We start from the raw sequence: 576,716 nt of genomic DNA on the forward strand, positions 1-576,716 counted from the left end.
TTAATTAAGTAATACTTGCAGGATCATGGTATCAGTCTGTCCCCTTTAGCCATTCCTTTCAGACCTGTGCAAAGTAGTAACTTGGAAATCTGGTTTTAGTTTCTTCTCCATTGTCAGTGCTAAATTTCTATTGTAGTCTTTTATTCTTTTCCTAGTGCTTTCAGAACTACTTATTCACCCCGGATAGTTCATGTACAGTAATTCTCCTAAGCTAAATAAGTAGTTCCTAAAGTGGTGGAATTAATGAATTCAGATTTTCTATGGATTTGCACCTAGTAGTTGCATTTTCTTGTGTCTAACATGCAATGATTTTTATTTTAAATTTCCTCTTTGAAAGTGTTATGAAAGTGTGCTTGCTTTCTCTGCTCATCTGGGCTCAGATAACTTTAGTTTGGAACTCTCTGTTAAATATAATTAAAATAATGTGCAGCTTTATCCCTGCCAATATTATTCAAAACTGTCAAACATCCAGATTGCAAGATGAGTCCTTTATTCCTGGAACTGAAGTAATTGCCCAGTACACCCACTTCATGGGTCCAAGAAAAAAACCTCTGAAAAGCAAAGGTGTGATTGCATTGAGGTTGTGAAGGAGAATGAGACTTCTGTCCACTAAAACCTCTTGTGAGTAGTCTGCCTATAAAATGTACATTGCAAAGTTGTGGAGATTTTGTTTGTTTTTTTTGGGTTTGGGGGCAGAGTATGTGTGTGCTTGTTTTTGAAAGCTCATTGAAGTGTAAGTAGTGAGCTTCTTTCAAAAGCTTATACATTAAAACTAAAATTCTGGGTTTTGGTACCTTCTACCTTAGCCATTTTTGCCTTTGGCCCCATTAAGATTCATGGGGAAATCCCTTAACTCTGGAAGGGCAGTTTTTGTAGCAGATCTCAGGACTGATCTCTCCTGCATATTGTAGAGAACTTTGTAGTGCAGGCCCATAGAATATTGCTTCCTATATCATGAAGCCTTGATGTGTTCTTAGTTTGTGTCAGATTTCTCAAACCCCAAGCCTATAAAATATTTAAGAACTTGACTGTATAATCCTTTGTACTGAATGACTCATATCTGAAAAGATGAATTAAAAAATTTGACACATAAACTCTCTGATGCCCTGAACATTTTGGTTCTAGGATATTTTGCACTGCTTGTTAGTCAGGGTCCTCAGGAGAGAGCAGCAAGGCAGTTTGGCTCATGTCAGAAAATGCCTTGATACCTCCTCGGGACTGTATGTGCTTTTATAAAGAGACTCTGTGAGGATCCTCTGTAGTTGCAGAACAAAAAGAGCTCAGCTTAAAACCAAAGCAGTGAAGCAAAGAATACTGCTCTGGCTAAATCATTGTAGCCAAAATGAATGTTTTTGTGTTGTAATTCTAAATTGGTTGTCAGGCTCTGTGATGAGGTACTGCCCTTTGGATAGAGATTTCATTTGGAGACAAGATCACATGAGAAGGCAGTATTGGACTGGCTCTGACAGGAACAGGTTGCCCAGGGAAGCTGCAGATGCCCTATCCCAGGAAGTGTTCAAGGCCAGCCTGGATGAGGTTCTCAGCAACCTGGTCTGGTGGGGAGGTGTCCCTGCCCATAGCCTGGGGGGTTGGAATGAGACAATTTTTAAGGTTCTGTGAGAGACAACTGCTCACTTTGAAAATATAAAGAGGTTTATTAAACCTTAACAAAAATACAACAAAAGGACTACATAAGGAAAAAGCTGCAGCGCTGAGAGCTGCCCTTGTGGATGCCACATGGCTGGTTCATCTTCAAGATGGATGCTCAGTCTTTTATACCCCTGGGGGTTGCATCAGCCAGCCCTGGCCCCTCCCAAAGTCTGTCAGTCAGCTCTTCTTTGCCATTTATCGGTGGAGACTGCTTTCTTGTTACTTGATTGGTGATTGTGCTGCACCCCCTAAGTTCCAAGCTTTTCCATTCCCAACTGCCCCAGGTAAGGGGCACCTGTGCACGCCTCCTTTGTACCTGTCCTAGACAGCCCAGGCTGTCTGATGGTCACAATACAGGGGTGGGGGGGAAAGGGAACTGTGGGGAGAACAGAGGGCATCTAAACTATAATAACATAACTATACAGCACTAAAGCTTTTCTTAATATTCACACAATAGTCATCCCTTAATTGAGAGAGCCAATCATCTCATTATCCATCTATAACAGTTCCTTCCAACCCGAACCATTTTGTGATTCTATGACTTACAGCCTCTACATTTTTCCAGTCAAGTCTGGAAAAGTCTTCTATGTTTCAAGTACAATTTTCATATATGGATGGATTCCCGAGTTATAAATAACCACCTTGGATAACCAGTATTTGCAGACCATGATGACTTGTATGTTTCAGCTTTTTTCAGGAAAAGAATTCCTTGTTCTTTAGGCAGCATGCTGCTGCAAGGTGGGGCTCACCAGCAGCTGCTCTTGCACAGGAGCGAGTGGGAGAGCACTCTCAGCCTCAGCCTGATGCAGGCAATCCTTGCCATCTGATCCAGGTAACCTCACCCTAACCCACACAGAGGTGATGACCTCTGTTAGGAGGAACTTGCCTGCAATTAATTCACTTTGTATTCACCTAGCTGTCACTATCAAAACACACTTGTGGCTCCTTTGTCAAGCACAGCATAATTAGATGTCTGTCTTCTCTTTGAAAGTAGCTCGGTTTTGAGGTGTACCACGGCTCATTGGAAGCCAGGGAGATGAGCACTGTCTTGCAACACAGAGACATTTCTCACACTTTCTTACTTCCTTAGTGAAATTGGTATGTGGTAACTTGTGAATTTCAGCACAATACATGGGATCAGGAGGATTCCCTGGTCATTCCTTCTTGATTTCCTAAAGAAAAGAGTGATGTTCCCCTTATTTTGATCTAAAGCAGCTGAAGGCTTTAGGTGAGAGCTCTGGTCTTTGTGATTGTGGCTTGTGCACTGGTTCCATGATTACAGCTCTTCAGCTCCCAAATTCCTGCTTCCCTGTAACAATTGCTCCAGACCACAGGAGATGGTTCCTGTAGGCATCTTCCTTTACTTGCACCGTGGGCACCTCAGTTTGTTTGCAGTACCAAGATCATCTGCACAATGTGAGAGTGGCAGCAGCTCTCATCTGGGTGCAAAATGTGCAGAGATACTTCTCCTTAAATATTTTCCAGACCATAAACAGTGAGTGAGATACTTTGTTCTGGGGACATGAGCTCTATCTCTGCCCCTCCTCTAAGGTTTAAAAAGAATTGATGTTGTACTTATGATGACTTGGGAGGGAACAACAGTAGACGAAGAATAAATATGAGAGGTGGATCTTCAGGTGATTAGATCAGGAAGTTTCTTTTTTTTTTTTTTTTTTTGTTCTTATGAAGTTTTCTTAAGCACATCTGGTCAGGATTTCTCAGAATGACCCTACACTGATGCTGTCCTAAAACTGCTTGTTTCTGAATAGCCAGTGCAATTGCCACTGATATTTTGAAAGTTACAAATGAAAGCAAAACCAATGTAGGTATGAGGGAATATCACTTGAGTAATTACCCTTTCCCTTTCTCCAATGCTATTACAAAAAAAAAAAAAAACCCTAAACATTTTCTTTCTAGTTCTCTTGCGTGTTCTTATATAAGAGTCTTACTAAAACTTTATTGCTTTAAGTCAGCAGGAGGAAAAATACTAATGTATTTGAGTTTAGATAATACAAACGAAAGAGGCAGAATAAAAATACCTAAAAGCAGTGAAGTTTTCTTTCTATGTATTATTTGCAAGCACCTTAAAAAAAAAAAGTTGCCCCATGTAACAAGTTTGAGCTTATTTGCCTTAGTTTTCTTTTCTTAGCTTTTGCAGAAGCTCTGGGAACAGTTTGGTTGGCCTGGGAAGCTCTCAGCTGGTTTGCATCAGGAATATCTTCCTCAGCACAAGGTGGCGGTGCCCACTGAGCTGGTCAGCCAGCACAGCCATGCTGCAGAGCTGGTCACGGCCCCGGCTGTGTCCAGTGCCTCACCTGACCTCACTCCTCCCCCTCTGCTCACTCCAGGGTTTTTGTAAACATCTGGGAACTGCATCTCTTTGAGGGGTTGCAGTTAAATCAGTCAGTGGGCCCAGCTGTTGTGAGGGAGTGCATTAAGGGTCACAGTAACGGGGAAATCCTGATTTCTTCTCAAACCAAACTGGTAGGTTTTTTTCCTCCTGTCAGGAAAAATAGCCTTTTTCATTTTCCTGTATGATAGTCTTACCAGGTTGCTTTGATAGGCCACAGTAGTTAATACACACAGGTAACAATCACAAAGGTCAGCTTTGAGTTATGTTTCCTGCAGTCATTTTATTAGGTAAATACAAAATTAGAATAGATCCATTCCAAGGGGGAATAAAGAAAGGGCAGTAAATTTTGTCTTTTGATCTCAAGGGCACCTTGCTTGTCATTAAAAGTTTGGACTAAGTCCCTGATTAAAGCTAGCCTTGTTCTAAAACATGCATGGAAGACTGGAGAAGTGAGCTCCAGCAGTTGCTTGGATGAAGAAGACACTGTGTCAGGAAAAAGCATTTGAGTAGCTCTTGTCTATGCCTTGGAATTGACCTTAGCTTTACATTAAGAGGTGTACATGACATTACATTACATTACTAACTACACGAGGTATACAAAACCAGTAAGAACTGTGAGACTGAAGCAGTGCCACAGCATGAGCTTGCTGAAGGAGATTCAGAGGAAGAAAGGTTTGGACTGCTGGTAGGTTTGCAGAATATGTGAAGTTGCATATAAAAATGATTCTTTCTGCCTGATGCAGAAGAATGGAATGGCTATACTAATTTGAGGGAGATTGTTTTGTACAGCCAAAGATAACAGATTGGAATAATTATTTTCTTTTTAAAAATTAATATTAAGTTTGGAAACAATTCCTAAATAAGGAGTGAAAAAATAATGCCAAAAAAAAATCTAATAACTTTTTCTTGTATTTGCTGAGTGCATGTTTTGAAGAAGAGATTTCATAAAATTTGCTAAATACTACCTGGAAAGATGGGTGGTATACAAGAAGATGTTTAAATAAATTGGTTTTCAAGTTTTATACTCTATGTTTCAGAACTGTAGAAGAAATTAAAATATGTTAAATTTAAATCTTCAGAACACAAAGCATCCTTTAATTTCTGAGGATGACATTGCATTTAAATTAAAATCAATATTTTAGGTTGATGTTGTGAAAGCTGTTAGCTACATAAAGCTTAAGAGAAGCTTGGTACTAAATAAATAAAAACGACAAGTTACTGCTTCTTCATCTGTTTTAAGAATTTGGATTTTGCTACATTTTCTCTGCAGATGACATTCAGCTGAGTTAAGTGAGCATATTGAGCATATTTCATGAGTGAACTTAAAATACATTTGTCTCTGAGCTTTTGAGGCAAGTACGTGTCTTCTGCTTTAGAGAATCCATGAAGGGATCCTGATGAAGAAGCAATACTTGATGTGGAATAAGTAAAGGAAAACCCACTGTCAAAGCTCTGGTCATACAACAGCTGAGGGGGAGAAATTGAGACCATGTAAACATTCATCAGCCCTCAGAAATCTCCACCTAGGCACTATTTTTAATTTCTTTTTAATTCACAAAGCCCATATTTTCAGCAGCCCTTAAGAAAACCTCCTCCCTGGTATTGCCAGCTTCAGCTGTTCTGTGGAATATCAAACAAAATGCAAAGGTTTCTGTTCTTACAGAATAAGAATGGGGAAAACCAGCTTCAGTTCACTGTATTTCTCATGGTACAATTTATCAGTAGAAAGCCCAGAGTTTGATACAAGCGTTTTTTAACAAATTTAAGCACCTCTTTTCAGTGGAGCTCACAATAAACTAATTGGTTCATTAGATAATGTGTACAGCCTTGCTTTTTGCTGTCACGACCACGAAAGTGGGAGCATTGGTTGAGTGGTGAACTGAAAAACTTCACCTGAAGTAAATCCACAGTAAAGTGAAATTAGGGTAACAGTCATGGCATTCCTGTGCCATGTCTTCTATATGAAATGGGCTGCAGATCCCAGTGGAAATGAAACATATAAAGTACAGACTTTAAGTTTACATTTGTGAGGCTTATACACTCAGTGTGGCAGCAAATGGCTTGAAATATGCAGGGAATAGCATCATTTGGAAGAAGTTTACTGATACCATTTTAAAAAAGGGCAGAGGAGAAAGAAAGAAGTGGGGTCCTTGACATATAATAAAGATTTTCTGTTCTTTTTCAGGATCAAAAAATGGTTAGGAACTATATTAATAAATAACAGCACAAATTTTCACTAAGGCCTTGTCTATCTATCTACCAGAATGCTACATACAATGAATTGCTGAATCATTTTGGCATCTGCTCAGCATGAAGAAATAAGGCAATTGGAATATTGTGTGTATCATGACTTTAGGAGATAGGGGTGGCTGCTGTTAAGAAAAATAACTTTGCTGAGTAGACACAGAAGAAGCCATAATATAGGAGTAAGGAGATCTCATGTCAGGAGGGAGAAAGGGGTGCTGTGACTTAGGGCAGGGGGAGGGTGGGGTTGTGAGCCTGTTCTGGACTGTGCAGCTGGAGTCAGAGCAACCATGTCTGTTCTGGGAAAAGGTGTTTGTGGCTGGGTGCTCCTTTACTCCCTTACCTTCACACAGTTGTGCTTCATCTGTAGCCCTGCGTGGTAGCTGGCCATCTCCATCCACTTTGATGCTTTCTGTGTTGAATACACTGCAATGCAGAAATAGTCCTTTGGTTCTCAAGCTGTATACATTTGCGCATTTAAAAAAAAATACCGTTGCTTGGTGAATACATTAGTCTTTCAGAAATGCTAAGTCACCAAAACTAAGGCCTCTTTTATCTGTTTGCTCTGATTTCCAGTATATTTGCAATGGTTTCATAATGCCCAACAACAGACACATCAGCTCTGTCTTTATAGGTGGTGCAGAAATCAAGAAACAGGGTATGTGACTGCCACGTGATACAATCCAGCATCAGCCTTTTCCTGAGCATGTTTGAGAGCTTTGCTTTACTAGAGCTGTGTCCATGTGCTCACATCCTCACTAAACAGAAACAGTACTGGACACAGTAAATTAAATTACCCCTTTGCCCCTTGAGTAATTATTTCACCTGCTGCACAAGGTGCTGCCTCAGTGATGGATACATGAGTGTAGTGTCACCAGGCAGCTGCTCTGCTTCTCCTGTCTCTGCTGGTAGCCTTAATGGATACAGGTTCTGCTGGGCTGCTTTGGCACACTGGAGCTGCTGAAAGGAGGTGGGCTGGCCCCAGTCACTCCCTGTATGCCTGAACATCTCTCTGGTTGCCAACAGCATCCAAGATGGCTGGGCTCTAACCGGGTTTTGGTTTTTTATTATAATCAAAATCACTCACCTGCTAAGGTCTCCCAGTTAACCCTTTCCTCATCAGTGAATGCAGGTAGAATCAGTAAGTACTACTGACCATCACCAGCTGTACCCAGGAGGGATAAGTTAGAAATGCCTTGGTGGGAAACTGGCTTTCCTGGCTTTCAGAGTTGTGAGTGTTTACTGACTTGGACAACCTGGCATAACATCTGGATTACTCTTACTACATATAAACTCAAATAAATTTGTACGTAAAGTAAGCTAATTGGATTTAAAGGAGAAGAAATCTTGTTTTTGAGATGAGGTAACACAATTTATAAGAGTGTGCTGAAGTTGCACCACTGCTTTCTCCCACAATAAAAGACTGTTAACTCTGTCAGGTGTTTTCATAATTTATGCAGGGGGTGGTCAGGTGAGCACGGAGAAAGCAAAGTCCATGGAGGGATAGAAATAGAAAGTGATGTATTCCCATTGCTGGGCTGGAGAGGTCTGTGGTGGCTGTGTTTAGGTCAGCTGTGTGTAACACCCAGTGAGGCAATGGAATGCTGTAACTCATCTCAGAGAGGATTGTGTCCAGTTTTGTGATGGTGTGAACACTGTCGTGTAGGTGGAGTTGAATTATGTTCCTGAAATCTTCAGGCACTTTGAGTTCCCTGAGTTGGATCTATTAATAGGTTGTTTCCTGTTTGCTTTATTTTATGGTTTGCCAACATCTCCCAAGTCTTCCCTGGAACAGAGAAAGAAAGTACTTCAAGATTAGAGTGGTAACCAGCATCAGCCCTAATGTTTATCCTCCTCTAATCTTTACTGAATGCACAACATTCAATTAACTTCTAGAGTGTAAAGGCTGAAAAGCAATATCTGAATTCAGTTCTGGTACAATATAGGTGATTTCTGTTAGTTTGACACACACAGGTGTGTGCACAGAACACTTTGTGAAGTGTATGCTTCAGTGCTTTGGGAGTTCCATAGGTGTCTGGCTTTCTGGTTTGCAAGGATATTATTTTGGGGATTTGTTTTTGATGTCAGTGCCAGTAGTGGTAGGCTCAGTTTACATTAAGAATTGCTTGGTGCTTAAAGTTATATTAAAAACCACCTCCACTTCCTTGCAGTTCAAACAGACAAAAAATACCCTAAAGACATGAAGGCTGTTAAAAGAAGCCAGTGAGCTTTTCAGGAGGAGCCAGAGAAAGGGGAAGCCACAAGGAGTTTGAGGGCCCATGGGAAGAGTTGCAATAACAGGTTGGTTGGTGAGAGAGTGAAAGGAGCTGTGAAAGTGAATACAGAGCTCAGACACATCAAAAACAAGATCTATTTTTTCCTGTTGTCATCTACAGTATACTTGCGTTACTTGCTCTCTAAAATTCATTTCTCTGGTAGATATGTGTTCAACCATCATTAACTTAATCTCATCTTTTGTGTATTTTTTTAAATGTTTTTGTTTGTCTAAATACAGGCTACCAGTAATCTGTTCAAGATGAGGACAAGTTAGATGCAATTCATTAGGCTGTTATACATAACTTTAATTAATAACTTTAATTTTAGCTGAATTTTACATATCTGAGAGCTTAGGGGTGTCATTTTTGGTTGTTTTAAGGTGTACAGTAATTTAATAGCAAGTAAGTTTTGTAATCTGCTACATTAAGAGCACTCTAAATTTGTAGTTAATGAAATGTCTTCGTTGTAGTTTGTTTTTTGCTTAGCATTCATACCTTGTTTTGAACTGGGAATTGAATGCATATTCAGTGAGGAAGGGCTGATAAGAGAGAGTTCAGCTATTCCTCCTCCCATTTGAAAAGCAGTCATATTCTTTACTATCCTTGTTTGCTGAAAGTGATTGGGATTATAATAGTTTTTATATTTAAAGTAATTGAGGAAATGGAAACCAGTTCATCACAGACAGCTTTTGCAAAACATCTCAGTAGGTAAAGTGCTTAATTTTTAATGTCTCAAAATCAGCTGCTGTGAGTCAAGGGCATGGACTTGTGCCTACACTGTGACAGGGCCCCATCCTTGTGGTCCTTGCAAAGCCATGTAAATGTCATGGGCTAAGGATTCAGAAAAGTGCAGGAGTTGTTAATTCCTTCCATGATGTTTCCTCAGGCTCTCTTCTCCGAAACCATGCCAGAGATGACAGAGAATGAGACACCTACTAAGAAGCAGCATCGGTGAGTTCCTGTGGGAAAGGGACTATTTCCTAGGTCTGTAGTCGGCAGTCATGTTGCAGTTACCAAGTTTCTAGCTAAAAGTTTGGTAATAAGGGTATGGACAGGAAGTTCTGTGTGTTCTTCAGGTTGATCCAAAAGTTTCTTTCTTGCCCTGTCTATCCCAAACTATTTGTTAAAGATATATCTACCTGGGTCACTTAGGCAAAAGAGATTCTTTAATTATTTCACTGACTATTCTGATGTGTGTAAAACTGTGTTGCTGCCTCCGTTAGAGCACCGTCTGTATTTTTGTGGAGGCTCCTTGTAGATATCGGGGAGTAACTATACTATTTTGACAGGGTCATTTAGATCTCTTCCTCAACTCCCAGTGGAATCTGGAGCTTACATCTTAAATCTCTGCAGGAGCACAAACTATGCCTTGAGGTTGTACAGCAACACTATGACCAAAATTTGTAACAGTCACTCAGCACTCATTAGAACTTTTCCAGGGTTTTGTTCCTTTGTATTAACATGGGTCATCTAATACCTGATTGGTAAGGGGGTTCTTCACTCCTTAGTTAAATGCAGCATTCATCTTACACTAGTTAACCATGTAGGATATGATTTATGATCAGGAAAAGCTCAGAGAGAACACTGATTTATCCTACAGAAGGTCTTTCAGTCTTTGCAGATTTCGCGACTCTTTCTGACCTGACTAACAGAGTATTTTGTGTTCTGTAATGGTAATGTCAACCAAAGGACAGCTGGGTCTGTCCAGTCCTTATCTTCTTGTGCATATTTAGTATTAATGATCATCTTTAAGCATTATTTCTTAGCAGATGTCTCTGGGTCTGACCTGTAGCAGTAACATTACAGTCTCATAGTCCTTGTCTAAGTTACTGTAGGTGCACGCTGTCTTTAGTGAGTTACCAGAAACCAGAATCAACTCAAAACACAAAGGATAGATATACTGTGCCTCATGGTAATCACACATAACTTCCACAGGTATCATGCAGTCTTACCTCAGATTCCTTGTCACATCTGGACTGTTCTGTAACAGTCAAAAAGGACAGCAGAAGATGCTACTCTGCTTTTTGCCTATCCTAGGAGACACCTAGACTGAAAGTGTGCTGCAGGACAGAAGCTTTTTGAAATTGTTTTTTTCTGGAATTTTCCTTTTTCAAGAAAGCTTTGCTTTACTGTACTTCCTGGAAGTATTTGTCTTAGTGCTATGTGTGTAGTACATCTTATTTATATATGTAGACTTTGAAGATTTGAAATATATATATTTGAATTTTATTGACTGCCAGTAAAGTAATTTGGGGCATTGCTCAATGATTGTTGCCATCAGTCCAGTAATCCCAGGTGAAGGTATGAAACCAAAAACAACCCTCATATGCTGAAATCACACTTATTCAGAATTTTGAGACATTAAAGAATAGCAGCTGCAGAGGAACAGTATTTTTGGTTTCTCTCACAAAGGAAGCCTCTTTGACACCAGAAGTTATGATGTTTGAAGGCAATGTGGCTGGAAAATCAACTTGCATGATAAAATTTTCTCCTATTTCAGTGATCCAGTAAATGTAAAAGCAACATTTCAGACAAATACTTAACTGTCTTATTCCTCAGAAACAAAACTATTTTTTAAAAATCTTTGGTCTTTTTGAACACTGCATAGTGTAACAGGAACATAAAAACCCAGCTCTCCACTATAAATATGTACTAATAATCAAGTGGAATATTGCACTGTGACTTGTTGTACTGCAATTGATTTAAGACTGAACATGAACAAATTTTTGTTAGAAACCGTCTAATACCAATGTCTAAGAACATTTGATTGTGACTTCTGCTGTTCTAATTTACGGAGTGGACTATAATCTTTAGTATTTTTAGCTGTAATAGAAATAATAAAATAAATATTTGTTTGTATGCAGATCTTTAACCTTGAGTTTCACATGAGTCTTTTCCCTTTATGTTTCACAGAAAGAAAAACCGGGAGACACATAATGCAGGTGGGAACATCATGCTTTGCTGTTTGGTCTGGAAATAAGCACAGGCACTTTGGATTAGTAAAACATACTTTACATGGAGAAGGTTCCCCCAGAGGAGTTTAGTACACTGAAAAAGCCTCACCCTACCAAACACCTTTCTGTGTTCTTGCATAAAATAACTTTGCAGATTGTTTCTGGTTTGCTGGTTTCCACAGTACAAAGTTAAAGTATGAAGGAGCACCTGCCTTTCCAAGGCTGGTAAATTAAGAAGTAAACAATTTCAGCTGTGTTCAATTCCAAAGGAAAACAACTGCACAGGCATTCACATGCAACCAATATCCACCTCTGTCAAAACAGAGACAGGTGTCCTACCTGAGAGCTTTAGAGGCTCCCTGGCTTAGAAGTATTCCTCTGACCTATTCCTAAGGCACCCACTTGGATGTTGACACCCCAGAAATTCTGTGCACATGTTGGCTGTACGTTGCAGGAGTCACATCCCTTGGGCAGCACCCAGTCAGTTCTAGTGCCAATGGCCTCTTCTAAAAGTAGGAGCAGAAAGATGGACTGGGGAGGAGTCTGGCAGGCTTTGGGCTGGGTATCCAAAGAAATTGATTGCAGTTTTTCTTTACCTGAACAGCAGTATCATGTGATCTTCACAAACTCAGCTGGAAAAAGCACTGAGCAGTTTCCATGTGAACCTGTGCAGTGCTGTGCTTGTTGAGTGTGCTCAGGGTGTGGCCAGTTTCTTAAGAATTAAGAAGAATCAGGGAACAGTCTTATCAAGTTTACTTCTAAGATGGTTGGCCTCATTGTTCCTGTTTCACTTGTTGATAGCTTTCCAAAATCTTTATCACCTGGGCTGAACTCTGCAGTATGTGAACTCTGCAGCTCCTTCCAAACCTATACTTTCTTAGTCATTAATATATGGAAAAGCTGAGGAGAGTGTTGCAAATATTACAAAAACAAAAGAGTAGCACCTCACAAACACTTTGATATCTGTATGTATTAGTAAGATAGATAAAGATTAAATCCCAAGTGTCCTGAGTTTTAATTTTTACAGAGGTGCTCTGATTTATATGGTAAATTTCTTGCATAAGAAACTTTGTCTTGCTGTGTTTCGTGTATTTAGGCCTGTCTCTGTCAATGCCAGCAATCTCTCCTGAAATACAAAAAAAAAAAATTGTTTGAGAAAGATAAATTGAAGTGACAGGCTACTGAAATAAGACTATTTAAATTAAATTAATTAGTCTTTTGTAACTGAGCAAAATGAAATACACTCAGCTGAAGGTCATAGTTTGTTTCTGTGTGCCACCAAAAGCAGAGCAACTGCACAAACCAAAAGGTTCATTCAGCATCATGAACAACACAGTGGTTTGAGTCCTGACAAAGCCATGAGAGAACTTTTTCCTTTTTTTTTTTAAAGACATCTAATAGTTTTAAGTTTGCATAGAACATGAAAATATTTCAGTAGAAAAAAATAGCTACATGACTGTTAACTATATTTGAAAGAGGCTGACTGTGATGAATGGAAAACAGAGATACTGTCTGTAAAAACCACTCCTAGACTTAGAGTGTAGACTCTTTCTGCCAATATTCTGACCCATTGAAGAGGTAAATGGTATCACTAGAAGATTATAAATGAAGCATTTTCTGACCAACCTTCTCCAAAACAGGTAATTCATTGGAACTACTCTCCATTCAGTATTTTCTTTACTCCCAGCCAATTAGACCTTACAGAACAGTTAAACTTTTGGACATAGAAAAGAGTATCCGATAGTCCATATACCTGGAACTTCAGCTGTGTTCAGTGTTGGCTGGCTACTCTGTTAATATAAATCTAAAATTTAGCCTGAAGACTGGTAAAATCTACATTATTTCTCTTTTGGTGCTAAATTTGACACTAGAATTTAAGAGGCATGGGTTTGCTTCCCAAATCTGAAACTGATTCTTTCCATAATCTTTGTTCATTTGCTTTCTGAATGCGTAAATTTAATAAATTTCAAATTTAATCTGCCTTATGAAGAGAGTGTCATAAAAGTGTGTTAGAAAGCAGTTTCAAAACCTGAATTTTGAGTTGTAGGAACTTTACTTTTTCATGAAGGGGTCCAAAATATCCCCACCTTTTAAAGGCTATTTAAGTTATGGCTCTTTGATTCTAGTGAGTATTAATTTGATAACTTTGAGGTTTAATTTAGAAGAACATTTTTCCTCACTCAAGGAAAAATGTTGCACAGGTTCCAATGTATAATGAAGTAATGTATTTCTGAGCCCTTACATTATCCTAGTTGTGCTGCCTTGCCCAACCAGATGACACAGTACATATTGTTTTTGCTTAGTGGAGAGACATCGAAAGAAGAAGATCAATGCTGGGATAAACAGAATTGGGGAACTCATTCCCTGCTCTCCAGCACTTAAGCAGGTGAGTGTCCATCCAGAGGTGCATACAAGTTTCCTGTCAAATGTCCAAATGTTTCTTTGTCTGTAGAGGTCTAAATACCTATTTTAGTATTTGTATTAGCAAGAAGGCAAACTGTCTGAATTAATATACTCAAAAATATTACTAGTTATTAGTATTTTAAAAACTACTTGTAATAGAAGTCCTACTTGGAAGTGCAGGGTCACATGAATGTAGTTACACAGATTTTGAGCATTTTTTCTGAAAGTGTTGCATATGACTACTTATTTTTGTCATCCTTCATATAATGGCTTGAAAGCGATTCAGAAACTGAAATTATAATAATAGTCATTTAAGACACTCTCCTTGCAAAAGATGAAGCAAGACAAATGCTTTGAGGTTGATGCACAGAAGCAGCTTTTTCAAGATAGAGGAATCCCTAGCAGAGACTGTTCCTGCTGAACAGTAGAAGAAATTAAGAAGTGAACAAAGGTTTTGCAGACAGAATAAGCATAGCTTCATAAAAAGATGATTGTGGATGGGTCATTATCTCTTCCCATATTCCCTAGTATACTACTTTCAAAATTATGCATATATCTCCCTGGATAGTTGTTCCATGTTTCTTGCCTTTCTAATAAAATATTTACAAGGCAGTATCCTAGAAATCTCATGTGATGTGTGTATTTATTAGTGAACTTGAATTTTAGGCTGATCAGTGAGAAAGGATGCTGGCTGTTCAGGATCTGTGGCCTTAGTATCTACCTCTGGGCATCAGAAGGTGTCAGCTCCAGCATTGAAAATGTTATTCTGTGAAATCTCAAGGCATTTTAGGGTCAGCATCACTCACAAAAGCCTGTAGTTTCATCTTACAAAAGCAACCAAACCAAAAAACAACCTCCATAAAAGCCCAACCCAAACCAGAAGGAAACAAACTCTACCCAGTGATATTCAGAGCATATTTTTAAAGTAAAAACCTCTTGGAGTAAGTGCAGCCTCATCACTAATGGATTTACAAGTTCTAGACCTTTCTCCTAATTTTATATGTGTGTTTTCTTTTACAGAGCAAGAACATGATCCTGGATCAGGCCTTTAAGTACATAACAGAAATGAAAAGACAGAATGATGAACTTCTGTTAAATGGAGGGAACAATGAGCAGGGTAAGTACAGGTGCTGCTGGGGGCTCTAGAATTTCTGTCCCTCACTTCTGCTGTGTCTGTACTGACTAACAGCAAAGCCTGGAACCACACATGGGAATCCCAAGAAATTATGCACATACAGGAAAAATACAGCTGCTTAGAATATCCTGAAACAAAAAGCTGACAGAATGCCCAAGTGAGTGTTCTGGCTCACAGCTATCAGATAATGAAGCAATTGCATTGTGAGTAAAGTAATTACAGAGCTTATAGGTGATGTGCCATCATCTGGTAAATTCTGCCCCAGATTATTCTACTGGAGTGACCAGAATGATTTCTGACAAACTTCAGTTAGATTTTTTTTTATTGAAAAGATGAAGTTTTCTTCATTCATGAAGCTTTTTTTTTAAATTTGAAAACCTGTAAAAGTTATAAGAGCTCATTTTATAAAAATATAATGCATCATATAAAATTTTCTTGACTAGATGTGTAAAAGTACAGTGATGGAGGTGTGACAGAAATAATCTCAGGGCTGATGTTGTGGTTTGTGATTTTTATTTCTGCTTTATTGTGATTTTCCCAGTTTGGTGAGCTATCTCCCAAGTGCATTGCCAGCTTTTGTGGCTTTACATGAGTGCTCTGTATTTCATTTTGTCTGTAATTTTTAGATGCAATGAAACTTAATTCTTCTGGAAAGCTGTAAGCTTATCAATTAAAGCAGTTTTGGTGTTTGCAAAAGAGCAGGGAAAAGAAAAATATTAATGTGCTTGTCTTTCCTTCAGGAATTAAACAATTTTGATTAGCATTTAGTTTCATCTGGGTTAGTCCTAATGTTTTTTCCTAAGTAATTGGATATATCCTGCTATTGGTAATGGAATAGTCTGTGAAATTCATTCACTTTCCCATTCAGTAGAGAGACTTAGCAGGATAAGAGCACATAGGTTGTGCTAACCATTTGAAAAGAACATACATTATTAACAATTTATTCAATTTATTTCTACAAATTACTTCAATACCACACAGTGTTTACTCTCTAAATCATGTGGTAACATTATTTCATTATTTGCTCTGGTGCTGATGTAATGGAGTGCTCTCACTGTTTTGTAGCTGAAGAGATAAAAAAACTCCGGAAACAGTTGGACGAACTGCAAAAGGAAAACGGGAGATACATCGAGCTACTGAAAGCAAATGATATTTGCTTATACGATGACCCTACAATCCACTGGAAAGGAAACCTCAAAAATGCCAAGGTCTCAGTTGTTATTCCCAGTGATCAGGTTCAAAAGAACATCATTGTTTATTCAAATGGGACTCAGCCCAATGGAAATAACCAGGGAGCATCTGTGCAGGGAATAACGTTTAACGTCGGTCATAATTTACAAAAGCAAACAGCCAACGTTGTGCCAGTTCAGAGAACTTGCAACCTAGTGACTCCTGTGACAATTGCTGGTATTTATCCCACAGAAAATAAACCATGGTCACAACCTACAGTTTCTCCACTGGCATCTGCTCAGACAGCTCCAGCAGGGAATGTTCTTGAGCTCTCCACCCAGGAGAACGAGCGAGGTGTGCCCAGTGCTGCTCCTGCCAGCTCACAGGGCACACCTCGGCCTGCAGCAGAGCAGGAGCTACAGTGTTCTTCAAATAATGCACCACAGAATGAGCAAAATCCCCCCAGAAGTAAAAGTGATGAGGAGGCCACTAAATCAACAAAGAAAACGCTCCCGCAGGGAACCAGCCTTCCTTCAAGTGCCTCCCTGGAAGCCTCCCAAGGTCAGCAGGTGAATGCAAATACACAAAATTCCAGGAGTGACCTCCAGGAGAGCTGCACCGCTTCAACCACAGACACAGCTTGTGTGCCACCTGTGAGACCTGCAGAGAGGTGCTCTTCTGCAAATGTCCCCAAAAGTACGGACGCGGTCAGCAGTGCTGGCACGCCGGCGACGTCTGCAGCAGAAGGAGTTAAGGCTGTGACAGCAATAAGCACTCTGGCTGCCAGTCCCCTGGAGAACTGCTGGTCTTTCTCAGGCTCTTCAGGTGTTGGCACTTCAGACTTGAAAAACATGAGTAGCCTTACCCGGATGCCTTCAGCTGGGAACACACAGACCACGTGGACGACCCTGCAGCTGGCAGGAAACACGGTTCAGCCGCTGAGCCAGACGCCATCCGGGATCATGACTGCGCTCCTCAACGAGCCAGTCAATGCTGCCAGCACTGTGTCTTCTGCCCACAGCAGGCCTTTGACTACAAGCATCAGTTTGCATGCTTCTCTGCCTGGGGATGGCCAGGCAGCTGAACAGATTGTAGTTACCTTGCCCTCATGCCCACCCGTACCTATACAGCCTTTAATCAGCCAGCCACAGGTTAAAGCTCAGGCTGCAGGAAATATCCTTCCATTAAACTCAGCTATGCAGGTGATTCAGATGGCTCAGCCAGTTGCCTCAGCTGTGACAGGAGCAGCAGCTAACCAGAATGTCATCATTCTCCAGCCTCCAAACCCTGCTCCGTGCCCGCCCATTGTGAGAGCAGAAGTTCCCAGCCAAAATGTTAGTCAGCAAATTGTAATTATACAAGCTGCAAATCAGAATCCTCTTCCCCTCCTCTCTGCTCAGCCTTCTGCTTCTGTTAGAGTTCCTGTGAATGGGCCGACTGCAGTTGCCAACTCCAGTGGCACCATGCAAAATGCCTCTCTTCCACAGACTTTTGGAGGGAAACACCTTGTCCATATACTACCAAGGCCATCTTCTTTGCCGTCTTCTAGCTCTACACAGACATTTTCAGTGACAATGTCCAACCAACAGCACCCTCAGACTATCTCATTAAATGGGCAGCTTTTTGCATTGCAGCCTGTGATGTCTTCATCTGGAGCTTCAAACCAAGCCCCTATGCAAATTATTCAGCCCACTACCAGCGAAGATCCAAATACCAATGTTGCCCTCAACACATTCGGTGCTTTAGCTAACCTCAATCAAAGCATATCGCAAATGGCTGGACAGAGCTGCTTGCACTTGTCTCTCAGCCACCCCACCAATCCTGCAACTGTCAGTAACCAGATTGCCACAGTCAACTGTGTGTCATTGCCAACTTCTGTGGCATCTTCAGTGCCTGCAGAGGTTTCAGTATTAACCAATGTATCTAATTCCATAAACGCTTCCCCGCAAAAAGCGGCTGCTGGCTTGCCATCCAGTGCAAAAACAAAAAGGACAAACAAAAAGCCAAGCACAAAGAAACACCTAACAGTCAATAATAAAGTGTCTTGCCCAGCAGTTCCTTGCAAAGATGCAGGGAGGGTGGACTGTACTCCTGTGGAAACGGTGGCAAAGCCCTCAAGTTGCAAAGGGCCGGCAGAAAGCGCCCCAGCAGCGTCACAGGCTGTAACCACAGCACAGGCGGGCGGCGCAGCTGCAGCAAGCAGCATCAGCATCTCTGACTCTCCTTCCAAAGAGGCTGCAAGCTCTGAACAGGCAGTGAAAACCCCCTCTGCCCCAGAGCCAAGCTCAGCAGAGAGGCCTGCTTCCTCACCACTGGAGTCTGTAGTGTCAGAGCAGCTGCTGCTCGCTCCCCCGCCAGGCCAAAGATGCTGCTCCTCGCCAGCAGGCCCAGGGATCTCAGAGCCACCCACCACCTGCCTCTGTCCCGTCAGAGTCCCCCAAACCCTGCGAACCCCCCAACACCTTAACACCCTCTGGTAAAGAAGCACAGGTTACACACTTGCAGGTTGCAAATGGGACTTCAGCAGCACAGAGCAACACAGCAGGTCATACTTCCAAGGCAGGAATGATTTCGGAGTCCTGCAACGTTGCGCAGGATTCCTCAGTGGTAATGCAAGATGCGGACTTGTTAGAAGGACAGGGTCTAACCAAAATGCTGTCTGATCTCACAAAAGAAAGAACAGGTGTGGAAAAAACCTCTTCATTTACTGTTCAGGGGGAGCATTCTGATTTTCCTATGGAAAACTCCAAATCAGCAGAATCAAACGTTGATTTGCCTGAGAAGCAGGAACTCTTGCTGATGAACACGGAAAGTGATGCTCTCTCACAGCCTCACTCCTGCATCTCTGATCAGGAAGTAGTCAGTGCTTCCCTTATTACTAGCAGGCAGGCAGATTCCCCCATGTCAACCAGCTCTGGCAGCAGTCGGGGCTTCTCAGTTGCATCTATGTTGCCAGATACCACCAGAGAAGATGTCACCAGCAGCACCTCTACCAGTACCTGTAACAGCTGCACGTTTTCAGAACAGACCGACATTGTAGCTCTTGCAGCGAGAGCTATTTTTGACCAGGAAAGCCTTGAGAAAGGTGGAGGGGGAATACAGGTTAACACGAGGGATGTCATCTCTAAGTCTGAGGTTGCACCTTTGGAGAGAGAGCAACAGCCTTTTAAACCTCAGTCAGTGAAAGAAAACAACACAGGCCCACTGGAAGCGGCACCGAACAAATTCAGTGCTCATGAAACAGGACAGACAAATGTTGACAGGCAGGTTGAGAAGCCAAGCTGCTCTGTAGGAGGTGTGGAAACATCAAACACTCCTTTGCAGATTTCCACTTCCCAGACACCCAGCATAACCAGTCTAAGTGTGAATAATCTGATACACCAGAGCCGCATTGTCCATCCCCTGGTGAGTTGCTCAGGTTTATCCCAGTCTTCAGAGCCTGCAAGCGTCCCTGCAACTGTGAGCCTCTCCCTTCCATCTAGCACATACATCAATCCATCTCCAGGACCTGCTCTGATTAGTGAATATGCTCAGGAACAACTGAATGCTATCAGGGCAAGCAGCATGCAGGCTCCCCAGCTGCAGGAATCCCACTTAAAGCAGCAAAACCATGAAGGTCGCAAAGACTCTGCCAAGAGGGCTGTTCAGGATGACCTGCTGCTCTCTACAGCCAAGAGGCAAAAGCAGTGCCAGACAGCACCCATAAGGCTGGAGGGGATGGCGCTGATGAACCGGACTCCAGAGGTATTGCTGATCAAACACAGATGCTGGTTAGTCAGATTCCTCCTAATTCATCCAACTCAGTGGCTCCAGTGAGCAATCAAGGGCACACTGATGGCCTCAGTAGGTTATTCCCACCCAACAGCAATTTCGTAACACCGGCTTTGAGACAAACTGAAGTTCAGTGCGGTTCTCAGCCACCGCTCTCAGAGCAGCCAGGCCAGGCAGGGCAGCACTTGCAGCCCATCCAACATGTCCCTGCCCAAGGCATCTCTCACCTTCACAGCAATCACCCCTACTTGAAGCAGCAGCAGGCTGGGCAGTTAAGAGAGAGGCACCACTTGTACCAGCTGCAGCACCACGTCACTCACGGGGAAAACTCAGTCCACTCTCAGCCCCACGGCGTCCACCAGCAGCGGACGATACAGCAGGAGGTGCAGATGCAAAAGAAACGGAACCTCATCCAGGGAACACAAGCCACACAGCTTTCTCTACAGCAGAAACACCACGGAAGCGATCAAACACGGCAGAAGGGTGGTCAGCCCCATCCTCACCACCAACAAATGCAGCAGCAGATGCAGCAGCACTTTGGAGCGTCTCAGCCTGAAAAGAACTGTGAAAATCCTGCAACAAGCAGAAACCACCATAACCACCCTCAGAGCCATATCAATCAGGATATTTTGCATCAACAGCAACAGGATGTTGGCAGCAGACAGCAAGGTTCCGCTTCAGAACACGTGTCAGGGCACAATCAGATGCAAAGACTTATGACCTCGAGGGGCTTAGAGCAGCAAATGGTGTCCCAGGCCAGTATCGTTTCCAGACCATCAGATATGACATGCACCCCTCACAGGCAGGAAAGAAACAGAGTTTCCAGCTACTCTGCTGAGGCTCTCATTGGGAAGACGCCTTCTAATTCCGAGCAGAGAATAGGAATATCTCTTCAAGGCCCTAGGGTTTCTGACCAGCTTGAAATGAGAAGCTATCTTGATGTTTCTAGAAGCAAAGGGTTGGCGATTCACAATATGCAGGGCCGCTTGTCGGTCGATCACACAGTTGGCTCGGATGTGCAGCGTCTTTCTGACTGCCAGACCTTTAAGCCCTCTGCACCCAATCAACAACCAACGGGCAATTTCGACGTACAGGCTTCAAGAAACAGTGAAATTGGCAATTCTGTGTCCTCCCTCCGGGGCATGCAGTCACAAGCGTTCCGAATCGGTCAGAATGCTGCGCCATCCATAGAGAGGCAGAAGAGACTGCCCTACCAGCCAGTGCAGGGTATTCCAACGGGGAATACCCTGCCATCGAGGGAAAATGAAAACACGTGCCACCAAAGTTTCATGCAGAGTTTGCTCGCCCCTCACCTTGGAGATCAAGTCAGTGGAAGCCAAAGATCAGTCCCAGAACATCAAAGGAACACGCAGTGCGGTGCCTCCTCCACAATCGAGTACAACTGTCCCCCAGCACGGGAGAGCGTCCACATCCGAAGGGATGGTGATGGCCAGAGCAGGGAAAGCTGTGACATGTCCATTGGGGCAATTAACACAAGGAACAGTTCATTGACTATTCCCTTTTCAAGTTCTTCTTCCTCAGGGGACATTCAGGGCCGCAATACAAGCCCGAACATCTCTGTGCAGAAGTCCAACCCCATGAGGATGACAGACAGTCATGGAACTAAGAACCACATGAATACACCCGTGTCCAGCAATATGCATGGCGTTGTGAGGCCAGCTCACCCTCACCCTGCAGTTTCTCATGGAAACGGCGAGCAAGGGCAGCCTTCTGTTCGTCAGCCAAATTCTTCGGTCACTCAGCGCTCCAGGCATCCTCTGCAAGACAACGGGGGTTCCAAAATACGTCAGCCCGAAAGGAATCGATCCGGAATCAGAGACATGGAAATGTCTTTGACCCGAGTCTTCCCCATCTTCCTCTCTCCACCAGTGGCAGCATGATCCTCGGGCGCCAACAGTCCACGATAGAAAAAAGGGGAAGCATTGTCCGATTTATGTCTGATGGCCCTCAAGTGTCCAACGATAACGCGGCCCCTGACCAACATACGCTCTCCCAGAATTTTGGATTCCCTTTTATTCCAGAGGGTGGCATGAATCCACCAATAAATGCTAACGCTTCTTTCATCCCACCAGTCACCCAGCCTAGTGCCACTCGGACACCAGCTCTAATCCCAGTTGATCCTCAGAACACACTGCCGTCCTTCTATCCACCCTACTCTCCTGCCCACCCCACCCTCTCCAATGACATTTCCATCCCTTACTTTCCCAATCAAATGTTTCCAAACCCAAGCACGGAGAAGCCGAGCAGTGGAGGTTTAAACAATCGATTTGGATCCATTTTGTCTCCTCCCAGGCCTGTTGGTTTTGCTCAGCCAAGTTTTCCTTTGCTTCCAGATATGCCACCAATGCACATGACCAACACATCGCACTTATCCAATTTTAACTTGACTTCTTTGTTTCCAGAAATAGCCACAGCTCTTCCTCCGGATGGCTCAGCGATGTCACCTTTGCTTTCCATTGCAAACACATCTGTTTCAGATTCTTCCAAGCAGCCCTCAAACCGCCCTGCCCACAATATAAGCCATATTTTAGGTCATGACTGCAGCTCAGCTGTATGAAAACTGGCAGACTGACTTCTGGTCTGATTTGTTGTTTATATATTTAAGAAGAAGGAAGCGGATCTTAGTGTCACCCCTGGAGAGACCATTCATAGCATCACTGTTTATTTGCCTCAATGTATGTGTGTGGTACTTTCCATATTCCGTTGTGTTTCCACCCACCTTACTGACTCTAAAGCACCAGTGCCTATAGCAATGCTTACTTACTAGGAAACGGTAAGGATGCAGCATTGAGAGCTGTGCAAATGCTGGTTGTTGATTTTCCAACAATCAGGTTTGATGTCTGGTTGTCCCAAGGTAAGGGCCACCCTCAGTAATACATGGAGTGAGAGCATCCATATGGGAGATAGGAAACAAGTGCTACAGGTGTCAGTTTGTTACTGATGTGTTTACCTGAAACTGCAGAGGAGCTTGGAATGGTTTGGGTTTCTCTTTTTCCTTTGTAAAATATCTTCAGGAGCTTCAACACAAGTCAAGTCTGTGTTAACCCAGTGCTAATTGGAAAAGGCATTTATTGTGCAGCTTTTGTCTGTCTCAAGCTTGTCGCATACACTTACTAAGGCTGACTTTACCTGGTGAAAATTACTGTGTGCTCCTATGGTCAGCAATTAAAAATACTGTTTTAGAAAATTTAGATTTCTTTAACCCATGACTTTCTGTTTCTAAGAATCTTGTTTAGATCTGTTTCAGCAGTGGCTTCAGTTGCTGCTGAACTCAGTCAGTGTTTCAGTGTAGCTCACACTCCTGGTGCAGTCAGCAGAGACAGCAGCGTGTTTGTTGCCATTCATTGTTGCTGCAAGTTACCTCAGGGTGGGTTTTGTACCTTGTTTAGCACCTTCTTAATGTCTTTTTCTTTTCCCTCTCTACTTTTCTTTGGTCCATGCTCCAACACCAGCTTTCTGCTTTCTGTGAGTGACAGCCCTTTGTTGTAGCAGGCAGAACATGGGAGGAGGACTGAGCCTGTCACATCCCACAAAATGAGTGGAGATTCCTGGGGGCACAGTTTTTACTTGATATTGCTGATAGGATTGAGCCTGAGTTAATATCAGTACTCTGCACTTGAATGCACCTTTTATCTAACGCTGTGTGATTGTGGCTGAAGGAGGAACATGGATGTGTTGAGAGTAAAACACACAGGAAGACATTGGGATTTGAGGAAGGGTGATGTGTTTGTAGATGCATGAGAGATGGAGTCAGTGTGTGTGCTGGCTGAGTCTCCAGTACTTTCACAAATTTTGGTCCCAATTCTTTTAAAGCAAAGGGAAGAATTAGGTAAATTTTATTTATTTAATGTCTCTGCAGTGTGCTTTTTCTTCTAACAGGGCAGAAATACTTGTCTTTTATGTGTTTGGAAGTACCATTCTGGGTTTGATTCTTCAAAGAACATAGTAACTTCAGGTTCCCTGGCATGTGGTCATCCTCTGCTTGTGTATTGCTCACCAGTGCATCATCTTGTTGCTCCTGGGACCTGACAAAACTCCTGGTGAGGGCATGGGCAGGAGCAGACTCCCTGGGATTTTTTGTTTTGTTTTGTTTTGTTTCTTTTTCTTTGAAAGGTGGAAAGGAAGATATTCCTCCATGTCAAAGAACAGGACACACAAAGAGGGACCTAGAACAGTTCTCCACAGCTTGACTGCCCAGACTTTGGTTTTGCTAAGCCCTTTTACACTGATCCAGGAAAGTAAGGAGGCTTTAACATGAAAAATAATTGGGCTGTGTCTGTAGCCTGTCCTGACAACATCTCAGCTCTTGTAACCTGCAATCTGCTGTTTTCCTGCAAGGTGAAGTAAAAGAGTTCTGATCCTGGTTGGGAATCACAGAATCACAGAATGAACTAGGTTGGAAAAAAACTTTGAGATCATCAAGCCCAACCTATGACCTAACCTAACACCTCCTCATCAACTATACCATGGCACCAAGTGCCACGTCCAGTCTTTTTAAACATGTCCAGGGATGGTGACTCCACCACCTCCAGGGCAGACAATTCCATTGCCCCATCAATTTTTCAGTGAATAATTTTTTCTGATGTCTAACCTGAACTTCCTCTGGCACAGCTTAAGAGTGTGTCCTCTCATTCTGTCAGTTGCTGCCTGGAGAAAGAGACCAGCCCTCACCTGGCTGCACCCACCTTTCAGGAAGCTGTAGAGAGTGATAAGGTCACCCCTGAGTCTCCTTTTCTCCAGGCTGAACACCCACAGCTCCCTCAGTCATTCCTTACAGGGCTTGTGTTCTAAGCCCCTCACCAGCCTTGTTGCCCTCCTCTGGACACACTCAAGTGTCTCAATGTCCTTCCCAAACCGAGGGGCCAGAACTGGACACAGCACTCGAGGTGTGGCCTCACCAGTGCTGAGTACAGGGGTAGAATGACCTCCCTGCTCCTGCTGGCCACATTATCCCTGACACAGGCCAGGATGCCACTGGCCTTCTTGGCCACCTGGGCACACTGCTGGCTCATGTTCAGACAGTTCTTGACCAGTACCCCCAGGTCCCTTTCTGCCTGGAATCATGATTTGATTCAGTTGGAACTTATTTTAAGACACTAAATCTAAGTGGTGCATCAGTTCTTTGTTTCTTATAAGTAATTGAGTATTTCAGTTCATAGCAAGGCAGTTTCTCTCTGCCACAGTGCAGTCCCCAGGTGGCAGCCACTGGCCTGTGCAGGGGTTAGGAATGAGTCAGTTCTCAGCCTCAAACCAGCCCAGCCAGCTGCAGGTCTGGGTGTGCCCTCGTGAGACTCTTGACCCAAGGGGTGTCTGTGGTGCAGGAAGTCTCAAAGGGTCTGCCTCAGAGGTGAGGTGAGCTCTAACAGTGGCTGTTCCATGGGTTCTGGAGGGTAGGGATGGGGATTGGAGCAGCAGCCACTCTGTGGTCACACACACTTGTCTGGTCTTTGAAGAGGGAAGCAAACGTGCCCATTCTGGCTCTCTTTAAATGGAATTGTGTGTGCAGCAATGGGTTTGGCTTTCAAGACAAACTAGAGAAAAATTAAGCCCTGGCTTCTAGGACTTTTATATAAAGATTCTAATCCTGCTCATCATTCCAGACATTCACAGAAAACCATATTTGTTTCCTCTGCTGGGAAAACTACCCTACTTTATCATGTCTATTAAAACTGAGAGAGCTTATAAACTTAAACCTGTTGTAATGCTTGAATGTCCACAGATCCACTTGGCCAGACAGGATTCATCCCAGAGTACTAAAGGAGAAAGCAGGACATACAGCAGGACCCCACTTGATCATCTACAGAAGATCTGGGAGTCTGGACAGGTCCCTGCTGATAGGAAGGTAGCCAGTGTTATTCCAATCTACAGAAAGGGCATGAGGGAAGAACACAGGCAACTACAGACTGTATGAGTCTGGGCTCCTGGAAAAATTGTGAATATTATCCTGGGTACTGTTGAAAGGAGTTTTAAGGAATAATGCAGCCATCAGGCACAGGCAACCTGAGTTCACAAAGTTAAAGTCCTGTCTAGCAAATTTGACACTTTTCTGTGATAAGGTCACCCACCTAGTGAGTGAAAGGAAGGCAGTGGATGTAATTTTTCTGCATTTTAGTAATGCTATGGATACTGTCCCTCACAGCATGCATCTGGACAAGCTGTTCAGCTGTGGGATTGACAGGTTCATGGTGTGCTGGGTGAAGAGCTGGCTGAAGGGTAGAGCTCAAAGGTCTTAGAGTGAACGGGGCTATGTCTGGCCGGCACCTAGTCACCAGCAGTGTTGCCTGGGGCTCAGTTCCAGGGCCAGTTCTATCCAATGTATTTATCACTGATCTGGATACAGGAGCTGAACACACCATTGGCAAGTTTGCTGATGATACCAAACTTGGAGATGCTGTTGGCAGATGCTTTGGATAGGGATCTGGATAAACAGTGAACCTCCTTGCTCTCTGCAGCTCCCTGACAGGGGAAGTGCAGAGGGAGGTGCTGATCTCTTCTCCCTGGGATCAACTGATAAGACACATGGAAATGGCTCAAAGGGGCACTAAGGGAAGTTCAGACTGGACATTGGGAAGCATTTCTTTACCAGGAGGGTGGTCAGACACTGGAACAGGCTTGCTGGAAAGATGGTTGAGGCCTCAAGCATGTTTAAGAGGCATTTGGACAACATGCTCAGTCCTGAAGTGGATGGAGGCCCTCCAGGCAGTTGGAGTGGATGATCACTATAGGTTCCTTTCAACTAAAATATCTATTTTCTTATTCCTCATACTTACTGCTGTTGTCTCAAGGTTAATGCAGTCCTGAGTATTCATGATAGAATATGTCAGCTGTGATTTTAGGTTTTTTTTCATGCTGCACATTATTTTCTGAAGAGGAACTGTCAGTAAACTTTGTAAACTTTCTGTTTACAAAGACAACTTAAACCAGCTCCTCCTTGCTCACAGGATGCCTGCAGTGCAGGGAATCACAGCACAGTCATTTCAGCCATACAAAGACTGTTGGGGTTTTGCAGGAACTGCACAATTTTGCAGTGAGTGGCTAAGAAGTACTTACTGTGTGACCCTTGGTCTTCTCTGGAGGATTGTATCTTGTGACAGGGCACTTTGTCGTCCTCCTCAGGCCTTTTTCCGAAACCTGACGAGACCAGGATGGAGAAATTCATTTCATTCCCTCCCTGAACAGAGGAATTTCTGTTGAAGTTCTGTGTGAGTCTCTTTTCATTCTGTAAGTGACACTAAAAGGTCTGTGGCATCAGTGTGGGATCAGGAGACTGCTGTGACAAGAAAGGCAGGCAGACCTCTCTGTGAGGGCCTCATATCAACACATTCATCCAAATTCTGATATTTACACTGCTGACTGGCCTCTAGATAACTTTAATTAAAGAAAAATTTGATCTATTTTGTAGCCTTTTGGTGTAATTGACTGACCAAGATGGGCTTTGAATGTTGAATCTGGCCTGGTCCTCTGGGTTGAGAGCAGCTCGTGGGTTTCAACTTCTCTCATGTTCATGCTCTTTTGTCTTTAGGAGGGACAGTGGGGGGACTGGATATTTCACATCAAAATAGAGGGAATTAGATATTAAATTTCTGTTAGTTTTTAATTATTAAATTGTTTGGTGTTTTCCTTGTCACTGTAAAGGAATCCCACCTGCCACTCCACATCCACCAGGCTTCTTGCACTCAGTTCTGTAGGTCAGTTTGTGGCACTGACAGGTTGGTGTCTCAGTCCTTGCCCAGGGCCTCAGGCTCTGCTCTCAGGAAGAGGAGCAAATGCAACATTTTATGAGTCCTTCTTTTCTTCAGTTTTCCTTTCCCCTCCCACTGAACTTGTTGTGCTTAGCTGCCAGGTTGATAAGGCTCACCTTACCCTGATCTGTGCTTGGAGAGGGCGGTTTGAAAAAGGAGCTTCTGCAGATGGAATGATTCTGGTTTACTTGTTATGAAAACCATTTGACAAGCAAACACATTTTCTTCAGCAAGCATCAATGACATAAATTTTCTTTTTCTCCTGAGGACTACCCAGCAGTTAATGGTTCCTTTGTTTTTCAAGATATACTTGGAAGAGATTTTGTGAGTTTAACTGCGATTTGTTAGCCTGAGAATGGCATTTTCTCTTCCATAGTACTTTTTTCAAGGTTACTTACACAGGATTTGTTTTGGCTTTGAAGGAAGGAAAAATACCCAGTACTGCTTAATTTAGAAAAATCAGCAGTGGAAGGGAAAGGCTGGGCAGCCACTCAGGGGTGAGAGTGCCACAGCTGCCAGGCATTGTGTGGCTGTGCGTTTCAGCTTGGCCTATATGACTTCAACAAACAATGGTAAATAATATTGGGCTGGATTGCATGTATGTCCATATTAATCCCTTAAACAGCCTAGGAGAGTAAGAGCAGAGATAGACTAATTTGAAAGCAGGCAATAAAATTGTAATGTGTTAATATTTATATACCTTTTTCTTGAGAGAAAAGACCTCATTTAGGAACAGTTAAAGAAAGAGAGAACTGAAGTGATTTGAACTGGGGGCTGGAATGGGTTTTCCAGCTCAGACTTCCAGCTTGTCACTGTGCTGCTGCCCAGGTGGAAGAGCACCTCTCTGATAAAAAGTAAAAGCAGGTGCTAGTCCTGAGCCTCCAGAACTTTGCACAGATTTCCTACTGCACTTTAAAGCTGTGCTGCTGCTGTGGTTGGTGTCTGTAGTGCTGCTGCAGGAAACAAGTCATGTGGCAGGGCAACTTGCAGAGGCCATGGCTGGAGAAGAGCGGCAATTTCATTATTTCTGGTCTCCTGTTGTCTTTTCACCTTTTCTGAGGTACTTGTGCAGTCCTGGCTCAAGGGCTTAGTCAGACTCCCACTGTTCCTGGATGCTGAGTGTGCCAAGAGCTGTCATCTCTTGCTGTTCCCCCAGTAAGTTTCATGCTCATCACTTTATAATGATCCAACTTCCCCTGGCAAGACAGAGTAGCATTGGCTCTGTTTGTGCCACATCAGTCATGTTTGTTTTGTTTTCTGATACAGTGCTATAAGGAGATCCATTCTTTGCTGTCACCTGACCTGTTTCCACCTCCTGCTGTTCCCTTCTCCCACTGCCATCACCCAGCATGGGTAGCAGACACAGGTTTGTGTGAGGGTGTTTGCAATTTCCTACTGCCTCTGCAATCCATAAATTGGAAACCTCAGAGCACAAGGCTTTATTCCCACTGAGAGAAGATTCCTCTTTGAACTGGTGAAAGATCTAGCAGAAGTTTTTGAACCTGACAGTACAAATTCAAGTCCGGCTCAGTTACACCGACAACGTTCATTATTTGCTAGTTCATTATTTACTAGTTTTTCTGAGATAACTTTTTTTTAAAAAAGTGCTTTTGTTTCTGCCTCACCAGAAGTATCTTTATGAGAAGGTTTCCAAGTTTGCAATATGTGCTGCTGTTCTGGCAATCACAAGTGTGAAACAATAGAGCTCGTGGGGGGTTGGACCCTGTTCCTGCCCACTCACTGTGAGAAGGGAATTAAGTATGGATTTTGCCACAGGAGATTAATCAAAGATGCTGTTGCCCTCCACAATGTAAATTATTTATATTCAGTCCAGAGTATTCTGCTGTGCTTCTGTTTTATACAGCTGTAAATGACTTGGATACAGTCCCAGTGGAAAGTCCTTACTATTTTGTAATGGAAAATAGGAACTCTGCAGTAGAAATCTATAATGAATGAACAGGAACATCATCTTCCAATTGTAAATAAGATCTTGCTCTGTTTATTTTGACATCTTTTTACAAATGTGTTGCATTCAGGTGTAAATATCCCAAACCATGATCTTGTTCAGAGTTCTGAGATTTCTATTGTTAAATGTAATACTTTGTTTAATAGTTGTAATAATTATTTGTATAGATATGAACATGATAGTATTTTATTAAAAAAAGAGAAAATCACTCTGAATATTGTGTTCTTTCTTTCCCCATATAAAGCTATGCCATTCACTCTAAAGTAGAGGTAAAAATAAAAGCTTGGCTTTGAGACTGGGAATTTACAGTCAAGAGTTTTCCACTGATGTACATTCTCTGCATACACCAGAGTAATGCACCCTATTAGCTGGAGATATAAAACTACCTAATTCAGAATAAATAAATACTGATTATGTAGTATCTAAAAAATACATGGCAGGTGCTGTCCCTGCCCCAGTGACATTGATCACTGTTGAGACACTTCATTTTCTAAAATGCTTCTCATCACAGGCCCCTTGCATTGCTTTGAAAGTGGTCTAAGACAGTTGTTCTGTCACAGTTTAAAGCTAAACGATGCAGTTTGGATGAGAGCAGTACAGAGACCCTGCAAGGTAAGTAAAGGCTTTTATGGGAGATTGCACAATCCTGAAGTTGACAGAATTCCTAGGAAACAATTCTTTTCAGGGGCTCCAGAAAACCTGGCTTGTAAACCTCAAAATTCTTGCAGGTGTGGAAGTTGCCTTTAGGGAAGGTCTTAGTTTTAAAAAGGTTGAAGTTTAATATTAAGACAGAGGGGCTTTTGTTCCTTCAGTGACAACCAGGTTCAGTCATAGAGGGGAAGGGAAACAGGACACGAGGGAGCTGCCTTCCTTTTTCATGCTCAGTGCATTCCCCCTGCCTTGGCTGCTCTTGTGCCACTCCAGAGGCTCGAGGGGGAGCTGTAACAGCTCACACAACCCTGGTGCTTTTCCTAACCTGTGAGGGGATGTCAGTATTGTACAGCAGCTGTTTCCTTCTCCTTTCACTTGTACTGGGCTGAACAATTGTACCTACATTTCCTGAGAAAACAGGGAGTATATGGAATGTAAGCAAGAAGTTTTTTACAAGGAGAGTGGTAAAATACGAGAACAGATTGTCCAGAGGTGGTGGATGCACCATCTTTAGAAAGGCCTGGTTGGATGGGTGTTTGAGCAACTTGTTCTAAGTGGGAGGTGTCCCTGCCCATGGCAGCGTTATTTCCCTTTCAGGACTTGTGACAGAAGCTTATCCCAAGCATGGGCACAGCAGAGGGACTCCACTACCAGCCCATGGGCAGCAAAAAGGCCTCTTCACCTCCCAACACCCAATTCCACGGTGCTGCTCTGCTTTTACCCCTACACGTCTGTCTCCCTCTGTGAGCAGAGCAAGGTGAGGAAACAACAGCATCACCCCTGCAAATGAGGGAATGAGCCACCAAGCTGCTCCTCCTGCAGGGCAGGGCCCAAGGACAGCAGCAGCCAAGAAAAGCTGCATTTCTGGGGCAGGGGCTGCAGAGCCAAGCGTGCCTAGGACAGCAGGGAGCACAGAGTGCCCAAGTGCCCAGCCAGGCCCCCCAGCAGCCACAGACATGGAGGGCTCAGGAGCCACCAGGTGGGAGAGCTGAAGCACCAAGAGAGCCCAGCAGGCAGGGCAAAGCTAAGAGGAAATGTTAAAAATTGACACAGCAAGCTGGAAGCACAGAAGCAGCAGGGAGATGATTCCAACCCTTCCTCCCATCTCTCAGGTTTGAGGTGCCTTTCCTTGTATTTAATTGAATCCTGTCATGGTTTTCTGTTTGTTCTGTGCTGTTCCCCTGCCTCCCTCTCTCTCCCTGCTACCACCTTACCATTCCATGCTGTGCTCATCTCTGCTCAGCACAGCGAGCCCATATGTTGTTCTACCTCCTACACTGAGCCTTCCAACTGCTGCTCAACATTATTTTTTCCTCACATTTCAACTTAGAGAAGATAACCAGCTTCCTGTCTAGAAACAAATACAAGCCTGAAACATGGTCTGAGACTACAGATTATGAAAACACAGGGAGAAAGTATATTTTATAAGAATGTGTCCCCAGAACTGGACAAATTTGGAGCACAGAGGTCCTCTTTCAGTCTGGCACAGCTACCCCAAACCCTCAGAGCAGCACAGCTCTGCTTGGGAAGATAAAGGCTGACAGCCTCTTGTGTCATTCCTCCTCCAGCCCTCTCCTCACCCTGCCCAAGGGACTACAGTGACAAACAAGAGTGTCTGTTCTTTATGTAGCCTTACAAAGGCAATTTGGTTAAGAGAACAAGCAGGTCATTCACACCTATGGCTCCAGAAACATCTGTGACAGTCCCAAGGGTGACACCACTGGGCACCCCTCTGCCCTGACTGCTGTCTCTGCTGCTGCTGAGAGCAGGAGCAAGAAGAATTCAGATCAACCTGCAGAGCAGGGAACCAGGAACATCCATTTTATTGACCATCTCAACAAACTCCAACGTAGGAAAAAATAAAAACCAGCTGGTGCAAAACTCTTCAAGGAGATACAGACTCTTGGAGTAAAACATCACCAGAGTCACCTGCTTTAGTAAGCAGAAGTGGAATGAAACCTTTGCATCACTGGCTACATGCACATACACCAAAGTAAAAATGCTCAGGGAGACAAGAATAAGGACAGCAGGCCTCAAAGAACACTTTTTAATTGCAAATTAGCCAAACAGGTCCCATTTTAGATGCAAGGCCTGAAATAATTAACACCTTCTTGTTTTTTAAATAACTAAGAAACTGGAAAGAATGCAGAAGCCATTAAAAAACTCATTTCCGATTTGGACAAGTTGGAGAAGAAAATTTGGTCCACATCTTTAGCTAAAGAGCTCAACACCAATTGCCCCAAAATCTCCTTCATCCTCCCAGCCCGTAAGAGAACCGACTTTGCCAAGGCTGTCCAAGGCAAGCTCATGAGAGGAGAGAGTCTGAGCTGCTGGCAAGCCTCCCTGTCCCACCCTGTCCCTTTGGCCAGGCACCAGCAGGGGCCAAGGGCTGCCACACGAGGCTGTGGCTTTGCCGTGCGCTCTCCGGCAGGCTCGCTCGCGGAGAGCACTTGTGGTGCCAGGGTGACAGGGAGCACAGCACTGCCAAGTGCCAGCAGGAGCTGCCAGAGGAGTGGCTGCTCAACAGGAGTGACAGAGAGGCTGCAAGAGAGCAAGGCAGGAGGCTCTGAGCCTGGCAGAGCCCTCACGGGCAGCTCTAGTTCACCACCTCCGACCGACGCTGCAGCCCCAGTACGGTGGCTCCCCACCAGCTACAGAAGGAGTCTCTCCAACAAAAAGAGGAAAAAAGAAAACACAGTCCCCCCACTGCCACCTCAGTTTGGAGTCCTTTTCTCCCTTGGCTGCTGCAGTACAGGAATCAAATGCTCTCCCTGTGCTGCTGAAGGGACCTCTGAGGGCAGCAGACTGCAGGGTGCAGACATGAGCTCCCTGCGCAGGAAGGCTGGCATGGCACTTCTCGAGCCTGCTCACCAGAGAGGAAGTGGAGCACATCAGCAGGGAGGAAGGGAAGCAAAGGTCTCTGACATGCCTCCCTCCTGTTTCCTCCCCCCTCACTGGCCCCAGCATCCACTGCACCCACAGACCAGAGGGCTGTGCACGGGCCTTGGCCTCTGGATCAAGCCTGCCCCACAGGATGTGGCGGGAAAGGAGTAACATCATCTTCCCTCCTGGTCCCACCTCACTGCCACAGCACCCCTCCATGCCTGCTGGGGATCCAGTTCCCTGCTCCCACTGGGCTGTTGGCCATGGAAACAGGCTCATTCTGCACAGACACAGTGGCCCAGAGCCTTTGGCAGACTGGTTTGGGACACCTCTGTGCCCCTGTCCTGGGGACTCAGAACACTGGGATCTTGTCCCTGCGCACTGTATCCAGGTCATCATCCAGGGTCAGCAGGACCTGAGGAAGAAAGTGAAAGCCAATCAGGTCTTGCTGCCCAGGGAGGTCTTCCTTTCAGATCTTCATGCCTTGTCTTTATGGAAGGTATTCACAAATCCATGAGTCACTGGCCACAGCAGCAGCCCCTCAGCTTCCACCCAACAGCTGTGTGACCCACAGCCCCAGAGGGAATTTGAGGCCAAAAGGCACTGGGAGAGAAATAAGATAAAGGAGAAAGCCTGATCCCACAGACAAGGAGCATCCCACTGTGAAGGATGTCAGGAGGTAGAGCCAAGCAGAGGAGTTGAGGCACTTCTGTGGAGCTCTGGAGCAGGCACAGCTCCATGTGGAGAAAGGGGAGCAAGGTGAAAGGAGAGGGAGAGGCCATCCAGCAGAGTGGGAGGCTCAGCAGGACTCACCAGAAAGGAGAAGAACAAGGCAGCTGCGGAGAGGAAGTGCCAGACATCGTGGTCATCAAAGAATCCCAGCAGGATGCACGGCCGGTTCTTTTCCCGGGACTCTGCTGGAGTCTCCTAGGAGGGCAGGCAGGGGGTCAGGACCTGATATCCACCCCTACTGGGCCCTTGCTGGCCACATCAGACCCTGCAGGAATCACCCTGTCTTAACCCTGCAAGCAGGATCCAGGAAAAGTTGCTGTGCTGGCCAGAAATGTGGCACAGGCAGGCCAGAAACAACAGAATGTTATAACTGGACCTCAAAATGGGTCTGGGACCACAACCCACATGCAAGGGGAACCCTCTGGTCTCCACTTCTGAGGTCCTGCATAGCACAAGTTGCACAGCCTCCACCAGACCACCCTGTAACAAGCCCCTCATTTCCATGAAGATGGATATGACATCCTGTTAGAAGGCACCCAGTCAGGATTTAATGCCTCCCAGGCCACCAAGAGCCTAACAACCCCAGCAGGTTGACCTGGTTGACTCCAGGTGGCCATCTGCTCCAGGGATGTCTTCCATCCCTGGAGGATGGAAGGATTAGGATTTTCCCAGTTAGGATTTTCCTAGTTTTCCTTCCAGATCCCCAGCTCCTCCTTTGTCCCTAGGAAGGACCAGTCACCTCCAGATCACCTGGTTATAAACAGCCTCTACACAGCTACAGTCATGTTTGGCTCAGCACAGCCTCCCATGCTCCCTTCACAAGTCTGCTACATGAGTTGAACCCTTTCAGCTCCCCATGAGCAGCCCAAAACTCTTCTCCAGAGTCATTTTTGTGCAAAACAAGCACCAGGAAGGAAAGATGATGAGAAAAAGATGGACAGAAGAACAGTAAAAGGGAAATTTACCTCCCAGCTGCTGAGGGTCTGGAAGAAGAAGTAGAGGGCAGCTGCCCACACCACTGCTGTGGCCACGATGCAGAACATGGGGATGGGCAGGAGCCTCTCAGAGCTGCGGAGCTGCAGACAGGGACACACCCTGAGTTCTGTCCAGGGCACAGAGCCATGCACAGGGCTCACACACCAGCCTGTACTACCTGCATCTGGGAAGGGCTGTCCACCCCTCAAAGACACAGCCCAGCCACCCCTGAAATGGCTCCACAGCATCCCTCCCCAACACCCTGTCCCAGCCAGAGCCCCACAAAGGTCCCTCCACATCCCTCTGCAGCACCACAGGAACCCAAATTGCAGCCAGAAAAAAGGCCCATCCCTTCCCCTTTGGAGCCAGGAGCCCCAGGGACAGCTACAGCTGCTTCCCATTACCTTCATGATGATGTAGAAGGCCAGATAGAGCAGCAGGTTACAGATGAAGATTCCCAGTATGTAGGAGGCAAAGTCTCTGGGCCGATACACCAGCCCAAAGATAGCACTGAGGGAGAGGACAGAAGGGACATCAGGCAGCTTCCTTCACTGGGGGCAGGGTAGATCCCCAAAGTGACAGCCACACACTGCTCTACCCCCCCCCCCCCCCCATCAGGACTGCAGGACACAGCACCAGTGCCACAGCTTCCAAATTCCCTGGGGGAAATGCACTGTTTGCCTCTGCTCCCAGCCAAGGAAATTTAGCCACGGTCAGCTGCTGAAGCAACTGGAGACCCCAGAGGTCAGGCAAGGGCCCTGGATTGCTTCTAACCCATGGCCAAACACATCTCCCTCAGTAGGATCTGGCCCCAAACCTGTACATTTGGAAGAAAGCATGTCCCTGAGAAGCAGCTTCAGTGAAAAGCAAGAGCCTGGGGCAACGATTTTAGGTCTCATCTGAGAGATGATCCCTCCCATGCAGTTACTGCTCAGCCAGGCTCTGTGACTGTGTCTGCCAGGGTCTCCTGCACCTTGGCTGTGCCAGAGATCTCCCAGCTCTGTGGGAAGCACAACACAGCAGCACAGTCCCTGCACAAGCTCCCTGAAACACGAGCCATGAGACACCCCCAGCTGAAATGCTCAGGGGATGCTCCATGTAGCTCTAGTGCTGCACTGCATCCCATGGATCTGCCAACCACCCTCAGAGCAGCCTGCCTGCCCAAACATGTCAGGATTATTGCACAGACACTGCTGCATCTCCCCATCACTCCAGGCCACCATGTCCCAGTACCAAATCCTGCTGCCCACATGCACAAATACAAAGCACCAACACACCAGTACTTACAAGGACCAGTTCACCAGGTTCCCAACAATAAGCAGCACCATCCTGTCCTGGAGAAAAGACACCTGATGATCATATAAAGTGAAAAGAATATGCAAAAAGGCCTTTGCCTCAGAAATTCAGGAGAGCATTATGTGAGGATTTGGAGTTCAGTTCCTGCAAACACACATGCACCTGACTCTGTGGGAGCTTTTATCAGATGGAAACTGCTCTGACCCTCAAAAATTTTAAGAAAGTGTTGTAAGGAGACTAAACATCTAAAAAAGGACGAGCTCAGCACTTAAGGGATCAGCCTCAGGAGGTTCTGTGAATCCTTTGACTGCTTCTACTGTTTTTCTAGCTAGATTCCTTCCCTCCCACTGTTTTACAAAAGAATTACTGCAGAGAGCAAGGACATGCTTTAAAGAGGTGGCAGGGGAAGCTTTGGACAGCATCCTGCACATATTCAGGGAGCCTTTTTTTCCTTGCCATCTCACCATTAGCTGGGGAAGCACTGTAACAACAGCAGGCAGAAGGGTTATATCTGTGGGGCATGAGCACTTATGCTTGTAGCTGTTTCAGGCTGGCCAGGCTTACTTCATGCCTGAGTGGACCAGGTTTGCTTATTCAGAGATGGGAGAATAAATAAAAAATTAAGAAGGCTTATGGATAACAACTCCATGTGGCTTCAAGCCCTAATTAGCACTCTTTGCTAAGGGAGAAAGCAATCAGTGGGACACAAGGTAACAGCCACCTTTTCTTAACTTTTTGCTATCTGCCCTGAGGTGCTGCAGAAATGACAATTGCTTTTGCTTAAGCCACAGACCCAAAATAGCTGCAGCCTTCCCCAGAGAGGCTGCACTGCACAGAGCCTCCTACCCGTTCCTCTGAATGGATGATTCCTCTGGATGCTCCCAGAGAGCAAGTGCAAAGGCACATCCTGCCACACTTGTATCACCTTTGCTCTGATGTTTTATTCTCCAAGGCTGAGATCAGGGGAGGCCTGGAGGCTGGGGGTAAACCACTCCAGCAGAGACCAGAGACCTACACTTAACCAGGCATTTTGGGGGAAGGAGAACAAGGGGAGCAAGGACCATCACTTTTTCAAACAGCCCCCCCTCTTTCCTCTGCACATGGCCTAAAGAAGTGAGGAACTGCAGAGAGGTGCTGGGATGAGAAGTCACCTACCATGTACATTGGTCGGCTGCACTGCTGGATACAGTCCGTGTACAGCACCATCACTGCTCGCCGAAATATGCCCATGTCTGTCAAAGGAAAGGGTAGAAAGCCAGGACAGCAGACACACTGAGCTCTAAAATGCCTGTGAGGAAGAAGCTGACACCCACCAGCTGACAACAGAGAGCCCAAGGTGTCAGGAGATTCATGTCTTGCCCTTTGGAAGCAGTCTGTGCTGAGCAGGAGGGCATCCACCACAGGATGTATATGGGCAGTTGGCCAGAACAGCAGGTTACAACAAAAATAAATTTAAAATCCCCCTCTACACTAGCACTGCCCAGAAGTCACACAGGCCCTGCCTGTGCGTGTAAAGAGTCTGGCTTTGCAACCCCATCTCTGGAAGAGGTGTGTGTATGTCACACAGGGGGAAAAGGTCCTTCCATGGAATAAGCTGCCAAAGCAGGGAAACAGTAGAAACAAGTCCCACAGGCTTTAGAGGGTCCTAGAGGGGCAGAGCACACTCGAGACACTCCTACTCTCAAAATCATTGCAGAAGCTTCACTGCAGAGCCATCAGTGGCAGCGGGGATGGACAAACATGCATGAATACACACGCTCCTCTTTAGCCACAACACAGAGCTTGAAAAGGCTCCTGCACCAAGATCTGAGCTCTCCTGTGCTGGATCCCTGCCCTCCTGCCAAGGAACAGGACTGGCAGTGCAGCTGGCAAATTGCTTTCACTTCCCAAGAGCTGACCCCAGGTGGCACACGATCCTGCCTCCCCACACTCATCCATGCAGCTCAGCACAATCAAGGAAAGCTGTGGTTACCTGAGTCAGGGTCATCTGAGGCAGACAGGGGCAGAAGAAGAAGAAATAGGTTTAAGCAGAGCACAAGAGCCAGGCTCCCCAGCAGACCCTCTTCCCCCCATCCCAACACAGGGTGTACCACAGCACTAGGGAGAACTGCAGCTTCCTCAAAGCAAACAGCTCCTGCTCACTCCCACTGGGAATCAGGAGCACAAGGACTTCAGAGGCCAGGAAAGCATCAGCTGGATGAGAGGACAGGGTAGCCCAGAAGAGGGGCCACAGGACTGTGCTGCAGAGGCAGGTGAGGACAGGAGGCACCCGGGAGGAGATGGTTCAGTCACAGCACTCACCGATCTTGAAGCGACCCATGTAGTAGATCTGGGTGCTGAGAGCCAGTGAGCCCAAAATGTGGATCAGTGAGAAAATAAGCCAGAACCACATGTCATTTTTTCCAAACACCTGAAAGCAAAAACATTTTAAAAGTAAACTGAGCCCTCTCTCAGCAGGACAATCCTTTCCTGAGCTGTATCACCATGGGACATTAAACAACCTCACTGAACACAAAAAAACCCCCCTAATTCTTTCAACCAGAAAACAGATCTATAAATTCAAAATGAACTCCAGAGAAGCAAGATTAGCTCAGCATCCTAGAGAGGAGACCATTCTTTCTGAATGCCCCTTTAGACAAGACTGGATGGACAGCACTGGCCCAGGGAACAGAAATACAAGGCCAAGCAAGCTGTCTCTGCTGAGCTGGGCAGCAGCTCTCTGGCCAGGAGGTGGATTTTTACAAAAGCAGACAGGGAACCAACCCTTACTTTAACAACTGTACTAAAGTAGACAAAAAAGGACAGAACTGCTCTGCAGGCAATTGCTCCTACGGTGCATTTTCATTTTATTTAAGGACTGGAAGTAACCTGCAAGCACAGGTTAATGCTACATTAAAATCCTAATTTTTCATTCATACAATAAGGAGACCAGAAACTCTGATCTGCCATCAAGCTGTGACCACTTCCCTACCCTGGGGCAAAGCATTCTCCTGAAATTTTCACTCTGTGTGGGCAGAGATAAAAACCCACACACCAAAAAGCAAGCAGAAAAGCCACCTGTCCATGAATGGAACAAGGGAGACATGCTGATTTCAAGCTCCACTGAACAGCTTCAAAGCATCCCACAAAAGATAGAGCAATCCATAATAAAGTCTCAGTGTTTTGAACCTTGTCAAGATCTACCACACCTATCAAGAGATTCCTGGGAAGTCCCAAGGTCACCAGCTCCTCCTGCATGCCTTATCCCACAGACAGTCATGTAAACAGAGACCTCTGCATTATTTGGTAGTGAGGAGCTAACAGCCCACTGGGATCTAGCTGCTAGTTCAGAGCAAGAATTCCATGGATTTTGCCTGGTTACTGATAAATGAAAATGAGTCCGTCAAAAGAAGAGAAGCAGAGACTTCCAAGGAAAAGCACAGCTTGAGGATCCTGGTGAGCCCAGCTCAGTACTTGCAATGCTACAGGCAAAGCAGCAAAGAGGAAAAGTCTTGTAGCTTCTGCTCCAGTGCCCTTCCATAGGCAGGTACTCCAGGAATTTGCCTGAGAGCCTCCATATATCATCCTAACCCTTCTCCTCTCCAGAGATAGGAAAATCAACTGCAGGAGCTGTGACAAACAACATGGAGTATTCCAAAGAGAGAAATAGGCACAAGCAATTAGGTATAAGATACCTGTCTTGAAGCCCAGCCAGCCTCACCCCTCTTTCCTCAAATGTGAATCATGCCCCAGGAAGACCATCTATGCACTTGGACATGAATATCTGAATTTCTCCTCTTGAGAAGGATGGCATGTGGTGGGCAAAGTCCAAAACAAGAGCCCACCTAGAGGAAACTGTTCTGCTCTTCCTGCCTGAAATCTCAGGGGAAGGAAGGAGGAAAGCCCAGCAGAACTGAGAATTCAAACGCTGACAGCTCCTTAACACACTCTCATTCTACTCTGCTGCTTTCCCCAGTCATTTTCACACCTCAGCTATGTTCCCAGCCATGCCACCTCCTTCCAGAGAAGCAGTGGAGTAAGAGGGAGCCCTACCACTCCAAGGACAGCCAGGGAGATCACCACAGCAAACGAGGCGTAGGCGGAGTAGGCGCTGGCATTGATGTCTGGGTGCCGGGTCTGGTAGAGCTTGAGCATGCACAGCCCTGCAATCATGTACATGAAGGAGGTGTCTGTGGAGGGACACAACAGAAACAGTGTGAACACCTACTGCCAGTGGCCCCAGAAAGCTGCTCCTCCAAGGGTACACAAAGCATCAGGGATCTGTGCCTGCCAGCCTTGGGTTTGGCCCTGCTGCTGCACTACACTGTACAGCACTTTGTGCTCTGCCACCTTGCAGCAGCACACCTTCCGTGCTCTGGGGCAACAAGAACTAAAGGGGATCAGAAAATAAGTGCCCACAGGGCATCACAACCTCCTGACTGAGCTTTGAAACAGGCAGGCTCCAGGGAGACTTGCAAGGGTAGAGAGAGATGGGAAATGTCAGCAACTCAGCAAGAGACAGAACATGGCAAATCCTAGCTCCAGCTCAAAAGGAGAAAGGAAACTCAGCTTACCAAACTGGAAATTGGAGTAATTAGGGCAGACGTGGTAACAGGCACTGAGCACCCCTTCCATCATCAGAGCAATGCCCATAGCATAGAAGAGACCAAAATGCTTTGGGATCCCATAGTCCTGGAAGAGAGCAGAGCTGTATAGTGAGTCCCCTCAGTGTCCTGATCACAGGCAAGCTTCCATTCCCCATCACTTCATCCCTCCTAACTCCTACACAAGTCCTCCAGTCACCAGTGCAGCACAGAGTCCTGGGTGCAACCACAGGCTCTGGATTTAGATACATGGCATAGCCAGGTGAATCCACAGGCAGCAAACCTAAGCTAATCACCCTGGAAGTTCTGATCTGAAGACCTTGGTGTCTTGGTACTGACATCATGAAAATCTCTGTCCTGTACCTCATGCCATGCTACATCCTGTCCAAAACAGAGAAGACTGACCAGAATTGCTCTTGTGGTCAGTAGGGTCTTAGAAGCTCTTGAGCAGTGCCCATCAGCCAATGTGAGAAGGCATTTCCATCACAATTTGGCCACGATTTCACCTGAAAACCACAAGCAGCAGACCCTTAGAACTCCTATTGCCTTTACTTGATACCAAGCCCACGAGAACAGAGCTGTTTGTCTCCAGAAACCATTAGCACCTCTGCCCACAGGGCTGCAGATATCTCCATTCTCTCCCATGAGAGATTACAGAAGCTCTGGCTACAAGAATCTCTGCTTCAGAGACTGAGGCAGCCAAATTCCTCTGAGTTATCACAAGCAGCTCTTATGTAAGACAAATCAAACTTCACTGTAAAGAGAAGCATCTTGGGACACTCCTGCCGTCCCAGTTCCTCCACAGCAAGTGCTGCAGGAAAATCCAGAGCCATGGGAATTCTTCCTCTTCACAGGCCCAGGCTGGGTCACCACCACAACAGTATGGACATACTGTAAGCAGTAAAGCACTGGGGTGTGCAGGAACACAAGAATCCCACCTAGACACTTCTGCACAGGAGGGAAAAAGGAGGAGGATTCAACACTCCAGTGAGGAAGACAAGTGGAAACCCATTGTGTATCACTCTGGTTTTTGAGTTCACTCCATGTTCCCTGCCTCCACTCAGCCCCAGGCAGTCATGCCTCCTACCAGGGTGTAGATATCCTTCATCTCCATGGCCCGGCGGTGGAGGATGTCCCTGCGCAACACAATGAGGAGGAAGAGAAAGCCCAGCATCATGTGGCCCACGTTGCTGAGGATGTTGTTGAAGGCACTGCAGGAAAGAAGAAGGTTTAAGACAAAGGCAGCACAGCAGCAGGAAGCTGAACCCTGGGTTGTGATAAGCTGAATCCATTTTGCTCCCCGCTCCACCACCTTCCACCTCAGCAGCTGCCAAACTGCAATCTTAACACTCTAGATGAGAATTCTAATTTGAATAGTTCACCTGGCCCAGTTCATTTAACACTTCTGAGAGATTCCCAACTCTGGGCTTTCTTTGCACGCACACATTAATTTAGAGAAACGCTACACTGGAAGGACTGATCTGAACTTCTTTGCAGAGCTGCTGCTCCTTGAATAAAAGTGTCCAACAGAGCACAGGAGCACCTCATTGCTGTGCCAAGGATTTGTAAGGGGCACCCAGGTGCCACAAGTTCTAGGGTGAGTGTGTCTCACTGCAACAGAGCAGCACTGCTGAGCAAAACACAAAGATCAGAGTCCTAAACTCCCAGTGGTCTTATCAACATTGCTACTGTGAGCCTGGCAAGCATAAAATCCTGACCTGGGCACAGCACAAACACTCAGGAGGCATGAGACAAGTATGCAGTGAGGAAAGGCTCACTCACCTCAGCACCCCAAGGGGATGAGCACACAGGAAGTTGTAATAGCAGATGTCCTGATTGCCAGTCACATTCACCACCTGGACAGAGAGCAGGTGGGAGGCCTGCCATTAGCAAATCCTCCCTGCTCTGGGGGGTTCGCCCCATGCAAACAGGGCACAAACACAAGGTGTACCAGGACACAGCCTAGCTCTAGAGCCAGCACAGGGAGTACTGACATGTGCAAGCAAAGCTTTTAGGGTGGGACAAGATGTTGTCAAGGGCTACAAATCTGTTAACAGTCTTCAGAGGAAACATTGTGTGCTCTCAACCCCCCACTAACAGACCTGCTTGCAGATATCTGCATAACAGCAGGATAGCAAAGGTTGGGAGAAGGCAGGAGAAATCACAGCAAACACTACTTGCTTTCAGCTGTCCCTTAGAGATAACATCAAATTCCTCCTGTCTCTAAAATGAAACAGGACCCAAATGAGACATCAGTTGATCAGGAAAACAGCAGCACTCCCACTTCCCAAGCAGAAATAGCAGAATGCAAGCCCAATGAGCCAAGCTCACTGTAACAACACAGTGCAGCAGGAGCAGCTAAGGTAAACTGCTCCTCACACAGAGCAGAACTCCTGGGTGATCCCAGTTCCACTGTGACTCGTCCCCCTTGCCCAACACAACCACAGGGCAAGTTTAAAGCAAGAGGGGGCAGCCATGGGGCCAAACGCACCGTCTGGTAGGTGATGACCAGCTGGATGACCGGCAGGGCGTAGAACACCGCGATGGTGATGATGTTCCTGCAGAGGGGAGACAGCAGCAGCACTTACACACACACCAAAACCAGGGGGGCACACCCAGAAGAAAGCCCCAGAGTGCTCATGGAGGAATGTGCACACCTCACTGCTCTGGGGTTATGATCTCATTGTGAGCCCCTGAAGCAGAGGAGCACACAAGAGGAAAACCAGAGGCAAATGCTAAGGGCACAGGAAAAACCAGGATGCTGGCCACAAGCTCATGTGTCTGAGTGCCAGTTTCTCCCCATTCCCATTAGGTTTCAGTGCACTGGTTGTTACCATGCTTAAAAGTAAATGATGCAAAACAGAATCCACTTCCAGGATCATGTGTGCACTGGTCCACAAATGTCCTTACTTGAGGTATGTGGGATCTGCAGTTACTGATTGGAACAGGGTCAGAATGGGCAACAGGGTAGTTCAGAAGTGGTTCAGAAGAAAGGCATGCGGACAGACTCCACAACCAGAGACTCTGGGTCCAGAGTTTGGGTCTTACCAGTTTGCCTTCTCCTTACCAGAAATAGATTTTGTATTTTTTGCTGACAATTCTTCGGTCTTTCCTGGACAAATCTGAGAGATAGAGGAACACCTAAAACATTATCAGGTGGGGAAAGAGGGAAGAAAACACAAAAGAACCAATGTAGATTACAGATGACAGTAGGAGATCTTGACATATTTGCAGCTTGGTGATATTTGAACTGGTTTTACACAGTGAACTCACTGTGTCCCTTGATTCTATGGGGGTGAGTTCTGCAAAATCCTCTGACCTCCAGGGATGGCTGAAACCACACAGAGCAGTGCAGGATGACAAAGGGAGGAGTTTGAGAGCTGCTGTCTTAAAGCCCCTCCGTACATCCACTGTCGTCACCTTGTACTAAATAGCCACCTACTGTTGCAGATTATTTTCTCCCTATCTTCCTATCTCCTTGAACTTCTCTGGGTATTTTCCTCCTTTCTCGATAGTCCCCAATACATTTTGATTTTCCATATTAAAGCACTCACTTAACCAGCGCTCTTATCACAGTGAGAAAACTTCCAGTGACTGAAAAAAGACTAAGAAGCACACTCAGCTGTATTGGATGAAATCCACTGTGAAAGAGAAGAGGACTTTTGAGATTTCACTGACGTGACCAGTCCTGGTCATGGCCCAGAGGTGCCCACGGGTGAGCACCAGCCGTACCTTAGTGCGGATGATGTTCTTGTCACTCTCAATCTCTGGCATGGTGTCGAAGTCGCTCTCCTCCTCCACGGAGCTGTCAGTGTCCGAGCCGGCCGGGGCCCTGCGCTCCAGGGAGGACAGCTGCCGGGCACCACTGGAGCTGGACTCATCTGGGCCACAGCAGGGAGAAGGAGACACACAGGGTAAGGGCTAAATCCCTCTGTGCACAGCAAGAATCCAGCTGTCCCAGGTGCTTGGATGCTTTGACAAGTTGATAGGGTCAGTTCAGGGAAAAAATTTTTCCATGATTGTCACAGACATATTTTATGAAAAATCCTTTCCTTAGGATTTTTTCTCCTGAGAAGCTGAGAGGCCTCAGGAACAAAATGTAAACAATGGTTATCTGCTGCTGTGGAATGCAACAGGTGCATCTGTGATTGGTCTCATGTGGTTGTTTTTAATTAATGGCCAATCACAGTCCAGCTGTCTCAGACTGTCAGAGAGTCACAAGATTTTATTATCATTCCATTCCTTTCCTTTCCTTGCAAGCCTTCTGATGAAATCCTTTCTTCTATTCTTTTTATATAGTTTTAATATATCGTTTTCTTTTATTATAATATGTATCATAAAATACTAAATCAGCCTTCTGAAACATGGAGTCAGATTCTTGTCTCTTCCCTCGTCCTGGGACCCCTGTGAACCCCACTACATTTGGTGACCCCAAGTGAAGAAAAATTCCACATTGGGTGAACCCCGAGTGAGGAACATTGCCACACATGATCCCAAACCTTCCAGAAGTTTTAGGTGCTCAGCTAAGAGCAGTTTGAAGGACCATTATCTTCCCCTCTCTGCAGCATTTTAGTTTTTACTCGACTTTTATTCTATTACTTTTCATCTCTTAACATTTTCTACTCTCTACTAGCCCAGGCTCTGAAATCTGGAATTCTGAGACAAGATAAATACCTCTAGAAAAAGAAGCAGACTGTTAGGGGTCAAAACCACACTCAGTTAACCTTCAGATTTTATGTAAGCTTTATATACATCTAAGCTTTTCTAAAAACACTGTAGAACAAAAGACAAAGAAGAAAGTCGATTTTTCAAAGCAAGCGGAGTACCAGCTTTATTCCCATTGCATCCCTGGTACTGGGTGACATACAGGTTAGCAGGACCTGCCTGCACTTCCCACAGGCTGGGCAACTCCCAGCTCCTTGCCCACATGGACATGGGCAGAACACAGGATTTTGCCTCACTTCCCAAATGCTTTTAGAAGATTTCTTTGGAAAAAGAGGAAGGAGGGGTAAAGTCATTAAGCCCTCAGGAAGGTTTTTTCTCCTCTGCCTCCAGGGCATGATTCACCTATTGGTAGTATGACATTATTTCTTCCCTAGTGAAACCCCTGGGGGCAAGAAACTCTGCTTGTGTCCTGCTTTATGGCACACAACCCTTCAGCCTCCCAGGGACAAGCATGCTTTGGTTTAAACGCAGGCTGTGAGCTAGTAACAGGCTCCTAGAAGCTTGCTTGAGAGGGACCATTTCCAGTCACTAGTAAATGTCCTGTCTGAAGCAGCATTGTCACCCACAGCTCGCAGGTGACTGTAGCTTTGTCTAAGACACATTTCCAATGACAGTCTCTTAGGGCACCTCTTTCAGATTTCCCACTTTTATTATGTAGATGCTTTTCCCTAAAGTGCAACCTGAACCTCACTCACTGCAATTTGGTTGTTTGGGTTTTGTTTTGCTTTGTTTTTTAATAGTTGCAAGACGCTCCTAAAGTAGCTTGCAGCTTTATTCTCCTCTGGTGTTAAATCACCCTAAAAGTGCCTTCCTCCACCCCAGGGAGAAGCCTCCCTGTGCCCCAATTCTGGAATATACTGTACCAATAGCACCGTAGCTGCTTCCCTCAGGAGTGCTGGCTGAGATGGGGTGTGAAGAAGTCATCATCCCAGATCCTGCAATGAAACAGACCCAGGAGGGACAGTTAGTTTCATGTCAGTGCTTCTAAACATCTCTGAGGTGAACACAAACAGCCTGAAGAGCTGGAGGGGCTTGGGAAAAGGAACATTTCTCTAAACAGATGGCAGTCTCCATCTAGAGCATACTGTGCAAAAGGGAAACCCTCGTTCTGCAGTGTGAAGGAAACCCATTTCCTTCAGCCTCCCCACACAGGGTGCCAGTGAGACTGGCAGCAGGAGCCCCCTCCAGCGCCCTGTACAGATCACACACTGTGGGGCTGCAAGACTTGGTAAATTTTAGAGCAAGTCTCATGATGTTCTTAACAGCCTTCTGAATTTCTAATTCTTCTCTTTCCCCATCTCATGCAACTCTTCAAATCTCTTCAAATCCTGCTGCCTTCAGCTATCTCTGGAAGGGTCACAGACTTTTGCAGGACAGCTGCTACATAATTTTAACCTATCAAGGAGAAACAAAAAAATGCTTTATGCAAAAAGTGGTAATGATTTTGTGCTGATGACAAGAAAGGAAAGCCTTTGAGGGCTAGGAACATCCTGCCTCCTGCCCACATATATGAAGCAAGGAGGAGTGCTCTCCTGCCTCCACATTCCCTCTTTTTGCTCCCAATGGTGGAGCTCAGCAGCTAACCTACATGGCAGGAAACAAAGCCAGCTGAATCCCTTCACTGAGAGGTTAGTCACAAAAGGGAGGGAAGCAAGGGCAGCAGGAACAGGACCATGTTTTCCAGTAGTGACAAACGGTGAGACAGGTTAAGAAGTTGCTTTAAAGCTTCATGCCTGCAACAATCTCATGTGGGCAGTCAGTGGCAAAGCAATGCAGAACATGGCACAGTATTTAAAGCCTTACTGCAGCCTGGCAATGGCCTGGCTTCCCAAGCTGCAGCTCTGGCTTCCCAGTACCTGACTGGTCTCAAAGTGACAGGCACAGAGTGCTCTTTCCAACTGGAAATTCTGGGCATTTCTGTAACACCTTGCATAGCTTTTTATACCATTTTCATCAGCCACAAACGTAGAGAGATCTAAAATTTGTCCCTGACTGACCCCAAGTCAGAGAAGCACCCATCCAGCAATGATATTTGACATTTCAATTTACAATTACTGCTTTTGTTTTTGCATGTCTGCTGTGCTTGTTGGGCTGGGGGCTAAGACTTGGTCTCAAATTTTGGCTCCTTTAGGCTCCTGCCCCACCCCTCTATCAGAGAAAACAAACAGCTCAGAGGAGTGTCAGAACGGAACATGGCATGGACTGAGCACCAGAGGGAGGGCTCTGGCACACTGCAGCCCCAGGTGACAGCCCTTGAGCCCTGAGCTGAGATTGGCAGGATGTTGTTGTAGGTTGAGGCATGAGCAAGATGCAGCTTCTACTCAACACCTCCAATCCAATCTCCCTCTCTCATGGAAGCTTTTCCTGTTGCTTTAAAAGTCATTTGGAAATCCAGATCACTGGGAAGAGGGCAAAAGCATTTCCTTATGTTCACATCAGCAAGGTACAAGCACAATTCCTAGGCCTGTCTGTCCTGTTCCACGAGGATACTCCCTCCTAATTTTAGACCAGGCTTTATTCTCTCAAGTGACCTTTATTCTCCCAAGTACCAAAGATTTCAATCTGGACAAAGCAGGCAAGCCAAGGAGAAAAAGCACTCTGCCCTGACTCTAACAGCTACTTTGGACCCAGCTCACCCACTAATTTCCATCCCACTTGCCACTGTGAGAGTGAGTCAGCAAAGTAAATCTACCACACCAGGCGTGGCTCCTCCAGCTATTGCCTCCACCAAACAGTGAGGATGCGGAAGGGAAGGTGTGCCATGGGATTAAAAAAAAAAAAAAGTGAACCACACAGGCCAGATTTAAGATGGATAACAAGAGCAAGGAGGCACATGGAGTGGCAGGACATTCCAAGACCAATGGCAAAGACACATTGCTGAGCACTTCCATCCAGCTCCTTGGTAATGAAGAAGGCAAGATCCAGGAGTACTTGGGAAGGAAAGAAATTCCAAAGGGTGGGAAGGGGAGGAAAAAAACCAAACAGAGAAAGCCAGTGTGTTCACTGATCTGGAAGACAGGGAAGCTGCTAATTACCATTTTATAAGCATCAGTCAGACACACCCTGAAGAGACAATAGATGAAGAAACAGCGTGTGGGTAGGACATGATTCCTCCCCAGAGGAAAGGACATGGCTGCACATTCAGTGCCAGGTATGTGAAAGTGGCAATGCATTACAAGGGAGAGGACAGGTCACAGAAGCAGCAGGTGCCTCTGGGAGGAAAGCTGTAAACTATGAAGGAACTGTGCTCCTCTCTCCCTCCACAGAGCTGCTGTTCAGCAGTCCTCCCTGCTCAGCAACCCAGTTCTCTACTCTCCAGGTCCATACCAAGTCCAGCATCTGCGCCCTGCAGCTTTTTGGGAACTTTCCAAACACCAGAATTTAACCTCCACCTCTCAGCAGGGCAGTTTAGAAGGCAGTTTCTAAGTTGGCTTCAGCACATTAAGCCCCAGCTGCAGCATCAGCAGCACTCCCTGGGACTTCCAGTCTCACCTGGCTGAGACTGTGCCTCCTTGTCTTAGACAGTGATTCCTTGTCAGCACCCTGGAGCTCTCCCACAGCCTTGGACAGGTCTCTTCAGCTTACTCCAGCTTCCCAATACACAGGCCTTTCCCATTGCTCCAGTGCCCTAAGACCTGCTCTTGTTCTACAGCAGGATCCATCCCAAATGATATAAAATGAGATTATATTTACGGACACTTTTACAGCTCCCTGTACATGCTGTGAAAAAAACCCCTTTCACATGTATTCCAAATACAGGGGTACACGTGGATCTTTTAGTGGCTGACAAAACAAGTCTAAGAATTCCAATGTCCCCAGGCCCTCAGCAGAAATATTAAGCCAATTAATGCCAGTCAGAGTGAAATTCCACTGCTGATCCTTTAAACACAGCTCAGTTATGCTGCCATGCTTATCTGATGGGATGCAGCAGACCAGAGAGACTGAAAATGCTCACATCAAAAAAGGAATAACATCAAGGACCTCTCAATGCTGCCAAGACTATGTCCTCCCTTCCTCCAGGAGAGAGGTACAAATGACCTCAGCACCAATGCTTTGAACTACTTTGCAGGCACTAAATATTTAATCAAAATGAAAAGACTCCCATGCCTCACCAGAAAGCAAGAACTCCCAGTGCCCCCCATCCACATGACAAAAACCTCCATCTTTCACTGGCAGCTTCTTAGATGCAGCCCTGTTTTTATAAGGCAGAAGGCTGCAGCTTGTGGAAATGTGGGTGCAGCACAAAGTAAACTGAATCCAATGCCAGCACAAATATCATAAACACCACTACCTAACTCTGTTAGTCATTCATTCAGCTGGCTGTCTGCAACGTCCAGTGAAAAACTGGAATTTAACATTTGTGAATTTAACATTTAAATTCAATTAAAAGACCCCATGCTTAAACCCGGCAGAGGAATTCTTAAAGCATAAGAGCCAACATACTCAAAAGTGCCTTGTTTAAAAATCAGCAGACCTGGCATAAGGAACATCAGCCTGTAGCCAGGTCCAGGCAAGGCTTAGCCTTCCTCCACCCCTTTAAAGGCAGCTCCTAGGGGCAGGAGTCAGGACCAGGTTCAGGGCAGCTGGTTTCAAAGGACTCTCTTGTGAGGGCAGAGAGGAAGCTCTAACATCTTTCCTCAGCACCAGAGACTGTGTGAGCTACCAGGGAAGACAGCTCCAGGACAGAAGGTACTGGACTGACAGCCTGTCCTCTGCCTGTGGTGCTCACTCAAGCTGTCACACGGCAGGGAAGAGACCTTACCATGCTCAGGGCTCAATCTCCCAGCTGAAGCCTTCCTCTGAACCCTGCAAAGCAACAGACAGCACTCATGAGACAGCCAACAAATCTCAGCACCTGACACCCATGGCAGGATTATCTAGGACACCAACAGGTAAATATGGCACAAGTTCTAAAAAAACAAATAAAACCAACAAAAATAAGCACAAAAGAAACAAACACACTCAACAACAAAAAAGAAAAATACTGCTTGGACTAGACACAACTCAGCCATGACTGCTTGCTGTTTGTCTCTCTAACTTCCAAAGCAACAGAGGGCTTTTAATCCCCTCAGCTATCCACCTGAGGCAGGACAACCATTTCCATTACTTATCCCATCCTACACTGCTCAATATGTTGGGAGAGACCCTCACACCATCTTTCCAAACCCATCTTTCCTGCTCAGGGGAACAAACATGTATGAATCTCCTGAAGTGGCAGCAGGATTTAGAGGCACTCACTAGCACAATGCTTAAGAAGCCCATATCACCCCTGTCAATGCAGATGTCAAGCAGAAAGAAGATAGTAAAAAACCAACCAACCAAACAAAAAAAACAACAAAAAAAACCCTACCAACATATTACCACAAGACAGAAAAATATCAGCAGGTAAGAGCACATACTTAAGGAATTTAATTGAATTGTTCCAATGAAATGTATTTTCATTGATGTGTCTTGAAGTTAAGCCATGCCCATGCACACATTCTTCTCAACACAAGCCCAGACACCAAAGTTTGGGGCAGGGGAGGCAAGTAAGGAAGGAAACCAGCATTCTTGGGACTCCAAGGCCCAATTTGTGTCACTGCCACTGATTGCAGTTCTCAGTCCAGCATGCTCTCACACTCCATATCCCAGACTGGTCCCTTCACAATTCCCACCTGCTGCCCAGTGTCCTTACATAAGAAAACACAGGGCTGGGGCACTACAAGACTGGGAGGGCAGACCCTTAGATTTTCATCCTTCCCATGGTCCCCATAGCAGAGGAAGAAGTATTTTCTGGCTGATGATCAGCAGGAGCCCACTGAGCAGTCATGGACTTCTTCAGCTGCTCTGCTTAGATGCTTGTCACCCCACTCATCCCAAATTTTCCGTAGGGTGTGGTGTCCCTGATGAAAAGAAACAGAAAGGCTGTTCTTTTATAACCCCTTGACTCACCTAATGTAGTGCACAAAAGCAACAACCACTGAGCCCAGGTAAAAGGAGAGGAAACTCAGGAAACTGAAGAACATGGCCTGGACATAAACAGACTCTGAGGAAAGAGAAGGGATCAGTCAGCTCACAGAGCAGGAACAGCAACTCTCAGGGTCAGCACTCTTCCCAATACCACCTTGTTAAAATGCCCAGCCCCAAACAGCCCTTCCAAACCCATTTGCTTTCTTCAAAAGGAATTGACAGAACCTGTTCAGCACGATCTCCCCCCCTTTCTTCACCCCCAGTGCTAGCTGGTGTGGCACACAGCCCTTCCTCAAAGGGAGCAGGCTCCAGGTGGCTCTGACTCCTTTGCTGGGGCTGTCTGCACCATTCCTTCAGAGGCTGCTGGCCCAGTCACACCCCTGTATTCAGAAGTGCCAAGTTGCCCTGCCCAAAGACACTGACTTTTAATGGAGGGCAGAATTGTCACTTGAAGGTTCTTTGTCCGCTGCAGGTTCCAGGTACGGTTGACATTCCCTGTGAGATGCACAGTGTACAGAAAATATAAAAACAATCAACATTAATGATTTCTGGCATTGATCTTGGTTCTCTGAACTTGCAAAAACAACAGGGTCTGGCTTTTCACTAAAATGTGTGGGTGGTTTTGCTTTAAAATGTTCTCTGATCTATCAATATACAGCCTTTCCCAAATGTTTCCCCCTTCCTCCCTGTTCACAAACTTTTTTTCAGACTAGAAATCCCTGCTTGAGCCTTCCATATATTGCTTAATTCTGCATCCTGAATCCCAAAGGCATCTCATCTCCTATTCATTTAATCCCCAAAGGAGAGGTTCTCTCATTACAGGTAGTGGGAGTCCATTTTTGCCTTTGGCTAAGTCCCTGTGAGTAAAACATTTTTGTGCAGGATGCCTCTCCAGAAACTCACTCTGTTTTTGTAGGGCTTAGCACACCGGGCCAGTACAGCCCTGCCGACAGCATTAGGATGTGAGAATGACACTCCAAAGGGCACAGGGTTTTTTTGTGGAAAATTGGGGCAGAAAGGTGGCAGGGGAGTAGTAAAAAGCTGTTGAGGGAGATCAATATATCTGTTGGTTGCAGTCTTGCTTCTTCTACAGGGAGGAAGCTTTGAGGCTTTGAGAACAGGAATTTTCCCACTCCAGTTACATCCACTGCATGAGTGGTGGAGACTTTGCTTTTACCACTGCCCAGCAAGTGAACACACTGTCTTCTGGCTGGAAAAGACACTAGAACAAGTCTTTCGTAAAATTATTCTCTCAGAATTACCGATTTTTCCTGTTCCCCCAAGTTCAGAGCTGTCACAGATTCCAAGACAGCAGTTGGAGAAGATGCTCTCTGCAGGAACTGAGACTCCATGCAGCCAGGAGGATAATACAGCAGCAGGGAGCAGAGGTGAGAACCAAACCAAAGGCTGAAAGCAGTGTTGCCTGGATGACTCCAGTGTCTCCCAAGGCCCCAGTGGTGCTGCTGAAAAGCACCTAACCCCAGCATGCCAGGCACTGTACTAGCCAGCCACCTCCTGCCACATCGAGGCTTTCAACCTGCCCAACAACATCAAATTGATACTTCACTCTTCCTCACAACTACCTGGGTAAGACAGACCTACATAATCACCCAGTGGCATCCTACAGGAAGGTCCCAAAAGACACCCACTGCTCAATCACTCAGATGCAGCAATCAAATCCACCTCCCAGAACAACTCACCATGAATTGAAGAAGGCACAGAACCCCCACAGGCATAATCCTCTGGCTTGATGACAAACACAACGAAGAACTGCTCACCTGGGAAATCTTTTCTCTGCACAGAAGGATGGAAGAAGACAGAAAATCCATAAGACACAAAGCCTCTCCACTCCAACAGGCCAGAGATCAGGTTTTAATTGCTACACAGGCAGCAAAAAACACTGGGATACAAATCAACATCTCACCTGCACAGTTATGGCTGCCTGCTTTGTCATAGACTGATAAACTCCATTGAATTCCACATTATGGTCCAGGTCGTACACTGGGCACTAAAACAGACAACTAAGGGTTAAACCAGGGACAACATCCAAACTACTTTCAAAGGAAGCCAGCTGGAAAACACAGCAGAGAACAGCAAAAAAAGGCCCCAGTTGGGGTATCCAAGGGAATAGAACCTCTTGCATCTCTCTCTGCTCCCATACTGCAGCTCCCTGCACTATTCAGGGAGGTGGGAAAAGAGAATAAGTATGGGGCTATTTCCCAGCTACAAGCAACAGCCAACCTCCATGACAGGGAACACCCCAGGAAAGGGGATGAAATATACAGAAAGGAGCAAAACTCAAGGAAGAAAGATATCGTGTGTCTGAAAATCAGAAGTTGCCCAAGCTGCCTTGAGCCAGGGGAGAGTCAAGGGAACAGCACTGTTCCCTCCCTGAGCCACCAACATTCCACCCAACACCCTCCATGGAGAGACAGACCCATATCTCAGGGAACCTCACAAGGGAGACATAAAGTCCCTCTCTGGAATGTGTTCCCTATGGATAGGCTAGAAAGGAACAGCTTGTTCACCGTTTTACAACAAAAGTCTCTGTATGAGCTACTTGAACTCAGCATCCCTGTCTTGGCCTCCTTCCCACAGAATTTTCATTCCTCTTTCAGGGGCTCTCTTCACCACCACCACCAGGGCAAAGCCCTGCCTTGGGCTTTTCCCTCTGCAGGGCCCAGACCCCTCAGAGCTGGACACAGCTCCAGCAGGCAGCTCCTTACCCTTCTCTGCTCAGACTTACCACAATATCCTGCACAGAGACAACTGAGCATGGGTAGGCTGCATCAGACACCACATTAATAATGACTGAATCGACATCCGGAGGAAATTTGTACAGAAAGTACTGTAGAGAAAGCAGAGTACAAGAGACATGATCCAGAAATCACCCTTGGCAGTATCTTCAACACCTTCCTTAGCTACCTCAACAGCCCTAGATGGCTTTGGGGTTGGATGTGGATGGCTTTCATAAAAAATCAGATTTCAAATATTAGGACCTTATGCTACAGAAGGGCAGATTAAATATACACAGGCAACTGTCCCCCTTGCACAGTTTGCTATTAGACACAAACATCTTCAATGTGCAAAATACAGCATTGATCCCTTCACCTTTTCCCACCTGATGAAGCTACAGTGACTTCGTTTTACACCCCATTCCATTTTACCTTGATATGAGCAATTTCCAGATGTTTCCATACTGCTGGCTGTACTTTTATACATGGAAAACATCGTGGAGCTTTCTCAAATGGGCTGCCTCAAAGACAGACCATGAACAGTATTAGGTCAAATGGCTGAAACTCTGTCAAGAGTTTCATAAATAAAATATTGATATTAGTTGAGGGATTTGGGGTTGTTTGTTTGCTTTGATGGCAAAGCATAATGAGGGTTTCTCTTTGCACTTTAGCTTTGAAAATAATGCAGCTGTAACTCTAAAAAAATTCTTGAGACACTAATATCTGGCAATTTTCCTACTTTTCCGGGGAGAGGGGGTGGGAAAGGAATGGCATCTCCTTCATTGAGCAGGCCCACAGGACAGTTTGTGGGGTTAGGAAAAAGCTGTTTTTCCAGATCTGGGCAAAAGATGTCCAAGGCAATATCATTATTTGTATATTTGTTCAGTAAAAGGTTTGATGCACTGCAGGAGAAGTGTGGCTCCTGCGCCTGCCCCAGCAGGATGTTTCTTGCAAGGGCTCCCATCATCCCACCTGGAGGCCAGACCCTGAGAGCTCAGGCTCCAAGCCACAGCCACCCTGAGGGGCTGATGGGCACTCACACCCCCTCAGAGGGACACAGGCTGAGGAGTGCCACCAGCCACCTTCCTCCCTTCCATATGGTCACCAGGCAGCCACTGCTGCCACACTGGGAGCTACCACCACCCCTGCTCCAAGACCATCACCTGAGACTTTCCCAACTGTAGAGCTCCCTTTCTGGCACATAAACTTCAGTGCTGAGCAAGGGCCAGCTGTTTCCTGTTTCTCTTCCCCCATGCCAACCCCCAGGAATTACAGCCCCGAAGCGGGAGGGCAGGGACAAGCAGGAAATTACCCAAGCCTTTTCCAAGTTGCCCATTTCTACTAAAGCATTTACTCCCAGCACCCCTCCCCAAGCAGGGTCCCTTCCCTGCTGAAGGAGTGATGGCTTCAACCACAAGTCCCTACAAAGTGCAAACTCACCAAGCCAGTTTCCTTAGCAGAGCAAGTTTTGTCTGCACCAAGCAAGGACACAAGCAGACTGAGCTCCTTGGTTTCCCAGGGGCACTTTTCCCCTTGGAAAGTTCTAGGGGCATGAGGATCACCTTTTAGTCCATGAGGACTCTTCTGTAATTTCCTCTAAGCCATGCTTGCACCAAGGTACAGAATTAACACAAGGGCATTGAGGCCAGCAGTTCTCTGCTGCACACACTGCAAGTGTTAAAAACACGTCCAGCCAACACTTCTCACCTATACAAGCACATCCAATTTCTGCTTCTGCCCTCAGGCACAAACTGGGCTCCAGACAACATCTCCTTCAGTTGTTACCTCTTTTTACAATACCCATCTAGGTTTTAAATCATCTTTTTTTTCTTCCCCTTATAGACTGCTTAATACTTTGATTTACAAAAACCTCAGCATTATACCAATTAAGAAGCAGTCTTCTACTCCATACACCTGGTTATTAATTAAAAGTCATAAATCTCATATTATTAATTGTGACAAAAAAATCAGACCACAGTCACAAAGTTAATTTCATATCCTAAATATTCTAAAATCCTAAGTAATGAGTGCTTACAAAGAGTCACCATCATTCCCTATGCTTCTGTAGTATAAAACACTGCATGAATCTGCAAACCAGATTAAGACATTTGTCAGGAAAAAGGATTAGCTAGGATGCCTGGTAATACTAAACCTAGAATTAAATGGTGTTATTAACAGTGAAAGCAACAACAAAAACAGAGTCCCAGAAGCCTGGGTAAATCACACACCCTCCTAGCTCTACAAGTTCCTATAGCTCTACAGTTACTGCCAACAGCATTTTCATCCAAGAGGGGATTTGTATCTGCAGGGCTCTAAGCAAAGCTGTTCAGCTGGAGGGGCTGCTCATACATGCCTCCTTCTGAACTAACAGACATACTGACATAACAGCCTTAAGTTTTAGCTTTCATACTTTCTAGATTCTGTACTGTATTAGCATATAACTCTGAACTTCATAAAGAAAGATCAAAGATCACATCAACCACTTGGATGTGGTAAGACATACAAGCAATCTACACAGGATTCCTCCTTACCTGGGGCTGGGAAGGGCTGGCAGTGAAGTTAAAAGCTTTGTTGGTCCTAGAAAACAAATGCCGGAATGTTGAAGTCTAAAACTTTTAGAGCTGGAACACACCCAAAGTACCCTGAGATTAAACAAAAGAATATTTTTTTCCCCTAGGAAGGAAAAATAAGGGAAGAGTAGGCAGATGGACCAAGTCCCTTAAGTGATGTTCAAGTGGTACATGAAGAAATTGCATTTGTATTCTCACATCCCAGCTTACTCAAGTTGGAAGTTCTCCAGCCTGGTGACTAGCAGCTCATATGCAATATTGAACGGTGCCATGGAAGCCACATCCACAAATATGATCTGCTCAGAGGGTCTTGTTTCAGGTGTTGGCTCAGAGGGACACAGGGTCCGACTCACTTCTTGGTAATTGTAGGTCCTCTGATAGCTACAACAGCCAGGGAAAGGAGGGAAGAGAAGGTTGGATAGGAAAGAGAGAGAGAGAGAGAGCAGTTAAGAAGTTTTTCAGCACTATTAAGAATGGCATCATTTTGCCTCTGTTTGCATAACTGAAATTCTCATCTAAAAGCCCAGGGGCATTCACTCTTTTATTCAGCATTCAAGCTCCACCTCTGCTGCCTCTGGCAATCTGCCCAAGGGACTGCAAGGGACTGGTCATCCTCAACATTTCACTTCCCTCGGGGATGGCTACAACAGCTGTGGATTTCTAACATCTGCCATTTAGTGGAGGCAAAGAGAGCACTGACAGCCACTGCTGTACCCATCACCTGCATCAGGCAAAACACTGCAGGGTATCTGCTGCTGGCACCAGGATTCAGTCACAGGATGAAGCTTCACCTCTGAAATGGACTAAGGTGCCTGAAAATTCTCTATTTGCAGCCCACCGAGCCCTGGGGTTAATGAAGATACAAAGCAGCTTTGCTTTCATAAAGCAGCAGCCCCAAAACAACTACTCCCTAGAATAAACTTAACTTAAATGTTCCTGAGGTGAGAAACAGAAGCTCTTTTTCCAGAAATGCACTGTTACACAGAAGCTACAGTGCTCTTTCAAGAGCCTGTTCAAACCCTGTCCCAAAACAGAGCCCAGGAACCACCTGCACACATAGCAGCAACTGTGGAATGACAGCAACAATGTGTGGTAGATTCAGTGACTGGTGCCACAGGCAGATCCCCTGCAGACAAGCCTCCTGGTGCTCTGTGCACATATCTGAGAAGCTAAGAGCCAAGAGCAGGCTGCCAGGTGAGAGGTGACCTATGAAATCCTGCTCTCCCTACACCCAGCTGGCAGCGAGCAAGGACTAACCAAGCCTGCAGTGCGCACAGGTTACAAGATGCTGCATTGAGGGAGGCTGCTGATGAATAGAGCTGGTAGAGGAGTGTGCAGAGAGAGGAGTGTGTCACAAAGAAGAGCCTCCAGTACTTACAGGCCTCGGAAGATCAGTGGCACCTGCCAGGAGAGCACTCCCTTCTGCTGACGGACTACAAACAGGACGGGGTACTGGAGGTTCTCGGAGCTGCTGTTCACGTACACCCTCACTGCATCCACCTGTGGGGAAAGAGAGCATAAACTGAAGGGGGAGAACAAGGCAGCTCCAAATCTAGGTGGGAAAAGCCTTTCCCCCTTCCTCAGTCTGACTTAGGTGCTGACAATATGCACAGGGAGATCAGCACTGCTTATCACCAGACTAACTATTCAGAAGTCATTTATAGAAGTGCCTCTCTGCTGATGCTGCAGTCCAGAATCACAGCCCTGTGCCCAAGTCAGAGGTGACTGTCAGACAAGACACAGTGGACAAATGCAGAATACATAAGAGAGTTCAGTACCTTCTGTTGGGAGCAACCTACATAACTTATCTTACAAAAATTAAGCAAGCACATGTGGACACACAAGACAAAGACTCAAAGCTACAGCTAACAATTTTCTTGCCGGGACTCTTATGTGCCAAACTCAATCAACATTACTGGGAAAGTCACAAAGATGACATCAAGAGCCAAGGATGAAAAAGCAGATTAGCAGTGGGCTCTCATGTAAACAATTCCAATATGACCATAATCCCACCTAACAAAACAGGAATATACTGCTGACTGCCCTCAAGTGGACAAGAAAGGCTGCTTGTGAGAAATGTTGTAATGCAGCCCACTGCACCAGCAATTGAAATTTCTTCTTACATTATCATTGGCCACCACGTGGTTGCAGAAGTAGGACAGCTGTGGTGTAACACACCCTCAGTTCACTATTTGAGAAGCAAGAAGTTTGTCTGTACCACATGGAAATATCACCATTTCCATTTGAAAACAGCATCCCTTCAGCTCCCTCTCCAGAACTGTAGACACTGATGAAGAATACAAAATATATGAGTGCATAACTCATCATATGATAAGAAACAGTCCATCTCAATTAAAGGCCTTGAAATAATGAGAACATATTAAGTAGATAATACATACACATTTTAAACCTGCCACATCCTGAAAGATTATAATGGACTCTCACTAGATCAGTAAAATACTTCTCACAGATATTCTGATTTTATTCCCTCCAAGAAGAGTAAAGGGTCAAGGAGGTAGCACATTCCGAAAAGAGCATACAGAATTAGGAAGCTAGAAAAAGGAGAGTTATCTGAGACAGCAACTTATCCTTACCCTGGGGACACCAGTTTCAGAGAAATTACTTACCTCTGCAATTCCAAGTAAAAGAAAATTTCCTATTTATTCTTGTTTGGTGATTCTTGACTCACATGAGAGTTGAATCTAGTAGAACAAAACACCTTCCTGAAAGCCATAACCATCAGTTTTCCTGACATTATTACCGTAATACAGAGGCAACAGCCACCAATTCCTAAAAAATTATATCTTCAACAAAAAAAAAAAACCAAAAAAACCAAACACATAATTTAATTAAAACCCCCTTGAAACAGAAGAGTGTCTTTTCTCATTGCCTTCTGGCTTTGAAACCTTTGCAAAGCTCTTTTGGCCTGCTTTCCAGTTTTTCCTTCCAGTCACAAGAACTATATATGCAATTTTGTTTCCAAGGATATTTCACCATAAAGTGCTAAAACAAAGCTAAGAAAAACAGCAGCACAAAGCAAAACACACAAGGAAAACCTGAAGGGTGTCACCACAGCAGCACTGGAAGATAACTCAGTGGCTTCCTTAGTCCTTGCAGCTGCCCCAAGGGAGCCGAGCCAGCACACATTGGTGTGACTTGGAAACACAGGGACTAGGCTGAACAAGCTCCTGCTTGTTTCTTGGTGTTTGCTGTGACAGGGAGTGAGGACATGAAAGAAGCAACTGGAACTGAACAAGAAAACAAATCTAAGGAACATGAAGACAAAATGGTCAAGCCAGTCTCCTGCAAGGACATGGAACAATTCTCCACCCATGGGGAAAACAACTATCACTGCAGAAAAGACACATTTCAGCTACCTGTACAGCAGCTTTTTGCCCATGAAAAAGGTTCAAGCAAGCCCACCTCTACAGGTGAAGTGATTCTTGCTTGCCTCAGGCTGGACATGGCTCTGTGAACTCTCCAGGGCCCAGCACATCAGCTCAATGCAATGGGGAGCTCACATCAAACTCACAGCAAATATCACTACTGGCTCATGCATCCTCAACTATCCATAAATACAAGCCAGAGATTGGGAAATTCTCTTCTCCACTGACTGCACAAATACAGACCATAACCCAGGACATGAGTTAGGCATATATTGCAGATAGTCAGGTTTTCTTAATTGTACATGAGTATGTGTATATTAAATGAGTACAGTTCCCTCCCAGCCCTCTCCTAATGGGAGAGGTATTCCAATGCCTTTATCAGCTTTGTGGCTCTGCACTGGACTCACTCCAGCAAGTCCATATCTTCCTTATACCAGAACTGGGACCAGGGCACCAGAACTGGCACAAGCAGGATCACCTAGAGCCAGCTGAACATGGATGGAGACTCCATAACCTCTCTGGGAGACCTGTTATGGTGACTGATCATCCTCAGTAAGAAAAGAAAGTTTCCCATCTATTCTAGAGAAGCACAAGGGAAGGGAAATAAAAGCATTGGTGATTAATGCTCTGACAGAGAAAAGCCTGAAAAGTGGGAGTCCCTTCCCTCTGCTGTGATCCAGCAGCCAGACCCCTCATTTGGTTCCCCTCTCTCCACAAAGCTAAGCTGATTATACACCACCTACAACATTTATTCAGCTTTGCTGCTGATTCCATTATCTTATAAGAAGTGTAGGGAATAGGAATATCAGGACAGGGAGGTAAGAGTCTCAAGACTCAATACTCTTTTAAATCTAAGCAATTACACACAAGAAAACTGGTATATGCCATAGTACTACCATAGTGACTTATCTGCATCCTTACTGTGCTCAGCACTCTGTATTTGCTCTCCGTTACAGCTGGTTATAGCTTCTTTGCCCTGCTCCCCTAAAAGTCCATATTCATGTGCCGTGACCTCTTTTTGGTCTGATATCTTGGGCAACACCAAGCTGCATCAAAGCAAGACCAACTATGGCCTAAGTATGGACTCACAGATGGGATCCCACTACACTTTTTCCCCCTCTAACCTTTCTCTCTGCACTCTACACAGGCAAAGCTCCTTTCCAGGCCATGTTCAACAGGGTGCCTCAAACAGAGAGGAACATCAGAAAATCAGAAGCAAAACTTACAGAGCAGCTCGTTAAGAAGATCTCAATGTAATTTAAATTTCACCTCAATACACCAGAAATTCACTTGCAATGAATAACTCTGCTCCTACTACATTTGCACATACCCAGATCAATCTGGAGCATCACACTGAGTGTAACCCCATCAATATCTTTATTATAAAAGTCCAGGAAACAAACAGGGTGATTAAGAAGCTGGACAGATGGCAATTGAGGTTCCAGCCCATCTAGTTATGTACCCTGCTGCCATCCCCACAGCAACACAGGGCCTCTTCTGGGCAGATCCCCATCCCAAGGTGCAGCTCTGCTCTCCCCTCAGAGGATCTCAGGGATACAGGAGCAGCTCCCAACAGCTTTGGTTGATGGGCATCTTTCTTATATGACAGCTATTTCTGCCAAACACTGCAACAAAACAGGTGGGATTTGCCTTCTGGCCAAACCTGCACAAGAACTTCCCAATTAATGGTTGATGACTTGGAAATAAGCTTGGGCATAAGTCCAGAAAAAGGTAGGTGCAATTATGAGGAAGCTTGGGAAAGTGCAGAAAGAATTACCATTTAACTGCAACCAGGGCTTCTCTTCATCTGTTGTCACTCACTCTCCAATTTAGTGCTACAGATTAGAAGGAACCCTAATTAGTGTCCTGGAGAAAGAATTTTCCCTGGCAGGATGAACTGTCCAGCAGGAGCATCACAAGGGACAGGGATAAAAACGTAACACTTATGAATGGATGTTTATGATTTTTAGGTCTTCTTCTACTTGACCTATCTTAAACTTGTAATCCATGCTTTGCTCCTAGATTCTCTTGCCTTGATATCAACAACAGATACAATCTCATGCTACAGATTTAATGAATTCACTATTGAGTCAATGCTACTAATCCCATCTTTCCCTTTGAAACACATTTGGCATTTGCCTTCAGCAAAATATTTTTACAAGAGTGAAAAAAAGCAGGCGGTGAAGAAAAAAAAGTGATTTATTTATTTCAAATATGCTCCCCCTCCACACCTTCCCAAAGGTTATTTCATTTTTAAAACAAGCAGTTCTAACCCAAGAACCCTTCCCTGCTACAGAACCAGTGCTCCCATCACACATACCTCCCCCTTCCAACACAAAACTTGATGTGGAGACAAGAGGAACTCCAGTGAAAAAACAGTGTTTTAAATTAAAAATTATAATCATCACAAAGACTATGAGCCTTCTCTGCATCCATCCCCACTCACTTAGCACTGGTGAGATGAGGAGGAAGTTTTGCCTGGGCAGAAATGAGGTCAACTAGGCTGCTGTCACTCCTGCATTGCCAGCACTGCTGAGGAACTTTATTTTGGAGTAGATCATTGCCAGCCCCACAGAAAACTAGTTGCACCTTCCCCTTCCTTGTACACTCTCAGCAGGAGGCTGGCAGTACAACATAGTGCTAGACTTCATCTGCAGCCTCCAAGCTGAAACCCTCATCTTGGGAAACAAACTTGTGTAGCAAATGCTCCCTTGGACAAGGCAGGCCCTGCACAAATATTTGTCAGCAATAACCACACTGCTGCCTTTTGTGCTGTGGGGCTGAGGCAGGGTCAGGAGTGCTTCAGAGACTTCTGTTCCTCACATTCCTTCCCAGTGCCAAGGCTCTACCGTGTGCAGGGGGGCGATTCACCAGCAGGCTCATGATAGTTTTGTTTCTCAGATGACTGACCTTGAAGTTTCTCCTGTGTTTCAAGGTAGACAGAGCAATAAGACAGCTGAATAAAGAGAGAGCTCTCAGCTCTGCATAAAAACGTGTTAGACCAGGAAAGACAAATATTTGTACTTCAGTTCCACCACCACCATGGAGATAGGGGGAGGGGAAAAAAAAAATTAAAATAAGTACAACTGAATTCCATTCTCTAGATGGGAACAGGCAGAAGGAGCCAGCCCCAAATTTGCACCGCTGAACAGAACCAACATGGCCGCAAACATTAAGCAAAATAAACCAGGCTCTTGTTGACATGAAAGAATCTTTGGACTGATAATTAAATCTGCATTTTCCACAGAGATTACACATCATCTTAAGACTGTGGGGATGTGAATTTAAGGGCAAGGCAGGAGGTTGCAACAACACCTTGTGCTGTAAGCAAAGGTTTTCAAGGGCTTTACCATGGACTCCTTTCCAAAAGCTCTTGCTAAGCAAAGCCTTTGAGTCACACCAGGGCTGCACCCACACGCCAGGCACTCCTTGGCAGCCTGTTGGGATTACCAGCCCGTGTTGCGACAGCGCTTGGCCGTGGGCCTGCCAGGCACCGGGCCAGGCCCGTGGGCAGGGAACACATCCGGCAGGCACTCACCGCTGCTCCAAGGAAAGGTCTCAGCACAGGATACATGTGCAAAAGTCACTGAACTGCTAATGCTGGCTGTTGCATGAGAAAGAGGTGCTTCATTTTTATACAGACCCCGAAATTAAGTGAGGTAGGATTGAGCCAGATGGACTGGAGCAATCGAGGCAGTGAGTGAATACCCCATCAGCACCCAGCTCTGCTGATCTTCCCACTGATGAGGCAATGGGGGAAGCTGAGACCTGGAAGGAAAACAGTGACTGGTTTTAGAGAACCGCTTTTCTGCTGTCCCAGGAGATGTGAGCACCACTCCTGGCTGACAACAGAACAAGTGGAGCTCAGAGGATCATTCCCTTTCAGCCTTTCTCTGTCTCTGCGCTCCAATGTCAATAAGACTTAATTGCCAAAAGCAATCTGTCAAATAACCTTGGCCCAGAGTTTTCTTCCAACATTTCTGCCAGGAGTATTAAATACCTGAAGCAGCATAAATGAAGAGACAGACTCTGGGTATGTCAAGCACAGCTTTGGACACATTAACATAACTGCTCCAGGATTAGTATTTTTCATTTAAATGTTTCACTCTGTGCAAATGTGCTGTGTGGATTTACAGTCTGCCATGGACTTTCCCAAGAGTTCACTTGTTTGCAACAGTATCTGTGAAGCATAAATGGAAGTAAGACAAATATAAAACATGATAATATTTATCTTTTTCCATTATTGAAGTTTTGTCCTCTAACCAATGTCGCCAGGGAGTCTCCAGGACAGCCAGAAGGATAAATTGGGAGTTGCTATGCTGGATGAAGTAGGTACCTGTTTTCTGAACACCCTCAGACTTCAGAGAGATGTTAAAAATAAAAAATACTATTTTGAACAGTCAGTTAAGGAACAAACTACTCTGCAATAATTGCATCTTCCTAAACCACAGCAGCTGGAACTCTGGGCCAGGCCAACCCTTGAAACAAAACGGTATATAACCTTTCCAAATCATAACTGTGTAACTCCAAGCTCCTGGCACTAACTCCAGGGTTTGCTGTCAGAACTTAGATCCCTGGTTCTTTCTTGGCTCCCAAGTTCTTCACTTCAGTATGTGAAGAAGTTCAGCACTTTGGATGTGGATTGAATTATGTCTTGTAATGCGTGATGTCTTTTTTTTAAACCATTTTCCATTTATTTTAAACTACTCTGAAGTAGCTATTTCTATGCTCAAAGAAAAACGTCAGTGTAAAAAGTAAGGAAGGTTGTTTCTGAAATCCTCTGTGGTTCTCCAAGTGTACACAGCACAAAATTATGTTTGCCTATGCAAATGTACTAAACTATATTTTCAAACTGAGCAGATGGCACACCCTTGCAATATACCTTTTACAGTCTGTACTTCGATTCCTTAAATATCCCCTGAAATAGCAGATGAGGTCCATACAGAAAAAGCTTACCTTCGTACCAACAACTTCTGCACAAGTTATTTGAGGACATTTCACAGCCTCTACTTACAATGCAAATGTATAATAAATTGCTGCACTGTTCTTGGAAAGAGTTCAAACTGAGGAGAGGCATTTTGATGAAGTTCCTCAATTCAGAATTTGTTTTCTTTTTTAATCTAAACATCTTGGGGCTGGGAAGGGAACAACAAAACCTGATCAGCTTTGATTTTAAACATGACAGCCCAACAAGAAGAGAATGACTAAGATTTAGAACAACATTCAAATTCAAAAGAGATTCTTTAGTTCAAGGACAAGTTATAGAGCTTGACAGCATTAGCTTACACATTAGAAATAAAAATAAAATTCCAGCCAGCACCGCGGTCACCATCTGAAGGTCTGTTGGCTACTCTGTAAGAAACCAGAGCAGCTTTCAGTTTTTTCCCCTAAAGCCTGCAAACTGATAGCCTCTGTCAAGATATACTACTCTCTTTCTGCCTCCTAGGTAGGAAAACCCACAAAGTGCAAAATCTTAGAAAGATAAAGAATAATTTAAGTTTGAGGAGATCTCAGTTGCTTCCACCCCCAGCCCAAAGCAAAGCCACATCCCACACTGTTCTTTCAGCTAAGATATCCCACTTTTGTCAGAGTTTTCAAGACTGTATTTTCTGATGCAAAAAATAACAGTCAAGTTTGAGTTTTTAGTAGATCCTCATGCAATTTCTCTCATAGTTTACTTTTGTTTTCCCGTGTAAGCAAAAGCTTTTTGTGTGACCCTAGGCAGGGTGAGGAGTGTTCAAGAGAACCCACTGAGAAGCAGCAAGCACATTCCAAGTGCTGTGCGCTCTACACTGCCTACGCTGTCACCTCCTAGGGTTGCCTGTTCTCTTTAAGAAATATAAATTATATACACAAAAGTTACTCCAAAGGGATTCTGTTGAACCTTGCTTGGCTTCAGATACCATATACTATAATTTGCTTTGATTTTTTTTTTGGATTTGATTTTGTGCCTACATTCCTGTCACATAAGACATTTACTATTAGGTTCCAGAAATGGTGTGCTGAAGCTCTTCCAGGATCCTGTGGTGAACAGACTAGAGCCAGCAACTAAAGAGCAACAGTGTTCAGGCCCTGGAGATCCTGTAATAACAGCAGCTCTACCAACGTAAGGAAATCCTCTTATGCAACTATTTGTAATCTTCCCAATTTCTTTGATTTTTACCTGCATCTTTGTGGCTAAACTGGTGGGCTTCCACTCAGCATTAAGGAAAGACAGAACTCAGCCTGTTGTCCTCACTATAGCTCAGGCTCAGCCTACTCCAAACAGCAGACTAAAGTTTTATTGCATTCATAGTGTAGCTGTGGACTGAAAGCTGGGCTGGAGCCAAGACTAACATTATGGAGAACGTGTGCAGGACACCATGGGAATACTTCAAGGTAGTTTGGCCTGAAGGTTCCTACATGTGAAACCCAAAGCCAGCTCAGAAGCAAGAGGTGAAAAAATTGCTCTTAGAGTTGTTATAATAGACATGGGTGCTGCTGGAATGAGACCTACACTAGTATGTCAAACAGCAGAGAACAGCAAACACTTGATTTGATCACTGCCACTTATTAAACCAGGTTGCCCTGTGTAGCAGATCAAGGAGTTTTCCCGCAGCAAGGACATATGGCTTTAGTCTGAGCAATTGTGTGAGTCATCACACAATTCCAGAGGAACATACAGGTTCTGGCTTCTTGCCTAAAGGAAAGCAAGTGCAACTACCATCTACACCTCGGAAACGAGATCCATTCACTAGAAGTCAGAGGAACACAAATGAATTGTGCTCCTTGGCTGGAAAGGGCACTTGGTCACAAAACTTAAGGCATGTAATTGGAGGACTTCTGATCTTCTTGCTAGTGTTGAAACTGCTCTTCCTTTAGGGATGTCAACTTTTTCCTATCTGCAACTCTGAAAAAACAAAGGGTAATGATAGTAGCAACCCTCCCTGGCAGCACACAGCCTCTCACAGACTGAAGGTAATTTTTTACCCATCACTCCTCAGACAGACTTCACAGACAAGACACTCAACACACTCCAGGGCTACACATCCTCACACTGCACAACTGCTCAGCAGAGAAGCCACAACTTAATCAACTGTCAATCACAGTTTATGGGAAGTTGGGCCATATGGGAACTGGGACTGGGGCTCTGTTCCTAGTCCTGGCAAGGGAGGAGGAGGGAAATAGCACCCACTCTTTCTCTTAAAATAGGCACAGCCCACTGCTCAGCTTCCAAGCTCATCGCAACCAACGTGTACTGCATGAATGTCCAAGAATTGTGTCTGGATTGCAGCAGCTTTGCCCACAAATGGAAAGTTGGAAACTTGTTCTCTTCAGAGATACTTGGTTTTCTAAATATAGTGCAAGTATTTCCCAAATCATACATTCAGCTGACCTGAGCTCCAATGAGGAAAAAGAACTTTGGTTGTCTTCTTTCTCATGATATTCTCCTGGACTGCTTACAATTTGCTACAGGACATACAAACCTGCACAATGTTAGTACAATTTGTGTTTTCAGCAAATTAACCATTAGCTACTGCCATATCCTACAGTGGTGGAAAGTCTCATTCACTTTGAATTCCATCATTACTCACACACACACTATTCTTCCTGAAAACCCTGGTATTACTGCAAACATAGAACTAAGCAGGTTCTCTTACTTGTCACATAAAGCCTTCTCCAGTCAGTGGTAAATCCAGCAGAAATATTCTACAGCACTTTTTCAGTCTTCTGAGCAGAACACACTGCACATGCAGTTCCAGCAAATCAGCAAAGGTCTCCTTCCTTTCTCCCTCCCAAACAGGAACATGTTGAACATGTGGAATGAGTGTGCTTGTTTTTTACCCCCATCCTGGATGTCTCCAGTGTAAATAATTCTAAAATAAAATAACCCTGTTTGCTCAACTAATTGCTCACCAGACTTCTAACAGTGCACATCTGCCTTTGCTATTAGAGCATGAGGGCATAGCAACAAGTGACACAGTTGGGTTTATGACTATGTTTTTTTACACTTGGAGTTAAAAACTAAACAAACAGCTGTACAGGGAGGGAAATTTCAAAGAGCAGCTAGAAGGAAAAAAAGGGAATTCAAAAAGCAGTAAGACCACCCCCTTAGTCTTAGCAGTAAGACTAAGCAGAGGTGGCTGTGCTTCTCCTCAGCGCAGCTTTACCTTCACGTTTCCACCTCAGATATTAAGGCCTAAATCCTAGTACATAAAAGACTGTCAGCTCTCCTGCCTCAAGACAAGTGTTTCTGCACAGCACATAGGAAGGCTTTTCCCCCTCCACAGACAGCGATGTTTTACACACAGAAATTTCAGCTAGGTGGTTTGGTTCACATATATGGATCATCATTTTCATTTTACCCATAAGTTGTAGAGAAAGGAAGCCACGTGTCTCAAAGCAGCTCTGCTGCAGAACCCTGAGCTGTGGTTTCTTCGCCTTGTATCTGTCTGCTTGCGAATACTCTCATGGCACTCATTTTTGCTCTCCCGTCTTGCATGCATTTCCATATCCCAAAGAGTAAGGATGATGATGTGGATGAAGAACATCCTCTGAGATCAGGCAAGCACAACACTTTTCAGAAAGCAGAAAGTTCTAATGCACCAAACTGGAGGAAAGGTCTTGTTCCCTCCTTTCTCTCATCCAACATCCAAGCACTGCTCTATTCAGCTGTGTTTTCAGACATGCCTGTGCAGCCATAGCACCTCAGTAACCAGAAAATTTACAGAGGGTTGATGGATCACAAGCCAACCCTCACATTTTGTCCTTGTTCCCAAGTTTTCCCTTGCTTTGTAGGCCTGGCCTCATGAGAGAGAGCAGCAGAGGGGAAAACAGCAGAATTTACAGCATCATGAAAACAAATTCCTGTTTTCAGAACCAGATCACTCCAGATCTGACTTTGTTTCAGAGGGGAAAGCAATTAAACCCATGCACTGCAGCCCTTCCATATGGAGAATGCTCTTTTTATTCAATTAACTTTTCTGTAACTAAGGTTAATTGCCCATGTGGTATCTGCCTAGAATTATCAGAGGCTTCTGGCTAAACTGCCATCAGCACAGAGACAGAAAGAGACCAAAAAGACCAGGAAGAGCAGAGAGCTCACAAGTGGCAGGCAACTGGCAAACTCCTGTCAAATACTGGCTAGTATTCCCTCCCTAGGAGTTCAAGGCTTAAGACTGTACCAAAAGGCAATGACTAATACACTGAATTTTTGCAGGACTTGCATTGCTTCACGAGACTCAACACCAAGAAGACAGCATGTCCCTAAACATCTTCCCAACTTTTGCATAAGAAAACCCTGCCCACAAGAACTTGGTCATTAAAGTCAAGGTTTCCACTACCAAGCTTCTAAATCTTGAGGAATTCTCAACAACAGGGAGACACAGGAACACCAAGACAGCTCAGCCTTTGACCATGCCAGTAAGAGGAGATCCAGCCAAGTTTGCCTCTCATGGGTTCAGGGCTGCAGCTGGGAAAGGGGCTGCACACAGCCACAGCCATCCCCCAACTAGGTCAGCCACCTTCTTCCCAGCTCCCACTGGTTCATCTCAGAAATGGCACCTGTGGAACTCGGTGAGGAATCACAGAATTGGAAGATCATCTTCAGAGATCATCTAGTGCAAACATCCTGCCATGGGCAGGGAGATATCTTCACTAGATCAAGTTGCTCAAAGCCCCATCCAACCTGACTATGAACACTCCCAATTATGTGTATCCACAACTTCTCTGGACAACCTGTTCCAGTGCCTCACCATAAAATAAATTCTTCCTTATGTCCTACCCAAATTGACACTCTTTTAGTTCAAAACTGTTGCTCCTTGTCCTGTCATTACGCTGTAGAAAGCTTCTCTTGATCATTTTATAAGCTTTTTTTATACTGAAAGGCCATAAGAAAGTCTCTCTGGAGCCTCCTCTACCATCAGAACCTGTTCTAGGCCTCCCTCATCAGAAAACTTTCTATGAAATTCCATCTTTATTTAAAGAGTTTTTATCTTTCGAACACTTTTCCTAGGAGGAGCTTGTTGCATGGCCCTCTAAGCATATTCATGGCAGTGCTTGGTGAGTTCTGCATTGAAAAAAATATTAAATCTCAAACCTGAATTTCCCCTTCTTAGATATGCTCTTGACCCTATCTCTGCAGAGACTTCATGTTCCAGCAAACAGGACCATGGAGATTAGTCCATTAGAGCTCCTGCTTAAATAAGGCAGCAGTCTGTACTGAGCAGTCTGTACTTCACAGCTACAGGAACAGCTTAGCGTCTAGAAGTTGCATATAGGTACCTGCAAACACCCCTGAGGAGCCATGTGCTTCCTCCCATTGTAGCTCTCCAGGAGGGAAAGCTTTTTTTCCAGAGGTGTCCAGCAAAAAAACACACAGCTTCAAAGAGCATATTAAATTGAAGGAACCAGATTAATTTTAACTGAAGTCAGTATTCGTGCTGTCTCTGCTAACAAGCCACAGACAACATGTGGACTGCCAACAGGCTCTCATGGTAATACCCAATACTTGTAACACCCAAAGAAACCTAACTTAGACCTCGTCCAGCTTCCAAAAGGAGGCTCAAGCCCAAAGTGTGCTTTTGGGTGAGACCTCCTGAGATCATTGGTGACGCCCAACAGTTAAGTAAGGCTGGGCTCAGTTGCATCATAGCCCAGACACCCAACTGCTGGCCCATAAATACCAGGTGCATTTTATTGCACAGTATACAGTGTGGGGAAAAAGCCACAGCTTCCATTTTCTATTGTTCTGTGCAATTGAGGACAGGAGGGAAGAGTCATCTACCTAGTTCACCATCTTTTGGTACATCAGATCATCTTACTCATCAATTAACACCCAATCCAAAAAACGGAGGGGGGGGGGGGGAGCGGAGGAGGGCAGGCAGAGTTTCCAAGGTACCACTTAGCTACTTGAGATAAACAAGACACAAAAAGTGGGGTGGGGGGAACCCACAATAACTGGGTATATACATAGAGGACAGGTTTCTTTTCACCATCAAACAGCCATGGATGGCCCTGGCCACCCTGCCCTGCATCCTCCTCACGACACACCTCACATGCACAGCCTTGCCTCACCTCCCGGGCTACCAGGGGAGAGCACCCTCATCCTAAGAAAATGCACAGTGGGGAAAACGGCATTAAGAAGGCTTATTAAGTGCACATGCACATACACTCTTTTTTTTTTTACTTTTTCTTTTTTTTTTTTTTTTTTTTGATGGTTTGGTTTTTTTGTGGGTTTGTGTTGTTTTTCAAAAATTATTTTTAATTAGTACTATTACCCTCACAACTCTCTTCTAGTCTTCAAACGCATTCTGCTGTTAGAAGTACTGGATACCAAACCCCCCTTTGGCGGTGGGGGGCACCAATCCACCTGCCCACCCCGCAGCCCCTGGGACACCGGCACCCTCCCAGCCGGCAGCCCCAGGAAGGAAGGTGGAAAGGAGCCCGCAGGTGCACTGCGGCTCCCGACCAGCGCGGCGGCGGGAGGATGCGGGCAGGACAGAGGGAGAGCCCGGCCCGCTCCCGCACAGCGGCGGAGCCGGTCGCTCCCCGGCACACACCCCACACCCGAGAGGGAGAGGGGGACGCGGTGCTCGCCCCGCCGGCGGTCGCTCCTACCTGCCCGGGCTCGCTGCGGTAAGCGAAGGCGTAGACCCGCTCCGAGCTGATGTTCACGGCGCCCCGGTAGACGTGGCCGAAGGCGCCGGGAGCGGGGTTGTCCCCGGGGCCGCCCCCCGTCGCTGCCGCTGTCGCGCAGAGCAGGGCGCAGAGCAGAGCCCCGGGGGCCGGGACTGCCCTCCCGGCCATGGGCTCCTTCCTGCCCACCCCGCCGGGCGCCCGGACTGCGTGTCCCCGGCAGGGCGGGCGGCGAGGCGCTTTATCTGTGATTTAAATAAACAGCTCGGCGACACGGGCGAGAGGCGGCGGGGGCAGCGCCGCACACCCCCGCCCCTCGCCCGGGGGACGCCGAGCAACTTTCCCCGGGGAAGGACCCTCCGCCGGCCGGCGGGGCGGGGAGGGGAGGGGAGGGGAAGGGAGGCCGGCCAGCGGGCTGGCCAGCCCAGGGGAGGAGGGTCTCTCTCCTCTCGGTGACCGGCCCCAAATTCTGAGCCCGGCTTAGCAGCCGTTTGTCAGAGAGCTTTCCCCTTGGGGAGCCGTGCCGTGAGCGCAGGGACACGCTGGCATCGTCAGGCACGCAGGGATCAGCATCTGCCGGGCTTCAACACTCCCTGCCCACCGCGTTAGGGGGGTCCCCGCTCCATATTCTGCCGGCTTGCAGGAGCTGCAGGTCGCACCTGAAATCCTGTATGGGGCGCTCCCTAACCTTTAGTTTTGGCTTCTCATCCTAAAGCCTAAAGGTGTGGAAAGCAGCAGCAAATGTAATTTCATTAATCTGAAAATGGCTTGGTGAATCTTTTCTTTGCGTATCCATGGACCTAGCTACAAACCACACTGCAATGCTCTTAACCTTTTCAGCAAGATGAGAGCAATACTGTTGGGCTGGGAAAAGGCAAGGGATGTCTCTCTCACGGCTTAATGCTCCTATGGTCTTCTGTTGAAAACACATCTAGGAAATGTGTCAGATCCCATGGTATAGGGATGCACTTTAAAGTCAGAGAAAATGGAGTGTTGCTTATAAAGCAATTGGAAGGGTTTTTCAGGCTGAGGATAAACTTTCAGGAGCCACAGTTTTATAAAGTCAGCCTGTAGTCTCCAACTGCAGCAACTCTAGCCCCAGAAGCTTTACACAAGTTGCAGATTTTGTTTTCAAGGCTGAGAGATTTCCGGGGGTCACTTGTCTTTGGAGGAAAAGTTGCAAAGCTCAGCAAAATGAGCCGGCATGCCTTGTGCTGCCATTTTGATCTCTGGGCCCTTGTGTGATTTCTGCCAAGAGGAAAAAGGAAACAATTGTGTCAGTTCTGTTAGTATTGAAGCAGGGTTCAAGTCACCCTGCCTTTTGTCAGAGTCCCAAGAAGTATAATTTAGAGTAAAATAAACCACTTGAGGCCTGGAGGAAGATGGAGAACCCAACCGAAAGATTTTGTCTTTCAGCCTGGAACATCATGCTCTGCAGACAACGAGAGTTTATGACTCTATCTTGCCTCTTAACAGGACATGACGTGACCTGTCCTGGGAGACTTAGACTGTGGTGGCACGGGGAGACTTATGGCCTCCCCTCCCCACCCTGCAGAGTCCAAGGCTCCTGAGCCCTACAGCTCTTTCCTCACCACTGCTCTCTGCAGATGCACAGGTCCCTCTGCCAGGGCCAGCAGCCCTCTAGCATGTACATGGAGGGAAGACACCAGGAAACTCATCTTCTCCCAGAGAGGAGACTTCAGGCAACAGGAGGAAGTAAGGCAGGTAAGGGCCATGCCTGGTTCCTCAGAGCAATGTGACTGATGGCACAAAGATGGTGTTCTGCAAGCCAAGACAGCTGTGGCAGCTGCAAATAATTTTTGTGTCATTTTGTGTCATGCATATTCCAGACTGGGATATCAATTAATTGTCCCTCTCTAGTTGTGTTGGTTTCATGGCAAAAAAGTGGCTCTTCATATAGTCCACATTTTCCAATGCAGAGTTATGTTATTTTTGAAGTGCTTTCCCTGATTAGATGTACATTATGGTATCTTACCAAAGACTACACATTTTCCCTCATTTTTAATTGGAGAATTCAAGTTTTCTAAGTGTCATACATTGTTCTTATCTTAACTTCATCTCACTATTTTGAGGCTCTTTCTGTGATTTAGCAATGGTAAACCTTTGTTCAAATCTTTGCCTCCAAGGTATGATACAGCTTGACTTGGTGTTATTTGCAGAAGTTTGAAGTCAAAGGTCAACTCCATCATTCAAGTTGCTAATGAAAGTAAACAACCAGCAGACACATCAGATCTCTTTGTATGATATACCTTCCCACTGACAGGAAAATATCCACTGCACCAGTTTGGGAATTGCTTTTTAATCACACACTCTTCTCATGTTAATACCATCTGAGGCAAATTTGCCTTTATGAGAGTGGTGTTCAAGACAATGTCAAAAGCCCTACGGAGTCAAAACATATTTCACTATTCCTTTCAGCACTTAATAATCAGCTATCTTGGCAAAGAAATAAATTAGGTTAGTTTGACATGATTTGTTCTGGACAAATGCAGAGTGCCTGCTGCTCATCCCTTTACTGTTATTTAGTTGCTTGCACACTGATTGCTGAACAGCTCGTTTCATTACTTTTCCAGATAACAAATGGAGGCTGGCTGACATACAACAACACTTCACTCAGACCCTTTGATAAAGATGAGTAGCCCATTTTCCCTTTTCATTACACCTGGATGTTGCTCTTGAAGGGCAGCATGTACTTTGGAAGAAAGAACCAATCCCTCTAAGAGGCAGTATTCTCATCCAGATACACCATGGGTCTGAGGCAGTGGAAGTGATCTTTTCTTGTGTATGCCAAAGTTCTCAGGCAGCAGGAGCCAGCAAGGGCCAGATGCTCCCTAAGGGACAGGGATCTGAGCGCCACAACACAGCGAGGGGAGAGAGGGGCACAGCAGGGACCTCACCAGCCAGGGCTCCATCCCGCAGGATCTGAGCAAGACAAGCAGGACGGGCCTGGATATGGAATCAACAGAGTCCAGATTGGTGGACAAGTCAATAGCAATGGGACAGGTCTGAGGTCAATGCAGTTTGTGACTCAGGTCTGGGGATGGCAGTCAGGGACTGACACAGTCCCATCAGCAGCAGGCACGTCCCCAACAGTGAGGCAGACCTGAGGACTGGCCAGGAAGCTGGACAGCAGCGCCAAAGGGATACAGAGAGGGCTGTCACAGGGCTGTAGCTCCAGCTAAAGCAGAGCCAAGGACCAGAGCCTCACCTGAAATGCAGCTGCCTTGTGAGAGAGAAGAGAGCCCTCGCTGGGGCCTCCCCACAGCTCTGATGCCAAAGTCACTGGAGGGAAGAGGGGCAGCCCTCAGCTGGGCTGTTTCTAGGCTGCCTATGAGCCCAGGGGGACAAACCTCCAAAAAAGGGGATGATGATCTTGGGGGCCTTGTCTCTGGCTGTGAGGAGGGCATGTATTTTGTAAAAGGACCCATTTTTCCAGTATAAATAAAGCCTAGGTTGTGAGTGTCTCAAGGGAAGAAGGAACTGTGCTAGATGAGAGGCTACCAACAGTGTGGTTTTGAGTTTTTTGGTTTTTTTTTTTTTTTTTTTTTTCTCTATAGCACAAAAGCAGAAAATCTCATTGCTGTTGGGAACAAAATAACGAAAAAACCCACCCCCAAACCAGTAAAGAAACTACATTTCCCCTGGTAACCATGGCTGCAAAAATATCCAGGATAGAGGATATTACAAAGGAATTCCCTAAATCATACTAACTAAGAAAGGGAAATAGCAAAAATGTATAACAAACCAAATTGTTTGGAAACCTGATAATTTAAAATTACTGCTTGCATATGTAGTCTCTGTCTTATGTAAGCTCCTCTGCAAGTTAATAGATGCTATAGATGCTCAGCTGGCTTCTGCAGAGATAATGCCACATTTTCAGACTCTGCTGAAAATGCAGCGTGAAGAGTAATGAGAAGTGAAATGTAGACAGGCTTTAAAGATATCTGATAGAACATGCTCCAACCTTTCTTATACTTGGGCAAAGTGTCTGAGAATACGCTGCTTGAATGAGAGCTGTCTCTGGCTTGTATCGTATTTACTTGTATTAGGTATTTAACATTTGTATTTGTAATTAATAATAGCAGAGAGGTTAAAGAGGTTTCAAAATAGATGATGTGATGATGCAATTACGCCTTTATTGCTTTTTTTCTTTAGTAGGCCTTGTTCTTCAAGACAATTTAAAGCCATGTGAAGAGAGAAATCCAGATATGCCCTTGATTTATGCTTTTGGCTTCCATATTTTCAGACCAACACAGATTAATGAATTGCCTCGCATGGATTTCTCTTCGCACAGGCTGAACTCTGATGATCACTTTCAGGTGCATGTGGTACCCATGTTCAGTGTCTAGATGGAAACTGAAGGTTTCGAGGTGCAACCTCCACATTTGCAGCACTTCATTACAGGCAATTTCTGAAAGTATTTCTCAAATGCTTTTTACTCCCCTTGTGATTTCCATCTTCTCCTTGTATCACATGCAATACAATTCCTTCCCTCAATAGACTAACCACTACTATCTGCACCCTCACATGAATCTTTTTACAGCGATGCTGGTAAAGCCAGAATTGCATTGATGGGGACCCTAAGCACCAGGAAATCTTGGTGAAATGGAAAAAGTTTCGAATGAAAAGCTGATAAACCTTATGCCCTTCACTTTACATCTCCCACAAACAAAATATTATGTTCACAGTGTAATACAAAATGTTAACTGTAGCCTTTTAGTAATTACATCACGTCTTCACCTGTGTGGAGGGAAGTGGAGGATCTGTAGCATATTCTGGGGTAAATCTGTAGGCAATATGTTGCACCCATCTGTAAGCTCAATGACTCATCTCAGAAACACCAGCTGCTTTACAGAAACCACAAATTCCTTGCGCTTACCGAGGTACACCCTTCCTCAGTGGCACACTAACGAAATCTGTTTGTTAAATTTAAACAAGGGCCACTCTTTAATTTCCTATCACCTTAATTTCGTGGCTGGTAGGGCATTCTGCTCTGAACCACCTGTTAACAGCATCTGAAATACATTCACACGGGGAAAATTCCAAGGCTTCCTCAGAGGGACACACTGAGAAATATCTTTGGAGAGTATTTCCAGCGAGAACGGGATAACAGCGAAGTGAACGAGTAGAAAAATTAAGGCACGGGGAGATGGAAGACGAGTGACAACGCGAGGAACAGCTCCCGTGGAGAGGCCTGGAGCGGCCAAGGCTCCACTTAAGGGAGGCGGCGGGGGCGGGGGGTGTCCCCTGCAGCCCTGAGGGAGGGCGGGGGCAGAGGCTGCTCCCTCACAGAAAGCCCGAGGGGCGCAGGAGTCGCGTTGCCATTCCTACGGCGAGACCGGGATCGGGAAAGGAGGGAGAAGGAAGAGGAGGAGAGGAGGAAGAGGCGGGCCGAGGAGGCCGCTCCCCCTCCCCTCAGGGCGGGCCGAGCAAAGCCGGTGCCGTCGGCGGCGTCGCTCCCGCCCCTTCCCGCGGCCGCGATGTCGCTGCTTCGCGGGCCGCGGCCCCGCACCGCTGGCAGGAAGGGCCCCAGAAAGGCGGCAGCAGCCAGGCGGGACTGGGATGTAAGTGCTCCCCGCTGCCGGGCGGCTTCCGCTGGGAAAAAGGCCCCGGAGCCTCCGTGCCCAGGCTGGGGGAGCCGCCGCCCTCAGCAGGCGCTGCGCCGTGGAAACGCCCGGGTTGCGTGTGGGTTGGGGCGGGCAGACACGGCGTGTGCCCGGGGACACGGCCCCTCGGGCTTCCTTGGCCCTGGCGGAGACCAGGCCTCCTGCGTCTCCTGGGGGAACGACCCGCTCAGGTCTGGTGCAGGTCTCGCTTGTGGCGGCTGCCTCGCCGAGGGTGGAGCGCTCTGCAGCGCCATGAAAGTGCACAGCAGTATAGTGTTAGGCTAATTATACTGTAGTTTAAAAGTTGTGTTATATTTAAATAAAACTTAAAAAGAAAAGTTTGCCCTCAGTTATGACTTTTGACGTGTTTCCTGGTTCCTGTTCGTAGAGTACCGTCCGTGATTTGACAGTGCACCGTGCAACTCCTGAGGATATTGTAAGTTTAATAGAATTCACTGCTCTGTCCCTGCGGTAAGGACATTTAGCTGGTTGGCTGACATAAGAAGTGTTTACCATGCTTATGGGGATGTTTTCTGCCAATGTTTAATATCTTTTTCAAGCTTCTGAGCATGTTGTCTCTTTAGTGCTAGTTTTTTGTTTATGATACTGAGCATCCCTAGGTCCAGGAGTTAGTGTTCTTCAGTTTCCTGCTCCCACTGGGCAGCACTAGCTGCAGTTTTTATTTAAATAAATCGTGTGCCATCATAAAAGCATAAAAACATAAATGCATGAAAGGTCAGTGGATTAGTTGAAGGTCTTATCTCTGCTAGGAAGGACTGAAAGATGTGCTTTGTCTGAGGAGCCTTCTAATTCTGAAAATACTCAATTTTAATTTAAACAATTTAACACAATTTCTTTATACTGAGTGACCTGTTGATTACAAAGTATGTGATTCTTTGCAATAAACAGATCATGTGTATTTACATTTATTTAATTACATTGCATTTACATGTGTTTAGATGTGTATTTGCATTTTCTTGATAGCAGTAATTACCAGGATGGAAGAGGCAGTATGAGCTATTATTGTAAGTTTTTAAAGGTTTGTCAGGACAGATGATCACAGTAGCAGAGAAAGACTTGATTCCACAAATGTTTGCCTTGATAGCTTCTAGAGACTTTAGCAAGCACTCACACATTTAATTTCTTTAATTTATATTTAAACTGTATTTTTTATATATAATCTAATTGTTAGAAGAAGGGAGACACTATGTCTGGTGACTGACAATGTTAGATCAGGAAAATGCATTTTGCCTTTTTATGCACGTTACAGGTGCTAGTGTTTGGGTTTTGCCTCTCTTTGCAGCTGAGGAAACTCTTGCCAGTCAGTGGTGTAGGGCAGACAGAAATTGAGACTTTCCCTATTCACCTTTGGAACTGCTTTAAATTTGGATGGGATATGGATGGCAGTACTGATGGCATTTTACACCTGTGGATGTTTATGAGGTTGTCATTGGCACTACTGTGAAGTTAAATAACGTTCAGTGCATGAATGATAAAATCAAGAAGAGCTCACTAACAAATTTTGCTTAAGATTGATTTTTGACATGATTTCTTTTATGTTTCTGTAGCTCCGTCGCCGTGAAATACACAAATCAAAAAACAAAGCATTGGCACATCTGGAACTCCAAGAGAAAGCACTGAACAGAAAATGGAAGAAGCAAAGGCAACTGGATGCGGATTCCTTGGAGAAAAGGAAATTGGCTCTGATGCGTGAGGTGAGAGCTAAATTCGCACTTGCAGCCTGCTGCAGGTGATCTGCAGCACTCCTGGAAATCTGCTCGTGCACATGGAAGCCACAATTGCTCCTCTTGTTGGGTAACTTGATTTCATACCTGCACATGCTGTGTGTGCTGCATGCATGCAGTGGTTGGAGTAGACTGTCTGACAATCCAGCTGTTACATGGAATTGCACATTTGACCCAGGTTGCCTGGCTGTGCCCTCTGTAATTCTGCAGGCCTCATCTGAACAGGAACTGCTTGCAGAGTTCAACTGTTGTAAAAAGTATGTGTATTCTTTGGGTTCTTATTGCCAGCTTGCCTTTTCTTCCTCATGTCTGGCATTTTTCTTTGATGCAAACATGAAGATTTCTCTATCAGGGAGGGACATTGTTTATTTAAACAGAGAAAGTGCAGTGCCAAGGGGGCTGAAAAGGTGAGGCAAGAAGTTGTTAAGGGAGGAAAATTGACACGACAATGATTGATGAGCTATGGCTGACAAGCTTGTCGTCTGAGGATTGAAAAGCTTGTTCTCAGCATTCTAAAGCACTGTGACTGTAAATACATTATTGAATTTGCTTTTGGATATTGAACTGTAGGAGTAAACCTAAGCCTAGTTAACAGAGAGTAGCTGTCACTGTGAAGTGGTGGTAGATCTCCTTTTTCACATGGCAGGTCACTCTTTGCCGTGTGTTGCAAAAACTAATCTGAAAATTGGCTTTCAGACCTCTGTAGTCACTGAGAATTGTTCATGCTGGTAAAGAATGATGATGAGCAGTGTTCACTTAGCAGTCAAAATAAGCATGATCTGCTAGTTCTGTAAATGTGCAGTGGACTAACCATCACAATCTTCATTGTTGTGTCTTCTGTAATTTTTCAGAAGTCTCTTTCTGACCTCTGAGAGCATTCAAGCATAGACAAGCAAATGGAAGTACTTAGAATTGAAGATCACCACCTAGTTTTCTATTTGACCCCTGTTTCTCTGTAATCACAGTAGAATTTTTTTGTATTATGGATATTTTGCTAATTAAGCCTCAGACTTGGACTTTTGTTACTTTGGTACTTTTCTGCCAAGCATATTTCAGCAGAGTATTCAAAAAACACTGTGAACTTCTACATGACTTTCCCTAATGCAGCCTAGTTTCAACAATACTTCCATGCAGAAATAAGTTATGTGTCAGAAAAGGTAAATTAGACCATATTTTATAATATTTGGCTGGGCTACCTATTATGTGAGTTCATTCTTTTGCAGATGTGAAACTCGTGTTTAGGAAATAGTCTTCTATATTTGTTGCTGTTTCTAATGAAAATGTACTACAAATCTCACATCCTCCTGAGTGGTTTTCCCCTTTATAGTTAAGAGATTACTTTATTCAGTTTATTCTGTGTTTACTTCTGAATCAGTGAAAAGGAAGACAAAAGGAAATTATTCCAAGGAAGATGAAACAGATAGAAACACAGAGACAAAAACAAAGCAGAATAACAAAATAGATAGTTACCATTTTCACTTCTCCCTAACTTAAATCTTGTTAATTGCCAGGTCCTGTTGTTCAGAGTAACTGTGGAGACTCTGTGTTTTCCAGCAGAGCACCACTGAGAATTGCTTCCTTGTCTCTGTTACCTTGGTGATCTTTTTCTTTTAGTGCTGTGAGTGTAACTTTCTAAGCCTCTTGAATCCTGCTCAACTGCAAAAGACTCAGAGACAAAAGCTAAGAAGGTGCTGCTATTAGTGTTGTTTCTCATGTAGTTGAGTGTTGAATAGACAGATACTGCTAAAGAGTTACAAAATAGATAAGCAAAATTTTAATATTTTGGAGGTTTATCTGCATGAAAATCTGAATGAAAAGATAATGAGTTTACTCTGAAACTTAGGACTGTGAATTTGCAGGTACCATACAGATTAGTCCTGTAGCAACTTATTTTTGAAAAAATGTTAGTGCATTGCACCAAGGAGTAGAGGTAAATGGTTTGCTGTAGTGGAGAGATTTCAGGATGAGTCCTGTTTATTTGCTTTGATAGCAATCTGAAACAGGAGGGAAGGTGATTTTTAATGAAATTTGTAGGTGATACTAAACTGGGACAAAGCACTCTGCTCAGTGAATTTGTCCAGGGCATGTAAATGGGCCTAAAGAGGTTACAAGATGATACCACTTTTTCTTCTCATCACAAGCAAATGTGAGCTAATCTGCCTTGGGAGCAATGCTCTAAAAATGTTCATAACATTCAGCAGGAGGGTAGAGCTTAGGAACCTGCTGATGCCAAAAAAGATCTAGTGAGGAGGGTGAAAACAAGCTAATCAGGATAACTTTTGTCTGATTATACACATCACTCTAATTTTAATTACCTTCAGGAAATGAGCCCTATAAACTTTTTTGCTTTCTATATTCTTTTTCTTCTGCTGGTATGGTATATTAACTTTATCTAAAAACCTGCATTGTTTTGATGTGAAATGGCTTAATGGAAGTACTAGGTTTAGTTTGTATCAGATGTGAAAATTGAATAGTGCTCTGAAAAAGGAGATACATTAAGTGCTTGAAAGGTGAATATTCACTGACTTGCTAAATTATTATGAGAAGTCTAATTTACTGCAGTGCAATGCAAGCTCAAAAGACTAGAAAACATGGAAACTCAGATATGTAGGGATGCTTTGTGACATAACAAAGCACTTCGTAAAATAGGGGGTAGAGGAGAAACAAGTGAAATGCCATTGCCTAGAATTTTTTAATGAGGCTAAATGTAAGCCAGCAAAATTACCAATGGACATTGAAAAGAACTCTGTGGAGATAACAGCATAGAGTACTGTGAAACCATTTCAAAACAGTTTCTTATGATTCCTGGAGCAGCAAAAATTGTCGGTCAGTTTTCAAATTTTGAGTAGGAGGGCATACATGAGCCTTTTCTCTGATGTCTTCTGAAGTACTCACAGTCTCTGGATCAGTTTGATGAACCATGGTGAAGGAGGTTGCTGACATATCTCCTCTCAGGTATTTAAGAGTATCTACCTTCTCTCCAGCTTGTGGGATATAATTTTACTAGTTTTCAATTTCCAGCTTTTTAATGAAGCCAGGCATCAGTGAGGAGCTTTAAATTGTGTTCTGCTCACAAATCCCCATCCCCAGGCAGCTCCATTTGGCTCATGGTAACTGGATGCCTCTTGCTTTGCACTCCCAAGACATCCTTCCTTAGGAGTCACCTGTTGTGATGGACTTCAAATACTAGGGAGAGACTTTGGGAGAGACAATTTGGATACAGAAGCTGTATCTTCTGGAGATTCCCAAAAAGTCTTCTGATGCCAGATGTATCCAACTGTGTTTACCTCTGTTGGAACTTTTGGTGGTATGTGGCTTAAGTTTTAGGTAGGATTTTCAGGAGGCAAGACTCAGTGAAACAACTCTGCTTCAATTGGTTTGAATATCATCAAATAATACATGTTTTTTTGGGTGTCAGATGTAGGTAAGTGATGAATTCTAGTTACTCTGAATGAAGTATGGTTTTCTGATCTATCTTATTTAGGATCTAATTGCACAATACCAACTTTACAAATGTTCTCTTGTTTGCTGTTGGCTTGGTAACTGTTTAGAGGAACAATACCAGAAAAAAAAAAAAAAAAAAAAAACAAAGGAAAGGATCAGTCTGCTCAGTGTTAAGTTTCCTTATGCACTGTCCTTTCAGATTCTGTCTGATCAGTACCATTTGCAAGATGTATTGGAACGATCTGGTCAGGCTGTGGCTGTGGCAAAAGACTTGCTTGAGGATGCTCCTCGCACACGAACAGGTAGCACACCTCATCGTTTGTGGTAGCCCATTTAAGATGATCTCCTTGCTTTCTGTGAATAGTCTTGCTTTGCAAAGCATTCCTTTTGACTGGTTTCATCTCATTGTCTAACACAATATAATTGATCCTGTTCGTGTTGGATGAAACACAGGTGAGGCTATCACCTCCCATGGCAGGGGAGAGTGACTGATGGCTGGTTATTCCACTGTGGAATTTCACAGTATGTGCTCTGAAACACCTCTGTGCTCACCATTGCACAGCCAAGCTACTGGTCTGTGCAGAGCAGCAGTTTGAGCTGCTGCAGCAGTTCTGATTCTCACTGCTGCATGAGCTGACTCTTTGCTCTTGGATATGGTTGGAGATTTACCAGCAATATCAGCTTTTCCTTTTCTTGATTTGGCTTGTGGATCCTTGTGCTGCTGGAAGGCAGGATTGGCTGTCTGTATATGAAATCTTAAACCTAGGGATTTTTCTCTGTAGGCTGCCATTCTCTTTTGTTCCTGGTCACTTTGATCCTGCAAGCTGCTTCTGCACAAGTGAATTTATGCAGGTGGGAAGGACAAAAGCTGGGTATGTGGCCCAGTGTATTAAATTAACCCTATTGTCAGTCCTTGGTTGTTGTTTAAAGTGACATCCCTGTGACCCCTTTTTTGTGAAGTACAGGAGCTTGATTTTCAGTACAAAATCCTGCAACCTAAGTAGAGACCAAGCCCTCTGTGTTCTTCCCTGTGTTGTTTAATTCCTCTAGGTTTTCCTAATGTAACAATGGCTCCTAACTGTGACCTAGAATCATCTCAAGGACCCATTGTACAAAAAAGTCATCCTCCCAGTCAGCTTTCCATCCTTAATCAATCTGTCATGGATTCCCAGGTAATGTATATTTTGTTCCATGCATACACATCCTGTGGCTTTTTTGTTTGCACAAAATAAGACTATTCAAAGATAAGAATTTCCAAGCAGAACTAAATTGATTTTTGTAGATAACATTCATAGAAGACCAGATTAAACAGAGGTGAGTTTCTTTTGTGAGACTCTGGGAATTGTGATTTTTTTTTTCTTGATTTAACTCTCAGATATGAGAAACAAATATCATTATGTCTCGTAGGAGGTCTCTCACATAAGCATGCCCTCCCTTTTAAATTCTGGAATTCTCAGAAAGAGTACAATGTGATTACAGTCTAAGAGAAGAACTTCTGTGTCATTTAACTAATTGCCATATTTCAGAGTATGTCTCTGATTTACCAATTATGTCTGCATATATGGGGACACAGCCATTTGCATCCCAGTTCACTCCACAGCCTTGATGACTCCTAGAACTTTAACTTTTAATATTTTGCATTATTTTACATTTATTCAGATTTGTTGTAAACAATTTTTAAATTGTTTCAAATTTAATTTAGTTTGACTTTGTGCTCTGTTTTCTTTTAATAACATATTGTAGTAGGAATGCTCACTGGGGTTTGATAACAGGCATGTGGTGCTCCCAGAAAACTTCCCTCTGATGAAGACCAAACAGGCTGTTGGGAGCAAAAGTGATGGTGTCATATTCCCACGGTTCTCTACTTCCATTTCCTCCTATCTTGCAAAAATATCTGTAATTTGAGTTGTGGTACTTCTATGTTAGGTATTTTGGTGTGGCATTTGTTTTTCCATTTTTTAATATGAGGAGTGAATTGCAGCACCTTTGTAAGCTGTGTCACTGGATGCATGCTGCAGAATAAGCTGAAATTTTTAAAAGGAACATGTACTGATTGTGTGCCAAGCTTCTGTGAGTTCTTATTTGTCTATGAAAATCACATTTAAAGGCTATCTGGTGAAACCTACCCAGCAGCTCAGAAACCTGGTAGTTTGAGGAACCCTAATTCCACATTTGGTTATTTGCACTTGGCTATAAATGTAGTACATAGGATTGTATTTTGTTCTGTTGTATTTTACAACCAGACTATAAATGTAATTTTGCAGGTCTCATTATGAAGTTGTTTAGCTTGTAATGTCAAATAATTGAAATGTTACAAATTGTATGGATTCAAGTTGCTTTTCCATATTTTGCCTGCTGTATTTCTGTTTTGGTACAGCCTTAACAGCTTTTATTTTATCCTCTAGTTTGCATGGGTTTTCATTTTTAAGATAAATCGTACAAAGAAAATATTGGTTATTGAATTAGTCACTTGCTGTGTTATTTTCAGAGACAATTGTCAGTATCAGTGTTTCTTAGGGACTAAAGTCCCCCAGAACTTCCTACAAAGGGGTGTGGATTTTTTTTTCTTTTTTTTTTCTTCTTTTTTTTTTTTTTTTTTTTTTTTTTTTTTTTTGTGGTATTTTTATTTTAAGCAAGTTTTTTTTTTTTGGGGGGGGAAGACTAAAACAAATGTTGTTGGTTTTTTTTATTGAAACATTTCCATAAAATTGGTCTAACTTTCTTCTGAATTCTGTTTTGTTTTCTTTGTTGTCTCTTGAGAAGCCTCTTGATGAAGAGGAGGAGGAAGCATTATCAGAAGATGGACACCATGATGTTTTGGCTTTCAAATCCAGGATCAATTCTGACAGGTCAGTACAAATACAGGTTTCCACCTGCTTGACACTGGAAACAGGTGGAGTCAAAAGGGTGTTGAATGGGCATAGTTAAGTTAGTTCTTCTCTTACCCTTTGCCTTCCTTTCCTGATCTCAGAATTCCAGGGAAAGGCCTTGTTGTAGCACTGAGACTGGGAATGAAGGTGAGCAGGGAACTCACCAGAGCAATTGCAGATAATTTTAGGAGCTCTGTAAAGACAGATAATGTGGAATCATGCCATTGTCCTGTTACAAGTCACTGTTACTCTTGTTTTGAATGTAGGCTGCTTCGGTTGTTGAGAAAAGAAAATTCCTTGGTGAATTCTCCGTTGTGGGCTGAAAAGGGTGTGAGAAAAACCACCTTATCACAGGAATCAAATGTGCCTCGTACTCCAACAACTGTTTCCCCTTCATTGGACCAGTCAGGTTGGGTTTGCCAAATCACAGCAAGGTTGTTGAGCTGTTCATAGGATCCTCTCTGGAGTTCCTTTCCTGGGTGGGGGTCTGAGACAGAAACGTATGCTAATTTGACTCAGGTTATTTTCAGACTAAAAAGCCATCTCTTATCATAAAATTACTCTAGACCATAGTACTATTAAGGACATGCCTGAAATATTTCACATGTACTTTTTTTCCTTTGTTTTGTGTTTAAATCAGCCCTCAATGCTACCAGTGTAATCAAGAGAACCCATTCAAGACTTCGGAATGAAGATGAAGAAGAGTTTGTAGACTCCATTGACACTGTGAGACAAGTGCTGAACCCAAACTCAGGGAAACAAAAGCAAATTGCAGCAAAGAGTTAAGTACTTCTAAAAATAAAATACCCTTTGTCCAAGGTCCTTAATGTTGTAAGAAAATGTGGGTTGGAAGGGATTTTTGGGAGTCATTGCAGGGCTAACACCAAAGTTTGATGAGGGGGTCCTTGAGTCTTGAGCATATCTGAGGCTGGGTGTTCCACAGCTCCTTGTCTGGTGTACTTCCCTGTGTTCTGCTGAGTCCATGGTTATTTGGGAACCATAAAAACGGCCCTTGGAGGCTGCCCATTACTTTGCTGCCCATGGAGTCCTCTCCTGTGCAGGACTTGTCTAGCTCTGATCCAGATTTGTGTTCTGTGCTGCACAGATTAAGGATGCATTTCAGTCCCCCTATTCTGTGTGTTTGTATGAGGGGACTGGCATCAGTTGCAAGCTGTAACATGAAAGGGGAGTTGTTTACTGAGTATGAGAAAGCAGCTGATGTTTTTCATTAGCAAACTATTTTCCATGCATTTAACTGGAAAGGAGAAAAGTACAAACAGGTGTATCCAAGATAAAAGCATCAGTCAGTTGTCCTTGAGAGGTACTACTGTGGCAGCAAAAAACGTGGTTTTTAGCATCTGAAAATAGCTGGAATAACTGGAGGACATTCTTTGATGATCTGTTTCATCTTATGGCAAGAGAGGGCATTTCCTTTGATTTACTTCAATAAACAATGCAATTTCATTGGTACTGTGAAGATCTCTATACAAGTTGAAATTCCAGTGACCCCTTTTTCTTCCCCTTCAGTGAAAAGAAACCAAGCTGAACAGAACTCTGCAAGACAGAAGAGAGGTGATTCTCCAGCTAATTTAATCCAGACTGACACTCAGAGGGACAACAAATCTGGCCTAGATGTTCTCAGCCACATGATCCAGGAAGTAGAGCATGAACTGGAGGAATATGAGCGATGTACAGGCCGTGAGGTCCCAAAAAAACAGGGAGGTGAAGGCCTGTCTGGGTTTACTCTGTCACTGGTGAACGCTCTCTGTCGCTTGATGCGCTACCTCAAAGAGGTGAGAGACTCAGAACTGCTCCTGGAGACTGAATGAAGAAGGGTGTGAAGTTATTTCACAGATGGGAACTTTGGTCTTTTCTGGCTTCCAAGCATTTTACATTGAACTCTGATTATCATTGCGTATTACTAGGTTTGCATGCAATTAGCAGTTAAGGCTTTTGGTTTGTTGGGAACTGGTTTGTTAGGAATTGGTATCCCTAGTGAAAATGGAGGAGTTGACTGCAGTGAAAGTCTCTCAGTGTCTAAGGGCAGAAAATACCAATTAAAGTAATTTTAAATTTGTTATTTACATATACTCAGAGTTGTAGCAGGGTTATAACTACAGCACTGTTTGCAAATTTATTTTCTTCCTTCGCCTCCCCAAGGTGATGCTGTTGTCACCAGAGCAGTGGACCCAAATCCCCTATTTTCTTTGAGGGATTCTGTAGTCCTCTTTTACTATCCAGGACAGAAGCTTTACCTTAAGCAAGAAAGACCTGAAGTGCTCACTGTAACAATGCAAAGCTGGGAATTAATGGAATTTCATAAAGAAGATCACCTGCGTGCCATGTAGAAGCTTTTTTTAAAAAAAGGGGGGGGGAAAAAGTGTGTTCCAATTCATCTGTATCCCAGAGCTATCAAGAGGCAGCAATGCCTCACAGATCATTTGATCTATGTGACATTTTAAACCAGACTATGACACTTCCTGCACTCTTAATAGGTACAGCAGAATATATTATCTAAATGCTAATTCTCTATTTCATAGCAAAGGTAATAGATTTCTAATGAGTGTGGAACTCTCTTATTTTGGTTCCTTTTCAGAGTGTATAATAATTGAAACAGGGAAACCCATTGTATTTAAATTTTTTTTTTCTCTTGCCAGATGTATAATAACTTAATCCTTGTATTACTCTGTATTTAATCTGTATGGAAGAATTTACTTTGATTGAGTCCTGGAAGTAAATAGTAAATAATCAATCCAAGAGAGAAAAGCAGTTGCCATCAGAAGACAGACTTCAGCTGAGAAAGTCTTCTGTTTTAAAAAAAAGTTAATAATGCTTGGTTTTTCTTAAAATTGTAATACCAAAGCATGGAATTAAATTTGGTTCTTTTGCAGTTATAAGGAAGGATCTTAGAATTTCAGTAGATTGTTTTCTGTTCATTAGGAATACATCAATTTAATAGCATCCAGTTTGTGTTATAAATGTAATTGCAGTTATAATCCTATTTAGATTGTCTTTAATTTTTCTACAGAAATGAGTTATTCCTGAGCCTCAGACATCTTCCAAAGCTACTCTCATAATTTTTCTTGTTACCATTCCATCCTTCCAGAAGTTGATTGTTTGCATAATTGTCTGCCACACACACAAATTTACCACCTAAATTCTTTAGTAAGCAATATTACAAAGTCACTCAAGCTGCATAATGTGGTTAATTGTATTCAGGCTTGCTTGAGATAGATACTGCATTCAGATTCTAAAGTAACTTTTCTCCTTTTCAGGGAGGTTTAATTAGTTATAATTTGAGAATTTGCGGGGAAGAAGACCAGCTTGTCTTGAGTGTTTCATAAAACCTGGTCCCTGTGATGCCAGACATAGATCAAGCACTTGAGTGCACCATCTGTCTTGCCTAGCCAACAGAGTTAGCAGAATTCCAATGCCTGAATTGTAACTGGCAGTGCTTTTGAAGAACATGACTTTACAGGGGACATTTAGAAAGCCCCTGATTTTAGTTAGGCAGTCAGTCCTCATGAGATTTCAAAACTTTTAGAGATTCCCTTCCTGTCCTTCCAGTTTTGCTGCAGAAAATCAGAAGGATTGCAAAAAAGGATGTTGCCTAATTTATTCTCAAAATTGTATCTAAAAAGTAGGAAGAGAAACTTGAATTCAGGAATCTTCCATGAAAGTGTTTTTATTACCTGATTAACAAACCAACACCTATAAGAAGGAAATAGTGACTATGGAAGAGGCTAGAGAAAAAGAAACTTCTGAAATCTTTGCAAAACCATATGAAATTCTTAAAGGGAAATGGATAAATCTGACTTGGTATCTAAACTAATTTTTAGATCACCTTCCAAGTGTTAAAATTAATCATTCCCTACTCACCCTCATTCTGCTGAGAAAGCTGTTTCTTTGCCAGACCCACAAAGAGGATGGGCATATTCCCTGAATCTGTGCTGCTCTGTTCTCCCTGTCTGCTGCATGTTCTGGTGCAGTGTTAAAGCTCATGTGATCAGAGCCACACTGGCACTGGGCTGGGATGAAAATATTTCTTCCAGGGTATACCAGACCTAAATCCTACCTGAGGATAGGAATAGATGTTACCCTGATGGTTTCTGTTTGCATAAATATAACACAGAACTGCTTGCAAGCTTTTCCTCCAAGACTAGGTTAGTGCTGTGTAGGATTAGTAGATACAGTAGCTCATCCAGATGATCTAAGGCATCAGAAGCTTCTACCTGGGTAGAAGTGCTTCTTTTGTGCTGTCTGATTTCTGAAAAGAGAGAACCAGGTGCAGGATTTTTTATCCATTTTCTGAGACAGCATGCTTCACTTGGTTCAATACAAAAAACCCTGTTCTCTCTTCCCTTCTGGAAGGGAAACAGAAAATTGATGGTTTGCCTTTCATATACTTAAGGGAGGTGTATCTGCCTGTCTTTGTCTAGTGGCAGAATCTGTGAGTCATTCTCAAAAATATTCATTTATTCATTCACATCATGTGTATGCAGAGCTGTTTGGTTATCATACTTTTGAAACCCTCTAGAACTTTTTCTCTCTGATGGAAAACATTAGAAAGCAAGTTCTCCTTTACTTAGTCAAATTTGTCTTCATTAATGAATTAGGGAAACTAAAGATTAGGCATAAGTAGCATGGGAAACTGACAAGCATCAGCACACCTGGAATTATTTGATTCCTGCATGAAGAGTCAGTGACTTAAGAAGCTGTATCTGTGCAGAGAGAAAATGCTTTTAGTTACATCCTGTAAAAGCTGTAAAGGCAGAAGAGGAAGGATATCTAGGATTCCCTACAGTGTCCTGGAGGATCAAAGACAAACAGTAAGCTCTCTGGCAGTTCTCAAGGCCAGACAATTTGATTTTATCCTGAAAGTAATGAAGTTTAGCAATAGTGGGAAGAGCTGTTACATTATGATGTCATCATGACTCATTCCTGTTTTCAAACGAGTCTGTATTGGTTTATAGTAAGTTTTCAATTTTTTTCTCCATCTTTAGGCTGAAATGCAGCTGCATGAGAAAGAGATGATTAGGCAGCAGCAGAAGGAGATGTTGAATGAGCACAGAGAACTGATTGATGCTCTGACTGCTGAGGTTCTTCAAGTAAGGGAAGAAAACATTACTATGCAGGTACTGAGCCCCCCTTGCTTCTTACCCATCAGGATTGTGTTAGAATTCTGAGCTCTGTTCTGGAAATTTTCACCATAAACAGAAAGAAAGTGATAAAATTGAGTGAGGAGCCTGAGAATTACAGTAGCAGGTACGGGTATGAAATATTTGGAAAGTCATTTATTTATGTTTATTTAACTTCAAAGCCTGAGAAAGTGCTGGTTCTGTGAAACTGACCTTTACTTTATCTATCTAAAAGTTTAGGCATCTTCCTTCACGGTTCTATACTGTTAACACTATTGGAGCAATGAGTAGATGTAATACTACATTTTCCTTTTTTGGGGTTCCAGTGGAGGTAGATTTGATCAGTGGCTACATTTGGGAATGATGCAATTAAGAAACCTTAGAGAGGAAGTAATGTCATGAGTAAGAAAGGCAAAACAAATGATTTATAAATGAGAAACATGGAGACAATAATATTTAATTCTCACTGGAATCCTGCAAAATCATGCAGTAGTATTAAGAGGCCAAATTTCTTCTCAAGACTTCTTGTAGTATAGAGTTTTCTAATTTACGTTGGTAGAACACAAATTCCTGTAATCCTGTATATGTTTTTTTTTTTCCTCCTTCAGAAGAAACTTCAGCAATACATGACAGTAACAGATGAAAAGCTGATGTGTCTCACACAAGCATTTAAGGGCCTCCCTTTGGTAGAACCTGAAAGAGAACAAAGTTCAAAACATTTGGGAATTGCAAGCAGAGGCCCAGCAAACAGCCAAGGTATGTACAATGAAGGATGAAAGAGGAGTGGTTAGTTTATCCCTGTAGTGGAAAATCTGGTATTTGACAGATGCCTGCTTGCACAAATTCCTCTTGCAGAAGCGTGAATGTCACTTCTGTAAATTCACAGGCCCTAGGTACTGCTCTCAGCACAAGCAAAGCAGGAGAGTAGCATTCCCCCATTAATGTGGCTTCTAAAGTCAGTTTCTTTCTGAGGCTCCTAAAAGAACCCCAGAAACCCAAAGAAGTCAAGCCCCACAGAATCAGGATCTCAGCTTTCTGTTGCTGAGCAGCCTGGCAGTCTGAGATTGGTTCTTCCATGAGACACTGGAGGTCGCTGCTGGCCAGAGCAGCAGCAGCTGAGGCCGGGAACCAGCCAGTCAGAGAGGTGTCACTTGGTGTTTGTGGGTGGGTGAGGGCAGTGACCAGCTGAGTGATGTGAGACATGGAGACAGGCTGAGCTGAGCCAGTAGATGGGTGGCCAAACTAGCCAAACAGGATTCACCTTGGACTGTTAACCACCTTTCACACTGAGTTCCCTCCCAGCTGTCTTTCCTGGTCAGTTGTTTAAATGTATTGCTTTTGCACCCAAGGTCAGTAACTTCTTGTGAATCCCAAGATTTCTCAGAGTTACTTGTATTCCATAGTTAAATGTTGGTTTTGTGAATCTTTCTGTAGCTAAAAGTTTTCTTCCTGGAAAGATTTTCTTCTTCAGAAGAAGCCAAATACCAGATCCTTTTTTATGTGATTGACCCAGGCCTTGTAAAAGCAAACCAAAGGAAACCACCCCCAAGATATAAAACCCAGTCAGAAAAGCACCCCTCAATAAACCCCCAACCTAACACCCAAGCCTTCACATTCATCAGTTCTGCAGCACTGGGATTTTCAAATCTTTTCCTTATTTTCCTTAGTTAAAGGAAGAATAATTTCTTTCTTTTTTTTTAACTGAAGAGACCTCTCATTTGAATTAAATGATAGTAAGATCAGCAGAGCTCAAAAAAGCTTTGAATTGTCTTCTAACAGCATTGTTGCCATCAAATTTATAATATGGGGGATTAGGACAAGTGCATAAGTCTGATTTTTTTCAAGAGAATGTTGCCAAATGCAGCTCAGATAATTCAAGTCATGTATCTGTAAGTCTTGTGCATGAGCTACAAACAGATTTCATGCCACTGTCCTGAAATTGAGACTATGTGTAAGAGTTCTTGCTCTTATGGCCAGTAAAAAATTTCTAATTTGCTTGAGTGAAAGACTTCTGTACCTGGACATCAGAAGAAAGTTGTAGAACATACTCTACTCTTGTCTGTCTTTTCAGGTGTCTGAACATAGGAGTTGTTACTGATATTTTTCCTATACTGCTATTTCACTATAAGTAGTTTTTGTTCCTTTACTATAAGTAGTTTTTGTTCCTTTTTTTGTTTGGTTGGTTTGTTTTGTTCATTTGTTTAACTTTTATCCCTGCTTTGTCTTTTTCTTTAGAAAAACCTGATATGACCTACCCTGAGCCCAGGACTGAAGTAGGCAATAGGGAAAATATGCTGAAATTTCCACAGGAAGAACTTCCTTTCACATATCACCCAGGGCCGGGTGCCTCAAGTGATATGAGACCTGGTAGAAGCTTCCCAGCTCACATCTTCCAGCCAGCTGTGCTGTTGTCCCCACCACAGCAGAAAAGCAGCCAGGAATTGTCTTCCCTCCAGAATGGTGAGATCTCTCTGACTGCAGAAGACTTAGGAGTTTGTGTTGTCTGTTACTGTTTCAATCTCACACTACCTCTGAAGATGCATTTTACATGGAAAATTTTTTATCTGTATGCCTAGACAAATTGGCCCAATAGCTGGAATATCCTACTGCTGCACCCAGATATGCATTTCCTCTGTTGCTGTGCCTGTTGCTAGACAGCCTTTACACTTCCTGTTTTCCATCTGCTGACAGCAGTCCTGCCAGTGGCAATCCAGACTGACATTTTATTCTGTACTCATTTTGATTATCATATCTGTGATTGCTGAAGCTCTTTGTCAGTGACCTACAGCACATCATTTCAGATTTCCATCTGCTGATGGTGTAATCCAGCCTCCATCACCTTCAATGGTGAGACCACAGAAGCCTGGAACGTCTGGTTCTGCAATGTTGCAGACACAATAGGATATCTGTAGGCTGTGTGCTCCTGCTTTGAGCCAATCCTCCCAGCAAAGGGGTTTTTGGAACCTGTGGGAGCCAGGTTCCCATTGGGTTTCATTCCATACGCAGGAAATGGTTGAGGAAATTTTGGGTGAAATTCTGTTGCCAGATAACCAGGTAGCTCAGTCTTGTCTCAGTATCCATAGCTCAGTTCTGGTTCATGGGAGGAAGAAAGTTCATCAGGGTGATTAGGGAAGGTGTTTCTCATTTATCCTCACTGAAGTGAGCAGGAGGAAGCACTCTGTGATTCTAAAACTGAGCTGTTTCCTGCTGCAATTGTCACTGAAAGCACATGTATCCCACTGGACATGCCAGGGCTCTGAATAACACCCTTGTTGAGAGGCAGTACATCCATGGCCAGATTGATGGTGGCTGGCAAGAAGGAGGGTGCTGGAATGGGTTTTGGTGTTTTTCTCCTTTTTCCTCCCTTTCAACTGTTGTTTTGTAAGCCTTTTCCAAGTCATAAAAATAACCAAAAGTTTTGATTTTTAAGGACTTGGCTGGGCAATTGGAAGTTTATATCTAGTTCTGCCACTTGGTGGGCTGCTGTACTGTGAGGAGGTACATAAACAATCTGGAGGAAATCAACTAAAGGTCTTGATCTACAAAAAGCAATGTCTGGTTTCAGTCCTATTGAGAACTGTCAGATGTCTTCTGTCATTTGAAACAGCAATGCAGAACTGTATTCCAAGATTTCTCTAAAATATATTGTTCCTCTCTTAAGACTGATGCTAAGTGGCCCAACAAATGTTAAACTTAATGTTTCTTTATGCTCATAGCTTCATAAAACACACCTGAGTGTAATTTTTTAAGTGTTCATCTCTGCTCAAGAGGCAAAAACTAAAGCTTGTGAAGGAATGGCTATTTGGTGTATGAAGCATAGGAAATCTGGTTTTGGTCACCGAAGTCAAGTTGGGCTTAGCATGTAGCAGCAGACAGTGCTGTAACTGTAGTCATGTTTCTGTGGTGTGTTATCTCTTTACTGATGATGACCACAAAAAAATACCTTACTACTTTTGTTGGCCACACTGCTTCCTCTTTAGGGGCTAAGTAGTTAGTTTATTATCATACCAAATTCTTGTATTTTTTTGTTTCAGTATCCTAAAGTATCCTAAGTTTTGTTAATAACCCAATATCAGAACTGAACAAATAAATATCAGAACTGAAACAAAAACTTAGTTTATCGGGTAAGGTAACTGAATTTTGGAAAATGGAGGACTAACTAAGAAACAGTATTTAATCTGTCAGCTAAGAAATTTGAAACAATGTATCTTCTTAGTGACTACTCTGTCAATCTCAAATAATTTAAATGTAAGACTGTTTGCAATAGGAAATACTCACCTAGTGAGTTCTTACAGCAAGATATTGCATAGAGTGGTTTTGATCACTACCATAACACCATTCAGGCCAGATGCTACAATTCAAATTCCTGCTTGATTATTGGTAACCTGATGCAGTAAAGTCACTGTTGGCCTCCTCAGTGAGGATCTTGTGTCACTGTCCTCACTGTTCCTTTATTTTGTGTTTGTAGTGTTGGCAGCCATTTCCCAGTCTACTGAAAGAGAGCCATGCAAGGAAAGGAGCTCGCCTTCCTCGCTGAGGACACAGAGCACAGCTGAGAACTGCCCCATCTCTCAAAGACGACCAGTTCCACCTGCAGATAAAGACTTGGAGAGTTCCCATGAGAAAACCAATCTGTCCTGCCCAGGTGACACTGGAAAAAGCAGCACAGCTGAAGAGTTCCTTCGAAATGGTGATCTGCTGGGACAGATAGCTGAGCTCACACGGCAGAATGCTCTAATTAAAGCTCAACTGAGCAAATTCAGAGGTGTCCCTGGAGACAAAAGTGATTGTCTGCATCAGCCAGGCCTGACACAAAATGCAGATCCTAGTCCAGGCTCTTCACAAGGACAGGTCAGAATTTAGCAGGAAAGGAAGGCTGGATCTCCTTTCTGCTGATCTGCTTTCCCATAGTTTACTGGTGCTTTTTTGTCTTTCATGTTGTCACTTACTATTTGCTTGCTTAGAGACTTGTTATTTTTATTATTATTCCATGAGCAAATCAGCAGCAGTTTCTCATATTGGGCCTATGTTGTACTTGGGTTCTGAAGAAGGTTATAAGGTTATGCTGCAAAAAGAGGTGGTGTTGCAATGTGATCCAAGCTCTTGCAGTTTGGATACTGTTAGCAGTGAAAGCACTGCACCAGCCCACAGCTTCTTGTCAAGCTTGTAACATGCATACTTAAAGCCATGTCATACACCTCTGCTACTCTGACCCAAAAGCAGGTGAGATTTGAAGTTAGTGCAAATACATCTTTTGCAAATGTTTGATCATAGTGTATGTGCTTGTTGGGTCTGTCTTGTCAGTCCTCTTCTATGGAAATCCCAAAGATTTTGGGAAAGGGAGACCTGGAAGGCTTCAGTTTAAGTGGAAAAAATTAACCTGCAACTAAGCAGTTACTCAGTAGGATCCCAGCGAGTGAAGTTCACATCACAAAAACATCCCTGCCCTTGCTATTGTCTTTAGTTCTATCACAGTGGCTGGTTGACTGCTAAATAAAGGATCCTGAAGATTTTTAATTTCTTCATTTAAATGTAGGCTGAGAGTGTTGTCACTTTCAGTTTGGGTTATGCTGTGTAGTATTTAGTCATTTGGTAGTACATGGTGATGCAAACTCTTAGTAAGTGTTGTTTTTGTGGAAGCAATTAGTGACAGGGACGGGAAGAGGTCAAAAAAATCAAAATCTGGCTTAAAGATGAGTTCCAGGACACTTCTGTTAGAAACCTGCTTTTGCTTCTCCACACCCTCCTGAATGTGTCTCTGATTAAGTACATTCTTAATTGTAGTTAATTGCTGGGTGTTTATTGATTTTGGTTTGGTTTGGTGGTTTGTTTGGGTTTGGTGGGGTTTTCTTTGCGGGGGGGCAGTTGCTGTTTTTTGGGGGATTTTTTGTGGTTTAGGGGAGGTTTTTTTGGGTGGGGGCTTGGTTTTTTTTTTTTTTCTTTCTCAAATTATATGGACAACAGCTATATTTTTCCTACTTGAGGGAAGATCAGTATAAAATATTGTAATGTTTAATCAGTTGAGGACTTAGATACAGGACAGTAAAAGGGCCAAAATCAGATTTTTCACAGAACTGCTACATAATTATATTCACTTTCAGTTTGAAAACAAAATGCATAGAAGTACTTTAAATATATTGTATGCCCTCCTTTAGGGTAAAAATTGTAAATATTTCATTGGAAGTAATTATCCCATTATCCAAGTAGAGTCATCTCATGGTATCAAGGAGCTTGGAGGAAAGGATAGCGGAGCTGAATCGCCAGAGTACAGAAGCACGGGATAAACTGTTGCAGTTGATAGACCAGCAGAAATCAGCTGCTGCTGACATGGTCCCTCCAATGCTGTCTCCTGTTCAACCCCCATCCCTGAATTACACTGGTAAGTACCCAGCTTCAGGAGAAACAAAACTAGTCAGACAGTGTTTTTCTCCTTTGGCGAGTCCTTATCTTCCTGGATCAGTGGTTGTGGTCAGAATTACACTTGCTGTTAATGCTTTTGTGGTACAAACACCTCTTACTTCAGAGAGCTAAAAACATATCAGCTAAACCTCTGCTGAAGTTAGCTTAGTAATTAGTCTGCTACAAGTACTGTGCTTCAAGTTAAACCTGATCTTTGCTGTGTCTGAAGAACAGGTGCTACATTTGGACATTAGTAGGAACTTCTTCACAGAAAGGGTTGTCAGGCATTGGAATGGGCTGCACAGGGAGATGGTAGAGTCACCATCCCTGGAAGTGCTTAGGGAAAGACTGGATGTGACACACAGACAGTGCCTTGGTCTGTTTGACAAGGTGGTGTTCAAAGGTTGGAGTTGATCTCTGATGTATTTTTCAACTTAATTAATTCTGTGATAATCTCTGGTGGTCAGCACTGGGTTTTTTAATCAGTCCTCTGTTGTGCAGAATCTTGGGTGAAAAAGACTAAAGTATTGACATCAGGCTTCTAAAACTTATGGCAGAGTGGTCATCCTATTATCAACCTCATTTTCATTTTTGTCTTTTGGGTAGTCTTTCCATCAGACTGTCTTGCTGAGTTGCTGCCTGTGCTAATAGAAAGGAATAGAAAGGAGCTTCCAGTCATGTAACGAGGTAGTTTAGCTTAGAGAATATACTTGCTGGTTCAAGATTCATAGATTAGCTGCCATATGTAACTGTAAAAAAAGATTACTTTGCAGGAGGTCAGGGCTGCTTTATCTTTTCATGGAATTGTTGTCATTACAAGCAGAACTGCATGTGACCATGTACACATGCTCTGTGTGAGACACCTGTCCTTTCCCCTTAGAAACCAGAGAGGATGTACAAAGGGGGAAGGACTTAGAGAGAGGAAGAATGGGGAGGAGGGAGCAGTGTGTGGGCATTTGCATGCAGGTGCCTTTGCAGTGACTCCTGGGTCGGTTGTTTGGCTGTTTTAATGTAAATTCAGCACAATAAGTAAAATCTTAAAGCAACAAAGGTGAGAGATAAGAAGTCTCTAAGCCTGTAATTGCCAAAAAACACAGAAAATTTAACTGTGGAAGAGTCATTCTATATATGTGAGCATTGTCTGTTAGTTGATCTGAGTCTCTGTCATTGTCAGTCATTTTCAGAAAGTGTGTGTGAGGTTGATGTTTGACCTGACGTTTTGTTTCTGGTCTGTGTATCTGTGCAATTGGGAAGAGGTTGTAATGCCTCTGGAAAAAAACGGTAAAACAAAATGAATGTTGTGCAATGTTGCTGTGTTCTCATCAGAATCAAACAATTATTTATCACGTAGAAAATGCAAGGAGGACAGTTGAAGTGTCTGTTCCCATGGCAGTGGCTATGGACAGCTCCAAGGATGACAGTGTTCCCCATGCCAGTATGACCAGTATAAGAAGGTAAAAGTTCACCCTTTACTATTTCATATTTTTAGTATCCTAATTACCCACACGCAGAAATTGAACACAATGGAGAAATTGCCATATGGTTTTTTGGCTTTGTGGATTTTCCCTTACTTTCTCACATTAAATTCTGCAAGTGGGACAAAGGTCTAATAGCTTTTTCACAACTTCCTATGTTTGTATTTAAAATATGCTCAATCTGGCACAAGACAGATGACATGTGTTGTTGAAGACTGCTGATGAGGGGTCCTAACTCAGGATCAGAGATAATATTCTAGTAGTCACTTCCATTTTTCACTTTTTAAATCTTATTTTGAATATTTCCAGGACTGTAGGAGACTCCAGCAAACCTTTAAGTGCAACATCAGAAAGTGCCAAATTAACTTCTGTCAGCCAAAGACCAAAGGTGAGACTGAAAAATCTTAACCTGAAAATTTTATGTTGTCATAAAAGGGAAAAGATAATCATAAGATGGGTGAAGGGATGCGAGCTCTGTCCTGTTTTAAATATCCCAAGGCTATTATCAGTCAGTTAGTGGCAGATTGGATTACAGACCATTATTGGTAAGAAGAGACTTGAGAACTAGTGACATTCATTATTTTCTGCCACAGAGTTGTTTGTAAGTAACCCTTTTCTGCTGTGGCATCTTTGTGTGTTAGAACTGGAAACCTTTCAAAGTCTTTCCCTGGTGGCTCCAGAGAATCTCAAGCCATGATTATGACGTAGTGGTAGAGCCACAGTCAAGAGGCAAGCAAGCTCTTCCCTAGCTGTTGCACAAGTCAGTTGCTGAAGGATGAGTAAATCCAAATGTAAAGAGAGCCACAATCTATATTTCTGACTCCTGATGTGCAAAGAAAAGGATAGCCTGTGGTGAAATGCTTTTACAGGGAGATCTGCAGTGGTACAGACTGATAAACCAGTCATAAGAACTGTTTATAGGCTTGAAAGCAACCATGAGGACGTACCAATAACCTGTTTCCTGGTGTCCAAAATAAACTAAATTAGGCCTGATAGAGAGAACAGAGTTAGGGTCCAGGACTTGCTATCCTGACAGCAAACTATACATCCCTAGAAGGGAAATTTGAAATTATTAAGGTGTATGTGGCTTGAAGTAGGTGGTGTGATTCCCTCCATGGTGCCAATGGCAGACAACAGTCCTAACACAGGTCTATGGGAAGTTTACTGTATATGAATCTCTACTGGTTTCTTCTTTTACAGGTAGAAAAGCAAAAAGAAGAAGGATGGTTTGCATTGTCAATGCACGTTATGTAAAGGAAGCTGAGCTCAAGTCCTGTATTTTTTAAATATTTTTTATTAACTACAAATAAATCACAATCTCTCTACAGATGTGCAGTTTAACTCTGAAGTGTTTTCATGTCAGTGCCATTAGTATGGAAAGGTCCATGTGCTTACTGTATTTGTGCCATACAAAGCACTCTAGGAAGCCCTGGGAATGAGTTTCTGAGCTGGACACACTGCTGTGACCTTACACCTTTTCACCAAAATATCTTTCATGAGGTTGTAAACTCAGGCTGCTGGAGCTTTACAAGTGAGCACCTTGATACCTCTGTTAGGTACGCTGAAGGCAGGAGGTTTTAGAAATTGGCTGTGAAACTTTCTGGAGCACTTATTTGCACAAGATGTGGGAATAAAATGTCAGGAAGAACTGAGATGAGGGAACGTACCTGCATTGAAAAGTAACCTTGAGATTAGGAAACCAGTCTGTTTCTGGTGGATAAGTATTTGCATCAGAAAGAATTTATTCCTTCTGTGGTTTACAGTTGCTCCCAAAAATTGTGTTTTCTGTGCAGTTAGCATGTTAGAGATTGCATCTGGACTGGAGGATTGCTTTTTAAAAATCTCATTTAATATTTTTATAGTAAATATAAAGTAACTATTTGAAGTTAGAATCTCTATTTGCTGTGTACTAAAGTATGTGGTCTTTAATATAACAGAAAACTGATACATATAATTGAATAAGCTGGTTTGCTGTGTATTTATGTAATATTCTAATGGCCATGGTTCTTATATTGGTTTTATTTGACTTTTTAAAATAGTCATTATTTTATTAGCAATGATTACCTATAAAATTTAAGACTTTGAGGAAATGCTTTGTTAGCTATTCCTTACCTTGTAGTAAACCTTGCCAAAAACATTTATGATGGAGATCTATAAAATGAAAATAATTTGCAAGTCTGGGAAATAAAATAGCTGCAAGTAGCAAAAACAGACTTTTTTTTTAACGGTGAAATTTCCTCCGAAAGGTAGTGATAGGGTGGAGCCAGCCTCTGTCCTGTCAGTCAGTTCAATTATAGGAGAATGAAGAAAACATGCTGCTGCTTTTTTTTTCTGTTTTGTTTTGTTTTTTGTAGAGGAAGGGTTCTTCTAAACAGATCTAGAAAATTAAAATTTAAAAAAGTGGGATTCAGAAGAGGATCTGTTCAAATATTCATTGATGCTTCCATGATTTATTTTTCCAGTGGGAAGTGAAGAAAGTTTATGTATATTGTGAAATAACAGTTAAAATTGCTTGGAAGAAATCCCTCAACTCATGAAGAGACAGCAGTGCCACAGTTGGGATGGGACTACATAACCATAGTGCCACAGGTTAATGCTGTTGCCTCTGCTAATGTTTGCTACAAATGCTCTGGAATTAATGAAAATACCTTTTAGAATACAGGATTGGAATTAATCCTTTGAGTCATCTATTTTCTTTAACTTGGAAGCCTCTAGATGGGAGGGACACTTCCTCTCCAGATGTCTCCAGTCACCTCCCACCATCTCTTCCACAGCCTGTGACTTGCTGTGGTTCAGGCTGGGGTCACACAGTGTTCTTTTGGTTAGAAATGAGCTGCCCCTGGGATTTCATGGAAGTGTGTTTGCTGGAATGCTGAAGGCTAGTGAAGCTTGAGGCTGTGTCTGAGAAACTGCTAGTGCAGAGAGTTTTATGGGGGGGGGGGGGTGGTTTTTGTCTGTTCTAGACTAAGAAACAAACTGCAGCTGTTGCTAGAAATCAACTCGCCAACTCAAGCTTTGCTGCTTGATAAGCAGGCTGGCCTGTACCTGTCTGAAACAAAATGCTCACTCTCGTGAGACTGACATCTGCTCCTGCAGGGAACTAGTCTTCCTGCACACCTGTTGGAGGCAATCAGATTTTATATTTCTTTGTGTGTACATGTATGCATGAAATCATGCTTGGTCAGGCCTCATACTGACCTCAAGTCTCATCTAAGTGAATTCCCTGCTCTCGCTGCCCTGCAGCAAGACCCAGGTTTTTGTTCTTAGCTCCATCTCAGTGAAATACCCTATTGTAATATCCTTCTGTCTCATGGTCCCAGCAGTGAAGGAAAAGAAAAAAAACCAACTCCATTTGTCTTCTCAGCATCGGTATTAAGTGGGCACAGCACCAAGCCTGACAGAGTTCAAAAAGTGATGGGACAATATTCTTGGGTACATGGCGTGGTTCTTGGGGCTGTCCTGTGCAGGGCCAGGAGTTGGAATTCAATGATCCTTGTGGGTCCTTTCCAATTCTGAGTATTCAATGATTCTATGATCTTTTGCATGTAGAAACTTACAGCCTTTCAGATCACTTCCCTCTCTCAAACATGGCTGAAGGGAAGCTAAAAAAGATTGTTGGGCTGACATCACAAGGAACTTGCTTCCTTAGAAAAGCCTCCTTGGAAGAAATCCAGTTTCATCTTCTCTTCAGAAAATGTAGGCAGGATTCAGGAGAGATTAAAAAGAATATATATAGGAGCAGAAAGCTGAAAGTGGCAGCAGGTGGTGGAAAGCTGCAGGCAGGAGGGGAAAACAGGAATGTCTGGTCAGAAGCCACAGCAAGGGCAAGTCTGCACAAATCCTGTGTTGCTGGGTGGTTTGGCTGCAGCTGCTTTGGTCTTCAAAGAGCTGCTGCTGCCAACTGAAAGGGATAATGCTTGACCACTTCAGACTGTGTTTCCTGTCACAAATCTGGAGGACAAGAGAGATCACACATCTTTTGCTGCTTTCTTTCTATGTTTCAAGTGTTAGCCCATCTCCATGCCCTATCCACTTCCTGTTTGCTGTTTCAGGGTTAAGCCAAGTCCATTATTCAGTGAGTGGCAGAGGTTTAGGCTGCCAGGTGTGCTGTTTGGCTGCCTTCCTCCTTCACCTCTCCCAGGCCACACTGCCGTGGCTGAAGTCCTGCTAGAGCACAGGTTTGATGTGTGACAGCAGCAGCTCACAGAAATGTACTTTGGAGTCCAGCATGAAAATCAAGATACATGGGCTTATGTTAAATGAGGTAACTTGAGATTCAGTTTAGTTTTGTCTCCAAAGCTCAACACAAGCCTGAATACTAAAAGCTACTGGCAAATTTAAGTGTATATGTGTGAAGGGAGACGTTTGGTAGTGAAGGTGTTTCTCTGAAGAGTGAGTTCCCCTACGAATGCTTTGTAGAAAATCTGTGAGATATCCCAGGACAGAAGTCCTCTCTTTCTGTCTGTCCCAAGTGGTGTTCCCAAGCAGGAGATCAGTGTTGTCCTTCTGCTGCAGCTGTCACATTCCCCCATATGCCATCAGCTTGCAGAAGTTTTGTCATGTGAGACTTGGGCTTGGGGCAATTTACTTGTGTGTGTTTGAGGCCCGGCACAAGTGAAGGTCAAAGGGTTCCTCTTTTTAAAACATCCATGGCTTCAAACTAAAAAAAGGAGAGGTTAGATGTTAGGAAGAAATTTTTTACCCATAGTGTGATGAGACCATGGGCATCAGGCTGGATGCAGAAAGTGAGGGCTGGGGATGACACCAGCCTCTGTGCCTCGCAGAAATGCTCCTCTCACCATTCAATTGCCACATAATTTCAAATGTATCTTTAGCTGACTGAGGGAGAGGTTCTGCCTAAATTGGGAGATGTTTGTAAATCCTTAAATTGGGAGATGTTGTAAATCCTTTGTTGGATTTTCTGGTTGAGGTTGATATATAGGGGAAGAGCTGTCAGCTGGGTTGTGGTGCATCAAGTACTCCCAGACCAAGCCTGGCAGCTCTGCCACATTCAGAGAAGTCTCTGAAACACAGTACTTCCCAGGGCTGACAAATTCACAGCTAAACTGCTCTTGTTGGTCAGCAGGAAAAAAGCCATCAGTATTTTCTACTTGTCTTTTCTTTGTAAATTCCCCAAATAAGTCATTTTCCACACTCCTCTGGCTGCCATTAAGCTAAGCTCTGCCACTTTGACAAGTTCTCAGGTTTCTGTCAACAAGTCATCTGGGACTTTTCTTCAGTCCTGTTCACTAATGACTTCCATTTCACCACTTTTTCAGTTTATTTGTTTCTTATGGCAGGATATCTGGAAACAACTCCCTAAAATTACCAGAGTAAATAGGTTCAGGAAAGCATGAGGCATCCAATTCAAAATTTAATAAATGGACCATACCTACACCACTTACAGAATCTAGGAGGGAAATTATGCTTTAAAGATTTTTTTGAACATGCTATAAAAAATTTTACCAATATTCCTTCATAAAAATATTAATGGGAAAGCAGCATAAAGCTTTCCCCAGAAGAGGCTAATTAGGAGATACAATGGAAATATTAGTCAGAAGTCCTTGACAAGAAGGGAGAAGGAAACAAATATTCCATATCTCAGTGTAATGATCTAGAGCTTAATCATAGGAAATGAGAAGCAGATAAACAGGAAAAAGAGGTAGAAGCTGGCAGTGAAAGTAAAGTGGGGGAAGACCAGATCACTCAGAGCAACTATTCTGGGAGGCTTTGATAGGCATTATTAACAATAGGGGCAGGAAAACAAGTTTAAAGAGGACTTAATTTCAAGTAGATCTTGGGTCAAATGAGAATAATTAGCTATCCATCAACTCTTATGGAAAAAGGAAAACACTGGCTTAATTTTAATGACATTTTCATTGCTCTATTTATGTAACTATGCTCCTTTATTGCCCTCCAGTGTATAGAAATTAACACATTGGATTCTTCATCTGTAAATTTTGATCAGTTACAAAGCAAACTGAATAATCCAAGATGGGAGAGAGTCTCTCAGTCTAGTTCTTGCAGTGCTTTGCAGACCAACGTGCTTAATTGGAGATATTCACAGAGCTCCAGTTTTCATGTCCATTGAGTTGCCTTCCACAATTTAGGATGTAGTGGCACAGGGGCTTCCCTTGCTGGCTGACCATGTCCATTGAGTTGCCTTCCACAATTTAGGATGTAGTGGCACAGGGGCTTCCCTTGCTGGCTGACAGTACCCAAGAAAGCAATATTATGGGGAAAGTAACCAAAGGGAATAATGAGTTTGTACTAATGCAGCTCCTGTTTTGAGGGTTCAGTTTTTGGTTTGTTTTTTTCTGGATTTCTGCTTTTCCTTTCTTTCCCCAAGTCTCACAGGGCTCCCTTGATTATCTCCAGCCCATTTCACTACAATTTCTTCTAATCACCCTGAGAGTGCTCCTGCTTTGTGTTGTTACTCATAAATGCATTACTCAGCAGCAATCTGTGCTCCAACCTGATTAGTGGAAAGGCAGGTGATCAGATCAGCTGGGCTGGATCCTCAGATTTCCTCTGCCACTGCCAGTCATGGCTTATTCCACCATCTCTCTGCAGCGATGGAAGATGCTGCTGTTCTCTAGATAGCTGATCTTTTCTGCACAAAGGTGACATTATGACTCTTCCCCTGTTTTCTTCCTGCACCCACGTTTACAGGGCCATTTACTATTCTTTCCTCCAGCATGATTAGAAGAACCGGTCTTTCTTTGTGACAATATTGAATACTGTTATCAAGTAATCTTCTCTCACAATTACTGCAGCTTTTATCCTCTCTAACCTCCACAGCCACTGCACTTGCTAATAGTTAATGTGAAGAAGGCTATTGGAACATCTTTCTTCTTTTGATTGGCTTTGAGGTTGAAAACACTTCATCATGACCTAAAACTTTGATCTTGTATTACAACATAAAAGACACAGAAATGTTTTGAGTGTATCAGAAGAAGAAGACGATTTCTGTGTTAAGCCATTGGGCATCAGAGTGGCATTAACATCTGTTACAGAGGAAATATTTACTTGTGTTATATACAGATATTAAGTATTTATCTACTGCTCTGTAAAGGGACAGAGAGGTCCATTTGGTTCTAAAAACAAAAACCTAGCTGGGAATCTTCCTGGCTGTTGATTTTTGACTTAAGGAACTGAAACTCTAGAAGTCTCAAATGCTCTTCACATTACATTATATTCAAAACGGCCAGCAGGATGGGACAGGTAAGATACTGAATGTCCTGGGCAAGCTAATGGAGAGGCTGGTAAAAAGTTCAATTATTAAGGGCTGAATGCAGTACTCTAGAGGACACTTTATAGAAAAGAGCGTTTTTCAAAACAAGAAGAATTGGTTTCAGTCTTTGAAGAGCTTACACATCAGACTGATAAAGACAACCGTGTAGATGCCATCAAAGTCCACGGGGCATCATCATGCAGGGCTTCACAGACGCTGGGCTTTCCAAGCCTGCCTTTTGCAGTATTCCCAATTCCCGGTGCAGTGACTGAGGACAGCCACCAGCCCAGCCCGTCCCGGTGGGCAGCCGCAGGGAAGCCCGGCCGCCTTGCACCGTCTCAGGTAAAGTTTCACCGCTCTCGCTCAGCTCTCCAGTGATCCGAAGGAAAAACTCCCAAGGTTTGAAGGCATCCAGCAGACCGACAAAGAGGCTGCAGTGGCCAGTCAGGCGGTAAACCTGGAAGTTTGGAACTAGAAGCGGAAACATGATCTGCCGGCGGTGGGTGGGAAGGGGCCGTTTCCCACACAACCGGCGGAGACAGCCCCGCAGGTGCCAGAGGAGGGGAGCAGCGGGTCCGTCCCTACGCGCCTCGGTGAGGGGGACGAGGACAAAGGGCGCTGCCAGCTCCCTCCGGCCGCCTTCCCCGGAGGAGGAGCGGCGGGGCAGGCAGCAGCAGCAGGGTCCCCAGGCAGCCCCCGCCCCTCACAGCGCGGCCCCCGCGCTCTTCACGGGGCGGGCGGCGCCGGGGCGGGGAAGGAGCCCGCGGTGTGAGGCGGCGCGAGGCGTTCCCGACGGGAATGCTCGGCGGAGCGGCCGTGAGGGGCCGCGCGGGCTGCCGGCATGTCGGGGCCGCGCTGCCCGCAGTGCGCCCAGCCCTGCGTGTCGCCGCGGCTGCTGCCCTGCCTGCACTCGCTGTGCGAGCCCTGCCTGCGCCGGCTCGGGCCGCCGGAGGGGCCGCCGGGCGCCGCCCGCCCCGTCCTGTGCCCGGTGTGCGACGCCGAGCTGTCGCTGCCGGCCGGCGGCGTGGGGCAGCTCCCCCCCGACTGCCTGGCCGGGAGCCGCGGCCGGGCCGCTGCTGGGTGCGACCTCTGCGCCGACGGGGCGGCGGCCGGGCGGTGCCTGACCTGCGGCCTCCGCCTCTGCCGCTTCTGCTGCCGGGCGCACAGGTGAGCGGCGGCGGGACGGGGACACCGGGACACCGCGGCCGGGGGAGGGCGCAGCGGGCAGGGACCCGCTCAGGGCGAGCCGGAGCAAGAATTGGCGCGTCTCCCGGTTTTTACCCACCGCTCACCACCCCTGGCCAGAGGATGTCCGCAGGGATGCTCTGTACTCGGGTGGGGACAAGCAAGCTGCTAGCATAGAATCATAGAATGTCTGGAATTGGAAGGGACCTACAAGGATCATCGAGTCCAAGTCCTGGCCCAAGACAGCCCCAGGAATTTCATGAGCCTGTGAGTGTTGTCCACAAACACTTCTTGAACTTCCTGGGAATAGGTCCATGTTATTGGCCATTGCGTCCAAAATCAGGCCACCCTTTGCCTGTAGTGGTGTCCACATGCTGGGTAGCACCTCAGTTTAGTGTCACTGGGCAACAGGCAGGGGTATGGGCAGGTATCAGCAGGACAAGAGCCTCACATGCTGTACTGTCCCGCTTTGGAAAAGACACATCTCCCCCAAAGGAAAAGGGGAGCGTTGAGTTGCTGCTCTGCCTCTCTCCACCTGCAGGACCATTTACTGTGTGTAAAGGCACCCTTAGGCAAACTCAAAGTCCTGTGGAAGTCCTGCCTAGTGTGGTTGCTACCTGTTGATGATCAACCCGTGGGCTTGCCTGCTACACGTTGTAGAATTATTGCAGAAACAAGAGGTAACTGCAGCAGAATTAGGAGCTCAAGAGGAGAGGAGTGCAGTGGCCTGTAAGCCAGGCAGAGGACAGACAGCACTAAAGAAAAGTGATGTAAAGCCTGAATGGCCTTCTGAAGGAAGGAGGTGACAGGCAGGATCAGAAAAACACCCAACAGCACAAGCCAGGGAAGCCTCAGCCTGGGTTAAGCAACTCAGCCTATTCCCTCCATGTTTGCTGCTCCTTTCTGCTTGATTAGCAAATTCTTTCCCCAGAAGGAACTGAGACATATTCCTCCCTGCCCTGCCCCCCTGCACATAGTAGTGCCTGTGGGGAAAATAGTTTAGGCTCTTAGTTACCTTTCCACTCCGGGTGTAATTTTCAGCATACCATTCTGATTAGGTAATGCCTCGTACCCCGTGGAGCTGCTGAAGAGTGATAAGAGACCTTGAATAGCAGCCTGCTGCTCTGCCAGGGATAACTGCAGAAGGGAGAAAGCAGCAGAAAATTTGTCCATGTGACCCTCTTTCTATAGTATTTACTGCTATCATTTTTTCACCCTACTGGCATCTACAGACTGTCACTTGATTTAGTTGATGTCAGAGCAGAACAAGGGCTGAGGAAAACCATTTTGAAAGGATTTCCTGGTGTGGAGGGAAGGTTTCTATGGTTCTGAGTGCTATGGTTGTGCTCCTTGGAACAAGTGAGAAAGATCTTAGGCTGAGGTCACGCAACATTGGAAGGCTTTGAAAATGTGGTGGATCTAAGGGAGGTTAGTGGGATGCAAAAGGGGAAGCATAAGAGCCTGTGGTGAGGTTGCTTTGTGTTACCAGAGCAACTCTGCAGAGCTTGGTCCTTGGAGTGTCTTTGGTTATGGCTTGGAGCTCCCATTGCACTGCCACAGGTCATTAGTGCAGGAGACAAATTAGGAGAGGGGGGTTTTACATCCTTCTCAAAAACGAACTCCCAGTGTCCAAAATAGCAGAGAATGGAAATATTCTAGTGCTGCCCTGTGACATGGTAGATGTCTGGGTTATAACAGGTTCTTTGTGTCCCATCTTTGGTCTCTTCTGAGCAGGACCTAACCTGGCAAGCAGAAGGAATCTGAATTTGACTTTTGGAATATTAAATGTTTTGCTGTTTGACTGTCTTCTGGCAGTGGCCTGAACTAGATTTTCCCCTAAGGGATATTAGAGCTCACTTGCCTTGTGTCTGAAATCCAGGCTGACCATGCAGTCAGGGGGACTCCGGGAGCCTGGGAGCAGCCCCTAACAAGATCCTCCTTTGTGTGCAGCCTAGTTCTTGGGAGAGCACAAGTCCTTTCAGGAAATGTCACTGGAGACAGGAGGGAGCAGTGCACACTATGACTTGCAGCCCGTTGCAAATAGGCATTTGCAAAGGGTCTCAGTTTTTGTGTTTTGTATCCAACATGCATAAAGTGATTGGTGTTTGCTCCTGCCTAGGAGACAGAAGAAAACGGCCTCCCATGCTGTGACAGAGCTGGAGAACACCAAGGATTGCAGCCAGGCCGGGAAGCCTCTCCTGTGCCCCTCCCATCCCACAGAGGAGCTGCAGCTGTTCTGCGAGCAGTGTGACCAGCCCGTGTGCCGGGACTGCGTCCTGGGCAGACACCGTCAGCACCCCTGTGACTTCGCCGCCAATGTCATCCACAGGCACGGGGACGCCCTGCGGGAGCTGCTGCAGAGCAGCCAGCAGCGCTTGGACACCCTGGAGGATGTGCTGAGCCAGGTCGAGGAGATGGGCGGCGCTGTCCGCAGTCGCGCAGAGGCTGTGGCCGCGGAGATCTGCCTCTTTGCCAGGGGCTACGTGAAAGCCATTGAAGAGCACCGGGACCGGCTGCTGAAGCAGCTGGAGGACTTGAAGGTGCAGAAGGAAAACCTGCTGCACTTGCAGAAGGCCCAGCTGCAGCAGCTGCTGCTGGACATGAGGACAGGCGTGGAGTTCACGGAGCACTTGCTGATGAGCGGCTCAGATGTGGAGATCCTCGTCTCCAAAGGGGTGGTGTCCAGCCGTCTGACACAGCTCAACAGCGTTGCTTACAGCACCCACCCCAGTGTGGATGACAGGATCCACTTCTCCCCCCACGAGAGGGCAGGGCAGTGTTGTGGCTATGAAGTTTTTGGGGCCATTCTTAATAAAGTGGTTGATCCAGCCAGATGTACCCTGCATGGGGAAGGTAATGGGGTGCTGTACAGCAGCTGAGTGGGAGTGCACTGCTCCCTGAAGTCACCCCTCTACTCTCTGTACCCACATGCTGTGCAGCTTCTGGCACTGTTGGCTCCCTGCTGTCCAGACATTGACCAGGGCAGAGGTAGAGCCCCAGCAGAGGTTGCACTGCCTGCCTATGGGAGCTGTGCTGGGCAGGGAACCAGGCAGCTTTTCTCATCCAGATGTGCAGAGCATATGGCACTGCCCTCCACAACATCAGCAGCCTCAGCATGAGCCTCAGCCAAAGCCTATAACACACTGGGATTTTCTGGCTCACTTTGGGTTGGAGGGCTCTCTCAGGGGATGGGAATGGCACCTGCAATAGCAGGTTGTGATGCTTTGCTGGTGCTCCAGGCTGTTCTGCAGCATGAGCCCAGGCAGATCCCCTTTGTGGCTGATTAAGTTTTTCCCATTACAGCTTCTGCTGAGATTGCTCTAGGAATACCTGGCAGTACCTTGATGGTTTTATGGATATTTGCTCCCTAAGGACTTGGAGCTGGGCCAGCAAACAGATAATGTTCAGACCATCCCACAGAGCACAGCCAGCTCTGGTCAGTAATGGTCTGTGCAGGGCAGATGAGACAGACCCAGAACTTGTTCAGTCCCTTCCATGCCAAACTGTAGGTGTTGAGTTCCCTGGGGCACAGTGGGGCTGTTCTTTCTCCTCTGGGTTGCATGGAGCATCTTGAGGCCTTCTTGGGAAGGTGCCAGCTGGGCTTAGAGTGACAGACAAAAAGACCCCCATGGTCTGTGCAGATCTCTGGGCTAAACCTGCCAGACATCTCTCAGAACTCATGGCTCCCACTCTGTCCTGATACCCAGAGTTATGTTGACTTTTCCCTGTGAGTGGAAGGAGCTGTAAAACCTGGAAGCAAAGTCCTGGCTGTGCTCTGATGGGGCTGCAACTCTGCAAAATAATGGGAGGTGGCAGTCATGGCTTGACTTGAATCCTTTGTAGTTCTGTTTCTTTCTGGTTTGGTGTTTGTTTTTTCCCCAGATCTCCACAGTGCCCGTCAGAACCAGCTGAGTGGCTTTACCCTGCTGTGCAGGGACACTGCGGGGGAGCGCCTGGGGCGGGGAGGAGAGGCTGTGCGGGTCACCATCACCCACAAGGACAAGAGGGACTGGTGGGTATCTCACCCAAGAAATCCCTGGCTTAGCCTTTCTGCCTCCCTTATCCTGGCTCCCTGCTTGCTTAGGCGGGTGGGGGATGTTCTTCAGCATGAGGGTCAGAATCTGCAGAGGAAAAGGCACTACTCTTTCCCATACTGCTTCCTAGTGGTTGTGTTTGGCTGGACAGTGATTGCTGAGATTTGCTGACAGAGATTTGTATTAAGTCTTTGAGTGATTTGAGGTTCTTAAAGGATTCAACTCCTTGTGTGTGTTGCTAGGCAGAGGGAGCTGTTGTTCCTTCTCACTGCTCCCAGCAGACACCTGGGGCTCCTGCTTTTATTAATGCCTAAACAGTGTAAGTCATTGCAACCCCTGGATGACAGTCACGAGTCAGACTGTTCATCAGCACCGTGAGCCTCTGACAGCTGATGGGAGTGCCTTCTTCATGGTCTGGAGAAAGAATCTTAGTTGTGCTTTTGTTCTTTTTCCTGTGGTTGAAAGCATTGAGTACTGTAAGAGGTTTGAAGGTTTTCTAGCAAAACCAGGAAAGGCTGCACTTGAGCTCCTCAGTGTTTCCACAAGGAAAATGAACAACCAGAAAAAATTAAAACTGTTTCCAAACCACACTTTCCCTAAAGAGTAGCCAGGCACAAAAGCAGACCCAGTTGGGGGTTAGTTCTTAAGAAAAACATCTATTGTTTTATAGTAGCTGGAACCAGATGCCAGCATTAATTTGTGCCAGAAACACTCATGATGGGATGACCTGGTGAAAAAAAGGGACCGGATGCTAAAACCCTTTGCTGTGTTGACAAAGCAGACAGAAGCAGCGCTGGCTGCACAGATGCCTGTCAATAGAGCATCATTGTCCAAGAGTATTGTTCCAATGCACCTTCTTTCCATAAGTGCACCCATAATGTAGGAAGGTGCATGCCCCAGGGATTTCTGGATTTCTCTTGGTGGGGTAGAGGTCGCTGTAGCCACATTAACTCTGTTCCTTGCTCTTGGCTGTATGCAATTGCTGCATGCGTTGCTGAAAGCTGTCTGGCTTTGCTTTGAGGCACAACAACTGCAGAAGAGCATGAAGTATCACCACACAGTTCATGGCAGGAAATTATGTAGGCAGCTGTATTGATGTGAAGTGTTGGGGGTGGGGAATACAGATTATAAACGGTCATGTAATGGGGCCCAGGAGACTAATTAGTAGGGATTAGCAAGAACACCTTCCTCTATGCAGAGCTGCCTGATAATTGTCTGTGAAAAGCTTTCCATCTTCCTGTGGAGCAGGCAATTTATCCCGAGTAACCAGCTGAGGCTTTCTCTCTAGCACTCTGTTCACCAGAAATCCCTGTGAAACACAAGGAGCTTGACTAGGAAAAGGGAGAGTTTGCCAGCAGGGACCTAGAACTCCTCAGCATTGAAGGGAAGAGTTGGGGTCAGTGCAGTTGGGAGAGTGGTTAAAGTGATTCAAACCTACCCTATTATATCCTGTCTTCTTAATAGGTTTTTCTGTAGGTAGCTGCTTGCTGAAGCTGTGGATTTACCCCATTACTGTGGGCTCTTATCTGATGGGACTATCTGAGTTCTAAGTGTGCTATGTGTCATCTTATGCCTTTCGGTGTGCAGGTTGCTACAAATCCTTGCAGTGCAACTGGCTTTCTGTGACTTCCTTTGTATGGTAATTGCAGCTTTCAGTAGCAGGGGTGTGTGAAAGCCACTCTAGGCCAATCTAGGCCAAACTCTGGTTTACATCTAAAGCAATTTTCTGCCAGTCACTGACCTCTTGGGTTTCTCTCCACTGTTCACAGTGCAGTCAAGCCAACAGTGTGTGATAATGGTGATGGGACCTACTGTATTTCCTACAGCCCTGAGGAGCCAGGCTTGTATGCTGTCTGCGTCTGTGTGAAAGGGCAACATGTGCAGGTAGCATTTCTTGTTTCTCTTGCACTGCTTCTTCTTTACCTACTTTTCTTTTCTTAGGCATTTGTTTCAAATCTGTCTAAGGATTATTTCTACCACGTAGCAGTTCAAGGCTGGGCTTAGTGATCTGTGACTGACAGGGTCACCCAGATGGTGTCTGAGAATGCAGGCACATCTGACAGCGCCTGCTGCAGCAGCCTCTCTGTTTGCTTGTCCCCTGCAGGGCTCTCCCTTCACTCTGATGGTGAAGCCCAAGTTCCGTGAGCACCAGGGGGTGTTTCACTGCTGCACGTTCTGCTCCAGCGGAGGCCAGAAAGCCGCTCGCTGTGCCTGTGGTGGGACCATGCCAGGTGGGTGCTCAGCTCTCCCCATGCTGCTGGCATCAGGAGGATTTGTTGCACTAGGTCCTCCCTAGTGGATGGAGGTGTGAGGAGATACTCTCACCCAGCTCCCACCTTGGACATGCAGCAGGAATGTGGTAGACTGTGCGTGCACCTGTTCTGGTGGGGTGACTGCAGCAGGGAGAAATGCAGCAGGACACACAGAGGGTCTTTATGGCACATCCTCTAGGCCAATCTAGGCCAAACTCTGGTTTACATCTAAAGCAATTTTCTGCCAGTCACTGACCTCTTGGGTTTCTCTCCACTGTTCACAGTGCAGTCAAACCAACAGTGTGTGATAATGGTGATGGGACCTACTGTATTTCCTACAGCCCACCCCATAGACAGGGACCTGAGCCAGCTGTGCAGGAGGTGGGGCAGGGCACCTCAGCCTTTCAGCCCTTCTGAGTGAGGCTGAGCAGCATTGCACCTACAGTGTTCCTGTTCCAGTGCTGGCATGTTGGGAGCTTGTGGGCTATGTGACACAGTGACCAACTCTGGAGAAGCCTCACTCCATGTTTAGGACAAGAGTTCAACTCCCTTACTTGTTTAATCCCAACCATCTTCCCTGTGCTTCACCCTTATGTGCCATGATGTGTTTGTGTGTTTTTAGGATAGAACTGACCTCTTCCTTTTTCTGTGCTTGATCTGTATCTTTGGCCATAGCCACAAGCAGCTGGCATGGGGTTCTGGATGCCCAGGTGTTGCTTTATTCAACAGGCAGGGGGACGGAAATCATCACCTTTCCCTAACTATTGAGTTGAGTTGTTCTTTTATTTATGGAGTCCTGGCAATTTTGGCTTTGAATATGCTGTGTTCTCATCAGCACAATTTAGAGAAGTCCTGGGGCCAATGCCTATAACACACTGGGATTTTCTGGCTCACTTTGGGTTGAGCTGCTGGTGCCTCTTCTCTTGCAGGTGGGTACCAAGGCTGTGGCCACGGACACAAAGGTCACCCTGGCTGCCACCACTGGTCATGCTGTGGACAAGTGAAGGAGAGCTCAGAGTGTTTGTGTGGGCCACCCAGTGACACCTCACAGAGGAGTTTGCTCAGGACAGTGGCACTCTGAGCAGCCAGGTGAGCTCCTGGGAGTCCAGGGCACTGCTGCTGGTTGCTCCAGGAGCACAAATGATCCATGAGGATCCATATGATTGATCCCTGCACAGCCTTGCTGCCAACCAACAGTGTGATGGGTGTGAGTTGAGAGAGGGGGGATGAGGGAAAATAAAAACCGTGCCTTATGTTCCACCAAGGGGTGTGTATGCAAAGTTCTTTTGTGCCCAAAAAGGAGAAAATTCTGGGAATTGTACTGCTGCCTACGCTTCTGAGGACTTGTGGTCTGTGAGGACATGATGTAAGGGGAAGCTCACTCTGAGCAGTAACCTCACAGGAGGGTCAAGATGTGTCCTATTCTGCAGGGTCAACAGCCTCTGCTGTCCTTCTTGATGAGGTTAAAGCTGCTTATTGGGGCCCATTCCAAAGGGTTTGTCATCATGCCTTGGAAGGGCTTGGCAACCTGAATATGGCTTCTGCCTCCCCGTTGGATATCCGTCTGGATTCCAGCCTTGGATGTGTGCACATAGCACAGTCATGCTTCTGGGAGCTGCTCTTTGTTTGCAACTCCTACCCTTCCTCTGGGTATACTGTAGTCTCATTATACCCTGCCTGCAAAGTACAGGCCAGGTGAGTTAGTAATGTATCTGCAGGAGGGCCCAGAAAACCTCCTGGCACTGATAGGAGCAGGAATCAGAGTATCATTCACCTGGTCTGTTTGTTCTCCATGGAGATGATGTGGGACACAGTGCTGCTGCTGGGGGTGGTGGGGGAGCCAGGGGAGTGCCCAGCTCACCAAGGGAAGATCTGGGGGCAGTCTGAGCATCAGTAGGACTCACAGACACAAGTTGCAATTGTCTGTCCAGAACTGGAGCACAGGAGATGGAACACAGCAAAACTCCTGGATTTGGCTTGTGCAACCTTGGCAAGGCATTTACCAACCCACAGTTGGGGAAATGGCATCTGTGATGAGGAAGAGGCACTTCCCTGGAAGGGCAATTGCCACCCTGCCTGGGTGAAGCAGACACCCTGAATACCTTCCTTTAGAAAGCACATTTCTGTCACTGAGGCTGGGATCACCACTGCCCTGAGGGTTACCTTGCCAGTAGGTGTGTGTGGCTAGGGGCTCCTAATTCTGCCTGAGGAGCTGGGCACAAAGGTCCCACTGCTGGTCACTCAGGGAGGGAGAGGAATGCTGCTCCACTGTCAACAGCAAGGACCAAATCTTGCTTTCTGCAGTATGACAGCTGGCTTGTAAAGAGTAGAAACCTGCACTGTCTGTTTGCTTGCTCAGCCTTAGAAGTCTCTCATTTGTTGTTTGTTCCTCTTACAAAGCCAGTTTTGGAGCTTCTTCCCAGCAAAGGAGATAGATATCCTTGCTATAAATGCAAATGCTATTTATAGCTTTCCATAAATCATCCAGAAAGCTTCCCTGTCAAACAGTCAGGGAAGGCTAGACAGTTTAAATCTTCAAGTTAGGCAGTTTAAGGTTGCTGACTGAAATTTCAAAGCAAAAGTTTAGTTTGAGTTAGCCATTAATGGAACAAATAGTAACTCCTTCTCATCCTTTCTATGTACAGAGTCAATGCAGAATGTGATATAAACCCAAATGCCTAATTTTTTTGTGTCTTTCTAATTCTTTCCATCCACCTCTTAGGTGTGTTGTTTTTTCTCAGAGCCTCCATGCTGTCTTGCAGAGGGACACATAAGGACAGCACTACCTTCTAGGCACATAATTTCTGACTAAAAACATCTTAGTCCTCTCAGACAGAGGAATGTGTTTTCTCTTTGTGTTAGGTATCCCTTACACACCCTGTCGCTGATGTTTTCCAAGAAGCTGTTTGTCAGAATTACACCAATGAAATTTAAACCCTTCATGGAACTGCAGCTGACGTGGGCAGAGCAGCTTTTGGACAGCTTGGGTCATCCCCTGGTATTGATTTTTTCTTCTTGTTAGACTTGAAGGTCCAGTTGGTCCCAGGGATTAGGAAGTATTGGCTAGCTACCACTGTGAGCTTGGTGTTGGCTGTGCATGAGGATATCTTGAACCATCTGGATAAAAGACATTTAATGACCTTTGTCACTTTGTGGGGGGGGCTAGGTCAGAGTGCCCTCCCATTATTTGACAGCAGCCTCAGTCTTCATAGTTCAGAGTACTTTGCAAGTGAATACATCCTTCTGATCTGCTGGAGTCTGACATTGGACCCCAACATTCATTCCCAAGATAGGCTTCCAGTGCTGTGTTGGTAAACACCTGGGTCAGGGGATGCATTAGGAAGTGTAGTTAGTCAGCTGGGCTATATGATGTTATTTCTGTCTAGCTGGTCCTTGAGATAATAAAGGTATTTTCAAGACAAACATGAATGCAGTGCTGACAGGACTGCACTGGTAGATACTGATATTTTTCTTTTCCCAGGACAAAAGCTCTTGATAAAATTGCCTGTCTCCAAAATTTGGGAAAAAAAATGAACACCAGGAGGGGCTTTTGGAGTCAAGAGAAGAGAATTTACTCCCTCAATAGGGAAAACAGTGTAGCTGGAAGAGAAACCATGAAGAACAAGAGACTATGGTAAACCTGGAAGGATGCCTGGAACCTGAAAGCCTCCATGTAGGGTGCTCGCAGAGTCGGGGTCAGGCTAAGGTATCTGTCCTTTGAGAGGCAAAGCGCGCTGGTGACATGACTGCACTTGTGCCACCAGTGTCCATTTTGTCCCAGAAGATGTCAGGAGCAGAGCAGATTCTGGCTCAGATGGGCTTGTTCTTTTTCCCACAGCAGAAGGTGCTTCACAGGGGTGCACCACCTGATGGGAATGCCATGTCAGGACAGATCCACATGCAGTGTGGAGGACTTTGTGTGTTTGCAGCCCAGGGTGGCTCAGCACCCCCTCTTATGAGAAGTGAGGGCTTGTTCTGAGTGCTGCTGCTCCCAGCTTCCCTTCACAGGCAGGTGAGGCTGAGGACTGATATTGCCAATAAGGCTGTGTCAAGTTCTCCTCCTTCCAGATCACTAGTGTTCTCATTTGTGGTACTTCTCAAGCACCTCTTGACATCATTGTTACGGATGTGGGATCATAAGGCTGGAAAGATATCCTACATTTTGGGTCAAACCCCAAGAAAAGCTTTCATCCGTTTCAGCTTACTGGTTGCCTACACACACCTCTGTGGAATGCTCTGTCAAACTTGGCTGCTGGTCAGTTTGCCACAACTCCATCTTCTCCTTCACCAATAGTTCCTGCAGCATTCCAGTGATGCTGAAATAAGGTGTGAATTTCCTATAAGCAGGGGAACTCTTCTGTAGGGTACCAGCAGCTGCTGGGCCCAGCAAAGCTGGTAGCACTTTGTCCCTGCTGTTGCCTTCTCCTCAGTGAAGGCAGCTGATGTGTCCCAGGTGCTCACCAGCTCTCACAGACCATGTGGGACCAGATCCTGCTGTCACATTTGGTTGCATTTGCTAATAAATTCAAGATTGGTAAGAGCTGGGCAGATCATGTAGTCACAAACCCTTGGTTTCTTTGAGAAGTGTCCTGACCACCTCTTGGGCTTTTTTTTGCAGTATGAGCATACAGACAGGAGTAGGCTCCAGCATGAGCTGCTCAGAAATGAATGTGGTGTTGCCCTGGGGAATGGGACTGGCCCTGGTCCTGCTGGAGCTGCCTGTGCCCAAGAAGCAGACATGTTTTTCCAATGTGGAAGTAACCTGATTGTTGACTGTGCAATGGGATGTGCTGTGGCTGACCTGGAGTTAACTGGAGTAGAAAGGAGACACCTTGTCTGCCCACTGCACACGCAGCTGTAAATCAGGTGTCACCACAGCCATTAATCAAGTGTCACAGAGGGCAACAGGATATTTCTCAATGTGCATTTCCCACCGGGCCACTGTGGCCTAGAGCTATTCTTAGCTTCTTGTACTGTACTGCTCAATTAGGAGAGGCTTAATAATCAGCAGGATGCTGACAAATAATGATGATATTTTTTTCTGATTATCACCACTGACCAGTATTAATTGGTCTTGATTATAACCTCTGGTTATTACAGAGAAAGTAGTTTGTTTTTTTAGGTGCTGGACTGTTCCCAGTTCCTCTGGGCATCCTCAGCTCTGCATGGGAGAGCTGTTCACTCCCACTAACCATCCAAATTTGCTGGAGATAGCTACAGACTGTAAAAAATCCCCTTTTTTCCCATCCTCCCCGGAACACATTCCAGACAGAGATGTCAGGATACGCAGGTTCTCTTTCGGGAAACTGAACATGGTGGTGCAAGCTGCCTTCCCTTCTCTTTCACAACCTCTCTGCCCTTCTCAACCCAAGAGATGCTCATCCTGCCCCCAGCCTCATCTGGGACCAAGCCCAGAAGTAAAGACCTGGAGGGCCTTGCAGGTGCCAGTTTCTTTCCTTTACATGCCCCAAAGTGTACCACCTTGGCAGACCTAAGAGCAGCAGGAGCTTGCCTTGGGGGAGGATGAGAGGTGGTTTGGCCAGAGGGAGTTCAGTGGGATTAAACAGCAGTCAGAAAAGGGGCTGCTCCCAAACCTCTGTGGCCTCTGAGAGCACTGCTGAGCTTGAGGGAGCCTCTTAGCACAGCACAGAGAGGCAGGGGAGACTCACAGTGTGAATGGGGCAGGAGGGAACCCACAGGTGGGACCTCTCTGCCCAGTGCCAAGAAAGTGGTTGGAGATTTTTGTAGGGAGACCTGAGCTAGTCCTGGTTATGACACAGCCCCAAGCTGCAGATCTCCTGGGACACTTGTGCAGTGTAACCCCAGGATTCCCTGGCTACCAACCACAAGCTGTAATATTTTTTGTCCTAAATAAGACATGTTTCTTAAATGGGTGTGTAGGAGGTCTCTCCTGTTGCCCCAGTGTCTAACCAGGCCTCCCTGCTTATGACTGCCCTGGGGGTGGAGGGAGTTGAGATGCTCAGAGTTTCCTCATTCCTGAGAGTCCGATGCCTGGGCTCACCACTCCTCAGCTGCATGCAGTTATTTAAGCAGGACAGCTTGGGAGGATATATCACGGAACAGGCAGGGGCTGTGCTGAACACTGTGGGATCTTCAGGCTCCTGGTGTTTGACTTGTCTCCATAGACGCTGTCACCATGGCATCCCAAGGCCAGGCCATTTTCTGGAGGTATGGTTCTATCTGCACTTGCTTTGGTAGAGGGAAAGGAGGGAATTGCACTTTTCAGACTCTTGGGATGTATCACTCTGCTGCCAGGAGCTCTCAAGAGAGCAGTTCTTTGCAGCTTGACTGTACTGCACTCACTCAAGCTACTTAAATACCAGTACAGCTTGTTTTATACAATTTGTAAGGCCATGTATGTATCAGACACCCATTTGCAGTCATCAGCTGTAGTCAAGATGGAGATGCATGTCCTAGAACTCTGCACTTGCTAGAATTTGCTATCCCAGGGTTGAATCCTGTGGTAGATTGGGATGGCAATGCTTGAGGAAGGGTGTATTCCTTCTGTTGTATTTTGGGGGTTCAGTGGCTTGAGGAAGGCACCCTTCTTCTGCTGGTCCTCAGACAGCTGGTTGTGTTTCCATCACATCAGCTTGCTGTGGGGAGAAAGAAACTGTCCTCCAGAAGTTTCCTTTCAGGAGTAAGAGCTGGGAAGACATTCTCAAAGTGTTTTGTGCCTCTCATTTCAATTACCCCATTTCCTTTGACTGAGTGCTGGTGAACTAAAGTTGGAAAAAGAAGTCTTGAAAATATCTACCTCGTATCCTTATTTCCTGATTAGTTGAAAATAACCCCCACCAGATGGATGAAAGGGCAAATTTTTCATCCTCTAGTGAACGTGGACTGAGCTTTCATCTGAACCTCACTGCTTGAACAGAGACAGCAACAAGCTCCCAGGTGTGAACTTCCCAGGCTGGATGGAGACAGAGGTTCCAGTGTGAGACAGTCCTGCTGGCATTTATTCTGTGAAAAAGCCTTCAGCTGTAACCAGTATCTGTCCCACTGGAGTGGAACAGCAGTGGGGAGAAGGACAGTCCATGTGTTAACAGAAGATTCCTCACACATGAGCCTTGCCACTTGGAGCATCAAGGAAGCACTAAATAGCAATATTATCTGCACCCTTTCACTGGCAGAAGTGGGGTTGCCTGTAGACACAGTGTCAGAGTGTAAATATTCCCTGGGCACTGTATTCCTCATGTGTCTGGAATGCATGCAATAACCAGCTCTGTTATTCTCAAGAGGCAGCCCACCCAGCCAGCCTTTGTCAGGGAAATGAAGTAACTGATGGGTGTGAAAAAATGCTCATCTATACGTTGCTGCTGTGAAAACCTTCCTCCTGCTCTGCCAGTGCCTCTGCCTGCCCTGCCAAGCAGCCACAGTTTAGTGGGAGAAGCAGGCTTCCTTCAGGGGCATTTGCTCTTCAGGCTAATCCTGAAATGCAGAAACAGACCAGAGAGGGGGGTGAATTTTCCAGGAAGTTTCAGAAAAGCAGTGGGAGATTTCTGCTGATTTCAGGAAAAAAACAAAAGCAACAAAGGAAACAAAACCAAAACAAAAAAATCCCCAACAAAAACAACAACAATAAAACTCCCTGAAGGGCTGAAGAAAGTTGGGTTCTGCAATCACCATCTGCATATTGGAATAGAAACCCTTTTGGTTTGGGTTACCACTGCCATTTCTTTTCCACAGTAAACTTTGCTATAAAGAGGAAGGCAAGGGACCTTCAATATCCTAATCTGTCAGTTCTTTTGACCCTCTAAGCCCATTCCGAGGGAAAGCTTAGTCCAAGTGGAGCTAGAGATCTGGAGAATTAGGACTGTTGCCTATCACAGCCGGGCTGTGAGCCTCTCCCTGTCCCTGGGCTGTGATCAGCAGCATTTAGGCAGGGAATGAATGGATTCATTTAATGCCAAATTTGATTCCAAGTTTGATTGGTGAGGAACAAGACTATGGTAAATAGGGTAGGAGGCACAGAGCAGCATCCCACAGGCTGCCAAATGGGCACTGGGAACTGAGGGTGGTGTCAGGGCTCCGACTGGTGCACCTCAGCCACCCACATCAGTCTGTTTCTATGCCTTTAAAACATTGGAGGTACCAGGGGTGCTGATGCACAGAAAATTGCTTCTTGCTTGGAGTGCTTGAACTGGACTGCTGCAAGACACAGCTACCACCAGCATGTGGCTAGGATGCCAGGTTCCTCTCATTCACTCTGCATGCCAGATCTACTCATTACACATGGTGGGCACACAGCAAATGTTTGTAAGGATCTTGTGATTCCTGCATCTTGCAGTTTCTGCAGAGGAAACTCCAGAGGGACTAATTTCTCCTTGTCCCTCACAAGGGATGTTGAAGTAGGCAGTGGCCTCTGTATACCCAAAATTGCCATTCCCCCTGTGCAGCTTTTCCAATCAGCCCTGCTGGTGCTCTGGAGCAGGGTGGGTAGCCACTCTCTGGGTGCAAAGCAGCAATGCTTTGCAGCCATGGGGGCAGGTGGCACCTGCACAGGACAAAGGCATTGGTGTGGCCTGTTTGTGCTTGTTTGTGTTTGTCTGTGAGTAAGCTGAGGATGGTTTTGGACAGATGAGTGTGAGGGCAGAGGTGGTGTTCAGATCAGAGGGTCCTTTCAAGGACTAGAGGCAAGTGTGGTGGCACTTGAAGCATTCAGGGACTGCACAGGAGGACATCCTGGCTACTTGTCCCTCTGCCATACCTCCTAGCATTTACTGTAACCCTCTGGCAGCATCCCTCAATTCTGAGCACTTTCTTCTCTGCCTGTCCTTGGGAAGAAGGATTGTAAGATAAGGGGATAAAGATGAATCACAACTGTTGTGAGTCAGCACAGTGTGGCTGCTGCTTGCTTGTGATTCCCAGGTGTGAGAGCTGAGGCTTGCCATGACAACCTTGGCTGAGTTTATAGCAGCTATCTCACTCTGGGATCAACTCCCAGAGTGGAAATTGGTAGAGCTCCTCAAGGAGATGGGTGTTATTCAGTGTACATGAAACACTTGGCATCTTCCCCAGAACAGGAAAGCACAGGCTGTCCCACTGTAAGCCTGGCTGGGACCTTGAGTGACTCAGGACCGAGTCCTGTGGGACATGGTGAGGCTTTGCTGAAAGCTGTCACACGTCAGGATCCATAGGAGCCATCAAAGTCCCCATCCTGCAGGCCCCTGGGGGAGGCAGTGCCTGGGTCCCCAGCTGCCTGGTGCCCATGGCTGGATGATATCCATGACTTTTCTCCCAGCAGGGTCGGCTGTGATCCACCTTGAGGGATTAGGTGGGGAACTACTGTTCATCCCAGCCATGACTGAAAGCTGCTGACAATGGGAAGAAGCCAAACGTGACATCTCCCAGCTCTGAGGGCATCTAGGCAGAGCTTGGTATGGATGTGAATGTGTAAATGGATTTGTGTGAGCCCTTATCTGGAGGTACCACATATTTGGTACCCTTGTGAGCATGTGCAAACTGGGCTTCCTCAGACAACTTCCCACTGGCTTTAAGGATGAGAATGCAAGGGAGACAGTGGGAGGTCAAACAAGTCTGCAACATCTCCCTTTTTCTCTATTCCCTCTTCCCTTTCTCCCCTCCCTGCTGCTCCCTGTGGGAGAGGCTTGTTCACATGGTATGATTCTCTGGAGTTCCATATCAGCCCTGTGATCGTGGCATCTGTGGAAACTGAGCAAGTCACAGATGCAGGCATACATCAGTGGTGGGAGGAGTCCATGGTTGTAGGGACATGTCCTGTCCTAGATGGACTGTCCTGCAGGAGGCTGCCCATCAGCTTTGTGTTGGCAAAATTGTGCTGCAAACCAGTAAATGCTGCTGAAGCAGAGCAGCTGGTTTTGTGTGGGCAGAAGGGCTGTGACCTCTCACAGCCTGCAGCTCTCTGGGCTTCTTCTCTGTGAGGAGTCTCTGTGAGACTGCTGGGCACAAACTCCAAATCCAACCAGCTCCAAAAAATGGCCCTGTTTCCAGATCCTTCCTGCACATTCCCTGCCTTGTACCTGGTGTCTCCTGGGCTCAGGGGCTTTGCTCACCCCCTGGTCACTCACAAGCACCAGCAGGGACTGTCTGACTTGGTTATGTGCCAGGGAATGCAGAGAGAAGCATCCTGCACTGGGGCCAGCTCCTGCTCTCAAAGGCCAAGCCTGGGTCTCCTGCCACATGGTCCCCACTGTTGACAAGGGCTGCTCACCTGAATGTTCAATGTTCATCCCTATTGTGGTGATGTGCTTTACCCATCCGCCTCATTCTGGGTCTGTGGCTCACCTGCCTCCCCCTCCTTCCTGCAGCCAGCTCTGCAGATGGACGGTACAGCATGGGCTGTGAAGGAGGTGGGCTCTGTGCTAATGCTGTCCTTTCCCTTTTCCCCAACAGCATGACTACAGCCATTGTCATCCTGGCTGCAGTGATCGCCCTGATCATTGGTTTCGGTGTTTCAGGTGTGTGACTGCTCAGATTTCTTGCAGTGGGACTGGTGGGATGATGAACTTCTGCCCTGCCTCTACCTCTGTGTGTCCATCCCGTGCACAGGCTGAGGTGTAATCATGTGTGGAAGTGCCGCCCACCACCCTTTAACAAAGGCTAGGCAGGGGTAGTGCAGCCTGTGCTGCTGGAGGTGTAGTGGTATGGCAGCTGAAAGCCCCTTGGGCTTGGAGCCCCAAACCTACACATAAAGTCCTGCACATTCTCTGCTCCTTCTCCTGGATAGGATGAGATGATGGGATGGTATTTATTGTGAAATCAGAGATCATCTGCCAGGATGGGGCGCCTTTCCCAGGACCCTCAGAGACAACAAAAATGTGTTGTTTTGGTGTTGGCCAAAATGCAGCTTCCTTGGAATGTGCTGAGTGAGGATGGGTAGGGAAGGGCTGCATGGGGAAGAGAGCCTGGCTCTGGGAATTCTCAGGCTTGCAGCTTAGGATTTCAGATGCTCCCTTTTCTTAAATGAAAGAAAAATATTTGGATTTCAGTAAAGGGGAAAGAGCTGCTATTTCTCTGCCAGCATTATGCCTTCCAATCACATTAAGGGAGGTCCTGACTAAGAAAAGACATTAAAATCATGCTTTTCTGGTAGTTGCAAAGAGAAAAATCCCTGATATATATAAGTAAACAAGAAAATACCATGTGAATTCTTCTCAAACAAGTAAGAAGAGCTACTTTTTGAAGCACTCATTTGCTACAGAAATACTCCTGTGCTTTATCATGGCATACAGTCCGTGGGAGCTGGCCTCTACCAGCAGCACTGGTAGCAGCCACTGGAGGCCTTGCTGTGTGCCAGTGACTGTTCAGCCTCGGGCTTGGTCCATGACAGCCACAGGGCAGTCTGGCCTTTCTCCAGGCTTGCTGCCTCACCTTTCTCCAGCCTCCTTGCTCTCTCATTGCAGGAAAACACTCCATCAGTGTGACGGCGCTGACCTCTCCAGGGAACATTGGCCAGCACAGCATCCTGGGCTGCTCTTTCGAGCCCGACATCCGGATGGACAGCATTGCAATCCAGTGGGCCAAGGAGGGGGTAGCTGGGCTGGTTCACGAGTTTAAGGGTGGGAAGGACCACCTGCAAGAGCAGGATCCATCATTTCAGGGCCGCACGGCCATGTTTGCAGACCAGGTGATCGGCGGGAATGCTTCCCTGGAGCTGAGGGATGTGCAGCTCTCCGATGCTGGCATCTACCAGTGCTCTGTCACCACAGCCAGAGGGAGTGGGGCAGCGGTGCTGCGGTACAGGACAGGAGGTGAGGGCTACAAGGAGCAAAATCCTGCTGCAAAACACATGCTAGTGTCACTTGGTTGCTCCTACCTGTGCTTGTGATGCTGCTACACCCCTGAGTAGGGTGTATTTCTGGCTTTTACAGGATATTTATGGCCTTAACCCCTCTTTTGACACCCTTGTTCCAGTAAAGGTTATACTCTTGATAACATGGTAGCTTTTTCTCTCTTGAATTCGGATGTATCTCCAGCCAGAAGTGCTGCATAGTAAAAACTGTAGCATATTTAATATATTTTTCTCAGTTTTTCTGAAGTATTCGGTTTTTTAAAATTACTACCAAAGCAACAAACCTCTGATATCATACTTACCTGAAATGTTACATATTTACAAGAGTCAGTCCTCCAGGGGAGATCTGAAAACCACCGGGTCTTTGGCCTCTTCCAGTGAGATGAATTTAGCTGTAATAACAAGTCACCTCCCAAGCGGTCACCTCATGTTGAGACTGAGGGATGAACCCCTTGCAGGTCTCCTCCAGACTGCACCCTTCCCTCTCATCCCTGTGGCCAGAATTCCTGTCCTACAGCTCACATTGGGTGAGGAAAAGCCCTCAGACCTCTCCAAGTGAAAGAGGGCTTTGTAAGCCTGAGGGTTGCAAATGTTCCACTGAGACTTGGTCCCCTATCCCTCCTTCAAACCTTGTGGCTCTGCCTACTTTTGTGTTGCTTGATTAGATGTTTCAAGTAATCTACACAGAAAAGGCATTAGAAAGAACATGTGAAATGTTGTAATGGGTTTTATTTCCAGCACAGCTGTAATACCTGTTCTGTGTGGAAAGAGAGACATGTTCCTTTCAGCTGATTTTCTTTAGCTCATCCTTACACCAGTTCACTTCCAGGTCCTACCAGCCAAAACAAAAGTGGACGAATACTGAAGGCAGCTGTCCTGTGCTTTGGCTGTGTAAGCCCTCCTTATTACAGGTCTGCAGGGGATTACTCCAGAGAGGAAATGGCCTCAAGTTGCCCCAAGGGAAGTTTAGATTTAATATTAAGAAAAATTTGCTCATGGAAAGGGTTATCAAGCCCTGGAACAGGCTGCCTAGGGATGTAGTGGAGTCACCTACTATCCCTAGAGATTTAAAATACATGCATTTATGGTTATGGTATAGTTGTGGACTTAATTCTGGGCTAACAGTTGAACTTGATCTTAAAGGTCTCTTCCAACCTTAATGATTCTGCAACTCTGTGAAGCCATAGGTGTTGGTCAGGCCCCCTTCTCAGTGAGTGGAGAGGGTGAATCATCTTTCCCCCATTATTAAGAATAACTAAAAGACGCTAAAGGTGTGTCACGACCTCAGCAGATCCTGTCAAGCTGGACTGCTATGTCCTAGGAGTCCTTGGATCCCTTGTACTCATCCTCCCACAGCCCAATCTGTACAGAGCTCTGTCTGAGCCTGGTTTTGGCTTGGCTCCAGGCAGTGCTGTGCTGCCAAGCAGCAAGCAGCCTAGAAATACCTGGGACTGGTAGATGCAGTTGGGTATTTCAAGCCCGGTTCCTATCACTTGCCTTGTTTTGAGTGTCTCCCTGTTTTGCCTCCTTCCCAAAGCCTTCAGCACGCCTGTGGTGCAAGTGGAGCACAGCAGCCACGGGGGCACGCTGCAGTGCGGAGCCCCGCGCTGGTTCCCTCGCCCTGCTGTGCGCTGGATGGCCTGCGGTGACACTGGGGAGCACCTGCCCCGCGCTGCCAACACCAGCTACCAGCTGAACCCCGAAAACATCACTGTGAAGGTGGTTTCCCTCCTGCACAACATCACTGCTAATGCCACCTACACCTGCGTGATGGAAAACAGCATTGCCAAGGCTGTGGTCAACATCAGAGTGACAGGTAGGGCTTGACAGCACCCTGAGACCACAGGCACGGGGGAGAGTATCAGCAGTGTTCCTGGTGCACCAGGGGGTTCCTGCAGCAGCTGATATCAGGCAAGGAAGGGACTGAAAGCATGGCTAATCCAACCACTTCTCTGTCCCTGGGATGAATGAAAGGGTCTGTGTTTGCTCCTGCTATCTCATATGCTTCTCGTGGTATTGATTGTCACCTTGGCTAGGGGACAGAACTGCCAGGGGACCAGAAAGAGGGACACTTTTCAAAGGAGTGTATTGCTTGGAATGTTAACCAAAACCAAACCAACCAACCAAGCCTCACATCTTTTGACACTTTCTTTAGCCAGTTCATCTTAGATCACATTCGTGTACCAAACCAACAGGCCCCTGTAGCAGTTATTGGTGACAATACCTCTGACTCCAGCCCAATCTCTTTATTTTAAAAGCCATTTTACTCACAAAAAAACCAAGCTTTACAAAGGTTCTGAGAATCTTCTCCTGTTCTACATGAGGACCAGAATGCTTCTACAGCCAGGACTTCATTGCAATTGGCCTCCAGTACAAGAGGCAGTGTCTATCTTCATCCATATTCAGAAAATTGGGAAGGAATAAATACACACTTTTTTTGCCTTCCCTGCTGTGTTCCTGTTCTGTAGCCTCTCACAATTCTTCTGCTACAGATTTCAGCACTACAAAGGTGACCAACTTGCAGCTGGTGAACCTGAATGCAGAATCAGTGTCATCCTCCTTTCCAGCCTGTCACTGGATGCTTCTGCTTCCTTTATACCTGCTGTCAATATAAAGCCTCTGTAAAGCAATTGGGAACTCTGCTGGACCTGCAGGTAAGCTTGGGAAGAGAATCTCATATACATACAATATACAGAGGCCCTCTTAGGGCGTTTGGCTACAGCAGCAGACCTATCTCAAGACTGCCAGAATGGGAGTGCATGTCTTTCCCCTCTGCCTGTCCTTTCTCCATCCCCACCTTTCGGTGGGACACATAGCTTGTCCCTCCCACAGGCTTCTCCCATCACTTTTGGCAACCACAGAGATCCTTCTCTGGCACCAGCAACTGTCAGCTCTTACTTGTCCTCTCATTTTCTTTCCTGGGCACCCTCTGGACCTGGGCTGCAGTTCATGGCTGCAAGGCAGCACGGGCTTGTTCCTCTCCCCCCCTGCTCACAAGACCTGCTACAGGTACAAGCCTCTCCAGTAAATACTACAGATACCTTGAACATGGCTAGAGGGAGCTGCCAGCCTGAGCAATTCCCTGCAGACCTGGAATAAGGAGGGCTTACACAGCCAAAGCACAGGACAGCTGCCTTCAGTATTTATTGGCTTTGGTTGGTAGGACTTGGAGGGAAACTGGTGAAAGGGTGAGCTAAAGAAAATCAGCTGAAAGGAACACGTCTGTCTTTCCACACAGGTATTACAGCTACGTTGATGGCAGGACTCACTTCAGGCTTTCCTCCCTATGGGGCTGAGGGCTTTAGGAGTTCCTGCTGCTTCCAGAGTACACTGTAGTACAAACATGAAATTAGCTGATTTTTCCTGTGTTATCATTTCTTATCCACACCAACAACAGGATACTTTGTTTGGCTTCACAAAGAGAGCAAGGAATGTGATAAGGAGAATTGCATAAAGGAAAAGTTCTGATTGTAGGACAAGATATGTTCCCTTGTCTGATCTAACAGTGACCAGAACTCTCTGATCATGGGCAGAAGTTCAGACACAAACAGGAAAAGGGTTTCCCGCAATAGAGCTGAGAATGGCTCCTTCAGAGTACTAAAAGCAAGCAAATCTTAACTCCCCCCAAATAGATTTGATTCACCCATCTCTTGTCTTGTGATTCTCTGACTGTACCAATAAAACTGTAAATAAGAGAGGCACTTAACCTCCTTCATCTTCTTGGAGTGCTAAAATCAAACTCCCCTGCTGAAAAAGATGTGAATGGCAGAACAGCGATGGGTTAGAAAACTGCCAGCAGGTTTGGAATATCCTGGCAAAGACAAACCACATCTAAAGTCCTGTATGAGGAGTGATGATTGCAGTTGTAATGTGAAATGAAAGAGGAACAGATAAGCAGACAGCAGACAGAAAACTAACATACAGAATGAGGAGGAAAAGGAGACTAGTAAGATAGCTACTGGAAGCTTCAAGTTATTAAAGTTATTAGACCCAGTATAACAATAGAGCTGAATTTTTCTTTTTTGTTTCTTAAATAAGTGTTATCAGGTACTTCTTATCTATTTCTGTCTGCTACTGTGTTATTCATATTACTAGACTACTTTCAGTTGCACTTTTTAACCAGATTTTAATCTTTGTCTTATCACTTACAGTCAACATGTTCCTCAGACTAAGGTAGTTTATTTTGGGGTTTTTTTGGTTTTGTTTTGCTTTCTTTCTGGAGGGTGGAGAGAAGCTTTAGTAAAATCTTTTCTGTTCTGCAGAAAGTACCCACAGAAAGTAAGGCTGTCACAGCAACATTTGCAAAGACTTCAGCTTTAAGCTATTCTGGCAACCTTTTAGGATGGAGTCTCACAACGTTACTGAATGGTGGCATCTATCAAGTCTTGTGCCACTCACACTTTGGTCTCAGAAGTGGACAGCAGGCCTTGAGAGGGAAGACATTTCACTCCTGCTCAGTAAAACCACTGCCTGTATCACAGCTCAGTGCCTGCCTCTTCTTACCAGCACCACCTCATGTTCAGGCTGCTGCTGATAAACTGCAAAACAATGCCCAAATAATCTTGTCATTTAGCACTGTGATTTAGTCTCCAAACAGCAGCTGACTCACTTCCCTTCTTTTCTTGAAGGAGATGCTTTAAAAGTGTAATTTTAATTATTTCAATTAGGTTAAGAAGACCATACCCTGTGGGAACTGTATAGTTTTGTTAATGGTCACCATACAGCAAGGAAAACTGAATACTAAAATAGAGACTAAAACAGATACTGTATTCTTTAAGTAATATTTTCATAGCTTTATTTAGTAGATACTACAACATCAAATGCACACACTGCGTGCCCTGGGCCCAAGGCAAGAGCTGTCACATCGGAAGCACTGAACATCTCTCTTCCAAAATGTAGCCCAGAGTGACTGGTTGACAATGGCCCAGAGTGACCATTCAGGAATTCCACAAGTCACAGCAGCTGCTTGACTGCACCCTTCACCCTTTGCTCACCCTTCAGGCTTGTGCTCCCACTGAAAGGAGAATTAAAAAGCTCCTGATTGCAGTAGGTATCTCCATAATTCCTCTCCCACTGGGAGAGATATTAAGCTGTGGCTTCCACTCAGCAGGAATTGGATGTCCTGCTCATCCTCTGGCTGTTCAGGTAGCCTAAGGCATCTTGTGCCACTTCCTCCACCTTCAGGCACAGCAGGCTCGGACGAGGCCCCACTCGTGACACAAACTCCACATCACCACAGCGAAAATTCCGCAGCTGCAGGGGAGCTGCAGGGGAAGGATACAACGGGAACAACTCAGGACAGGGCTCTGGCTCTGCTCTAGCCCACAGCTGCACAAGCTGCTGGGGGAGGGAAGGCCTTGTAGCAGCTGCTTGGCATCTGCCAAACCTCAAAGGACAGCACGGTGAATGACTCCAGGATGTAGGCAGAGGAATGCATTTTGCCAGCATCCCTCCAACCTCCAGGAAACAGACATTCTACACTGTGAAATGAATGCTGTGAACTGTGTGCTTACAGAGCTGATGCTCTGAGCTTTGTATCCTCTATCAGTATCAGCAACCTGCCTTTACAGTGTACATGACAGCCAGAAAGTCTCCACTGCAGAGCATCCTCTGGTGAGCTCAGCAAATCAACCCCTGCAGCACCTGCACTCAAACTTAAGCTCTAGGTATGTGTGCAAACAGTGTGAGGAATTGGTGTGAAGAATGCCCCCTTCACACAGCAACTGCACAGTTGTGGCAGCATGAGCTCAGACCTCGGCACTCATGAATTCAAAACACTTCAGTGCTGATTTCCAGGTGAGGATTTCCAGGCCTGCTATTGACCCTACATGCCATCCTATCTACAGTCAAAACCCACTTGATTTGAGAAGCCTGCACAGTAACTCTGGCTGATCAGATTCCTGTCCCAGACAAGGACTGGGAATCTTTCTCAAGAACAGTTTTATGTGTGAAGTAGAAAAAATTATCCTATATTGTTTTAGGAATTTCCATAATATTATTTCTCTATTTTATAGCCATGGATCTACTAAGACACAACTTAGTTCTACACTACAGATTACAAAATTCCAGGAAAATCCTTCAAAGATCTTGCTATGATGGGCAGCGAAGGTACCTCTCCTTCCCCAGCCTGGTGAGATGCCTCCTCCCTTCCTTCCCACCCTAAATATTAGAAAAGCCAGCAGTACTTGCTTACCAGGCCGGAGGATCTTGGAGGGCTTCCTGTCTAGGCTGAAATCCAACAGGATAGGGCGACATATGAGAGGACTTCTGCACAGACTCCTTAGGTAACGAGCAACAAGATCTTCAGGTTCCTCTAGACACTGAGGAAGGAAAGAGTGTGTTGCCAGGGAGTGTTCAGTGGGAGGCAGGGAGGCTCTGCAACACCCAGAGCAAAGGGAAATCCTGTCCAGCCGAGACTTGAGCCCAGCAGGCTGCAATTGCTGCTGGAATAGCCCACTCACCCCTGTTCCAGGAGCTTCCCTGTGCTGAATGCACACGCTGCCCCTGCTCTGCACACAGTTCTGCACAGCTTCCCACTCGAGAAGGCTCAGGCCCAGCACTGCTGCCACATGTTCATTCCTGCACAGCACCACAGCTTCACCTGTTCCATCCTCCACCAGCACCCTGTGCAGACAGCAGGCAGGCTGGGATCAGGAGGGCAGGACAATACCTGCTCCCTCACAAGGGCCACACTCCAGAAAACACATCTCAGTAGAGAGTTTGTTCACATCTCAGAAGATGTGATAACTCCATCTTTGCTGTTGTGTCCACATCCCATCCCTGATATGATTTTCCCCCTCCTGTTTGTGGTGTAATTTGTTCCCTCCTCCCCCCTCTCCCCACAGCCAATCCCTACAGCAGTTACCGTGCACTGGCTTGCCTCACTCCTGTTTGTGATGGACATGGAGGATTGTGTCGGGTGCACCTCCCCTGAAGGAAGAACAAAGCTACAGCTATGTATGGGTGTAAGTGAGAAGGGGAAGGGCCACTGCTTATTTAAATCCTTCTCTAATTAAGTAGGAAAAAGTCTAAAGAATTTCACTGCATTTCCAGTGAGTTCTGGGAAAAGTTTATATGGGGAGAAAAATCACCTTGCTGCAAGGTGCTGATCCCAAATAGCAGTGAACATGGGAAGAGCAGAGCATTAACAGAGTAGGATTGTCCTCTTCAGTGCCCTCACTTCACTCCCAGTCCTAGCTGCCAGCCTGCCTGACATCAGATATAACATCAGATATATACTTCTAATCACTTAGGTCCTTTCTAATATGCAAGTCCTTCTCAGACACTGGAAAAAGGGTTTGCAATCAAGACAGGAACTCTCATTTCTCCTACGTGGTAGCAAAGGATGTGTGAGAGTAAAAAATCTGCAAGACCTCTCACAAATTATGTTTGTGGAAGCTTGACTACCTCTTTGAAGATGCAGCTGCAAAGTGAGCAAATCCATTGCAGGGACACAGTCAGTACACAGGACAAGTGGCATAAAATCCGGGCCTGGGCCACATTTTGCAGCTGAGGTCTCAAGCTGGATAGAAACACTAGTGAGGGGGATGAGGCTTCTCCTGCAGGACTAGAAGAAATAGCAATTTGAGAAGCTTGGAACATAGAAGCCTTTCTTTGGACACTCTACCATGAGAACAGACCCAACACTTACCTAGAAGGAAAAGGCAGGTGAGAAGCTGGCAGAGATAGGATGCTCACACAGCTGGAGGCAATGTAGGTGCAATAAACATTATGGAATCTGCAATATGAAAGAGCAGATGTCAGAAAGAGCTCACAGAAACCAAACACTCAGGTTTTCTTGGATGGCTGGGCTGATCTTCATTTGTAACACAGTAGGAAAATAATTTATGGTAAGGGATTAGGAGAGATGAAGGATTGAACAAGAGATGAGGTAAATCCATGTGGGAGGTCAGATTAAGAGATGGTTTCAAAGACAGTAAGAGAGGTCAGGGCTCTAAAGACAGGAGCACCTTGAGATCTTGCGTTCCAAGTTCTGGAAGAGGATCTTGGCTCCAGGTAGCAAGCCCCTGAGGTGCTGCAGGTAGGTGGCAGTAATGTAAACGTCCATCCCAAGAGGGGAGCCTGGAGCAGCTGAGACACTGAGCTTCACACTGTGATCCCTGGACAGCAGAGTCCCTGAGGAGGCACAGAACCACACAGACCATGAGCTCACTCACACAGGCAGCATGGCCTGTCACTGAGCTGGGCCTGCTAGAGGGGTTCTTCCTCCCATCCTCCATGAAGGCTGTCACTGTTCCACCTCCCAGGTTTTCTGGATACTGCATTCCCATTCCCATCTCCACATCCACAGTGCGCAGTTTCCAAGCCCTTTGACATGCAACAGGATGCAACATCCTGGCATACTTCCACTATTCCCAGGCACAGCAGCACACTGAACAGAAAGAAGAACCAATCTGTTGCTTTCCAACAGGCTGCCACAATCTTACCTGTCTGCTTTGGATGGCCAGGTGGCTTCTCATTCTTGGGAGAGGCACACAAGGTCCTCTCCATGATCTCACCACAGAAAGAAACAAGGGAACCTGTGAAACTGAGAGCAGACCAGGATTTTTGTCCCGCCTGAAGACAAAGGGAGTGGAAGAAGGCCTGACTTCAAGATTGCAACAAAGTGGAGCAGTGTTGGTTAAGCCCAGTTTCTGGGAAACCTGTCCTTGAGCACCTGAGCTTCTGGATCGAGGGCAGCTTGCTGCAGCCTACCCCTCCCAGGGACAAGAGGCCCCTTTACCTTGCTTTCTGCTGCTTCAGGTTCAGCAGTGAAGATGAAGAGTAAGGCACTACAGCCTTCCTCTCTGCTAAACTCCGAATTGTTTTTCTGAATTAGATGAAGAAGCCAAGCAGAAAACCCACAGTTTTTCATAAAGCACTGGTGAAAAATCCAGTGTGCATACATATCACCCCAGATTAAATATGCTTTGAGCGGAAAAGTTATAAGTTTATTATGTGTTTGAGCAATGTACGCTAAAAAAAAATCTAAAACAAAAAAAACCTCCAAAAATATACAGTCAGTCTGATTTTCCCTGCTGTGCTTGTTTCCACTTCTGACAGGAATTTGGCAGACACCTTTGGGACTTAGTCCACACCAGCAGTAGCCAAACCATTTTCTGGACACCATTTTGCAGTTTCATCACCTACAATCCCTTTACCTTAAATAACCAGGATGGGAGAAGTCTGAACTACTTGCACACAGATTTTCCAAACCATATTCCTAGGGTGGATATTTCATTGCAGTTTAATATAGCACTTCCCAATAAAAATTACCACAGAGCCATTCCCTAAGACATAGTCACTTGTAATTTGGGGCAGACCAACATACCTGCTGCTAAGCACTTCTGGGATGGAGGCAGTTCTCTGGTCCATGCCTCTCAGCACTGACAGGGCTGTCAGCTACAAGTGAGGGAGACACAGCCTCAGACAGGTTGCAGTTTACAGGCATCCCCAGCCAGAGCAGAAAAGACGAGCTCTGTGTGCTCAGAGCTAGATCAAGCAACTCATGCTTCCTCTCCAGATGAATTCTGAAGCAGGAAAATGTGAAGCCCAGCAGCAGGCTCTGATGGAACTCAGAGCAGAACAATCTCACCAACAAGATACTGTATATTGATAATTTCTAGCTACTTCTGGAGAGATCTACAAGTAGCCTGTAAAAGCCCTGTGCAATAAGGCACTGCATACCTGGTGCTCAGGCAGACAGGAGATCCAGGTCTCATGCTCTAAGTGCCAGCTATCTTGGACAAGCAGGCATGGGGGGCACGATGGCCTGCTCAGGAATGTGGATGGCACAGGTGGAGAACAGGGCTTGTAAAACACTTCCAGGTCCTGAGATAAGAGTGATAAGGTAAGGCAGAAGTCTATCAGAAAAAGGAGATTAAAGTTCAATAGGGAAAAAGTGAAGAACAATGGTTCACAAAAGAAAAAAAAATCCACTGAACTCAGAGCTCTGAGAATTTTAATCAAACACAGAATGAAAGCAGTTTCTTGGAACAACAGAAGGAAATTCCAAACCTTGAAAACAGCTTAGTCACCCTCTGACTCCTCAACTCCCACATGCAGCTCAGCAAAAGTCTCCAAGAGAGACCAGCACAACAACTTGTCTCTTACCGAGCAGCAGGGCACAGTGAAGCAATACAGTCCGTCCACGTGCAGGAATGGAAACCATCGCAGAGACCTCCCCATAAACAGCAGTAGTGCCTGCTGGGGGAAGGGACGAGAGAGGGAGAAGGTGATGAGAACTGTTAGGTATGGAATGAAAAATACAGTCAAAAGAGAGCAAGCCCAGCCCAGAGGATGTCTTGACTGACAAGAGAAGGCAGATGCGTTTACAGGAAGGTGACAGAGAGAAGATGGAACTTGCTTGCGGTGCAAGAAGGAATTTGCTGGCACAAACACACAAAGGCACCCAACACAACAATCACTTTCCCACTGATACTAAATTACCCCACAGGCTCCCTTGAGAGGAACCAGCTCCCAGACTTATCAAACCACACCCCAAAGCTGCCTCACCTCTTGCTGCGTCACACCCTCTTTTCCATTACAGCCAGTGTCCTCCAGCTCTGATGGGTTCCCAGTTTCTCTGGGGTGGCTCCAGAGCTGTGGTCTGCCCAGCCACAGCACTGTGGCCTGGAAACAGTGCTGCAGCTCATGTGCTTCTTTATGTCCTTCTGCGGGCATCTGGTAATTGCGTGACATGAGACCCTCTTTCTGGGTGACCAAAAACAGCTGAGATACACAGCTCGTTGTTCTGGGGCTGCTCGGGCCCCCCTGACAGTTCTCATCTCTGCCAGTATCTGCCTCAGGATCCTCCAATTTCAGCATTTTTGCCTCTGGGGGTTCCAGCTCAGATGCTGTGCTGCCATCTTTCTTATTCCTCAAAGAGGAGCTGTTTCCACTCCTAAGGCCTTTCTGGATTTGTCCTTCAGCAGCATGGAGAACCTGAACATCCTCCAAGTAGAACTGCACATAGACACTGAAATGACAAATGGTCACAGTGAAACTCCCCACTCCTGACATGTGGCTGTTCTAAACAAACACTTATCTGGAAAAAACATATCTGGTGAGTGCCCCACAGGTACTCAGCAGGAGCAGAGGGAAAGAGTGAAGTGGAGGGCCGCTCCCAGGTTGCAGGTACTCTGAACAAAAGGAAGATGGTGGCTTTGATGCTGAGAAAGAGCTCATTTTATGCAAATAGCAAAGAATGGGTGCTTTGGCACTGAAATGCTATGTTGGTAAGAAGGCTTACCATAGTCCAAAATACTCAAGGAGCTGCAAAGTGATGATTTTACTTGCACACTGAATAAAGGGACTCACCTAGTTTTTTTCTCTCTCACATGCTCCAGATTTTCCAGGTGTTCCCAGGAGGGAAAATCAGTCTTAAGGAATCTCTCCACTACAAGCTGGTAGTTTTCCACCCGCACGAGTGATCCTGCAAACACATCAGAGAAAAGAGCTGAGCTAAATAAAAAGAGAACATAAAACCAGTAAGGTCAATATCCTCATTTTAAAGTCACGAGGTCAGGCAGTGACAGTTCAGCATCTCCACACAATGTCTCTTCTTCCTTGTTTTGGAGCTGGAAGGCAGAAGAGCAAAAGCTCAGCACTCAAATACAGTTTAGTGGGACATACCTATGAGAGCAGTCTGGGCAAAGGGGCTGCCATCCTTACGGGAGATCACACAGCGAAGTGCGCCGCTCTTGTCCTGCAGCTGGAGGGAACTGCTCCTGGAGGAGACCCTCAGCACACCCAGGAGTATCTACAACAGAAAGGAAGCTGCAAAGAGCATCAAACAATTCCTATCCTTGAAAGCCAGAAATCAAAGTGTGTGCAGCAGCAGCTCAAATTCAGTCTGTTTTCCACATGCCACAGTGAGAAAAGCAGAGTCATTTCCTAACAGGAGGAAGAGGCATGCGCTGGACAGGGTGCTGGAAGGCATGGTGAGAAGCAGGAGCTCTCAAGGCACAGACAGGAAAGAGAAGGAGGCACATACGAGTTGGGGCTGGAAACTCTCTGCTGAGAGTGTGCAGTAGGACCAGGCCAGTCTGCGATTCAGCTCCTGGGTGCCCATATGCTGTGCCTCCAAGGGGGAAAGCAACTGGGATGGACTGAAGCCTTCCCAGCTCTTCTGTTCTGCCACTCGGCAAACTGAAGACAGAGATGGGGCCTGGCAGGGAGGGTTCAGAGTCAAATACTGTGAACAAAAGAGAGAAAAAAACAAATCACCTGAGTTTCTTCCCATCAGACAAGCAGGAAACAGCTCAAAGAACATTTACTCACTTTCCGCAGGGGACACTGGTGTATTTCTGATAGAATTTCATTATAAATATCTCTTGCTTCTTCTCTGTCTGGCACCATAGCTTGCAGAAGGGGGACAAGGAACTTTTCAGCAGCTCCTGGGTTTTGGTGCATAGAGCTAAGCAATCGACGGCGCCCAAAGAAACAAGAAAACCTGAAAAAAAGTTATGACCATTAAAAGCACAGGCAGTCCTTGCATTTTAGTGAGTCTTGCATCTAAGTCAGGGACTCCTTCTGCTTGTTTTTAGTGAATATACTGTATAGGACAAGAACTAAAGAGATCACAAAAACCATGAAATGATTAAAAAATAGAGCATTTAAGGCAAATGCAAATTATGTTGGGCAGACAAGAAACAGGAAGATCCACAGAATTAAGAGACTGGCAAAATCTCAAAACTCAAATGGCCAGAGAAACAAATGACATAAAGATAATCTCCCTCTAAGCCACACAAATAAATCTCCATGCCTTTTGGCTGGGCATGATATGATTACTCATGCTAGGTACACTTGGCTTTCTTTCACAGAATGCAAAAACCACAAGTCAGAAACAACCACAGACTATTCTTATTCCATTTCCCTCATGAAAAATTAATTTCATAAGTTTAGCTTACTGCTTTTGAACGGCTGGAAGTGATCACACTGCCAGCCAAAATATGACAGAAAGTGAACTCAAATGAAAAGAAATAGCACTCACTGGAACAATTTTTAAGCAGTACCAGGACTGAGCAATCACATTTAAAGAAAGTAGAAAATATAATAAAAACTGAAACTTATAGTTAGCATAATTCCCAAGGCAAAACTGAAGCTGTTTTATTGGCAGCATACCAAAATTCCACAGTGCCAGTAAAGCACAGGAACACTGAGCATTCTATAAACTGCTACGTGACTGACAGTAAAATGTATATAATTTAAAGTCCAAGGCAGTAGTCACAGTGATCAACCATAAGCGCTTCAGAACAAACACAAATATTTTCACTAACAGAAGCCAGAAGTAGACCCAGAAACCGGCCCATAGCTGTCCTGCAGTGTCAGGGAGAGCAGGAAGCCATCTGGAAGACTTGGAGGTAAGCATGAGTGGGAAAATCTGCCAAGACAGAGACTCTAAATCAAATTATAACACTCCTGGGAACACTCAGAATATCTCAAAGTGATATGCTGAACAGCTGCTGCTGCTTCTGTGCAGTCAGAACACAAGAGCCTTTATATCAGTTATGATCTAGTTGTAGCACCAATTTCCAGCTTCAGCCTCAGTGCCCACCTTGATCTGCCAAACAAACCACATAGGCAAGCAAACACCCTATGGTGCTTCTGTATTTCAGGACAAAGCATTCCAGGCAGAATTATGTGAGTAAAATGCTCAGAAGCACTGCAGCTTCCCAAGACCTTTACCTCACCTGCACTTGAAAAATGCACCGGCTTTTCTCATAGGAGCAACTGCAAGGTAACAAGGAACTGGACAGGATGTGAAGTCTGTATAAATGGCTTAGTTAGGCCAAGAAACCAGAAGCAATTGCTGCTTATATATCCAAGCACAGTAATTTTGTGATCCTTTGGTCTAGAAGACACCCAGATAACCTACAAGCACATTGAGGCATAGCCTGACTTCAGAAGAATTGTCCTCACCTCTGCTCAAATGTCTCCAGGAGGCTCACCAGCCACAGGTACAGCGGCATTCCCAGATTGAAGCGGAAGAGCAGCTGTAAGCAGAGATTTCCTGAAGAGGCCAGGGGCTTGTAGCGGGTGCTGAGCCTTGAGAAACTCTTCAGCACAACCATGCTGTTCAGGCAAGCACCGAGTACAGTGAAGGGGAAGGAGGCCAGAGGCTTCTGCAGGAGGTGGACGTCGATGAGCTGGCATACACAGACACAGAGTGTAAGAGAAGAGATAGCCAGTCTGCCACCACTCCCCAAAACTGTAACCCTACCTTAAATCCTTTCTCACTCTACTGAATTGTCTATAATCAGGCCTGAGGCACTGAGCACGGTTTAGGGAGGAATCAGATAATAATTATATCAACTCTCATGACTGAGTCCAGGCAGCAAGATCTCCAGTTTTGCTCCAGATACTTGCTGAAATAATTCCCATGTTCCCGCAGCCTTCTTTGACCCACACACTCACAAGCCATCCCCAGGGCCTGAGTCTTTTCCTTGCAAATCTCAGCTTACCTCCACACAGGCTCCCGGTCGGAGGCCCCGTGCAGAGTTCAGCAGGGGCTGGTAAGCAAGGCACAAGCAGACTTGGTTATCCAGTAAAAAGAGACCAGCTTGGACATTGAGTACTTTGGTGACAAATCCCTAAACAGAAAGTGAACAGAAAGCAAAAGGACTGTAGAGAGTCACAAAATATAAGAGACTCACAGGCCTGAGCAGTAAGAAACTAAACTCATTATGAAAATAATGGTCCTTGCAGGCCAGGAGCTGAAAGCCCAGTGCACAAGTGGGTGAAGGCTAAGCCTATGAACCCTTACCACATAGGAGATGATCTTGGACTCTTTGGTTGGTCTTGGCCTCTCCTCTTCAGCCTCCAGCTGCAAGGAGCAACTGAGCTGCTCAGCAGTCTCAAGGGAAGGAGACTGAGTGGATTCTCCTTGTGAAGCACTGTCCAGTGGCTGCTCCCTCACCTGCTCTGCACAGTAGGGCAGAAGGCAGGAAGAAGCACTGGTGATGAATATTGTTTGTCCAGATTTCTTCAGGCTGGACATACTTAGGCCTGTGATTGTGTACCTGTGACCCAGCTGAAAGGCACGATGCCACAGCAACTGGCTGGGTTTCTAGGGCAGAGAAACAAAAGCAACATCAGCATCAACTCCAGTGAAAAAAATTCCTCCTGACCTAAATAATCTCACTCAAAAACCTCTTTTCCACCCAGAGGATTGCCTCACACTCTTAGCAAAAGGACTGTATCTGCAAGACATTTACGGACACTGCAACTGCATGAGGGAGAAGGACTGTACTTTGGCAGGGTACAGAACTAGACTTCTTACATACCAAAACTATTGTACACTGGGTGCAATTAAAAAGATATCACTTGTAAAAGAAAGAATAAATCAAACTGGGAAATCAATGGCAAGCTTCAAAGAATTAGTCAGCTAGCACATACACAGATCCAAATAGTGAATTTGTGAGCAAAATTCCAAGGACTTACTTGCACCAGCACAGGGACACAAACAGCAGATGCAAAGCACTTCAGAAACAGAAAGAAGAATGTCTTGTGGTGAACACAAAGGAGAGGCCCGAGTCTGGTCAATTCCCCTGCTACAGTAAGCTTTGATCTTTTCTTATGCAGAATCCTAAAGGGCAATTGAAGAGGCAACTGAAATCAGGGATGAAAGAACACTTAAAAGTATCCCAAAAGCAAAATAAACAAATTTGCAGCATGTACATTCTGGGAATAACAGATCCAGCGAAGCAATACGGTCAATCTCTCAGAGAGGTTTTCAAAACAATATTTGACTACAAAATTTGTACTTTAACTTTCCTATACTAAATCCTTTTGATATTTTAGTATTTGAAGACAGAAGGACAGAAGAACAAATTCACACACTCCATGACAACAGCCAGGTTATAAAAGGCATTACCACAAACAAGCAACTAATTGTTGGTCTAAAGGAGAAGAAAAAAGTCACAAGCAGTTCTTGTGCAGAAAACAGAACTCAGATTCGTATGTCCATGGAACATAACACTGTGGAAGCTGCAAGCCTGTGAACAAGAGGCCTGAGAGCAACAATGGAGTCTTTCTAACAAACTTGACACAGAGGGAAAGAGCAGCAAAACTGAAAGCAGATGAGAGGTGAGAGAGATGATATTTATTAAATCAATTCTGTTTGCTGTTTCCAACCTACGTTTCAAAAGATTAAAAAAAATTAATTTCAAAAAAATTTATGTTTGTAATTTTCATCTCAGCTCCTACTGGACTTGAATATAACCATCCCACTTACTCTGAACAAAACCATTCTTGATTCCAAAACATCTAAACAATTATCTAACCTTATGACTTTAAAAAACCCCTGACCAGTAGTAGACACACAGCAGTACCAGCACCTCACTGTAACATTTTAGTTGTAACATGGAAAATTGGTCAGATATCAGTCAATAACAAAGGAGCTTTATGTTAAAAGTCTGAGAACATATACTGAAATATGGAAAAAGTCTTCTTGTTCAGAAACGTCCATTGAGCTAAATCAAACACTTAAAATTACTTTCTTTGAAGCAGATAAACCCAATAAAAACAAAAGATAACTATAAAGAAATGAAAGCAGCACGATTAGTGACATTTTATTGTAATTAAATTACACCAAGAATTCTCTACTCAAGAAGATAAAACATGATCTAGCACAATTCGAAATTATCAACTCCATAAGATTTGCAATTCCATTGGCTCATTTTCACATACTGTAAATAAAAGCCCAGTTACTTCTACCAGTTGACAATTCACTGGCACTTTTATCTCAGTAATCTGATAAGAATTTGACCAGTGGCACATATTAACATCATAATAAAATACAGGATTACTTTCAAGTATACTTTTGGTTCACTGGAGGATCAAAAAAAAAAAAGTTATGCTAATCAAAAGAGTGAATTTTAGCCTCAAAGACAGGTGAATCAACACTGTTCTAATATTCTTTCTATAATTTGAAATTACATCTAGAAATACTTAAAATTACAGAACAAAAACTTCCAAGAAACTCCTGGGAAACAGATGTTTAAAGAAAAGTGGCTTTGTTGTATAACTTTTACTTCCACCACTTGCTGCTATGCCTCCATGTGTGGCAGAAATAGAATTTGTCTCTTTCTAAGCCAAGTGCTCTTCATGTTACCTGCCAAGCCAGAGCAACAGTGCCATGAGGAGCTGGGCAGGGTAGGTGTTTACCTGGAGGTAAGCAGTGGCTCAGCTGGCACTGGGGAGGTGACAGGAATGCTGTGAAGTACTTCCTTGGGGGAATTTACTGGCACTGGATCCACCAGGATTTCCAAGTACCCTGCTGCACTCTGGTCTTTCTGTGGGATATATGACCAGCTTGGGAAGACAAACAGTGAGTCCAGCCAGTCCAGTTCAAAGTGCAAGAGCTAAACCAAAAGATAATGAGATTGAAGCTTGAGATGAGTTTCAGTTTGTTTTCTCAGCACTACTTAGAGTGTTCATTACCAAGACACTCTTGCATGTGCATCACAAACTCTTCTCCTACTGCCAGGCTTCATGACTAAATGAGAGCAGGGTTTTCTGCCCACTCTCTTACCTTGCACAGAGAACTTCTGTCCTTCCAGATGTAAATCTGCCACAGACTTGCTGAACTCTACAGCTAGCACTTCCTGTTTATAGCCACAACCTCACAGAAAGGTGATAATTAATTCAAGGCAAGGCTTAGTTATTTTCAGACTATTTTTCTAAAATTCTTGCCTGCTTTCTTTTGCCCCTGTGTTTTCAGTTAGAAGTTCTTACCAATACAACTTTTTCCTAGACTTTGTCTCATTGGAAAGCACAACTTCACTGCTTTATCACCACCACTGTAGGGGTTATTTGTTACCTCAACTCCACTTGCAATTACCTTCAGGAGGTTTTTAAGTCAACTGTCATGCAAGCTATTATTTCCTGAAAGTATGTCATCAATGCATCACTGAACATGTAGTACAACTCTCCAGAAAGTTATTTCTGCTCCACTAGTTGGAATTCAGCAAAGAGTGGAAAGGTGTCCTGTCACAGTCATATTTTCTGGAAAAATCCCTTTGCCCAGGATTCTTCTCCTGGGAAGCTGAGAAACCTCAGAGAAAAAGGAAAACAATAATTATCTGACTTGCTTCTCCTGTGTTTTGCTGCTTTGGAACGTGTTTGGCCATTGTTTACCAACAGGTGGTTGTTTCATTGGTTTTCTATGAATTGTTGTGACTCAATGGCCAATCAGGGTCAAGCTGTGTCAGGGCTCTGGAAAGAGTCACGAGTTTTCATTATTATCTTTTTAGCCTTCTGTAAGTATCCTTTCTGTATTCTTTAGTATAGTTTAGTTTAGTATTCTTTAATACAATATAGTATCACAAAATAATAAATTAGCCTCTGAGAACATGGAGTTAGATTCATCATTCCTTCCTGCCACAAATACAAGTCTCCCAGGCCACCTTGTACTGTGGTGAATAGAAAAGAACTATACTGGTTGTCTCTCTTTTCCATGCCAGTACATTCAGCATTTCTTCTCCTAGCAAAGGCACATTTCACATGCTCTATCCTCTGCCCAGGATGTGAGCTTGCTGTTTTCCTGCCTGTTACAGAGACTAGACTCTGGCAGAATACCTGAAGCCCCTGATGGTTTGTGACACTGGCCTAGAAGTGGGAATAAACACAGAACCCCTCAGAAAGAGGACATACCTCACATGGAATTATCCCAGTATTGTCCTTCACGTACAGGCAACCATCTACCAGCTTTTCTTTGTTTTCTTGCCTTCCATCTGCTAAATAGCCAACCAGGATCAGGTAAGTCCTTGGCAAAGTGTGCTGCATGGGTAAAGCACCTTGTCCTTGATGAGACCATTCCTTAAATTCCTTAGTGCTCCAGCTCAGGTGGCTGCAGCACGGTATGTGCTGCTGACGCTGCAGGTCAGAGATAGAGATGAAACTGGAAAAAAATAAAGAAATAAAAAAGCAAGAATGTAGCAGGATGTGTGAAGAACTCAGTTTACAAAGTACCCCTAATATCAACACTGAAAGAGCCACCACAAACTGTTCTCCAGCCTGTGATTTTGGTACTGGTTTCCAGTGAGCTTCACTGACAATTTTACATTGTGAAACTGGAGCTCTAGTCACAATACCCACTTGCTCAGTAGCAGGACATAATCAAATTCAAAGGGTGTGAATTTGAAGATTTTCACTGGATTAGTCGGGGATCATAAGTTCAAAGCAAGAAACTAGTCTGGTTGAGCGATGGGTCTGAATCAGCAATAAATAGTAATTAGATATAGAAAAATTAATAAGAAGACATCACTTTATGCAGGTATTTATGCTGTGCATTTTGCAGGAAAATGAACAGGAGATTAGTTGAAAATTTCATTAGTTGAAACCACTCCATCTTCAGAGACAGAGCACCACCAGGAATAATACTGGTACCTATGATCCACAAAAGCACAGTGCTGCTTGTGTTTTTGTCAAATGTTCTGAGTGCTTTTCGGGAGAAACCAGGACTACAGCAGGACACTGGCTCATGGTTATCACATACAGAAGCAAACAGACTCTCTCCTCGTGCTTCAGAGCTGGGTGGTTAGCTTGGATGTAGCACAGTGCTCAAAAACAGACCACTGGCCTCACAGAAGATAAATACCAAGTACCTTCAACTCTTCTTTATAGATTCTCCTGAATATGAACCAAAGTCTGGTTTAAATGCCATAAAATACACAGGAAAAAATATGGCTTATATGGTAAGTTTAGATGGTGTGAAAGATTAACTACCTGCATTTATTAACTATTAATTAAAGGTCACAAATCCCTAATCAATTCCAATTGACCTTTCCTCCCAAAACTGATCGTGCCAGAGAATTTAATTCTCCCACAAGTTGCAGCAAGAAACAGATCCAGACAAGCAAACTTTCCAATATGGATATCTCTCAACAAGCTGCATGTTTTTCATGACGGTGAGCACCCAAAAGCCTTTTAGTAACTACAATATGGACCACGTTGTCCTAGATCCCCCTTTTTTAAGAACACTTGAACACTGAGCTCAGCTGGCCAACAGGTTGGGAGACCAGGAGCATCCTCCCGTATGGGCCCACAGGATCCAGCTGGGAAGCTGCCATGTGTGAAAAATGCATGTATTTTATGATTGGCTTTTTGCAAATATTAAAATGAATATTATATATGTTGTGTTAGAAAGTAATGCTGTATTAATTCTCTTAAGTAGTGTGTTAAATATAGTTTTAGGTTATAAAGAATGTTAAAATAGAAACTATGCTATGTAGGATACTTTTTTTTAAAGAAAGGACTTGCAGCAAGATAGCTGCAGAACACCTAAATCTTTCAGAGAAAAAGAATTTGTTGCCCTCTTATCAGAAGAAATGAACTTCTTCCCGCCTCAAAGGCACTGTTAGGATTCAGAGGAAGAAGATGACCATGACCAGGCAGAACCCTGTCCTTGAATGGAATTTATACATCATGTATGAGGTGTATGAATATGCAACAGGCTATTGTTTTTAAGGGTTAATCCTCTGTTGACGGGTGTCCTTTTTCGGGCTTGTGCTGCCCAGAAAAAGGTACCCGGACGTCCGTAACTCTTTGTCTCTATTGTCTCATATCGTCCTAATTCAATTTGTCCAAATTTTTATTACTCTAACTGTATTACTGTTTTTATAACCATTTTATTACTATTAAAGTTTTAAAAACAAGTGATTGGCGTTTTTCACACTGTGCAAAGTCTGTACGGTGCGGCAGAGCGGCCCGCTTCGGTCACAGGCCCTACCTACCGCAGACAGGCGGAGATGGCGCTCAATCAATCACACCGCAAGAGCGGCGGGGCCCGCCGAGGCCGAAAGAACGCCTGCGGTTACCGCGTTCGGCAGCATCCCTCCCACAGCGGCATCCGGGGCGGGCATGGCGCCGGAACGAGCCGTGCCGAGCTCACCGGAGGGCCGCGTGTGGGCACCGGAGCGCCCTCGCCGCCCCCGCCCCGCTGTCACCTGTAGCCGAGCGGCAGCGCCCCGCCGCCCGCGCTCCGCAGGCACCGCAGCACCGCCTCCAGCGCCGCTGCCTCCTGCCCGTCCGGCCCCGCCAGCGCCCGGCGAACGAAGTCCCGAGCGGCCCCTAGCCAGTGCTGCTCCTGTGGGGGAAAAGGAGGGAAACGGGGTCTCAGCGCCGGGCGGGCGGCGGGGACGGCGCGGAGCCGCCCGGGCCCCTTACTCACCGCCGCGCCGGGCGCCGCCATGACGGTCCGGCGGGCCGCACCGTTGCCGTGGCGACGCGGCGGCGGGAAGAGCCGCGCGCGCTCCGGGCTCCGCCCCCTCCCCGCCCTCCGTCCAATCACCGCCGCCGCTCCCCGGCTGTTCCCGCCCCTTCCGCGCGGGAAGGCGAGAAACGGGAGCGTGTGGAGTGGGACGCGCCTGGGCTCGGCTCGGCTCGGCTCGGCTCGGCTCGGCTCGGCTCGGCTCGGCTCGGCTCGGCTCGGCTCGGCTCGGCTCGGCTCGGCCACCGGCGCTGCAAGTGGGTAGGGGAGGGAGAATAAAACGAAAGGTTCACAGGTTGAGACAGGGACCGGGGGAAGTCACAAATTGATTGCCGTCACCCGCAGAGCAGGCTGAACTTGGGGATAATAACTGAATTTACTACGAAGAAAATAAGAGCAGGATAATGAGAAATAAAATAAATCTTAAAAACACCTTGTCCCTCCCGCCCCTCCCGCCTCGCAGCGGCGCAGGGAGAGAGGGAATGGACGTTACGGTCAGTTCGTCACGCCTTGTTCCTGCCGCTGCTCAGGGAGACAGAGGGATCCTTCCCCTGCTCCTCAGCAGGTCCCTCCCACGGACTTCGCCAAAGTGAACCTTTATCATGGGCAACAGAGCTTCTCCGACATGACCCACGCTTCCACGAGGTGCACTCCTTCAGGAGCAGCCTGCTCCAGCGTGAGTCCCCCACAGGATCACAAGTCCCACCAGGGAACCTGCTCCAGTGTGGGCTCCTCTTTCCAGGGGGCTGCAGGTCCCTGGCAGGAGCCTGCTCCAGCACAGGCTTCCCATGGAGTCAAAGCCTTCTTTCAGGCATCCGCTATTCCAGCATGGGGGTCCTCCATGGGTTACGAGTGGATCTCTGCATCCTCATGGACCTCCATGGGCTGCAGGAGGATAACCTGCCACACCATAGTCCTCATCATAACTGCAGGGGAGTCTCATCTCTGGTGCCTGGAGCACCTTCCCCCCCTCCGTCTCCACTGACCTTGGTGTCTGTGAGGTTGTTCCTCTCACATGTTCTCACTCTGCTCTTCTCCAGCCAGAATTACATCTGCACAATAACTTTTTCTTCCTTCTTAAATAGGTTATCACAGAGGCATTGCCACCGTTTCTCATGGGCTTGGCCTTGACTGGCGGTGCATCCACCTCGGAGCCAGCTGGCAGTGGCTCTGCCAGACACAGGAGAAGTTCCTGGCAGCTCCTCACAGAAGCCACGCCTGTCGTCCCCCCGCTACCGAAACCTGGTTGTGCAAGCCCAACACAGCTCTGCAGGCTGGGCGTGAGGCAGCTGGGCTGTCAGACGAGCTGCAAGCCACTGGTTGTGTGACAGGACGGTGGGCTCAGTCCCTCTGGGCCTTAGCCCCTAGCCACAGGACCTCAGGAAGCGCTGGAGACCTAGGAGGCTGCAGGGAGGGGGCAGGGATGGAGGGAGGCCTGGACCTGGAGTTCTGGTGAAAGCTGGGAAGTGGATGTGCAGTGATGCATTTGACATTGGTGTAAATGTCAAATGTGCAGTGAGACGTCCCTCCCTGAACTTGGGAGGAGTCAAATGTGAAGGTTCACAGGGATTTTTCTGACATTTATGTAGTTCTAGAGAAGTGAGGCTGGTTTTTGCCTTTTTTATTTTTTGAAGGCTGAAGCTCCAGGAAGATTGAAGGATGTGCCTCATCCACTCACATGCCAGCAAGTGCTAAACCTGAAACAGCCCATTAAAAACATTATTTCCTCCTTCACAGAATGCGTGCCAGAATTTTCCCTTTAGGGACTAATTTTGTATTGTCCTCATTTGAGGCTAGGAAAAGAACAGGAAAAAAATCTATTCCACCTCTATCCCTGGAGATGGCTGCAATCTGATAACAGGTTATTCTGCTATTTCCTTCCCTCCTGAGACTTGCAGCTGGGAAGTCACAGCTGTTCCAAGCCAAAGTGTGGCAAAGTGCCCTCCTTGTTTTCTCCTGTGCACGTGCTGTCCTTGGCTTCCACACGGCAGATAAGCAACTCCATTGTAGGATCAGTCTGTGGAGGTGTTTGGATTTCTCCGCAGTAATTCAGGCAGTCCATGGAGTGAATTGTACCCATTTGGTACTGAAATGGGCAAATTCTTCCAAAACAATGTTTAGTAACTTGATCTAATGTCTTTTACTGGAGTATAGAGACAATTCCAGAAAGCAAAGGGAAGTCTTAATGGACAACGAATGAAGGGGAGTTCTTTATCATTTAGCCACATATTCCTAGCTGTATTTTGTTTTTCAAACATGCTAAGAGTATATATTAAATGAAGCAGGGCTTACACAGAATGTCATGTTGGTTTTGCTTATATTTGCACTATCTGTACAGCCGGTTCATTGGAGCATGCAAGAGAACGTGTGTTTTAAATTAAAAACTACAGGATGGTCATATAACTCTAAAAATGCTGATCGTGGCTGCACAATGCCTTTCTTTAAAATTAAGGCAGTTAAGATGCAAAAAGTCTTTTACTTATAAGTACATGGTTAATTTTCACGTGGAAAGTACAGCTGAAGAGTGAAACACTCCTGCGTCAAGAACTTTGAGATTTCAGCAGACCTCCTCTGACTCCTTTCCCTTGTGTTTTCTAGCAGCTTTAGCCACTCGATGCCCCATCCGTTGCTTTTCTTCAGCTCGTCCATCGGGGTTTTTAAGGAATACTGCCGACGCCGGTCCTGGCCCGGCGGAGGGCGGGCGGGGCTCGCCGGGGCTCCGGGCCGCCTCCCGCTCGCCGCTCTCTTTCCTGCTGCCGCTGCCAGGAAGTTGGAGACGGGGTAGTCACCCTCCGCGCTGCTCCGGCCGCCGCTGGGTACGGCTGGGGCGCCTTTCTCTGCACGCAGGGGACCCTGCCTCGGGGATGTAGCGGCCCGCGGAGCCATGCGCGGCCCGGCGCTGCCCCGCTCCTCGCTGGGGACGGTAAGGCACGGCGGGGACTTCGCCGCTCCCGGCGGAGCGGGGCCGTGCGCCGGCGGGACACCGCCTCGCCCGGCGACACCTCCGGTCCCGGCGATCTGCAGCCCGCCGCGGGTCCGCTGAGCGGTGTCCGCCGTCGAGCTTTCGGGCCCGGGCTCTCTTCCACCCTCCCGGCCGCCGTCGGGCTCCCGATCGCTGCTGCTCTGCGCCCAGCCCGCTTTCTGCTCGCCCTCTCCGGGGCGCTGGGGCTCTCCTCTCGGCAGCCCCATGCCGGGGCGGGCGGCTGCGGGGGAGGGCTCGGCGAGTCTGCGGCAGGGCGAGGCGGGCGGTCGTCGTCGCAGGGGAGGCTGGTGCCGGCGCCGGAGCGGCAGGAGCGGCGATAGCGGGACGGGCAGCCCAGCCGCGCCATCCGCCGGCTGCCCGCGGGGCTGCCGGGCAGCGGCACCGCCGGGCTCGCCGCTCCCCTCCCTCCGCTCCCCTCCGGGCACCGAGTTCTCTGGCGCCGTTCCCGGGATTTATCCCTGACTCAGGGAGAAGGCGTCTGGGCTTACAGGAACGGCGGCGGATTCCCCGAAGCCCGCGGCGCGGCCGTTAACGCGCGGGGCGGTCCGGGCGGCGGGGCTCGCCGGGACACCGAGCGTCCGGCCGGCATCGGAGCCGCTCCGCTCCCTCCGCCGCCGTGCGGGGACCGGCGATGAGCCGTCCCCGCTTTGCTGCGCAGCCGGGCGCACACAAATGCCACTCTGCGGGCGTCTAAACAAAGATTAGAGGGTTGTAGCTACGCCCCAAACCACGGGATTTGTATAAGAGCAAGTTCAGCTCTGCCGGTAGATCTTCTTTAGCCTTCCCGGGCTTCGTGGGGCAAGACTTTTAAGCTGCCTGTTGTGATTTTGCGGGCGAAAAAGTTGTAAAAGATATCGGAGAATTTTATGAATAGCCTGATTGCCAGACGTGAATGGCTATCGAGTATCAGCAGATGTGTGCTAAAGCTGGGACAGTGGAGTGGTGTCACTCAGCATCATGACATGGCTATAAATTCTGCTGTAGAGGTTGCAGCGTCAAACTGTTTATCCTTAAATACCTGAGCATCCTAGTAATGCACACCTGCACTTGGCTGCACTGGACTTGTAATGTTGGCTTAGTTGTTAATTTGTGGTCAGAAAGTTGCAATGTGGGCAAAGTTACCTTCCAGAAGGGTTTGGATTTGGTCTTGGGGTTTTTTTTAATGCTTGAAAGGTTTGGAAACCTGGTAATAGACTTAAAGTTAGCAGTTGCAGGCCAACACACCTAAAACTGAGGAGAAGGAATACCTTGACTCTAGCTGTGCATCACTTACCATCTTGGGACCTAGGTAGGACACATACTTATGGACTTATGTTGACTTATGGACAGATTTCAAAGCAGATAGCAAACCTGAAAAGTGTATTTCTGGCTTATGAATAGAGGTGCGCACGTTTTGGTGCAAATCGGTACTATATGTGATATTATTCATTCGGCTGGCAAAAAAAGGAGAAAGATCTATTGGATTCCTCAAATTCATTATATTATCTTCAGTTAAATAAGACACTGGAGAAGTGTCCTTCAGTGGGATTTCTTTTTTACAGGTCTCATTCTCACTTTATTGCATGCCCATCCACTGTCATTTATGTTGTATATCATCCTGTTTGCCCTCATAGCCCTTCTTGGTCCCCTGATGCCTCCCTTCTACTCTTCTGATTCCTGTATGTTTCCTGTGATTCTTCAAAATTTCCTGTAGCCTGTTTCCATGCATTCACTCTTTCTGCCTGTCCTTAAATTAATTTTCAGGTGCTCTGTGTTTTCCCCATGCACTTCTAACTTTTATAGTGGACAAACTTGCATCCATCTTCACTGAGACCAGGGTATTTTCTGTCTCATTAAAAGAAAAATAATAATGGTAGTTTTATTTATTAAAGAAAATTCTGTTTTATGAAGAAAAAAGACAAAATAGCCATAAGGGTACTTCTGACACTGATTTATTTTAAAAGTAAAGGGAGAAACTGCCATTTTGAAGTTAGAAGCTACATTATATACAAATTGAAAACCAGGCCACCAAGGGTGCATTGTAAGAAAGAGCTGTTGGGCCACCAGCCTGTTTCCAGTAGTGACCAGTCACAGGTGTCTGCCAAGGGTTCTGGAGCAGGGCAAGTGTACAGCAATGAAAAATAAGAATACTTTCCTGGCTTCCAGGGGCCTGGGACTGTAGGAATTTCCAAGTTGAAATGGCGTCTTCATATTTTGCATCCCTTACTATGGCTTGTTTTTTTTTTTCCTTCTGCTATGGGTGTGGTGATCAATTTTGGAACCAGGACAGGTTTCTGGCAGAGCCAGCACTCTCTCATGGAGTCCCACACCTCTGCTACATGTTGGCTGTAAAAGTACCTCCCTGTATTTTGTTTTGAACCTCTCTGCTGCTTGTCTTATGTAATGCCTCTTAGTTCTTGTATTGGAGGAGACAGAGAACACTCATCCCAGTTCATCTTCTCTTTGGCATTCTGGCTTTGAGCCTGCTACAGTATCCTTGGCTCAGGTTTCTCTTTTATACACTGGTATATTTTATCATTCCCTTTGTGGCAGTCAGTCTGTACCAATGATGGTCCTTTTTACTTTCTTTTATATTATATCTGGGTTAATTTATATTCTTAAGATTGGGGACCAGAACTATAGTCAAGATTCAATCCTTTATATATTGTCATAACAACACTCTTGGTTTTGCTCTCACAGCCTTTCCTAATAATTCATAGCATTTGATTGCATTTCTGATTGTTTTCTCCAATAAGATTAATTGAACTTTTACTGCTTATTAATCTAATTTGAATTTCTATTTTTAAGACTAACTACTTATAGCCAAATGAAATGTTTATATTAGGGTCTGTGCTAGGTACACTTACATGGCAATTTTTGTTCTCACAGGTAACCAGTACCATCAGTCTGGATGCCTTTCCCTTTTCATTAAGTAATCAATTTTCTGCATTAGCAGTATTATTTGTGGTAAACCCAGTGTTGTCACTTTGCTCTTTCTTACCCATTTTCTTTAGTCAACGAGGCTTTGTTTGTATTTGGGGCAGATGCCTCGTGTTCTCTTCCATAATCCCTGGATAGCTGAGTGCTTCCTTTGCTAACACATATCCTTGTGTTATGTTCTTAGGAACCTGACAGTGGAAAGCACATCTCAAAGCAATGTCACTAGATTTTCCTATTAAACCAAACAGGAATCTGCCTTTTCCAATGAGTAGGACTTGGCATTTGACAATTACCTGACTTGGAAATTCACCTAGTGAGTCACTGACAAGGGGCATGAGCAGGTCTGTGGCACAGCGTGGGCAGGGGCCCAGGGCTCATGCCCAGCTGAAAATCATTTCAGGATGGAAAAGTAAGGATCCCCTGATCAGCCTTCCCCTGGCTCCTGCTCCATCAGTGCTCTGATGTGAGGCTGTACAGCAGCACAGTGGAACTCAGCCCTGAACACAGGCAGGCCAAGTGCTGGGGTGTTGAGGGTCAGTGAATGTGGCACTCTGACACAGTGTCCACCACAGAGTCCTTGGAGGGAAAGCTTCCAAAGAAATTTTCTTATGGTTGTTATCACCTACTGACTTCTCCATTATTTTCTTAATCTTTACTAATATGAAATAAAGCCCTCTAACTTTATACACTTTATGATGTTTTATGGTATGAAGTCCACAGTCTTTATAGATAATCACAGTTTTCTTTTGATTTTTAAGTTAAGATTTCTAAGGCCTTTCTTCATTGTATCAAAGCTATTACTAGTCTCCTGAATTTAGACAAGGCCTGAAATACAGCATTCTTTCATCTGATCTTCATAAAATGAGGATTATTTATAATAGTAGTTCTTGTAGCCTTCTTTTGTCCTTTCCAGTTTTTAGAGAGCAGTGACGAAAGCTTCCTGTAAATGTTGCTTTAATGCACATTTCTCAATGTGTAAAGCAGAAGTTCTGGTTTCCCTTTCATCTTTGTATAGCAAACTAAAATATGCAAAATATGCAAACCTCAAAGAGCTTTTGGAAATGGCTGAACCAGACAAAGAACATAAGAGTGAATCCTGTACTCTGATTTCTTTGGTAGCTCATTAGTCTGAGCAAGTACTGTTTTTTGCCCAAGCCTCCAAGCTGACTAATTTTTATGACTCATTAAAAAGGCTGACAGATGATTTATGATGATGATTAAAGATGATTTATGTGTAGAATACTTGTGCATGGGGTATGTATCATGCTGGATTCTTAAGCCAAGGTAACTTGCTGTTACAAAATATTTTGAGACACTCTAATGACTCATAATGCCTCTAATTTGCAGGTAATTGATAATTAATTAGTTTAAAAATGGAATTTGCAAACTAGAAGCCTTTTTTGGGAGAAGTGGTTGATTAAGTTATTACAATGGAATTTTCATGCAACTTGGTCCATGAGGATTAAGGATGACAAAATATATTTATATGAATAAAATACTGGTTTCATTGATGATGATAATGCTGAGACTAAAAGACTTAATTCATAATTATTTACAACACAGTACAGATAGTTATAACTAGTAGTATGGTGTACTGTTTTCTCAAGAAATATTGAAGCAACAGTATTAAAGATAGCAAAATGACCTGTGTGTCACTGTATACCTGCTCCCTCCAACCTTGTGCAAATTCTGGTGGTGGCAGTAATCTAAGAATATTTGAGTGTGAAAATTGTGGAAAAACTCCTAACTCCTGTCTCAGCTGTCAAAACGTTGCACAGAAGAGCTTTAGGGCTTGTGCTGTGTCTTTTTTCATTGTAGATGAAGTGCTGGGCAGTAAGTGCTGGTGTGAGGGCATGGGAAGGAACTAGGGTTGCCTTATGTGTGAGGAAACGTGCAGCTGTCATCCAGAGGGGTGGAATGTTTTCAGGAAGCAGCGTTCTGCCATATTTTGGTTATTCCTGCAGCAGTTTCATAAGTAAACCCCAGAGTTTCTGCTGACTCTGTTTTCCCTGGGTAGTCCCTGCTGACTGAAATGGCTGGGTAGGTATGAATCAGTGGTGTGCATCACACGTGGCTTGAATTACCACTTGGCTTAGGTAATACACATTATCTCTGGGAAGTTGCTTAGTGGCTACTGTTTTTTTTGATCCTGGCAAGTGGAGTGTGCTGTACATCTAACAATGGATATTCAGCTTATTTCACTTGCAGAAGACCTCTAAACTTTGCCTAGGCAAACTCCTATCAATGACTTGAGGCTTCAGAGCTAAATCTGGCTGGCAACTGATCGCCAGCAGTGTTTCTCAGGGCTCAATTCTAGTTCTGTTCAATATATTTATTCTAGATAAATTGGAGCATTGAGCAATGATTCTTGGAATGAAATTGAGCAAGTCCAAATGCTGGATCCTGAATATGGGGACAGAGTTAGTTCTGGGCACAAGTGCAACCTGTGACAGGAGTGTCTGCAGAGCGCCCTGCAGGGAGGGCCCTGGGGGTGCTGGGGGCAGCAGCAGCTCAGTGAGAGCCAGCAGGGCGTGCCCGGGCAGCCCAGAGGGCAGGAACCGTGTCCTGGGGGCATCAAACACAGAGCACAGCCGGGCAGAGGGGGGATCATCCATCACCCGCTGTGCTCAGCGCTGCTGCGGCCTCACCCGGAGTGCTGGGAGCAGTTGAGAGCCTCACAATTTAAGGATTTGAAGGTCCTTGAATGTGTCCAGAGGAGGGGAACTGCAAAAGAATTTTTTAAAATTAGGTTCTTTTCTCCATCAGACCGATTTGTTGGTACAAATCAGCTGTGTTACATGGTAGCTTAAACCAGGTGCCTCAAAAGAGGGATCCCCAACAAAGAAATTCCTGGGCAATATCATCCTTATGATCTAAACTCCCTATCTCTCAAGCAAGAATCTGGATAAAAAAGCAATACTATATGGGGTCTTCTTACTCTTCATTGGGTCACTCTTTCACTACCAAGTGGTTGCTGTGTGGTCATGTTCACATCCTCTTAGGTTGGTTTTGCTGAGGATTTTGATCAGTTCTGTAGTCCATCAGTTCTGTAATATGGTTGTTACAGTTCTTATACCACAGGTTGTGTGCCTTTCAACTGAAACAGAACTAACTGTGCTAGTTTCATGTATTACCTGAATTTGATGAAGTTGTTCATTGGTATAAATCAGTGTATTGCTGAATGGCTTGGGGAGCTGCTTATTAAGATGGTGGTGTTTTGGTGGTTTTTTTCCATCATGTGAATGATTTTGCTGGATGGCCGAGTCATTGGGGTGTGAGTCACTCCTGGCCTGTAAATTTCTGTTCCTCAAATTGTGTTCAGTAACATGTTAACTCTGCTTTGATGACACTTACAGACATGCTTTCACTTAATCTGAAAAATGAAAATCACTTCTGTTTTCTTTTGGCTTTGAAGGTGTATATGACCAATTTTCTCTGTATTTTTGGCTTAATCTTTGATGCTTTTATCTTCTTTCTATTGCTGATTTGTGTGACTTATGGAGTGACTGTTTACGTTCTTGTATCAGGGGATTAATCACTAGCTAGAGAATCAGAATGTTTTTATTGTTACTGTGTATCAGACCATCTGTGTGAAGGATCTTCTATCCATTTTCCTGCAAGCAATAAATCTTGTAATGTCAGCTGCTGAAACAATTTTTAGTTCCTCTGAGGAGTTGTTGGAGAGCTTACAATTATGCTGTGGTCAACTAATGAAGTCGGAAATGATATCTATTTAAATATGTGGTTCTCTTTTTTCCTGTTCACCATTTTAGCATCTGGTCTATTGAATGTGTCAGAGCTCTCCAAAAAACAATGTTTTAGTTTTGTCAGAGTTGCAAATCCCATCCTTCTTGAGGTTTTAAGTTGCTTTTAAGTATGTACCTTTGTCCCCCAAGGCTTTAATTCTGAAAGAGAAACAGAACAGTGTAGGGCTGTCAAAACCATTTCATTCTATGTATCTTTTGGTAAGCTTGCTACCACAAAATTGGTTTACTTCGCTTTTGCTCTAAGTGTCCTAGCTGAAAAAGCAAAAAAAAAAAAAAAAAGGCAAAAAAAAAAAAAAAAGAACTCTGAAGCTGTGCTTGTAATGCTGGGCATCTTTAAAAAAAAACTATTTCAAAAAAACAAGCTGGGAAAACATTACAATTGCAGGGAAGGTAGTATAGTAAAACTAGGTGTGAGATTATATTGGCAGGGCGATGTTCATTTACAAAAATTATTAGTTGATTTTCATCATTCACTTGATCTGATGCATAGAGTTCATTGGTACGTCTGTACCATACTCAGAAGCATCAACACATGGATGTGCAGTGTGGCCAGGATCACTTGTGTGCAAAGAGGATGACAAGGGATGCAGGTTGTCAAATTTTCATCAGACTGCTGGGCTTCTTCATGGTACTATAAAGTAGTTTTTGGACAAATCTTTCATACTCTTCAGGAGTCATTGGTTGGTATGGGATGGGTCTTTGCTGTAGAAACTTGCTGACTTCAGGTTTCATGAATCTTGGACCAAGTTTTGACCTGGTTTTGATTTGTTGGGATTTTTGAAACCTTTTTGTTGTTGTATGTTTTTTCTTTATCTGAATGTTTGAAATGCATGCTTGAGGTCTGTTTTTCTATTGGGCCAAGAAGCAGAGGCGTTGTGTTTGTGATACGCTGCAATCTCCTTACCATCCTTCTGGTACAGGATCTTTTGCTGATGAGTCATTTATGCTGTCCTCTTACCGTAGGGGAGGCCTTTTGGCCATTACATAAACAGTATATTTCTCAATTTCAGTGCTGGGAACCGTGTCCTGCAAACAGTGTCCAGGGAACAGCATCCTCATTATTGGTGCAGCTGTGCTTTTAACCCCTGGTTCATGTGTGTGTGGGTGTACAAAGTCACCCTCTCTTACAGTCATGTGGCAGTCATGCCAATCCTAATATTTCTGTTAAGATTGACATGATAACAGTAACTTTCAAGTGGAAAAACAGAAATCAAATCTTAACAGCATTAAAAAAAGAAGAAACTGCTCATTTTTGTGTCGAACTGTACGGGCTAATTGTTAACAGCTGCATTTTAAGAGGAAGAATGAACATTTGACACGGGGACAAATCAAAATCCTAACTTTCCCATGTTTCTAGGTCTGGCTTGCTCAGGAGGCATTTTGGAAGATTTCCTGTACTTAGTAGGCAGTGAAATCCTCTTTTGCTATGTTATTCCAAACTTCCCATCTTGTGTATTTATTCAGTGGAACTGCAAGTACTGGATGCATTCTTCTCTGTGGCACTGTTTCTACATGGACAGCTTTACTGCCTTCCTTAATAAAAATATTTCTTTGCTCTTGTGTAACTTTTATGCAAGCTGCAGCATTTTCAAGGCATTCCATGTATAAAATGTACATAATGAAAAATATTGGTTTTATATACAACCAGTTTATCATAGAGGCCATTGAATGGTATATTAATATCACAGATGGCAGGCATTGGTTTGTTGAGGTTTATTTTTGTAAATCATCTCCCCACAAATATTTGCCAGTGGAGTGTCCCGTTACCAGAATTAGCCAAGTAAACTGAACTCATGATATGATGTAATTCTAAGTGCTAAAATCAGAGGTGCAGTGTACAGGAGGATAGAATGTTTTCTCACCTTGTTTCTCTCCTCTCCCTCCCTCCCTCCCTCTCTATTTACAGGTTATTCTAATATTTGTCTGTGTGTTGACAAAGGAATCTGTAGAAATTACTCCAGTGCCATATAGAGTGCAAGTCCGTCGGGTAGCTTTGGATGGAAAAGACCCCTCTAACTCTTTGAGGAGAGAAAAGAAACAGATGCAATGTCAACTGGGACAATACCTACACCCCAAAAAGACCCACTGCTGCATGAGGTGTCATGCAGGTACACTAAATAAATACAGTAGTAGTGACTTTCACCTGGGAGGCATTTCCCAGTCCTGCACTCTCAAACTGTCTCTTTCCTACAGCTAATCAGCTCTCCCTTCAGTTGGTACCTATCCCTACCCAGATAAATTCTTATTTCTTTTATTTATTCTTATTCCTTTTCTCCTTTTATGGGCTGTCAGTGTCATTCACACTGGTGAGGGGAGGCATACTTGGTCCTTATGGCATCAACTCCAGGGTTTCTTTGAGGAACCAGTGACTCCTGTCCTCCCTAAGACAAAGCATTTGCCTTCCTGTCAGAGCTCTGTTAAGTGATTTTCTTGCAGGTACCTACAAGGCAAAAGACTGTGAAGGGCCTGACCAGGCAACTGTCTGTCTTCCATGTGCCAATGGCACATTCACAGCTGTTGATAACACCATGTCTAAATGCTTCCAGTGCAAACGCTGCCGTACAGGTGAGGCACTGGCAGATCTGCAGGATCTGAGGAAAATGGGGGTGGATGAGGGCTGGAGGGGATGGCAAGGTGAGCAAGGGAGCTTGGAAAAGTAAGCAGTTGAATGGGTAAGACAGTGTATGGGGATGGATTCGGGACAGCAGGAATAAGGTTTACCAAACTGGAACTGTCTGAGATATAGTTTGCAGGCCTTTCTGGCCTTTTTCTGTGAAAATTAGGGGATAACAATATCTATGATCATGACAGTGCTCTCAGTTGAAGGTGAAGGAAGAGGCTGGAGCAATAATTTCTCCTTTCTTTCCTCAGCACTCCAGCAGATAGTAGAGACCCCCTGCACCCCAAAGCAAGATACTGTATGTGGCTGTCAGAAGAATCAGTATCTGATTGATTCTGAGTCTGAATACTTCCAGTGTAGGAACTGCAGCTCATGTGCCGATGGGATTATTGCCAGCTGTGAGTATGGCATGGTTATGGCTCCAATGCAGATGTACTGTAGTAGAGTAGACTTTCTGATATGCGGCAGTGCCTTGCACTGAAAGGATTGTGGTTTTGGAACAACTCTGGGGTTTGTCTGCCCTCTTTCCCCAGAAAGACTGCTATTTTTTGCCTGCTCTGGCATCAATCACTGTTTCCTATCATAGCTGCTTTCTTTTGTCCTTGAACTGTTTCTTGGTTTTGGCTGTTGTGAGGAGCTACTTTCTACTTAATTTTGGTGCCTCTGCTTTGCCTGTCCTGAAGCAAGGTCTTTATGTTCTAGAACATAAAGTTCTTTCCCCTTGACTTCCTTGTTTGTTTTTCTCCTATGCTCACTGCATTTCCCCTACCAACTGCTGGAAGCACTTTGAGTACAATGGATGAAAATACCTCTGGCCTTGGTGCTCAGCTGAACTGCTTGTCCGAACTGAACTAATTGCTGAGCAACCACAGTCTTCTGTGCAGTGTTCTAAAGTAAAGAGCTGCTAGTAATGCTGAACTATACCCAGTGGAATTGGGCATTACCTTGGGATGATGCCAGTGTCTGGGAGAAGTACTTGTGCTAGCTGTCCCAAAGTCAGGAATCAGAGATCTTAACAAACACTGCTGTCTGTAGTCTAATTCTTTCCGTGTCACTTAAATGTCTTCTTTTGATGTGAGGACTGAGAAAGCACGAGTCACTATTGGATGCAACATGAACTGACTTTATTTCCTTGATTAGCTCTTTTATAAGGTTGCACAGGCAGATCTGACTGTGCAGCCAAACAAGACATCACACATCCGTGCCTATTCACATCCCGACTGGTCTTCCAAATCTGCACGTACATACATTCCTTAGGGGCTGTCTTCCAGCCCAAGGACACACATACCCTCTCAACATCTTATTCAGCTGCTCATGATCTGTACCAGATCTGTACCAAAGATACAATTATAATTAATTTAGTCATTGTTCTTTAATTATCCCACAGGCCCATGGTTCCAGTCCAGCCGCTCCCACGTCCTACCTTGTCTTAAAGCTATCCTGTCTTCTTTGCAAACTGTGCTGCTCATGATCCCTTTCCCATCTCTTACCCTGCCCAGTGTGAGGTTTGCTGTTTCACTGGTGAATGTGTTCCCTCTAGTGTTCAATCATCTTGTCACACTTTCCTTGCTTAAGCTTCTCCTCAAGGGTCGTGATTGCACACTGTCCTTGAGCAGCTTCCTTCCCTCTTGGCTGATGTAGAACTGTTTTATTCCCCTCCTCACTCATAACAGAATGCATGCTCCTTGTTCTAGTACATTTTCCCCTCCTCTCATGCTTTTTGATGTCCTTCCTTCACTGTTCTTGCCTGCTCCTCCCCACACCTGTTTTATTCAGGCTCTCTCCTGTGCCTCGCTTAGAAGTGATAGTTCTTTCATTTCTTACCCCTTCCACTCATGACATCAGAAGAATGCTTATGTGTCCCATGACTTGTAAGGATTTCTCCCTGCCCTGAACTGACTTCCTCACCAGTCCCAGCTGCTCAGGGACCACTTCTCCCTCATCTTGGCCTGACTAATGTGGTTTCCCCTTCCTGTCATGCTTGAACTTGGGTGACTTTTACTGCGTTTTGCGCATTATACTAATTCCAGCTGCTCTGTAATTATAGTCCCTTTCCTAGCCTCTACAGAGGTGCCCACCTTCAGGACAGTGGCACTCTTAGTTTTATTACTTTTATTGTCCTCCAACTCTGTTTTTATATGTAGATCAAATCCTTTATCTCTTCTTCAGTAGCAGTTTTCCAGGCTTTAAAAAAGGATAATCCCTCATCCATTTTGGAGTGGATTTTTTTCCCTTTGTTTTCTTCTCTGTCCATATTATGGCAACAGTTTCTCTTTTTTTTCCTCTACAGGTTCAAAGAACAAAGATGCAATTTGCAGGTGTAAGCCTCAATTCTTCCTGTCACGTAGTAATATTTGCAAGCCTTGCAACAGGTGAGCTTTTTTATTCTGTATGCCCCACCACTGAGTAGGAGGGACAGCAGGAGCACCACGGGGGGAGGAAATTCTTCTCATGACACTTTCTATCTAGGCATAACTTTACAGTATTCTAACTGCCTTTCTGAGGCAAGTAGGTCTTCACCCCCAGTCTCCTCCATGTGGGCATTAGCCCACTAAGAACCCAAAGTCACACTGCATTGCTCTGCTTTGCAGGCTCATCTTGACTTGTCTGTTAATTAGGATGGTTGGAAATGGCTAGAGTTTCATGGCACATGTGCTCACCTCTCTGATTTGCCCTTTCAGCTGCACTGGAGAAGACTGCTTGCTGTGTCCTAGCCCAGTCACTACCTCACCGATCTCATCTGGGCTGAGTGAGTGCTCAGGGGACTGAAGGGCAGTGGAATCTTTTCATTGTGGGGTGTTGTTTGCCTTTTGTAAAGGGTTATATTTTCCACTTTGTCAAACCCTTATACTTTTTCTCCCTACCATTTGCAAATCTCCACTTGCTGTTCTTCCTCTAGCACTTACCTCCTCTTTTCTTAGTCACTCATGCATTTGCTCTCTTCCTTTTGTCCAGATGGAAACCTTGTACTTGGCACCCTTGTTGCAATATTTGGAGTTATCTTTGTCCTCTGCATTGCACGTAAAGTAGGGAAGCTGGTCCAGAAACGTGAGACAGGGCCTTTCTACTCCTGTGGTGAGTACAGTGGCATGTGCAGTGATATTGACTGGGATAGACACCAATTTCTGTGTGCTTTTGTGTGTGAGGGACAAAGTGGAATCTCCTGACTCTGCTCTGCTGCAAGGCCAGAGTAGCATAAGAACTAAATAGCCAAGGCTGTTATTGCAGTTCTGCATCCAGGCCTGTAGCTATGACTGGATGTACACTTGAGCTTATTTCTGGGATGTTTATTTTGCTATAAAATATTTTTGAGGGCAGGATTGTGAGTAGCTGCTTTCCTGTTTTCTCTGGGACAAGAGGAAGTGAAAATAATTTCTACTTTCTTCTTTTTTTTCCTTTCTTTGAAGTTTTTCCACTGAGAACCAAGGAGCCAGTATCAGAGGTGAGCAAGATGATGGATATATATATTTAAATGTAGCTTACCTTCCACTTTCAATATGTTAGCCTGAGATCTGGAGTAATATTTTTCCCCATGGGCTGTTTTCAGGCCTTGTATTTGAAAGTGAGCTGAGTAATAGGGCTGTTTAACTCAGAAGTCTTTTCCTGTAGAGGGTGGAGCCAGTAACACTTTACTTCCCCTCTTCTAGAGGATACTTTTCAAACTTCTGGCTTTTTTTTTTTCTTTTTTTTTTTCTTTTTTCTTTTTTTTTTTTTTTTGTTTCCTGGGTGCATTTTGTTCAGATAGTTGATCCTTAATCCCCTTTTCTCTCTGTGTACCCCAAGCTTGGAGGATTTAATTAATTTTATTTCACTTCAGATCTTGACTCCACAAGCCTCTCAGTGCTGCTTCACAGTATTGTCTGAGGTCCAAGGTAACTCTGCAAATAAGAGTGCCCAGGCAGCAGCTGAGGTGGGGTTTCCACAGCCTTACAGAGGAGGCTGATGGGAAAGATGGCATGTGGAGCTTCTAGAATGGTGGTGATTTTGGGTACCAGCCTTACTTGATTTTGTAAATAAATACTTTTTCCTGGACTACTGTTTTATGGTGCCAAAAGAAAGTTAAACTCTTTGGGTTCTGCTGGAAAGAAATTTTTGGTGTCCTCTGCTGAAACAAGGCATGTAGGAAGGATTAAAATCTCAACACCCACTCCCCATCTATCTTGGATAAATTTTAGCATATAAAGCTAGCAGTTGCTTGCAGGAGACAGGTGTATTGTGCTGCTGTGGGTAATTCTGGGCTATGTAATGTGTCTTTCAGGTTGAGGAAAAAAATGAAATTTCCACCCTTTTTCCTGAGTCCCAGAAGGAAACAGAATTGCCAATAAATGCAACCCACCCATCTGACCCTCTGCCACAGAGTTCACATGAGTTTCCAGACTGTGTCAGACCTGCCAGGAAGACACAGCTTCCAGACAGTAAGTGAAACTCCTCCATCCTTCTCTCCTTCCCCAGTCAAATGGGCACCTAATTATGCAGATGCAGCTCGGAGTAATGTGGGAGAGACCTTACCCAGTGTATGTGACCTGGATGTGTACCCATGCGCGGCACAGTAGAAAGGCAGAAGCACGCCCAGAGCCTGTGAGTCGGTATATGCCAAATATCTGTGCAAGGCCTTTCTGTTGTCCCTTTCCCTACCAGCAAAATGGACTGCCGTATGTATTGACATGCTGTCAATATGGGCAGTGACCCAGAATAATTTTAATAATTCATTCTTTTTCAAGAATGTATGGCAGAAAGGCCCTAAGAAAAAGTGCTTGACTCTGCTCCATAGCCTTATACAAGAGCATATGGAAACATTCCCATTACATTTTGAGGGACAAGAGCAAGTCTAGAGTCTATGTGATTACTCTGGAGAACTGCAGAAGGCTTGAACAAGAGGAGGCAATGCATGATACCAAGGCAACCTCCAGCCCTGGGTTATTCCCATTCTCCTTGAGGTGACAGAATCCTGCTTCTCAGGGTTTCCCTCTGTGTCCACAGCCCCTGCTGTTCTGTACACGGTGGTGGACCATGTGCCGCCGTCGCGGTGGAAGGAGTTTGTGCGGCGCCTGGGGCTGAGCGACTGCGACCTGGAGCGGATTGAGCTGGAGCACCGGCGCCTGCGAGACGCCCAGTATGAAATGCTCCGGCTCTGGAGACTGCGCATGGGCCGTGCCGCCACCGTGGAGCACATCAGCTGCGTTCTCAACCAGATGGAGCTCAGTGGCTGCAGCGAAGCTGTTCAAGAAGCTTTGCTCAACCAGAACTCTCCTCAGCCTTGCAGCCTCCACAACCATCTTTAATCTATTTCTGCTTAGGCTGCCTTTGACCTTTAAGAGGGGATCATAGCTCTCTTTCTTTCCCCATATCTCCCCATCTTTGTAACTCTTGTCAGCTGGTTTTGTTGGAGACAGCAGCAGGTTATGCTGGAGGAGGGCTGAGGTTTGCTTCTTAACCACCACGTAGTCCAACCTTTAAGCCATGGCATACGTCTGCAACACCTCCTCTCCCAAGGAGGGGAGCACCTCATCAAGAAAGTGGTGTGTGGAGTCTGACCAAGATGCAAATAGGAGCTCTGAGTGACTTGATCATGGATCAGCTTCTATGGACAAGTTGTTGCTGAAACAGGTGCTCCACACATCGTGTGGTAGGTAGACTTGTAGGGTGCTTTGGTTAAGCTGAGTACTCACTCACTTCTTGCAGATCTATTTTTCTGCGAGATCAACCAGTTGAAGTGGCTCATATTGCAGCCTTTTGATTGCTAAATCTGACTCAAGAGGAAGTGGTAGGAGGATGTACCTATTTCTGGGAGCAGGAGAGGATTGCCCCCTCTCGGTGTCAACCAGTAGCAACTAGTTGGTATCGCTGTAGCAAAAGTCTCCTGGAGATTCAGAACTGGTCCTCTCTCTGTGAGAAACAGGAGGACATCATCCTTTCCACACCATGTCCCTCAGGTTCCAGAGGAGTAAGAATTCCAAGCCAGTGAGTCAGATAAGAGGGTTGGTGCTTTTTTTCTCAAGGTTTTTTTTTTTTTTTCTGTATCTAGAAATCATGTAAGTTAGCATTAACAAAACACCTGCCTGTGTGTTTGTCCAAGTGCAGGGTGGCAAGGAGTGTGTGCACCTGCCTGGGTGAGGTGGTACCTATGCATGAGCACCTCTGCACGTCTGTGCTTGCACACAGGCTGGTAGGCTTGTGTCTACCTGCTTATCTACATTGGATATGATTCCGTGAATCTAACTGCACATGGGACTGCGTACGTGTCTGTATAGATATTTTAGCAACTGTTGAATAACTGCACACTACTTCCTGGACTGTGATTGCTGCTTGGCTGTGAGGGCCATCCGGTACCATCTCCAGGCTCTCCCCATCACTTCTCACCAGAATTACCCTGGGAGAACCAGATGTAGAAAAAAAATCAACTACCCTGCACCAGGTGCAGGTTGTCCACATGTTTGTAACATGGGTTTTTTCAGTCTCTAATCCCTTGATCAGAGAGGAAACTTTCTATTGTAAATACACTAAATGTCTGAATTAAAGTGAATATTTATACCTCTGTTCTGGTTTTGCTCATATCAGCTCTTTTCTGTGACTGTGGCTGGGGGGAGACGAAGGGGAATAACTTCCAGAAGCATCAAGAGTAGATGGTTTGGTGGTCTTGTATATTTAAAAAAAAAACAAACCCAAGTTTTATGTACTTTGGTATGTAAAACTTAGCTGACCTCACATCACAAGAAGCTAGCTGAGGGCAGGAAGTAGGCAGGATTTAAATGAAATCCAGTTGCAGGTCTTCTCAGATATTCAAGAATTTGAATGCCAGCACATTTAGAGTGACTTTTTAAGCAATATACAATGAGTCATTTGGATTTGTATCTGGCTTTTTAAACCGGAAAAGATCATTAAATAAAAGAATAATAATAGGTTATACTTTAATCTTAATCTTACGTGTTTTTGTCTGAGGAACCAGAGCACTATGTTAAATAAGGAAGGACTATTCCTATTCTACTTGAAAGTTTCCTGCTTGAAACATGGAAGCTCCTGACCATCAGTGACAAAGCCAGGAACTGACATCAGTTTTAATTCCCAGTTTGAGGCTCTGTTTTGCTATGCCTACATCTTATTTTAATTGAGGATGATATTGTTGTTGCTTCGTTTTTTTTTTTAATCAGAGGCAGTATAAAGCTCACTGTAATACACTTTTTCTTTCATAATTTATTTTCACCAAACACAACAGTATGATAATTGTTAGAAGTACTTGTTGTATATGTATATTCAAAGTGCTTGAAGTGGGGAAATTCTCGGAAATCTTTTCCAGGTGTGATGTCTAAGCCTTGGGGTTTTTTCCCCATCTCAAACTGTTCAACACATCATTTAAAATCCATGTGTTGCAAAGCTTGTGGCACAAGATAAGCCACAAGCAGCAGGCCCCAGGCCACTGCTGGGTTGCCAGTGGCTTTGTTAGTGTTTGGGAGCACACATAATCACAGACAGATGTGATATGCAGGTGCTTTATTGAGGCACACGGGAACTAGGGGTATTAGCAACCCAAATCTAGCTCCGTGGTTTTGTTCAAAGTGCACGTATTTATACAATCTCAGCTGTAGCACTAATCACTATAACAGCCTTATTGATATTGCTTCATTAGAGCTTAGCCTGAGCTTGCATGAACATGTATGAATCTTACCTATAGGTATCTTAGAAACTTTAAATACTGATCCCCGTTACTGTAAACATTCTAGCTTGCTAAACTATCCCAATTACCAAGCATTCTTTTGGCCTAGTTATACGTGATTTTCGGAAACATTTAACCCTGTACTAACAGCTTCATGCAGGAATTTTACAGAAATCCATGGCTACGAGGTGTTTCAGAGAATGCTGAAGATTCCTTCAAGGTAACAAAGGTGACTTGGGTGGGTAATATATGTGAAAATGGGACTGGAGGCTCCTCATGCTGCTGCATGGACAGAGCAGCCCCCAGAGAAACACAACTGTTTATGTAATTTCATTGATTTGTCGCCATTACTCATTGAGCATCTAACGCTGAAGCAATGATACCTGTATATAGAACATTTACATTTTAACTGTATGCGGTCCAGCTCTGGTCCCGCAGCATGAGGAAGACATGGAACAGCTGGAGCAAGTCGAGAGGAGGCCAAGATGTTGATGAGAGAACTGGGGCACCTCCCGTACGAGGTCAGGCTGAGGAAATCGGCTCTGTTCATCCTGGAGAAGCTCCTGTGGAGACCTCCCAGCAAGCTTCCAGTATCTGAAGGGGGCTACTGGGAAGCTGGAGAGGGACTCTTCGTCACTGTTGTGATAGGGCAAGAAGTAAACTGAAAGAGGGGAAATTTAGGCTGGATATTAGGGAGGAATTCTTTACCGTGAGGGTGGTGAGGCACTGGCGGCTGTGGGGGTAACCATGGCCACGTTCAAGGCCGGGCTGGACGGGGCTTTGAGCAACCCGCTCCAGTGGGAGGTATCCCTGCCCTTGGCAGCGGGGCTGGGACTATATAATCGTTAAAGTCCCCTCTAACCCATGACATTCCGGGATCCTATGGAGCCGCGCTGGTCACTTCTCTGCCTCAGCAGCGGCACCTCGCTCGCCGCGGCGGCGGGCGCTGCTCCGAGCGCCCGGCTGCCCCCCCCGCGGCCGCCGCGCCTTGGTACGGCCCGCGGGGCCGCGGTGCGCGCCGGGAGCGGGCCCGGCCGGCGCGCGGGGGTGCGGCCGTGATCCCGCGCCGCGCTCTCGCCGCTCCCGGCACATCCCGGCCCGACATGGCCCTCAACAAGTCCATGCACGCCCGCAACCGCTACAAGGACAAACCCCCCGACTTCGCCTACCTGGCTGGCAAGTACCCCGAGTTCCAGCAGCACGTGCAGACCACCCTGGCGGGCAGGGTGAGGTACGGCCGGGCGGGATGGGGCGGGTGGGTGTCCCCGGTGTGTCCCCCTGGTGTGTCCGTCCCCGCTGTGTCCGCCCCCGGGCACTCCTGACAGCTCCGCGTGTGCCTTTCAGCCTGAACTTCAAGGATCCCGAGGCCGTGAGGGCTCTGACATGCACCCTGCTGAAGGAGGATTTCGGGCTGACCATCGATATCCCCGTGGAAAGGCTCATTCCCACCGTCCCCTTGAGGCTGAACTACATCCACTGGGTGGAGGATCTCATCGGCCACCGGGATGCTGACAAGCAAACCCTGAGACGAGGCATTGACATAGGTAAAGCTAAATGTTTAAATCCTTATTCACCGTCAGCGACAGTAGCAGGTACAATTTGTTGCACGGGAAAACTTCAGGTTTGAGGAACAAAGAGATCTGAGGTGTGCTGGCTGTGGTGGGAGCAGTCTGAGCTCCACAGGTGTTTCATGTGCCTGCTGGGTGGGCAGCCTTGCTCTGTACAAACACAGGAGCATCGTGGCAGGCACTTATGTGGCTCTTTAGGGCCTCGAACTCACTTGAGTGCAGCTTTGTGTGCTGTGCTTCTAGAAATGCAGGCAAAAATTTCATTCTAAAGGATATATAAAGTGTTTCTCCTCAGTGTTCTAACTAGTCAATTGTGTCTTGCCACTAATTTATTAAGTTTTTTTTTTGATGTCTGTACCAGAGAGTTTGTGAGTTGCATAGCAATATTTTTTAGTGCTCCACTTAGTGACATGTGAAAAGTGCATATTATATGGCTCTACAAAGATATTTACTGTATGTATTTTGATGTATTGATTAGTAGTGCTGCATTAACATTTTAATAATATGATAAATGTAATCTTGTAGTTAAAAGGTAACTTTTGTAGTTAAAATAAGAACTGTGTAAGTGGGATATTTTTTTAAGAAAAGAATGAGGCACTCGCAGCAGATAGCAGCCTTAGGACACCTAAATCTTTCAGAGAAAAAGAATTTGTTGCCCTCTTATCAGAAGAAACGAACTTCTTCCCGCCTCAAAGGCACTGTTAGGATTCAGAGGAAGAAGTTGACCATGACCAGACAGAACCCTGTGTTTGAATGGAATTTATACATCATGTATGAGGTGTATGAATATGCAACAGGCTATTGTTTTTAAGGTTAATCCTCTGTTAACGGGTGTCCTTTTTGTGCTGCCCAGAAAAAGGTACCCGGACATCCACAACTCTTTGTCTCTATTGTCTCATATTGTCCTAATTCAATTTGTCGAAATTATTATTACTCTAACTGTATTACTGTTTTTATAACCATTTTATTACTAGTAAGTTAAAATTTTAAAAACAAGGGATTGGTGTTTTTCACATGACATTTTTTCCTGTTGTTATAGGTGTATTTGATAAGTGATTGATATGTCCTTTTAAAATTTTTATTTTAATTTATTTCAATGCAGTTATATATGTGAGCTGAATTGTAAAAGAGGCCAAATTAGAAACTAGGGCAAATGCCAGCTAAGCTGTGTTTTGGTTGTAGATGGTCAAAGATTTCTTGTTTATTGTTGAGAACAAAATGTCTTTTAAGTTGGACCAAGCATCAGCAGATGGATGATACTGTCTACTTTCCGTCTGGATTATTGAGTTATATCAGGATGGTATCTAGATTAGGCAGAAGATAAATGTAAACAGTAGAGGTGTGAATTTATGAGATGTACACTGATGGCCATAATTTGGTTTTCATTGGAAATAAAAGAAAGGTGCGCTCCATGAGAACTTCCACACACAAATAATAAAATTGGCATTTGGATTCCCAATCTTTGGTTATTCTGTATGAATTATTTAAAAGGCACTAGTGATAGTATATTTGAATTTAGTTCACATCTTTTATTTTGTCAATAGAATCTTCCTTTACAGTTCCAGAGGCTTGATTCCAAAGACTGTTTTGTGCTGAAGAAAACTTAGAATGAAATTGAGAGAAGTTGGAATTTCCTTTGTAACCTGTTTTAATGCTTGACATTAAAACTTTAAAGTACTGAATTCCTCAAAACTGAGGTTCAGTAATCTCTGTTACTGTATCAGATTTTATGTTTCTTGGCATCAGCTAACATGACTTTTTGTAATGGGATTTTTTGTTCTCCTGAAATTTACTGACTTGTATTTTTAGCTGGAGTTGTGCTGGATACTAGGTTTGCATCATCACATGTGTGTCCACAGCAGCTTTCTTCTAGTAAATTTGGAATATCTTAGACAGTTTCTGTGCATTTGATATTAGTTTTCATTTTTGAAAATGATTTCTATGAACTTCATCACGGTAGGTGGCTGGGTAGAAGAGACAGATCCTCTAAGTCCTCCACATACTGCAAAATCTTCAGTTTGAGTTTGCATGAGCTTTGATGTTTCAGCTTTGGAAAAGCAGGAAGTCATCCAAGAGGGACTTGACAGAAATGCTAGAAATAACCCCTTGCTGTTGTGTACTGACAGATGAAGTTATTGATGTTTCAATAAGTCAGTATAACAGATTCTAATATGTCTGAACTCTAGTTTTGTGGTGGTGGGATATCTTTCCCTTTTCTTGTATCCATTCCCTTTAATCCTAAATTTGGTTGTCATTGATAACTTGATCACCTTGGTATGCCATGATTATTTTTTGCTAGTATCTCTGTTTACCAAGTTTTTATCTGTCTGTCTTTCTTTTTGAGTATCTTAATTGATACTTAATTGACACTTTCTTTGATAGTTTTGAACATTAGAGAAAGGCAGTCTGGTGGAACAGATTTTTTTTTTTCGTGGCTATTGTATGCATCAAAGTAAATTGTTTGTGATAGATGATAGAAAAGTGCAGAAGAGAAATTTATTTGGTAGGGTTTTTGTTTTAGTAAAGCCAGAATGTATTTGGCTTTCTTTCTATAAATTAACCATTGTCATATAGAAGAAAAATGGCTTAAACCAAAGCTGATAGTTTACTAGAAATTAATTACAGATTATTAATTTTTTTCTTTTATTAAAAGTGCAAATTGGACAATGGTATTTTTCAAGTTACAAAAATTAAGTTCATTAAAGAATTGAGTAGCAGATGATCAATAATCAGATTAATAGACAGCAGATGATTAATAATAAATTTTCTTGAAGTTAGTTCTTTTTGGTGTAATAAGTACATAGTTAACAGCCACACTGTGTATAACACCAGTACTTATTTTGCCTTTTTCATGGATTTTCACTTCTGCAGGGACAGGGGCATCCTGTATATACCCATTGCTTGGAGCAACTTTGAATGGCTGGTATTTCCTTGCAACAGAAGTGGATGACATGTGCTTCAATTATGCCAAGAAGAATGTGGAACAGAATAACTTGTCTGATCTTATAAAAGGTACAATGTAATAAGGTATTTAGTAGCACATGAATGTTCTGGCATATTTTTGCCATGTTCAGTGGCATATCAGAATGTGTATTCCTTCCAAGTACATTTTTTACTCAATTATTTGCTCAATTATTTTTACTGGAGCAGAATATTTACTTAAGTCAGTGTTATTTACTTAAGTCAATATTTACTTAAGCCAAAAAGCTGCCTTGTCTAGCATGGGATGTGTGGATAGAGAAATACTCTTCCTTATCAAAATCTCTCAGATAAACTTCACCCTGGGGTGTTTTTATCTCTGTATTCCTTGTCTGTTACTGAAGTATTTCTTAGTGTTTGGGCTATTTCTGCTGGTAGGAGACCTGGAATGCTCCCCTTGGATAATTGCATGATGCTGCCACAAAATGTATCTTGTACAGAGAGTTCCTCATCCTCACTTCTTGAATGAAGTCCTGACACTGCCTGTGGTAGCAGAGGCAGTATGCCAGACTTGGTCTGGGAATGAGCTTGGAAAGTTTTCTGAAGGAGCTCAGTGTAATAAAAATCAGGTCCATTTATGAGCTCTGAATAAAAACTTCTGGAAGCATCCATTTGAACAACATGTCTTAATCTGTTGTTCATGTCAGTCTTGAAGATCCAGAACTTGATGTGGAGAACAATGAGAGTTTTCTGTCACTGCTGCCACTGATTTTTAGTGGTGTGGTGGTGTTTCAATACACTGGAAAAGCAGCTGGCAAAGGAACAGGCCTCATGTGAAGCTTTAGTGCCTGTAGCTGTAAGGGCTTAAAGCACATTTGTGGTTGTGTTGGAGAACTTGGCATAACTCAGGTAGTCCTTGTTGTTTTAAACAGATTCATGTGGTTCTGCTGCTGTGTATAAGCATACAGGCTGTTTGTATGCTAGTCCTTGACCTGAAGTCTTTATTTGCATGGTGATATTTGTTACATCTCTTTTGTAGAAAGCATTGTTTAGAAAGTACTGGTTTTATACAATGTATAATGTATATAGCTTGTTAAATAAAATATGAAGTTCTTTACTGACCAAATTCACTTTTTCTAATAGTGGTTAAGGTACCACAGAAAACTCTTCTAATGGATGCACTGAAAGAGGAATCTGAGATCATTTATGATTTCTGCATGTGCAACCCCCCCTTTTTTGCCAACCAGTTGGAAGCTAAGGTAAGGTAACAACCTGTATATTATAGGTACTTCAGTAGTCAGTGAAAAGGTAGCATCAATTTAACCTCTTGGTTAAATTGATGCAAGGTTGAGTGGAAAACCCCAAATCATCATGAATAGTTTTTAAGTCTTCTCCCTCCTCATCACCTAGCCCCTAAAGGAAACTTAAAGAAAACTTCTGAAAACTTAACTGTTACCCCTCCTAAAGTGGAGAATGAGCTGTAGCATTCTTTCACAAGTTCTCACTGTCTTAGAAAATTAGTTTGGAAAGTAGACAGCTGGTAAATCTAAAATCAGATGCCTACTGCATAACAGGCACCTCTGTAGTGCAGGAGAATTAGTTCCTGGAATTTTGCTTAACTGTATTTTTCATTTCCTTAGTCATGTAGATGGTGTCATACAGGTCATGCAATACCCACTAAATATAGTCAGAAATTTATAAAGCAGGGCAGTAGCAAGGAAGGTTTAAGATTTAATTAAGCACTACAGATTGTAATTGCATAGATGCACTTAGCATGTCTTACATGTATTGGAACCACATATTTCATATTAGCAGAATCCTGATGTGACAAGTACCTTAACTAAGTTTGAGATTGTGGGGAATTCACTCAGCTATGTTTATTTTGAGTGGATCTTTGTTATCCATGGTTCTGATGGGAGGAGGATGAGTAGAGGTCATGGTGCTTGCTTCCCCTAAAGATTAAGATAGGAAGCAGTGTAAAAAGCAGCATAACATTTAATGAAATGTTCATGTCAAATGTTTTTGTTTTTTAATCCAGGGAGTTAATTCTCGAAATCCACGGCGTCCCCCTCCCAGCTCTGTAAATACAGGAGGGATCACAGAAATCATGGCTGAGGGAGGAGAACTAGAATTTGTCAAAAGAATTATTCATGATAGTCTCCAACTTAAAAAGAGGTTACGGTAAGTGTTTTGTTCCAGTCAAAAAACTCCAAACTAACTCCTTTTATCTTCATCTTTGGCAGAAGTCATGCAACCATGTTATTTCTAGTACCTATGATCCAGTGATACCTGCTCATTTTGCTTGATGATACTTCCACATCCAATTGTTCTTGAGCAGCAATTAGAAGTTATTGCTGGAGGTATTTAAAGGCAGAAGACAAAGCCTGTGCAAGTGACATTTGTAGCTTGCAGCAAAATTAGCACGTGTACCTGATAAGAGACAGATCAGGGTTCATTCTTGAGGATTTTTGGGATGGAAGAGGCTTTATGATACTGCTTAGTTATCTGTTAATTACCTAAAAATTTCTATCTTTTCCTGCCTGAATTTTGGTAACTTACAGCTTTGCCTGCTAAAGGACACTGTTGTACTGAATGCTGTCTGGGGTGAGCATAAGCTGCAATAAAACCCATAGGGAGACCTTGTTTTGACCTTATTTTGAAACAGATGGCATGTCTTCAGTTTTCTGACTATATCATCAGGCTTTCACTCCCCCAGTGTTGGACAAAACTGTCCCTTGGTAACTGGGAAATCTTAAGTTTTGTACTTCAATATGTTATATTTATGAATAAACTTTTTTGGATCCAGTCACCAAAAACTGTGGAAGATGGGGTTGTAAAGCTTGAATAATAATTTAGATGAAGAGCAGAGCTTCATCTAAAGTAATGTTTGGGAGATTCTGAAGATGTGGAGCTGGGTGGAAGGATAAGCTTCACTAGAAGTGGGAAATAACTTTTTTCCTTTCTTTTTCCTGATTTTTTTCCTCATGAAATATGGGTTATGTGATGGAAACCTGGATAAGTGAGCACAAATGATAGTCAGTATGTCTGCTTTTGAGCATGATTACTTGCCAATAGTTGGCTATTCCTTTTTGTTCTGATTCATTCTCCAAAGAAAGTGGAGAAGTTGAAACAAATTCTTGTAAGGTATAGCATCTTCCCCATAACTGAAGTCACTCTTTGAAACAAGATTGCTTTTAGTTCAAATGTTGTTTCTTAAATACTCCTATTGTATTTCTTAAAAGCTCAAAAAGATTGCCCTGTCCAGTCTGTCTTTGGACCTTCTGTTCTGAATTTTGTTGTACTATGTCCTAGTCACTCTGATTAAGTGTGATTTTTTTGTTGTCGTTGTTTTGGTTTTTAATTTTGTAATGTGTGCTTTGCAGATGGTACAGTTGCATGTTGGGTAAGAAATGCAGTTTGGCACCACTGAAAGAAGAACTTCGAATCCAGGGGGTGAGTTTGCATAGAGTCCCTATATATCCTTCCTATGTTCTATTCAGAATATAGTATGCTTCAATGTATGTGGGTAATTATTGTTGAATTAATTCAATTATTTCCTTACAGAAAGGAACTGCAATTCCTTGTTAGGGAAACAACTGAGGTTTAACTGTTGTAGATTCAAAACTGACAGATATTTAGCAAATATTATCTCCAAAGTTTTGTCTTTAGCACATGTTGGAGTATGTCTTCAGTCTAGAAGATTCAGGGTTTCTGCTTTAAAATAGCCTTAAGGCTGTAGTAAAAAAAAAAGAACAAAAAAATTTTCTAGCTTTCTAGCAATTTGGTTGATAAAAGAAATAGTAACATGATTTAAGTGGCAGTGTTGTTTTGTTTGTATTCAATTCTGGCACCAAGTAAATTCTCATTAAAGAGGGCTGTGCAAAGGACTTTTGGATGGCTTTCTGGAGGAAGCATACTCTTCACTAATTCCCATACAAAGAGAATAATTATGAGATCTGTCCTTGTATACAGTTGAAGGGAAGAGAATGCATGGTGAAATAAATTCCCAGAAAGATGAATTCCCAAAAGCAGATGCTGAGCTAGATACAAAATATCTGATTTTCCTTCTGTGTCCTTGAACTGTTGCATCTCAGTCTTAGTAAAAGGAGCGAAATGAGAGAGGGCCCTGACACCTCTGAGCCATGTCAGAAAGAATCTCCATTTGTATAATGAGAAAATATGCCTTGTTTTGGAATGTGTGCAGTAAAACAGTGTTGTTTATTAATCTGAAATAATGTATTGCTTCTTTGCATAGGTCCCTAAAGTCACTCACACGGAATTCTGCCAGGGACGCACCATGAGATGGGCACTGGCCTGGAGTTTCTATGATGATGTGCAAGTGCCTGTAAGTAGCTTAATTCTGGTTTGCCTGTGATTTTCTCTGCCTCTTACTTGAGGAAGGGGCTAATGAGCTATAACTACTGTGATACAAACTGTTCTTCTTCAGACTGGAATATTGGATGTGTTGGGCTGTACGGACTGGACAGTGGAATTTCTTAGATGGCTGCCAGTCTGTTAGCAGTTGTGACGTGATTCGTGAGTGACCCCTGTTGAGGGTGGAAAAAGGAAGCCGTTGTAGGAACTTCCTGTGGCTTTCAGTGAAAATAAGGATCATTTGTAACATACTTCAAATAGTTTAGTAGTAATAAAAATAATATGCTAAGTTTGGGGCTGGATTTGAATTTAAACTTCCTTCCGAGAACTCAGTTTTAATTTAACATGTGGATTCTGTTACCAAATAGGTATGACCACGTCTAACTCAGACTTGCCTACATGAATGTAAGTGGAGCTTGTTCACCTTAAATGTGAGCCAGTTGATTTTTTGGATCTGGATATTTGTATATTTGAATATAGGTATAGACAATAATAAATCTTAAGGAAGATGCAAGTAAACCTTCAGTGCAGTTGGATCAAAACGTGGATATTGGCAGTTGGCCTCTGTTCCCAAGAGCAGCCACACTTTCTCAGCTTATGGAGAGCTCATAGTTTAAAGGAAACAATGAAGCTTTTTGCCTAATACCTGAAGATAAACTCCCTCTGTCCATCAGACTAGCATAAAGTGCATGATCCTGTTAGCTGGTTTGAGTCTGAAACTCCTGGGGGTGAAGTGGAGCACGTGCCAAATGAATGACTGCTTAGTGCCTTATGTTACACTCTTAATCCTTGTGTCTAATGGAATCACAGTCTTCTGAGTACAAAAGTCACCCCATTAATACTGCATAGCCTTGTAATTCTTTTCTTTCTTTCTTTCTTCTAGTCACCTCCCTCTAAAAGAAGAAAATTAGAAAAACCACGAAAACCAATTACATTCATGGTTTTGGCTTCTACAGTCAAAGAGTTGTCTGTCAAAGCTGCAGCTGTGGGCTGGGATGTTGTAGAAGCTATTGCTGTGGTTAGAGCCTGGGTAGAGAAGATTCTCACTGATCTGAAGGTACAGTATGAAGTATGAGATGTTAAAACAATGTCCTAATTGAAATCATAACTGTGAGAGGATTGTATGAAATTCTGTTTTCTGCAATAGGTTCAGCATAAACGTGTTCCGTGTGGAAAAGATGAAATCAGCCTCTTTGTCACTGCCATTGAAAACTCCTGGATTCATTTGAGGAGAAAGAAACGAGAGAGAGTAAGGCAATTACGAGAACTTCCTCGAGCTTCTGAAGATATTCTGCAAGCAATGGAGGAGGAAAAGAACAGCCAGAAGAGCGTGAGCAACAACTCAGACTGTGAAAACCCCAAGGCTGAAGACTCTGAAATGGCACCTGATGAGGATGTCCAGATGACAGCAGGTGATGAGCAACCAGAGGAATCTGCTGCCAAAGAAGAGCACAGTGATCCTGTGAAGGAAGAGGAGATGGAAGCAAAGCAGGGAGAAACATCACATGGGAGAGGTTCCAGTGATGTGAAGGAGGAACCTTGCCCTTCAGAGGAAGCTGGCAATCTGACAGTGGGAAAAGAGCCTGGCCCTAAAGAAACTAGTGGGGGTTTTCTCTTCAAGTGTTTAATGAACGTGAAGAAAGAAGGAAATGATGTAGTAGTAGAAATGCACTGGGTTGAAGGACAGAACAGAGACTTGATGAACCAGCTGTGCACGTACTTGCGGAACCAAATTCTTCGATTGGTTGCTAGTTAGCTCTTTTTCCTACTTTGGTAAAGTAGGTCTGTCCTCAGATTTTGTAAACTATTTTTAATGAATTAAAAATTTCAGATAGCAAAACCTGTCTTTTCCCCCTTAAAAAAAAAAAAAAGAAGAGTAGAATGAAGATAGATGTCTCCTTTAGTATTTTAAGTAGCTTTTTCAAAACTGTAAGGAGGTCATGAAGTGATGAGGAAGTAATAGATTTCATACTGCAGTTGTTAAACTACATGTTGAAGTGAAACCTGTTTATGCTGTGAACATTTTAAATATCAGCAATGCTTATTCTGGTCTTTTTCTGGCAGAATAGAAATATATATTGTTACTAAGTGGAAATCTTTACTGAGTTATTTTCTTCAATATTTTTTCAGTACTAATACAGGAAACGGTTAGTCTGTGGTGGGAATTGTTTCCTGCAGTGAGAGCCTTTAGCAGAGGATTTATGTATGCCTCTCCTCCCTTTAATGTATCTAACTTTTGGTCAACAGAGTAGCAGCATAGATACATTCTCCTAGTGTCAATTCATTAAAAGAATTGCTTTAGGGAAAAGTGTTTGTTGTATTTATTTGATGCTTGGGCTCTGCAACACAGAACTTGAACAATGAAAGAAACTTTTTGAGCTGCTTGATTTAAAGACAATGAAAATACGTTGACCCTTCCATTAGACCATCCTTTACACTTACTCAGATATAATTGTCTGAAATGACAGCAGTATTCTTAAAGAATTTTGCTTCCATTTAATTTTAAGATTTAATGATGGGAATGAGAGCACATGCTCTTCTTCAAGGGCCAGAAATTTCTGCGAGCATGTGTTTGAGATGATGACCACCGGTCCTGCTTCCTGTGAAGTCAGCCTCCTAAGCTGTGATCCATTTCTCTGAAGAGAGATACAGAACATGAAGAGCTTTTCTGAGTGGAGTGTGGGTGTGTGTGTTACCCAAAACAAAGCAGTGGTGTCCAGAAGGAAATTACTGTGGGTGTTCATACTCACACTCCTGCTTTCAACGTTCACCCTTTGCTGTCCTTATTTTTGGAAAGATCAGTATGTTTTCTTCAGTTGAAGTGAAAAGCAACTTGGAAAAACCTTATTTTTTGATATAATATGCTTCTTAAACACTTCTGTGGGTGATGGACAAAGACATGCATTTTTCGGGTGCTGCAGAATTTTCGTAGAACTGCTCCTCATGTTCACCTTGCTGAGGAGAGGTAAAACCAGTCCTAGTCTTTTAGAATCTGAAACAGCTATTTTGGCGTCAGAGACATTAGAAACAGCAAACGAGGCTGTTTGTCCTCTGGGCTCTCTCCTGCAAGGTAAGCCTTGTTTTGTTGAAGCAGACCCTTCCTTCATTGAATTATCTCAGCCTTTCACCGGTACAGCGCGCGTTACCGCACGCTCGGAGCGCTGCCTCAGCAAACGCCGGTGTTTTTACACAGACAGCCCTTACTCTGCGGGGGCCGCACGCCTCGGGCCTGCCGGGCTGCTCGGTTCCCTGCTCCCGCCCGTTCCCGGTTCCCGAGGCCGCCCTCCCGCCGGCCGGGGCGGGGCCGGGTTTGAATGGCGCGGCGGGAAGATGGCGGCCGCACCGTTATCCTTCCGCCGAGCGGTGCCGTCGCAGCCTCGGCCGCGGGGCTCGGCGGCCGCAGCTCCCGCACACCGGGGCGGGCCGTGCCGCCCGGCCCCGCCGCTCCCCGCCGCGCTGTGCTGAGCCCCCCGCCTGGCCTCGACCTCTCCCTGCGCCGCAGCGGCTCGGCAGGTACCGGCGCGGGGAGCGCTGCCCTTCTCTCCCGTTCCCCTTCTTTCCCTCGCCGCCTCCCCTCGGTCGTGCAGCGCGGCAGGTCAGGTTGGGCCGTGCTGGGCAAGGGGAGCGGGGCTGCCCGGGGCAGCGGGGCGCTGCTGGAAGCGGCCCGGGACCCTCCGAGCCTCTGCGGGCGCGGGGCTCCGGCCCTGAGGGCGGCGCTGCTCGGGCCGCGCTTCGGCCCTTCCTTTCCCCATGGAGGGTAGCGGCTCAGCCGAGAGACGGGCTTGTGTTAGCGGGGTGGTGATGGAAGCATTTCCTGCATCCCTCGCTGTGTAATCGAGGAAGAAAATAAGGAAATGTGTGTCCTGTGCACAGGTGTGAGATGGGGGCATGCTGTGTGCCGTGTAACAGTGGGCCTTATTTTTGGATTGGCCTCTAGGTGCTGCCATAACACAGCAATCGGTATCGTCCGTTCTCTTTGGTATATCAGGCTAGGTTTGTTTACCTGCGTTGAGAAATCGATCAAAGAACACATATAGAATACAGAAGAATTATATTTCTGTATGCAATATACAAGATTTTGTATAAACATCTTGTGGCAAGGTGTCATATCAAGTGCTCCTGCTGCCAGACAGAGCCACTTTAAGTGATGCTTCTAGATGCCATACATAAATTTTACCAGCTTATTGTGCTCTTGAATCAAGAGAGAAATCAAGATGTATACAGCATCGAGATTGTATACAACATCTTAAATCAAGATATTTACAAAGCATATTGCAGTTTCATCTTTTGTGATTCTTCTCTTTTGTGATTTTTCTGTAACTTTTTAAAGCGTTTACATCTCTCGGTCTCTTCTCCAGTCATGTCACATCTTCTCTGATGTGATTATGCTCTGCAAGATACAATTTCGTCAATTTCTGCAAATGGAACAGAGCAAGGAAATGTACACATTTCCACAGTCAGCTCCCCAAAGACAATTCAGTAAGCAGCACTCTTGTGTTTGACTGGCCCCACACTCTGGAACGGTTTTCCTTCTGAGAACTCTAATACCTAATGCTTTTAACCAGCAATTTGTATCTTCCTAATTTTGACTGTTTCTTAGCATTGTTTTAGTAAATAAAAAAAAGTTAGTTTCACAGGTTTACTTCTATATATAGATGTCTAAGCCACAAGTTTCCAAACACATCTTCAGTTCTAATCTAAAGATATTCTCCAAACAGCTGAATCACCTGATCCTTTACTCATTCCATCTTTTACATAAAATTTGTTGGTTTGGATACTAGGGAAAAAGCTTGAGGTCCCGTCACATAGGGTTTTTTATGTTTCTGAATCTTAACTCTTGCCATATTAGTCACTGTATTTGATTTGCATAGCAAGTGGGGGGACTGTAAAGCTTCTGGTGGCTTCTCACAGAAGCCACCAGAAGTTTCCCCTATGTTGAACTGAGCCAATGCTGCCACTGGCCAAGGCCATCAGCAATGGCAATAGCCCTCTGGGATAATGTATTTAAGAAGGGGGAAAAAAAGCCTGTGCAATGGCACCTGCAGCTGGAGGAGTGAGAGTATGGGGTGGAAGCAGCCTGCAGGCCCCAAGGTCAGTGAAGATGGAGTGGGAGGAGGTCCTTCAGGTGCCGGAGAAGCGATTTGCCTGCAGCCTCTGGTGAAGACCATGGTGAGGCAGGCTGTCACCCACCTGCAGCCCATGGAGGTCCATGGTGGAGCACAGATCCCCCTGCAGCTCGGGGAGAACCCTGTGCTGGAATGAGTGGTTGCCTGGAGGAGGCTGCGGCCCTTTAGGAAGCCCACATTGAAGCAGGCTCCTGGCAGGACCTGTGGAGAGAGGACTCCGTGCTGGAGCAGGTTTGCTGGCAGGACTTTTCACCCTGTGGGGGACATGAACTGGAGAAGTTCATGGAGACTGTCTCCTGTAAGAAGGACCCCACACTGGAGCAGGGGAGGAGTGTGAGGAGCTCCTCTTTGAGGAGGAAGGAGCAGCAGAGCCAATGCGTGATGAACTGACTGCAAATCCCATTCCCTGTCCCCTTGTGCTGCTGGGGGGAAGGAAGTAAAGAAAATGGGGAGTACAGTTGATCCTGAAAAGAAGGGAAGAGTAGGGGGTAGGTAGTTTTAAGATTTTGCTTTATTTCTCATTATCCTACTCTGATTTGATTAGTAATAAATTAATTCTCCCCAAGTCAAGTGTTTTGCCTGTGATGGTACTTGATGGGTGGTCTTTCCCTGTTCTTTTCTTCACTCATGAACCTTTCACTGTATTTTGTCTCTCCTGTCCTGTTGAGGAGGGGAATGACTTTGGGTAGCTTTGGGTAGCATCTGGTGTCCAGCCAGGGTCAACCCACCACAGTCACAGTTTAGGATGGACAATTCAGGTCTCCTCTGAATTCCCCTTGGGAAGTCTGTACTGCTTTGTAGCATATTTCTGTTCTCTCACAATGGTGCATAAATTTTTGTTTAGTATTTTATGGTACTTTGATTACACAAAGTGAAGCAAAGCTGTGTAGAGGAGACTGATCATGTAGCAGTGACAGCCTAGATTGGGGTTAACCTCAAGGCAGCAGTTGAAGTTTTTAGTGTGATGAGAGAAGAAATGCTGGCTGTTCATGCAGGCTGATATTATTAATCTAGCCTGCCCTTATGCTGTCAACAATGGTGGGAATTTTCTTTTAGAATTTTTTGAATGTACCAGTAGAAGAACGGATGCAGTAGAGGCAGCACACACAATTACTTGGGTTTCATCTCAATTTGACAAGATCTTTCACAAAATGGTTTTACTGGAACTATATATATTTATGGGTGATAGGGGAGGCATTCCTCTGCATCAGAAACCTGGATGGGACAAAAAGCTTGAGTTTTCTTAATGGCTTGGAAAAACAGAGAAGGAGAGGGAGGAGGCAGTGTCTGTAGTCAGCACGACGTTGTTTAGGGTTACTAAGACAAGAAATAATCAGCAAGGAACTTAATTAAGCTAGAGGAACTGGCAGTATTGTGAAGATGCTATCAGTGTTAATAAACTGAAATATGACACACTGTACAGAGTATCTTGGGCTGCTTGTTTGCTTTAGGTTGTGGTTTTCATTCATCTGTAGAACAAAAAAACCGTGGGCAGTTCTGTAATCAGTGAGAATTAATGAAATTTCAGTAGCAGTAACTTCTTAAAAGGGGAAGACAAGATGGCAAATACATTGCAATGCTATTACATCAATCAGTGCTGAAACTCTCTCTGACTATGTATTTGGTAATGGCTGCTCTGTCTCAAAAGCAAATACCAGGGCAAAAGTTTGGTGAAGAAATTAATTGAATGTGGAAAATCTTACAGGAGGAAAAATTGAAAAAAAGATGTCAGAAGATAAGAAAAATGGTGAACCATCCACACAAAATATTGAAAAATAGAAAAATAAACAGTTTATTGCCTTTTCTTGTAATACAGGAGTTTGTAGAGAAGTTTGACATTTGGGTGTATAACCTAAATGACCTCAGATGCAAAGATGATACTTGACTTTTTAAATTTTATTTTTATTTTCTCCTTCCAAAGGGCAATATCAGCAGGTAAATGTTCCTGAAGACCAAGCAGACAAGTTGCTCCTTGCAAGCTGGGATCTTCCCAAAGCAGTTCTGGAGAAATACCACAGTCTGGGAGTAGTGCAGATGTTTGAATGGCAAGCAGAATGCCTGATGCTTGGACAAGTTCTGGAGGGAAAGAACCTCGTTTACTCAGGTATGCAAACATCTGACAAAACCAGTCCCCCCCCTACCTTTTCCACTGCCATTTACAAGGACTTACTGGTGCTGAGACATTTGGATCTGACAGGTAGAAAAGTCAAGATGTTCTTCTGGAGACATCTTAAGATCTGTCCCATTTCTGTACCTCAAACTTGACTTAATGATCTCCTTTCCAGATGTGGAGAGAGACTCTTTTCTCTGTTAAAGTTCCTTTAGAAGTTGATAATTAAGAGTCAGCTAATGGTGACTCTTTTTTATTACAGACTGTCAGCTAGGAACTGAATGATATCAACAATTGAAGAGATACATACTTCTGAGAATATTATTTGCTATTAGTTTTTTTTCAGTCCATTTGTCATTTTTCATCACATATTGTGTGTGGGGTGTGTGTGCAGGAGGGGAAGTAATGCAAAAGGACAAGGAGGACGGGTGGACTAGAAATCTGTAGGAAATGACAGTTGGTTGTCTACCCTTCATGGGAAAAAGGTTCTAGAGCAGCACTGAGAGGATGAAGAACTTGGAAGAGAGGTGGGTGATTTTAGTCTTCTTGACTCTTTATAGGAGTGACTGCAAGTGTGGTTGTGGGTGAGAGACATCAACTGAAGAGTCCCACCCCAAGTTCTCCAGTAACTGCTTTCTATGCTAGATTTGTGATGCCTTTGGATTTATTTTTTAAACTTTAAAAATTACTTAATTCCCCCCTCCCCTTTTCTTTTCAAGCTCCTACCAGTGCTGGAAAGACTCTGGTCGCAGAATTGCTTATTTTGAAGCGAGTCCTGGAGACTCGTAAGAAAGCTCTTCTCATCCTTCCCTTTGTCTCTGTGGCCAAGGAGAAGAAATGTTACCTGCAGGTAAGTAGCATTCAAGGAAGGTGAATTTATGGGTAGTAGTTTTTGAGTCACGTTTTTTAAACAGAAATGCAAAAGCATGGATTTTGGGGGGAAAAAAATTGCTGAGTTTTTTCAAAAAGAAATTGTAGCTAATTTAAAATTTACTCCAAGCTGGACATAAAAAAATGAAACTTTTAGCCAAAAAGATAAACTTAGAAAAATTTTACAGGGTCGATTAAAACATTTTATTTCAGCTTTGACTCTTAAAACATTGTTATTTGCATTTATTCACCAATTTGATAACAAACAAAATTTAAATGAAGTCTCTGATGAAAGATCATGTTAGGAAAAGTACAAAGGGAAGGTGTAAATGCTGTCTTAAGGATAAAAGTATATTTTAGCTTTCCTTGGGGTATTCCACCACAATTTTGTGCATTTGATTTCACTTTAACTTTATTATTTTTTTTTTCTGCCAGAATATGGCTATGTCTTGATTTCCTTGCCCCAGCTATTTAAAAAATAAAATTACAGTGGGAACACTCTACAAGACATAAATATTTTTTCTTGAAAGACTTCCATATCAAAAATTGTTGCCATTAGCTAATGACAATGACTAAAACCAAATCAAAACCCAGCAGACATTTTTGCATGCTTGTTATAGTTTCTAGCAGTTAAGACAGTTTGGTTGTTCATCAGCTGAGATGGTATCTTAACTTTACAAATTGCTAGGAAATTTTACAAACAAAGTGCAAAAGCTACTTTGAAGTGCTTGATAATGGAGACACGTTTTTGCTTTAATCTTGTAAAACTGGAGGACTATCAGTGCTCTATTCTGCTACTCCTGGCAAGAGGTTTGGCCACAGCTTCACATGCTTGAACTCAAAAGGTGACCTACCTGTGAGGTGCAAATATTTGTATCTTTTGTTAATGCCCTGTGGGATATGTCAAAACTTTGGCACTGCAGTGAGGAGATCTGGAAGAGAAGAAGTTACTGTTTCTTGGCTTTCAGTGTGAGATGTGTCATCACTGTGTTTGGAATTCCATTTTGGCTTTTTCCCAGGATTTCTCAAGAGTAAGGTGTCTTTTTACATAAGCCACTGATATTATAAACTGTTACACTGTGTGTTCCTTAACATTTTTAATATTAGATCTTCTTATACATAGCAGGGGTCCTCATCTTTTACTCAGTTATGTACAGTCTTGCAATGTGTCCTCTGTGGCTTCTGCTTTGGAAATAAAAAATGACAGTGGGGAGATGTGTCACTAACTGGCTGGGATATGGCTTTAATCTGATTAGTTGGCATTAAAAATACTAGAAACTGTAGATGTAGAGTGCAGGCCTTTATGTGATTCCAGCAGGAAATGGTCAGAAGTTCAGAGTTGTAACCTTGGCATGATGTTCTTTATCCTTGGAAAACAGGCCCTCTTCCAGGAGGTGGATGTGAGAGTTGAAGGCTACATGGGAAGCATGGCTCCTGCTGGACGTTTCTCTGCTCTGGATGTTGCTGTCTGCACCATTGAGAAAGCCAATGGACTAATCAATAGGCTCATAGAAGAAAACAAAATGGACTCACTGGGTAAAATACTACAGCTTGGCCATTGTGGGGTTTACATATTCTGAGTGCATGTGAAATCATAGGATGCTTCAAATTTTCTGAGTTCTGTTGGTGACAGACATACCATATAGGAATATGCAGCAATTTTCTTCTTCCAGAGAACCTCTTATTTGGATTTAGAAGGACAGGCAGCACTGTTCCATGTAGCTCAGCAGCTGGGATGAGTAGGTAGAATCTGCAGGCTTTAGTTTGTCTCAAATGGATGGCAAGCTGCATTTAACAATGATTCCCATTGCTGGGAACTGTTCTCTAATTAATAAAACTGAATCAAAGTTCTGAGACATGTTTGAGTTCAGGAATATGTTATGTTAGTTTGTTTTAGACAGAGATTGTGGAATCTAAGATCTGTCTTCATTTAGCTTGAGGAAGAGAAGGAATTATATTCTGTGCTCATCTGGATCCAGATAAGCAGAATGAATACATAGTGCTCCTCTGGGTAGGCATTTTGACTGGGAGGGCTGTGCCATTCATTTCTGTCTTGTTTGCTCAAAACCCCTCTGTCCTTGTAATGTTGGCTCCTGGATCACTGTGGCCCTGATGGCCACTAGATAATGAAAGTACTCATTAAGTATTGGGGATAGGATAAAAGCTGAAGAAGCCTAATGTTTCCATGTACTCTCGAGAGAGATGTGCTTTCCTGTTCTAATCAGAAGTTTGTTATTCTCGTTTTTTCTCTGCTCCAGAAAGCTATACCCAGTTATGTTTTACACAGTAATCCTTCCCATCTTCACTCTGTCCTGTAACATAAGCTGGGTGCTATTTTAAGAATATAAAAATAGATGAGGATTGAACTGCTCTGAGACCTCCACCTTTGAAACTGCTGTTCTGTGTGCATCTGGTATCATCATAATCTGCTGCATTGTGTACCAGAAGAGCTTTTAAGAGAGAAAATGGGAAATAAAACCTTGTAGGTTTTTTTCAGAGTGTGAGATCATGGGATAACACATTCACACCTGGTTCTATAGGGGCTGAATCACCATGAATGCTTTAGAGACTGTCAGTGGGCTGGAAGATGAGTGGTGACTGTTATGCAGCATTTTAAACTCATTCAAATGAAGGCTCCTGCAGTCCAGCTTGATTCTTGAATGTATATCTTCATCCCTTCACTTGGAAGAAAACCTGTTATTTATGTCAATATATGGCTATTTGCTTTAAGAGTTTTTGCTTGTTTAAGCTAGGGTTAGTGTGATCCTATGTCACCACACTGTGCAAGCTGTACTGCCACCACAAAGACAGTGGGGTCAGGATAAGCAACTTTCTGTTGGCTTGTGTGCCTTGGAAGAATACTCCGAATATTAAAATGTATTGTTTAATGATATCATCTTTCAGAAGGTAGAGATACACCAAATCCCTCTGGTTGGAACCTCCATTTCATCCCTACATGTTGTTGCACTTTCAAAGATTAATGTACTTGAAAAGAGTAATTTAAATATAAGCAGCCAAGTGACTACAAGATTTGAGTTTGAAGATGTGTTCTCAATACCAATTCCTCCTTAAAGCACCACTGTTTTCTTTCACCATTTGAAAATATCTCTGCTGCAAACCTCCATTTCCCTTATGCCCCATTATGGCCATGTAATAGAAATAAGGGTAAAATGCTTATTTTTTTCTTTATATGCTTCTCTGACATTAATTTAAAAATTAAATTTGATTTAAAAGTTATTGTTATGTAGGAAATGGACAAGTTTTCTGTTTGGAGGTAAATTTTCATAGAAGCTGTAAAATATGGGTATGAACTGAAAATGCCAGTTTAGCTGTCACCCAAAGGAAGCTTGTCTGAAACTGCAAGATTGTACCTTGTCTTCTAATTAATTCTAAATTTAGACCAGTTTGTAACAAGGGTGTTTTATCTTTTGAGATGAGTTATTGGGAGATGACTGCAATCCTGGCTGGATTCCATCTCAAGCTTGAGCTGTTCCTTTTACTGATGTCAACCCCATGCTGATAGCTCACGTTGCCTTTGGAAATTGTTGAGAGAAACTCAAATCCTCTGCCTGCCAGAGCTCTCTGTGCTTTAAAAGCAATGTTGTGTTGCTAATTATTATATAAGGTGTCAGTTTAGAACATCCAGGTACATGGGAGATGATATTCCTCTTGTTCAGCCTCTTGACACTCATGCTAAAGAAATTGTTAGGAAAATTATTAGAGAATAATCTGCTGCTTTCTCAGCAGTGTGTCAGCTGGGAATGGATTTGTAATGTGCTGTTGTGATATTTGTTTCTTAATTTAAACTTGAAATTAAAATGTTACTAGTTGAATTATATTTTAAAAAAATCAAGTTCTTTCTGCTTTTCATTCAAAACTTTTTAGTTCTATACAGGATGGGGAATTAAAACAACCTAGTTATTCTGCAGTAAACATGTCTGGTAGCTCTCAGGTACTTTTTAGTAGGTTTTTTTTTCTGCTGTCTTCTAGGGATACACCTAATTTGCAGACAGAAATAGCAGACTGAGTGTAGCCTCATTTTCAGTACCTCTGTGGTATGATGAAGGTTTGAAGTGACTTGCATGGATTTTGCTTTGGTAGGTATCTGATTAAACTGTCCCTGTCTCAGCTCTGGGAGAATTCAGGCAGATTGTTGTATGGGGAAGCAGGAAGAAGCCTTTTCTGGTAGCTGAACAAATATGTATTTGGTGACCAATGAATTGCCATTATTTACAAGCAAGCACAGAACAGAGGAAGTAGAGGAAGACAGAGGAGCTGGATGGGTGGGAGTTTGTAAAAGAGGCTGATGAAGCAGTGCAGCACTCTTTTCTAACTTAAGTGGCTTGAAAGAGAAGGAGGGAGAAAACAGACGGAGAGAGAAGGAACATATGTAGGAAGGAGAGAAAAAAAAGAGAAGGAAAAATAGCATTGAGACAGATAATGTAAGGTCACATTTGCCCTTAAGCTCCTGCTATTTTAGCCGCACCAGAAAGAAATTACATAGCTGCACCAGGGAGGAAAAAAAATTCCACAGCAGCAGAGCTAATGAAGTGTGGTGTCCTCTGTGCCCTGCTTTTTTTTTTGTGTAACCTTCCTTTATCCTACTCCATCTCCCTGGGACCCTGTCAGCTGGCCAGAAAGGGTACATGCTGCTGCTGGGATGTGTGCAGGAGGTGCACTGGGTGCCTGAGTGGTAGTGGCTCTGTGTTTTCTCCTCAGGGAACACTCTAGTCTGGTCTGGTATCTCCAGCTGCTGACATTCAGAAGCCTTTTTAGACATTAGTCTTTTAGATATTTCTACACACCTTAAAAGTTCGATGGAGGTGGTTAATAGATTAAAATGTCATTTGCAGGAGGTAGGAGGGCAACAAAGCTGTCACATAGGATTTTTTTTTCATTAGAAAGCCAAAGCTAAGTAGTAGAACTCATTCAGGTTTGGTTAATGAAGAGCAATTTAATAGGAAGAAACTCTGCCAGTGTAATTACATCTACTCTTGTTTTTTTTTCTGACACAACTGCAGTAGTAAAAAATGATGTTTTTAACTAAGACAGTGATGTCAACAAAATTTTTTGCTAGCTCATTTGAGTGCTGGAATTTTCCTTTCCAGATACTCTGAGGCCTGAGGGTCTTTACTTGCAAGGCAGTTACAGTATAGATGCTGTAATACTGTTTTGTGTGCTGTCTAGACTAACAACTCAACCGATTTATTTTTATTTTTTAAAAACTGATTGTGTCTATGTGTGGTTGTGGGTATAAAACCTCATGACATCAGTCATGATTTGTCTCTCTCAGTGACAGAAGGAAGCCAATCGTGGTGTTGGTAAGCATAGATGGATTTGTGAATTTAAATTTCTGTTCATCATGTGGAATGGGAAAGGATTGAGGCTATTTGCTCTTAGTTTGGAGGTTTGTCAGAAATGACCTGAGTGCTCTTCTTTATCAGGAGTGGTTGTTGTGGATGAGTTGCACATGCTGGGAGACTCTCATCGAGGATATCTGCTGGAACTCCTCCTGACCAAAGTGAGATATGTTACAGAGAAGGTAGCAAAAAGGTGAGCAGACTGAGATATTTGTCTTTTACTGCTAAATAATTGATGACTCTAAATATTTATTCTCTGTGTGAATGGAAACTTGGGTTAGCGCCAACGTTTTTATGAGAGCGATGACCTAGACTATTTTGTTTATTAAGATCTCATCACAGCCCTTTTCAGGGACCTGCCATTGTAGTTAAACCCTCTTTTCCACATGGTTTTCAATTTGTGTGCTACCATGGGATTTATCCTCTCAGGAAAAGAAGTAAGGCTGAAGCTTTCATTTACTTCCTTAGCCTTTTTTTTTTAAACTTTGGATTTTTTAAAAACAGTTTTGCTAGCAGATTTGCCCTGCCTAATTTTTCAGTGCTTCATGGAGTGGTGTAATTATCCTACTGGAATGCTCTGGTGTGATGGAAGAGTGGGCAGGCTGTTAACTTGTGCATGGTGAAATGATCAGAAGGCTTAGAGGATATGTCAGCAGTCTGCTTGGTTAGCCCTGCTCAGGGTGAGCTCTGCTTTTGCTTATAACATGTGATAGCCTAGTGGTTGCATGTTTTCTTGCCTTTAGCAGAATTGATTTGACTCTTTAGGGGACTAGATAAGATGTTTGAGAAGACCTCTAGAAACTTTTAAGAATTAAGTACCTAGATCCTCAGCACCAAGCTGTCCAGCTGCTCCATAGTGCCCAAACACAGAAAAAAGGAAATGGAGGAGGTGGTGTAACCTTCTTAATCTTTATTGGTCGTGCTGAGAGAAGAGTCAAAATCAACTGTTTCTTTAGCACAAAAAGTCAAATTTTGTCAGTTTTCTCTGCTGCTTCTTGTCTTGTGTGTTGTACCAGTGCTGGCTAAGCAGAGACCATCTATTTAGTTCTGGGGAGCTGCCATTTCTACACTGTCTCTCCACTGGACATTTCACCCAGTATTGCCCATCATGATTTCCAGGAGCCAGCAGTGTTCTTGGTCTAATCACATCTGACTTCTCACATTCTCCCCATAAATCCTGGAAGTTATTACACTTTGGAGCAGTGTGAGTGACTTTGCCACTCCTTTTCTCTTGGTTTATCAGGTAGCTGCAGCACAGGTGCAGGCTCACCCTCTGCTTTACTCCCTTGCATTGAGGAAGCAGGAAGGAGAAAACACTTGCCAGGAGGAAAAAAGTACAGGTGCATCAAGGAATGTTCCTGGGACGACACTGTTTCATCCTTGATGCAGGCATGCTGGAACCCAGGTTCTCTATCTCTCTGTCAGGATCAAGGTGACAGTGGTACCCTGTACCACTTCCTGACATGAAGGAAGTGGCAGCTAATTTTAGTTTGGAATCCACTGGATTCCTGGAGCTGAAGACCACATTTTCTCTCAAATGTCCTTCTAAGTCTGTGTTTTGGGTTTTTTTTTCCCACTCTGTTATTTAATGACCTTATATAAAGTCTTTAAATACTGTCCAGTCTGGCCAGTTATCAGAATGATCAGTGCCTATCCCATTGAAGTACAAGCTGTGTCTTCACAGCAAGAAAATGTTCTCAGATGGCCACTGCCTGTGTGGGTGTCCATGCTTCTCCACAAGGCTTTTCCAGACTCAGCCAAAATTCTGCAGCAGATTTTTCTCCTCCTTAGTCACATAATATGATGTAGAGCTAGAACTTTTTTAATCCTTGGAGGTCAATAATTGCCTTAGGGAGGAAAAGGTCCAGAGTTCCTGTAGGGACAAAAATCTGTAACCTTGATGGTGAAGCTGTACCAGCAAATGCTTAAAGAGCTTGGATAACGGAAGAGTCTGCCTCTCTTCAACTTCCTTGTTTCTGTCTCGTCAGTGACTGGCCTTTTATACTCAGTTTCTGGATAATCTTGTTTTCTCTGTCTTGTCTTTGCCAGGATTACCAGGGTCCTCTAAGAAGATTCAGGTTATTTCTGAGCTCACAGTGATTTGTTAGATCTTTTTATTTTTTAGAGTCTTGATTTGTGGCTCAGTGCAATGCAAATGAGTACTTTTCAAACACAAGCTTAGAAGCACAAAAAACCCTATTGTGTGGATGTAAAAGCCTGAATTAGAATCTAAATTTGGGTATCTAAATTAACAGTTTGTGTTGTCAGGTTTGTTAGGAGTCCATGACTTCTCACTGTCTTTAGTGAAAGCTGCTGTTCAGTATTTTAGGAACAGAAGCTACTTGCTTCTTTGCTGTTCTTGGGGCTTTGGTTCCCATATCTAGGAAGACATTAGTCTAATATTATTTGTCCTGAAATGGAAGCAAATAGAAGTGTTTTAATTAAGGTATTTAAGCTTAGAAAGATTGCAGTGGAGATTGAGCCATTCCTTTATTTCCATATTTTTGTTAGTGGCAAGGAACTAGATCTTTGTATTTGTTTTCAGTCTCTCCAAATATGCAGTCAATTCATAGCTGTTGGCTACCTAAAGAAAGTAGAGGTTTAGGTTCAAATTGATTAAAAGCTGAATTAGCTTATTATCAGTGCATAACCTGACCTGTTTTCTAATATGGCTTCTTTCTTTGTCAAGAAGTTGAAAAATTAGCTTTGGACTTGAGAGGCTGGAAGGAATTAGATTGAACTGTTTTTTCTGAATTCCATTCTCCAGAACAGTAACCTGTGTTGTCACTAACTTTCACTTTCTTTTAACCATTTCCAGACACACAAAGAGCACCAGTCCTGGTTTTGGTGGGATACAGATAGTAGGCATGAGTGCTACCCTCCCTAACCTGGGGCTCCTGGCCTCATGGTTAGATGCAGAGCTCTACTGTACAGATTTCCGCCCTGTGCCCCTCAAGGAGTGGGTGAAAATTGGCAGCAACATATATGACTCCTCCATGAATTTAGTGCGAGAATTCCAGCCCAAGCTGCAACTGAAGGTAACAAAACCTTGGGATAGTGCCTTTGGTAGTGCTAAAGTTAAAAAGACAGCTCCTGGCATGTTTTTTATTTATTTTAAAATAGATGACATTCACAACTTTGTTGTTTACTTCATGCTCAAACTGAGAATAAAATTGGTATTTTTGTCTTCTCCTGCCTTAAACAAAAAAACCGCAAAATACAGACTCATGAAGGTATTGAAGATTTTTGAATCTGACTTGAAGACAAAATTGACTTTGCAGTTATGTTGTTTCTGAGTACTTGACAGGTATAAAGAGTTTGATTCTCCCTTTACCCACCACTCTATCTTGTGTCTGGAAATATACTTCCCTTTCATAAATGTAGGTAAGTATTTCCTGCTTTGGCCAAGGAATTTGCATTCATAATTGGGAGAAAATATTGGTATAAAATCTGGTATTGAACCTGCTTTTGTTAAACTGCTAAATGATCTAATTTTGACACTGATTAGAAGGCAGATGTCCGTTCCAATTCTTCTGAATCTGTTTTCAGTAGTTAGTCCTTTTGCACACTTGAAAAGGATATGGAAAGTTAGGGGTAACATACTATGATGATTTCAAGGAACCAAATGGGTACAAGTGGGAAATTTGAGCTGTCTACTTGTAGGTCCTTTCCTGTGGAGTCTTTGAAGGGTAAATTATCTCTCCAGTTGATTTAACTGCTCTGTATAATATTAGTGTAGTAGTTGGGCAGTATGGGCTGAATGGCAGCAATATTTTGGAAAGTTTTGCACTCCATTCTTGCACAGACATTCTCTTGTCAGTAGTGTGGTGGCACAGCCAAGAAAAAGTATCCTGGAAACAAAAGGAAGTGTTTTTCACTAGAGCATTTGGAAGTTAGTTTTTATGTGATCATATTGAAAAGGTGATGTTGCATTTGGATATTTTTGAGACAGTTGCTTTGGATAGTTACTAAATTAAGCAAGAGAAAGAACTAAACTAGGCTTATGACTCAATGGTTTAAAGGAGTTGCCTTATTTTATAGGATTGGGGGATCTTGGGCTTGAAATCTATCACTGGACCTTCAGACTTCTGTGCTTCAGCCTGGACCAATAAAAGGGAACTTGATAACTTCACCACTTCAGCTGAATTCGGCTGATTCCTTGTGGAAAAGTTCCTGCCATTGCTCCCCTGTTTTCATTTGCATCTTAGTGCTTTTTAATTCTTGCTGTACTCCTACATTTTTCACTTCTTCCTTTGGCCTGCTTGCTACAAGAGAATCTGGCATAGGCAAGCATAACAGATCAATTGCAGGGACTCTCTTAAGATCTTAAAACCAAAAAAGCAAGCTGTAAACAGCAGGTTTTTGCATGAACATCTATATAAGTATCCCTAAAAGCCTTCCACTGTGCTCAGAACACCTGCAGTCTTTGGTCAGCAGTGCTTGCTGAGTGCCTCTTACTGGGGATGCTTAGACTGCTACATGCCAGGCTTTTAGTTCAGACATCCAAGTTAAAAAATGTTCCCTAGTTTAAGTAGAGGGGTTTTCCTTTGGGGCTCTTCCCCACTGCTGTTAGCCATGATGTGGAGGTTGCAGTGATTTATTTGTGCACTGTGTGGCCTTCATTCAGAAAAAGATTTCTGAAAGCAAGATGTAAAGCATTACATGTATTCACGGGTAGATCTAGAACTGCCCTCAACAATGTAGTCATACTAGTGCTTGTACTTCATAAAGCAAGACAGAAACTGAGCTAACAGTCCTCCACGTTCTGATTGCTTCTCTTTCTGACTGGAAGTAGAAGGTTCCTTCTGGGATACAGAAGAAGGACAGCATTTACAGACATCATTCAATCTGAGAGTGCACTGAAAATATTTTATCTTAATTCAGGGAGATGAAGACCATATTGTGAGCCTGTGTTATGAGACTGTTTGTGGTGGCCATTCAGTCCTGCTCTTCTGTCCATCCAAGAACTGGTGTGAGAAGCTGGCAGACATCATTGCCAAGGAGTTCTACGGTTTGCAACAAACTGAGAGTAAGAGAAAAGTACTTCATAGAGGACTACAGTGCCTTTAAAGAAAATTAATTTTAGTAGGAACTATAAAAATACTTTCTTTCTCAAGGTTCTGCAAAAAACTCAGCCCTTGCCCCAGTTGTTGTGAACAGAGAAGGGATTGATGAGGTCCTGGATCAGTTAAAGCGTTCGATTTCAGGCCTGGATTCTGTGCTCCAGCGTACTTTGCCATGGGGAGTTGCATTTCATCATGCAGGTATTCCTGAATATCTTGGTCTTGAATTAGTAGTGGTTAAGTCATATGGGTTCTTTTTCTTGCAGGTATCAGCAATTTACCAGCTTGCTTTTTAAAGCATTCTGTAGATTATGATTAAATAAGCTTTAAGAATCCCACAGTAACAGGCAAATTTGAAATTCGTTTTTGGGGCTGAAGACTTTAGTTCACAAATTGTTTTGCTGCATCTTCTCTATGTTGTGTTGGTGTCCTAGGGTGACTTTATGATACTTGTATCCCCAGTCAGCTGTTCTGTTTGTGCTGGATGTTATGTTCTGTGCCTTCAAGACTAGCTCTGAAAAGCGAAGTTTTGTTTTGTTTTCAGCCTGCTCACTCCCCCACAGTTGGCAGGATGCAGACAGGGCAGTCCATAGTGCAGCTTTCACTTTTTGCTCTTGCTTTTGCTTTTGCTCCTGCTATGCTGTTGCTTTTGCTTTGCTTTTGCTTGTTAGTTAGTTTAGCTAGGCAGTCCAAATTTTTCCCTGGACTGTCTTTCTTTCCCTTTTCTTGGAACTACTTGAGCCTGCTCCGGATTGGGACCTGAGAAACATTGAGAATTTTCACTTTGTGGCCTGCAGCAGCCATTCCCAGCACTGGAGGGACTGATAACAGGAGAGACTTTCTGAATTTGTCATCTTTTTCAGAGTGGTGAAAGAGTGGTGTCCTCTGGTATGGTTCATTTTGTGTGCTGTGGGGTGTTTTGCCTGTTAAATAAACAGGTTCTTTCCACTTCTCTCTGAGGAATCCTTCCCAAACCAGTTAGGGGGAGGGGCTGTGTGGGTTTGCTTTCTGGAGGGCCCCCCTTTTGGAGGTTTTCTCCCAAATTTGCCCTAAACCAGGACAGTTGGATAACAGCAACTTCTGGAATACAACTTGCCTGGTCCTTTCTTTGTGAAATGGCAGAAAACTTAACTGATTTGCAGCTCCAGGATTTTCAAGTTTTTCCTAAAGCTGCCAGAGTATTTCAGAGCAATTTTCGTCAGCTTAATATTGAAATAAATGAGTGAATAGAGGCAGTATAACAATAAAAATAAAAATGAAAGGAGCATGTGTTGTGAACACTTCTGCTTGGATTTTTTATTTCTTACTTAGGTAGGTAATAGAGCATGTCACCTGTTGATTCACTGAGAGAAAAGACTGACTGGGAGAGAAAACAGTAGCTATGGCATTGATTATGTAGGAGGAATAACTCCAAATGCTTACAGAATCTGTATTACTTATAAAATTGACCTGAAGCCTGAAGGTAATGTAGAAAGATACATACTAGATGTGTAATGGAAATAATGAAGATGGAATCCAGGGTCAGGATGGCAGATAAGTAAATCCTATTTCCCTGTTTTCTCATTTTTTTATTTTATTTCTTTATATATTTACTTGCAGTGCTTGTAAATATAGTAAGTAGTAAGTAAGTACTACTAAGGAGTAAGTAGTTCATCTTGTCATATTAGAAAAGCTAATATATCACTTTCAGTTGAATAATAAAAACTTAATGGTGAAATTTCTCTTCACTTACCGGTCAGAAGTTAGCTAAAGTAGTGCTGCAAGTCTGGTTCCTAACGCTGCCTGGTGAATGTTCATTAAGTCTGCTCTTCCCTTGCTGGACAGCAGTATTTTCAGCTCTAACATTCAGTCTCACCATCACAAGGGTCACTAAAAGCCACGTCTCCCCAGGCCTGACATTTGACGAGCGGGACATCATTGAGGGAGCCTTCCGGCAGGGCCTGATCCGCGTGCTGGCCGCCACCTCCACGCTGTCGTCGGGAGTGAACCTGCCCGCGCGCCGCGTCATCATCCGCACGCCTACCTTCGGAGGCAGGCTGCTGGACATCCTCACCTACAAGCAGATGGCTGGAAGGGCTGGCAGGAAAGGGGTGGACACAGAGGGTGAGCAGAGCCTTTATTGGCATTCTGTCGGAGCAGTGTTAACCTGATTAAATCCTGGGCGGTACTTCGCAATTAGCAACTAATCATGATGGATTCCTTCGGTGTGCTGTATGATTAGGTTAATCAAGATGAGTTTGTTTGGTATTAATTTGTTTGGTATTAATGGAGTAAAAGTTGTAATTCCCAGGGGATTGTTTTCACTGCCTGAGATTGACTTTGGTATTTATATGTCAGTTACTTCAGGAACAGGCTATTTTTGCCTTTGAATTCTTGTTAGCTTCTAAGGCTGTGTTGTTCATTTGTCTTAATTCTGTGATCCATGGTCAGTTGACTAAAGCGTTTAGAGTTTTAGTGAGAAAATTTGCAGTAAGCTCTCATTGGATGGGCCTAAAATGTAAGAAATGCATGTCTACAAAGTCAAGTCTACAACCCTAATTTGACAAACTTCTGTTGTCTGAAATTATGATTTAGATTTATTAAACTTAACCATCAATTTTATGGATCTTGAAAGTAGTAATGAGACAGACAAGGAAATATGATCAGTAGTTCACAGGTAATATGGCACCTTCTTGCATACAGTGGCACTGACTGATGTTCAACAAAAAAATCCTGCCTATTATTTTAATTTGCCATGAAAATTTATCTTTGTGGATGATTGCAAAAAGCCACATTATGCAGGTATAAACACAGTAGAAAAGAAGAAGTTCAACAGATGCGGGAAGTGGGATTTGCCCTCCTGATTGTTTGATTGGTGGTTGCTGGAGCCCTATGTAAGCAGACTGTTCTTACATTTAGCTTTCTATTTTTGCCTGAGTAGCATAGCAACAGAGCATTTTGCGACCTATATCTCTGTGAGCTCTCCCTGTGCGTTCAAGGAAAGGGCAGCTGCAGGCTGGATTTTGAAATTTTCCAGACTTTCTCATTTGACTGTAGCAGGCAGGTGTAAAATTACATTATTCCTTGAAGTTTCTTCTTTTTCTCCTTCAAGTTACAATAATTAGTACCCTTTTTGACAGTTCTGATGTGACAGTTCTGATGTGCAAGCAGTTGATTTTATGCTGATGAGCTTCATGAATGTACCATTTTTTTCCACTCCACAGAGTCTTTTGGATGAGAACATAAAGCTATGTTGCCAGCTGCTACTCTGTCACGGAGTAGGGAGACTGGAGGACATCAACTTCAGCTGGATAAAGTTCCTTATGTGGATATGAAATTTAGCTGACAGACAAAAGATAAATGCTGTTGGTTTGAATTCCTCCTCCTCTCCCAACATTATAGTTTTGGATTGTCTTCCATTTTGTTTTTTTAATTTATTTTTCTTGATTTGATAGAAACTTAAAAATATAATTTTGGAGAGTGAAATGTGTTTCTTTTAGTATTCATCAAAACTACGGTTTTCCCAAGAGAAATAGGTGAAGCTGAACAAAATCTAGAATTTAGTAGGGCCTTTGTAGGTTTTAATGGAGTTTTATGCCTAGATATCCAGAGGTTGTCTAGTCTGATGCTAACCTGGACTTCCCCTAGTACCTGAAATGTTCAATAATGGATATTGGAACAGCTCAGTTCCTTTTTTAAAAATTTATTGTTTACTAGATTGCAATTATTAGCTTTGAATTATCAGTGGCATCTTGGGAAAGAATATCCCCCAAGTCTTGTAAAACTGTCAGATAATGTAGAGCTAAGTGGATACCCATCTTCTGTTAGATTTTCTTTTAGGTACATCACTCTGAAAGAGTCAAAGGGAAGTTTTCAGAGTAAATTTCAGGTCACATCAGAACTCAAATACAAAATGAATAGATGTTCTTTATGGCTAAAATAAAAATAAGCTTTTCTTTCACCAACCTGCTTTACAGGCAGCTTATCTTACCTACTCTCCAGTTCTGTCAAAAGTACATGATCAACTGATATCAACATTTTCACCTGGCAGGATTAAAAAAATCAAAGACACATCCTCTGAACATCATTTCATTCTGTAGTTAATTTATGTAATTATGTTTAAGCTGTATTTTGTTACTTGCCTACACTGCATTTATTTATTCTGTTCATTAAATTTAAGCGCAGCTGTGTTTTCATTACCTCTGGATTTGCAAATTACTGTAGCATTTCCACAGCTACAGTTTTATCCTAAGTTAACATTCCTAGGATCATACTCAGATACCCACTACCAAAATTACCTTGTGTCCAGATGACATGCATTTAAATCTTAACAAGTTATCATAAATCTGTCATGATATTTAATGTACAGCTAATCCAAAACTAGTACTCTTCTCTTAGTCAAAGGCAAACTAGTACTCTTCTCTATGTCCTACCCATAATTCATTTGTCCTGTACCAGTTGACAAAGCTTGCAACTAGCCAAGGTCTTCAGTGATCCAGTTTCTCCCTAATAGCTTTGTGGAAAAAATATCCTTTATGTGACCACTGTGTTTTCCATGGTTAAGCTGATACATGGAAAAACTCCACAAGACGCACGTGCTTTCTGAAGAACTTCACCCTCTCTTTATTGCCTGAGAGGTTACATGTGCATCAGGTTTTGCAGTTCACCATGCATATTCATTTCCTAGCGCTGCCCAGCCCTGCTTGGCATTATGATTAATAATAAGTGCAGTGCTCTGGTGGTCATCTGGTGGTTGCATGGGTGGAAGCAGACAAGCTTTCCAATGTCTTCCTCAGGTTGGACCTCTCTCCTTGTCTCCTTGTGCGTGCTCCCTGCTCTCTTGGTGGCAGTTCAAACCACAAGGCTGGTCTAGGCTTTTCTGGGGGTCTGAGGAGCCTTGCTTATCTCAACAGCCTTGCAAGTCTGGTACTCTTTCCCTCCTGCTTTGGGACGCAGTTCCTTATCAAAATATCCTTGCATTTTCTCATTTTGTCTTCGCAAGCACAGCAAAAGTTAAACAATACACATGATTAAACAGCTGTCCTTAATCAATCACCTTTTAGTTTCTAACCCCCTTGCCTCAGTATTTTGATCTCATTAAAGGAATTTACCCATTATTTTTATTTTTCTTTTGTGGCTCTGGGATGGTTTTTGTCTCTCACAGAGTTTCAGTAGTTGGAGATTAACTGAACAATGTCTGATAGAGAATTTTAAGGTAGGATATATTGAGACGTACTTTCAGTGGAAACCATGCAGGATACTTATGTGTATGTGTATATAAATGCATATATGAAAGTTTAGAGGATGCATAGTTACTTAGATTGGTAATTTTGGATTTCTGAATTAGTTATTTCTGGAAATGAAAGCTGGTTGACTTAGTACAAACTGTCAAAATACTGTGCAGCTTTTATGTTTTCTTATTACTTCTGAAAATTTTTTCAGTTTATTAATGTAATGAAAAAGTCAAATTAATGCCACTGTATATTATAGTTCCAGTCAACTCCAGAACAAGAAGCAAGAGTGATTCAGCAGCAAAGCAGATGAACAGAGAGGCTGTGGATAACTTGGCAAGACCTAGACTAGCCTAATGTAACTTTGAAGCTGGCTCTGCCTTAGTTCTGATGTACTAGCAGTTCTTACATAGCAATTCATATGCACTGTTTAAGGTTGCACATTTTTTCTCTTCTTTTGTTACTGAACTTTTTTGAAAATACTTACAGTTTTCCATTCCAATAACATGTCCTTGGTGAGCTGTGTGCAGCTGTTTTAGTGCTAAGATGCAGTACTAAAGTAATTGGTTTTGTATTTGTTTTGTTTTTCTTCTCCAATAGGTGAGAGCATTTTAGTCTGCAAGCCCTCAGAGAGATCAAAAGGTGCTGCTCTACTTCAGGGATCTCTCAAACCTGTTTGCAGCTGTTTGCTTAGAAGAGAAGGGGAAGGTGTTGCTTCTAGCATGAAAAGAGCAATACTTGAGGTATGGGACACTCAGGGATTAGAATTGTGCTTGGACCCTTGCAGGGTGGTTTCTTCTGTGACACCACCAAATGTTTTCTGTGCGCTTCTTTTTCATGTGTTTCCTCCTTTGTCAAGCCAGTCATTTATTTGGCTCTGCCAGCTTGCTTCAGTATTCAGCATTTTGTCTAGGATGTTTCTCTGCTTGCTGCAGAGTGGGACCCGCAAAGAAGCTTTGCTATTGTGTCTAGATGTACTCGAGCAGCAGGCAGAACGAAGTGTGATTCTTAAACTTCAGGTGTGACCCGACACTGTTAACTGGAGGATGTTTGTAAATTACTGATCCTAGAGGCTTTGTAGACTGAATTGGGCCATAATGACATTTGTGGAACCTTATAGGGTCTCTTATTTACCCCCTCAACTTACCTACCTCTTCTGCACAGGAATGATTGAAATTTTGGGAATACATTTTGGATGAGCAAACAGGGGTGGCATCCAATTTGCTCCCTCCTCTGTAGGGTTCCTATAGGACTAAAAGGATTTCATTTCACGTCGGTGAGCTTACGTCCTTTTCCAAAGCTGCTTTTGGGCTTGAACTTGGATTAGATACAAGATTCTTTAACTAGAATCTGTTTGCTGTACTTTTACTGTCTTTTGAAAGCTTTTGTGATGCTTAGAACCGAGTTGTACTTCCATAGATTTTGAATTTTAGCAGACCAATGGAATGTCTAAATGTTTTTTTCTGCATAAGAGCTATCTAAAAGAAGGGGCTTCCTTTAAGGCAAAACCAAAATCCAAGGTGAACAAAATCGCTCTCAATCAGGAAAACAATGGTGGGGTATAGCATTCATATTTATTAAGAGAAATCTTCAGTATGCTGAATAGCCTTACAAGAACTTCACTTTCATGGTTGGCTTTTTGTATTCACAAAATTGCAGTTTGTGTTCTAACATACTTTAATATTTCACAGTGTTGGCTAAGAAAAATGCCTCAGGCTAGTCTCAAATCTAACTTGCTGCTATGTGTATGTTCACTTTCAAAATAAGATTTTGTTAATCATTCTTTTCCATAGCTTAGTCCTCTTACTTCTGCCCAAGATGACTGACTTCTTGCCAAAAACATCTTTAAAAGTTACCTGTTGCTTTGCCTCATATTCCCCTCTCTGGGAAAATGGTTCTTTAAAACTGAGATGATGGATCACTCTCTTTGATTTTCTGATCTGGTGTTCTTGTCCTGCTGCATCTCTGGCAATATGAGCAGGTATTTTTCTTCAACAGATCATAGTGGGGGGAGTAGCCAACACTCCAGAGGATGTGCAGACCTATGCCTCTTGCACTCTGCTTGCATCCAGCTTGAAGGAAAGAGAGTGGGAAAATGGGAAAGAACAAGACAAAGCACAGGCTGGACCTATCGAGGCTTGTGTGGCATGGCTGCTGGAAAATGAATTCATTCAGGTTGTGGACTCTGGCAATGATGTGAAAGGTAAAGCTGGTGTTCCTCCCAGTGATTGCAGTTTTGATTTGCTAACTGAGTAGATGTTCAATGTAAATTAACAGTAAGGACTTCTCTGCATTTTTATTGTATTTTAAAGAATTGTGTTTCAAGAATTTTCTATCTTTCTGGAAGGTATCTTTACACCTCTTTTATCATATTTTGCATGCACATGTTCTTGGAAGGCACATCACATCACCTGCATATCACTTGCATATCACCTCTAAGACTGATGCATCTTAGTCTAAAAATTCCCAAAATATTTAAACAAAGCAAACTTTTACCACAGGATTGGTGCATATTAACTGCAGACTGTGATTTTTGTCTTTCTAAAGAGAAAAAGGCTAGTTTAGACATAGGCAAGGCTAAACCTGTTATTGTTTCCATTTTTCTGTCTTTAGAATGGAGACATACACTATTTCTTATTGAAAAAGCAGCTGTGAAAAGTTAGAAATCTCTCAAATGCAGCACAACCTGAAAATTATTATAAACTTGCACCTAAATGTTTCTCTATGTAATATATATATTTTTTTAACAGCAAAGGTTTATCACCCAACACATCTTGGCTCAGCTACTCTTTCCTCTTCTCTTTCACCAACTGAAGCCATGGAAATCTTTGCTGACCTGCAGCGAGCTATGAAAAGCTTTGTTCTGGAGAATGATCTGCATATTGTCTATTTGGTAGGTTCCTATTCCGTGTCTTGTATTTTCCACTACCAAAACTAAGGGGAGACAGCACAATGCAAAGTTCTTGGCAGCTCCATGAACACAGGTTTGGGTTTTTCTGTGCTTTGCTTAGCTTATCCTTCATGAAGAAAAGTTTCTGAATGGAAGGTTCTTCAGAATGAGTGTGTTACCATAGTGTCTATTGTGCAGACAGGTGCTGTGTGCCATTTAACCCCTTCTTGTCACCCTTGACTTACTAAGATTTCAGAACTTAATAACTTTTGAGCATAAAATAATTGTAGATTTTCTGAGGCACTTGAAATTGATAAAACAAATTGTTTTTTTTTAATGTGTGTTTGGGATCAGCAGGCTTAATATCATATTACTTTTGGAGGCACAGAAAAATGTTCGGCTTTTAGTATCTATTTTGCTTCCAAAAAGCCTCAGAGACCCAGACCACTTCCTTTCTATGGATGAGCCTTTCTTTGATTCAGTTACAGTGAAATTCATCCCTGATTTAATTTACTTGCCTGGTGATGCTGCCAGAGCTAAAGGAAGGAGTGTGATAAATCTTATAAGGGAAAAGTGTCCCCGAGCGTGTCAAGATTTATGAGCACATAGACCTGAAAAGCTAAGCACTGCTATTTAAGACCCTGGGAGAGGAAGCCATGAACTTGTGAAGATTATTGAAGAAACCAGATGGATTTGCAGTGAGCTACTTGGGATTCATGGCTGCCAGAGGCCTGTCATGCAAGCTTCAGCTGAAATCTGTCAGTCAGCTTTAGCCTTCTTTAGGAGTGAGGTGTATTCTCTTTACCTGGATGATATATCAAAGGCAGAGCTTGGTAGTCTTGTCTGATAAGAAAGTTCACTTCAAGAGGAATGTGCTTGCAGTTACAAAGCTTGTTGAGCTGGGAGGCAGGGGCAGGCAGGAATCTGAGCGTACCTGTCTCTGCTTGGTGAATTCAATAACCCACTTATGGGCTAAAACAGCTAGATTTTTTTTGCATCTACTGCTGTCCCATATGTACTCATATCTCTGTTTTAGAGGACCACATTATATTTTGTTCTATTTCTGCCAGATAAAATGAACTCCTTTGTGTTATGCACCGGTGAATTCTTTCCCTGTTTGCATGTCCAAAGCAGAAAAAAAAGGGTGAAATTTGTTCCTGTTCTGGGGTAGAGGCAGCAATGGCATAATATTTTTATGCTGTACTTTTTAATTGCAGCATCTTGTCTAAGGTTATTTTAAATCATACACTGTTGAACAGAATGTTCTTGAGATTCTCTTCTGTTAAGCTACTCTAAAACACTTTCTTGCAAGTCTGTTCATTTTCAAGGCCAAAGGTTTATTTCATTTTGTTGCTTTTTTTAGTTTTTTTAAGTATTGTTCTTTATGTGTTCCTTATGAGCTACAGGGAGTTTATCTGCTAAAATACTTTTAAATTCTTTTACGCTTGCATCTTTTACATGTACAAATATGAGACTGAATTCAAAGCCCTTGTATTTTAGGAAAGTTGATTAAAACAAATAAGGATTTGCTAGACAGGAAAATAATTTTCTTTAAAGACAAAAAACAAATCACAACAAAAGCCCAATAAACAACAAAAGATAAACCCCCATCTTAGTAACTTGTGTTCTTCTCGGCAGATGAAGAAGCATGGATGATTTACAACCACATAGGCATCTAGTATTCTGTGCCACTTAACATTTGTGCCAAGCAACTCTTAGTTCTTTCAAAATAATTAATCTTGCTTTATATCGATAAAGTATGAAGACATTTTGTCTTCTCATAGAGGAACTGACTCTGTGCTGACTAAACATTAACAGAATTGATTTTATGTCTAAAAAACATTAAAAAAAAGTTCTGGAGGGCTTTTTGTTAGTGTTAATAAAAGTGGAGATTTTTTTGTAGTCCAGGTGAATGAAAGCTTCAGCAAGTTCTGGCAAGTTCTGTGTCCTTCCTGCTTTATCAGAGGCTGTGGGAGTGGTTAGTGTGATTACTCGTGGTTTTAAAAAGTTGATAGATGTCTGTAAATTATGTTAAAAAAGAATAAAATGTTGTTTTCTTAAAGGACATTGAAGAGACAGCTTAAAAATAGTTTAGTGGCTTGGATTTAAAGAATAATCTGACAAAGATTTTAAATTGTTTAATCATTGGAGTACCATATGAGTCAGATCTCATCAGTACAAGTATTACAGAAACTGGATTAGAAGAGCTTTTACTTTCTTCATGGTCCACGCCTGTGACTCAGTGCCTTTACGTCGTGCGTAGGATGCTCTAACCACATTCCCTAGGCTGTAGTTTTGTTTATTAAAAACTCTATTTAGTTCTGTTTATTTCTCTAAACCAGTTTTTTGCTTTGTGTTATTTTCTTTAGGTCACCCCAGTGTATGAGGAGTGGACCACCATTGACTGGTACCAGTTCTTCTGCCTATGGGAGAAGCTGCCTGCCTCAATGAAACGTGTGGCTGAGCTGGTGGGGATTGAAGAAGGCTTTCTAGCTCGCTCTGTAAAGGGCAAAATCACTGCTAAAACAGAGAAACAGCACAGACAAATGGCCATCCACAAAAGGTAGCCACAGAATGTGGGTGTGAAAGTGCAGAGATCAGAGGCTGTAACATTTGTAATGCACAGGCTCTGTGTCTGTTTTCAGGAACTTGCTCTTTTTCTGAGTGAGCTGATAGGTCAGAGAACCTGCACCTGGTCTGCTGTGGTCTGAGAACACTGGTGGCACAAGATGTTTGTGCTGATGTTTTTGGAAGCCATCCTCTCTGTTTCTTTTGTGTGCTATAGTGTAGAACTGTTCTGTCCTATGTATCACAGCACATTTTGGCATGTACAGTAATGTGCCCCAGATGACAATTTTATTTCTTCTTGTACTTTGTCAACAGGTTTTTCACCAGCCTTGCCCTTCTGGATTTAATCAGCGAGGTTCCTTTACAAGATATGACCAAGAAATATGGCTGTAGTCGTGGCCAGCTTCAGTCATTACAGCAATCTGCTGCCACTTATGCAGGCAAGTTGTCTGAGCAAAATACCCCAGGAGTCTTAGGCTAGTCTGTTTTTTTTATTTGGTTTATTTTTTTGTCCTTCCAGATTTGGGGCAAAGATAGCCACAGTGTGGTACTGACAGCAAACAGCTTGTGTAACCACTTATGGATTTATAGCTTAACCTGTGTTTGCCCCTGCTGTGGAACCACAGAGTGTGCGGTGGGAAGGGGGCCAGCTGAGGGGAATCAAGCAGTGTGCAGCATGCTGAGCTCTGTGGAAATCAGCTGTGTGCTGTGCAGGAATGTAGCTGGTTCAATACTAAGTATGGAATTAATGCAAGTCCCTTCTAAAGCTTTGCCCTATGAAGAAAGAATACCTTTCAGCATTGAGTAAAGTTTGGAGCCTCTAAGATGGGACACGGTTTTCTTCTGAATCCAAAATTAATTGGCCAGGAGTTATAAGGTTACAGTTGTCAGAACAGAGTGAGTGGCTTCTGGGTCATTCATCAGCAGCTCACAGGAGGTCAAGCAGCTGCTACCTTTAACTTCCCTAAGAAGGCTGTGTGGGAGTAGAAGTAACAGCCCACCAGTGACCAAGATATTTTTTTTCTGTTGCCTAAATCCTTCATTACTCCATAAGTGGGTTTTCAGTTTTTAAGACAGTTTTAGCTCGACTTGCGAAACCCTCTGTGTGGGCTGCAGCATGAGTCAAAGCCCCAAAATGAAAAGGTCACGCCAACTGATGCAGAGAAGTTTAATTTAATTCTGGTAGTATAAATAACTTTTAAAAAAAACTTTTTAGTATAAATAACTTTGTAGCAGTTTCATAATTCTGTATTTCCAGTGTTAATAGTTTTCACAGGAGTAATCTGGGAAGTAAAATGAACTAGTGATATGACATAGAGTTAAGAGATATGATAAAAGTTGTATTCTATAATCACTGTAAAATTAGTGAGGAATGCCATGTCTTTCAGTGGTTTTCATTGTCTGTAGATGCAATCTGTGAATAAGAAACTGTCTTTTCTGTGCTCTTTTCCTTCTCCCATGCACTGGGGACTGCAGTTGTAACCTGTCTCATAGGATTTGCTACCTCCTATGATGCTCTCAGAACTGAAATCCTGCAGGCCAAGGTCTACTTTTATGGATGTCAGTGCTGAGTTTCGTCAAAGATCTATGGCTTCCCTTAATGACTCTCATCGCTACTTTTTCCTTTGCCTTTTTTTTCCCTGTATGATTCTTACATAGGACTCCTGTTTCAGGACATGCATGTGCTTCAAATATTAGCATCTTTGAAAAAAAACAGTGTCATTCAGAATTTCTGCCTCACTGATTAACTACTTAATTGCAGATTGAGTTCCGCAAGACTAGCTCCTACTCATAGTTGTGATAAACACGAGTTAGTTTTTGTAAGTAATGGAAGGTGAGAAATGTAAAGTGAGTGCTGAATCAGATTGGGAGGTGGAGTGTGAATCCAGCTTAGTAGAACTGGAGCTGGAGTTCAGACATTAATGTAACTTTTGTGTTCCAGGAATGATAACAGTTTTCTGTAATCGACTGGGCTGGCACAACATGGAGATGTTGCTGTCTCAGTTCCAGAGCAGGCTCACTTTTGGGGTGCAGAGGGAGCTGTGTGACCTGGTGCGGGTGTCTCTGCTCAATGCCCAGCGTGCCAGGACACTTTACAGCGCTGGCTTTGTCACCGTGGCTGACCTCGCTAAAGCCAGTCCTGATGAGGTGGCAGCTGCTCTGAAGAGCTCAGTACCATTTAAAAGGTGAGAAATCACTAAGTCTGAAGTCAAGTAAAGGACTTTGTAAGATGAAGGGTTACAAGATGAAACCTGCAATAAAATGTGGCAACCCTTTGGAACTTTGTGTCAAATATTAAGTTAGAAATAACTTGTAGATGTCTCTGACTAATCAGAGTCATTCCATGATTTTTCTGAAATTAATAGAAGAACCTTGTATTTACAGAATAAGTTTTTGACACTGAAATTTTCTACTTATTCTTCTTTTCAATGCACTGTTTAGTCCTGGGTAAATTGTCAGTGCTTTCCGGGGAGTTTTTGCTGCCTCTAAAAGGCAGCTTCACTATATGTTCAACGATTTTTTACTGATTATCTTTTGGGATTCTCTTGTGATTTATATGTTAGTGCAGTAACAAGTTTCCTTGATCAAGTACTTGTTGGACTGTGGCATGATACTTGTCTGGTTCATGCTTTTGAAGTTTTCTTAATTTGGAAAACAGTACATAGAGGGTGATTCATTGAGACCTGCCCTGGCAGGGAATTGGGACTTGTCTGGGGTATGTTAGAACACAGAAATCTGGAAATGCTTTTGGGGTACGCAGCCAGCAATATCTTTCATCAACATCTATTCATATTTAGAAATAGTTATTTCCAATTAAGTTATTTCCCATCAAGTGCATTATATTTTAGGTAGAGTGCTTCTGTAAAGGAAGCTGTGAAGAGAGTTGACATGGGAGCAGAAGAGAAGAGTTCCAGCTCCTTGTGTTTGTTGCATGCTGCATGGATGTTTACATGTGCCTGTTACCTTCCCCACAGTGTTCGTAGGGCTGTGGATGAGGATGAAGAGGCAGCAGAGGAGCGCCGGGCCGTGCGCAGCATCTGGATGGCTGGAATGAAGGGCTTCACTGAAAGAGAAGCAGCCTCTGTCATTGTGGAGGAAGCCAGGAGACTTCTGCAGCAGGATTTGGCACTGCTGGGGGTGCAATGGAACCCAGAGTCTTTTCTCGAGACTGATACATCCTCTGTGATCAGCAGTGAGTCAGAACTGGAAGACAGACTGCATAGATCAGATGGAGAGGAGTCTGCTGAGTCTTCAAGGGTGTTAAACAAAAAAGGCTGCAGAGTTCAACACTGTAATGGCCTTGGCTCTCAGACTGGAAACTTATCAAATATTAAAAAGGGATGTAAAAGGCGACTGAGCAGTAGCACAGAAAGCTCTGTATTTGAGAGTGAAGTCCTGGGCAGGAAACAGGCTCGAGCAGGGGAAGGCAAGGGTGATCTTGTGTACAGTGCTAGAAAACGGCCAAATGTGTGCAGAGGAAATGAAAACATAGAAGATATTTCTCTGGTCAAAACCAAGATGAATTCCAGAACAGCAGTCCCAGAGCACCTTACTGAACACGGAAAAACACCAACATTGAGACCAGATTCTTCAGCTTCTAGATTGATTAAAAGCACAGATACACATTTAAATTGGACTAGGAACAAAAATACCTCTTCAAAACTGCAGAGGTCACTTCTTGAAGATTCAAATAAGCTTAGCATAGATATACAAAAGCTGCCTGTTTCCCACACCACCATCTCTACAGATAATTCTGTTTCAAACCAAAATAATAAGGAATTTATGGAAACAGATTCTGTAACTCATAAAGTCTCAAGTTCTGTACAGATGGGGAGCATTAAGATTGGGAAGAAAGATAAAATGGAAGGATTATTTACAGAGCCTAGCACCACTAATGAAGGTATGCCTAAGGGGAGAGCAGGTTTTCAGGCACCTGTTATGCTGAAGGGTACTCCACACACCAGTGTGGAGACACACAGTATTGTAGGAAGTAGAGGGATACCTGGTAGTGCTAGGACACAAAGAACTGACAAAACTGATGTTAAGCAGAATAAAAGGAATAAAACTCAAACAGATGTGAGCTGTGCTGAGGCAAGGATTGATAAGAATTTTTGTCCTGGTGAAGAGAAAACCTGCAATATTCAGATTCAGAATGATGGCAAAAATGGGAATGAAAAGCCCAATGGAATATTGTTGCAAGCTGGAACCATGCAGAATGGCAACAGTCATCCTAAAGATTTTCTGAAAGGGTCTTTGGTAAAATCCAGAGGTGTTTGCAATGCAGACGGTGTTCAGAATGATCCATCCTCTCATCTGTTTTCTGACTCTAGAGACTTTGAAGACAGCATCCAGTTGGATACTCAAACTGAGATGATAATAAAACAGGAGGGAGCAGCTGGAATCACAGGACAGCAGGGGATACAAGGTTCAGAGCTGGCAGCAATACCACAGCAGGAAATACCAGAAAAACGAAGCAGTTTATGGACTGAGAATGATACTGATAAAAGGCTGGCTGCAACAGTTAGGAAACTGAGCTTCCCAAGTCTTATCACAACAAATGACATTACAAAAAACACAACTCAGCACTGTAGTAATAAAGTTTTGGAATCTGGAGGCCTTAATTTACACCCTGTAGTGAGGAAAATAGAACCTGCACCTTGCCTTAAAGAGAGCGATTTCTCAATGACTGACTCACAGCTACACAGTTTTCTACAAGATTACCAGACCCAAAATTCAGTGGAAGGGGAGAGTGTATCTAAAGACCTGAATAAAGCAAGCTCTCATTTTGGTAGGGAACACATTGTACAAGTAGAATGCCATCCTGTCCCTGAAACAAGCCTAAATATCAGCGATAACTTGCTGTTTGATGAGAGCTTCAGTAATGTCAGTGACCTTTCAGCTGTTCACATCATGGAAGCTGATGGAAAGGACCCTGTGGCTTTGCTTCCTCCAGATGGTGTTTTGCAGAATCCAGGGCCTGTTGAGAATAAATTTGATGTCGGTGACAATCAGAAAGAACATGAGAATCCTGCACAGTGTAACAATGTGTCTCTAGCTTCCTCAGATGTAATAGCAGAAGTTTTAGACCATGGAAATTCCCCGTCTTTTCTGAAAGACATTCCTTCTACATTTCAAGGTCAGTCAGGATTAAGAAGCTCGGCCATTTGTAACAGTGACCCCAGACCAAAGGATTTAATAGGAGATCAAGGTGAAAAGCTCCAGAGAGGCCACCAAGCTTTTGAGAAGACCCCCCATCCAGTGGTGTCGACTGAATGCTCATTTGAACTAAGCCCAGGGTTGCAGGATGTGTTGGACAAATGGCCTAGCCTCTCAGGCATTGAAACAGCTTCAGCAAGTTCCAGTTTGAAAGGAGAGTTAGTTGTTCCTATTGTTAGTCAAGAGCCAGATCCAGTTTTTGAATCTGACTGTTGTGAGCAAAAGCCTTTACCCACTTGCCAGGATTTAAAAAGCTCTTTCAAGGTTAAAGAAAACAAAATGGAAAACTTGGATCTTCAGGAAACACATGGCATAACACTTCAGCTTGAGGGAAGCAACAGAACATCCTGTCCTGCAGCAGATAGTAATAATGGGTTTATTCCTCCAACACCTCCCAAAGAGCTTTTTCCAAAATGTTCTGTTTCTCTCCCATCTGCAAAAAAGGGACAAGTCACCTGCAAGAAGGAAAGGCGGACAGTTCAGCTACAGCGGGATAGTGAGGGCAATGCAGAGCAGCAGGTAAAAACATTCCAGGACAATCATGAGTGTCTAGATCCAGCTGAGGCAGATGAGATAAAAGATAATTCCATTGTAGACCAAGGCTTTTCACTGCAGCTATCTCAGGATGTTTTTCCATTTGTTCCCTTAAGTGCTGAAAGTTTCACTATTATTGATGTAGCAAGCGACAGAGCACTTTTCCAGACTTTTGTTGCAGAATGGAAGGAGAAAAGCAGATTCTCCATCTCAGTGGCATGTGAAAGAACAAAGTGCCTTTTGTCTCCCAAATCAACGATTGGTGGCAAATTCAAAAAAGGTCAGTTTCCTGTTCCAGTGCATTATTTTGTGAACAGCATGTGGTATCTTCAGCTTAAAGCAGCCTAGAGAAGGAAAGGATAGGCAAAAAAGGAGGAAAATCACTGATATAACAGAATCATGGAGTGTTTGGGGTTGGAAGGGTCCTCTGGAGATTATCCAGTCCAACCCCCCTGCTATAGCTCGGTCACATAGAGCAGGGTGCACAGGATCACATTCAGGCAGCTTTTGAATAGCCCTAGGGAAGGAGATTCCACAACCTCTGGGCAATCTGCTCCAGTGTTCTCTCACCCTCAAAGTAAATAAGGTTTTCCTCCTGTTCAGATTAAACCACCCATAAAGCATTCCTTCCAAATTTTGGCCTTTTCTAGCAACCTCTTCAAGAGTTGAGATAGAAGTGTGTTCCTTCCTTTCAGTCTAAAAAGCATTTCATATTTGCCTGTCAAAAATCTATTTTGATAGTTAAGAAATATTGCTGTTGTTGTTATGGTGATGTGACAGCAAGAATCTAACTGCTTAATCTTGTCATTTTAAAGGAAGAATATGTTTAAAAAGCAGCAGCAAACTGCAGCATATGAGTACTTCTGTGGGGGAAAAAAAGAAGCAATATTGAAACAACCCAGAGACTGATCTGAATTTCGCATGTGCTTATATTGAACCAAGTTTACATTTTGAAAATATTTGAAAATATGTAACCTTGGTTCAGAGGCAGTCACAGAAGAATATTCAGATGCTCTCACATACCAACTAGCTGCTAACACTTCATTACTATCACCAGAGGCTTATCAAGGAAATTCTTGACACTAACTCTCCATCCTCTACTCACACGCAGCTCCTTTGCTTTACTAAGACATGATAATATTCAATCTTAGGCTCAACTCTACATATTTGCATTTTCAGGATCCCAAATCTTCTTTATTTATGGATGCTATTTTATAATAGTAACTTCAAATTATTTCTTTAGTGAGTTCTCCTCAGCGGACACAAGTTAAAGATGAAGGATTTCCTGTCCAAGGATGCGAAGACATCTTGGTAGTTGGACTGGCAGTGTGTTGGGGTGGAAAAGATGCCTACTATATCTCTTTGCAGCAGGTCCAAGACCAGAGTGGTAAGTGAGCAGACAGGCTCTGCTGGGTTATTTGACACTGCATCTAAAGAAAGTTCCTTCAGCAGATAAGGTTCTTGGAAGTGCTGATTGTCCTGACCCCAGCTCAGTTGTGTGGTGGAGTAATTGAGCAGTGTTGGGTGTTTAACACCGTTGGACAGGTTGCTGTGGATACATCTATAGCACTGTGTAATAAGGGCAGCTAATTGGCTCAGACCCTGGACTGTGAGCATGCATATGGCTAAAACATTTGCTCACTCCCAAGTTCTCTTTGTCTAACTTGCTTTTTCCTTTCAATCTCTTCCTTTTTTTGCTCTCCAGAACACATCTAGCACTCAAATGCTGATCATAGCCCAATCTGTGCTAAGTGACCTTGTGACTAGGGTTTGATTCCTGGCTATCCTTTGTTTTTTAGTACAGACACAGCATACTGCTTTTGGGAGCCTAGTCTGGTTTGATAAAACATGTAATAGTGCTACAGATGTATTGTTTATTCAGTTCAACTGAAGCTTTTGTGCTTTAGGTGGTTGTATTCAAAATTTTTCTCTTGTTGTTTTTACTATGTAATGGGTTAAAAGATGATTTTTCCTTGTATTTCCTGCCTTAGAAATCAGTCTGAGTTTGGCACCCCCACCTTTGGACCAAAGCCTACCTGTGACAGAGAGACTGAACCATCTGCAGCTGTACCTGCAGAAGAAGACCAAGAAGGAGCGCTCACTTATCATGTATGACTTCATCCAGCACTACAAAACTCTGCTGATGGCTTGTGGCATCTCCTTGGAAGGAAGTTTTGAGGACCCAAAGGTTTGCAGGATTAAGAAATTTCTCTTGGGTGAAGCTACTAGTTTAAACACAAGAGTGGAAAGACAGGAGTGCCTTTTGGTACTTCTGTTATTTCAGTATGAATCTGTCAGGAAGTTTAGTGAAATTTTCTTTCAGTGGGCAATCTAGAAAAGTATTTTGAGGAGACATTTGCTTTGTTCTTGGTGCCTGCAAGAGAAACAAAGAGTTTCAGAGGTTAGCACATTATTATTTCATATCTTACTTGGCAGGGGAAATGAAGATAAATCTTTCCCCAGTCCCAGTGGACATGACTTAACTTTTGTTTTGTTGCAGTAAGAACCCTGGCACTGGAGTGTCACAAGTGCTTCTGGTCAGGTTATTCCTTCTGAGAGCAGAAGACTCTATAAGCAAAAGATTTACCCACTATGCATACAGACCACTTTGCTACCCCTGTTTTTTTCAAAACAAAACAAAGTTTACATGGAATTTCAAAAGGTTTGGGTACCAGTTGTAATTCACTTGAAACATTGGCTTGAGGTAAAAGCATCTTGTTGGTCATGTTACAAAAAGCTCTGGGTGCACAGAAAATGCTGTTGATTTTTAAAGCTGGCTTTGCATATGGGCTGAACAGCTTCATTGCAATACTCAGCTCTGCAGGAAAGCAGCTAAGGTGTTCAACACAAGGACAAACATAGATTTTTTTATACCAAGACATAGTTTTAGGATGAAATTGAAGAGCAGTAAAAACATCTTTCCCTTCATGGTCCCATGTAATAGTCATACTCATGTTGGTTCATTTTAGTGACACAATGAATATATACATACCTCCCCAACCCCATATCTATACATATGAGTTTTTACTTCTGCTTGCATGGCAGAGGCAATGTAGAAATCTGTGCTTCATCCTGTTTTGACACAAGAAATCGAAATGTACATATAAATTAATTTGCTTTGAAGACAGGGGTTTAAGCTCTATCAGGAGTAAAATATCCCATGCAGAATTCTTGGCATTAGTCCTGTTCTGCAGAAGATAGGAGAGTTCAGCTTGGCTAATATTCTAGATCAATAGCAAGTTCTGATCTCCAGAAAGTAATTTTTCAGATTAAACATGTTTTGATCCTGATTTTCGTATTTATTCCCTTTGAGTCAAATTTTAATAAGTGAAAAGACATTTCAAGATGTGTTTATTTGACAGAGGATAAAGTTTTCAAAAGTACAGAAATAGCTTTTCTTTTAGAAAGAAATAACTTTTCATTCTCACTCAAGAATTAAGCTCTTCAGTGACTTAGGCCCTCCTGAAGGATTTTACTGAAATGACCCAACAAATTATTGCAGTTTACCTGCCAAATGAAGAAAAATAATATCCACTATAACCTTGAATTAAGCCCTGGCTAAATATTTGCATTTTATTATGACTAAAAGGTAAAAAAAAATTCTCATGGAGGTCTCCCTTTTTAAGGTTGCATGCTGGCTGCTGGATTCTGGCTCCAAGGAACATACCCTTCACAGCATGGTGACCAATTTTCTCCCCAGTGAGCTGCCCCTCCTGGAAGGAGTGGGCACGGGCCAAGGGGTGCAGAGCCTGGGGCTGAGTGCCAGCACTGACCAGTCTGGGCGGTACAGAGCAGCCATAGAGTCTGTGCTTGTCTTCAATGTCATGGATCAGCTCCACAAGGAGCTACAGAAGGAAGATCTGACAGGTAAAGAGACCTCCTCCACTTGGGGGCAAAGATGGAAGGCAAATGCAGCTGTGCTGCCACAGGCTGAATGATCCGTGCAGAAGAGAGGTGGTTTGGAAGTTCTTACCTAAATGTTTTCTGTCAAAATGTTCATTTTTTAAAAGAAAAGAGGGAAATTTCCTTGGAAGCATATATATTCTGAAAGAAAAATTAAAATATAATTCTTATATCCTCAATCTCCACCAGTTCCAGTGGTTAAGGCTGTAGCAGAGTCTATTCTAAGTCTCTAAATCAAGCAGATTTATACCTCCCAGGTTTGTGCCTTGGCCATTCTGAGGGACTTGTGGGTCTGTCTATGATTTCTCATGAGCATTTTCAAAAGTTTTTGGGTTTTTTTTGTCAGAAGTAATTCCTAAAATCCTCAAATGTTTTCTGAAGGAGATTTCTTGCTCTTTGGCCTGCCCATATAGCATGATTTGTCATGTATGCATTGTGTCCATGAAACTCTTGTGGTTCCTTAGTGAATGATCCTCTATGTTTGCTGAGTGCTTGTGCTGTTTTAAAACAAGCCATCAAAAAAACCCCAAAAAATATACTATAGGTGGTCATGATAATAGTCTCCCCTAAATTATATCCAGAGCTGAGGATTGTGGTCCAATCCTGCTGAAGCATTTTATTGCAAGTTTACCACATCATTTATGATTGTTACAGTTGAACCTTAGAACATTTTAAAAAGATGTGGGTGGTGGAATTAATGTGCATCAAGTTAGAAAGCCTTACATTAAGTAAGGCTTAAATGTCTGCAGTTTATAAAATGTTGATATATGGAGAGATGTATTTTTTAGAAAAAAAAATTGACAGAAGCTGCTTTCTTTAATACCTTTGTGATAGGATGTTCTGGAACACTTCACATTATGAAATATTTCTTATTCCAGAAACAAAAGTATTTAAATGAAATCTACAGTAGAAGATTTTAGTGTGTCAGAACATTTCAGTATTTTCAAAACTGAGGATTCTTCTCTTTTATTTTTTAAATGAATGTGTTTATCTGCAGTTGATCTGTTTTATAAAAGATTTTCTTTGGTTTGTACTTACTACAGATGTATTTTCTAAAGTGGAGATGCTCACCCACTATTGCTTGGCTCTGCTGGAGCTGAATGGCATTGGTTTCAGCACAACAGCCTACGAAACCCAGAAACAGGTCATGCAGGCTAAACTGAGCCAGATTGAGACCAAGGCATATCAGCTGGCAGGGCACAGCTTCTCCTTGACCAGCCCTGATGACATTGCAGAGGTACATGAGGGTTGGGGTGGGAGGGGGAGAACTTCCCCAGAAGTTATCATCAAGAGCCTTTGGCTAAAATAAGAAAAAAGAATTCTTCATGGGAAGACGGCGTGAAGAAAATCCAAAATGCAAACCCAGCTCTGCTGAGAGTTCATTTATCCTTACACTCATTGTGAGCTTGCTGCCTGCAAAAGGCTGGGTCTCTCCTGCTTGTTACTGATCATTCTGGTTTCTGTCAACTTTAGCAGAGATAAAGAAGGTAGAAGTGGAAATGTGTATTTTGGAAGTAAAAACCAAGTGAAAATAAGGATGTGGTTTGTATAAGACCGTGGCCTCTCAGGGTGCATGAGAAGATCTGCCAGTTAAATGGCTTTTGGAGTATTTTGGATTAATTGTACAGCACTGGAGAAGCTTTTTTGCAATGCCAGTGTCCCACACATGAGATGTGATTTGGTGTCATGTAGTCTTGAGTCTAAGAAGAATTGTACTGAAAAAGTTGCATTGTTACCCTTGCCCCTGTACAGGCATGAATGAGGAGGAAAACCTGCTTTAAAAGTTTTGAATCAACTGCTGTCTGCTTTTAAGAACTTTTTAAGAACTGTTACTTTTTAAAGTCTAAGAAACAGATTTCTATGTAAAATAGCAAAGCTTTCTTTCCTGAAGAATTTAACTTTTTTTTTTTTTAATGCACATTACTTGGAATAATTGAAATCTATTAAAATTGCTGTGCATGGTTTTCTCCCCCTGCTCTTTTTTTTTTCTCCATATACTATTTTCTCACTGAGGGGCTGTACTTTATATGAAAGTAGTCAAAATCTGCAAGCAGCTATCAGTAAAAGAAATTCCCCAGAAATATTCCTTCTTTGTTGCAAATGTAGAAGTCTTGCTCAGTAACAGTAGTCTAAGTTAGGACTCCTGAAATAATGCTTGACTTCAGTTTCACTCTGCTTCATGGAAAAGGGGAAGTAAAGTTTTGTCTGAAATGCTGTTTTCTGAACTACAGAAGCTTGTATCTCATGTGGAAATTTATTACCAGTCATGCAAAGTACCTTGTATAAGTTAATGAAACTTTACCCTTCTAGTTTTGTGTTAGTAAAACTTCTGTGCCGTAAATGGGCAGGAGAAAAGCTTTCTGTTCCCTTCTGCCAGCTGTGAAATCAAAGACAATAGCTGCTAAGTAGTGTATCATGCTGCATAGAAACATAAAGTGAAAAATTAGGAGCTGTGTTCTGTCTGTCACCAAATGAGCATATATTTAATTTTCTGCTTTTTGGCAATTTGTTTGAAAAACTAATATTCTGGCTATTCTCTAGAAGTATTTGTGACCACCTCTTTCTGTGCCATTCATATTGTTCTGAAGCCTGCTCCCTGCTACCACTTCTTTTTTTTTCACCAATGTTCTTCCCACTTTCAGTCATCTGAACATTACATTTTATTACAGCTGACTGTCAGTAATAACCTCACTTATTGAATGGAGTTAATTACCTTTTCTAAAAACATACCTCTGAACTTAAACTTAGAGTGTTCAGAAAATGAGATTTTAAATTGCATTTCGTAGTTAATTAAAATGAGGAGGAATGACTTTGATAGCTGGGATCTTTAATCAGCTTTTTAATTACCTGAAGCATTTGTACTATCCTTTGGCTGGAACAAGCTGTTTAAGTGCTCAGTTGCTTTTGTTTTCTCCTGGGAGCAGCATGCAGAAACTGATTTGAAATGCTGGCCTCTTTCAGGTGTTATTCCTGGAGCTGAAGTTGCCACAAAATGGAGATGTGAAAGTCCAAGGGAACAAGAAAACCCTGGGTTACACCAGAAGAGCAACTGCTAAAGGAAACAGGGTCAGGCTAAGCAAGCAGTTCAGTACAACCAAGGTACAGTAAAATCTGTTTCTAGTCTGAAAGTAAATTTTAATTGCCTTTTGCTCCTCCAGTTACCACTGCAAATTCAAACTGGGTTCTACCTTCTCTGTTAGCAGAATTAGTGACTCCTACTCTCCTAAAGCTTGAGTGCAGTGAGGACATGCCTGTAAATAGCAGGCTTCAGTAAGAGTAAATCAGGCAGAATCTGATTTCCCAAATCACGTGTAAGACCAAAATAGCACAATAATTTTGTAAAGCCAATAGCAGAAGAATTTTTCCACATCAGCTTGAAAGATACTTAAATACCATGTCGACTAAATACAATATTTTCTCTTCCTGCTACGATCAAATCTGTATTTTTTGCTTCAGAGAATTTGTCTTCAGAATGGCTAATCTGATGGCTTATCAAATTTAGTACATCAGAAGCTTGTATAATGTGAAGGCTATTGACATTCTTGCCAGTTGATAAATATTGTGGACCTGCATTAATACCAGCTGCTGCAGGCTAATGGGTGCTCTTGCCAGACAAGTGGAATTAGCAGATATATATGTTCCTGTTTTCAGGACTCATTAATCTGTGTTGTTTTCTTAGTTTCCCCTTGTTCAGTGTAGTCTGTACTCGGAAGACAAGTATTGATTTCTGGAACTCAAGTGGCAGTGAAGACTGGGTGCAGTGGTGATGGCAGAGCAGGGAGCAAGAAGCAAAGGGAGGATTTCCTCCTTTTGTGATGTGGAGGGATGAGGCTGCAGCTGCCTGCGGCACACACCAAAAAAAGTTATTTTGAGAAATGTTTGCATGCCACTGTCTTTTGAAATTCTTGTTAGTCTCTTCACATTTCTGATTAAACTGAAAGGATTTGATTGCTAGTGATCAGCTTTGTCTACCAGGAGCATGGTCAAGGGCTTCACTTGGTGTTCCTAGTGTACAGATAGGAGAGAGCAGAGAGAAAAATATGCAAGAAGATGGAGGAGAAGCATTAACACTGGACAAGAGGAGACAACTTAGGGGACCTATGGCAAGTGATGCTTTATTTCATCATTTCAGGTGGTTTATTGGTTGGTGCAGATAGAGAGTGATGATGAGGGTGCAGAAGTCCAGAGAGAAGTGATTGTCTTCTCGTGGGTAATAAAACTGCAGCTGGGTCAGGTGGTGCTTTGAATACCCAGGTGTAGGTGGTGTAAATGGAGAGGATATGGATTTAATTTTAAGGCAGTGACACTGGAAGCTCGCTGTGGGTGAAGGAGTCACTTTTTCCTGCAGAGCAGCAAAAACTTTATAAATAAAGTTTTAAAGGCCGTTGATTAGTTGTGCCCTTTTCTTCCCACAAGGATGTTTTGGAGAAATTAAAGACACTTCACCCATTGCCAGGGCTGATATTGGAATGGAGGAGGATCAACAATGCCATTACTAAAGTGGTGTTTCCACTACAGAGGGAGAAGCGATTGAATTCTGCACTGGGAATGGAAAGGATATATCCAATTTCACAGACTCACACAGCTACAGGTGAACAAATGTGTGCAAGTACCTCAGTTCTTACTGGCTTTTTGTCTTTTTGTATGGGTGTGCAGCTTTTCTAAGAGGAAAAGATAGGAAATCAAGCCTGTGCTCTGCTTCAACCAAGCAAAGATACTGGTACATCTGTTTGACATATGTCTGCCTTAAAAACCCAGATGTATTTAAAATAGCTTTTGTGTTCACTGAGCTGTATTATTCATTTCTTGCACATATTATCATGTAAATCTCTGACTCCAGAGCAGGTTATTAGTGATACAGAAATGGGGAACCATCACAAGCCCATTAAACACAAATTACTTCTCCTTTTTAAAATTTTTTTTCAGTGGTTGTGTCCTCTCACTCTCCTGGCCATTGTATTTTGGAGATGCAGTGTGTGCAGCTCTATTGAGTTAGAGACTCCTGTTGGACCCTTCCTTAGTTGTGCCCTATCTTCCTTTCAGGTCGAGTAAGCTTCGCAGAGCCAAATATACAGAATGTGCCAAGAGATTTTGAGATTGAAATGCCAACTGTGGTTGAAGAAAGCCCCCCCTCCCAAGCCCATGGAAATGTTAATTCTCGTGCTGCACTGGGGGGCAGGTAGGAGGATCTTGACAAATCTTCTGTCTAAATGTAGTCGGGTTGTCAAATTTCTTTTTTCTGCCTTCACCTGTGGCTGCTGTCGTGTCAGTGTGACTTGTTCTTCAGTGTGACTTGTTCTTCAGTGTGACTTGTTCTTCAGTGTTTCTCTTACAGGAGAATAAATACCTAAAAATCAGTGATACATGAAAGACATAATGATACTAATAGCATGTGGTTTCATGTAGCTATTTGCTTTCTTTTTGATGTGCTTTATGAAACCCTTAAGTGGGATTAGCATTATGTTCCCAGCTGTTGGATGGAAAGCCTGAGTCTGAAAATAACCAAACTGAAGTTAGGATCTGGTTTGACTTGCTAAGAACTACTCTGAAAGAGCATTGAATATTGTGGAAGAAGCAGAAGAAAATTCATTTGTTTTATGCTGTTCCTTTTTAAAGGAACAGGGGTGAACATATTTTTCATTCTTTGTTAATAATTTCATTTGTGATAGTGACCTGCAGTAACTACCAGATAGCAGAGGAAGATTTCTAAATTTGATTTCTCTTAACCAAATACTCTGTTTTCTATGATTCTACAGTTCTACTTTGACAGCATTACATGCCAATGCCTTAACAGTTGTGTGGAGGTCTAGTGAAACACCAATCTTTTAGCATCTACCTTGTGAGCTTTGAGGCTTCCTACTTGGTGATGCTTTTCTGCCCTTTCAGTTTCTCTTTCCATTCAGTTTCTTGTCCCAGTTGTGTCACCTGAGTGACTTTTCTGAGCTTTTTTTCCCACAGCAAGATGTGAGAAATTTGAGAAGGTTTTTGCTTCTTCTATCTGGTGCCTCCTACCACCATGCATTTAACCGCCTTGGGAAAGTAATGACAGAAGAACCCAGGAGTAGAAGGGTCTTGTTCATATCCATCTCAGAAGAACCAGGCATAGCCATGGAGGCAGGAATGTCATTCTAAGATGAAGCTGTGGCAGTGCTCAGGCTTGCAGCAGCTTTTCAGGATGGCTGGGGAGCTGTGCTGGTTTCTTGAGAGTCTTCGCTGTAAAGAAGAGCCCATCAAAGAACTGAAGTGCCTGCCAGACTCTGATAGGTCTCTCAGACTGTCTTTTACTACATTTTCCTACATGCCTTAGTTAAGCAGCCACAGTGTTAGGAAGATGGGCAATCCTACAGGCACAGAAATGACTCCTGGCACAAAAGAAATTGCAATCCAGCCAAGTCTGATCAGCCTTCCAGACTTTGGTCCAAACTGTCTATTATCTTACTAACCACTATTGCTACTCTTTCCTCCTGTTGTAAGAAGCTTCTGATCAAATGAGTGTAGCTAAATTAGGTCATGGTATAAAGCCCTTACACATTTAACTAAACTGAGAACCTATGCTGAACAGTGTGATTGTCAGCAGTAGCCAGACATGCAATTGTTCCTCACCTTTATTTCTTTTGAAAATTTATTTCTGTGATTTTTGTGCATTCATCTCTTTGATCCCTACCATGCCTGAAAAGCCAATATTTAAGAAGAAAAGGAAGTGCACAAGGGAGAGAGAGCATGGTGTTTTTTTCTGTGCTCTGCTGAAACTAGTCTTGATCTCAGAGATAGCTTTTCATTTTGATGAAGTATTTCCTCAGATCCCTGATCCAGACATGAAGGATTTAAAAAGGCTTTTTGCCTTCCAGTGAAGAGCCCATTGGACTGTCTGCTAGACTGGTGCTGATGGGAGACTGTGATGTGAATGGTGTCAGAGCTGTGCACTGTTCAGTGGATGTGCTCATGGATACAATTCCATCTGCAGCTACAAATGGCTTAGTGGACAAGAGACCTAAGCAAGCCCTGAGAGGATGCAGAGCATTTGGATGACACTGTAAACTTTTAGCCTCAGAAAAGAAAATTGAGCAGCTTTGGGGCACTATTTTCCTCAGTCTTTAGGGAGGAAACGTGCAGTGTGTTATGAGCACCTCTTCTGCAACTTCTGCTCTGATTTTACAGGCTTACTTATGAATGTGTGTGTGTGTGCAGTGATGAAGGTGATGTTGGGGGGGGATTTTTCTGCCTCTGGGCTGGTGTATGCATTCTGTAGAGGAGAATGATGTTGAGAGACTGGGCACTCACGGTGAAGTGTTGAATTTTTAGGATTTCTGTGACTCCATTGCCTTTCTGGAATAAGCTCATCACAGATCTGGGGCCATTCATCTCACCTGTTTTAGAGCAGAATTATCCAATTTCTGAACTGAATCCTGAATGTACTAGGAAGATTTATCCCTAAATCTTTTTTGGGATCAATAAATCCCTTTCAGATGTTTATGTGGTCTCTGTCCAGTTCCTCCATGGTCAAATTTGGGTATGGATTGTCCAGAAAAATTGAATAGAGGCTGGTGTCTCACTTGTTTTCACTGATCTGTTGTGGTAAAAATGATTATGCATCTCTTAGTATCTTAGAAATTGGTGAAGGGCAGTAATTTTTTTCTCCACAGATGCAGAAAGCGTTCCATTTTGCCTAATGGACTAAAGGTTCAAGCTGCAAACAGATCTGAAGAAAGAGGAATACCATTTTCTGTTAGCATGAGGCATGCTTTTGTTCCTTTCCCAGGTAATGCCCAAGTCCTGCTCTGCAATTGTTAAGTATATGGTTAGCAAAAAATCCTGGATATAATGAAGGCTTAAGGATATATGTGTGTCTGAGCAGCCTACTTGGAAAACTAGTGCAGTAGTTAGCATGCCTTCAAAATTATTCACATGACTATAAAAGAGAGAGTTTCAGTTGGGCAAAGTATTCAAATTATACCATTCACATGTTCACACTTTCATTTCTTCTTAAAGAATACCTGTTTTTTTAAAGAGGTAGCTAAGGCAGCTCTTAATACACAAAGTGCACTCTACCTAGTGTTCTTTCTATCCAAATGTCAGTTCTCACATTGCCTGCTCTGTCTTAGACACCTGGACAGATACTTGTTTATATAGTTTTGATGAATTCTAAATGTGACTAGATGTAAAGCATGCAGGCCCGAGCATTGGGGAAACAGGCAAGAATTTGTCTTGGTAGAAATTGCTGTGAAAAACTCCCAGAGCAGAAGATAAAGGACAGGTTCAGTCCTTCTTGCTGGCAAGTTGGATGGAATATTGGAGTAATTTATGAAATAATGCTTTCTGATAACTTCTTGACTTCAGGTGGCTTAATCTTGGCTGCTGATTACTCTCAGCTGGAGCTGAGGATCCTGGCTCACTTGTCTTGTGACTGCCGCCTCATTCAAGCCTTGAATGGCGGTACCGACGTCTTCAAGAGCATCGCAGCAGAATGGAAAATGATCGATCCCGAAGCTGTGGGAGACAGGACCAGGCAACAAGCTAAGCAGGTAACTTTAGGAAAAAAATTCAATAGCAGCTTTCTGGGCAGGAAGGTTCAGTGTTCAACACATTGCAGATGTTTTTCTGTTTGAGTTTGGCCATGATTGTTCAGTAGTTGCTTTGTCTGTCCTCCCACTCTCAGTACATTGCAAGTGGAGATGTCGGGGTTTTTTGGGGGATGAGGGTGGAGAAAAGCAGCATGAATGGCTTGGACTCAGAGGGGGTCTCTCTTCTTGAATACTTGCCATAGGTTTCCATACACTTGCCTTCCAGTGGATCACATTTTGTTTTGGCTCTGCTTTCTCTGCGTGGCTGACCAAACGGTTGCGATTCTTCACCCTTTCCTCTGGCAGATCTGCTATGGAATCATCTATGGAATAGGAGCAAAATCTTTAGGAGAGCAGATGGGGATTGATGAAAATGAAGCTGCCAATTACATTGAATCCTTCAAATCAAGATACACAGGTTTGGATATGGCTGTTTAGGAGCTGGGTGGTGGTGGTTGTTGTTTTTAATCCCTTCTCTCCATGTCTCTTCAAATCCTAAATTTGTCTCAACATACTACTCATATCTCTTGAAAATGCTTTTCATTTTGAAAATGTCCAGTCATGAATGTAGCAGTTTGATACTCTGTAATGTTTTACTCTCTCTGGTTTTATTTACCTTTAGGACTTTGTTCTTTACTTATTACAATAATTTTTTTTTGTAATTTTAATTAATTAATAAGCCCTGAGGAATAATTTTAAAGCTCTTCAGTTTCTGAGTGGGAAACATGCTTTTCCTTATTAAAACACACAGCTTCAAATGATATGCTGTGACAACTTTAGAACCATGCTTCTTATAATTTTTAAATATAACCATTTATTTCTTCTGCTTTTGTCTTCTGCTTTCATGGAGTTTAAACTGTTTTGCATATTACCTTTTAATTTTTGTCCAGCTGCTCAGTGTAGCTCTCCCCTGTTTTGTAAAAAGACATGGTTATGCTTCAAAGAAGCATGTTAATTTTTAGGAAAGATGTAGAGACAATAGAGCTGCAATCAGAAAAAGAATGGAGGGTAAATGGGACAAGAGGCAGCTAGCTCTAATCACAGGACTTGAAAATGAGCTGGAAAATGATGTTCTGAAGATTTAGGGTTTGTTTCTTTAGAGACAGATGCAGAAAAACATTTTTCTGTTAAGATTCTGTTTAGACTCCATTAGTTTCTGAATTGTCTGTCCTTCATGACCATTAGGAAAGACTTCCTGCTTCCCCTCTCTTGGTGCATATGTGTGCATACAGACTGCAGCGTACCTTATTTTGTAACTTCACTTCTCGTGGGTTTTCACTTGCTAGGTGTTGCCAGGCTGACTGCTAAATGACATACCTAGTGAATTCACTTAGGCTGTCAGTCCTGATTTTGAATATCTCCTTTATGTTTTATATTATATGTAAACATGGAAAGAAACTGTCTGAAGTTAACTTTTCCCACTTCAGTACAGTTGTTACCTGAACTTGCAGTGCAAGTTCACTCTTCCCTGTCTCACCTTTCTTTGACCTAAGTTTCTTTTTAACACTCTTGGTGGATTTGCTCCTTCCCTTGCAAAGTGCAGGTGGGTGATTTTCTTTCATCCTGGAATCTGAAGGGACACAGCCTGAAGTCAGGCAGCCTGAGGCATCAAGGGCTCTGGCTTCTGCTTTCAATTTACTCCCTCCCTACTACTTGTGTTTCCAGTGCTGGTCCAGGTTCTGACCTCTCCATTATCAATAATAATGTGTGACCCTCTGTGCCTGGGCACTGGGCAGGATGGACTTCCTACCTCCTTGTGCACAGCCAGATATCCTGACACTGTGTGCTCTCTTCCACCTCAAAAGTCTGAACAGGTTTTGCAGCAGAGCTGAATGAGCGATGGTGTGCTTTTGTCCACTGATGGGGTCTGGGAAACTGAAAGGATTTCCTCTGTGCTGCTTGGCTGCCCCAGACTGCTTTCAGTGAGAGGTCAGAACAGAGCATCAGCTGTATGGCAGAAAACTTCCTCTCTCCTTTCACAGGGGTTCAGAAGTTCCTGAGGGAGACAGTGCGGAACTGCAGGAGAGATGGGTTTGTGCAGACCATCCTGGGGAGACGCCGCTACCTGCCAGCTATCAAAGACCCAAACCCCTACAGCAAAGCTCATGTATGTTGAGTGCTGTGCCTTTTTTAAACTCTCTTTTAGTTTTATTTTTAAAATGCCAGATTTCTTTGTGTAGCCATGTCTGCAGTTTAACAAGGTTTGTGAGCCATCTTAGTCATGACCTTCCACTTCTTGCTTAGTTCATTGTTCCCTCAGTCACTCTGTGAATAACAGAGCTTTTGTCATGGCCTGTTTGACGTCAGCCTTGTGTGGCTGGGTGTGCAGCTGTCATCACTGTGCTCACCTCACTTCAGAACTCCCACGCCGGAGCTGCAGTGAGTAATTTATTGAAATCGATGGACATGATTTTAAAAAGCCTCCACACAGGGCTACACTTTAACTCCTCAGGCTGAGTTGCTCCTACTCAGCAGTCTTTGCATGTTACATGCTGTCACCACTTGAACAAGAAAGGGCATTTAAGACCTGTATTTTTTGGTTTTTGTTCCTTTTTTTATTTTCCCTGAAAGGAAAATTGCTCTAACTTCTTAGATAAATATTTACTTAGTATACACCTTTGCACTAGCATAATTTTTTTTCCAGGTAATTTTGGACACTTCTGCCATAGATTTACTTCAGGAAGAGTAAATTGACTCCCTAGGAAGGTGTTTCTCTGGGGAGAAAGCATTATACTTCTCAGTAGGAAGCTGTGAAATTAAAGACTAGAGTAGAAGAGGGAGGAAGTGGGGGAGTTTGTATTCCAAAGAGACAGGGAAACAAGGAGGTTTTCAAAAAACTTTTGAAAATAAGGGACAATGTGATCTGAAAAATATTTCAGCAGGAAGCTTTCTAGATGCATCTTCTGTCCAAATTTGATTTAGTCATTAAAATAATATTAAAGACCAGTTAATGAATTATCTTCACTTTCATTTCAGCATCCTCGTTATTCTTTGCACATGTTTCAGCTCTAAACAGAGAAAGAAGAAACTTTGAATACAGTTTTCTTGTCTGAGGAGGGGATTAGTAGAGAAGTTGCTTGTGTTGAAAAAAAAATGGTGGTCTGCTGTGTTTTTGCACAGCTGTAATGCTCTGGCAGTCAGGATTTAGGGTGGCAGACCAGATTGTTAGGCCATGAAGTCCAGTTTCTTGCCTTTGGTTGTCCATCCCCTATGGCTTTGCAGATAGGCAGAAGTGTCTTGTGGTGCTTGCATTAACTGAGATTTTTCCTCTCCCCTTGAAACTGTTACCATGGGTATAGGCTTCACCTTCTTGTGGGTTGTGACTCTTACAGGTGTGACTCTTGATATTCATTCATTTTAAATTTGTGGAATTTTTTCAGGTGCCTGTAGAAATTTTGTGTCTGACGCTAATCTCTAATGTTTCTTTCTCTCAGGCAGATAGAACAAACTCTTTATTTGGAATTTTTACTCTGCGTATATTTGGCCATGTATTTATTATTTTTAATTAACTAGATGTGACATGTTGGATTTGATTTTTTGGGGGTGAGTTTTGAGAACAACTATCTGTGTTCAGGCAGAGCGCCAGGCTGTGAATACAGCTGTCCAGGGATCTGCTGCAGATATTGTCAAAACAGCCACTGTGAATATTCAGAGACGTCTGGAAGCCTTCTCCTCTGTGTTCAAGTCCCATGGACATCTGGAGAGCTCCTTCCAGAGGGATAAAACTGGTATGGTTGCCTCTACTTTGCACACTGGAGCAAGATTTTCAGTGTCACTAATGTTAATTAAAAAAAACAAAAACCAAAGTAAAAAAAAAAAGAGTGCTTTTGGACCTAGAGGTGGGAGAAGTTTTATTTCCTGACAGTGGTAAGGCTTTGTTCAATGGGCAAAAAAGTCATCAGGAAAGAGGAAGAATGTCTGCTCAACAAACTGAAGCAAATGTGACCAGAACAGAGACTCCAGTTACCTCAGAACAGGTCTTGCGAAGGCTGGCAGTGAGAGTTCATGTGTGATGTGGTCTGTGATGCCACCACAGAATTGTTCAGAAGGAGGAAGGAGGAGCTGAGCAGACACTTTGGCTTCAGAAGCAGTGAAAAAAAATGAGTGGGCTCACTTCTGGTTCCAAAAATACATTTTTTGGTTAGAAATAAGTTTGGAATTTGTTGGCTGGAATTTGATGTACAGAGACTTCACAATAGTATTATGTGAAGCACTTATCATCATAAGTTTTTTCAGCATCAGTTTTTTTCTACAGATAGCAAACATGTGCTGGGGTGCTCATTCCCATAGGAATGCCACAGAGACTTTTTTTAGCTTATTGTAGATGATGTTTTGTTCATCAGGTGTATTTTATAAAGGCTTCTTAAGAGATGGAAAGCTGTATTTCTTTGATAGTTCTTATGCTTCAGTTGAAACATGAAGCTGTCTTAATATGAAGAGTCTGATTTGGAAACTAAATAATTAATGGCCAAACATCTAAAAATGTGTCAGGGAGTTTATTTTGGAGAGACCAGGTTCAGAGGTCAGCTAGGAGTAGAAGGCACGAGCTTGGCAGAGCTTCCCACCCCTCCTAGGAGCAGCAGAAGCTCCTGACCTTTGGCCAGTGTAATTGTAGGGAGGTGAGTGGATGCATTTGTGACAATTTTCCCCTGCTCTGATACTGAGTGTTTCAAGAAATGGAAGGAATTATTTTTCAGCAAATTAGAGATGCCTGTGCCATCAGAGGAGCATCCTGCATCATGTGGCTGCTTCGACATTGCTGCTTCAGTGTGAGGCTTGTGTGAGCAGCTGATGATGGCTTGAAATCCTCTTGTGAACTGAAGTCCTCCTAATAGCTAACCTGAGAAATAAATAACTTTTGAGTCTCTGTGTGTGAGGTGGTGTTTGTTTATTTTAAAACACCAACAGCTTTTACCATGGAAGGGTTTGTTTCTTTTTTTTTTTTTGTCAGGGAAGGCCCACCAAGGTCTTGGTTTTGTCAGCTGCTTACTTGTTTATTCAGTAACTGCTCTTTTCTTCCTTCCTCAGTTCTACTCAGGAGCTACAGTTTCAGAAACTGCATTTTGCAGGAGGCTGACTGCTTTCTTAAACTAGCCATTAAAATGGTTGTGGAAGAAAAGCAGAATCCCAATTCATTGCCAGAGAGAATGTTGTAAACCAGCTTCTGATTAAACTTTGCACGATTTTGTTTAAAATTTACTTTCAGAACAGATGGTTCAGGAGACACAACTGTCTCTTGCTTCTGTTCTGATTCATGTCTTTATAATGTAATGCTGAAATGTATATATCTAAAATACTTTTCATTAACATATTTTCCCTCAATAGCTGTACAAATATTGATAGAGTAGCCATGATTTGTGGTTCTGTCTGTAGGCATGGCTTTTCATTTCAAGGTCCTCACGTTCTTTTTCTCAGCATTAGGAATGTGCAAAGGTTTTTGATACAAGAAACACAGTTTTGCGTGATGGTGCCTAACAAACTCTGCTCTTCACCTGTGTAGGAAGGCTGCTGAGGAGGAGGAACACAGGGATGTTACATCCCATCAGAGGAGGCTTCTTTATCCTCCAGCTGCACGATGAGCTCCTCTATGAAGTTGCAGAGGACGATGTCATCCAGGTACAGCCCTGCAGCTCCTCTTTCAGCTCTGCTGTGTTGCTGTATTTCAAACAAGCCTTCCTTCTAGGAGCCCACATGGTCTTCCTTGGATCCCCCCTCCATGGGTGCTGAAAGGGCTGTGAAAACAAAGTTCAGCTGGATGAAAAAAGCATGTTTGCATGCTTGATCCCTTGATTTTTGGATTCAAGCCATCCCCATGGCTGAAGTTCATTTTCAGTTTGTGCTTTGTTGCTTGTAACAGCAGCTCATGCAACTTCTCTGTGAGGCTTGATGAGTGAAGTGGCTTAGTATTGTTGACAGGTATAGGGGGAAGTGTTTCCTCATCTGGAGGTATTTTTGCCTTCCTGTTAATGCTCTGGTGCCTAACTCAGAACATGCATTATAACAGCTGTGGTTTGTGCAGGGAAAGGAGGATTCTATCCTTTTAGTGCTCATTTCCTCATTCCCTACCTGCTTCTCTTCCTGGTAGGAGCACTGTGGTGCTGCTTGGCAGTGGGGTAGGTACAAGGGATGTGCTCTGTGGTTTTTAAGTGCCCTTAAAATGTCTGTGTATGCTCCTCCCTGAGGGCACTCCAGGGCCTGGGCACAGGGGAGCCTCTCAGGGGCAGGTGTTGGAGCTGGATGTTGGCAGCTCAGTGTTTCCCAAGTCCTGAGCATGAACACAGGAGGCTCCCAGGCTGTGCTTCCATACCTTGGGGTTCCTTTCTTCCCCTTCTGTGCAGGCACATTGCTGATGACAAAAGGTCATCTCCTGATGGCAAGCAGTAACTCCTTGTCTGACAGAGCTTTCAGCAGTGCTGACTGGCCTGAGCATGCATGTATATATTAATAAATATGTGCTAATAAATATGTGAAGAAATTAAGCGAGTATATTTAATAATAATACCAATACGTCCATGTAAATAAAAACAAAAGGTTTGCTATTTTTGTCTTGAATCTCAGCTTGAGCTTTTTCTCATTTTGCTAGCTTTGTTCAGACATCTGCTGCTTCAGTCTAGGCAGGCTGTTTTTGGGACTGAAAGGCTCCTAATATTCTTCCTGTAGAAGACTGAAATCCCCTGAGTATAGGCTTTAACATCTTTAGATACTGACTCCAGTTTATCATGGTGTTCCCAGGAGAACTGGAGACAAGTGAATGATTTGCTTATTATTTATTGTATTTTATTTATTGCATTAACTACCTCAACCTCAAGAGCAATTATTACCAGCTTTTCTAACTCCCTTCAGATGTATTTCTCCATAGATTTTTCTGGGCAGTTGCTTAAACCAGCAGGTTTTCCTCCCTGCCCTGCAGCACAGCTGCTGTCCCTGGTTCTGGGTGCAGCAGCCCAAATAAGATATTCTTTGCTGGTGCCATGTGCTGGACTTGTGACCATTCTCAGAGAATCTCCTTCTGTATGGTTCATGTTTCTTTTGATCTGCTGGTCCCCAAACTTGATCAAAGCTGGAGTGGTTTGAATAGAGTGAAAAATTGATTTGTGTGTCATGCAAGCAACATTTTCTATGTTCCAGAATTTCATTTCCTTGTTTTCTCACGGCAGTGTGCCTTGCTTAGGCCCTGTTCAGTTTTTAATCTCTGATAACCCCATTTTTTTTCCTGCCCAGGCAGTTATTTTTCATCCTATTTTTGAGCAGTAGATTATTTCTGTCCTAATTCTCTACCCTGCTTCTTTCCACTCTGTACTTGTCTGTGCTGAATTACAGCTTATTTCAAAGCACTTTTCTAGGTTATCAAGATTATTTTGAAATGCAGTATGTAGGGGCATAAGGGTTTGGAAGACAGATCTTCCCCTAGTTCTTCATGCTGTTGTAAAGTCTTGTGCTCTGATCTCCTCAAATCCCCTCCTCCATTCCCAGCAAAAACTGTGGAGGAATTTCTATGGTGGCTACCTGTCAGCAAATTATGAAAACACATGGAAGGGTCAGGCAGCTTGAATAGTTCCTCTGCTGCCAAGGGTGGCTTTTAGCTGAGCTGAGGAATCACCATAACTTCAAAGCCTCTTTTCACTCTGCTGTGGAAAGGTTCATGGGATGGCTGTGGATTGAGAGATTCATTCAAATAAGCAATCCAGGACAGGCTGGATTCGCCATAGGGGCAGGAAAGGGGGTACCTTTGTCCAGGGTAGGTTTTTACAGTCAGGAGAAAAAAAAATCCAGTCTCTTGTAATCCAAAGTGCTGCAGAAAGAAATAATTTCTGGTCTCCTAACTGTGTGTTGAAATGAGTGTTTTCTTAGGAATACTTTTGGAGAGCAGAGAACAGTTACCTAATCTGTTTTCTAGAGGGCAGGAGTTGCCTAAACTAAATAGTGAGGGGGAACCTGGGCAGTATTTGTAGCACCCACATGGAATGTGACCTGCTTTCCCAGAGGTTTATAATTTGTGTTTCACAGAGTGCTTTCCCAGCTGGCACAACACGGAGGAGCCACCGTTCTTTTGCTTCTGGCAAATTTGTTTTGTGTCTTGCTTTCAGTAGCTAGAAGTTTTCAGAACAGACTCCATGAAACACTTTAGAGTTGTGCAGCTGAGTGAAAGATGAGACTCTTCAGGACTCTCAGGTGTTTAACAGAAAGTTAATCTTGGCCCCTTTTTTGAGTAATCCCAAACACTGCAGAAGCAGTCACAGCTCTGTGCTGCATAAAATCTCACTGGCTTTATACAGTTTCTCCATTCATAAGCACTAATCAGGATTTGGTTGCGTTCCCACTGGTGGTAAGTCAGTGCAAATAAGTGCAGGATAGGATTCCATGTGCTTGTCTGCCCCAGCAATTGACAGAAACCCAGAGCACTGAGGCTGTGTCTGTGTCTGATGCTGATGTTTTCTTCTAGGTTGCTCACATCGTGAAACATGAGATGGAAAACGCCATCAAACTCTCAGTGAAACTGAATGTTAAAGTGAAAATTGGCCCCAGCTGGGGAGACCTGCAGGACCTGGAGCTGTGACAGTGCTGTGTGACTTTGCCATGCAGCCAGGGGAGGCTGCAGGCACCTTGGGCTGGGCAGGGTGCAGGCCTGGGATCACCTGCAGGCGGTGTGATCCCCTGGGCTGTGTTCCTGCTGGCAGGGCACTGAGCTGCCTTCTGAAATGTGGGGTGGAAGCTGGCATGAGATCACCATGCCAAACCATCCAGAGCTCAGTCAGAGCACTGAAGCATGTTTAAATTGTGAAATTATTAATTGTTAAAAGGATATTTAAATAAATTCTGTCAAGGGTGCTTGATTTTGTATAAACCCCCAAAGCCTAATGAATTTATTACATATTAAATGAGCTGGATTACCTTATTAAAACAAGGTGCAAACATAATTTGGCAGTGCCTGTGTATAATTGTCTAGGGCAAAAAGAGTCATTGTGATTGCACTTGATGTAGAATTTTGCAGGCCTTTGCCAGGATTATCTTGTACTGGATTCTGCTGATGACACCCATGTGCTGAAGTGGCTTTACATTTGGCTGGATTCCTCACTGAGCAGCTGTGCAGCCTTCACAGTGAGTGGAACCTGTGCTTGGTTGGCCTCTGACTTTTAAGAAAGCATTTTGGTGACTGAGTGCTGTAATTCATCCTACTGCTACCTTGCAAACTGGCCTCAAGAGGAGGAATATTGTTTGGCATCTCTTAGACTTAATACAAAATCACCAGCAGAAACATTTTAAAGAATGAAGCTCAATGAATTGGTTAAAAACTTGAGCTTCATTCTTTAAAATGGCAATGCATATTTTTCTGAAGAAAACTATCTCAGTCTGGCCAGCTGACATGGCAGCCTTGCTGGTGTTTGAGGTCTGGTGTGTTTGAGGGGAGTTGTTACACTGTGGTGGTGACTGTGGCTCTTCCTTCAGAGAGCATTCTCCTAAGGAAGCCTCACACCTGCCTGTTGGAGCCCCACTTAAACCTGCTCAGATCTCCCCCACTCTTTGCCTCAGTGTCTTTGGCCCTGATCCTATGATGAGGCAGAAAGTTTTCCTGGGAGTTTGGGCTTCTCAGGCTGAGCCAGGATCAGATCCCTCAAAAGAAGGGGCAAGGAAGGAGCTTGCAGGGAATTAATCTGCCACTATTTGGCATCACTCTCCCCACTAACGCCTTCTGGTCTGGCTAAATCTCACATCACAAGTTTTCATTTCCCTTCCAGACAGCTGTGATGGTTACACAAGTTCAGCTGCTTTTGTTAACTTCACACAATGCCTGACCTTGAATTCTGTAATTTTCATCGTCTTGCCCTTGTATCTCACAAGAAAGGGAGGACAAGTGCCTCCCCTCATCTTCCTTATGCCTCTAATTATTGTATCCTGTCTTTTTCTGCAGTTCCTCCCTAATGTAATCAATCTCCATCTTTCCATTCTTGCCTCCTGTGAGAAGTTTTCAAGCCCCTAATTATCCTTTCATTTCTGAACTTCTGCTGGCTCCTTTTTGAGCAGTGTACTTTTGAAGTTGCTGTTTCAGCCTGATCTGAGAGGATGCACACTTGGCTTTCAGCAGCCTGAGAGGGGCTCGGCATCGTTAACTTCAAACGCGGCGCTTTGGCAGGGCCCTTAGCCTGACATCACCGAGGGCTGCAGAACACAGGGAGTGCTCAGAGATGTTAATGGAGCCTCCTCACAAAAGGCTGCATCCCGGACTCTGATCCACCTTCTGCCTCTTGTGCAGCAAAGGAGACACTGAGCCAGAGCCCCAGGTGAGGCTGCCTTGACTGCCCCTCTCAGCACCCTCTTCTCCTTCTTTGCTGTTCTCTATTCCACCTTACATTGAGGTTTTTTTGTTTTCTTCCTGCCTGCTCTATGCCATGGCTTTCTACACCTGTCACCTGATGGCTGAGCTCTTTATCCACAGCATTGTCTTTTTTCTTACTTTATTAAAGCTTTTGTTACTAGCAGATCCCAGCCTCGGCCCCCTGGTGCCTGACCATTTGTGTGCTCTGCCTGTGAAGATGCTGCCTTGGGCTCATTATCAATGCACATGGCCTAATGATTTCCTGTCCTGGGTGTCCTGCAGTGACACACCTGTGCTGCATTCCAGGCCTCTCTGGGGCTGCTGTCATTTGGGCTGCTTGTTCCTTGGCACATTACAGTATTTCCCTCCCACATGCTGCCTTCAGAGTTTCCCAAGGATGGATCTCACACGGATTTCTCAGCAAGCTCTCTCGAAGGGGGCGATGCTAATCAGTAAGGGGATTAACATGTACCCAAACTTATTTTGACTAACAAACTCAATGGGCTCATTTTAATTAAGCAGTAATTTGGAGCAAATGAGAAGATAAGAGGTAGCCACTGTGGCATTTGAGTCGTGTTACAGGGACTGGCTCTGAGCTGTTTTCTGATTGCTGCTATTTACATTTCTCAATTCTCAATTCTGATTAGACTTTAACTGTTAGCAAGACTGAGCAGTGGAACAGAAGAGGGCAAAGTCAGGTAAACAGAGGCACTGTCCAGAACTGCAGAAAAGGGTTTATGTTGTTTTATGAAGGTGTTAAGAAGGAGCCTGGCTGCTCACATTACTTACCTGGTTTTATCTGTGGGCTCCTTTCCTCCCACCTCTGATTGGCTGAGGGCATTTTATTAATTCAGGACCTGATAACCAGGGTGCAGGTGAGTCTCAGTCTGTGTGTAGTCAGGATGGGATGCATCTGGTAGTGTTTGTTCCTCAGCTTGTTTGTTTCTCCCTTCACAGCCCATGCCAGCCTCCTGTCAGCTGGCACAGCCTGGCACAAGGACAGATGAATGCTGCAGAAGGGGTAAGAGTTCTGTTTGTTACAACTTGTTCACAGCCTTGTCCCTTGGTGCACACAGAATTCCTACTGCAGCCCAGCCCTGCACTGCCCTTGCCTGGCTGCTGCACCAGCAGGGATGTACCTGCCTGCCAAAGGAAGCCCAGCTGGGATGCAGTCCTGGCAAACAGCTCTTGTTACTGGGAGTGCCTTGTGTTCATGTGATGGGAACCTGCAGGACTCAGCTCCTCAGAGGGACAGCCTGTGCCCTGGGGCTGCTGAGCAGCCTGGTCTGGTTGGTTCCCATCTCCTTTGTGCTCAGAATGACTCAAATGTGCCTTCAGCTGGCTACTGGTCCGGGGCAGGACTTGCCCAGCCTTGGCAGCAGGAACTCACACCTTTGATGTTTGCTGCAGCCTCTCGGTCCTTTTCCTCACATGCAGACCACACGCTTGTTTTGCTTTGGCTTTCTGCTGCAGCTTTCCTTTTCTAAAACCCTGGCTACTGGAAGGGGTGACAGGCAGGTGACACATAATGGCACTGGTAATCTGATCTGATTGGGTCCTTTTGCCTTTCTCCCGTGCTGCTTGCATTTCATGGAGAGAGCTGTACATGGCTGACAAGAGGGAGAGGGGAGCTCAGCACCTGTGGCTGACACTTGGAGCTTCTCCTGGCACAGGAATTCAGAGGTGCTGCTGGGAGGAGCCCTTACACTGAGCTCACCCTGCCCTTCCCAGAGCTCACCCTGAAGAGGGAGGGACAGGAAGGGCCCTGGTCCAAGGCTGGTGACATTCCCTGCATGGCAGTCAGGAGCTCCAAGTGAGCTCTCTGCCATGGAGCATGGGAACATCAGCTGGGCGTGGGTTCTGTCCTGGCAGGAGCTGCTGGAGGAAGGGAGGTGGCCATCCCCACCCCAGCAACAACCACGACTGCAATTTTTGTATACCTGAATGAGAAGTGAAAACTCCAACCAAAGGCTTTACACAAACCTTGCACCTTTGAAATACTATAAAGAATGTAGAAGTTGGAAAAAAAAGAGATTACACCAACTAGTATCAATTCTTTCCTTTATTTTCTTTCCCTCTGTTTTTTTTTTTTAAATTTATTTTTTGGTTGTTAATGAGGGCTTGAGACAGCCTCGCTGTAAGATGCCTTAGCTTTGTGGTACTGATTTAGGATACCTGTGGAAACAGGACATGGTTAGCACAGGAGTGTGTGGCTCACCCCAGATCAGCCTTCGTTCTGAGACAGGTAATGACTCGTCAACAAACCACACACATACTCAGCCCACATTTCCTTGACACTGAATCTGAATATTTGCTGCTATTTAAAAAAGTACAATGTTTGATTTGTTGATTTAATCACAAAACAAAACACATGAATGGAAACACTCATTTACGTGACTATTGCCTATACACCTAAGAGGAAGAGTTGACTACGAATGTCCACAGCAGTTCCTGCATGAGAGAGAGTGTGTGCTCCTACCAGAGCCTGCCAAGGCAGAGAAACATCCAAGACTGAAATATGCTGTGCTTGGATTCACCTTTGGGCCATGGGAAAAGGTGCATAGGGCTCTTTGAGGGGCATAATTAACCAAAAACTGGGGCTGCAGCACACACAGTTTGTATATGAAGGAGGGCTGAGGCTGGATGCAGCTCTGAAGTGGTTTCTATTGAAAAAAAAAAGCAGCTTTCTATGCCCACCTGCATTATGCACACACTGTGGTGTGAAAGGGATTCTGGAAAAGCAGTAGAGACTGTTTTAGAGAAGTATTTATGTAATAATTTTATACAATACATGTAGTAAATAGAGTATTTTTGTTACACATTTTTGTAACAATCCTGGTGCTGTGGGGAATGACTAATTGATGTAGAGAGTTGAACTGTAGAACTGTAAAAAAAAACTTAAACCCCCTCCCCCGAGGTAATTACAGAAAACAAAACCTGATTCTCAAAATTTCAATTGTCATGTCTTTTAATTCAAGGTTTGCAACTGAAGTTAAAGCTCTAGGAATAGATTTAATTTTTTTATTAATAAATAAAGTAGCTTGTACTTCATTGAAGACTTGCCAACTCTGCAGACTTATAAATAATCTATTTTAATGCATTTTTTCTGTCTATCTACAGCACTAGACATAAGATTACAAACATCTGGTCAAACCCAAAGGTGTGTGTGCTGTTGGAAGTTCTGTGTAACTGGTTTTGGATCTGATTGTGACAGAGCTCCTGGAGAGAAGAACATGAGAGAACAAAGTATCTAAATGAACAAACAGCATTTTAAACTGAACTAACACTTCCAGCCAATCTGGCCCGGTGTAGCTGAGGATTGCGAGGCTGAAGAGACATCTAAGCTTGGGATTTTGCTTGAGGTGCTGCTGTCTGAGTGGGAAAGGTGAAAGCACAGAAAGATTTCAACATCCAGTGACAGCCAATGTCCTTGATTTTCCTCCAGCCAGTCCCAGTCCTGCAGTCAGATGCTGTGCTCCTCGCTGGGAATGCTGCAGCTCCTTTGTGCCTGTCACTGACAGCCTTGAGCAGCGTGCAGGGCGAGCCTGGCAGAAATCCCACACTCCCCCTCTTTTCACAATAAATCACCCAGGCAAGAGTTTTTCCTCCCTCATTGAACTTTTTAAGTGATGGTTTTTTTCCACATACATGGTAAATCTTGATAGAAAGCATTTAACAGTGTGCACTAACAAACTTATACAACATATACATTACATATATATATTATATATATAGAATGTTCTATATACAAACATATACAACTTTTTAGATCTCTACAGACTACAAGAAAATTGATAATTATAGTCACAAGTGGTGAACTTAACAGAAATTGTAATTGGTAACTGTCTGGAAATATGTAAAGTATGTAAGAGTGGAAAGCTGTGACCTGATGGAGAGTACTAAAGAAAAGTTGCTTAAAAGTTTAGCATTAAAAATTCTAAGTTTGAGGGCTGCTAAATTCTCATTTCTCTGTTGCATAAAAATGCAAATGGAAATCTACTGGCAGGTTTTTTTTCACCCTGGTGTTAAAGACTGTTGGCAGCCAGAGACAGTTGGACCTTGTGTAAAGACTTGTTGAGGACACTTTTCTCTCTGGGTGAGCTGCAGTGATCAGCAGTCAGAAGTTGCTCTTAAATTTTCTTCAAGGATCCCATGATTCCAATCAGCCTCTGGAGCTGCTTCTGACTGCCACACAGCAGGGCAGAATGGAAAACAAGCTGGCTGCTGGACATTTTGAATGCTGCCCCAAATGATTTTGTTGCCCAGAGACAGTGGGTTTGGATTCCAGGCCAGAGCATGGGCCCAGTGAATGCAGGTTTGGACTGAAGATCAAATTGCCACAATGTTCTCCTTTATTTCTCATTCTCAATGCCTGCTTGGAGCAGTGCTTCCTCACAGGCACAAGTGGTTACTTCTGTGACCCAGCCCCTGGAAGGAATTCCCCAACCCAGTTCCTACTGGCATCAGATTGGCAAGTTTGGCTCATCCTTACACACAGAGAAATCCTCTTGGGTCATGGACAACTCCAATTCCTGAGCTCTCACCAGAAGCCCAGGCATTGCTCAGGTTTTGTCCTATTTCCCTGCAAGTTTCTACAGTTCTGACAACATGGAGCAGTTTCTCCTGTGCCAGGGAAACTTGCGGAGTCACATTCCCAGGTGAGTTAGACTTGTCAGGGCCATCATTTTGGTTTCAGCTACAGCAAAATGTAAAAATCCTGTAAATCATGAAATTCTGTTCTGCTACAATGGGAATTTAAAACTTAACACCTCAAATCTCTTCCAACCCTTTAACTTGTGCAGTGGGCCAGTTGTGAGGCCAGACTTGTGGATGGTCCAGCTTCCTGGGCTGTATTTTATTGTAGGTAAAGGAAGAAGAAGGAAAAGATGTCTTTGAGAGGGATCATCTGAACACTGTGATGATACAAACACCAGTGAAATTAAGGTCTAAGTGGGAGTGGGATGGTGCCTGTCTCCATCACTGTCCATCAGGATTCCTTGAAGAAACAGAAGATGTTACATTTCTTCAAAAAAAAAAAAATAAAAGGCTGTTTTTCCAGCTTTTCCTCACTTTCTTTTTTCTAATTTGAAATTATGTCCAGACAGACACATGAAAACAAGCCTTCACTGCCTTGTTTCCAAGCCAGTCTTGGAAAAATTTCTAACCTAAGAGTTGACCTGTGTGGCAGTGGGTCTTGTAGGATAGGGTGGAGCACTCCAGCAGGATAGGCAATAAATCCAGCTTACTGTTCTCCTCCATGGCTGCAGGTTGCAGAGTTTCCTGCAGCATTCACTGCAAAGACCAAACAAGCCACTCTGAAGCAGAAGCAAATTACTTTTAGCAGTGTGAGCAGAGTATAAATTGCCACTCACCCATGGTGTCACTTTATATCTGTGTTCCATATATATGTTGGCAATGGTTTTCCATGCTCCTCCCTGGCCCACTCTGTAGTGTTCCTGCTCTAATCTCTCTTTCTGTCACAGGTTTTTGGGGGGGTTTCTGTGCAGGCCTCCTCTCATAATTTCAGCTGAGCACTGAAGCTGCTCCGCAAGCTGCTAAGCAGCCTCTGAGCAGTGCTTGATGGGACTGTGGGTTCCCATCTTGCCTTTCCTAACTTGAAGAAATGCTTTCCAAAGCTGGTTTTCTATTCCTGTTTCTGGGAAATAAGGCAACCAAGTGATACAGACTCCATGGGGATGAAAAGTGGCACGGCCCCCCTTCAAGGACAACAGATGAATCTAGAGCACATTTTAAAAAGTATAGATTAGGATGATGTTTCATGTGCTCTGAATTGCAAATAAACCATCTATGCACATTTCTTAATGATCTTGTTAGCTAGTGCCTGTCCAGCTACCTGCAAAATCGTTAGATTTTGGGGATAGGATTTTAAATTTATTTATTTTTCTGGTAGGAGTTAAAGAGCACTGCCTTGAGCAAGGCTTTTCAAGGGAAATAAATAGCAGATAAGAAAATAATGCAGCTCAACTAATTTTTATGTGGAGAACAGTAGCAAACATGCTTGAAATGTCCTGGCTTTTCATAATGTAACTTTTAAAAAATAAAGATTTTTGTCATTTAAGGTGTTTTTCCTCTTTTTTTCTTTTTTTTTTTTTCTCAGAATAGAAATAAATCCCATTTTTCTTCGGTCACAACATGCTTCCTTTTTGTCTTTTTTTTTTTTAAGTTGGCAATTAGTCATGCAAAGTTTTATAAGTGCATTAACATTCGAGTTTGTACAGAATATTTTGAACCAGACGCACTCCCCACAGTTCATACCTACAGCTTCTGAAAAACTACATGCCACAGTGATGGTTGAGTTCCTTTTGGGAAAAAAATTGGCCCCCCCATAAGTCAGCTGTTGGAAAGACCCTCATGATTCCAGCTTCCATCCCACGGTCTGTAAAATTTCTCCTTGACGTCCACTGTGATGAATCCAATAACAGTAACAGGAAAACATCTTCTAGGAGAAAAAACTGTCTCTGGCCAGTGACTGGGAATAAAGGCTGCTTCCCTGAACAGTGTTCTTAATAAAGCCACAAGCAGCTTCTTTGAAAGTCTAAAACTGGTACCACTTTTTGTCCTTGTATTTGAGCATCACCTACAGAGATGGGAAAAAAACCAAACAAATGGCAATCAAACACCACCCTGCATATGAGAGACCACACTTGACCCAGGCCCATCAACTGTCAAACTTCAGAATTAATAAATGCAGAACAATGCAATACTTCACTAACAATGTCAGCAGGTCTTGGGTCCACTGAGATCTCATCATTAATTTCATAGTTATTACATTTAAGAAGTGTTACCTGCTATTGCTGGTTTTAGAAGATTTTCCCTGAGGAACTTTAACTACTTTTCTTCTTCAAAAATTAAAGGAACTTGCTTTCTATAGGAATAAAAAGATACTTCTCTATGGAGCATAGTAGATATGCCCTGACTATATAAACTTGTTGCAATTCAGGGCACATTCTTTCTGCCTCACACTAACAAAAGCCAATAAAAATGTAAAGGTCTTGTCCGGAGATGTGACGCACATGAAATGAAAAACGTGCATTTTGGGAAGTATGCTTTGATGTTGTTTTATCTTCAAGAAAAATCATTTTAGTTTTCCCAGTCTTAACAGCGTGGGATGGAAAAGCTTTCCATTTCCAGCTCCAAGCACAGAAGCTATTCCTATTCCTGGCAAGGCCTATTCTACATAACAGTACCACAGGGCTGTACTAGTAATGTTCTCCTTTTCCCAGTAAGATCTGTAAAGGTTCCTCTGCACTCATCCACCTACCTCTTTTCTGCCCTAGTGCATGGATGTGCTGCATTAAGTGGCTTAAAAAAACAAACCATAACGAATTAGTGAGAAAGGCAAGATGAGAAGTGCCATGTTCTAAATTCAGAGGCTAACAATGGATGCTCATTTCTGGAAACGTGAAAGGAAGGGCTGTGTTTATTTTTGGCATTCTGATAATTTGGGAGCAGGAACAATGCCATGCTGACATGAGCACACCTCCAACACCACGACTGGGTGAAGGGAGAGAAGGGCACTTGGCTTTCCCAAAGGGAAGCACACCGGGTTGGCAGTTCCCATTGCAGGGTGGGGGTGCCAGGGCTCCTACCTCGTGTGCATGTTTGGAAAAGGCCTCTGCGCTGGCCATCATGCTGGCAGTCCTTTCATCCAGCTCGCCCAGCTTCTGTCCCCTCTCGTCCAGGGCAATGCGCGCTCGGGTCAGGTCCCCAATGACCCCGCCCGCCGCTCCTCGCACGCCTTCGATCCCGCCCGACCCAGGGATGTGCTGGGCCAGGCTGCGGGAGGCTTTTCCTGCTGTGGCCTCGCCAACTGCACAGGAGAAAAGGACAGACAGAGAGACGGGGATGAGCTCCTGGCCTGGCTCTGTCAGTGCTGCCCAGTCTCAAGCTGCCTCCCTGCAGCAGTGGCACCATTCCAGGGGCAGGTGGCACATCTGGAAGGTTTTGCTCTGCCACCACCACTGCAGGGCAGTCGTGTGCCCCCCACTCAGCTGATCAAAAGAAGCTGCCAAGGTGAAGGAGTTATGGAATGGCAGACATGGACCCTCCCCTTCCTCCACCAGGTCAACTTTCTCTTTTCATCAGTCATCTAAATCTTGTGTATTGCTCCATTCCTAGATGACAAGGGCAGGAGATCTCAAGAATGAATTGCTGCCCAAAAAACCCCAAGCAATAAATTACTCACAAAGCTCCTCTCTGTCAAAAGCTTGTCCGCTTCCTCCAAAAAGTCCTTGAGGAAGCCTCTGTTTTGGGCTTCTGGTGTTTCCACAGGAGTAAACAAATCCCCAAGCATGTCCTAGTAAAGCCAGAAAAAGTCCATGTAAAAGGTTAGTGAGGTGAAAGTGATTCTAGGTGTTTTCTTGCTTTTCATTAACAAGCCACATGCACTGGACCTAATCAACTAATTTTACAAGAGTCTGTTGTGTGACCAGGATGGTGCCGGTAATATTTGTGTACTCTGACAAATGCTTGGGCTAACTAGACTCACTCATGCTTTCAAAGGGACTTGGTTTGTCAGTGCTCAGCCCCATGTTTGTTACCAGAGAAAAAAACCTGCAGCTAATACAGAATGAAAATACCAGTGGTAAGGTCACATTTTGCTTAGAAACAGCAGAAGTGACACTATAATTGAATAAACAATTTGTTGTGTATTACGTATTTTGCTTTTGTGATTGGGGCAGTCACTCTGCTTTCCTTTTATAGCACACCTGAGTTCAACGCTTGCCAGCAATTCAGAGTTTGGTGGTTTGTAGTTTAGTTGATTTTTTCCTTTTTAAACAAAATTCATTACCTTCCTACAACTCTCCCCCACCCCATTAGTGTGCCATCAGCCTTGTTAAATAAGCACATCTGCTGAAGGCACTGCTCTGGTGCCACATCTTGGAACAGTCACTCCCAACAATTGTCAGGCTCAGATTGATTTGCAGTAGTATTAGGAAAAGCAGGCTCTCTGGAAAACTGATGGGAAAAGTGTGCAGTGCCATTAGTGTTTGAAACCAGGGGGCTGTGTGTACTGAGAACAGTTCCTGCCCTGTTGCTCAGCTCTGTGTTTGCTCAGCCAAGCCTCAGCAGGCAGATCCAGCTGCTGTGTTGCACACAGCAGGCAGATCCTGGGGGCGAGGACAGCGCTGTGACTCACAGCCACTGCTCCTCTGCACAGTCACCTGCTCTGGGGAGAAAAATTACTGCAGCCCTTGGAGCCTAAGTGGAGCTCTCATGCAGCCCAGCTTTGTTTTCCCAAGTAGCAGGTGACACTGGGTCATCTGCTTTCTGTACACACATAATGACCATGCAAAGCTTTTTTTGCCTAAAAGCCAAGATAAAAGCAGCCATAGTCCAGGAGTACAGAGAAGCAAGGGCCGTGTTTCCCTTTGCTTGGTAGTTGCATGGTGCTGTTAAGGCTGGTAAAAAAACCAATTTAGCTTGTAACAGCCTCTTGCTGTAGGTCCACGGTCTAAGATGCATCGGTCAAACCTTTAGATTATTTTAAAATTGGCTCCTTGCAAAATAATCTCCTCTCTGGTGCACAAAAGCTGGTGTGCAATGCTCGCTCCTCAAAGTGCCTTTTCAGACTTGAGACAGACAGTGCTGTGATGTGAGTTGAGCAGCTCAGCACATGTTATTCCCTAGGGCATAATGAGTGCTGGCAGGACCATTTCTTTTATACTTCCATTCTGGTTCACTGCTAATTATATAACCCAGAACTTATTCCCTCTCTTTTTTTTTCTTTTTTTTTTCCCTTTTATTACTCATGTTTCTCCCTGTAACCTCTCACAATTCCTTCTCCTTAGTAAATGACATTTTTATTTGCATTTTCATTGTAAAATGACCAAACCAAACCAAACCAGCCCATCTCTAACATTGTTAAGACTTTTTGCACAGGTGCAGGTCAGAGTGCATGAAAAAGCCCAAGGAACAACAGAGCTGCTGACCTCTCTCTGTTGCACGGGCACAGGGTGAGGTGTGAGCCCTACCTGCAGGTTGTCACACATCTCCTGGCTGTAGGTCAGGCGCTGGATCTCTGTGGGAGAGCTCAGGTACAAAGCCTGCCCTTCGTTAGTGAAACAAAAGGTCCGTGCTATCCTCATGTCTGTGACAGGCAAATAGTTCATGTCCAGCAGCGGGCGGAGGCTGGGCAAGCTGAGGAGAAGCACATTCCCAGGTTAGCATGGAACACCTGCTCTGTGCCTGCATTTTCAACCAACACTTCACTTTATGCTCTTCACAACTGCAACAGTTAAAGTACATCTCTAAGCTGAAAAATCCTGCCATAAAAATGCTGCATTCCCATCGGATTTTGTTTGCTTGCATGGAGGGGTTTCAGCTTCTGTCTGGACATGGGATATGCATGGCACGGCTTGTGCCACATGGCTGGGTCGTTTGCAGGGCAAGGCCTGCAGGGACATCTGCAGGAAAGGGCCTGGCAGGGCCCTGCTTCTACCCTGTGGACAAAGGCTCCAGCATCACCTTTGCTGTCCTCCAGCTTCCCGTGGTTTCTGAGCAGTACTTTTTCCAAATTTAAATGGCCTGGCCAGGGAAACAGGGAGCAGCAAGGTGAAGGTACAACTACAGGGCTACTGCACAAGCAGCTCCTGGGGGGAAGGGACAAGGAAGGGGAACCAAGTGCTCTGAACAGAAAAGCTACAGAAGTGCCAAGAGTGGGACCTGATACTTCACAAAGGATAAACAGAACCCATTCTACGGCTGAGTTTTCTACTTCTCTATACCTGACCCACCATAACTGGACAAAATTATCAGGGCTTTCTTTTATCACAGTTAAAAATCACCAGCCATCAACTGTCACAGGTAGGGGACTACTAGAAAACACCAGGAGCTTGCTTTACTGTGCACCTGCCTGCTTTAACTCCCCACGTGGAGACAGCCCAAGGATCAGGTACGGCTGCATCAAGGCAGGGAATTAAACACACCCACCAGGGAGTTAATGCAGAGCATCAGGCACTCTGGAGCAAACACAAGTGGAATATGACAGCACTGTGCCACCTCTTTGCTTAGTTTTGCCCCAAGATTAGTTAGATAAGTACCTCAGTGTCATGATGTGCCCATTAGCACAAAAGCACGCCAGACAGACGCTGTTACAGAGGGTGACCACATCTGCTCGCAATAAAAAGGACGTTTCGGTGATGTTGTGGACATAAAGACATGTTTGGGAAGGCAATGAGAAGACTTTGGCTTGTTTTTCTGAACAAATGACTGCAAATTGATGATCACCCATATCCTGGGAGGAGGAAGGGGAATGCATGACAAGTTTCCTTTTCCTTGCTTTGTCACCGTCATCAGCACTGTGTGGATCCCTCCATACTTCATAGGGCTGATGTGTCAGGGTCCCCATGCAGTCCAAGCACGCGAAGGTCAGCACGGCTCCCTTCAGGGTCAGCACGGTGCCTGCAGAACAGAATTTCCTCTCACTGGCACTGGCACCACAGCCAGGCTGCCTGTCAGCACAGCACAGATGACACCAGCTTTGGTAAACACAGCACACACATTAATCCAGCCAAGGTGACAAGGCATGCTTGCTCAGTTCTTTCTGAGCACATGAGAAGGTGAACAAACAGCCTGCCAGTACTGGAAAGGTCTCAGGCAGCTGATATCTATAATGATGGATGGAATACATGCTGTTAAAGATGGCCTGTTGTTTATCTCTACATTATACTAGCAGAATATGTATTCCCCAGCAGTAAAATTGCTCCAAGTCTGGTGACCTTCCAGCATTGTTTTTCTAAACAAACTGGGGGTGGGAAACCTCTGCTTCTGCGCATTCTCCATTTTTTGTCCATTTTTTAAGCACATGCTGCCTCTCCTCAGACCTGACCTCTCAGCCCTCTGTTCTCTCTGCTACACCATCTGTCACTCACTCAGCCAAGGATCTCTCCTGGTACAGCAACCTGCCAAAATTTTTGTTTCCTTTCCTGAACTCCCTTCTGCTTCTCTACAGCTTTCTGATACTGAGACAGCCAAACTGCTTGCAGAATCCCAGAGAGAATTGTAAACACAACTGTAATTTCACAATATGAAGGAGCTCTGGTCCTTACAAAAGAACATGTAACTTTGCCTGTAACACAAGGCAATCCTTAGAACTAACACAACCAAAGTGTCTCAGTCCATGAAGCTGTTGGTCCCTCATGAGCATCTTTACCTGTGTGCCCTCCACTCAGTGAGTGACCACTGCTTGATTTTTTGAGACATGTCTGCCCAAAAGGCCATACAAAATCATGCACTTATTGCCCCATAGTACCAAGACAGATAAAAAGCAGGAAAAGAGCTGCACTCTCACCACTTGGAGACACCATGACTGGCTCTGACTGCCGTAAGTCGTCGCTAGCAGGCAGATTGAGGGACAGGATTATGACCATTCCGAGGCCTGTCCCAACCCAGAGGCAGGAGGAAACAGCGGAGTCGTTCTTTCGGGCAAAGGACTCCATGAAGAACAAAGCTGTGATTGCCTCCTTGGAGTCCCTGTCGATGCTGGACACGCTGGAGCTTCGGGAACGGCTGAAGGAGTTTTCCCTATTTTCTGCACAAACAGATACAAGTAAACAGGCATAAATCAGTGCTCCTGGAACAGGCACAAGCCTGCAGCAAATACAAACTCCCTGCAGAGTACAGAAAATAAAGTTTTCTTAACCTGAGCAAACATTGTGACCCTAGCGTGATACCAGCTTGCTGCCAGTGTATAAATAAGTGTGGAAAATGCTGTCAGACATCATCAGCTAGATCTGCATTAGAAATAGCTGCCTATTATGGAGATTAGCATGGACTAATTAGAAATTACAACAGCCTTATCTCAAAGGACTTGTTCTAAATAGCACAAAATAATTTTGGACCCATATGTTACCAATGCATTTAGAATTAATCCATGTATCCCATTGCTGCAGGACATGAAGGGAGATGCCATTACCAGCTTCAGAGCATGTGTCCCCTGCTCTGATCTTGTTGCCATCACCAGGACATTCAAGCACTGCGCTCACAACCATCATTTATTGTGAAGGCATTAATAACTGCTCCCTGGGGAAAAGATACCCATTGCTGAACTGAGCCTAGTCTCCAAAACATCTCAGGGTACATATTCATTCTGGCTTCCCAGGGAGTGAAGTGAGAAACCTGCTCTGTGCCCTTGGCAACAACTGCAGAGTGAGCTGGCACAGCCTGAGCTTTAGCAGGCAGCATCGAGAGACAGCTGGAGACAGAGCCGTGCTCTCCCCACTGCAAGAGCCCAGGTACAGAGACTCCCTCTGAGCTTTTCAGAGAGAGGTAACCATGAACAGGCTGAGGAGCTCTGCTTTGCTTTGTCTAGTGCCAGGCAGGAAGCACAAAGCTGTGTGAGGTGGCTCCTGGCATTAGCAAGAACATCAGAGGCTATGATGCACAGAGAGCTAAAAAGCTCCTGAAGAGTCAAGGAGCCAGAGGGAAGATGGGAGTAGGGCTGGCTGCTGCACAGTCCAGTGCTGCCAGTGCTTCTGTTTACCAACCTGTAGTTAAACATGGGATCAGATCCCTGGAAATCCCACATGCTCTTTTGCAACAATAATGACTGGAAGTGGAGAAATAGCTGAAGGTACTGGATCTGAGATAAAGGTCTTGCTCCTGAACCTATCATTATGAAGCAGATCTGTATCTGGTACAAAACTGTCCTTTTTATAGTTCAGAAGAGTCACCTCCTCAGAGCCAATAGAAGTGTCTAAAAAGAGGAATAGTTTCTGCCATGGTTGAAGAATAAATTTAGAAAATTACTTTGTCACATAGTCCAGCTTAAAACTGAGCTAATCCCCACACTGTATACATGGCTCCTGTGCTCCACCAGAGCAGCAGCTTTGCCAGTGAATCTCTTCCTCAGACAACAAACTGCAGCATTGTGTTCCCCTGCCCAGCTGCCTCAGTGCAAAGTCATCCCTACACTGCAGCTCCCTGGGCAAGACTGGAGAGAACCAGGGTGAAGCACTGCTGGAACCACACCAAGTATTTCTGCATGTGCTTCTGCCTTAAGTGCTGGCACACAGGGTTGGGGCAGATTTTCCTGCACTCTTTCACACTTGGGCCACCTCCTGTCCTTTGAGGGCATTTGTAGCATGTCAAAGGGGAGTTTTACAGGACAGTTGTTCTTGGCACTTCAGTTCCACTCTCATGGAAGAGAATCCTATGCCTACTTGAACTTCCAAGCACTGCCCTCACCCCATTTCCATGTTCATGTAGGCACTGTTGTAGCTCTCTAGCTGTGTCTCAGCACTGCTCCATGTAGGAGCATAAACTGGGATTGTTGGCACATCTACAGACACAGCTGCTAATACCTTGAGAATTAGTGTCTCCCATAACCCCAAGAACTTTGTGCTGCTCCTGCAGGGAACGAGTTGGCCCAGCTCCTTCCTGAGCACTGACAGCTGCCAGGTAAAGAAAGGAAGACAGTAATTTCAAGGCAGAAATCATCACAAGGCAGAAATCATCAGGGCTCTCTCTCTATATCTATATATGTATATATATATTTTCTTCCAAAGGGTACCTAATCTTTAATAAAAATGCTATTATGTAATTAATCTTCTCTTTAACAGGTGTATTAATATCACAGTCACATAAAATTCAAACCCGGTGGTGCTCAAGCTAAGAAAGATGTTGAAAGGACAAATGCAGTTAGTGTAGGCGACATACACATTACTTTAAATATATGATGTGCCATTTGCATGTGTCATCAAGCTTTCTCCCTCCCTAAATTAACAAGAAATGTTCCTCACTCCTGTGCAGTACAGTTAACTAATACATCTCTGCAAAACTGACACTAACAGATATAATCTTTAGGACACTTTTGGGAACATACTGTGCCATTTTCTATTAAATACACTACTCAAACTGAAATTCTAAAGATCAGCAAGACATATGCCAAAATTTGATGTCATTAAACATATCTGAACAGCAAAGTCTGCAACTGCTTTGTGACTTTATTGGCTGGCTCTAAAGCAAGGTAGAAATCTCCGCTCTTTCTAAATTTCAGGATTAAATTAAGTCTTGTTCCCTGGGACTCTTTTCTCAAGAAGATTCTACCCCAAATTCATCATCTAGAAAGCATTCAGTTGTATCCTGGAGAAACACAAAAGCACTTTCCTTGGGAAGTTTTAAAAATTTGCCAAATTATTTGCTAGTATGTTTTCTATGTCTTAAAATGACATCCCATCTTCTCAAAGTTGACTTGCCAGTCTGTAGCAATCCTTAACCCAACCACCATATTCCAGGTTTTATGTTCTAATTCCCTCTTCTTGCTCTGCATGATGGGTGCAGCCAGAATGTTAGCTACATTTTTCTGCAGGAGTCCGAGCTAGGACCACTTCCTTGTGACAGAGGTCAAAGTTGATTTGGATTCTGTGCTGCAGTGAGGGGACAGGACATTCACCTGTGAAAAGCTCCTCAGAAGTTTCTGTTTTCTCCTCTTCTGGAGAACATCCTGCTACATAGCACTGTCTCATAAATGTGCTCCTATCACTAGATTACTTCCTGCTTTGAGGAAGCCCAGTATTCCCTTTTCTCTGAAAGGCACATATCCAGCTCCCAGCATCCATTAGGTCCCACACAGCCCATCAGATCATCACATCCTTGCTCCTCTTCCTCTTGCACACCCAGATTTCTTAGCTTTTCTTTTCTCCTGTATAGGTCTCCAGGCTCCAGAGAGCACCATCAGAGAGGGACCCAGTGGCCCCTGAGTGCTAGAGTAGTGACTGCAATTTGGGAGATGCTGCTGTTGGATGATGAACAGCTCTGAGCTAAAGCATTACTACCTGCAGTCAGTGCATTCCGTGGATCAAGGCCACACAGAATAAACACCACTGCTGTCCTAAGAGTAGCCTTGCTTACTTCAAATGTTTTCATTCAGCCCCATCCTATGCACAGTTTGGGTTAATGAGCTGCAGATGGAAACTCAGGAACCAACTTCCTTTGTGACACTGGACTGGTTGTTAAATTTGGGTGATGAGCCAGCAGCATACAAACAGAACCTTTATGACTCAAAAGCAACCAAAACCTCTTTAAGTTGCTTCCCACCTCATGGAAAAACACACAGGACACTTCAGTGCCCAGGCAGGTTAAAAAGGAAGATGGTGCTTTTGAGTCCTTTGTTCATCCATGTGTGAGCAGTGCAGTGCCACGCACTGTGTGAGGATGTCCTGATTCCATGGAAGTGCTGGAGCACTGGGAATGCCACCCACTGCCACAAAGGCACATGCATTGCAAAAGGACAGGAATGACTGAGCCAAACATCATCATGACATTTATACAAAAGCAGCCCTGAGTAGTGATTTTCTTTATGAAGTTAGGAATCAGGAAAATAGAAGCATCACTTGTTAAGAGGAATGAAAAAACCTCAACCTACCAATAACAAAGACCAACATTTTCATAGCAAATATTTACATTCATTACTGAAGAGTTTTGCAATTGATTCTCAGTGTCTTGGATGCTATTTATAGGCCCTTTCCTGGTTTTAAAGTAATGAGTAATTGATCTGTTTATGAAATATATACAAAAGTTGACCTTTTTGATATGGAAATCAATATATTATGGAAAAAAAAGAAAGTGGAATGGTTTATGTTCTCCTCACTTGGAGAACTCTAGAAGTTTTAATCCCAAACACCAAACCTAACAGAGGCCAATGGAACTATTTAAAACATTTGCCCATTTAAGACCATCATCTTACATTTTAAGAGAAATCTGTCACTTTCAAAATTAGGTAGTCAGGAAAGCATTCAAAGCTCTGAATGTCAAGGGGAAATATACAGTAAAGGAATTATACTTACAGCATGAATTTGTGCACAGTAACATCACAGAGACCAGAGACCAACATGGTGCTGATGGCAATGCTTCAGCAACACCGAGGAGAAAGGGGCAGGACAGAACACACATTAAGGTACATTTGCTTGGCTATAAAACCAACATTTTCACAGTACCACTCTGTGCTGCATTCCACATAACACAACTCACTAGAAAGCAGCAGAAGTTGTCCTAAGCACAAATAATGTACTGGAATTTTACTGCCAATGAGTTCCTACAAGATCAATTTATATAAATTACCCTAAAACTATGCTGTGGATATACAGCTTGCAGAGCATTCCAGCCACTGGAATGGCTGTGGCTGTGCTCTCATGGAGCTCACAGCTGTGGGATGCTTGACCCTCCCTGGAGAAACTTCTGAAATGTATTGCCCTGAAGTTGCTACAATTAAGGCAGTGTAACCTGCAAGGTTTCATGGAATTCCCACTGACACAACACTGACAGAATGGATGGCAAATAAAGGCTTGAAACAGAAAATAGATTCAAGACAGTAGACCTGGATCTTTGGTATTTCCAGAATATAGTAAACTTAAGGCTTATGTTTTAGTTCAGCAACTTTTAAAAATGGAAGGGAACTGTCAAGACAGAATTATTCTTCATGTTGAAGAAGTAGAAATAATTTCTACAAAAATGCAAAAGATCTTTGCAGTAAGAATCTATCAAACATCCATATTTAATTGTATGAATCACTTCCCTTGACTTACACAAGCAAACTGTCTTTACATTAACCTCACTAAAAGCTCAATTTGGACTCAGTTTATGAGCTTGGACATATGTTCTTTAATTAAAGACATCACAATTCTCTAGAACTGAAACCCCAACCTGAACTATCCATTCTGCTGAAGCATCTTTCATAACACTGATGGTTCAGGAAAGAATAACTTGTATACCTTTTATACATGGAAGTATCCAAGGGTAAGGTGGAGACCAAAGGCACCATGGAAGGTGACGAAGCCATGGCATGGCAACATCCCTGCCTCCACGCCTTTCTCACCTGGGCCACCCATGGTGCTGGGGACCTCAGTCTCATCCCCAGGCTGTCACTGGGGTGAAAGTCCAGAGATCCAAAAATCCTGAACCTCCAGGGGCACTGGAAGTGGCAGAGGCAGGCCAAGGGAAGTGACCATGGATATAGCAAAACACTTTGTGTTGATCTGAAGTGATGGCTAGCAAGGAAAAAAACCTAAATTTGAGTACTCAGGGCATAATCCATCCTCAAATTCAACATGCCTGGAGTACAGTGTGAAATTAGCTTCACCTGGAATCAAATCATTATTTAAATTAAAACTGACTAAACTGACTAGATATTCAGTGACTGTAAGAGCAACAATATTTTCATTGAGTTGGTTGTTCTAAAAACAAGAAAAATTTGCAGATTCTCATAAGAAATCAAGTCCATCCTAGCAGAACCTAACAGAAAACATAGTCCAAGGAAAGTAAGAAACACACTTTCTAGATCTAGATCTAGAATGTTTCTCTGCAACATTTTCATCTGCTCCTCTGCACAAGAAATATGGTGACAAACATAAATGTTAGTGGGGACTGTGGTTTACCATAGTGTCTCTAATTTTTTTCCTGTTATACAAGTCTTACTAATTAAACTGATGGCAAAGTAACTTCAAATACTAGCAGAATTCAAATGATTTATAGGAAGAATCAACACCATCAGCCCCTCCCTGAGAATTAATGAATTAATTAATTAAGCTAAGGGCTTTTCCACATGCTGTGAAAGTCCAGCTGTGAAAAGTCATGGCACTCAGGGGCCTGGTGAAGCATGGCCCCAGGACTGCTGTGCCAGGGGATCAGGTGAGTGTCAGTCTGGCTTGGCTGCTTGGGCAAGGAAGTTTACCAGCAATGATCCACTCTGTATTGGCAAAGGGAACATGCTGGAGAACATGAGCTGTTCTGAAAACCTGCCAGAGAAGCAATAACCTCCTCAGAGAATTAATTTCTGCAGTTAACTACCCTTGTGATCAAAATGAATCCCCAACTGTCTTCCTTAAGTCAGGCCTCTGCCTTGGTAATTTATGTCCTGTCCTTTTCTCAAGAGACACAGACAGCTGACTGTTCCCTTCCTCCCTGCAGTACCCAGCCATGCATTTGAATAATTTTGTGCTTTTTTCCCCAATATTTTTCTAGAGCAAGCAATCAGGTTCTTTTTCAGTTTCCTTGGAGGCCTAGGAAGCAGTGCCTTAAAAACTATACCAACCATCCATCATTACCTACCTCACATCCACATGTGGGCTTCAGAGACACAAGAGACTCAATAAAAAGAAGAGCCAGTGATAAAAATAGAAACCTCCCTCTTCTACCCCCACCTTGCCACATGGGAAGGAAACCTCATGGCCACATTTACCCATCCAGCGCAAAAAAATCCAATGTGTTATGGATCCAGCACTGCTGGAGACAGCTTAACAGCACAGTCATAACTGACAGGACAAAAATGATATAAATTTTATATAAATTACACAGCAAACACTGCAATGCTCAGCACGACACCAGGTGAATTTGCTTCCTCAGGCAGTGGCCTTTTTCCTAAGATAACTACTCAATATCCTGTTTCTAGATCCCAACTACAGCACACTGAACTTACCTGGAAGTTTCCATCAGGCTACCTAAAAGGCTTTTTCTTTAATGGTAATTTTCACAAATACTTTCAATGACTAAAAAAAAGTTTCAATTATATAGTATATACCAAATACTGTGTATTTTCCAAAACAAATTGGGCAGAATCATGTAGATGAGAGAACAACTTATCCCTGAATAACTGTAGTCATCCTATGCATAGTCAGACACAAAAGAAAAACTTCAGGTAGAAAAGTACCCTGGATCAGTTAAAATGGATGCCATAGAATTTTGATAAGGTTATTAAAAATAATAACTACTTGAATGGTTTGTTTTGCCAGCTCATAGTGACATTTCAATTCAAGTGCTCTGTATCAAATTTTAACTACATATAATCAAAAGAGTTAATCCAAAAGCTAAGTGCTGAAACTGAATTGTTTTAAAGGAAAGTGAAAGCAAACTCCAAGTCTTTCTTCTCAGCATTCCTATAAAATTACAATGCACAGCAAAACCTTGCTGGGATTTCTTGTTCAGAGGCAATTTTGTAACACCAATATGTAACTGGCCTTTACAGAACAAGGTGATTAGGCTGGACTAATTAAAAATTACATAATGGGGAATACAAATAATAGTAAAAAAAGGAAGACAGTTTTCTATCATTGCTGCTGGAAGTAAATGAATTTCCAAACACAACACTTCAAAGGAAAAACTCCACTCTGTCTTTACTTTCTTCCCATGATGTACAATGGAACCACAGGTGGACATATGTGTGCAGAATGCCCACATTTCTGTATGGATGCAGACAAGGAGGAAAAAAATTGCAGACTCAGCCAACACAAGCCAGAGAGAAACATTTGGAGAATGCAAAATAGCTTTAAAAAGCAGTGTTTGAAAAAACCCCAAACCAATAACCAAGAAGTATCAAATCTGAAAGGCTTCTCATAACACACAAAAGAGAAATCTGTGCCAGCATGTGGATCTATGCACACATCCATGCACCCACCAGCTACACAAGTACAACCACAATGAGCTCCCTCCCACAGCAATTTTATTTTTATTCTTCAATGCCACTGTTTTCTTTAATTCAGGATTTTCTTTAATCTAAAATTGCAATTAAAATTTTTTTAAAAACCGATTTTTTTGTTTTCCTGTGCAGAAAAGAAGCAGATGTTTAGGATCTATTAATCTGCACTGCAATTCTTTATCAGGCTGAGATTTCTGCAGGGTTAAAAACTATGATGTTAGCTCTTAGGCTGAGATGGACTATTTTGGGTCTGTGCCACAGTACAGTGGGCAAACCAGTCGAGCCACACATTTTCCCCAGGAAGTTAAACAAAAATTTAATCCCTATTTCAGTGTTTCTTCGAAGACCTGCAGAAAAAAAATGGGTGCTAGTCAGAACCCAGAGTTGGAACAGACTGAAACATGAGCAGTGCAAATGGCTACAGCCCTCAAAGAAATCCACTAAGCTTGGAGACAAAACACATTCCCATTCTACACAATGTTATCATGGGTCAGAATCCCTGTAAGGATTTAATTGGCTAAGAATAATTTGCATTCATGTGTATTTTTTATAACTGTTTAAGAGCACAATGTGAAATTGATAATAAAAAAATGTAGTTTATACTCTGTGCAAGAAAGCCTTATCAAAGAAGTATAACCACTAATTCCTGAAAACTCAAAAACTTCTTTTTAAAAGGGATTTGAAGGTCAGCAATGGTGTTTCCTGTATTTGTGGGTTTGTTTACAATGCCCACAAATTCTTATATCATCTCAAGAAATATACTGTTTAATCAAAAGTATTTGAAAACAAAATTGTTTAGAATCAGTGATCATGGGATCATAGAGAAGTTTGGTCTGGAACGAACCTTTAGAGGTCATCTGGTTCCAACCCACCTGCAACAAACAGGGACAGCTTCCACTAGGTCAGGTTGCTCTGAGCCCTGAACAATCTGAACTTGAATGTTTCCAGAGATCACCTCTGTGGGCAACCTGTTCCAATGCTTCACATAAAAAAATCTCTTCCTTATAAATAATAATATACTATTGAGAATTTACAAGGTTCTAATTTTTTGCTAAGATTTGATATAGAATACTGAGGAACTACAGACTTTTTTACTGCAGCCATGAGAGTGGTGCATTTCTGAAAGCAGAAGATACTGAGACAACATGCAACATTTCAAAAAGCATAAAAGAGCATGATGAAGAGCCTGGGAAAAACACAGGTTTAGGCAGCAACAGTAATGATGCACCACCCCTCTGCCAGTGCTACTTGGCTTTTGAATTATTCTGCTACTAAAGTGGGAGAAATATCAGCACAGTATGAATCTGAGCAGTTTGCAATATTTCAACCAGCAGACAAAAAGACAACTACCCTGCCCTTCACTCCCCCACCCCCCATTTCCTTCCTATGATTCATCATTGCAAAGACATTCTTCAAAAATGTTTGTCTATATTAGGAGTCCTTGTGCAGAAGTAAAGAGGTGAGAGTCAGCAAAATCTTGACAATCAGCTCACTGGAACAAAGTCAGAAGAATTTATTGTGTGAAAGTTTGTTGAAAATAGACTTGATGAAAATGCTGGGAGTACAGTTCCTATTGTACCAGGAGGTCAGATTTAAGTAAGTAGAGTTTGAAATCCAATGCAAGGGGAGAAGATTCATCTATTATTCTAATATATGTCTTATGATTACTTACCAAAATGTATTATCTTTTTAATCAAATCATATAGAAGAGGTTGTAAAGAACAGGAACTGGAAGCATTATTAAAAAAAATCTCCAAGTATTATCAGTTCCTTGGAGACAGGCTTAAAAAAGGTAAGAACCATTTATCCACACACAAAGGCTTTTTTTTTTTCATGTCTAAGAAGTCCTTTTGAGATAGCAAACTAATCAAAATTCTACTCTGGTAGAATAATAAAATCCCACCAAATTCTAACCTGAAATGCTACCTTTCTAGAAAGGATATAAAACATGTATCTTGACCCACCTCATGAGAATATAAAAATAAAGGAAATAATTTCTTGGGAATACATCTATTTTTTGTTGCACCATATGCTCCTAAGTAGCCAATAAATTCTTAGCAAAGAGGGGATTTTTTTCATTTTATTTTGGAACAGCTCAACCAGAAGGTTTTGATCAAGACCACTTTTACATTAGAGAGAGAATTCTTATTCTCAGCATATTCTGTCTCAAACCTTTTAACTTCTCTTCTTCCTTTTCCCTGACCCAGACTAAGAATCTTTCAAGCATCATACCACCTTCCACCATATTATTTAGTAGAAAAACCTTTAGAAACACATCAAACCACTTGACTAAACTGTGTGTCTAGAAATTCAAGATCCATGAAGAACAGTGGAATGTCAGTCATTCCAGGCAGTTGAGCTAGAACTCAAAAAAGTAATACTGCCTACTGAAAAATAATTTAGACAAGCTGGAGAGAGGGCTTCGCTTTACTGAGAGACTACAGATAATCAGAAAACTATTTTAGTCAACAAACCTGCTAAAAGGTGACTTGTACACAAATCCACACAGCCAAGGACAAACTGCAACCATGCCCCATCATGACATGCTGATATAAATGACTCTGGAGATTGCCTGGCTCGCTCTTGCAACAGTCGTTTCACTGACTTTACTGAAAGTTTTAATACTACTTAAGTGATACCTTCAAATAGGAATTTTTAATGTCAATTAATGCAATTTACTTCTCAAGCCTGAAAGCAAATTAGATTACTATATCTAAAAGAGATACACGCTTATAATAAACTTGATAGGTATTATAAATAGTGATGAATGACATAAAGTGAATCATTCATGACACAGGTATGCAGAAAGCACTATGATGCCATTGAAAGTATCACTGTACTGCTAAATGTTTTGTACACAAGAGCCAGTGGGACCTTAGGGGGCTGTGGGTTCTGCCTGCCAGTGACCCTATTTACTCTGGGAGCATCTAAGAAAAAAAGAAGCATAAAAGGATTAGATAATACTGTGGCCTTGGCAGGTACAAGTAGTGCTGATATTGCAGCAATATCAGCATACAAGAATTCCAGAAGAGTTTGGTACTACATAGGATGAACAAAACCACTCAGCAGTAGAAACTACTGTGGCAGTGGTGTATTTTCCATCAGGAGCTGTTATATGACAGTGTAACTTACCATGTTTGTGTAGCAAATAAAGAGAGCTATATGAAAGGCTTATGTTATGTTGATAACCAGTCATTAATGTTGAGGAAAAAATTTGCTACTTTATGTTACCATAAAAATTAAAAAATCAAATCTTCTAGCCATGTGCCACTAATAACAAAGGTATTTGAAACAATTTGCATTTAAAAATACAAAGGTAGAGAATCTGAGGGATATAATTCCCCTTGCTCTGTCTTCATTAACAGGTGTGGAAATCAGGGAGCACTGGTTCCAGCTGTAACTGTGATGCAGATACCCCTGCAGGTGGGTGGCTGAGGATACAAATGCTCCTCACAAGAAGAGGATTAGGACCATGGTGTTGCTGATAGCCTATCACAGTTTAAAGTGTTAGTTAGCTCAAGGCAATAACCCAGACAAGAATCCTGCTGAACTTTTCCCCTTCACACCTGGTGAGAAATTCACAAATAGCTGGCAAAAGAGTCATTGCCACCCACCTTCTGTGGTGACTGGGAGGGAAATCTCCATGCAGGCTGCAGACTGGGCTTTCCTGAAGGGGGGCCTGCCGGGCCCTCGGCGGTTTGCTCTCGACACATCTGCACTGGAAAGGCGTTTGCCTGAACTGCAGCTCTGGGAGGTTGGGCTGGTACAGTGACCATTCACGTGATCTGGAAAGTGAATGCAACAAATGCTAGGTAAAGTGGCAGCTCCCAAGATTCAGAATGGAGGAGAGATGTGCGTTCTGATACTTGAGAATGGGTTAAATCAAATCTTCTGTGAATAACTGCTGATTTGTTTTAGCAACTCATCACACGTATGGAGAAAATAACTCACCATATCCTTAAGGTATAATTTGAAAAAAACCCAAGGGCCACAGAACTGGTACATGTTCTTAGAGCTGCAGATCCCACAGCATTTTGCTGACCTATGCACACAGGCAGTTACCAAGGTACTGCAGGTAACACTGGCACCCTGCTGTTTTGTCTCCTAAGAGATTCCAAGTCAATTTGAGTATTTTCTTTCCTCTTTGCTCTCATAAGAACTGCAAGTATAATTTACTCCAGGGTAGAACTCAGAGCTAGACATCTTCCCTGCCTGACTTAAAGCTTCAGGAAACAGGCCACTAGTTGAGATAATTACAAAAATAGCCATAGTATTGGTAAGTATTTTATTCTTTATATATCACATAGATTTATTTTACTTCTAAGGAAATTGACTGCTGAACAATTGATTTGTCTGCAACAGCTCTATAGAAATGAGGCCATGGTCAATCAGCACAGTGCATGTTGCTGTCTCATGGGGTGGGAAACAAAACATGCCTGCTTCAAACTCTTACTGCATTCATCTGTTCTTGGTCAACAGGTCTTTAAACCACAACATCCATTGATCAGGGTTTGGATCAGAGTTCAGAATTGCACTGGACTGTAAAATATTCATGTCGTATCTTTCTTCCTCTCATGCCGGGCAAGAAAACATAAGGAGAATTACTGACCACAATTTCCCCTTCAACATACGAAAGGATACACACTCAGGTATAAGTGAATTATTTTTGGTCAGCAGGTTATTTTAAGTAAACAGCAGGTAATAAGCAAAACAAAAGTTCAGGTTCATGCAAGCACACTGAGGATTTTGTTCAAAACTGTAAAACCTCAACACTGTAGGTAGGGGTTTAGGTAGGAAATCTTGGGGTTTCTGCCTTAATTTTAAATGTTGGGTTATTTATATCTGAGAAATATCTTAGTCTTCAAGAGTCTGCATTTAAGTATCATATTCAGTCAACTCTGTTTGATTTGTATTGTATCCAAGGAAAAGATGAATGTTCACATACCAAGATAAATTTATTTCTTGGTTACCATGCCACGATAGCACCAGTGTACATTATGAAAAGCTATCTCTACATTCACTGAATATTCTGGTCCTATACTGAATACAGTGTACAGTGTGGTACATGTAGCCTTTGAATGTGCAAGTCACGTCCTTTCCATGTGAAAAAAGTTCACTCTCAATGAACAAAAGTGGAAAAAAATGTTCAGAATTATAGATTAGAAAGCAATTTAGTATCTGTACTGTGTAACAAAATAGCTCTGTAGGAGATACAACTTCCATGATTCCTGTCATTTTTCCTTAATACATGGCTATTAACTGAGCTAACAGCAGATATAAAACTGATATGGATGACTCATTCAATTTTTAGTTAGGAAATTTTCCAAAAGTTGCTGGAACTGTTTGTATATTTCAGCAGAAATTCCTTTGAGACTGGGGGCTTTGTTCAAGGACACAGGCTGAGTGTTCAACCTGAGTGCAACAGACACATCCTCATCCAGCTGCTTCCTTTATTCAAAATTCAGTTTGTGGGAAGGTGTTTCAGCATGATATCTAATTATCTCCAGGGAGAATCCTAGGAAGTGGTGAGGAACATAACTGAATGAAAAAAAATCATATTCTATAGAAACATGAAAAACATTTGTGAGTCCTCTCCCCTGAGCATCGTACAGAATTGACACAACACATCCAAACCCCTGCTCACTATGCCTCAGCATAAGAGAAGTGCTGCTATGTTTCCCTAAGTATGCTGGCTTGTCTCAGTTACCTTCAGGAGCCCACATGAAATCATCATTAGGATCTGGGCACCTAAATCCCTTTAGCTGTTTTGACAATGCTTTTTTGAATAAGCAAAGCCAGTTCCTGGGAAGAAAAACAAAATCAGGCCTCATCCTAGAAGCTGTAGGGGTATACCTTTGAGTACTGAAATTGATGAAATATTAGTGGGTGCTATAACAATGACCAGAAGAGGGATTTTAGTGATCAGCTACAACCTTGTCTGTATTTTAACACTGTTCTGTTCTTCTGATTAGATACAACTTTTAAAAATGTATACAAGAAGAAATGCAGGTCTTCAAGCCTTAATAAAAACACAGGCATTGTACAACGAGTAAGATAATTATAGGAAACATGACTGCAATTTTGTTTTGGTCGAGAAACTGAAAAGAATCCAGCAGATAAAGACCACTCAATCTATGAGAAAATTCTATGTGTGTATTTAAAAATTCTCTTTTTTTTTTTTAATGCTCTAAGGCCTGTGATACAAAACAATTCTAAAGAAACGTTATGTACTGTTTAAGAAAAGGTTCCTTGCTGCATTGTCTGAAGAAAGATGAAGTGCACAAGAGAAGTGACAAGAAAAAAAAAATGTACTACTTTCTACAGTGTACTTTCTAAGGGAGAATGAGAATGTTCAAGCTCCCAGCCTTTCAGAATCACTGCAATGATTTACTACCCCTCTGAGGCCTGAGTCACCTGACTCTCCTTTGCCATGACAGATGCATCCCTACCACCCCAAAGAACACGTACAGGAGGCTTGTAAAAACATGGCTTTTTTCCAGCTTTCTTTGATTTGTAAGGAAAAGCAACATTTTCACTTTTGTCCTTGCTGGATTACTGCTTTTGTCACATGGTCACTTGGGCTCTTCTCAGCTCAGAAATATTAATTGATATGGAGCAGTGCTGACATCAGGAACATGAGTGTTGGACTTAAGCAGCAATGCACAGATTGCTCTGTGCTATTTACACAATAGTCCAGCAGCTCCTCACTCTCTCTTCTTCTGAAGGAGGCAGAGAGTTGTTGCTGAAGAAAACACTGCACAAAATATCCCTTTTCTACCACTGCATTTGCCATCATCTCCTACATCCATGGGTCCTGCTGCCTGTGAGGTGAAGGGAATTAGAATTATCCTCCCCAGTGCTCCTGGATCCCTTCAGCCAGTCCCACACTACTGCAATATATTTGGGCACCAGGGTTTAGTGGAGCTTATCCTTGAAGCAGTCTCCAAACTGTGTAAGAACCATCCCACTATGCCAGGGGAGCAGCCTTGTCTACTCCCTGTGGATAGTGAACTAAATGGCCAGGGCTCAGTTTTATAGCTATTCTGAGCATTAATTAAAAAATTTAGGGCTCATGCAAGCCATTGGAAGTAATCATAGGCAATTACCCCTTTAGTCAAGTTATACTAATTTCACTGTATTGGTTTAACAAAGCAGCAAATCATGGTGTGTATATATGATGTATTAAAATATATTACAGTTCATGACATAAAATTCTGTAACACTCTCCATGTGCTGTTTCTACAGTGCAGTTCATGGTTGTATGCCTTTGTCTGGACACATGGAATTAAAACTGCTTACCCATATGAATTAAAAATGCTTTATCTGTCCCTGCTACCAAACACTAGCACCATTCAGTGCCCTGTGCACCCCACAAACTGCTTTAAAAAAGAAAGAGAACTGTGCTAGATGTAAGGCAAGAGTGTCACACAAAATACCAGCAGGATGATGAGATCAAGAGGAACTGAAGAAGTAACAACAATTTCTGTGAACCTGATGGAAGTACTGAGAGATGTGATGTGCAACATGACAGCAGCAAACACACAGGGCAGCCTCAAATTAAACCAAATTTTTTGAGGCATGTTGTGCAGGGAGAATATTCTATATACATATGTGGATTTTAGTTTACATACAGTAACATGTATATCCTACACAACCTGCCTGATTACAAACATAGAAGTTCTAAACAACTTGGTGACTCCTGCAAAAAAGCAAAAGAGACCAACAATTTACCAGTAAAAAGATGGATACTTGTTAAAGTTAAATGTAATAAAAATGTCAGTAAGAAAGAAGCACTCATTTACAGCTAGTGCCTACCAATTTTTTATACTTGACAGAAAAAATCAGGAAAGAATATGAGCAATCAATTCTTTCAGTTCTAACAAAGGAATAAATTCAAACAGAAAAACTAGTTGAAAACCTTCTTACTAATGATTTGAGAGAGTCTGAGACAAAAACTATAAATATCCATAATTAGAAGCATTATAATACCATTTTAAGTTGTAAGGAATTAATCAATAAAAGAGAAGATGAGAACCAGAAGAGAACCAGAACAATGCTTTAATATGGAGCAGAAAGAACCTGGGAAATAAGTCTTAGAGAATCTTCTCAACAACTGTTGAAGAATACAATCTTTACTGTTAAAGTGAAGAAAAATCCATCTGTTTCCACAGGGGGATTTTCTGTGTATTACCAGTAAATTAGATTTTGAGTAATGATTATAAGGGTGACTAACCTTTATTTTTACACAGCAAAGAGATACTCATTTGAATTAGGAAAAAAATGTAATCTTAAAACTGTACAAATGGCCCCAAGAGCTGCCTCAGGTTCGTCTGTAAATAATCAAAATTAGTGTAATAGTGTGAATATTCATTAGTGAGAACACAGACCAATACCATAACATATAAGAATTTAAAGGAAATTATTAAAAAGAAATTTCCTTTAAAAAGTCAGAAACACAAATTTCCCTTGGTGCAGTTCTGTCAGCCAGGTAGGAGAGAAGGTGAAAGCCCTGGCAGAAGAGCTTACTGCAGATGCATTGCCAACAAAAATGTACCTTTAACATCATGTCTTCATCAGTTTGAAGAGGAAGGAAGAGTTGCCCTAATGACATGCTGGTAGAATATCAAGGTCCACTCTAACACTATAATATGCTGTCATTGTAACATTCTGCCTGTATGATGTAATGGTATTCTGCCTATGGTAACAAAATCCTATCTAACACTTGGTTCCAAATCCGCTATGCTTTTTGAAAGTAGGATGAACAGATGTATTTGTCAGAGAACCAAATTACTGGGAAGAGTAATTACTTCTCCCAGTAATACTGGGAAGGCTGAAAACATTAAATGCATTGTCAGATCACTGACAGATTCTCTTTTAAAACTACTAATTTTTGCTTGAAATTATGAAAAAAATGAAATGAAAATAAAAAATAAACACTCTCCAAATGAAAAACATTGAGAATACATTATCATATGTCATACATTATCGATAACATCACCTCTATGTTATCATATCTGAAAAATCAAAACTTTGAAGTGCAAACCTAAAAACAAATCTACCTTTCCTCCCACAGAATAGTGGAAAAATTTTTGACTACTTGGATCTAAGTCTGCTCCTCAGATTCATCTGCTGAATTTCTAGTGATCACACCACACTGCTGGACTGTCTCAAAAAGTACACAGCACTCAAGTGTGCCCCCACAGAATAATCCAACATAAATAGTTGCTATGCTTTGTGCAATATACAGGAAAACATAAGACAGAAAACTTGATTGAATTCTGAAACATAAGCATGAAATGTGATAAATCCTGGGCTGCGCAGAAGACAACACTGGAACATGTAAGCAGAGTGGATGGACCACAAGATCACCTGGATATCAACAAATTGTCCTGAGCACCCCTTAGTGTAGCACTGCACCTGCATTTTCACCATGGAAAAAACTGGCATTCATTCTCTGGTTTTAAAATTGAAAAATGTTACAACCTGAGAGGTGAACAGAGACCCCAGAATGGAAGAATACCCTGTATGTGTTTGCAGTGCTTGAAAGGAGTGGAAAATGACTTACCTTTGAAGTCCTCAGTAAGGAACTCTTTATGTAAAACCAAAGAACTTGGGAACAGTGAGTACCTGTGACACTGGAGCCTAGCCAGTTGCATGTCATTTTGTTATTACCAACTCCTAAACACATGATGATCCTCACTGCTTGTTTTGTTTTTCCAGCTACCAAATTTCACTGCCTTTCCTTTGTGATGAAATTTAACTGTGTCACTTATAATAATTTCAATTAGGGTATTTTTGTATAGTTTAAGGTGCTTACCTTTCCTTTTAACTACTTGCTTGTAAAATTCCCAAGTAGATCAGCTTGTTGTATTTTTTTTTCTCATCTGGAAACATTAGAAGTTAGAACACAGCCCCTTTCTGCTGTGAAATATAACCACAGAGTATATGTGTACTCTGCTATAGTAACTGAATTATCTTGTTGCTTTTTCAAAATTCTGGTCATTTGGACTGGTAGAGTGCTAATATATCCATTAGATATATAGGTTCTTTTTTAAAAATGTTTGACTATAAACATTCTCCTACTCAAGGAAGGAAAAAACTGGTGCTGTCATACACCTGACCTTCAGAAGATTAAGAAACTTTTGTCTAGTAAGGTCCTCAATACAGAATATCAAAATCCAAGCCTTGAGATGTGAAATAGCCAAAAGACTAAAGTTTTAAAACCATTTCTGTAAAAGTGAAAGACTTTAGTCCACTTCACAATGTTTTGCACCTTCATAGTGATCAAACTTGTAGCAGAAAAGGCAAAGCTCATCCTCCACAGACTCAGCAAGAGCATAAGCAGCTGTTTGAGGGCTGAAATCATTCCCCTGTATTTGGCATTTGCCAGACTGCAGAACAAGTGCTGTGAGACTTGACTGGACACTGTCCTGACCTACCTGGTGTAGCCTGACCTGCTGTGAGCAGGATGAGGGTCTAGACAACCTAGACCTGTGGGGTCTAGAGGTCCCCTCCAAACCTGATTATGCTGTGATTCTGCCTAGAAGCAGAGTTGAGATGATTCCTCAATTCAGGTGGTACTTTCAGACTGAGAAGGGGACAGAAAGTTCCTCTACCCTTCTGGAAGGAGACATACACTGGACAGTCTCTAAAATCCTTATCATGCAAATATACAAATAATTTCCAATGTATACTGCCAAGCATTTAAAGAAAATCATTGGTACAGCTGGATATCTGGGCTGCCTTTTCTACAAAGTCATACCAAGGAGGAAAGCAACTCATAAAGTTTCAAAATTTCTGAAATGTTCTTTAGCATTGTAAACAGAACTATAGATCCAGGTAAATCAATACAGAATGCTCCATCTAAAATCTACCAGTTTGTCCAATGCAGTAGTAAGCAAAACCAGATTAAAGCTTAAAAATTGTGTGAGTGCCTAGTGTCTGCTGTAAATACTTTGAAAAATTAAAGCAAGAACTGCTATAACCCTGCTGCTCATTCTTAAAATGGAAATGAGGTTTCATTTATTCAGGTACTGTTTCATAAGCTTAGGAGCATCCAGGAAGTGCTACTTCCCTGTCAATGAAGTGCAAAGGCATCAAATGGTGGATATTTTCATATTATAACTCTATTACCATATACATAAATCAAACAGATTCCACAAACCTCATGCAAAATGGACAAAATGAAGTACAAACCCATAAACCCAGGTCCTTAATTGGATTCTTACAATTATGTTATATGAACTCAATTTTCAGTATTAAAGTTTTTGGGCTCTGATCTTACTGCTTGTAAGTATCTGTAGAAAGCATAGGAAAATATATTACAATTTTGAAGATCACAGCTTAGCAAGAAGAAAAAAAAGACGTCTATTTATATTTGCATTTCCTTTTGTTCTTTCACTAATAAAGTCTAGGTGATGGCATAATTCCTTACAGTCAAACCATCTGTTCATAGTAATTCTAGAAAACTCAGCAGTTACTGATTCTCCCCCATCTTTAGCTATGGCTTCTGTCAGGCTCCCTGTGATCAGCTGGAACCTTTAAAAGCTTTTAGCAGAATGAGCAGAAATATTTTATAAAAGGAAAACGCAAGGAGATGCTTGAAGTGGCTGGTGAAGCCAGCTCTCATACCAAAGCAGTTCTATGTGTCTGGATATATCTCAGACTCTCCACTTGATTCAATAAAATTAGGATTATCCCCATAATTCATCTCTGTGAAACACTCCAAGGAAATGAAGATGATCTGTTGAGAAGACTTTGAGAAACATTAGGTTTAAAAATAAAGATACTATAATTCAGAGCTGCCTCTGAAGGGTAATAGAGTCTATACAGCAGCATTGCCACATCTCCCTTCTGGTCAACTCAAATAAACATTGGGTTGCTGTGACCTGCAGTAGCAAAAACTATCAAGAAGTTTCAATGTATCCCTTCATGTGCCACATCACTCATTTCTGTGTGGAGATACAGCATCCACAGGTGACAAGTGCTTCAGCAAGGAGAGACAATAATCACCACAGCAAAATAAAAAGAAGCTGAGATCAACTTCATCAGTCATATAAAGGTCAAAATGGAGTCCCAAAGTACCTTTAGGTCATGAAAATCCTATTGAAGTTTAACAAGAACACCCTGAGTCATCAGATCACACATTATTCCCCTAAATGATAGCAAACTACTCCCCAGACAATTTCCAGTACAGGCAACACCTCCACCTGAAATAGATTTAACTTCTACTTAACCTCTACTATTTACAATTCAAAGCAAAGTGAAAGCAAGGACATTCCATGAGGCAGATCACAAGAAGGGAGCAGAACTGTAAGCTGCCAAATGCTAATGTATGTCCCAATTAGCTGCAGCCGCTGCTGAGAGTGGGCGATACGTCAGCACTCTCTAAAGAGCCACGAGCCAGAGCCAATGGGATGAATGGACAATATTTTATCATCTCAAAGTGGTGACCTGAATATCTTTACAAGAAATGTGGGCCAAAACTATTGTTAGCCCCTTTATATTCAGACTATGGGGACAGTCTCAGGCAACAGCCAAAGAGTGGATAAATAATCTCCAAGAGCTTTGACAGTGTGGCCAGGACGTTTTGGAGCAGAAGTAACTGAAATGCGGTCATCACCTTTTCCAGGAACTCTCATTTAAATGTAGCTCCTTATGCTGACAAAGAGAGGCTCTTACCAGCCTGTTGTAAACTAAGAAATCTATAATTCAGCACAGTTTTAATAGCTAGAATAATTAACAGGAATATTTTTCTCTTCTAAGACAGTCATGAATTAGAGCTGAAAGTCTGGGGGGTTTTCAGTCCATTTTCTTTTCCTTTTCTAAACCTCTCTCTGCTTGATTATCCATGAGTATCTGCCAGTTTGCACATTGAATGCTTCTTCCACGTGCTTCATCCTTAGCTTCTGGGTAATCTGAGCACAGGAGACCTGATTACTGCAGCCCTAACAACAAACAGGATGCTTTAGTGACAATTTGATCACTCCTTTCAGTGTTTATGAACCTTTTGGAACCAATGGCACTCCACTGTTTTCTGCAAGACATTGAACTAGACCTTCTTAGGCTTATTCTAGTTTATACTTAGCTTGTTCTATACTATTAAAAATAATGAATACAAGCAAATAAAGGAATAGTAGAAACATGACTACTCTGAAATCAAAACTACAGGCAAGATTATGCATTCCATTAATCTTCCAAGTTCCCTACATATGTCATACATTTAAAATGGATCATTATGCTTCCAACCCTTTCAGGTTTTCAGGTTGAATTTGTTTAACTTCCCTGCTCCCCTGTCCTTAGGGTTTTCTGGGGATTTTTTTTGGTGTTTGTTTGGGGTAGTTAAAATATAAATCTGCCTGCAATTTTTCAATATATTCTAGGAAAAGCTTACAATGTCCTGCTCCCAACATGATTACAGGAATATGATAAGGTAGTTTTTTCTCTGATATGCAACATTTTATATTACACAATAAAGCTCTCACCAATTCTAATTACGATGGTATACTTCCTTTTTCAAAATCCTCTAAATACAGTCTTTTGTCCGTTAAGTTTATCTTTTGCTTGTCTTATGCTTGAGGGTTTAAAGTTATTTAATGCTATGTGTCCTTCAAGACAATGTACTTTTAATAATACTAACAAAAGAAGTTAATCTGTAGAATATGGCTTAGTCTTAAGTTCTATCCTCTGGCTATTTTGATACTGTAAGTAGTCACCTTCCCTCTTAATAGCTACCCATTATTTTAGTGATAAATATGAATTGTACAGGTTTATAGGTGCCTATTTCTTTCACCTTTTTGGACTATTAGGAACATTAAGATTTTCCACTCCAAATTTCGTTTGGGTGTATTTCTCCATTCCTACTTTCTCAAACTTATTTCAACTGAATCATTTTATACTCTGGAGTCTGCACAATTTGGATTGAATTTTCCAGTGATTTTTCAACACTTACTTAATCTTTACAAGGAGCAATTGACAGTTTTCCAAGTTTCTCAGTCATTTATAAGGTGAAAGACATATTTATATCCCTGACTTTTGCCTTGTGGAACAAGTGCTACCTTGGTTAACAGGTGCACATGATTCCCAGTGACACAAATGGAATTCAGCTGTCTTATCCAAGGCCATGATCCAACTTTAATTTTTATCTCTTAAAGGACACTAAGTAATGAGGCATGGCTACTTGGTTTTTTCAGTCATCTTATAAGGGAAACTTCCCAAGAAAGCAAAACTAGAAAGAAGTCCTTGAGACTGAGAATATTTAAAGAACATTTATAAGAATTTTTTGTGTGAACCGCACATTCCAATCCAAATACCAGGAGCAATACCCTTTATGTGGATAGAGTGTTGCACGATCTGCTCCTAGCAGTTTTAGGTTATTCAAGATATAGAAATTTTCATTTTAGCTTTTTAGAGGTGAAATTTGTGCTCTCATTATGCTCTTCCACTGAAATATTAAAGCAGAATTGAGAAAAAATATTACAGCAAACTATGTATTTAACAGCTGGCTGAGGTAAGTCTCAAGGAGAGGACTGAGACAAATGACTGATTTCTGATCTGACTTCTCAGACATTCAAAGACACCATAAAATACAGATGTTCAATTGTCTTATCACCGTGGTAGCACAACTTGTACACCAAATAAAGAAAATAGACCAGCGCATGCATTGGGTATTATAGGCAGAGTTCACCAACAACCAGCTTGGAAAAACTTCTGGAGTTTTTTCAGAATAAAGTATTACACACACAGTGTGTAATGATTGGCAATATATGTCTACATGAAATAAATGAATATTAAACAAGCAAAATGCTGAGAGCTGCCAACAGAACTGTATGGGTTAATAGGTGGTTTTTAGAAAGCCTTTTCAGACAAAGACTCTGAGGTTATTGTGTTATCTCATGAATCAGTTGGTAAAATGTTTTGCCAATGAATGTAAGGAAGTTTAAAGCTGTTGGCTTTCGCCTACCGTACCAAGATCAGTCTTAAGATCTGTTGGCAGACTTAACTTTCTTGATCCTTTAACTGAAACAACAGAAAAAGGAGAAAGGCAGTTGTTAATAAGTAAGAAAGAAAAAGGAGTGAGGGAAAACAACATGCCATCTTCTGGTTAAAACCATGTTGCAAATTTGTAGCACTTTTCTTTTAATCAGCATATAAAGGCAGAATAATGGTTTAAATATTTTCATTTACACCATTCAGCAAAATAAATGCAATTGAACAAAGAAGCACTGGAAAAAAAATTACTCCAGCTGTCAAGGAGTGAATGATGTTTTACACAGCTTTGGCTGTGGGCTGCAATATCTTACCTTGTGGTGACAGGAATGATAAAAAAAGAAACCACAAATAAGATTAAGGCAAATATTGCAAATGCTGGCTATGCAGCATATCACAAATATTTAAACACCTGCAAACCAATTTAATAAGAGGGTGCAATGAAATTATGAGATCTGATGAAATCATACCTCAAGATAGCATTTGAAAAAGAGAGGGCATATTGTAGAGGTTATGGAGACAGAACATACTGTTGTAATAATATGGAAAGGAAGACAGATTGCACAGAAACGAAATACAGCAGCTTCAGGACATAATGTGGTGTTATCTAGTCATCAAAACTTGCACTCAATTTAGTGAAGGTTTAATTATTCGTTGTGTTCCAATTATGCAAGAAACCGGTAATTTTGCTTCTGTTCAAAAATGTTTTCATTTCCTCACACACAAGCACATTTTCAAACAATGAACATCAGAGAACTGAAATAAAGCATGTCTTGTAGCAGTCAAAATGGCATTAAATTTATCAGAAGAATGCCTTAAGAAATCTTTTATTAATTATTCAGAAGACTCGATTTCCAATTTGTTTATTTCATTTTGTATTCATTATTTTTTTAAAATGGTTTTATGGCTTTTACCCCTTACCCATGCTGTCTGTTATTAGAAGGGAACAATCAAATATTTGTCAACTAATTATTATATTACTATTATTTTACTTCTAAAGAAAGTCCCACGTGATAAGTACTGCAGTGACAGGAACATATGAATATAAGAAACAAATTCTTTGCAATTTGGATTTAGTAAGCTTTTAGGTCAGAAGGATGCCCAGAACACACACTCACTCTTTTAAGTCACAAAATCCTTGAAATAAAAAAATTCTGTTGTATTGTTTTGCAAAGCCTGCAATGTGGCAGAATTAAATATCAGCCAGCACCTATGTTAGATGGTTTTCTTTTTCTCTTCAGGGATGAGTAGGGGAACCCATGAGGCTCTTGAGCAATATTTTGTTATCAGTAGAATCAGCACAGCCCTCCCAGTAACCCATCTGTAGCCATAACTTTAAATCAGGACACAGTGAAGAGGTCTCTCCACATCAGCCTGACATCAAAAATACACACCCCTAACACTACGACATAAAAACTCTCTAATTTGGATATCAAGTGTTAGGCACCAATGTCCATTTTAGGCACTCACACAAAGGGTAGTTTGATTTTCAGAACAGCCTTTAAAAACCGATTCCATTTATCTGAGCAGCTGTCAAATACTCTTTCAGACTGTGAATGGGTGGCTACTGCTCCAGAATATCAGTGCTCTGCTATAAAGAAGCATCACTTGTGATACAATCTCCTCTTAGGGGAAAGACAACATCTGGTTTAACCAGCCCTCTGAAAAAGGATAAGCAATTCATAAGAAAAAACTGTAGGACTCTTCACTAAAAGATTAGGACTTAGAGTAGCTAAATTAGTGCTGTCATCATGCAGCTTTGAGCTTTGCAAATTGGTAGTCTAACCTCTTCTATTTCTAGGTTACAGGTGTTTGTGTACAGCAGGAATTATGTGTCTTGTGTTGCATGCCACAGCTGTGTCCCAAATGGTGACACATGCCTGAACGCAATAGCTCCCAGCTGTTTGTGTGCAGGCTCATGGAGTATATGCAAAGTTTGGACTTTCTGATTCCTCTGAAGGAGTCTACGCAGGCTTGGTTTGGGAGTTGCCATGTAACAATTGCACACCCTTCACATGGCTATCACACAGCTGGACATTGATGCACTAGGACACAGCAGAGATCACTGATGATAGACCCCATATCTGAGGGTAAAAACAACAGAAGAAGCTGGTTGTTTTCATGCTTTACTGTGATTAAAGCTGTTTATATGAATTTTTTAAACTAACTTTTAACTATTAATAATATCCACATTCCAATCAGTTTATGTAACCTGTTTTCAGTACCTAAATCATGCATGTTTTACTATCTTTACATTTATTATAAAGAAGGATCATGCACATGAGCCTATCTTGCCGACAGAAAGCTTTTGAAATCCAGTTTTATTTGAGAATAGAGTATAAAGGCTTGAGAGGCCAGCAGAGTTGTCTGCTATCATCATTTGTTTACATTCGTGCTGGAGGCAGCCAGCAGAAATTGTGATGCTACAGCATAAGGCAAGACAGCCCCTAACCAAAAGAGCTTCAAGTGTTAAGAGTCAAATTATTCAACTGTGGGATGAGGAAGAGCTCCTAGGTACAGTCTAGCAGCCAGCTAAGCTGAGCACGCAGGTCTCCTGACCTGACAACATCCTGCTCCGCAGCCATCTGGTTCCTCTCAGTCTTTCAAGAAAAACACCAAGGCACAACCAACAAACAAATGCGTGCTCACAGCTCTGGCACTCAATGCTGAGTTTCCCTCAGCTATTACAGCAGCACTGTGGTCACAGATTTTCATATTATTCAAAATGAAGGTGACTTCATGCAGGATTTTTTTCTACTAAGGAGCTTCTGCCTGGCTAACACTCGGAAATATCAGTCCCAGTTACTGCTAAAGCCCCCTTGAACCCTGAGCCAGGCACCAGGGGCTGCACAAGGGCCCAAACCCAGGTCCTCAGCTCACACTGTTCCCTGTTCCTTGCCAATCCCTACACACAAGTCCCTTCTCAAAAACCTAAGCATAAATTCACCTGTTCAGAAACTCCCTTGCTTATGGGAAATAGTGATAAAATGCACCTTGTATCCACACTGCTGAAACTAATCTCTAATTACTGTCCTCTGACTACTTAACATTATTTTTAATTTAACATGGATAAGCAGAAATGGTTTTGCAGTGTTATCAGTAACTAAGTTTCAAAATAAATTACATTCCATGTTTTGCAGACACATTAAATGTTTTGAAACGTTTACTTTCTAGCTTGTTTTCCAGGAGAATACAATTTTCAAATGCAGTCAAATCTCTTCAGGTACTTTGAAGTCACCCACATATTAAGAAAGAGAATGATTGTTAAGAAACTTAACAATATTCTTCTTGAAAGAAAGCTATTTAAAAAAAAATTTCACATAGGAAAGTGGGAGACTGGCATGGCGAAGGCCTAATTTAATTGGTGAAATGAATAAGGATAGCAACGCTTGGAAATCATAGTATGTATAAAAATGCGTGGTCTTGCCATTAGGGATCTGTCTCAAAGCTCATGGGAATTAGTTGTGGGAATCTTTACACAGCCTTCTCTAAGCTTCAAAATCTTAAAAGCATTTTGGATGCAAGTTCCCAATACAAAGGTATTTCTCAAGAAAAAACACAAATCCTTTTTATTTTAGAACAAACATTTGAGAAGTAACTCTTCTATACAGAGACTGAAGAAATTCTTTCCTTCTGGTCTTTGAAAGAAGTCTAAAGTGTCCAATTGCATCTCACACAACAAATGACCTATCCAAAGTTGCATTTTCCTGTGCTCACAGTGTATTCCCATTAATACACTTCAATATGAAGCTCCATATCAATGTTTAAAACAGTAATGGACATACATAATTATATATTATACATTATATTCCTAAGAGCCTCCGAATAAGTTTACCTAATGAGATGATAAAGACAAAATTTACTGGAATGGGTACTGTTCTGTAATACATTACACAGTAATTAACTCAAGCATTTGATACAGAACCACTTACATGAGGAGGCACACTGTGCCACTGCAGAATGAAAGTAGTACAGAGCCCTTCTGACCCTCAAAATCACAAACAAAAATGAAAATGCAGTTTGAAAGAACAAGGCATGCAGGAATAAGAATAGGATCTTCTGAGGCTTTTGGTTTTAAGCCACCAGATACCATGATATGGCATGCCTTGCTGCATTTTTACATTCATGAAACAAGCTTTAGATAGGTAAGAGTTTGGGCGGTTTAAAGTTCTTTTGTTCCACAATTTTTACCAGTGTTATTCCATACATATTACTACATCCAGAATACATTTACAGTGGAAATTGCCACCTCTCAGATATTCAAAAATAAGCAGAGTCTTTCAAATGGTTTTACTAACTTCTTCTTTTCCTTTACAGTGTTGTAAACGCCTCACTATAGCATTTAAATACCAGTTTAATTAAACAAGATACCAGGAAGATTATTCCTGTCCTCTGCCTACCACTCTTAAAAAGCAAGGTTGCTATTTCTTCACTTGCTGCTAACCTCTGTGTGGCACTGTGCATTTCAGAAAACTTTTAATCAAATGGTTTAATTTTATGTTCTATTCTGAACAGTGTTCAGAACAGGAATCTGATTTTTCAATTATATCATCTGCAAAGTCATGTTTTAGTAAGTAGCACAGGAGGAACATCTGAGAAGACAGTCTTGTGAACCAAGTTAAATATTACTTAATGAAGAAGTAGGATTTATACTGAATTATGTACTAGCCCTGCATGTGAAATAAGGAGTACTCCTCAGCCCTGAATCTCTTGCTCAGTGCTCCATCACTCATATCAAAGATAGAACTCACAAATGCCTAATTCTGCTTTGAGGCAGGGAGAAGAAAAACAACACAGCCAAATTACTGAGTTGACCTAGGCTGTCTCTGCAGAAATTTAGTCATAGGTTAAAACACTGCCAAGCACTAGAATGTTACAGGCATAATCAATTTTTCATGGAAACATACAGTTCAGGCACTCTAAGCAATGTTCAACATCAGGCCAAAAGATGAGGAGGCAGGAGATTTTTCAAATTCTCCAAGAAGCCTTTACCAACACTGTTCTTATGGCCTGACTGGAATGGAAATCTGACTAAGCTCCTAATGCCTCTCTCAGATCTAGAACTACTCATGTCTACGCTGGCAATTAGTGTGCCCTGGGGATTCTTCCTAGGCATTGCCCTGGGAGTCTCAAAGTACACAAGTGAGCACAGCAATGCTGTTCCTCAAATCATTGCCCTTCTGATGGAGCTAAGGATGAAGATGCTCACCACTGTGCCATCCATCACGTGTGCAGTGTTTGCCATCTAGACTCATGTCCTCCAGCAGTTTGCACTTTTTGTATGTATTGAGCACACTCAGGGCCAGCACCTGGGATGACCTTCCCTGCTGGGTGAAGAACTGATGTTGATGTGTTCTGGCAACCAGAATGAACAGCTACAAATCAAACTCTGTTCCGTCTGTCTTTGCAACCTCATGTAGTCATACTCAGCAGCCCCTCCTCCACTAGGCAGCAACTTGAACCACTTCACAGAGCACTTCAAGTGTTCTTTCTGGTTTTGCTGAATTTCTGAAGGAGCAACTCTTGGTCTGTTTTCAGCAGAGGAATGCGGTCAGTGGTTTTACAAACACAAAGATCACGGGGCTCTTGCGGAACACAGCACACTTCCACTGCACAGCTCGTGTGCCATGGACTTTAAACAGATAAAGGCAAGGCTGGAAGTGGAAGGATCCTGCCTGACAGATCCATAAGTATGTAGCTGTGCTCTATAAGCAAGAAACATTAGTCAGTGAGAAGGCTGGCGTGGGTGTGAGGCTGTGCTGGTTAAGCACAGGATTAGTTCCTCTCCCAAGTTTTGGAGGGCGCAGTTTTGAGGTCACTTATCCAAGTGACTAGGTTGGATTCTGCCGCGTTTTATAGCAGGTATGCAGAAGCAATATTAATTAAATTTTGCAATAATTAAATGAAAATAATTAGTATCAGTCACAGTAAAAGAAACTTGTTTTAAAAAGTAGTTCTAATAATAGTTACTTCCTATAAAACTGCACCTGATTTCACATTTTAAAATATAAATATAGCTTGGAAAACAACATGAAAGTGCTAAAATAGGAAACACCCATAAATATGCCATGTTTTCCCTGCTGAATATCTCCAAAACAGAAAAAAGCAGAATAAATTTTGGAGCAAATTATCTCAGATTTATCTAAGAAGGCTATTTTTGAGCACCACCAGAATGAAAAATTGAAGTTAACTGCAGAAAAAGTAAAGTGTTATAGGAGACACATCATTATAAAACTAAGAATATGCACATATGGTTACCAAGTCAGTCATCTCTTAGATTTCAGTGAAAGAAAAGGTTTTAGCTCATTTCTGAAGAGAAAAGTGAAAAGTTGAATCCCAGTGAGCCACACAATAAATAATCTAAATATAACTAAGCTATCAAATGTTTCATTTTAAAGCCTATATCATGAGTTTCTGAGGCCCTGCTCAAGAGTTTGAGCTCCTAGTTTTATACCAATATTATTATAGCCCATTTCACTTGGATATCTCCATATCTACAGATTTTGGGTTGCAAATAGTACAAGGAAATACATGTTTCAAAGCAGCTGTTTTGTTTCAGCTCTTCCTATGTCAGGGAAACATTTTTATTAGTTTCAGCTTTTTATAATTACTAATTAGTGGCTTTCACGATTAATGTATCCTGTTATTATGACATAAAATATGTGAAACAATAACTGAGAATTTGAATAGCATACTATGGGTATTTGTTACCATAACTAAGGGGGAAAAATATCTGTCAATACTTACCAAACTACAAGGAAAAGAATTGTGATATGCATACCACAAGCAAAACAAATGTATCACAGCTACACCTCCTTATTTTCCATAACATTTAAAAGCCAGCTACTAGAAAACAGCTCTTAGCAACCATCTTTAAGACAGTGAACTCACATTAAAGAGATCAATGTAGACTAGGCACTTGCTGAAAAAGTCTCTAGGAATGGATGAATTCCACCTTCTGAAGGACTATGGGCAAAATGGGAAACATTTAGGAATTTTTATGTGGCCAAGATATCCCTGCCCTGGCTCATAAGCAAATATTTTTTTCTGAGGTTCTGCTTTCACTGCAAATTACATAAATCAGGCACTGGGGTTCTAATGGCTAAAATTTACCATCTCCATATTGCTGATTTCAAACAATTTCTTCATGTACACGTACGCATAATATATACGTATAGAATTACAAGGACTCCCTACTGTAAAAAAACTTAAAAAGCCTTTTAAGAAAACAGAGAAACAAGCTTCTTATAGGAGGTTATAGGAATATACCTGCATGATCCTGTTACTTCAAATGTTTTCACACTGTTCACCTCAAGATGCACCACGTACATTTAAGTTTTCCTTAAAGAAGCAGACTTAGGATTTTACTGTGCTACCTAAAAAGCGCTTCTCCAGTAATATCTTCTCTTTGGAACTATGCACTTCACTTCTTAGGGATTAATGAAACACAGTGATGCATGACATGAATGGCTTATACAGACTGCAGGAAGAGAAGCCAATCACCTTTACCTGAAGTGGGAGACTTGCAACGCTCAAGCTCCAGGGAAACTGGACTGTCACTGAGTTCAGTCAGGCCTGAAAAAATGGAGTTAAAGAATTAAGTTACAATCTAACAGGGCATGCTTCAACTTTCTTGGTTGATGATATTCTGCACTGTAAAGTCAATTTGGAGAAAGGAATGGTGTGAAATGAGAGGGAAATAATCTATTTCAGATAAGTGCAGTTATCAGGCTGTCACTGCAGCAATTTAGGCTTGGTTTAAAAAAAAAAAAAAAAATCACACCTCTTGTTAACTCAGATTTGTTTTCCGAGTGCCTCGGGATAGAAAAGAGTGACTGTACCTAACAAAAGAAAACAAGTAAGTATAGTTTAAAATTTAAAAGTCTGTGATATGACTCAAACACATTCATCCCTGTCAATCTGATGTGGAATCAACTCTATGCTTTCAACTGCTGCATAATGCAGGGAGGAAATCTTAAAAGAGGGGAAGAAAAAAGTAAGATTACCGCTACTGTGCAATATTAGAATTTTCATGAATTCACACAAGACAGGTCATTTTAAAGGACACAGAAACATTGATAATGCTGGCTGTGACACTGAATTTACTGACAAAATACTTTATATATGGTGTATATATATATATATATATATGTATATATATATACACATATTTGTCAGAACTCCACCTACATGGAAGACAGCACCAAGGAAAGCAATCCTAGCCTGTACTGCAAAAACTCGAGCTTGTTTCTGTGAGCAAACTAAGATCCATCTTTGGCACAGGTTGAATGTTCCAAGTTCAAATATGCCTTTGGCATGGTGGGGAGGGAAAGTCTGAGCTCACTCTGTCTTTTACCATGGGCTAACTGGGCATGGCCACACCTATTCAAATGCACCCTTTGTATGTATCTGTAATGCCCTGTGGCTCACCCTTGTTACAGGAGCTCTGGCACTCCATACCATTGGCTACCTGGGACTGACAGGCAGCCCTGCCCAGACATTCCTATGCCAGCTAGGTGGACACACAGCACTCAGGTCAGAGCCCACAGTCAGGGGTACATTACTGTCATACTGATACTGGATTTACACACACTCTGCTTGTGCTGCATCCTGAGAATCAAACATCCTACAAGAATATGCTTTAAACAGGCACCATGGCTTCTGTAAGAGAACGTGTTATAATTTTTATTGCTTTTGGACCCTCAGAGGTGAGGCCCAGAGACCCTCACCACTAAAATTCATGTACACTCTTGTTTTGGAAAATTCTGCCACTCAGTCAGCAGTCCTGCTTTCTTAGAATTAAATCCAGTGGAATCTTAATGTAGGTAGTGACAACTTTATTACAATGTATTTTTGAACTGCTATAAGAACTGGATCGGATCCAGTGCCCCAGCCAGCAAAACAAAAAAAACCTCCTACCATTAATGAAGCTGCAGGAGTGCAAGAATAATGGTGAGAGCCCTTTGGAAAACCAGCAGTATTGATTTACTCTGCTAAGTCAGTATTAACAACATACTTTTTCCTGATTTAAGAAACAAGATCTGCCAAACGAGACACTATTGTTGAAAAACAAATATTTTTTATTTTGAAAAATGTACTTTCAGTCTTTCTTTCATTTCACTTAGAATCTGTGAGAAAAAAAAAAATCGTATTTCAATCAATTGCAAGTTCAGTCACTTTTGATGTTCTGAGAATATTCAGAAACTGTAATAATTTAGGAAGCCTCTCAAGTACAGCAGATCTTACTTCCACTTGAACCCAAGATTTCTGTATGCACCTAGAGGTTTGGGACAGAATTGATTTTTTGCTGCAGAACTGTCTGCAAGGTGCAGTGGGAGCAATTTTGCATAGTTCTTGAATAAATAAAACTGATACTGTTTCTTTTGTAAATGTATTCTTTGAGTTAGGTAAGTTTTAACACCTTGCCTAAGATCTTCTAAACATTGTATAATTAGCACTGGTGTTGGATACAATACCAAATCCCAGGTCAGACTTTGGTTCTAAATAGTCTGGGTTTTTCTTTTTTTACTATGGAGTTCATAAAAACAATATTCCATCTCAATATAAATTATGGCGCTATAGACTTAAACAAGAAAATCACCAAACTGCACCACCCAAGAGCAACCACAGTAAGAAAACCACGACTTCTCCATGTTTGGCACAATTTGCAACATGAAACATTAAAGATACATTTCATGTTATGGTATTTAAGAATATTGAACACGTAAACTTCTCTACAAACCTTGACTTGCTGTCAAGCCACGGTCACCCCTAGCAAAGACCACCTACAGATGCCTTTAAAGAAGAAGTGCAATATATCCCCGTGTGAAGTGTAAGTGGTACCATGTGCCCTGCACAAGAGCATTGGCTTAATCTCACTTAGATTTGCTTAAGCACTCCCACTTGCAGATTTTCTCCTGCCATAAATCATTACTGCTTTGAAATATTTTAATGAGTTCTGCTCATCACACTCCCATTTATCCAAAGTCTCTTTTAATCTTGCTAAATTCTAAATTCTGAAGATGTTGTAAGGCAATGAATTGCTCAATCATCATTCATTGAAAAGGATAAACACATATTCGTCAAATTTTTTGTGTTACCTTTAATTCCACTTAATGTTTCCCTTTGAGATAAGAAAGTGAGCTCTCAAGCTTTTCCTTGTACTACTGCTCATTTTTTACTCTCATTTCCTTTTTAAGGAAACTAAACTAAATATTCTCAATAATTAACCATGTATAAATATTTCCATGAACTTCAGCTTCCCTCAAATGTCTGAGAGACTACAACAGCTATTGAAATTCAATTAAAAACTATTTTCACTTTCCATTTTGAATTCTATAGGCAGTTTGTGCCCCAAGATATTTTAGCTATTTTTAGCCCCCCCAAACCACCACCCCAGCAAATTTTAAGCCCACCTAGAGCAAGAGGAATATAGCAGTAAAAATAAAGGCAAAAACCCAAGACTGGCAATGTAAACAACCATCTGAGAGAAGATATACCCATGGACATTATTGGCTTTAGTCTGAGCAAATTATAAATGTGTAAATAGTGCAAGAGGTAAATATATCACATAAGACATTAAAATACTTTTAAAGACTTGTCCTATGGATAATTTTCTAAGTTTAGTGTGATTTTCATTTCCTTTTTATTCAAGGATCAAAACTAGTATGAGGTAACAACTTTAATGAACACATAATTTAAAATTATGTTTGAAATTTGAAATTTCTATCTGTATGTTTGAATGATTCAGACTGATCATTTACTCTAAAGCCCCAAAGCCATCACATCTTTGCTTATAAATAAATTGTCATAAATATTCACAAGCCAATAAAATAAGTAAGCTCAGTGTTATCTTAATCCCTCATCTTCACACCGAATTATCATACCATGTTTTCCTTATGTTTATATACCTATATATATATCTATGTGTTCATTCTTTGGAAATTAGTTAGCTCAGAATATAGCTATTGACTTAAACTCAACCTATATTAGCTCCTTAGGTGTGAATTAAAGTGCCAATTACTGATACACAATGACTCATAGCACACAGTTTTCTGTATCCTCCTGTCAGACCAACCATACTTCTGCTCACCCCCTCTCAAGGGACTGGCCCGAGGGAGAAACAAGAACTTCTCACTGAAAAGTCTTCATTATGAAAATTATTTTGCAATGTATCAACATCCTTCGGATTTGACAACACTTTGGATGCTTCATAAAGACTATTTTCTTGTTCTACCAACAGATGGTATGAATTTCTAGTAGGAGATGCAAATTCCTTTTGCATCATTTTGGTATTTTTATGTTCTGCTGCAGACATTATCCCTCTAGATGCAATAAATGTACTTGTTTTAATAGTTGAATGCATGTTACTCAAAACCATGTAATAACACATACAACTTGATTTCAACTGAAGAAAACCAACCAAACAACAACCAAGCAACCTCATAATTCTGCAGTACAGCACAGAGAGTTTATTTTATTTAGCTTGTCATACAGTCTTGCTACAAAGGGAGGTGGCTGTAGATGTTACAGCAAATGGAATATCATCAACACCTGACAGTTATCCCCAGCTCTGCACTTATGCACATCTTAGCTTCTTCTTTTCCTTAGATTATTTCCCTGATTGGACAATTACGTTCCAGTCTCTTCCACTGTGTACTCCTAGAACTGGTGACATTTCTCCCCTCCTTGCTTCCCTTTCCCACTTTCACCTCCCAAACCAGAGAATGTGCTGCCTTAATGCTCTAAGTCCACTCTGGGTGCATTGGAGTCTGCTTTACATATGTAACCAGTATCAAGCTATCTATAGATTTATTGGCTAAAATCAAGAACATTTATTCCACCACAGTGCTTTCCATATTGGATGTCCTTGACATTGTCAATTATGTCTTTCCTCTTCTCCAACATATTGCTTCTTTCCTCTTACATGTTCATTCTTTTTTCCCCTTTCCCTGTTCAGTTGCAGGACATCTCAGACTGAAATATCAACACTTTCTTTCTCTGACTTAGCATTTGAAGAGATTATTTTGTATAAACATAGCAATAATGTTTTCAATATATATATATATATCCCTAGTGATTCATAAATACACATCTTCAACTTGGATTTCTTCCATCCAAGTTAGAGTAGTAATCCTGTCTTTCTAAAATCTATTCAGGATTTTCCAAATAGGAATTTAACATTGCCAAGATCAACTCAACGTATTTTTGTGCTGAAATCTCCTCTTTACTACATGAACAGAGCTATCATCATCACTGTCTTCTCTTGTACTCTAATACATAATATTATCTTTGAATGTCACACTTTAACCTCATAATTAAGCTGGACACTAGATTACATTGTCTTTTCCTGCAAATCACCTCTAAAATGACCAACAAAAATGTAAGTATCTTGCTCATCCATAATCTCTTCTTTGGCTTCAATACCTGTAAGTCTTATTTTCTCATACACATCCACATGAAATTATCTTCTTGCTTCCCTACTTAATTGAATCAACTACTCATATATTTTCCCATTAACTTCCATTTTCATTGATATAACCCTTAAAAGTTTAGACCTAATGCTTCTGTTTTCACATGACTGCTCCTGCTTTTGTCATAATAATATTGGCTTTGACTGCAAGATTCCCAAAAATAATTTACTTTTCCCATCATCATCCCTTATGAGAGAAGATAAACTTGTAAGTGAAATCCAAAATTCCCTCTTAATACCCGTTTTAAAATACATCTCTCAGATAAGAGATATATCAAAGCACAACTTGAGAATGACTTGGCAAGATATTTCAGTCTGTGACAGATTCTAGTCCTGTTCTTGATCTTACTGCATCTTTCAGATCATACAATATATACTCCTGTATAAGTATAAAATGACAAAAGCAAGAACCATTTTTGAGGAAAGAAATTAAACAATGCCCTTGCCTAGAACTCAGACCAATACTTCACAGGAAGATTTTTGCGGACTTTTCTGACTATGGGGATGAAGACAGAAACAAGATAATACATTTTCAGCTATGAAAGATTCTGTGGTCTATGTTTGTAATTCTGAATGAAAACACTGGTAATTTTTGCCCTTAGAATTTATTAGTTTTTAGAGGGGGCAAAAAAAACCCCAAACATTTGGCTGCTGTCTGTCACTCAGGTTCTCTGTTACAGACTTGAAATTAGCAAGATCAGACTAATAGACTTTGAGATACCATACACCAAACTTTTAAATGGACTGCTGAATTGGTAACTGAACTAGTCTTTTAACTAAACAGACCACCTTTTATGAACTATTATGAAATAAAGTTATAGAAATCAGCCTAGAGGGATGGAACAGAATGTGTTGTGCAAGTGTATGAATGGATTTCAATAGCTACATAACTTTATATTTATGAGAGATGATAAAACAACTGCCACTCTTTTATCCTGTCCATACTGAATATTTAATATAAAATTGCCTATCCTGTTTTTCTGTGAAAAGTACTTTAAAAAGAGGCATCCTAGAGACCTAATTACATATAAGCACTGCAGTTAATTAAGATACGTATGGCTCATCTGTTGAACAGTCATTTTTGCAAAATTAATTATAGCTTTGTTCACTGTATTCTGCAGTGATGAATACTAATATTTAAATTTCATATCAGTATAACTCAAATGTTAAAGATATTAAAACCATGAATTTTCATAGCCCTCTTTGATGTATGTATTTTTATGCCCACTTTACATTCCCCATCAAAGAACAGAGGCATGGGATGGTTCCCCAAAGCCAAATATTTAAGTACCAAACCAAGATTAAAATTTTAAATTTCACAGCATCCAATTCAATGGGTACTCTTTTAAGCCACATTGTTCTTCTGAAAAAAGGGAAGAATTTATTGGTAACTACAGAGAGTGCCATTGCAAAACAAGAAATGCTTCATATTAGTAAATGTACATGGAAACAAATATAAAACCAAAGAGAGATACTGTCACCAAGAACATAACATTGTTGAAAAATACTTTCTAAGGCCCAATCTGTCCCATATAACACTGAGGTTTTCTCTTTGACTTTTTTTTTTAAAGAAAATAATTTCTGTATAATAAAGGTAATTGTCAAAAATAAGCATGGTTGACATCACAAAATGTAGTAAGTTTGCATGCATGCTGAATGTGTTTAAAAAAACACATTACAAAGCACAAACACATGGGTTTAAGTCAGGCATAGTCCAATCATGATAAAGCTTTTTGCCTAACCTTTATAGAACTTACTCTGATAGGAAGTACGGATCCGTTTCGTTAAATCTGGATAAAAGTTAGACAGGCCACGCATGCAAAAGTTGTCTTTGGAACATGCCAGTACACCAGCATCAGCAGCAGGCAGAGGAAAGAGAGAAAAAACAGTCTAAAGTGAAAGGAAGTGATATCATAACCAGCATCTAGAACAGCCAAGGTGAAGAAATTTCAGCAGATGCTTACCTTCCAATTGGGAAATATAACAAGAAAAATAATCAAAAAAGTAAAAGATGTGGGATGGATGGTGAGAAAGCAGCTGAGGCTTTTTTTAGATGCATAGTTTCTATGAGCAATCTAGAAGTTGCAATCCTTCTCAGTGGTCATTTATCCACAGTGGGCTCCATTCTGGCAGCAGTGGATAGCTGGAATGATGCCTTAAAGGATTGGCCCAGACTGCCACTGACAGAGAAAAACCCTCTGTGATACAGTGCTTATAACAGCTTTTTCGACATGAGCAATCCTCCACCTTTTGTCCAGAGTTCTGCAGCACCTTGTTTCTGGCTAGCTGCTCACATTTCTTATGGAGCTGCTGTGAGGCTGGCTGAAACCAGACTGAGAAGCTGAAGGTAACTTGAAGCTGCTCGTCTCTTCTCTCCTCAGCTGTGCCAAATTTACATATTTAACACTTGGCACAGATGGGAACTAAGCTTGCCATGATTAAATGCATAGAAAGTGAGATGGTCTTTCAGGAGCAGAAGTAGGCCTGAAGACTTGTATTTTATTCTATAAATTTTCCTCTAGATTTTACTTTCTGTTTGGAGTGTAAACACATTCCCAATTTAAAAAAAAATAAAAATTCCCATAATTCTGTGGAGAAGTAGGACTTGATTCAGTGCAGGGTCTGCTGATGAAAATGCTGATGGCATAAACCCACTATAATCTGTTGCTTTTATAATTTTAGGGTTAGATTTAAAATTCCACATTTTCAAAGATATTTTAAAATCGAATTCTAAAACTTCACAGCTATGAAAAACACATTTCATAATTGTGTCTAACTCTTGCAAGTTACTATGGAATACGTCAAGTGGAAAGACTTGAAACAGATGATCTGACTTTTTCTCATACAAATAATGTTTATACAAGGAAATGTTTAGATAACCAACAAAGTATGGTAAAATTTAGCTCTATTGAAGAATTAATATTTCTAATACACAACACATAACAACAGTTATGACTTACTCGATCCTCTTAGCATCAAATTTTAAAACGGGTTTGTAGGTTTATATTAAGAACTTCACTAATGAAGCACTAATGAAGTGCTTAATTTGAGCTCCTTGTGTTACCTGCATAACATGCCTCCCAGGTGTTACGCACCTCTAAACACAGCTGACTATTCAAATGAATAGCTCCTGGCAGAAAATACATTTAAGCTTAAATTGAAGTCTTACTTATTGGTATGAACTTATTGAAATCAGAAAGAAAATAGCATACAAACTACACATCAAGTGACTGCCAGAAAAACAATTTATTACTCTGCTCATTTTGATTTTTTACAGACTCAGCTAAGGGAATTACTTGCTGACCTCCATCCCAAAAGGAAAAAAAACCAACCTCACAAAACATTTTATTTCTGAGAAAATGCCCGCACCTAGAGCATGTCAAGTTTCTTTTGCCAAGTTATAGAAACTCCATTGGCCGGCAAATAGTCATGCATTCCAAAAGCACTAGAAAAAGCCACAGGCAAAAAAAACCAAAGAAACATATCAGGCTCATAAGCACAATGATTTATTTCCTACCTGCAGCAAACTGCCTGCTCTTGCGGGGTGAGCGGGGCTGCCGCTGGTACGGATCACTGGACCCATAGAGGTCGAGGGTGCCCATGCTCAGCAGGACTGTCTTCTGCATGAAATCCACAACTGCCAAACCATTGCAGTTCCCAAAAGCCACTCTGCAAAGAGAAATGTCCCTCAAAAGTGTTACCAATATGTAATTAAATCCTGAAAACGATAATAATTATTATTATGAATAGTGCACAAACCTTTTCTTCAGGAACTACTCAAGCTCACGTTTTTTATTTCTTACAGATTTGTAATCCTGAATTTAAAAAACTCTTTTCTGAATTAATTTTCCAGAAAGCAGTTACAACTTCTACCAACTTTCTGTATCAAACACATTGCAGTAATGTCTAAATGTTCCTTCATTGAACAATATCATTCTAATGATAATGATATCAATTAAAACTAAAAATTGGGACATAGATATTAAAAAGTGGGTATGCATTTATATAAAATACAAATTAAATATAAATACAAATACATGTAAAAAAATTCTTTTAAAGCTAAATGTTAATGAAAAATGAAATATATTAGGCTGTATTGTGGAGATACCCAAATCTGAAAAGCATTTATAAAATTTCTTCCAACTCTGTCAGCTTATCTACAGCAGAGATTTCTGTTAAAACAGTCTCTACCCCACTGAAATACTTCTGCAAATGCATTTTGATGTTGGTTTGATTTATGGGCAAGATCTCTCTCCTTCTGCATCAGACTGCAATTTTAAATTCCAGACAGAAAGGATTGCAGGTACAGCCACAAAGAAACTCAAAAACCCAAACTATGTTCAATCATATTCAGAATCACTTGCTATCAGGTTCTGTAATTTTCTGCACAGAAGCATAAAAGCACTTAACTCACACTAAAAGTGAGGTGTGCACTCACCTCCACCTGACTCTTCTTAATGTATCTCCAAAATATCTGAAAGGAATTTGTGTGTGGAAAAACAACAATGCAAAAGGAAAGTAATGAGGTGGAGGTAAATCAGGGTAGCTAGAAAATTTTCTACTGTCCTACCTTTTCTTACACTGCTTCTATTATAAAAAAGAGGGTTCCATATAGCAAATAAAAAAGTAATAGTAAAGAAAAATGAAATTATTTTCCCTCAGTTGTCAAACTAGCAAATTAAGGCACCGTGTGCAACAGTGGCTTGAATTCTACTGGTTGTTACTACACTGTGTTTAGTCCCAACACTGACTGCAGTACAGCATCTATGGAAAAACTATGGATGTACTTCGACTTTTCTCCATTGGTATTTTTTCCCCCATTTGTGTCCCTCAGGGGCCCTGAGGGACAGTACAGCTTAATGTATTTGCTAGTGACAGAGACAATGGAATGGAGGGCACCCTCAGGAAATTTGCAGACAGCACCGAGCTGAGATGTGCCTGAGGGACAAGAGCCATCCAGAAGGACCTGGACAAACTTGAGAAAATGCTTGTGTGAATAGGGGCAATGGTTTTAGACCAAGAGAGGATTGATTCTATGTGTTCATAAGTTACTGCATTCTGGGAGGAGAAAAAAAAAGACAAAAAACAAAGACAAGTGTCAATCTCATCTATTAATAGTTTAGGGAAAAAAAGATCATTTGCACTTTGAAAATTATTAACCTGAGATTAATTAATTTTCGAAAACACGAGTCACAAGAAGAGCTAGTGATCATTCACACCCCTGGTCAGCACATTAACAAAATGTATAATTTCCTGGTCTGTATTTTTCTAAACTCCTCTAATTTCACACACAAGCATTGATCTAATATTTCTTATACCCAAACAAATGAGTTTAAAAAAGAATCTGAAGTTGCTTATTAATAACACTTCTGAGGATGGATAAAAAAAATCTAGACAGCCATTACTCTTAGCAAGGCTTAAGATAAATTGCTAACAACCAAGTCCTTATGAAATCAAAAACAAAATGAATTTCTCAGTTTTGAGCAATGAACAGAATTAGTTGCTAGGTGATGTCCTATTCAGTTGGTATCTTTCACAGAAATGTCATAAAACCCTCATCAGACATTTCTGGACAATTAATATGCAGATTAGCTGAAAACTGTTACCCCATGAGCCAGTAATAAATTTTCAGTCACTGCTTTCAGTCCAACAGAACCTACTTCAAAACAAATTTATTATTTGTATTTAACCTTGTTCCTCAAGGTTAACCTAATCCTTCAGTTGTAATTGAAGCATTTTGCAAGATAACATGAAGAAATTTTTGATGATTCATTTCAACATAAATAAAACAGGTGTTAATACTTTTAATTTGTAGCCTTGGTACTGTTGTAAGTAAACCAATTACATTAAATAAAATTTTTCAGTGTCTGAAATCTTTCATCTTTACTGGGAATGAAGGTTTTTTTGCATCGTACTTTATTCCTGTTTCATGGCTGCAGTATAACAGTTCCAGAAATCATAGAAATTTAATTAAAAGAATGCTGGAAACAGACTCTCCAGAACACACACCATTTTATGTCTTTGACCTAGTTAAACTGACTGGTGTATGAAGAAAAATAAGGCAAAAGATGATCCAAATAATTCTACGATTAGCATGGCAAAAACTACATGCTCTCAGGCTTCATGCTGAAGTGGAATAGGTTTCTCCACATGGTGAAGATAGATAACAGGTGACAAAGGAGTAAACAAAAATTCTGATGAAAGAAAGGACTGTGCCTTGTCATAGGCCTGAGGAAAAAGTTAAGAGTGACAAGACAAAGAAAGAGAGAAGAGAGTCTGCAGAAAAAAATGTAAGGAAAAAGATCTTTCTTGGGTAGATTTTGTAGGAAAGTTAAATTCAGGTTATCAGCCTACTTTATTCATACATGCATTCATTCCTGAAACACTCTTGTACTTAGCTTATGGTGTTTTAAAGGAGGCTGTCCCGTAATCTATTATTGCTCCTAGCAAATGAAACAATTTAGAGCTCTTGATTGAATCAATCAGTGGTTTAGGAAACCACAGTGACCATTAGGAGAACCACAACCTATCAGAGTAGTTTACAAGTGATAGAATGATGTGATCATTCAGATGCTGCCTTGAGGTCTGAGACCTGGAAGGGAGCAAAGCCTAACAATTTGCACAAGTGACAAATGTATCAAGGTACAGTAAAGAGAAGAAACTCCTAGAATTCATTAATAGGAAATGGTCTAGAAATTCAGGCTGAAAACTTGAAAAAACAGGCCCCAGAAGACAGTATTTTTGCAGAAATGTAAAAACTCTGCATTAAATGGCCTAAGTTTCTGAAAAGAGTCCAGTGACTTACTGAAAATCAGCAGGAGTCAGCACCTAACACCAATTACAGCCAATAGTTTTACTGGAGTAACACCTACAGGGAAAACCATTTTAATGTATCAGGGTGACTCTCAGTAAGGGAAAACATTAAAAATTTGCAAATAAACTGAACCTGAGGAAACAATTACACACACTCATTTGCATTGCCATCCAGAATATAGCATTTAAATGCTCCTTTCAATTCTCAATTTCAGGCCACCGACTCTTGTGCAAGCAGACATTAGCACAGACATAAAAATGCTGCTCTCAGAAGACAATTTCCAACTAAAATATGATGTAATGAAAAATGGTATTTAACAGTTAATCACTTCACCATTTTCCATTAAATGCATTTCACCTTGGTGAACCTTTCAAAATAACTTTGAAAATTACAGATTTGAAATGCAATTAGATCTTATTTGAAAGGATGGAAAGAATTATGTGAAAGATTCAGTCTTTTAAATAGGATTAGTAAAAATATTGGCAAGAATGGCAGTTTAACATCCCATATTACAATCTCTGTGTCAGTTCAAATAACTTTCCCCCAAGAATCTGATTTACAGCATCTTTTGAATACTTTGCTTTGACCTTAATTGTTGGTGGGAAATTTCAAAGTATAGTCGGAAAGCATGTGATTTAGGGCAATAAACAATAAATCAATGCAACCTTAATTCTGAGTTACTTACAGTCCATAAGCAGAGTTTACAGCAAGACTGGTAATCTGTTGTGGAGGCTCACCATCTACCCACACCAACTGGATAACCAGATCTGCCTGGTAGCCAGGAGGCATCCGCACAGGTCGAGCCTTAACGCTAAGAAGAAGAGGTACAAAATAAGAACAAGCAAACAAACACTGGGCCACGAAAAACAACTGCTTTGCATCACTATGAATTGTAAACTTGAACAGAAAACCTAAAATACGTTATTTTGAGACTTTGAAAAAGGGCATTTCCGTGTATTTGGAACTTTTGCCTTATGAAGCAAAGCATGACAGAAAAATGTAAAGAGGCAAGAGAAGATGAGAAGATACACCTTTCTGCAGTGGTCCCCACCAGAGCATATTAAAAACTTATGGACTTGACAAATCTATTTGTCCATGTAGTGCAAACAAGTCCTGTTTTACTTCTAGGAGCATAATAACCTATTATGTGAATGAATGGTTCCTACACCAAATCTGATATAACTATTAACACCTGTTCCTACTGTGTTATGGTAAGTTCAGTGACTTGCAAAGCAGGTAGTGAAGGTGTACATTTTAAGGGGAAATGTAAGAGCTGAACACCTCTGTATGACTGCTTTATGTGCTTTTTTGGGTGGTACAACAATGTGGGATACGCTGGAAGAAATCATTATGCAATAATAGCAATACTTTGAGGTATTCATGTAAGTCATTAGTACATTCATGCTGTAGTAGTATTTTACAGATAAAACCCACTAGTCAGTGCATTTTCACTGTACCTGTTACTGGTGATAGTGCTTGTATTGCACCCCTTTGCACATAGGCATAAAATAGGGCAGTATACTTTATGAGAAAGTCATTCCTGATCTATCCTCTAAATGCATTTCTTTAACAGCAGCTTGGCACACTCACTGTTCTATTTCTTTTCCCTGTAGTACTCTTCAGACCTTACATGTGTCTGGAGCAGTAATCAGGCACTTGGTTTGGATATTGTTGTAGGAAAGACGTGACAGTGCAGTTCAGCAAGTGCTCAACCCACTACAGTTGGCAACAGTTTCGTATTGTTGTTTTCTATCAACAGCAAACCTCTGCTCAGAGTTTTGCAATTTCTGACCTGTTCTGCTGGCACTAAAAGCTTTGCCCTTTTCTTTGTTCATATGATACATAGCCACGAGCATTTTTGAAGTGATGCTATTCATAACCTTAAAGAAGCAAGCTCTGGATTACCCAGGAGTATTCGTGCTGAGAACAAAGGTGTGAACATCTGTGAACTCAAGCTGCCAAGGGAGAGGGGTCCTTTGAGACCAGGATAAACTGAAACTACAGGAGTTGTATACAGTAAAAATGTATTCTTTTCAAAGAAACTTCACAGCAAGCAGAAGCTGAATATTTTACAAACAGTCTTTGAGAGTATCTTTGTGATGGAGCCCTTCAACTTCTAATATCTGTGGATAAGCCTTTAAGAGGCATAATAGGGGTGGTCTTTCCATCTGGTACCTAATTTTCAGCTTTCAGCTCCTGCCCTTAAAAATGTTAGAAAAATATAGACCAGGTAAATGAAATCCAAGAACCAGGACTTAGTCTAATGCCCTTTTAGGTGAGCTTTCCATCCATATTTTCTAATGGGTAATTAATGGTGTGGCAGGACACAAGATGCAAGCATGCTGCTCCAACAAGTATCTGTCAAAGCAAGAATCTGTTTCCTTCTTCTAAAAAAGCTACCATGAGACTGACAATGGCTGCAGAAGTAATTCTGATCTTCTAAAACAAGTTTTTTAATGTGGTACTACTTTTCCAATGTGTTTTTAATGGCATCCTGAAAAATTAGAGAACTGCAAGTACATTCTAAGTTTTCTTTTGGATTGCTGTCACTTGAGAGGAAAAAAGCAAACGCATTTCCATCTAAATATTTTTCACTATAAATTTGAGGATCTGCTTTGATAAAAATGGTTATTATTTCACAGGGATTTTCTCTAAGCATATAATAAACTGTAGGTGGTGAAAGACTATAATAATGGAGTAAAATAATTTCAGATTTAATGATTCAGGTTGTCGTTACCATGTTTCTGTGACATCTTACTCCTTAAGAATCTTTGAGCTTTTTCTCTTGTTTCCCTAAGCATCCTGTCTAAACAGTAATGCAGATATTCAGTTCTGCACCTTGTTTTGGATGACTTTTTATCTGAAGTGTTTATAATAAAAGCCAAAACAGACTGCAGGAGTATGAGCAGAAGGAATGTAGACATTTCAGTGATTTCCTTGACACGTTCTTTTTATGCTACACTGAATTTCATTGTTGCAAAGTTTTGGTTTTTAGTTGTTTTCACAAGATATTCACAGTTCCTTATCACTTTGGAGTTACTTGAAGCTACTGTCAAAACCCCTATTGACCCAATTTTGGGATGATACTAGAAGTCTGGGAACAAAGACTGACATTCTGGGTTCAGCTTTACGATAACAGCATTTACATCAAAAGTATTTATCTGCATAATCACAAATCCATTGGTTTCTTAGGTTATTACAGCTGCCTATTTCACTGCAAAATCTTCTGAAAGAAGCAAGAACAGTATTTATTCCATGCTGCCTGCCTCTCCTGGTAACAGTTACTTTTGATTTGAGAAAAGTCCCAAGTTTTCACTACTTCAGTCCCTTCAATTACTTTCTTCCTAGTAGCTATTCACAGACACAAACACATTCAGTCATTCTGACTTCTGGCTAGAAAAAATTGTGTACTGTGGAGTGCCATTCACTTGCTGTAAAAATGTTGAGAAACAGATATGAAAATAAACATAATGGAGCCAGTTATGTATGTGTGCAAATTTTTATGAGCATTATCAATACAGTTCAAGCTGTGCACTCACCCTCCATGTGCAGCTGGTTGCAGCTTTACATTAATGTTGTTCTATTTTAGATTCTATCCTGCTGCCCACCTGAATGACTTGCATATAAAGTCAACAGCATCACCCTGGTCTTTTCTGGCTTTTTCCAGTGTTTTCAGCACTACTTTCATTTTACCACCATAATTCTGTTTAGATCAGAAGTTCTTACATAGACAAGGTCTGTGGACCCAGCCAAGGTTTGGGGGGAAAGTGCAGATATTTGTATGTCTTTCCTGAGAAGGATAATAGCATTCATAAGTATATTTTTATCTAAATGTAGGAGTGTGCCAGCAGTTCTAGTGGTATAATTACTCTGACTTTGAAAAATCACTTCACAGTCAAAATAAGACTACAGTTACCTTGTCTAAAATTTGACAAAAATCTATTGGCCAGCTTAATCTGAGATTATTGGAGATAAGAAAACTTCTAAAAAGTAGCAGGCTGAACCTCTGTGGGTTCATTACAATTTTTCTGCCTCCAATGTCAACAATTCCTCTCTTTCACAGACAAAATCAAGTAAGAATCTCTTAAGCAAAACTCTTAGCCAGTGAAATGATTAAATGATTGCATTCTTCCTGATATCAATGTCATAAATAGATTTCACATTTGGATTTTTTAAATAACTAATCTCTGCCTCTTCTGTTGATTTTCATACTTCAAATTAATGATTAAACTGAGGTCTGAAGTTCAACTGCCTGACTGAATGAGATGGACAAATGAACAGAATGCCAAAAAATACTGTTAATTTTTCAGGGACAATATCACAATATTGCTTTTAAATGCTAATGCCATTTTCAGGAGCCAAGCAGCCCAAAGTAGCAAATCAGGAAATGTTCATTTTAACTGCTTTTGAAATAATTGAGGCATTTAAAAGATTTAATAATAATTAGACCAAAATAATAATGAGAGCAATCCTTGTCAGCAATGCACTCTAATTGCTGGAAAATTACAGTTTTTATAGAGTTTTGTACAGAATTACTGTTTTAAGCTATTCAAATCCATAATTATCTGCCTTAATAATAAGAACATATTGATGTACTCCAAAACAGTGACAATATATTCTAGCAGAAAACAATCTGCTTTTTTCCTAAAGATTAAACAAATATACATTTCCATACTATGCGATTGTTTTATGGTTATACATTTTAAAGAATGTTTCATAAGTATGAACAGTTTCCATGTCTTACCACACCATAAAATGCATACAGTTCTTTAATTAAAAAAAAATCCAGTAGTATATTAATTAATCAAGGAGAGAAAGCTTTGCACACGCCTGCTTTTACAGAAGTTTCTTCATGAACTACCCTCAGAAATTCCTTGCAGATGTACTCCTAGATCACCTTGGAAAATGACAGTCAAACCTTCACTCTAACAGCTTATATTCTTCAAAATTACTTCTATCCTTTTACAATCCCTTGCTGATTATTTTGCCTTAATTATTTTGTTTGTTCCAATTTCTGGTTTCTTCCCATTTTGTGTCAAATATAGACAATTAATCTCTTTTTCTTGGGAGTTGATGGATTGACTAACAGATAAGAATGATTTTTATAAAGATCAATATTTAAACAATGGCATAAACTTACCTAAGACATGGGATACTGTCCTTCATTGTTCCTTCACATGCTACAGTGTTGGTACTGCCTGAAAGGCTCTTTAAAGAAGGAAGCTGGGAGGAGGCATCTGGGAATGGAGGATTTGATTCTGGTTCAGGAGTAATGATGTCTTCTACTTCGCACTGAAGTCGTACCTCTAATGACTTAAATAAATAAAAAAGCTAAGTTATCATTTTATAAGGAAAGCTGCTGAAAGTTCTGTTACTTTCAAATAAATATCAATATGCCTTCTTTTTTTCTTTAAATAACCCCCATTTATCATTATAATTTGCAGGCAAAGAATCCTGTCATTTGTTATTTATACAGAGTAACAGCATCAGATAGGAACTAGAAGGATCACCAACTCTGCCTCCTGATTACTTGTACAGCAGAGTCTCTAAGAGACAAGTTTTATCCAGGGTGGATAAGCCTGACAGTGTGAATAGTACATAATCTTCATTTATCCATAGGTGGGGCCGGGAAATCAGAGATTACAGCACAGACAGCTCTGTGTTCCTTAGAATGAACCTAAGTTTGGTGGATTTTAGAAAGCAAAATTCAAACCAGTTACTTTTTGCTTTCCTTCTGGCCTCTCTAGAAAGGGAAGAAGACGCCAAACCACGCTACAATTCTATCTACTAATTCAGGAAATATTAACTGAGGACTCCAGGGAGGCACTGCACAGGAAGTTCAAATCTAGGTAAGTAAATACTGAACAATTCTTTCTACCTCATGAGTTGTCCAAGGAAATCTGCATTTTGAAAGAATAAAAACCAAGGTACAGCTCTCAGAGACAAGGTCTGGGGGTTACTAGCTGAACAGTAATTTCAGTGCTGCTACCTTCAAAGGAATAGAAGTAATTGCAGAGGTAGACACTACAAGCTCAATCTTCGTGATCTTTCACTGAGACATCATCTGTACCAGAGTGAAGATTAACAAAATAGCTAAATTTCATTACCTATTTTGGGAGAATTGGGAGATAAAGGTTAGTAGTGCTGAAGGGGTCACCTGTTTCTCAACCATTGTGCTAAAACACACAAGATTTCAGAAAGAAGAGATTCTGTTCAACCAGGAGAGAGAGTCCTTTCTCAAAGTTTCCTTTTTTTCTCCTTTCAAAATCCATGGATATTTTGTGCCTGAATCTTTTAAAGAAATGTACAAACAACATTTGTCTTCAAAGACTAATGAGTGAAATATTGAGTTCAGGAAAATCTAATCTGGAAGTAATTGCAGCTGACTGAAACAATTTATAATGCTGTTTAATCTTTATGCAAGACTGGAGTAACTCTTGAAGAGTATGTTCTTCTGCTTACCATGTCAGAAGTGCATCACTCTTCTTTGAATGTTTTTTCTGCATGTATTCCTTTTTCTACTAAAGTTAATTTTGTTAAGTTCTAGCTGTTGTGCATTTGAAGAGAGAAGGAAAAATTCAGGCCAAAAACATGATTGTAAATTTGTCTTCTGTTTTTGTCCCTGCTTTGGCTGGACCTTAGGAGGGTTATAGAAATCTTGAACTGATTTATTTTGACACAGAGTAAAGATATTTTTGGGGGATCTCATCATTGGGCTTATTGATTGATTCCCCTTTCCACATTCAAATGAATGTAAACTTCTTTCCTATGTTTCTTCTCAAGAGATTTGAAGAGGAGCTTCACTGAGGAAAGACTGCTCACTGAGAAAGTGATCATGTTTAATTAATAGATCCTTTTGAGACAGGATGGAGTGGATTCAGATAAGAAAACAAAAATAACAGCAGTAAATGCTTTTTATATAACTGCATGGCAATGACTCCAAGGTTGGATATGAAGCAGAATTTGTCACATGCATACTCCTTGCCTCCAGAATCTGATATGAAATGATGCAAATAATACTTGTGTTGAAGAAATTCCAGGCACAGCCTATGCCCCTGAGGCATATTCAGCTGGAGACTTCCCTACTACACAGAGCAACCTTTGAGTAGCCCCCACACTTCCCATTTGCCACAGCAAAAACATTACAACACTGACATCAGGGCAGTCAAACCAATGATTAGAACTCCACTTAAAATACTGGGATTTGGAGACTGAACTCAAGGTAAATTCAGCCTTACTGATAAGGAAGGGAGGACACAAAGTGCTTTGTGCCTCGGGCAGCAAAGAAATCCTGAGATTGGTCAGCTCAGTCTCAATACAGACAAAAACACACAGCCTGAAGTCAGGTACAGATTCCAACAAAGAATTCCATACTTTTGATTAAAAATCCCTCCCATCATTTAGAGCAAAGACTTGAATGCAAGCAGCAAAAATGCAGAAAGAAAAGAGAAGGCCATTTCAGAGATGCACAAAACCCAGGGGAATTCTGTGAGTATGCCACCAAGATTGCATAATTTAATATTCAGGGAAAAATGCTTATTAATTACAGAAGAAATCTAAGAAAATGTTAAATTGCACCTATTATAACACTTTGGAAAATACCCGTAATGATGCAATTCAGCCAGAGAAGTGAACAACAGGGAAAAAAGACATTAAATTATAGATAATAAAAGATAAGGTGCATTTTCTGTAGAACAATGTAAAAATACTGAAATGGAGTAATTTTAGCAGCATTATACATGAGCTGGTCAGTAATGTGAAATTACTGTTCATCAGTTTTAAACCTTTCCTGAAATGATACATTCAGGCAGCTTAATAATTGCCTTGGGGGGGGGGGGAGGAGAAAAGAGTGGAAAACAGAAGAACTACAGCTAATGAATATCATAACTACAGTTATGAATATGCCATACAGAATGGCACATGGCTAGAGGCCAAAAATAACACAGTAACAGGTTTTTTGCCACAGTAGAACTTTCTAAAGAGCATTAAAATAGTGTGAAAAGGAAAAGAACTATAATCAGGGAAGATAACAAGTAATCTGGCATTTCATATAGTTTTCATCTTTAGGGAAACAACGTCATCATAAGCCAGAAAAATATCAACTCTTTGTTTTGTTAAAGCCACTGATAATTTTCAGTCTCCTTATGAACAGAAATTAAAGAGATTAAATACTTGAGTTAAAAAGAGCATTGTGTACATACATAATGTACATTAACTGATAAAAACATACAGCAGACAGTAATTTTAGACCAGATAAATGCAACAGAGATTACTGTATCACAAAGTCTTAAAAGCAAACTATGTCTGAAAGCTGCACTGTATGTGCAGTATGTATTTTACTAAAGCAAAAAGAAAGTGGAGAGTAGGTTCCCAAACCCTCAGCTTTTTGTCAGTAACTGAAGTAGGATCAAGATTTCCCTGGAAAGGTTTAAAATGGAATGTCCCTAAACCTGTATTTATAGTGATTGCTGTTTCTATTTAAGTACTTGAGCACAGATGAAGCAAGGCAAATTGATTTAGAAATCGTTGTCTTATTAGAGAGTGAAATGAGTACTTACTGCAATTTCAGTATTTACTTCATGTTTGCTGAACCTGTAAACAATCACATAGGCAGAAACTCCTGCCACACAGAAAATTCGGCTTTCAGGACACCAGTACATCATCTGAACAGCAAAAGGATCTTCTTCCACAATCTCAGCTGTTGCTTTTCCTTCTCCCACTTTCTGTTTTTCAAAGACCTTTGATGTTTTTAGTTTGTACAACATCTGTAGAGTAACTGGAATATATTAAAACATATAAAAATACTAACATGAAGCAAATCAGTTATAAAATTCCTCAGTTCCCACCTTCTTCTCAGTTGTGGCATAACAAGGAATCTTAAGAAAGCCTAAGAGGAGAAGATATGTATTATACAATCGTCCAAACTAGGACAACAATACAGATACTGTTCTGGTACACATTACTGGTAGGATATGCATTTAATACTTCTCAGAAGGGTATTTGTCTGTGCAATATTCGTAGTACTTTCTGGGGAAGGGTGTCAAAGGTGTAAATCATTGTGTCCATAATTAGGCTTATAATCAGTGCTATACAGAGGGTCTGATCATATTGTTACTTTCTAAAGAGATGTGAAACTAAGATTTCATCTGTCTGAGGTTATGGTCTTGATAGAATGTAAAGAGTGTATGGCAATTCAAGAAAAAACATTAGGAAAGCATGCTGGTGGCCTGGTCAACACAAAATTCTTCTGAATTAATGGGAGTTCAAAAAATTTTTTAATTTCTTGACTAATATATAGCTCTATATTTATACCTGTATATAAAATCCTAGTGTCTAGAAGCTTTTGTCGAGATTAGAACTCCACTGCAGCAAATTCCAGAAGTAAAATGAGGGGTGACAATTCACCCCATTATATTTCAAATTCTTCCCTGTTTTTACTACTTTTACATTGGTTTCTCAGTGGCATTAATCAGTAACTGCATTATGTCAGAGAAAGCCAGTCAGGCTCAGCACTTATAAAGGTGTGCATATCCACAAAGGCAAAGCTGCTGCCTACGTCAGTGTAATTGTGGTAGCTCAGCCTGGCCAGCTTGTGTAACAAGAGCAACAGGAAGATGAAAGGACAGTGTTTTACTTATGTAACCAGATGATGAACACAGCAAAATTACATTTTTGTTTGGCAGTGCAGATATAGTCCAGGAGGTTTAGCATATACAGTTTTTAATGTTTTAAAAAGTTTTAGCACATAGAGCACTTTTGATTTCATGAATTACAGTAAGGGCTTCTGTAATAAATACATAATTCTTCCTGCCCTCAGTGGCAAATAAAGAGGATTCAGGTTGCCAGTTAGTGCCAGTAGCAAATCTAGAGCGGCACTTCAAATCAGGCATCATGGGTCCATGCACATTATGACTGGAAGAATTATAGAATCAAAGGGTACAGAGTACAAGACAAGACTCTCTATGCTCTATTACTGGGTACCATCTGCACAAGTAAATAAAAAACCAGCAATATCTTTTGAATAAAGATGCATTTTGGAAACAGCTCCAGTGGCCTAGCAAGTCCTTGTCTCTCACAGATCTGTGCTTTCAGACACAAGACTACACAATTAAAATATGTCTAAAAGCAAAGTATTTTGTGCCTTCAAATACCGGTAGGATATTATGTTTGCTGGGGAATCTCAAATGAACTCTGAACTCCATGAAAAAGTTGAACACCTTGTAAATAAAATAAATAACAAAACATTGTAATAATCAAAACCTCGTAAATAAAGAGTACCAAGTGCGGTAGGAGTAAACATAGTGCATGCCCTGAAAATCAGGACATCAGAGATGCACTGAAAATACCAGCACTGTTGAAGAGATTATGAATATTCATGATCATCTAAGCTTTTAATGTTAAGAAAAATTCCTACTGCAGCATGTATATATTGATTAGGTTATGCTTATATTCCCTATGAGAGGTTTTTCTTCTTTCCCCATTTCTGCCAGAGTTCTAGAAGGAATAACTAGCACACTGCTTCCTGTGCAGTACACACACTAAATGCCTTGGGGTCTTCCCACAGTCTGCATTGTTTTCACCCTAACTTTAGAGTCTGTATTTGCACATTCTTCTTAAAACTGAAATATTCACAAGACAAAGTCTAATATCTCACCATACTTCTCTAAATAAAACTAATTATCCAATTATCCTACTTTTGTTCATATCAAAGCCCTCAAAAACTTCTGTTTCATTAGATAAACTGTTGACCTCATTTGATGATTGGTGTTCACCATAACTTGAAGACAGAGGAAGATGTAAATTCTGAGCACAATGTTTCTGTTCTCCCACCATTTCCATACAGACAAATTACATAATAAAAAACCAACCCATGGCCATGTTCAGTTCCTGTGCCTATTTAATACATGAAATGTATTTTGTGAAATGAGGCTTTGAAAATCCTCATTTTGTCCTTGTCCATCCTGAGTGAAAATATTTGGTATTAAGCAAAAAGGTAGGTACCTGACAAAGTAATCAGGTTTAGCTGACATTAAAAACTTGTCAACATTCCCCATGCTTGGCTGGTAATGGTAGCAATATTAATAATTTCAATTCTGTGGCACCACGTGGAACTAGCAGGTATTTTAAGTACCCCATACTCCATGATCTTGGCACCCATTACAGACTGGTTATTAGGGTCATATTAAATCTCTCTATGCCTAACATTTCATCCAGAATTTTCTCTCATATTCTTTCTTCTTTAACACACTAATACCTCATAAAAGAGAGATATTACCCAGACATACCTGTACCATCAAAGAGACAAGAATACAAGGCAACTCTACAGGAACTTTGGTGAAGTACTGTCAATTATTTGAAGCAGAATATTTTCAATTTCCATCAAAATATATGTGTATTTTAATAAATATATTTTACTAATGAATACCATATGTATTTTCTGTAGGGGAAAATACTGGTTGCTGATATGTGCAGTTATAGTTAGATTATATGGAACAAGTATTTTCTGAAGCTTTTTCCTGCTAGGATGAATGGAAATGCTTCCCAATTATTTCCTGGGATTTGAGACTGGACAAGAAATGGTTTCAGTATTTTCCACCCTCACCAGATTAAATGTTTTGAAATATATGAATGTATTTTAATATTTCATTTTTACTTAGCTATAAAGAAGACTTTGCTGTACTCAGTATAGAAGTGACATGACAACTGGAACTGAATGTTAGACCTAACTGAGCCCTCTCCTCTATACACACAAGAATGTGCCCTAGGGATTTTTTACCAACACTTCATCCTTCATAGATTTTGGTATGCTGGACCTTGAGTTATTATTCCTCACTCTTTTCTGCCTAATATATCTCATTAGCAGCATTTTTTCTCTTAACTTATTAAACATTTTCTGAATTTCACCCCTTTGACCTAATTATATCAGCCCAGCTATCACTACTCAACCTGTTAAATATCCTGTTTTATATATAAATGTGTGTTTGTGGAATTTATCAGCATTATGTAAAAGTGAACTTTAGAAACTTACTGGCAGAAGCATCCCAAAATTTTACTGATCCATCTGCATGGCTTAAAAAAATATAAAAATTAAATGTGTTAAAACAAGATGCAATTCTAAAACATTATCTACTTTCAGTGACTAATAAAAACAATCAGAAAAAAAATTGTTTATGTAACTCTCTATAACTTACTGACAATATATTAAAGACATAAGTACAAACTAGAAGAAAATATTTTGTTATTTGGTTTCATTTGGTTAACAACATATTTTTATGCATTTCCTGCAGAGAACTAAGCCCCCAATAAATTTTAAGATTGCAACAAGAAGAAATTAATTCCCATACTAATAAAAAGTTTAAGTCACAGCACTTTTGGCTTTGCAGTGGGCCAGCAAAACCTATGCACTCAAAATTGCCATGTACAGTGAACTTTGAAAGGACAGAAGGTACTTTCATTCTGCTTGATACTTCACAACTGTGCTCCTTTTATTAACATAAAATTGCTGAAGCAAAGCTGGAAAAAGGAGACACTTCTGTTTACAATGAGAATGATCTCTTCATCACCTTCTCATACTACTGCATACATCATAACTTAATGTTTAAAATCAGATCTTTAGTATAATTGATAATAACAATTCATCAAATACATGATTGAGACTAGAGAAAAACTCATTGTGCATCTTAGCTCAATGAACAGTGTCTGTTTTACAGTGTGATCCCTTGGGAATCCACCAGGCACTGCTCATGGGGCTCCTACTACAATCTGAGCCTTTCTAGGCCTTTTTGCTCTGTTTCTCTGCACACAAGGTGAAATTCATCCCAGTGCACCACAGCCTCACTAATGCTGAGTATTAAAATGAATTGCCAAACTGTCCCCAGACAGAGAGTCCTGAGAGCCAGGGGACAACAGCTGCTCTCCTTTTTGAAGCTATTCTCTGTGACCTTCAAGGCCAAAATATTCTCTTGCAAGAGATTTTTTTTTTCCAAAGACCTCACTTTCACAAGCATTGCTAATCTAACACTGGGAGCTCAAATGGTCATTCTTAATTGTAGCTCAACCCTGGGTACTAAGCTCTGCTTTCTAGAGCAAAAGAGAATTTCTGTGGTGACATTACTCAAGTAAAGAGCCAGGAAATGCAAAAGTGGTGAAGTCTCAACTCTTACATATAGGTAATCCACAATCAAAAGGAGTAGACACAAATAGTTTAAAAGCACCAATCCCCAGTTTCATTCTCACCCTGTAATAATGATTTCAGGATATGTCTGAGCTCCAAGGTTCCATGCTCCACCACTGATAGGCCACTCCTAAACAAACAAAAGTGCAGAGATCACAACTTATTCTGATGAACCTTGCTTGGCTACTTTTTAAATTCAGGAGTAGACAACATCTTCCCTCCAAAAAACCACTAAAACTTGTAAAAGAACAAAAATATGTATAATTCAAGGCTTTTACAGTTTATTAACATTTTTGTGTCATCAGTTCAGGCTTTGGAAACTTAATAACCCTTTTATATTATCAACTAATGTTCTATGCTTTAAAAATATTTCCACACAGCTAACATTCAACAACCTAAACCAGGAATGAGAAGGAAGAATAACAAACAATTCTGCTGGTCTTTTGAGAATGGCTTTTCTCTTGGAGATTCCATACAACACTGAATAGACCGAGAATTTATTTTGAATACAAAGACCACTGAAGAAGCTGGGCCAGAAACAAGTATCAGAGCATGATGCCATGAGATAAGAGATTGCAACTTTTACAGAAAATATGAGATCATAATCTCTTCCTTGCCCTTTGTTTACTAATGCTGCCCTGTGCCTAAAGCCCTGACATGTATGGATCTAGAATGCAGAGGGTGACACATGTGCAGAGTGGGTCAGGACATGTGCAGAGTATGAGTGGGTGGAGAAAAACCAGGAGCACAAACTGTTTGTGTGGACACATGGAATGGATGCTAGTGGCTACAGAAATGGGTACATGGGTCTGGCACATGAGTGACCACCTGCCTTCAGAGTGCATTTGTACATGCACAAATAAAGCAAGGAGGCAAAAGAGGATGCAGAGAATACAGGCAGGCATGCAAAGTGTATGAGGTAAGGGTAGATTCAAACAGAAGAAGTAAAAATATTTTCTGGAGTACTTTTGTGAACCAAGATGCAAAAGAAGTAGAGAGAGCTCCCTTTTGGAGTTAATGGAAAACAACCCAGCTCCAAGGAGAATACTTCCGTTGATTTGAATAGAAAATTGATGATGTCTGGCTTGTTTACCCAGTATTTTTTTCTAGTTTATTTATTAAAATGCATTAGTTCTAGCCAAAATACAAACCAGTTAAAAGCTTGAAATTTATAAATTAATTGCATTTCCTCTTTTACTTCCTGAAGTTTGTCCTATTTCTAGAGCATTAGGGTAAGACTTTGGTAGCTCAGTAAAATTATTATTATTATTATCCCTATTTAATAACAAATCTCACAGACATTGTCATCTCTCACTGAACATCTGCTTAAATCTTTCAATTATAATGCTTTCACTTTTTTCTTTGATAAAGAGAACTTATCCATACAAATTTGAATTGTACACTGCTAGCTTGCCTTTAACACAATCTGGCCTGGAATAACTCCAGCATCTTAATGATTAAGTCCTATCTAATGATAATTAATTGTTCTGCTTAAATGGTCATGTTTCTGAGGGACAAATACTGGACTGTAATCAGGCTGCTAGGCTCTTGGCTGGACTAACCTTAAAATAATTATTAAAGGAGTAAAACAAAAATAATATGGTAAGAGGTTATAAATACATAGGTTACACATCTACTTCTTTTGCTTAAAAACAAGAATATTTGTTTTGTTTACCTTATTGCTGTATCCTTGCTTTTTATGTTTTGCTCCGACAGAATAGAGTACAGGGATCAAATCTGGAGGACAGTCCGCAAAATATTCTGTGCAGGTAACAGGTGACTCATGAATGTCAATAGGATATGGATTTTCAAAGATTGGAAAACTAGTTAAGGAAGACAATTTATTAGAAGCACTGTGACACACTGAGCCATAGAATAAAACATATTCTTATATTAAAGTATATAACAGAATCTAAGTTAAATTACTGCTAATTAAATATATTTTCCCTTATTTATTCAAACTTATGTATCATTTTTAATATCAGTAATTATGTGTAGTTACTCAAATAAAGACATAAAAATTCAACAAGTCAAAAATCCTACATAAATAGTCCCTAAGGCTAAAAGGGCTACCTTTATGAATGAACAAGAACTAATTTTTTTCTGACATCTCAAAATCTTATTATACAGAAGTGAAAAATTTTCCATAAGTTTCAGGTTCATGGATATGATATATACTACGAACTACAAACTACTTTTACAAGTGTGGATTTTATATTGAACATCTTAGCTTGGGTTGGTGGACTTCTGATTATACAATGAAAAATTGCAATAACAGATGAGTAGATCTCAGTTTATTTCTCACTTTCATCAGTTTGAACAGCCTGATAAGGAGGAAAACCTCACTTTTCACACATTATACAATGCTATTCACAATTGAAAAACATAGGAAATTGGGTTCTGATTTCAGTTATGTCCATTTTATACTGCTGAGATGATCTGAATTATTCTTTAAAGTAAGTGAGATCTGAATATGATTCACTTAACATTTTCCAATACATTGACAGCAAAATCTGTTCCTTGTTACACCAGTGTGAATGTGGATGTCCTTTACTGGTAGTGTTGGAGGCAGAACAAAATAAATAATTGTATTATGCTTTACATGATGTAGAGTTCCTCTTTGATAGGAACATTGATTCTGATATGAAAGAACTATTTGTCATTTAAACCAGCAACTGGATCATAAAGTAATTCTGTAGATCCATATAAAACAATGCCATTATTTATTAAGAGACTGAGGCTAGACATGCATAAAAGTAGTTGTTGATCTTATTTCCAAGCCACATATGTGTTTTAACTTTGGTGTAGAATAAATGTTTGAGGGCTGTGCTGAAAGGACTGCAGATTTAGATGTATTCCAAAGTTTAAGAACAAATATTATCTTAAGTTCCTGTTCATTAGATGAACTTAGCTCTTAAAGTGGAAGTAAATATTTAGCAAGAGTTATTTATAAGAGTGAAATATATGATTTTGGATAGTTAAATGATTTTGAATTTTATGGTAATTTACTGGACAGTTAAACACATAAATAACTTCATCTAAACCTTTATACTTACTTGGTTTGTGTCAGGTCAACGACAATGAGATCTTTTTCCAAAAGCACAACTACAGCATAGGGCTCTTGAAATTCTGTAAGCAAGGAATCAAGTATAAAAGACATGGAGTTCTCCTATCAGCCATTTGAAGCAAGCAAGCAAGCAAGCAATATTTATGTTCTTTACATTTTCACAGTATATTAGAAGCTTTGAGGTATAAACCCTTAACATATGCACAAACCAGCCAGAGCTGGAAACTAGGGCCAGAGAGGAAGTAGGAAATTACTTTTGGATAGTACTGCTGGCAAACATACAAAGCAGCAGAAGAATTGAAGTATTATAGACTGCCAGCATGATGCTATGTTGAAAGTAAAGAAGTAGAATATGAATAAGTTCTGTGTATCATTGCATTATTGAATCCAATTGTAACACAAAAAAAGTATTTTTGCTGTCCAAAAGTAATACTTCTACTGCGTACAACTGCTTTTCAGAAACAGATTGTGCAGGAAACTTCCTGATACACAATTCCCCCATTTCTGAGGTGACTCAAGAAGAATATTCCCTAGGAATCCTGTTAGTCTGCTCTTTTCAATTCAGGTAATAACATGCCCCTTCCTCCTGCACACTCTTTAGGGGATTATATGGTTTGGTTTTTTATACAATTCTCTTTTTATTTATCAAAATTAAAGAATTAAGATGATGAATAAATGCTTCCCTTGATGCATAGAGTATATTCATTTACATACTTTTTATAATTTACATTTTTTATAAAAATATAAATGTGAAATTATGACTTTTCAACAGCAGCAAATCATTCCAGCACCTGCAAGCTCAGAATAAACTGTTCAGATGGGTGATGCCAAAAGGACAAGTAAATGAGAGCAACTGATTCATCTTCCTTTCAGTCCTGCTATGAATGCACATTATTTTTTGCCTGTTTTTATACTTGGCTATGAATAACACAAGTTAAACCAAAATGTTCAAATATTGGTCTGTGAGCAGGGGAAGATGCTATAAGACCTAAGGACTGGGACGTATTTGACACAGTTAAATGAAGGCCCAAAGCAACTCTGATTACGGAAAATTAAATTTTTGCATTATATTGAAGCACATATACACTTTACAAAATGTTTTTAATGTGTATTTGGTTTAGCTACGTATATAAGATTTATTTTACTTTTCTGCTTGAGGGCTTAAAATGGTAAAGTTAGTTCCTTTTTGACTTACAGCTTTTCTTAATTTATTTTCTAGAACTTTCTGACAACATATTTCAGAACTTGGCAGCCCCACAGTATGCAGTAAACATAACACTTTTTAACAGTTAATTTCATGCTGAAGTGTAAGAATTTTTTTGCAGATAAGTGATAGTTAATTTTTTATAATTTAGCGAGATGTAAATGATGAAAAATTTCACAAATATGAGCACCTATCTTTGATTAATAGCAATTTTTTCTCACAGTAGCCCATGGGTTTCAATCCTATACTTGGAGATTTATGCATGCTTTATTGTCCATTCACTATTCACTTCCTACACTGAGAATTCAAACAACTTCCTGGTACTTTCAGTTATGTAGTTTTCTTGAGATGAAAACAAGTATTACGATGGAAGCCCCTGGGATGGGATTAATGTATGAGGAAAGGTCCCTTTGTTTACATTTTCCATAATTGTATTTTTCCCAATAAACTCACCATTTGGATATGGGGTTTCACAAAGAGTTAAAAAATCAACTATAGGATGATCCATTTCAAGAACTGTAATTGCTTTCCCATGCATGATTGTTAAACTTGGTCTTCGACAAGGCTTATCATATGACAATCCACCAGAAAATACCACAAATGGTTCACTGTATTAAAAAAAAATATATATAAGTCTACATAGTACATACAAGTTTACATTATAGGTTTAGTATCTGCAAATATTAATAAATAGGTTTGTTAAAAGAAAGCAGGAAAAGATTCTAAAAGGACTTAAACTCCAGAATGTAATATTGACTTAATTACAGAATTAAAAACAAACCTGTTTTTACAGGTCTTGTACTCTACTTTAAGAATTGGTTTACAAGATTCAGGTTTTTTTCCATCTCTTTGAACTTTTCCTAGGAAAGAAAGAACATGGAAACTATTAAAACATGAAATTGATCAAACTAAAACATATATATTGAAACAACTGTATAAGAAACAAAAAAAAAGGAACTTTAAAGCTACAAAAGATTAGAAGTATTAGCTCCTATTTCCATAGAATATGCATTTGTCTAAATTAATTACATTTATTATGTCTTTGTGTTTTTACTACCACATCTAAAGAACCACAGAACACACTTCAAAGACATCTATAAACCATGCAGATTTCTGAGTATGAATCTTAAATAATAATGAATGAATCATACTAATAATATGCCTTTTTTTCTGAACACATAATGACCATAAACAGCTTCATTTTTTCCTAAGACATTCTTAGATTGACATAATTCCTGTTGTTGACAAAACATTACACGCTTTGGAGGGTACGTAGTTGAGAGATAAAATTAAATGAAGCATACAACTGAAATTCATTAGTTCTTAGTTAATTATGGCTCAGTACTTTCTTCCAATCAGAGAAAAGTCACTTGCAAACTAAAAAAATATCCATTTTGAGTTTGTGCTTTGGAAAGTCTATGCTTGCTTTGACAACAGCCTGACTGGAGGATACAGTGTAGATGGATCCAGACTTTTCTCAGAGGTGCACAGTGCTGTCATGGGAGATAAAGGACATAAGCTGTGCCGTGGAAAATTCTGGTTAGATATTAACAAAAAAATTGTGCCACATGGGTCATTAAATATCAAAAGATATTGCCCAAAGAGGTTGTGCAATTTTTTGCTGGAAGTGTTCAAGTGCCCAATGTCCTGAGTTTCAAATCAGGCCTTTTTGATCTGGTCATCTGACTGGCTGAGAGTTCCCTTCTGACATAGAATTACATGACTAAAAATGATAAAACAGAGGTAAATTAAGAAAATGCTAAATCCTTTTGGGCCTACTTAGATCTTGACTTATTCTCCTTTCTCCCTCTTTACCCAGTCAGATTTTTCAGTAAAGTAAATGTAAATGTATACATTTACAATGGTGTCAGTACTTTTAAAAAACCTAATTTGTTTGAAGCAAATTTAGATAATGCCCTACACATAAAGATAAACCCATCTCTTACTATGGCTCCTTTAAATTCTTCATTGCAGTTCTTTGGGAAGCCTTGTACCATCCCCATGACAAACACCACAGTACCTTGTACAAAACGCATTAACTTGTTGTGAAAATTGCACATAAAAATACAAACTATAAAAGAAAGAAAGAGCCTGAGGGTCTCACAGACCAGCAGTAGACTCTTAAATGGAATTGGATAAGACATTAGAGTAAAATAAATCAGAAAGAAGTATTTATGACACCAATTACAAGAAAAGGTTTGATCTAAGTTACTGATTTTACAATAATTTGCAGATACTTTGTGGATCAAAATGTTTATGCAAGAAGCAACATCTGGGCTACAAGGAAAAATTAAATAAACATCCATATCAGCAAGCAGCATTGAGAACACTGTTTTGCTTCTTAGTTACACATTTTAACTATCAGAATTACCGTGTGGAATTGTGGTCTGGAATGGTCTGTTAGGGCTTTTCAGATTCCATAGGGTCAAGCTGCCATCAGAGTGACTACACATAAACTGCTTTCCTTCATGATGCCAAGCAACAGAATGAATAGCCTACAGAAATGAAAGAAGAACTTGAGAATGGAATACAGTGTTTACACTACTGATAGTTTCATGTATGACTTTAGATTATATTGTTCTAATGGTATATCAAGAGTTGGACAGCTCCTGTTTGTCTGAAGTCCATTACCATCACTTTTACCAACAGATGGCTGTAATCCACATTTCATCATAAAGGCTAATGTAGCACAGTAATGTAAGAAAGCCTGTACTGAATCAGGCCAAAACTGAAGGAAAAGGGTATTAAGGTAAAAAAAGTAAGAACAAGGGTCATACAATGCAGTTGTAATATGTCTGATAGCTCTCCTTAGAAGTATTTAATCTGGTAAATTTACAGGTAATTCTATGTAAAAATCTTTACAGGTACCACACACAGAGTCTTCCTCAGAGGAAGTAAAACACTGTTCTTGGATAATTTCCACATGCATTCTCACATAACTTCAGCTGCAGAGCAAGTCCACAGAAATCTGGGATGTTTAATGTCAAAACCAAAACACTAAAAAATCCAGGGCTGTTTCACTGGTATAGAAAATTACCAAAACAATGATGCAAGATAGTTTTGGAAGAGATAGTGAGTCAGAGGAGAGGAATATCACACTCCTTTGTGCATGCTACAAGTACTACATGATGAATGTTATGTACACCATTCTTAGTATTTTGTGCATAATTAGTGGAACTGAAAATATCCATAGTTACATCAAACTCTTGGAAAGGATAATGGGGTGAGTTCTTCAATTTCCCTGATATGTGCTGGAAACTAACAAAAGCCATATTGTGACAAAACATTCATTCTGTACCACAGTTCCTCACACACTCCTCACAGAAGCACAAACTCACAGAATTCTCCCTTGAATCCATATCCCTTCCAGAAATGTTCACTGCTAAATAGTAAAAAACACAACATAATTTTATGTAAATGTAAATAAAAGAGACCTATTTTTGAATGCAGCTTAATAAATTTCCAGGGTTTTTTCTACCTAGGAAATGTTAAGGCCTTGCATGCACTTAAAATTGCATATAGACATTTACCTGATTTATTCAAATGACTTAACATCATGCCTGGGTATTCATAAGTCAGCACTGCAGCTCTTCATATGAATTTTGCTTAGGTGCTACTGGCCAGTATTTAAAACTCCCTGTTGGTTTTCCTCTTTTAATCATTATATTGATTGTTATGGTTGGTTACAGCTCATGGTCTGGAGAGAGTATCAGAAGAAATCAACCAAAGGGCCACGACCCTTTACCAAAGCTTTACTCATCTCTTGGGGCTGGACAGCAAAGCCACAAATGAGATTGCATTAAGATGACCCAGATGTTTTAACAGCAATCCAACATGCCTTGTATATCAATGCTTGATTAACACTAAACTACTAAAATAGTCATGTCAGAAAGGACACAAAAAACAGAGCTGAAAAAAATTGAACTCTAGGTATTTATTTTTTGGTGATGACATAAGGGGTATCACCCAAACTTCTACCTTCCTGAGAGGGAGTTGGTACACTATTCCTCTTAAATAACCAGCAGAAACTGAACTATAACTGCAGTAACAAAAGACAACTCAGAAAGATGGTTCATGCAGAGTCCAGTGTTGTTGCCCTCAGGTAGAATAACCTTAGTTCTGTGGGGAGCACTGCTTCACTTACACTGAAGACATGTCTATCCTCATGCAAATTAATTCTGACATGACCTCATTCATGCTTGCTATCATGCCAAATTTGAATCTGGTTTTGATGTGTTGTCACACTTAGAAACATTTCACATGGTTACAGTCACTGACTGTGTCTGAGCAGAAGCTACCAACTAGCTAAAACTTGTACTGAGCTGCTTGTTAAACTGCCTCTCTGTGACCAGGTACCACCTGCCAGCATAAAATTCCCATGGAGCAGAGTTGAGGTGGGATGATCCTGGCATAGCCAGCTGGCATAGCAGCAACTCAAACAGACCTGTTAGACTTTGCCACAAAATGGGCAAGAAGAACAGAAATGCTTTTGGAGGTCTCAGCTGCAAATCACAAGTAATTCTGAAAGATGATCCTGAAAAAGTCCCGAATTTTCTCTCTGTTAGATTATGTCTAGCATTCAGATCCACTTCTTTAGCATCCAAACACAAAAGGAGCAGTTATTTGCTTAGAACAGGAGTTCCTCATGGTGGGTGGCTCATGTGAATGTTCACAGAGTGTAAGCACATAAAGCATCTCACTTCAGATTAGGTATGTTTCTCCTTCTGCAATACCCACAGCGGTTGCATACACATTCCATCTTCTCTCATACTCAGCTTGTACTAAAATTAAGCATGCCTAACACCATTTCAGTTCCTTCCCAACCACAAACCCTCACCATTGAGGGTCTGTAGTACAACTTTTAACCATATTTTGGAATGAGCAATGCTTGTCTCATCTTACTATTTGAATGCTAAAAATTATTTGTGTTCATAGTACTGCAGGACCATTAAAGCAAGGGCCACATCCAGTTTGATACTTCCATAGTGGCACAGTGCTAGACAAAGATAGGGAGTTGTCATTTGGCATATGCCTCTGAGAACTCTGCATCTTCATTTTGGGATGTGTTCCAGTGAAAGATGACAACTCCTTCAGAGAGCTCTGAATGGGGGTTGATGCAAACTTCTAAAGCCTGCACAGGAAGATGGCTGGATTTTGGATTTGCCAACTATCAGTAACAACTTGAGAACCATTTGAAAGATCTGTCTTGTTTATGTGCTGTCTTTTTATACCACTTGATGGAAATAAACTTTTGCAGGAAATTATAAAAGAGCTTGGAAGGAAAGCCTTTTATAGAAGGCAATGTGTAGGAGAATTGATTGGAAGGACCTCAATATCTCATGCATATCACCATTGAGAAGATGAAAATCATAATGATAGTAAGAAAAGTGAGGGTGAATTAATTTAATTCAGAACTCATGCAAAGAGGCACTTTTGTACTCAATGAAGATACAGAACACTTACAGGAATTTATCTGAGACTTAACAGATAGCCTGCAACTGGAACTGTCTGGCTCAGTGCCAGAGAGATTGGTCAGACATCATGGGGCACAGAGGCCTCCCATCAGTTCAGATAGCATGGTAAAGGGGAGCAGGAACAATGACTTCTGCACTGTGATCTTTGGTGGCCAACCCATAACATGAGGCTTAGGCTTGATAATTTGGACTGCTGCAAAATACCAAGTGGCACATGTAACCCAGGATTTTAAAAATATCCCTTTTTAGTGGCTCCCTAGGGGTAGTGGCTTCCCTGAGGGAATTCTAGCAAGTCTGGAACATTATTAACATGGAGCCTGAAAGTCTGGAATAAAGTAAAATGGCTAGTCACACAATCCTTTTAAAAACAAAATAAGAATCTTGCCATTATTTCAGTATGTAAGAAGCTAGAACAAGTTGTACAAAGTGGAGTAATGATATAGCAAATAACCACTGAGGAAGAAAGCATGGGACTGATTAAAAGGCAAAAAAAGTTCCTGAGAACAATATTGAAAAAATGTGGAACAACTAAATTCTAAATTGTATGAGGAATTTTCAACATCCACCCACTCTGTCTCAAAATGAAAAAAAAAAAAAGGAGAACCAGCATTAAGAAGATCCTGCTTCATGTAGTTCATTCTGAGTACAAGAGAGGACAGTGAGTGAACAGACATCCCCACCCCCACCCTTCCTGAGGAGACCTCTAAAAGGAAGAAGTTGTTCAGCCTTAAGTAAGAGAAGGGGTGCAATTTCACAAGTGTTTGCACAAGCAGACTGTCACTGAGAGACAATTCAGTGGGCATGTCTTGAGGCTTACGTGCTGGCCTGTGCAAACATGTCCTTTGGAACATTTGCTATGTTGATGCTCAGAAACTTAACCTTGAAGCTCAGAGTAGCTTTAATGTGCCTCTGACAGCAGGTCTGAAAGAGTACAGGGTCCACGTGTATTCAGATTGCTTTTTAGAGGGGAAATAAATGTGTATACACTCCTTATACATAGCAAGGTGACAAGATGAAGAAGGAAAGAGAACTACAAGAAACCAATTACTGCCAGGATCACTTTAAAGAAAATGCCCTTTTCTACCTTTAGCCTAGCTGCATTCACATTCATCCATGGTGGATTTTAGAGGACTGGCAGAACAAAGAATATTCTTTCCTAGGGCTAGTGTTAAAATCATAATAACTAGGAATATATCTATTTCTCAAACAGCTTGATTATTGATAAAGAACTGCATCTGTGGTTAACACAGGCTGCTTACAAATGACAAGAGACAATTTGTGATAACTATGGCAATATAATTTTGAAAACTGTTTAATCAGATCTTAAATACTAGGCAATATCAACTGCTGTACAAGGCAATTCATCTTCCAATATAATGAATGTTCTAGATATACCCAGTAGAGATTATTATGTAATTCCTATTGTAGCTATATCTCAGGTCAGCTCATTGCTAGACTCTGTTCAACTGAGTATCCCCACAGAGAAGTTGATGAACTTGTCAGGATCAAGGGGAGGACATTCTGTGTCATAGTACACTCATGAGAGCTTAAAGCATCAGAACTAGAGATTTCAGACTTTGATTTCTATTGTCAGTAATTTGCCCAAAAAGCATAGCACAAACAGTATTTCCAGACCAGCAATGCCTTTAGATAAACATCCATCTGCTTGGTAAGACATATGGCAAACTGCTGAATAATGGCTTTGCTGAATTAATGGAAATTGCTTACCTCATCATAATAAGCTCTCAGATCGGCTCTTTTAGATCGCAAGTCCCAGAACACGATGGTCCCATTTTCATAGCCTATCAACAGCTGGAGGAGGGAAAAAAACCACAATTACATTTTCTGATTCAAAAGGTACATATAAATATGGAATAATATAAAAAGAAATAACAAAGTGATGGCCAAGATTGTAATTTGCCCTACACATAATACCTTGCTTTCAAATTATCTTTCAGTATAAATTACTTCACATTGCTGACAATTTAAGATCTGACATGGAAAAGAAAAAGGGCTTTATACACCTTTTTTTTCCCTGGATGATTATGCATCTGGACAGTCTTCTCAATTGCATATCTGCTGAAAACCAAAGATGGTAGCATGTTCCTACCACGTCTTACTTTCCCTCCCCTTGTTGGAGAAAAAAAATGTTTGACACCTAAGATACCACCTAAATAACTTCAAACCAAGAGAATCACCAGATTAAACTTTCATTCAGCTACTTATATTCCTTTTATTTATGTTTACTATTGCTTTAAAACAATCTCAAGGACTCCTACAGCAGAGAATAAATTGCTTGCTTTCCAATAATTAAAATAAATTAACTAATACATCAATTTTTACTTCTTATAGAACTGGGACTTCATATCATCATGCACACCAGAGAAATACCATCAAAGATTTCTGAAAATATGAAAGAGAAGAAAAACAATAGTCAGGAGAAAAATAAGAATGAACACAATCATATCTCCTTGTCTCCACTGAGAAGAAGTGAAATATTGATCTGGTACTGTAGAGTTACTCTTCATTTGAACACAATTAATTTCAGATCTTATGGACAAGATCACATCTAGCTTATTTAGGTGTCCTGGAAACTGTTTCCCATAGAATCTGTCTTCTTAAGAACCTGTTCTGGACATGAAGACTGGAAATGGCTAAACTGGCAGACTCACATTTCTGTGATAGAATATTTTATAAAACTGGCAAAGATAGTTGCAGTTATTCATCATCTGTAAACAGATATATCACAAAATGCAGGCAAGGATTTATAGTTTCTATATAAAGAATTTGTGAAGAATAATGACAAGACAATCTCTTAGCTGGAGAAACCTTAACAGCACCTTTACTATCACTCACTTTGGCTTGCATGAGTCCTAAAAATGAAATTTGGCTGGGCTGCTAAACAAAACATCACTTTCTTTCCAAGTATAACTGATACATCAATACTGCTACAAAAGAGCCTGGGAATACTCTCAGTTCTACTGGATATGGTTCTTTTCATTGACAGGAGAGTATTCCTTTTGTGGAATCTCCTAGCTAATCTGGAAATTATTTATAGTTAATATATTTAATACCTGAATACGAACAATAACTACTTATGCTCCTGAAAAATATTCTCCTGAAAAAAATTCAAACTGCCCTGGAAAAATTCCAGAATATTTAGCATTTTTGCTCTGGATGGCTCCTTATGGGATTTTGTGTCAGAATCAGAAAGCATGCAGCTAACTGGATAGCTCTTGTGTCAGGATGCCATATGGTATTCTGGGATAATGGGCTGCCATTGACACAGTGAACAAGGAGGGTCTTACTGCAGATGCTTGCACTGTTGGTATAGCAATCCCAAATGGAAGCTATTTGTACATCCAGGAGTTAGTGATGCTCATAGCAGGTCACTTGACTTGGTGCAGGTCTGTGCTGTGCTGTGCTGCACACAGCACTTGGCTTTCAGGCCTGCACATATTTCTTGGCCACAGGGTAAAAACTTAGCTGCTATTTCTAAAGGACCTTGTAGGCCTCCCCCACTTGATAAAGGTAAGGGCAGTACCTCTGTGCCCTTATCTTAATGTAAGGCAGCATGTCTCATGTGAACATCCTTTTGCTTGACAGTGGAAATGGATGTGTCGCTTAAAAAAAAAAAATTTTGGGATCTTCAAAGACCAAAATGTTGGCAAGTGCCTCTTCATAGAGGATGGTGCCATGCCCTTATTGGAGGTTCATCCCATGCTACACAGCTTGGGCTTCCCCCACTCCTTTTTGTATTCACTCCAATAAATAGTATTTTAGTAAGTTATGGAGTCTGCGTGCCCTCCTTACTGTCATCACAACAAGCACTTGCACCTGGGCATTACACTGGGTACCAAACCAGTCACATTCAGTTTATATCTACCAATATTCTTTTCACCTCAGCTTTTGTACAAATATATTCAGAAAAGGGAAGGAATTGAAAAGCATTTAGTATGTGGCCCTGTTTCTTAATATCTTCCCTGGGGAAGCAGGCTTGCCTTTTGATTTTTATCCCTCTCTTTTGCAAAGATATCATGCTCCAGGTAATTTCTAAAAGGTTAAATACCTTTTATCAGAGGCTGCATTTCACCTGAACTATTGCTGAAATGCTTAATGCACAACTGCACTAAAGAATTGCAAGTTACAAAGTATGATTTCAGGGAAGAAATTGAAAGGCAAAGAGATTTGCTGCATAGTCAGGAATCTCTCTTTTTATTCAGACGTAGTCATGCTGCTTTAGTACTAAAACTGTGGTACAGCACTGAAGCCAGCTTGGGTGAATGGGATTAGTCTCATTGCCAGGATATTTGTGATGCTCTGGATTCTGATCTGTCTGAACCATAAGAAACTCAAACATTCCCACTCCTCTTGGTCATAGTGATCACTTGGGAGATCTATAAGACAAGCTCTATTTCTGTAATAGAAGTAAAAAGCAAAACATCCATAACTGAAGTTGGAGAGGAAAACCTAGACAAAGAAAAACAATATCTGTAAAAAGAGTCGAGGATGGAGAAAACTCCAAACATGTATCTTGCCTTTCATGGAACTTCATTTAATTACTCATGCTTAATTAGGTTACAAAAAAGGCAGAACATAGGACAGAATTTGGAGAGAGAAGTCCTGGCAAGATCTTCCTTGTTTAGAGGAGTTGTTTCACATTTTGACTTAAATCGTTCTTCATCAAATGCTTTTGATGATGGGAGGAAATTTCTTTTTCACAGTTGGCTAATTACATTCTGGTACATGACAGCAAGCCCCTTCCTTGTCCTGGTAACACAAAACAGCTGGAGAAAAAATCCCAAACAAGCAAGCCTGCCAAACAGGCTTGCTGTTTCAGGTATTATTAGATCTCAGAACTCAGACTCAGAGATAGGAAGTTTAGCCCACCAGCTAATTGTAAATAACATTAAACCTTTACCTATTAAGCTTTCTCCATTTGCTGGGAAACTGCAGATCATTGCAGTTAATGTCTTTTCCTTTGTCAGCAAGAAAAATCATGTTTGCTACAGATCTGACACTTATAAATGTCTGTGCACTCCAGTCTGTCCCTAATGTACACTTATTAATTGATTTGGCAGACACAGTTTTATTTCATGAACTTAATCACTTGGTCCCCGAATTGTTCTTCAGTGACACATTAAATGCCTAAATTCTCTTTGATGTTTGTCTTTCAGCCATAGCTTGTTAGATTCATAAAAGAGACTTATCTCCAAAGCTTACCTAGATAGCTTGCCTGGAAGCCACTCTGGAGAAGTTTTGAATGGCAGAAGTCATCCTGAATTGCATTCACTCTTTTGGCACAAGGAACCCCATCACCAGTCCATGAAATGAACTGGAACTTTTAGGAATTCAAAGGATCTTAATGAAAAAGGTGAAGATACTGCCAGAGAACAAACCTCCCTGGCTTTTAAATAGAGCTCTTATGATTGTCCTAGAATTTGAAAGGTCTGACTATGTTTCAGGACTCTGAACCACTCATCGTTCATAGAAGAAATACTTATTTACTTCAGCAAAACTGTCCCAGGTCTATAACCAACTTTTTAATACCCCAGGGAAGGCTGTACCACTGGACTCTTGGCAAAGTACTTGTAGAGCAGTAGTCTTGTAAAGTACAAGAACCTCTGCATTTTGAGTAATGATTATGACTGATTTGTACCCACTATAAAAAAATTCCTGAAACATATGCAAAGAACACTTCTATCTCCTGCCTATCATGATGTGATGTGTGGAGTCTGACTTCTGCCTCCAATACATTTTGTTGGTCTTTGGTTAGCTTGGAGCTGTGGAGATTAGCAAAGTATGTGGAACTATCATCAAACGGCTCTTTTATCTAAGAATAACTCTGCTACATTAGATAAAAGTCTACCTATGAGAGTATCTTGTACTGAAATGGCCAAGAGCAAATACTAAATAATATGGGAAGAAGACAAGTGTTTGCAACATTCACACATATTCTCTAAGTAATTTTCTCATTCAAGTATAACCATCTCCTCAACTATACATGGTCCTGTTTAACCTCATCTTTAAGAACCTTTTAGGAGAATTCAGCAAATTTCATCAGTTACCTTCACATGGATTTCTTTTCTGTTAACTTTTCTAGTCTTCCTTGTGATCAGTACATTTTCAGCACACACAATAGCATTTGGAAAAAGTTTCATAGGTTCTACCCATTGCACATTTGAAAAAGTACTTAATTGTCTTGTTTGGAATCTGACCTGTCAGCTTAATTTGGTATCCTTTTAGTTTTTGTATTGAAAGAGACTCTGAGCTGTTTCCATCCTCTTAATATCAATTGTGATTTTTTCAAACTTGGAATCACAATCAGGTGTTTTCCATAGTGAATTTTCCTGTCTCACTAAGTTGTCTCTCATATAGAAAACCCAGTCCCTTCTCTGAATTGCTTTTAGCATTATGTTCATTTTAGACATAGAAGGACAACTATTATACTCAGTAATCAGCAGGCAGGTCAACAATGCATTTCTTAAATAGCTTTGCTTTGTTTTCTATTCGTCTCTGCATAATGCCTAATTTTGATTTTCTTTATTGTTCGCTACTGAGCATTGAGCTGACTGACATTTCCATTGAACTATCAACCATCACTCAAAGCTCTTAATACCAAACAGGAATCATCAGCTCACACCCATTGTTTTATATGTAAAGTCAGAATTATTTTGCCCTACATGTACCACTTGCCATCATTTACACTGAAATACTTAAAAAGACAGTATTTAACCTGCCATTTTACTGCTGAGTTTCCCAGCCCCCTAAAGTCCAGCAAACCAGGTGACATCACTACTTAGTCTATTTTCTAGGCTATATATGACCATGTTGAACAGTAAAAGTCCCAGAAGCTGCTTTTTCCCCCATTTTTTCCTCATTCTGAATAACGATTGATTTATTCTGCATTCTTAACTAAAGTTTAATGAGACTAAGTTGAAAAATGTAGTTTAATTTATTTCCCCACCGTTGACTTTTTTTAAACTTAGAATTGTCTATTGATTTAATGCTTGGATTTTCTCTTACACCTGTGTACCTTTTACTGATATCTTCCTGTAAACACAATCAATTCTACATTCTGCAAAACTGCAAGTATTTTGTTAGTACCAATTCATTCTTTACACCACTCTCAACCTATCAATGATATAAAGAGCTGTATTGAGATGGTTTTAGTATACCTTACATTTTCTACTACTGCTCCCCATAAATATTCAATGTTTGTTTTTCATAGGCATTTGTCTGAATTTGCTGTTGCTCTTTGAATGCTAGTACTTCATCAGTGCCCAGATGTCTCCCATGTGCCCTCTGAGCAACAAGCACTTGTATTCCCAAGCCAGTTCTCTTTTAACTCTCTTGCCTGAGTCCTTTTCGTCTTCTCCCTTTCTGCTGAAAAATATTTTTAGGTTTCTGTTTGGACACAGTGCATGGCATTCCTGTAAAAAATCTTCACTGACAAGACCATTTTTTTTAGTACCCTTTTTTCCTACACTATGTGCCTTAGGTAGCTCATCAGCAGCTTCTGTTGTGGCTGGCAAACGAGAATGATGTCTCATCAATAAACCTTTATTCTCATCAGGTATTTTGTCAGAGATAATTAAACTGGATTTCTTGATGGCTTCTTGTTTGAGGCTGCAACAATACACTTCAATATGCTTAATTACTTTATTTGATAGTATTCTAAATTGCTTGACCTATTGTGATTCTTCCAGAAAGGCTCAGAGATGCCAACCAAATTGTTGGAGGGCTGGTTCACAAGTGCACTGTTTGTGTGTAGTTCCCCTTGCAATATGGGTAAGTCCAAGGACAAGTGATGCAAATGAAAATCAGATGTAGTCATCAGTGCTTTTCTAGGTACCCATAATTCCAGCATAATATCCCCCATAGCAGCATCAGAAATTCAAACTGCTGCCAGTTTCTAAAAACTATTAGCTGTTATGTGAGGCACACTGTCAAACAAATACACCATTTGGAAGTACTTTATAAATACACACTGAAATGCAATTCATAAAAATTATCAAAACCAGTGAGAGAATTAAATACCCTTTCCATGCAGGCAAAATGCTCAAATACCAGTAGCAACACATTAAAAAAAAAAAAAAAAAAAAAAAAAGCTGTAATAGAATCAGAATTCTGTCAATCATATTTCATCTTTGACAAACTGCCATACAAAGAAAGCCAGCTCTGATTGTGCCTCCTGGTAGTATCAGTAACAACCCTAATGCTCTGACTGTATGTTTGGTTTCCACTTGTGCACAGTGAACATAGTTGAGAATTGCAAACAGCAGCAAGTTCCAAACTTGGGTTATTATCATGATAATTCTCCTATAAGAAAAGATTTCCTATCTAATAAAAACTTATTATAATGCCTTCATAAGTGCATGTTTATTCAAGTACCAAAGTCATGATACAGCTTTAAGTCAACCTTACTTAGTCAAGCTTTTTTAAACAAAACCATTTAGATGGCTATACATTTCAAGGTACATTGTCTTTGGCATACATTTCAAAGTACAGTATGTTGTCTTCATCACAAATGTTTATTCGGTAAATTTGTACAAAGATAATTTTTTTCTTAAGAACAGTAAAATAGTTAAAATTACTTGCAAACATACAAAGGAAGCAGATGATAAAATCAGTGAGTAAGCAAAAGGAAAGAGTAGCAAGGCAAATAAAGGCTATGAAATGCTGCAAAATTTTATACCATTGGTTGTACTCACTTTTCCCTCGTCTCTTGGGCTGTCACTTAAATGTACAACTGGGCCAGGGTGAGTCTTGGTGGATCTGCAATACAAAAATCAATTAAAATCCCTGAATGTTTTTTGTTGTAAGAAGAGCTAGATACCTCAGCTTCTAGGTGTGCTAACATGTACCTTCAATGGTTTAAAAATAATTGTAAAAAGCCTGACAGAGTAGTTATAGGTATCTTTTAACCTTCTCCTCTATTTCCTTTTTGCCATTCTTTTCTTAATGAATCCTTCCTTCATTTTTTTTCAAATCTCAGTATTCTTCCTATTACAGTAATTTTCCTCCTCTCTCATTCTTACAGCTTTTTTGCCTTTTCTGTTCTCTATTCCATCTCTTTATGACCCTCTCTCCTTACTTGCTCCATTGGAAGGCTAATTTGCCAAAGATTTACAAAGTCTTCACTGGATTCATTTCAGATACTCATAGCATGACTCACCAAGTTCCTATGTCACTAAAGAAAGGGTTTCAGTAACCTCACCTACACTGCCCTGTCAGGAAGTGTTTTAGCATTACTTCAGCAGGGTTTCAGAAATGGAGCAACTTGCCTCTGTCTGATCTGTAAAGCCTTATCTCATCTTCAGACCAACTAACACAATTACACCCACAATGCATGTTCAGTGGGGCTCCTCAGCCACAACACCCATCCTATGAGTCTTTGTAAACCTATAGAGAAATTAATTACTGCCCTTGACATCCCCTCCCTTTTTGCAACATGTATCAACCACATCATATGCAACTTAGTATTGAGTTGTTAATGTCCAGCACCTGACAGAAAATGCAAATCATAGGAAACTGATTGGACAGATGGAGATTTTTCATCTTTTCTGACCTGACCTTCAGGCCCTGGCAGTCATAGAGAGCAGAAGATAAGCACCAGTCCACACTGAATGCCTGCACAGAGGAGGCCCTTTCTCCCATCTACATTCTGGGGCCAGAGTACATGTCCCTTGGAGTTCAGCTTAGGATCTGAACTTGCATGACTGGTCTTGGTTCACCAAATGTCATCAGGAAAAAAAATATGGCAGAGATTGGCAGAACCCATAAAGTGAAGAGTTTATCTGGAAAGCATCCGTAAAATGACCTAGGCTCCAAGTTTTAAAACAATCTGCAAGAGAATTACAGAAACAAACCAAAACAAGCTTCTTCAGCTGAACTACTCAAAGGATTTTTCTAAAATAATGGCCTCTTCCTTTGGCTGAATACTGCACTGTAGCAAACCTGGCCTCTCTTCTATAGGTCAGACTCCAAATCAAGACTGAGAGTGGTCACAAAAATTCTCAGACAACTCAAGTATTAAGACACTGTGGACTGATCCATAGCCTCATAAGCTTCTTCTTCCCAGAACAGTATGCTCCAACTCTCTTAAAAGCATGCACACTCTTCTCTGGCCTCTATACTTTGCCTACATTATGTTTTAAATATTTTAACTATTTAGTCAATGCACCAAATCTGAGTCAAAGCAGAGAGGCAAAGATCTGAGCTGAGGACAATGAAAAATTACTCCAGACATCCTAAACATGCAGCATGTTATTCTCCTACATGAGGTCTCCACCAGCAAGGATTCTGCAAGAGCATTTTGCAGCATATCCCATCACAGAAATGAGATCAGCAGGAAAGCAGTGGACAGACAGTTTATACAGTGATGTTCTATACAGACTGTCTTTGATGGTGCCAGCAACAAGCACCCATTTCTCCTGAGACATGGAACAAAACCATTTTTACAGAGATACAGATAGCAGGAGATCTGGCTGTCATTCCTAAACAAGCCAACTTACCAGAGGGGACCCCTCTGGCTGAGCTTCTGTTTCTGAGTGACCTGTACTGAAATAAAAATATCATTTGCACAACACCAGGCCTTGGAGCAGGCAGGGTAGGTAGGCAGTGACAGGGAACTGGGGGGCGAGATGAGGTTTTGGCAAGCAGTGCTTAGACCTACACATACCTTGTACATCTGTCCTGAGGGAGTACATGTGACAGTTTGGGACAGTTTCAAGTGCTGTTTCTGACATAGATTCACCTGTCTGAACTGGTCAGAGTATTTTGATGGAAAGAACTAGGTCTGTTTGGAGTATATGCTGCCTATGCAGTGATGGGCAAAGGAGGAAGGGTGAGAATAAGAGGAAAGAACAAGATGAGAAGACACAGTCTAAGAATTTTCACTTTTTAGCCAGATCACAGACAGACCACATAAGAGAGAGTAGAGGCAAACAAACATCAGATATGTTTCCCCAGAAGGCTGGGGACAAACAAAATGGTAGCAGAAGCACATGGAGGCTGACAAAGCACAATGGGTTGGGCAGCTATCCCAGGCCATTGAACCAACCAGGATGCACGGTTGGATGCTTGGCCATTCCAGTCTTGGTACATGACCAGGAATATTGGCAAAATCATGACAAATGGAGGGAGAAAGGAAAAAAGCATAGTGTCTTTCTAAGGTAAAGATTGATTCCATCTAGTCAGTTCTTTGTACCTACTAATTTTAAAAGTCAGAAACAGTTTAGATAAATCTGTGCAACCAGTTTCTTTGAAGGATATATATGACATTGCTTACCAAAGAATGCATCAATTTCTCTTTGGGTAGAAGCAAACCCTTACATGAGCTGTCCTCTACTCTTTAGGCTAAACATACTTTCATAGTATAGGAAAGCTCGTTGTTCCTCTGTAAATGGTACAAAACCCCTGTCTTTTACTACCAGTCTTATTTTTATCTTATATTCCTGCAGGGTGTAGCCTCAAATGTCCATGCTAAAAACTCAGCTGAAAGAGGAAACCTTCACTAATACAATACATTTTCCAATCTCCTCCATTTCCCTATTGAATTCATTGTAGTTGGGGGATCCTTGGATTTACTGCACTGTATTAATATTGAAGGGTTTGGGTATTTTTTTTCTTAGGCACTTTTTGTTTCTTTTAGGAATATTGTAATTTAATTATTATGCACCTAGTTACTTCTTTAGTTTTGTTGAATAACAGCTTTATATATACTATCAGCAAAGTTGATACCAAAAACAGCAGTCTGTGTACTGAATGTATGAGATTTTATTTTTCCCCATTATTTTTCCTCTATATTTGATATAAGTATGCTCTTAGTATTCATATTACCTTCTTGTTATTTTAATAATTCAGTTGTTTTGTATAATACCTGGCTTGCTCTGGCTTCTTCCTTTTTCTTTCACTTCTATTACATTTAAGACTGTCAGGTATGCCACTCCATCAAAAGACTCAACAAACCATTCTTTAGTTTTCATACACACATCATTGGTTTAGGAAAAATAAGGATTCAGGGGAAGGGGCTTTAGTTTTTGTCTTTGTTTCTCACCATTCTACTCTATTTTAACTGACAATAAATTAAATTAATTTTTTCCAAGTCAAGTCTGGTTTCTCCATTGACAGTAGCTGGTAAATGATCTTCCTGATTTTCCCATTATTAATGAACTTTTCCATCTTATTTTCTTTCCCTGTCCTGTTGAGGATGGGGAGTGAGAGAGCAGCTGGGTGGAGGTTTCCCAACCAGCCAGGATCCAACCTCCAATTTCCTTGATTGCTTAACAGAGGCCAGCTTTGTTTATACATAGGTAAGAGTAAGTAGAGAGCCTATTAAGTTTGGCAGTCATAACATGGCTTCTGTCAGGAAAGCAGAAAGGATCCTTTTAAAATAGTTGTATGTATTTAATGTGCCATCACAGATAAGATCACCCACAGGTGACAACAGATGTTCCTGAAGCTTTTGGAGTGTAGAGCCTATTCCCTGGCAGTCCTCCTGCACTGCCTTTCCAGGGCTCCAAGAAACATTGATTTTTTTTGTACACAGCAAGTAAAGTATTTGCATCAAAACTGATTCCTCTTTGGACTACATAATGAGGAATATTCACAAGATGCAGCAAGCATAAAGTTTGGTTCTGGATGAACATGCACAGTCCCATCTTGGGGGGGATGTTTGTGGGAGGATAAAGCAATACAAAATAATCCCAGTGCAGGTGGAGCAAGGAAGACAGCGTTGCTGTGTGGGAAAGCATTGCAACTTCCTCAGTTCTGCAAGACCTTGTGCTCGTTGATCTGAGCCTGCCTGATGGCTCAATACAGAAGGAGAGCCATGGTAAATCTTCTCTGGTTTGCTTCTCCTGAAGTGATGTTATCTCCCTCTGGGTACAGGACTGTGGCAAGGAACCCAAACCTTGTCCTTTGTGCCACACTAAGACCAGGAAATATCTGCCAAAGGCAGATCAGTGCCTCACTTCTTGCATCTCCTTGTCTCCTCAAGGAAGGTACGTATAAATAGAAATAACAACAATATCTTTTGGAGCCCTAGGGAAGTGCTGCTCGTAAAAGGAGAGCAAGGCATTAGGCTGTACAGTCAATTTCTCTTGAGGATAGACATCATGACTGCACTACATGCAGGATTAAACAAAGCAATTATTTAGTTAACTATATTATATCAATAACATTATTTTATAGAACCCATGAAACACAATCAGAGCTACAGATAACAGTAATTACTGCTTTCATACAGTAAATTATACTGCATGGGGAAATGTCTACACACAAACTCCATTTTGCCTCAAGTTGTTTTCATATACATAAAATGTTCTGCTTCCCCTCATTGCTATTACAGTAAAGTTGCCAAGAAGGTTGGGTAGTTGGACATTGTCATTGTGGAACTGTTTACAAAGAAAAAACCTGCATTGAATTACGCTAAATGCAAAAGCAGAGATCCGACAGCTCCTGGAAAGGACGAAGAGGTGCTGGAAAACCAACCAGATTTGAAGCTATTGTGAATAAAGCACTCTACTGTTGATGACAGATATTTGTGTATAGGCATTCCTTCAAGCTGGCCTTGGGGAGCTGCATAAAAACTAACTAGATCCTATTCCTTGAGAAAGGGAAAAATAAAGAAGAATCAGCAGGTGAAAATAAGGCGTAAGTGAAATAGTTGACCAGGGCATTTTTCATTTCCAAATAGCAGTCAGGGTACAGCTGAGAATGACTGAGAAAATAAAAGACACAAAAAGGATAAAACACAAATCCAAGTCAATACTCAGCAGAAAGAAAAAAGAAAAAAAAGAAAGTCAAGTCTAAAAACTATCAGCAATGATTTGCAGTAAAAAATTTCTGAAATGAAAGCTAACTTCAACAGAGCAAGAAAAAAGTATGAGCTAATGATACAAAAACTTTCAACATTTCATAGTCTTCGTTGACCTTTAAGCACAAAAAAACAGACTGCAGAATTGAAAAATGGAACCAAAGATTCCCATGACAGCTGTAGAGAACTAAAACTAGGCATTTGGTAAGAAGATACTGATACTTTTGAGTTGTTTTGCACTTCATCAAAAGTTGTTCCTGACAGCAGCAGGTATTAATTTACTTGGTGTATATTCATTTGGGGAAATGAGAGAGTGGTTATGCTGTAAGACATGACTCTTACTCAGAAGAACTGCACTGAAATTAAGACAGCAGTCATTGTAAAACAGTTTTCAAAAGACTTGTAAGGATGGAAGCTTTTATTTGATTATTTTATCCTAAAATTAGCAAGCGCAAAAAGAAGACTTCAGCAATGGTAGAATCTGAACCCAGCAAAATGTGGAAAATACACAGATGATGTATTCCTCAATCATCCTGGGATGTTTTATGCACTCTAAGAAATTAAGTGACTTAAATACTGTCATAAGAACCTCAAATACCAAGATAATCTTTAAAGCAGGTAAAAGTACGCTATGACAAAATAGAGTCAAATCAAAACCATTTTCCTTTTGAAAGAAAAAATAGCCTGCACAGTTGGAGAAGTACTGTAATGATTTCTGAGAAGGATAAAAATCTGGTGTTAGAACATGATAGAAGCAGTTAGGAGAGGGGAAAAAGAAAGAAAACATCCATATTAGTCATTGTTATGAAGTTGAAGTTGACTGAATGTGCTGAAAAAACATGTGCATAGACAAATACTTCTTCAGTGTCGGTAGTCAGACATCAACCACAGTTCTGCCTTCCATAAAGGTGGAGTGCTCCAGGGTATTTAAGACCTTCTTTTCATTGGTAGAGCTATAGAGAAACTTAAGAGAATCAATAAGTTAGACACACTATTCATATGATGTGGATCAAAGCTGGGAGCTGGAGTAAGCAAGAATCAGTTCAACCTCAAGATGCAACTCTGAGTCTTAGACATCCTTGCTGACATGTCCAGAAAAAGGAAGCCTTGAAAATTGTGCTTTCTTTATATTAATAACTTTCTTCATTTGGGTCTGCACACAGAAGGGGTAGCAGATTCTTCTAGACTGTTACTTCTCCTCCTTGTACTACTTTCCCTTACTGCTGTGGATCTACCGACTCTGAATTTCCATTTAAGGAAATGGGGATGGGCAAACAAAGGGCTAAGAAAGGAGATACCAAGTTATGGCTCTGTCATAGTTCCAGTCTACTCAATTCTTTGATCCCTCAAATCCCATAAATTTTGGCAAGTTTCAGTTATTCATTCATCATATAGTGGGGTGTTAAAACACTGGAATCTTACTGGGGGCTTATAATGCATGTTTTTCATTTTTGGAATTCAGAGGACACATATAAAGATCTTCTCCTTTCCAACACTAGATGACTTTCCCAAATGTATGATCATGCTGTGAAAATTGATCTCATTGTAGTTGGAGTAAATGGAGACATGCTGGGCTCATTGACTATTTTTCTCTTCCAAAGCTGTTTCCAAACATTTGGAAGGAAAAGAGATAAACTGTTTGCTTAATAGAGAGTAGAAAACCAAACAGTATCATGAGCCTCAAACCCCTCTGGCAAAGGACTAGCTCTGATACATGACAGAGAAATGACAAGTGAAAAAGTTTTGATTTATTCATTCTTAGCTGAGAAGATTGCTTCTGTGTGGCCTGAAGTATTGATGATGCATGAGATGATAGAAAGGGCTGAGACAAGAATTGGTACCCATATGCTTGTGTTTTTTCTCAGCTCTGTTCAAGGACAGGTCCACTGAGACACAGACAGTGCAGATAATTTAAGAGGGAAATTTTTCCTGTTACTTCCAGAATTGGCTACAACTCAGGTCTGAAAATAATCTAAAAAAGAAAAGAAAGAAGAAAAAAAAAAAAAGAAAAGAAAAACAATCTGTTTCCTTTGCATTATTATCTGTTCAGGCCTTAATTTCTAATTAACACTAGATTCTGTTTAAGCTCACTGAATGTTCTCTCCTAAGAGAAGACAATAGACACTTATGATGAAATATATATTGCAATCATCTTTCTGACATGTATCTCCACTAGATGCTTCTGAATATAGCATAAAACCACTATCACTCAAAAAAAATAATGCTCTAGAGATCTTTCAAATACAAAAGTAGACAAGAAAATCACAAAAAAAAGCCCTCTGCACCAAATGCCAACTTTGTAAGTAAAAGTAGCTGCGCAGGACAAGATGATCAGATTTCTTGCATCATTTGCAAAGTCTAAAAATGTTGCATCTAAACCTGTTTCCCCTTCAAGCCTTCAAACTACCAAGCCTTTTCACCTCAGTCTTTCACTGCAACAGAATCATTGTCACAAAAAAATTCTTGCAGGCATTTGATAGACCTCACTGACTCAAACTATTTGGTTGTTTCTGACAATGAAGGTTACATGGAGATTTGATTAGAAGTAGATACAAATCAGTGAAAAGTAAGAGGGGACAATTAAAAGAAAGAGAAGTTATGTTGGTAGACCTTCAGTTTCAGAAACCGGATGAGAATTGCATGAAGAGGGATGAACTCCTTCAGACTTGTTAGAGCAGATGATACACAAGCTTGTCACACTTAAAATTCAATTTATAAACCCTCCATCTAAGCTGAGGACTTGAATACAGCAGCAGAGCAATGGCTTTTACTGGTCTTTTCTTGCCAATAAGCTTGAAAGACATATGATTGCAGCAAAGGTAATCCCTTTCCTTCCAAGCTTTATAGAGAATAGTAACATCTTCAAGCTCACTTCAGACTCTGAAATGTTATCATTGGCTCAGAAGTCAACATAATGTTACAAGCACCATTGCCCCTTACATTGTTCATGGCAAGGCTGAAGATTTTCCTGAATTTTACATACATATATTTTCCTATTTTCATCTTTGAAAGCACCTAATATCAACAGACCCTGTGAACTTATACACCCCAGAAAAACCCGATTTTACTATAAGCAGGAAGTTGGTCTTGAAAATTCTAGAGAAGCCTTACAACATGAATTATTTTATGATTCTATAATACTAAAATGTGAAAAATATGCAAAAATTATATGAAAATAATGTGGAGATTAAAAATATAATAAAATCAGAACATACCCATGGCCCAAAATAAAACTGTTCTTTCCAACATTTTTCTCAATATTATTCTAAAGGAAAGTCTACAATCATAAGCTCATCCTCATGAATTACATTTAAAGGTAATAACATTTCCTCTAAAAGCTAATCTACATTCCATTTTGCATGCAGGAAAGCAACAATACTGGAACAGACATCAGAGTTTATTACCAGAGAGCATTCAAATTACTTTACTGAGTCACCCAATTTCAACTTCAGAGGGACTGTAGCATTTATAAAAGTGGCTGCTGTGGCAAACATCACAATTATTCCCACCAGCCTCTTCCTCTAATACAGAGAATCTAATCTGGAGATACATGTGATCCCCTGTCCACCTGCAAAAGATTGACAAGGACAACTTCCTCCACTCCATATCAAGGAGTACATGGTAAGATTGGATGGAAAGGATGGAGCTTTAGAGAAGCACACTGCTTACATGGATCAATTTATCCTTGTAAGACTGGTAGAACTAGAAGCAGTAATGAATGAATACCTCATGCAATACCTCTGTGCTCACCTGTCAACAAAACAGTACATGGCAAACTTGCATTTTAGAAGAAGAACCCATTTTGGTAACCATGCAGCACCTCCAAGTACTTGAGGTGACAAAGTCTATGTTTATTCTGTTGTTATTACCTTTTACAACTTATGGAAAGAGAAAATTTTGAAATTCTAGATATTTTCCTGCATAGAAAATACAAAGAAGATAGTTAGGAGGGGCTGCTTGCTTCCTTGAAGGTTCTAGAGAGGGAGCATATTGCACAGCATCTAGCCTATGTCAACAAATCAGTTGTGAAGCTCGTTAGAAAGCAACCCTTATTTTCCACATAGAAAGAGGGGCATCATTCTACTCTACTTTCAAGAAAAATGTTTGTTGTAACCCCTAAAATAATTTTAAAACATTTATCCAGAAGAATTTTGAAATAATTAGAAAGGGAAACTTGGTGGAAGGCTTCCAGTCCATAAAAAACTTTTGGATCTATTTCCTTATAGAATAGAAACATCATAATTTCTGGAGGAAAGAAAATTACAAGTGCACACAAAATGAAAACATGTTGTTCCCAAAAACTTAAAGACATTATCTACTCAATGTAGTAAATGTAGACATTCTAAAATAGAGGAATTAAAAAGCCCTCCAATATGTCAATGTCACCAAAACAAAGTGAGAAACAGAAAAAAAAATAGGATACTTTCCACCTGAATAACTCATCAAAATTATCATACTCTGGTGGAAACCATGTTTTCCAGCAGTACTTTTTTGCAGCCAAAACTACTAAACAGAGCCAAGCAGTCCCACAGGGGCAGAACAACCAAACATTCCAAAATTGAGAAATGGATGAAAGATTTACCAGCAGACTGAATCCTGATTACTATTTGAATCCTTGGTTTTATGTCCTTTGAAGGTAAACCTAGATTTTTACAACTGTGCCTATGAAGTTTGGTGAGGGCAGAGAGGGAGAAAGAAAATGAGGCATCAGCTCAACCTGGGGGACAGAGTGATTAGTAATTAGTAATAATAATAGAGGGAAAAGAAAGGAAGGGATTTTTGAGAACTGGGTTTGCACTGCAGGCCTGTAACCCCGCTCTTAGCTACTGTTCTCTTGGTTCACTGAGATCAGTGTATTTCAGTTTACTATCAGAGGTTATAGGTCCCTCACAACATGAAGCAAATGTCTCAGAAAGTGCAAGAAGTACTTTGAGCTTTCCCATAGAAGTTCCTTTTGCTGGAACTTCACAGAGGGACCAGCAGAGAAAGAGTTTTTCATTTCTGTCAAGGCTTTTGGAAGGAAAGCCTTGCAGGAAGCATAAATGTATCCCAGATTTTTGTATGTCTCTTTCCATTTCATACCCACAACACAGGCACCTTGCTTAGCTTGTTAGAAAATTATCATTTAATAGGCACTCATTCTATTTCCTATCACTTAATCAGGTTTTGATCTGTTTGAATTAACCTCCAAATTCTCACTGTGTTGAGCAGGAGGCTTGATCTAGAGACCTCCTCCTGTCCCTTCTCATCTAAATGAGAAGCCTACAGTTCCACAGTTCAATGAAGAAAAATTCTCTGTAGAATGTTAGGGCAAATACCCTCCATTATTTTCTTCACAGGATGGAGGACATGGTGATCAAGCTTTCCTCATAAAAATAGCAAAATCTGAATTTTAGTGATTAAATACTTTCTGTATTTCATGGAACGTCATAGCTAAACAGTACCAATTTCTTTTCTTTTACACGAAATATAATTACGGTCTCCAACATAAATCTGATTCCTAATGTCCTGTAAAAAAACACATAATACTGCAAATGCATTCACTGAAATTAAAGGCTTCAAAAGATCTGGTAATATTTGAAAAACCAAATAATTCTTTAAAATTAAATTTAATTTATGCTATGAAAATGGCCACACATACAAATGGAAAAAAAAATAGATCTGCACTTACAGTTCTATTGCCTTGTTCCACATGATAACATATCCAGAAAGAATGAAGGACTCAATATTTACAATGTGTGTATTTCCTCTCTCTGTTCCAACATAAAGCCATTTACTCTGGAAAGGTAGATGGCAGTAAGTAATCCTGGAAAAGAAAAAAACACAAAACAACAAAATAAAAGTGACTGAATACCACATTAACCATATTTTTAACACTTCTGCAGCTGAAAGAATTATTCTTTCCATTTTATAACTTGAGAAAAACCTGCCTAGAAGGCATTCTGAAGAATGTGCAGGTTCTGGGGGTCATCTCCAGGAAAATGATAAAAGAGAACATGAAACAAAACAGGGCCATCCTGCCTGCTGATATTAAGGCCAGGACAAAAGAGAAGCATCACCTGAGCACTGAATTAAGTCTATCTATCTCCATGAGTATGTAAATTGCACTTTGATGGTAGTCAGGACTCTTAAGGAAGGCTTTCTTATATCCTTTCTCAGAATAAGCAGATTATCCAGTCAAACAGAGTTTTGTAGACATCAGTGGAATTCATGTTTTGCACAACAGACGAATAATACCATAATTCACACGAGAAAACATTCATTTATTTGCCATTTGGAAGAGCAGGGCCTTAGATAAGAGCATTTATCAAAACTGAACTACCACAGACACACTGCACCCTACACTCATTACAAGGTGATGAAAAAGTGCTACATTAGCTTGGAAAGATGTCATGACAATTTCTCATGATAATACATAAAAGTTTCCACAGATGACAAATGAGTAGGTTCAGGTTACTTTTATATTATATAGATATTACATACACTAAAACAAAACTAAATCTATGAGATGAGAAAACATTTGCTACTAAAATGTAAGTGAATGCATGCTACCTACAGAGACTGAAACTTAATCCAACCTTATGGTACAGACTTGTAAATGTTGACAAAAAACCAGGTATTTTGCTTGGTATGTAACACGTTATTATATTTATCACTCAGTTCCACAAACAGGCTATTTCTGGCTTTTATATACAAACTAAATTTTTTTTTCCTTAGCACCTTCAACCACCACAAAAGTACATACAATATTTAAAAGCATGCATATTAAAAAATTTTAATTCTTATAGTATAGCAATTTTTGAGTTTATTATAAAGGAGCGAGCGGGTGTTGGCAATCTTTCAGTAATTTGGCTCTCTCAGTCAAGTAAAGTCCTCTGCGTAGAGCATTTGCCACTCTTTAAGGAATTGATCAATAATTATACAAATTAAATATACTTTATGTAATGATTCCCTGTAAAGTACTCTCAACAAACAAAAAGGTTCCAAACAGATTATACTCAGTATTTGCATAGCTCTGTAGTTTTCCAAGTATCTAATAAACTGTCAGTACATTTAATGCTAGATTCATTCAAGTGAGGAAAACTACTTTTTTGTACTTATGCATCACACTGGATTGAATACAGTTGAAATATGGAGTCGTCACATTTGTAATTTATGGAGAAACTTATTGTGGAATCATGGAATAAGGCTTATCCTTTACAGAAATCTTGTTTTGTTGATTAAAGCCAGACCTAAGTATGAGATAGCCTTCGATCTGTCCTGCCGTACAGGGCTAAATTTTACCATCAGTTGGCTAAGTTTGGCAACAATTCCAGAGCCTTTAGTGGAAAGAGCACCAGCTTTTTCAAGAGAATTGCTTTGAGAATGGGAGCTATATTTTAGAAGGCATAACTAAAAATGCCTTTAAGCAGCAACATAATACTGAAATTGTGGATACAGTCAGACCAACAAAGATCCAACAGAAACAACTGCAGAAGGTATATGCCACCTACATAATCCTTGATGGAGCTCAAGCTATGAGCTTTATTCTTCTGCTCATAACAGGTGCCAGGAACCATTTGCCGTTTTGGCTTCATAGTTTCAAATGGGAAGTTTTGTTCACATCTTTCCTGATCCTTTTCCTTTAAACAACACTTTCTTTTGTTTTCTCTTCTGGTGCACCATTTCCTTCACTTCTGGTTAAATTCTTGTTTAGTCCATTTTTTTGGTTGTTGTTGTTTCATTTCTTGCATTTCTGTGCTACCTCTACTCTCCTTTCCTGCACTGTAAAGCATATGGATGCTTTTCTAGGTCCCACAAAAAACTTCTCTGGCTAATAAACCCTCTTAATCACTTCATGTTGAAGATCACCCAACACTTGTTTGCGGTAAACTGTTAAATTACAGGAAGAGGAGATAATTTTGACTTGAAAGTGTTGAAAATGTAGCTGTCTAGTCACTAACAAAAAAATCCTAAATTCCAAAGTGAGCCCTACTTGACTTGAATGCTACTACTCCAAATTCTTGCAGTAGTGTCATCAGACTAAGCAGGTTCAAGTCATCCTAGGATAAAGCTATTTTTCCATCCTTTGTTAAACCCAAGCACAAGCCACTACAGGGTACTGCAGAAAACTTGATCTCCCATGTGCAAGAATGAATTCAACATTTTGATTATGAATAAAGTTTCAACATCACCTCACACACTGTTTGAGGCAGCTTTGGGCTGCTTTTCATCCTTTTTGAGATTTGCTTCCATGTCATAATTTCTAAGACACATTGCCACAACAACCAACAGAAAAAGTGGGAGTCTGCATTCCCAGATGTTGCATGTCCTCTGTTGCCTGCCTTAGGTTTAAAATTTCAAGAACATAATGCTTTAAAAACAAGGTCCTATAGCAAGAGAAAAATCAGACTAATGTAGTAACTACCAAAAAGTTGTTAGGTCATAAGTTACTAGACTTAATATCTTGCTGGCCTATCTGAAATCCCAGACACCAGTCACTACTAAGCCTGAATGCACAATATGAAGGACCAAAAGAGAATTAGGTATTGCTAAAGGATGGAAAAAAAAGCACCACAGACATGCCTGTTTTCTTAAGCCCAACTATTTTCTCTTAAATAATATCATTTTGCTCTGCCAAATGTATAGGACAGCCACGCAAGAAAGTATCCTGCATGTTCTTTCTTTCACAATGAAAACTACCCTATGAATCTTTATTGTTTACCCAAACTGTTATTTAACATTATGAAATGCATAAATGTCATTATGAAACCTTTTACAATATGTGAGCTTATAAGAAAATAGCACTCCCTTAAGGACAATCCAGGTATGTAAAAAACTTATTAGAGCACAGGGATTACTAGGCATTTTAATACAATATATTGTTAGGCTTCACCAAACAAACCCATATGATTTTCATATTCTCCTAAAACTCTGCACTTCTCTGAAGTAGTTTTATTTTACATTATGTAAATTAAATTCAAACTGCTTTATATATTATAGTCTTTTCACTTCTACAGAAAATATTAACTTGACTTTGAGGCTTGGAAGCTTTGAAGCAAGACTCAGATTTTTAATGAACATCTTCCATCTCAGTAAGTACTGAAATTACATAACGATTTCTTCAAGAGAAAACAATGAAGTCTCATACTGTAGTTTTCATTGGGGATGAAAGGTATTCTATTATATGACTCTGTTAGTCATATATCCCACAAGCAAATTAAGATGTCTTTTGATGCCATTACAAAAACGAGTCAATAAGCCAGAAAAAAAGAAAGGCTATTTTTCTTTTTAAGAAGTTAGGGGTTGTACTGAATTATGTCAGTATGAAGTGCTTCTGACAAAGTTTAATCAGATTGTCAATCTGATTGAGATAACATGCAACAAAATTAAATGAAAACTTGAGGATTTTCTCATTGTTGATCACTTAACAGAAAGTCAGCCAGAAATGTGGATATTGTACATTCTTAGCAGCAAACCACAACATAAATCCTATTGATCATTATAAGAAATAACGAAAATTGATGAATTGATACAAAAAAAGGTGTTTCTACTCTGCCAGAACAGTCTGAAACATCTTATAATTTTTCCAAATGACAAACCAGGATATAGAATATTCTGTAGGATATAGTAATTTTTAAAAAATCAGAGGTACTAACTAAAATGCTTAAATTGGAATTTAGTAAGGAAAACTATTTTGCTAAGGTCCTAAAAAAACTCCATATTATTTACATAAATTATGTAAGTAAAAAAGAGATATAATGGAATAACTGAAAGAGGCATTGTCAAAACATTGAACTTTATTTTAGAAAGGAATATATTCTGACTAGCAAATCTTGAAAAGGTATATTTTTCAGAAAATCTCAGCACTCTAAAGTCTAACAACCATGGCCAAAACCTCACTGCATATTAGTAGAATACTACAATGTTAAAATAATTTAGAATGCTATAGCCTCTAAAGTATTAGTAAAAACTCTCAGATTACTTAAAATCATCTTTATTATGTTAATTGTATTCCTCTAGGAAAAAGAAAAGATAATTTTGAGAGCACTTTCTGCCTCTGCTTTGTTATTTTTGTTTTTTCTATTTTTAGCACGAAAAGTTTCCTGGAACACTATTGCTGGTGGTGAGTGGGAAGACCTGCTGAAGAGTGGAAAGTAAATTGCATTTTTGTCAAAATGAGAAACAGTTATTCCAATTTAATTATTTAGTCGTGCATTCATAGACATCAAAACTGCAATTAAATTTACACTGTGGTTTTTCCCTTTATACAGATAATCTTAAATATGAACAAGCATAGAAACTGTGTATTCCTTATGCCCAGCACTGACTCTCAGAGTTCTGTTTCTATAAGTTTCTACAGAAAAAAACCCATTAGCTTGAGCTCCCTTTCAGAATCCTACCTAAATAATCTACAGCATCCAGGTTCTCAGGAAATACGGAAATCTCACAAATTTACAGGAAGAGAGAGAGATAAAACATGAAGGAGCAGTAACTAGGGAACATGAGTAGCTGACAGGAAGCAAGCCCAGTAGCTGCAAGACATGCTAGTCACAGTCCTAGCCCAGCCTTCTGCTCTCAGGGCTCCTAAGGGACTGCCACTGTCTTACACCCAATTTACAGTGAGTTGCCCCAGCATGGACGAATTCAGCTGCTGAGAAAGTTCATCACCTTCTGAAGAAGGTTATGGCTATCAGAAGTCTACCTTTTTGCTGCAGTGATTATGGTTTTTTTCCTGACTCCAAGGAGTTTCTGCAGCATGCTCTGGTGCTTTCAGTACTTTCCACTAATTTATGCTATTTCCTTCAGCTGGTCATTCCCAAGACCTGTTCTCTTGGCACTGCCTCCTGATGGACTGGGCAGCATCCCTGGTACTTGCCAATGACTGACTGATCTTACGTCCTCTTTCAAAGCAGCTCTTTGAAAGGATTCTTCTAGAGAGGAATCTGTGGACTGTGTAGCCCTCAGTGAATATTCACAACAGGGGAAAAACACTGCATAAACCCTTCCCTTCCTTCTTGACTTCTGCAGGATTTCTTCACTCCAACAAAAAACTACAGCTGCAGAGGGGGCTTCATGACTTTGTATCAGTCCTCTTTTCCCTCCAGCAGCAAGCACAAATTATTTCCACACAATTTATTTTCTTCCCTCCTACTCCCTTAATCTTTTGGTAATTTTAAACAAAAGTAATACAAAACAAAGCACAACAGACTCATCTAGTGCCCCCTCCTTCTCCAGTGGTTGAAAATGGACTGAGGTAGCTTCTGGCTACCCACTACTTTCAGGAAGTGTAAGGTTACTTTTCCATCAGTTTAGTAGAGGATATTCAAGCCAAGATCATTGCTTTAAGTCACAACATGGACACAGGAAGATTTGGACAGATATTCAGGCAAAGTAATTTGTAGCTGACCTGAAGTGCCTAAACAGAAGCACAGGTTAAAGCTACTGACAATGAAAGAAAGGAGTAGTTTCCAGCAGATCTAGCAAAGAAAGTAAATGATGAGCTATTTGGCCTCTGGAGGTATTTAATCTTCTTCCTGGTCTATATACAAATTTGGAGCTCATCAGCACTGTAAGACATGTAACAATAAACAATAGCAGCAATTCATGCAGTCTGCCATCCACATGATGTGATGTGTTTTCAGCAGATGGTTGTGCAGCTCCCCAGATAGATGTGAACTGGGTCTGTGCATAGTAATAACATTTCCTCTGCTACAGGAGGTGTTGTTATATACCAGGAAGCCCTAGGAAGGCAGAAACCCAAGATGAATTCCATTATTATGAGTTCCAATGTTTATTTCCAATTTTAACTTACTTGCAGAGTATGCAAAGTCTGTGGGGCCAATGTAAGAGCAGAGGAAATACTTTAAATTACTAACTGGCTGACTAAGAGCCAAATGAAATAGAGAGCAGTTCAACATATCTGGAGAGTTCCTTCCTTTCAGGGTCTTGGTGATACTAATCACAACATGAGTATTTCTCCTATTCACACTAGATTCCCCAAATACCATATAAGATAATTAAAAAAAATTCTAGCAGCCCTGCACACACAGATCCTAGTGGAAAGTGAATGAACCAAACATGCCTTTGAGATTGATACTTGTAGTCAACCTGTTTTTTTAATAATGTGGTTTAGTTTTAATTTAAAATAAGAAAAATCTCTTTCACATATACTTTCTGCTAGCAACAGTCAACCTTTATTTTGAATTAAAATCAGTTGATCTGTCTTATTTTATGTTTTACTTACATAGAAGAAAGTGAAGTAGAGATAAAAACACCCTGAACACAAACTGCATTGCATCCTGGTGACAGCATAACATGGGATAAACCCCATTGTTATTTAGGAATATCTGGACATAAGAGGAATATTAAGCTAAATTATATTCTCAAAACACTGCATTAAGAATTCTGTCTCTGGATTTTTTCCAGAGTGTTATACAGACTGCTCAAATATTTGCTGTTTTAAGGCTATAGTGCATCCACTGCAAATAAAGGTGATGACAGGACTGGGTAGATGAAGAGTATCTATCTAATGAGAAAGATAAGAACTAAAACTTAATTGCATTTTTCCACCAAATTCAGAGCTGAATGTGACTATTCTGTTTATAAATACACCATGAGTCATCTCTACCAATAAATTTTAACTTAATAATGAAAGTCACAAACTATTTACAATTGAAAACTGTGAAACAAGTCATCATTTAGCTCACATACCACTGTGCCTACTTCCTGACTGAACAACCAATACCTGCAGACAGTAGGATCACCTGAAGACATTACTTGAGCTTACACCTCATATCTGTAAAGATCAATGTTTTAAAGTAAGACAGTAAAATGAAATGCTTTACATGAGGCAATCTAATACATGTTCCTTACAAAGAAACATGAATGAAAAATGGAGTCAAGGCAGTGGTAACAGTTACTTTCTAGACTTCTGCTTCTCAATGTTCCTTTCAAGTTTGGTATCTCAGACTATTCATCTTACCCAATCAGTCCAGAGAGCAGTTTTATTTTTCTTTGTTTTATACTGGTTTAGATACAAGTATTCATCACAGTCACTGCTGCTTGTACAACAGCAAAAATTTAATTTGTGGATTGGAATGTAAAAAATGAACCTCTAAGATTCCTCTCTTCTGTTTAATACTGATTTAATCTGATTTCTTCAAATTAACTACTACTTGAGCTAGAACAAATTACTGTAAGACACCTCTTGATTTAAAGAATTTCAGTGATGGGAGATTCTCTACAAATGCTGAGTACAACAAATCAGGATTCCACCTCTAAACTATAATTTCAATACAAATTATCCTAAGCAAAGTATACTTCTAGCTATTTGTGAACATCTTACATATAATTAAGACATCCTCCTCTCCTCTCCCCCACTCCCACTTCAATTTCTGCAAATTCTATGTAGAAGAAATGTTAAGAAAACATTTTCACTTTAGAGTTTCATTTAAGGCAAATAGGCTTAAATAGTGCTGAGATATCTAACACAATTATTTTGACAAAACAAAAAAGCTTATGCTGCTATTTTCCATCAAATTATTTAGGTATGTCATCTGGCTGGTGGTCCACTGCTGCTTTCAAAGTGTTTAAGATACAAGTATTTTTCATGGTGTTCCCTACCTGAAATGTTATAGATAAGAAACTTACAAGAATAAGAAACAGGAATACAAGAAGCACAAAAAAACCCCAAAGAAACACCCATAACGTTTTAAGAAATGCAGCTGGAAAACAATTTATTTCTCAAGATATTTTGGTTTTGTGTCTTTTTTTCATTGGATCTATTGGCACATTCTGAAGCATTCTGCTTTTTAGAAATTGGGACTGATCATTAATCCTTTGAAGTGTTAAAAACGAAAATACAAAATTCAAGATAAAGCACTATTAATAGTACATTGTGTTTCTTTTCCCCCTTTTTTTCTGTTAAAAAAATTGAGAATAAAAGCAGGCTGTTCCTATGTTTCTGCAAAAGCCAGAACTTTCCGTGTAAACATTCTGGACAGGGAAAATAACCCTAAAAGCCTGAATTTAGGCCCATTCTTGACTTGTTCACTTAGTATTTACAATGACTTTGCAATCACAACTGTAGTTAATAGCTTACAGCACTTAAAAATACTTGTTTTTGGAAATGCTCGTGTCAAAGGACATCAGTGTAGCAACTATATGAACATTTGCAATGGGTGTCAACATAAATTATTTACAAGCAGTTAGCTTAAAAGAACCTATAACAAATCAGAAAAATCATGTTGAGAAATACATTAGATGCATTCTATTTGATTAATTAGTAAACCCAGAGATTTCCTTTGAATGAAGAGTTAATCTATGTATTTAGATAAAATCTTATGAGGTCATTATGAAGTATTTACAAGGACAGTCGAAGTCTACAGCATGCCACAGAGACCTTTGGTTTTTCCCAGTTTTATTTCTTTTCTTTCTTTCTTTTATTTACAATTCCACAAAAGGTCACCCTGATCTGTCCAGCATGCCATGACGCGTACAGAAACACAGCTGCACTATAACTTCCTATGAGATACAGGCACTGAAATTCCCACCCTCAATAACTCCAAGGCCATCTGCAGTAGCACTGCAGCAAGTTATGGGCATTATTGGAGCTCAAGAACAACTTAGAAGTCACTCTTGACATCCTGGTGTGCAATGGGATGTACAGCTTTGGTAGCCTGTGCTACAGATAATTTGTTTCATTTTCAGAATGACAGAAAATTACTTTCCTTCCTCTTGGGCAAATGCACAGCAAAGAGACATGCTCTTTTGTCAACTCCCTTTTATGGTTTTGACTGCAAATTCATTGGAGGTCTTACCTGTAGGAGCAGGATCACTGACAGTTACAGTTTCTCCCTGCCTAGATCTTTAGTATTACACAACAGTAATGCTGTGGATCGAACAGGTGTAACATGAACACTTGGTCCCAAGAGAAAGAGATAAGGAAATTACATGGAAACACACTTCCTTAAATAGAAAAAGAGGCTGGAAGAAACCAGCATACTTTTCATTGACTTCTAATTTGTTTCTGATGCTGACTCAAGGTCATTACACAACAGAAGTGAGAATAAAAGTTCCACAAAATCTGTGAGGTGAGCAAATTAATGAAACAGGGTTGAAAAACAGCTCTTGCTCCCATCTTCAGGGGAAAGACAATGTACATGATTTTTCTCTTGTCTACTGGCTTGTGAAATCACTATTTCATATTTGTAATACTTCACTTGTCCTTCATAAATTTCTTTGAAGGTTAAGTTAAAATGAGGCGGTAATACCAAACACAGTGACAGTGATGGGCAATACAGAGCACAGTAAGAGCCACTAAATTACTTAGCAATGAAAGAAAGCCAAATAACAAAGGCTGGAACAGGAGGATGATGTTCTCAAAAGAGAAAGTTTTTGATGTATTTATTTCATTGATTTTGTAGCATCTGCATTAAAAAACCCCAAACACCTAAGGGTAGAGTTTCTCTCATCCCTTCATCCAACATTGAATACATAAATCAAAAATGCAGTTTTTGGTTTCTAATCTCGTAGTTACAAAAAAGTAAACTGGGACCTAGCTTAAAGATGAAAGGTTGAAACTTGTCTTTTGTTTAACAGCTTGACTTCACAGAGCTGTTAGAAAAGTAAACTAAAGATACGTAAGTATTTCACCCTCTGCTAGCTGCAGCAAACACAAATCTGTGTTTATCATACATTCTTACTAAAATAAGTTTAAACCCAGTTTTATATCAATATCAATCAAGTTATTTTGAATGACACGCTAAAATCAGGATAAGACTGAAATACTGAAATTGACTTCAAAGAAAAAATAATTTTACATGTGTATGCTTTTTCTTTGTATGCATGCTTTTTTCCTTAACAGCTTCCATCAATTAAAATCATGTAGACTTATTGGAGACCAGCTGTTCTCATTTGTTGCGCTTCAGTAGACAGGGACTCTGTGATTAATGGTCCTTGTTTTTCTGCAATCTGCAGTCTCTCTTCTCTTCCTGCTCATGTACTGTTTAATGATATAATCTCAACGCTGACATTACTAGCTCTATTTCTGATTTACTGGAATAATGCCCAGAGTTTATTGTGACAGAAGGAAAAGTATCCTAAATCATTGCATTGGGTTCTTGCTTGAAGCTGACATGTGTCAGGGCAGGAAAGAGGTGGTGTGGTTTCCAAGAACCAAATTCCTTACTGCAACTGAATGGGTGACTGTTCCTCATTGCTCTAAGAAATGACTGGAAATCTAATCTAACAAAGGTCAAAGGAAAGATCTGAACAGAACTCTGAAAGATGTCTCAAAACTCTAATTTGAAAACTTCAAAAGAGAAAACCATGTAATTCCCAGATCTACATTATAACTGTAACAAGAAAATTCCAATTGATAGCGTAGACTGTTTATGCTGCTTGAACTTTCATACATTTAAAAGACTTTTTCTGTTGTCTGATACGATGCATTTTTGTATTACAGTATTGGGCCTCTCATTTGTTATGACTGAAACCATGAAACAGCTGTTCAATGGATAGCTGTGAGTATATATTTTAAATTTTGCTATCCAAACCTGGCCTCAGAGCAATTTGGCAACATAGCTGCTATGTGAAAACAACAGAACATGTTACCCTGTGTTTTCGCAAAAAAGCATAAATCCACTGACAAAAATGCTTTATTTTTTACAAAGCATTAGAAACAACTAGCACACTGCTCAGCATATGATGTAAGGTTTGACAGCATATAGAAACATTATGTCTCCTGCTAAGGAATCTTTTCCAGAAGGAAGAAATCCAGGCAAACAATCACATGTGGCCAGGTGGCATAAAATTTAAATAAGCCAGGACACGTTTTTCTTCCCTATTGAAGGAAAAGTAAAACTTCACCAAGATGGTTTTTTTTAATGGAGTTTTGAAGAGATTGTGTTTTTTTTCTCAGAGAATAGAAGGAACTACAGCCAGAGAGACCCAAAGAAAGATGTAGATTGGAAGAGTGGGGTTTGTCAGGTCAGAGGGTTCTGTGCTGTTGTTAAGTCCTCAGGTAATTGTGCCGGCTACACATTTTTCTCCAGCAGCTCTATGGGCCATTATGGTTTCAAGTGTGCACGTGTTAAGTGATTGGTTGTAAGTCATCTTTCAGGGGTTTTTTTCCCTTCTGCTATCAAAGACAGCTGCTAGCTCTAAGAGTAATTCAGATGTATTATATTAGGCATTTTGCCCTCAGAGAAGTTGTTTAACAAACACATATAAAAGCAGATACTGTGGCATTTAAGGACTTTTTAAATTGAAATGAAACTGATGATAATAATATTGGCAGAATCCTGATGGACTAAAAGTTACTTTGGGGAAAGATTGTAAAAGCCACCATTTAGAAAGAAAAGAGATTCTTAAATTCAAGTTTGGATCTAGGTATAAAAACAGAGATCCTTCTAATATTCTAGAATGAAAAATATGACCAGGACTTCCGTGATCTTTATTTAGAGTAACATTTACCCTTGTGTAATTTAAGCACAAAGAAACCAAACTGTTTTAGAATAGCCATCTTAAGCTCTTGCAGCACTTTTTCTGCAGTGGCACCAACATTCAGATTGAAATAGAAATCCCACCCAAGATGGTAAGCATAAAAACTAAACCTGATAAAATTAAGCCATGATGTTATCTCTGATGTTCTGACTCTAATGTTATTACTACTTGCTCACTTATACTTAAAAATACACCCTAACCAAAGTTTGGTGTCCTTCAAAATGTTTGTCCTTCAAAAGGAAAAATTTTGAAAGTTATAGTAAAATATGGAAGGTAGGTTCACCAAAGGTAAGCTATTCCAGAATGTTCCAATTATAGGAAATACATCATATCTCAATATGCTCAATATTGCACTTGTAAAAAAACCATCACTATAAAATTCTATTTTTAATGTCTAATTTACACTGGGTTTTACTGCAAAAGGAATTTTTTTTATTGAATATTTGAGAGATTCTCAAGAATTAGTTTTACAGCTGTTGTAATTTCACAAGTGATCTTGGTACTAATACTAATGAAACCTCTGACGGACACAATATTAGAGAGGAAGGACAATCTGCATGAGTAAATTACAAGAAACTGAATTAAATTTAAAATGCAATGGGCACAGCCTCAAACTTCAAAGAACTTCCACTTTAGGGTTAGAGCTCACGATATGGAATTGATGGAAAAAGATCATTTCAATTTTGCTTGTCTTGCTTTGCTTCCACTATTAAAGCCTTGCACTGAAAAGCAGCACATTCCCTGTCAGCTAGATATACATCAGGGAAGAAGTGTAATGGGTGTATTAGTCAATCACAGCAAGACCACAAACACTGGTAAGATGAAGCCACATGAAAGGAAGATGCCATTTTTGCATGCATCAGTAAACATATTCCTGCAGAGATTACAAATGAAAATGGTATTGTCAATGGCCACAGCACAGATGGGACCCTATCTAGAATGTGCTTCCTTGATGAATCATCAGCTCAGAGATAATTGATATGAGGAAAGAGACCCAAAGAAAAGAAAAGGCAATGAAGACAAAAAAATTATAAAGGAAAACACAGAATCTTGATTTTTGTAGTGAAAAAAAAAAACCAAAAAACCCCAAAAACCAAATGAACAAACAATTTTCCTGCAGAGCAAACAGTGGATTTCAGCTTGAGTAGTTACATAACAGTGCAAGGTCCTGGCTGGGAGACTGTTGCATGTGGAGGAGCTGGTGATCCACACATGAGTGACCCCAGGCAGGCACCAGGGGCCACATGAGCAGCGCGGTCTCCAGGCTGTGTGGAGCTGCATGCACCCCTCCAAGCTGCATAGACACTGAGAAGCCCGCAGGCAGCTCCCGCTTGGTGTTGCACCAACAGTGCAGAAGGAAGTTTTAATGTCCTTTCTGTTTGATAGTAGGAATCACGCACACAGCTGTCTCCTTACAAGAAAATCCTGCAATAACTTGGATGACAAAAATGGGGTGACACTTTCTATGGATGGGTTACCTGCTGACTGAAGGCCTGTGTGATGATGCGTAACTCAGGACTCCCAGCATCTACAGGGATGCAAGATTCCCTGTGCTCTTCTGCCATTCTTTGTAGTGCTAGTTCTAATAAATAGCATTTTGAATGCTAACTTCTAAGGCCTTGAGTGCCTTTCTTCCTGGGATCATAAGGGACAGGCAAACCTTAATAGAAAGCATCATCAGCTTGCTCATTTAACACAGGGAGGTATATGAGTTCTCTGGTGTGCAACTGAGGGAACCAGACCAAGGAGGTCCCTTCAGCTCCATTCCTTTAGAAGGCTCACATGTCTATCAAAAAAAAATTTAAGGATCAATTGAATTTTCATTCTAGTTCAGTAGATTGAACAGTCTTAAAAATCCATAAAATCAAAGCTGTTGATTCTTGGTATCAATGAGCAATTCTAAGTTTTGCATTTTTCCTCTTTGCTGGTTGTTTAGCTAACCTGTGTTGAAGACAAAAAACCCCAAAATGCTTTTGCTTGATTTCTTTTTATAACCAAGACAGTCTTCTTTTCAGCTGGGTTGCATGACACTTTCCAGGATGAGCTTATGGCTCTCATTGATTCTACAGGTCAAGTGCACTACAAAATTTTCTGTAGCATGATATAAGATGTGAAAAAAGAATTATTTTTGTTTGATTTGTTGTTTTGTTTTTGTTGTTGGGGTTTTGGGGGGTTTTTGTTTGTTTGGTTGGTTTTTGTTTGTTTGTTTGGTGGTTTGTTTTTTTTGGGTTTTTTTAAACAGAGATGCAGAGGCATGTGGTAAATAAATACATTAACAAGATTTGGGTCAGTCTCACTGAAGAATATTGCCAGCCTTTTGTCTTTCAGGAATCTTTTCAAGCTCAAGAATTGCATGAAAATGTTGGGGTTTATATCCTTGAGCACTATTCTTTCAAAAGTGACAAATGCTGATGTAAGACCACACTACACATAAAACCAACCAACCAACCAACCGACCAACCACTGCCAAAACCAACAACAACAACAAAACAACAACAAAAACCACAACAACAACAAAAAAAACCCCAAACAAAAACCCCCAGAAGAATGTTTTGTAAAATCTTCATCAAGATGTGGAAGCGAATGCCAATCACATCACTTCTTTTGGTTTCCTCATTTTTTTTCCATCATCAATCTGAGAAAATTTACATCCTTTCCAGAAACTGGCATGTCTTTATGGTGAAATATTGCTTTATATTTGGTTTCTATGGTTCTTTGCAATAGTTGAATGCTAGACCACACCATGTAATCAGAATCTGTTTTGTTGTATAGCATGACCATGCAATTGTACAGAACCTTGCTTGATGACAGCCTCTGACTAATTTGAAAGTACATAAATAGAGTTTGCAGCTACACAATATTAACCAGGAGGTTCATTTATGAGCAGGCAAGCTATAACAGGAATCCAGTTCCTTAAACAGGCAGTGAGACAGAGAATCTACTTTAACTAGCCCTTGTAAGTTCCCTAATACAAATGTACAGACACAGGTACTGCTGTGACTGCACAGCCAGTCACCAGTATTCACTCAATAGCCTCTTGCTGTCATTTTGATGAGGTTTATCTGAAAAGGAGAAAGTATTTAAAATGCTCTTAACACAGGACACAAAACCCTGCAAAGATACAATAAGGCAAATAAGATTCCTACTGTCAGGAAAGAATATAGACTCAAGAAGTTACCTTATTTAAAAACACCCATTTTTTTGTTTGCTTTGGGTTTGGTTTGTTTTAATTTGTTCCAAGCATTTGGAGTAATACTCTCAATCATCTTGTTCAAATACTGCAAGATCTCAACTGTAGGAGTCAAATTTCTAATTAATAGTGAGTTACAGTTAACAGAACTGCTCTAAAAGTCACCCACTTAAGAGGCTCCTCTTGCTCTGTGCCAGCATACCTTAACACTGAAGAAAGTGCTAAGAGTCTCAAAGCCAGTTATAGAGACTGTGTCACCTAGTGACTCCCCTCAGAAGGGCATTGGTATGGAGTGCATGCAGATGGATTTAAAGACCCAACAATCTGTGTCACACTGTGCTCATGTGTGCTGCTCTAAGTCACTGGCTAAGCTGCTGCAGCACTGTTGGCTCCTTTGTCACACACCAGTCAGCAATGGCTGAAAGAAGAAAGAGAGGAGGACTGTCCCCTGTTTCAGCCAACACACCTGAACCAGCTCAGAGGAGATGAACTTATGAACTGATGTGTTCGTAAGAGAAACGAGCGCCTGCTGGCTTAGACCTGGATTTCACCCTGCAATCCTTGCTGGTTTCCTACCCCAGCTGCATTTATATTAAATGGGAATCTTTAAGCTGTTGTATATTTAAACCTGTGCTTGCTGAATACTGCTCTGATTATATTAAAAATAATGAAGACCTATAATAGTTTCCAGTGGTTTTGCTTAATCCTAATGTTCTTTGCAGCAGATAGAGACAGTGTCTAGTTCCAGTAGCTTGATGCCAAAAACTGATGCCCTGTGAAGGCTGACCTAGAACAGAGACTAGACAGAGCTAAAGAATAAAGTAGGTATTCATTAAGAGGCCTCAATAGATCCACATTGGGCAGCACAACCCAAAATGGCCACAAAATGGACGACAGGTCCCAGGGTTTCACACTTTTATAAGTTTTGGTCCATTAGCCTATTGTAGCTAATTGTCCAATTGCAGCTTTAGCCCATGAAGTCCCATCCTTCTTGTTTTCTCTCTTCGGTCCACCATTGTTTATGTTCTTAGGCCTGAGATCTGGATCACCTGTCCTTGGTCCCCAGCTAGAGCAGGAATTGTTTTGTCTACCTATTCTGTGGAGAGAGCCTTCTATCCGCTAAGATGAAGCCTAGACTTACACACTAAAGCAGAATAGAACTTGAAAAATATAAAAGCTAAAACCTGAGGAATCAGCTGAGTTATTTACTTTGCCTAAAATGCCTACTGAAGATCAATCTGGCATCTCCTATGACATCAAGGAAGGAAAAAGAGGTACTAACATATGGAAGGTGTCTGCAATTTTGACCTTCAAAAACACTGAGGCAATTCTTATAGAATGTTTACAGAGTTTAAAATGTTTTACCTGTCTACCCTATTTGTAAAAGAAACCATAAATCATGTATTACCAACCATATGCTACTGTCAAATATGTCTTTGAGTAACTGTCTGATCATTACAGCTCTTGGTATGGAGCCAAGCACTGAGACACATTGCTTACAGTTGTATTTTCTTGAAAGTTCTTAATGCATTGTATTACATTCCAATTATAGCAATAGAAATCTAAGATGATTACTTCATATCAAATAAACATATGCTTTTTGGCAAAAATGTATAATTTTCTTAAGTCCAAAAAAGTCCAGAGCATTACACCATAAAACAGAAAATATCTCTTTGCCATTAAGTCTCTTTAGGTTTCCTTGTTGCTCCAAAGAGACACTTAGTAAAGGAGCAGTGAATTATGAATTATTATTGGTAGTGCTGCATCATCATTAGTTTAACAGTAGGTCAGAAGAAGAAAAAACTAAATCTGGAGAAGCTGCAAACTCTGATTTAATGGCTATGAAGGTGCACTTTGTTAGTGAATTATTATTCATAAATCATTCAGTGTCTTAATACTATATCTTGCCTTTTAAGTCAAAGACTACTGCTTTTAAGTGTTCTTTGCTCTTTACAACTAGGTTTTTACCAACATCCAAAGAAAAGAACAAACATTTTTACTTTTGTGGGAGGGAGAGAGGGGATATATGTATGTATGCACCTGGGGAAACTTCACTCAAGTAATTACAGAAATCTACACAGAAACACTGCTAAAGAGTAGCTTGTAGTCCATTATCCTGAAATCTTAAATGTCAAGAAGCAGAAGCAAACTGCAAATTAAACAATTCAACTCCATGATGACTGGTGCATTGTGAGTAATAGCCAAAGACTTAAGTAACACTCATCTGTCTAACAGAAACTACCAGCTCTACGGTTCATGTACCAAATAACATAAAACATCAGAATAAACTGATTCTACATGAAAGTTAATTAATCAATGTCAAATAAAACAAGTATTTCGAATAATAAAATCACCTTCATCATCACAAGCAGATAAAATATTAGAATTTTAACTGCATTATACGACATCACCTCATAGAGTAAATCTGCCATTTGTTAAAAAAACCAAACAACTAAACCAAACAGGGTAACAAGGAGACAAATATACTGGATGAATAAAACTAATTTTTTTTAAATCCTGAAGAGAGACATGCAAATGGAAAAATTTGAAGGATTTACATGTTCCATTTTCAAAGATGAAATGCACCTGAACAATTAAGTGGTTGGCCCTGTGAAAGCTACCTAAATCTAAAATTAAGTTATATTATAAATAATCTTATAAGAACTAGCCTTTCACTTTCTAAACACTTCCCTATATGGCATCTTTCAATACCTTACTATTTTTTGAAGACATGCATTCATATTTTCAACCTATTTTATGTCAATGAGTATTTTAAGAAACATTTAAAAACCAGCTTGTTCACTGGTTCACAAACTTAAGACAAAAGAATCTCTATTCAGTATGAATCTTGCTTTCTCTTAACCCTCCCTCTCCACAAGAGGAGAGGGGAGGATAAAAAGAAAGTATTTTTAACTGTTCCTACGGTGAGGAAAACATTACTTTTTGAAGGCCAGACCTTTGAATTTCTTGAAGAAAATCAGTTCTGATCTTATGACTTTATCAGCTTCTCAAGTTCCCCTTACATCCATTTAGTCATAGATTTCATATAGCTATAGCAACCATTATTTCATTCACTATTTCTCTGACCATTCCATAATTTACAGCTTCTGTTCTCTAATGCCAAAAATATATTCAGAAAAAAAAAAAGAAAGTTCTCTTTTAGACTTAGCTCTATTAGGCATATAAATGTTCCAAACTGAGAGGGTTAATTAGAGCTTTAGCCTTAGGTTTTTGTTAATTGCCCAGAGGATTATGTTGAATTTTACATACTAAATGTGTAATTGAGCTTAGAAAATTGAAAGTTAGATGATTTTAAATAAATTTATATGGATGTAAAAAGAAAATATAATAAAAATGAAGAGATTTCATTCTGAAGCCAAGTGCTTGAATAATAATTTAAAAAAAACCCAAACAACCAGAAGCTTAGAGCAGTGCTAGAGAACCCTGAGAAGGAATGAACTGCCTACAATGTTATTTTTTCATATTTATGGAAAATTCTTTTTTAATTTAAGACTGGATTTATTTCTTTGACAATATTCTGTTGCAGGATATTTGCCTCACAGACTCTGATGTCCTAATAAAAATTATTAAAATGGCAGCAATTGAACCCTGCACAAAAATATACATAAAAGAACGAACAGTATTTTTTTTGTTCACAACTTACTAGATTTTGAAGGCAGTATAGTTAGCTATGTATTTGTTACAAATAACTTACATTCTCAGATCCTACTTGCACCTCCATTCAAAAATGTCATTAGAGAAAATTTGGTTTTAAGCAAATTTTCCAATATTCTAAACAACTTGCTTGCAAATATTTTGCTCAATGTTTTAGGGTGTCAGACAAAAAAGAAAATTAGGCAGGTTTGATGAGAAATGTTTTGCTCTTAGCAAAGCACAAATGTGCGTGAATTTCTCTTAACAAGAAATACTGATAAAATTTTGACCAAGATAACAGGTTAATATCTCTAAAGAGAAGGCAGAGATGAACAGAGGCCGCATTCTTATAAGCAATGATCAGTTAGGTTGTGTGTCAGATTGCTGGCTGGGAGAGCTCAACCAAGATGTACTGGAATAATTTCTCTGATATTTAGATTTATCAATGATGAATTGTGAATAATGCACCTACCTGATGAGAATACCAAGATTCAAACATTTTACAATGTTTGAATGATAACTTATGTCCAGAAGCAGCTAGAAATGCACACCTAATTTTTCATTTTCATCTTCTCTCACGCAGTCCCAAACCACTTGATACACTTCTGCTGTAGGTTATAAACTCATTGGAATCAGGCTATGTATTTCCTAAATTATTACACAGTACTTCCCACTACAAATCATGCACCTCAGTGACATTTTAGTGCAAATATGATTTGTATCTGGATAGTAAACAACAAAGAAAAATGTATTTCCATAATAATTTTCAGACTTGCTACAGCTAAAGATTTGATGAGTCTGTTGCTCTGGTGAAGTACTGGGATCTTTTCCCATTGCACAAGCAAATATAAATATATATAAAAAAAGTTGCTGCATCTTAATAAACATTGAATGCACACGCTAAGAGAATGAACATATGAATTAAATTTCCAGTTAAAAACAACTGCTGCATTTATGTACTCCATCTTGGTCTCCTGACTACTGTCCTAATTCCTTAAGAGAAACTTGGAACTTTTTCTCACTATTAATAAATGTGCAGCACTGAAGTTCCCTAACATCATATCAGGTTTTACTTGGGTGACTAAATACAGATTGAAGTGCTCAGTTCCTGTTTGAGTTTGTGTTGTTCTTCTATTATTTCTCTAGAGTCCCATATTGTTATTAGATTTCCAAAGTCCATACCTCTCTGGTGTATTCTCATGGCTGCAGATCTTCACAGCACGGACTCTTTCTTCTGCATGCTGTTCTCTCTGGTCAGGGCTCCTCCAAGGCTCTCCCTGACTGGCTATCCCACCCCCTTTTATCCTGGTCATCTTCATTGGTTACAGCTGCAGCCCAATTAAGGACATCGCAGCTGCAGCCCATCGAGGGCAACCAGGACCTCTGGGGCAAAGCCTCTATACAGATATTTAAATACAATACATACCCTCTACTATATTTCCCCCTTTGTTTTTACTCAAGTTAACAGTTATACAGATGTTTAAATACAATACATTTTCTCATGACTCACAGGTCATGCACAACACCCACATTCTCCCATGACTCACAGGCCACGTATAACCCACATAGCTCCTTGCTCAAAGGCCATACTCTTTCACAGCTCCCTGACCCAAAGGCTATGTTCCGTCGCAGCTCTTGGCCGCCACAGCTCTCGGCTGTCTTATCTTCTGCTAGCAACCACCGCAGCTCTTGGCTGTTCCGTCGCAGCTCTTGGCCGCCACAGCTCTCGGCTGTCTTATGTTGTCGCAGCTCTTGGCCGCCACAGCTCTCGGCTGTCTTATGTTCTGTTAACTATCACGTCGGGGTCACCACTTGTTGTTCTTCTGTTATTTCTCTAGAGTCCCATATTGTTATTAGATTTCCAAAGTCCATACCTCTCTGGTGTATTCTCATGGCTGCAGATCTTCACAGCACGGACTCTTTCTTCTGCATGCTGTTCTCTCTGGTCAGGGCTCCTCCAAGGCTCTCCCTGACTGGCTATCCCACCCCCTTTTATCCTGGTCATCTTCATTGGTTACAGCTGCAGCCCAATTAAGGACATCGCAGCTGCAGCCCATCGAGGGCAACCAGGACCTCTGGGGCAAAGCCTCTATACAGATATTTAAATACAATACATACCCTCTACTATAAGTTTGAAAATTACAACCACTCATTGAATCCATTTTCAGTAGGGTTTCCTACAATTAGGTACTGATAAAGTAAAATTAAGAAAAACACTCTGATTCACTTTACACTTATCAGAGTTTCCCAAATTCACAATCTATTTCTACTAAACTTCCAGTATTTTACAAAACTAAAATTATTTCAAGGTAAAGAAAATAATTATTACCCTCATACAGCCAGCTGAAGTACTCTATCTATTACTGAACAACAGTTCAGCCAAAAGTGAGTGCTTGTGTCCAGTCTGAAGAAAAAATGAATTACTGTTCACAGCAGTTAATACAAATAGAAGTAAAATGAAGAATATTTTAGCATAAAGAAGACCAAGTTTTTTTAGTTCTGAGAAGCTGCAGAAAGAGAAAGTGAAGTTTTTGTTCCATAGATACAAACCTGAAAGAAAAATATTCAAGGCAAAACTATACCCACCTGTAGAAAGGCAAAATATATTATAAGAAATCAGGAAGTGTTGTTTTTGTAATGAGATCTCTCTTTTGTCTCACATAGTCTTACCTTTCCCTGTTAAATTTCAGAGAATGTAAAATAGCTGGTCGTTTCTGCCGGAGGTTCCACAAATGAAGTGCATCATCTGCACACGCACTGACCAAAGCACCCTAGAGCAGACACAAAATACAGCAACAGACTGTTTTTCTGCAGGCTTTGTATTATTCTTACATGATCCTCACTGCTAAAAATCTACCTGTCAAACTGACAGTTTATGAAAAATAATTCCTTTCTTCTAGAACAAAAATACTCTACCACAAATAATACACAATTAAATCGATCTGGTAAATGTAAACATTTTAAATTAGTACAAGATCAGCCAAAGTTAAATTAAAACTCCATCAATTTAAAACTCAAATTAAAGCTTTGTACCAAGGTTACACAAGCCAACTCTCAACTCTTTCCACATAAGCAGGAAGACTAACAAAATAGGAGACAACACTACTTGAAAAGGTGAGTGTGAAAAATATAACTGAAGGATAAAGGGATTAGTACATGATGGGCACACTTGTGACAGTGCCAAGCACAGCTTAGTAGTCATATCAAGGTAAAATGAAAATTCAAAACTGGAACTGCGAAAAGAGGACGCAGGTAAGAAAGTAGGGACAGGTAGCAAGAGGATAGGATGTAGGAAGAACTAAGAGATGTAGACAGAAGGACAGAGTCTTTATCACAGATCAGAAATACTCTGAAGATTGGTTCTGCTTGTGGTGTCCCAAAAATGTCCATCTTTTAAAGCCCAGGCCTCTATCTGACTGAGAAACTTAGAGTGAACTTATTCTACCTGTTTTTAACTGCCTTTCTCCTCACCACAGAATATTGATCACATGTGAAACTTACCTGCACAGGAAGTTCCCTACTGCTCCTGCAGTGCTTTGCTACACTAACACCTGACATCAGGCCAGGCACAGATCTACCCTTGTGTATTACCATCACAGAGGGGAACAGACTGCCCAAAAACAAGGCAATGCTTTATACTGAGGAAGGGCAAGCAAGTAACTGGAAAGATTCGTTCCTACAATCTATGACTGGCTAATAAACTTCTCTTATCCTAGTAAGTGTTCTTTTCAACATTGACCTATGCAAATAAAATATATGGAGGTGAGACTTCTCTAATACAGTGTAATCCATGCTTTAATTCTCATCTCCCAAAGAGTCAGAAAGACTATCCACCACTGAAATCAAATTAATTCTATGTATTATAGGGTTTGCTGTTCACCCAATGAAAAGAAAGAATATTAATTCAAACTTTGTCCTTCCTGTTCTCATCCCTGCATTACTCTTAAGAATTTCACCAGACTGTGTCAGCGGACTCCCTCCTCAGTGTCCACAGTTCAGTTACTTTCTCCAAATAGGTGTAGGAAAAAATTAAAGATTTTTCAGGTTTAAAAACCCCATAAAACTAAAACTCTTTCCTGAGAAGTTCTAAGATCCCCCCATTTACAAAGAGGACTTGCAACTGTCAAAAGTGTTTCCTTATGTCATGGGAGAAAATTAATCAAAACTGAACTAAGACTGGGCCAACTTCTAAGGTCCTCAAAAAACCCCCTCTGATTTGTATTGACCAGAAAGTCTTCTTGGCTATTCCCATCTTCAGAACCTTCTGCAAAGAGCAAGCTATAATCTGGCACTGTTTCTTCATGTTGTCTAAATTGGATTTTGACAAACCATTTACAAAGACTAAGCATGATGGTTTAATTGATGATCCCTGCAATTGCTTTTCATTGCTTCACATAATAGCATATCCCCAGCAAATCCCTGGAGTTTTCAGCCAATAACCATCAATATATTTTGATAGAAAGATTTAGCTCATTTATTAATTTCTATTTGAACCAGAACTGTGCAGCATATTCAGTAACTTAATGGATTTTACATCATTTTACACACATTCATGTATTGACTGCCTTTTGTTCAGTACTTTAAACTGATGTATAGGAAGGCAATAGTTTTCCCTGAGTGCAGTCCCATAAATATTCTTCTAAAAGGCTGTATGTTGAATGTTCTCTGGATGTACACCACTTATTTGTTGGCACAATTTGTCAATGGGAGAAGTTATATCACTCAATTACAATAATATGAATTGACTTATTAAACTAAATTTATGCAGAAGAATCTGAGTAAATATGTTCTTACCTCATTGATTAGGAACTGGAGCTGCAGAACTGCAGCACCACTTTCATGTTGGCAGTAGCAATCAACACCAGGCCTGCCCAATCTGTTGTCATCAAAGTCAAGGATTCTAACATTTCTGTTATCACCAGAAGTAAAGAGGGAAAGAAAGAACTACCAATTAAACTCTAATTAACCTTTAATTAACCTCAATTCTTCCTGCTTTCTGTAAAACAAAAGAATTCATGCTGACATTCCACTATTCTAAATAAAGTACCAACTTCAGCAGCCTGAAACGTGCAATTGTGAGTGATCTTTTCTAGCTTATTTTTTTTTCCTGCGAGACAAAGTACAAGAATTAACAGATAAATTCAGCAGGATGCATCTAAAATTTATTTTTATACATTATTGGTTTATATAACACATGAATGTTCCAGATTTTTGTACTTATCAAGACTAGACATATAATGAATGTAGCTTTTTATCTGTTCTCTTCAGGTCTTTTTCTGTGCATGCTAAATTGTCATCTCCCTAACTTAGAGGATGATGGCCTTTCTCATCTGAGTCAGAGACTTCAGCAAGAAACTGTTGCTCCTGAAAATTACTGAAGATCAAAAGTAAGGCAAAAGGAGAAAGATGAAATATATTATTAGCAATCATATTGTGTGAAACATATGAAACACCACATTTTAAAAATATCAGGATTATGATTAGAAACAATATTTTACAACACAGAGCTTGATCCACTTGTAATATACAATCATATTAGCATATTGTAAAACCCTGACCAAAAAAAGCCAACTGTCCACTTATTTTAGCTGCAGGTAAATGTCAGAATCTTTACTTCCCTTTTCATAGGAGAAAGATGTACAGTAAACCATTCTAATATTGGCCTCCAGAAAGTACAATCCATTAATTAGCAAATTTGAGGTTAAGATGCTCCAAGTATGAAGCAATTGCTCTTCCAACTGTTAAACAAGCAGCTTAATGGATACCACTTACCTTGAGACTTGAAATCTACTCTTGATTTTGTCACCTGGTCTAGTGGATAACCTTTGGGGGAAAGAAGTGTTTTTTCTTACCTGAGCCTTCTTTTCTCTATTTGTAAGATGGAGATAGAGTTTTACAAAAGTGGTTTTTATAGATGAAAAGTTGTGTATAAAACACCATAACTACATTACAGATCATCAAGGCAGAGAAAAAGAAGTAACTCTGTTTGCTGCTTGCTCCTAAGCTGTAGTCATGGATACAATCATAACTGATAAAATAATAAAAACCTGCATCTTTTAAAAAAACCTATTCAAAATGGACAAAAAAGATGCATTGTAGTCTAAGGCACTTTCTAAGTGTTGATGGTAATCTTCTGGTCCATTCTGAATGACTGTTCTGTGGCACTCTTTTTAACATTTAACAACCACTTCTTGTAACATGAGAGAAAGCACCAAAACCAACCAAGCAAGTCACCAACCCACCTGGGATTTCAAGCTAACTGGAACTTTTAAGAGATAAGTGCTTTCCTTTTAACCTGAGTTTAATACTCAGTGCAAATACATGGCACTACTTAATGAATGTCCTTAATGAAAATTACAGCTGCATTGCCCTGATTAAGCATCTGTCACCCTTCAGCATCAGTTCAGTATCACGCTACGTCAGTTTTCTAGGAAACATCCTAACAGAGTAGATGATTTCACTCAGCATATCCCAAACAAACAAAGCACTCTCCAAAAATTCACATTTATATGCATCAGTGTTCACCCTGAAAAACAAATTACTAAAGTACTCACAAATTACTAAAATAAGAGAGAAATTGTGCTGTCTGCTTCATTTTGGCCAGTTGCCCTGAAGTGAGAACTGATGCTTAAATAGCAGCATTAGCACTGACTGCTGGTGGTTTTCAAACATTCTGGGAGCTGCAGTGAGGTCCTTCCAGCAGAAGGAGCTGAAGAGATATGATGACTTGGCACATGTTCTTGGCACTTGAGCCCATCTTCTGCAAATTCTGTGTTTTGCTGCCAAGCATGGACAAGTACAACCTTACTTCATCAAATCTTTTCATAGCAGTGTATTACAACAGGACATACAGCAGAAGTACCTATAGTTCAGGCTTTGGACTGACTTTATTCTTTTTACTTTTGCCTTTTCATTCAATGATGACTCTGCTATCAGGGAGAATGGAGTATCTCTGAGGATATTAAAAGGGGGGACCAATACGTCTAAATACTACAAAGTAGACACCATGGGCTTCAAGAATAAAAGCTAGTCACTATCTTCTCTCATCAGTATGTTGGATCTCCCAGGGGCCTTCAAAGCCATGCCAGATTATCCTAATTTATACATAAAAGGGAAAAGATGAAAACTAAGTCTGGATGTCTTTTGGGATCTAGAGCGAAACAAGTAGAATTAGAATTACGTGCATCAAGCAGTGAAAGTGTGACAGCAATAACATTCTAAAAGAAAAGTGTTCTTTCTGAAAACTACACTTAATCCTGGCTTTAATATCTGTGAGAGCAAAACAGGATTTTTTGCTCTTCATTCATTTGTATGCAACACTTTTTCACTGAGTATTTTAACATCCCGATATTCCAAAGCTTATAATTACTTGGGAAAAAAATCAGTTGCTAAGATGACTAATTTTAAATACTTGGATTCATCTTCCAAGATGCAGAATTCCATGACAGCATAATACATTAGTAACCAAGAATTTACACTCTCACATACTGGAAATTAAAGTTGTCAGTGAATGATTACATTCATGATGAGAGGTAACAATGACCAAATCTTTTCATAGCATGATCTATGACCACTTTCCACAGTACCCCACAGCTTTTTTATTCCATGACTCATTTTTACTATGTGATGCACACAGATCTGATGTGTCTCATTCTTCTCAGAGGTTAGTACTAATGGAATCCAAGGACTTGTAAGTCCTTGGTGTTCACTGAGAACCAAAAGCGCAGATACTTCAGAACTGACTCGTGAAGTTGAGGCCAGTGTCACTTGCAGCAGGTATTTTTCTTCTTAGGATCACAAGGGGATAAGGTAGGACATGTTTTCCTTCATTAAGACAGTGACTCTTTAGTAGTGTGAGATTAAATTTTTTAGCAATAACAAGGCCTGCAGTGTGATTCATTCCTCTTTGCAGGGGCAAGGAAGTGAAAATACGGTGTCATAAAGAACCTCCTTCCAAGGCAGATAGCAGATATCTCAAGTAAAAACTCCTAAATCACATATGGCACCTTTTTCAAAACCAAAACTCTTCCATAGAAGAAAATGACACCAAGCTATGTAGATAAGCAGCTCTAACTTTTTTTGGGTACTTAACCAACTTTTTCCATGACTAAGAACAATCTATGTACAGAAATTAACATTAGAGCAGAAACTATGATCTCACATATACTATTTTATTAAAATGATGCATACAGAAATGGGAAATCTCCATTTAAAGATTCTCCTTTAAAACATTTGGGAATTGTGGGGTGCTGCAAAAGTAGCATTGCTGCTCTGAGTCCTTGTCATCTGATCTGCACTGACTGGTACATGTTTGAGTAGGACTATGCAGCACCCTAAGAGCAGATGCTTGTGGGCTGGTGTTACTCCATTACATAAACCAACTGCAGAACTGACTTGGGGTGTAACTTGAATATAGGACAGCTTTTTCTTGCAGAAGACTTATCCCATTGAATTGAGTGATTTATCAGTTTAAAAAGCACCAATGGATTTATCTAAATAGTCAAGTACAAGAATGATCAAAGAATTCAACCACACCTCTGACCACCGAAACCAACCAGAAGGCTTCTCAGTTGTATTTGTGTCGCAGGGCAGATCTTGTAAAAAGATAATTATGGAAACAGCACCTTTAGCACCTAGATTTGCAGTTCTGAACATAGCTACTTGCAGTTCTTGGAATACATATTTTTACAGTTCTCTCATGAAGTTTCTCCATGTCTCACACACAATTATTTTCTACTAAGGACAGTGCATATTCTGGTACAAATAAATGCCACATTCCTAAGTCCTAAATAAATGCCTAAGTCCTGAGTACAAAATTGTGGTTCAAACTGATTTTTTCTCTCTTTACATGAAACATTCTATATTTTGACTTCTGAAGTGTATTGCTCCGCTGTTTTATTATCCTCACTATTAAGAATGTCATGCTATATGTGGAATCAATAAATTTAGCTTTAGTTTCAAGCTTTTGCACATCATTACATCTTTTTTATGTGAAATTAAATACCTTCATATTAGCAGGAATTTCCTGCTGTATCTTACCTATCTTCTTCATAAATAAAAGAAAAAACTCTGAGCTCCTTTACTTTCATGTCACCAGCAATTTTCTTAGCTTTGAATAGTTCCTGTCTGTTTTCATACATAGTCTAGAATGTGCACTCAACTTCTTTCAAGTCTCAAAACGAAAGCCACACATGTCATCTTAGTAATGGTTTCTTTATAACAATGTAAAAACATAGATTGCATTTTGTAATTTCTTATATTCAATATAATTTTTAATGCATGTGTGTACCACCTATTTATTACAATAACAAATTGGGAAATCATATTGGTTTTGGTTTTTGAGACTTCCTCATTGCTCTTCAAAAAATAAGCACTCCCTAAGAAGTTCCATTCTGTCAGCTGCTTGTAGCTGAGTGCACTGAATTCCTTACAAAGGACACACAACTCCTTCCTACCTTTATGGCCTTCTATTTGCTGTAGATTCACTGGGCACTGCTTCATTGAACAATATCTTTCTGGGTTTTGTTTTGAACACAGAGGATTCAGTTTTACAATGAGCTTCATTAGGTCTGGAGTTCATTCAGCTGGTTAAATAAATAGCTCTTTTTTTTTCTTCTCCACTATGAAAAAGTTAAATACTGCTGCACTTGGCTGCTATCTTAGGATGCTACATGTGCAATCTTTCATAAATGCAAACTTTTTTGGCACCAATAAACATGAGATTTTGGTCTACAATGACCTTTATCTTGTTTATTTTTCTTGACATAGATTTCTCTGTTCATGCATACAAATTATGTAAGAGTTAATCTCAGGAACAGTTAAATATTCATTATTATCTTTACTGGCTGAAAATTTTGCTTTTGGCAAATTTTTGATTTCTTCCATGTTAAAACTTATAGATAGCTTCTATTTAATGGCAACTCTATACACTAGAAGCCATTTTATTTCCCAAAGTATATGCAGGCACCATGAGAATAAGCAAAACTCATAAGGCTACATATTTTGATCTCTTCTGGATAAGACTGCCTTTCAAGGTCTTTGTCATTTTGAGAATTATCTGTTCCAGAAACAGAATACAAATAGAGTCAACATGTGACTGAACGCAATCAACCCTAAACCTGAAGCAGTACATTGTGAAAAGCAGTTACTCAGAAGTACTGACTCTAGCAACGTTTCACAAATAACACAAAATCATAGAATGGCTTGGATTGGAAGGGACCTTCAAGATTATCTAGTTCCCATGTAGGGGAAGAATTTTATATTTCATTTGTGGAATATGAATAATTTTAAATGTCCTTTTGCCTATGCATACACACACACACACAATGATTGACAGAAACTACCTGGTGTTAAATTCACCTCCAAAGTGAAGCAATTTAGTTATTAATCTGTAAAAGCTCCATATTTCCAGGCATCTACACTGAAGGATCTGTATTTTGAGGCTGTAATTCATGCAGTAGTAAAAAAAAAAAAATTAAAAGGTTGCATTCACAGTGGGCTTCGTCTTTTTTTCCAGGTAGTCAAAAACCTCAGCAAGTTAACTGACAGATACAGATAACACCAAGAAAGGCAAAAATGAATGAAAACTGGAATCCATGGAAGTAAGTGAAGAGTATAATTAATTATATTCACAGGTGCCAGTGTTTCAGAGCCAGTGCAGACACCAGTTCAGTCAAAAGCATGACAAATATGGGGATAGCAGGAATGTATCTGTTTACAAACCCATCTGGTAAAAAGCTGCAGAGAGAATAAGCTGGGACAGAATAATACTCTTGCCCTAATGCACACTGGAGGTTATGGAAAACTAAACAGACATAAATGAGAGGACTGTGTGTTCCAAAGCCAGAAAGTTACTTGAACATAACCAAGATCTTGAGCAAAAACCTGCAGAGATATAGACAAAAAAAAAAAATTGATAAGACCACAGCATTTGATTCAATTTACTGCCTTTTAAGACGACTATGCAAATCATACCAGTTGCTGCCCATCTGTTTGCAGTGGGCACAGATGGTAGTCTAACACACTCTGTCTTACCAAAGACACCAAGCAGGTAGCCTTAACTCAGCCATTTTGATTTGCTTTCCATCTCAGCCTTCAGGCATTAATATTTAACACAGTATTTGCTTCATGTGGGTCTCACACCCAGAACACACGTAACAGATGCAGGTTATCACATGTGCAGTCACTGATGACAAATGCATCCATCTACAATGGTTTCATACTAAACTCAGCTGAATTTAAAACTTAAGCACCAATGCTATGTTAGTATTTGTTTTCTCTGGTTTTGTACACTCTGCCACTGGATTTGCTAATAACAGATTTAAGAAAGTTTAAGGAATTTTTGTATGTGCTCTTCAAGCAAAAATGAAAGACTATATAAACTCTACATAAGGTCAAAACTTAGTATTTTTCATATTGTTCTTCAACAGATTTTTTCTAATGTTTGTTGAACTTTTAGTGATTAGTAACAGTGATTACAAGGCACAGATTGTCTTCATAGATGCCAGTTATGAAGAACAACTGGTGACAACAGAGGATAGAATGAAAAGTGATCTCATAACCAGTCTTTTGTAAAAAGGTTAAAAGATCTGTTGAAGTAAATGTAACTGAAAATAAAAAGATATTTTCCCAAGTATTAATTCCTCTCAGAGTTGCTATGGAAAGGTTAGACAAGTAAAAGAATACATTAAGCCTTCATCCATATAGTGACAGAGCTTGGGATACACATTATACTTTCTCTGTTAAACAGAGACAGCACTTAGCCATTACTTGAAACCATAAAAGTAAAACTCCATGTTTTCCCAAATGCTACTTCCAGCCCCAACAACCAGACTAGGAACAAGGTGATGAAGGTCCTATGGCAAATTATGCAGTCTATAGGAGATGGGAGCAAATGATGAGATAATGTTCCCTTTTACATGAAATTGTTCCACTGTTTTGGCTAGTACACACAGGGGAAAGAAGAACTTCATTGTTCAAAGGTGATGGAATAATTAACAGTTGTTGCAATTACTTCTGGCTAATTCTCTGTGCCAGGTACATCACATCAATGAGTCCCACACAACACTAGTTCTGTGCTTCATGAGCAATTAAGGAACTTTAAGACTAACACTGCCTTGCACCCTATTGTGTTACTCCAAAGGCAAAGCAGAAGCAATCAGGAGTGCATATATGACTGGTTTTCATGAGAAATTTTGTGCTCTGTCCTGCAATAATGTCCTACAGTTTACTCTTATCAGGTGCCAAGACCCTGCCAAAACTGCTTTTATCAACCAATCAACACTGAACTGAAATAGTGAAAAGTTTCTACTGGAAAGGTGAGAGAATTCTATACTTCACTGAAAAATTACAAGCATCTTTATAAGGTATTCAAAAAAGTCAATACAAAATAAATGCTTTCTATAGGCAACTTACTTTCTTCAAAGTTAAATTTACAATTACCTGCTAAAATAACAACAAAATAATCGCAGAATTACTTTTAAGAAATTTATTCCCTGAAAATCTCCAGACTATCACCTATCAAGACAGTAAATGGATTATGAAAGTGACCTGATTGTCCAATAATAGATGATGAACAGAGCTTGTGTACTGATTGACATATTTCTTGTCTGAACTCAACTTTTCAAATAAAATTAAATAACCATTCTGTTAAATTTTCTGATTATACTGGAATATGCAGTAAGGAATACTGTGGAAATATAACTCTGAGGCTCTAAAGTAAAAGTGCATGGTTTGAGGATACATTTTTTGTCTTATTTAGTAATACGTCAGAAAATTTCCATGCATAACATCACAGATCACTTTTGTAAACTGAGACATCTAAGTATACTTAGAGAGATATATTATGCAAGGGAATTTCAGTCAAAAAAAAGTGCACCAACACACATGTACTAATTGGGAAAGACAGCACCTGATCCTGACTCAAGCTTTGGAAATGGTAAGTGGTAGAGAGATTTGTTTGAGTGTTTGAACATTTCCACTGTTCCAAGGAATGTGCCCTTTAACATCAATATGCCTATGGAAATAATTTAATTTCAGTGTTTATCCAACCACAAGATAATACAGATGCTGAGGTCATACACCATGTTCTTTTTAGGCAGAGCAGTGCTGCCTAAAATATTAAATAATTCCATTACTCCACAGGAAACTGCTCACAGCTTGTTAGTCAGCTGATGAGCAATTCCTTAAATTCATCCACTGCTTCAGCTCTATTATCATCTGTTTAGTATTGGATGATTCCAGGAGGTCTCTAGTGCAACACAGAAAAGTACTTCATATTCAAAAACTTATTAAAAGGAAGTTCAATATGTTACTAGGCAATAATTTCATTCCTGTCCCAGAAAAACAGACAAATGATATTGCTATAAATTTCATTTACGCTATATTAATATTCAGCTCTTTTGCCACTCAATATATTTATTTTGGCTCTTAATAAAGGAAGATGTTAATCTAGAATTTCATTTGTTAAGCAAGAATGGTCATGTAAAGCCCACAGGAACACGTGCTATCAATAAAAGCCAAAACTGACAATGAAGCTATTCAAATTTGAATTACTAAAATTAGAAAAATGTAAGAATTTAATTGAAGTAAATTTAGCATTTGACAGAATTTCAATGAATCATCTGGCAAGTTTTATTCTTAGGTTTAGTTCCATATAATTGACACTATAAATATGCCTATGTTGAAAGGCATTTTAAGTATCAGTCAACCTTAAATAGTTTTATTTTCTACTATCATAAAACTCATGTCATTTTAAAGAAAATATTTCAGCAATGAGCTACATGGAAGAGGTGCTCTTTTTTCTAATCCAAGATACAGGTTAAATGATATCTACATTCATCACTTTTATAAACCTCCTGAGCCACATAATTATTCCATCTGATTTTGAAATAAAGTACAATATAGACCATAGTTAATCAGCCCTTCCATTCATTATACATGAAACAAGTAACCAGCAGCTGGCTAAAATGTATTTCAGGAAGTCTTTTTGGTGTAAATGAGTATGAACTATCATTTTTCCACTTTAAATACACACTTTCAGATTGTGCTATACAAACTATGTTCATGTTTGATGAACATAGCTGTACAAAGCATTTATGCTTTATTTGAATTAAAATTTATAATCACATTAGTTGATATGGGTTAAAACATGTGTAAAGGTTTAAAAATGTAGTTAGTGAATACTGAATAAGTTCCAAAGAGCATTTGCATTTTAAGAATAGACTGACTACTGCTGGGAATAAAATAGGACATACCACAAATCTCCCAGGATCCTAGTTTTTTCATGCCAATTACTGAAAATCTGCATGTTTCAGTGAAGCAGGATACTGTTTCAGAACTTACCATACTAATACAGCATTATTTCAGAATAACCCAATTCTTGTTGGACAAGAATCAAGAAGGATCAAAACTACTTCCACATTTCCTCGGCAATTCTAATTTAAAAGACTGAAAGCTCTGCCTCCCTTGGAGGGATTATTCTTTGCAGATTTGAAGAGAACTGAAGCACTGCTGCAGCTGAAGCAGATCTGGCTCCCCCAGGTAACTGACAACATGGTGGTGCTGCTGGGGGTGCTGGCTCCCAAAAAACCCAAATCCCTCTCAACAGAATAAGGAGATCTGGCAGAGACTGTAGAGGCTGGATGGTTCTCGGCTCAGTTTTCCCACTGCCATGATCTTTGGCAAGATCTGCTGAGTTTGTTGTCTCATGTCAGGAAGCAAGCCTGCAGTAACAGCTGCAGATCCAGCCCAGCATGACAGGACACACCACCAGGGCCCTGGTCTCTGCTCAAGACAATGAGAAAAATGCCTTAAGCTCCATCTAATTTGTGTTTCTGCAGTGTGATGTGAGGCAGGAAGCCTGCAGGGAAACAAACTGGGCAGAGGAAGCAAGATACAGTGTAGACAATCCATTCTGCCTCCTGGAGAAGTCCCCATTATAATTTTAATTATTAAGATAGGCTTCATCTAGGGAGAGACAGCTCTTGCAGAACAACCTATCATACATGTAGGATGAGCAAAAGAGAGGAGAAACCTGGAGTAAAACAGGGATAAATCCAGCTTCACAGTATACACACACATCAATTGCATGAGCTTCTCCCCACATCGATTTTCAGCAGTTGGAGATATTACTCATATGGCCATAATGAAATTTAAGTATTTAAACTGTAGGTAGGATAAGAAAGGGAACCACCAATAAGTTAAAGCCTTTGACTCTCACTAATGTGAAGGTCAAAACAGAAATATTTGGGAAGCTAAACATGGAGATGTAGTTAGCTTTGATTTTGTGAAACCCTAACAAACATTACTGACTATTCAGTAACATAAAAGCTGTATCTATTCTTTTCATTCCACAAACAATAGTCACAAAAGTCACATTTCAGTTATCTTATATTGTCTGCAAGACTTGATATATAAAGATCACCTTTGCATGGTCATTGTTGCTGCACTTCTATATTCCCAATTTGCCATTTTACTAAAAGAAATTTAAATGGGGGAATTTAAATTAAATTTAATCTAAATGGGGGGAAAAAAGTTTTCTTTTTCCAAGCACTGTTCTTCCAAGTTCAGCATAGAAACTATGACCCAAATTAATATTAAGATAGATAAAAGAATATAAATACAAAAGGTTGAAATGGAGCAACTGGAGAAGAGTGTTATTTATCTCCATTTGACTTCAGTGCACATAAACATCACATTTCTTGGGATGTCTGTCTAGGAAAACATTAGGCTCATTCTGAATTTGGAAACTGGACAGACTATTTTCTGTTGTTGCATATTTCCTTTTGACTTAATTTACCAAAACGAGCAGTTTTCCAAGCTTGAAAGCTTGAGTCTATCAACTTTCAAAATGAATATGTATTTATTAAGGGATTTTTTTTGTGTGACCACAATTTATTTGCTAAATAAGCCCAAAAAAATCAGACTGGAAAAGACAAATCCACGCACACACACAAAAATACTGGGATGGAGAGAAATGTCTAAAAGAAGGGGGAAATGTGAAGATAACAAGGCGAGAAGGATGTAATTGATTAGTGCTTGCAAAAGGCAGAAAAATGAGATCATTCCTACCAGAAAGTCATAAGGAATGGCAGAGAAACAGAAAGTTTACTTTCTGACATTCTCCAGACAAAGTGAGGGGGAGGAGGAACACCAAAAAACCCTAAACAACCTCCCAGTTTTCTTCAACAGAGACTTCTGATGTTGTAATTTTAATACTTTGGAAGGATTCCGAATTTTCAAAGAGTAGGTAAACAGATTTAGAATTTAGGTTTGCCCAAGGAAATGCCAATATCTGTACAGATAAAGCAGGAGCTGTACAAGGTCTTCAGAGAATACTGATTTATTAGAACAAGCATTGACAAGATATACTCACAGCTACTGACAACGCTTGGAGGCTTTCTTGTCCAAATTTGCTGATGGATTTCTCTTAAATATGAGATATACTTGCATCCTAATATGTGATAAAAATGTAAGGCCATAGCTTGGGTAAAGTTACACAGTTTACCTGTTTTACATCTTAGCACTCATTTGTAACTTGAAAACTGAACTGATTAGTAAGTAAATAGAAAGAGAAGAAATGCCTGTGAAAGGGATGATGTCAAATTAACCATGTTTAGAGGCAAATATTTATTCTTGCTGAGTGTCCCAGCTCCTCTCTGCCAAAGACAGACATCAGAACTTGAAACTGATAGGTACTTACAACAGCTGCTTTCGTGCAACCTAAGCTAACATTATGTACAACATGATATTGAATATCTATACACATTTTTCCACAAGAACATGAAAATCTCACTAGAAGTCCTCTGCTGTTGCAGCCCACAGTGAAGTTTTCTTGCCAGGTTTGGCTTTGCCAAGAAGTTCAGTTCTATATACTCAAAAGAGGTTAATTCCTAAACTGACTTTTGCTACCCAATTTGGTGTCCCCTTTTTCTTGTGGCTTACTTTCAGTTTTTGTCTGGTTTCAAGCAATTTTGAGAGAGAGCTCTAGCTCTACCTTATCAACAAGCATTTCCCATACTGATCTTGCCATGAATAAGAGAACTGCAAATTCAACACACCAAAGCTTTTTCAGGGACTAAGACCTGCATTTTCCTGCCTACTAAGATGGCATTGGTTGCTCAGTATGATTTCTCTGATCCCATAACAAAGTTACAATTTTTTGTTGGCTTTTTTTGATTAAGCAATTTTAAATTCAAATCACCCAGGCATTTATATTTCCCACAGCCTAGTCTAATATTTAGCATTCATATTCATTGCACACTAATCATTGGTCAGATTTATTATTAATGGTACTATAAAATGATAGTGATAGTGTCAAATTTAAGTGGTCCCCGACATTAAAAAAAGAATAGATTCAATAATATTTATCAAAAAGCAATTAAAGTAGCTGAAATTTTTATCTACCTAATAACTCAGCTATATACTTCAGATTTCATACATTTTTGTTTTAAAAATCAGTAACACATCTAAGTCAATACATTGAAGACAATAAAAGAGGTTGTGTCCCAGTGTAAGGAAGATTAACTTTTGCACTGAGGATCCCACACCATGTTAAAATCAAGGGTTACAAGTGAAAATATTCTTTTCCTTTACTACACCTCAGTAGTAATGACAGTAAATACTTGTCATTTTCCTTCATTTCTTCTGAATCACATCTCTTCAACGAGGGTACAGACAATCTATCTGTTGCTCCAGCTACTGCACTGATTTTATTTCATCTGGAAAGTACAAGATCTTCTTTTCTTCACTGAATATACACATTACACATTATTTCCCTGCTGTATTTGTTAATCCAGAAATAAAATGTGATAAGAAATTAATTTAAAATTCTAAAAATTTCATATTTCCTCCTTTCTGACCCATTTTTACCATAGTCTCTGGTGTCTGAAAGAGCAAAATAGCTTTTTTGATACTTAGAGATTCGGGGGAAAGGACCCTGAATTGGTTGGTTTGGTTTTTTTTGCTGCTGGTATATTTTGTGGGTTGGGGAAGAGGATGTTTTCAAACAATACAAACAATACCCTAAATTTCTTTGAACTTCAAGACATTCATACTTGTGGATAACCAATGCATTATGCATCCTGCTTTACCTAACAGAATCCAGACCAATGACAACAGCTTTAATGCACTCTATTCCACTGTTTTTAAAATCCTGATTCCTGTGACAAACATCTTTTGATACAGAATACTCATATTCTGGCCATATTTCTTTTGCAGTGATATTCCCAGGAATACTGTTCCTCTAGAACAATGCAAATGCCACAGCTGGACCCCCTGGTTTTAATGCTCTGCTGAAGAATGGAAATTCTTCAAATGAAGGAAATAGTGAAGAGCAAAGTGACTTTAATTGTTTACTTAGCAAAGGCCTGGTAGAAAATCAGGTGGAGAATCATAAATCAGGGCAGCTCCTTTGTTTTAAGCCTTATTTGAGTCAAATACCACAAATTCCAAGCTCTGCACTAAGGCACTTTGCATATCAAAGTGTACTGCATTAATTTAAGTATGTTTTGACATCTTTGCATGACAGATTATGAAACCTGAACCAGATTCATTCTTAATTTTCCAAGACTCTCTCATTTCTTCTGGTGCTGAATCTATTTCAGATCACTATGTAGCATATCATGGTATTCTCAAGGTACAGGAAGTCAACTATTGATGGTCTAACCAAAACTCTTCCTAGAACATTCTTTCAGAATTAGCCCTCTTCTATTACCAGGTCCAATTTTACAGATATGCCAGAATTGCTGGATTAGCATTAAAACAAATCATAAGAATAAAAACCCCAGGAGACAAAATACGATAAAAGAAGATTCCTCTGTCTGAAATTAAATTTTTAGAACTACAATTCTCTGATAGTTAATGGAAAAAAGCAAATTTTCTTGGTTGTTGAGCATGAAAATGTCTACTCCAACCCCTTGTATTACCTCAATGAACACAACACTCTTTAATAAAAACCTGTCTTCCAGAAAGAAATAAAGTTTAAAATTTCAAGAAATGAAGACCCTATGACTTTCCTTGGAAATTCATTTCAAAGACTAAAACATATATTGCTAAAAATATTAAGACAATTTGTCAGACTTTAATTTTAAGCCACTAATATATTTCTCTGTTACTTTAGAAAATCTTTTCAATAGCCATTTTATTCCTGTGGAAGGGCACGTAGAAAGCAGTTAAATCATCATTCTCTCTCCTTTTTCATAAACTAAGTCAGACTGAGATCCTCAAGTCTCTCATTATATCACACTTCTTCCAGCCAAGTAATTTTTGTTTCTCTCCTGTAAATCTATCAAGATTTCTACAGTTGTCTTTTACATTCACAAAAACAAAAAGACAAGGCAAGCAAAAAAGAGAGAAAAAAGTGAAAGCTTCCCTAAAAAGCACTGCATTCTGGTTGTTCAGCCCTTATCTAAATTTCACACACTGGTAATTTATATCTCTGCTATAAAATAACTCAACCACCAGTGCAGAACTAAACTAGTAATGTAGCAGTCAACTGTTAAACTTCAGTACCATTAACACACACTCCTGTTTGTAAGGCAATAAACCAATTCTCTTAATAACCCTCACATTAAGGTACAGAATCATAAATAGAGAAGCATAACATGTAATCACCTCTCCAGAAAATGAGACTGTAAAATGCATTCTGATTCTTCAAGGGAGATAATTTCATTAATTTTCTCTTTATCTAAATTGCTACCTGCTTCATGAGAAGATACTTTGTCTCTGAAGACAAAGCAGTTTTCCTGTCTCCCAAATATTAACATCATTAAGTCCTGGGGCAGGGAATGTGCCTCACATAGGAAAAAGTAAACACAACAGTAAATATTCTTTGTACCTTCTTTCCTGGTAAAGATCAGTCTGAGCCATGGAGTTGTATGGCAGCAATGAAGTCTAGCTGATGCTACTCACAGAAATAATGGAGTTTCTGGGATGATTTGGGCTGCCACCTACCTCCACACTTGTGCACTTCCTGACTAGGAAGGCTGCCAGAACAACAGTGATCTGTAGCCAGTTGGTATGGTCAAAGTCTTTGTTATTGTGCAGCAGGGAGAGACTGACAGATAATTTTTTAGGAGATTTTGGGGAGAAAAATCTGTCCAAGCAATAGATTTTTCAATGTTAATTATTTTGCTGTCTCCTCCACCTCTCCCCAGCCCTGGTTTCTAAAACAACATGTTTAACATTGGTATAAGGTCAAGCATTAAGAAGTTGAGGAATGTTTTTCTCAACTCTAATAGAACTCTTATTTGGAGGATTTAACTGAATGGAAATAAGAATGTGATTGAGGATTTAACTGAATGGAAATAAGAATGTGATTGTAGTTTAGTAATTCCTTTATTTTTCCTGATTACTGAGAAATAAATCAATGAAACACACAACTATTATTTTATCATTACAAAATTGCCTAATTTTTTTTTCAAATAAAACAGCTAAAAATTTTAAAAATAAACATTTTGTCTATACACTAAAAAAAAAATAAATATATCACCCAAGCACAACAGTGTAATTTTTCAAGAAGTGAAGCATTAGTTACCAGTAACAACTGTAATCAATTTTTCATTAGATATGGAGTTCTCATATAGTGCTGCTAATTCCCTGGCTTTCACTAACAATTTAAGATAACTTATAAAATAATAGAGAAATAATTTCTTGTGCTTTAGATAAAATGCTTTTGATTCTCTAACTACATAAAAATCTAACTATACAAACTATATCTAAACTAGAACTCTAACTATATAAACTGCACTAAAAAAAAAAAGGAGAAAGATTTCAGGTGGACAAAAGGACAAAACCCCACACAGACCATGTCAGGTAGGCAACAGCATGCAAGATTTCCTGGTATTTTTTTTAATCTGAATTATCATCACCTCTCATAGAGCATGAAAGCATACTAGTATTCTGCAGGTTAATGTCATTTGGTTGTTGACCAACACAAATATAGAAGTCAGAAGAGACTGAAAAACATTTTTCAGAGCATACATTCCACAACATTGGCTGTTGTGTTTGTTTTTTTAAGCAGAAAAGACTGTGTAATGAGGAAAAATCACTTTTTCAGACTAAAACACTCTTAACCCAATAACTAGCCTTTTAAATAGCTTATGAAAAAATACATTTGAAATGACACAAACAGGAAAGCTTGTCATCTCATACTTAAATTAGTCTCCCAAGTTCTGATGTCTGATACAGAGTCTGATCCAGAATCTGTTCCACAAGTGCATAATAAAAAGGTCACTGAAGGAAAAATTGACACAATCTGTGAAGACTCTGCTTGGTGACAAAGACTGTGAGACTAAGACTAATTTGTTTAAAAGCCTGAAACTGTAGGGAACTCAGGACAAGCCTGCAGAGAATTTTGTAATCACAAAAGATAAGGAAGAGCAGCAGTTCTTCCAATCCTTCAGGCCACATTTGCCTAAAGCAAGAAGATAAGGGAGCAAAAGGAGGTGGCCACTGAGTGGGAAGAGAAGATCTACTGAATTATGCAAAGCTACCCTAAGACAGCAGTAAAGAGAGGCTTACATTTGTGGAAAGCACAAAGCACTGCTTCAGGCATTTCCCCAGAGTGGAGGAAGAGAACACAACACAGCCTTGCCCCCGAGCTTCCTGCACATTTCCCATCCTGATCACAGAAGAAACATTGCCCCTTGGCCCTGCCATGATCACACATTTCAGAAGAGCTACCTCCTTCTTTTCCCCCAAGTGGGCAACCTCCAGAGTTCCCCAAGGGCTCGGGATCACTGACATGAGCTCTCATCAGGGCACAAAACATGGGGAAGGATAAAAACTCAGGCATGTTGGGGGTGAGGCTGCTCCAAAAACGAGTTAACAAGAAACCTCCACACTGCACACCTGCAAAGGGGCACATCACCCCGGGATGGCTCCTCTTTGGCACTTACAAAAGGTCTCATGTTTTGTCTTCCCCCAGAGCTGCCTGCACACCAAGCTCCCAGGAATGTTGTTTTCTACTCCTTACTCTTCCCTCCTCCACAACTGGAAACTTCCCATGGCTGAGAGGATTTGACAGCAAACCAGGGATATCAGCTTTGCCCTAGAGATCCAGCCAGCCAGCAAGGAGTGAAGATGGAGCCATGTGGTGGTTTGACAGGAAATGTGTTTTTTGAGATGCTGTGTTTTTGGCCAATGGATATTCAGACTTTAATATTGGCATTTAACCTGACCATTGAGACATGGACACGCCTCTGAGAACACGGAGTTAAAAGCAGAGCTCTCCCCTGGGAGGGTCCTCTTGGGTTTCCGGCGGGAAAGAGTTCGGGTCTCTCCCCCGGCCCAGCTGCTGGCTGGGCAGGGGGAGGGGAAAACCATGAGGCCGAGAGAGGTAGGCCTGAGCCCCGGGGTGGAAGGGTGGAAGAGAGAAAGAGAGAGACACCGGGAGCCATCGGGCAGCCCCCCCCGAGAGACACAGAGAGAGAGAGAGAGAGCGAGCCGCTGCCTGGGACTGTAACCTTGAGACTTGATAAACATGGGCCTGCGCCGGCAGCACGGCTGGGACGGAGAAGAGGGGGGGGTTCAGCCGGCCGCTTGTAGGAGCTTTTAACCCCTTTTTGGAGAATGAGAACTTTGCAGATCATTGACCTCTCCTGGAAGATAGAGTGGAAAATGAAGAAAGAAATGGGCCAGTGTGAGAGAGGTCTGGGCGAGTGAGAGATAGTAAAAGAATAGAGAAGAATCCTAGTGGGAAGAGATGATGGAGTGGCTTTTGCTGGACTCTTTTTGTATAGCCATGGACAGAACCATGTTCCTTGTGATACAGAGACTGCATTCTAGGGGGAGGCAATGGCCACAGAACCAAGAGGGTTCAGTGTTGGTGCCCCTCGGCCCCAGGGGGTGAAAAAATATGGGGGGGACAGGTGTCCCAAAGGAGAGACTGTGTCTTTTTTTGGATCGGGACAGAGCATCCTTAAAAGACAACCCTAGAAGCAGTTCTGGTCCGTGTTCAGTGGTGAGAGCACTGGACATGGAAAGGAAGAAGTCACGACGGCAGATGTACTCTGGGCGGTGCCACGAGTGACACAAGAACACACAAGGCTTCAGCTGTGTTTCCAGGGGAAGCCCATGGCACAAGAAGGACTCCTCTCCTCTTGATGAACTGAGGATTGATTGTCTAAAAGGTGGTGCTAGACCGAGAGTTGGTGATTTGAGGAACCAAATGTATTGTGTTGGAAATTTGGTGGGGGGAGGAGGAAATGCACTTGTGAAGTTTTCATTTTCCCTGTGTGTGTGTTCCTGTGTGTGTTCCTTTTTATCTGTAGTTGTAGAGTAGTTAATAAAGTTCTGGTTCTTTTTCCCTAAGTAGGAGCCTGCTTTGCTTATTCCTGGTCACATCTCACAGCAGAAACCAGGGAGAAGGTATCTTCATGGGGGCACTGGCATTGTGCCAGTGTCAAACCATGACAAGCCACCATAAGGCAAATGGAAGACCTCTCTTTCAACTGACCCAGATAATTCATGATTTTGTCATTTGGCATCTGAAAATAACTTCGGGAAGCATATGGGATATTTTTAATATTTTCACTTATGTCATGCAATAAGTCTTTCCAACAGTTATTTTTGTTGTCACATGATATTTTTATGGCATTAGTCCCATGATTAATAAGCTGTTTTAAAAAATGTACTGATATATAGTGATTTATTCTTTTCCTTGGCTTTAACAAAAAGTGATGAAGTAAAGCTCTGCAGACAGCTTGATATAATTATAAAATGACAATATCTGGCATGCATAAATATGAGTTAAAGCATGATATACATAATTACTGCACTATTTTGATATCTTTATTTCCTAGACTCAGAAAGACTCAGTTTAACTAAATATACTTATCCTCAAAAAGCATCTTAGATACCTATTTAATATTACTAAAAACTAGGAATTTTTTTCCTGACCTCCATGTTTTGAGGTTTTTTTTCAACTGGCTGAATTTTTTTTTTACAGAAAATTATCTTCTATTCTTCACAGATTATGTATCTGGAGGTAAACCAAGAGATTTCCTCAGATTCTACAGATAACTATTTATTTTGAATCATCCTTACATACGTATAGCTTTCGATCTATCAAGACATCTGTCTTACTCAATATGCAGAACACTCTTGGTCATTACAGCTTATATGTGTATAGATCTATATATATCTACACACACAAATATAAATACAATACATATGCATAAACAAAATACAATTACATACTTATGTGTATGTACCAAATATATATGTTAGAAATTCCAGTTTTCAGTGACAAATGGTTTGTGGCCAGATTCCCATGAAAAGCATATTCCCTTTGAGGTATTTGGGAGGTACCAACATCAGAAGAACAACATCTGACATATGAAAATTATACACAATATACATAGCATACACAATATGCTACATCAATAAGGCAGTAAAACCAGTAATATTTTGAAAATTCAAGGCCATTTTAATAAAAGAAATGTAAATCTATAAAAGGAAAATACAGTGATTGTTTATTGCTGCATAAGAGCTGTAATCTTTTATAGTTCAGTCTACAGTAATAATTTATAAGTTAATTAGTTGCAAATTTTAAATGGTTGCTACTATTGCTATTTGTACATTAAAATGTGGACTATCTTGTAATTTATATAATCAGAAAATCTTAATGTGGTTCTGTAACTGAATAAATACTTCTTATTAAATTAGCAAAGGGTGCAATTTATCTTTCACTATCAACATGCAGTTTATCTTTATTTCAGTTTTGGTAAAATAGCTCACTGTGCTTATTTCTTCAGAATGAAAAAGAAATCATTAAACACAAGCTATTCTGACACTATGTGAAAACTTCCATGGATTCCTAAAAGAGAAGTGGGAATAATGTAGGAGACAGAAGAGGAAAACAAGAATATTCAGACATTTGCACTCTGCAGGGCAAAGCAAGGTAACATACTGAGAAGCTACAGAAAATATTCTAGTTTCACTTTAGGCCTGGCCTCCCTAAAAACATAAGCCTGACTAACTATGCAAATGTCAAGCTGTAGTATTTTTCTGCAGCTCTAGGCTGAGGGAATATTGGTGATCATGAACCTTACCTAACCCAGATCTAAAAGTCATGTACTAATGCTTGTGATGTGGGTTGTCTTTTCAGTAGTGTTAGAATAGTACTATATATACAAACATAAACTGATTTTTGAATATATTTAAAATCAATGAACTACACATCTCTGAGCTGTTAATGAAAAATGTCTTTCACTTTACACTATTTAAGGCCATTCATGTCCATTAGGGTCTGTACATCTGCCTCCAATCTGAAGAATGCTGCATTGATAACATAAATATGCAATACTTTTATTCTTTATGAGGCACATTCCAAAATTCTCCATTTAACTGTGAAAGATACCCCATCCTTTCTCCTAGCCAATTTATGAGCCTAAGCACCTGCATGCTCCATCCTTCAGCCATAAGCCCATGCACTTCTAATTCTGCCAGAATTAGAGCCCTTCCTGCACACTCCCCACTTTCTCATCCTGCTTTGTCAGTCTTGCACTGTGACTCTCTCTAGGAGTCAAGTGTAAGCAGAGCTGATGAGATCTCACAGAACTGGCTCCTCCAAAACAGGTAGCATCCTTGACCCTCCATCTCCCCATTTCAGTTTCTTATGGGTTGCTGTTAGGAAGATGTTGTTTATAAAGTTCTAGAAAATAAAATTAAATGCCATACAGCTTGGAAAAAAGTCTCCAGGTAAGCAAACTTGTTCACTGCTACATTTGGCACATAGTCAACGTCTGCTCAGCGAGTGAAGACACAGCCTCAGTCACATTTATTCTTTTACAGAGGACAAATGAAGACCATGGAACATTTAAAGCTTCCAGATAGCTTAAGTGAGGCTGCACAATGCATAATGCTTGTATAGGCAATCTCCAGAGACAGAGTTTACTCTGAAAAATGTCAATGTCACTCTCAATAATTGCAAAACCCTAGAAATTGCTAAAATGTTCTTTCATTGTGTTTAATCTGACTCACCCTGCAGTAAGTTTTCAGTGCTGCTTCTCTGCAGATGCAGCAGTCATTGGATTTTTCAGAGACCACTTTTACAGCTCTGGAGACTCAGCTTTTACCAGAACTGATACTATTAAACTGGCTCTACAGTGCTGATATGGTCACCTCTCATCCACAATGAACAAAGATCTCATAAACATGAGGGAAAACCAATAATACAAATTCTGGCAAAAGGTGGACCTCAGAAAATACTGAAAAAATACAAGAAACTTTTTTTTAAAAAAGAGGCAAGCCAAACATCTGAAAGGATGGGGGTAACATGAAAGTAACTAACTATATAGTCAGCGTGTGTGTGTTCTCCTGAACCAGCTAAAAGAAGAGTGACCAGAATGCTAATCAAAAATGAAAAGAAACCCAGTAAGAAATAAACGATATCTGGTCTATGAAATTCTGTTTCTGAACTACTGACTCCCTATGTCAGACTGATATTTACATATATGTTGCTAGCATGAAGAAGAATTTTACAGTGAAAACTCTTCCATTTACATGCTTGAGACCTTAGAAACAACATGGAATTACAAAGACAAGACATCAGAAAATCCTAAAGGAGGACAAAGAAAGTTAAAAGACTTCTAAGAAATCCAAGAATGCACAGTAGTTTATTTATCAAAAGATAGCAAGAATTGCCTAGTGCTTTTTTTTCCCCCTTGCAACATGTGAAAATAATGAAACTGAACTGTGTAGACAGCCTCAAGAAAACTGACAATGTCAGTTTCATTGTCCTTGTTCTGGTTTTCAGATCCCACCCCATAAACTAACACAAGGTTTGAATGAAGCTTATCTCACTTTATACCTTCTTAATTCCTTTTCAAATGGTGCCAAACCCTTAGAATTAAAAGCCAGCCTTTGGATTACATACATATATATATATGTGTATGTAGATAAATATACCTATATCTCCACACTTGCACTTAGACTTACATATAAACCATAGAGTCAATCCAAAAATGCCTTGGGTTGGAAGAGACCTTAAAGGTTATCTAGTTCCAAGACCCCTGCCATGGGCAGGGACACCTTTCAATAGAAAAGTTGCTCAAAGCCATGCCCAACCTAGCCTTGAACACTTCCAGGGATGGGGCATCCACAACATCTCTGGGCAACCTGTGCCAGTGCCTCACCACCCTCACAGTAAAGGATTTCTTCCTAGTATCTAATCTAAATCTCCTCTGGTTTAGTTTAATATTATTCTTCCTTATTCTACCACAGCCTGTCTGTGTACAAACTCACTCTCCCTCTATTTTATAAGCCCCTTTACATACTGGAAAGTTGATATAAAAAAGGCTCCAGAGAGCCTTCTCTCCTCTAGGAACAACCCCAGCTATCTCAGCCTCTCCTGATATGAGAATACTCCAGTCACCTGATCATCTTTGTGACTTCCTCTGGACCCATTTTAACATCCACCAGAACCCCCACGTCCTTCTCAGCAGTGCTGCTCTCAATGAGTTCATGTCCCAGTCTGTGCTCAGGTCTAGGCTTGCCCTCACTGAGGTGCAGCAAGTTGCACTTGGACCTTTTAGAACTTCACAGGGTTCTCATGGGCCCACTTCTCTAGCTTGCCCAGGTCTGCTGGGATGGCATCCCTTCAATTGACAGAATATCCCTTCTATACTGGAATTCTGGACTTCTCCTAAACCTTACATTATTCCCATTGTTTGGTTCAGCACTCAGAATTGGCCTTTTGAACTCAGTGAAATAAAATAGAAACAACAATTTCTGCAGAAATGGCAGCTCAGCTTGCAGCTAAAAGGACAATATTTACTGAACCACCTTTACTAACAACCTCCCTCTAAGTCAGTGGTCTTTTGCTTAGCCACTTTCTCTTTTTAGCAGTCAGCATGACCTTTGGTCACAAGAGGAACCAGATCAATAGCATCAACACAAACTAATCCTTGTGGAAGCATTTATGTCTTTTTTGTCCTTTGTAAGACCAGAAAAAGCAAGAATTGCCCCAACTCTCAAATTATAAGCCTAAAATGGTACACTTCAAGTTATGTTCCTAGACAATTTAAAAAGCAATCTGATTTTTTAGAGTTAAGCAAGTTCAGTTTTCTTTGTCTACTGATCTAAGAATTTCTGTAGTCAGAAACAGTGTGAACTCAGTGTTTGCAGTAATAATGGTTTATAGACCAAATACCTCTAAATGACATACTGATATAACTCAGTTTGCAAAAAGTATGTATGCTAAGACGAATCCAAGTTCCCTGAATTTAATCCTAATCCATATTTCTTATTGGTAATTTTACTGATGTAAACAGAAAAAGTGCATAAAATTCTTATTCAGGTAAAATGTCCACAGGTTAGCAAATAGAATGTTGTTGGGTTTTTTTTTTAAGTTGGAAAGCAAAGATATCATGAACAAAGCTGACTATATTTATGCTAGACGTAAATCTATAATGTCTAATTGCATATGCCACGCATGTAGGAGAGAAGATCTGTTCACATTTCATTTGCTTTCATTTTGAAGCAGTAAAAAAATAAAACTATTCAGAAGTGGCATCTTAATTTTCTAGACTTTCAAGGCTCCTTTTTCATGCTTTTCTCCAACACTACCAAATACCTGTTCTGTCCCACTACAGTGCAGCATCCCACTTGTGTTGGGGAGAGTACCTGCTGTGTACTCACCATGGTGATGTGAACAAAAGGTGAAACATCATTTGTAAACCCTTCTCTGTTGCTGGTGTGCAAAAGGATTCAACATTCCAACACAACTGTGGGCGGACATTTTAAGCCCCAACAATTCTACCTTTGAGAGAGGGTAATTAAATATGAACAGCAAGCTAAGGACTGACTGTAGAGTGTAAGAAAATGGTAATAACAAATCAAAGGAAGAAGAGAAATGAGAATTTGTGCCTTCTTGATTTCTAGTTTATTTATGAAAGCAGAAACGGGCAGACCAATCCACAGATTTTTGGATTCTTGGAATGTTGTATTTTGAGAGCTCATTTTAATAATAACAATGAGATAACCTAAAAAGATGAAACAAATTATTACAATCTATGCATTTTTCCCTTAGAAAGAGCAGCAATTAAGGAAAAGGCAAACTCTGCATGAGATTTTTAAGATGCCTGCCAAAATTCTGCTCATTTTCATTCCTCAGCTATTTAATAATTCAGGCAGTTTATTGCAGTCAAAAAATGCCCATTTGCCATTTCTGCATTTATATAAAGCATAAGTCAGTGGGTTTTAATCATCCTGCCTATCTTTGGAACTGTCATTGTCCTTTCTTATTTCTCTTATTTGAGGAGAAAGATCGGGGATAACAATTTCCTGCTTTGAAAAGAAACATGAAATGCTATAATTTGTAAAACTGTAAATATCCATTTTAAATTTCATCCACATACCTTTCCAAAATGATGATTTATCCTCACATTCCAGCGATGTGAAGATATTTCTAAATAGCTTTGCTAGTTCTATTCTGCTACTCTTTCCACTTGAATATTTTTTTTTCCTTCTCATTCTTTTAGGATAGCACTTTCAATAAATGAGTATCTAAATGTTAATGTCACCCTTACACAATATTATACCAGGTTGCCTTTTGCACATGTAACTGTACACTTTGAAATTCAAATTGCAGAATTTTGAATTTATGGTGTTTCTGCATGGAACAGACTGGAGGATATACAGCACATGATGCCACATACCATATCCTTACAAACACTGATCTTTGAGGATGCTTGAGTCAAGAATATTAATTTATGTACAAATCTTGATAGTGGCTTCCTCTTAGCTCCTGGAGTGATGAAGGAGTTGTGCTACCAGGGCTTCTAAGAATATGCCTCAAACAAATACACAGTGATCAACTTTTTTTTTTTTTCCTTCTATCTTTTTACATTAGAACATTAGTGTAATGTCCTGGCCAGAAACTTATGAATGGGAGCAATGTTCACTACTCACTGGAGGTGTCAGGGTGGTGAAGTGGCAATCAAAGATATTTAAGCAAACAAAATCTATTGAATTAAAAAAGACAAATAGAACAGGATAAGAACTCAGAGATACCTGAGTAATTAAGATTACCACTCTCCCAAAAGTCTGGGTTAGGGTTTCTTTTATAGCTGTGCTTGGCTACCAGTCTAAATTACTGCTGCTGTGCTTCCCTGCATAAACCCTCTCCTCATTTTCTCTGCTGGCACCGTGGAGTATAATTGCTTGGGAGATCAAACTGGGTCATGAATGGTATGCAAGTGAAGTTACAAGCTTCCCTTGCTCCTTGGTGGGTAGGAGGCTACTGGCCAGAACATGCTGGTTTGAACATAGCTGATTGCTGCACTCTTTATTCCTCAATAGATATCAGCAATGCCCCTCTTATCTCCTCTTTTAATATGTTCAAAGCTCATCCAGAACCTATTGCTAGTTAAGACTATTCAAACAGAAAACAGCAGTAACTCCTCCAAGATATTTTGGGCTGCAGGACAATATGGATGCCAGACCCATATCTTGGAATCCATTTGGCAGCACTACAGTAACAGCAAGCTTGTTCTGACAGCAACAAACTGTTTAAAAAGAAATGTGAAAAAAAACCCTACGAGTGTATTCTTCACAACTGAACACAGGACAGTAACTATTATTGAGGCAAGAACGCAAATGATGTTTGTAGAACCACTGAACGGACAGCTTATCCCAAACAAATCCATTAGCTAAGTTTAATGGCATTAAGGATCCTGCAGAAAAAATATTGTGCATTCAGGCAATTAAAGACCACCTCTAGAGTATTTTCAAATAAAAGAGTTAAAATTACAGTGGCAAAGACAAGCATGACAATGTTTTATTTTAAATACATTGCTTCCTGAATTATGTTCTGTTCTTCCTATAAGAATAAAAAACTATCCTGCCAGTCTCCCTAACTTAAATCCTTTACTGGATATAATATTGCCATTAGGTAACAGGTATATGAACAATGGTCAATTCATTGTACATAAACTCATTGAGAGAACCTTTAAATGTTCCCTTGAGTCAGGATAATTCTAAGCAATGCCCTGATTTATTGCAGCATGCCTACAAGTTTGCACTCAGCAACTGTGTGATAGCTTTCACTCTTAGAATCTAAGAACCTCAAGGAATGATACTAGTTTTAAACTCTGAGCTACAGAAAAACAAAAGGTCTAAACAGAATTTCAAAAAGCCACTCTGAAACCAGGAGCAAAAATAATTCAGCTTCAGTTTAAAGCATGGTAATTTTTATATATCAAGTTATGGAGCATATTTTTGGTGCTATTAAATTTGATAATATCTTGCTTGGAAACAGCAAAGGAAATAGTTTCACCTAATTAAATTACTTGCTAGTAGGACCTCTGGAGCATCTTCAAAAGCCATATGAACAAATTACTGGAAAATGCAATGGCCTTCCTAATTTGTGTGTGATGATTTGTTAATGATTACATTAAGAAGAAACTGATCTATATCAAGCTATTAAGGCAAAAGGGGATAATTTTATCTTTCACATAACGCAGGTTACAGGTTTTTGTTATGTGGTTCTTGCATTATTGTGTTTCTGTTCCAACAGGCATTTGTAAGTTAGAAAGGGATGAATGATGCTTTAAAGATGTCAACACTAAGCCCTGTTCAACAGTGCAGACTACACATCCCCCCTTTGTGCACTGAGCCACAGAACACTTATGATGCTACATTCACACAAGAATCTTGCATGATGATGAAACCATGATGATGGATGCCCTTCCTTGGTTCAGAGAAAAACATTCCTATGAGGCTTTCTACGGCCTCGTTCCAGTCCCCAAAATTCCATGGTCACACAAAACACTGACATGGAGGGCATGATTTGCTTATTGTCTATAAAAATTAAAAAAACAAAACCAAACCAAAACAAAACAAACAAAACAAAAAAACCCAAAAAACAAAAAAAAACCCAACCAAAACCAAAAAACCCAACCAAACCAAAACCAAAGCCAAACATAAAAGAGCCCAAACAAACAAAAAAGCCTACCAAAGAGTTCTGTAATCTGAGAAAGCCATAATAATAGGCAATACCTGAAAGTTAAACTCAAAAAAAGAAGGTATTTTTTTTACAGATTTAAGAAATAAGTAAAAAAGGGTGAATTGTGCACTTTATGTCTTCACATCAAGATTTATGTCTTACTTACAAGGTAATAAGAAATTAATAAATATCACATATTCATTTGTTACTATGATACTTCACTGACAATGTGGGAAGACAGGAAGAGTAGCAAAGATCATTAAATATATGCGTAACAGATATCTTGCATAATATTTCATGTTACTGTATTGGTGTCTTTAGTGATTTAATGCTTGAAAAATAAAACATTCATGCTGGACAACAGCAGCTGGCTGACAAGCCATGAACACAGTTTTTAACTATGGTGCCTGGTTCCAGAAAAAGACCTCAGTGGCTTTGCCACAGTTGCCACAGCTCCTGGTTAATTCAGTAGGTACCTTTAAGTAGCCAGACTGCCTGATTTGACAACTGTCATAAAATGCATTTCTGTCTGGTGTTTAAATCCAAGGGAATAAAAATGCAATAGATGAATGTGGAACCAGTCCAGACTGTAAGGAGCAGTTGGAAGGCAGACTACTGCATCTACTTTGCTAAGTAAAACAATTCCCAGGAGCAAAGTGAGGAGCAGATTCCATGATTATCCATGTGATGTAACTGTTACTCAGCTTCCAGGCTGCTTTGAAGAGATGCATTTAGCTCACTCTGACCTAACCCAGGAGTTATGCAGAAGGAGGAATATTCCATGCAGCACTCTCCATATACAATGTGAAAATGTTGTGCCTGGTTTGGGTTCTTCTTCCCTATACAGTCTTCCAGCTCTATCTCCAAAGGTTTTTCATCCTCAAATATCACTGCATACATTCCTATCACACACTGGAGCTTGAAAGACACATCCTTTGTCATGTGTTACAAAAATATTGTGCTGTAGGGCTGAGACACAGATCTTACATATTTAAGAGGTTTTGAAGCAACAAAGGAAAAGGAAACAAAAGGATCAGAGTCCCTTAATGGACCCCATTCAAGTGCTATGCTGGGTGAGATCTCAGAAAACAGAGACATGAGTAGTTTTGAAGCAAGATATGCCATCCCTGGGAGTTCAACAAGCATTTCCTCAGATGGACACCATTTTCATTGGCCCATACATCCTCTGAGTTACTCTACTCACACTTAAAGGTGAAAAAAATTAGTTAAAGAAAATTTAAAGAGGTGAAGAGACTCTGTAATTAGTAGTGATCAGGGGGAAAAAAAAGACAAGAAATAATCAGGTGCAAAATATGATCTTGTTCATAAAATCCTGAGCCAGAATTTAATTAGATTTTTAGTTAGTTCAGCTAACTAAAATCTTTGCTTTACTTAAATCCTGTAGAATGATGAAAAGCAAGATGAACTATAATAAAAAATGGCAAGATAAGAATGCTCTGCCTCTAGAGGTTAGGAAAAAAATCTGAAGGATTTGCTTCTATGAATGTTAAAAAGAATTGTTTAAGAACCTGAGGATGTGGAATCCTCTTCTGTCTGCAAAAGGTTAGGGGGGGAACTATGTAGATTGCTCAAGCATTTAAAGAGAAGTATAGACTGCCAAAATTTGCACTGACTCCGGCAAAATTCTGAAGTATGACAGATGTCTATCCTGAACAAGTCCTGATTCACCCCCATATATCTCTTTTATCTTTACAGACCAGAGGGCAACATACAGCAAACAAATGGGCTAAGATCCTTCCTGCTTGTGCAACACTAAAGTGCTCCCTTAGCTACACACATCCCATGTTCTGAGGATACAAGGGCATGTACTCAGTGAGTTCCCTGGCACTGTCACTTGAAGCATACAACATATGCATAACTTAGGTAATGTAATCTCTTTTGACTATTTGAGCTCAGGAACCTTTTAGTGCTTATGAAACAAAACTTGAACATTGCTTCAAGATACAGCATTTTTGAATTTAGGCCAATTCTGAAGTTAAAAGACTCATAGTACTTGCTCCATTCCATGTGTATTTTCCCATGTATATTGTTTTGCTTAATGTACCTGTATATTGTACAGCTGTTAGATGCAAATTTATTTCTAACCCTTGTTAAACTAAAATTATGTCTGATTGATCAAACATATTTTTATATAAATTCAAAAAAGTACTTTGATTGAAATACAGACATATATATATGTAAAATATTTCCATCACCAATAATGACTGCAACATGGAAAAGAAAGGAACACACAATCAAAGGACATATTCTAAAACATTTTTAAACTCAGCCACTCAGCAACTGTTACGAATAACATCATACTCAGAAAAGGAAAGAGTTCACTTAGAGATGGAGTACAGTGAAAGAAAAGGAAAACAGAGCAAAGTCAGAGTCATAACACTGAGCTCTTCCATGACAAGCTATCAGTAATACAGTAAGATCTGACAAAATTAGCTAAACAGAATAAGGAAAAGGTTGACATGTGAAAAAACAGTTTGCTTGAATGCTATATATCATTATATTTCATTCTAAAGAGCATCTTTCTCAGCCACTCATGGTAATTTTTTAGAACTGCCCTTTATATTTCTATAGCATATTTCAAGCATAAAGATCATGCAGCAGCCAAAAACCAATGCACTGTCAAAATTAAACAGCAAATCTCTGCAATTCCCAGGACCGTTTTTTCTATGATTATTATCATCACTGACCACACAGAAGCTGTAAACAATTTGTACACATGCAATATTTGCCCTGTGGGAACCTGCTTTTAATGGATTCAGAAATGATGTCAACAGTACTTCACTTCTGCTAGCAGAGTGTAAAATGTTCATGGTTCAACACCAACTCCTCAAAGCGCTGGGAAATGAAGGGGTGAAGAGGTAAAGAATGAAAATCAGAAAATCAGGCAAATATTAAAATTATGGATTAAAAGTTATTTGGGAATTTTTGGACTACCTGTATTACCTGACAGTATTATAAAGCAAAAATGTGATTACAAGTATTTATATAAATAACTTTCAAAGACAGGAAATGCACATTTTCCCAAAACATGTGAATGGGGAAGTGAAATCTTACAACTATAGTATAATACATTTATATTTAAAATGAATCAACTCATTAACTTGTGCAGACATCACCCTTTTGAAGATGATGGCAAAAAGCCATTTGGAATTCTGCGCTACTTGTACAGATAGCCTTCTGAAACAAGAAAAAAAATTGTTGAGACAAAGCCCTATTTGTGGAAATTTTGATTAAAAATAGCCATTCTACAGTTTTCAGTGATGAACAGACATGTTGATAAAATCCAGACTGTTAGTTATGTAATTGCACTATACAATAACTTCTGGAACATGTTATTGTACCTGGAGCTCTGTGACCTCACTCAGTCCAGTTTGTTCGTCTGATCTTTCTGCTCTGCCTCGTTCATCTTTTTGATGCTTGCAAAGATGACTGACAAATTGAAAATCAATCTAGTTAATACCTTCAGATCACCCATAACATCAACTCTTAAACAGCAAAGGGGGAAATGCTGTGGTGTGTTTCCATGATTGGTCTAAACAAATTTAAGCCCAGAGCACTGACCAAAGTGATCTCTGGACTCTCTCACTCCTGCCTTTGGCTGAGCAGTCTGATCTTCCCTGTGCTGACAGCATGGCTCATTCCACTGCCACACAAGCACAACAGGGAGGCATTTGCGCTGAAAAGCAGCTACACAGAAAAAGACAAAACAACTCCTTCCCCCTAGACTGAATTTCCCAGCTCCCAGATCTGGCTCACCAGGCAGCAAGAGGGGGAGATGGCAGTGCTGGCTGGTGGTGGATGGTACTGAATGGGAGCAGTCCTCAGAGCAAGAACACACAGAGATTAGTTTAAATCAGCTGAGCACCTGCACCTGTTGAGACAACCTTAAGTAAATATTCCAACTTTTTACAATTTTTAGTCCTTAACTGCTCATATAAAGGAATGGATTTAAGAAAAAAAGAGAGAAAGAGAAAATGGCTAATTTTCTCTGTGTGTTCATTATTAAAAAAAAAAGTTAAATTACCTTGAGTTTGTTAATTCAGAGAAACATATCAAGCCATTCTTATCTACCTAAATAGATCAGGAACCTAACACAAGCTATCCAGAAAACATTGCTAGACTCTACAATATTTCAGTGGCTTTCCCCACTACTTTCTTTTGTATATTTAACATCCCTTTGGCAGTTTTGTTTCTAATTTAGCTTTGTTTCTGGAGATCTTGAAACTACCGTAAGATTAAATTACTTTCTGACAATGGGAAGTGAAACTGTAATGCAAATCTCAGTGTATACTAAAACCAAAATGGCAGCAAGCAAAAGCAACCAGCAAATGATTCTATCTTAATTTTATTCCCTATTTCTAGTGTCATTTTACAAAGGAAAATACTGTAAATTAATACCTTGTCTAAAGGAAGTGTATGCAGACAGAGAAAATAGTCTTTTATTTTTTCTTATTTCTTGCACTGTTTGCATCAGCACAGAAAGAAAGGGTTTTTGGTGTTTCAACAAAGGGACTTCCAGTCATTCAACCCATCAACAGAGTAAAACTTCAAGCAAAGCTTTCATTGCACTCATGGAAGATGGGGAGAAAACTGAAGCTCTAGGAAAATTTATAACCACTTGTATGAGTTTTAATGGGTGAATAACCTTAAAAGCAAAACATATCTTGAAGTGTTTAGTTCAAACCAAATTTTATTTAATGTGAGAGTTGGCTCTGAACACATTAAAGCAGCAAAGAGGAGAACACATTTTTTGCTGCAAGGTTTTGGTTTCTTCCACAAGTTTCAATTTAAGTAAACACAAACAACTGGAATTCCAAATTTGTATCAGGTTTATCAAGTAGATATCTAGAAGAACATTTTAGAATTTCAATAACCATGTAGCATAGTATGTGCTGGATTACATTTCAAAATTGCTCAAGTTATTTTGATCCTGGATTACAAAATAGGCATTGTAAGGGGAATCCAATTACAGGACAAAAGAAGTGGATCTGCCTACTTAGGAACCTACTAAAGTGAAACAATTTCATGATTTTTATACTTTTTTCTGGCCTTCCCTGTAGAGCTGCTAGAAAGACATCATTTCTAACCTTCCCCTCAAAGCAAAGGAGTAAAAAAAAGGATAAGAAGAAGCAAGTAGAGAAATTTAAAGAGATAAAGTGGCAGTGAAAAGTTCCAGGAGTTGCAGCACTGCTCTTCCTTAACCAGTTCAAGGACATAGCACAGATCCACCATTTCCAGATACCCACATTGTTCCTAGCCTGGGCAGGAGACATCCTGAAGGAAGATGAAATAATCAGCCTCATCTGCAACCCAAGAATTCATAAAGGCACAAACCCTCAAGATTTCTAGGAAGTATATGATCCCATTCTGAGATGGGAATGATTACAGATAAACATGTAGATGTATTTTCCAACTTGATATGAAAAAACGTGACATTTGTCCATGGTCACAAGTCAAAAAATCATTGCCTTAAATGGCTTTCTGATGTGGATTTCTAAAAATAAAACTGCATCAAAATCCTTCTAGTGTGGCTCCTAGTATTTTGTCTTGGGAATGCTTTTCCTCTCCACAAACCACTTCAATCTGATAGGTCACACACAAAGGAAGAATAAGAAACACACAATGGCTACATCTCTGAGGAGGAAAAGCCCCTAAACTGCTTGTAAAAAACCAGATTTTTAGTCCACCAGATTTTTTCACATTTTTATAGCTGTAAAGAGCAATTTGTCTTTAATCATTACAAAACAAATGGCATTCAAGTGTAAAGTCTCTTCATAAATAGGAAGCACTAGTGTGGGGACCCAGTGAGCCACTAACCAAGGTAACCCATGTGTAAAGTACTTTTCATGATGCATTAGATGGGTCAGCATATTTCCAGGCTAAGAATAGAGTAGAATAAGTCATTGGTTATTTTTTTCATGAAAATAGATTGGAATTCATATTGCACATTATTCATGCAACTAGAAAACTGCAATCTTACATGTTTTCAGTTTTGCTGCTTTTCTTTGCCAAACTGACTGAAATAAATTAAGGTGACACATTATGAAAATCATTGCACATAACAAATTCATAACTTCTAGAGCAGAAACAGCACTAATTGCTCAAAAGCTGTCTTAAACATTTATGAGTTACTGTAAAATATGAAAAGAGTACAGCCTCTAGTTACAAAAAGACAACCGTACAGCCAGCAAAGATGTGACTATAGTTCAGGAAGGTAATTCCCAATGAGCTCACGAAGCCCCAGTATTGTAATAATGTGCAGCAGCCAAAAGGTCATTGTGGGCTGACCTCCCAGCATTGATGCACATTCCCAGGCACAATGTGAGCTCACCAGCTGAGTTCTTTCCTACCACAACTGTAATCCAGTCACTCAGCTTAGGCATGCCCACAGCTGGCAAAGCCTGCAGTGGTGCGACACCCCTAGAAGCTTTAAGCTTTAATAAAAACTGGAAAAAGACATTCTTCAAAATGCAAGAGTATTTGAACAATCTCTGAAGACTTGCTGATGAATTCAAAGAATTGTCCAAGTCAGATGATATTTATTCTCCCTCTCCTTTCAACTAACCCAATTGCATTGAAAGAAGTTAAAAACTGTACTGGTCTGGTTTGGTTTTTGTTTCTTTGGTTGTTTTTGGGGGGTTTTTTTTAAAGTTTTTTTGGATATTGGTTTGGTTTTTTTTTTGTATGTTCCATTTTTAGCAATTGCTGTAGCTGTCCCTAGAATAACTTGTAAGTTCTTTCTGTTCAGTTACAAATATTAGTATATATGGTCAATATATCCTGCAGCAAACAATAGCAACAGAAGACCAGAGCTCTGCAAAGCCTGGAGGCTCTTACAGATGAACAAAAGGGGTAAGATGTGCTGGGTGTGCTGAGAGGCTGTGAGACACTGTAGAGGGAAAGGCAAATGCCAGACCTGAGAAATGTGCAGAGGAGTGCTAGGCAGGCTGGAGTGAAGGACTCCTGGGTTTGCTAAGACAGCTTTCATGGGAGAATCTGCTGATACTGAGAGAATGCAGAAAGGTGGCTGCAGATTTCTGAAACAGCAGAAATACCACAGTATATGAAGACTAAGTAGTCTGAAGATGCTGGAACTGAATACTGGAGTTTTCTGCAATAGCAGGACAGTATTCCACAGCAGAAGATTTTGAAAAGACTGTGTCCTCTCCCTGAGATATGATTTCAGTTTCCCTCTCTCCTGTTCACCATCTCTTGTTACAATCTCAGTGAAATAGTCAGATGCTGACACATAAGCTTCCAGTTCAGGATCTATGACAAACATATATGAAGACCAGGTTCCCCAAACTTTTCCAGAACACAGGACTGCAGCAGAACAAAAGTATTTCTGGGTGCAAGATATGGAGTACCACATAGCTTTACAATTTAGTGGCAAGGGAGGTTGCCCAAGTGATTGAAATTAGTAACAAAACACAGTTGGAGACAAGGAAAAGGAATAGCACTTTCCTATTAAATTTTTTCCTTTAAGATGTGACTCACACCAATGAGCTTGAGGACTAGCTATGGCAGTAGAGGAAATGTGAAATTTTCATGTATGCACTCATTGTTTCAGTTCAATAGTTACTTGAACTCATCCTTCAGAGAGAAAAGACAGGGAAGAAGGGACAAAAGAGGATCTGGAAGTTTCCCAACCCCTCTTTGTGAGAAAGGTGGTAAGAGAAACCAACAATAGAATTCTATATGAATTTATATTCATATATAACATATATATATATATATATATGGATGATATAGCTGGTGGTTGTTTGAATTCCTAAGCAAGAGTGATTATGATTTTGCCACTGTAACTGAAATTAAAGCAGTGTTAGTGAGCTGGAAGAGAAATGTAAACAGAGGGTTTTAATATGCAGCCTTACAGAACCTAAAACCTAACATGCACACAGATTTCAAGAGCCAGTTCTGTCTGCCTGAGACTTTGATATTCTGATACACAGTACAAAGAATTTATTTGGCCTTTTATTATCTGGGTAATAAATAGTTTGTAATCCTCTTAAATAGATCAATCCATCAACTGTTTTCACTTATAGGGGTATCACTATTTATCTGTTCTTTTAATTTTATGAAGGAATAAAATCAAGATTGGAGACAGGTGGTAATTTTCCTGACAGGTGGCCGCATTACACAGCATTTTCCCAGCTCCCCCCCATAAAATACAAATGCAATCTGGAAGCATGCAGTTGCCAAAAGTATCTTCTTTTCTCTTCTTTTTTGTCTCCTGTTTCATTTTTCCTCACTTCAGATAGGGACTAAAATAACACATAGAGACACACATTTGGGTAACGAAATTTTTACTTCTTTTTACATTTGAGGAATGTGCACACTGAATCTATTTATTCCATGATTCTACATGGCATTTCTGTATGTGGCAATACATTAAACAAATGCCTGTGTATTCATCACAGTGCTCAAAACCTGACTGTGAGAACAATTTCCATGTTTGATATATATGCCATTCAATGATTGTAAAAGGCAATCTAAAACCTATTGATCAAGCCACAATAACAGTAAAGTAAATGGGGAAAATAAGATAAAGGATGTAGTTAACTTATGCTTAATACATTACATTATTTGGCTGCTATTACAGCACCACAATGCAAAAGGGTAAGGGAATCAAACTCTAATTCCTTATGACCTAGAAGACAACATGTAAGAGCACCATCAAAAACATGCACACAAACTTTCAGGCTAAATGCCATTGAATTGTGGTTGAAGTGCCAGCCTGAAAATCAAAGGGCCTATGCTCTTCAAGCATCTCATATTAAAGACTGGGTTAAATCATTTTAGTGCTTCAGTTTCCTCACATCAGTAAAACTGGGATAGCTCTGTCAATATCCATTTTAATAATTTTGATACTTGGTGATTAAAGTTCTCCCTAAGAAATACTGCTTTTTCCCCATTCTGCAGTGTTGCTTTTTGTAGTTTTAATTCATATGGGTATAGCTTTTAAAATACTGATCTAGAACTGTTCTATTTGCAGATCAGTTCGAACATGCAAATGTAAAATGGAAGTATTAAAACTGAATGAATTCCATCTTCCCTCATATTAAATGTTTCTCAAGAGTGTTTAAACTTCCTTTTTAAAGAAATTGATTGAGATCCATCAGAACTATATCATTCCCTGCAGTTTGCTTGGTGTTACACCCATAGGCATTGGCTAATAAGAGGGATTTTCTTGAAAAACTAAGAAACTAAACCCCAAAGCCTAAATGCACTTCAAGTAAAGACTATGTTACTTATAAAATATGAGGGAACCAAAATGGATATAATTTTTTCCTGAGAAAGGCAGAAGAAAGACTTTACAATGGAAATTTTGTAAGAACAGTAGCTGGGCTAACAGTTCAAACTTCTTTATGTAAAACCAGTTTTTAGCACAACTCCTTGCCCATTATCATAATGAGCAAATATATGTTCTTGCTCATACATTTTATTTTTTTTTATTTTAATAAGGAGAATAAAACCTGAGGGAAAGTGCTGCCAGGCTGTGTGGAGGTGGAAAGTACAACATCCATCTGGAATAACCACATTCAGCTCCAAAGGGTTGCTCTAGATTTATACTATTGTACAGAGTATTAAGAGAGAAAAAGGTAAAAAATCCTCAAATGTGATATGTTTGGATCACATTGGAAATGGGAAACTTAAAAAACAATAATAACTACAACAAAACCTGATGAATCTCTTGGGTTCCCCAGGCTACAGGAAGCAATCAAACAAGAATATTTAAAAAAATTAATTATTTCTTTGATTCAGCTTTTAACAGAGTATATTGGCAAAGGTTCTTTATGCTGCTGCACACTCCTTATTTGTGTGTGTGTTTGTGTGTCTGTTTAAGTAAGATTATTAAAGATGCAGGTATCAGAAATGTAGGTTCAGAAACCTGCAGCTCAAGTCCCAAGTAAACTACTAGTAAGTCTTAACAATATTTATTTTATGCCCTGAAAGGAGCATAGGAATGAGGCAGAATGGATGCTAGCAATGCCCACTCCCAAACTGCATAGCTAAGACTTCTAAAAGAGACTTGAGATTATCCAGAAAATTATAAGACAGTAAATCTTACACTGGAATCTTGCAAACACCTTTAAATTAAAATAGGAATATAAAAATAAAAAAATTTAGTCTAAACATTATTTTCCAAAAACTAACAATAATTCCTCCCAAAATATGCATATGATACTGATCTCTTGATACATCTTGGCCCTCTGAAAAGTAATGAAATTGCAAAAAAACTTTCTCTGTTATCAAAAGGCTGCAGAAAGTCTCCTTAAACAGAAAACAAACTAACTGAAGACACAAACTAGAGAAAATACCTACATTGATTAACAGTTATGATAGAAAAAAAGGGTATGACTTACTGCCAATAAAAATCTGAATTCTAATGGACTTCAAAACTTTCCAGTAGGATCTTCCAGTAACTGAAGAGCATTTAAAAAATGAATGGGAGATAAGGGAGCACAGTCCACTTTCATTAGTGATTTTGACATTCTGAAGATAGTCACCAAAAGCAATGGCATTTTGGTAAAGTCACAGTATCACAGGACACATGTGATAAAGTTTGCTATATTTCTTAATCTGTTAAAGATCTAAAGAGTTAAACATGTGATAAATCCATTTGGTTTAGCAAGTTTAGCAAGAATCTTTAAACAGACCAAAATAACTTGATGAAAGAGCAAAATGATGGCTATGTGCAAAATTGACAAATTCAGTATAATTTCCACGAGAAGAAAAAATCAGTTGAGTTGCTTATGCACATCAGGAGAATCTAAACTTACAGCAGGAATTCTAGGAAGAGATGTATGATCCTCTACAACCAGCTCTATATGCAGTGTTGATGAATAGAATTGTTGCAATAAAAGAAGACCCATGAAAGATCCTATATGATTACAAGCTTCAAGCTGACATGGAAGATCCACAGCTCAATTTCTCTTTAAAAGATAACTTTACAAGATTCTGTTGATAAAAATACCCTGCCTGAATTTCCAGAATCATGTCTAAAGAATGACTGCAATGAGCAGTGACAACAAGGCTCCAGGGCAGACATACTATGATTACATAACCATAAACTGACTAGAACTAAAGAAAAAAAACCCAAACCACTGTTTCCATGGACAGTATAAAATTCTCACTTAAATAACACTTGCTAATTTTGTCATTGGTCTTGTAGTTGGTTGATAAACAAGAAGCTAAGTATGCATTTAAGAAAGTTGATGAGAAATTTGTTTTACTTTTTTTTTTTTTTAATGAAATATGCTTGCATGAGTCTGCTCCTCCCAAAAGCTTCTGATGGTTTTTCAGGCAGTTTGAAAATACTTCCTATGAAATTCTCAAACTATCTAGTTTGGGGGAAGCTTCTTTTGCTCTCATCCAAGATGCTTAACCATGTCATAAGCAGCAACACAGGCATGTTTAACTTAATTTCTATGTCTCTGATACCTTCTATGTCTCTGAAGGCTTAACTTCATTCATAAAAGCCACTTACAGCCTCACAGAATAGTGACAGACTTCCCCTTATAATCATTGCTGGAATGATAGACAGTATCTGTTCTTTTCAATCTCTACTAAGGAAGAAGAGAAAGCAAAAATGAGAAATACTGAATTGAAATTGGATTCTAAAGGTAAGTCTAGCGAGCAGGATGATAGTTTTAATTAGGAACATAAAGCTGCTATTAAAAGGCAAATAAACCAATGGTTTTAATATATTTGGCTATTTCTAATTCAGATTTTGAAATAGTTTATACAATCTGGGGTCTTTTTTCTGAAATTCAACTGATTTATGTAGTTATTAACTCAGTATTAGCATTGATGTTTTAAAATACATTTCAATACATTTACAAGAAAATAAGTTGTGATTCCAAAACTAGCGCAAAACTGACCCAAATCTTGAATAATTATTTACTATATGATCATACTGAAGTGATAAAGGAATGCTAAAGAATGTAAATTAAAGCCAAGAATTCAGAAATATGGTCACCTGGAAGGGTTAAAGTTGCAGGTGAATCCTTGATTTGTATTCCATTCTGTCCTAATTAAAATCCTGATGCCAACATCATATCAGAGTCCAGAAGTGCAACATATTTATCCCGAGACGAAGCCCCAAAACAAAAGGTAACAATCAGCCATTGCCTTTTTTTTTTGTCCATGCACAGATCTTGTAAAACTAGGAGTTGATGATAACACAGGTGATGTTCTAAATATGGGAAATATCAGAAGCAAGGGCAGATAACACAACCCTACTTAACTATTGGTTCCTTATCTTTGCAAACTCAGAGATCTGTTCATACAGGTTGATAGCAGGAGCCTCATCTAGCGGTGCTTAGAGACAAACCAGTAGCCAGACAACCATTAGGTCCCAGTGGACGTTTTGTTTCTGGATCGCAAAGATAACACTGAGCACACAGATTGTGAAGATTCTTTCTGACCATCTCCACCATTCACAAGTTTCACCTGTCCTGTGAGAAACTGCACCACATTAGCAGAAATTGCTGGATTTGTTTGGTTGCCCACATTCTGATCCTGTTCTAATCTAGGGAAGCAGAAGAAATCTTTTAACTATTCAGTGGGAGCAGCTTTGGTGGTTTTTGCCCAGGTGAATAAATTTAGCTGTACCTGGTGCCCCTCTTGGGAGAACAGAAGAACTTTCAGTCCCTGTAGCCAGTTTGAAACATGCCAGGGAAACCAGAGCAGACAACCAACTAGACTGTTTCATGAAACCACCAAAATTTTCTCATTTTTCTCCTCATGACATAACATCAGTCTCACAGGAGATGAGACAGGAAACCAACAACAGAGAAATGCAGTAGTTCAAAAAAGCAGTATTTCATTCTTTCATCCTAATTTCCTCTAAGTGTAATGTCTGTGCTTCTTCCTTTCTCTACAACTCACAGTATGGCAAAGCAGACAAGGACCCTGACACAGTCTCAAAGCAAAAGGTTGGTGAAGAATCCTGACATGAGTAAAGTTGAAGTGTGAGGACAGAACTGATGAAGGACTAATGAAAAATTAATTGAACATGCAGACCTAATTGTAGCATATTTCTAAGGACTCTATGTTTGAGTTCCTTTGGTTAGGGTATCAATGTAGAAGTAAAAGAATTCACTTTAATATAAGCTTTTCTGTGAAGCTCTGAAAAGGGTTACGGCTAGCTAGAATAGGGAAGCCCTCGCAGTGGTTAGCTGAAATAGACAAGTAAGGTACAACATTCTACCTGCTCACTCAGAATTACACTAATTAAGGAATTTCAAGTCAGAAAAGAATCATTCCTCTAAAGAAACAAGTAAGGATTCAGTGTTCTTCTGTCCTCTCTTACCGCAGAAGATTTAGTCTACTTCTAGGAAAATGTAGCAGGTAGCCTTATATAAATTCTTTTTAAAACAGTTAAACTTTTCTTTTTAACAACTGAAAAATATCTTGTCTTTAAGTTGCTCAGAAACCATGAAAACAACACTGTTTTCTTATTGCATTTACTGATTTCCCAGTGATTTAATTTACACTTTAAAAATAGAAAGCTTCTTTGCTGTAGCAAAACTACCAACCTAATGAAGTGATTCTTGTAATTTCAAGTCCAAAATAGTGATCTATCAATTAAAACTGAGGGAACCTATACAATGAGCCAGTTTTTCATTAGTCTTTCCTTTCATTTGAGAGTTGCAATGCTAGAGAGATCCTAAGGTACAAAATTCAGGAGCATAGGAGAAGACATTCTTAGGGGTGATTTTCACAGGAGAATTTCTTCTCCTCTTGTTTCAGAAAAGACTGGGGTTCTCGTATTGTTTTCTTATTAGCTGGGACATCCTACTTGAGGAAGTTGGCAGCTTGAAAAGCTTATGGTCTGGATGATGATAATTTAGGTAAGTTATCTTTAATTTAAGGTCCATTTTATAGAAAATTTTTATTTTTATTGAGAAATACATACTCAAGAATGGTTATTAATTCATATTATTCAAAGTACACACTGTGGAAGCATAATTAAAGCACACCTGGTAATTCACAGATGCTTTTAACAGAGCTCATCACTCTGATGTCAATGTATTTATGGATTTTCTCTGTCTGTTGTTCTGGAAAATATAAATGTGGTATTTTTCATCTTAAAAGCCTTTTAAAACCATGCATTACATTTATTAAATCTAATGACTTCTTGACACTGGTTGATACTTCACTATTTTACAGCCACAAACAGCAGGAATCAAGTTAAAAGCTCATTTTATTAAAGGCCAAAGGACTTGAAAAGGCAAGTCTTGGCTCTTGCTGAAGATTAGAACTTTTCTCTCAAAAAATTCATGCGACCAGTTCTAAATTTGCAGGTGTCTCTATCCACTAGACACCTTATTGTATGAATGAAAAGGTGTACTGACAAAGGATGAAAAAGCTTTCCCATTAACAGTACAATATTTTTTGTGTCTCAAAATAATAAGGAAGAAAAAAGGAACAGCTATTGTGCTTAAAATAAAAGTGCTATAAAAGCATAGTGTCCTGACCACACCTTACTTGGAACTACAGCAACTCCTGACTTACTCAGCTCAGGAGGGCAGGACATGGGAGTTTGAGACAGGAAGGAATACTCAAGAGAGATGGAACAAGAAATCATGGCTGGCAGGTTTTCACCTAGGATGGGAAGGTCTTAGGTTCCACCCCTATTATAACCTGTGTACGCTATCCAATGATCTGTTTATATAAAATAAATTAATTTACCAAAGACAAGAACAACGGGTGCAGACAGGCAGCTCTGAATTTAAGTGCTACTTTGAAATCACCAAATCTACTGGGTACCATTTGATCTTCTACTACAAACTAATATTTTATGAACAACTTCTGTGACCCAAACATATGAAGCTATTATGAAATAGATATTCCATCTGTCTTGCTAACATAACATGATCTACAAAAATGAGAAGGACTTCACAGGTTATAACTATTGCATCTAGTCACTGTTCCAAGGAAAATTTATAATCTATCCTTGAGCACAGACTGGAATGCAAGATTCCCCCTTTAAATTATGTGACTAAATCATTATCCTATAAACACTGGGTTGCACTTGCTTTTCCTATGAAGTGCAACACTTTAAGGTGAAAAATACCTCACAGGTATATATGGTCTGGTAGGAAAAATGTTGTGTGCAACAGGATGTGTAGGTTTAAACATTCTGCTATGAATATTGAACTGACCATCCCACATCTCAATTCTCTACATCCACAGTAAAAGGCAGTGGATGAGCACAAACCCTTAGAAGTAGCACCCACTGCTTCATTTTACATTCAGTCTGACCTGCTACACTTTCTCTGAGGTGGTCTGCCAAATCCTAATCCTGTAACAGAGGTTGCTGGAGAAGATTGATCAATCATTTTAGTGTTCTATCATAAGACAAAATTAACTTTTAACTTCATTTTTATATATGAGAGACTGTATTCTTGGGTTTCAAAATTATGTCCCTCTCATGAATTTTGCCAGTTAGATAAAATATATTAGTATTAAAACTATGCAAATCATCTACTAAATAGAATGCAGGATGTTTGCAGAAATTTTAAATCCAGTCCTTCAATGATAAAGTATTGATGCATTATATTAGTCTCTCCTTAGTTCTAAGCATTTAACTTAAAGTGGAATTTCTCAAAATCTACAAATTAGGATTAATAAAACTGCTGTGAAAAAGAAAGCCCTGCTGTTATAATCTAATGGGAACTGGGGCACACATCTATCCACACCTGAAATAGAGAAATTATTTGCAAATGTGAACTCATGTATTGCAAGTAATTAGGGAAAAAATATTAAGATAAATATTTTAAAAGCCTAAGTTGGTATGTTCTGATCATAGGTTTCCAAGAGAATATTGACTAAAGCCACTCACTTGCTTGCCTACTACATGAATGTACTCAAATGTATTCTTCTACCACACATCTCATATTGATTCATCTCATAATAAAAGCATGGTGCTTTTGAAATCAGTGTGTGTCAGATCAGACTGCATAATTCAGTCAATCCTTATTTATTTACTGAAGCAACTGAAATACATTAATATGTCACAGAGCTATCAATTCTGCATTGCAGAAAATACAGCTAAATAACATAACAGAAAGTCAAACTCCTCTAAAAGTCACAGCATTTAAAAGGCACTTCTTGTAGCTGTTCAAAATGTAGTGTATTCAGTGACTGGGGCTTTGTTGGAGCAACCACACAAAAAACCCAACCAGAAATCAACTATAATACTAAAGAACCATATGCCAATATTTCTTTCTTATGCTGTGAGAATTTTTTTAGGGTTAATGTTGAATATCAACATATAAATATACTATATATGGTATATCTATTTTATACCATATAAATATATGCTACTTTTTATTCATAAAATGAAAAAACCCCAAAAATCTGATTACTGCAAAGCATAGTTATTGCCAGTAATTAGAGAGAAGATCTATCCTTTTTCTGCTCAAATTATCAGTTTTACAATTAAAGCATGTTAAGAGTGCTGAATTTCCACTCACCATTTTCTGAAAACAACAACAGTTCAAACAAACAGTACTGCAGAATCTTTGAGAAGTGTGATGTGTCTGGCTGAAATGGAGCTGATTTTCTTCATGGAGGCCTGCAGGGTGATGTGTTTTGAGTACAAGACTAAAACAGTGTTGATAAAACACCAGAATATCTCCATAACAGCACTAAAGAGGAGCAGACTCAAAATTTCTGTCATTTCTCCTCCCTGTGCTCTCTCTGGACAAAGAGATTGATGCCACACTTACATTCTTTAATGCCCTCTAAGACTTGGCTACTTCAGCTATTCATTTTCTGATAGCTCTTGATCCACAATCTCTTTTGGACAAACTTGGCTTCTTCCATGATGGTCTTTTTTAATTCTTCTTTTTGTACTCAAGTGTGGCTTTGAATGTGCTATCTGAAGCACCTGGGAAACATCTTGGTTCTTGACTTGAAAGCCTCCTTAGAAAAAGATGTAATTCAGAGACTGCTTTGCACAGGTCAGGTGCAAGATGGAGATTGAAAGAATATTGCTTGCTTAATGCCACTAAGAAAAGACAGGTCAGGGGTGAGGAATAGAAATCTAAGAACTGTAAGAACTGGAGTGAAACTAGGTCAGTTAGGGAAAGAGGGCTGACCATGGATGAGGGAAGAGAACTTCTTCAAGAAAATCTTTCCCTCCCCCTCTCCTGAATGAGATCATAGTCTCTGTTTTGCTCATCTCCCCATTTCTTGAACCTCAGGAAAAACTGAGCTTTTATCCTACACCTGTTCTTGAGGTTTAGGCTGAAATAGTGTGTGACTGTGTCTGTCCCATTTCCTACTGAATCACTCATCACATGGTTCATGTTCTTTGCTGTGCAAGGTCCTCATGGGGGAACTCTTTGGTTTCAGAAACTTCTCCTTAGGTATTCCCAATGCAGAGACAATTATTCAGAGTCATTGCAGCCTTTCTACCTCATAATGGGCATTCAATCCTCCACAGCTCCCTTTCATCCCTGGTCTCCCTCCATTAACAACACGTGCAAGAAAGGCACCTAACTTCAAGAAGTCATCAAGAATTTAAATTGAATGAGTGCCTGTAGCTAGAAGAAAATAGGTCTCCTTTCACAACACTAAAATGCTCCCACTGTATGTGTCTGTGTACTTTGGGTTTGTCTTTTACTAGATATTAGCTTTCCTAAGTTATTTGGAGAAGTATCAATTCCCTCTACCATCAAGAGTATCTGCCAGATAAAAGCAAAAGAAGAAAAGTGTCAAAATAACTAAGTGTGTAGTATGACTACAAATTTCTGTGGTTTAAGGATGTCTGCCAAATTTAGGTCATGGATATTTGTCTAAAAAAGATAATTAGCAGACTGGAAAGGAGGGCAAATTGATGTACTTTATTTCCTATGCACATCAACACTTCTGTTGATGACAAAGTTTGGAACAAAGAAGGTAGGGAAAGCTCTAAAGCTGACACGAGGTCTAATTAAGACACATCACTTATTTGAAATAGTTATCACCAGTAGTCATAATTTCACTATGAGAGTAAGTTGAGGGGTTTTTTTATTATGCTCAAAAACCCCCTTGTAAGAGATATCCAGAAAGCATTTTTTTCAGATATTGTTCATAAATGCAGTCATCAGCTCCACTTAAAATGCTGCCAGAGTCATCCACCTGTATGCCAGTTTTACATGCATCTCCAAATATATGAAAATCTACATTTTCTCAGTAGATTTGTTTGCAGATGTCAGATTCCATTTTTATCTCCTAGATAAACAGCAACTGAAAGTGAGGAAAGTCCAGTACATTTAACTGTAACATATTTAGTCTCCTTACTTAAAAAGCATGGAAGAGGCTTGGGAAACTAACAAACCTGGGACCCAAATTTATGCATGTGTGCAGAAACCTAATATATATCTATACCTATATATTTATATATCTGTATATGTTTATGTGTATATATATGTGAATGCACACATAACCAGATGCATAGTAGTCTTAGCACAGAAAAAATATCCAAACTCTGGTTCTGTTAGATTTAGTAATAAAGGTAAATTTGATTATTTTGGTATCTTTTACAATATTTTTTTATTCTTATACATTGACAATAAATTCATTTCTGTAATAACCTATTTAGCTATCTATACACACAAAAATAGACATTTGTATGTTGATTTCCAGGGGAATTTTTAAAAGAACTTATATTAGGAGTACTGACTCTCAGTGAAGTTTGCATTCCTGATTAGCTCAAGTTCTCTAGAAAAATCTCAAATACATTGTACAATGAGACAAAAGATGAAATGTATCAATGATTCCTCCAAGTCAAACAACAGAACTTTGGGTTTATGATCTTGTCTGTGCTACCCCCATTCCATCTGCCCAATAAATCACACAGAGTAAACAGCAGAGAATAAGTTGGCTTATTTTAAGGATAAAGAACTACTGACACCTTGTTTAGATTAAAAGGCAGCAGTTCCAGGGAGAGTAAATCTGTCACAATTTATATTTAGCTTTTATGACACCCTTCTCACAGACCAAAACCCCAAGTTACATTCTCCTCTTTTCTTTTAAAGTACATCCAACCTGATGTCAAACATTCTTTACCACATTTCCTTTAGCTACTGTAAAATTCCATGCCTACTCAGAACTCTGCCAGCAATGATTTAATTAGCGCTATTTATCTTCTTTGCCAGATTTTCCTTTTTCCAGAGCACACAAACAGCCTCAGTTCTACCTCCCAGGAATACAGTCTCTCGGTGTATATCAGCAGCTGAAGATCCATGATGTTCAACAGAGCTATCTTGGCTTTAGATTTCACCTTCCCCTTTACTTGGCACAGTAACTCTGGAATTGAAGATATGATTACTGGCTGTTTCCCAGAAAGAAGATGATCTTATAAAATCACTTAGCTTGGAAAAGACTTCCAAGACCATCGAGTCTAACCACTAACCCAGCACTAAAAAGTCCACCACTAAATCATGTCCCTCAGTGTCACCTCTGCATGACTTTTGAACACTTCCAGGGCTGGTGACTCCACCACTTCCCAGAGCAGCCTGTTTCAGGGTTGGACAACCCTTTCAGCAAAGTAATTTTTCCTAAGATCCAATCTAAACTTCCCCTGCACAATCCAAGGCCATTTTCTTTTGTCCTTTCAAGTACTTGAGAGAGTGATAAGGTGTCCCCCTCCCCTCCCCCCGCCAGCCTCCTTTTCACAAGGCTAAACACCCCCAGCTCCCTCAGCAGTTCCTTGTAGGACTTGTGCTCCAGATCCTTCCCCAGCTCTGTTTCCCTCCTCTGGACACACTCCAGCACCTCAATATCTTCCTTTTAGAAAGGGGCCTAGAACTGGACACAGGATTTGAGGTCTGGCCCCACCAGTGCTGAGTGCCAGGGGACAGTCAGTGCCCTGGTCCTGCTGGCCACACTTGCTGACACGGGCCAGGATGCCATTGGCCTTTTTGAAGGCATGTTTGTTTCTTCACAAAACACACCTGTTAAAATAAGTGTTTCTGCACCTTATTTGACATTCAAAAATCACTCTTCCTATTAAAGCATTGGAAGAAGTATATAAAACTGGCCAGAAAAAGTTATTCCAAATACGATTCAAAAGCAAAATCTCCCTTGAGCAAAACCTGTAGAATTCTTGTGATTTGCAAATGGCTTTACACATAGATTTTTTTAAACATAAGTAAAAGAGATGGTATCTTCTATACCACTCAAAATTGAAAGACTGTTTTGTAGCAAATTTCATAGATAGCTGCAATCTGCCATCCCTGAATTTTTCAGATGCAATTTCATCCACTAAGACAAGTCAATTTAATGACCTGCTCCTTAGTGCCAAAATTTTCTTACTCCTCCATCTCCCTCTCTATCCAGTCCCAACTGCACTCCTTCCACTTTCTTTATGCATCATTCTGACTAACATTGGAGGTAAGCACCAGATAAATCAGTTTGTTAATCTGGCAAAAAAAAGTAGAACAGCAGAAGAACTGATATTTTTTCAGGTTAGTGCATTGGATGGCTCACAGAAATAGATCTGACAAGCAGCAGATTTGGAGCAAAGGAAGGGTCAGGACTGGGCAGCTAAGCTAAAGGTGGGGATAGAGCAATGCTGCCACTGGCATGTGTTAGCAAGTCAGAATAATGTTTTGTTCGTCTAGGTATAAAATGGCCACTGTATTTTCTGATAACATGGATAACAAATAGCTATGCCTACTGGAAAAGCCTTGCATGGGTTGCAGATGCCTTACAGCTTTCCTCAAGTACCTAACAGTGAAAGTGAAGATCTGCATGCCCCACAACCTCCATCCAGACAATATGGAGCCTGTAAGTCTAAAGAATATGTACCAATAACAGCACCAGATCACACTATAACACATACAAAACCATATTACTAATTTAAGCCTGTTTGATGGTGACTTTTTCAGTGGTGCGGAGACCATTCTGGACCCAGTAGGTTGTTTTCTTTGCACTGGATTTAAGACAAACTTCCTCTCATTTCATGATAAACAAAGATGGTAATACATAGAGAAGAGTTTCTTCCAGAATTTCTCACTCCAATTGACCACTAAATAGTCAGCAGTTTGATTAAAAAAAACCCAAACCAGTAGATGTTGCATTCTGTATGTTTGAAGTAGAGAGCTGTAATGGATAAGCACAGCTCTGATGCAATAAAAGAACTCCAAAGGAAAGGTCTCAGTGACTCCAGGAAGTACTCAGAATGAATTTTAACAAGAATTTGTCAGCTGGATAAATGACAATATAGAAATATGCATCCTAAAATCTGAGCACAGCATGCCACTTCTTCAGATCTGTTACTGGAATAATCACTGTTAACAATACTGATTTTAATCTATTTATTCAGACTGAGAATGTGAAAAATCCTCAGACCTCTCCTTTTCCTCTGAAATCAAGAAGAGACTTCAGTCTGACCAAGTATCTTAATTTCTGACCTCCTTATATGGTGATACAGAGCCTTCTCTGACAGCAACCTGAGACTGCACAGTTGGTTTTATTGTGTCAGAAGGTTCTTCACACTGGGACTAGAGAAGATGGATATGGAGACAATAAGAAAAGGAATTCCATTTCATAGCCCCTCTTCAATAGAATGCATTTTCCTGAAGCAAGGATATTCCACTTAGAGTGGTATCAAGCAACGATCTGAACAATGATCACAAGTATGGGAGCTGGGAACAGGCTTCTGACAGCAAGAATAGACCTCAAAGGAAAAATGATATTTGCTGTCTTTAGGACAAAGGTAAAGAATGACCAGATGCCAGAGCAACTGTTTCAGGAGCAGGGTTTTGGCCCTTTATTTGCAGACTTTGTTAGCTTGTGTTGGGTGTTGGTAGTAGGGATACTCCTCCATTGATGGTTTGCAGTGCTGGAGGTAGCCTACAGTTGTTTGAACTTCCTTGAGAAACCCACAGAGACTGTGAAGATCAGTAGAGCATAGCAACAACAATTCCCAGTGCTACAGAAGCTAGAGAGAGCAGTTGCATCTAAGCACCTTGAAAAGAAATCTAGGAGAAAAAAATTGACTGCCATACCAAAAGGAACTTCCATCTCTGCACTCTAATGGCAGCTTATGAATAATACGCTCTATTTCAGGACAATTTAACTATTTGACTATGTTAGTCAACTTCAGTACTGCTGCGGGATCACTTGAAATGATCACCTGAAGGCCTGATGTTAGACATTAATATTGAGACCTGTTAACTTGTGACCAGTAGAAATACCAATACCTTGTGAATCTTTCAGAAAGTCAAGGAAGCAACAATAACATCATGTGACTTGGACTCATCATGGGAAAACTTGTTCTACATCATGACATGAATATTAAACATAAATTCAGCCTTCCCATCCTTTTCTGTTCCCTAAAGAAGAGATCCAAACCAATCTCTTCCCGATCCAAACAAGGTGCCTTTGGCACCAACAGTAAATGAACAAATAAATAAGGGGGTGAATTTCTTTGGTGGCAGCCAAGTAGTCTGTCCTTTCACTCCATCAACAGTACTGTTTAGAAGCACAATGTATGTATAGAAAGAATTCCCTTTTTCTTACATGACCTACTCATAGCAGAATGAAATTGTGCAGTTCTGTTAAATGGTATTTCACAGGATACTGTGGAAAACTCAGAGCCACTAAAACCTATATTTTCCTTAGTTTGCTAAAAAAACCCCACATTATGAATTGTACTTTCAGATGTAATACTTAATCTGTTACATCATTACTTGAATTTTATTGCCTGATTTCAACAACTACAAACATCTGCAACAAGACTGGCTTAAATGAGTAGTGTTCTGGGGGTAGTCTTAGGGCCTGTTTCCCTGCAAATTTACAAGTCCACAAGTAGGTTTTTTATGTAATATGTTCTGCAAAACTTACAGCCAAGTGAAGAAACCTCAGTTAAAATGAATAAATAAGTAATTCTTTTTATGGCACCCTCTGTCTTCAAAGCACAGTTTCCATTAACTCAGGGCTCAAATAAGCAAACCAGGCTCTCTGTGACTAAGCTGAGAAGCATTTATGTTATGACATATCTTCCAAAAAAAAAAAAAAAAAATCAAATTCCCTGGTAATCCTACTGCCCTTGCTTGATTAAGATACTAGAACTGGTAGAAATTTTTCCATGAATGAGGTAGGAGTTTGCTAGCAAACAGGAGAAGAAATGTTAAAAGGAAGGACACTTTGAAAAACATTCTTTTCCCTTCTCCTAAATCTTTATAATCTATTTTTATAGAAAACATATAGAGAATTTTATATAAGCTTATGGGTATAGCTATTTTTCCACTTCATGTTCCATTTCCTGTATCAGGAGACATGCAGGTTTAAATTAAATCTACATGAACCTGTATTAATTCAGGCTCTGTACCTGAATTTTCCTCAAAGGAGGGATTTGTAGAGATAAAGGATGCCTAGCCAGTGTCAGCATCCTAGAAAAGCAACATTGCTGAGATGGAAAGAAGAGGTGGGCTCAGGAGTCAATCTTCTGCAAGATCTTCTTCCTACTTCTACCATGAAATTCCCAATACCCTCACTCTGAAGATATCAGTTAAGTTTCCAGGGACAAAGGCCCAGATTTTTAACCTTGCATACCTCTAAAAAGAAGAAGAAGAAACCGTGACTACTAGACTTGTACTTCCCAGAGGTACACAAATTCACAGACACTTTTCTTCTTTGCATTTGAACACAACATATATAATCTACTTCACATAGGTACGAAATAAAGAGTAGAACTATCAAAGCAAAGTTTGTCACATAACTTGAGGTTTAGTTGAGTCTGGTGAGAAATTCTGGATCAGATAGAAATTGAGGCTTATGAAAATGCAACTGTTCAGACCAAGAGTACCCAAAAATGGAAGAACCAAAGTTTTAGTAATGTTACATGAGGCATAGGCTTGCTTTCCACAAGGAGATTTTTCTTACTTTGTAACCTGCCTTGGGTTCACTACATTTACAGTTACCTTGGGAACAGGGATAGCAAAAGAACCAGAAAATATTATATTGCTGTTTCATACAGCACTGTCCCCTATTTTAAACCCATAATTTATTTGGCTACAAAAAGTTTGTAAAAAACATTAGTTTATTAGTTCTGTATTCTGTAACTTTTAAACCTTCTTGTCTTTCTCCTTTTTTCCTTGCTTTATATGTATTTTCACTGAAGTGGAAAACATTGGAACCATGCCAAACTAAGAAAATTATTTAGAGAAACATTTTGAAATACATCACATTTAAATATTCTTAATTTTTTCTTTAATTTAAGTCTTCAAATTTTAATTACCTTGTAATTAAATTTATTCTGTATAGACTTCTAACTTCAAAAATCCTACTGTATTAAAAACAACATATAAATTGCTGGCACTGAAGTACCTTTATAATTGATAAAAAGAAATAGGCACTTTTATAGTGCTTCACCTTCTCCTCTGGGAAGAGATGAATTCTGTCCTAAAATCACCTATTTCCCACCACTCACTTGAAAGTGTCCAAATAATTTCATACACAGCCATCTAACTGCAATCTAACATTGGCTAACTGCATTGCAGCAATGAATTTATTTATTGCTAGCACAACATTCACTACTTGCTCATTACCACTTTGCTGTCCACTTTTACTTTCATGCTGAAAAAGATCAATTCTGTTTTATCTTAACCAATATATGACAAAAACATATGCTAAAAATGCAATGAGAAATTGTTCTTTGAACCCCTTAGGGACCTGGTTGATTCCTCAACAGCAGATCTTTTTCCAGTCTGTCTCATAGAGCAAAATGAAGTAGAAGGTAACAACTGTAGCCTTACCTGAGAGCTTCAGGAAGGTAATTCCCATCCCTGTATTACAAATACACAGAAATTGTGCAAATTCTGAACGAGAAAGGATACATTCGTATGGCTCCTGTTCTTGTTCCAATGGCCAGAATTTTCTGAACTGGGTCAAACGCTAAGGCGGTGGGTAGGTAAGGAAAACCATGGCGAACCGTCTGAAACAGAGCAAAGGAGCAAAGTGACTGAACTGCAACCACTGACAACAGCATGAATGCTTCATGCTTTTGTTTTTCTGTATGTTCTAGCATTTTCAATGCATTTCAAGAGAAGTATTTAAAAAGATACAGTATTTCAAATACAGAGGTAAATTTTGTTCATACGAATTTCTAGTTATGCTTTTCACTCAGTAATATTTTAAATAGTTTTATTGCAACAAAGTAGATTGCAAAGTGTATGCTATTATACAACTGGTATATATTGCTGAAGTGGTATACTGAAAGATAACCTTGATATGCAGGGCAGCTGAACTGTAAACTGAAAAAAAAGACACATAATATGCTTTCAAAACACTCAGCCTCAACAGAACAGCTCCAGCAGAAAGAAATGGAATATGTCCAGGGGAAAAGATCCAATAAACCAATAAACTGAATCGAGTCTATGAGGTAAAAACCCTTAATATCAATTTAAAAAACAAAGACGCCAGAGAAAATGTTCTCAAAATGAGCAGCTGAACCACTCACCCTTTCTTAATCTTTATTTACAATACTGTGCTTTTAATTCTAATTTCTGCAGAGATACTTTGGGGAATAAATAAACTGAGCAAGATACAACACACCCTTGAAGACTGTCTCAGTATTTTAAGTTACCTTAACCTGGAGGTTATGACCAACATGACTTGCCCAATTCTTATGAGGAAGAACACTAACATAAGAACAAAAGTGAAAATAATAAGACACATAAAAAAACCCAAGACACATAAAAAAATACACATAAAATGAACAGTAATTAAATTTTTGTGGGGGGCTGCTTTCCTAAAAATGGACACAAAATGCTATTTTTCAGTATAAAAATAATGGTTTATATTATTTAACAAAATAAAACCTTGAACTCTAGGACTGACTCTTTTTTTAGTAAGTGGTTGGGATTGGAGAGGAAGTACTTTGAACTGAATGAATTTTAACTTTTTAAGCTGTCTTCCTCTTCCTTGAAATTATCTAGTTCAAGAACTATGTCTGCTGAAGCATTCAGCAGTCCCTAGGGAACAATGTCAACAAAAGGGACTCCTTAATTGCAGACCTGTTGAGTAAAAGGCAGCTGATGATTCCACAGCTGTATCACTCCAGCTCCTCCATTACAGCTGGAAACACTTGAACTGATATTCACAAGCAGTTTGGGAACAACCAAATGTATGTTTTTCAGCAAATAACCACTTCCTTAAAAGAGATCTTACTTGTCTCATATATTAATTGCTGCTGATAAGGGAAGTTGTTTAAAGAATGTCTAATAATTAGTTTCTAGGCTGAAAAAACCTAGAAGCATATGCTACTTCAGTAAGCTGTAGAAAAGTAACTCACTTTTTATGTTAATGTAGGCATTTATCAAAGATCTCAATTTGTATCTGGTTTGTTTTGGAGTTTTTTAACTTTCTTATCTTCTTAAGTATCAGGATTACTCAAATATAAAGTTTTTTTATTCTGATATCTAAGCTGGGACCAGACTTACACCCCCAGAAGTGGTTTTACCTCTCATGTCACAAAAATAGAAGCAACCATGGATTGTAGCATTTTCTAGTGTGTTGAACATGTAGCATTACTAATCTGCTATTATATTTGAAATTTCTGTATTCTGGTGAATAAAAATTCTTCCTTATCTGAAAAAAAAATTTCTTTTCACCAATTGTCCTTTTCCAATTATTGATTTTAGAAACACTGTCTATAATAAAGTTTGAAATCCTATCAGTTCCAGTCACAGTAAGCTTCTCTGATGTTTAGCCATGACTGGAGTTTTCAGTAATATTTTTAAGATCTAAAAATGCAAAGATAAATATTCTTAAAGAGCTATTTGCATCCTTGTCTACATATTATGGATCTGCATTGCATTTTCAGTATTCTGCAATCTAGAGTCAGACTTCCCATTTGGAAATTTTAATTAGGTCCTGTATTTGAGATAGAACTATGTTTTAAAACAACAGTGATATACATATTTTCAGGATCATAGCTCAGTACAATTTTTGAACTCTAGGATTGACTCAAAAGTGCTCTTTCTATTTTGCAGCCATTTTCTAATTTTGAGTATTTAGACTAGTCCAAATTAGCAGTTTTTTGTGACTGTAAAATTCTGCCATTTGTAAAATTTTTTTTTTAAATTTGTTGAAATCCACTGAACATCCAAGTAAATTACACCTTTCAATTAAAATATTTGTATTTATTGAGATTCCAAAAAGAACAAAACCATTTTGGAAGGAAAGCCAAGTAATACAGTACAGAGTCAGGGCAGAAAAAGATGTCTCTATAACTGAGGGTTTGGCCCAAATTCGTGCAGCCTCAGAAATTATTCTGAAAATTAAACCTATTACAAAAGAACATGGAAAATCTTTAACACTCCAAACTCCCAGGTTCTTGTCCTCAGCTTTGGTGTAACAAAAGCTTTTTGGTCCTTTCTTTTTCAAAGGACTGTGAGAAAGATTGACATGAAAAGCCAGAGCTTGGAGTAGACTTTTCAGCTGTGCTTTGATACAGCTCGAGTGAACCTGAGTGTAAGGATGAGTAACAGTTCCAGAACTGTGGCTGGGCTTCCTTACAGCATTTACTAATACATATGAAAAAGAGAAGGCCACAAAATTAACTCGATCCTAGAATGACAAAAAAAAAAAAACAACAAAACATTCCTATTTTATCTGAGTTCTATCCAGTAGGAACAACAGAGAACAAAACTATCAATGATGCTCAGAAACACAAAACAAAGCAGTTGGGGTCAATAGCAGGCAAAAGTAGAAGAATGGTTAAAAATCAGTCTGTGATCAAAGAAATATAAGGCAGCCTAACTACCCCAAATACCCCCAGAAAGAAGCTGCCAAGAAAATAAAAGGGAGAGAGAAAATCCAGACAGCAGATGGAGCCAGGACTGCTTTTCTCCACATTATCCAGCTTCCTTTAATGTCTCTTTTTTGGGCACGCTGTCTCTAAAGGCAGTCTGTGCTCCCTAGGACATACAGTTTCCGTGCTATATGCAAAACAATTTACTTGAAACAAAACAATTACAAATGCAGATACAATTTCAGTATAAATCTCTGTTCAGCTTAGTTATTTTCTCTTAAATTCTCTTCTAAATCATTTTAAGCAGTGAATTGCATGTATTTATCATTAAAGTAATCTTTACACAAACAATTTACCTAAATTAATATAGGAAATTGATTATTTGGGCTTGCTAGTAATCTACCAATGAACATTTTAATATCCTGTACAGAACATAATGGTCTTTTTCAGTCAAAAATACCATGATAGATTTCATTAGCTGAAAAAAAAATTGCACTAGTACTAATATGCAATATCCAGTACAATTGTTCACAGGGTGCATAAGGCAATTCTTCAGTATAAGTTTTCTTAACGTTTATTCTGTGGTAGTTTATATCAGATTTCAAAGACACCTTTTTAATAAAAGTAATTATAACATTCTCTCACTCCAGAAAACACAGAACTAGATAAAATTTTCAACTGTATCAACTAATAGAGTTTATAGGCAAAAGTGTTTCTGAAAATTTGCATTAACTGAAAATTTGTAACTTTTCTACTAATATTTTATAGATGCTCTGTTTCATTTAACATCTGAGAGCAAAATTGATTTACTTAGGTAAATAATTTTTGAGAATATGTACATTTGCTAAAATTTAACTAGGTAGTCTAAACCTGTGGCTCAATATGTAGAATCTACTTCCAAATTGTCACCAACATGCCATACGCAAAAATGTCATTGAAGAATAATTGATTGCTTTACAGAATAGAGGATGAAGTGTTGACTGAAACCTCTCCAGCCTCTATGTCGGAAATTAAAAAATGACAATGATTACAGCATTTTCCCCACTTCAATACTATTTTTAGTAATGTGGTGCTCCAAGATTGTAGTGATAAAAATGAGTGCTTACACAAATGAGCTGCCATGTATTATATCACTACAAGACCATGACATCCCCCATTTATGGATCACTGTGTCTGTAATCTCTGATTGGTAAGACTGATCCCTTCTCATTAAAAATGGAAAGAGGACAAGGTATCAGCAGGCTTCCAACCAAAGTAAACAACACAGGAGAGATAAATTTTTTATTAGTTAAATTTTCATTTTTCAAAGTAATGCTTTTTGTAAAAATCACAGCTTAGCTGCAATTTTCAAACCCAAGTTATTGATTCCATCTAGCTCTCAACCTCTAATAGGAACCAGACCTTCTGAGCATATTCACAGAATATTCTAAAAAATTACTTTTTTTTTTTCTTAGATAAATATACCCACAGATAGTTCTTTTCCTTGGTGTAAAGCTAGAAACAGTCATCTGGAAAACGCCATTTACAAAAAGGACTCTGGACCCGTAGACTGGGAAAGCTGATTGCTGTCCCTGACAAGATGATAAAATAAAGACTAACAGAGCACATAGATAAAGATTGTTGCAGAAGTCAGCAGAGTTTCTTCAATGGGAAATCATGTCTGACTAGTTCTCTCTAATTCTATGAAGCTGTCAGCATGCAAGTAAATAAAGGGAATATGAATATACATAAGTTTTCCAAAAGCCTTCCAATAATATTCCACTGCAATGTTATTACAGAAACAGAAGTGTCATGGGACTGAAGAAATTTCTTTGTGGACTGAAAGCTGGTTAGATCACAGAAGACAAAGGACAGAGTTTTATGGATTCTTACCAAGAAGAAAATTCACAAGTAGAGTTCTCCATGCTTGGACCAATTTTATTGATTGTCTTTAAAGACCTATAAAAGGTAATGAACCCTGAAGTCTCTGAGATCACAGCTAATAGTAAGCTCCTTTGGATAGTGAAATTCAGTACTACCAGTGAGCAACTCCTGAAAGACTTCATTAGAGTGACTTAAGTGGCCAAGAAGTTGATTAATGAGCTTCAGTGTGGATATATATAAGATATCTAGAAGAAAGAAAAATCTTAACTAGATCTGCACAATGCTGAAATTGGAACTAGCATTTACAACTCCGCAAAGTAATTTTTGGCCATGGTTTTCATTCCTCTGAAATATTTGGTTTAATGTTCAACAGCAACCCCAAAAAGCCAAGTAATATTGGACATCATGAGGAAGAGCATAAGGAATAACATAGAGGGCATCATTCTGCTGCTACAGAAAATCTGTGTGAGCCCATTGCTTGAGAGCTGTTTGTGTTTGAAATAACACTTTCATAAACAAGTGAGTGGGTAAGCTAAACACATTTGGCAAAGCCATGGAGGCATTTAAAAGAAATTAAAGATTAGTTTTAAAATGGGGGGGGGGGGAATAGGACAAATTCATTGACATGATTGCTAAATTGATTTTAAAAGGACCAGCTAAAGATACTCCCTCCGACATATCAAATCCAGTGATGGTGAATGATGGGAGATTGGAAAGGGAATGGACTGCACAAAGTGATGTAATTTATTACCCTCCCTAAGTGACAATTCCGCTGCCACTGTCAGAGACTGACTGCTGGGAGATATGGACCATGGGTTTGTCTCAGCAGGCCATTTCTTATGAGCTTATTATCCTCACCAGTAGCAATGAAACAGAGAGGAAGAAAAAGGAGATCAGTATTGGTGGAGAAAAATACAGTAAAGAAAAAAACATGGAAAATGTGGGCACAAAAGAGAAGTGTTACTGAAATAGGAATATTGGGGCAGGAAGAAAAGATATGTTTAAGAAACAAGCAGAATTTCATAATATTCCCCTACAAAAACTTCTGCCATAGAAGAATAATACTTTTAGTAATAGGCAAATTTGGTTTGTTGTTTAATTTTTGAAATATGGAACTTACTTTGTTATAAAATGTCACCTAATTAGCTATGGTAGAATTTTGAGAAAGTAGCTGTCCTGGACATAAAGCAGACTTCAAATACAGCCTGAATTTTAAAAGTTTCATTTCACAAATATTACACACTGATAATTTGAAAAATAAGAGAGATTTTAGAGGATTTGAAATTAACTGACTTAAATATTATACATTTTTTGTACAATAAACATACAAAATTTTTTTTCTGTAAAAAAGATCTCTGCAGGTACTTCAGAGATGTGTTTTTCCACTGTCATTTTCAATTCTGCAAGCTAGATGTTAGACTATTAAATAAGGATGGTTCTATTTAGATGTGATTCATATAGATACAAACAGCCAAGCTAAGCAAACCACAGGGGAAAAATAAGGCCCTCTGAATTTCAAAAAGCATTCTCCTCATGCTTGTCCTTTGAAATACACTGTTGTGTATCAAAAATAAAAAATTAATATGATTTAGATAGGAAAATCCACAAATAAAGAAAATTACATTATCCATAAGATTCATTATCGCCAGCTCAGGTGAGGTTGGAGGGGAACTCTGCAGACTGTCTGGTCCAACCCCTCTTGCCAAAGCTAAAGGGGTTGAATTTTAATATCACTTTCTGGATCTATTTAAATCAGTGCAGCTATGGCCAAGCAACTGCTTGGCAGCTGCACCATCCTGCTACATCCACCACAGCACTGAGTTACAGCATAATATGTTACAGGGTAATACATGAATATAACCATCCCAAGAGAGGCATTATGCCCTTTGGAGAAATCCCAAGTCCAAGGGAGAATGATGTATGCAAAATTCTTTCACCTCTTCCCTTCTTATTCTTTCTAAAAGAACTCTCCCAAGTCCAAAAACAAACAAACAAACAAAAAACCACAATAAACCCCAGGCAAATATACAAAAAGGGAAGAAAAAATGAGAGCACAATGAAGGAATTGCACCCACTGTAGAGTTAATATGGTATCATGAACCTCCCACTATTGCCATGTAAACTGGCAAGAAGAAACAGTGCATCAGCATATGGAGAAATATCTTGACAATTCATAAAACTATATCTACCCTTGTCTTTAATGGAGAATTATAAAAAACCCCCAACCCTAAACTACTGATTGCAAAGTTCATTTTGGCCTACCTACTTCAGCAAGACTTCAGTCCACCAAATGGAAAACCTTTATAATCAAAGTAATTCAAACAGCAGCTCCATTGATTTTGTCATTGCATCATTTAACTGTATCACTCTAGAACCTGAGACAGGCTGGTTCAGAATATCATCTGCCTGATGGAGATCTGCTTCAGGGGCATGTACAAGAATTGCAAAATCATTCAACTAATCTGATGGCCCTGAAAGGGAAATATTTTGTCTTCACCGTGACTGTGGATACAGGGAATAAGATAATTTTGTAACATTAATAAGAAATTAAACAAAAAGAAATCTGTTTTTATTAAGTTTACATCAGACCAACATAACAATAACACTAATTAATTTTGCATGACTTCCCATTTTTGGATTTTCTGAAACTTCACTACTTTAGACTAATTATGTTCTGTTATGGCTGATTGTGGTTTCTGCTCTGAAAAAAATGCTTCAGTTGATGCTTTCAAAATATTTTTGTTTTAAAAAATAAACCAGCCATACTGGGGGATTGAAAAAATGTTACTGCTGTGATAAAGTTCTTGAAGGGTGGGGAGTTTGGTCTGGGGAATGACAGGGGAGGAAGCTAGAGAAACAGAGTGTTAAAACCACTTTGATACAAAGATAATCTGTATTATTGGTCTATTTCTGTGAAAATCTGTTTTGCAATGTAATTTCGCATTGTTGTATACAAATGCTATTACCAGATTTCATTACTAGCATTTACAATGTTGTTCACTATTTAATACTAATTCATAATTAATCTTCTCCCACCTTCTTTCTGTATACATGCTGTATTCAATTTGAATTTTTTTTTCTGATGTTGAATTGAGAACTTAATCTGAAAGTAACAGCCAGCATCTCACCCCACACAGGGTGAAGGTATATTCCAAATGAAATGCAGGTATTTTGTGGCAGGTTTTTACACTCTCACAGCAGTGAAATCCAGCAGATCCTGCACATCACTGTCCCCCTCTGCATTGCCTATGGAGCTACCAAGGACACAGCTCAGGCACCAATGAAGGATCCTAAGAACCAGATCCCTGTTTACATAACCACAGGCCACTTCTCCTGCCCTTGCCTCATTCGGGGAGCATTTCAAAATAGACGTAGGGACAAACAGGAATAAAGCAGGGATCTGTGGACTCAGTAAAATCAAGTTTCATCCACAGCTACATGGAATGTATCTGTAACACAAGTGATGATGGACAGCTGTAACTGAGAGCACATCTCCACCCTGAAGGGATACAATAGATGGAACAGGATGAACGAAGCAGAGATGAGCATTCATTAATTTATTATTATTTACTATTTTTGTCATGTCCAGTGGATAACAGAGATCTTCTCACAGGAACTGTTGCAAAGAACACAAACAGAATAGCATTCATCCTCCTCACATGTTGTATAGTGCTCAAAACAAATGTGAGGGAGGACAGGAACAAAATATGAGCAAACACTTCAAGAAAATAAAAATATGCAGTAAGGACTAGATTGCCTCACATATAGACATAATTGGATACTAGCTGAATAAGGGACCTGACTTCTGACCTCACAGCATTCTTATATAACAGACTTTTAAATGAAACAGAAACAATTATTTTTAATTTGTTGGATTCAAATTCTGCAAAAAAGACGTGCTACCATACACACATACATCTACTTATACACACCACAGAATTCAGTAAGGCTCCTTCTGAGTCCATGCATTCACCAACTCAAAGACTTGAATATTGAGGTAGGGGTTTTTTCAGTACTATATACAACTTAACTTCAAAGGAGCCATAAAGAGTGCACCTCCTCAGACTTTGACCCTAGCTACAGGTGACAGATTGTGTCTAGTATTTTTATTATTCATAGTCTTTGCTGGTGATCTGTTAGGAATGGACACAGCACTGCACAAAGATAACATCTTATTACATTTGAGCACACTTGCCAGCCATCTGTACCTAATAATGTTGCTTTCTCTCCTCTCCACAGATGCACATTACTTGTATTTCTAATCCTACAGTCCTCTAATTTTCCCCTGTAATGACTCTAACACACATTGTGACAAATTAATATACTCCACAAGCTACTTTCATAAGCACTTTTCCTTAGAATAGCCATCAGACTGCTATATTCATGCATTAGTTCACTCTCTACTGCTTCCTTTTCTCAGTTTATAAAGTGAATACACTAACTTTTCATAGTATTTTCACAGAGACTTCAAAAAGTGTTTTGGGCATAAATCATACACCAGGGAGTATCAGATGTCTCAGAATAGGAAGCAGATATGACTGGATATTCATCTAAACAAAGTGAGAATGGGGTCTGTCTTGGATTTAGTACAGCTCCACTGAGAACATCTGCATGTTTTACAGAGAATATGTATTTCTATCTGGAAAAAAAATCTTTATATTTATAGCCAAAAACCTCTAAGTAATTTCTTGGTAATTTCTTTAAAAAATTAAGTGTAAGTATTTTTCTTCCAGAAGTAAGTTGGGGGCAAAGCGGCTTATGCAACCAAGTTTTTATGTGACAGCTCCTCAATCAGAACACTGTGAGCCAACCAGTCTGAATTTCCTGTATCCCTCCTACAAGAGATTAAAAATTGCTTTTCCCACTGCAATAGTGAGAAAAAATCTCATTAACTACCTGGTGACCCTCGGGTGAGGAATAATACAGCCAGTGTTCCCACTAGAGTTGGAGTTGTTTAGCCTGGAGAAGATTAGGCTCCAGGGACACCTTAGAGCACCTTCCAGAACCTAAAGGGGGCTAAAATAAAGCTAGAGAGGGACTTTTTACCAGGGGAAACAACTTCAATTTGTGTCCCATTGTCCTAAAAGAGAGTAGATTCAGATTAGATATTTGGAAAAAGTTCTTTATTGTGAGGGTGCTGAGGTACTGGCCCAGGTTGCCCAGAGAAGCTGTGGATGCCCCATTCTTAAAAGTGTTCAAGGCCAGGTTGGATGGTGCCTTGAGCAGCCTGTTCTGGTGCAAAGTCTGTGCCCATGGCAGTGGGGTTGGGACTGGATGATCTATGATCCCATGAATTAAGAAAAAAACCCCAAAAAACTACCAAACCAACAACCAAGAAAAACGCCCCACTTGAAATGGGACACAAAATTAGAGCAAATGTCTTAACCTTTAGGTTTCCCTTTGTGAAATCAAGAGTTGAACTCAGTGATCCTCAAGGATCCCTTGCAACTCAGGTAATTCTTTGATTCTTATATTGTTAAAAATGCAAGGTCAACCATAAAAAGCAAAACAAATAAATACATGAAATAAGTTAATCTATGCAGTATGAATTTGTTCTCCTCTTGCAGGAATTAATTAAATTATCTTCTTCTGCCATTGTACAGTGGAGCCAGAAATCCATCTGCAGTCATTTGAAACAGAAAGGAAATTCAGAGTCATTCTGGCTATCTAAGGTGGGCATATAAAAAGAACAACTAACCTTAAGATCACTCTGCAACTGTGCAGAATATGTGCAACAGAATGTGAACACAATGGGAGGCCCAATGGGAAGACGTGGGATAAGTTAAATATGCTAAAAAGAAAAACAGATGCAAAGCAGGTCAAGCTGGAAACTCAAAACAGAGGACCCTGAACATTTTGGATTTTCTCTGGCATCTATACTGCAGGGATAATATAATTTCCATCTCACAGAAAGATTATGAAGGTCAATTCATTAATGTTTATAAAGCTTTCAGAACTACAGTGGTGAGCACTTCTGTTGGAAAAGTCCATGGGGAACTTAATATTCAGGCATGCTCTGAGTTTTAAGTATGCAAAGAAATATTGAAGTACTTTCCTATGAGCAAACACTATTTGTTCTGCTAAATTAAACCTATAGAAGAAATATAGGATCATGTAATTAAAAGTTGTCTGTGCAAACAAAGGTATTTAAGAAATGTGGAACTTTTCGAGTGCTTTATTCAGCAACCTTAAAGGTCTGGAAATAATTTTGAAGATGCAATTGCATGAGTTGGCCATGAAGGGTGTGCATTACTTAATTTAGGATTAATAATACAAAAATACAGATATTTGCACAAAAAACCCCAAACAAGTAAATCCAGTTATACTACTAGGGGCACCTTAAAATCTTCAAAATTCTCTCAAAAGAAGCTTTTTATGTGCTATGCTCTTTCCTATGGGTAAGTCCTATTTCTAATTAATACAAACAATTAAAGAAGAATAGATTATGCTCATCACAAATTTCACAAAATTACTATATTCTAATTTAGAAGTGTCATTTATGACTCTGGAGTTTTAAATAGAATAAGGTTCTGCATGTAACTTTAGATCCAAACTCTGGTATAGAGGAAAAAAAATTCCCCACACTATTTTATTTACCACTTAAGTATTAAATGAACTCTGAGAACTTACAAGTAAGAGCTCATGCTAATTTTAAAATGGGTTTTCACTAGAATGTACCATTTTTCAAACATTTTAATTTTTGCTCTCTGTATGACCTTAGCAAGGAAGCAAGACAGATTAACCAAACAGCTCAAACTGACTAAAACACTGTGGATAGCTTATAACAAGGTTTTTTTTGTTTTTAATACTTCATAATCAAAAATGTGCTCCTGCAGCATTGTGCTTAAATTGCCATTCCAAAATTCATCCTCTCTCTGTCATCACTGAACTATAGTGTCATGTTGCATTTGCAGCTAAAGTACCTACTTGGCTGTTGTCAGAAGGATTACATGTTTATCTTCATAGGTTGACAAAATAAAGTATTATAATCTATAAACTCTCAGAATTAAAATTTAAGACCACCTGACAGGAAATCCAGATAATTAAGGTATTTAACTTGGCTATTCCTGGACTGTATCTTGAAGTCCTGTTTTTGCCAAACGTAAGCAGGATTAGGAAGGCACACTTGCATGTGGCCATGAGATTCCATATCAGTTTTAACAAAAGCCTAAAACTGTTCTGGTCTCCATGGGTTTTGCAAAAAGCCTGGGTAATGAACATACTGAAAGTATGACTATACTATCAATATTAACAATACAGCAAGAGTTAAAGGATGTTTATTGTGTTGCAAGACTACCCAGTAATAACACTGAAGACCAGTTTGGAAAAGAACAGAAATCTCATGCTTTGGGGTTTAAAGGTAGTCCATAACCATTTGGGAAGAAATTCTTTGAGAAGATTAAATTGCCAGTTCCTGGACCTTTTCAAGGGTACTCAGTTGCTGCCCACAGCAAAAGAAAATGTGTTAGAGTGGATTAATTGTATACCTGGTAAAGTACAACAGTTACTGTGCTCATAACTGAGGTCTTGATTTCAAAGTTATTAACCTCACGCTCTACAAATTCAATTCAACTCTATGATTGTTCTCCAAGAAAACCCTGAGTAGTTCTACATGGGAGACCTGTTTTCATGAGAAACAAATACTTCACATACCAAAAAAATGTACATCTTCATTCTTACTCAGTTCTTCCCAACTGTGTCATCCCCTAACAAGCAACCTTCTGAAAAAGTAATAAAATCACTCTTTTCTCATTTTATGTTCCATTTGCTCAAAGTTCTAGTTAAATGATTTAAAACATCCTAACTGTGAGCTTCTCACTTCCTTTATTAATAGCAGATCTTTCTCCAGTGCCATATTCTAGTTTCTGGATGGTCTGGACAAACACAGGTGAGCCTAAAAATGCTTGCCAGAGAAAAAGAAACAACACATATACAGAGGGAAAATACAAAGAACCAAACCCAAGGAAATTAAGTCTATCCCAATTAAAATTAACATAGACTTTAGTAGCATATTCTACTGGATCATGCCTAGTTTTAGGACGATGCTGCTATCTCACATATTTAATTCAAGTAATGTGAACTATAATCAATAATTTCATTATTTTCACTTGGATATCAAATCCCAAGAGCAGCCCCTAGATGCAGTCTAAACTGTACCTCAGCTTCCTGCCGTCACAAAATAGGTAAGACAATATTTCACATTGCTTGATACTTTGAAAATGGTGCCACTGATTTATTATTACATCTACCAACATATAAATTTATCATGCTTAAAACAGGACATAGCTATTTCATACAGAATAGTTTCAAGAATATTTCATTCTTTCAATATGGAAGATCACATTAATGATTTAAACATAAAGGCCAAAAGTAACTCATTGAGCATCTCAGTGTAAAATATTCAGTTTACTTCTGTTAAACTCTAATCTGTATCTCAAAAAGACACTGTGGTCATAACCAATCTAAAAATGCCACAAAATGGAGAGCTGGCTTTCAAGTGTGTTACAAATGAAAGCAGGAGTGTTGCCGTTCAAAACAGCATTCTGCTAGAGGATTGGATCTGTATTTTCAGTCAAGCAGACCTCCCACTAACTTCAGAAAGGCAACTTATTTACATAAAAAACTGCAGGGAAAGGCCTTTTAATTCTTAAGTATGAGTCAGCTTTTATGTTTCCCTTCTAAACGAGGATTTTTATAACCAGCAAAGAAAGGAAAACCAGTCTGAGGTGCTACTTAGGCTGTTAGCCCAGATGCCTCGACCCTGCAGATAACAAACCAAAATTGCCATTAGCTTTACCCAGTTCTGCGTGCAGCAGGATCACAGATCCTTGAATATGCAGCCCGTGTAACTTATGTAACTGAACATGCAAATACCCAACTGAAATACCAGAGGTGCTGCACAACAAAAGCTCAGGGAGGACGGAATTTGGGTTATGTGTGTGTGGTGTACTTTTAATCTGATGCAGACTGACCGAGGTACAAATTCTGGCAGGGCTCTGGCCCCTGGAGCAGGCAGGGGGAAGCTGTGCCTGCATCAGGCCCCACTGCCCCGGTTCCCTTGCAGCAGCACAGGGCCCTGCCAGCTCCTGGGGCTTCCTTCAACCACGCTCCAGGTGCTCCTGAAGTGCGGCAGAGCTGCTGAGATGGAGCCCGTGGAATAAACACTGCGGAGTGTCGGGAGCACATGAGCACCCAGGGGTTGGGAAGTTTGCTTTTGGCATACCTTTGTATCTTGGAAAAAGGAACCTGGTATTTTGTGTACCACAGACTTCTGCAGTGACATACATTCATAAGCAAGCGCTGCTGCAAGCAACCAAAAGGTTTCCTACACAAATATTTACTTTGTTGAGAACATTTTAACCTGAGAGCTAAGACAGGCAAATATTAGCTACTGAAATCTTCTTCAAATGACATATTCCTTTACACATATTCCAAGTAGATCTATCAAGGACATAACACTAACTGTCTTCAAGCAATATCAAAGCAGACAAGATAAATAATGGAGACTAGGAAAAAAAATTTCATTTCATCTTATGTTGCTTACTTTCACAAATATGCCATACAAAATAAGAATATATATCTCACTAAATACAGATCTTTGTCCTTATCACAGGACTTAAACACGAAAAAACCATTCTGAGTTTTAGCCTTACCTAGAAATCTCTGAATAATGTACCTTGATTGTTTGTGTTATCTTTTTACTGACATGACAAAAAACAGAAATCACTCCAGAATACCTGGAGCTTCACAAAATGCTAAATTACTGTGTACCCAAGCAAAAGTAGTCAAATCCAAGCCTGGCAAGCAGGTATGATTCTAATGCACTCATCACTGACACTCTATTAAACTACAGAATCATTTGAGTCAAAAGGCTGGAACCTGTTGTGGTTCAGGATGACAAACAACTATAAGAAAAAAAGAATTAGTATTTTGTAGAACCTATCTAAAGGTCTCTGAGTCTTTAAGCCATAGGGGCTCATTCTTTTCCCCTTGAACTCTGGAAGAGTTTTGACACCAGCTGTAGCTGCAAGCCAAACAGAATTAGAAACATGGTATCTGAGATCAGGGAAGCTGTGTGTTTCACAAGGACCAGATCTGCACACAAAATGTCTCATAGGCTTGTCTTGGTTATTTATATTTCTTTCTTCTTTCCAAACACAAAAAGTAATAATGATGTGCTGGAGTTGACTGTCACCTAAATTTCAGATCAATTTGTATCTGTTTAATAAAAGTATACTTAATAGGTGAAGTCCATTTACTCCTAGTAATGCAAATTGCACTAATTAAAAATTCTGGTTTTGAAGCTTCTAATCAAAACAAATAAGCAAACAAAATTTCTAGTAAAGCCACCAGAAGTCACATAAAACTGACAGGTAATAGTAGAAGACTATAATCTCCTTTCGTATTTTGTCTTCACTACAAAAGTATGATTTTCATATTCCAGAGTTCATCAGAAGTACCAAATAGTTTGTTCTGTTTTACAGGTGCAAGTATTTAAAACCACCACTAAAAGCTTTGTTGCAGAAAACAGATACAAACCAAAATACATACAGGGATATCTTATACTTTCTACTCATAGAAAATTCCCACTTAAGGAAGTGATCAACACATTAAAAACCAGAACAGATTTGGCAACTTTTGGTATTTATGCTGTCCCACTAAGTTTGCTATCATGCAATCAGAAACTTCAGTCCTAATGGTAAACAGCCACCTTGAATCTACATCCAGCTCCTCACAAATAATTGAGGTCCTGGGTTCAGTAGTCACTGCACTGTTTTTTATTTCTAGCTTGTGCCTTTTACTTGAAATAGAGAAGGAAAAGCAGGGAGGATGAGAAGAGAGAGGAGGGGAAGTAGATGCACACAATCTTCAATTTCTAATGACTTGTAAATGTTATCGGTACTAGCACCAATTGATGTGCTTTCCTGTCCACAATCCTGTCAGCCGTTTGGGGTCCAAGTGTGAACTTGGAATTCAGCCCTGAGTGCTGAAATCAACATTTCTACGAATTTACTGACCACCCCAACTCTGCAGCAGGAAGAAAAAAGCATCCACTGGATCTCTGTCTTTTCATTCCAAAGTCCTTATACAACCACTGCAGTTCTCAAGTAAAACGCTTATTGGTATCATATTACTACCCCCCCCACACACCCCCCACCCAGGGTAGATTTTATTATTTCCATAGAAAATAAAAATACAGCTTTTACCTTACAGATCTGAAAATAATCTGAAGTGAGCGTCTCCTGGATCTCCTCTCTGGGTGTCCCTGCAGCTCCCGCAGTCCCTCCTGGGTGCACGGAGCCACCAGCCCCACTTCCACTGCCACCGCCACTGCTTCCAACAGGGGATGCGGCAGTTAAACCATCCAAAACTTTGCGAAAATTAAATTTCTTCATTTTGGAAAAATATTTAGGAAGATTTGAAGGGGGAGAAAGGATGTGTCGTAACACATTCAGCTACATGTAGCGACCGAGAAAGTCTTTAATGGTCCTCTGAGTGAGGCAGCACTTTAAGTCTCTTGTACCAAACAGAATGTCAATATTAGGTATAATTGATCGAAAAACACAAAGGCTTCATTTTGTCAGACGCAAAAGCTACCTGGGATGGTCCTTTCCGAAAATAAATAAATAAATAAATAATCCACAAGCAGCAGGACTAAGATTTACGTTCAAACAAGGAACAATGGAACAACCGCCATCGGGTTCGCTCGCAAAATCCACATTTAGCAGTGGTCAAAACAGAAAAGTAAATAAAAAATTCAAGCCGGCATCCAAAACAGTGGGATCCATCCCTCTACCTTATCTGCCTAAGAACTGCCTTCGGCACTTGATTATTTCAGCAAAACTACCGAAATGCGTCTACATTCAATTGCCCCTTCCCCTCAGAACCCCTTGGAGCCAGGGGTATCTCTGCCCCCGAGGTTTCCGCGGAGCGGATTCCCCGCTCCCAGACGCGGGTGCGACTCCTGTTCCCGGTTCCCTGCCCACCCCAGCAAATGCCGGCAGCCGCTGCCGCACTCGGCGCTCCTGTCTCTCCCCTCGGGCTCCACGGCGGGCTGCGAGGTGCGGGCTGCGAGCCCCCTCGCTCTCCTCGCCACCCCGGCCGCCGCTCCGTGAGGAGCGACGGCAGCGAGCGACCCCCTTAAGCCAGTCCGGCCGTCCCGGGCTGACCACCCGTCCCGTCCCTGCGCTGACGGACCCCCGCCCGTCCCGATCACCGAGCCTGTGCCGCTGCCGTGCTCTCCCCCGGAACCGCTCCGGCGGGACCGGGCTCCCTCGGGCGCCGGGGGGGACGCGGGGCGGGGAGGGGCGGGTGAGGAGCGGGGCGGGTGAGGAGCGGGGCAGGTGAGCGGGCAGCGGAGGGTGGTGGTGGTGGTGGTGGTGGTGGTGGCTCCTGCCCGCCCGGCGCGCTCGCAGCCGTTCTCCGAGGTACTGAAAGCTCCGCCGGAGTCAGCCGCAGCTCCTCCTCCTCGCCTTCCTCCTCCTCCTCTCTTTCCCTGCCTCCCGCCCCCGTCCGCCAGGCCCCGCCTGCCGCAGCAGCGCGCAGTCCGCGCCCCGCCCCCGCTGCCGGCTCGGCTGTGGGCGGGGGGGAGGGCGGAGAGACGTTAGTGATTGACAGGCACGCGCGCGTTCCTATCCCTTGCTGCGGGCCGGCCGCGGGAACGTGACTGGCGGGCAGGGCAGAAGGGGCGGCTCCAGACAGGGAACAAGAGATGTTTGACGGCCCCCGCGATCCGCAGCCTCTGACTGGAGCGCTGTGAGGATGGGCGCCCACTCTCACCAATAGAGGCGCAGTTCTGCGACGCCCGGCCCCCCAGCCCGGCGGGATGGGCGGGGCCAGGGGAGCCCCCGCCCCACTGCGGCGAGAGCGGCAGCGGCCGCGGAGCTGCCGAGGGGAGCAGCGCCGGGGCGGCGGGGCTGGAAGGGAGCAGGGTTTATGGCGGTGGGGGGGAACTGAAAGTTGGTGTCGCAGCTTCAGCTGCGTGCGGGACGTCGAACAGACCCAAAATTCGGCATAAAGTTGTGTCAGGGGAGACTTGAGTTGGATATTAGGAAATGGTTCTTTCACCCCGAGGGTGGTTGGGCACTGGAACAGGCTCCCCAGGGAAGCGATCATAGCACCCAGCCTGACAGAGTTCAAGGAGTGTTTGGACAGTGCCCTCAGGCACATGGTGTGACTAATGGGGATGGTCCTGTGCAGGGCAGGAGATGGACTCAGTGATCCTTGCGGGTCGCTGCCATCCCAGGATATTCTGTGGTTCTGTGCAAATGCCACGGGAGGTGACGCTCTCGGCGGTGTCAGGAGCGGTCCTGACAGGAGCCCCCATTGCTCGCAGCGGCTCGGAGGGGTCTGAGTGGGTCGGTGCTCAGCCCTCACACTGACTTTGCCTCCTCGGGGGCAAATCCCTTTTTCCTTCCCGGGAGGACTACAAAGGACCCAGGGCTGCCCTTCCCGAGTCTCGCTCCGAAGCCGTGCAAATCGCTGGGGGCAGCTTTGTGGCCTCTGAAGCGCGATCCGGCACAGGAGGTGTTACACTGCACACAAGCCTCTATAAAAAGGTTATTCAGGTCAGGAACAAATGAGGCAGCGATTAAAAGTGACTCATGGCACAGCGCTGTCAACGTGGTTGGAAGCCGAGAACTGAATAAAATGGTGTAAGGAATAAGCAGATAGCACCTCTCCTGTATAGGAATTAATCTGTAACACCTCACCAAAGTGTTGTATTTTCTTCACACTTGAGGTGACCAATGAGTGCACACTGGTCACCTAATTTTTCACGTTTTAGGGGTGCTTAGTGTAGTTCTGATACCCACTCTAACCCCAAATTTGGTTTTTAATCAAATAGAATACTACAGTTCCATGAATCCTAGTTTTTATTTCATTATCTTACACTGAGATTTATGCTTTTTTTTTTTACACTTTAGCTTATCCCTTTGTGTTCACAGGTACTCCCCATCTCCATGATAAAAAGATTGCAGTGAAGTTCAAAGAATAAGTGTAGCTTCACTTAATGCCCTCATGAAAAATAAAGGGTACATTGCTGATGAAACGGGAAAGGTTGATAGGTTTCTGTAGCCAGGAAAAAATGGACAAAACTTTGTATGGGAAACAAAATATATGAGGACTATGGCAAGGAGACAGAAATGAAAAAGGGAATGGAACTGAGTAAGCAAATCTGTAAAGATAAAAGTACAGAGTTTTGAAGAATGAGGAAAAGTCAAAACCCAGTTGAAGCTATTTGAAGAATGTCATGTCCTACTAATACTATGTTCACCAGAGGCAATGCAAGTTTAAAAAAAAAGAAAAGCTAACAAAGCCCAAAAGAAACATAACTACATGAATTGTAAATAGGAAAGGGAAAGATAAGGTTAAAAAATTAAATAATTAAGATGAAGAAAATATCACAGAGACTTACAAAAAGTCTGTCTGGGAGTCAGAGGGTACTAGAGGAAGAAAATCTGATAACATAATAATTTTACAGTTCTAGGGAGGACAGAGATAAGACAGTTTGTTTTAAGTCAAGAAAAGGATGAAAATTAGAAGAATGAATTATAACTTTGGAGTTGGAATAAGGTGCAGACATTTTTTGAATACCAACAACATTTCTCTTCCAGAGAATCGCTATGGAAGGCGGGTTATTGATGATTAGATACTACCTCAGAGTATCCAAAAGGGTGAGCAAGGATCCTTACACTGCCAGTGTGCTGTTAGGAAAACTGACTTGTAGGGAAAAAAAACAAAACAAAAACAAACTGACCAATAAAATACAATCAGTCCTGTTTATAAACAACTGTGAGAAAAACTTGGTCTCACTACTGGTGCATGTAAGGCATGTATGTTCCTTTTGAAAGTTTTTCTCTAAGCTGGACACAAATCCAGAAGCAGAGAGGGAGTGATGGAAATGAGAGTTGTGGGATGGTGCAGAGGGAGACAGCACAATGCAGGACATAGGCAAACTCAGTTTTGACAGGCGCAGAAAGAAGCCCCATTGAATGACCACATTGCTGAGAAGTTTTGTTGTATAACAAAAACAAAAAGGGGAAAAATATGGTTTTGACACAGTAAAAAAACCTATTGCTTCTTTTTTTTTTTTCAGTGGAGAAACAAGCAGTAGATATGAGGCATTCTGTTGCTGGCTTGTACTGGTTTAGATGATATTGGTGTTTCATAGGATACTTGTGAGATTGCCACCACAATCTTACAGTTTTAATAAAAGTTGATAAAATTAGGAAAATTTGGAAAGATTTTAGATATTAAATTGATACATAAATGAAGTTAAATCATACATGCCAGTGCATTGTGGGAAATATGTATCTGGATCTGTATTTTAGATAGAAATGAGAGGGTATTCTCCTCAGTGGTTTTTTTTTTAATAGTATCCTTTACATTTAGTAGTCATCTTGTTCTGCAAGGTCAAACAGAAACCAAATGTTAAAAGGATAACAGTTTACTACAAAGATTTTGCTGAGAAAGAGGATCTTTAACAGTCCACACCATCAAAATTCATATGAACTTTCATTCTGATTTTTGCTTAAGGAAGCTTGTGATTATGTGCAGCAATATAAAAAGATTGGTCACAATAAAACCTGGCAAAGGAGAGGGATATTAATTCAGTGTTCTCTCAATCTGATTCAAGAACTTACCAAGAAAATGAAGAATCAGGAAAGATGCGCTTAGATCAGCTGACCAGAAAGTGACAATATTAGAGATTGGATATGTTTTGATCATTAATGTTCTGGTCAGTTCTCTGGCTTTCTTGTTTAATTTTTCTTAATAGCAAATCCTGCTTTATACTGTGGACTAGAGTTTCCTGACTTCAAAGCTGCAAACATCCTTTAATCTCAGTTTATATTTTTGGTAGTTTAAAAAAAATACATGCAGAACTGTGCAATAAGTGATGGTTTCACAGCTGACACTTTTTAAGTGATTCATGTGAGTCCCTTTGATAATCCATGTGTCAGCAGTTAAAAGCAATGACCCTTGAGAGAAATCACTGTATGCCCACCAGCAGCGGACTGGACCACTGCCTTGCAACTACACCCTGGCAAAGAACTTCAGTGCTTTTAGAGAAACTAAGGAAAAAGATGTAATCAAATCCCAGAAACACATCTATGCCAGTGCAGGCAAAACTGTGACTTTGCACAGCTACCTATTCCTCATTGCACTGTGGGACATTTGCCAGTGTTATCCATGTTTCTGTGTAATTCCAGAACATCGAATGGCAGCAAGCATAGTGTTCCTGCCTGCAGAGCTCCACTAAAAATATCCCCAGTCAGTGCTGAATATCTGGTTAGAACAGCTTGCTGAACTCTATCAATTAGCTAGATCTTAATCTATTTAATGTGTTTTATTAAGGCCATATAATGCTAATGTTTTAATCAAAATGTCAAGCAGTACTAAATCAGATTCATTAGGAAGGTCCAAGTCTATCACATCCATGTGGTTACCTTGATCAAACAAACCTGTAATTGCATCAAAAATTGAAGTCAGGCCTGCTTGTCAAGTCTTGTTTCCATAAAGCCATGTGGACTTGTTTCATTACATTCCTACCTTTAACTCTTTATTGATTGAATCACACATAGCATGACTGCTTTAATTCACATAACATCACTGTTTTGTCTAGGATTACCAAGCATGCCAGGTCTGTTATTACCTTGGTCATTCTGCTTGATTCTTGGAATAACATGAGCTTTCCTTTTGCTCTTTGAATATTAGCTGTAAAGAGAGCTGTTAAAAATTAACATAAGAAGGCTGGAAGTCTCCTACTCTTTAAGGATCTTTGGATACTCAGGTGCCATAGAGACTGCTGATTGAAAAACAGCAGTGCCATTCTCATCCTACAGAGGTGTCAATGGATAGAAAGATAATTCATCATCCTCATGTAATATTAATACATTATCATTTTTCTTTCTTTTCATAAGAACAGGATGGAAATATTTACCATAAAAATGAGATCTTTTATGCATGCTCTGAAACCAGATTTCTTAATGAAGAAGCTGTGGAATGTGTCTGTACAAAACTGAGAATGTAATTTTGTAATAAGGACTCCATTTTGTGCAGTAGGCAAAGTACAGGTGTAAATTAGCCCCTGGGTAGAGTTCCCCATGGATAAATCACCTCAGCTTGAGGTGATCTGTTCTCATTGCTGTTGAAAAGGAAGGTCCTGCATCCATTTGAACTCTTGGGAGGGTTTTGTCCCTTCAGCAATGCATTCATTTGCTAGGGAAGTCAATAGTTTTATTTTGGGTTAATGAGCTGGATTAGCTCTGCACAGAGTCAGACAAGCCCTAGAGCCAGTGCAAAGGGAAGCAGACCTGGACAGAAAGATGAGGGTAGCCCCACTTTTGTTACATGTTGTTCAGCTCTGGTGTACACTAAAAATTCATTGTGAGGGTGGCCTATTGAGCTGCCTTCCAAATACCTGCCCTGCTCAGGAAGGGCTGCATATCTCAGTGAAGAGCTGTCCCAAGCCACCTGAAAAGCAGCTGGGGGCAAAGAGACTGCCCTGTCATGACAGAGCAATGGGGCTTTCTGCAGAGGGTTCTCCCAAGGCTCTGGCACTCAACCTAGATTTGGTTGCTCTGAAGCAGGGGCCCTTTTCTAACAGGTTGAGGGGTCCAAGGTGATTGCACAGCAGCAACTTGCTTTTTTACTATAGCAAGTCTGCAAATATCTGGGATGTCAAATTAAGATAACTTGGGTTCTAGTCAAGACAATGTCGGGCCATGCCTGGGAGGCACAACTGGTCTGAGAGGCTTGATAAATTCTAGGGTAGTTAATATATACCATGTACCATATTGCCAGAGATTTCTTACCCACCTTTATTGTAGCTCTCAGACTGACTTTTTGGTATTCTCTCTGCATCTGACTTGCATTGTATTCCATGCACAGTTTTCTAGTGCTTCCTCTTAATCCTTTTGCCTAACACTTCATTTTATAGATCCCTGTCTGTCACATAGTTTAGTTCCCTGTTTCCCCTCTTACCCCTTCAATAAGGATTAGATAAAATGGTCTGGCTTTGCCAGGTCCTGCTGTGAGCCAGGCTGTTTGAACTCCTAATGACCCGGGCTTGCAATCCAGCCTGTGCACATCCCATGTATCTGAAGGTGTACTGGTTCATTAAAATATTTTTAGTAACTGGCACAGGTTTTTGGAAAGCAGAGTTGTTATTTTTGTACTCTGAAGTTTTCATTTCCATCAAGCATATGTCTGACTTTTGATCAATATATGCATTTCTAAGTTTTTTGGTGGATGTTTTCCATTCTGTACATTTTCATCTTCTCTAGGAGCTGCATTTTCATCAGCAGGAGCTGATGCCTTTTCAAAGTCAGTTGTTAATAGTTCACTGAACAGCTTTCCAAAAAAAGACATCTACAAAAATGGAATAGCCACTAGCTTTTCAATACCAGGGAATGTTGGGGTCCTTGACCAAATGTGTACCTATCTAGGTAACAGATCCAACAAACTGACCAGTCACCCTCCCAAACATGTTTGCAAGAGATCACAGATTTCCCAGTCATAAAGGATAAGCTTTCAGATAGGGAACTTCAAGCATCAGTTAAGCATGTTAGATAATCTACTGTATTTAAATCCCTAGAGAGGAGAATATCCTTTATTAAAGCAAAATCAGTAAGAGCTTTAGCAAGTCAGGAAGACTGTAATTCACAGTGAATATTCTTTTTGTTGTCAGCTTTGCTACAAATTTGACATTTTATGCCTTTTTCCATTATTGCTCTGAGTGTTTTGCAAATTATCACTGACATTTGAAGTGACAGCCAATGTATTGCAAATTGTTAGCTCACTTTACTAGATTCTGCCCTAACAAAGGTCTCAGCTAGGACTGGGCTACTTGTCTTGGTTGCTTTCAAACCCACACAGTCTTGCAAGTTTGAAACATAATCTTTGAATTCATTTAAAAGCATAAGGAGTTTGAAAGGAAAAAAAATATGTTTAATGAGTCTGCACTTGCTCTATAGAAAAGCCATCAGCACAGTTTGCATTTTTGGGCAGGTTTCTTCCAATGTTCACAGAAAAGAGACTTCTTAGTTGGGGAAAATTTCAGCTGCCTTTCAATATCCTTCAGTTTAAATTGTAGGGTAAAAATGTCCATTCACTCAAACTAGTTTGATGAATCATAGGAACCAAAAATATAATGCGTCAGTTCACAAAACATCAGATATCACATTTCTGGTCTGTTTGTGAAAACCTTCATAGAAAAATCTTCTTCCAAGAGGGAGTGCCTGCATTTCGTATGGATGGTCCTTAATAGTGTAGATATTTGCATTAGAAAGTAGTTGGAAAGATCAAAGTAGAGAGAGAAAAGAAAAACAGAGGTAAAATGGAGCCCACATTCGAGTATTTCAATCTTTTGTTATTAAGAGCACTCAGTTTTATGTCTGCACCTTTCATTTTTAACAATTGATATATTCTGCAAATTGCTGTTGACCTGCAAGACCAATACCCTTGTCTCTTTTTGACTATATAATTCTTCATAATAATTCAGCCTAAGCAGAAGACTCCAGGGAACAAATGCTACCTGCAGTCTGACTGCCAACCTTCTTTTGAAGTTTATGAAAAAATCCGTGCTGCTACTCTATAGAATCACCCCCGTGTCCCAAACCATCCCCCAAACCTGGACCACATCCTGACCACAGCCAGGTCCTTCAGCACAGGACTGCAAACCACCTAATCAGCTGTCTAAGAATTAATGTCATGTTGAGCTATTCCATGGGTGAATCTAATCACTGAAATGGCTCTTATGCCTTCCTTTCCCCCCCTTTAATCTTAATTTAAGAGCGAAGTGAAGGCAGATGCGACCATTCTATCTCCTCTGCAAGTATTCTATGAAATAGTCCATCCTAGTCCTGATACGTTGTTGAAAGGAAGTCTGGCAGAAATGTTAGCAGTGAAAATCCAATCAGTCCTAAAAGTTTAAAAAATGTTTCTTCATGCCAGAAATGACAGCTGTATTATTCCTCAGCTCTTGTTCTCTCTCACAGTCAGGGATTTTCTTTGTGCCAGTGTGATATATCAAATAGGAATTTATTGTGTAGTGCCTGGATTGGATTGGATTGGATTGAGTTGTCTCAGGGGCTTGGCATCCTTGCTGTCCCATCTGCATCCTTTAGGTAGTGGATATTTGCAGAGTGCTTTTCCACCTAAGAAGTTAGTGCTGTGCTGATCTGCAGCACAGTGCTGAACACAAAGTCTGTCCCTCTGCAATCTGTGTCTGTGCAACCCTGGAGGAAATGAGAATCCACCTCAGTACAGATCTGAGTTTAATTCTTCAATGTATAATCAGTATTTAAAATGGCAGGAATTATTTGTTTTCCAATTCAGAAGCTCAAAATAATGTTTATATATTTAAAATATATTGAAGTAAATATCCAAATGTAAATTTAAAAAGGAATTACCTGCTTTGAAAATATCAGAATTATTTTTAACAAATATTGCTTGCATTTTATTTCTACTAGAATCATCTTCTAAACCTGACATACTCGTTCAGTCTTGCCATCGACTCAACCTAGTCCAAAATAGCTGTCACTGACTTCCACTTCTATCCTTTGTAGAGATTTGAGGCATTTGTCAGTGGAGAATTAGGCATAGCTGTCCTACATCTCAAGTTCTGTGTGATGACCATTGAATCAAAGCAGTTTCCCAAAAAATGCAGGAGGATTTTTCTGAAATACTTGGTAGAGACCATGGTCCCCATTGCAAATTCAGGTCTCTCTCAGGCAGACCCACCACCTCCCAGGTGGAATGCACCAGACTGATGGGCTTGCTTATCCCATCTGTGTCATCAAGCCATGCTTTATTACCCAAATCCAGGCAAAGAATTGAAAAAAACATTCTCTCTATTGTTCTACTAAGTGATTAGCAAATAATTGCATAGCCCACTCATGTACGTCACATCATGCTCATCTCTATCCACAAGGAAAATCACTTTTAATCTTTGACTCCAGCGTTAGGGAAGTGTTCAGAGTGATAAATCATATGGAACATTTTGATAGTTTCTTCCTAATAGAATTCAGTTTTCTGTATTTTTGAGAATTATTTTCTCTTCTCTGTAAAATAAATAAGACTATAAATCCTGGTCTAAAGGATAACACCAGGAATCTGGCAGTTATTAAATAACATGCAGCCAAAACGAAGTATTGTACCTCTAACTCATTTGTCACGTATTTTAGTCATTTGTTTCACCTGTTGGCAGGTTTGAAGGTGAGTAGGTATAACGGATACAAACAGTAATTTATTTGGTATTTAAGTTTGCTTAGTGGTGCCTGGGCTGTAGGAGTTTGGGTGATTCATCAAAGGCTCTTGTCCTCCAGACAGCACAGACCCTGTTTCATTACAAGCCCAGCATTTTTTGAAAAACCAAGAGGAGGAGCATCTAAGCTTTCCATTCTTGGTTAACATGAACACAACATCCCAGGCCTTGCTTTGCTCACAGACAAGCTGTAAAACCAAAGTTCTCACTCATTTTGAGTATTAAGATCCCCAGACATTTTATGGATTGCGTGCCTTCTGAAATGCTCAGTTTTGATCAGGTGTACGTTCACATCCTGCTCCTCACTCAGCAACATAGCCTGTGGAGGATGATTGGCATTCATACTAGAAATGCCCTGTGCTTTCCTACCACTATGAATTACTGCTTTCATCTCTGAATTTACATACACTGATGCTTGGACAGATTCTAAATGCATTTGGAAGGAAATGTGTTTTGAGTGACTGATGGAACAGAGAATGTTTCTACTGCTCATCAGACTACTCTTTAAAATATATCACTGACTTAGTATTTTGATCACTGCATTTAGTTTAGCCTCACCAAAACTCATTCTGTCAAGGTGGGTTTGTCTTTCCAAAGATTTGTGCTAAAATCTAATCCGTTCTGCATCCTCAATGTTTTAAGATTTTTCTATTTTGATTCTACTGATGCCACTGTGTTTATTTAGAAAGAAAAAAAGGCTTTAGTTTTTTACAAAGAAACTAAAAAGGGGTATAGTTCCTCACATCCTCTTTGCTTACATAGCTGGGATTTGACTCCTCCATGTAAGAAATGGTTTTGTTTCAGTGTTGCTTTGGGGTTTGTGTGACAAGATTTTGGTAACAGGGTGGGAACTACAGGAGCAGCTTCTTTGAGAAGCTATGAGAAACTTCCCCAATGTCTGACAGAGCCAAAGCCAGCTGGCTTCAAGATGGACCTGCCATTGACCAAGGCTGAGCCCACATAACTTATTTAAGAAAGGAAGAGAATTATTGGGCAGAAGTAATTGTGGCCAGAGAAGACACAAGTGAGCATGGGAATATGTGAGAGAAATAATTCTGCAGATGCTAAGGTCAGTGCAGAAGGAGGGGCAGGAGTGCTCCAGGTGCCAGAACACAGATTCCCCTGCAGACACCAAGGTTGGTGCAGAAGGAAGGGCAGGAGTGCTCCAGGTGCCAGAACACAGATTCCCCTGCAGCCCCATGGTGCAGCCCATGGTGAGGCAGGACACTCCTGCAGCCCATGGAGGTCCATGGTGGAGCAGAGATGCACCTGCAGCCCATGGAGAACCTCAGGCTGAAGCAGGTGGATGCCTGATGGAGACTGTGACCCCATGGGAAGCCCACACTGGGGCAGAGCCCTGGCAGGACCTGTGGCCCTGTGGAAGAGGAGCCCACGCTGCAACTCATTTGCTGATAGGACTTGTGGCCCTGCAGGGGACTCACACTGGAGCAGTTTGTGAAGAACAGTAACCCATGGGAAGGAGTCCTGCTGGAGAAATTTATGGAGATCTCCTGTGGGAGGGGCCCAGTGCTGGAGAAGGGGAAGGACTCCTCTCCCTGAGGAGAAAGCAGCACCAAAAATAACCCTTTCCCTGTGCTGCTAGGGGGGAAGGAGGTAAGGATTTGGGAATAAAGCTAAGCCTGGGAAGGATGAGGGGGAGAGGAGAAAGTGTTTTTAAGATTTGTTTTACTTCTTATTATCCTGCTCTGGTTTGATTTATAATAAATTCAATTATTTTCTCCAAATTGAGCCTGTTTTGCCCACAACAGTAATCAGTGAGTGATTTCTCCCCATCCTTAACTCATGAGGTTTCATTATATTTACTCTCCCCTGCTCTCTCCCAGGGGGAGGGGAGTGAAAGAGCAGCTTTCGTGGGCACTGGCATCCAGTCAGGGTCAAAACACCAGAAGTGTTAAATTGCACATTTTTCTGTCTCTGTAGATTGTTCTGGCTCTGTTGCACTGGAGGACACTGCAGATGCAGGCAAACACTGTCCTGTACACTAGTGACAGGACTTAGCACATCAGCATTTACCTGCTCACAAGTGTGGAGCTTCTGTTAGCTCTGGGAAGTATTCTCTCTCTTCACCAGCTCATATTCATCTTTTGCCCTGTAGAGTTTCAGAAGGTCTTCCCTCTCCCTTGATTTTGGTTCTGGTGTGAATACATAAAAACTTGAACTCTGGATACATGTTGTATTTGACAGGCTAATTGACCCATTTTAATTAATTGTCTTTGGCTCACACATAAGAGATCACCTTTCCCATAAGTAGCTTAAGGAATCCACTCATTAATCTTCTTAACAGCTATTCTGTTCTCACTTCCTCTAAGGCATTTGCTCACACAGCCTCCACACTAGACTCATCCAGCAAGGAAATCCCCAAAGGCTCTTCCTTGAGCTCTGGGGAATCCTACCCCACAAAATCATTCCTGGAAGAAAGGGGTCATTATATTTTATTTAGATGCTCTTTTACCTCAGGAAAAGTAGCCAAATTTAGCTGATCTCAACTTGATTTTGAAGTTTTTCCAGTTTCTAGGAATTACACAATTACACCTGGAGATAGGGACGGCCCTCTAAAACCATCTTTCTAGTACTACATTAAAATCAGAAAACACCATATTTTCAACCCCTTGCTATCATGCTGAGATGAAGATTTGCATTAATTTTAAGTAAGCTTTGACAATGTCAAGTATAAAAACATACTGAATCTCAGTTTTTGCCTGGTGTAACCTCACAGATACAGAATTCATTAAGCAAGAAACTCTTGAGCTTTTTTTTCTGACTGCATCACAAATGTTTTTGGAAATGTCTTGTTTGGGCCACGTTTTCTTCTGCCACACAGCCTGCTCTGGCTTGTAAGTAGAAAGGTAATAATGTAGTAAAATCTCTGTTCTCACTGGCATAGTAGAGACAGGAGCTGACAAACTGATTGCATTTGACAGATGTAGTTGAGTCAATGAAAAGGACAGGGTGGATTTTAGAATAAGCAATACAAGGCAGCAAGGCGTAAAAAAAAGACAGGGTGAGAGATTTGGGAAAAAGCTGATTCGGACTAGATACTGGTGTTAGGACAAAGCCATAGGTTTTCAACATTTTGGGGAATGTTGAGACTAATAGAGAAGGAGAGGAAAAAACATAAGGTGGGGGAGAATGGGAAAAATCAAAATCAGCTTTCTGTTCTGGTCATACTGAATTGAAGTTGACAGCTATTTAGCCCTAAAATTATGTCAGATGAAAGCTGAGATGTTAGTTTGGACAGAAGAGTGACACCAGTCACTACTGTGTTTGTCAGGATCGTGATGCTTGTTGAATCTGTGTGGATGAAATTACCCTCAGGGAATGTGCAGAGGGAAAAAGAGTTTTAGGGCCAAGGATATGAAATCACCACAAAACATGTCAGACATAAAAGCCACTTTGAAGGGTTGGAAAGTTTATGGCATCCTAACCAAATGTGGCTGATTCTGCCAAATGAGGCACAGAAACCAGGATACTTGTGCCGTCCTTGGAGACACCACATGATGAAATGTACTTGGAGGTGTACAGTGGATTGTCAGCAGGATAACTCTGTCCTTCCCCACGGTGAGTGCAGAGGAGTCCTTAGCACATCTGTGTCCATCTCTGTGGGGCAGCAAGCTTAGTATAGGGCTGGTTTGACATTATTTATGGGACTGGCAGCAGGCCAACTACACAGCCTTTCAATCAATCTTCCCTTTTCTTTATAAAGAGGAAAAGAAGCCCAAACAACCAGACTCCTGCTCTGAGTGTCTCAGAGCTGTCATGGGTGACCACTCTGTGTTGGTGGTGACAGGTCAGTCTTGGCCTGACGTCCTCTGCCCTTACACCAGCCATCTCTCCCTTGCCTTGTGCTCCATTCCTTGTACCAAAACTTGTGAGATCATATGTGTAGGTCTGATCAACGTACCGAAACTATTTGCTTTTTGGCAATGTCAGTTTTCTGCCAGATCAGCTTGTTCACTCAGCCCACCCTGCTGTTTCAAAACTTCTACAGCTTAAAACTAAAGCAGGGGAGTTGCAGGAGCACAGGCTAGGGCCGGGAAGGCACCTCCTTTCTGCAGGCACTGGGCAAGGCACACCAAAAAGCATCACTGGAGCTGGTGTCCCTGTCATTAGGGTAGAGAGAAAATGTCCTTGTGAAAATGAAGCAGGCTGTGCTCTAAACCTGAGTCACCAGAATGCAAAGCTCAAGTTTTCTATTGCATTTATATGTACTAACAGTAAAACTACTAATTGCCTTGTCTTGCTGGGTTTTGGTTTTTTGCACGTTCCTCTTCATCTTGTACTAAACAAACACTGTTCTGATTCCTTTCCATAGGCAGACTTTACATTGAGGTCTGCATGTAGACACCCTTTTGGATACAAAGTGTGAGCAATCATTTTTAACCTCTGAGATGAACAGATATACTCAGTGGTATTTTGTCACCACCTTTAGCTGAGTTTTTAGAATAAACAAATTTAAAAATCCAAGTGCAGGGTACATTTCTCAAATGTAAGACCAGTCAGTAGGTGGGAGGTGGGTCAGATCTACCCTGTGACCTGGGGTATAAGAGTATTTTGACACTGCATGTTTCTCTCTCACATACTGTGCTTGCCTCCTCTCACCTTGATTATAAAGTTTAAAAAAAAATCCAATTCTTCACCACCTACACACATGCTATTAAAATCATGATGTGTATTAACAAAAAAACCTTTCCCAGCTGGATGGGAAATTGCTGATAGTGTTGCTATCAACAGAAGCCAGCTCTTCATTATGCAGCCATCCACCATGATGCCATAAAACCAAAGCCTGCCAGGTTTTACAGTCTTAGAAATTGTTAGCTTCTCATCCACTCCTCCATCTTTCCTTTGGTTTTTTTGTTTCGCCTCCTCTCTCCCTGGATAAATATAAACTGCCAAGATCATGGGTAGCGCTGACAGAGCACGATGGAGAGGTGACCAAATTACTCTGTCTCGTGTTCCATTATTTTTGGGAATGAGGTGGGAAGGAGCAAGTGGATAACACAGGCAGACCTGCATTCTAGCCTATAGCTCCAGAGCAGCTGCAATTACTGATGCTCCGTCCTGACCCTCCCTCCCTGATTCTTAGGGTAAGCTGTTTTCAGGAGAGTGACAAACTCCATTTAACAAGGAGCAGTTCTGAAACAAGTCCCTTGGACCACAGTAGCTTTCAAATTCCAGGAAACTCAGATCTCAGTTCAAACTTCAGTGCTTTCCTGCTCATAAGGCAGCACTTGATAGCTCTGCTTATACATTTTGACTGGGGTTAGGAGGTGACACCACAACTTAAGGCCTCTTGTCAATCTGAAGTTATGCTGTGAGCTATGCTTTATCTGTGGGAAAGACACCACTTTACAACATCTTAGTACTTAGTCTCTCACTAACTCCTATTATTTTCTCTGAGATTTCTTCAAGACTTGCAATAGAAAATACTGGACAAGTGAAATAGAATGACAAAGCTGGTCTCCAGGAGGAGAGGTTTTCTCTGGAATTCAGTCAGTGACAGCTACTGCTTCATTGTGCTTTCTTTTTGGTGTGAAATTTAGTTGTTGAAAATCACAAACCTACTTGGGCTGGTAACTAACAGTGTAGCCCTGAATGACTCCACATATGCTGGCAGGATTGCTCCATTCTCAGTAGTCCTTATTTCTGCTGTCTGTGAAACACCACGAAACATGAATGATTGACATGTGGATTAAGTACAGTCTCTAGATAAATTGTAGGTAATTAATTCCCACACCAAAAGGAAACATGTCAAAAAACATTAATGTATAAATAGAAAACACATATCTTAGTCAAAACAAAGCCCACAGCTGCTAACAAAAGTAATTCTATTGCTGCTGTGTTCTGAGCCCAAAGGGGACTAAAGCAAGTAATTAATGAGACATCTCCTTGTGTCTGGGTATTGTGTGTCCTTTTCAGCAGTTACTGAATATTTCCTCTGCTTTCATATATCTTCTCCCACCACTTCAACATGAAATAACAATTTTCACTTTGTAATTAAGACCTGTCTTGCAAGCGTAACAGAGCCTCATCTTCTGCACGGCTGTAGGACCTGTATCACACCTCCTCTCCTCAAAAGGAGCTGATCTGAAACATGTGAGGTGAGTCACTATCTAGGCAAACAGAGCTGGGACTGGAGAATTTAATGCCTCCACCAACCTTCATGGCATGTGGCAACTTAAAAACAGCTGGGCCTGCAGCACAGAGCTTTTGTTTTAACACACACAGAACTGACAAAGAAGGAAAGAAAAGGAAAGAAGGAAAGGGTTTTGTCCCTAGGCCCTGGGAGCTCCATGGGGAGTTGAGAGGATGCCCAGGCTGAGCATGTAGACATTCTCTAGGGGGACCTAGCACCAACCAGGGGACTGCTCCACTCCAAGACTTGGCTTGGAAAAGAGAGTAAGCATCTCTTAAGGTGGATGGCCTTTAGCAGTGTAGGTGTAGCTGTGGTAACAGGGTATTTCTCCACTAAGCACCATCAAGGAAAGAGTTAACAAGTTCCCAAGAGCTGAGGTACCAAAGCCCAGCAGTAATTTGTTTCCACAGTTAAGTTTGCTTTGGGCTGTTGCTGTTATATTTGATTGAGAACAAGAAGCCAGTGGTTTGTGTTCAGTTTTTCTGCAGTGACCAATGTAACAAGCTCATTTTAAAATAAAGATGAAAATTTTTCAGTGATGTTTACAGTGCCTATCCTGACCTGTAAGATATCCTGGTTGTGTTTTATCTTTAAATTTATTTAAGTTACTTGTCCCTTGGGATTTTTTTTTCCTCTTCCATTCATCCACTCTGTTCCTTTGCAGGGTGGTAGCCCATGCTCACCTCCATCCTAAAGTGAAACTGTAGTGGACATCTTGACATTGTGTAGCAGCTGCTACTATGTAAGTGGAAGAACAGAAAGTTGTTGCCACTTACAGGTATCAGGGGAACACAGACTTTTCTCTGCTTCTCCAATTCAATTAAATCTGTGCCTTCTGGTGTGGCTCATCACTTTTGGCTTTGTCCTCCTTCTGAGTTTGGCAACGCCTGTTTAAAATCTGGCATCACTGGTGCTGCTTCAGTCAGGTATCACACATCACCTGTGCACCTTTGCAAAGGGTCTGACTTGCTCTTTGCTGTGAGGTCACCTTACAGTCACCAGGCCAGCCCTGGAGAATGGGGGCTTCCTGACAGTGATTTAGAGGCTGGTAAGCAGAGCTCTCTTCCCTTTTTTAATACTTTTGCATCCCTGTCCCCAGTCCAAAAAGTTTCTGCGTAGCTGTGCTTCAGCCTCTCTAAAGCCTGTGTGTGTTCCCTGTGCCCTGCAATGGGCACAGCCACAGCAGTAACATGTCATTAGTTAGGAGTTGTTCTGCTTGGGAATAGAGCAGAAACACACAGCACGTGAAACCCCAGCATGAGTGAACAAAACTGTAATTCCTGAAAATGTGGCTAATTAGAAATGGCCAATTCCATTTTCCCTCATGAAAGGGGGAACCAAGGTCCTGTTCTTTTAAGCTCTATAGGCAGGAGACTTACTCATATCAGCATTAAGAAAGCTTTACACTGAGGCTTGGGTTTTTTTAAACAAACAAAATAGCCCCAGAGTTGCCGATTCTTTCATTCTTTCATCTCACTTCTATCATTTGGCTTATGTTTGTTTTGAATTGTGCTGATCAAAACATGCTTCAATAGTCTCCAGCTACATTACTTGTTTAAAGTCATGACACCTATTAATCCCAATATCCATCTGATAATACATTTTATGCATTTGTGCCAGGCTCATCTAGCAATTCCCCCTTGACTATGTTCTCATTAACCCTAGGACTCTTTTCTGTGATCTCTTCATTTCTCTGTACTCATGTTTATTCATCCTTTCATTTATTTGTTGAGGTTGAACTTCTATTAATTGATTTCAGCTCATTCTTCTAGCTTGCACTTTGTCTATTCTCACCTTCCAGAGCTATGTACATGCTTCCCTCTTTCTATTCTGCAGGTATGAGCAGGCTCTCAAGCTGAGAGGGGTTGCTTGGGCATGATAGGAGTCCTCCTTGATTAACTCTCCACCACGAACACTTCTCCTGGCTGTTTGCCTGTTCTTCATCAGGCTTTGTACAAGGCAGAGGTATCATCAGTTAACACTCTTGCAGCAGAGACTTGTTTGCAATTCTGCAAAGAAATAGCTTCTCTTGTTTCCTTGTCATTCAACATAAAGATAAGAGAGGACTCATCATAGTATGGTTTTGGTTGGAAGGGACTTTGAAGGTCATCTAGTTCCAGGTCCCCCACCAGAGCACAGGTGCCACCCACCTGGCTGACAGAGCACAGAGTCCTGTAGAATGCAACTGACAGCAAAAACCAGGAGGGGATAGGGAAGTCAAATACTTGCTCCAGATCTCAGGAGAAATGGACCAAACTGTGTTCTTGTGTGACCTCTCCCAAGAAGATGGACTTTTGTCCTCCTCCAGTAGCAAGACCACAGTGAGGTTCAGGAATTTTCTAATACCTGTGTGTTAGCAGATTTGATCCATGTCACCCCTTCCACACTTGGATCATGTTTAGGCTCCTAGCATTGATACTAACAAAGTCCTTGTGCTAACTATGCTGTTTTTAACCACTGGAGCCCATGGTGTTTGTAGGTCAAACCCAGGACAGAGGGAACAAACACCTTTCATTGCAACAATGCCAATACACCGACCATGGCTGGTGTTCCAAATGGAGCTCCTCTTCAGAGAGCATCTCTCATAAACTGACACCCTTCTATCCCTCTCCTGGAGCCCTTTCTAGTTGCCTGACAGAGAGCCAATGATGAGCTCCTCCCATGCTGGCTGAAACAAGTCAGGATGCTTGAACAATGCCACCTCCCAGCATGGGAGACCAGGCAGGAGAGTGGGTGACAAGGAGGGAAGAACGCACCTTTGAGCAGCAGCCTTCGTGATGTATTTGGATGAGGGTGTTTGTTCACAGCTCCAACGATTTTTCCACCTCCAGCAAACTGCTGACTACCATCTGATGGCAAAATAAACCAAAATTGTGTGCATCGCCTCTACTGCCTGCTCTGACAGCAAAACATCTGCATAGCTGTGCTCCTGAGCCCCTCTGGTAGCTTGAAGTTGAGGATTTAGATCCTCAGAGCCTTCATATAAAAAAGGATGTGATGGAATCCACTTTTCTTTCAGTGGCTTTCATAGATGTGGAGGGTGAGAAAACATGCTTAGAACAGCCATGGAGTTTAAAATGGGTGTGTTGGCTTCAAGACACTGTGTGGTGGGACACACTTCCCTGCATTTGGCACATGCTGGAAGAGCTGGGCTTTGAGAAGGACCATTCAGATTTCAGTAATCCACATACAAGCTCATCTCAGGGAACGATAGACATAGCTACTGTGGAGTATTTTTTGTCCACTAGGCTTGTTATCCTGTCAAAGAATATAATTAAACTGGCTTCTCAGATGCACTATAAGCCCCAGATGTCTGCTATTAATCACCTTATTTTGCTGTAGCTGCTCACACAACAACTATGTTATTAATTCCTTACCTATTTTTTAGCAATTGATGTAGTATTCTTTGTGTTCTAGCTCCCTGTCTTCCATTACCTATATAGATTGGAAGCTATCTCATTTCTTGGAAGGAAAAGTTGGCTTATATTCTTTCCCAGCAGATAACATTTAGGGTCACACTTGCTTTCAGGAGTGCTCATAAGTAATCATCAGCAGTTGTGATTATTCAGCTGGTTACCCAGTTCTACATTTAGTGGTGCTACACTGAGTAATAGCCTGTATTTAAGTTTTCTGTGTCTTCATGTTGAACTTCATAGATTTGTTTTGTGATTTGGCTTGTTGCTTCCTTCCTGCTATCAGAAAAGGCTGACTAAGGTATTATGCTTTTTGGTAGAAAATAGGCAAGAGTTTCAGTCCTCATACAACCACAATAAACCAAAATGTTCTGTGTGTCTTTCCTGTAGTAACTGATTGATATCCACCTGCTTTACTAACATGAACTAATATGTTCTCAATGGCTCCTCTGTAGCAGAAGGATTTCACTCTTGCTATCTCTTAGAAAAGGCAAATTGGGGTTCAGAAAGGGTGTGGATTGCTCCAAGTTCATTGAGAGCCACAAGCTGTGATTGAAATCTCTAACCCCTGCCTGGAATAGCTACCCTGCAGCATGTGTAGTACAAAAGCTGCTCAGAACCAGCTTCCTCAGCTCTGTAAGACACTGATAACTCCGTGCAGCCCTCACTGTCGTGCATGCTCTCTCTTCCTGCAATAGCCAGAGGGACACTTTGGGTGAAATGCTCTCCAAATTTCTCCTGGTTTTTTTACCACCCATAGGAAAAAACATGTGGGTCTGGTCCCAGGCTGCTTCTGGATGCAGCTTGTATCCTGATCACCCTAAAATCCTCCTAGAGAGACTTCTGCCAGGATATAAGGAGGAGGAGGTTCTAGAGGGAGGGAAGGTCTTGTCAACCAGGACATTAGGCTCTTAGGGGTAGAAAAGTCATACTTTTTAGCCTACTTTCCCAAGCTGTGGCAAGACAAGTTACATTGTACTAATGAAAGAGGAAGCCTGAGTTTTTGGAATTGATGGGGACAGCAAGTCTTGGAGGTAAAAGTAGCTAATCTCTTTTCTTAGCATCAGTCTCTCTGGGAGTTTCTCCTACTTCTTCCATCCAGGCCTATCTTTTGTTCTTCCTCTTTTTCCCAAAACCCTAAACCCTGGAGTAGTAAAATTAAGTTTTGCCAAAGTCACTGAAGCATTGATCTTCAGTTCCCAAGCTATAACCTCTCTGTGCATTTCCCATTTTCCATGCTCCAGTATCTGAGGTAAAAGCTTCCATTCTCAAAGAAGGAAGTTTCTATCAAATACAATTCCAGGCCCGGAGGGGGAAGAGTGAATACACATTCAAAATTTATATTCTTAAATGTAATGAATTTTAAAGACAATCGTGTGTTTTGAGACCTGATGTGTGCTTTTTTATCATTTGGAGCTGGCAAAAGTACAAGTGTCTGGGGAAGTTTTAAGACCTGTTTACATTATAAACAGAGTACATTGCTCCCATTCCCCACTCCAGATCAGCTGTACTGGGTTTTTAAAAAGTGCCTATCAGAAACATCAGCTCCCCTCCTTCGGGGGTAGCAAGATCTTCTCTAAGATGATCGTGTTTGCCCTCTAGAAAATTCAGCCTCACAGGTGGAATGAGGCCCTGACAGAAGGGCACAGTGACGTGGGGGAACAGCAAGAGGGATAAACAGCTCCGGGCTGCCCTTACTCACGCAGGGATGCAGGTGCTCAAGTGCGAGACACTTGGGCGACGCGCTGGGAGAGGAAGCTGGCTCTCTGCCTGAGCATGGCAGCAGCTGAGATATTAATTCCATGCTGCTGAGAGCCTGAGTTCCCTCAAAATGAAAATAAGGCAGTTGTAAAGAGAAGTGGAGACCCAGGGTTAACTGTGATATCCTGCAGGAGAAGATAATATTGAAGCGTTGTCAAGCGCTTTCACACGCCCCAGCCATTTCATCTTTGTGTCCGACACAATGACCAGGAAGGGAGCACAGCACTTAAGGCACAGAAAGGAAAGCAGATGGGGCAGAAGTAGCTAAAGGGCTTGGAAGGTCAGAGACGAGAAGGAAAAACATTTCCATGTTTCTCACAGCAACCTGAGCAATAATCCTGGGACATGGATGCAGCTGCAGCTGGCAAAAAAGATGCAAAACCAACAACAAAATCCTCCTGGGATTAGCAAACAGTGAGGAGCTAGACTGAAAACCAGACGCATTTCAGAATAAATTCAGTGTTTCAAAAGCAATGATGTGAAAGGCACATGAGCCACAGTAATAAAATGTGATCTCAGCTGTTACCGTAAACAGGGAGGGATAATTGACAGGGAACTAAAACAGATCCACACAGCATGCATAGCCCAGGGCTCAATGAGAGGAAGAGGAGTGGCGTGGGGAGAAGTCAGAGAGAGACTGACAAATCACAGCCAAAAAATAAATAAACCACACAGCAGCCCCGTGATCTCTGAGACTGAAGATTCAGCTGGAATGTGTCTTGTGGTGGATCAGCAGAAAGAATAGTAGGCAAAAAACAAACTCAGTCTTAGCCCAAGCTAGAAGTATTGGTATTTTTGTATATAAAAATAATATGAAAACCAAATGTCTTTGGGGCTGAAGAAGAGAGACAGTGTTTGTGAATTGGTTGGCCAGTTTGTTTCATCCCTTGGGCATGTTTGCTATCAAAAACCTGCAGCTTAGGAGAAGGTGGCCAGTTTGGATGTGGAGGGGAGAAAATCCATGGCTGGGATTCGAGACACAGCACTACAAACAAAAGCTCTTTGGAAAACAGTCTGGTGTGGGGAGGGAGAAGCCAAAGATGTAGGATAAACAGCACAGAGTGCAGAAAGCTGCAGCTGAGCAAAGGCTTTCCAGAATATCTGGCAGGTTATCACATTCTTCTGACATATACCATAGACACATGAAAGTATGTGCACAGACACAAATGTATGCATGCTATGCATGTTTGTGTATGTTTATGGACTTCAAAGCCACCTGAGCCACCACTATGGGTGGTGTTTGTTCCAACAGAGAAGGATGTTGCTATTTCACAGTTCAACAGAGGGGTGCTGCACTGCCTCTTTCATGGAAACTATATCCCAGAAATGCTCAGTGAGTTAAATAATACAGGCAGTGCTTTAAATAATAAATAGTAGTGTACAAATGAAGGATGTTGAGAGACTGCAGGAAAGGAACACCAGTGATATTTTCAGCTGATATTAAAAAAGATGGAGGGGCAGATGAGCACTTGGGACTCACCACTGGAGAAGAAGGGATCATTTCTTTGTACCCCCCAGCATGTGGGGAGCGAGCTACAGCAAGGGGCCATAGTCATGCTTCCTGGGGTGCCTACACCACTAGCACTGGGTGGTTAGCAGCAATCCCTGCTCACAGGCAGCAAAATTCTAGGGGGGTTTTAATATTGTCACCCCTACAGCTACAGACAAATGCACACAGATGGGTGGAGAGGTATCACTCAGTCCCATTCCATTCTATTTGTGATGTTTTCTCCCTCTTTTGCTCTTACAATGCCCATTCCTGCAATTTCTCAAGCAATCTTCACAGGGGGGACTTGCAACCATTTCTCTGTACCTTGCAAACACAGTTTGCACCTTAATTGGGATGTAGATTATTCAGTTCTGCTTCTGAATAACTAAAATGTTTTTTCCATACATGTGAAGAGAAGTGTGTCAGCCTTTGATCATCAGTAGCTATCCCCTACCTAAAATGTAAATGGCTATGGCAATGTCATTTCCTTGTATCCTGTGAGTATCAGGAAAGATGGGCAGATAAAGAACAAGAATTGAAATGAAACTCTGATGATGAATACTAACTCCTGCATTACAGCAAATTCCTGCCACGTCATAATCCAGCTGAAAATGTCTGGGCATGCATTCTTTGGTCATTTGGTCCTCCCTGCCTGCTCAGAAAATGAGAATGGGGGAAGCACAACAAAGCCAGTGATGCCCAGAGGAAAAAAGTAGAAAAAAGGACTTCCTGCCTCACTAAAGTTCAGGATTTGACACTTTCTTGGTTCTCCAAATGCTCAATGAGAGGCAAGAGCATCACCTCAAAGAGTGCTTAAAGCTCTGTAGGCTCAATCTTGTGTATTTTCACAGATGTTTTGATTTGTTTTGCTGAGATCTTTAGGACAAGAGGCAGATCTCTCCTACATGCTGTGTGTCTCTCACTCCAAATGCCTTCATTTCATGGACATTGTAGAGGAGCCTACAATCAGGTACATCTAAGCCAGTCTGCTTGACATTGTGGGAAACTGCTCTGTGAGTCTGTTCAGAGCCCTGTCATAGGTAAAAGAAGGATCCATAGACTTCCTCAGGCTTTTTTGGATCAGATTCTGCAGAATATGCTCAACACTGATTTTACGTTAAGCTATCACTTCTATATGCTGAGATTCATCATTTTCAGAGAGGGTCAGCTATACAAGAAGATACTCCTGGCATTTAGATTTCCTTCCAATGACATGAAGATGCTGTGTAGTACATAAGTGCATTTTGTTCAAGGTACCTGTTTAAAGGAGGGGGAAAAAAGAGAATAAACAAAATTGCCCTTCCTATGTCATTATCAGCCATGGTGTGATTAGGAACAGAAGTGCCAGTACTTGAACAGCAGACATGAGAGTCTGGCATCCTCACAGAGTTGGATGACCCTCTGTGATGGCATGAAGGGAAAAAAAAGCTTTCCCTGTTAAGCAACTTCTTTGTAAGTAAAAGATGTGCCAATATCCATCTCCATTATTCCCTTGCATATTGCAATGTGAGCACCTGGTATCTCAGACTCAGCATTTTAGTTTGAATTACCTGAGTGCTTTTGATGAGATTTTCCTGGTTATGCCCCATCTCCTGCTTTGGCTTTAAAGCTGCTAATGGTGATTCAGTCCACAGGTCCAAACCAGAGCTGGTCTGAACCAGCCCCACACCCCAAATGGTTTCACTGCACAAGTCTGCTTCGATGCACCTTCACCTCTTGCTTTTGAAAATACCTGAGATACCATTACCACTACTCCAAGTTAGTTAGCCCTTTGTTCATCTTTCTGTTTTAACAGCAGAGATCTGTTTGTCCACTGAGCAGCAACCATGAGGCACAGCAAGGTCCCACATGGCATTGACTCCTCTGCCAGGGCAAAGATGATCTTCCTACCAGGAAAGAATTTGTTCTCATTTGGGAGTCCTATGGGCATTACTGGTCAGCCAAGTCTGTCTTAGTTAATTAATCCCTGACCCATCCTTTTGTGCTTTTCAAGTTGCCCCAGTAGTGTTTTTTTTACTAAGATCTGATGCTTAGGGAGGTGATTATGCAGCATCTTCCCTTCCCAAAGTAACTTCCCAGCCATTGCAGTGCCAGAAGTAATGTGATATCACCTCAGATATCTAGCTGAGTGATTCCTGTGCAACAGGGGATAATGCAATTCAAGTGTCTGTCTGCAGTGTGTGTGAGCAGCTGCCTGAAGCAGCCCAGGAGGCTGTTTGGAAACAATCAGATGGCTGCTCTGGCAAGAGGTGTCACCCATGGCTGCTGCTGTCTCAGCTCTGGGTTTGGTGCTGCCCTGCACACCCCCAAGAAGAGAGAGACACAAAGCTTGATGCAGTGCCAGGCACTCTCAAACACTGCCATCCAACATGGCAAGGGACAGGGAGCTGCCCTGAATGAGACTTGGTGGCCGCCAGCACTCACCAGGGCTGCCTGCACAGTTTGTCTGGGCAAATACAAGGTTTCAGACAGGTATAAATCCACTACTTGCCTAATGATCTGGGCTAATAACTGTTCCCTGTTCAAATCTTTTCATCTTCCTACCTGGAACTTGTGCATGATTGTTCTTAGCTGCACTATTTTACAAATCTAGCTTAGCTAGATGACGACAGATCTATCTACTTACTGCCAGAAAGTGCTGCCCTTGTGAGTATTTATAGATCACAACCAAAGTCAGTTCTTTGGCCAGAACAAACTTGAAGCTGTCATGAAAAATACTGACTGAGCTCTTTTTTTTGGCAATTACTTGGACATCTATGAGCCAGTCTTTAATTTCACCAATGCAGTACTGGCTACACAGATTTTTTAATTGTCTTTTTTTTAATGAGAAGGACACATGCAACTGTCAAATAGATGTCTCTTACTTCCAGCAACCTATAAAGATAACTTCAATCAGATGAATAAAAAAATCTCATTTTTATAAGAGGTTTCATTGATTGCTTTTAAGAAAATAGGTTTCAACATTTGCTGGCATTGTGTATGCTCCCATTCATCAATGCTTTATTCACCTCTCATATGTGCTTAGCAATAATTTTGCCTGGGACTGGTGACAGACTGATTGGACTTGGGAAATCCAGGTATGGACTCACAGTTTAAAGGGGCTGGCATGCTGCTGGCTGGCAGATGATCAGCATGACACCAGGCACGCAGTACCACTGCACAGCTGCCCAGTCTGCCTGCAGGGGGACCAGACAGGTTTGCAACAAAATCTTCCACACATGCAGGGGAGCAGTGCCCAGTATGTCCCCCCCATTTCTGGGGACAACCCTGGGTCATGCTGTTTAACCAACAGTCACTTCCCTGGCCCTTTGTAGCTTCTCCTGTCTTTCAATATATTCTACAAATACTCTCAGTGTTTCAGGAAGCTCCTCAGACACTTCTCCAATATTCTTGTGTTGTCATCCTATTGCAAAAGTTCCACACCTTCTTGGTGATTTCTCATGGGCATCTCCTCACAGCACACCCAACAATCTCCAGCTCTCTTCTCCACCAGCTAACCCACTTTTTTATAGCACTCATCCTCATTGGACACAGCTGTGGCCTGTTAAGGGCAGGCCTGTTCCTAATCTTTGGGGATTCGTACAGCTGCAACTCTGCAGGTGTGAGACTACCTTCTGCACTATCTTTATTTTCTTACATTCTATCCCCCCACATTCTTGGTCACTGTTTTCTGGTAATACTTCTGTTTATTGCTGTGATGGCTGCAACAATCTGTCCATTGATGCTGAGATAGAAAGTATTTCTTCCTTCCTGTGAAATAAGCACATCCCACTTCTTTCCAAATGCACAACAAAAATAGTCAATGCATATTTCTTCTTTTTGTATTATCACAACTGGCAATTCTGGCACCTTTAACATTGTAGCTACAGGGGCTAACAAAGGGAAGAGATGTTACTGAACTTGATGAGTGTAATTTTTGTCAGAGAGAGAATGGGTGTGAAATGCCGACAAAAAAGTTGAAGTATGAAATCACAAGGAGGTTATAACCAATCAAAATACCAGGTTCTAAAATGCTTTCCACACTCTCCTCCATCCCTTGGGATTTGGGGACAAAAAGAACTACTTTAATACTACTATTTCCATGCAGAAGATTGTTTGATATGGCAATACAGATAGCATGAAGATTTGATGGTCCAAGAGGTCCCTATGAATCCTATCCTCCTGTATGATTGCAAGGATTTTGTAAGGTCTTAGTATACTTAAATAATGCCTTCTTGCCCTTAATCTTTAAACCCAGGATTTTTTCATTAATGTTTTATCTTCTTCCATCAGCTGTCTCCTTCCGAGCTGGTGACTTGTTTGCACAGCCACCAGACTTTCTGTTACTCTCATTCGTTACCTATAATAAGGTTCGCAATAATCACCGTTGCTTGTCACTTTCACTTCTTGTCTTTACTAAGATGGATTTGAGACCAGAAAGCCTCTCACAAAATGACAGGTTGTAGATTTGGGAGGAATCTAATTGTATTTTTCAAACACAATGTTCTTATTTCTATGCTAAAATTTTTCCTGGAAACAATTATTTGACTGCAGCTGACCTCTAGCAATTGTCCTTGGAAAGAACAAAGTAGACTCCTGCAGGCTCAGAAGTGGTCTGTCTGCACCCAGAGGAGCTTGTCAGGTGCTTCCACAGAGGGAACCAGCTCTCTGAGGGACTTGTTTTTACCCATCCTGAAAGAAAAGATATCCTTTATTCCCTGTAAGTATAAGATTGTTTCCATAGTGCTGGCTCCAAACCTGTAGGATCCAACTCCTTTGCTGGGACTTTGGTGTTCAGCCAAGCCCCAGCCACCAGGGTGGGCTGCCAGGTCTGGCAGTCCTGAGGAGCTGGGGACCCAACAGCCACTTCCAAGTCTGGAATTGCCCGTGGAGGGCTGGGAGGTGAGGCAGGGCACGTAGATGGGTCATTTCTCACCGGGGGACAGCACCCAGGGATGTCAGCAGTTCTGTGCAGAGCAGCACAGGCCTGTTTGGGGGGTTCATATGTGGCTTGCAGGGCGAGGAAACCTGGGCACCCCTGATGAAGAGTAGACAGGCTGTAATTGAATCCTTTTCAGTTTATACCTTGCAGGCAGCTTAGCTTCAGGAGTGCCAGAAAAAAAAACCCTGTGCACTGAAGAAACACAACAGCTCCGGGCAGGCAGAGGCATTTTCCATACATGACCTACAGTGAATTGCCTCTTTATGTTCCAACTTCAACACTTCATTAGCAGCGGGGTCGTTGGCCGCTCCTCCCTCCAAAAAACCACAGAGGCAGCACTAAGTGCTGGAGTGGAAGAGGAGTAAGCACTTTTCAATTAGCCACGAACTTTATGAGACGTGAGACTGCGGCAGCAGCGGGGAAGGTGCCGGGTGTCCCTGGGCCGGTCTGACGCCGGCAGTGCAGCCCAAGGGCAGCGGCAGGCACGGGGGACTCAGCCCCTGCGCTTGTTTGTTAAACCTGCTGCTCATTTACAGCCATAAATGTCACGTTTGGCTGCAGTGGCATAAATAACAGGTGACATTTTAACAATATTGTCAGCACCATGCGGGGCGTCTTCTCACATTGATGAGTTATGTGAGGCCAATGTGAGTTTTGTGGGGTTTGTTAGTTCTCCTCTTTGGAGGCAATCGCCTATTTGCTCCTGAAAACAAATGTTAAATTAAAAACCACTCATATGCATTGCAAATAGCTTCTCAGGAGGATTTCTGATGTCATAAAATGGCAGAGCTATAACTCTGAGTGAGTGAATACTGGAGGATGAGAGACGGCTATGAAGAGAAGCATCCTCCATGCACATGAGTAATGGGATGGATATTGCTCCTGATAATTTAGTCTTCTGAACATGGCAACATGGTTTTAACAACAGGTTTTGCTGTAAAAACACATTCTCTGTGTTGGCATCTGCCTCTCAGTGTCCTGGGCCTTTCATGTACCAAGAACAGTCCATTAGAATAAAATGGAATATGTATATATACATGCATAATATAGCAAAATCTTCTCTTGCTGCCAACCATTTGATTATTTCTAAATGACACAATAATTAAACTGAGTGATTTATCACAGAAATATATGGGAAGTCACAGCCTGATTAAAAGAGGGGAAAAAAAGCCCATCAACTCACAAATATAAATAATAAAACTACTGGAAGTCTGCACTTTGATCCAAATCTCCTTGGGAATTTCAAGCCATTTAGCAATATTTTACAAGCTGTTTCAAGCCACACAAAGACTTAACCCTGCTGCCAGCCAGCAGCAGCAGCACAACAGCATGGTGGCAGGGAGGGAGCACTCCACTATCCCTCATTTCCCTTTGGCACTTCTTTCTGCCTCCGAGTCAACGTGCTCAGATGCTCCTTAAAACCCCTGTGTTGGCTCCATTACTGCCTCCCTGTCACCCACACTCGGTGCCAGAGAAGGATCTGCTGAACTCTCATCATTGCTGAGAAAAAGACCAGCCTGGAGAAGAAGGATCCCCAGTGGCTCCCAGCAGCCTGGGTGCATCCATCCCCATGTCTTTCTCTCCTACCTGCAGGAGGTGTGGAACACCAGGGGTTGTGCACCTGCAGCTCTTATGTGATTTGACTTCCACAGCAGCTTTACCTCGACATTCCCTCCTGCTCTGAGTGCAGTGCAGGGTTCCAGACCTGCTGCTCCTCTTGTCCCATGAGCTGCTGCTGCCTTGCTCACCCTGCAGAATGGGAATGGGCTGTGCTCCCTTCAGGAGGCACCCAAACTGTGTGTCCAGCTGCCTCCCTTGCTGGGGTGTGCATTTCAAAGGATATTTAGAGCTTGGACCTGTGACAGTTTGGACTCATGGCTGATCTGACACCTGGACCTGTTTTTATTTTTCATTATCTGCTGAAACCCTATTTATTTTTTTTAAGCATTTCTGCCACACTGCAAAATCCCCAGTCTGGCTATGGGCATGTACTGCCAACAGAAGAGATGGAAACTTCTTATCCTGAGGCCAGGGGCTTATTGTTAACATTAAGTTTAGGACTTCCAGCTGCAGAATCAATTTGTTTCACCCAAATTAACAGTGTATCTGGAGAATCTTCTCCATTTTGGGGTTCCCCAGTGAGGAAACAGGTTAACATAGAGTTCAGCAGCAGGTCTCCAAGATGGTTAGGGAAGGGCAGTGTGTGATGTGCAGGGAGAAGCTGGGTGAACTGGGTTTGTTCAGATGGAAGAGAAGGTATGGGGAGATCTCATTGTTGTCTGCACTGGGAAGGCACAGAGAAGATGGAGCCAAATTCTTCTTGGAGATGCACTGTAGCAGAGACAACAGGCATGAGGTGGGATGGGAGCAAGTTGGAAAATTGTGGTATGGGAAAAGCTCCTTTATCCTTAAAAGGGTTGTAAAAGATTGAAATAGAGTCCAGAAAAATTAGGAAATCTCTCTTCTTGGAGCTATTCATGACTCTGCTGGACAAAGCCATAAATAACCTGCTTTAATTGGGCCCGCTGTAGTGGGGCCTTTGGCTGGATGGCCTCTGGAGCACCTTCCTGACTTCAATTAGTTTGGGATTTGGTGAACATCATTTATTGAGCTATGCTTTTCCTCTAAAATGAAAAAATACCTCTTTGATGAGAAGATAATATACTTGTTATAAACTCTGTCCCCTGGGATCTCTCAGAACTGGACAACTAAAGTACTAAATATATGCACCACCATTCAGAGCTGGTATTACATTGCCAGTACTTCACAGTTAATTATTTTTTGCTTTCAAAGGAGGAAAAGTAATTTAAAAAATAGTTTAATATCAGTCTCACACCAAAGGTGTTTCTTACTGCTTTTCTTCTATAAACCATCAGTAGCATTAATTAAAATTTTCATTTCTTTTCCAGTTCCTTTTCTACTGTGAAGACTGGACCTTTAATAAGTAGCTGCCACCTCAGCAGTGGGTCCTTTCAGAATCAGGGCTGGAATTTGTTGAGGATATACACATGTGGGATCTTGATGAGAGGGGCATGGTGGTGTCAGAATTACAAAGGCTCTGCAATCATCAGAGAAAACCAGACCATGTTGTAAGTCATGATCCATAGTCCCAGAGCACTCCAGCACTCAAAGCTACCTCTCAAAGGATCTGCCCAGCTCCCAGGAAGGCAAGACTGGAAAGGACAGAGCCTTCATGTATTTAGTCTGTCCTCCTAGAGGGACTGTTCCCTATCTCCCTAATTCCAGGACCTGGCAGTGCTGCTGGGCTCCCAGGTGGAGTCCTCTCAACTGCATCAGTGCCCCTCAGCAAGGGAGAGGGGTGACCTCAGCACATACTACTGCCCCAGACTGCCCTGAGTTTGGAGACTAAAAATGGACAATCAGGGAAACAGGACACTGACGTGACAGGACTCTTGTGGAGTTTGACAGCAGCACATATCCCAAGATTTGGGAATATCAAGCTATTACAGGGTCCTGCTGTGCACCTTGCTCCTCTCTAAGTAATTGGCAGATTTCTGGACTCCTTTACTGCTCTGAATATTGATCAGTCTTCAGGAGCAGCACCAGGCTCAGCAGTGATTCCTCTGGAGCATTCTCTCTCCAGTGGGAGTGCTGAACTTTTCTTACCACCTTTGCTTCCAATCTCATCCTTCGTTCATTTATGAGCATTTGATGTGGAAGATGGTTGGAAAAGGTGTGAGATAACAGCAGGATTTTCCTTCTTTGTGTATCTGGTGAGGGCATTTCAGGGCACTTAGAGTGGGAAAGTGCAGCTCTCTGCCGAAGAACTTCCACTCACACTGTCTGCAATGGTCCCAGAGATTCATTAATTCTATTTATTCCAGTTTCCACTATCTGATGAGCATGGAAATCACATCCTGTACAGAAATTGGACACACTTGTTTCCTGCTGCTGCTCTGGTACCTGGGCAGTGAGTCTGTGCTATACTGCCAAGAGCATGATCATAGGCTCACTTCTGCTCCCTACTCCAACTCCACACTTGGCAGGCCAGGAGTGGCACAAACAGAGATGCTCTGACTGCCTTCTGAGGATGCCTGTTCATCAAGCAATGAGGACAAGAAATTAAAATGTGCATATTTCCATGCAGAATAAGTGAACCCCTTCGGCCAGCAAATACTAGAAACCCCATGCACTTTATCACCAAATCCCAGTAAAATCACTTAGACTCAAGATGTCACGCAGATTCCAATGCCATCAAGGCACAGGCACAAAGCTGGAACACTGGGCCCAACAGCTTGGTGCAAGGTCTAAAATCAGGTAAGCCTTGAGTTAACTTAATTGTACACAAATACATGAGATAAGATAACCTTACCAAAGGGCACTGTATTCCACACCTCACCTCTCGTGCAGAGGAGAACATCTTAGAGAGAAGTCACCTATTTCTTTCTGGTACCTCAATAGTCTCTCTGAATAAACGTGTGTTCATGCAAACACTGGCACATGTACAACATCCTCACCTTGAGAGTGTTTTTCCAGGGATTTGTCATTCACACAGCACTACAGAATAGTGCTGTGAGCTCAAACAAAACGAGATATGGTATTTTCAATTTGGCCTACTTAAAGATATCCTCTTTGTGTAGGATATACAGAAAGAGTTACTCATTAAGCTTTCAAGGTTGTGGTGCCTGCTGTCAATATCTTGGATTTCCAGCAGGGACTTCTGTGTGTTCTCCACATGGTTTACTTACAAGAACAACAGAAGCCATGGCAGACTGGGACATCCTGCAAGCCAAATGGATTTAAAATGGGGCAGACCAATAGATTTAATCTTACAGGCACCAGTAACCAGACTGTATTTTGAGTTTGTCTGATGTTGCAGTTCCATATGACATGGAAACTGAAGGGGTTTGTCAGACTTGTGTCATCCTTTCTAAACCATCCTTCAGGTGAATGGGCTCTGAGGCATCTCACACCTGGGTTTGCTGCTGTTTTTTCTCCATCTTGTTTCATTGCAAGACTACTTGTTAATCTTCAAATTATGTTTGACATCTCACTGAAAATAGTCTGGGTTATAAACATCTCAGGTGTCAAAATCTGAGTGCATCTGCCTACCATTCGGATTTGCATCTCTTTCTTACTCTGCCTGTTCAGCAGCTGTGTCCTTGGTGATGACTGTGTTTGAACCTGGAATCTTATTTAGACACAGGTTTGGGTTTAACCAGTTTGAGCTGCCTGGCAGGTGGACATTCAACTCCAAATGAGAAAAAGTTATTCTGGAAGGTCTGATGAGGAGCCAGGGAAGTGGTGGCCATGAGCACACAGCTATTGAGACGTCACAGGGAACCTGGGCTCAGTCTCAGAGCAGGTGAAGTCACTCGATGGACCTGGTACATCCTTGCTCCTTATCTGATTCTAGATTTCAGAATGGCTGTGTCCAGCAAAGCATTTCCTATCACTTTTGTTCAGAAAAACAGCCAAATCCAGGCAGGTGAGGACCAGTCTTCACATGGGAGATCTTTACCAGTCCATCTCACCCTGATGCTAACAAAATGGTTTGGGTCATTTGGTTCCAACCCTCCCCTGCATGGACAGACACCTTCCACTAGACCAGGCTGCTCCAAGCCCCCTCCAACCTAGTCTTGAACACTTCCAGGGATGGGGCATCCACAGCTTCTCTGGGCAACCTGTGCCAGTGCCTCACCACCATGACAGTGAAGAATCTCTTCCTAATATCTGATCAAAACCTGGCCTCTTTCAGCTGCAGAGACAGGCAGCCTGCAGAAGGCTGAACACTGTTCAGCAATAAGTATCTGATCCAGCAGTAACTCTGGGGCCAGCATTCTCAAGAGCACACCAACTTATATAATTTTTTATAGGATTTAAATGAAAACAGTAATTCATCAGAAATATGTGAGAAGGTGACTCTCCATATGACAGACATCCTCCCCGTACTAAGAGACACAGAAGCAATTATCTGCAGGCCTTTTCCTATGCAAGTGGATTCGTGTTATGCCTCTGTCTCAGAAGATATGCAAATGTGACTTGGGATTAATTAAATCTCAAGACACCTGGAGGGCAAGTCAGAAGCATGTACATTTTCTACACCAGACATTTTAAAATGTGGAAAAAGGAATATTTTACCAGCAAGTCCTTTTGGTTTTGATGGAGGGGAGGAACTGAAGACCAGCTTGGGAATTTCAGGGCAGAAAGGCAGAAGAACCCAAACCAAGAAAATTTAAGTGCTTGTAACTGCAGCTACCACCTGATGCAGCTGATGGTCTCTGGTGTCCAGCAGCAGTTGAAGGGCTGAGAGGTTCCACTGGTGCTGCACATTGTTCAGGTGACTGTTTCAGGTTACCTATTATTAACAGCAGACCCCTTTTGGTGACACATCTGGTGATGGCAGCAATTAAGAGTCTCAGCTCCTGTGAAGAGGCTCAAGGTTGCCCCACTCTCCTTCCCCGTTTTTTTTCCTGCCATTTGGGCAAGAAAAGATGTGCAGGGTCCTCCACCTCCATGCAGGAGGCACCTGCTGCTGATCTTTCCATCATACATGAGCTCACATGTCAGAGTACCTGGAAATAAATTCATCTCAGAGTAAAGCTCCAGTGCCCCTTGACTCCAACTCAACGCCTTTCTTGAGCTTTCTCACTATATCAGCTCTCAGATCCCCAGTAAACACCACTTTAATGCACTTCCTAATTGCTAGAGACTGTTCCCTAAAAGATTAGAAACTGGTGAAAGTTTTAGTGGAATGCTAAGAAGTTAAGAGGAAGAAAAGAGCCGACACTGTCCCCAAGGAAAAGCTCAAGAAAAGATGAGATGGCCACATGTCACTGTGCCTCAGCCAGAGCAGAGGAGCTGTCCATCTCCCTGCTAGCACCCTGCCTAGGAAAGCAGGCATTCCAGCAAGCCCCGATGGAAAAACTGTACCATAATCTGTATTACCAAATCACGTGTTACCATGTTGCCTGGGAGAAAGAGCTCAGTGACACAGAAACACTGGGGCTCCGTTCATGTGCTGTGCCTTCCTCCACAGTGTAGTTTGTTCGAGCCTTTGCTGCTTTTAAATTAAGTTTCAGAGCCATTTCACAACCCACAGCAGCTGCAGGACTCCTGCTGCTGTCCCTGCTCTCTGTGTTAAGGGACCTCTCTTGTTGGAAGCCAAGACATCTCTCTGGCTGTCTTGGATGGCTCGAGCCCCTGCCCGGGGGGCTCAGAGACCTTGCACAGAGCCCAAGACCCCTGTGCCTTTGATTTTTGACCCATGGAGCAAATTACTACCTTTATATGAAGAATTACAAGTCAAGAGAGTTTAAGTAGCATAATAGTTAGTTATGGGGTGAAAAATAGATTTTTGAGGTTTTTAGAATGGGGCCTTGGGGTCCAAGATGGAGGAATTTGGGCATGCCCTGTCCTTCTTCTTTCTTCTTCCTAGCCTCCATGTTCTGGGTGATGTTGGCACTTTTAGATTGGTTTAGAGTAGAAACTCACTGTCTAACATAGGTGATAGGTATTGGAAAGTAATTGTAAATAATGTACACGTAGTTTTTAGTATAAAAAGACAACACCGCCTCTGAGGTGGGCAGTGTGCCTCAACCCGGCCTGCCAGACAGACCTCGGTGGGTGGGAGAAAGAATGTTATCAATAAGAAACAATAAACAACCTTGAGAACGAGAACAGAAAAATCCTGACTCTTCTTCAATGGCCAGGCTGGGAAAAAGAGGCTTGTACGTATCTCAGGGTCACTCTGACCAGCAGAGATTCTGAGACTGTCTCTCTGCAGAACCATCTCTGACACCGATCTCTCTGCTCCCCATCCCTTTTCCACCCCCAACTCCGACTCGTGGGAGACAGGATGGGATCCTATGGTGCTCTGCCAAATTATGGGGCTGCCTGACAGCCACAATGAGGGAGCACATTATATTTTAGAGCTCTATCCAACAATTGCCTAATTAATTCCCATCCCCCACTCCTACATCCAGTACAGAGTGGGGACATCTCAATTTTCTCATTCCCCCAATGAGGGGAAGCTGCAGCACAGCGAACTTCCACGATTCATTCCTGGGCATTACAAGAAGGCACATGGTGAGAGGAAGCTAATGCTGAGTGTCCCCCTTCCCCTGCAAAGTAAAATATAGGGATAAAAAAGGCATCTCATGAGTAGGACTTATCCTCAGCAGCATCCCTCTGCAGCGCGCTGTGCTCGGAGGACAATTAAATTACACTGCCGTTTCCCTTTCATCATGATCCGATTTACAGGGGAATTAATAGGGGCAGAGGAAGAGGCCTGCATGAAGCCAAAGCCAGGGCAACTGGCAGCTCTGAGCCTTCTTGAAAAACAGGAAGCTTGCCAGGATGTCTTTATTAGAGAGGAGAAGGGGGAGAGAGGAAAGGGCTGCTGCAGGAATGAAAGGCAGATACAGACGTCAGCCTTGTTTACAGCAGGGATTTTGCACTGGTGCAGCTGAACCCTCCGGTTCAAAATCCACCCATAGGCATCTGCCACCAGCACAGCTGGAAAAAAATCACAGCTCAGACTTCTTGGCAGCTGCATGAAGAAGAAAGTTGGCCATGCAAGAAAGGTTTTTGTCGTGCTTGGTCATGTGGCTCCAGAGGTCACACCTCTGAGTGGTGATTTCCCATATTTCCCTAAGAACTGCTCCCCCCCTGAGCTCACAGGATTGATGTCCCCATGGAGCAGCCTGCAGCAACCCTGTCTGGACCTGACAGTGCCACCCTGATGGTGACCAAGCCCATCACCCAAGTGGGACAGCAGGTGTCATGGAGACACACTTACCTTGAATACATAATAAAATTCCAGCTTCTCACAAGCTGTTTGGCCAGGCTGTGAGGGTGCTGCTCTGCAGATGGAGACATGGGAGCTGGCTCTTGTAGTACCACTTCACTTCTAGACTGGTTATGGCATGGATGCCCTATGCTGCAAGCTCAGCCATCGCTGCTGTTGCCAGCTGTGGTCCAGAAGCACTTTGGCAGCTTTGGGACAGCACAGAGCCACAGCAATGAAACCACGGGGCCAGTGAGCTCTGTGCAGGGTGCACAAGAGGGTGCTTTGGAAACAATTCCCTGTGTAAAGCCAGATGAACTCCAGAGGTATCTGGTTTGATGGCACTCCTGCTACTCCATGTAACCCATGTACCTGTGTGCCACGCTGCCTCATGCCTGAGAGCAGTGCTGTGTGGTGGCACTGGGACAGGCCTCTGCTAACTGGGAACTGGGCTGTACAGGAGCTGGTGGCAACAAGAGAAAAAGGGAAGATTGTTTCCAGGTCCGTGCTCCCACTCTGCAGAGCCCCTGCAGCATCTCTGCTCTCCGTTCTCTGTTATGTTCCATGTTATTGAGATTTTTCTGCTTACCTGAGTAGCTGAGCCTCAGATGAACCTGCAGTGTCCAGACTGTGGAAAGGAGAGGAGACATGGTGCCCCCAGGAAGCCATATCTCAGGTAGTTATATTGACTGCATCCTTAAATTTACATCTCCAGTGCCTCTGGTGCTGGAAAGGCACAGTGATATTTTCTGCATCTAATCCTTTTTGAAGGTTGACTTATGAAAAAAGTTTTGAGATGTGCTGGAATCTCTCAGCTCATGTTAACTCCCCTCTGCGTGAGGGACAGTCTCTCCAGATGGCAGATCACACATCAGATGAGGGACATCATTGTCATTGCTCTTCAGAGCTGGAGAAAAGCAACTCAGGGTCATTGGAGAGTTTCTGAAGAAGCTTCCTGTGTATGGACTTCTCCTTGACATCAGGGGAATGGAGGTGTTGGAGCAGCAGAAATGGATCAAAACTACTTCTGGAGTCTGGAGATTCCTGGGTAGAAAGAAAATGGTTCCAGAAGTCATAGCAGGTAGATCACAGCTGTACAAAGGTGCAACTGCCTCTCAGGAGCACAAATAGAGGAAATATCAATTCTTAATTTCAAAAATAAATTGATGAAAGAAGGGAATAAGTAGAGAGCTAAAAGTTACTTGCATTCAAAAGAAGCAGAGGATCTAAAATTGCACAGTGAGTGAGTTCAGTGGTGGGACTGTGTGTGTGTTACATGCTGGCAGAGTCTGTGTGTACCTGATGAATGAAGTAGCTGTTAATTCTTAATGCCCATCTCCTCCCATCCTGTTTTCACCTGGGGCTGCCTCTCAGGGAGTTGTGGTTCTGATACAGCTTTGTCAGTGGGACCAGTGGGCTGAGTTAGCTCAGGAGTCTGAGGACAGACACTCATTTAAAGGTGGGGCTTATTATGCAAATAATACCTTGCTGCTTTGTTTTAATTACTGTTGCTTGAATTATGACATTAGTTCTGAGTGGCAGGGCCACTGCTGTGTTGTCACTGTCACCAATGGTCCCACACCAGCCACCCAGCCCAGCTCCTTGACCCTGATCTTGGCTACCTCATCGACCTGCCCTTACAGTGCCAGCAGCAAGTCTTGTCTAAAATGTAAAGGGCAATCTCTACTGCCAATAGCAACCCCTAATGACAATTCAGCACCTGAATGGTGTGTGTTGGTGAAACATCACTTCTGCTGAGGTTTTACTCAGGCAGTGGTGGCATGAGGACTGTGGGAGACAGGTGTTCCAGCCAGTGACCCTCCAAAAGCAAGGTGAAGTGTGCTAGGAAAGGGAGGAGGAGCTGGAGAAACCAATGTCACTGATTTCGAAGATGAAGGATTCTCTTTCTACTCTGAAAGTGACTGAATAAAATGACTAGCATCATCACTGAGCTAAACAGGATTTTCTACTTGTGTTGGATTATTTGAGATGACGGTTTCATTAGCCTGATTGGTGTTGATTTGTCCCTAAGAAACGTATTACTTTAATTTAGCCTTATATTAAAAAAATTACTTTGAATTATGATACCATTTATTAAAGTTGATTTGCTTTCTCCCAACAGATGTGTTAGCTTTGCCCAGCACTAGAAGCTTAATTTTTGGAGTGGAGTTCACAGTGCTGGTTCCAGCTGTGGGCAGAGCTGCCCTCCCTGTGAGCACTTGCTCACAAACCACCTGGTCATGCAGGGACCCCAGTCATCCCATCCACTTAGAAAAGGTTACAGCAGATAACCCCTCATACCCTGCTGAGCTACAGTCACCTGAGAGACAGTTCACACTGCCCTATTTCACACATTCCAGATAAACCCCTGTAGTTATGAAAAGCACTGCTATTCCTAATATTATTAAGGCAAAGGAGTTCCTAGGAGAGGAAGGAGGAGGAAAGATTATTGAATCCTTGCTGAAAGCAAGGTGAGATCTTATGGCCTGGGAATGCAGCCAGCATTAAACCCCACTGCACCAAGGTATATAATTAACAATACATTGTTCCACCTCCACTTCCCAGTTGTGAACAGTGCTTGTACTCACTGAAACCTTCCTGGTGAGCTCCCATCTGCACTCAGCCTTGCATGGCACCAGGACAGAAATCCCCCCTCATCTTCAGCCACACATTCTGCAGCCTTCCTTCTGACCTGGAGACCCAATCAAGCATTTGGAGGACACCCATGCAAGGTTTTGTGCAGGTTGTATCAGTGAGTGATCAAGGCATCTCTCAGGATGCTGCTGTAGTCTTTGGCCGTGGAAGAGCTGCAGCTCTTTGCTTGCATGCCCCATAATCTGGAGGTGGTCAAGCACTGCAGCAAGTGAAATAAAGACAGACTGACCTCCTCAGGCAGAAAGCAATTTGAGAAGGAGCACCTCGTTTAGTCCACCTGGGAATTGCTGAAGGATATATTCAGGAAGATATTTCAAGATTGACTCCGGCAACAGCAAAAGCCCAGGTTATTCAATCCTGTGGCTGTACAGTGTCAGCCATGGCCCCAGCTCCTTTGGTCACCTCTCAGAGCTCAAATGCACTGGGAGCACTCCCTCATAACCATCAGCTTCTCAGTCCTGCCAGGTGAGGGAAATGTTTCCAAGATTTCATTTAATACCTGTATTTAATCCATTAGTTCTCCCTGCAGACCTCCTGAAGGCTGGGCTGTGATTAAGGAGGAGATAAGTGCCCTGTTTATTGCTCTCCTGATACTTCTTCACTTTCCTCTACACTTTCACAGTTTTCATCCTACAGTCATGCAGTGCCTTGGAAATGTGCATGGGAGCCCCCTGTTCTGTCCCCTTGGGATGGGTTGGAGAGTCCACCCACACTCCAGCAATACAGCTCCTGCTCTCCTCTGAGGCCCTCTGAGATTCTGTGATTTTATGGAGTTACAGCCCTTGGTGTGAGGAAAAGTTAACAGCAAAATGGACCGAGAGTCATCTGCAACCACTTTTTCTCCTTGACTCCTTGCCATTAAGCTGCAGGCTTGAGTAACATTTGTTTTGTTATCTCAGTTTAAAGGGAAAATTCATTCTTTTTCATATTTTTCCTTTTCAAAATACAAGAAGAAGGCAGCAGGAAGTGGCCAGGCCAGGAAGGAAGGAAAGTAACCATCTCCAGTAGACCACGTTCTACGTAGAGTTCTTTCTGGTAATATGCTCCATGAATCCTGCAGTGTGGCCATGACTCCTGTAAAAAACAGAGAGGACAAGCACGACTATTGAATCACAGCAGCTCTCTCTGTGCTTCTGCAGCTGTCACTGCTGCAGCACAGGCTGCACTGGTCTCACTGCACACTTGGCTTCTTCTAGTGCAAAAAAGTGCTGGATTTCCTGTGCAGATCAACCCACTGGCAGCTGTGAGGTCAGAATGGTTCCCATTTCTGCTTCGCCGGTACATCCCCAGGTGCCAAAGGGTCTTGCATATGGTACAGAGAAAGGTTCTGGTTTACTGCACCTTTCTACTCAACAAAGATAAATAATCCCTCAGTAATGCACAGTTTATTTCCCTCCCAACACAGACTTCCAGTCTTGATGCTCTTTTTATTACTGACTTAGGCATAAAGCAGTTTTTATGTTCACTGCAGACTTAGAGTGCCCTACACACTTTCTGCAAACAGGGAGCTGTTCATCTCCTACTCACTGGCTTTGACCACCTGAACAAATGCACTGCTGCCCACAATATTCATCTGCCTTGTCTTGCATGTTTCTAATGGCCTGACTCACACCTTTCCTGGGGCAGATACTATCAGCATGTGAATTAGCAATGCCTCAAGGAGGTCTTTAGTTTGTGTGCATGCACGCAAAAAGGTGCTCGAGCCTGCTACATGAGAAGCAAAACCTGCAAAGAATTAAAGAAAAACAAACCCAAAACTGGAAGAGCTGAAAATCTTTGGCATTTTGACGTGTGTTCAGCTGTAAGAACCCATGTCTGCTGTCTGTGGACATCAGCACTTTTAGTGCACACTTCAGACAGCTGCAATGATGTGACTGTCCAGTTAACAAAAACTCCAGTTGTCATTTGCTGCTCTTGGCAGTAGCTTCTACCTAAACCACGCAGAAGTCCTTATCTGTTAACATTCCCAAAGGGGGACATGTCTGAGGAGGGCTGGGCAGCCCCCTACAGGCCTTTATGTTTGTTTCTCACACACAGACATAAGAGCACAAATTCTGGTGAAATATTTGGGGAAAAAGATATTTTCTAATGTCACAACTGAGCTCAGTTTCCCAACTAATTGCTGTGAGGTATTTTTGCACCAAACCTTTCAGCATGGCAAAAGAAGGAGTCAGAGCATTCAAACAGACCTGCAAGCTCCTGCTGAAGTTGGTTGCTAACTTGGGATCTTCCTGATGCCTTTATATAACTTCCAAGAGGTTGGCACATTTGGAGAATATTACCCTTCCTAATGGGCTCAGAGGCAAGGGAATACACCAGGGTAAATGCACCATAAGCCAAGTCCTTCTTCATCACATTGTATTTTTCTGTGCTTGGATACAGCACCCATGTGGCCTGGGAGAGTATGCCAGAGTGAAATTTCTCTCATGATGCACCATTTTCTTAAGACCCAATTTCCCACTAACTCCATTTCCCTCTACTCTTCTGTGTTGTACTGGGAATAGTTTTCATCTCCTGACATCACCAGAAGGGCTGAGAGATGCTGAAAGCATACATCTTCTGGGAAGAAAGCACTGTGTGGCAATGGAAGAATAATTGTGGTGACAGGGCAGGGAGAGCAGGTATGTCTCTCTACCAAGATTTTACAGCCTCATTTACTATTAAAAAAAAAAAAAGTTTTTTCTTGTTAGAAGCAGCAGAGAAACATGAGAAATTCAGAAACTCAAAATATTCCCAAGGAACAAAAAGAAAAAGGGTTAAAAAAAAAATCAAACCCACTCCTACAAAATCACATCTAGTTCAAGCAGCAAAGAATGTGTGACCAGCCTGGAGTTGATGCCTGTTTCCTACTCACTGCAGGAATTTCAGGGGCCTGAGCCCAGCCAGAGCTCACTTCTGGAGAAAACACAAACCTACCATTCATTAACCTCTCTGCTGGGATGTGGCACAGGCTGAGGGAGGCATGGCCAGGACCTGCATGGTGCACCTGGAATGAGAGAGCCACATATCCCAGGAGTGGACATGGCACAAGCTGGAGCTGCTTGGTGGTGGTGGTTGTAAAGGGCTTGAAGTATTCAAGTATTCAAGTAAAGTATTAACTTTAAATTGACACCTGTGTGTGATTGTAGACAGATTGAATTTAGGACAGCCCATCAGCACTGACTGATGGGAGAACAACAACCAGCACCTTTGCAAACAGCAGGCATTGATAATCCAACCAAAATGACCCAAGCAATCATTGCCTCACGTGGGCCAGGGCTGGTTCAGACACTGCAACCTAAAGCACACCCAGGTCAGCCAGTCACAGACATTAGCGGTGTCTGACAGACTTGTCCCCCCACAATGCATGTCATGAGAAAATAGCAAAAGCATGGACTGTGCTACCAGAGCATGGCAAATTTGGCATTGGCTCAGGCAGACTTCCATTGTCAGAAGTGCAGAAAATAAATGCTACAGACTAGGCGGATCTCTTCTTTACCAGGAGGAACTGAGCCAGGCTTCTCAGGTCTGTGCACAATTTTAGCTCACTGCAAAATCACCACTGCTCACCCTCCTTCTTCCAGTGAGTAACAGGATGGCAGAGGCTGGCGATACAGATTCCAGGTGAAAATAAGCACAAGCAGCATGTCAGGGCTTTAATCACATCTCTATGAGATGTGATTTTTCCTCCTTGCCAGATGTACCTTTTTTTGTGCACAGACATTAATGCTTGTGGAACAGCACTTGATCAGCCTTCATTTCCTGGCTGGATCCCTGCCCATTTCTCTGGATGAGCAGCCCAAGGTTTCCTCCTGCTGCCTGGCCAGCCCTGGGTGGCTGTGACAGCCGGGGCCAAGCGCACGCACTGCAGTGGAGCCGCTGCCCATGCGGCTGCCTCAGCCTCCTCTCTGCCACCCCTGCCTGCTTCATTAGCATCACGCCGTTCAAAGGCATGGAAATTCAATTATATTTAGGTCACAAACATATTTTAAGCAAAAATACCTATTCTATTGAAAGCATCTTCTTCAGAGACTGTCTGCTGCTTCAGGATGGTTGCACTAATACTCACTGTCCTTAATGTTTTTTAATGAGATACCAGGTGCTTCCAAAGTCTGATTTTTGTTTGAATACAAATTAGATTCATTCTCTCTCTCTCTCTCTCAATCTTAATGCTGGTAAATAAGAAACTGCTTTCTGGCAGCTCATTTAGGTATCCCAAACAGGAAAAAGCCCAGATTTCCCTAGATATCTATGAAAGAGAGATAAAACGGCTCTGCCACAGGGACAGGACTATAGTCCCGAACAGTCTGGTGCTGCCAGTGCTCTGCTCTCTGCTTGCTAGCAGGCAGGCAGGCAGGCAGGCAGGCAGGCAGCTTTCCAAGAGCACCAGCACTCAGACATTGCTCCCCACGCTTTGGGCTGCCACTCCTTTTAGCAGTGGCCTCTCCATGACTCTCTGTGGATTCACATCTTAACTAGATTCAAGTATCTGGCTATACCTCCTATCAAGGCTGTACAAGTGATGATCTCCTTGGACTTTGTTGTCGCAGACATCTTTTCACTAAAAATCCTTTCTTAGGATTTTTTCCCTTCTGAGGAGCTGAGGCCTCAGAAACAAAATGTAAACAATGGTCATCTGCTGCTGTGGAATGCAACAGGTGGATCCGTGATTGGTCTCCTGTGGATGTTTGGATTTGGTGACCAGTCACGGCAGAGCTGTGCTCTCGCTCTCTGTCCGAGCCAGCTGCCTTTGTTATCATTCTTTTTATTCTATTCTTAGCTAGCCTTCTGAGGAAACCTCTTCTTCTATTTCTTTTTAGTATAGTTATAATGTTATATATATATATATATATATATATATATAATAAAATAATAAATCAAGCCTTCTGAACATGGAGTCAACATTCTCATCTCTTGCCTCATCCAAGAACCCCTGTGAACACGGTCACACTTTGTAAATATTGATCATTATTCTGGAAGCAGCTCAGCCCCAGCTCCTCTGCTGCTGGAGGAGACTTGTCTCACAGTCAATACACTTCAAACTAGAGCATATTGTGATGCTTAGGGATCCCTGGCTGTCCACACTTAGATCAATATTCCCAAGCCTCCTGTGAACAAGCCTGGGGCATGGTTACCTAGCCCAAGGCTTCCAGTGGGATAAAGCAGTATCAGTCCTGGACAGCCCAGAGCAATAACCTGGAGCACTGTGTCACACGTCCCTGCTCCAAAGGACAGGTCCCAAAGCCTCCCTTGTTTCTGCTGACACACACCAGAGGAACAGGGCTGCTGCTGCTGCTTTGCCCCTACAGCCACCCTGGACAGCCTGCTGGCTTGCCCTGCTGCTGACATGTCCTTCCACCTCATTATAACCTTTCTGTTTCCGTGAAGGCTTTGTCTTGCATTTGATTCCTGAGACAATTTTCTCTCTCCTCCTAGGGAGGCTCAGTGGGAGACAGAGACCCAAGCACAGCAGGCTGCTTCCCCTGCCAGGCCCTCTTAAACTTCACAGCATGTCCTGGCACTGCAGGCATCACTGAGGCACAGCTCCCCAGATGTCTCAGGAAGGAGGTGATGCTATTTTTCTGCCCTCTAGGATTCCTCCAGGGGATCTTCAAATCCCTTGACTCTCACAGAGCAAGTCTGTTTAATCCAAGTCTGAAGGAGGCAGCAGCACAGGAAGAATTAGATGGAGGAAGCCAATTTTTGGAAGCTTAGTAGAAAATATTGTAATGCTTCTGAATGTTATTTAGGGTTGACAGTGCACATTCTCTCATCAACAACTTAGCTCATCTGCTCTGGCCTGCTCTGCACTGGGCCAGGGAGCACAACTCCACTGCAGTTTTCTTGACCTGCAGTGGTAGCAGGAACAGGGGAGCTCTCATCCAGCTGGGAGAGGCACCTCTGACCATTGGGAAGAGGAGCACGAGCAGCCTGAGAAACGCAGTTCTCAGACAGAACTCAGAGAGCTCTGAGAGAGCTCCAGTGCCCTGCCCTCATGTACATCCATAGAACCACAGAATACTCTGTTGGAGGGGACCCACAAGCTCCTGGCCCTGCACAGGACACCCCCAAGAATCACACCATATGCCTGACAGTGTTGTCCAAACACTTCTTGAACTCTCAGGTATCACTCATCAGATAAAATGCACTTTAGGCCAGAAGCAGATGCAGAAACTGGTTTGAATGGAGTTAGACAGAACATCCACCCAGGAAGGCTTGACAGTGTTATTGAGTTAGTGCAGCACATGTGGTCCAGCAGGCAGGGGCAATGGCTGGGCCTCCCTCAGAATTGATGGCTTTATCCCTTGCATTAGCACCAGCCTGCTGGCAGTGCCTGGCTTTGCTTGTAGAGGCTGTTTTTCCCTCCTGCCATGCCTGCAGAGCTCTGTTCCACTACAGGAAGAGAAAGAGGGCACTATCAACTGTGTGTTCTGTTCATTCAAGCCAGGCTTGTCATGACAGGGAAGCAGTTGTGTATGGTTGTCCTTCAGGAGCCTGAACTGGCTGGAGCAGAGCAGAGCAGCCATCCTTTCTAACGCCAGGAACTGTTGGAGAGGGCAGGAAACAATGATGGCATCTACTCATGCACCTTTGACCTTTCCAGTCCTCCCAAGGGCTGCATGTGGTGGATGAGAGATGGAAGGCAAACCCCACAACCACCACTCTGATTTCCCCATGTGCAGGACGTGCCTTGCTGAATGACAAAACTTCAGCTGCTGCACAAACCACAATTAAATATGTTTATTAAGAAAACCACTGCTTTATAGATTTTTATGCTGGGTATTTCTTCTCTTGTCTTTACTAAACCTACAGCTTGATTTTGCAAACTGAAAACTCAGTATACAGCCCTGGTGAGTTCAGAGCACGAGCAGTTTTCTGTATTCAGAATTAGTTCTCAGTTTCTGCTTTTGGCTCCTTGTAAATCTACCTGCTTTTCTCCAGTGATAATATTGAATTCAGCCAGATTAAATCTAGACAGAATGGGTACAGCACATTTTTTTTCTGCTAGGTGATCACTGAATCTGACTTATCAGCTCTGTGACTTGATATCTAGAAGCTCGATACAAGATCTTGGAAGCCTGTCTACACAAGAACACCATTTTAACCAGCAGCACAATGTCTGCAAGCCCTCCACCATCAGCCTACACTTCCCTTGAGGAAGGAGGAAAGAAATGGAAGGGCTGATCAAAAGCAGCCTCTGTTTTTTACATAGCACTGATGTAATGAAACATCCATCCTGGAAGTGCAGGAGATTCCAGGAGGCATTCAAGGAACCTCTGCTGGGGAGAAACAATATGCAATGGAATTTCAAATGGTCCTCTCAAGGGAGAGCTCAAATTGTTTTTTTTTCCTTGCATCCAATAAATCAAAATTATAAGCAAACAATATTCCCAACTAGGCACAAGATAAACTGACAAAGGGGAGAAGTTTCTGTTTATTTATTCCTCTTTAAAATGACTTAAAAGAAAATTCAAAATACTATTTAAAAAAGAGGGGGATTCAGAGTATTGAGAAGCTGAAAATCAAACCACAAAGGAGGCATTACAAGGTTAGCAGAACATAGAAAGCATAGTTAGTATAAAACAGATTTACAGTCTCAGTGAGCAGCAAATTTGTACCGCCCATGTAAGTGGAACAGCACATAATGCTGCCCCTACTCTCTGGAACACAGAACTGTTTTATAATTTTGTTTTATTGTAGTACTGTGTAGGAAAACACAACAATTTTAAAAAAGCAACATTTTCAATTGAAAGAGAAAAACATTAAAAACATTATATTGCTCTATAGGCACTGATAAATGTCTTTCTGTGGTAAAAGAGTGTGCCAAGCAGAATTCAAAATTGTACAATTCCTTTTAAAATCATATAGCCCTGGTGAGATTGCAAATCAAACTTAGTTATGCTACTTCTCTGGCACTGCCTGACAGCAGCTCTGCCCACTGTGAACTGTCTGCATGTCTTCACGGACAGGGCTAGGCAGAAGCAACAGGCAGCAATATTGGAAAATGAAGGTTTCTCCTGGCAAGTCAGAGCACTGGCAGCTGAGATCCATGGAGGGCATTTGTTACGCTGACAAGAAGTGACTGACTGTGTGTGCTTGCCAAGGCTTTTGCTCTGCCTGTTTCAAGTTACACCTGACCTTGAGGTGCTGAGTCCCAGTAGGGAGCGAGAAAAGGTTGCTGTCTACAGGCCTGCTTACAAAGAGCCACTCTGGTGGCCAGTGGCCACTGGCAGAGGGTCAGCTACAAGCCCTGTCCAAGCTTGCCATCAGCAGACAAATACTTCCCTCTCCTCTCCCCTCACTGAGCACAGGCAGATGTATGTCACATATGCCCTCCTCTGCAGAGTGCTCTGCTCAGACTACAGAGCCCTTATGTCCCCTGAGAGCAGGGATGAGGACTTCACTGGGATCTGCAACAAAAATCAACTTAAAGCCATCGGGAGAAAGAGCTGCTAGGGCCTTGGAGAAGGTTAAAGCAGTGCCTGTGCAAGGCACTCTGAAGCAGATTTTTACCGTGCAAGCATCCTCACTTCTGAGACTTGTCCTCCCCTATGTGTTTTGGCACATGCAGCTCTGCTGCTCCCCAGCTCTGGTGAGCAGGATGCCTGAGATTAGCAGTGCTGAGCTGCAGTGACCCTGCCTGTGCACAGGGGAGGGAAGATGCGCTCCAGTCTTCTGTTCTGCCAAAGAGTCTCTGCCTTAAAAAGTCACCTTTTAAAAAATGTCCCGGCAGGGGCAGTTAATCAAACATGTCCTCGAACATGCGCTGCCCCATGGCTATGTAAACCTCCTTTTCCTCCGGCGTCATCTGTGCCACCAGCTCAGGGCGCTGGCTCACTTGGCTGTAGGAATGCGGGCGCCCAGCCACTGTGACAGTGGGGTCTTCTGCCACCACCTCAAACTCTTCATCCTCCTCCTCCTCCTCCAGCCCGTACGTTGCGGTGGCCGTGGCGGCGGGGCGGGGAGGGGACTCCTCCTCCGACTCGCTGGTCTCGCTCTCGGAGTCACTGGCGTTGCCGCCCGAGAGAGGAGCGGCACCACTGACGGTGACGGTGGAAGCGGAAGGTGTCTTCTTCTCGTGGATGAGCAGGGCGCGCATCACCTCCTCATTGTCATCCAGGGCTGCCCGGCTCTCCTCACGCTCCTGGAACGCATCCAGATCCCGGCCCCCTGCAAAGGGACACGAGGGAATGAGTATTTCCTCACAGAGATCGGTGTGATGGCCCTGAAAGCTTTCTAAACCTTCAGTAATTACTGCCACTGAGCTCAGTTGACAAAGCCACGTCCTTTCTCTATGCCAACTCCTCCTCTCCCTTCAAAGACAGAGACAGTTATATCTCATAATGGCAGAGCAAATACTGACATTTCCTAGGAGGCCTAGAGTCAGTGTGGCTCCCAGCTGGAAGCCTTGACCAGGAGCACATTGAAAGTGAAGACAACAAATGCACAATGGGCAGGCACCTGGAAAAGACTTCCCCAGGGAGGTGTCAAACTCAGGCTCTACAGTGGAGTAGAAAGCAAAGCAGTCCTTAAAATACAGACCCCAAGCCCAGGCCCTATCCTGCTGAGCTCCCTGCCTGTAAGGATTAACACAGAGAAGAAACTGATCCAGGCAGACAAAGAATATGTGGAAATCATGTGTTATGAAACAACATTTAGAGCAGCCATGCCTGGTGAGCTCAGAGGTGCACCTATACCAGGCAGAAAGGGGAAGAAAAGCTCCTTACAGGAAGATGGTGCTGGCATGGAGCAGATGCAGCTGACAGCCTGCAGCCCAGCTGTGCAGCACAGCACTAACCAGTGCCTGCTCTCCAAGTGAAACACGGCCCAGACAGTCCCTGTAGCTCCCTACCTGCACCTCTTACTTGGAGGGGACTGCAGTGGCCCAGTTGACACACCTGGCCTGTGCCCCTCTTTCAGAAAACTTGTCTGAACAACAGCTGAGAGGGCTCAATATGGCTCTGGTAGGAAGAACATCTGCAGTTCATGGATTTTGAAGGTAAGATTCTGCTCAAAAAGTAGCATCCCACAGAAAACCTCTCCTAATCCTACCTTTGGTGAGAGGGCTGTGAGTCCACCTAGCACCAAAAGAACTACAGGGAGTATTGGAAAAAAAGAAACAAACCAAATCTAAAAAACACCACAAAACAAAAAACAGAACAAAAAATTAAATATGGAGAAAAAAAATAAGGCCTAAAAAGTAGGACAGGCTCCCTGTGGCAAAGTTTCTGTCTTACACCAAAAGATGCTGCCTACGAACAACTGCTGGAGCTGAGGTGTTGGCATTCTGCCTTCATACAGGCAGCCACTTGCCCACTCCTCCAAGACACAGACTCTCATGGTTTCAGCACCACATCCAGTCAGGCAGCTCCCAAGTCTTTTCCCTCCCCAGTTAGAAATGTGCTGGTTATATTTTTCAACTTGAAATTAAAAAATAATGTGAAGGAAATAAGTTCCAGGGCAGTTTGTGGTCACTCCTTTCCTGTGGTAAAATAAAGGCTCAAAGAACCATACCTAATTTGACCAGAATTCTGTTCTTATTGTAAACAAAGCTGTAGTAACAGGTGATGGCTACAACTACTAATACTAGAGCACTGCCAAATTCCTGAAAGAAAGGAAGAATAAAGGCATCGTGTTGGCAGCCATGTGCTCAGCTCACTGCTTGTGACTGTGGAGCAGAAGAGGCTGTAGGAGAGCATTTCTGTGAAATAATATCATAGCTCATCACACTGAGAGTTGTGAAATGACAACAGCCAGAGTTAGCTCCACAAAGGCTGACTTTGTGGTTCAGAGGGGCTGTCTCTTGCTTGCAAGAACTGTTTCTGCCAGATCCAAGCAGTGAATCTTTTCTGTCAATGGTCCCAAGTTTCTGTCCTTCCTGTTTATGTGTTGCAGAAGCAATTTCAGGCTATTTTCACAAGCTCCCTCTTTGATCTCCAGTAGCTGAGGAGGTTAAGCAGTGATGCCACCATCCTGTAAGGAGATACTCCACCTCCATGTCCCTCAATGACTTCTTGAGAAACATTTATGCTGTGTACACCAAAAGCTGTCTCAAGGAGTTGATTTAAAACTACAGGTGAATTGAATGTCTAGCAGAAAAATGGAGTGAGAACTCACCATGGCTGGTGAGTAACAACAACATCTGCTACAGACTGCAGGAGCGGGTTGTTCAATCATCTCACTTTGCTTAGTCTATTTGAAAAATGTTTGGGGATCCATAATACACTTGAAAGGCATTACATGTGAACAAGTTCTTTAGGTATCTTGTGACCATTACATCACATCTATTTTCTTCATTTCTGCTACACCTAAATATTCCACTCCTCTCCTGAACATGGCACGAGTTCCAGGGTTACATACTCACACATATGACTCCCTTTTGCCATATCTTCTTCCTAGGGCATCAACAGTTTCAGTCCATAATCCTAAAATTACTCTGTCTATTGACTCACTCTTGTAAAAATCAGAAAAGGTCTCCATTTCCAATTTTGGCATGGAATCTTAAGCAGCACACATACCAAAGCAGAATGTTTCTACTAACAGTTATAAGATTTTGACCATTGGTCTGTGGATAACCTGACCCCAAGATGAATGAAAATAAAAGCAGAGATAATGGGAAACAAACAGAAGGGAATAAAGACTCACCTGTCAGGGTGACAGACCTTCCTACTGTACTTCCAGAAGCTGTATTTCTTAGTATTCTTCATACATAACAACTTTTGAGAAACCATTTTCAAGAAGGCTGGGAGCATATAAACAGTGCTGGAGGATTTAGTAGACTTCAGGGTCACTGAACATTAATAAATGTTATTTTTTAGCAGTGACCTATTAGGGAGACAGCTTTCTAGATGAAACTGAAAGACCTTCATCTAGAAGCAATAAGCTCTCAAGGTGGAAGACATAACAGTTAATTAACATTTTAGAAGCCCCCACAAAATTTCATGGACAGCTCAGCTTTACTGACCTAGATTTCAATCCTGGATCTAAGGAATTTTTCCATCTGCCTACACACAGGTGCTTTGCACAGCAGAGGGGAGCAGACACTCCAGTGTTGGGAGCAGCAGCTGTACATACACACACACACACACACACACACACCAGAAGATGGTTTTGCCAGCACTGTAAAGGCCTTGTACAAGTCCAGCAGTACTTCTGCTCTGTGAATTTCTTACCATCTTTGATTTCATCCGGGTCATAAGCCCCCTGCACCGTGCTCTCCCGCAGCCAAATGGGTCTCTCTCTGGCGGGCTTTCCTTCGCTTGCAGACCGGCTCAGATCCTCCTGGTCCTCCATGCTGATGACGACGTTCTGGGTGTACAAGTCCTCGTATGATGGTCCCTTTGTGGTCCATGCTTCCCGATGGTGTCCCCCTGCAAGGCCAGCTGCTGCTCCTGAACCAGCACCGGCCGCACGCTCCTTGCTACATGGAAGTTAAAGAGAGAAAAACAGAGCTCTCAGAACAAGCCCCTCCTTAGACAAAAATACTTCAATGATGATTAGTTATCCCTCATGGTCTGCACTGAGAACTTTCATTCTCAGTTCTAACATGTGCTGCCAGGAATTTCTGCAGCAGCTTGCTGGTTTGGGAAACCTGTGGATCTCTAGTGGGGCCATGGCAACATCCACCACAGACACTGAAAATAAGAGGCAGCACTACAGATGCAAATGCACTTAGGTTAAAATAGGCATAACATGCCTGAATTCCCTGAAACCAAAGCCACAGCAGCAAAACACAAACAGTAGTCTGGTATTTGGAAAAGCCTCTTTTTGGCCTTCACACAGCAGCCAAATACTGCATTAAAAAAGCACTGAAGTCTAACCAAGGTAGATAGTAGGTCCAGGGACTCAGCACGCTCAGAGCTGTGAACTGTTATTAATCACAGGACTACTGAAGGAGTTAACTCATCATGAATAATACAATTCAAACCTTTGCTTGATTTGTGAGTGACAATGCACTTGAGAAGACACCTCTCCTCTGTTACACAGGAGATCTGTACTATCCACAGATGCAGCCCTGGGAGGACTGGGAGCCCAGGCAGAGAAGAAAGAAGAGAGAGCACCTTCAAACCAGAGAACTAGGGCTGGACAAAAGGCTTTGTGTGCTGATGGAGTGCAGGAGGAGACAGAAGAACTGTCTTCACTGTGGAAAAAGTGGAGAAATGAAGGTGCTGACCCATGTGAAGGGTATGGCAGTCAAAGCCCAGCCCTCCTCTGCTCCCTGCACATTTCCCTGCAGAGCCCCTTCTAGCTCAGGAGACTGATGGAGAAAAACATTCCTGCTTGGATCTGATCGAAACAGGGTATCAGGTGAAATATTTTCTGCACACTGACAATGGCAGTGAGCCTAAAATACACCCTGGCCTGTGCTGCTGTGTATACAGAGTGGGGAAAGCCAAATGTGACTGTTCCTCTACTTTAGAATGAGATTCTATCTTTTCAGAGAAACAAATCCACTGCAGATCATATAATTTCTGTCATCTGAGTCATCTGATTGCCAGGGGTACCTACAGCTTTTCATGAGGAACGGCCCTGCCTTGACTCCTTCTCTTGTCCAGATTAAATCCATCAGGAATACTCCAGGATGCCAGCTGAGCTGACAGTTGTCATCAGTGAGCATGGTTCAGTTGCTGCTGTCTACCCAATGACCTTTTCTCCAACCAGGAAGCTTAAAATAAAGTTGCACTTGGAGAAGACCTGACTAATATGTGGGTTTTTTTTAGTTCAGCAAGGACATTACCACTGTTTGATGAGCTCATTCTGCTGGATTTTTAGGGGTAAACAGTGAGGGGAAATGACACAGGTAGGTGAACATTGCTCTTCCCCAAATAAAAAATATTGGTGTGTTCAGCCACAGTGTTGATTGAGAGCTACTCACAGGCTCTCAGTAGTGGAATGGCTGGGATCTGTTAAGAAAATACTTCACAGCATCTGTGTTAGCATGTCTCGTGTCCTTAGAAATTCTGCAGAGCCAGCTCTGCTAGGAGAGCTTCACAGCAGCCTTGAATTTTGGGGCAGAAGGCTCATGCGCATGGATTGCTTATGTAACCTAAGGAACCACACAGAGACCTTCTCCCCAGCGTGTTATTTCAAGTGTTGGTACCTTTCAGCTCCCCAAGACAGGCGTGTGTTCTGTGAAAAGCACCACTCTGCTTCCCACACAATAGAAATCTCTAACTAGCGTTTCCCTGACGATTTTATGTAATCCACTTTCCTCACAGGATGCACAATGCATCTCTCCCCCAAGCTCTCCCTCGCCATGACTACAGTGTGACACTGAACCCTCAGTAGTGCCAGGAACTACCTAATAATACTTTTGCATAGAAGCCTCTGGGAGTGTGCCTGAAATTGACTTTTTTCCTACACAGAACCATTTAGCAGCAAAACACTTATTCCATGACGTCAGGAACGTTTCAAAAATGAAAGTAACACTTCTAAGAGACACCTACAGTACTAATTACTTCACGTGATCTCCTGCAATGTCCTACACTGAGCTGGAGCCATCCAGACACTTTCTGTCTGATTTTGGACCCCAGTGAGCTTTGCAAGTGTGCCTCAGTTGATGTCACTGTTGGTAGGTGTGAGCACCACCCCAAGACTACCTGAGCAGGGGAACACTTCATTCTGCAAGAAGAGAACTTACTGTCAAACAACCTGTTCCAAAGTACAGCATTAGACACCATGGACCAGGCACCAACAAAAGGCCAGGTTTGGGAGCTGCCTCACAGGCAGCACAGAGCAGATGAAGGGATCTCTTAAATCTCTCTTTCTCTCTTAGATCCATGAACTACTTGTTCCCCACCTAGCTCCAGACTTCACATGGCCACCCTGCAGGCAGGAACTGTGGCAGCTCAGTGGCCCAGATGTGGCTACATTTAGTCTGTTTCATTCACCTCGATGGAAATCCCTTAATGACTGGTTTAGCTGCCTTTAAAGGCAACATAAATAGCCCTTGACACTGCTGAGGTATGGCCCACAGAAACCACGCTGTGCAGTGGGCAAACAACTTGAAATTTTCATCTCAATCCTGCCCAGACTATTAAGAGCAGTCTTGGATAATGGGGATAACTCTCTTTATTTGCCACATTTGAGATAAAACAAAACACATTTTCATTGTGCTGCTCTTAAGAGTTTCAACTTCACAGGAGACAACCCATGGTTCTTGACAGCATGACCACAGAAAATTAATTCTGTGAAGATTTTTTGTTAATTGAAATCATGCTATTTTGACACAATGAAATAGAAGGGTTATTAAAATCCATAATTTTTCAAAAACTACGGAGAAGGGCTTAAGTAAAACAGGTTTATTTTGAAACCCGTGGGGCTAATTCATGCTCTCCCACGATCAAGGAAATTAACAGCCTCTCAGGAAAACATAAATGAAGATCTACCCAGTTTCCCAGGGCAGGTGAATGACAGTTCTGCAGTGCCAGTGGGGCCACTTAGAGCTGTAACTCTCCTGAAAATACGTGGAGTTGCCCAAGTTACTGCAAAGAGAAGATGCAGGCATTTTGTGACCTTTTTGGTTTGTTTCACAATCATCAAATGTCAGTTTTGTCAATGATTTTAGACTCTCAAGACTCCATAAAAACAGAGAGGGTAAATAATCCAGGGTTTGGCACTTTAAAAAAATCTCACAGCAGTGCTTTCATGGAATTAACTGCTTTGAATTAATAAGAGTTAATAAATAATTAAATCACTGTATGTGCTGAAGCAAGTTGTGTTCAAGTAAGCATTTAAAAAGCTGCCTATTTATTTTGTCATTCCTTGCACAGAGTAATTAATCATTTACAATGTTTTTTAAGTATTTAAGAGTCGAGTAAGTGGGTGCTGCGATTTAATCATGGGACTGCACCAGGCCTCTGCTGTGATAATTTCCTGTACACAAAAAGGGAAGACTAAAAACTTACTCTTTTTGGTAGGGTTATCCCAGTTCTACTACTTAAACTACTGAAAAGAGATTTTAAAGAAAAGTCTAGTGATTCAGCTTGGGTATAAAGGCTTCAAAGAATTCCCCATATCACCACAGACACGTTGAGTGACCTTGGAAAAATCTTTTCTGCTCTTTATATTGCTTCTGTTTTTCTATCAAAATGATGAGGAAAAATAGCTACCTTCTTGGCTAGAAAAGGACTATGAATAGACAAAGAATTTTTATTATAATGATTAGAAGCTGTCTAGCATGAATATATGAGGAACATTCTTTCTCAAGGTTAGCCTGAGAGGAAAAAAAGAATATCTTGCTTGCTCTCCTATTAACTAACGCCAAGCACCCCAAGGCACTGTGGGAATGCTTCCCCTCATGGTACAGCTCTTTTCCCCCGTGTGTATAATTATTTTTTTTTAAATACAGAGAAGTGCATCACATTTCACCACAGCTGACAAAACTGACATCTCCCCACATCTTTTTGCATTATTTAAACATCATCTGTTTTTGTAAAGCTAGGAATGTACCAAAAAAAAGTGTCGTTTCCCATGGGTAAGAACATTTTAATGAGTTTTTCATTCCAACATGGTCTTCTCCTGAAAAGAAGAGGTGTGTAACAAGTTGGACAAAATAAGAAGAAAAAACTGCTTATTACAAGTAATGTCTTCAAACTAGAATGCTGTAATATGAGGATTTGAAATACAAGGTGTGGATTGCAGATAGCTTCATTTCAAAAGCTGGGTAGAAGCAAAAGGAACAGATGACAGATAAGTATTTGAGAGACAGTAGACAGCATAGGCGGCACCTTCAGAGCTTTATCAAGCAGCTGCATTTTTTAACTATTGGGCCAAGGGCTTGGTGTGCATAGCAGCTGCAGCATGGCAAGCAGCATGCAATTCAAGTATCCCACCTCATAGAAAAATACATGCAGAGGGCTGTTTAGTAAAAAATGGTTACAGCCCTCTGTCTCCTTGTAAACCACACATCCCTGGGGCAATCTGTCAGCTGCTTGCATAGTTGGTGCTGTACAAGTAAATCCTGCACAAGGTTTGGGAAAGCCTCACAGAGCAGAGCAGAGGAACACTCTACAAGGAAGCAGTGCAGTGAGGAAAGACCAGGCACGCTCCCACCTCTGCTTCAGGGCAGGAATCTCTGTGGGCTCTGGCTCCAGGATTTCATAGGCTAAGTTAACATCTTCTGTCTCACGAAGCAGCGCGTAGATGGGCTCAATCTGCTCATTGAATCTCGCCACCAGTGTCCTTGCATCCTTCTTGGGCATGGCCGACTCATCTTCCTCCACTTCAGTCTCGCAGAACGTACAGCGGAAAGTTCCTAAAACAAGAGAAGGCGCTCAGCGTTGGAAGGAAAGCAGCAGGCCTGCTCCTCATGCAGCCTTCCCAACAGCAGTGCCTTGCTGTTCCCTTAGCTGGATGCTAAGGAGTTTTTCTGCCCCAAAAATCCCTTCCCACACACGGTGTACCTGGTTATTATTCAAGCAGACAACAAAGGAAGTATTTTGATACCAGCCAGGGATACCCAGCTGGGTACAGTTTCTCGCTCTGAAAAGCCCAGATGGGCTGCAATACCTCTACTGAGACATCTCCTAATCTCCCTCCCTCCTTGCTGCACATTTTAAATGTCAGCTATGACTGGGCTGTGATAAAAAGCTACACAGCATCCTCTAAGGAGTTCAAATATCTTCTGTTTCAGGTGCCTGCACCGCTATCTCCCAGACCACACCAATAGGCTGATTTCACAATAAAAGAGAGAATTTACACTGCACCAATCAGCCAGCAGGAACTGCTAATCTAACCCTTGTCACTTTGCAGCTACTGCAAAAAAGAGATGGCTTCTCCTTCTGTTTCAGGACCAAACCAGGCAAAAAAGTCATTACTGCAGAGCAGCCAATGCAAAAACCTATCCCACCCAACTTCCATATTAGCTTCTTAAAACTACGAATGGTAAGATAAGAATCATGTGAACAGCAGTTAAAAATAAGTTTGTTTTGCAGACCTCGTCAGGATCTATAAAAACAGGTCAGACTGAAATGGCTACATGGCAAAGCAGCTACAAAAAAACCCAGTGAACTCCTGCACAGCAGCTTTTGGGTTTCATCACTCCATCTGTGAGCAGGACCCTCGGGGCGGTACGTACACAGTGGGACCTTTCCATCTGCTCTGCTAGGAGGGAGCAGAACACTGTGATGGCTTTGTCTTGCAAGTGCTGGACTGAGAACATACCCCTTCCACCTCAGAACATGACATCCAGAGTGATGCTCACAGGTTTCTTCATTTCTCTTGCCCCTGGGTGATATTTCTTATTTATCCATTCTGTGACATCCACGCACATCTGGCCTCACCTCTCAATACCCCAATGAAGAAATTACAAGATCTTTATACCAATAAGAAGTCTGAGGATAGGTCCTGCCACAGAAATCATAATCTTATGTATAAAAATCAGAATTGGAATCAGTATTGAAGTCTGCTATGTCACCAATGCTATGGACAAACACAGTCAAAAGAACAGGGCTTGCCCAGGGCACTTGGGCATGATGTAATGACACAGGGTGGCAAGCCAGGGCTTCTGGTATCTTGGTTTGCTGCTTACACAGATTTGCTAGTATTGTCACTTTATTTTTCAGCAGAACTCCTTCCCTGCCTGTAATACAGCGATAAAAACAGACCTAACTTCTTCAGTGCTGGTGGTGAGGGCTACACAATGCTCACACTCGTCTCAGCAAACACAAAAAGCACTGTTTGTGACAGAAGGGAGATCTGTTGCCTCTCACCAGTCTGTAGAGATGCAGTTTTGTACCCTGGCACCATCTGAAGCAGCTTTTGCTCATTGTTACTCAGAAATTAATCCATGCTGTGTATGTGGCCTGCAATATGGACACATTTCCTGCAATAAATCCTCTCTTTAGAAAGTTTGTCTTATTGACATGCAAAAGCCAGAGCAGCCAACAACAGCACTATGCAAAGTAAAATACAAGTGGATAAAGTGCTCTTCTCTCCTATCCAAGCATGAAACACTTTGCTTATTTTTCTCCAGGCTGTAAAAACTGTCCCTACTGATTCAAAACTGTTCATTATATAAGCTGTCAGCCCAGCAAAAACTGAATCCAACATTTGGTCTCCTTATCCCACATCTGAGGCTATCAGTGTGACATAAGTTGAATCAATAAAAAATAATTAGCACATCTCAGTTCCCTTAATGGACCACGGGAACAAGCACAGGTTAATGAAGAACACTCCCCTGTTTTTACACACCCCCCAAGTCCTGTTACATGTTCCTGAGACAGCTCAGACTTTTCACACTTCCATCTGTGAACCCCATGAGTATCTGCAAAAGATTAAGATTATAGGGAGAATGGTTCCAATTCAGAGTACCAAAAAATCAGAAAGTAAATACAACTCTAATGAAACAGAATTCCTAAAGCTATCATGGATTTGCTGCAAATTCCACCCCTCAGGGTTCATAATAAGCAAAAAAATTTAATAGATGAATTATGTAAAGAATTTGGGAATGAGTGAAACGACAAGCTTCCTCCATTAATATGCTGTTTTTTTTCAAGGTGATGCAGCATTTCACAAGAGGCATATGTGATTAGAGAACTGGGAAGCTGCTTTGCCATGGCAGATGGCATTTACATGTTGCAAACCTCTTTCGTTAGTTTTTAAGAGGTCAGAAAATGTCACCAAAGCTTTTATGACATGGCACATCACATCAGCAGTGACACACATTCCTTTCAGATATGAATTGCATGTGACAAACATGAAGTGGAGGCCATCCAAAGGCTGAAAACGTCAATGTTTCCACTCCAACGATGTATTTTTTTCCTTCAGCCCTTACACAACAGAATTTTTCAATTCCACAATGCTGCATAAACCAGGACTAACAGATATCCTGGAGCAAACAGACATGAGGCTTTTCTACATCTTGGAAGGGTTAACAGAGAGCACATACATCCCCTTCTTTGAACACATGCTCAGGCACTCAACAGACCTCTCTGGCTGCATGTTAAAAACCAGCCATCTGAAAGAGATCTCCTCATATGCTCCCAGACTCTGGGGGGCAGATATGCTGGTAATCTGGCTCCCCAAGGCTTACTAAGATTAAAGCAGCTGAAGCTCTGAAGTATGGGGCCAGAATATTTAGAGATAATTCCTAATGACTTGATTTCACTTGAGAGAAGGAAAAGGTCAACCACCCACACGCACTGAAGGCAGGGTGTCCAAGTGTGCAAGCAGCATCTGCTACAGTTAACGCATTTAACTGGCTATAGACTCCTGAGTCTGAGCCCCGGCCCTGCTTACACCCTTGTCAAAGGGCTCAAGCCTCACCTCCAGCCCAACAAGGGGTCTTCCACTCTGTCCTTTGGCATGCTGCCCAAGACTCTCACTACTCTCTCTGAAAACTATTTGATTTTCAACCTCAACTTATTCCCATTCATCTCAGACCTAATGATTGTTTTGCCAAGAACTGTACCTCATCTCATCGGGTTTCCATCTTGCTGTTAATCCTTCAGGTGTATTTACAACCTGCTGTCTTATTCATCCCTCAGTCTTCATTTTGCAAGGCCAGATATTCTCCTTTACCTTTTAAAACTGGCCACCCATTCTTTTGACTTTGCTAACAGCCTCACTGACCCTTTCTCCAGTTTACTCTCATCTTTCTGCTGTGAAAATGGAAGTATAGACAAGTGTCCAGATGAGTTCTCCCAAAGGCTCAAAGGCATTAGTGCTTCTCTGATAGCCACTGAGACCCTTTAAGATCACATTGTAAGAGACCATGAAAGTGATGCCTCAACTATCACAAGACCCAGCAATGTTCCCAGATCTTTCTTTTCCTTTGTATCTTTCCTTCTCCTTTGTAGTTTCCAGTTGATGAACTCCATGTTTATAGCAGACATTTGCATTACATGGTAGGTGCATGACACTGCTTCACAGTATAATCTTTCAGTTCCTTTATATTCCTCCAACCTTCACCCTCATCCAATTTTTTTTCTTGACTGCATCACAAAACATTAAGCTAATTTATTTTCAAAATCTCCCATAATCTTCTTCTAGAAGTAGCATTATTACCATTACATGGTGAGTGAGCTGAGGCACAGATGGCATAATTTCAGAAGTATCTGCTGATTTGAGCAGTACTTGATTTGAGATGCTTTTCTGAAACTTCTTTTTCAGAACAGAACGTGCAGTATTCTTATCACTCTTCTTTCAGGCTCTAGGATTGGGCCTCTCAAATGAGTTAGATACAGTGGCTAATGACAGCCTCTGAAAAGCTTGAAATGACTAGTTCAACATCACACAAACTCAGATAGCCTGAAGGATCAGATCATGTTCCTGTAGCTTCTACAGCCACTTTCCTCAAGTAATTCCCTGACTCTTACACTGCATTTTTCCTTTTTCTGCAGCAAGCCAGACAAAAAGTGCATTCTATAAGCATAACTCCTCTCTCTCATTGAGCAAAGCATGTTTTGGCAGAAAATCACAGAAAAAAAGTTACAGGATGCAGAGGCAGCTTTAGTTCAGCACTACTCAACCCCAAGTGCTTCACCTGATGTTAAAATGAGAGTAAGGACAGGAGTAAGGACTCCTGAAGAAAGGACAGGAGTTTCCTAGGTCCCTACCACCAGGAAGGCAGACAAATGCCTCCCACCATGGGACGCTGTGCCAGCAGCCATATGGTTCATCTGCAGACCTGGAGCCCTCAGCTCCTCAGGCCTCTGCCACCTGAGTCACCAAAGGCAAGATGACAACCTGCTAGTGCTGCAGGGGAGCAGGATGCTGTGCCAGCCTGCTTCCTCTAACAAAGGCAGGATGAGAAGGAAACACCTTGGGTGCTGCTCCAGCTTCTTGAAAGAGAGGTGCTTTGTGGGAATCTGCTATTCTACCTGCTAGCCCCACGCCTAAACTTTCCTATCCAGCTCTTCCCATCTGCTTCCCATCCCAGTTCTGGGTTTTTCCTTCACTGATGCTCCTATTCTTCTTGCTGTCCTGCTTTTTCAGCATGGGCTTCACTCACTTCTCAAACTTCTCCATTCATCCTTCTTTTCCTGGACTTCTTTTTCCAATTTCAGCCTCTTCTCATTCCTGTGCCTCTCTGCCCCACACTCTTAGATCAGCTAATTCTGCCTCTTGATTTGAGCCCTGGTCATCAAACAAATTTCCTGTTTCAAGCCAGAGAGATGGAAGATCTTTTCACAGCACTGAAAAGAATATTGCCATTTAGAACAATATTACACAGGCAAAAGAATATACATTTTTCTGGTCTCCCCTTCCATTCTCTCATCAGCCCATTCTTCAATACAGCCAAACTGTTTTTAATTAAATTTTCCTAAGCAATTTAAACATAGTCAGATGCATAGAATGGGAAAAACTCAGTGTACAATAAATGTTTGACAAAGTTTTGGACAGAACAAAAATCACAGAACAATTCCTATGCCTGCTCTCCACCAATGAGACAATCTCATGTAATGAAAATACTTAGCAACCTAAGTAATACACAGTGCTGTCAGTACAAACTACAATTAAATTCCTTTCATTTATCATTGATTTTTAAGATTTAGAGGAATGTTTATAGCAGCACCTAAAGGCATATCTCTGCTTAATCATTAAAGACAAAAAGAGTAGGCCAAGTGGCTACAACAGACCTGGATCGTCAGTTACCATAACATAATCTACATTAGGCTATAAGGACACTCAACGTGAGGAGTTAAATGAAAGCAAAGAGAGTTTTAATGACCTTAATGTAAGGTAACAGAGCTAATTGTTAAAACAGTTGATTGTTAAATGGCTTAATCATAATGCAGATTAGACTGTGGCAGCTGTTGTCCTTTAGTGACTCCCAAACTTAAACAGACTTCTCAGCCCTCATCAAACTATTCTCACCTTCCCAACGAGAAAGCAATCTAGTGTGTCTGAGTGGGAAATATATTCCTGCCACACAGAAAGATGAGTCTGCTGTTAATTTCATCAGGCAGCCTTCTCTGGCCCCATCCCTCTTTTCTCACTGTACTGGAAACCCATAGTCCCTAGTATATTCCTATCCACATGTGAGTTCCAAAAATGCAGCTGCTTTAGGTAAAAACAAGAGAAATCCACCAACAAAAGCTGTCTCCTGAACACCACAGCAATACACCATTCTCTCTTGCAAGTAATTCAGTGATTCTACACATGCAATAAAAGAGCCAGTTACGAGCACAGTGTGTTACATAAAATGTAATGCCACATCTCATCTTTCTGAGAAAGGTTTCATGGTCCACTGGATCTTAAGCTCCTGGGGCCACTCCACAGCCCAGAGGTGATTGCAGTACTCTCTTGAAATGTGACACAGAAAGTTTAACTTCTTACATTAGTCCTGTTTGGGATAGCCCAGAACAGACCCTGCTGTCAGAACTCATGGCATGAAAACAAACACTGGGCCATGTGTAGAAAATGTCAGCATTTGGGGAGATTCGCTGACCCGCTTCTGTAATAAAACATCCATTTTTGCCATTGAAATCCAAAACACATCAGACTTCACACAATTTGCTTTATAATTTCTAAAAGAAGATATGGGATATTGCAATTGAGATGAGTAGCCTAGGTCAGAGACAGTGTTAGGGCAAATCCAGAACACGTGGATGATACCTGAAAGGAGAGAACTGAAAGGTTCATGGGCAGTGCTGCCCAGAGAAGCTCAGTGCAGTAGCTGCAGTTTGGAGCCAAGCACACAGTGCTCCTTGAACAGCACTGCACCCGAGCAGATGCAGACTGCTAAATACAGATCCTGTCCCCAAAACTGACAGCTCTCCTAGTAACAGCCTCATGAACTACAGCATCTTTCTCTATGCCCCTATTCTCTTTCTGAAGACCTAATACCAGGTACATACAATTACCAGTTATGAGCAGGAGGCACAGCAACAGCCAATACTATACACTGCTGGACATATCCTATTGTCAGATCCTAGACAGAAATTTGCTAAAACATCTTTTCTATCACAGCTCTGCCTCAGATGAGTGAGGAAGCATGTGGAGCGCACATTAGAAAATGTCAAGCGTGGTACTTCAGCTAAAAATGGGGCTAGGAACAAATCATGTAACTAATACTATTATCTGAAGAAAGATTTAAATCTCTTTATTAATTTTTCCACAATATCTGAATTATTAAGAAAGTTGTGTAATCTACTGTTTACAAATGAGATCAAGACTCCATAATGAAGTAAAAAAACCCTTCCTTTTAACTTTATGTGCCCCAAATCTTGATCCAGTTTTTCTCAAGTCTGTACATATTCTAGCATAAATCCTACTGAGTCAACAGCTATGAGACTGATCCTTCTCAGTATCAGACCATAAGGTTGTAAGATAGGTTTCTGTGAATTAGAGAATGAGTAATGACTGTTCACCTTCCAACAGCTTGTCTTCACTGACCTGCTGTTCAATACGAAATGGGAACTGTACACTGGAGACAGGAGAGTAAAATCCAGGTTCCTGAAAGAGCATTCAGCTCCCCAGCCTACAGGTTTGGGAAGGAGTCATATATACTCCTACCCTCCAAATCAGCCTTTGAAAATGGGTGATTGAAAAGGGCTTATTCTATGAATTTAGTAAGTGGAAAACCCAGTGTTTCACCATACAATTCAACACCATTTCATAATACACGCATACCAAGACACAGCTCTGACTTTTCAGTACCTATTTTGAGCCTTAATAATGCTTCTTAAACATTTTAATATTAAACATGTTTAATATATATTCAGAGTATTGAATTGCCCACCAGGTATTAAACAGAGAGTAAACATTTCATTTGGGATAAATGTCAATCAGGTCCCTTTCAAAAATTCTATTCTTGTAATAGAGATGTAGCAGCCACCTCATTTAAGGGCACTCATGCAGTAGCACTATTTCTGATTTAGATGAGGTAATTCTGCCAGAAACGTGTTCAGAAGATTTAAAAACTGCAACTCACTAACATATGAAAAATGATCAATTTGTTTAAAAAATAAAAACATGAGCGTAACTTAAAACAACAACAACAAGAGACAAAGGCATACTCTTCAACACACAGCAGGAATAGCAAAAGATGAAAGAAACATATTTTATAATTGCCATTAAACAGTGCCTCACTATAATCAGAAGGAAATTTCACTTAGCCAATGCATATGTTCATGTATTATTTATTCTTCCAGAGAGCAGTGTGTAAATGTATAAAAACTGTGGGACTGGCAGTCCTGGAAACAGAAGGTCCCTCTGTTAAGCTGCAGAGCGGATTTTACTCCAGCAGTTACATTATCCCAGGCATAATTTGGAAGAATGGTGGTGCTAGAATGTTATTACAGATGGCTAAGAATAGTGTCCAGCACTCATTCCGGACCCTCTCGGCACAAAATGAACCCTGCTGTTAACAATAGAAGGAGGAATTGCCAAGATAAGACACCCTTGGCAATACCTTCAAATACATAAGGCCAGTGTTTTTCTTCCTTGAAAATCTCAAGTGTTTGGGGACAGAAAAACAGAAGATTTCAGAGGCTTCTTCTACATTGCCCTGTTTCAGGCAATGGCAAATGTTAAATACTTTCCCCATGCCTGAGATCCACTTGTTAAACTACACCAGTACTTCTGATTTTCTGAGAGATCTTTTCTTCCATGTTCACTGCCACTACCAAATCCCTTTAGTACCATACAAGACATTCCCTGAGCAGAGAAATCCAGAACTCTGGCACACCTACTATGCTACTTATAGTCCGAAACGGCTTCAAATTCCACTGCTCAGAAATGGCAACTTAAATCCTTTCCTTTCAAATTCTCCTCAGAGAATTCAGTATCAGAGTTCATGCGTAGCAAGAAAAATCTCCTACATCAGCACCCAGAGCCATCAACAGACAATACCGATAATTAGAAAAAAATGTAAAATGTCATTTTTTGCCTTATTATAATAAACTCCAGTTAAAAAGAAGGGCACCCAAGGGAACACACAGTGGATGCTGAGACTTTGCATTTCATACAAATCTGCTCATGTACACACCAGAAATCTATTTAAGAACAAAGAGCAAGAACAAAATCCTTAAACCATGGTCCCAAGGCAGTATTTGAAAGGCTAACGGGGCCAATATCAGAAGTGTGTGTTTCCATTCCAGTGCTTGGGATGGCAGCAGCTGGAAATAGCAAGAGAGAGGAATTAAAGCAGGACTCCAAGCCTGCATGGTGTTCCAGCCTTAGTTTCAACAGCAGCACATAATGGAATGGGCCAACACCAAGAGCACAAGCTGCTCTTAAGTCCACTTTTCACTTTTTGTTTTCCAAGATGTTTTGGAGGCCCTTCACAACAAACTAAGCAGGTTTTCCCCATGTTGGTTACTTAAGAATAAAGACAGACTTACCAGAACAAACATCACACTACCTTCCTCACTCAAGGTCTGAAATAATTTATGGGCAATACTGACCAACAATTTACTGGTGGAAGAGACCATGCTTGTAGCTTGCAGCTTTTGAAGGTGCCCCAGCACTGCAAAAATATACATCAGTATGTGATGAGAATGAATGCTGCTTTTCAGCTGACTTTCTGCTGGTAATGTGAAGGATGATGCAAGGCAGTATTTTCTACTCAACTAACTTGGATTCTCAGCCATAAGGTAACAGACCTCCTTAAGAAACTTCTGCACACACCCTTTGCCTGAAATACCACCTTTTAACTGCTGCCTTACACGGTATTTTTGTCAATCTATTGATCCATTCTGTATTTCTCACATTTTAGCACATGAAGCCTCACTTCTTACCTGCCATCAAGGAAACAGAAATATCCATGAATTCTTTTTTGTTCCTTGAGACTTCCTTCTGGATAGTCAAGCCACCCACTGTTCTCTTTTCTTCTTAATGCTATGCCTTTTAGAAACTCCTTTGTGCAGAAGTTCTTTATTCTTTACTCTCAAAGGAAATACCATTCCCCTGCTCCCTGTGAAAACTACATGCCACATGAAACCAGTCCCAGCAGCGCTCCATGAAGGGCCACCTCTCCTGGCTGGAGAAGGATTACAGCCAAGCCAGCTCCCACCTGCAGGACCACCTGCACATAACCTGGGCCTCAGGCCAGAGCTGGCAGAAGAGAGTGAAGAGAAACCCAAAGAAGGGTGATGGAAAAGCTTCCTCCAAAGACAGCACTTAGTGCTTAACCATCCTTCCTCCCTCTGTCCATGCAGAGCCATTAGAGTAATGGGAGCAGCCCTGAAAGCTTGGGCAGTGCTTCCTAGAGGCTGTCAGGGAGGACCCCATTTTCTCATGAAATGTAAGGGAGAATAAATGCAAAGAGATGCTCCTCGGGACTGAACTGAGCTCCAAACTGCAGGACGGTGCCGGAATTGCCATGGACAGAAATAAGTTGGCAGTTTCTAAGGGAAAGATCTGCACAGATGCCAGGAGGGAACCTGGAGCATAAAGGGAAACTAACACAGACTAGGACTACAAAAATGTTGAAAAAAGAAATTAGGAATGAATAACAGGGCACCAGGTGAAACATGCAGGAGAAGTTACTGAGGCTGCTCAAGTGCTGGCCCATTATACTGGGCAGGATCTCTTGTGAAGCCTGGACTGAGGTCTGGGGATCTCTCTCCCACACTGCCTCAGGGAAAGAAAGAATAAAGGATGTGTATTTTTTACCTTCTCTGTCCTTTTCTTTTGACTCATGCAGTGGGAACCACATGGGCCTACACAGGCAAGAGGGACTAAAACAACAGCGTGGCCTGGTGAAACATTCACAGGTGCCACAGGCTTGTGTTAATAAACAGAATTTCTGCTAACAACACTTCAAAGAGCAAATTCCCAGCACTCTCACTTCTACTACCTGCTTGGAAAGAAGGTGCTTTTTTTCAATTACAGTTCTTCTTAGAGGAGAAATATCTCTCCAGCTAAGGGCGATTTTTGCCTTCTGTGCTGCAGTCTCTCATCACGGGTTTCATGGTAAAACTGAGTAATGCTCACCCATGGAGCCAGGCGCCTCCGCACTGCAGGGTTTGTACAAAACCTCACCTCACCAGCATCCAAGCACTTAAAAAGATTTAAAGAGCAAACCACCCCACGTGCACACAACTTCCTTTAAACCATCCTCTCACTCCAGCAATCTGCATACCAAAAGGAGCAGTTTGGAAGGGCAAGGGCAATGAAATAAACAGGTTCCTGAGATTATTTCACTTAGTACAAAAAATAATTAACAAAGGACATTTCAGGTGCTATAGATGCCAAATAGTAAGAGCCTGACCTTCCTGCAGCAGCACACAGGAGAACTGATCAGAAACAAAGCCAGTGAGACTAGTTTTCCAGTAGTCTGACTTATGTACAAGAAATACTCCAGTAAAAAAAAATATTTTCATTCTCTTTATTTTCTACACCAAGCAAGAGAAAATGACCTGTTAGTATTAGGAATATTTTAAAAGGGATCTTGATCTACAGATTACTGCTGTTGCAGATAACCCACCAGTGATCTGCCATCTCGCTGATGGAACTGTTAAAGACAGAGGCTGAGGAAGCTCCCAGTAATGCCAGACAAAGCAACAGAAAGTCTGACACCTGCAAATTTTTAGTACAGAGGCACCACCTCTCTTTAGCCATTCTATCTTATTTTTAACATATGAAATTAGACCATCTGAAAAATAAAAGCTGAAGCAGTTGAATTCAGCCTTGCCTTAACATTCCCTGTTACATACAGACAGAGCCCTCAGATTACGGTATTACTTAAAACAGCACTACTTTCTTAATAGAAAGTATAAAAGAAGAACAGATTAAAAATGTGAAGAAATAGCAAATTTCATCCAATTTTTGTATTTTTTACTGTATATTTGTGGAGAATGTACTATTTCAGATAGACTGTACAGACCTGACAGTCTTAGATAAAAAATACTTGGCAGATCACCTTTTAAAACAAAGCATAAATTTTCCACAAATTACACCCTAGCAAAACATTTTTTTGGACATCAGCTTGGGTGGACTCTGAAAGGAGATGCCATGACATAGCCTGGACAACAGAAGCTGAATACATAAAATAAGAAATTTGGTTTAACACATGTTAGTAGTTTAACAAAATAGATTGACAGGCTATCTAAGTGGACTAAGTGATTAAAAATTACCATTATTTTTTATTACAAAACAATAATCAAGAATGCACTTTCTGTTTTATTTTTTAATGTGATCCATAACTGCTAATTCTTAAACCATTTCATTAACTTTTTTGGTGAAAACAAGGGAACAGGGATAAAGTACCCTTCAGATTGCTAAAGCATCACAACTGATATTGCCTTTCAGCTCAGTGGGCTGAGTCAGCTTTTGCCTTGTCTGTTTTGTGAGTGTAGAGATTTAACATTTGTGAAATTTTTTGAGCACAGCAAGTGTCAAGTCCTTTCCTCTGACACTGATCACAAATCCAAAACAGATGCATTCATGGATAACATTTCATACTAGCAATAGAGATAGTGCTTGTAAGGGTCCTATAAACCTCTTAAATCCTTTTATTTCAGATTATCTACAATTCCAGTGAAATAAATGCAAGAAGAAAGTGACCAAGTTTTCCCAGTTGCTTTTCAGAAGCAAAGCATACCTGCAGATATATAAAGTGTTAGTACGTTTTTAAAAAAAAATCAAATCCTAAAAACATTCTGTTTTGCTTATTAGTCTTTTCTCCATCAGAAACTTCTTGTATTTTCAAAACAAGTGTTTTTCCAACAATTTATTTTACAGAGCTGTTTCTTTGCTTTCTTCCCTTTTTCAGGGGGAGCAGTGGCTTCACTGATCATGTGCCACAACAGCTTCTGATTAATCCTGATAGACAACCAGCAGTTAGCTGGCACATCATCATCATCACCCTAGGATGAACAATAATCTGCCTCACCATCTGCTCCCAAATTTATTTTTAACCAGCCCCTGCTCCCTCCAGTGCAGAGAGCATGGCAGGAAGGGCAGCCTTCCCCTGGAAGTGCTGTGCTGGGAGGTGCTGTCAGGGGCCAAGTCCAGTCACACATCCCTGAGCAGGCACAGTGGATGGGAAACAGATGGATAAATGCAGCATCCCAGAGAGCAAAAAGGGCTTCTGCACCAGAGGGGCTGGCAACTGCCTGTTCTCCTCCAGCAGACAGGGAACACCTGCTGGTTTTTCAGTTCCATGGGCAAGCTAGATAAGGTTAAATGAACAAGCCAAGGTGGTAGGAGAAATAGGGGAAAGTGATGGATGTGGACCAGTTACTGATGGGAATATGCACGCCTACTTTTTCTGAGGTCTACCCAAAATTTCAACATAAGAGCTTTTTTGATCACTTCAGCTCACCACTGAAAAATTAAAACTATGCAGTGTTCAAAGACAGACACTGGCCCAAGTGAGCTGTGCTGCTGTGCCAGTTAGTGTACAACATCCCTGGTGTAGCACAGACTAGATTAAATAATTTCCTTTGAGAAGGAGCACCAGGATGTTACATCTCATGTGGAAGGAAGCTGGGGGCATGGGAGAAAGACAGGCTTGATGAGGGCACAGGGCAGTGAGGAGGTTCATTTTGTAACTGCACGGCCCTGCTTGCCACCTGCAGGTACAGAAGCACAGTCCAGAAGGTGGCAGTTACAGGGACACTGTGGCTGTGTCACTGCTCACAAGTGTTGCTGTCACCAGCAAACCGCCTGTAGACAACACTGTATGTGGGAACTGATATGATGTAATAAAGAAAAGAAGGAAATCAGCTGGAACCTAAAGCTTTGTACAGCTGGTAAAACAAGTTACACATCTGTGATACACCATCAGGAAAATCTGATGATGTTTCCCCCAGGGAACACAGGGAATTGTTGAAAGCAGGCTCTGGGATATGAAGAACCATCAAAATCTCAGAAAGACAAACATAAAGAGTAAAAAGATCTGATTTGAGAAAGAACAGAAACATAGATGGACCTTAGCATGTCTCTAGTCCAGCCTCTTGCACAAATGAGGGCAATCAGACCTGACTGCTCACGACTTTATCTACTGATGCTTTGAAACCTCCCAGGGTGGAGACTGCACAACATCTCTGGGAAGTCTTGCTCAAAGTGAAAAGGTCATATATCAGTTTAGACTCTCTTGTCCTCCAACCTGGCATTACTCTAAATACCCTGGCTTCATCTTCCTGGAGATCTCATAATTACAAATGCTGAAGAACAGGTATTAGGTGTGATGTAAACTGATGCTGGGCTGCCCTGAAAAAACATCCCCACCAAGAAGAAAGGCTACAGGTGAAATGACAGTAAGAAGGATGCACAACTCAAAAATATTCTCAATATTCTCAGTGAGTAGCCATCAGTAATTTGGTATCAGGTGGGAATGAAGCGAGGCCCTGATCACAGTATTTTCTAGTGAGTGTCAGGTAACTAAATTTTGTGAATTTAGTTCACAATTTAAAGAAAGAGTAGGGCTTATCAATGCTTTAGGAGACAGGACTGCCATTCCAAATGGAGAAATGCTTGGAATAAATATAAAGAAATCCAGTAGAGATTGGTAGAAAATATAGCATTTGGGTTAGCAAAAAAAAAAAAAAAAAAAAAAACCGAAAAGAAAAGAAAAGAAAAGAAAAGAAAAGAAAAGAAAAGAAAAGAAAAGAAAAGAAAAGAAAAGAAAAGAAAAGAAAAGAAAAGAAAAGAAAAGAAAAGAAAAGAAAAGAAAAGAAAAGAAAAGAAAAGAAAAGAGAGAAAAAAAGAAAAAAAAGGAAGGGGGATGACCAGAAGGGGGTAATTGTTTTGGCAGCACACAGCAAAGAACCTCAGGTTTATAACACAGGACAAAGCCAGGAACAAAACTTGTTGTGCTGCAAGGAAAGTAAGAGAAAATCTGGCTGCTGTATTAATAACTAAGTCATGCATGACTATGACTATTACACTCCACAGTATGTTATCCTGCTTTATTCTTCCCTGTGAATATCCCGTCCTGATAAACCAGGTGCACTTCCAGATTCCATACTTGTAGTTAGGGACCAAATGTAAAAATTCCAAATGAACAAAATGACACAGCTTAATACATGTTTCATTAGGGAAAAACTGGGAAGACAGACTTGTTTAGTTTTAAGAAGGTGGTGGTAGAGAACAACAAATTTTGGGTATTACAGTAATGAAAACAGTTACAAACTGTTCTTTCATTTCACACATGCATAAAAAGATTACTCACAGCTTTAATTTGGGGTAAAAAACCCCTTTAGGTTAGGGTATTATGAAAAACTGAGGATAAGAAGCCTGCAATATGCCAGCCATGAAGGTTAAATTTACCCTGCTTCAGAGAAGGATGATGACATGGCTATCTCTTCTAGCCCTGCACTGTATCTGAAAATAACCTTCAGCATATTCTGAAATGCAGATAATTTTACTGTATACTCATTCCCAATTTTGTATCTATTTTTCAAAGCAGAAACACACATGTTTTAAAAGCCACAAACATAAAATTAACAACCAAGTATGAAAAATTGAAACAGAACTTCCCTCCCACTACTGAGGGCTGTTTAATAAATAGAATTGTTAACAACATCTTTCCTTGGAAAATTTGATTCTGCATCAACATTCTGGTTCACAAATGCTCTGTCTCTTGTTTCAGGCTTTCTCCTGTACATTTTAATCAACAGATTGCCAGTTTTAGACTATGTTTATGCTGGAAGCCAGTGAGCCAGGGTCACAGTAATTGAAAGGCACCAGAAAGCACACCCCTCTGGAGGCCTGTATGATTATCCATTCTCCCTTGCCTTCTTGTTAGTTCCAATACCTGATATTTTAATCAATACCCCACAGAGCCTGAATGCCTTTCTTGCTGGGACTGTAGCAAACACTTGCACCAGTGCCTTACACATGGACTGACAGACCATCTGCTAACCTGTTCAAGTGAAAGTCCCAGCTGAGTGTTTTACTTTAACAGGTTATTTTATGTCTGACTTGGCACTGAACATCTATTGATGCTCTTATCCTGTTTTCCCAGTCTCCAACACATGCAGGCTGAAAGAAGAGTAAAAAACTGCAGGTTGAGTCCTATGACAAATTCTCAATCCTCACATGTCTTTTCTCTTGCTCCTAGCACACTCCCTTGCAAGGTATGCTGTGAGGCACACCCTCTCCCTTTGGGAGAATGGATTTCAAAGCTGGAAGGGAGCTTAATCCAACTTGAATTCATTTAAGCAATGACCACTAAAAAACCCAAACAAATGACATGCTTGAACCTTTACACTTTAAAATGGTTTCAGGGGTCATGACAACAAAGTACACACAAGGAATTTTACCTTCATACTTGAAACACTGTACAGAATCTGAGACATGATATTTGTGATCTGTTTGCTATTTGTGCTTTTAGCAACTCAAAATATAAAGCACAGCCAAACAATAATGACTAGCACAAAAACTATCCTAAGGGATAGAGTTTGATTTCACAAACAAGAAGTCTTATTAATGAATAGCTTTCTTGAAGAAAACTAAACTCTGTTATTTTTGTAGCACAGCTCAATGTCTCTTCTGAATTGGGTTATTCTACACAGAAGTTTAATGCTGTGACTATACAGTATTTATATTGTATTTAATACACCAGACTATATGTGAGCTTAGCTTTAGCTTATGCCAGTTTAATAGGTGTTCCAAAGGCCAGAATGAAAGTGCCATTCCCATGGTGCACATGACAGGCAGGAAGAACTTCCACTGAACTTAGGACACTTAAACAACACAAGAACATAGGGGCTACTGGTCTGCAGGGCTCCCTTCACTGGCAGCAAACAGAAAGATGGATGCTCTGTTTGCAGTTTTCTTCTGCCTCAAGTGTCCATGTCTGCTCTGTAAATGCCTAAATTTAGGAAGATTAATACCTTGTCTAGTATCAGTACCCACGCTTGGAAAGACTCTCTTTCTCTCTCTCCCATTTACTGAATTGTATTACTGGAACATTTTCTAATGTTTTGCAAGTAATCTTTTTTTAAACAAAAGCATTGTTGACACTAATTTTGGCTCCCTTCCAAATTCTTCAAAAGAATACAAGAGTTATCTGCATCAGTTTCCTGAGCTGCATTTTCCTTTTACTTTAGCAGAATTAACTAATGAATAGTGCCACTCTAAATATCATATTTTGAAGCACAGGCAGATGAAAGGTTCTACAGTTTCAGACAGTGGCATCAGAAAGAAAATAACAATATCCCAGCCTTTCAAGTTTTCTCTGAGGATGATAATTTAGAAGCCTGAACTCAGAGTCTCTATATAGGTTTGTCACCAAGTTATTTCCAATTAGGAACACATCATACATCTACCCATGCAATTTATTTACATTTATATATACTTTCACAAGACCTCACTGCAACACTGTCAATTATTGCCATCAGAAAAGAACATTACTGACACAATTATTAGTTCTTTTTAATTAATTAATTTAGCAGCTAAGAATGCCAGCGTATTTTAACATTATACATGAAAGAGCAGCTTAGTGCAAGCATATACTATCTGATACAGCACACAAGGTAGAAAACTCATTTGCAGAAAAACAATATCTTGCATTTCTTCTGAGAAGAAAGGGCATATGCAGATTGTGTCAAATGCTTATGTACAGAAGAAATAAAGGTGAAAATCGACCTTAACAATGCTAATTTCCTGATTTTTTTTAATATCAGTTTTTCACTCTTCTCAAACCCAAACCAGAAAATTCTATTTAGATATTTCATGCTCATCACTGCAGTAACTTCTAGAGTCTAATGTCAATAGACTTTTTACTCTGCCTTGCATCCTGAATAAATTTTTGCATGTATACATTTTTGAAAAATCTAAGAAACAGTATTCTGAGAACTTCTCTATACCTCTATTAATCATACTTTTTTGCAGAGAAAGTTTCCATCAAATATTATCTACCCACATGGATAAGCATCTTTCCTTACTTACACAATCCAAGATCCTATCACTTTTGCTGGCTTTTCTTTTAACAAAAACCTCCAACTTTCCTAAATGTTTCCAAAATAATTTTGCCTCACTCACAACAACCTGAGGAATGAAGCAATTAGTCCTGATTCCATTTGAACACACAGGGATGTCTTTCCTTAGAGCTAAGACAAAGTAAGGTAACAGAGGATGAAAACAAAAGCAAAACCTCAAACCACATAACCTTGCTCAGCTGCAACCTGCAGCGTTAAGAAGAGAAGAGCTTTTAATGGGAAGCAGGCACAAAAGCAAACACTTGTTATCACTGTAATCCCAAACTGGAATAGTGTCAATTCTCCTTGGGCAGAAGATGTAGAACAGCACTACAAAGTTAGCGGCATCCTCTTCTGTGTGCTCCAAGGACTACCCTTCAGCTTGTTCATCATGTAAGAGTCACAGCAATCCTTTTTATCTGATGCACGTCCAAAGGAATGCATAGAAACACGTGAGACAGGTTAAAGATGCCAGAAAACTCTCAATTTCACAGCAGCATGTTCAGTGTGTGTAAGGAGTTTATTTCAGGGTCAAGGAAAGCCAGACAAAGATTCCAGTGGAAGGAAGAAGAAACATTCAGATTTTTGACAAAAGCAGTCAGCAGGAGATCAAGGTGCTTTATTAAAATCCATGTGAGTCTTCTCAAGAGCACAAAACACTGCCTTTCAAATTTATAAACAAATCAGAGTCTGACTTAACCCTCAAATAACAAAATCATAATGCTCTGGATTAAAAAAATCAGGATTAAAAAAACTTCCATAATAAGATCCTGACATGGGCAAGGGACTGGAAGTTGTCTTTGGAAGAGAAAAGAGGAAATCTGAATCTCCAGATCACTTTTTTGATTGCATAACCCATCAGTAAAACAAACTTTTGAGGAAACGATAAGAATATTCACCTATAAATTATACATGTAGTACTTATACATGTAGTAATTATACACGTAATAATATGCTATACATTATAAAGCATACACAAAAATAGAATTATGAACAAGATTAAGATTAAAAACTGGTTTAGAAGATTTTTATTGATGTTACAAAAAATATTTTTTTAGTATTCCTCCTACCTTGATGGATTGTTTTGCATGCATCCCACTTTGGAGACTCCTGCAGATGGCCTTTTCTCCTCCTTCCTGTTTCCAAAGACATTATCTAATCTCTTGCAGTTCAGTGAGGAATAGCGTTTACCTTGAGTTAATGCAGAGAAAAGTAACAACTATGATGGCAGAGATCCAGTGACTGGAATTCAGGACTGGGGAAGGGTGGAGGACAGCTGACAGCCCATTTTGTTAGGGGCTATACTCCATAAGACATTCAGGAAAACTGGATATTGGTGGAGGCTAAAGCATGGAAGAGAATTTACCCATAAGGAGGGAACTGATCAGGAGTATGAATTATAAGAGGGGAAAAAAAAAGTGCGCCAAATTTTAAGTTTTAGAGAAGGATAATGAGATAAGATAAAGGATAATGAGAAAAACAGGAAGCAATCTATTTTGGTTGGGAGAAGAGACAATCTTCAACTGTTCTAGATGCTTATCAGCAAACTAAAGAAATATCATCCAGATAAATTAATCACAAAATGATTGCACACCTGGTGGAGAACACCACTTTTAGAAAAAAAATCATTGCTTCCTGTTAACCTTAGAGGGCATTTCAAGAGTCTAGCCTGGTTCACTTCAATTTCATACTTCCTCCTAAAGATTTTGAACACAGACTCTTAGGTACATATGCTATGTACTTACAAGACAAAATTGGAAAAGGTGGCAAATTCTCAGTGGAAGACATAGCTGGAATGAAAAACTGTCTGTATGAATTACATAAATTGTCATTAGTCAACAAGATGCTGTTTAGTGAAGTCCAAAGCATCCATTTATTTTTCCATACCTGCACTTTATTTTCTATACTGCTTACAAATGATGGCTGTGAGCCTTAAAAAGGCACTTCTGGATTGGCAGAATAGGTATCAAAACAGTATCTGCTATCACCATTCAGACTCTGCACCTAGAAAGATTCATGCAGACAATCCAAATCTGTGTCTCTGCCTGCAACTATATCACACAGGATATTCTCAAACAAAGTAACTTCTGATTAAGAGATCAATTCCAAGTTTTAACTGCAGCAACCTAAAAGGTGTATCACAAGCTATATTAAAGGATTTTGCATCACAGCTGACAGCAGATCTTAAATGAAGGGTCATCACAAGTTGAGGAATCAATGTTTTGACACCATGAGATTGTACAGCATACCTGTAAGCAAACACTGCCATTGCATTAAAGAAAGTGACTTTATATAGCCTTAATAAAAAAATCAGTGAATACATATTAAATTTTTTTTATTGCACAAATTTTGATGCAGGCAGTGATCTGCAACGAAAACAAACAACAACCACATAAATTAATTCTCAGATTTCCAAACCCGATTTCCTGTCTTTCAGCATTCAGTAGCTTACAGGGTCTTAATGCTCTTCCAAAACTGATTATAAACAAACATAGGAACATTAATTGCAAATCCTGGAGCCCTCACAGGGAGTTTCAAAGAGCAGGCCTGCTGTGCTGTTTACTTGCATTTGCTTTCCCTCTCCTTAAGCACGCACTCATGCTTGGTGCCACAAATGCTTCCACCAGAGCAAGCAGAACTGGCACAACTCCAAGGCAAATTGTCATCTTGCTATTAGAAATGTACCAGAGATGATAGAAATGAGCTAATAAACTAAAATTCAAATAAAAAGGGGTTAAGAGAAGCAAGCTCCTATTCCTTTCTTTCACAGGTGCAAGAGCACCAGTGCTCCAGTGATCTTGAATCCAAGTTAAAACTCATTACCTGTACTGTGAAGAGGGAGAAGCAGGTTATAAATGATTCATTTAACAAGGTAACAAAGTCTCTTTGAATCCAAGAGAGCAGCAGAAGACAGAAGAATCTCAGAAATTTGTAAACATTTGTTTATAATTTTATCATCTAGCTAAATATAAACATAAAATTTCAGAACAGCGCTGAAGACCAGCAGAGACTCATTGGTATTCATGAGGCATTGGTCCTACTCACATGGGATACAGAAGTTCAGAATTGCACAGAACTGGTATTCTGCAAAAAATATTTGGTAGAAAAAGTTCTGCTTCAAAAACTGTCAGTCTAACCAGGCAAATCAAGCAAGTGTGAGGAAAAGTGTTATACATTTCCCATTTGGAAGTCAGAGAACCTAAGTAATAATTGATAAAGCCACATAAGGATGTGATAGAGGGGGATGTCTGGAGTTTATGCCCAGTTTAAATTGTGGTATCTAAACAACACAGTCACCCAAGGAGCATTAAGGAGGAGCTAAAAGCTGCATGCTGATGGGCATAGGTCAAACTCAGGCTCAGTCACATCTTCTCTGGTCCCACAAATGTAGCTGTTTTTCCCTCACTAGACTGTAACCACTGCAGTCCTGAGAACAAGACAGCAGTACCTGAATGAGTACTACAAATTCAGACGAAGACCAGGATCATGTTTTGGAAGCAAATACTAAACTGCTGAGAAGCGCAGCAGCCTTTGTTGCCTGAAAGCAGCAAGTTCCTGTCAGCTTTACAAGTTACTGCTTTTGTGGGTCATTAACTTCCAGCTCCAGGCAGATTAAGATGAATCACCAAAGCATTTACCAGTGGCAAGACCCTTGGCTGAGAGGGAGGACCACAGGCAGGACTGAGGAACTCAATCCTCAACAAAAACATTCCAGCCTAGACACGCGATGTTCGGCTATCACATAAAAATATTTGGGTGATACTAAGCAGCTCAACTGTGTCTTGAGAACACACAGATTTCCTTGAGTTAAATTCCATAAAATACAAAAAAGGATCAAGTCAAGCACAGAAGCAGCCCAAAGTTTTAGCTGATAAAGCATCACATACAGCAGGCGAGAATTACTGCCCCTTCCTTCATCAGCTTCTCCGACATTTTTAAGATTTTTACACTAATATTTTTACACAGACCAGCCAATTTAATTACAGCTCTTATTGTCTTCTCATATAAAAAGAATATTCAGATGAGTTTTGTTGGGTTTTGTTAGTTTTTAAAATTGATGTGCTCTGTTCCCAACAACAATCATATATTCATGTGATCTTGTTCACAGAGCAGGAAGAACCACTGAGACTGCCACCTCTCCATTTCAGCTTGAGTGAAGATTCACAAATCACTTAATCTTTTGTCTTTTATGGTCAAGTTACATCCTTGTCCTCACTGCTTTTTAGGCTTCAGGGTAGATAAACAACCCCCTTTTTAATCCGTTTCAGCAGCTCAGTGCAATTATTACGGAAATTAAAAAGGTATCTCTTCTTTCAGCTCCACTGAATTACATTCAGAAGTTGCTAATCTCTTTGCAACTTAAAACTAGAGTATTCAAGTATTCCCATAATCATGGACACTAGGAGTTTATATACTCCAGTCATGCAGTAAAGCTACTAAAGGCATTTATCTACTTGTCAACATGATTGTTTTCAGAAGCAGAGTAGTTTAACTCTCTTCCTCAGTTTGAAATCAGCAAACTGGATCATACTGTTTCAGACTAACAGCAAAAGGAACCCAGAAAAGACAGCCTACCTTAGCTCCACCTGTAAGCACAACCAAAGAACCTGATTATTAGCCAGTTGTGTTAATTCATGTTAAGTCCCCAAGAAGAAACAAGAAAGTAAGAATAAAACTATTAAACAGCCAAGAAAAAGAACATTTTTGACTATGAAGAGAAAAAATGCTTCCATTATGCAATTTTAGACTGGCATTTTCAGAACAGATTTGTATTATTGAGCTTTCTCCTTTTCTGTCAAAGCAGCTGCCTGTTCCCTTCAGACACCCAGATTTCTTTTAATCAATGAAGACAGGATGCTGTGTTCTGATGAAATGCCCTTCCTGGCCATCCCTGGTAGAGAGAATTAAAAGCCTTGCCAATCCTTTTGAAGTGCAAATCTTCACCAAGTAGGTTTCATGCCTCTGTTATTGCTGCCTCTCTCAGGAGAGCACAGCTGAGGTGGAACACTGAACACTGGACTGTTTACTGATCTTCTAAAGCACATCTTGCCTTGCATTTGAGATCCCATGATCTGTCTGCACTTCCACTCTCCTCTTTCTGCATTCCCAAATCTTACATTGTTCAAGCAAAAAAACCTTGATAACTCTAGATTGCAAAAAAGCTTATTCCTCAAGTGGCAGAATCACTTACCTGGATGTGGGTTGACAGATTTTCTTTCTTCAAGCTCCATGCCTGACCTGCAGAGTGCTCTGGAAAACACCTATCAGTACAGGATGGGCACACCCGAGCCTCTAGCTTGTACCCTGACAGCACTTTGGGAGAAAACACACCCAGCTGTATCACTCTGATCTTAAATTGAAAGCCAAAAAGACACCAGCTTTTTTTCTGGCTAAGAACCAAGTACAGCTATACAAAGAGAGTCCAGGGGCCCAGTCAGCAGTTTAAAATACATTTCTCTAGAGCACTGTAAAGGATACAAGTTAATAAGCTCTGCCAGGAGGCCACAGCAGGTTATCAGTGGAGAATGAGGCATGCAAGGTGCTCTAAGGGCAAAGCAGTGCTGTAACTCAGCTGTGAAATAGCAACTTGATCACAGATTGCAATGTGTATATGGAACTGCCCCTATATGGACTTATTTCTTGACCATAATTTAGGCAGTAAACTCGAGAAAATTTAAGATACAAACCAAATTTCCTTCAGCATTTCATAACGACACAAACCTATACTTCATGCTACAGTTTCCCCTTCCTGATGAGCTGGATTTGCAATTAGAGAAGGGGAACAATTTAACCTTTAATGTTTACCAAAAAAAAACAGCACCTTAGAACAACTTTGTATTATCTAGAGGAACACCACATTGCTCATTCATCTCAGCGCGCAGATCATTTTTAGCTCAACTAAATTAAAATTACTGTAACACAATTTTTAAGCAAAGACATTTCTCTTGAAAAGGTAAATTAAACATTCAAAAATTGGACTGCACGAGACACACATCAAATTATTGTTAATTCAGAAGCATCAGATGATTTAATATGTATTCACTATAAACTGGAAGAGAGGAATCCTTTCCCCCTCTCCAGAAGCTAATTCTGCTGCAGCTCATATGCACAACCTCAGCAGCCCTGAGCTGAGAGAGTTCTTCCTTTGGTCCTACTGTAGATAAATTAAGCCAGACACTAAGCCAAGAAAACACAACTGGACAGAGGGATTACCCAAAGGAAGCCCAGTGGGAACCACAGATAGGTGGGTTTTCTTTCAGTCAAGAAGACTACACCAAAATACCAACTAAGCCAACATACTATATCCTTGAATTGCATCCAGTAACAGAGAGACTGCAATACAAGTTACAGGATTCTCCATGAGCTCTTGGTCTGACTTACAGATGCCCATGCCTAAAAGAGTAACACCCTTCAGAGACAATATTACCAAGGATGCAGTTTCAAAAGAACAAGTAACTAGAATAAAAGAAAGGAATGCTGCAGTTCAGCTTTCATCACTATAAATGGCTTAGCAATATTCACAGATTTCACAGAGATCTTGCTGCAATCTATTTCAATTTGCAAAGCTAAGAGAAGTTAAAGTGATAACCTTTACTTGAAGGGCAATTACTACTTGTACTTCAAATAATAAAATGCCCTTCACAGATAAAACAAAAAAAAAAAGGCATCAATATTGTAAGTCAGGGCATGCATTTATCAGACAGGTTTTTTTAATCTAAGAGCTACAAGCATTCCAGCCAGAGGTCAGTGTGGAATACAGGGAAGTGATCAGCTAGCATTCTACAGGCAGCAGCTTATTCTCTTGGCTGCTGTTTTGCACAGGTTCCAACCCTACCTTCACCTATTTCCCCATCAAGCTGAGAGATCCATGGCTAGACCAGCTGGTTATTTTCCAGACAGGGTGCCCAACCCACAGGGACTGGGTTCAAGTTACAGATGCAATCTTTAAGTCACTCTACAGAGTATTGTTACTTTGAGGAAAACATGCATTAATTCTGATATGTTTTTCTCAGTTTTCCTTTCCCTGTGGCTCCAAGCCTTATCAAGCTGAAGCAGAGTGAAGCTGACAGGAATACTCTTAGAGAATTTGCCAGGAATTGGAATAGAAATAGAAAAACTAAGCAGAGCATGGACACTTTCCTTCTGCTGGTGTTTGCCAAAAGCTCTCAGTGGCAGCACAGACAAACAAAATGTGCTTGTAGAGTCAAGGAAAATCACACTGATGTGTTTTTATGCACTTGGAAAGCTAACAATGATAAAAACACACAACTTCACAGAATTTGAAGTTGTTCAAAGCAGAACTGCTCTGAATCCTTTCTTTTTCAAGGCAAGTTTCAGTATGCCTGTTTACATTAAGACTTGCCAAGTCCCCATTTTGGCTGGTTAAAAGCTGTAAATTGTTGTAGTGGTAGCATCACCTACTAGCACATACATGGCACTACATTGCAGACAAAGCTATCCCGAATGTCTGAAAATCATTCAACTCAAAGGACAAGAAACAACAGCATAAAGCTCAAACAGGACTGGATGTTTATGAGCTTTAACAGAGGCATGAAACCTACATTGTGTGAATATATAGAATAAACAGCTCCATGTGATTTATTTTTTTCTAGTGGCTGGAAGGGACAGAATACAGAAAGAGATGTACTAGAAATGGACACAAGAGCTCCCCAAGAAAGGGTAAGGCAAAAAAAGCAGGGAAAAGGGGAAGCATAATAAAAAATTAACAAAATAGATAGGACAGGCTCAAAAGTAATTTAAATCAGATGAGGAAGTTTTGAAGCTAATGTAGAATTTGCCTGAGGAAGTGGGAATTCAAAAGAAAATGAGAAGACAGATGTGCTCTGAGCAGCTCACTGGGGATGAAGTGAGGAGCTGAACACTCAGGAGAAAAGGCAGTAGCTCCAGAAGTCAGCACACAAGACCAAAGCAAAAAAATGAAAGACTAGTCAAATTTCTAATCTCAGAAACAGGGCCCAAACCATTCAAGTGCTCAGCTGCACACAGGCTGCCTGAATGTGATATTAAGTGCCTTATGACAGGTACACAAAACCAGTCTCTGAATGTGTTATGTGCAGTTCTGTTAGGAAGTAGACAAAGGACCTGTGAGAGGCTGACAGTAAAACAAGTGGGTTAAAATGATATTCAAGATGTTGTCTTTCCTTCTATAAAACTGATACTGTCACCTTCAATTTGTTCTTCCCAAATTAAATTTCTTACCAGTACACAGAATAAGAAAGGCATACAGATACACGGTATGTTACCATTACAGTGCATTTAGAGGAACAGCTAGACATCCTCACAAAATCATTCAGCAAACCAAGAGCAAACTGCGGGAGGAGGAAGAGCAGACAAGTAATTAACTGCTGTGATTTCAAAAAGCAACAAAATACTTTGGTGATTACAACTGTGATTGAGAACATCCCAACCAGCATCACCTTTCTGATTCACATGACCCACTTGTCTTGCATCCCTTTCTTTCCACTACTTTTCACACCTTATTTAACTGATTATTATGGTGAGGACACAATGTATAGATGGACATGAGAGATCAACTGTCATTACAACATACTGGTGACACCAAGATTTTTCTTCACAGTAACAGAAGTGAAAGAAATACAAGACTGGGTATAAATTATATTGCAAAAGTGGAAGAGAGCAGTAGAAAAACTACTTCATCTAGCCTTACACTTTTCAATATCAAATTCATTTGCTGCACTGGTGAGTATCCTAACACAGTTTGGTATTTATAAAAGCTAAGAAAATCCAGGGCTGAATACCAGTGTGATGCACTGTAGAGTCTCATTTCTGCCACTCCTTCAGTTCCACCTCACTCTCCCTTTTGCAGTTTCTAGTCACATACTTTCTTTCAAACTGACCTTGAATTTGACAGAACTCCAACACTACACTAGATTTACAAATATGATTAAGGTATGAGAATAGGACACATTAGAGACCTTCTCCAGTCAGATCCAATTAATCATGCTACAGAAACACACATCCATGAACATAATTTCCAGTGTTGCGACATTCATAGATTAAGCAAGCCAAGCCCATCTGTAGAGAGCAAAGACAGAGCCCTCTACCGGGTGAGAAACGCAGCTCCTGCCGTCCTTCCCCCGCACTCCACTGAACGCACGTGGGCGGATTCGATCCTCCAAACATCCAGCCCACAAAATGGTATCGAGCTGTTTAGGCTGATCTGCGATTCAAGGGTTGGCCTGCAGAACCCAAACTTCTGCAGTTTCTACATTAAAAGCACAGAGAAGAACATTCTTCTCATAGGTTAAAGAGACTAATGTAACATCCTATGTCTAGGTGAAACAGGAAAACCCAGTGTTCCCTTATGCCAGTGTCCACTGTCAGCCCAGGTCTGGCAGTGACCGAGCTCAGCAGAGTTATTCACATCACACATCTCACAGATGGCTTTTCTTACAGCTCCTCAACTAAACTCTTTCCTTGTACACCCCCTGCCTCAAGAGACAGCCCTTATCTTGTTCAGGGGAACAGCTGAAACTTTCCACCTCCCGAAGAGTTCATCACAGCAGCAGCTGCAAACTATTGCTCATGTGCAGAATGAGGAAATGCCAGAGTACAGTCAGCAGATAATGGCACAAGGGAATGGCAAGGATCAAGTGCTCATACTAGGATATTCCAGGAAAACAACAATCTTTTTTGTTTCTCAGTCACCCTATCTGAAAAACAAAGCTAGAAGTAACACTTTTCATTCATCAGCATTGTTTTCCCACCTGTAGATCATAAAACACTCACAGAAGTGGCTGCTTAGCCTGTAACAACCCAGTCTGCACCAATTCCCACAGACAGGCAAACTCTTCAATCAGAAAGCTCCTCTAAGGTTTGCTACAGGCTTCCATTGCAAACTTTTGCACAATAAAATCATGCTGTGCTCATGCTGTTTGCCTCTAAAACCAGGGGTTGCTGATGTAACAACCTTTGGAGGTGACAGTAAAAAACACCACTGAGGAGAAAGTGTGGCAGCTAGAGGATCTGTTCAAGCTCCTCATGTAGAACAGATGGGGCTAAAACTCCTGACCTGGGCATGCCATGCTCAGAGTTAACAGGCACTCACTCACTGGTTATCCAACCAAGCAAATACTTCACACAGGATGCATTTCTTTTCACTTTTCACAAGATCTCCTTGTGAGCTGAAGCAGCAGAAAAACTCCAGTTTTTGGCATCATCTTGACTTTCACTGTCTCACATCCTGTCCTTGAACTTCCTTCAAGTACCAGATAAGAGCTGTTCAACCTTTGACAACAGAGAAAGTCTTTGGAGCTTTTTTTGGGTTGAGACATTTAATGGCAGAAGGGAGGGAGAAAAAAATCTTATAATGCTTTTAAAAACAAAGGGAACACACTCTGAAAGTAACACTTCTACTGTTTAAATCTACATTTAAAATTACTGTACTGGCAAACATGCTACTCTGTTAAAAATATTTTTCCAGGTTAACTGAACAGCAGTCAAAGCACATCTGTATCTACATGTCCTGAAAACACACCCTTCTCATTGTCAATTATTTTTTCTCAGCAGAGTTGTGTCTATCCTCCAAAACCATCAATAATCACATTTTCTGATGAAAAAATAAACACTTCAGTTTATTTCAACATTATTCAGAGATGGAATAAAGAACAGAGCCAAAAGAGAGCTACCTGACCGGTAAGAAACAAAGGTCTGCTAAACCCAAGAGGCAGACACACATGCTGTGGTAAAAATTAAAGAGCTCTACAAATCCAAATTATGAACAGCTCTTCATAAGCACTTTTGATTAACAAATTCCAGAATAATGACCACAGTAATGGAGCGGTTCTGGAAACCTCTTCACCCACACTAATAAGGAAGTGTAAGAGCAACTCTTCCAATTCTACAACAATTGCTCAGAGTTTGCATTTGAGTTGTAGATAGGAAAGAGGAAAGCAAAGCAGAAGAAAACACAGGACATTTAAATCACACCCCTCTCTGAATGACAAGGACAAAAGGCAGGCAGTGAAAGAGGGTATCTTTTAACAAAAAGCTCTCAATTTAAGTGCAGCTTGGTCCAGATTGGTGCAGAGAATGCCTTCCATGTCCTACCTGCTCCATAGATTAACAGATTTTGGTCCTGCAGGCCTTTTAATACACAAAGTTTTATCAACGTAGCTGCAGTCTAAGAGCAGTTTGGGTCAACTGTGACTGCAGCTATGTGGCTTTGTGGCTAAAAGCCACATAAGGTGGCTATGTGGCTTTTAGCTACCCTTCAACAGTTGTACTGCCACAACTTCCATGAGTGGGAGAGGTTTATCTTTAGCACTGACAGGAGCTAAAGACATTCTTGGAAAAGCACGGCTCTTCACCGTCTAATAAACCTTATTTCTCTGCATGCCTTGTCCTCTCAAGCTTCCTCTGTGAAAGACCTAGGGGTCTCTCAGGTCTTTTCTAATGCAGAATTCAGAGCAGCAGGAAACATGGAGACAACACATTCCACTGCAATATAAAGCAGACATACAACAGTATCATTGTGCACGATCTAGATGAAGCTATCAGTGACTTAAAAATAATATAAAGAGAAACAGAATATATATAAATTCTAGGCAGGTATGTTCTTACTCACAGTAACTGGAGGTAAACTGACAATCTTGTTATTTGCACAAATACTGACAGAACTCCTGGGAATTGCTGAGAAAACAGCACTCAGCCTTTTCCTCCATCAGAACATAAAACACTCCATGTGCCAGTGAATGATTTCACATTGTGGACACAGTCAGTGCCTGTACTGCAGGAAGACCCTTGGTTGACCTTATCAGTTCCTGGAGCACAGGCCTTGGTATCAAAGCCAAATCTCAGCATTACTATTTTCAGCACCTCCTTGATAGGCAGTTCTTTGCTCTCAGAATTCACTGCCCACACAGGCTGGGAGGCAATGGCCACAGGCCTCTGCTAAGTGCTACAGGTCCCCCTGGGATCAGTGTCTCACACTCTCCACTGTGTGTGCTCTCTGCACAGGTTCTCTACTCTCTCCTTACCACTGCAAACTGCAAAAGCATCGTTTCCCTTCAGCCAACACACACAACTGTAGCCACCACAGATGATCATTAAATGTGGATGGCACACAGAGTTTCTACACTCAGTGATGAGCACAGAAATTCTGTGCTGGCACTGCTGGTTTGGTGCTCCACAAGGAAGCAATCTCTACTCAGCGAGCTGCGCTGGACTTCATCAGCAACTGTTACTTGACTTAGTGGATTCTGCTTCTCTAGTACTAAGTAACATCTTCATAGCTGCTCAAGTAAAAGGAGTTTCACAGCTTTTTAACTCTGGAGGCAGGAAAAAGGGAAAATGAGATGCTGAACATTTCTTGGGTGTTTGCACTTGGCAGATTAAACATCATTAACCCTAGATTAAAAGCTTCAGTGTTGCTAAACATCATACTTCAATGTATCTGAGAGCTCTCCTAACTTTTGTCCTCTTACTTTTCTCAACAAGTAAAATCAGGACACAGAATTCCAAATAAAAAAATTAAAAAGTAAATTAACACCTAACCTCCCTGCCTTCCCCCCAAAATAATCCCAGATTAGACTAGCAAAACAGAGTCTCATCGGGTACAGGTGTTCTTCCTTTTATTCCCTGGCACAGAAGCAGAAAGTAGACAATGACACCCAAGAAAGACTCTCATTTCATATGCATGAGACAGATACACACTTCCACTGAGACTTATACATGAATAAGAATCTTGTTTACTCCCAACCACAGACAAGACCGTAATTAATTTCTTTTAACTTTCGTGAGACTGCCTTGCACCAGGAAACAAGGTTGTGCAGTACAATGCACTAGGTAGAGAATATTAAACAGTAACAACTCACTTCTTGCATGACCAACTAAAATCAACTCTACATACGCCCCCTCTACAAAATATCTGGAAGTCTTACAGTTTACTGGCGAGACCAGGTTATACTGAAAAGCCATCAGCTTCCTGTCAGGACCCAGGACATCTCTCTGGCTGTCCTGAGCAGCCAAGACCCCTGCCAGGGGGCTCAGAGACCCTGGCACAGAGCCCAAAAATGCCTGTGGGTTTGATTATGACCCGTGGAGCAAGTTACCAACCTTAGATGAAGATCTGCAAGCCATGACAAATTAAGTAGAATGATAGTGAATTTATCAAAAGGTGAAAAAGTAGATTTTGGGGTTTTTAGAATGGGGGTTCAGGGGGCAAGATGGTGGGATCTGGGCGTGTCCAGCCTTTCTTCTTCTTGTTGGCCTCCATCTTCTGCTGTGATGTTGGCACTTTTAGATTGGTTTAGAGTAGAAGCTCACTGTCTAACATAGGTGATAGGTATTGGAAAGTTATTGTAAATATTGTACACATAGTTTTTAGTATAAAAAGATAACACCACCTCTGAGGCGGGCAAAGTGCCTCTGACTGTCCTCTTGAGCGAACCTCGGCAGGTCAGGAGAAAGAATTTTATAGATAAGATGCAATAAACAACCTTGAGACTGAGAAATGAAGAGCCCTGACTGTTTCTTCAAGCACTGTGCTGGGAAAAGAGACTTTCGAACTTTTCTCGGGGTCACTCTGACCAGCTAGAAGCCCTGACAGCTTCCAACAAGGACAGATTGCCTTATTCACCCTTCAGTGTGACTTCAATAAGACTTCCATTTCTCTACTGCTTGACACTCAAAAGCATTTCACCAAGATTCCTCTTCGTCTGTATAAACTTTGCATACACTCCTTTTTGTATTCTGCTCAAACATTTACCACCTGCAGAAACAGAGTGCCCTCTAGCTCTGGCCAAACTCAAAGAGAATTTTCCTAAGGCTCTGTCTCCTTAAAGCCCAGCACTTAACAACCACAGCTAGAGCACTCTGTTAGCCATACCCTTACCTGTCCTGGGGTCAAACAGCTGGTTGGCCTCCAGATCTGTGAAAGTGCTGAAGCAGATGGGGCATTTAAAAGAGGCGCGGTTGGTGGAGTCTCTCTCGTCGGTCTCGATCCGGCGGCGCATGTGGTCCAGCTTGTACTTGACCACGTTGACGAGCAGGCGGTAGTTGATGAAGTAATAGTTATGGCGCGTGGTCTTGCCGTCGGGAGCCGTCTCCACCCTCATCCTGCATTTGATGAACTTGTCACCCTTGAGGGTGTTGAGGACAGCCCTGAGCTGCTTCCTGTCGAACTTGAGGAGCTCCAGCATGTCCTCCTCCTTCACACAGGGGTTCCTGATGAGGATGTCCAGAGCCAAGGCATGCTCAATGCCATAAAAGCCACGCACCACATATTTGGCAAGGCGCTTGAGAGCTGCTGGCACCTCAGTGAGGACGTCTGGGTCAGTCATAGCAGGTCCAGATCGTGAGCTTCATGTATACTGCAAGGAAAAAAAGGCAGATGGATTCTTAGCTATCTTCTAACTTCCAAAGTTCTTATTTATCTTACTTAGAGGTAAGAAAAGGATGGGTGTTTTCCACTGTACTTGTACTGTCTCCTTAGGTGTCAATAATGCTACAGAAATAGGAAATGATACCTCTCATTCAAAGCAAAACAACGTAAAACTTTTTAAAAGTCTTAAAAACAAGAAATTAGTACCAAAACATGTTGGGAAGGATGAAAGTTTGACAAGAAAGTCTCACAGATATGTATGCTTAGCAGAAAGATTTTTAATTGTAGAGTCTGATGAAGGAATAGAAATGGAAGCAAGTTTTGATATAGAGGAAATTAATTGCTGAGCCAGTCTTACTGGATAACCCAGAAGGCAAAGGGTATGTTAGTTAGAAGGGGTTTTTATGACTTAGAGCAGAGGACAAACCCACCTCAAACAAGATGTTTTTACCAAGCAGAAAGATAGCACAGGCAAACAAGTCAGCAAAGTTGCAAGTAGAAAAAAGGTCTCAGAATTTTCCACTGCAAGAAAACTGAATAACAACTTCTAGCTTAAACTGTAACATACTAAATTCTAGTGATTGGAGAATAGTAACATGAATATGGTAATTATAGTAGTTATGATAGGCTATAGATAATAGTTAAGGTATAGATTGGTCCTACTGTATTAAGATGCTAAGCAAAGAAAAGTATATAATGCATTGTAACCAAAACCAAAGGGTCTCCAGGCCTGCCTGCAGCTGTAGGCACAGGCTCTGTCGCCCACAACCCTGGACTGCTGTAACCTCATGGATGGAATAAACTGCATTTTGGAGAGCCGCCTGGAGTCCCGCATCTCTCATTTAGGCTCTTACAAAACCATACAGCAGATTTCATTTGTATACAGTCACAGCCAACACAGCTTGAGTAAGAAAGCTGTCCTCCAGAAGACAGCTTTGGGATAGCTGAGACCTGTAAACTGGGAAAAGCAGAAAATGGCTACAGCAAGAAAGGTCCTAAGACAGCCCAAGAGTGGAGTCTGGGGGCCTCAGCTGACATCAGTTTGTCCCACTGTAAGCAGCCCTGTCTGGTTTAACACCTCAGGCATCCCTGGGCAGAGATGGACTATGAGCACAGCTTGCTGTACAGGCTGGTATGCATTCAAGCAAAAGCTCCCAGTTGCACCATGAGAACAGATCCTTGCTCATAAACAAAGCTCAGTCAACTATCTGCAGCATGTCTGCATGAAAACCATTAGCACCACCAACTCCTCCACCACAAACTGCTTCAGCCTTGTTCTTAGATGAGCAAAGAGATCCTTACAAAGGACTGAACCTTCACTTAAAGTCCCACATTCAGGCCTTAAAAGCCCATGAATAACATAGCATAATAAATGAAGCAAAAGTCAAGACATACCAAATATGAAGTAATGATGTGTTTAAAAAAGAAGAAAGTATTCCATGAAGTATCCTTTGAGTTACTTACCACCACTTACCAGGCCGCCTGTGACAAGACAATAATTTCTAAGTACTCTATTTTCACTTCACTTTTCCTCACCATAACATCAAATGGCACAAATGGTCATGACTATGACATACATGGCAACATACATAAAATCATATACAAGGAATTCCTCACATTGTCACCCCTGCCAGATTTAGCTCACAGACACCACCAGTGATTCAAGGGAAGAAGAAACTATTAGAGGTGCTTTTGAAATAGCCATTCAGAAGGTTGCACTTCCAGCTAACATCAAATAAGACTCTGAATTATCTTTTTCAGTATGAGTTTTCTATGCTAGTTTAGAATATGAGCAACCATTTCTTATGCAAAAGGTTCATTGCACTGAAGAAAACCCCCCTCACCCTAATCTCTGTTTTTTTCATCATTGCTATGCAATTTTTATCTGCGAACTAATATATTAAACTGTAAAACTCTGCCAATCCTAATCTTCACTTCCATTAGATGTTTCACACACTGTATAAGTATCTCCCCAGTATTTCAAGCCTATCAAATAAAGCAAAAAGTGACAGCAGAAAAAAGGACCTGGATGAGTATCCTATTTTTTTCATCACTATCATAAAACCACTGATAGGCCTTTTCACACACACCATCATACAACTTGTGTCCATTTCCCACACTAAGACATCCCTCTGAGATCACCAACTCTGTAGGTAACCAAGCAGCTGCTGACTCACTGCCATCAGCTAAGACTCCTCAAAGATCTGGGATCATTTATCACAGTAGTCTTCTTGGATTTGTTTTTTCTTACGATAAACAGTGTCCTTTCAGAAAAGTGTAGCATTACCCACTGAAGCTTTACTCCTCTTCCACCCCTACCTACCCTCTGCTGCCACTGAGGAGGGATGTTCCTCTCAAGGGTTATGGCCAATACCACTGCAAAGCAATTAGGCTGTGGAATGTGAAGCTTCACAGTAACTAAATAAAGATCATCCTGTCTTTTCTGCCTGTTGGGTAAGAAAAACACCACCTTCATGGTTTTCTTTTAGAACATTTCCCTGCTTGAGCTTTTCTTTCTCTCTAACTTAGAGCCAAATGGTATTTTTTGCAGTGCTCAGATTGAAATTGACTGAATGACATTTGTTGACTGCTGGTGTGCAGGCTGAGAATAGCTCCCAACGAACAATGCCTGGATGTCCAGCTACAGCTTCCCTTTAAGGAAATTCAATTAAAACTCATCTATCACACCACGAACTAACCATGAAACAAGTACTTCCAGAGTCAGCCAGGTTTCTCTCGCATGCCAGAGACACAGTGATTCATCTCACACAAAGGAGAGCTTTAGAGAGCTTTGCATTGAAGGTAAAAGTGTTAGCAATAAATGATGCCCCACCAAGAGTAAGCCATGCAGCATTTTGGAATCTCTAAGTCAGACCAAATCTAAATACTGTCAGAGGAGATTGTCTCTGAAGATCAACATCATTCTGTTGGTATTTTTTCAGTCTTCAGTCACCTAAAGACAAATCTTGGTTTTGACTGTATCTGTCAGCAACATACTGACACTATAAAACAATGCAGAAGCTGGATGGAAGCCTCAATTTATTCTAACTGATTAAATCTTACTCAGAGTTAAAGCACAGTAAAGAATAAATGTAAAGATCAATTTTAAATAAAACCTGGCACCCCAGAGAGTTAAAAAGTCACATTTTTTAAAGTCAAAAGATTGTTAAGTGCTGATCTGAAGAGCAGACAACTTTCTCTCCTCAACAATCCACTTTCCCTACAACTTCCTTGCAGAAAACTTGGTGATGCAACTTGCAGGGGCACAGTGACCTTCAGATATCAGTTGAAATAAAAAAAAGGAGAAAAGTGCTTTTAAATAAGCACATCTCACTCTGGACACCTCATCTGAGAGCTGATGGAAAGCCCTTTCTCTGCATTGATAAGACAGCTGCAGATTTCCACAGATACTTCCAAAACAGGTTTAAAGTACAATTTCCTGAATAATGCACTCAAACAGATTAAACAGAGACCTACACGGGGACCAATAAAAAAAATCGACTCTAAGAGTTTTCAGCAACATTCAGAGATTTAAATATATTTCTTAGTGTCAGTCACTAGAAAATATTCTTTTTCATCTAGTGCGAGTAGGAGTTTTAACACAGTTTCTTCTACTCTGTTGGAGATTTTGAGTGATGTCCAAGTGTTCTGTGTCCTCAGGTAACAGAGGACATCTTGACTGTGATACTGTTTTCTTCCAGGTAGGGATATATGGAAAAACAGACATTCTGAAAACACCAGAAACTATTCTTTCCTGTTATCCTTCACTTCAAAAACTGGATTAACACACTTTAAAATCTAAATCCTGCAGAAAACAGTCTTTGGGTGAAACAAACAACTGACTAGTGCCATCTTTGAGGGGAAAAAACCCCAAAAGCAAGTGCATATCACTGCCAGATCCCACCAGGCCAACTGATGTCTGGTCCATGAAGAATCCAAGGCTTTTAATCCCTAAACTGTAAATTCTTACCGTCTTTCACCAGGCAAAAAGGACACTGATTCAGCTCACAAAATTCAAACCCAGGGGACTTTACCACTGCATCCTTCAGCAATGATTTCACCTTCCCCTGAAGCAGTAAGTCAAACCTGAATTAATTACATGTGCAAAGAAATATGGTAACACCTTTAACAAGGTTTTAATGGCTGTGCATCTGTTTCATAATAATGTCTGAACTGACCTTAATAATTTATGAACATCAAGGAACATTTTCAGGGGAAAAAAAAATACAATGGCCAGGATACTCAGCTATGCCAGTAAGCACCACCAGCATCAATAATAAGGCACACTGGACAGCATCATATTCAGAAACAGCCAAAAGAAGAATTTCCAAATTTAAACATGGACTTTATTAAAAGAGACAGCTGGTGGGGAATTGTTCTGGGTAATCACATTAATACAATTCAGTATTATGGGTGCAGGAGGAAAGCAGACCTGTCTGTGTTAACACAGTAGGACAGGAAACCTAAAGACACATCTGTTGGGTTTTTAAAATTGCTGTAATTGAAAGAATTAATATTGATGTGTCTATAAAAGGGAACCCTGGAAAAAGAGACTTACAGTTACACAACACAATCAGATCTGCTGGGTGAAGAAAATAAGGATACCTTCTGCAAGATTGTACCTAAGGTTTAGTAAAATGTATGAGGCCTTCAGCATAACCAGAGATGCCAGAAAGGATTGGCAGGGGGAGAACAAGTGACTGCAAAAAACCCTTCAGTATGATGGGATCAGAGACCACACAGAAGCCAGAAATTAAACTGAGCAAACACCTCCACTTTCAGGTCCTTCCTGATGCAACATCAAAACAACTGAACTCTTCTTTTCCACATACAACAATTTCAAGAGTTTTCAATTCCAATGAACTCTAACAGGAATTGTGCTAATGAAGTTAGATCTGTGTTTCTTCCTGCTTTTCCTGACTCAAACTGAGACAAAGACTGCTAGAAGAGTGGTAACCTAGAAGCCACAATGTAGATGAAAATAGTACTACAAAATATGAAAACCTACAGCAGCCAGTGAATTAATATGAATTCTTATCCAATATTGCAAATGTAGATCATCCTGTTTCAACATGTAACTTCTGAGACTTGCATTAATTTTACCCAGAAAATTCAACGGTGTCACTATTCGTATATTTGACAGAGGATCTTTAAAAGCAGGATCTTATAAAAGGAAGCAGACTGCTCTTCAGACTCACAAGGATCTAAAAAGCTTTTGTAACAACCCAGATCTCTTTTGGGGGGAAAACTTGGGAGTTGCAGGTTTGGCTGTGAACCTAGGCTATCAGACACACCATGAACACTTGCACAGGTGCTTCCTATTTTCCCCCACATTTATTTAATTAGTGCTTTTTCCCACTAAATCTTTGAAACCAGCTTAGAAAATGCTTCTTCAAGCTTCCGACACAAGATTTTTAAGAAAGGGGGGAAAAAAACATTACTTGCTTATACCACTGACATAGTTTCTTCAGATAAAATCAAGATCAGGTTATAGTAAGAGAATCCCCTCTCCTGTGAATGTGGCAGGTACAACAGCCTTCCTGGAGCCAGTGCATGCCATATCCTGCTCCAGCTGTCACTTGCAAACACCAGATCCCAGTTTTGTAGTCTCTCACTCTAAGCAGCTTTAAAATTCTGCTTTTCAGAAGATGATGAGGTTAAGCTACGAGAAGCAATCCTGAATCTTCCTGAGAACAGGAAAGGAAGACGTAAATTTCAGAACTACAGTGGGAAAACATGTCATCAATATTTTCAATGTCTGTACAATGTAACCTCAGATACTATTCATCCTTTCCAGAAAAGGGCACAGAATCTTCCACTTTCAAGTCCTGTTTTCACTTGCTTTTCTCTGTAGTGAGCCCAGAACTGCCTTTATCCCACATCAGTTGCAAAATAAAATCTTCTGACATTTTATCAAGAGCTTACTGAGTTTCATTCCCTGGAGAGTTCATGAACACTGCTGCTCAGCTTTTCTCCTGCACTACATCTTGATGAGAAATAAGTGTATTTTCATTGTGAGACCTGCCTTGAAGTATAAGAGCAGAAAAGAACAATCTGCTTTCACTGAAATCCCATCTTCTTGTTGGCTTTCCATAAACTGAAACCAGGAGGCCACAGGTATCAAAGGGTTTTCTTCACTCAGGATGAGAAGCTGTGCTGCAGCTGCACACAGAAAGCCTGAGGGGCCTGGCTGAAATGAGGGTGCTTTCCTCTAATTTCACAAGTAAAAACACATAGAACCAGATGTAATAAGGCCATGAGGTTTGACCATACCAGGCAGAAACTGAACAATTCATGCTCAGGATGTAATTCTCAATCACTTTTGTAATCTTAATCCAGCATAAACAATAGCAAGGTGTCAGGAAATTAAAGGACCACCTGTGTGCACGTACACAAATGGATGAAATTTCCTGTTGCAGCTGACGTCAAATTACACCTCCCTCCCCTAAGGAAGTCTTTCTTTTCCTTCCTTGTCTTTAGCCACAAGCCCCACACCCTTCTGTCTTAATTCTGGCAGTTCACTATTCATGTAGCAACAAGAATCAATTGATAAAAAGTGAAAAACTAACTTGCCAAAATAAAAAAGTGGAACATTTCAGAGAGGTCAAAGGGGAAAAGTTCAAGGATTGAATCATTTAAGTTACCAGACTAGAGCCAACACAAAACAGAGAAAAGAATGCATGGCTAAGGATGTAGATAAGTGGGGAGCTTTCCCCACATGGTGGCCAATTAACCTAACTGTAATGTGAAAAATTTTAATTATGGATACCAGAACCTCTTACAATTTACACTGATCTGAACCTACCAGGAGAATATGTGTTCTTTTGGAGACATGCAAGCATCAGCCCTCACACAATGTAGTTGTAAGGTTTTGGGAGCTTCTTTAAAGGGAAGAAAGTAAGATCATTTCTCTCACATATCAAGCCTAGGAAGTCATGATTACACCAAAGCACAGTGAACTTAACCCCAGCATTCCTTTCTACGTTTCTGACGGGGAAAAAAGCAATAATTGCTTTTCATGTTATGGATTAAATAAGACCCGGAACACCACACTTTTCATCGTGATAGATGATGTGAGCAATATTGCCTTTTGGAAATTCCAGAAATACAATGAAAAGTTATGGAAATGTTGGGTCCAGTACAGTTTTAGTGCATGAGAGTGCAAGTACGTGGATACAAGCAATAAAGAAACAAAGAAACTAAGTAACAAGACACCAGATAAGCTTTAATTAACACAGTTTCTTGTTCAGAAGAAACCTCTAAAGCATCCTGTGAGAAAGTGAGCTGTATGTCACAGGAAGTGAAAGGCAGGAATGCAATTCCCATCAAGCCTCACTCCTGCCTGAAAGCATGTGCTCCTTCCCAGGCACATGGCTCTGCCCTCACAACACCAGCCTGTGCACCAAACTGATTGCTTAAAGGTAAAAAAATAATTTCTTTTATTTTCCCCCTTTTTGCTATGTTTTTCAACAGTTCAGTGAGCTGGCGGTGAACTCTGACGAGCAACAGAACCAGCACATAAAAGAGGATGCCACTGCACTGGAAAAGATGAAAGAAAAAAAACTCCACCTTTTCTGGATGAAAAATATTTAGCTACCTAGAGTTCAAGAAAATGCACCTTAGCTGAACACCCTTTCCAGAATGCTGATCTTCCTTGCTCGTTGTGAGCCGTTTGGAATGGCACAGGCCTGCAGCTGGACCCCTTTAGCAGCAGCTCGCTGCCACTATGAGGTGCGCTGTTTGCGGTCTTCGGGGACCAGCACGCTCTTGAGGCCAGAGAAAATGAAATAATAATAATGTAGTAATGTAACAAAAGAAAAAAAAAAAAAAAAAAAGAAAAAAACACCACCGAACAAACCACACCTTGCTGACCTGGAACACTGAATGGTTCCACATTCGGCTGGCTGGCTCAAACCCGGCAAGCAGGAATGAGCTGGCTTTGCCAGTCAGCTCCCCCTCAGAAGCCCACGGCCCAGCACGTCCCTCCAGATCACAAACAGCACAGTGAGCTTTAACGCAGTCAGAGGGGAGAACCCCTGTGCGCCTGCACAGCTTCCCATTCCCTACCCATTTCACGTGTTGAGATTTAAACATCGAACTGTGTAGGATTCCGTAGGGCAAGAGGAGGTCAGGAGAACCTCTTTAAAAAAAAAAATCAAATAAAACAAAGAAGCCTCAACAAACACCGCAGGAGGAACGGCAAACGGTGGTAAGGAGCCAAGGCGAGGAAGGGGCCCAGACGGGCACAAGGTGCGGGGAGCAGGGGCCCCGCGGGCCGGGCCAGGGGCTCCGCAGGCACCACCGCGCTCCCCGGGGCCGGCACTGACCTGGCGCCGCTTCCAGCTCTTCCCGGCTCCGGGCGGCGCTTCCAGCGGCTCCGCCAGCGCGTCACCGCCTCGCGCGCCTCTGCCGGCACCGCCCGCGCCTGCGCCGCGCCGCCCCCTCCCTGCCGAGCGACACGGAAATGAGCCAATCGCCTGCCCGTACGGAACGGCGCCTTCCCGCCCCCGCCGGGGATAAGCCAATCAAGAGTGAGAACGCTCTGGCCGCTCGAGCAGGCAGCCAATGGGTTGAGAGGAGCAGCAAGAACGCGAGTCGCGATTGGCGGGCGGGCCGGTGGCCGGGCGTTGTTGCTAAGCAGGGTAAAGATGGCGGCTCTGGACAGGGTCAAGGTGCTGGTGCTGGGCGACTCCGGTGAGTCTGTGTTCCCTGGCCGTGTGCCCTGTGGCCACTCCCTGGCGATCTGCTCCTCGCCTCCCTCCCCGTTACCCGCTGAGGGGCCGGCACCGCCCGTGCTCACTCCGTGCTGCTCTCGGCCTCGCCACCTGTAACCCTGGCGCCGCCTCCCAGGAGTTGTTCTCTCTCTGTGCGCTTGCAGGTGTCGGGAAGTCGTCCCTCGTTCACCTCTTGTGCCACAACCAGGTGCTGGGAAACCCGTCATGGACTGTGGGCTGCTCCGTGGATGTGCGAGTAGGTGACATGCACGGCCTCTTGGTGGCCCTGAGCTGTGTAAGGGAAGGGCCTTGACTTTTTATTTCAATGACTTACCGCCCCAGAAAGAGGTGTACTTTGATCATGTGTTTCGCTGAGGGCTTGATCTTCTGATGCAAGTAGCGTCAAACGTGAGCCAAGCACTTGTGTAAGCAAGTTTTGACCTTCCAGGGTTGTCACTGTCAGACAAGACATTTATCACTCGTAGCGCTGCTCCCTGCTGCAGTGGCCACTGGCGTGTCACAGGACGGCCAGCTCATTGAGAAACAGGCAAGGACCAGCCAAATTGTCAGCCAAACACAGTGGGGAAAACCAGTTCACTCATTTAACTAGTGGGAACACAGGAAAGCTCTGGATGATGCTCATATGTTTGAAAAACAAATTAAAATTTAGGGCCTGGCATGCTTCAGTGCTCTTAGACCCAACTGAAGAAATTGACAGGAGAAATTTATTGTTGAGACCTGGACACCAGGAAGGCAGAATTTATAAACCACAAAGACATGTTAGAGAAAGCAGAGTTAAAGAAGAAACTAACAGGCAATATGACTCTTCCCTACCTGGGAAAAAGATAATAAAAAAGGCTGAAAAAGTGGGCTAGTTAGCATGAGAAGTGAGAAATCAATAACCAATAGAAGATTGAATACTAATTAATGAAGAGAACTGTGTCACTTGTAAGCCGGTGAGCACTAATTCCTTTGTTTGCCAAAATGTATAAACAACTGTAAGTTTTGGTGACTGATGTACACATTTGGTGAAGTGCTACTCATGCACCTCACTGCTGAATAAAGTAGTGATGATTTTCTAACCTAACTGGGTTAGAGAGTTTATATCCTGGTTTTTGGTGACAGTTGTGACCATGGGGTTGCTGCTCCTCCTGACTGCTTGCTGCAGGACCTGCTGTGGGAAGAATGAGGATGCTCCTCCAGCAGTTCTTTGGCCCAGCCTGCAGCACTCATGGGACATTGATAAATGCTTTTTCCTTCAACACTCTTTGCTGCATTCTCCTTGAAATGCATTGCCCTAGGTTAGAAATGTATTTCCAAAATCTGAGGAGAGGAACATGGCAGTCCTGTTTGATTGTGGGCAAAACTACTCAGCAGATCTGGGGGCAGAAGTTGTTGACTAATTCAGTTGAGATGTCAGAGTTTGGTAGGAAAAAGATGTGGTTAGTTGGAATCCATGTCTGTCACCTGTGTTAATACTCGTGCAGTGCTGCCAGTGATGCTGGTTTTAACAACTGTAAGAAGTCAAGACCTTAATTTTTCCATTTGCTTTAGCAAAACACTGTGTCTGAGCACATAATGAGATGTTGGGTTTGTTAACACTGAGATGCTCCCTGTTCACTCGCCAGGCTCCCTCTCACATGAGATGGTGATCTCCATCTCTGTGGTGTCCAGTGGCTGCTGCTTGACTCATTCCATCTCTCTTCCACTTGAGAGGTTTGAAACAGTGTCAGCATGAGAATTTCCAAATTTCTATCCAAGTACAATAATCCTTCCAGCTGTGCCATGTGGATTAACTCCTGTGACAGGGTGCTGTGGTTATGTGTGATGTGAATTTTTCATCAGATCCATGACTACAAAGAAGGAACTCCAGAAGAGAAGACCTATTACATTGAGCTGTGGGATGTTGGAGGTTCTGTGGGCAGTGCCACCAGTGTGAAAAGCACACGAGCAGTGTTCTATAATTTGCTGAATGGTAAGTCTGCTTGGTGTAAATATGGTTTTAATACTGTTTCTGTAAGGAGCTGTCCCTTGGTCCTGGGGCAGAGTTCCAGGCAGCCTGCCTGAGGGCTACATTGTTCTCCTTTCTGATTTATACAGGAAAAATGATATTATTTGTAGGCAGAATTTTATGGATTCAGTTGTGAACAGCAGATATTTCGGGCAAACCTGTGCAGATGAACCCTATCAACCTTTCCCTTCAGCCTTGTGCAGCTGGCACAGCAGGGAGGCTTTGAAGGTGCAGTGAAGGTGTATCAGACCTTCACCTTTCTGGGTCTGATATACTGCAGAAATATGATTTCTATTTTTTGAGAGATTTTTTATTATTTATATGTTCTTATCTGTTCGGTTGTAAAGCTTACAGCAGAAAAATGATTCTTTCAGTTTTTATGAACTTTGATAGTTACATCCTACCCTGGCAAATTTGAACTGTGTGCCATAAAATTGCCATATGCTGATAACCATCTTGCCTCTGCTCATTTAGCTTACCAACTTATTTTTAAGAGTTGAATCTTGCAACTTGCTGCATACGTAGGAAGTAGTATTTTGTGCCTTCTGTTGAGATATTGTCTTAAAGGCCTAGTAGTTCATCTGTGTCTCTAACAAGAGTAAATCAGATATTATAAACATAACAGTACAGTACTTCAGTTGTTACTTTTTGTCATCCCAGGATAGTTCACTAAAAATAGAGGTGTATCAGACTAAGAACTGCTTCTGAAAATCTGGCTGAAGTGTTCTGTTTGATTCTCTTTGCTTATTCCCACTCATTTGAAGACTTTTCAGTAACATGTTAAGCCACCCAATAAACGTTTTTGGCCTGTGACTAACTAGTTATTTCTCCCTCTTTTCTCAGGGGGAAAACTGTGTTAGGTACCTCTTGCTTATACTGTTAACCAGATTTCTGTGTATGAGAATTGAGTTGTGCCCTCAAAGCAAGCCTCTTTGGTATATGAAAAAAAAATTGATTTCTTTTTAATACCAAATCTACAGTGTGCCAAGGAGTGTGGGTCAGACTTGGAAATACCTTAGAACAGCCCATTAGGAAATGAAGTCTTGGACTTGTGCATCTGAGTTACAATTGATGACATTAAAATAGAGTTATTTATCTCCACTGCCCAAAAGATACTAATTAGACAGCTTGCATATGAGGAGCGTTGACTTTGGTAGTTAACCTTGGGTCTTGTTTCTTTCATTAGATTAATTTCTCCATTAGAGCTTGTCTCACAAATTGCCTCTGCTTGACCTGATTTAAGAAGAGAAGATGAATGCATTCCTTCTGCCTGACTGCTTGTGCTTTCTGGGCTTGCAGTGGTCTGAAAGCCAGTCAGTGTTTGGTTGTGGCAGCAGCTGAGCAGGCTGCTGGGTTGCTGACCAGTCTGGTACACTTTGGTTTTGGATTATCCACAGATCTTCCTCTTTGCTGACTCTCCACCTGGTGTGGGGACTGTGATAGCTGAGGACAGTGACTGGGCAGTGAGGATTTGGCTTGCACACCTTGTTGTGGGAGGAGCATTTCTTTGAGTCCTGCCTGCTCTTTTTGGATGTTGACAGCCTTTTCCTGCTGGTGCAGCTAACTGTGCAGGTTTTAGGTGGAGCAGATAAGGAAACTGACCAATCAAAGACATAACTGAGGGAGAGTGTGGAGGTGGAGAGTGTTTCTCACTGGCTGTGCAGCACTGCCTCTGGATCTGTTGCTGTAGGCCAAGTTATGTTGTATCAGGCATTTTCTCTCTACACTGGGGGTGGTCATGCAGCAGAGTTGCCTTTTTATAGTGTTACTGAGATAAATGCTTTGAAATAGGGCTACAGCTGTGATAGCTGGGAACTCTTGTGGGAGAGTCTGTGCACAGTCATGTGGGGCAGTGGAAAATGTTTGTGGAAATGTGGTTTGTTCATAGCAGTGGGTGGCACCTCTGGAAGTTATGGTGAAAGACTAAATTAGTAAGTTTTTTCCACCTGTAGGCTGTGAAGTGTTTTGAGAATGAATCCTAATGCAGATAAGGGATATCATTCCATTTTGTCCTTGAATTGATGGTAGTTTGAAGTCTGGAGGAAGTGGGAACATTCCACATATTGCAGAAGGTGTGAATAAATAGAAGAAATTTGCTAGCAGGAGTTGGTAATTGAGTTAGGAACTGTGGTTATCAGAAGTGGGTGTCTGTTAATAGCACAGCTAGGAAGCTTGACTCTGTCTCAGAATTTACATTTTGAGGGCTCATGGTAATGAAAAATGCTAGAAACTTAATCTTAAGTACAATAAATCTTATTTATTCATGCTTTTACCAGCCATTTAATGGACTATGAAATTTTGTTGGTGTCAGTTTTCCCTTTGGATACCTCTCCAAATATGTAGCGTTAATTCTTGGAAATGCAGGAAAGCTATAGTTCTCTCTGAACTCTTTTGAAACAAAGAAAAAGCCTTCAGACTTTATAGATGGTGGGATAAAAGATAATTATGTTTACCAGAGAAAGGCTGAATTTTCTGCTGCAGTAATATAGAATTTCAGTATCATGAGAAGTAGACAGAATCAGTGAATGCCTGCAAGCCTTTTGCAGATTAAAGCCTGAGATGGTTGTTTGTTTCCTGCTTTCATATGATTTTTCTCTTAGCTCTTAGCCAATTCTTGATAAGCAGCTTTAAAAAACCTGTTGCATCCTGATATTTTTCAGCCTTACTTATTCACTGTAACTGAACTGCTTATACATCCCTTCATTCTCAGATATCTGGGAACCTGTGGGTGTCATTTTGGTAAGATAAGGAGGAGAATATGTATCTTTAAATGGCATCTTGCTGTCTTGTCTTTCACTCCAGGGATAATTTTAGTGCATGACTTGACCAACAAGAAATCATCCCAGAATTTGTATCGCTGGTCTTTGGAAGCACTCAACAGAGATGTTGCTCCAACAGGAGTTCTTGTGACAAATGGGTGAGTGAAAAACAAACATGCAGAGCTCAGACATGGTGATTCCAAGCAGTTGCACAAGTTTTTGTTCCTCTCTAAGAGTGCTTGGTCTCCACAGGAAAGTACATGTGGTTAGACTTTGAAGAAAGAAAGAAAGAAATGGGGAATATCAAAGAAAGTTGTCTGTTGATTGTTCTTTTTCTTTTATACTGCCAGGCAATATCAGGCAGTTCTGACAGCAGATTCCCAAACTGGGTGGCAGAGACCTTGCTTTAAGGGAAAACATGTTTATGCATCCTTTATTTTTCTGAGTCCTCTGTGAGAGTGGGTCCAGTTCCAGTTACAAGATTTCTCTGTCTGCACTGAGAGATGCCATTGTACAGGAAATGTCATGGGATAATGTGTCTGGGCAAACAGGACCATGCACCAAGACTGAGGAAGTTCATTTTTGGTTTGCTGGGGGAGTAATTTTAGGAGCGTGGCTAAAAGAGCTTAGAAAACTCTGCTCAAACAGCATGTTCATAATTCACACCTTGTCAAGGATTTCCTCCTGCACCTCTTTGCTCCTGTCATCCATTTAGTCAAGGAGGTTTTTAAAATCATTGCTAAACCTCACATGTGAGCAGGAAGGCAATAGTGAGGAGTGGCTTTTTGTGGGAAAAATATCAATTGTTTATCTGTCTGTTCTGGAACAGAGAACAGTTCTGTAGAAATGTAGGAAATGGGAAGAGGATTTGCATTGTATAAACTGCAAAATTCTCCAGTGTCTTCACAGACAGGTTCTTCACAATTGTTTTAATTTTCAGAAGTTTAACTTTTGTCAAGGACAGATGTTCAGCCACCAGCAATTCTTGCTCAAGTTCTTGCTGTTGGTACTTGCTATAAAGCTTGGTTTAGGTAAAAAATTACAGACAAGTGATTATCCTAGCTAAGGAGAGTGATTGAAGCTTGGATTCCTATGTAGTGACTTAGATGCAGAAGCCCTTCCTTAGTTTAAAGGTATTGCACATTTTAACCATTTTAACTTAGATAAATGTTAATAACTCAATTACTGGTTTTTGAGAGGCACAGGGGAGGTGATGTTGTGCTTGTGCCCACTTACATGGCCATTGCCTCATTCAGGATTGTCTTTGTTTCCCTCATCAGCGACTATGACCGTGAACAGTTTGGTGATAACCAGATCCCACTGCTGGTAATAGGAACTAAACTGGATCAGATCCCAGAAACTAAGAGGAATGAAGTTTTGACCAGAACAGCATTCTTGGCTGAGGATTTCAATGCTGAAGAGATAAATTTGGTTTGTATCCTTGTCATCTTTGTTGTTTTTCTTTTGTATAGGAGTGAGTCCAATTTTTAGTAAGTAAAGATGTAACAAAAATTTGGCTTTTGGAGATTTTTCCAGTAGTGCCAGTCATTCACATTTCTGTTGGCTCTGCCCCTTGCTTGATGAAACAGATATCTTTGTTTCACTACAGGGAGATGTAAGGGGTATTAGGTAAGGTCTCTTAAGCTTTGAATTGCTGGCTGGGAGTTAAATTTTCTTTTTCTTGTTCATAACTCTGACATAGACTGTCTTTGAATTAAACATGAAGATGACTTTATATAGATCTATGGGTATAAAAATATACACCTGCTGTGTGAATGCCTGTAAACACACCCCCAATCTCAGGTGTAGCCTGTACAAATCCCTGCCTGACTGCACAGCTGGTGGTGGCAGGAAGATGTGGAGCATATGGGGGGTTGCTTGGAATTCTGCAGTTGGTCTTTTCTCTGAAGCGACTGTGGAGCAGAAATCAGCAGATCCATTGTTTTCCCTTGCTGATGGTGTGTCAGGGAAAGGGTATGTTCTATTTCCTTGTGTTTGGCTTCTTTGCACTGATTTCTTGAGCTTGGTTTGTTGTTGTCTTTTGGGTGTTCTAGGACTGCACCAATCCTCGTTATCTGGCTGCAGGTTCATCCAATGCTGTCAAACTAAGTAGGTTTTTTGATAAGGTAAGTCAATGAAATGATGTTTTATTGTCCTGTGCATCAAATGTTGGGATTTGAGCATGAACAACAGTTTAAGCTGCTCCTTTCATGTTCACTCTCTGAGTTGGTTCAAGCCAGGTGTGGGGAGGGCAAAGATTGATCTGCTTTTGGAGATAGCTGATCTGCTTGAAGATTTAGTTCCTGATCTGCATAGAGCATTGAAAAAGAACTCACAAATGTGCAAAGACACTCTACTTATGCTTTTGAAGTTGTCTGGCAGGTCAGAGGGGTTGCAGCATTCTGAGGTAGTAATGTGGTAGAGCTACCAAGACTGGTTAGCTCTGTTGAACCTAATTAAAGCAAGCTTTAGGAATTAAAAAATTAATTAAGAATATTATTCTCCCTTCCTGAAAAAGAGGCCATTAAGGTCCACTGTGAAAATGAGAGAAGGAATGCTCTGTTTTAAGCATCCTCTGGGCAAAATAGCATAGTGGGGCTACTGTGCAGTGGTAGGAGCCAGTATCCCTGCCGAGGGAATGGGAGTAACTGAGTCTGAAGCAGAAGACACACAAACCATCACCTCCATTACCCAGGAGGGCTGTGTTGAAGTTGAGGATGATTAGACAGACAGCTTGTCTAAGAATGGCTGTAGGTGGCCACTGCTGTGTGTGCTAGAGCACTGCACTAAAGCGGTAGGCCTGGAGCAGAGATGTGGGGTCAGACCTTGTCCCAGTTCGCCCTGAGTTTCAGTGCTCATGTGTGAAGGTAGGTTGCAATCTGACGTTATGGATGTGCTGTGCAAGCTGAGATCATTCTCTGTTGTTCCCAGGTCATAGAGAAGAGATACATCTTGAGAGATGGCAATCAGGTTTGTCGCTTTTCCTCCTCTTTTGTTTCATTTCTCCCTGTGTAATGTGAACTGCTGACATAGTTCTCTTTAAAACACAATTTCATGCAACCTAAATGGCAATCTGTGCTGGTAATTTCATTCTTGTATCTGTGGGAGCACAGCTGTTAAGGCTAGACAGAAGAATGGCTGACTTTTGTCAGCTGAAGTATTTGTCTGTAAAGTGATTGGCAGTGAAATAATTAAGTATGCTAACATAGTAGAAGTTGGAAGAGTGAGGTAAAATGGGCAAATATGATTTCTTTCAGCTCTGTCAGCTTCAGGCTGTTTGGTTGCAGATTAAGGCCAGAGATGCTATCCTGAAGGTCAATAAAAGGGGTTTTTTTGTACAGCTGGAACAAGATTTTATGTTTAATACAGGTAGTTTCCAGAGACTCAGTGGAGCCACAAGGAAAATGGCAGTATGATATCAGCTTGTAATTCATTCCTAAAGGACTGAATTCACTGTTTTCAGCCAGATGGGGAAGTACTAGCAAAATGACTTCTAGTTTGGGCAGACCGCTTCAGCTTTTGTGCCCCCCACCTCCCCACGTGCAGTCTGCCATGCAGGGAGTAGTGAAGTTGCATTTACCTTATGTAAAGCTGTTGCAAATTACCATGAAAAGCATCTCTGGAGTACAGTCACACCTGTACATTGTTAGAGGTAGCTGTGCTGAAAGCCCCTGGGGTGTGGGGGGGAAATAGTCACAGATTACAAAATGCTTCCTCTCTTTGAGTGCTGCTGTAGTGCCTTTTGAAAATAAATTTGCTTTTACCTCTTTTAGTTCTGCATGATGCCTTTTTTATTCCCCTCTCCTCCCCACATTCTAGTGAAAGGAAGTTTCTCTTTCATGGGAATAATATCTTAATGCAGAAACCTGCTTTTGTGCTGGTTGTCTCTGATGCATGATGTAAGATTTTTATTTTTATCATTTGATCCTATTTAGTGGCTAGCCAGGGATTAACTATACATTCCTTTTGGCTGTGTGCCAAAGCCTGCAGCCTGCTGATGACTGTCTGCTTCCCTGACAGGAGCTCAAAAGCTCAAAACAAATCTTAAACAGCAAACAATCATGTTTAAAGAGGCAAAAGCCAAATTGGAAATGGAGACTTCAATGCAAGCTCTTAATGTTACCATTTGAAGTTATCTACGTAATGTGACTCTTACCAATGTGTTTGTGGGTTTTCTACAATAGGTTACTACAATTATTCGTGTTTTGAGGTATTTCTGTTTTAAACTTCTTCAGGATGAAAAGAATGATAAGTTTCAAATGGTTCATAGCTATGGCTTCAATCAGATATGTGATAAATAAATAATTGTTCCTCTTAATTAGTGACTTTGATGTAAAAAATGCTAAAGCAGATAACTGTTTACCTATGATGTTCAGGTACTTTTTAGTTATAATGATTGCATTTTTCCTCTTTAAATTTCTCTTTAAGCAGTTTTCATGAGGTGAACCTTTGTACAAAATCTGCCTGATTTTATTCTTAGAGATGATTGCTTTTCAGAGATGAATAAACCAGTACCTTAGTGAATACCTTGCATATTTGAGTTTTGGGCCTGAAAACCCCAAGTAAATTTAATCTGTGGAGTTTTTAGTGGACTTTTATTTTGGGAAAGCTCTTCAGCTCTCAGCTTACCAGTGAAGTGTGTAACCTGAGCAATCTGCTGTGAATTGTAGATTATGTTTTTGTCCCCACCATCCATACATGCCCATGTTCTTCTGGCATGATTTGTAGGGCTTGGTTGACTCCCTCCATTTTAATAGACTGTATTTCCTATGAATGTGTGGAATTGCTTTGGGAGGGTGTGTCTACAGGGTCTGCTGTTCCTGCTTGTTTGTAGTGAGTAAGGTAAAAGTTACTTGGCCTGTAATCAAATAGTTTTATGATGCCAATAGGGCAGATAAGCAGCATTAGAAAGCAGCACATCACTTTCTTTCAGGGATTCACAGGTGCATTGGATTGAAAATCTGTCTGAAATGCTGTTAAGGCCAGAGAAGCTTCTGATGGTTTCAAGTAGATTTTCTTTGTAAACGTCCATTGTCACTGTGTAAGCAGTGTCTGCAGATGGGCTGCAAAAGCAGGAGTGCTAATCCTTTGTATTGTTGCAGCCATTTCTGTCCCAATGATTTTCTTTAAGCTTTCAGTCATTGATAGAACTGCCACTGAAATGCTGCTGCCCAAGGTTTGAAGGCATAAAGCCTCAACAGCTCTTTGAAAGGACTTGGTTTATATTGTTTTATAGTTTTAAAAATGAATGGAGGGGAAATTTTTGTATGCACTTGAATCTGCTTTGAAATCTGTCTTTGAAATCTGTCATTAACAGATGACAGATTGACATCTGTCCTGTGTTAGGATTGAGGCTTTCAATTTCCCTTGCCAAAAAGTCTTAAGGAGCCCCACAGAACAGATGAGCCATAGTGGAGCTGTGCAGTGTTTAATTAGAGCTGCTCCTCTAGCAGTCAGCTGAAGCACTGTGGCCCTGATTCTGGAGATGGCAGAGGTGGAATTGCTGCAGTTGGCTTGGTAACAGTGTGGGCTAGAGGGAGCTCCTGCTGATTCTGACATGACAACTTGTCTTCCCTGCCTCTAGATTCCTGGCTTCTCTGAAAGGAAGAGGTTTGGAGGAGGAACACTGAAGAGCCTTCATTATGACTGAGCAGTGGAGAAGTGGAAGACAACTTCTCTGAGTTCCTAAAGACATTCCCGTTCCCACTGGATGCTCAAAGACAGTAATGCTTCTGTCAAGCAGAGTAAAATGATATTACAGCTGGCTAGCCTGCTGACGCTTCTGTTGTTGGAAAAGACTTGGAAAGGTTTTGGAAAACCTTTTGGAAAGGTTTTTCAAAAACCTAATTGGGATCCTAGAGTATTGCTTAGGATTGCAGACCATCTGGATCTATGGGAACATCTGGGGAAAGTGTGCAATAAGTTGAATGCCTCTCACTGCTGTGGGAAACTTCATCATACACAGCACATGTATGTGACATCCTTGTCTCAATTTGAAAAACTTATGGACAGTCTTTGCAATGATTTGCATTCATTTTACCTCTAAAGAAAAGATGACATTGAGTGGACCTCTCATGTACAGTAAAGTGACCAAAAGAAGTGAGCAAAACATAATGATGGGTAAGGAGTGGTCTGGAAAATAATGGAATGCCTTCATTTAATGAATGGAGTCTTGTTTCACCTAGAGCACACTGTTCATCCCTATCCAAAAGGGATAAAAGCAATAGGCAAGATATGAAAAAAGATTTGAAGCCTTAAAAAGAAAATCATTAGTAGAAAACAACTGGTGTTAGTTCTGCTGCTTAAATTAAAATTGTTTACTTTGGAGAGGGCAAAGTAAATCAGGTTCTCCTGTTTATCTTTTCATAATTGATTGTGGTCTTGTTTTTTATATTAAATTAAAAGGCAATTCATTGAAAACTGAAAAAAAGTGTGTTTTTATATAGTGCTTATTTGGAACATATGTGACATGGTCCTACTGAGTCTGAGGACTTAGTGGATTCAGAAAACATGGAATGTAAGAACATCCTCTGAATTAGAACGGATAGAAATTTAGAAGGGATATAAAGCTCTGTAAAAAGTAGGAACTGAGCATGATTGGGACGAGAGTTCTGTGAAATGGATGTTTCCTTTACATAGTTAGCACTAAGGATAAAGGAGACTTGTTCTGGTCTGATCTCCTGTGCAGGGTCTTGCTTTCCTAAATTGCCCAAGCTTTGCACGTTTCTCACCTTGCTAGAATTCCATGGAGTGGTAAAAGCCTGATTTATGGCTGTTCCTTCTTTCCACACCCTCCTCACAGTCACCTCTAATGGTTAAGCCTCTGGCAAAGGCCAACTAAGAGCTGGAGTTAGATATAAATAGAGATTAATAATAAATGGGGATAGAAGAAAGTAAAATGCCGGTGTGAAATCGACAGGGAGCAGAGTTCGGCAGTCTCTGGATTACCTCTGCCTGCAGCTCTTCTGGCAGCTGCTTGGAAATAAATGGAAACCTGCCTACTGCCACTAATCAGGCACAAAAGTGACAGCTGGGGGCACCAGTCAAACTTATTAAAAAGATGGATGCTTTGCTTTTCCTTAGGCCATTTCCAGAAAGGTCTGGGAGCAGTTGTAAACATGAGTGCAGTAAGTTTTTAGGTGCTTGTGTGAAATAGGTTGTTGCTTTACAGTTAGTTTACAACCAGAAGAAACAAAGTACCAAAATATTCATAATAAAGAGCACATGTGTGAGCTGTGCAGCTCGTGACAGCCCCAGTGTCTGTCTCTGATCCTTTGACAATGAAAGCTGGAATTGTTTTGTCAAGGTCAGGTGGCAGTCTTAGGGTAACCAGATCTGGTCTCCCTCAGGTTCCTAAGGAGCTGCAGAGCAGAACAAGCAAGCTGTAGTGCTATTCCCTCCTTCACCTTTAGTGCCAAACTCCTGACTGCAGCTCACCTGTCTGTGTGTTTTAAAGTAGGCCTCTAATCCAGAATAAGTATCTTGTTTATTTAGATCTCAGCAGGTCACCACAATTAGGTATGTTTTTTCCTTCTTGGGACAAGGTGATGTGTAATGGAGTTGTACGTGTGGATGATGTTACATTTATTTGTGCAGGGAGTTCCAGCTTGTCAGAACCAGGAGTATGTGAGCAGCTGGAGTTAGTTACGTTGCTTTTCCACCTTACCTGTTTCAGCTGTCCAAAAATGGTTCACTTGCAAGCTTAGGGATGTGACACCAGACAACTTTTCTATGTCAAACCTGTTTTATGTGTTTTACCTTCCTTTTCTCTGCACACACACACCTCTTCCATGCCCTGTCACCCTTCTGTCTGTCTTGCCTCTGCCTATATCTCATTCCCTGTTCCCACAAATTCTATCCCTCTTTCTCTCCCCGTTTACCACATTTGTCTGACCCCTCTGTATCACAAGAAGTCGCAAAGAGGAGTCTTGTTTCCTGCTTGGCTCTCTGGTTTCCCTTTTTTCCCCATTTTCCTCTCAGTTTCTCTGTGCCATCCATTGTCTCTCTTGCTGTACCACTGAAATGCTGTTTCTCTGTTTTCCTTCATCTCTGGTCCTGTCTGTCCCTGGTTTGTATTACATGCACACACATTTCACACCAAAACATTGTTACCCAGTCCCTTTAGATTCAAGCTGCTCAATGTCTCTGTGTTATTTCCCAGGCAGAAATGTGTGCCCAGGTGCTGTGTTCCAGAGGTGTCAGTGAAGGTGGCTCATGCAAGTACATGTGAGATGGGTTGGACCTCCCATACAGGTGAAATGTAGAGCAAATAAACCATGAGCCTTCCCTGTTCCCGGGGGCTTGGCAGAGCTTTTTGATTGATCTATGACCACTTTGATGACTGGGGGGATCATCAGAATGAGTATGAGTATGTCCTTAATGTGGAAAATTTAGCAAGGATGCCACTGGCTTTTTAAGCATGTGAAACCTAACCAGTAATGGGATTTTGGGTGCAACCTTAATATGAATTTTCATTATTGATTATATTTGCAGAGGCAGCTGCAATATGCTCCGTTTGTCACGAATGAGGGATGAACTGCTGTGTTGTAGCCTGCAGTCTGTATCAGTCAGCTGTGGTGAAGTCAGGGTCTGGGTTCTCATTTCTCAGTGGATAACAAGGTGACAGTTTTCACTGATTGAAAACCTGCTTCTGCTTTTCAGCAAAGGGAGCTTAATCCTTCTATTTCTTTTGTTAGTCAGTTCCTCTTGTTAGAAGTCATGTTTCTGTCTCACGATCCTTACAAGGATGCTGGTTACTTTGATTCCTTTGTAGGGTTGAGCAAGTGTGTGGCTTAGTGCACTAGTTTGCTTCGACAGAAAGCCATTATCATTATTGATGAACCTGTCACTGCCTGGCAAGTTACCAGGAAGTGTGCAGAGGTAAAGCTTTCCTTAGGGTGTGCTTTGCTGCAGCACTCTGTGTTAAGGTCCTCAGACACACAGGGATTGTAGGAAAAAAAAACATCACTTAGTTTTCAGGTGGAAGAGGAGAAGAAAAATAAAAGCAGTTCCAGTCTTTAATTTCAAGTAGCAATGGCTAAGCTCTCCCATCTAGTGAGGGACTGTGACATGTAGCCAAAAGTATTATTCTTACTATTTATTATCCACTTGTGCTACTGTTTTTATTCTGACATCTGATCAGTAAGCGTGGAAAATATATTTCTTTATGGTACATGAGGACACAAAGTAGAAATTAGGAAGCATCTCTGTCACTAACAGTGGCCATGTGAGCAGCATAAGGGATTTCCAGTTGTGCAGGCAAAGCTGCAATGAGCATCAATACTCAGGTCCTGACTCTAAATGGATCTTGAAATGAGATGCAGCTCCCTAACAGTGAGAGTGATGATGTCTGAAACAGTTACTGGAAAAAAAAAGGCGGATTTGTCAATGTTTAGAGTTTCTCAGAGTAGCATTAGCTGCTTTGGGAAAGGCAAGCTTTAGCACAGCTTTGAGGACAAGTCCCCAGCATGTGTGTAAGGAAGGTGGTTTAGATGTTCAGAGCTCTCTGTGGCAGCAAAGAGACTGTGAAATCTAACTTTGGCAGTTCGGCTGTTTAGCCAACACCTGCTGCAAATACCATTAAATACAGAAATGTGGTTTCTTTTTCCTACTTTGGCATTGTATTGCTGAGGTACAGCTTCTTGTGCCCCTTGGCCTTACATGTGCACAGAAATGCTGGTTCCATACCTACTGAAATTGCACAGGGAGGTTTATTCTCAGCATACCACCACGGACTTCTCTCAAAAAGATGCTGAACGCAAGACAAGCTCATAAATAAAAACACATGCTCTTTCTTGACTAGTTCAAAATGAAATCTGGACTGTATGAGCAAACCAACTTAAAATTCAATCATATTTTTGAATAAGAGGAGCATGAAGGGAAATAGTGGGTGATTAACCCATGCACATCTACGTTCCCTTTGACCTGAAAGTTAATGTTTGCACAGTGGAAATGCACTGCTGGCTTTGGGTTAAAAATTGTTTAAAGGACAAGGATGCCTAGTAGCTGTGAAGGCTACAACTATGGTCAGAGCTTCTATCTTTCTGTCTGATACCATCTGCTTTTCCTGAGGCTTGTTCTGCTGTGGCTTACATGGGTTTGATGGACTGTGCTACCCTTACTGAATAAAAGGTCAGATTGCAAATTCAAAGTGGCTGTCCAAAATTAGCACCAGAGTGGGGAAGGACAGAACAAAGCAATGTGACTAAATTTCTGCTGACTTCTAAGAGTGGTGGTTCTAGCTTGCAGGCAGAAACATCACAGCAACGTGAGCAGGTGGCTTCTCCAGCTTCTATTCATGCAGCATCTGCTTTTTGGCAACAATGAGTGTGTGCTTTCTGCTGCAGACAACTTTTATGATCTTTCCTGCACAAATAAATGATAATAATTAACCTGTCTGGCATCTCCTGCTGAACAGTCCCAGAAAAATGACAAGGACATATTTCATAAGAGCCACTCTACAGGAAAGTACATGTTATTAAAAAGAGCCTTTTTTAAAACATTGCTGTAGGCAGTGATTTAAAAAAAAGTATAAACATTATTGCTTTATTTTGCTATATTGTGATGAAAGGTTCAAAAAAGAGGTTAATTCTCCTGGTACTGAGTAGTACACTATCACATAAACAAAGACAGCTGGTCTAAAGAGCTCCTGTCCAATTTAGCAGTGTGTAAAGGGTTAACAAGCAAAGAACAGATGCAAGTTGAGGAAGCTGTAATCACAGAGACAGAAGTGAATGAGGATATTTACTAATAGGTACATCACTGATGCATTGTAGCTGATGAAGATAGGAGAAGTTGGTCAGTTTAGAAGCAGGGTGCATCACTGTGAAAAGCAACAGATTGTTGCAACAGGAGGGGCACAAATACATCAGAAAGGATTTGCCTCAGTCGCCCCTGACATCTTTTGCTCACAGGAGGGAAGAGCTTGACTCTTGGGGCTGGACAATGCCTTACTGCAGGACACAGTGGTGAGCTGTGATCCAATAATAGTTCACACCATGGCCCCACTACCTGAATCAGCAGGAAACAAAATGCCTTTTAATGCATATGCTGTGAATTCAAAATTTTTTTAGTCCCCTTTTTCTGTTGGATCAAATACAAGCTGCTTCAACTTCTCATTGAAATGAAATATTTTCCATTCTCCTCCTCATCTTTCATTCATCACCAGGATGTTGAACACTATCTGCTAAATTTTCAAGCAAGTCCCTTGGTATTTTCATGCTGCCTCTCTGAAGTAGAAGAGCTCTTTGAAGACCTCTTCAGATGCCTCTGAGAACAGTTCACAAGTAATAAGCTGCTGGTATGCAGGTACCATCCAGATGTGGATGCATCATGTAGCAAATACAGTGCTATGGATGTCTTTTGCTTTTTGACATAGTTCTTTTGGGTCTTGTTATGTCTTTTAGCTGGAATCTCCTTGGAGTAAAGGCCAGGTAAAGACATGCACTGGATAACATCATGAACCCAGAAAGGTGGCTGAGAAAACATGGAATGCTTTTAATGCTCATTCTTCCAGGCTTAATTCATTGTGTTTATGCCCCATGTTTATTGTCCTGGTTTAGGGCAAGCTTGGGAGGAAGTCACCCTAGGACCTTTACGCAAAAGCAATTAATCATGTTTCCATGTTTCATAGTTACATGACAATAAATACAGTTGCTAAAATATTAATGAAGTACATCTATATTTCATGTTACATAAGATTTATAGTCAAGATTTATACTGCAACTAACTAAAGGAGTTGTTTAGGCTAAATCACAGAATTACTGAGCCTGGATGTGACCTTTGGAGATATCTCATCCAATCCTCTGCTCAAGGAGGGTCAGCTGGAGCAGGTTGCCCAGGACCATATCCAGATGGATTTTGAATGGTGGAAAATGCACAACCTCTCTGTGCAATCTATTCCAGTGTTTGACCACCACTTAATATTCACATTTATGGACAAGAAGGGAAGTCCACAGAGCTACAGGCTAGTCAGCCCAACCTCCATCCCTCAGAAGGGATACTTCAAGGCAACTAATCCTGGAAAATATTTTCACATGCATGAAGAGCATGAAGATGATTTGGAGTGATCAGCATGGATCTATTATTTCCATCTTGAATTGTATGGGCTAGAAGAGAGACACAACATGTGTTAAGATTTTTCTTCTGTATTTCATATAATTTGGAGATCAATAACTTAAGTGGCGTTTCAACAGAATCTCACTAAATAATGTTTTTTTGTGGAATGGAATGGAATGGAATGGAATGGAATGGAATGGAACAGAATGGCAAGGTTAGGCAGCCTAATCAGCTTTAAAACATTACATGGCCATCAAGTGAGTAAAGTGACATCACCTTGTCTGTTTTTAGGAAACAAAACCAACCAGGAAATAGGCCTACAGATAATTAAACAGCAACACCTTTATTTTTACCTATCCCATGAGAAGAAAACAAGAGAATGGAGCCTGTAAGGAGATGTGAGCAAGGTGAAATGTAGGCTCCCAAAGGGAAATGTAAGGTAAAATGTGATGTTCTCTCTCCTGCTGTGTGTCTCAGTAAAAGAGTATCTTGGAAACCCCCGAAACTCTGCAACTGCAGTTCGCTAAACTGTAGTCAAATGTGTAATTTTTCACTGTCAGAAAATAAGTGAGGTGAACTTTTTACTCTTAAATCTTGTCTGGTAGAAAAGGAGTCTCAAGGGTAGGTGACAGGTGCCAGGTACTTCATTTCTTTGGCAATGATGAATCACTGCTCAAGGTGAGCTAACATATTCACAATCTCTACCCTATCCTGGAGAATTCCTCTGCTGGAACAATTTTTTATGGCAAAGCTGGGAGAGACCAGGGTATGGAGAGAGCCTTCCTGGTGTGCAGAACAGAGACCTGAAGAAGACTTATAACTTGGAGATTACTCAGTCTATATTCTTCCAGAGCCAGGGAGAAGTCTCTCTCCCTCTCCCCCATCCAGAACCATTGGCTCTTCATTCAGCCCATCTTCTCCCTCAGGGCAGCCAGCCCATTTTGATCCTAAAAGTGGCAGCTCTCAGTGACTGGAATGTGTTGCTCAGAGGAGCTACCAGTTTTCAGAGAAGCAAAGGTGATTTAGGACCTGCCCCTCCTACAGCCCAAGCTCAGTGGCTGCTGTGGAGGTCACAGGTGCTGGTAACTGCTTTGGGGAGGGAAGGCTTCCAGGATGCTCTAGGAGAGGAAGGGACATTAATTCAGGATCACATTCAAACTTCAGTGGTTGCCTCCCAGAAATTTCCTCCTGGCAGGGAATATAAGCAGAGCAGGTGATGGAAATGGAAAAAAATGCTTCCTTTCCTTTCCTTTCCTTTCCTTTCCTTTCCTTTCCTTTCCTTTCCTTTCCTTTCCTTTCCTTTCCTTTCCTTTCCTTTCCTTTCCTTTCCTTTCCTTTCCTTTCCTTTCCTTTCCTTTCCTTTCCTTTCCTTTCCTTTCCTTTCCTTTCCTTTCCTTTCCTTTCCTTTCCTTTCCTTTTTTAAGGGGGTTGAGAATTCAAAGTGAAAAAAAAATCAAATAAAATCAATTGTGTTTTTTCCCCTGCAACTTCTGGAGTGCAGAGCTACTTTCATTAGTATTCTGTAGCTAAATGCTTGCTGCCACTTCTTCCCCAGCAACAGCTTTCTTGAAGAATATTAATATTTCAGAATTTTTAAGTTCCCCTTACTAGCTCTAATCACAGGAATACAAAATCCTCCCTTGCTTTTGACCCCAAAATGCTGTGTAATGTTGCCACACAGTGTTTCCCAAATATCACTGCCTTCACCACAATGAAGATGTGATCTCTTCTATCCCCCAGCTCAGAAGAATTAATGAACAAATATTTGTTACACATTTAAAGGGTTGTGTCTGAAAATTGCTAGAGGTACAATTTACAAAAGAAGTTTATAAAACAGTTACAGAATGGCTTTTCTTGGTTCTAAACACCTTGTTCTTTCCCCCTCCCCATGTGTGGGAGCTCTGACCCTTTTTTAACATCCAAGGGGGTACAGGGGCAATGAGGAAACCCAGTCCCCCTCACCCCTTGTTTGTTCAGATCGATCCTGGGGTTGGTTCTGCAGAGAAGGGCGTTTGGTTAAACACAGACTGGGCTGAGCAAACAGGTTGAAAATTCCCTTGGACTTTCTCACTCCCAGCACTGTCAGCCTGCCTCCAGCCCAGCTCAGTTGGTCAGTGAGCAGGCTTTGCTTGCCAGGCTGCTTTGGCCAGATACCCGCTCGGGGTTTGTGTCTGCTCCAGGAGGAGGATAACCAGGAGGAGGATGACGGGCCTGCAGGTAAGAGGTTAGGTGCCTAGAACCCACCAGTGCTGGCTGTAGAAACCCTTTCTCTGCTCACATTAATTTTTTGGAGCTGTTTCATTTTATTGTGCCCCTCTTTTGTGTGTCAAGGTGTGTTTTTAAAGCTTTCTTGGGATGAAGTATTTTGCTGTGTTTAATCTATAAATAAGCATTTCTCTCCCTCTTCGCTCCTTTGGAAATCATTCTTGGTCAGGACCTCTTCATGGTGGGAGTTGTCCTTTCCCCATGCTCGGCATGTGCCCCTCCTCCTGTCCTGTGTGCCAGGGGGTGTTTCCCCCTCAGCCTATGAAATCTGGCTGGCAACATCTGCCCAGATGTTGCAATCCTGGCCGCCATCTTCCCTGGCAGGCCCGGGGAGCGGCTCCATTCAGGGCTGTTCCTCAGTACCCCTTGCAGGGCACCCTGGAGCAGTCAGGCTGTGGCCATGCCCACCTCTTCAAGCCCCAGCAGAGCAGCTGGCGGGAGCTTTCCTTGCACCATTTGCCAGAGCACAGGGGAGCTCTGTGAGAAGGGTGTGATAGGGCAGGTTTGTGGCTCAAGCACAGGAACACGAGTCTTGCAACCCTGAATCTCATCAGTACCTCACCACTGTCGTGGGGGCCCAGCTGCCCCAGGGCCACTGGGGTGCATGAGCTGCTGCAGCACGCAGGAGTGGCAAGGCCTCACCCCAGGACATGGTGAGTCTCAGGAACTTGTGTAGCATCATCAAATTTCTCCCTGGACTTTTGGGATGTTATTGTTACTAAGCCTGTTTCTAGTTCTGGAGATACATGAGTGTGCTCCTTCCCCACCTTCTCTAAAATAATGCTCATTATTTTACACAGTGCTCTTACAGTGCTCATTCCCCTCTGAGGAGTCCTGTCTCCTCAAACAGTAGGATTTCACCATGCTTCTTCCCTGCCTGTCCATGACACTTCCCAGCCCTCACCATCCTCTTTCAGCAGCAGGGCAGCCTTGTCCCTGCACCATTCCAGATGAGGATCCAGCTGATTCATGTCATGGCTGTGACTGCATCTTCCATGTCCATTTTTGCCTCACTCCTCGCAGCCCTAACACCTTGTTGGCCATTGTGGCTGTGGCTGCAGGCTGAGTGTGGGTCTGCCTGGAGCTGCTCATGGGAACAGGCTGCTCTGCCAGCAGCTCCTCTTTGGGACATCACACGTGCCCCCACCCTGTCATCACCTCACCTGCTTCACCCTCTCTTGGCAACTCTCCTCCAAAACTGTTGGTTTACCCTTCTTCTCCACTCCCTGGCATCCATCCCTCTCTCCTGCTGTCTGCAGAGTGTCATGTCCCAGCCTAGAGCTGAGCAGGTCCTTTCAGGAAAGGTCTGGCCCTGGACCATCTCCAGCACTTTTGGAGCACAGGGATGTTGAAATGTCAGGGGAGGTGGCAGTTTCTTCTGGAGATATTGGCCCTGCAGCACCAGGGCAGAGCTCTGGTTTGTGGCAGAGCTCTGGTTTGTGTGCTTTGGCTTCAGCCTGCCAGGAGGCTGTGGAGCCCCACACAGAGGGTGACAGACCTGCTCTGCTCATTGCCCCAGATGCTCATGTCAATGTTTCTGCATTTGTGTTAAACACTCCAGGGCTGACTGGACTGAGCTGATAAAAAGTGCCATGTTTCTTGTTGAGAGAGGAATGTTGTTTCCCTGTGTCCTGCAGCAGGAGCTGATAGAGAAATATATTATGCAGTGTTTGAAGAAGGGTCTTAATTACTTTGCAGACTATGTGTTCAGACTTCAAATGCATTTTTCCCATGCCTGCTGTCTAATCTGGAGAACAAAAGGTTATGGTTTATAGGTCAGAGCATGACACCCATTGCGAGCACTCTGCTTTACATCCCAGTTATTCCAATCAATGAGCTACGCTGAATTTTTTATGCTGTGCTGGGCTTTTATCTCTCTCATTTTATCGAAAAACTACAAAACAAAAACCAAAGTGGAGTCAGATGAATACCTAAGGTCCTGTTGGCATAAAAATCTACAGGATCTTGAACAAAATAACAACAGTAGTTAAAAGCAGGGCTGAAAACAAAGAACCACAGAGACTATTTTGTGTAACAGAGAAACCAGCTGCTCAATTACAATAGTGCCCATCAACCTACCCAGCCTGGAGATTTCTATAACTTACCTAGGAAATGTAGAGGGCAAGCAGACATGTAGGGGAAAGTGCTCTGGGACTCAAGTCATGGTACCACTTCACAGAGAACGGTTGGGTTCTATTTTCACAGATTTTTCAGCCCAGGAAGGATGGTCTGCCACTGGGCAGGCAGAAAGAGATCATTTCCCTTGGCTTGGGGGCACCTTGTGCAACACAAACTGGGAAATGAGAGGTGGGAGGTAGATAAATAATAAATAATAAATACTAAGAATAATGCTTTTGGCTACATGTCACAGGCTTGGAGGGTTGGAAGGGAGAAAGGCTGTGATGTGCCTGGCCCCTTCACCACTGCTCCCACCCAGCCTGTATCAGCAGGGTCCCTGCATGGTGCCCCAGAGCCCTGGCGCATGATGATTCCAAGGCATGCAGGGAGCACATGTGGCACAGCTTTTTGGGAGCCCAGATAATGTTTGACACCAACTCCCTATGGGCATGTAGAGGAGAGAAGCTTCTCTGAGGTATGCCACAGGGAAAGAGAAAATGAAACGGAATAAGAAAAGCCACATCCAATCTCTAGGCAAGAATCTTGGAGCCACGCTCAGGGTGATAAATCACCAGCAAGGCGTCTCCCCTCCAGTGGCTGCAGTCCTGCCAATGTCTTTTTTTCAGCCCTCGATGCAGTTACCTGAGAATTCTCCTTTTTTTTTTTTTTTCTTGGCAAGAAAGAATTTATTTGACCAAACAATGATGCAGCAGCTTCTGCTGCCACTCCAGAGGCAGTGGGGCAGTGCCACCCCCTGCAGCCCCTGGTGCAGCTGGGGAAAGCAGCAGCTCTGCATCCCAGCATCTCTCCCAGCCCAGTGGGAAGTGCCCCCGGCATCGCTGTGCGCTGCAGCACCAGCGCGGGCACAGAGCAGCTTCTTGCTGCCGAGTTGGTTTTCTTTCTTCCCTCTGGCCCAGCAAGCAGAGGACTTTTGGGGATGTGGATAGACAGTTCAGATGTGCAGGTCTCCAGCTTTTTAGCCTGAAGGACAAGGGACGGATTTGTCACAACAAAATCTCTGTGCCTCCTTTCCCCCTCGCCCCAGCAGTGTGGCAGCGGCTGCCAGGGAGCACACGATGCTTGCCAGGTACACGAACCCTCTTCGGAGGGTGGCTGTCCCCTCCCAGCCCTCCATCAGCATTCAGCAGAGCCTGTCAAATCTTGCTGGCTGTGCTTGCAGAAAATCAGCTTGTTCCCTCTTCGTCCTCTTCCCTCTTTTTTCCCCTTTTCACCAGGGCTGCCCCGAAGGCGAATGCTCGGACAACCTCTGTAAAGGAGGTAAAGGAGGATGCAGTGTGGAAGTCTCAGTTAATTCTGGAACTGCTGCAGTCCCATCAGATGTTGCTGCATTTCCGCTCAAAAGAAGGGAGGGGGGCAGAAAAACGGGGCGGGGGGAATGTTCCAATACAATACATTTGCCAAGGCTGCTTAGGTGACCTACTGCTTTGCATATCAATATGCTTCTTGCAGAACCCAGCGGAGAGCAGCTCCTAACCATGTATATTCATTTACAAGACGAGAGATATATCCTCCCTGAACCGAGGGAAGCCAGGATGTTTTCAGGTTCAGGCTGAGGAGGGCTTCCAGCCAGCCTGGGCCCCCTGGGAATGGTCTTCTCTTACAGGTCGCTGAAAGGAGCCTGAGGAAAACACATGATTGCTCAGGAGGTTTCAGGCTTGCTCTCTGAGTGTCTCCTACACTGGGAAAATTATAAGGAGGCTGCAAATTGCCCAAGTTGAGCACCCCTGGGGGGAATAATCCAGGGACTGTAATGCTATATATAAAATAAACCAGGTTGTAGGGGCTTCTGTAACCAGGTCTGTCCATTTTAATCTGAGACCTGTGCCTCCCGGGGGGCCATACCTCACTGAGGAAGGTCCCTGTGCCTGCCAGGGCTGCTCAGTGCTGGGGACAGCCAGGATGTGTGGCAGCCAAGCCTGAGGGCTCCTGGGCTTTGCCATCCTGGCACTGCTGTCTGAAGGCTGATGAGCAGCCCCGCTACTCCTGCAGTTGTTAGAGGGCAGCATTAATATTTAACTCCCTCCCAGGCCACGGGGCTGAACCGCCAGTCGCTGCCAAGAAACACCTCTGCGTTCACACAGAGTTCAACAGAGCTGCTCTGTGGCTTCCTGTAGCATCTGAAGGGAATGTGTTTACATTTCTGACAGTGCAAAGCCAAGGTCTCTGTTATTCTGCTTCCCTTATGTGTCTCAGGCTTTCTGCAGGGCTTTTCCCCATGCTGCAAAGCCAGGATCTGCACCCACTCTATCCTGTGGCTTTTAGCCATGCTCAGACCGTGACAGCTGGCCATGTCTGTTCCATCTGTGGGTCTCTTGGGAATTCACTGCTCTAGAGACCCCGACAATCATCCAGTAATGGATTAATTCTTGCTTACTACCATGGTGGACAGTTCATGCCCAACAGGACAACGCTTTTTTAGGACAGATCAGTGACACAGTTTAACTTGGCTGTGTTTCCCTTCATCCCTCATCCCTTCTACATCCTGACCTTTTCTTTGAGCATAGGGATTTATCACAAGGCATGCCAACCAAATGATTCCCAGGTTAATTCTCTAAGAATCTGAGGACCCAGTGAACAAATTTGCAAGGCATTCTGGAGATTTTGGAACAGCCATGATTGAAGCAAAGTCAGATTGAATGTGAATGGTGCTAGCATACATCCATAATGTTGATGCACAGTTCTTCCTATCCATCACCCTGTTGTCCTTGAGTCTGACAGTATATGTGATATTTGGGTAATTTCTCAAGTACCTTTATGGAGCAGAATGCTGTGCAGTCTTAGGAGAGCAATTCCTGTCTGTGCTTCCCAGCCCAGCACACGGTTAGCTAATGAAGCAAATCCAGGAGTCGTGAAAATGGTCTGTGGCAACATGCAAGCAGATCACTTGAGAAAGTCTCAATGCATACAAAGAGCCTGGAAAAATGCATGGGAAAGCAATGGGTGGGTGGTTGGGAGAGGTTTTGATTGTGTTTTCAAAACAGTGATGAGCTGTGTGGTTTATTTTACAGTACATGTCGGGATTTGGGAATGAACATGCTTCTGAGGATCCACGCTGTCCAGGAGCTTTACCAGAGGGACAGGTACTGAGGTTTTTTGAAGTGCTTTATCAAAATGCAGTCTTGAGTGAATATCTAATCCTTTGGCTTCTTTTCATCTAAGCATGTTTCCTTTCTCTCTGCCACCATAAAAATTTCCGGGAGTCTTCTTTATACAAGACTGGAATAATAAGATTCTGGCAGAATTCAGAACGAAATATTTCCATTAATACTTTCTATTTTTAAGTTATTTGTGAGCTTCCAAGTTTCACCTTGGTGTTAAGACCTGCCTAAATTACCTCTGCTCAGCCACAGGGTTTTTTTCCTAAAGGAAAAAAAATACAAGTGGCTCAGCCACACTGAGAAGGAAGCCACCAGCTCTGGATTAAACCAGAGCAGAACTTTGAAGATTGGCAGAGAGATATGCTCATGCAGGAGAGGCAGATTTCACACCTTCTGTAGCAATGGGGTTCAATGAAGCTGACATACAAGTCTTTGGCAAGGGAGAAACTTCTTTGTAGGGAGGGGACATGAATAAATACCTGTAGTAATAAACTGACAGATTCATTTTTAAAAGTAACTTCTGAACATGTTTGATGCAAATAAATGATATGGGGTCATTCTGTTTTAAGGGAAGGCATTGCAACCCATGTGGTGCTCTCCTCTTGGTGCCCAAAGGTGAGAATGAGCCCCTGAAGAATTAAACCTCTCTCAGCTCCCTTTGTGCTGGTCTCCTTTACACCAGCACACTCTCTGAGACTGCCTGTGGCTTCCCTTGGGTCCCCTGTAATCTTGGGACTTGGATGGCAGCGCATCTGCTATGAAGACAGGCTTAGAGAGTTGGGGCTGTTCAGTCTGGAGAAGGGAAAGCTCCTGGGAGATTTCATAGCACCTTCCAGTACCCAAATGGGGCTACAAGAGATCTGCAGGGGGACTTTTCACAAGGGCATGTAGTGGATAGGACAAGGGAGAATGGCTTTAACCCAAAAGAAGACAGGCTTAGATTAGATATTAAGAAGAAATTCTTTGCTATGAGAATGGTGCAACACTGGCACAGATTGTCCAGAGAAGCTGTGGATTGCCCATCCCTGAAAACGTTGTAGATCAGGTTGGATGGGGCTTTAAACAGCATGGTCAAGTGGGAAGTGACCCTGTCCATGGCAGGTTGGTTTAGGGTCCCTTCCAATCCAAACCATTCTAGGATTAATTACCAATTAATTCTAATTCATTACCAATTAATTTCTAATTGCCTGTTACATCCCTTGGTGCTCCCCTTCCCCATCTATGCAGAGAGGCCAGTAGAATTAAGGTCAAATGGAGACCTTTTCAACTTTTGCTTTTCGTGAGTTTCCTGGATTTTCCCAGTTCTGATATTTTGCATGTTTGTGCCACTGAGGACACGAACACACAACACAGGGACATGGTAAATGCAAATGTCCCCTAGGTCTGCATGGCAGCCCATGGTGTGCCTCACAAGAAAGACAAACTGCTGTGCTGGTTCAGGCTGGTAGTTTGGCTGGTGCAGTGTCTTGTTACTGAGGCTGGCTAGAAAAAAGGTAAGATAGAGGCACTTAAAACTGGCAGATCAATAATAGTGAGTGCTGAAAAGGCAGTGGGATGTAGCTGCTGTGCTCTTTGAGGATTTCCACAGCAGCACCACTTTGCAGAGCAGACTCCTCCAGCTCCTGGCTGAGGTGCTCTCATCGGGACAGAGTGTGGACTCTGTATCAAAAGAGTTAATAGAAAAATCTGAAAACAAGTTAGACAAAAAAGATTTTCAGTCCCAGGAGCGGATCCTTTCTCTGATGCAGTATTTATAAGACTGGCATCTGCAGTAGTGCTGGCTAAGTTAAAAATTCCAAGGGTTATTGATCCCCCTGCTTCACTGCATACCCGTACTGACAAGATGGAGCTGGAGGGCTGGATGCTACACACACTCAGAGAGCTTTAGCTCTCCCCTCTGCGCACCTCTCAGGGCAGGGTTTGATGCTGTATGGATGGCTGCTCTGCTCAGCAGCAGGATACAGTATGCTATAGTAGACCTTGCAGGAGGGAGATGGGATAGCAAATGGTGTACGACTGTCCCACTGGGGTGTTCCCTGCAGTTCTTGGATGTCTTTGCTTCTTGCTGATCTCAAACAAATAGATGGTGGCCTACTTAGATCAAAATGCTTAGTTTCTGTTCCCTGAAAAGGAGGAATCTGTCCTCCACTTAAGGACTCATAAGGGTTGCTAAAACCTGTGCTAGTTGTACCCACGGCTCTGCAAAGGGGGAAATGCCCCCTTTGTACTCCAAAGGAGGACTCTCACTGTGCAGAAACCCTGCAGGAAAGCAAAGGCTCCTACACGGGTCACTGATGCTTTTGGGCAGCAAGCAGCACTGTCAGGAGGAAGCAGTAAGACACCAAAATGCCTGCTCTGAGCACTGGCTCTGTAGGCAGAGGGCAGGAGAAGGGAGGATTCAGTGCATTCAGCCTCTGTGTCTTGATTAGCCTTTTGGAAAGGCAGCCAGACATGATGCTCTGGGGTAACCCCTCTGAACATTTGATCTGAGAAAAGTTTGTGCTCAACACCAGTGTGCTTTTCAGTCTGTATTCACTGGGAATTATTTCCTTTTCCCTGATAATTCCCTGTTTCTAACCCTGTGCAGCACTGCCCCTTGCAGCTTACTCTATTGCAGCCTCAGTGGCTGTGCTGACTCCCTAGGGCACTTCTGTGGTGTGTGGGAATGGTGTTTGGGGTCTGGCTGGTGCCTCAGAGGAGCAAGAACACACAAGTACTGGAGGTGAAGCACAGCCTCAGGAGAGCACAGCACCCTACAGCATCAGGGTGCCCAGCTCAGTGCTCTGCTGGAGGCTTCAGAGCCAAGTTCCATGCCACTGCCTCTCACTCCTTCTTTTTCCTTGTCCCCCCTGCAGAACAACCCCCAGGTGTGTCCCTACGGTCTGTACGCGGAGCAGCTCTCGGGCTCTGCCTTCACCTGCCCCCGGGCCACCAACAGGAGAAGGTACTGTGACCCCGGCACTGGGGGGGATGTGGCACTGGGGTGAGCTCTGGGGAGCAATGGAGAGGCTGCCTCGGTGCCAGCACTGCTTTCTGAAAGCCCAGAAAGGTAAAAAACCTCTGCTGTGCTCTGGGAAAGGGCCAAGGACAGAAGACCACGGGTGAGGAGAGGAAAGGCTTTGGTGGGGAAAGTGGGTTAAAAAAATGCTGAGCAAGGAGTGGTTGGGGTGGGAAATAAAGTGTTTTTCTGAGCAAGATGAGGAGGGAGGGGGATGTTCAGAGGGACTATGGAGTCCTGAATGGGTTATGTGTGCTGTGTGAAACAACCTCAGGGTTTCAGCCCTGTTGCTTCTTAGTAAAGATCACCCCTGGCCCTGGTGAGCAATCGATGATGCACAGTGTCAAAGCCAAGCCTCTGAGAAAGGTTCTTTCCTCCTAAGGGATGTTCCTGTACACTGGTTGGGGCCAGTGAGCTGCTAGATCAGTCTGTTCCCATTTTGGGGCTGCCCAGGGCCTCAGAAAAGTGCCAGGACCCAGCATGATCTCTAACACCTCAGCAGTGCTGGGAACAGCTTGTTCCAGCCAGCAGCAAGCTTCCCAGAGCTCTGTCCCGGCTGTCATGCTCCAGCCATAACCAGATTGCAGAAGATGGGTGTCTCTTTATGCTTCTCCCACTGTGGCTCTTCTGTCCCTTTTGCTGCTTGTTCAAATGAAAGGCAAATGCATCATCTGAGATGCCTCTGCTCTCCAGGCTGGTGCCAGCTCTCAGTGTGCGTGGGAAAGGGATGAATCATTGTTTGCTGCACGAAGTTGTCCTTGATGGAATTTTTCAAGCTCTCAAGGGAGAGCTCCCTCCTCCCCTCTCCCACTTGCCCAAACTGCAACCACCACTGTTAGCACATCAAAAGCATGGGCTGCCCTGCCTAGCTCAGGCTTTTCTGATCACCTCTGCTCTCTCACCTGACTGAAAGCCCAGCTTTGGGCTTTGGGCTTGGCTGCAGCATGCAGGGTGTGTGGATGCTGGAGTGGCAGTGCTGGCAGGGCCCACAGCCCCTGCAGGCTGCAAGGAAGGAGAGTGACAGTCCCAGGCAGAGACAGAGGCATAGGGGACCTCCTACAGCAGCAGGAAACATCACATAAAACTCTGGCCTTTGCTGCATGGGCATGGCCAAGCAAGGGATGCTACTTTTTGTAATGCATCCAAATTCAGATACAGGCTGTCTCCAGAGAGCTCCTCTGTTCTTTCCATTGGACACTGCTCATCCCTGCCTTGTCTGAGCTGCTTTATAGCTCTTTTAAACAAGATTCTTTTTCCAACTGTGAGATTGCTGTATTTCAGCAACAGAAAAAGCTGTATCTTTATTTTTTATATGCATATGTGGTAATGTAGATGTAAGTAATTACACATAAATACACATAGGCATTTACTTATATAAAGCAGGACATGTTTGTATTTAGAGCCCATAATAAAAGCCATCTCTCTGGAAACCTCTCGCTGTGAGCTGTTGTTTGCTATGTAATCCTAATATTAATATTACTAATTTGATATTTAATAAACCTCTTGTTCCAGTTGCCACCCATGTAAATATTATTCTAGGAGCTCAATCAGCCAGCAGCCACCCAGAGGGTTTAACCTCTTCCCCAGGCTAATTCAGGTGTTTTCCTTGTTTGTAGCTGGCTGTATCGAATCCTGCCTTCAGTCTGCCACAAACCCTTCAAACCTCTCGAGGAGGGCCACTTGACACACGACTGGGATGAAATTGAGCCTGACCCCAACCAGGTAACCATGCTGGAAGGAGCCCTGGTCCTGCCAGGAGTTCAGTCAAATGTCAAACTAACAAGAAGTGCAAAGGCACTGAGTTGCAAGAGGTCTGAGGGAGCCATGGGGTCCTGGGTGTCTGACCAATTCAAAAGCAGGGTCTTGTTTGCCACCTGTCCATTGTTCCTCCCCACGGTCACCCAAGGAAGGACAGCCCTCCATGCTTGTTGCTTCCCATCTTGACAGATCCTTGTCCTTCTTCCCAGCAGGGCTACAGTGCCACAGGATTAGATCTGTGCTTCCTGGCATCTCCCCTGGGGGCTCCTGCTGGCCACCTTTTAATCTGCTCTCTCTTCTCCTTCAGTGTCCCCCATGAAATTCTCGTGCCCCAGCTCAGCCAGCAGAGCAGCTGCATGTCTCTGCCATCCATCCTGTCCTTCCCTGTGCTTTTGGAGAGGCTGCTGGCTGCCAGCCCATTTCTCTGCTGCCCTCGTGGGAAATCTCGCTTCATTCTGGAGAGTCAAACAGAGAGATAGCATTTGTCTTCCTCTGTTGCAGCCTTGCCATTGTCTTTAATCATGATTTCTTCCCTGCCAGCCCCAGAACATTTGGTTTTGCTAATCTGTTGCCGTTCTCCTCTCAGCATCATCTCATGGTCATTGGTTTTCACTTCTCTCAGGGTTTGCCCTTTGATGCATCATGATTAGCTAATTTCCAGCCTCCCGGCAGCCTCACCATTTGTCTAAATAATTTCCCGGTTCTGCTGGAATATGTTTTCCAGCCATTGACCAAGGAGCAGTGACAGGCTCATATTTACATGCCTTTGGTGCTCCTTCCCAGATAAAGCTCCAATGACTTCTGTTATCACCTCATCCATCCTTGATGTCCTTTAGCACCTTTATGATAATTTATGATTACAGTAATTCCAAGATGCCCAGCTCTCAAGCATGTGAAACCATTTATGTGTAGTACTTTTTTTGTCTAAGGAAACAGCAGCAAAGCTCCTGCCCACTCCCTCTCTTGCCACTTTCAATGGCAACCATCAAACCCAGAAGAGTTATTTCCTGGCAGTAAGTGGGAGCCACCTTCCTGCTTTCCTTCTTATCCTCTCTGAAGCAAAGCCAGAGACAAGGTTCAGTTTGCTGGACAGCATCTACTCTTCCCTGAAATGCTTTGTGTTTCACCCAGGTACTTAAGGAGCTTCAGCAATTCTCATCCATCTAAAAGATGCCATATGGAGGCACCTTATGCAAAGTCCATTGAAGTCAATGGGGAAAATGACCCTTTAAAATTACCCAAGGACGATGGCAGAATTATAAAAGATGACAAAACTGAAAAGGAGTCAAACGTGATGAAAAAATATGGGGTGGCATCTAAGCAAGAAATGCTGAAACAGAAGAAAGCTCTCCAGACTGGAACAGAGATTACAAAGGGAAGCTATGATTGATAGGCAGGGAAAAAACAAATATCAATAACAAATGTCACAGTAAAAAACCAACCAAACGAAAACAAACCAACCAAACAAAAAAGCTCCAGACAAATATAAACTGTGGAACTTCTTGTGAGAGGATGCAGGTGGATTCAAATCCAACAAATATTTTGGACTCCTCTGGCACTTTCTGCCTTGGGTACTTTCTGCCTGAGCACCTCGATAGCCTTTGCAAGAAGTAATTAGTGCTGCTCATGGCTCCTGCTCATGCAGGCAGAGTTATTTCTGCTTTGGATGTGGGGAAAATGAGGTGGAGCAAAAAAAAATGTCATGTTTGGGTCACAGAAGGACTGAATCATTTAGCATGGAGCACAGGACCATAGCAATTTGACTGTGGAAAGCTGGCTTATCTTAATTTCTTTACTCTCAAAAGTGTTGTTATTAATAGAGACAGATTTTAAATAGGATTTTTTGACCTTGGCACTACACAGGCCTGCCAATTACTTTACAAAATGATGATTAAAAATTTTAAAAGCCCCCCAAATAATATTTTTAGATTAAAAAAACCACAGCAACAACAAAACCACTTGGAAACCAGATGATCAAGGCAACGAGGAGAGAGGAAAGAGAGGAAAGAGAGAGCTACCTCAGCAAGGAGAAGCAGGGGGGAGGACAGGGGTCTACTTTCTTTTGAATTACCACCATTTGTGTTCTGATCACTGGCACCTCCTTCTTGTTTTTCATTTGCTGCAATCTAGCTGCGATGGAAACCTTTTGAGATTCCCAAAGCCCCTCAGAATAAGATGGACTTTGTGAGCGTAAGTTGGGGAACCAGGGCACCTGGGCATCCTCCATCTCTGTTTCCCCTCAGGGGGTGGCAGGGCACACAAGATGCTCAGAACTGGGGTAATATTGGCAGTTTTGAAACCACTGGGCTTGCAGAGCATCTATGGGAGGGGAGAGGATTGCAGATTTCAAGCAACTGGCAGTGGGCTTGATTTTTTTCATTGACTTTCAAGGAACTCTTAAGAAAGAAAAAAGCTCCAGCCCTCAGTTTTCCCCGGACCCTTGGCTGGAAAACACCAGCTTACATGGATTTTAAGAAACCCTTATTATATTAAAAAGAATCCAACGCATTTGGCAAAAGGCCACACAGAGAAAGGCTGGTGGCAGTGTGGGAAGTGAGAGAGGAGGTGAGACCCAGCAAGAGGGTGGGGTGAGGGGAGGAAAGAGGGCTGCCCCTGCTCCCGTGCCTTCTGCTCACTCCTGGTGCCTCGGGTTTGCCTGCAGGGACTGCACACCCTGTGTGGTGCTGGTGAGCCCAGAGGACGCAATGGCATCGCCGTCCATATTTTTGTCTGCAACACCTCCATGACTGACAGGTCAGTGCCTGCTGTGCTGGTGGCTCAGGCTGCTCCAGGCTGTCTGTCTGCCACCCACTGGAGTCCAGCTCCCAGCATCCCTGTATGTCCTGTGTTCCTGTGTGCACAGGCAAACGTGTTCTCCATGTCCACAGTGGGTTGTGCTCTGTGGCCAAACACTGGAGGAGTGGGTGAGGAACCACCAAGAGAAGTAGGCAGCTGGACATAGGGGTGCAGCAAGAGGAAGTGTCTTGGATTTAGGTCCTCTAGCTGCTCCTCAGAATTCAACACACATGCAGCAGGCACTGCTGCTCCCTGCAATGGCTCAGGGGGGAAATCAGCCCCACTCCCCAGCTTACAATAGCTGATGTGCCCATGAGTAAAAAGGCAGGGACCTGGCAGAGGTCAGAGAACATCCTGCTTCCAGGCTGGGCCATTTACTTAAGCGTTGGATTTGATGATCCTTGTGGGTCCCTTCCAAATCAGAATATCCTGTGAATTTGTGAAACTCTGCCATGTCAGTCTCCCAGCTGTGGCTGTGGTGTGCACAAATGCATGGGGTTTATAGCACCTTAACCTTACTGTTTCCCTTTTTCTTTAGATGCCTTTATAATTCCGATGGTGACTTCCTGATAGGTGAGTTGATGCTTTGGCTTCTTTTTTCCTCCAGGTGGTTCTACCTGGGCTACCACCTGCCTGCCTCTGTTCTTCCAGAGCCTGGGGCCAAGATTTGGAGGAGAGGGTTGGCTTCACCCCCATGTCATGTAGATTTGGTGTTCTGGCACCAGCTTGGCTAAAGCTGGGCGAGTTGCACTGCTCCTGTGCCAGACCTCAGCTTTTTGAGCAGTGGCCCAGCTTCCTCGCCATGGTGCTCAGGGACCATTTCCCAGGGCTCCCCAGACTGGTATTAGACACGCCACAGGCAGAGGTTTTCTGGAAATCATAAACCTCAGGATTTCAGAACAACTTACAGTTGGATGCCTTTGTTGCTTTAGCCCAATATTATTTGGCACGGCAGCTTAGCTCCCATGCTGTGCCAGCCTCAGGCAACCAGACTGCCACAGTGAGCGTGGAGGTTGACACATAAAGTCCACACATGCTGAAAAATATTCTGAGTGGTATCAGAAGGCAGATATTTGCTTGTATCTTTCTTGAGTGAGGAACAGGAATGCCTTCGGGACACCAACAGGAACATTTGTTCCATCAAATAGCTATTAAATTGTTCTCACTCACCTCCCTCACTACTGTGAAGTAAAAGTGCCAGGGCAGGTTTTGTAAATCTGCTAGTTTTTCAAGTCAAAAAGCGAGCTCTCCTGTGCCAGAAAAGTCATGGAAAACAATGCAGATGTTAGCAGAGTATTGCTTCTACCCTCAGGAAGCAGCTATTCCCAGACATCTCACACTGCCACAGTCCTGACAAAGATGGGTACGTGCACTGTTTTGTATGAAGACTGTGAGACAGAGAGGTATGGACCCAAATGTATCAAATCCCATTTATTTGGACTGTGGTGCAAACCTTACACCAAGGGGCCACGAAGTTTTGGCTCATACAAGTAGCTTCTGTGACATGGGCATGATGGAGCTGATCAGGAAGCTTCACCTCAGTGCAGGGCTCTCTGCTGCAAGAGTCTGCTTGGGAGCCCAGACTCCCTTTGTAGCTGTGCCAAGAAGGGCCCATTGCTCTTCCTTGGAGCCTGGGTGCTCTGACAGGGAGAGAGAAGGTGGCAGTCACCACGCTACTTCAGCTCTTCTGCCTGCATTTTGCTTCCACAGTGCCCCAGCAAGGAAAACTGCTCATCACAACTGAGTTTGGGAAGATGCTAGTGGAGCCCAATGAAATCTGTGTCATCCAGGTAAGGGCTGAATGCACCTTGCATTCAGAGCTCAGAGCCAGAGGTTGGAGCAAGCCAACTCCTGCACTCAGCTGCTGATGGTTTGTCAGCAAAGTCCTGGGAGGATCTTAGTATCTTTCTTTATTTTCCAGCAAGGAATGCGTTTCAGTGTAGAGGTGTTTGGGGAGACCAGAGGCTACATCCTGGAGGTGTATGGGGCACACTTCGAGCTGCCTGACCTGGGACCCATTGGTAATGATCTCCTGTTACGCCTACAGTGAATTCCATAGGGACAGGCATGAAGTACCAGCCCAAATCCATCACATCCTCCCATGCACATGCTCCTTCACAAAGATGCTTTTCATTCCAGCACTGTTATTTCCCAGAATAGCCCAAAAAAATGTGACACACTAGTCGTCCAGAGATTCCCCTGCCACTGAAGGGATCATTTATCCCCCACCCTCTTTCCTCTTGTTATCTTTTCAGTTCTGGTCAGCGTGTCCCCATCTGCTGGCTCTGAAGCTGCTCCTACCAAAAGAAACCCAAGAGGCCATCACCACTGATGCCTCATACTTACAGAAATGGCATAAATTGGAGTGCTAGGAGAGAATTTTCCTGGTAAAAGAAAGGGCAGATTTCAGAGGCAACTGAAAATGACATATTCCTGAAGGCCCATTTTAGATTTAATCAAGTGGTTTTTCCCCCCCTGCTTCTGTTAACAGAGGAACCTTGGATCTCTAGAGTGCTTTAGTGTCAGAAACTGCTTCCCCTGGAGAATTAGAAACCAATAAAATGAGCAGCACAGGACTTGGACAGGCAAGACATTCACATCCCCGTGTGGTGGATCTGGGGAGGATCTGCTTTCACTGAGTGCAGGTCTAGCTCTCAGAAATCACAGATCCTCTGTGCCAGATGCCTCCTGCTCTGTGCAGAGTCACAGATCCTGAAGGCACAGCCTCTTGCTGCCATGACAAAGATATTGCAAGGGGACACAGCATCTGAAGGCCTGCTGCCCAGCTTTCTGGCAGTGCTCAGCTCAGGTTATGTCACCTTCCTCATCCCTTGGGTACTGGTCTCCAAATTTTTCTTGCTGAGAAAAACACCTCCTGGTTGCTTCTACTAAGATTGTCCCAGGGAAGGGAAGTGAAACTCCTCTTTTAACAGCTAAAATAACTACAAAACCAGAGCCAACAGTTCTCCACTTTCAGACTGGTGTTTTGGGGTTGGTTGTTTAGTTTTAGGTTGGATTGGGGTTTTTTTCCCCATTAGATATTTTTAGCTCTCAGTGTGATCTAGATGACAAGCCATGTCATCTAGTAAATTAAATGGTAGTAAGTAAATTAACTGGTATTATCAATCAGTAACAAGCTTGGTGTGGCACATCTGCATTCAGGGGCATTTGTATCTCACAGCCATGGTGAAAGTGAAGCTGGTCCTTCTTTCAGTGGAGAACCAACCCAATCTGCAGCTGTTCAGTGGAACCCCACTTGAGCATCTCTTCTGTGTGACATTCTGGGCACATAATTTTCCACATGGAGCCTACAGTGTTTTTTCAGCAGCTTGCCTTTTAGTCAGCTGCAGCTTTCTGCCATCCCCCACTTATCTGTGCCTGCTCCACTGGATTATTGATATGGTTGCCCAGCCTGTTTGTAATAAGTTTTCCCATTAGCTAGTTTTTCAGACACAGTTAGACTTTCTTTTGGATTTTGGTTTGGGGTTTTTTGGGGTTTTTTTTTGTCTTCAGAAGGCAGGAACCTATTATAAGGCTTACTTTCTGGAGAAAAGAAAAAGTCTGCACTTGCCTGTAAACCTTTTCAGGAGGTGGTAATTATAAGAGCTCCTCTTCTCACCATCTACCCGCCTTCCCCTCAGAGACCAAGATCCTTTGTATTTCAGTCTTACTTTATTTTAACTTCACTTTTCACTTGAAAAAAGTGACAGCTGGAGAAAAGCAGTGACTGTTAAACCTTAGCAGCAGGTAGTAATGTCTGCATTTTTATCCAAGAAATTCAAAACCACTTTGTAACAATAATACTAACGAGGAGAAGAATGCTCCAGCACCCATATGGTGCTTTGCACTTTGAAAATGCACTCTTCACATTAAGCAACCCCTCAGTATGCCCTGAGTCTGTAGGTATCACTATTTTATTGCTCTCTTTGTTAGCATTCAGAAATGCATTTGGCCCTCTCGTGACACGCCTCGTAACTTCTGCATGGCTAAGCATCCTGTCAGCAGGATGTCCAGGAACAGAGAGCAATACATCCTCCATTTTTCACTTAATTCCTGGTTGTTACATGCCTTTAATTGAGGATGACGTACTAATCTTATTCAGAAGGCAACTGGTGGGACCACTCTTAGTCACAAAGGGAGCACGGACTTGAATGCTAGGATGAATTACAATCACCTACTCATAGGAGCACAAGAAGTAAACAACTATTTCAGGTTTCATGGTGGGCCAAGAAGCAGTTGGGTCACTCATAACACAGAAAGGCACCCACAAAGCCAGGAAATCGTACTAGCCTCTCACTTCCCTAGCAGATTGCCCAAAGAGCTTTGTCACCTTTCGTCCTTCTTTCCCAGGAGCCAATGGCCTGGCCAACCCACGTGACTTCTTGGTGCCTGTGGCGTGGTACGAGGACCGCCAGGTGCCAGGGGGCTACACAGTGATCAGCAAGTACCAGGGCAAGCTGTTTGCAGCCCAGCAGGTGAGGAGGCCCTGGGAGAACAGGTAACACTGAAGGGCAGTGACTGCCAGTGCATGGCCTGGGATATGCAGCTCAGTAGAAGGGATGTCATCTCACAAGGTCCTGCTCACTTATGTGGAGCAGAACTGAGCCCGTCTTCTTGGGTCATTCATTTTCCCAGCTGAGGATCCTCAGTTTGTGTGAAGACTTGGTTGTCCAAAAACTCAACAGTGGTCTTTGCCTCCATAGGTTTATACTGACAACACAGAAATAAGGAGCTAGTGCCACTGTCAAAATCCAGAGTTTCCTTACCAGAGCTGGTGTTGCAGCTGGCCTTGCCCAAACACTGCCTGAACACTCAAAAGCTCTAAGAGATCAAACCCCAGAGGGAAGGCTGAGGTTCACCAAGAAGAAATGCTAAGGAAAACCTCATCCTCACAACACTGGGCTGTGCTTAAAGAGCTGCCAGTGTACCTCTAATCAGTACTAAGCCCACTTTTCACTTGGGAAAGAGCAGCATCCTGCACGTGTGCAGCATGGTGGGAGGCTGTATGTGGTAATCCTCTATCTCTTTGCTTTGCTAGGATTACTCCCCCTACAATGTTGTAGCTTGGCATGGGAACTACACACCATACAAATACCACCTGGAAAAATTCATGGTCATTAATGCTGTTGCTTTTGACCACGCGGTAAGTTCTGGAACTGGGCAAGGCAAAACAAAATTTTGTGGCTACCATACCACCCAAACCCACCCTGAGCTCCAGGGGCTCTGTGCCTCTTAGAAAATATGTTGTGCTTTAAGAAACAGTGTGAAATCTTTTGTGCTGCTTTCCGTGGGTCCAAACCAAGATTTCATAGGAGAAGACATCCTTTTTTGTGGTACAAAGACATAACTGGAGGTTGATCAGCTTCTTAAACAGCTCTGTGCAGCTTAGCATAGAATTTCTGAGCCCTGGAGGAGGAATGAATACTGATGCCAACATACACTGTGCAACTCAGCAAAAACACCGTTGCTTCAAATTCTTGCCTTGATTTATTTCTTGCTATTGGACAGGCACCTTCCTCTGGTTCCTCTGAGTCCAGCACTGAATTTCATTTTGAAGGGCTGGCAGCTTTTATTGCAATAATTTCTAGATTTTATGGAAAATAACTAAGGCCAAAACTAATGTAAGCAACTCATCTAAAAAAGAAACCAGTCCAGTGGGAGAGATGCCCACAGCAATGCAAATGGGTGTGCAAGGGAGACTGGAGCATTTCTAGTGAGAAAACCAACAGAAAGTATTGTTTAAAACTCCAGAAAAATCCGCCAGGGGAAGGACAGGTTTGGGATCAAAGCCCAGAAAATCATTTTACTGGATTAGAGATTTCAACAAGCCCCAATTTCTCTGCAATTTCTTCTCCATTTGTAAACTAAGAGGGCCATGAGGCTAAATGCCTCTAGCAGGATGTTCCTGTCCTCCAGAACTGGCTAAGGAAAAGGGGTGGTTTTGTGGTAGGACTGTTGGAGTCTGCTCCTGGAATTGCAGTACCTCATCTTGCAGTGTTGTCCACCCTCCTCATCTATGCTGCCAGCTACGAGGGCCAGGATGGGAAGGATTGTCTAAGCTGTTCAAAGGAAGAACCATCCAGACCCATTTCTTGTCCTCCCTGTACAGCATGGAATTGAGTGCTGTCCCCCAGGGCCACATCTCATCCACACTATCAGGTGCAGGTGACAAAAGCGTTTAGGCAAGGGAGAGGCTGTATCAGTCAGCTTTACCACCCGGGTGACCTGAGCAGACAGCTCTGAGCCCTGCTCCATTTCATTTTTTTTGCTTTGCTTTTTTCCAGGATCCTTCCATCTTCACTGTCCTGACAGCCAAGACGACCCGTGCTGGCGTGGCACTCGCTGACTTTGTCATATTCCCCCCACGCTGGGGGGTGGCCAACAACACCTTCCGCCCCCCCTACTACCACCGTACGTCTGTGCTGCCCCGGCTGGGCCTGAGCCCAGCGCTGCAGGAAAGAAACAAGTCCCCATTTGTTTGAGAGCATGCACAGGGAAGCAGCAGTCTGGTTTGTTGTCCTTGGCTCAGTTAGTCAGCTTCTTGGAGTCAGTCAGTCCTCCCTGGAAAATGGACAAATCCAAAGATGTTCCTTTTTAAAGCATCTCACAAAAACTCAGAGTGATGGGCCATTGCTTCTGCATAGGTGTATGTATCTGTACTTGAGGGGCTCCCAGAGAGCTTGGGTGCATATTGAACTTGGCATTGTACAAATGAGTCAGATACTGTCCTGCCAGCCAGCCATGAATCACTTAATATCTCATTAGAGTACATAGATAAAGAACAGGAGAAAGGGAAATATCATATTACAAGCGGTGAGAAGCCCAGAGGGGTGTAGAGCTGGCACTTGTATGGTGAGATCAGAGTTACAGCAAAGGAGGGAATTGGCTCTCCACAGCCCTTCTTCACCTCCTGCACAGTGATGGAGGTATTGCTCACATTTAAGAAGCCAGTGATGAGGAATTGGTTTCTCAGGCAGGGAGTTGGTTGATATTTTTTTGATTTGGTTGCCATCTGCAGACCTGGTTTCTTTTTGGCAATTTTTTGGCTTCGTCTTGGCAGAGCATGGCAACATTTTGCATTGAATACATGGTAGAAATCCAATTCCTGACATGGGACTGCCTTTCCAGGGAGAGGATGAGACATCCTTCTCTGTGAGATTGAGGGGGAAAGTGCGGGCATCCAGCACCCCTTACATCAACAGCTAACAGGCTCCATCCCAGAAGATATCAGGTGACCATGCTGTGGTCACTTTGAAGTGCTGAGAGGATTTCTGCACGCTTACTAACCACAGTTTAACAGCCAGTTCCTTTTGCCACTTAAATTTCTTCCAAGCATTTTGGAGGCCAGCAGAATTAGTGGCACTTGCAAACATAGCAGGCAGCTCTGCAGTCATCTGAGTAAATCCCACAGGCAAAGTCCTGCCCTGTCATTCTGCTTTCATTTGCAATAATGAGGGTGACAGGCAAACACATCTCCTGACTGACTAGGATAGTGCCAAGACACTTTTCCTAGACCCTAGAGGTGAGACACACTGCTGGTTAACTACAATGAAGTTATTGCTCATCAGCAGAGCTGTGCTAATTTTACACAGATGCAATGTGAGCCATAACAAATATGAAGTTGTTCAACTTTGCTTCTTCTGTGCTAAAAGGCAGAAAGAGCTCTCCTTCTATTGAGCACCCATGAGGACAGCTGTGACTGCCATAGCTACTCACTTGACCACAGCACCTATGCCATAAGCTGGAGCACTAAATTCATGATGAGTAGGTTGGTTGTCTGCTCTACCCCAGCCATGGAGAGGAAAAGATTGAGTGAGTAAGGCAGACATTGTGATTGTCAACTATCAAGACACTGCACATGTTAATTCCTTCTGCAACTAGTGCTGTGACAAGATTGTTGTTGCATTAAGAGAGGAATAGCAGGACTGAGCAACTCTGGGGTAGAAGTTCCAACAAGTTCAGTTCTGCTGAACTCCCTTCTCTCCAAGTATTTCACCAGAGGCTTATTTTGCTTGCCAGAAATCCTTTGTTGCCTCCTCTCCTCAGGTGCAGTGGAAAGCCTGTGTTCAGAGAATTTTGATGCACTCAGGAGTTATATTTCATTAACTTTGTTCCAAGTATAGCAATGGTGTTTCAAAAGTATTCCTCTTAGACACCATAACAATTTCACATACTAAGGGGGTTGTACAGCTTGTAAATACTGACTTCTCCTGGCTGCATTTACATCCTTAGAGGCTGTGAATTACTCCTAAGTACTTCTGAACCTTGACTGAAAATCTCTGATACACTTTTTATACCAGGGGCATATATAAATTCTGTCTGAGACAGTGTTTATGTGATTCTCATGGTGGTGGGTCCTTAATACCTACTGGCCACTAAGAGATTTTTACTTCACAACATCCTGCATGTAGACAACACTATTTAAGTAACAGGGAAGGGAGGTACACGTACGTTGTTTGGGTTCACATATGAAATTTGCAAGTGAAAAAGAGACTGGACTCTGCTCATCTCCTAAGTTCCAGGCTGGTTTCCTACTTGCCTGCCCAGTCTTCCTCAGAGATATTAAAATTTCTGTTGCAGACGAATTGGCCATCCAGCTCTCAGGGTCTGTACTGCAGTTTAAATGCGTCAAGTGCAGTACATGAACAGGTTCAATGAAAATCTTGTAACTATCCAGTCCTACATGAGACACTGACAACTTGGAATGAAAATTAATGAATGTTTGCATATATATATAGGCCAACCCTGCTTTGAGCTAAATTAGTTTTGCTGTTAAACATTTCAGACTCTGGATTGTCCTTAACAAAGATTGAACTAGTGGTTAAAAAGGGCTATATATAAAATAGCTAGGGAAGCATGTCCTGGTTTTGCAAAAACTAACTGCTGAGCAGAAAGTTGCCATATTATTTAGTCACATCAGGTGTAGGAAAGCTGAAAGCTTGGATGACAGTGTTAAATAGTTTCCTCACAGGGAGCATAACTCAGTAAGTACTGAACAATTAGATATAACCATCCTTGCCTAAGTTAGTGGTATGTTACTCTAGTGGTTTCAGAGGGTCTACTGGAAGTTATTCTTCCTCAGGGAAGGACAGAATTTGGCTCCTTGTCTTTGGGCATACAGTGGATGTAGAGAAATAGGCAGATAATGCATGAATTAAAAGCATAAGGTAGTGAAGTGCCTGACTGTACTAGAGGTGGTAGAAGAGGATTATCAAAATAATTTCCTGCTTATAACCTGGGACAGCAGAGCAAACTCTCTCATAAGACTGTTGATCAGGTATATTGTGTCTGTAACACAGGGATGATTATACAGAACTTCCTTTCCAATGCCTCACAATCCCTCATCCCAGTCTGCAAAATCAGGTTACGCCATGCAGTCCTTATGCAGGTGTGTTACTAACACAGCTCAAGATGGCAGGAAAAGCACAGGTCTACCAACATCATTTAGGGATTGATGATGGAAGCCCCTTCATTAAGGTAATTTCTAATGAACATCCTTCATCAGGGAGCTCTGTTTCTGAATTCAGGAAGTAAAATCCTGTACAATTTTACAAGCATTGCCTGCAGGATCCCTGATGTCCCCATCATGATACCCTGTCTAGAAACTTCCACTCCACCCTCTGCTTGGCCCAGCTTAGCTCATGGGTTTCAAGGAGCTCACAGCCTGTCTGTGATCCCTCCCAAGCACCGTTCTTTGCAGCCTTTCCTCTTTGCCTCCTGCAGGGAACTGTATGAGTGAGTTCATGGGGCTCATCAAAGGCCACTATGAAGCAAAGGAGGAAGGTTTCCAGCCGGGAGGCGGCAGCTTGCACAGCATGATGACCCCTCATGGGCCAGATGCTGACTGCTTTGAGAAGGCGAGCAAGGCCAAGCTGGAGCCAGAGCGGGTCGCAGACGGGACCATGGTAAGGAGGCAAGGGAGCTCATAAGAGTTGGAGTAGAGCATGGCATAGTGCCCACTTTTAAACTAAAGCCTAGTACTGTCACTTCTTGCTGGCAAGCTGGAAAAGTACTTGGACCCAACTGCTGCAGCATTCAGCTCCCTTACCAATGAGCACTGCTCAGCTCCCAGGACCTCCCCTGGAGACATCCAGTGCCAGGCAGCTTTGATCATCTACCCACGTGTACTGCTGCCTGAGCAGGAAGCTGGGAATTTCATTTTTGTCTTAGCCTATGGGCAAAGAAGCAAACACCCTGACTGTCCTCCTGTCTCTACCCCCTAAGATCTAATGATGATCATCAACAGACCTTGAACTAGAGCTTTTGGAACAACCTGGCTTTCCTAGGCAGGCAGGGAGTCCAAAGTCACTCCTGAGACTAATTCCAGTATTGCATTGACAGATCTGAAGAGTATTCTCCCCAAGTTGGTCAGGCTGAAGAGAGAACCTGGAAATACTGGACCATGTACACAAATCCTGTTTGTGGTAGAGCAGACACCTTGCCTGGATTTAAAATTTTCCTTTTACCCTAACCTACCTTTCCTCTTCCCAACAGGCCTTCATGTTTGAATCATCCCTCAGCCTTGCTGTCACGAAATGGGGCCTCCAGACCTCAAATCGCCTAGATAAAAACTACTACAAGTGCTGGGAACCTCTGAAAAGCCATTTCAACCCTAAATGCAAGTAAAGGGAAGCGCTTGCTGCACGCAACATGAGTGAAGGCACTCATGGAAAGGCATTCATGGAAATCCAGCATACCTATGTGTGATGGCACAGTCAACTCGGGCAGTGCAGAATGCTCCAGCACAGAACGGCACTTCCACCAGCCACTGAGCCACAAAAACCTACATCCCTAAGTAACATGGGAAATGCAGTAACATCCATCATTACTCTTAACTTTCAAGTATCCAATTAAAGCTTTCCTGGTGACATGTTGAAACTGAAATAGTTGTGTGGCTCTCACCACATGGAGCTGGTGTGAAAGCTGCACCTTGTGTGGACATGAGATGCCAGCTAGCTCCCATTCACAGGGCCTCCTGAAAATACAACCCAGTGTGAGAAGCTAGGGAGTGATAAAGCATTGTAAGCTGTCTGTATGGGAAGAGCTTTATAAACAGAGCTGAAGGCTCTAGCAGGCCTAAGCCCACTATCAGAGCAAGCCACTTCAACCTGCTCATCCATGGAGGGCTGCCAAGGAAAGACTTGGTTGTCAGAAAAGTAGACCACAAATGATAAAGGTTGGAGAACCCAAAGCACTTCACTGCTAAGTGAGGGAAAGTTTCTATTCCACACTGGCCATCCTGCAGTATCGACTTGTTTGTCAGCACTTGACAAATTCTCTCCCTAGTTCTGTGCTAATCTACAGCATAGCAAATGTGAAAGGGCTTCTCTGGCTAGTCCAAGCATTTGTTCCTGGGAAGGTACCTGGAAAAAAGCTAAACTGCAGACACCATGGGAGACCTCAACATTGATTGGAGTACACAAGCCTCACCCCCAGCTGGTGAATTCCACAGGTGGAGGGAGCAAGCAAAGCCCCAAGTAGAGTGGGAACCAGGAGCACAGCCCAGGCACCCCACACTTCAGGCCTGTACTTTAGCACATACCCACGTAGAAGTTTCTAAACTTGGTGCCACCAGATTTTTGTTTCTTACTTCCCCAGAGAAGCAATTTTCCCAAAGAGAAGGAAATGTAGACCTGTGACACGCAGTTATCAGTCAGTTACATCCATCATCAGTTTTGGATCTGCACCAGGTCCTTGGGGTAAAAAAAAGGCATCAGCTTTGAGCAAAGTATTATAAAATCTACACGGAGACGTTTACTCTAAAATAGCCAATTCAGAAAAGGACATTTGGGAGAATCAATTTGCCAGAGAAGCTGATTTAATCAGACTGATCCAGGGATAAATAAGGTCTAAATGTTTCACAGGCAGACGGGAAGAGCTTGTTTTTTGTTTGGGATCTTAATTATCATCCAGTGACCTACAGGCTTGAATTTCTCTCGTACAGACACATCAGCAAAGCATATATGGTGTAGTAACACGTCAGTTAAGGGTAAAATTCCACAAGGCACATTCACTTTCCTACCTCCACCCTAGATATCTGAAGGGAAACTTCTCTCTCCTTCCTCACTGCACCCAGCACCACTGCTCCAAACATCAACCCCATCTCCAGCAGCACGGCATGCTCATTCCTAGCAAGAAAACAGCTTGGAGAGTTCTGGAAATAACAAGAGATAAAAGTAGGGCAGCCTTTCCCCAAGCACCATGGTCAAATCTGCAGGGATGTAGCATCAGAGACTCAGGGCTGGAAAGGAAAGGGCTGTAGCAGGTGCCACGAGCATCAATCCAACGCTGCCCTAAAAGACCAGAGGCGCTGTGCTCATCCACAACCCATCCTGAAGCATTTGCTCAGCTGGCCTGAAACAAATACAGCTGCAAGGGAGAATTTACATGTGTGGCAACTCAAGTTCCAATTAGCTGAGGAAATGGGTCCTGGGAGATCAAATTAGTTTGTGGCAGCAAGAATAGCTAATTTAGCATGCTCAGACAAGCAATTATTTCTTTCCCTAAATATCACTCTCTCCATGCACTGATGCCTCTCTGCACTGGTCCACAGCCTTATCTTGTAATATCATTTGTGACAGTCTTTTAGGAGCTATTCTGCAGAGAATAATATGGGTTTGCTTTAGTTAAACTAGCAGAACAAGCTGCAGAAACTGATGCAAAAGGGTTGCTGGGAGCACACATGGGAATCTAAAACCTAGCACTGACTAGTCCAGTTTCTGTACAAAGCATTAGTGCCAAGCTCCACACAGCCTGAATGTTTCATGGCCCACACAAAAAGAGCTGCAATAGGAAAGACTTTTAAAAAATTAATTAAAAAAAAAAAAGAAAAAAAAAACAAAACCAAAAAAGAAAAAAAAAGCAAAAAACAACAAAAAAAATCCCAACCAAACAAAAAACCAAAACACAACAAAACAACCCCCCCCCACAAACAAACAAACAAAAAACCCAAGCAACAAACCCATATCAAAAAGAACCCACACAGTGAGAGTGATTTTACTGTGAGGGTGACTGAGCATGGGCACAGGTTGCTCAGGAAGTTACAGTCTTCATCTCTAGAGATAGTCAAAAGCCACCTGTACATACGTGGTCCTGGACAACCCACTTTAGATGGCCCTACTGGAGCAGAGGGTAGGACCCAGATGACCTCCAGAGGTCCCTTCCAACCTCAGCCACTTAGTGATTATATGGAAAAGCTCATCAACTCACTCTGCTGGAGAGTGACTGCAATGGCCCACATTTACATCTTCATCGTGCAGGGAAAGAAAGGATGCAGTAGACCTGTTTTTGCTGACTTCACATTAGCTGCTTTCCCAGCAGGCAAAGGGAATTTTTCAACTTTTGTATCAGACTTAGCTTCTGGTATGAACCTCAGTGCCTGGGAAGAAACTAGTCCCTGAACAATGAGGGTTGTTTGGAACATGATGGCACCTACAGGCCATGTAAAAATTCAAGTATGCATCAAAAATCTTTTCTTTGCACTCTTATCTCAGTACATTGGCAGTAACAATTCCAGAGTCCTCTATACTAGTTGATCTCGGCAGGAAAAGCTTTTGTTCTTATAAGAATAAACAGAAAGGGCATCTTTGCAGGCATAAGATTCAGTTATGCTTGGTGGTGGATTTTTTTTTTTTTTGGAACATAGCCCTCTTACAGGGGACTAGTACTCTCCTGTTCTAGTACAGGAGTACTGTCTTATAGTACTCTCCTGTACTACAAGATAGCCAGTGTCAAAGTAAAAATCCTTATCTTACACTTCTTGTCTCCCATTCACAGGAACCACAGAATTAGTGGAAATTCTGGTTACATACAGCTTGACAACATTGAGCTCACTATTTTCAAATCTGGTACTAATAAAAAAATAGAAGTTTATTGCAATAAACAAACACATGGTTTAGGTTTGTAGTTTATTAGGGAAAAGAAAAATTAACTTATTGAGAGCAGTCAGGCAAACTCCTAAGTTCTTAAAAATGTATCACACAACTCACCCACTATCCAGTAAGGGCAAACCACACAGCCAAAGTGACACCAAGAAGAAACATCTGAAAGGCAAGCAGTAGTTCCTTTAGGAAACTGCTTTGGTCTTGCTTAGCATTTTAGCCTGCTACTAATTTTAAACTTCAACCTTCCTGGACAACAGCAACTTTCATGGTTAAAAAGATCCTCTGTATGTACATCAAAAGAGTACAGTGGCTGAGTTCCAGACACCCTCTCTGTATCCATCTAGTTTAGAAATAAAGATCCTACATTTTTGCACTTCCCATGATTTTTAAAGATGCAAGACAACCAATAAGCAATTAAGATTTATTCTTGTGACAGAGAAATGTCATCACATAGTGCATCTTATTTTATTTCTATCCCAAGAACATCACTGCAATTCCAGGGACTTAGAAGAACACACTGAGCGGCGATCGCTTGAGTTTACCTTCCTGGATACGCTTCTTTTTACGATCCTGTGGAAGAGAGAGGACATTTATCATCATCCTACCAGAGAAGGACTTCCAATAAGCCTGGGATAACAGAACAGCAGTTCTAGTATTTCAGCACAGACTACATGAAGGCAGCACCGTATAGGATTTTAAGGTTGTTTTCCACCCTAAAGGATTCTTTGGGCACAAGCTGTTTAAAAGTAAAAGACAACAAGGCATTTAGCTCCACCTACTAAAGACCTGCTCAGATTGACCTCACGTCTAGGTACTCTCACAGGCCAGCAGAGACCAATTCCTGTAAGGCATTTTTCACCAAACCAGTTGTGTCTCATCATTTGTACCTTAGTTTCTATCTCCTCCTTCTGGCTGAATAACCCAGCTTAGAGAACTAATTATGGAGAAACTTCTTAATAACTTGCCTAAAAGCGCCTGTGCTCACTTCCTACTCATTTGTACCCCACTCTGCAGTCATGTACCTTTCTGACAGGTACCATTACAGCACACAGGCAATACGGATAATGGCCAGATTCCTGTTGCTGGATAAAACCAGAAGATTTACTTAAAACCTGGTGATTTATCTCTTGCTTTTCCAGACTCACAGCAAACATTCCTCAGAGAAAAGACTATGACTACCATGCCTTATGTACTACCAGGAAAACAAGAAGAATCCCCAAACTTCACTAAGGGAACCACAGTAAAGGAAAGTGAATTATCCTGGACTTCAGCATGGCAAAATACTGCAGAAGTACTGAAGTCTCAAGAACATTTATATCAAGACGCTCCCTAAAACCTGAATTTCCAATTCACTCAGGCAAACAACATTTCCCTACAAATATTCTGTTAATTTATGTTAGCGCTTCGTGGTTTATGATTTGATCTCAAATGCTACTTCTGTGCAAAAGAGGGAAATAAAAGTGGTTTACAATAGCCACAAATTCTCTACTAGAAACAGCCCCTGTCTGCCTGTTAGCATTTTTTATGCATGTATATAGCTGAGTTTTTTCATAATGATCTACCATTCCTTAGATCCTGACACTCATAGTTTAGGAGTTAGAATGGAAGCAAGATAAACCTTCCAAATTATTAGAGTGTCCAACTGAGATCATACACTGCAATCGGCATAACTACTCCTCCCCATTTGCTTCACTAAATTAGAGAAATGGTCAAGCAACTGCACAGAGATATTGCTAGGTCTGCCATCCTAAGCTTCTTGCGTATGTTGAGTTCAAAAAGCATGGTTAATGCATATCAACTGCTGAAAATAAGAGTAACTTAGGATTAATTTTCACTTAGTGCTACAGAGAGTTTTGTGACTGCAAAATAGCCTGATCAGGCAACCTGTGACTGGCCATAGCCCCAAGGGTACAATAAAGGGCTCTCAAAAAAGCAAGACTGCAACCAGTAACAGGCTCTGAGACAGCAGGCTCGCTACAGCCTTCCTTCCCTCACTACTTCAATGGTATCAATCATTCTTCGGTGCATGAGGGTCCCACAGACTGAGACTCCAAGCAGATGTACATTTTACAAGCTGGTGTTTGTGGTGTTCGCTGACGTTCAGCGTTCTCGGCCGACTTACCCTGTCAGCTTTTAAGACAAAGATCCAGAAGAGGAGGGGGCCTAAGCCATAAACAGCTCCTAGAAAGGACGTCTTGGGTGTCGGCCGGAAAGTCGGGTAGACGTTCTGCGACTTCGCATAGGCCCAGCGGATCAAGGCGGGATTTTCCTGGGGTGCAAAGACAACAGCGGTGAGGCCGCGGGGCTCCGCACTGGCCCCTCCACGCGGGGGCTGAGGCCGAGGCACACCGGGAAGGGCACCAAGGTCACGGGGAGGGCGGGCAGCGTCCCGCCGCCCCGGCCCCGGCCCCAGCACGGCCGCAGGAGCGGGCCCCGCTCCGGGACGCCGCCGGGTGAGGCGGGCGAGCCCCGCGCTTCCCCCGCCGCCCCTCGGCCCCTCCGTCCCCACTCACGATGACGGCGGGCGCGTTGGGGTCGTTGAGCTGCAGCAGGTACTGCCGCTTGAGCCGGGAGCGGATCGCCAGGCGCTCGGCCTCGGCGCGGAGCTTCTCCGGCGATGTGTCGTAGGTGGCGGGGTCGAGCTCGGGAGGCAGCGAGACAAAGCGGTTCGGCCTGTACAGCTGGGCCGCCGATGGAGGCGGTGCCCACGCCATCTTGGAGAGCCGGCCCTGCCGGCCGTGGGGGCGGTGCCGGCCCTGCCCCGCCCCGCCCCGCCCCGCCCCGCCCGCTGCGGGAGCGGCCGCCTCCCCTCACAGAGCCGGAGCCCGGAATGGTTTGGGCTGCCGGGACGGTAAAACTCATCCGCTTCCAACACCGCTGCCGTTGGCAGGGACAGCTTCCGCTAAAACAGGTTTATCAAAGCCCCATCCAGCCTGGCCTTGAATCGTCCAATGGATGGAGCATCCACAGTTTCTCTGGGGAGCCTGTGCCGGTACCTTACCACACTCAGGGTAGAGGATTTTTTTTTTGTAATATATAACTTAAATCTACTCTTTCGATTTGAACCCATTCCATCTCTGTGACGGTGTTCACGGGGGTCTTAGGATAAGGGAAGAGATGAGGATCTGACTTCATGTTTCAGAAGGCTTGATTTATTATTTTATGATATATATTATATTAAAACTATACTAAAAGAATAGAAGAAAGGATTTCATCAGAAGGCTAGCTAAGAATAGAAAAATAATGGAATGATAACAAAGGCTTGTGCCTGACTGAGACAGTCCAGACAGCTGGACTGTGATTGGCCATTAATTAGAAACAACCACATGAGACCAATCACAGATGCACCTGTTGCATTCCACAGCAGCAGATAACCATTGTTTACATTTTGTTCCTGAGGCCTCTCAGCTTCTCAGGAGAAAAAAATCCTAAGGAAAGGATTTTTCATAAAATGTGTCTGAGACACCCCTCCTCCTGTCACTGCATTCTCTTGTAAATAACCCTTCCCCATCTTTACTGTGAGCTCCCTTCCAGGTGCTGGAAGACCACACTTAGGTTACCTCAAAGCCTTCTCTTTCCCAGGCTGAACAAACCCAATTCTCTCAGCCTTTCCTCGTGGGAGAGGTGCTCCATCCCTGTGATCATCTTGTTGGCCTCCTCTGGACTCGCTCCAACAGGTCCATGTCCTTCCTGTGCTGGGGGCCCCAAAGCTGGTTGTGGTGTCCAGGCGGGGTCTCACAGAGCACAGGGGCAGAATTCCCTCCCTTGTCCCTTGGATACATCCCAGGACATGTTTGGCTTTCTGGGCTGTGAGTGCCTGTGGCCAGAGCATGTCCAGCCTCTCACCCAGCAGCACCCCCAAGTCTTCCTGGTCAGAGCTGCTCTCGATCTGTTTATCCCCCATCCTGTGTTGATACCGGAGTTGTTCTGACCCAGGTGCAGCACCTTGCACTTGGTCTTGTTAAAACTCATGAGATTTCCAGGTACCCACTTCTCCTGCCTGTCTTGGCCTTGCCTGGCCTCACCTGCTGTGACTCAGGGCATGTCAGGGACAGATTTTGTTCTCACAATAACAGCAGTCCCAGCAGGTAAATTTTTCCTGTCCCCTGCAATTAAAATGGCCTTCAGGATGAGTCACAGGTTAGGAGTGTTGACCTCTTTGAGTCTGCAGGGACAAGGGGGTGCCATTGCTGTGTGGGTGTTTACTGCCCTTTCAAACAGTATTTCTATGTTTTAGAAAGTGTAGTTAATGTATGTCAAACTGCTGAAAATAAGTCTCTTAAAATTACAGGATCATAGAATCACAGAATATTTTGTGTTGGAAGTGACCCACAAGGATCAAGTCCAACTTAGCCCTGCACAGATTCATCCCCAAGAGTCACACCCTGTGCCTGAGGGCATTGTCCAAACACTTCTTGAACTCTGTCAGGCTGGGTGCTGTGACCACTTTCCTGGGGAGCCTGTTCCAGTGCCCACCCACCCTCTGGGAGAAGAACCTTTTCCTGATGTCGAACCTAAACCTCCCAATGGTCAACTTTAGGCCATTCCCTCAGGTCCTGTCACTGTTCACCAGAGAGAAGAGATCAGTACCATTCCTCCACCTCCCCTCATGAGGAAGGATGGCAATTAATTTACACTGTCAGTGCTACAGAGAGCTTTGCTATAGCTATATTTGAACATTAATTTTTGAACTGAATGAAAAATCCCTACATTTGAACAGTATTCCATGTTACACAAGAGATATGTTGCAGGCAGACTGGTATTTGCAAAATCCCACAGTTACTTGCTTTCAGCTTCAAATTGTCCCTTTGATTCTTTAACCAAGGCTGAGCTGACTGGACAAGCGGCCAGGTAACCTCCAGGATTCTCGAGAGGTGACTCACCACCTTGTCAGACACTACTGACAGGTTCAGGATTCACCCTCTGCTTGGTGAACACCGGGCAAAGAAAACAGGGGTTTGACCTTGCACTGCTTTTGGCCAGCTGTGCCCAGGTGGCTGAGAAATCCAATAGCATCCTGGCCTGGATCAGCAATGGTGGGGCCAGCAGGAGCAGGGCAGGGATTGTCCTCCTGTACTCGGCACTGGTGAGGCCACACCTTGAGTGCTGTGCCCAGTTCTGGGGCCCTCCGTCCAAAAAGGACATCGAGGTGCTGCAAAGTGTCCAGAGAAGGGCAACAGAGCTGGGGAAGGGTCTGGAGCACAAGTCCTGTGAGGAGCAGCTGGGGTTGTTTAGCCTGGAGAAAAGGAGGCTCAGGGGAGACCTTATTGCTCTCAATAACTGTGTGAAAGGAGGTTGTGGCCAGATGTGGAGTTGGTCTCTGGTCCTGTACAGCAAGTGACTGGACAAGGGAAAATGGCTTCAGGTTGTGCCAGGGGAGGTTTAGATTGGATATTAAGAAAAATTTTTTCACCAAAAGGATTATCCAGCATGGGAACAGGCTGCTCCAGGAAGTAGTGAACCTTCTCCATAGATATTCAAAAGATGTGGCATGTGGGGACACTGTCTAGTGATGGACTTGGCAGCACTGGGATAATCACTGGACCTGATGATCTTAGAGTTATTTGGCAACCTTAGTGATTCTTAGGCTTTGACTTTAGGAGGTTTTTATCTTGTCGGTTTTAAGAACTTTGGTCTCCAGTGATGTAAAGACAAAGCAAGTTGTCTTTCTGGAAACAAAGTAGCCAGTAAACAAGTTTACTGTTGTGTTTTCTTCTTCTAGTCTACAAAACAGTGATAGTTATGCTGATTGGGACCCAGTAAGTTGCTGTGCATATATAGTTATGGCCTGATTCACTCTGTGCTAACTGCAGACTCAGGTAATGTTGGATGAGGGATTACAATTTCCTCCTAAGCATACACAAAATTATACTGCTGACTTTATTTAAGATACTGTGCTTTGGCTCTGCAGTAATAGAGCACAAGCTCTTCTTCACATCCTAGAATTTCACTCTTTTCCCTAAGCACTTGGAAAACAAATGACCTCCTTTTGGTCCGAACAGCTATTTAGGAGTTGTGACTTGCTTTCAGCAGGATGAAATACAAGTTGGATGTTTCTGCAGTTTTGTGTACCTTGAGAACCCCCACCAAAACACACAGCATTAGGTGCATTTCCCTCTCTCAAGTATAAGCCTATATTCATCTCAGAAATCTCTCCAGCTTTTGCACTCCCGTTTTCTTCACAAACACGTGTCTGAAAATCCAAGTGAAAACCAAGCTGCTTCATTCACAGCCAGCTCCCAGGGAAGTACTTAACATGCCCTGTTGCTTTTTCTCCCAGGGCTTTCAGCTTGGGTCAGTGGCTCCTATAGCATGGAAAAATATACTCCCTTTACTTCCCATTTTGTGACTTGGATTTAGTGAGCTCAGTGTCTCCAGCTCCATGATTTGTGTCTCTTCATAACCAGCATGTAGAGAGCTGCTTTAGCAGCACAGTACCTATACCAGCAGCACTGCCATGTGGCACTCCTGTGGTACTTTCATCTCTGAGTGTTCCCAAGGACTTGGCAGCCTGTGCCTCCCAGCCCCTGCATGGCTTGATGCTTTTAAAGCTGCTCCTCCCTGCTCTCTCTTATTTCTTAATAAAAGGACACGTGCAGCCTTCAAACAGATTGATTCCTGGCAGAAGCAGGAGTGCAGATTGGATTAGCAAACTGGGAAGGGTTAGCTGCTCTGTGGGAGGTGGTGGGGTTTTTTTCCCTCTTTGCTGCATCACAGAGTGGAACAGAAGACTCCTGTTCCAGCAGCTCTCCCAAAGGACCTCCAAACAGCCAGATGCCTTTGCCCCAATCCACTGACTCCCAAGGCCTGTCTGTAGTGGTGTGTGATGTGTGATGGCTCCTGTGGGCAGGAGCAGAGGTAGTCTCGTGGTGAAGTCACTTGGCAAAGGAGCGGGTTCAGCTCCAGCCCTGTTGCAGAATCTTTGTGATCTTATCAGTGCAGGTCCAAGCTGTGCCTCTCCCCAGAGCTCGTAGCTGTGAGTGTGCATGCTTGGCATGCAAACAGTGCTGGAATTAATTCTACTGGGAGAAAAACAGAAGGTACAAAGCAACATTTCCATTAACAATGTAATGTACTGTATTAGAAAACCGAGCAGCCAGCTGCTATGCTGAAAACACCTTTGCATTTCATCTCTAGCCGCTAACTCATCCTCCTCCCCAAAGGATCAAAATCCTCACAGGAAGTCTTTTCTGAGAGATGGCACTTGTTCTGGGTAAGAAAATAACTAAATCCCTTCCAGAGAAAAATATTCTCTGACACTGAAGCCTGTGCATTGCAATTTGTTTTCCCCTGTTTTCACTCTTGCAGGGGTGAATTTGTGCACTCTCTTTGTTTTGTAACAGCCATGTTTCTAACTTTAAAACACATCCTTCAGCAAAAGCCTGAGTCACCAATAGTCAGTGTCTCACCCTTGCATAAAGCAATGCAGGACAAAGACAGAAACGCTGCAGACAAAACACTTGACTGAAATCAGTGATTGTTTTTTCTCCTGCTGACAGGAACTGCTGCACCCAGGGAGAAATGCTGCGGTGACAAACTGTCCTCCTGTGCAGACCTCCTGCATCATCTCCTCCTCCTGGACCACCCTATGGCAGCTGCTGAACACAGCCTTACTGCTGCTGCAAACCACCTCTGAAACAAAAGATTTTGCAAGAATGAATAAGACCCTTCTTGTCTCTGTTTTGTCAGCCAGATCTTGAAGCTCCTTTGACTCTTCTCCTGACTGCTAGTGTTGACCTAAGGCAAGCAGCAGGAATATAAAATAGGCTCCAGTAAGGGTGGGGCCGGTCTCAGTAGGGCAGCACAGGCTTGAGCTAGAATATGCTGGTCATAAAACCACATCCTCGTGGGCTCACACACCAAAGCTTAACAGGTAAGACCCCAAGTGGTTTTTCTTCTTTTTAATTAGGACTGATGTTTATTGACTGTTCAAGGTTGGCAGTATTAAGTGAAATTGACAATTCTCCTATGAAAATGCCTTTGAAGTTTACATCATCTGTTTTCTTTGCCATCAGCAGTAAGCAAAATGGAAAAAATAGTCAACAAAATTAATCTTTGTCCAGAACCCCATGGAGGGTTGGCCTTGACTGACTGCCAGACATCTACCCAGCTGCTTTCTCACTCCTCTCCTTGAAAGGGCTGGGGGAGAAAATGACATAGAAAATCTCATGGTTTGATAAAAGTGCAGTTGTTAAGAAAAGAAAACACTGCACATGGAAGCAAAGTAAAAAGAGGAATTAATTCACTACAACCCATCAGCAGGCAGATGTCCAGCTGGTTTTTGGGAAGCAAGGCCTCAATAGGCATAGCAGTTGCTTGGGAAGACAGATGGCATCACCACAAATGTCCTCCCATCATTCTCCTTTCCTTCAACTTTTATTTCTAAGAAGGCCATCATATGGCATGGGATATCCCTTTGGTTATATGAGTCAGCTGTCCTGGTTATTCCCTCTCCAATATCTTGCCCATCTCCAGCCTACAGACCTCCAAAGTTGTTGGTGGGGTGTTGGAGAGAAAGCCCTGACACTGTGCTAGCACTGCCCAGCAATACCCAAACCCGTGTGCTACCAGTGCTCTTTTAACCACAGATGAAAAGCACAGACCCTATAGGTTGCTGTGCAGAAAGTGGAGTCCATCCCAACCAAACCCAGTAGAAAGGCAGTTTGAAAGCTGTCTGATACCACTGAATTTCAGACTATTCTCCTACAAGGTAGCCTGAAATCAGACACACTTCTATGACATTCTGATTGAAGCTGCAAATAACTTCCACCTAGAGTTTAAAGTAATCCAAGATACCTTCAGTTTAGAACTGTGATTTTGCTAGTGGCTTTTCAGTCATGCCCTGAAATACACAGACTGGATTTTTTAACTGTGTACTCAAAGTCACTCCTTTCAGTGTGACCAGGCTAAGTGATTCTGTGCTTCAAGTGAATGAGAGAAAAATTAACCTAAATCACATACCTGTCTACTTACCTCCAAGGTGAGCATGCATGATGTTTTCAGAAAAGACAGGTTAAATATGCTGTCAACTCAAAAAATACTGGTGCATGTCAGACTTGTTCTGAGTGCTTGCAGTTGCCCCATTTGAATCCATTGTCAGACTGGGTCAACATGTTGGTGGGCTCTGTTGTGAATTCTCACTGACCTTTTGCAAAGAAAGCAAGCTGGAAAATGAGGGAAGCTGACAAAATCACTCATGTATCAAGAAGGTTCCTGAACAGAGGCCCCATACTTCTAATTCCCATATGTTATGGCCAAGAAGGGTCATTTGGCTCCTATTTCCATTCTATACAAGTGAATAAATACTGTTAAGTGTGCTGCTGCCCTTCTTTTGTAGGGGCATCAATATCAAGCATTCATGTGCATGGATTTATCCATGGTAAAAGCCAAATGGATACAGAAAGGGAGCAGTGTAAGCAGCATTAGGATTCAGCACAGTTTATTTGAGCTCAGAATAAGTACATCTAACTGCAGCATATAGCTATATTAATAAATTTTCCAGATACATGTAATTCATTCTGTGTTAAGAACTGAAGTCCTCAGTATCTTTATTTTATAGTTGTTTAAAGGAAGCCTAGCATGCAAAGGAAGGAGTTAAGATGGTTAGGGGAATTATGAATTGTTAGTACAGCCAACAGGCCACCCATAAATGTGTATCAAATGTTGAGCTCAGCAGGAGTTAGTTACAAAACTAGGACATTTAATGAGTCATGAAGTGCCAGGAATAATGAGACATGGCATTAAACAAACCATTCCTGCCTCTCCTTGGCTTGTCCAGAGTCGATGGCAAGAAGCCCTCTGCTGTTTCAGCTTTTCCTGTCAAAAGAAAACTTTGGACTCACACTGAATTATAGCCGTGGCTGAGCTGCCTCAGCCAGGGAGCTGGTGCCGCCTGGGTGGCCCTGTGAGAGAAGGATAAGCTGGCAGCCAGCATCCCTTCTCCACTCCTTTGCAAGTCATTGATTGTAGCATTTAATAGTGTTGTATTCTTAGCTCTCCCTCTGCTTCCAGCTCCTCGCACAAGAAACTATTAATAGTTATGTATCAATGAAGAGTGGGAGAGGAAGAGGTCTTAGAGTAGGGAGGGAATTTGAAACATCCCCTGCATGTCTGAGGGTAAGTCCTGTTGTTGGTTAAGTGTTAGAAGTGCTTAGCCAGCTGAGGGCTAACTCGGTTCCTAGACTTCCCCTCACAATGGCTGTCAGGACCTGGGGTACTCCAGCAAGCTGTCATTGCTCCAACCACCCTCCACCTGGCCCAGGTGCAGGATAAAGCTGAGATCCTTTCCTTAGAGCTGCCCTGAACTGTGTGAAATGTATGCTGTATCTAGGCTTGGCTCGAGTTCCTAGCTTGACCTCAGGCCTTCCTTATTACTTTGGCATTGCCTGGACAACACTGGACTGCAGCTGGTTATGGTTATTGCCACTGGACCTGCCCTCATCACCTTGTCTGGCTCCCAGCTCAGCCCAATCTTCCCATTCCTGGACTGCAGTGTCACTCATGGAGGAGTGCTCAACCTCATGGCCCTGGGGATTGTATGTGGTGCCAAGGGTGAACTCAGATGGCTGCCAGAAAAAATTCACAAAGCAGCTGCTAGCAGGAGTCAGTGAGGAGAAACTCAAGTGTTGCAGGAAATGGCTTATGCAGCATAAGGGGAGGCATCTTTTCTGGCCTGCTGCTCCTGACACAGACCATCACCAGAAGCTGATGCTTCTTTTTTTCCCCATTTCTCTGCAGGTGTTTTCCTCTGCCCACAAAAGAAATTATAGAACTGCCTCATTCAGTCTGGGCATCAGAAAAGTAGCAGTGCCTGCTGTAAATTCTGCCTGCTTCTCTCTGACATGATGGGGAGAGTTTCAGATGGAGAGTCCTCTTAACCCAAAACATGTCTGAGAGGTGAACCATCCCTTAGAGATTAATTTTTAACCATCCCTTAGAGATTAATTTTTTCTTCATGGGTTTTGGGAAGAGTTTTGTGTAGCCCAGATACTTTCCAGCTCCCTGAGTACCCACTGTGTGACAGAGTGCCATGGCTTGTGTAGCTTGGAGAAAAATGTTACACAGCCTTTATTGCACATGGAGGATGCTCCTGTAAGCTCTTCTCAGACCCACGGGTGAAATGCTGGACTTTCTGACAGCAAAGGAGAGCCCAATGAAAAATGGCTCTGGCCCACAAAGCTTTCACATTGCCTGCAATGTCTTATTTGAAGTTACCTGGTGGGTTTAGTTGGACTTTCTTTCACAAACAGAATCAGATTGTAAAGAAAAGCCTGCTGTGTGAAGATCTAACCAGAAAGGGCCAGGGAAACTTTAATCCCCAACAGATATGGCCACTCCTGCTTGTCAAGACAGAAATACAGTGCCTCAACAGTGGGTTTGGAGTTAGGGACTTTGCCTGCCAAGGTGGAGTCACTCAAGAACATTATCTTGGAGGAAGCCTCACTTTGTGGTATCATCAGGTCCAAAATTTATCCACAACCTGAAATTAATTTTTAACTCAAAAAAGAAGTAAGACTTTATAGACAATGATTCTTTTAGAAGTCACAAATTTCTCCTTTGTACAGGAAGGCACTCCAACTCTGTGTGGGGAAAAAACCTCCTGCCTGAAATCTGTGATAGATGAGCCTTGAAGGAGAAGCAGCTCTGTTGAACTGCTATGTAGAAAAAGATGCTCACTTTGTTTTGCTTTATATATTTTGTTAGAAGTATAAAGCTTAAATTTTAAATCAAGTATTTGGGAACACACTGTGAAGCAGACCATCAGTATGAGTAAAATATGTTAGTAGGAACACGTTGAATTTAGTGTGGCTGTTTGGCAGTCTCTGTATTGCAGTGGGGAAGGACTTAGTTGTGGCAATGCAGAGTGGTTTTTTTCTTTGCTGAAGTAAAAGACAGAATACAAATGAGGCTGTTGCTGCAGAATGCCAGCTAGTGGAAACGATACAACATGTCCAGACTGGGTATTTCAGTGTTTAAAAAAAATTATGGCAATACTAGAACTTTAAACTTCTGACCCATAGAGATAGAAAGGCAGAACAGTGATGTCCCTGGATTCTTGTTATCATTGTATAAATCAGGAACATTCACTAAACAAGAAATATGCCTTTGCATTGCAGAGCCCTGCATCCATCAGGTTTCACCTGCCTTTTTGGGGAAATGGGCTAAGGCAGCCACCAAGGTTAAAAATTGCTTCCTAAATTAATGTTTCCATACTTCTCTAGATAACCTCTTAGCAGAGAGGTTTGCTCTTTGTGTAAACCACTTCTATTTATAGTGCCATAATTCCTTAATTCAACCAGTGTAATTGTGATTTCAGTCCTTAAAGGGAAGATTTCTACTCATGGTGTGACCCTTGCATGACTCTTTAGACACTGTGCTTTTCCTGCTCTCCTACTGCCCCTCACTCCATCTCCTTACATGCATCTGCTTCCTTCCTACTCACTTGCATGGGTTTTAGCCCTATCCAATTCTGTTCTCCCACACTCTCAGCACTGCTGAGGGGCTCTTTACTACCTCAACCTACTTTGACTTCCTCTGCCTCCTTCACTTGCTCCTCAGTCT

The 576,716-nt window shown here is 41.8% G+C and overlaps 14 protein-coding genes across 20 annotated transcripts; 9 read left to right on the forward strand and 5 right to left on the reverse strand.

The window, feature by feature from the left end:
• Positions 1–8,480: 8,480 nt before the first annotated feature.
• USF3 (upstream transcription factor family member 3) lies at positions 8,481–29,893 on the forward strand. Its single transcript, XM_054514062.1, is given in 9 exon segments — positions 8,481–8,548; positions 9,410–9,474; positions 11,437–11,465; positions 13,781–13,863; positions 14,901–14,997; positions 16,081–18,533; positions 18,535–19,927; positions 19,930–21,783; positions 21,786–29,893. Coding segments are annotated over 8 exon segments (6,705 nt in total). The 5' UTR covers positions 8,481–8,548; positions 9,410–9,427; the 3' UTR covers positions 22,535–29,893.
• Positions 29,894–32,136: 2,243 nt separating this feature from the next.
• Positions 32,137–72,160, reverse strand: SIDT1 (SID1 transmembrane family member 1). 2 transcript variants are annotated; one of them, XM_036396731.2, is made up of 26 exons: positions 71,769–72,160; positions 58,163–58,284; positions 56,995–57,165; positions 56,746–56,791; positions 54,226–54,327; positions 53,404–53,487; positions 53,180–53,273; positions 51,903–51,974; positions 51,462–51,555; positions 50,293–50,336; positions 46,394–46,465; positions 44,538–44,686; positions 43,873–43,946; positions 43,297–43,363; positions 42,588–42,661; positions 41,893–42,016; positions 40,776–40,893; positions 40,255–40,391; positions 38,524–38,632; positions 38,195–38,209; positions 37,378–37,454; positions 36,214–36,260; positions 35,331–35,436; positions 34,917–35,027; positions 34,033–34,146; positions 32,137–33,634 (listed from the first exon to the last, which is right to left on the reverse strand). In XM_036396731.2, exons 1-26 carry the CDS (start codon positions 71,955–71,957, stop codon positions 33,572–33,574), a joined length of 2,475 nt encoding a protein of 824 aa, XP_036252624.2. In that variant the 5' UTR covers positions 71,958–72,160; the 3' UTR covers positions 32,137–33,571. The 2 variants fall into 2 exon arrangements, with proteins under 2 accessions (XP_036252624.2, XP_054370038.1); XM_054514063.1 differs by lacking the exons at positions 58,163–58,284; positions 71,769–72,160 and having other exon boundaries at positions 56,983–57,029.
• Positions 72,161–77,227: 5,067 nt separating this feature from the next.
• SPICE1 (spindle and centriole associated protein 1) lies at positions 77,228–99,811 on the forward strand. Its single transcript, XM_036386656.2, has 17 exons — positions 77,228–77,371; positions 77,802–77,849; positions 78,982–79,128; positions 82,802–82,904; positions 83,653–83,774; positions 85,366–85,451; positions 85,739–85,881; positions 86,113–86,253; positions 87,000–87,265; positions 90,476–90,607; positions 91,219–91,366; positions 92,846–93,070; positions 95,079–95,461; positions 96,818–96,989; positions 98,361–98,463; positions 98,794–98,872; positions 99,685–99,811. Exons 1-17 carry the CDS (start codon positions 77,288–77,290, stop codon positions 99,736–99,738), a joined length of 2,436 nt encoding a protein of 811 aa, XP_036242549.1. The 5' UTR covers positions 77,228–77,287; the 3' UTR covers positions 99,739–99,811.
• Positions 99,812–106,552: 6,741 nt separating this feature from the next.
• Positions 106,553–114,449, forward strand: TRIM45 (tripartite motif containing 45). Its single transcript, XM_036407022.1, has 6 exons — positions 106,553–106,885; positions 109,023–109,756; positions 110,786–110,915; positions 112,707–112,821; positions 113,042–113,168; positions 114,119–114,449. Exons 1-6 carry the CDS (start codon positions 106,560–106,562, stop codon positions 114,268–114,270), a joined length of 1,584 nt encoding a protein of 527 aa, XP_036262915.1. The 5' UTR covers positions 106,553–106,559; the 3' UTR covers positions 114,271–114,449.
• Positions 114,450–119,346: 4,897 nt separating this feature from the next.
• On the forward strand, positions 119,347–127,600 carry VTCN1 (V-set domain containing T cell activation inhibitor 1). The gene is made up of 5 exons (XM_036389364.1): positions 119,347–119,378; positions 123,588–123,652; positions 124,598–124,945; positions 126,524–126,802; positions 127,455–127,600. Exons 1-5 carry the CDS (start codon positions 119,347–119,349, stop codon positions 127,598–127,600), a joined length of 870 nt encoding a protein of 289 aa, XP_036245257.1.
• Positions 127,601–129,753: 2,153 nt separating this feature from the next.
• Positions 129,754–146,211, reverse strand: CTC1 (CST telomere replication complex component 1). Of its 6 annotated transcripts, none has more exons than XM_036386961.1 (24): positions 146,162–146,211; positions 145,938–146,077; positions 143,644–143,890; positions 142,156–142,352; positions 140,431–140,575; positions 139,754–140,056; positions 139,452–139,580; positions 138,910–139,136; positions 137,269–137,440; positions 136,982–137,182; positions 136,621–136,747; positions 136,306–136,420; positions 135,502–135,964; positions 135,100–135,189; positions 134,674–134,817; positions 134,318–134,388; positions 133,434–133,534; positions 132,957–133,122; positions 132,638–132,724; positions 132,394–132,553; positions 131,852–131,916; positions 131,448–131,610; positions 131,180–131,306; positions 129,754–130,250 (listed from the first exon to the last, which is right to left on the reverse strand). In XM_036386961.1, exons 1-24 carry the CDS (start codon positions 146,180–146,182, stop codon positions 130,090–130,092), a joined length of 3,822 nt encoding a protein of 1,273 aa, XP_036242854.1. In that variant the 5' UTR covers positions 146,183–146,211; the 3' UTR covers positions 129,754–130,089. The 6 variants fall into 6 exon arrangements, with proteins under 6 accessions (XP_036242854.1, XP_036242847.1, XP_054369986.1 ...); XM_036386954.1 differs by having other exon boundaries at positions 135,100–135,192; XM_054514011.1 differs by lacking the exon at positions 139,754–140,056 and having other exon boundaries at positions 135,100–135,192.
• Positions 146,212–148,926: 2,715 nt separating this feature from the next.
• Positions 148,927–165,025, forward strand: TNFRSF1A (TNF receptor superfamily member 1A). Its single transcript, XM_036394186.2, has 10 exons — positions 148,927–149,123; positions 157,776–157,977; positions 158,306–158,434; positions 158,741–158,887; positions 160,780–160,861; positions 161,171–161,238; positions 161,445–161,564; positions 161,897–161,931; positions 162,748–162,904; positions 163,470–165,025. The coding sequence occupies exons 1-10, from the start codon at positions 149,085–149,087 to the stop codon at positions 163,769–163,771; spliced, it is 1,281 nt and encodes a 426-aa protein (XP_036250079.1). The 5' UTR covers positions 148,927–149,084; the 3' UTR covers positions 163,772–165,025.
• A 2,146-nt stretch (positions 165,026–167,171) lies between these two features.
• Positions 167,172–177,096, forward strand: METTL16 (methyltransferase 16, N6-methyladenosine). The gene is made up of 9 exons (XM_036389204.2): positions 167,172–167,371; positions 167,485–167,684; positions 170,580–170,720; positions 171,771–171,886; positions 172,666–172,808; positions 174,011–174,080; positions 174,883–174,972; positions 175,885–176,058; positions 176,149–177,096. The coding sequence occupies exons 1-9, from the start codon at positions 167,244–167,246 to the stop codon at positions 176,755–176,757; spliced, it is 1,671 nt and encodes a 556-aa protein (XP_036245097.1). The 5' UTR covers positions 167,172–167,243; the 3' UTR covers positions 176,758–177,096.
• A 1,219-nt stretch (positions 177,097–178,315) lies between these two features.
• POLQ (DNA polymerase theta) lies at positions 178,316–231,331 on the forward strand. Its single transcript, XM_054514107.1, has 30 exons — positions 178,316–178,514; positions 182,049–182,231; positions 182,957–183,087; positions 184,487–184,643; positions 188,552–188,660; positions 191,286–191,505; positions 193,352–193,496; positions 193,585–193,731; positions 195,421–195,633; positions 199,341–199,483; positions 200,739–200,943; positions 201,491–201,633; positions 204,000–204,193; positions 204,514–204,638; positions 206,141–206,384; positions 207,174–210,229; positions 211,193–211,336; positions 211,941–212,137; positions 213,576–213,816; positions 214,896–215,089; positions 216,814–216,951; positions 218,269–218,443; positions 218,896–219,031; positions 221,496–221,611; positions 222,190–222,374; positions 222,720–222,831; positions 224,396–224,520; positions 225,988–226,141; positions 227,914–228,029; positions 230,857–231,331. The coding sequence occupies exons 1-30, from the start codon at positions 178,316–178,318 to the stop codon at positions 230,968–230,970; spliced, it is 7,761 nt and encodes a 2,586-aa protein (XP_054370082.1). The 3' UTR covers positions 230,971–231,331.
• Positions 231,332–234,772: 3,441 nt separating this feature from the next.
• Positions 234,773–422,552, reverse strand: STXBP5L (syntaxin binding protein 5L). The gene is given in 28 exon segments (XM_036389711.2): positions 234,773–239,326; positions 240,339–240,559; positions 240,935–240,982; positions 240,985–241,045; positions 242,724–242,889; positions 243,792–244,152; positions 245,042–245,281; positions 256,774–256,944; positions 275,657–275,722; positions 282,377–282,448; positions 284,137–284,288; positions 288,119–288,244; positions 292,574–292,746; positions 295,992–296,209; positions 299,462–299,502; positions 300,670–300,737; positions 302,283–302,430; positions 303,664–303,736; positions 305,332–305,486; positions 305,660–305,738; positions 307,250–307,373; positions 312,081–312,164; positions 319,067–319,130; positions 329,846–329,980; positions 351,176–351,276; positions 353,300–353,381; positions 405,323–405,420; positions 421,311–422,552. Coding segments are annotated over 28 exon segments (3,558 nt in total). The 5' UTR covers positions 421,500–422,552; the 3' UTR covers positions 234,773–239,284.
• A 45,357-nt stretch (positions 422,553–467,909) lies between these two features.
• Positions 467,910–518,087, reverse strand: GTF2E1 (general transcription factor IIE subunit 1). The gene is made up of 5 exons (XM_036389581.1): positions 518,005–518,087; positions 509,189–509,666; positions 477,548–477,749; positions 472,666–472,913; positions 467,910–469,663 (listed from the first exon to the last, which is right to left on the reverse strand). Exons 2-5 carry the CDS (start codon positions 509,634–509,636, stop codon positions 469,233–469,235), a joined length of 1,329 nt encoding a protein of 442 aa, XP_036245474.1. The 5' UTR covers positions 509,637–509,666; positions 518,005–518,087; the 3' UTR covers positions 467,910–469,232.
• Positions 518,088–518,313: 226 nt separating this feature from the next.
• On the forward strand, positions 518,314–530,411 carry RABL3 (RAB, member of RAS oncogene family like 3). The gene is made up of 8 exons (XM_036387945.2): positions 518,314–518,371; positions 518,556–518,647; positions 520,237–520,366; positions 523,205–523,319; positions 524,442–524,592; positions 525,216–525,287; positions 526,093–526,131; positions 528,746–530,411. The coding sequence occupies exons 1-8, from the start codon at positions 518,326–518,328 to the stop codon at positions 528,809–528,811; spliced, it is 711 nt and encodes a 236-aa protein (XP_036243838.1). The 5' UTR covers positions 518,314–518,325; the 3' UTR covers positions 528,812–530,411.
• Positions 530,412–537,420: 7,009 nt separating this feature from the next.
• On the forward strand, positions 537,421–560,960 carry HGD (homogentisate 1,2-dioxygenase). The gene is made up of 14 exons (XM_036385418.1): positions 537,421–537,435; positions 542,631–542,702; positions 545,576–545,664; positions 547,335–547,440; positions 549,607–549,666; positions 550,139–550,230; positions 550,811–550,845; positions 551,983–552,062; positions 552,194–552,293; positions 554,623–554,747; positions 555,311–555,415; positions 556,557–556,683; positions 559,996–560,177; positions 560,767–560,960. The coding sequence occupies exons 1-14, from the start codon at positions 537,421–537,423 to the stop codon at positions 560,896–560,898; spliced, it is 1,320 nt and encodes a 439-aa protein (XP_036241311.1). The 3' UTR covers positions 560,899–560,960.
• A 3,205-nt stretch (positions 560,961–564,165) lies between these two features.
• NDUFB4 (NADH:ubiquinone oxidoreductase subunit B4) lies at positions 564,166–566,910 on the reverse strand. Its single transcript, XM_036392229.2, has 3 exons — positions 566,669–566,910; positions 566,278–566,424; positions 564,166–564,725 (listed from the first exon to the last, which is right to left on the reverse strand). Exons 1-3 carry the CDS (start codon positions 566,867–566,869, stop codon positions 564,660–564,662), a joined length of 414 nt encoding a protein of 137 aa, XP_036248122.1. The 5' UTR covers positions 566,870–566,910; the 3' UTR covers positions 564,166–564,659.
• Positions 566,911–576,716: the final 9,806 nt, after the last annotated feature.

The sequence above is a fragment of the Molothrus ater genome, chromosome 2 (genome assembly GCF_012460135.2).
Source record: "Molothrus ater isolate BHLD 08-10-18 breed brown headed cowbird chromosome 2, BPBGC_Mater_1.1, whole genome shotgun sequence".
Classification (NCBI taxonomy): Eukaryota; Metazoa; Chordata; class Aves; order Passeriformes; family Icteridae; genus Molothrus; species Molothrus ater.

Coding starts and splice junctions, on each gene's coding strand:
- NDUFB4 (XM_036392229.2), bottom strand. CDS start 566,869: ATGGCGTGGGCACCGCCTCCATCGGCGGCCCAGCTGTACAGGCCGAAC. Junction 566,425..566,668: donor CCAACGCGCCCGCCGTCATC/GTGAGTGGGGAC, acceptor TTTGCACCCCAG/GAAAATCCCGCCTTGATCCG. Junction 564,726..566,277: donor TTGTCTTAAAAGCTGACAGG/GTAAGTCGGCCG, acceptor TCTCTTCCACAG/GATCGTAAAAAGAAGCGTAT.
- METTL16 (XM_036389204.2), top strand. CDS start 167,244: ATGGCCCTCAACAAGTCCATGCACGCCCGCAACCGCTACAAGGACAAA. Junction 171,887..172,665: donor CCAACCAGTTGGAAGCTAAG/GTAAGGTAACAA, acceptor TTTTTAATCCAG/GGAGTTAATTCTCGAAATCC. Junction 174,081..174,882: donor AAGAACTTCGAATCCAGGGG/GTGAGTTTGCAT, acceptor TTCTTTGCATAG/GTCCCTAAAGTCACTCACAC.
- POLQ (XM_054514107.1), top strand. CDS start 178,316: ATGGCGCGGCGGGAAGATGGCGGCCGCACCGTTATCCTTCCGCCGAGC. Junction 178,515..182,048: donor GCGCCGCAGCGGCTCGGCAG/GTACCGGCGCGG, acceptor CTCCTTCCAAAG/GGCAATATCAGCAGGTAAAT. Junction 191,506..193,351: donor AGCCCAAGCTGCAACTGAAG/GTAACAAAACCT, acceptor ATCTTAATTCAG/GGAGATGAAGACCATATTGT.
- VTCN1 (XM_036389364.1), top strand. CDS start 119,347: ATGGCATCCCAAGGCCAGGCCATTTTCTGGAG. Junction 119,379..123,587: donor GGCCAGGCCATTTTCTGGAG/GTATGGTTCTAT, acceptor TTTCCCCAACAG/CATGACTACAGCCATTGTCA. Junction 126,803..127,454: donor GGTCAACATCAGAGTGACAG/GTAGGGCTTGAC, acceptor CCTGTTCTGTAG/CCTCTCACAATTCTTCTGCT.
- TNFRSF1A (XM_036394186.2), top strand. CDS start 149,085: ATGCGCGGCCCGGCGCTGCCCCGCTCCTCGCTGGGGACG. Junction 158,435..158,740: donor GTGCAAACGCTGCCGTACAG/GTGAGGCACTGG, acceptor TTCTTTCCTCAG/CACTCCAGCAGATAGTAGAG. Junction 161,565..161,896: donor AGGGCCTTTCTACTCCTGTG/GTGAGTACAGTG, acceptor CTTTCTTTGAAG/TTTTTCCACTGAGAACCAAG.
- SPICE1 (XM_036386656.2), top strand. CDS start 77,288: ATGTCGCTGCTTCGCGGGCCGCGGCCCCGCACCGCTGGCAGGAAGGGC. Junction 82,905..83,652: donor TGCTCCTCGCACACGAACAG/GTAGCACACCTC, acceptor TAATTCCTCTAG/GTTTTCCTAATGTAACAATG. Junction 98,873..99,684: donor CTGTCAGCCAAAGACCAAAG/GTGAGACTGAAA, acceptor CTTCTTTTACAG/GTAGAAAAGCAAAAAGAAGA.
- CTC1 (XM_036386954.1), bottom strand. CDS start 146,182: ATGGCGGCGCCCGGCGCGGCG. Junction 140,057..140,430: donor GTGTCCCTGTGCTGGTGCAA/GTAAGTCCTTGG, acceptor TCTCTGCCCTAG/AAACCCAGCCAGTTGCTGTG. Junction 136,748..136,981: donor AGAGTTTCCAGCCCCAACTC/GTATGTGCCTCC, acceptor TTTCTGTTGTAG/ATACTCCTGGGTGTGCTGAG.
- SIDT1 (XM_036396731.2), bottom strand. CDS start 71,957: ATGGCCGGGAGGGCAGTCCCGGCCCCCGGGGCTCTGCTCTGCGCCCTG. Junction 44,687..46,393: donor AAGCAGCTACGGTGCTATTG/GTACAGTATATT, acceptor GCTGTGGCCCAG/ATGAGTCCAGCTCCAGTGGT. Junction 35,437..36,213: donor AACCTGGTGAACTGGTCCTT/GTAAGTACTGGT, acceptor CCTCTCCCTCAG/TGCTATCTTTGGGCTGGTGT.
- RABL3 (XM_036387945.2), top strand. CDS start 518,326: ATGGCGGCTCTGGACAGGGTCAAGGTGCTGGTGCTGGGCGACTCCG. Junction 523,320..524,441: donor GGAGTTCTTGTGACAAATGG/GTGAGTGAAAAA, acceptor TTCCCTCATCAG/CGACTATGACCGTGAACAGT. Junction 526,132..528,745: donor TCTTGAGAGATGGCAATCAG/GTTTGTCGCTTT, acceptor CCCTGCCTCTAG/ATTCCTGGCTTCTCTGAAAG.
- TRIM45 (XM_036407022.1), top strand. CDS start 106,560: ATGTCGGGGCCGCGCTGCCCGCAGTGCGCCCAGCCCTGCGTGTCGCCG. Junction 109,757..110,785: donor ATGTACCCTGCATGGGGAAG/GTAATGGGGTGC, acceptor TTTTTTCCCCAG/ATCTCCACAGTGCCCGTCAG. Junction 113,169..114,118: donor CTGTGGTGGGACCATGCCAG/GTGGGTGCTCAG, acceptor CTTCTCTTGCAG/GTGGGTACCAAGGCTGTGGC.
- HGD (XM_036385418.1), top strand. Junction 556,684..559,995: donor CCGCCCCCCCTACTACCACC/GTACGTCTGTGC, acceptor TGCCTCCTGCAG/GGAACTGTATGAGTGAGTTC. Junction 560,178..560,766: donor GGGTCGCAGACGGGACCATG/GTAAGGAGGCAA, acceptor TCTTCCCAACAG/GCCTTCATGTTTGAATCATC.
- GTF2E1 (XM_036389581.1), bottom strand. CDS start 509,636: ATGACTGACCCAGACGTCCTCACTGAGGTGCCAGCAGCTCTCAAGCGC. Junction 477,750..509,188: donor GCTGTTTGACCCCAGGACAG/GTAAGGGTATGG, acceptor CTCTTGTTTTAG/GAACTTTCCGCTGTACGTTC. Junction 472,914..477,547: donor ATTCCTGCCCTGAAGCAGAG/GTGGGAGCGTGC, acceptor ACTTCCATGTAG/CAAGGAGCGTGCGGCCGGTG.